Below are 576,716 nucleotides of genomic sequence, written 5' to 3'. Positions count from 1 at the left end.
TGTTTTCTCTGAAAATGTTTATTCTGATGGCAGTCTATATTTTGTGAAAAAGAACAATAAATACTTTCCAACACGTCTCTGGAATATGACTTCAATAAAATATGACACCCATAATTTCCTAATTTGTCAGTAAATGTTAAAAGGAAAAGCAATTTTCTACTGCTGGGAAATGGAGAGCTGTGGTTTCATGTTTCAGTGTGCATTTAAAGCAATAGTGCACCTATAACAGGAAATGCTGTAATTAATTATTCACTCATGTTGTTCTAAACCTGTATGACTTTGTTCCTTTTGTGAAACACAAATGTACAAGTCACTCTTTTCATTATAATTACAATGAATGGGTACTGGAGGACTTTTAAAAAAAGGATGCAAAAGCATCATTAAAGTGTCTGTATTACTTATGCATCATATTCAAGAACAAATCATTTAGACTGTTTTTTGTTGTTGTTGTTGTTGTTGTTTTTAACTAAATCAAATGATTTGTGGAAATCATCTGGCCCAAAGAATGATTTGTTAAAGCTCCAGTCTCCGTTCTTGTGAAATATCTCTTTATCTTTTATGGAGTCATAAAATTGTATACCGTATCTCTAGTGTTTGAGCATACTGTAGACACATTCACCTTTGTACTGCAACATTCCACAGGATAAATGCAGTCATTTCAATAGGAATCTGCACGGTTGGGGAAATATGGGGACACTTTTTTTTTTGATGAGGGGCCTGTGCCCCAGTAAACACCCCTGGGTTTAAGTTTGTTAAACTTTTAAACACACAAATTCACTGTGTTGATCCATATAAAGCTGCTTAGGTTGGAAGTGACCTCTGAGTAAGAGGCAAATTTAGTCACTTAAGTAGGAATCCACACACACGATTGGGAATTTTGCACAAAAGAATTCCCCATACAACAGGTGTAAATTGATCACGTGGATTTGCTGTGTTGACCAACAGAAAGCTTCTTGGTTTGAAAGTGACTTCCATGCAAAGGTTTACTTCATACATTTTGCTTTCGAAACAGCACCTTAAGTGGTGTTTCATTCATCATTGCTATTGATAATTGACATTCTTTTCCCACCCAAATAAGTCACATTTATCGTTGTTCAGCGAATTTTTGCAGGCAAAGTGCTGTTTTTTCAATAGGAATCCATGCGATCTGTAAACATTTCCCTGCAGGGAATTCACATCGGTTTTGAGAGCTTTGTTGTCAACTTTGAACAAATGAATTTGCTACGTTGAGTAAAATAAAGCTGCTTAGTTTGTGTTGAATAAGCTGTTTCATGCATTGCTACATTGTTGATAATGAACAAGGGAGTTTCACTAATGTGACCACGCCTTAAAAGTCAGCATGAAATGGAAGTTGCAATAGAATTTTCTTCCCTATTGTGACGTATATACAAGTGAATCGGCTTCTGGAATGAGACAAAAATGTAGGTAGGACTTGAGTTGATTGGATCATAGGAAGTTTGTTGCAGTCAGTCGTGGAGGATATTTATCCCCCACCCTCCGCTTGGACATATGTCATAGAGAACATGCTGTTTCAAGGGAGAGGAGTGGTTAACATTTTTGATTAAAGATTACAAGTGCACATGAAGTTTAAAACAATAATGACGTGTTGTGCATGGATAAATCATTTAAATTAAACACTGCAACATTCTGTAAAAAAAAAAATAAATAAATAAAATATATATATATATATATATATATATATATATTTATGTATTGTCAATTTTGATTTCATGGTGACTTTAAACAATAAACTGCAACAGCTTTATATTTTCAAAAGGCCAAAATCCATGATTTGTGTTTGCCTCTCTGTGCTGATTCACAGACGTTATGTAATCAAGCCTCATTGTACAGACAAAGCTTTAACTTTGTATTTTAACTTTACACAACACTTACAAGACCTTTGTCTAAATGTATCTTTCTCTCTTTTGCCTCTGCTTCTTTCTTTAGATGATTCTCTCTACCCCTTTTCTCCTGCTTTTCTGAATGTTTTTGTTCTAAGACAAGTAGTTCCAATTTTCCCCAGGCTGCTGGCAGAGACTTACACAGAATGTTTTTGCAGTATCATTAAGAAGAATGAGAGGTACATTTGTATCCTCCCTTTGTGCAGTTCATTTCCATGAGGTCATGGCCTGCTCCTTCACAGCTGTTAGCAGAGCACTTCAATCAGACAGAAACAAGCTCAGAATCCAACCTCAAATACTTTTATCATTACCATTCACAACACTATTATTTATGACTCTTTATGGCAGATCTTTGAGTGAGCTGGTTTAACAGGCTTATATAACATATGAAGGAAGGAAGTCTGACTTGGTACTTCAAAATGTAGCATCTAAAGGTCCAAATTCTGAATGTCAGCCAGTTGAAATATACCACATCATTAATTCTAAAAGCAATATGAATCACAGACCAGATTTATCCACTAAAATTATTTAAAGGATTAGTTCACTTTGAAATAAAAAATGACCCCAAGCTTTAAATACCCTCAAGCCGTCCTAGGTGTATATGACTTTCTTCTTTCAGAAAAATCTTATTTAACAAGTTATGAAGTAAATATCTAGCTTCCACCAGACCAACTTCTGTATTCTACTTATGAAGAAAATGTAAAACTCTTGCAGTTCAAAAAGTTTACGCTACATCCTACGCCTTCCCTATTCAACTTATGGAAAAAGTGTAACTGACGCAACGGCACTTTTTCTGTAACTAAAATACGGAAGACGGTCTGGTGGAAGCTACATATTTTACTTCATAACTTGTTAAATATGGATATCTTTTTACACAAATGCATCGTTTCGCTTCAGAAAGCCATTATTAACCCCCCAGAGCCGTGTGGAGTATGTTTATGATGGATGGATGTGGATGGAAGTACTCTTTTCAGCTTCATACTTGTTGATCCCGCTCACTGCCATTATAAAGCTTAGATGCGTCAGGATATTTATTAATATATCTCCAATTGTGTTTATCAGAAAGAAGAAAGTCATATACACCTAGGATGGCTTGAGGGTGAATAAAGCTTGGGGTCATTTTCTTTTCAAAGTGAACTAATCCTTTAAGGACCATTTTCTGATGTATTTTTTCTGTCATAAGCATTACGTGCAAGTTGGCATAAAGTGAATGCAATTTGTAACTGTGTATATATATGTGTGTATATATATATATATATATATATATATATATATATATATATATACAGTGAGTACGGAAAGTATTCAGACCCCCTTAAATTTTTCACTCTTTGTTATAAAACAAAGAGTGTTATAAAACAAAGAGGACAAAAATGAACTTAAATGATTTTAGCAAATGGCTGCAACCATTTGCTAAAATCATTTAAGTTCATTTTTGTCCTCATTAATGTACACACAGCACCCCATATTGACAGAGAAACACAGAATTGTTGACATTTTTTGCAGATTTATTAAAAAAGAAAAACTGAAATATCACATGGTCCTAAGTATTCAGACCCTTTGCTGTGACACTCATATATTTAACTCAGGTGCTGTCCATTTCTTCCGATCATCTTTGAGATGGTTCTACACCTTCATTTGGGTCCAGCTGTGTTTGATTATACTGATTGGACTTAATAGGGAAAGCCACACACCTGTCTATATAAGACCTTACAGCTCACAGTGCATGTCAGAGCAAATGAGAATCATGAGGTCAAAGGAACTGCCTGAAGAGCTCAAAGACAGAATTGTGGCAAGGCACAGACCTGGCCAAGGTTACAAAAAAAATGTCTGCTGCACTTAAGGTTCCTAAGAGCACAGTGGCCTCCATAATCCTTAAATGGAAGACGTTTGGAACGACCAGAACCCTTCCTAGAGCCGGCCGCCTGGCCAAACTGAGCTATCGAGGGAGAAGAGCCTTGGTGAGAGAGGTAAAGAAGAACCCAAAGATCACTGTGGCTGAGCTCCAGAGATGCAGTCGGGAGATATGAGAAAGTTGTAGAAAGTCAACCATCACTGCAGCTCTCCACCAGTCAGGGCTTTATGGCAGAGTGGCCCGACGGAAGCCTCTCCTCAGTGCAAGACACATGAAAGCCTGCATGGAGTTTGCTAAAAAACACCTGAAGGACTCCAAGATGGTGAGAAATAAGATTCTCTGTTCTGATGAGACCAATATAGAACTTTTTGGCCTTAATTCTAAGCGGTATGTGTGGAGAAAACCAGGCACTGCTCATCACCTGTCCAATACAGTCCCAACAGTGAAGCATGGTGGTGGCAGCATCATGCTGTGGGGGTGTTTTTCAGCTGCAGGGACAGGATGACTGGTTGCAATCGAGGGAAAGATCAATGCGGCCAAGTACAGGGATATCCTGGATGAAAACCTTCTCCAGAGTGCTCAGACTGGGCTGAAGGTTTACCTTCCAACAAGACAATGACCCTAAGCACACAGCTAAAATAACGAAGGAGTGGCTTCACAACAACTCCGTGACTGTTCTTGAATGGCCCAGCCAGAGCCCTGACTTAAACCCAATTGAGCATCTCTGGAGAGACCTAAAAATGGCTGTCCACCAACGTTTACCATCCGACCTGACAGAACTGGAGAGGATCTGCAGAGGATCCCTAAATCCAGGTGTGAAAAACTTGTTGCATCTTTCCCAAAAAGACTCATGGCTGTATTAGATCAAAAGGGTGCTTCTACTAAAAACTGAGCAAAGGGTCTGAATACTTAGGACCATGTGATATTTCAGTTTTTCTTTTTTAATAAATCTGCAAAAATGTCAACAATTATGTGTTTTTCTGTCAATATGGGGCGCTATGTGTACATTAATGAGGAAAAATAATGAACTTAAATGATTTTAGCAAATGGCTGCAATATAACAAAGAGTGAAAAATGTAAGGGGGTCTGAATACTTTCCGTACCCACTGTATATATATGCCATGTTATTTACACAAACTACCATGGTACATGTCCAAAACACATAAAAATAACTAAGTTTTAAACATTTTAAAAATAATGTGTAGGTCTAATACATTTATCACATCTGTTTACACACGTATTATTTTTTTGTTAATATCAGCAGAGGGCGTCGTTTCATTATTCTGGGCGTCCTGCCTCTCTCTAAACTTTATTGCTGGTGTCGCTGTTGGACAGTAGGCTATATTATGTTTCGTAATATTTGTTTTGTATTTTACTTTAGATGTCTACTTTGGCTTTCTGAGGACTCGCGCCAGGATTACAGGTTACATTTCTATTGATTAAAATGTTTAGTTGTGTACTTTGCTCTAATAACAGCAAATCATTATCATAGCCACACACTCATGAAACAACCTAATTGCATACAAAAACAAGAATTAGCAAAGAATGGTCTAGCTCAAAATTGATATTAAAAAATATATATATTTTTTTTTTTCGAAAGTTACTTTGAATTTACTCAATAATTGCCAGTTTAATACAAATCCTTGTGTAATTTCATAATGAATAATGAACGATAGGCGTAATGGAAGTCCTCCACGCAGTTGAAGTCTCTGTGTGGGTGTGAGGAACTGGTGTTTTTCCCTGTTCTCATCCTCAGAGACAGGAACGTTCCTTTTGACCCTGAGGCAGGACTTCCTATTTGTAAGATAAACTCGAGCATATTGGTTCAGTGGACCCGGGCCAGACTGACATATACACTGTGAATTGGATGACCCTGTGAACCGAGTCTATTCTAGCTGTGCTATACTTGGTACACTAGAGCACATTCCTGCATGACTATCCCAAGTGCTCTATTTTTTTCTTCATTAAGGAAGTTTATAGAAATGTTTAGAGTACAATATCATGCTTTTGAAATGTTCTTAATGTTGATCTATTTTAGTAGAATAATTGCATAATTAAATAAAATAGAATAATTGAAGGGCTGATGTTCCTTTAAAGGTGATAAAGAGGATCATTTTGTCGACTGAGAAACCAAAGACTGTTACTGAGTTTTTTAAATGAGCGCATGCGTAAAACAGCCCCCCTCCTTTCGAGGGAACGCCTCCCAAAACTCGTGCCACGAGTATTGGAACACGAGTGTTTACCACCGGAATTCGCTGTATCGTGTTAGTGGATTCATTATGTCGGACTCACCGCAGGTAACTCATAATCTGCAGTTGTTACTCCTGTCTCCTGACAAAAACATCGCATGCGGCGCCTGTGGAGTGTGGAAAGTTACTGGAGCGTCTCTCGTCTCTCACAAGGAACGTCACGGCAGTGATTGACAAGCCAGAGGGCCAATCTGTGCACGTCTCTCACAAGGATCATCATGGCAGTGATTGACAAGCCAGAGGGCCAATCGTTTACACGATGATCGCGTAAACGATTGGCTGATGTTTTTAAGGCCCTACCTCGTGCACAGATGATGTATATTAATATTATTACTTTCAGTGCACCTAATAAATTAGTCTTTTATCATTTAGTAAAGATAGTTTCAAGTAATATTGCAAAAATGTATAAAACAAAACATCCTCTTTAGCACCTTTAACATTATTGAAGGTTAGTCAGAGGGTAGACCGTTATACATAACAGCAAGCAAAGTTAACTTTTAGCTGGGACTCAAATTGATAAATCAGTCAACAAACTAGAAAGTTTCCCACCTGTGCTTCGATTTTAATTTCTGCAGTCAAGAATAACCAGATTAGGGGAAAAAGAGAGAATTTAAAATAGCTTACTCTAAAGACTCATTGCATTGAAGTGGTTCTTGATTTTATTTCAAGGCACAAAATAAACAAGTAAATCCTCTTTCATCTCTGTTTTAAAAAAAGGAAGCTTTAGACTGTGTTAAATTCTTTATGGTGCCTCACTTCCTAAGTTTTTGGTTATTTTTAAAGCATTGTTCTCAAGTATGCAACAACAGATAACAGACATGAAAGGCGTATCCAAATGGAAGTACTCAGGGGATTGCTTGAATACTGCTTATAAGTGTACAACAATGTGAGATTCACATTTCCTCTTGCTAAAAAAGCTGGAATGTGGAGCTGTCCAGTGCTGAATGTGTCCTTTTTATACTTCTAGATATGCTTGCATTTCACACACCTTACATCAAATGAACCACTTAAAGCTGAAAAAAGTGGTCCAATGTTAAAAAACAAATTATGTTATATTCCAGAGCTGAGATGAGAATATTTCCATGCGATTGAAAGGGAAGTAGATAACACTGGATCAGTTTTTATTTTTTTCTTGATTTAACAACTGGAGGAAGTGGCCTCCACTCCAGGTCCCACACACACAATCAGCAGCTTAAAATCTATGCTTGTGCTGATCTCAGTGTACTTCCACTAGATCTCAAGTGGGATATGTCATTTATCACAAAGACGTTGTTGTGAATTGCATTTTAGTCCAATGACGAAACTACTACAATTTGTGCTGAAGACAAAGAAAATACAACCACAGAGTCAAATACTGTTTATTGTTCATCTGGATAGTCTATGAATGTGGTTTTGATATTATCCAGGCTTCTGGAGAGACAAACATCTGCTTTACCCACAAAAATCATTACTGGAGACCTTCATAGAAAACAAACGTCTGTGGTACAAGAATACAAAAAGTCTTGGGGCTTAAATATGGAATGAATGGAATGTTTAAAAACCTTAAAATGACCATGGGTTAGTGCTTATCACCTGCACTGAGCAGAATTGAGAATGACAAATAATTAGGAACTAAACGGAGTAATTACATTTTTCAAAAGGACATTTATGAATCTGCTTGCATGGGTCTTGCAAACGCTTTTTTCTCTTAAATGCACTTGATTGTCTTGCGCATTGTGCCTTTCTGAATGCAACTGTGTATTTCAGGTTTTGAAATATCATGTAAGACCAAAATAAATGAGATAAACCAGTACGGTCTGTACCTTGTGTCTCTAATGTACAAGACGTTATCCAAAATAGTGATTTATAACAACATCCACTGAACAAAGCCGAGCTAAAAGCCTTTCTGCCACTTGGTTTTTACCGGTAACTGAATTAAATTACCGTCTCTCGAAACAAAAAAAAGATTTGAAAATGCATTGATCAATACCATTTTAGCAGTGAGAGCCTTAATGCTCTTCAATAATAAATGACAAAAAAAAAAGCATGAATACATCACCAGATTGTAGAATGACTTGTGAAAACATCGTAGTGACACTTGTTTACTCAAATAGTGCAAAATGGCTTTGGTGGAATGATTACAAGGTATGCAAAGCAAAACAGATTTCTCCAACACAGAAAAAATAATCAATATGATGTTGCAGATGACCTTTGATCACCTTTACAGTCAGAAAAAAAAAAAAAGTAGACAATTCATACTATAAGGCCCAATGTTAGTATTGTAGCATAGAAATATTCCCCTTAAACACTCAATTAAGCAAATCTTACATTCCAATTTTAATGTTTTTAATACAAAGCTTACATTCATGTGATATTGCTCTATGAGAAAAATAGTGTTGCTTCTAAAAGCTGATGAAAAAAGTGACAATGTATACAAAACCATAAGAAAACACAGTCACAGTCGTCAGCCTCGCCATCACGATTTATAAAAGGTTGTGATTCAAATCTATATACAAGCAATAGTAGTGGAATGGACATAGACAAAAAGGGAACATGTGGTTTCCCACATTTCAAGAACAGTGCTGCTCAAATAACCTGAGGATGACAGAAACACATCCGTAAACGTTTCCCTCAGAGATACACGTCCATGGTCTGAAGGATCATGTGGCGGCACAGGGGGCAGTTGTGTTGGTAGATGGGCTGGCTCAGCAGGATGTTGGTGCAGTTTCTACACAAGCACAAGTGACGGCAAGGCAAAAGCACGACAGTCTTGGTGCTGTCCTGACAGATCACGCACTTCTTCCTCTCCTCTTGCTCCTGTAGAAGATTCAGCAGGTTGTCCGGAGGGCCTTTGCAACTGTCCTCAGACGGAAACTTCCGGAGCGGCCTGTGAGTGCTGGAGCTTGGAAGCGGCAGGTTTAGAGGATCATCCGCTTGGTTGGTGTCCTCAGGTGCGTTTTCCACCACCTGATCTGCTGCGTTTTGGTCAACTTGAGGCTCGAGGTTGGGCTCGGGCTGTCCATCGTCCCTTTCCGCAGCTTCTCTCCGTGCAGGAACCACCAGGAGCCCTATCCGGCTGCGATGCCAGGCCAATCTCTGCCACACGTTCCTCTCGAGCACGTAGAGGCGGCGTAGAGTCCTTCGGAGACGCCGCAGGATGGGCACAGTGTTGATGTAGTTGATTATGCACAAAGATGCCCGTCTTGGGAGTGCGGGGTTCAGGTATACGGTGGCACTCGTGATGATGACCAACGTGAGCAGCAGCCCATAAGAGTTGAGCAGGAACACGCTCATGAATATCTGGCAGACGGATCCCAGGAACTCCATGGCTAGTCTGCATGGTGTCCACAGCAGGATAGAGGTGCCAACGAGACTGCTGTACAGGAAGGTCAGTACAGTCAGGGTCAGCTCAAGAGCTTTCTGCAAAGGGCAGGACACCGCCTCCACAGTGCTGACCAATACAGAGTATAAATTTTGCGTGCCTATGAGAAGTAAGTTGATGATAGTGTTGATGAAATACAGCAACAGGCTGAACACGATGCCACAGCCTTCCCAAGCCTGCCGCAGCAAACCGTGCCCCGACAGCAGGCCGCGGTGAAGAAGCTCTTTGGTGCGCAGTAGCAAATGTGAAGACAGGTATCCGATCATCTTAAAGCTTTCCAGCATGCCTCCGAGCAGCTGCATCCAGCCTCCGACCATGTTATGGGTCACAATGGTCACGCCGTCCCTCATGGTGATGATGCAAAGCAGAGTGAGATTCCAGCACTCTGACACTGAATTTGTGAGTAGCATGGGCAGACTATTGACAAAGGAGATCACTGCCACCAACAGCTGAATTAATGAGCTGACAATCACAAAATTTAAATCCAGAAGGAGGCAAATGACATCTATGCATTTTCCAATTGAACTAAAAATAAAGTTCAGTAGACCCATAATAAGGATGTCCGCTTGTGAAATGTCACCTTAGTTTGCCGTGATGGACTATATATCATCTGTCGTATTGTTTGTGCTGTCAAACGACATAGTTCAGTGTGTAGTTACACAAACAGCTTTGGTAGCCAAGTTAGCTCGCGTGCTAACCCATTCGCGTCTAAATGTTATCGTCTTGGCAAGCCACTTAAAATTCAAATAAAAGCAACTCCAGTCGTATTATAGCTGAGCATTAGCTGGGAATGACATGCCCTCTGGTTTGGTCAGATATACTCATCCTAACCATGGTTAGCATCGAGATGTAGCCGCTCACACATGGACGGGAACTGCTCGGCGGATGTTTACGTTTGAAAATCGAAACTGCTCATGTTGGCTGGTTGTGCCGATCTGTATCCCAAGCTAATGTTCATTCTTAGAAAACGGTGTAATCCAAGCGTCCGTGCTATGTTATGAAGCTCCAAGACGACGACAAATTCAGAAGCTTCTTTCTTTGGATTAATAATGTGCTAAAATTGAAAGCATCTCGTCTCGCTCTGTTTCTGTCAGTTTCCGCTTTACAACACGTATTTGAAGGGATCAACTCGGCGCTCGGACTGCGCAGAATCGCGGCTGTAATTATTATCACCAGCTTTATTTTCTTTACTTTTCAGGTCATTTCAGGTAGCATGGTCTGGTTATTTTACAGATACAATAGTTTTGGCGAAATTATGGAGTTTAGAAAATTACATCATTCGTGATTTATAGTTAAAACAAATAAATCCGTATCTTTGCTCTTTTCAAGTATGAGCAGTTGTATTGTATTGACTGCTTGATTGAATCACTGATTTTTATTTCAGGCATTTGACTTTTGTCCCTAAGGTGGACATGTGCACTTTGCACTTTATTGCCATTTTAAACGTTTTAACGGTTTTTCATTTAAATTCTCAAACAATGCCATCGCATTTTGTAATGTAGGACTGACTGGGATAACTATCACACAAAGTATACAGTAAACTTTTAAAAAGGTCTAGTTACACAATTATGTTTCTGTTGTATGAGAACTGAACTGAGCTGGAGGATTACATCACTGTTTTCTCCAAAGCTGCTGTATAGGTAAACTGACTAAATTAATAACTAATGATTTTGTTTTTTTACAACAGAATCAACACTGAACTTACTTAAGCTAGACAATGACACTATTTTCTTCTAGAGCTGCTGTACAACCGAAATGAACTTTGTTGCATAATTTCCCTGTTATCACCATCAAGCTGCTTTGAAACAATCTGTAGCCTACTGTAAAAAGCACTAAATAAATAAAGGTGATGTCACCTGACTATCAGTGGTGATTTTGTATGTTGGTTTAAACATCTAGATTAGAACTGGTTCAAAGGCCTTAATAATAATTAAAACAAAACAAAACAAAGATATGACATCCAAAGTATTTAAGGTAGTAAAACTAGATCTCTTTTATTGACTCCAAAATTATATTAACTAATTCTATTTTGCTACATATAACAGTATTTTAAAGATTTTGAAGTGTCAAAAGGTCATTCGGTTTAACCATCCAAAGGCCAATTCAGCCATTTCATTTGTAATTCAAATATCTTAAAGTGTAATAAATTATATGTTTTTTTATTCTGGCATGATTTTGTAACATCATATATCAACATAGTGCAAAATGGTATTAAAATTGTGTTTAGAAGTCATTGCTTTGTTATGAGACAGAATGTCCTGAAAAATGAATTTCATTGATGTCATTCGGAGTAACCGATATAAAGGAACCATTTTGGATCAAGTCATGCAGTCAATGTCATGTGACAGGATGCGATATCATTCAGACACCAGGGGCACGTTCAAGCTCAAACCGGTGTGCAACGTTTTTCTACGTTTTCTGGGTTGAACAACATGTTTCCTGGAAACGGTGTGCAACAGGTTTGGGATACGTTTTCTCTTGTTTGGTGGGAGTGTCAAAAATGTCAGCCCAATCAGCATCAACATGCATATAAACCACACGGTATTAAAGAAACAACTCGTAAATGTAATTAACATCAAAATAAAATCACAAGAGCAAGAACAAGTACACGTTTATTTGCATTAATGGCAAAATAACTTAAATAATAAGAGCACAAGTATAGATCTGGAACTTCTTTAGGTCTGGCTAAATATCGCAATTGCAAAAAACATCTGCTTGTTAACAGCAGGTGTTCATCACTAATCCACAACCATTATTTAATTAATTGCTTAATCATCTCATTAACTTTAACTCTGCTTTAGTGTTATTTTAACACTATTTAGAGAGGGACCATATGTACTCTGAGCAGAGTTGATTTAACTCTGGAGATTTTGCTGTGTACAACCACCATAAAACATGGAAAATGTTGTAATATTTAAAAAACCTGTACTAAATATAAAATGTTTGATTGTCCTTTTGCTAGCTAGCTAGCTAGATATCAGCCTGTTAGCATTGTTTGAAAATATCGTCATTCGATAAAAACTAAATTTTTTTACTTTTTTGGTGACAAATTGTCTATCTTGTAAAGAAAATAACAAATGTAGTGTTAAATGATTATAAAAACCACATAATATCATTGTTACCACTTAATAAAACGTAAAAATGAATTATATCTCCATTATGTTTTTTACACTTTTAAAAAACCCAAAATACTGATAAAATGGACCTATATAGGCTAAATATAATAAATAAATGTTTGATATTTTTATTTTTCCTTTTTTGCAGATTCATTGTGTATCATGGTGGAAATTTTATTTCTTTTTATTTGTAATATGATGCATTGTTACTTCTCTCTCTGTGTTCTTGTGACATTTAAAACAGCCTGCTCAATGGGAAATAACTGCTTATGCTGTTCTCTTTTTCAAGAAGCACTTGTGAAACTAACATAAAGGAAGTGAGGCAGAACTGTGGTTGTTCTTCTCTGTTGAAACAAAGGCATTTCTTGAGTGCTTGTTTCATTACATTCTCACCACTAAAGAATAAAGAATTTTCCATAACAGTATCATAACTGTTTTCCTGTTTAGAGCTGAAAATCCAAGTCTGTTTGCTTATCTCAGTGTGAAATATGGGTGTACAATAAACTGTATCTCTATTTCTGAGCAAAAACGTTCAATATTTTTTGTAGCCAGGACCAAGATATTTGTACAGAAACTGACTTACTAAAACAAACCTAAACTGAAAAATATTTACTGTGGTAAAATGTGTTACAGCTAGTCCCAGTCTAGTTATTTTAAAGTCTGTTTTATTGTTACATATATTTGGTTGTTAACAGGGGCGGCGCCAGCCGATTTTGCCGGGGCTTCAGCCCCGAATGTAATGACTGTCACTGAGAAAATATGAAACTGGACAATAGCCTATGTAAACCCCCGAAATCATAAGTTGCTTTATTTCATTGCGCTTTGGCTTTGCATATACTGCATGCAGCCTGTAAAAATAGACCTTAAAAATAATCTAGCCTATAGAATACATTTCTTTGCTGTCGGTAGCCTATGGGCTACTCCGTTTCTTCCTGTCTGTTGAATATGCAGCAGGTAGGGGAGGAGCTAGCACAGTCAACCGCAAGAGTGCGAGACAGTCAGCAAGCAGGAATTTCAGGTTTGAGGTTTCTTAACAATGCTCTCAAAATATAATTTTTCTAAACATATCTCTCTATTAAAATACGCTAAGAAGTTCAATACCGCTTTTCTATAGTATCCGACCATACAGCAGCGCTTTCTCTCTCTCGCACATTTGCGCACGCGATCAGCTGGTGATCTGGTGATCAAAATAAAAGCTCAATGATTTATCTTTTAAAAAGAAATGAGCACAAAAGTATTGTAAAAAAAAAGATGTTTGAACCCTTTTTAATGTCCAGGTACAAGTCAATGCTGTTTCTTTGTTCAATTTGCACACTGTACATGTGTTGAAGCTCTTAATTTTGAGTTTCCAGAGTGCACCAGATTGATGCATTTAACCTTAAAATGTACAAAATTTTCTCCCGGGGGAGCATGCCCCCGGACCTCCCTAGAGCTGGTACGTTCAATAAAGTTTTACAAATTACAGTGTCAAATAATGTACATTTTCTGAAGAAGAATACGACAAAAAAAGTTCCTTTCATGTCAGTAAAGCTGTTAATAGAAAATTAAAATGTCTTTGGACAAACATAGATTTGGGCTAAGCCCCGAATGTTTACAATGTCAGGCTCCGCCCCTGGTTGTTAACATTTTCCACCTCAATCATCAGAATGTTTGTTCTGTCATGAAGTGGACTTGATGAGAAAATATTTATATGAAATGTCCATTGAAATAATGATCTTGTCTGCTCATTTGAATTGGACAAATAAACGAATATGATTTCCATTTATGTCAATCAAGATTCAAACCTAAATAAAATATACAACTGATTAATGACTTATGCCGCTTTCCAGGCAACCCGTAACCTGTGTTTTTCCAACCTTCTACCCGTGAAAGTGCACTGGAACAGCAGTCAAAGCCGTGACTTCCCACCCTTGAACTCGTACTAGATCAATGTACTCCCAGTTACGAGTTCTGACGTCTCATAGCCCGCGAAATAACAATGGCAGCCCCTACGGATGCCGTGTTTATGCAAGTACACGGTAAAATAAAAGGTATAACAGCTTCTCTTGCCTTATGCGCCGTTTTCCTCCTCTGTTTCCCTCAAATAAGCGAGTAAGCACCTTTGGCGACAGAAATAATTAATGAGCATAAGCCCCGTACGGTCCGCCATGTTGGTTTGTTTACACTTTTACGCAGTTTGGCGTGACTTTCCTGGAACGCTACAAAGTCGTGAGTCGTGATTTGAAATCGTGACTTACGGGCTCAAAAACCTGCCTGGAACGCAACATTATATTGAACAAAAGTTGCGGTTTGCTTGCCAATAGAGAAAGAATAGCCAAATTAGCCACTGTTACACAATTTATGAATGTCTCCATATATATTTAAAGGGGAAGAGACACACACACACATGCAAATACACAAACAATTTGACATGTTGGACCCCACAACTGCTGTTCTGCTGAGCGTTTATCAGGGCCGGCAGGTCGAACACTGTTTAACCTTTGTTTGAGGGCAAGCAGACATTCTCTGAGGGCCTCTTGGGAAAATAAACAAACTACACTGATCTGAGGCCCCCATTTGGAAGTAACAAAGCCCTGGAGAATAGATTTCCTTTGACAGATTTCCTTCTTCTAGAGCATAAAGAAAAACATAACTGCTGTATTTTCCATTCCTCCGGGTCACTTCCACACCATTAAACGTGATGACAGTCCTCAAGTGCTCCTGTCGGATCCTTGCTACCTTGAGCATTAAAAGAAACCTTCTCTCACAAGGGAAACAAAATACGGGTGAATTGATTGTGACAATAGGTCATGTTGTTGATGGCTGCTCTATTGTTTTACTGACCCATGTCTTAAGAAAACATGTATTTCCTCTCACATGTGGCGATAGCTGTTGGATTCTGTTCAGACAACAACATGAAAAAGTATTGATGTGGGTTTATAGCACACATTTTGTTGAATTGAAGTTGTCCTTGCCTACAAAATATTCTTGAAACTTTGATGGGTTGATGGATAGCAACACAATTCATACACATTTTTTTCTGTCACAACTTAATTACATTACATGCAGTCGATTTGGAAAATGGAACTTAATTTGAGACTACATGAATCACGTTTGTTGACAAGTTAAATTTTCCAGCATGCTTTGCATGGGACTGAATTGGGAGAGTAAATGTGTTATTTTATTTTATTAATTTTTTTAGAGAAGGGAAATATATATTAGTGTTTTATGTTCACTTATGTTTAAAATTTAGAAACATCGGTTTTGTTGTAGTTTTTGTGGTTATCATTATGGAGAAGAGTGGAGCTAGCATGTGGGCTAATCAATATTGACTATGAAAAGAGCTTTCTCCAATGAGCGATACCTGTTAGCTTGCTACCATGTGCCATTCAGTTAGCTTTCTGATGTACAAAAACTTTGATTTATTATGTTTGTTCAACAAAGATTGTGTTTGAATGGACTTAAACACATTTTGTGTGGAACAGCTTTGTGTGGAAAAGTTTTCCTCGCATTAAGTTCATTCAGCAAACTGTTTTTTGAGTGCATATCAAACTAGTTATTGATCAAGAAAGAGAAATTGCTAATCTTTGGCCATTTTCATGCTTAATAAAGGCCCGTTTAGATTTTTCAACCCAGTTAGATTTTTGAGTTGTCTGAAAAATACATATTTATATTTGTTTTATGTAGGTTTTTCAACTACCCTCTGAGAGTAGATGTACATTTATATTTATGCATTAGTAAGTTCTTTTATCAAAAGGAATTTATACTTTAATCAGAGGAAACTGATGTATGTGTGTGCACATATTTTTATATAACCATTTTAAACATTTATTTTTAATAAATACAATACTGTTTATATTGTTAAGACTGTTTATACAATAATAATCACAGTTTATAAAAAAAATCTCATTGTTATTTGCTATAGGATTGTTGTTTTTACCTTTTACTTTTGTGGATTTTCATGTTTGTGATTTTGGTGGATTGTACTGAAACCAATTAGGGTCAAATCTTAATGACCGTACCCAAATTTCGAACCTAATAAGAGGGATAACTTTCAGCTGGTGCTGTGTTGACTCAGGAAGTTTATCAAACGCAATATTAGGAGAACTATTAATAGTCACTCAGTTAGAGACAGACTAATGGGTCTGTAATCCAGAAGCTTCTATGGGAAAACACAAACTCTCAACAGAAGAAACCACTGGTGTGCAGTCTGGTCACAACCTAGGCTACGACCTCACATACCACAGCAACCCACGCGCTCCAGCCAAGTTCAACACTTGAGTGATCTTGAAAAGAAGCATAGGAAGGGTGCATGAAAGGGGTAGAGAAAATATTTAAATGTTCAATTGTACAATCCCTTGGGTTTATATTCTTAGTCTGTGAAAATTTGCCTTCCCAGCAATGTAGTTTTTACCAGGGTGTGATCCTTCCACAGATTCATATCCCAAACAAAGGAAATGCTGTTTAGTGGTGCAAAAGATCCTGAGATATGCATATGCAAGGCCACAAACACTAACATGTTTATTTCAGGCCCCCATGTCAGAGAGAGAGAGAGAAAGAGAATATATACACCGATCAGGCATAACATTATGACCACCTTCTTAATATTGTGTTGGTCCAACTTTTGCTGCCAAAACAGCCCTGACCTGTTGAGCCATGGACTCCACAAGACCCCTGAAGGTGTGCTGTGGTATCTGGCACCAAGATGTTAGCAGCAGATCCTTTAAGTCCTGTAAGTTGCGAGGTGGAGCCTCCATAGATCAGACTTGTTTGTTCAACACATCCCACAGACGCTCGATTGGATTGAGATCTGGGGAATTTGGAGGCCAAGTCGACATCTCAAACTCGTTGTTGTGCTCCTCAAACTTCAACCATTTTTGCTTTGTGCCGCATTATCCTGCTGAAAGAGGCCACAGCCACCAGGGTATACCGTTTCCATAAAAGAGTGTACATGGTCTGCAACGATTCTTAGGTAGATGGTACATGTCAAAGTATTAAATGTGATTCATCAGACCAGGCCATCTTCTTTCATTGCTCCGTGGTCCAGTTCTGATTCTCACGTGCCCACTGAACTTTCAACGTTGGACAGGGGTCAGCATGGGCACCCTGACTGGTCTGCAGCTATATAGCCCCATACGCAGCAAACTGCAATGCACTGTGTATTCTGACACCTTTCAATCAGAACCAGCATTAAAGGTGCCCTAGACCTTTTTTTTAAAAGATGTAATATAAGTCTAAGGTGTGCCCTGAATGTGTCTGTGAAGTTTCAGCTCATTTTTTAATTCATTTTTTTAACTGCCTATTTTGGGGCATAATGAGAAATGAGCCGATTCAGGGTGTGTGGCCCTTTAAATCTGGTGCTCCACGCCCACGGAGCTTGCGCTTGCCTTAACATAAAAAAAGTTCAAACAGCTAATATAAGCCTCAAAATAGATCTTTACAAAGTGTTCGTCATGCAGCATGTCTAATTGCGTAAGTACAGTGTTTATTTTGATGTTTACATTTGATTCTAAATGAGTTTGAGGTTTTGCTCCGTGGCTAAAGCTAACATCACACTGTTGGAGAGATTTGTAAAGAATGAAGTTGTGTTTATGAATTATACAGACTGCAAGTGTTTAATAATGAAAATAGCGACAGTCTTGTCTCCGTGAATACAGTAAGAAACGATGGTAACTTTAACCACATTTAACAGTACATTAGCAACATGCTAACAAAACATTTAGAAAGACAATTTACAAATATTACTAAAAATATCATGTTATCATGGATCGTGTCAGTTATTATTGCTCCATCTGCCATTTTTCGCTATTGTTCTTGCTTGCTTACCTAGTGTGATGAGTCAGCTCTGCACAGATCCAGACGTTTTGCCCTTGTTTAATGCCTTACATAATGTTGGGAACATGGGCTGGCATATGCAAATATTGGGGGCGTATACCCCGACTGTTACGTAACAGCCGGTGTTATGTTGAGATTCGCCTGTTCTTCTGAGGTCTTTTAAACAAATGAGATTTATATAAGAAGGAGGAAACAATGGAGTTTGAGACTCACTGTATGTCATTTCCATGTACTGAACTCTTGTTATTTAACCATGCCGAGGTAAATTCAATTTTTGAATCTAGGGCACCTTTAACTTCTTGAGCAATTTGAGCTACAGTAGCTCGTCTGTTGGATTGGACCACACAAGCTAGCCTTCACTTCCCACGTGCATCAGTGAGCCTTGGTCGCCCATGACCCTGTCACCGGTTCACCACTGTTCCTTCCTTGGACCACTTTTGTTACATACTGACCACTGCAGACTGGGAATACCCCACAAGAGCTGCAGTTTTGGAGATGCTCTGACCCAGTTGTCTAGCCATCACAATTTGGCCACTTTTAACCCAAAACAAAAAGTATTGTTATATTATTAATATAACAATATATAGCAATAATATATGAATAAAATTGTTATATTTAAATATATGTATGATCAAAAGACCAGTTCATTCATTCTTACACTCAACTTTTTTTATCTTCTTATCACCACAGCATTTTTGCCATGATGAAGACCACTGATGTCAGTTTTTTAAACAAACCCTGTTTTTGTGAAGACTCTTTTACACAGATAGGACCCTAAATGTCTTCTGCTCCCTGCCCTTGAGCCCCTTCACTCTTCAGACGTTCACAGCCACCACCCTTGTGTTTAACAGACAATAGCCCCTCTCATAAAAGCAGACAACTTCAGAAAAACATTCCCCAGCGTCCAGAATGGAAAGAATGACTTCTTTCCTACTTCCTTCCTGTTGTTGAAGGAAAAGCAGGGTTCTTTCCACCACTTCAAGAAAGCAAGACAATGATGTGAGGGCTTCACAGATGATAATTATTCTGGTACATTATCATCAATCAAATCACAACCCATTTTCTATTGTAAATTACTACAGGATTTGAACTCTTCATTCAGTCATGTGAATGGTTCTAATTGCAGAACAACACGTGTTAAGCAGAGCGCGTCTAACATGATCCACCTTTAATGGGCTGAGAAGAGAGACATGTACCCAATAAGCTTGTCTAATCTTTCTATTTATCTTGTCTTAAGGATTCCCTCATTTCAGGAATATAATTTAAACCAAAATAATCGTTTTTTTTTTTTTTTTTTTGGCAACTTGACACAGATCTCGTACAAAACTTTACTTTGATATATGAAGTGATATAAAATGTGAGCAAATGAATTTGCATGCCTTGTTTTTAGTCAGCAGAGCACTGCCACACTCTCCTCCAGGTGTGCAAACATTACCTGAGGTTTCCAGAGCACAGCTGTCAGCATCATCACAAACTACAGCCAACAACCTACCTACTACTTTGATGAATGATGGCTTCACATGAACTGAGCTCTCAACCGAAAAATAAGCATCTCAAATGGGATTTGACTTGGTTGGTCATGTGAGGGGATAAACCATGTCAAATTGATTCTTGACTGTAGTCCCACAGGAAATCTTCAGCCTGTTTTCAAATACATATTCCTTGGTTTGTCTTAATTAGTTCTCAGCAGTAGATCATTGGATGGATGATCAGATTACAGGCTCTCTGAATCTGTTTTTCATCCACTAATGGTAGACAGTTCAAATAAAGTCAATTTAGAAACTATTTAAAAAGCCAGCTAAAAGGCTCATTATCAAGAACAATAACATTTACAATGACTGTTGATAAATATAGAAAGCACTGATTAAGACTTCAGGCTCTGTCGACTGAATAAATATCAGCTTACGCTTTTAGATTGCATGTCAGAAAATATTGGCTATAAACTTCAGGAGATATACACAGCCCCACATCTCTCAGCCAAACAGCAATGCATTATCATTAAAAGAAAACAGGCCAAAGGAATATTGTACATCAAAAGTTTGTGAACCTATATTTTTGCATTAATTTGACCTGTATTGTGATCAGATCTTTAAGTCATATAACTAGATAAAGAAAGTCCAATTAAACATTTTTTAAAAATTGACCAAAATGATCCAGGAGGAATTATCTTTGTTGAGATAAAAATCATGTCTGAGTTAAGAAGTCATGCACTTCTGAACTAATATAAAACTGCAAGAAAATGCAAGAATATTTCAGGAGACCACACAGGGAAACATCTAAGTATATCTGCCTTGGCTTAGCCATTATTGGGTTATTGTTCATGAGTTTATCATAAAGAACAATATGCATGGCTGAACAGCATGGAGAAAGCCAATGCTATCCAAGAAGAACATGACTCTCAGTCCAAAGTTTGTCTAAAGAGCATCTGAATGAGTTTTGGAAGAATGTATTATACTAAAATAATATTTAGTTATTTAGTTTAGACAAATAATATTTGGTCTACATAAATTAAAAATAAAAATAAAATATGGTACAAGTAAATTTAGAGATCACACAACATTATACTGTACAATATATTAACCCTCTACTGCACACATTGATGGCACGTAAAAAAAAAAAAAAAAATTACACATAATTTTTTTGTTCATTTTGGAATGTTTTATTGATAATTATTTTTTGACCCCCCCCCCCCCCCCACCCCAAAATATTTTTTTCAATGATACAAAATAATTTATTTGATTAAATGTATCATCAAAATCACATTTTTTTTTAAATGTCAAGAAATCATTAAGTAAAAAGGGAAAAACACTTGAAAGACATTGATATATATTGAATTTGATACATGCATAGATTTGTGTAGTGTGTCATGTCAAATAATGTACTTCATGTAATAAGATTTCACTCTGTATGAAACTTCAAAAAGCAGTTCTTCTCTGCTGTGACATAGTGGTGTATGTTACAATTTCTGCACATCACTTTGGGTGTCCCTGCACACCCAGGAACCCTGCATCTTCCCTTCTTATAACACATTATGGCCAATGTGAGGTATTGTCCAAAACATCCTCGAAAAGTACCCCTTATTGTGTTGTCCTGAGGAAAAACTGAATTTCTGAACATGCAAAATTAAAAAATTAAAAAATTCATAAAACCTGACAAAAGGCTTCTCTACACCTTCACAGACACACATTTTTTATGTACAGTTCATGTCATTTTAAATAAGATTACTAAAGCAAATAATCTTGCCTTCTTCTCATACCATGTGACCATGTGTCAGAACAGGGACATTCTGTTCTGACACATGGTCACATGGTATGAGAAGAAGGCAAGATTATTTGCACCTTTAAACGGTGCTTGATAGTGACTCCCATACTGGACTGTTCTTTGACACTTTCTCGACCTTTCTAATTGGTTGTAATCATTTAAAGAAACATTCAATAAACACAGGGCTTAAGAATAACCTTTCCGTTGCCTGAGAGGGTTAATGCTGAAACAGTGTTATTAAATAATTGGTGTTTTATAAAGATCTTAATAAAGGCTGAACACACTTCATACTCCATCTGGGGGTGATAAGCTTAGCTATTCAAATTCTTCTCATGATTGTTATTTAATCTAATGGTTTTCAAAAGCCAATTCTCTTAGGCTTCAGATCATAAAAAGTTATAGAATAATTCATTGATTATTATATCTTATATAAATGTAAAGTTTGCAAATACATTGCAAGAAACTATATTCAACAAAATTAACATTACCAACACCCCACATGCAGATTCGAATTGATTCAGAAATGAAATAACTGTGTTGATTTCATAGGCGTAATTTGCGGGTGGGACAGGTCACAGGTGGGACACGTCCCCACCACTTTTCACCAGGGTCGATATTGTACCACTTTTTGAAACATCTTGCGGCATGGATGTAGCTAATATGAAACATCTCCAGTTGACTAGCAAAGCATTAATTTCATTCGTTTGTTAAATAAGAGGCGATCTGGCACTGGAATGTGTTGTTTTTGAAATCATGCTGAGCCGATGTTCACGATGTTGCTGCTGTTATCATTGGCATGCAACTGGCTCTCATGCACAGTCCATGCAGAAGAGCGCTTTAATTATCACTGAACACAGGTTTTAATGAGGGAGGCGTCGGTGAACTTAAAAAAACGTGTGTAGCCTACTGATGTTAAGTGAAATAAGCTTGTACATAAAATAAGCAATATGCTACAATATCAGCCAAAATATGGACACATTTTAAAAATCTCTAATATTGGCATTTGGCATATAGGCTAAGTGACATATAGGCCTACCAATATTGTTCAAGCTTAATGAGAAGCTGCATCAGAAAGTCAAGTTTGTCAGTCCTGGAACTGTAGCACAACAGAGTCCAGTATAAAACAACCCCAAACACAAAAATCTAAAAGACGAATGATGTTGAATGATATAATGATGGGGCATCATTATAAATGAGCAGATTCAGGGCTACTGGCCCTTTAATTCTCCTGCTCGACGCCCAAGGGGATCGCGCTTGCCTTGAACAGTGCATAAACAAAGTTTACACAGCTAATATAACCCTCAAATGGATCTTTACAAAGTGTTCATCATGCATGTGGCATGTATGTGTCGGATTATGTGAGTATTGTATACTGTTATATTGTTTACATTTGATTCTGAATGAGTTTGAGGCTATGCTCCGTGGCTAACGGCTAATGCTACACTGTTGGAGAGATTTATAAAGAATGAAGTTGTGTTTTTGAATTATACAGACTGCAAGTGTTTAAAAATGAAAATAGCGACGACTCTCATATCTGTGAATACAGTAAGAAACGATGGTAACTTTAACCACATTTAACAGTACATTAGCAACATGCTAACGAAACATTTAGAAAGACAGTTTACAAATATCACTAAAAATATCATCATGTAATCATGAATCATGTCAGTTATTATTGCTCCATCTGCCATTTTTCGCTATTGTTCTTGCTTGCTTACCTAGTCTGTTGATTCACCTGTGCAGATCCAGACGTTACTGGCTGCCCTTGTCTAATGCCTTTCATAATGTTGGGAACATGGGCTGGCATATGCAAATATTGGGGGCGTACACCCCGACTGTTACGTAACAGCCGGTGTTATGTTGAGATTCGCCTGTTCTTTGGAGGTCTTTTAAACAAATGAGATTTATATAAGAAGTAGGAAACAATTGAGTTTGAGACTCACTGTATGTCATTTCCATTTACTGAACTCTTGTTATTTAACTATGCCAAGATAAATTCAATTTTTTATTCGAGGGCACCTTTAACACAACAGAAATATTGTAGAAGAACTGAACAAAGCAATTAATGCAAGGAAGCCTGACAACATCACTGAACTGAAGCAGTGTTTGAAGGGTCAAATTCCTTCAAGCTGATGTGAAATGTATGCAGAAATACGGAAAATTCGGAAGGGTTCTCAAACTTTATACGTAGGCTACATGTCCAGCAAAAAAACTGTAGGCTATACGCTGATATAACCATCATATTTTCGATCTAAATCGTGATTATCGCTAATGTCCGTGTTTCATGTGTAGCAGTGTGGCATGTAGGGCGCAGCCCACTAGGTTCCTCCCACTCATCTCTCCTCACTTCACGCGCGCTCTGTGCAAACATCTGCCCTCCCTGATGGTCTACAGGAGACTTCAGCTTTTCAGCGCGCTCAATCTCCTTACATCAAACCTCGGATCTGGAAGACATGACCCTCCGTTATATCGCGCTGTTGGTCGTGGGACTGGTCGTCCTCACGTGCAAAAGTAAGTCAAAGTTTAATTTGTGTATAACAATATCAGGTTAGATAGTCGTCGGGAAAGTTTACAACAGAAATGGTGAGATGTTTTCATCGTTCATGAGAAATGAATGAGAACATTGTATGTGTGTGTGTGTGTGTGTGTTGCCTACAATGTATGTAATGCATTTACAATGTAAAGGCTGAACACACTTCAAACTCTATCTGGGGTGATAAGCTTAGCTATTCAAATTCGTCTTATGATTGTTATTTAATCTAATGGTTTTTAAAAGCTATCTCTTATGCTTCAGATCATAAAAAAGTTATAGAATAATTCAGCGATTATCTTATATAAATGTAAAGTACATTGCAGGAAACTATATTCAACAAAATTTTATTATAACCAACACCCACATGCAGATTTGAACTGATTCAGAAGTGAAATAATTGTGTTGATTTCAACTTTTCTAAGTAGTCTTTAGTAAGTATTCAGTATTTCATCTTAATGTTCTTCGTCAGTAATTGGCCAAAAATGTGAAATTAATTTTAAAAATCTTTAAAAGCCACTTTCATTTAATTTATTTTTACATTTTTAAATGTATTATTATTAATTAATTTTCATTTAGTAGACAAAGACAGTGTTATAACTAGTTATTGTAGCATTATGGATAAGCGAATGAGCCTACTGTGTGTCTGTGTCATTGTGAAGAGATGTTCTTAACTGGAGGAGCTTTAGTCAGAGCAGCGAAAGGAGTTTTGTGGCGGGCACAGTAGCAGGTCTATGTTATTCCCTTCACGGGGTATGTGGTTAGATAACTTTAAGACTGTTTACCACAAAATGATATAATTCATAATGAATCACTGGATCATAGCTTGCAGATGAGTTTTCTAATTGTGTTGAATATATGATGGAGTGGCCTACTACTACATTTTTTATATGTGAGGATCGAAAAGGAAGGAACTGCATCCCCACCAGAGGCATTTTCTTTGTTCAGAAGCATCTGTTAACTGACGTTTGAGTGTGTAGTCAGACATTGTTTCCCTCACCCTTTTATCTGCCCATCTGTGGTGAACTTCCTCTCTGTTTCTTAATTTTTACTTATTCTTTTGCGCAATTATCCCCTCTTCCGTTGACCACCATTCATGCTTTTCCTTATTGTACTATTTCAGCCTCCTGCTTTCCTCCTCCTTCAGATAAGCTGACTTCCTTTCCTGCACACCTTAGGAGTTCTGACCTAATCTGTTTTTTAGTTCATCACATCCTTCTGTAATTTAACTGGTGTTGCTGATTAATAAACGGATACTGATAATAGAGGATTTGAGTCACAAACTGCTGTGGTCAAATCTGACTATGTGCTTTAATCTCCCATTTATTTATTTTACTTTAATACTTTAATTTCGTTATTTACACCAAAAATGTGTTGTTTTCTTTTTGTAATTTGTTTAAAAAACAATTTTTATCTGTGTAATATTATCCATAACAGTTCCCAGTAATTCTAAATGTGAAGCACTTATTGCTTTTACATCATTGTGTCTCTTTAAACTTACAAAGATATTGATCTGCAACGCACGTTCATGAGAGCATCACGACGCATGCGTGTTGTGTTCAGACTCGCGCGTCAACTCAACGCACATGTGCGTGTGTTCATGAGAGCATCACAACGCATGTGTGTTCAGACTCGCGCGTCAACTCAACGCACATGCGCGAGTGTTCATGAGAGCTCCAAGATGCGTGTGTGTTGTATTCAGACTCGCGCGTCAACTCAACGCACATGTGCGAGTGTTCACAAGAGCATCACGACACATACGTGTTGTGTTCAGACTCGCGCGTCAACTCAACGCACATGTGCGAGTTTTCATGAGAGCATCACGACACATACGTGTTGTGTTCAGACTCGCGCGTCAACTCAACGCACATGTGCGAGTTTTCACGAGAGCTCCAAGACTCATGTGTTGTGTTTAGACTTGCATGTCAACTCGACTCACATGTGTGTGTTCATGAGAGCATCACGACGCATGTGTGTTGTGTTCAGACTCTCGCGTCAACTCAACGCACATGCGCAAGTGTTCACAAGAACATCACGACGCATACGTGTTGTGTTGACTCGCGCGTCAACTCGACTCACATGTGCGAGTGTTCACGAGAGCTCCAAGACTCATGTGTTGTGTTCAGACTTGCATGTCAACTCGACTCACATGTGTGAGTGTTCATGAGAGCATCACGACGCATGTGTGTTGTGTTCAGACTCTCGCGTCAACTCAACGCCAGGGGCGGACTGGCCATCTGTGTGATCTGGAGAATCACAGAACGGCCGGTACTCCAGGACGGCCGGCGGGCCGGCCCACCACCCCCCACGCACGCAGTCATCATCTGTTTTTTCCCCCACTAATCTGTTTCACACTCCAGTACTGTAGGTGGCAGCAATGCACCTTTAGGTTGGATGCCAGCTGCATTGGCCGTGGCCGCCAAGTAAGCAGCAAAGACGTTAGATCAGTGGTCTCAAACTGCCGGACCGTGGGCCATTTACGGCCCGCAACTGATCTCAAAAATAAAACATAATCCGGTCTGCTAAATTATTATTATTCTCTAGTTGCTACCTGTCTGATATGCAAAGAAAAAGTCGCCGTTCTATAGGATCATTCACATATCGCGTCACATAAGCGGCCACGCCGCATTCTCCTTTCCAATGCGCTTCGCTCCAGTGGCGTCTGTCGTTGCTATGCAACCATGAGCCGCGCTCTTCGCTTCTATTATGAGCGCGCTTGCCTAAATTACAGTAAAAGCACTCGACTTTAAGTCACGAGCGACGATTTAAACCACCGAAACGCGTCTGATGCAACCATTAAACTTTACCGATGCTCAAACAGCATCTTGGACAAATGTGGCCCAGCTGTGTGAGCACAAGCGCTGCAGGTGTCTGTCAAGAAACAGAAGAGTGTACAAATGTATTCAGGGATTGTATTTGTTCAGTACAGTGTTGTTCAGTGCAAGATTTTAATGTTATTTAAGCTAACATGAAGTAAGGGAAAATACTTCCACTAGATGTTAAAAACTAATAATGTATGTAACAATGAGAGATTTTTATTTTTTTGGCAAAATAAAATTAATATATAGCTCCAGTGTTTTTGTTTATTTCTGACCTCTCCACGCCACAAGTGTTGCTGGTTTTGTTCCTAAATTACTGATTTTTTATTCCATATATCTTGTTGGATGTGAGAAGTCGCACCAGACTATTTCAATTTATAGTATTATATTAGTAGTATTATATTAGTTTATTAGTAGTATTATATTAGTAATAGTATTATATAATTATATTACACTCTGTAACAATGAGAAAGACACTGCTGTTTACATTTAGTATGGTAAATAAGATATTTATAGTATAGGTATAAAAATATTTTAGTAGGCCTAATGAAATTTGAAGTAAATGAGAAATAATGGAAAGGAAAGTACATTTTCTGAAATGTTGCGCTTTCTTGCGCTTGAATGTTAACCTCCTATGAGGTGTCAATCACAGAAACGGACCCCCACCAATTTGAGTTTGAGACCCCTGCTATATGAGTATTCAACTTAATCTAATATGCTTTAACACAACATCTAGTCAACATCAGTGCTATTGCTATAATTTGGATGGTATAGTATCATGAGCCACAATTAAAGTCTTGTGACACTCATGCCAGGCATTATTGTTGTTGTTGTCGAGTTTCCGCACACTGATTGCTTTGGGCCGGGCCGGGCCTAGTCAAAGTCCAGGGCCGTTTTTTAGTCCCAGTCCGTCCCTGCTCAACGCACATGCGCGAGTGTTCACAAGAGCATCACAACGCATACGTGTTGTGTTCAGACTCGCTCGTCAACTCAACGCACATGTGCGAGTGTTCACAAGAGCATCACGACGCACACGTGTTGTGTTCAGACTCACGCGTCAACTCAACGCACATGTGCGAGTGTTCACAAGAGCATCATGACGCATACGTGTTGTGTTCAGACTCACGCGTCAACTCAACGCACATGTGCGAGTGTTCACAAGAGCATCACGACGCACACGTGTTGTGTTCAGACTCACGCGTCAACTCAACGCACATGTGCGAGTGTTCACGAGAGCATCATGACGCATACGTGTTGTGTTCAGACTCACGCGTCAACTCAACGCACATGCGCGAATGTTCACGAGAGCATCACAACGCATACGTGTTGTATTCAGACTTGCGCGTCAACTCAACGCACATGTGCGAGTGTTCACGAGAGCTCCAAGATGCGTGTGTGTTGTATTCAGACTCGCGCGTCAACTCAACGCACATGTGCGAGTGTTCACGAGAGCTCCAAGATGCGTGTGTGTTGTATTCAGACTCGCGCGTCAACTCAGCGCACATGCGCGAGTGTTCACAAGAGCATCACGACACATACGTGTTGTGTTCAGACTCGCGCGTCAACTCAACGCACATGTGCGAGTGTTCACAAGAGCATCACGACACATACGTGTTGTGTTCAGACTCGCGCGTCAACTCAACGCACATGTGCGAGTGTTCACAAGAGCATCACGACACATACGTGTTGTATTCAGACTCACGCGTCAACTCAACGCACATGCGCGAGTGTTCACAAGAGCATCACGACACATACGTGTTGTGTTCAGACTCGCGCGTCAACTCAACGCACATGTGCGAGTGTTCACAAGAGCATCACGACACATACGTGTTGTGTTCAGACTCGCGCGTCAACTCAACGCACATGTGCGAGTGTTCACGAGAGCTCCAAGATGCGTGTGTGTTGTATTCAGACTCGTGCATCAACTCAACGCACATGCGCGAGTGTTCACGAGAGCATCACGACGCATACGTGTTGTGTTCAGACTCGTGCGTCAACTCGACTCACATGTGCGAGTGTTCACAAGAGCATCACGACACATACGTGTTGTGTTCAGACTCGCGCGTCAACTCAACGCACATGCGCAAGTGTTCACAAGAGCATCACGACACATACGTGTTGTGTTCAGACTCGCGCGTCAACTCAACGCACATGCGCGAGTGTTCACAAGAGCATCACGACACATACGTGTTGTGTTCAGACTCGCGCGTCAACTCAACGCACATGCGCGAGTGTTCATGAGAGCATCACGACACATACGTGTGTATTCAGACTCGTGCATCAACTCAACGCACATGCGCGAGTGTTCACGAGAGCTCCAAGATGCGTGTGTGTTGTATTCAGACTCGCGCGTCAACTCAACGCACATGTGCGAGTGTTCACGAGAGCTCCAAGATGCGTGTGTGTTGTATTCAGACTCGCGCGTCAACTCAACGCACATGTGCGAGTGTTCACGAGAGCTCCAAGATGCGTGTGTGTTGTATTCAGACTCGCGCGTCAACTCAACGCACATGTGCGAGTGTTCATGAGAGCTCCAAGATGCGTGTGTGTTGTATTCAGACTCGCGCGTCAACTCAACGCACATGCGCGAGTGTTCACGAGAGCTCCAAGATGCGTGTGTGTTGTATTCAGACTCGCGCGTCAACTCAACGCACATGTGCGAGTGTTCATGAGAGCTCCAATATGCGTGTGTGTTGTATTCAGACTCGCGCGTCAACTCAACGCACATGTGCGAGTGTTCACGAGAGCTCCAAGATGCGTGTGTGTTGTATTCAGACTCACGCGTCAACTCAACGCACATGTGCGAGTGTTCACGAGAGCTCCAAGATGCGTGTGTGTTGTATTCAGACTCACGCGTCAACTCAACGCACATGTGCGAGTGTTCACGAGAGCTCCAAGATGCGTGTGTGTTGTATTCAGACTCGCGCGTCAACTCAACGCACATGTGCGAGTGTTCACGAGAGCTCCAAGATGCGTGTGTGTTGTATTCAGACTCGCGCGTCAACTCAACGCACATGCGCGAGTGTTCACAAGAGCATCACGACACATACGTGTTGTGTTCAGACACGCGCGTCAACTCAACGCACATGTGCGAGTGTTCACAAGAGCATCACGACACATACGTGTTGTGTTCAGACTCGCGCGTCAACTCAACGCACATGTGCGAGTGTTCACAAGAGCATCACGACACATACGTGTTGTGTTCAGACTCGCGCGTCAACTCAACGCACATGTGCGAGTGTTCACGAGAGCTCCAAGATGCGTGTGTGTTGTATTCAGACTCACGCGTCAACTCAACGCACATGCGCGAGTGTTCACAAGAGCATCACGACACATACGTGTTGTGTTCAGACTCGCGCGTCAACTCAACGCACATGTGCGAGTGTTCACAAGAGCATCACGACACATACGTGTTGTGTTCAGACTCGCGCGTCAACTCAACGCACATGTGCGAGTGTTCACGAGAGCTCAAAGATGCGTGTGTTGTATTCAGACTCGTGCATCAACTCAACGCACATGCGCGAGTGTTCACGAGAGCATCACGACGCATACGTGTTGTGTTCAGACTCGTGCGTCAACTCAACGCACATGCGCAAGTGTTCACAAGAGCATCACGGCACATACGTGTTGTGTTCAGACTCGCGCGTCAACTCAACGCACATGCGCGAGTGTTCATGAGAGCATCACGACACATACGTTTGTATTCAGACTCGTGCATCAACTCAACGCACATGCGCGAGTGTTCACGAGAGCTCCAAGATTCGTGTGTGTTGTATTCAGACTCGCGCGTCAACTCAACGCACATGTGCGAGTGTTCATGAGAGCTCCAAGATGCGTGTGTGTTGTATTCAGACTCGCGCGTCAACTCAACGCACATGTGCGAGTGTTCACGAAAGCTCCAAGATGCGTGTGTGTTGTATTCAGACTCGCGCGTCAACTCAACGCACATGTGCGAGTGTTCAGGAGAGCTCCAAGATGCGTGTGTGTTGTATTCAGACTCGCGCGTCAACTCAACGCATATGCGCGAGTGTTCACGAGAGCTCCAAGATGCGTGTGTGTTGTATTCAGACTCGCGCGTCAACTCAACGCACATGTGCGAGTGTTCATGAGAGCTCCAAGATGCGTGTGTGTTGTATTCAGACTCGCGCGTCAACTCAACGCACATGTGCGAGTGTTCATGAGAGCTCCAAGATGCGTGTGTGTTGTATTCAGACTCGCGCGTCAACTCAACGCACATGCGCGAGTGTTCACGAGAGCTCCAAGATGCGTGTGTGTTGTATTCAGACTCGCGCGTCAACTCAACGCACATGTGCGAGTGTTCATGAGAGCATCACGACACATACATGTTGTGTTCAGACTCGCGCGTCAACTCAACGCACATGCGCGAGTGTTCACGAGAGCTCCAAGATGCGTGTGTGTTGTATTCAGACTCACGCGTCAACTCAACGCACATGTGCGAGTGTTCACGAGAGCTCCAAGATGCGTGTGTGTTGTATTCAGACTCGCGCGTCAACTCAACGCACATGTGCGAGTGTTCACGAGAGCTCCAAGATGCGTGTGTGTTGTATTCAGACTCACGCGTCAACTCAACGCACATGCGCGAGTGTTCACAAGAGCATCACGACACATACGTGTTGTGTTCAGACTTGCGCGTCAACTCAACGCACATGCGCGAGTGTTCACAAGAGCATCACGACACATACGTGTTGTATTCAGACTCACGCGTCAACTCAACGCACATGCGCGAGTGTTCACAAGAGCATCACGACACATACGTGTTGTATTCAGACTCGTGCATCAACTCAACGCAGATGCGCGAGTGTTCACGAGAGCTCCAAGATGCGTGTGTGTTGTATTCAGACTCGCGCGTCAACTCAACGCACATGTGCGAGTGTTCAGGAGAGCTCCAAGATGCGTGTGTGTTGTATTCAGACTCGCGCGTCAACTCAACGCACATGTGCGAGTGTTCACGAGAGCTCCAAGATGCGTGTGTGTTGTATTCAGACTCGCGCGTCAACTCAACGCACATGTGCGAGTGTTCACGAGAGCTCCAAGATGCGTGTGTGTTGTATTCAGACTCGCGCGTCAACTCAACGCACATGTGCGAGTGTTCACGAGAGCTCCAAGATGCGTGTGTGTTGTATTCAGACTCGCGCGTCAACTCAACGCACATGCGCGAGTGTTCACGAGAGCTCCAAGATGCGTGTGTGTTGTATTCAGACTCGCGCGTCAACTCAACGCACATGTGCGAGTGTTCACGAGAGCTCCAAGATGCGTGTGTGTTGTATTCAGACTCGCGCGTCAACTCAACGCACACGCGCGAGTGTTCACGAGAGCTCCAAGATGCGTGTGTGTTGTATTCAGACTCGCGCGTCAACTCAACGCACATGTGCGAGTGTTCATGAGAGCTCCAAGATGCGTGTGTGTTGTATTCAGACTCGCGCGTCAACTCAACGCACATGTGCGAGTGTTCACGAGAGCTCCAAGATGCGTGTGTGTTGTATTCAGACTCGCGCGTCAACTCAACGCACATGCGCGAGTGTTCACGAGAGCTCCAAGATGCATGTGTGTTGTATTCAGACTCGCGCGTCAACTCAACGTACATGTGCGAGTGTTCACGAGAGCTCCAAGATGCGTGTGTGTTGTATTCAGACTCGCGCGTCAACTCAACGCACACGCGCGAGTGTTCACGAGAGCTCCAAGATGCGTGTGTGTTGTATTCAGACTCGCGCGTCAACTCAACGCACATGCGCGAGTGTTCACGAGAGCTCCAAGATGCGTGTGTGTTGTATTCAGACTCGCGCGTCAACTCAACGCACATGTGCGAGTGTTCATGAGAGCATCACGACACATACATGTTGTGTTCAGACTCGCGCGTCAACTCAACGCACATGTGCGAGTGTTCACGAGAGCTCCAAGATGCGTGTGTGTTGTATTCAGACTCGCGCGTCAACTCAACGCACATGTGCGAGTGTTCACGAGAGCTCCAAGATGCGTGTGTGTTGTATTCAGACTCACGCGTCAACTCAACGCACATGCGCGAGTGTTCACGAGAGCTCCAAGATGCGTGTGTGTTGTATTCAGACTCGCGCGTCAACTCAACGCACATGTGCGAGTGTTCACGAGAGCTCCAAGATGCGTGTGTGTTGTATTCAGACTCGCGCGTCAACTCAACGCACATGTGCGAGTGTTCACGAGAGCTCCAAGATGCGTGTGTGTTGTATTCAGACTCGCGCGTCAACTCAACGCACATGTGCGAGTGTTCATGAGAGCATCACGACACATACATGTTGTGTTCAGACTCGCGCGTCAACTCAACGCACATGCGCGAGTGTTCACGAGAGCTCCAAGATGCGTGTGTGTTGTATTCAGACTCACGCGTCAACTCAACGCAAATGTGCGAGTGTTCACGAGAGCTCCAAGATGCGTGTGTGTTGTATTCAGACTCGCGCGTCAACTCAACGCACATGTGCGAGTGTTCACGAGAGCTCCAAGATGCGTGTGTGTTGTATTCAGACTCACGCGTCAACTCAACGCACATGCGCGAGTGTTCACAAGAGCATCACGACACATACGTGTTGTGTTCAGACTTGCGCGTCAACTCAACGCACATGCGCGAGTGTTCACAAGAGCATCACGACACATACGTGTTGTATTCAGACTCACGCGTCAACTCAACGCACATGCGCGAGTGTTCACAAGAGCATCACGACACATACGTGTTGTATTCAGACTCGCTCGTCAACTCAACGCACATGTGCGAGTGTTCAGGAGAGCTCCAAGATGCGTGTGTGTTGTATTCAGACTCGCGCGTCAACTCAACGCACATGTGCGAGTGTTCATGAGAGCTCCAAGATGCGTGTGTGTTGTATTCAGACTCGCGCGTCAACTCAACACACATGTGCGAGTGTTCACGAGAGCTCCAAGATGCGTGTGTGTTGTATTCAGACTCGCGCGTCAACTCAACGCACATGCGCGAGTGTTCACGAGAGCTCCAAGATGCGTGTGTGTTGTATTCAGACTCGCGCGTCAACTCAACGCACATGTGCGAGTGTTCACGAGAGCTCCAAGATGCGTGTGTGTTGTATTCAGACTCGCGCGTCAACTCAACGCACATGTGCGAGTGTTCATGAGAGCTCCAAGATGCATGTGTGTTGTATTCAGACTCGCGCGTCAACTCAACGCACATGTGCGAGTGTTCATGAGAGCTCCAAGATGCGTGTGTGTTGTATTCAGACTCGCGCGTCAACTCAACGCACACGCGCGAGTGTTCACGAGAGCTCCAAGATGCGTGTGTGTTGTATTCAGACTCGCGCGTCAACTCAACGCACATGTGCGAGTGTTCACGAGAGCTCCAAGATGCGTGTGTGTTGTATTCAGACTCGCGCGTCAACTCAACGCACATGTGCGAGTGTTCACGAGAGCTCCAAGATGCGTGTGTGTTGTATTCAGACTCGCGCGTCAACTCAACGCACATGCGCGAGTGTTCACGAGAGCTCCAAGATGCGTGTGTGTTGTATTCAGACTCGCGCGTCAACTCAACGCACATGTGCGAGTGTTCACGAGAGCTCCAAGATGCGTGTGTGTTGTATTCAGACTCGCGCGTCAACTCAACGCACACGCGCGAGTGTTCACGAGAGCTCCAAGATGCGTGTGTGTTGTATTCAGACTCGCGCGTCAACTCAACGCACACGCGCGAGTGTTCACGAGAGCTCCAAGATGCGTGTGTGTTGTATTCAGACTCGCGCGTCAACTCAACGCACATGTGCGAGTGTTCATGAGAGCATCACGACACATACATGTTGTGTTCAGACTCGCGCGTCAACTCAACGCACATGTGCGAGTGTTCACGAGAGCTCCAAGATGCGTGTGTGTTGTATTCAGACTCGCGCGTCAACTCAACGCACATGTGCGAGTGTTCACGAGAGCTCCAAGATGCGTGTGTGTTGTATTCAGACTCACGCGCCAACTCAACGCACATGCGCGAGTGTTCACGAGAGCTCCAAGATGCGTGTGTGTTGTATTCAGACTCGCGCGTCAACTCAACGCACATGTGCGAGTGTTCACGAGAGCTCCAAGATGCGTGTGTTGTATTCAGACTCGCGCGTCAACTCAACGCACATGTGCGAGTGTTCACGAGAGCTCCAAGATGCGTGTGTGTTGTATTCAGACTCGCGCGTCAACTCAACGCACACGCGCGAGTGTTCACGAGAGCTCCAAGATGCGTGTGTGTTGTATTCAGACTCGCGCGTCAACTCAACGCACATGCGCGAGTGTTCACGAGAGCTCCAAGATGCGTGTGTGTTGTATTCAGACTCGCGCGTCAACTCAACGCACATGTGCGAGTGTTCATGAGAGCATCACGACACATACATGTTGTGTTCAGACTCGCGCGTCAACTCAACGCACATGTGCGAGTGTTCACGAGAGCTCCAAGATGCGTGTGTGTTGTATTCAGACTCACGCGTCAACTCAACGCACATGCGCGAGTGTTCACGAGAGCTCCAAGATGCGTGTGTGTTGTATTCAGACTCGCGCGTCAACTCAACGCACATGTGCGAGTGTTCACGAGAGCTCCAAGATGCGTGTGTGTTGTATTCAGACTCGCGCGTCAACTCAACGCACATGAGCGAGTGTTCACGAGAGCTCCAAGATGCGTGTGTGTTGTATTCAGACTCACGCGTCAACTCAACGCACATGAGCGAGTGTTCACGAGAGCTCCAAGATGCGTGTGTGTTGTATTCAGACTCGCGCGTCAACTCAACGCACATGCGCGAGTGTTCACGAGAGCTCCAAGATGCGTGTGTGTTGTATTCAGACTCGCGCGTCAACTCAACGCACATGCGCGAGTGTTCACGAGAGCTCCAAGATGCGTGTGTGTTGTATTCAGACTCGCGCGTCAACTCAACGCACATGCGCGAGTGTTCATGAGAGCATCACGACACATACATGTTGTATTCAGACTCGCGCGTCAACTCAACGCACATGTGCGAGTGTTCACGAGAGCTCCAAGATGTGTGTGTGTTGTATTCAGACTCGCGCGTCAATTCAACTCACATTTTCATTTTTGGGTGAACTAACCCTTTAAAGATAATGCATGAGATAAAATAGCCTATATATTTCGAGATGTTTATTAGACAACAATAAATTCAGCATTTGTTTTTAGCCAGATTGTTTTCCTTCTCCACAGTCGCATATCAAAAGAAATTAGTGACTACTTTGTGTTAACACAAACAGTTACAGTAACAGGTGTGTTTGCTGGTGTTTTGCAGCTGTCTTGATCTGTGTCAGATTCTGGGGGTTTGAAAAATGGCTTGTGTGGAGTGCACAAAGTGAACAAAACTTCAATGACGCTTTAAAGAAATGCCTTCCTTTCTGAGTCATTGAAAGATTTACAACACTTGGATCTCAACATTTTAGCACATAAAGAAACAAAGTGCCTTTCATGACACCATCTAATTAAGGGTTAAAGGCCATTTTCTATCGTCAGAGATGATGCACGTTTACATACAAAGGCATGTAGTAAAACAGTAAAGGTCTTTGTATTTAATTGTACAAATCAAATATGTGGAACAGCACATAAGTTAAAACTGCCGCTACTTTTATATCTCTCGTATCACTCTGCAGACTCACACTCTTTTGTTTAATACAAACATGCGCCATCTTGCATCTCTGTTATTGGTGCAGTGATTTACAACTCCCAAGGACCGTTATGTAGCTACGTCATAAAGCATAATATGTTTATACCAAACAGAAGGTTGTTCAGGGAAGTTTTATTTAATTTATTTCATAGTCTGTGAGGTTGAAAAATAAACTGTGCTAAAGGAACGGTCAGATATGACCGTACCCTCTTTTTGTGTTCAGATTCCTGGCTTAAAGTCACTTTCCCTTTTCAGAATGAGCATGCAGTCAAACCTTGTACAGGAACCAATCAGAAAAAGTCATTCCAAGAGGCTGAAGCATTAGTGACGATTACTGCATGCCTTGCATTCAGTGTGTGGTACAGTATTTGTTGTTGATGAGAGGCATGGGTCTAAGCCCCGGTTTATTTGAGTGATGGATAGCAGCTGACCATCCATTAGCGTTCAATCACTGTGCTGGACTGAGAGTCATTTCCCCTTCATACTGCTCTCTGTTTCTGCTCAGACCTAGCATGGCCTCGGTTTCCAGGAATAATCTGTATACTTATTATCCATGAATATGCATTACTTTTCTGTTATATCCATATCCATCCTCTAAATATTGGTCCTTATAACAGAAGAAGAAACCTGCTCCTGCGTATGAAATTCTGTGTCTATCAGTGTTGTATAAATATGTGTCTGGGTAATGCAGTGTTGTTGAGATTAAACTGACACAATCCAGATCTCTGCTATCTTAAAAAGCCCTGCACTCTTGTTAAACTATTGCTATATAAACTGAAGTTTGAAGGCTTGGCCTGTTTTCAGGAAAAGTCATTATTGCATTTGACAGGCTTGTTTCCCTTTTTTTGTAGTTTTATGAGGAGATGCATTTAATAAATTAATGGGTTTTTGTCATTTTTCAATGTTTTTATTTTAGTTAAAATATGTAGAATCCTATAGGTAAACCATAGTTTACAAAATATGCTTTCCTTTAAAGGTGTAAACACTGTGGCCTTACTCAAACATTATTCTGTTTGTTTGATCTTGACCAATCCAACATAGACAGCTCAACCAATATTGTGAGTTTGAGACAACTTTTGTCCGATCTTCTTGGCCAACCAATGGCAGATAGGCATAGTGTTCTGGAAACCTTTTTGTCATTTTTTTTTTTTTTTGGTGACATTTAAGTGATAATTCACCCAAAAATGAAAATTCTGTCATCATTTACTCACCCTCAAGTTAGTTGTTCCAAACCTGTATCAATTTCTTTCTTCTGATGAAAACAAAAGAAGAATTATTGAAGAATGTCTGTAACCAAACAGTTGATGGGCCCCATTGTCTTCCATAGTATTTTTTTCCCCTCCATATTATGGAAGTCAATGGTGCACATCAACAGTTTGGTTACCCATATTCTTCAAAATATCTTCTTTTGTGTTCAAAAGAAGTAAGAAATTCTTACAGGTTTGGATCTACTTGAGGGACAGTAAATGATGACAGAATTTTCATTTTTGGGTGAACTATCCCTTTAATGGCATTGAAGTCAAACACATGATTTTTAATATTATATTTATTTACCTTCATTTAGAAGCAATCAGCTATGTTTGTAAAGAATGCTAAAGTTAAAGTAAGAGTCCAGCATGGCATATGCTACATCATAATGTTTCAAGAGTCACTTGCTGCTACTTACTGTCAAGAGCAGGTTATCTGAATGCAAGTGAGCTGACTTTATAAACTCTGCCATAGCTTTCCTGTCTCAAAGTTTTTAGAAATGTGTGCTGCATTTCAAAAGTCAGCTTGTAAATGTCTTGACCATTTCATGCAATACTTTCATTTCCCAGAAAGAGCATAAAACAGCTTTTCCACAGGAACTGAGAATAAGTATGTGAGAGAGAGAACAGATCAAGATAATTGTGACTAAACTCCTTCCTAATGATGGTAGATGGTATTGAACTCTGTAAGTGAACAGTGAGATTAGAGGCTCCACAATTCCTTTACAGCTGGATTTATTAATGTTTGATTTCTTGGAGCTTAGTCATTTCCAAATAAGTGTATTTAATTGTTCCATGCCTCCATTATGTACAATTTATAATATTTCAATATTTTTTTTTTTATTACTGTTGTAAATTAGGGCTATGTTTAAAACTGTTTTGTGAAAAATTATATTAAAACTGCAAGGTGCACTTTAAAATTTTGGTCAAGGGAATCAGATTATGTTGTAAATGTCGGTGCCATATGTGTTGTCGGATATCATCATATGAACTGTGCTTGGAGAGTTTTCCAGAGTTAAATATTATCATTAGCAGTTATTCAGGATGTCAAATGAAAGTTACATTGGAAGAAGAAGTCTTGTGCCGCAGATTTACCTCTACAATACCTTTAAACACACAGGCGGCCTGTTTTGAAAGAATTGTCAGCTGTCTGGTTGAAATGTATTCTTTTATTATATTTAATTCCCATAAGTTAACATGAACTAACAATGAAAAATACTTGTAAATTACTTATTAATCTTAGTTTATGTTATTTCATAATTCACTAATACATAAAAAATCAAAAGTAGCATGTTAATTAATGTTTATTTAATAAACTTGAGCTTACATGAAGTAAAAATTAACAGTTATATCGTTATAAACTAACGTTAATAAACCTGTATTGCACATTATTTGTAAATTTTAGTTAATACTAGGGATGCACGATATATCAGCCACAATATCGGTATCAGCCGATATATGTTCATTTTTTATGTTATCGTTATTGACCCGATAAGAAAATTTTACTGATATATTAAAGCCGATAAGCAATGGATTATTTTTGATGATATGATATGATATGATATGATATGATATATGATATGATATGATATGACATGATGAAACCATGATGAAATCACTTCAAAAAGATAGAAAAATACAGTTAAGTGCAACATGTACAGTGCAAGTCTTTCATATAGGCTAAGTAAAACTATAATGAGAACATTATAATTGTGTGCTTGGGATTTTAATGGCTTTTAATGGTGAGACTTTTGTTTTTGTAATTAGGCTCTCAAAAATATATAAAAATTTTCATTTAGATTTATCGGCCAATATATCAGAGATCAACTTTCAAATATAAAGAATTATCAGTTATTGTAACGGCCAAAATTTTCATATCAGTGCATCCCTAATTAATACATTAACTAATGTTAATTAATGGAACCTTATTGTAAAGCGTTACAGATAAAATAAACTTCATTCAAGATATATTCTCTAAAACAAGCCTTAATATCTATGAAGTTTTATCTTGTAAATTTGATCTTTTTAAGGATGTTTAGATATCTAAAACGAGAAAAAAAAAAGATTAAGAGATTTGTTTGCAGTGTAGCTAAAGCTGTTTAATGTCACCCGCGCTGACCAGATCTGTGGACACATTCCCATACTGCTTTCACTGTTCTGTATGTGGGTCCCAGCAAACAGCTGCTCACACCTGGCATTCAAACAATCACAGAACGTGCTCAAGTTCAGGTTTCAGACAGCGAGTCCACCCCACCCCCACAACACCACCTCTCCTGCTGCGTTACAGCCATATGATTCACCCTGATTGCTCAAACACAGAGCCTGTATTACTCTCAGATTGGTTTCCTTTTATGACCAGCACATACTCATGGCAAACTTATCTGGGCTGCATTTCCCAAAAGTATTGAAAGCCTAAGTAGATCGTAGAACCATTACTACCAATGGTCTCTATAAACTTAGCTCACGATGCTTTTGATAAACAGTCAACTTTTGAGAATGCGGTTGTTAATTACTATAAATGGTCAAGCTCATAATACATCGTCAGACAGTGCATAAAGCCTTATTTATATGGTCTGGTGGATCACATAACTTCAAAGGTTAGTCCCATAATAATTACTGTCTGCTTAGATGAGACTCATTGACAATAGTTTTCATTATGGATTATTAGAAAATAAACATCACCCATTAGTGAACTATTATTTCTCACATCTTCATAGCAGCATTGTAATATCTCACTGTAATATCACCTTAAGCGCTTTTTAGTAGCTACACTTTATAAACATATGAACAAGTAGCCTGTAGTAACTGTAAAACAAAAGAAACCCAAAACTGTTGCTTTAGATATAGAAACATATAGCATTAATTTCTGTCTAGTGGTAACTTTGTGGCAGCACTGAAATATTTCCTGATGGAACAGGCTACATGTGGGCTGGGAATGGAGCCCTGCTGGGCAGTTTGTCTAAAGGTAAACCTCTATATGTTTGCATTTGAGGTCTGAAGAGCAAGCTACAGTTTTAACCCTGGATTTTGACATAAAGGTGCTGCATTTTGAGACAGTTCATTGCCAACAAGTCTGTGAAATTTTGCAGTTTTTGTGCAAGGTTTGCATTGCATTGCATTTGAAAGTTAGTGGTTGTAAGATTCTTTTTTAACTTTTTGAATTTTTAGATTCTTAAATTTGACAGAAATCTATTATGCTCACCAAAGCTGCATTTATTTGATCAAAATGCAGTAAAACAAATGAAAGTGGTAGTGTATACAGTACAGTTTATATAAATGTATTCTTTTATGCTTTTCTTTGATAAATGTTGTATCCCTGTTCATCATTTGAACATCTTAGTGCATGATGAATGAATAATGAATATATATAGACAATAAATTGTCTCAGTTTTTGTTCAACACACTCTAACTTTGCATTATTGATAACATGACTGAAGACAGATGGAAGACTTCCGTTTCAGAACCTGAACACGCTAATTGTCTACTTAAAAACAAACACTTTGAAAATAATTTTCTGAGAACATTTGAAATCATGGGAAAGTTTATGTAATTTTATCTTAAAGGGAATATTCATTTTCCCTTTCTTAAAGGGAAAATTCAAACAAATATTAAAATAAAAATTGAGCTCCAAAAAAGACAAAAAGCATCATACGTATTCTGAAACTATAAAATAGATTTGTGTGAGTAGTAGTTATTCACTAAAAATAATCCTGCTGGACAGCCGTGGTTACCATTCTCTTTTATTGTATGGAAACGAGCAGACTGGACAATCTCCAGAAAGACATGGGTCAACAAATGATGAAAAAACTATTCCTAAAATAATAATATCACTTCCTGTCCAGATTCAGTCCAAAAATGATGCCCAGTCTAATTCGTTCTCCAGAACATTTGCTTTACTTTGGGGACATGAGATGCATAATGGTTAGAGGAAACAGTATTGTGGTCTGAAGACAGAACTCTTCAATTTTCAAAAGTCGGCTGGGCCCACAGGCCTGCCCGCTGGGAACGCAGTAGGCCTGAATGCGGCTCTTGTTCTGGAGGTCTGGAGGCTGCGTCGAGGCCTCAGAGGAACTGCTCTCTGCTCAGCTCTGGCCATGTGCCACAGTCTAACTGCATCTAACATTCTGCATCTCCTGTCTACTTTAACTCAATTAGAACAAATCATGTTGAACTACAACTTTCTGCTTAAGTACATTTATGTGCAGCAACATTATATATATAGTATAAAAAGTATCTGAATGCTTATGTGATATGGGAAAAATTACTTTACAGCTGTTCTGTTGAGAGACAGGACTTTACACAATGAATAGGTCACAGTTCATGTATCTTCAGCGGTTCGTCATTTTAATGAATCTAAGTTGTATTAATGGATCCCTTTACATCAATATTATTTGCAGATGTGTTATGAAATCAAATATTTCATGCCACTTAGAACGGTGGTTTGACACTTTGGGTGGCGCAGTAGGCTGCAGGGCATGATACGTCATTGTAGTTGTACATCAGTCTCGAGTTTGTTTGGAGTTCATTCAGAATATTTTGTTGGCAAGTAATATTTTAAAATGTATACTTTAGAAATCTAAATATTTTCAGGGCACGGCCGAATGATTTTAAACAGAACCGCAGTGCAGTTTTGGAGAACATCAGTTTGTCAGCATACAAATCCTGAGCCTAAACTATTTTAATGTTTGTAAATCATGTTCTGTTGAATTTGCTGTCTCATGCAACTGAGAATCACTGCGAGCTTAGAGTAAGATTTTAACAGCCTTGGTTTAATGCTCAATATGAAGGCTGCATGGCAGCAGTTAAGTAAACTGGCATTGTGATTGGCCTCATTTTTGTGGTCTTCTGAAACTATTTAGCAATTATGTGTTCTTAAAATAGGGCTCTGGATCATCTTGTGCAGGAGTTTGGGATGGAAATTATGACTTGTGGATGGCCAGAGGGTGATTGTCCTCTGAATAGAGGTAGTGTCTTTCAGTAGCCCTTAAAATGTGAAACACACACAACTGTATATTTAATTACTAATAATCACATGGCAATGAATCTGGAACTAAAGCTTTCTTTCAACATCTAGGGAGCTGTCTTAAGGAAACTAATAAGTGAATAAACTGAAATGCTCTACTGTGCACCACATAACTAGCGCTCTGCTTGAGAGACTATACTTGCAATGGATTTATAATTGACTTGTTGCTAAGCTAGTAAGATTCTCTAACAAGCATATAATTTTAATTATACCAAACCTTTTTAAGCCAGACCCTACATAGGACAAGCTGTTTGAAAGATGAATGGATGGATAGATGGATGGATGAACCATTTTTACCATTTTGGATGAACCTTTTTATCAGTACATTCAGATTGAAAAAAGTTTATAAACCACAATTATAACACTTTGTCCGCTTGTTGCAGTGTGTTTTGGGATTGGATTCTCATCTACACAAAGGATGTGCAGAATGCTAAAATGTGATCTCTGAGGAGGTATAATTAAAAAACCTAGGTGGAATAGCCTTTGTGTCTGAAACGCATCTATGGTACCTTAAAATTTCCTTTCTAAACAATGCTATTCTTTTATCTTGTTTTTTTTTTGTTGTTATGCAATTTTTCTTTGAATCCACTTTTTTGGGCCATATTTTTAGTCGCGATTTGATATCTAGCTGCCAATTCAGTATGTATCGCAATTTGTTTTATTATTATTATTATTATTTATTTATTTATTATTTTTTTAAATTTAGCAATTTTTATGGTTACACTTTATTTTAAGGTTACATAGTACTGAGTAATATTAATTTACTACATGTATACTATAGAGTTACATTAAGGTTAGAGTTTGGTTTAGGGTTAGTTACCTGTAATTATGCATAATTTACTGTTATTACTATAGTAAGTATATATAGTACATGTTTCTTAATCTAAGAACCAAGGCACACCATTGGTTGAACCTTACATTGACCATTGTCAGATCGCTCAAACAAACAGAGCAGTGGTTTAGAGCCACAGTGTTTACACTCTTCTGGGAAATCAGCCGATGAATGCATTACTTATAGTTATATTTCACCTTAAACTAGGGTAGGAGAACATGTTTAAACATTTAAAAAGCTTTAATGGCCAGATCAGCTCTGACATCAAAGCTGGCTGTAGATATGTTAATGGGTATAGACTGAAAGCCACAGAGGTCCTGATAGTCATCACAGATGTGACTCTGGGTGATCATAAACAGCAATATTTCTCATCAAAACAGCAAACCACAGCATATCAAGCAACGCTTTTGACTTATATTTTGCCTGCTTTCAGAGACAGACAGGGGCCTGTTTTCTAAAATCAGATCACATGGCCAAGCTCTTTATTATGCAGCATTATGAAGGTGTTTGAGCCTGAAATCCTCCTCAGCTATCTGTTTTTGAATCATTGCCATCTCCACATCTCTCACTATATTTATCTGATAGACTTCTGTGTAATCAAATAATAAAATTCAAAAGAGTCTTAAAGGGTTAGTTCACCCAAAAATGAAAAAAAATAGCATTTATTACTCACCCTCATGTTGTTCTACACCCATAAGGCCTTCATTCATCTTCTGAACGCAAATTAAGATATTTTTGTTGAAATCCGATGGCTCAGTGAGGCCTGCATTCACAGCAATGACACTTCCTCTCTCAAGCTCCATAAAGGTACTAAAAACATATTTAAAACAGTTCATGCTAGTTCAGTAGCTCTACCTTAATATTATAAAGTTTAGCCATTTAACCATTTGATCTCCTTTCAAACAGCTAAACTGCTGAGATCACGTGACTTTGGCGCCGTCACTGATTTGATTTGCAAAGCTTCAAAGCTACATATATCAAATCGCGACTAAAATACAGTCCAAAAAAGTGGATTCAAAGAAAGTTGGTTGAATTTTTGCTTATAAACACATTTAAAATTTCAAGTTTTTTAACTTCCAAGAAAATGGACCAAAAATAGTAATGACTGTACTCCAAATATTAAATATTAATCCTGTACTACAAAGATTTTTGACAAATGAAATGCTCATAAAATGAGAATGTCCCTTTCCCCAATATCTGCCATTGACTAACGTTAACAGATAGCAAATCACGTTAACCAAAGCCTATTATCTTTTTTTTTTAAGGGATCAGCCCTTTGATATATGCCAAAACTTTCTGTTTCATAGTAAATACATCAACACAGGATAGAAAACGGCATTCATCAAGTCATTTCATGGGCTCTTTAGGCACAGTAGAGTAATTTATGAGGCTCCCAACCTTGTAACCTCTGTCATACAGACCCCTCCGTGTTCTCAGCTCAGGATTCATGACCTGAGAAATAGTTTTGTCATTGTGGATCCTGCACATATCCTGATCTGGGCATGCCTAATTTCTGTAGAATGGTGCCTCCTTTCCCACTTGCAAGTGAAACGGACACTTGTGGGGTTAGTGGCTGATGACAGAGCGTGAATTGTGGAGCGTCTGGCTTGCGGGACAGAGGGTGCTCCATAATAGGCATCTTATCCCTGCCATCATATGGATAGAGATGCCAGACATTCTTCAGAGACTTCCCTCACTGTTTCCCTGCACTCCCAAATAGATTCTTGTGTCCCTGGTTCTTCGTTTTGGATCTTTGCCATAAGTGTAAGTTTTCCCTAGCGATACATACCACCACAAATCCCTCTTGATGCTTCTTGACAGAACATATCAAATCCTTATCCACTGACACCTTTTCACCTTTTTGTAAACCAAAAACCATTAACTTGTTTTCTGAAATATACAGCTGGCTTAGATGGTCCTGTAATCACTGTGAGTTTAAAATATATTATATATTATATTAATATAAAAATATATATAACTTTTTTCTACATCAATAATAATAAGAAATGATCAAAAAATCAGCATATTAGAATGATTTCTGAAGGATCATCTGACACTGAAGATTTGAGTAATGATCACAGGAAGAAATTACATGTTTAAATATATTAAAACAGAAAAGAGTTATTTAAAATTCTTATAATATTTCACAATATTGCTGTTTTTACTGTATTTTTGATCAAATTAATGCAGCCTTGGCGAGCATAAGATGATATTATGCTATAGCATGTGAGCTGTGATCATTTTCTGTTCAACAAAATGCAGTTTCTTTTATTCTCTAAAGTGTTCGATTATTTCGGCAGTCGTCTTTCTGGGTGGGCAAATGACGCTCTGGTCATTGTGTGGTCTCGCCCCCGCTCATGTTAACCAATTTGTTAGATCAAAGCAGGTGAAATGTCTTATAGTCTTTTCGTGGCAGTGCTGTAAATTTGGCTGTACTGGAGTAAGTAGCTTATAGGCAATCGTTTTAATTGTTACTGTAGCTTTAAGAAAGATTTTCTTGTCATCACAACATTAAATACGCTGCAAACATGCTGTGTGTCAACACAATGTGCACTTTTTAACATAAAAACGTCTTGATCTTCATTTCAAACACTACATTCAAGTCTGTTTTTGATTGTGGACTTCCTTCCATCTTCCTGTAGCCCGTGGGGACCTTTTACAGACTTGCAAGGGATCCATTTGCATCCATGAAGTGAAGGAGGTTGTAAACAGCCACTGGCTCAGGCTTTGAACCCCTTCAGCTATTAGCTAGTGAACAGGGATAGATGTTCCTCAGGGAGCTGATGTTGACAAGGAAAAAGCAGATTCTTCTCATCCTTCATTTATGCAGCTTAATAATTTATGGTGTTTCCTGAAACACCAGTCTCTGCTGATCACAAACATCTAAGAAGCCTTTTACAGCCTGTGTGACCGTCTCCTCCTCAGGCAGACACAACAGCTTACGGTCTTGAGCTAACAGGAATCTACTGTTTGAATCAATGAATCGCTTGGGCTTTACCTTGGCATGAAGACTTTAATGTAAATGTGGAAAAACTTGAAATCACTGTCTGATTCAGATAATGATGTCATGAATCCTCTGATCATCTCCATTTTTAGAGCTTGTAAAATGCCAAACGATGTGACGTTATGCTTTTCTACTGAGGATGGCCTGGCAAGAGCTGATAGTTATTCTTATAATATTGCATTGCTGCATTACAGCAGGCCACCAATACTTGACTCTCCAGTCTCCAGTAGTAAACTGAGGTTTCTGTGTTTAAATAAATGTGGGTATAATAGATCACACAGGGACATACAAAAATGTTTCTGAAAGCTTTTGGCCATTTCTTCAACTATGGGCAGTTTTGGCCCTGTAGACTTTTAGAAAATAAACTTTCTTAAAACACTTTTCACACTCCCACTAGTTTATTTAAAGTGTCCATTAGCAGGATGTCTTTTTTTTCTAAAAAGTAATGAAAATTCCCACCACAGTGTCATTTCCACCATTATGTCATCATTATATGGTGGAAATGATGGTGAGTGAAACAAATTTTTTTTTTTGGAATAAAATGTATTGACAAACGCATGGCATTATAGCTAGCATCTACTGTATTCTGCATAATCCCAATCAGTATTGTCACACTTTTTGCAATGTGAAAATTACAGCTGGAAATGACACATAAAAGAAGTGATATTTACTTTTTTTCTTCACATCTCACCACATATTTCATTTTAAGCTCTTGCTGACATTGTTGTCTCCTTGGGATCAAGTGCACTAACTTTTGAAAGAACCTTTTGAATTTTAGGGGCAAAGTTGTTGGTGGACCAGTCATTTAAAAAAAAAAAAAGATAAACTATTCACATATTAAATACTGGGTGAATGTTATTTCATCAAGTACAACATGTTACAGGATCAACATCTTTGTTTATCCTGAAACAACATTCGGTTACACTTTATTTTAAGGTGACATAGTTACATTGTACTTACTCAAATAAGTATTAACTAACTACATGTACTTACTATAGAGTTACGGTTAGGGTTTGGTTTAGGGTTAGTTACCTGTAATTATATATAATTTATTGTTATTACATAGCAAGTACATGTAGTAGCCTAACGTGTAATAAGTCACCTTAAAATAAAGTGTTACCCAAAATTCCAATCAGCCAATCAGATTTGAGGGACAAGTTTACAGTTTTTGTCAAGTTTAGGCTTACAACCAGGGTTAGGTGCTTCAACAATAGTGTTATTCACTTATCATTTCCCTCTGATTTAAGGGGAATGTTGTGGGTAGTTTAGGTTTTAATGACGTCTTTACTACTTTTCTGGACCTTGAAATTGGTTATGGCGTTGCTGTCAATAGGAAGGTCGGAAAGCTCTCGGATTTCATCAAAAATATCTTAATTTGTGTTCAGAAGATGAACAAAGGTCTTATTGGTGTGGAAAGACATGAGGGTGAGTAATAAATGACAGAATTTTCATTTTTGGGTGAACTAACCCTTTAAGATGGGTGCAGCAGTAAAATCTATACAGAAAAGCATTTGAAAAGTAAGTATTGAAGGCATTATAAAAGCTTGGTTTTAATAAAAGAGTTTTGTTAAAAATCAAACCCTGGGACATAAAAGTGCTTAAAGAAAGAAACACCCATATGTAGAAGGGTGCATTTGTTGGTACTCACTAGGATTCAATGTTTTAAGTAGGCTGATTCAGATGTGTTTTATAACTCAGAGGAACGGTTCTGTAAGTTTTCTTCCGGACAGACCAGTCCTCTCAGCAATCTTCTGTTTAGATAATTCTGGCCTTGTGAGAATATGAGACATCCACTTTTTCTGTCATCACAACATTCCATTTCTGGAGATTAAAAGATGTTTAACTTAACAAAAGTTTCTGTTTTTATCTATTTTATTTTCTATCTCGCATACTTATGTGTCACAAGGTAAATGCCGCTGCTTTGGCACACTGAGAGGCTTGTGAAGCAGAACCCAACATCATGCCAGTTTCTAGTACACCAAAAAAGGAATGGGCCACTCTAGTGCTCCATCACGTCGGGATACCGGCTATCTTTAGAGCTTGATCTACTCAACCAATGAGAGATCTCCATCACATATCCCATTCTTCTCAGAGCAAGTCATCACAATCATTGCAGCATAAATAATGTCCTGCTGCTTGTTCCCATACCCCAGAAATCAGCAGCTATTTTTGCTTTCCCCAAGCATGCAGCAAGCACGATTCGTTCGAGACGTGGGAAAAAGGGACAGAGGGGAAGTGGAGGTCCATGGGAGGATGCTTGGGGAAAAGTCCACAGAGATCATTGCTAATACACTCCAGAGATGAAGTCCATTTTTTGTATGTGTGTTTATGAGCTCAGACAGATGCGTTTTGTAAACCAATCAGGACTAGCATTTGTAAGTGCACCGTTTATCCTTATAAATCTTGGAGGCTGTCGCGAGGGGCGACAGGCTGACGTGCCATGTTGTGGGTCGCTGGTGTGTGTGACACTCTGGGAGTGTGAGACGGAGTTTAACAGCTGCTTTTGTGTGTATTATCTCTCCACTTGAGAGTAATAATAAAACACTTGGTAGAGTACGTATTTCCAAGGTCACATCAGCTCCAGCTTAGTCTCTGTAAGATTTTGGGCATATAAATAGTGATTATGTTCTCATTACTTTAACCTCACCATAAAACTGCTTTAAAGATCTTGAGATAACATAAAAAGCTTTGTATCGCATTTGGCTCAGACTGCTCTTCTTAAGGCTTTCCAACACTCTGTCCATATCATGTACAGGAACTTCACTCTAAACCCATTATAGCCTTTTAAAAAGAGACTCTGAACCTCAGGTCAAGGCAATAATTAGTTGGGAAGCATAGAAGTGCCTGCCGTTTGTGCTTTAATAGGGAGTCCGACTCTTATTCAAAGAACACCTGTCTTTTTAGTCTGATATTTGACTGACAGGTCTATATATACGCCAACAACCTGACATTCATGCTTTTTAAGGCTTTTCCAAAAAAATCTCACCTTTGTTAGGTTAGCCCGAATGATGGAACCATATGAATTCAAACATTCAGAATAGTACACATAATTTGTGTATCTCTAATAAGGCTGCAAGATGTGTCATTTTAGCATCGATATTGCGTTGCACGCTTTTTGTGCTTGGGACGCGTACATGCAAAATTATGCCATGATGTCCGTCTCTGTGAGTATCTTTGTAAACACAGTTGCTTATAGCTTAGGTAATGCAAACAGGTAAATGGATGTGTATCATATTGGGTCCACTTCGGTCTTAAAGTGACAGCAGGCTAATATTCTTGCTTCTTTCTGTCATGAATGTTATCAAACAACAGCATACAAATAGAAAATCACTTTTACAGCTTTAACCCAGATTAATTATATTCAATTTACTATGCAGTATTATTTTATATCTGATTATTCATTTATCCTGAATACATATCTGATAAATATAAAGCACTGTTTATTTCATTTAAATCACCCCAATCATTCTAGAATTATTATTTCCAAATAGAGCTATTCAAGTAATCTGGTGAATTTATTTCATATTGCAATATACATAGCAGAAAAATAAATATCGCAAGGTCAGTTTTTTCCAATATTGTATAGCCCTGATCTCAAATTTTTTAACATTGAAAATATTATGCTAAAAGTGGATGGTGTATTTTTTTTTGTATGTGCATGCTTTTTTGGCTAGATTTTTTTCTGAAAAGTTGCCACTGTGTTGTTTATTAATCAGAAATTTTAATAATAGTGCATTTAAGGTAATATATTTAGCTAAATAATGTTTTTACAGAACACTACTGTCAATATATTTTTCATTTTAATTTATAAAAATATTTTAATAAAAAATATAAAAATGCAGCACTTTTGTTTTGTTTGTCTATTTTCTTAATTGTGAAAATTATCAATTTGTTAAAGTTGATGACCTCAATTGATAAGACATGTTTTTTGATCATTAAACATCAATTAATAGTTTAAACGCAAAACAGAATTTGGCCTTACTTAAAATTGTGAAATGTTTATTAAATCATCAACTAAATTACTGATTTTTTTTGTTTTTTTTGAGGTTGTTAATATGTTGCTATAATTGCATCAGCCTACTTTGAAGTGCTGTATTTTTAGTAATGAATGTCTGTCTTTGGTCCATTGCGTGCAACCTCACTGGCATGATAGGGGACTTTTCATAGTGTCAAACACACCTGATATAGTGCTGATATACATAGATGTGATAAAGTAGGACATGTTAACTAACCCTTGTATTCACCTCATGAAGTGATGTAAAAGGAAATATTCTCTATTATGCAGGCTTGCCGTCGGCAGGTAGTCATTCTCCTGTCTGTTGTCCCATAACACAAGTCATCTCCCTTGGCAGCAGATTCTCAACTAGAACAAGATAATCTGCAGGGCCAAATAAACAACGCTAATAAAACAACTTGTGCAGCATTAGATATTAAACAAACATCTGTGTGATTTGTTAAGAAAACGAAATTCATCAGAGGATGTGGTAGCTTATACTGCAGAGCTGCTGTAGGCCGTCAGCATTTGTTTATGCTGTAACTCTGTGGAACGTCCTATAAATAAAGCATGCGATGATTGATATGGTGTCCCCAGCACTTCACTTCACTATGCAGCTGTGGGAGTTTTTGTATGCTCATGAATAAAATGAGCATAACATTCATCTGAAATCCATAGTTTAAAGACAATTAAAAAACAGGTGCTTTACCCATTAACAATGACCATTTATAGGCTCCAATATGGCTGTACTGAAGCAGAAGGTTGCGTTGATCATTCTAGCATCATGGAATGTGGAGAATTGAATTTTTGGGAGGAAATCACCCCATATTTCCCCCCATTTCTAGGCCTAGTTGTGCTTGGCTGGCCTCAAAGGGTGTCAGGGATTTCTATAAGCTCATTATGAGCGGCTCAAGCTAGAATATGGCATATTTCGGTTTATAAGTGTGCTTCTCATAAATGCTGAACTGTTGAATTGTCACAAAGGTTAGATGAGTTCAAAGATCCCATATAGCACTGGAGTATCATGCACAAAGATGCATCACATTCATATATCAAGAATATTGTGTGCATTTTTCTGATATTCTCGTTATATGACCAGATACACTAATGAATTGAAGAAAACTTAAAGGTACATTTTATAACTTTTGGCCCTCAAGTGGTTAAAAAACAAAACTGCATGTACTTAGTGGAGGAACATTGTTTTATTTGTACTTCGGCTCTGTGTGACTGTGGTTGAACATGATTATCCTACTGCTCATAAAACATTCATTACTAGACTTGAGAGATATAACCAGTTTAGATGGAAAGGATCTCAAGCTGACTAGTTCAAGACGTTATATTGTAGCTATACACATTAATAGACACGGTACTTCCTTGAAAATAACAACCATACAACAACCATAACAAAATGACCCTTCAAAATAAATAATGCTTTGCAATGAACTCTGCCTATGGCAATTTATCTGTTAAAGGGTTAGTTCATCCAAAAATTAAATTTATGTCATTAATTACTCACCCTGATTCATTCCACACCCGTAAGACCTTCGATCATCTTCGGAATACAAATTAAGATATTTTTGATGAAATCTGAGCGGTTTTTATCTCCCATATAGAAAGCAACATAATTACTATCATTGAAGGTCCAGAAAAGTAGTAAAAACATTGTTAAAATAGTCCACGTGACTACAGTGGTTCAACCGTAATGTTATGAAGCAACAAGAATACTTTTTGTGTGCAAAAACAAAACAAAAATAATGGCTTTATTCAACAATATCTTCTCTCCTCTGTCTTTCTGCTACGATGTTTACGCCCAGCGCTTCCAGATTCAGAATGCCGGCTCATTACAAAACTCTCACTTCTCGCCATTTCTGAAAACCCAAGCCAATGTTGATTCTTGTTTTATTATGAGCTCTGAGATTGTCGCCTTCAATTTTTGGCAGCAGACTGTCCTCCGTTTGGCATTTTGTTTTTTGCGAATGTTTGAGATTTAGCTGCTCCATGTCAACCTTTCTTGCTCATTGTGACAACCAACCTGTTGCACTCCCACACCGTACATGCGTCAAAGTAGCCGGAGCAACTTTTCTCATATGACGAGACACGCATGGGTGAGTGACGTGTACGCAGTTTCCCACAAAAACCATCCCGCAGAGGAGAGGAAGGTGGTGACGATTCTCGGGGCCCTCGGCTTTTCTCAACTGGTCAGTAAGGTATTTTGTTAAACAGATTTCCAATCTAGTGAGAACAATGAGGACATGAGCATGTACAATTAAATATACAATATCGACTGTTGTAGATTAAAAAATATCTAATATAACTGCAATTCTATTAAAAATAAAGACTTACTTGTTGTGTATTAGTGTATCTATGTAAATCTACACTTATGTAATTATGCTAATACATTCTTGCATCTGTGACTTCCTGTCAGTAGCTGTAAAGAGACAGAGCAGCTGCTTAATATTAGGCTCATCTGGGAATTACATGACGTCTCACAGCTTTGCTAGGAAACCTTGAGTTGTGTCCTCCTGCTCAAAGTCTTTTGTCTGAATTTTTCCCAGTGCTCTGAGAGGAGAACTTAAATTACTATTGTTCAATATACTAGACTGATGACACAAAACAACCCATCTGCACTCTTGGCTGTGGACAGACAGTGGCTCATGGGCACATTATAAGTTTTTGCTTCCTTTTTTGGCCATTCTTTTCCATGCCTAAAAAGAGTGGCACGCTTAATCAGTCAAACTGCTAAATGTGTATGAGTCTCTTAAACTATAATTGAAGCTTGTTATGTCTGTTCTGCATGGTTGCTGCCGTGGCATCTTGGCAGACTTTCATTTGTCTGCAGATCTTTTTAGCTGGGCAAGATATTGGAGTACACTGTTATTCTTTCTTATCCGTTTCATTTTATCCCGGTAATCTGTAAGGTTGTGTCAAAGGAAATGCAAGTCATTATGTTGCCCAATTCTGGGTGTTTATGCTTATAGATGATTATAGATTTGCATTATAATGATTCAAGGCAGATCTTAAAATAATAAATATAAAATAAATAATAAATAATAAAATAAAAATTGAAATACAGTAACATTTAACAGTGTGGGGTCTGCAAGATTTTGTTTTAGAAAGAAGTCTATGCTCACCAAGGCTACATTTATTTTATGAGAAATACAGTAAAAACTAAAAAAACAAATTCTATGTAATAACACTGTTTTTTATTGTAATATATTTTTTTAAATGTAATTTATTCTTGTGATGGCAAAGCTGAATTTTCAGCATCATTACTCCAGTTTTTAGTGTCACATGATCCTTCAGAAATCATTCTAATATGATGATTTGGTGCTCAAGAAACATTTCTTATTATTATCAATGCTGAAAACAATGTTGAAAACTGCTTCATATTTTTGTGGAATCTGTGATACATTTTTTTTGCAGGATTCTTTGATGAATCAAATGTTCAAAAAAACTGCATTTACATTAATATTTTGAAATTAATATATTTTGTAACTATAAATGTCTTTACTGTCATACTTTATAAATCTTACTGACCTCAAACATTTATGGTAATGTACATACATTAATATTGCAGTGTTCAAAACAGCATGCGTGTTAGTGTGACAGCACAGCTTAGCATGCTAACAAAACAACCACCACTAAAAATATAATATCAAGGATTTAATTTGTTTGAAAAATGAGAGCAGTTGTTAGATCACCACACGAGTCTTCAAAAACTTCAGAAACAAGGCATTATAGATACCTTGGTCCTCCATTTTGTACTCAAACAAGGTGATAGCTACAACAAAGAACGTCGGTCTTGTGCTAATGTCGCTAATGCACAGGAAATGCCTTTGTTGGAAGAAACTAATCAGATTTCTGTAATGTGAAAGCATCCCTCATACTCAATTATCCCCTTGTAGTGCCCACAGGACCACAGAGGCCAGAAACAATATATTTGAAAGGTTACTGAGGAACATTCGTAAAATCAATTGGAGATGCAAGTCTAGATTATACACCTTTTTAAAACCATTAAAACTGTTTTCCTCACAGAACAAACAAACATCATGCCAGAATGACTAGCAGATGAATGTTTTTGTCTTGTAGTGATCATGTTTTTGAGGATGAATAGTTTCAGCCTCCTCATGATTCAGAAAGAACTTTAAGATGCTTTAAGGGAGAGAACAGTTAATTTCTGGCAAACAGTAGGTCACTTATTCTCTAGATAAATCGAGCCTTTCTTCCTCCTGAGGCGTGACATGTGGGAATGCTACACATCAATCTGGACATGGGTGGGCTCAGTGAATTCCACTCATAATATCTTCTCCCTCAAGTGCCTTGCTCCCACTAGATCACGCATTTGACATGGGAACATGAGTGGTGTGGTCCAATCAGAAGTGGTCTTCCCCATGCCCTATTTCCTGTTAAGGAGTCACTGCATTGAAATGATACTCTGAAAGGGCTTAGGGAATAGGGATTACAAAAATGTCTAACAAATAGGCTTTGAGCCTCATTATTTTGTGGACCCTTTTAATCAACATTGTTGCTTTTCTTTAAGATCTGACTTTACTTTATCAATACAAAGTTTGGGCCTGTAGACAAATGTGCGTTTGTTGTTGTTTTTCCAGCATGGGCTGCAGTGGATGTGAGCATGGAAGACAGGGTGGAAGTATCTTTAAAAGACCAGGCTGAGATCCCCTGTATATATACTCTGCAGGAACCAGCCTTGATGATAGTTTGGTTTACGGTGAGAAACAGGCACATTCACATTCACATTTTACTCTAATTTGTTTTACAATTATCAGTTAAATGGTTGAATTTTGATGAAAAAATGTCTGGGTCACATTTCACCCCAAAATTAGAAAATAATACTGATATAATAATAATACTGTAATATATATATATATACACACACTACATTTTGTTTTTAAAGAAGTAAAAAAATATAATAATATTATTAAAATTTAAAATACCAGTTTTAAAATGTAATTGATTCCTGTGATAGTAATACTGAATTTTCTGTATTTCTCCAGTCTTCAGTGTCACATGATCCTTCAGAAATCATTCAAATATGCTGATTTGCTGATCAAGAAACATTTCATATTATTATCAATGTTGAAAACAGTTGTGTTGCTTAATATTTTTGTGGAAACCACGATACTTTATTACAAGATACTTGATAAATGATGAATAGAAAGTTCAAAAGAACAGCATTTATTTGAATTAGAATATACTGGAATATATTTATTCAAATTGCAATTTTGCGGCCACTTTTATCAACTTAATGTGTCCTTGCTGAAGTATTAATTTCTTTAAAAAATTGTACTGACCTCATCTTATTATTGTTAACTCAGTACAATTACTCATGCAATGCATACTTATATTATTGTTTACAAATTAAATATATATATATATATATATATGAATTATTTAAAATAAATAGAAACAAAAAACAAATATTCCAAAAAATAAATTGAGAATGATCTTTTTAATTGAGAATGAGATTTTTTTTTAAATAAGTTTTATTTTCCTAATTCAAATAATAGTTATGCTTATCTTTTTATTAAGCAATTTTTCACACACACACACACACACACACACACACATATATATATATATATATATATATATATATATATATATATATATATATATATATATATATATATATATATATATATATATAAGCAATTTTTTACTCAAATAACCTCAATAGAATATACAAATCTATAGACATACAATAAATGTTGAAATCTGAACATCAGCATTTTGACTTTGTACAGAAATTACCAGGCAAGGACCAAAGCAGGATAAGAATCTACTACTATGATAATCAGACTGAGATCATCGAAGAGGGTAGTGAATATGCAGAGAGGATCAAAGTCAGTCACTCTTATGACCGTCATGATGCTCGCGGAACCGCCATTCTGACCATCGACAAGGTGGAACTGAGTGACCAGAGGGAGTTCATCTGCATGGTGCACAATGTGTTGAAAGAGAGTGGTGAAGGACGCACTCGTCTCCAAGTATTCAGTAAGACAAATGGGCTTGTCCCACCTGATTTAGAAGAGCCTGGCCAGACTGAGGGTTCACCATCATATGCTGCTTGACCTATTTTAACCTTCATCCTAACACTCTGTCTTTTAGAGTCTCCATCTATGCCTGTGATTGAAGGGACATATGGAGGGATTTCTGTTACTGAGAAGATGCCATCAAAGGTAGAGCTCAACAAAACCATCTGCTTATGTACATTTTCATGAACTTTGCATAATTATGGTATTTTTACTCAGGTTGCAAATTGTAAAGTGGACGACGGGTATCCCAGACCCAACATCACATGGTACAAGGACAGATTCCCTCTCCAACCCTCAGATGGTGGTAAATACTGGGCTATTCAGTCAACATTCTCCAAAAACAAAATGTTATTTTATTTGGCAATGACAAAAACCATCTGCATCCCCTTTAGAGGTAAAGATCATGGAGTCACAAACAATCAAAACCAATGGCCTGTTCGCACTTGAGAGTCAACTTTTCATTAAAGTCATTAGGAAAGATGAAGATGCTGTTTTTTACTGTGAGGTCCAATACTTTGTCCCTGGTGCATCAAGAATGGTAGAGTCAAAGTCAATCAAGATAATAGTTTTCTGTAAGTCAACATCCTTTCATCCTATATTTATTTTCAAGAAATAGTGATTAGTTACTCATTCTTATTTCATTCCAAACCTGTATGACTTTCTTTCTCCTGTGGATTGATAGCAGAATTTTCATTTTTGGGTGTACAGTGCTTTGTGCTGCCATCTATTGGATCAACCAAGTGCAATGTCTTACTATTTCATTTAATCATTTCAGATCCTACAACAGAGTTAACAGTGTCCATAAATTCACCGGAAAGGCTTATAAAAGAAGGCGACACTGTGGAGATCCATTGTGAGGGAAATGGAAATCCTCAGCCCCTTCTTACTTTCATACATAAAGGGGTAAGATATAATCAAGCTGTAATCATACATGTTCATTATGTCTGCCTGACTGAATTCATGTTGTTATTATGTTTACGAACCACATAACTTATATTATCTTATAGCTGTATATTACTGTCATCCCAGCTAACAGGGAAAATTCTCAGAACTTAAGCTAACATTCTAGCAAGGCTCGCTCAGTTATAACAATGTTAACAATGTTGTTTATACATTGTTTATGGGACGTTTCTGAAATGTTTTAGTTGGATGTTTTTTTTTTTAATGTTACTACTTGTTAAAAAAAAAGGACATTTTAAATGTGCAGATAACATTCAGAAATAATGTTTACATAACTTAATGGGAACGTTTGCAAAACGTTTCTAGAACACATTTTTGTTAGCTGGGATATGGACATTACTTTGACAATTTCTGGCTGACAACAGAAAACTTCCTACTTGTAATGTTGAAATAAGCATTTTCTGTGAAGCTGCTTTGAAACAATATGTATTGTGAAAAGCGTCATACAAATTAACTTAAATGAACCATGTGAAAATATTCATTGGGTCACTTGCAGTTCTGGGGCCTTGTTTATAAAATATGCGTAAGCACAGATTTGAAATTCTGCTAAAATCTGCGCCACCGTTCACGTTTATAAAAACAGTCTTTGACGTGGAAAAGTGCTTAGTGCCACATCAGGTATTTAGAAAACTAAGCAATTCTTGCCGTTCGTGATTCGGATTTGGACGTTGACCGGTGCTCTTTTATATGTTAATGACATTAACTAGGCTGCATTTACAAGGCAGAGATCTGAGAGCTATGCGCAAATTCAAGATACTGTAATTTGCGATTTATAAATTTCATATCTTGAAGAGAGGCGTACGCATGTTTTTTGTGCGTATGTTCATTCTCTGAATCACATGTACAGTATGCACATTTGAGTAAGAATATCATAAGAAATGATGAAAAGATCAAATGTAGGGTGGTTTCTATGCAACATTTTATAAATGAGGCCCCTGGAGTACATGTACATTAAAGTTTTAATTATTCTCACTTGTCTGTTTCAGGAGCCTGCAGAGAATGCAAATAATGAAATACTGACTCTGAAAGATGTCAAGCGATCGGACAGTGGGAAGTATGAGTGCCATTTACTTGACTTAGAAGGATACAATGAGGATATAGTAGAGAGCTCCATCAATATCACAGTACACTGTAAGAGCACGTTCCTCAGCAGTTCCTGTGCTATGGCAAAGGTTGTTGAGATGATGTCAGCTTTTTTCTCCATGGTGACCAACACGTTTTTTTTTCTTTCTTAGATCTGGACGATATTGTGGTGACACCAGAGGAGACAGATCTGGACCAGGGATATGATCTCACCTTAACCTGCAATGCTTTGTCTTCTTTACCCACAGACACAACATGGTATAAGGTAAAACAATATGGAAAACAAAAACAATGATGACACCACGCTGATCTGTAGTAGTTTATGTTATCACCTTTAAGATGCTCGAAATATACTACCGTTCAAATGTTTGGGGTCATAAAGAAGTCTTCAATACTCTCCAATGCTAAATTTATTTGATAAAAAATACAGTAAATATAGTAATATTGTGAAATACTATTGCAATTTAAAATAACTGTTTTAAAATGTAATTTATGGCAAAAACATTACTCCACATGTTCACATGATCCTTCAGAAATCATTCTGATATGCTGATTTGGTGCTCAAGAAACATTTCTTTTATCAATGTTAAAAACAGTCATGCTCCTTAATATTTTTTAAGAAACCAAGATACATTTTTTTTCATGATTCTTTGACGGATAAATAAGAACAGTTCAAAAGAACAGCATTTATTTCAAATAGAATTGTTTTGTAACAATGTCTTTACAGTCACTTTTGATCAATGTACTGCATCTCTGAATGATTTCTTTGAAAAAAATAAATAATCGTACTGACCCCGAGCTTTTAAAAGTGTAGAATACTGAAATTATTACACTGAGACCTGGATGAAGCCTTTTAAAACTATAAAATAATATATAAAATATATAAAATATAAACCAAGACCACTTTTATGTGTTCTCCAAAGATCTTAAGACACAAGATCAAAATTACAAGATATAAATACTGTAACATCCAGCATGAATGCAATAAATTTTTTTGATAAACAGTGCTCTTGAAATGCTGGAGCTTATAAATGGACTGATTTGATGGTGTATTTCAATGCAGGACGGCATGCTGCTTGAAAAGAGACATGTTTTGGAGTTACGCAATGCCTCATATAGCACCTCTGGGATGTATACGTGTAAAGTGATGGTCCCTTCCCTGCCTGAGCTACAAAAACAGAAGTCTGTGCAAATCAATGTGCGAGGTGAGCCGGTACTGCAGTTTTTTGCCTACTTTGTGAGAACCAAATGTACATACAACGATAGTAAAACCTGAAATCACTTAATGAAAGTCTATGTTTTAGGGATAAACCATTTTCTTAGCTCAGTGTTAAAACGTCACTAGTGTTACAGAAGAACAAACAAAAACAAAAAAGTGTGCTTTCATGACTAATAATGTCTAAACTTGCTTTAGGAAAGCCTGAGATCACAGAGTGGACAGCAGTAAGTCCGATGAATATAGCTGACCATTCTGTTACCCTGACCTGCTCTGCACAAGGATACCCACTCCCCAATATCAGCTTGAGCGCCTTTGAACGACGGGTATCCTTACATCACTCTGATTCTGAACAATCAGGGACATCATCTTTTGCTAGTAACATCAGAATTTAAGTTTCATTGTAAGCTTCATTGCAATTTCATTGTGCATTTGTGAGTTACAATATGCTTAATGGAACTCTGTCAGTTTTATAGACTTGACCAAAAAAAAATATATATATATAGACAAACAAAATTGTCCCTGTGTCGATTGTGAAGAATACGGACACTGTTGTTGTCAGCATGACAGGCTCTGTGAAGGCCACGTCTGAACTCACAGCCAACTGCATAGCCTACAATGAGTTTGGGACAGTTAATGCTTCTCGCAACATTGAAGCAAGTGAGTTTTTGTTTTCGGACAATATTTTATATGTGTATTTTGTTCATGAATACTGTTACCACATATGAAAAACATAGATTTATATTTGTCACACATTAACTTTAGTTCATGCTTTCGTTATCATGGACAAACAATTACAATTGTTGTTCTTTACAGAATTAAAATGTTAAAAATATATTTCTATACAGTAAGGGTTGGTAATAAAAAAAAATAAATAAAAAAAACTTGTCTCTTATGCCCACCAGGGCTGCATTTATATGATCAAAATATTACAATTTAAAATAACCCTTTTCTATTTTAATATACGCATTTTACAATGTAATTTATTCCTGTGATGTCAAAGCTGAATTTTCTAATATGCTGATTGAAACATGTCTTATTATTAATGTGCTGCCTTATAATTTTGTCAAAACTGTTATACGTATTTTTAAGAGGATTCTTTGATGTTCAAAAGAACAGCATTTATTTGAAATAGTTACATCTTCATTGTAACTGTTACTGTAACTTTTGAACAATTTAATGTCCTTGCTTGATAAAAGTATTAATTTATTTATTTTTTTTAAATGTACTGACCCTAAACTTTTGAACAGCAGTATTTGTAGAAATTAACATGAACAATTAGCACTGTTCATTGTTCATGTTAGCTGTTGCATTAACTAATGTTAACATATACAACCTTAATTATGACGTTTTTCGCTCTTGCTTATTATATCATTTATATTTTACTTTTAATATGCAATTAAAATTTTTAGTTCACTCTTAGTTCTTATTGCTTTTAATGTTAAGAATGTATAAAATGTATTAGTATATAAATGAACATAAATCAAGACTAATAAATCTGTAAAAGTATCATACATTTTAGGTTAAGAGTTAAATTATGCTAACAAATACAACCTTATTTATACCATCTTTCTTTTATAGTTCCACGTGTGAAAACGACAACCCAAGCCACCAGCACTGACGGTATGTTTTGGAAGCTTTTTCTATGAATGCAGTGAGTGACTGTTTTTCCAGCAAATCATAGTATGTGTCCAGGCACGAGGCCAACACCAGCCTAACCGCTGTAACAGAACATGTACTCACTTGAGAATTGATGACAGAAAAAGCAGTACCATATATCCATATCCCTATAAACAGTCATCCAAGAGGGCATCTAATGTAGCAATGTACAGTATTTATTCCAGAGGTGCAGTCAAAAGCAGTGTGTGTTTGAACACAGAGCAGATTTACTGTAACAGAAGGTGGCGGTTGACGGTGAAAATGCTCTCATGTGGTCTCTGGACTCATTAGGACAAAGGCAGGCTTCACATCGTAGGCAATGCCTGTGACCTCATGGGACCAGAGCGTTTGGCACCAGGGCAAATGAGGCGAAACAGCCACTCTCTCACTTTGGGATATCAGCTGACATTTGTGTTCCTTATTATGGCGGTCCTCAGAGCCCTTATCTCTGATACTGTTTATGCCTGTAGTCAGGGAAAAAAACAGCTATATGAGCAAAATGATCTTGTCTCCATTTCAGCAGACTCTTCCAGCATCATGTTCCAACCAGATGCAATACAAGTTAATAGCAATAACATGTCTGTCAAAATATAGAAGTATCTGTATATTTTCATGTATGTGGACCAATATTAAACAACTGACTTTAAAATATTAACCATTTTAAGATACATTTTTCAAAATATTACACATTTTCTACCCAGTATTATGGAATATTTGACTTATATTTGTAACTGTAATAAATCCTAAAGAAATTAAAAGAAGTATTTAGAAAATTATATATATACTTTAAAATTAAATTATATTATCTATACTTTATTTTATATACAATATACACTCCAAAAGTTTGGAAACACCCCTGGCAAAGTGTGGTTTTGGACTATATCAGCATCAATCCATATCATTTTATGGTGCAAATACATTACAGTAACTTGACATTATCATTGAAGACCAGCAATAATAATTTTCATTTTGATGATAATAATGGGAATATATACATGTCAAAATCAGACATTCCCCTTTGCCAGCTGTGATGCCTGGGTACTGGTTTAAACTTGGCCCAGGTTTGTAAAAGATTTTTGGGTCAGCACACCTTGATAGCTTCAACAATTGATTGCCAATTAAGTTTAGAATACAATGAACCAATTAGAACCAAGTTTAGGTCAGATAGCTGCTAATGGTGGATATTTTGCTGAATCGAAAATTTAAGTTTTTTTCTATGTATACACTGTTTAAATAATAAAATATATTTTTCGTAGTTTGTGTTGTCCCTTATCAGTGCAAAATTATCACAAATTAAAAAGGATTCATGCCAATATTGTCCAAAAACCCACTTTTCTAGGGCGTTTCCAAACTTTTGGAGGGCAGTGTGTGTATATATATATATATCTTTATCTTTATCTTTATCTTTATCTTTATACTTTATACCAGTAACTTCATCTAAGGGTCCAGGGAAACAATACCCATGGTCTAATTGTAGAAAAAAATGATGTATTAATATACTGCTTTGTGACTATGTGGTATCTCAATCCCTTTGCATCACAGCAACAGGATTTACTGTTACACCAAAACAGCCACATAAAGGTTTGTACTGCAGCTTTTTCATGTGTTCAGGCATGAGGCCAACACCGGCCTAACCACACACCGCCAACCTTGCTCACACAAACACGCTTCCGGAGGCTGTGTAAAAGAAATCGTGGTCACACTTTAGGGTCCAGTTCACACTATTAACTAACTATTAACTACAACTTTTGCCTTAATTAACTATTAATAAGCAGTAATTAAGAGTTTGTAAGGTAGTTGTTTAAGTTTTGGTAGGATTAGAATATGGTCATGTAGAATAAGGCATTAATATGTGCTTTATAAGTACCAATAAACAGCCAATATTCTAGTAATATGCATACTAATAAACAACTAGTTAATAGTGAGAATTGGACCCTAAACTAAAGTGTTAGTGAAATCATTTATTATGCTAACCAAACTTGTCTAAATAATCAGCAATGACCAATGAAGTATTTTAGGTAGGATAAAATGGTGGCACTTGCATATCTTGTCCTTCTAGAATGAATGAATGATTGCAGAATGCTTTGCTCGTATTATCGCTCATGCAACATCTTGCACATCATCACTGCTTTTTTTATTTTTACCCAGCACAGTCAGATCACTTTACTGACAACCCTTTTGAAAATGAAGTGTTTTAGCAAAGGCTTTGTACATTTCAGTTGGACGTCTAGAAAATATTCACCCAAAGTATGTCTTTCGGGCTTTACTTTAGGTGTGAGCTTTTCCTCTCATCTGTCAAGGTACTAACTTCAGCCTGCATTTCCCTCTTACCCCATCAGGTGGCAGTGGAGTAGCCATAGCGGTCATCATCATTTGCCTGCTCCTCATAGCCATACTGGGCAGTGTGCTGTACTTCCTCTACAAGAAAGGAAAGCTGCCCTGTGGACGGTCAGGAAAGCAGGATTTGTATGTACTTTTCTTTATGAAAAAAGTATTATGTAATATGTGCTTATATGTAATATTTTATACATATTAATATGGGACAGAATATTTGTTGGTCAATTTGATCGTTCGATGCTGCAGAAATTATACACTGTACCTTTAAAATCAGTGTTGTTATTTTGTTGTAATTTTTGTATATTTTTTAAAGCTCAAATTCTGAACTTATAAAGCAAAATAGTCTTAAAGTAATCACCTTAATGCCTTAGTATCCAGTGTTTAGTCCACATTAAATGTGTCTGGAGAGATGTACATTTAAATATTTGCTAATATACACCATCATGACACAAAACATTAATGCCTCATCTGTTGCTTTTCTTTCTCCAGCACTAAGGAAAAGGCAAGTAAGGATGATATTGTGATGGAGATGAAGAGCGGTAAATCCGAAGAGGCGGTGCTTCTACAGGGAGTTAATGGAGACAAAAAGTCACCTACTGAATAGGTCATTACTAGTGAAGAAAGATTCACATTACTAGCTTTATTACAGCCCACTGAACTCAAATCCAACCTTAAACAAGACCCAAGATTTGTAAGGCGTGCCACGAAAACCTGATGTTATTTCAATTAGAGTCAAAGATTGAAAACTACACGGACAAGCGGAGAGATGCTTGCGGCCTCTTTCCTACAGCGCTCCGTCTCAGGGTCAATCCCAACTTGAGTGCTCAAAGACCTTACAACTTGTCCACATTTTCTCCTCTACTTGAATTCCCACATAATTCTGCTTTTTTCTGCCCATGTTTTGTATTAGACCTGCTATAATCCGATTCAATATACAGAGACGATCCAAAAAGCACCAAGTTCATCATGAACGACTCACTCCAGTATTTACAAAGTGTACATATATATATATATGAAATACTGTATATATTTAGCTATTTAAAATGCCTGAAACAACATAAGATTGTGCTTGAATATCATTTTGATAATGCAAGTCCCAGGTGCCGAAGAGTCATTTTTTTTGCTGTGTGCTGCCGATGTGTTTGATCCTGCTCTCACCTCTGTCACATCATAGTCCTTGCACTGAAACTCTAAGAGCCGTCTTCACTACTGTAAACGTTCATCTGCTGCAGCGCTGAAAATGCCCAATGATAAAGCTTGAGGGCAATCTCTGGACAAACAGATTTGTCAGGGAAAGTCTCTGACATGTTTGACCTTTTTCCCAAATATGTAAGCAAAATGTTGGGTTCATGTCATGCTTCTGTGTTTTTATTTTTATTAGCTATATCAAATTAAGTTCCTCATGTTCACTGTGAGAGCTGAGTAAGTTAGTCATGCCAAAGTTTGAGCTATAAATTTCTCTCTGTCCTGAGAGAAATGGAAGTTCCCTGTAGAGTTCAGCTGTATTTTTTTATTGCAGTGACCTGCTGTCCTCATCTTGCACTGAATGTAAATAATAAAAGAATTACATGACCAACTTTCCCATTTTTAAATTTTAGAGGGAAGATTAAAATGCATGTGAACGCCTTCATTCATTGAGGGAACAGTATAAAAATGTTATTTTTATACCTTTTCTTTTTTGTTCAATTTTTTTCTTGATCCATATTTTGAAGGTTTTGAAGTTGTACCAAGGCAGGTATCTTAATTTATGCAGTATGTACCCTGTACTGTAACCAAAGCAGACCCACAGGCTAGTCCTTCTTACTTTCAAGTTCATGCTTTTCATTTCCTCTGGTATGTTACACCGTTTTTGTTTGTCAGTGGTATTTTTGTTAATGCTTGTTTTTGAATTGTCCTTAAATTTCTATTAAAATGGCTGGTTTACTCAAGCCTTAATTTTGTCACCGTTTGGCTTATTTATTTTTGTTAAACAAAAACAACTGTTCTACAATAGTTCAAAATGTTTGCTTTAAAAGTATGACAAAAAACAAATATTGCTTTTTATTTCAAATATTCAGGTAGGGCATGTACACAGAACGAGATTTTGAGCTTTAAAAAAGTGAGTGGATCGGAATGAAAAAATTCTAAAGTTGCGGATTTAAAAAGCAGAAAAAATTAGGAATTATTAACTCGAGCCGTTTACACTAGTGCGTTTTCGTTTAAAAAAAACGGTTTTAAAATGAAAACGATCCTCGTCTACTCTACCGTTTCAGAAATGATCTCAACATTACACAACCAAAAACGTGTCACATGACCGTTCATGCACACTGGGTATGCGCGTACAAGTGCAGTTGCCTCTTGCCCCTGATGGCATGTAGGCAGCTGCAATATTTAAAAAATGCAGTTTGGGGCCGTTCACACTTGCCTGGCAAGGCCAGACTGATATTTCTTCTCCAAACTGTTCCGTGCAATCAGATTTGTTTATATCAGTGACACAAACAGCGTCACTCTAGTGCGGCGAAAGTCCCTTCAATATCAATAAAGACTGCGCACGGGAGACCCGAGAGTTTGCTCTATTCAGCCGTGAATTCAGTTTTAAATGACCAAAAACACGTTAATTATTTACTTTTCGCTTTGCTAACGTCATATCCGCCCTTCTCTGATTGGTTTACTCTGCTTCCTGTTTGCTCGGATTTGCTCCGCCCAAATCAAATTGATTCAATGGCTGACCAGACTCATCCTCTGGTACAGTGGTGAGGCTGGATTTTCCAGGCAACGTTCACACACAACACGTTTTTCTATTTCAATGCGCTACTTTCCCATTGTTTTTCTATGTAAACACGCGCTTGACGGACGTGCATGACCATTACGCTCGCGTCTCGTGTCTTTTGCAGCGTTTTTAAGACGCCGTGTCAAGTTAAAGTCCCTCTGAAATGTCCCCCACTATTTGGAGAATAGGGAACGGAACAGGAATCACTCTCGAAAATGCGATTGATAGCTTGGAAACCATAACAACGTTCTGGTGTCTCTCGCGTTTGATATCCGTTATCGTGACCCAAGTAATATTACAGTGACAAAACACTCGTTATTTTCAGCAATTTAAACACAACACCGTCGACTGGATCGTCGTGTTTTGTTTATGCTTTGTACAGCCTGTTTCACACAATGCGCCCTCTATCTGTGTTGCCATGGTCACTCATTATAAGCGTTTTTGGGCTTGTTTAAGCTCGTCTCATAAAGCAAACGGGTTTATGGAGTTATTAAAGTGGACAGACATGAATCGCGATATTTTGGTCTTATTTTCAGCATAAAGCATTTGGATTTATTTAGGTTTATTATGGGCTTATTCTTGTTCGCTGATTTTTCTAGCAAGATCTGGCAACTCGAATGAGAAAAGGCTCGCGCTTTCCGTGATTCACCGCGCATACAGAAGAGAGACACATCTCCGATGAAGGTTAAAAAACGTTATGAACAACTAGTTGTTGAGTTCCGTACACACTGCTTTGAATTTCTGTAAATGCGGTTGTCACTACCTGTATTTTTCGGGAGTTAATTCGGTTGAAGATGCGGTTGTCACTCCTGTATTTTTCTGAACTGTGTGTGTACAGAACGAGATTAAGCACTAAAAGGTGAACTGACAACCGAAATTAGCTGCAGTGTCTACGTGGCCTCAAATGACTTCTTAAGGGAAAAAAAATGTAGGGCGGCACTTGATTGTTCTGTGAGATCATTTGAGCAACAGGTTGTCCTGCCCTCGCATCAGTAAACAAATCCGAAGAGAAGAGATGTTGCTGCAAAAGGAAGGGGAATTTATTTTGATTAAAGATTACGAGGGCACATGAATTAAAAAAAAAAAAAAAACTGATGTAATGATGTAGATGAACAAATCATTTACATTATGGACAAAAGTGTTAATTGACTTCAGGTAATCAGACCCATTGCCACAGGTGTATGGAATCAAGCACCTAGCCATGCAGTCTGCATACAAACATTTGTGAAAAAAGGGTTGTTCTGAAGTGCTCAGTGAATTCAAATATGGTCCTGTGATAGAACGTAACCTTTGCAATAAGTCAGTTATTCATCCCTGGTAGATATTTTAAGGTCAACTGTAAGTGGAATTATTGGAAAGTGGAAGTGTTTAGGAGCAGCAACTCAGTCACAAAGCAGAAGACCACGTAAAGTTTTGGCATTCCACTGACTTTGTAAGTAGAATCTTTTTAATTTCTAAATAAAAGTCCCAAAATGTACACAACTTGAAAGAAATAACAATGTAAATGAGTCACGAGGTCATGGAAACTCATTCCATGAAGCTCTCGCCACAGTTTTTGAGCTGATATTAATGTGTGTTTTAAAAAATGTATTTAGTTACCACTTGTAGCACACTATGGGTTCAGATGTACTTTAAGTGGTATCTAAATACATTTTTTAAAATACAGAGATAGTATATTAAAGCACATTTTAGTTCATATGTCATGGTGTCTCAAAATAGCACAGTTGAGTACACTTAGATGTTTTTAAGATTATCTTAAGAAGTACTAAAGAATATTTTTTTAGTATATAAAGTACAAAATTAGTGCGCAAAAAAAACTTTAAGTACATTATAGAAATGTACTTTTTTTTTTCACCTGGGGTACCAACATATTCGTAAACCAGCTTGAAGTTCCAATGGGCCAGAATATATATACACTGTGCACAATCAGACCACTTTGTGGTCGACTCAGAGGGTACTTTACAGCTAAACATGCATGGTTTATACTGGTGACAGTGGACTAATTTCAAATCTTGAACAGTTTTATTATAGCCAAGAAAAAAAGTGGAAGCATTTCTGTTGTGTTGTGGCTTGATTCCGCAGTGTTGTTGATTTATATTTGCTTTATTTTAGTTGAGTTGTGCAAAACTGGGCCACCTTTCTGTTATTTCTGCTATTATAAATGCCTCGACCATGCATAGGCGAAGACTTACTTGTACTCAAACTCCTATATTCACTGTGAAACACCCGTTCAGCGCTATTGCTTCAAATGGACCAGCCCACAATGCATTACATACTACAGTACAAAACCATAATACATAAATAGAACAGTGTGGAAAATGGGCTTGTAAATTAACAGCAATTGCTTACCATGCAAAATATTGCCCAGAATGCATTGTTTTTAATGGCATCAGCCATAGCTTTGGATGAAATCAACTCAAGATAAACGAAGACATTAATTACTAAACAGATTGACCTGATTTCTGTCAGAAGTTCTTATTGAGAATTAAAAGGTTTAGCTCATGATCTGTTGAAAATGTTTAGTTTGAAGTCACCATCATAATTAAAAATGGTATAATTTTAAAGAATCCTAGATGACACCAGCCAACTATACACTGATTGTATCTTCTTCATCAAGTAGACGACACCATCAGCTTCTCTTTCCACAACAAACTCAGTCAAGCTGCCAAAGTACAACTAAAGGCCTGGGACACACTGACTAGACTATTTTCAAATCTTAACATTTTAAAACTGTGGGAAATCACAAACATGACAGTTTCAGACGATTTTTTTTTTTTTTTTTTTAGCATTATAATCCTCTGAACGAACACTAGATGATTTAATCGGACCGCAACACTACACACCTGTTGATCGCGAGAGAAAAACAAATGGACGACAAACGATGTTGTCAGCAGGCTTCTGTAACATGTTGTGGTTTACAATGAAAAACAAAATAGAAAATTAAAAGAATATGGGTGGTCTTCTTTCTCAATACTACACTTTCGTGGAATGTTTGCGGCTGCCAAGCACGCAACATCTGGTAGGTGACGCTTACTCTCATTGGCTATCGCGGTTATCACGTCAGCGGCAGCCCACTCATTTGAGATCTGGGACGTTCAGTCTCGTTTGGGAGCAGTTAAATAATCGTAGTGACACCACACAATAGAGGATTATTATTTTATTTTTTTGGGGGCTTATCGTTTGCGATAAGCCTCGAATAGCCATTCGATATTCATTATGTAATATATCACATATTTTGCAGTATATGTTCCCATATATTTTTGCTACATACGAGGTCTATGAAGCCCTGCACACCCACTGAAGCTAAGCAGGGTTGAGCCTGGTCTATATCTGGGTGGGAGACCTCCCCCAAACTGGGCTCATAAAATCTTCATGTGTGTGGATAGGCATGCGCGAGGCGAGTGCTCTGTAAAAGAATGTGTATATGCGCATGCGCATAGTCTTTCTTTACAAAGTGACATCGCCAACTACTTCTCTGGCATGTGTAATACAGCATTTTAGTCATTTGCGTGGATCCATGTGAATAGGGATTTTTGATAATGTTGTCATTTGTACAAAGAAAAAAAAAGTGGATTTTGTTTTTAGTACATAGTTGTCGTGTAAACATACCTTTAGTGTTCGTTTTTCTTTTACTGCTGAAATTGTGTTAACTGTGGCACAAATAGCAAGGGAAAAAGTAATGTTGACAACATGATGATGATGATGATGATGATGATGAAGAGGTTGTCATCATCTAGTCATCTCATCTTACACAGTGTTATTTTTTTGTATCATTTATGTAATTCAGTTAAGTTGAAATTAATAGTCTGTTATAGAATACATCACAGCATCAAGCATGTCACCACAGTTGAGATTTGTATTCAATATAAGAGGTTTTAAAAGAGTTGGAAAAGCTGTTAGAGCAGCCTTGCAGTGGTCAACCTGAAGCTTTCACCTGCACACCCACTGAAGCTAAGCAGGGTTGAGCCCAGTCTCTATCTGGGCAGCTGCGGGAAGAGGTGTTAGAAAGGCCAGCAGGTCTGATCAACCTGTAGGCTGAGTGGGTCCTAACGCCCCGGTACAGTCGCAATAAGCTGTACTGTATAAAGGGTGTCACCCTGGTGTAAAATAGTCCACACATCACATACGGCCCAAAGCCCCCGTACAGTCGCCATAAACTGTACTGATAAAAGGGTTAAAATAAACCCCAGAAAATAAGGGGTGTAACCCTGGGGCAAAAAAAAAAAAAAATCCCTACATTATTTTCATATCATAAATAGTCTTTACAACTTACATGGAAGCACTTAATATATAATTTTTTTCATTACTATTTTTAATGAATTTTGAAAGAACTCTCATATGCTCATCAATCCTGCATTTATTTGACTAAAAATACAGAAAAAAAGTAATATTGTGAAATATTATTACAATTTAAAATAATGTTTTTCTCTTTTAATATACTTTAAAATACTTATTTCTATGATGCGAAGCTGAATTTTAATCAGCCATTACTCCAGTCTTCAGTGTCACATGATCCTTCAGAAATCATTCTAATATGCTGATTTATTACCAGTGCTGGAAACATTTGTGCCGTTTAATATTTTTTGGATAATATTTTTTTCAGGATTTTTTTTCAGGAGGAGTAGGTTTTTTATGGTAGAAAATGGCAAATTTGTTATTGTAGAATCCTGCATAAGCCAACAAATCTAACAATATGAGTTAAATGACAATATGCTGAATTTTTCATATGTTATCAGCATTTTCATCATTTTCATTATATCTCTTAACCACTAGGGTGTTATGTGCTATACAAGAACGGATTGGCCGATCAAATCTTTTAATAACTTTTTGCCTGGAGTGTGAGTAGATGCTACAGCAAATAAACAAACGCTCTAGAAGTTAGAAAAAGTGTTTTTTTCGGAAAATTCAAAATGGTAGAAAATTTTTAATGATGGAAATGACATCATAGCATTCAAATCAGCATGAGCCATGGAATCAGGGGAAAAAATAATTTTGTTTCTAGGAATTATCAAGAATTAATGCTTTTTCATTGCGTCAAAAGCATAAACATGAGTGAATCTTTGAACTGTTGGTGGCGCTAGAGGGTTTGAGGTAGAGACTCCAAATTTGCTATGGTAACATTTCAGACTGTCCTCTAATTCTTGAGTCTATGGCAGCCCACAGAACAATATGGTAAAATTTTTAAAATGGGCCACAGATATATTAAAAAAACTAACAATTTAGTCCCTTCGGTGCTTGACCTCTAATTATAATAATAAAACACTAAACCTCACATCACTAAAAGTGTATATGTGTATTTGATTGTCAAAATATTTGGTATTTGGACAAAACTTCGTGGAGATATATTCACATTTCATTTTCACAACACATTTTACAAAAAAATATTCAGAGATTAACATTTTTTCTGTTGTAAGTATAAACCCTCTGGGTTCTACTCGCACACCCTCTGAGTGGGACTTGAACCCAGGTTTGAGCCCCTGCCCCTTTGATCGCTACAGTGAAAGCGCCCTTTACGGTTGCATCGCGGTGTCCCCGCGTTCCCATTTCATTGAAAACTGACAGTCCTTAATCTCATAACCGAATAAAACCGACGGTCACTGAAATCTTGTAATAGAAGAAACCAGCGGTCACTGAAATCTCGTAAAAGAACAAAACCAACTGTCATTGAAATCTCATAACACAGCAAAAATGACTGTCATTGAAATCTTGTAAAGGAAAACATCAACTGTCATTAAAATATTGTAAAAGAACGAAACATACCGTATTGAGATCTCAATCTCATTGCAAACTGACAGTCATTGAAATCTCGTAACCAAACAAAACTAACGGTCACTGAAATCTCATGTAAGAACCAAACCCACTGTCATTGAAATCTCAACCCAGCAAAACCAACCATCATTCAAATCTCATTAAAGTACAAAACATACCGTCATTGAGATCACGATCTCAATCTCACAGAAAACTGACAGTAACTGAAATCTTGTAACTGAACAAAACCCACCATCACTGAAATGTTGTAAAACAACAAAACCGACTGTCATTGAAATCTTGTAAAGGATTGACACTGACTGCTATTAAGATCCTTTAAAGTAAGAAAACTGACCATGAATAAAATATCGTAAAAGAACAAAACATACCGTATTGAGATCTTGATCTCATTGAAAACTGACAGTCATTGTGTTACGTACGCTGCGCTATGTAATTGTTTTTTTTCATGTCGCTGCATATATGTGCGTGTCTGTACTCCATTTCAGGTGTGACTTCTGATTGGACGATCCGTCTGTCAATCTGCTGGCGTAAGGGTCTGACGTCAGGGATCGCGCTACCAATCGTGGGTTACGGAGCGGCTTGTGAGCAGCTTAAAACTTCAATGGCGGCAGCTCGAAAACAGACTCTGGGTTGGGGAGATAGGACATTCTCTGTGAGGATGGTTTTCTCGTTCGAGAGACCAGTTTGAGAGACTGATCAGTGTTTGCGACTTTACTGCTGTTATTATCTTGCAGTTGGGTCAGTTTCTCTTGTGTTGGGAGTGCTTATGTTCGTTTGTGCTCGTGTGTTCGATACATGCTTTATCTAGGATGCCGATTGTTTATGACCGCTGTATTCGCGGAACCTTCATCTCATGTTCCGGTTCAAAGCTGACCCGTGAAACCTTCATCTCATATTCTGTTTTAAAGCTATGTAGCCTGGCTGGAGAGGTTGCGAGTCAGGTAAGCAGGTCGCGACCTACATTTACACACGCAGAAGAAATATGTATTAGACACACTAGCCTTAACGAGTGGTGCTATTTCTGTATGTTTTGTTTGGTTAGACAGCGTGGTTTAGTTATAGCGTTTTGAACGTTGAAGATGTTTCTTTCTGCATTTTCTTTTGTTAGTTAGTTTAGCCCTTTAACTTTAGTTAGTTTTGTTTTGTTATACTTAGTTCTTTGATTTAAGCTCCACTCTCTCACTCCTTCCTCTCCTCCAGATCTTTTGCTGTTTGTTTATTCTTGTTACGTTGTATATATTGTAAATATCTACTTTATTATTATTATTATTATTATTATATTACTTCACTTATATTTACTGAAATTAAACCTTAGCAACGAAATTGCTGGTTTGTCTGTCCCTTTTCTTTTTGCCATCCTGTTACTGCCATTATACACACATTGCCACTGTTTTGTTATGTCTGATAATATTCCTAGACAAACTACATCTAATTAACGAGGGACGTAACATATTTGGGGGCTCGTCCGGGATCCCTTTCTCTTTTTGGGGAAGGGATCTCAAGTTTTTATATTGTTTTCAATATCTCGGAGGATAGTTGTATGTGTGTGTTTTTGTATGGTGCAGGAAATGGCAATGAAAAGGGCATTGTTTGGTGCATTGTGAAGTGGTATAGTGATAATTGGACACAATGAGTACTTTTGACTTGCAATCATTTGTTGCTAATCCAACTTTGCAAGTGTTTGAGCGATGTAGAAAAGATGAGTTGCTGCAGATAGCTGACCACTATCGCATTCCTGTGGTGAGGCAGTCTCTAAAGCGTATTATTAAGAATGAGATTTTGAAACGTTTGGTCGAATTAAAAGTGTTTCTATTTCCAGATGCGGAAAGTGAGCGAGCTGACACTTCGGCTGTGGAAAAGCGTACGCCTAGCGTGGGGAATTTGGAGGAGGCAACAGGTGAGAATGCTGAGGTGGAGGCGGAGGCCGAGCCCAAGGCTGTCTTACCGCCCTTCTACCCACTGTCTCCGTCTTCCGTAGAGTCTGGGGGTGACGCGCGACTTAAGGTTCGCATAGCCCGACTCCAGATGGAAGTGCAGGAGCGAGCTGAGACGCGCCAAGCTGAAATGAAGTTACGCTTAGAGATCCGTAAAATGGAAATTGAGGCAGAGACGCAGGTGAAATTGCGACAGCTCGAGTTAGAATCAGCGAAGGCTGTCTCTGACCGAACTGCGCGGCTTAATCCTGTTAGCCCTGTTGTTGCGTCAGTAAATTCGGCAAATTCTGTGAGTGATTCGACCACTACATTCGATATTAGTAAGCAAATCGCTTTGGTGCCTCACTTTAGAGAATCCGAAGTGGACACGTACTTTGCTGCTTTCGAGCGAGTAGCTGCTGCACTTCATTGGCCGAAAGAGGTTTGGTGTCTGTTACTACAGTGTCGACTCGTTGGAAAAGCACAGGAAGTTTGCTCTGCGCTATCTTTAGAGGAAAGCTTGCGATATGATGTCGTAAAAAATGCTGTACTTCGTGCATATGAGTTGGTACCTGAAGCGTATCGGCAACGCTTTAGGAACCATAAGAAGGTAGCTCAGCAAACATTTGTGGAATTCGCCCGGGAGAAGGGAGTTCTTTTTGATAAATGGTTGTCTACTAACAATGTGCAAGATTTAAGTTCGTTGAGAGAACTAATGCTTTTAGAAGATTTTAAGAATTGTTTGTCGGAACGAGTAGTCACATACCTGAATGAACAAAAAGTTACGTCATTGTCACAAGCCGCGATTCTTGCGGATGAGTATGTGTTAACGCATAAGAGTGTGTTTGTTTCAGGTCGGCCAGAGAAAGCACTGAATTCGGCTTCAACTCAAAATTCGAATACCCGTAGTAAAAGTAGTTCCCCACAGAATAAAGAAACACGAGAATGTTTCTATTGTCACAAGGTAGGGCATGTTATTTCTGATTGCCTGATGCTTAAACGTAAAAACCAGCAAGGACAGGTAAAACCTGTTAATTTTGTGAAGGCTGGGTCTGAAACTGTTCTAGAGAAGGATGAAATTGATGCAGGGTTTAAGCCATTCTTGATGAAGGGGTTAATCTCCGTAAATGGTAAACCTGAGGAGCAGAAAGAGGTACAGATTTTGAGGGATACGGGAGCAATTCAATCATTTGTAATATCTGATGTACTTCCGTTGTCGGAACAGACATCTTGTGGGTCAAGTGTACTAGTGCAAGGGATTGAAATGGGCGTAATTAGGGTACCATTGCATCAGATACACTTACAGAGTGACTTGGTTTCAGGTTTCGTTAGGGTGGGTATACGTTCTTCCTTTCCTGTCAAAGGTGTGGCATTCATTCTTGGAAATGATTTGGCAGGAGGTAAAGTGTCACCTGTGCCAGAAGTTATTGATAAACCTGACTGTTTTATCCATGCGGATGACATCGCTGATCATTTTCCAGATGTATTTGCTGCTAGCGTGGTTACTCGTGCGCAAAAACGCAGAATTGGAGATGACATTGTTCTGTCTGACACTTTTATGTCACCGGTGTTCACTGAAGAAAGTTCAGGGTCAGATCAGAAGGGCGCGGATGATGTTCAGCATGATAAATATTCCGCTGAGTCTGAATTGTTAGTTGAACCGTTTTCTCATGAACGGATTAAGATCGCACAGCGAGAAGACGTGTCACTGACTAAATGTTTTTCTGCTGCTGAAAGTACAGACTCTGATAAAACCAGTTTTGTAAAATACGTGATTGAAAATGGGCTACTGTTAAGGAAATGGCGTCCTAATTCAGATGGGGAGAATGAGTGGGAGGTTGTGTGCCAGATCGTTTTGCCTACTGCCTACCGCAAACAAGTGTTGAGTTTGGCACATGATCACGAGTTAGCAGGTCATTTAGGCGTGACAAAAACCTATAACCGCATCCTCCAACATTTCTTTTGGCCTGGCTTGAAGAGAGATGTATCTCAGCATTGCCGTACTTGTCATGAATGTCAGGTGATGGGTAAGCCGAATCAAAAGATTCCACCAGCTCCGTTAGTTCCGATTCCTGTCATTTGCGGACCGTTCGAACACATAATTTTGGATTGTGTTGGTCCGTTGCCGAAATCCAAGGCAGGAAATCAATTTTTGTTAACCATTATGTGTTCTGCGACACGTTTTCCAGAAGCTGTTCCATTGAGAAAAATAACTGCACCTGTTGTTATTAAAGCTTTGCTTAAATTCTTCTCCACCTTTGGGTTGCCAAAAGTCGTGCAGACAGATCAGGGGACGAATTTCCTTTCTAATGTTTTTAGACAAGTGTTGAAAACCTTGGGCATCACGCACCGAATTTCGAGCGCCTACCATCCTGAAAGTCAGGGTGCGATCGAACGTTTCCATCAGACGTTAAAGTCGATGTTGAGAAAGTATTGTCTAAGCTCTGGGAAAGAATGGGATGAGGGAGTACCACTTGTACTATTTGCAGTTCGTGAGGCAACTCAAGAATCTCTGGGATTTAGTCCTGCAGACTTAGTTTTTGGTCACACAGTTCGAGGTCCGCTAAAAGTCGTGAAGGACAGGATGTTAAATGACAAAAAGCCAACCGAACAAAATGTGCTGGATTATGTCAGCCGATTTCGGGAACGATTGCATAATGCGTGTTCATTTGCACAAAAATCGTTGTCAATTGCTCAGGAGGGCATGAAGAAACGGTACGATAAGAAAGCTGTTGTGCGTGAGATTCAACCCGGTGACGAAGTTTTAGTACTGTTACCAGTACCTGGTTCAGTTTTGACCGCCCGTTTTTCTGGTCCGTACAGGGTATCTAAGAGATTGAGCGAGACTGATTTTGTGATACACACGCCTGATCGCAAACGAAAGTTTCGAACATGTCATATTAACATGTTGAAATCATATTGTTCTCGTAAGGTACCTGAGAAATTTTTGGAGGAACAAGAAAAGCCAGTCGCTGTTCCTACGGAGGTTTTAGCCGTTGCTGCTATTGCTGTGCCTGACTCCACTGCAGTGAATGATGAGGTTCTGCTGCCATCTCCTGGTGAGTGTTATACTGACGATGGTGTTACACTTCGTAATGATTTGTCAACGTGTGGTAGACTTTCAAATTCTGAAGTTTTAAAAAGCTTGCCAGAAAACCTTGATAATTTGCTTGGGTCACAGAAACAGGATATTATGAGACTAATTCGAGATTTTCCTATGCTGTTTGGTGATGTTCCGACTCGAACTAATGTGTTACAGCATGATATCCAAGTGACGTGCAGTTCTTCTATTAAACAACATGCTTATAGAGTGAACAATATCAAGCGTTCTGTGATGAAGTCTGAGGTGGATTACTTGTTAAAAAACAACTTGGCTGAACCTAGCTACAGTCCGTGGAGTTCACCTTGCCTTCTTGTACCGAAATCTGATGGCACATTTCGGTTTTGCACAGATTATCGAAAAGTAAATTCTGTGACTGTACCAGATAGCTATCCTCTTCCTAGGATGGAAGACTGTATAGATAACTTGGGTTCTGCTAAGTTCGTGACGAAATTAGATTTGCTGAAAGGGTATTGGCAAGTGCCATTGACCGCTCGAGCTGCGGAAATTTCAGCTTTCGTTACTCCGGATAACTTCCTACAGTACCGGGTTATGGCGTTCGGGCTGCGAAATGCTCCCGCCACATTTCAGCGCCTCGTAAACATTGTACTGTCAGGAATTCAGAACTGTAATGCATATTTAGATGATTTAGTTATCTATTCGTCTGATTGGTCTGCGCATTTGACTGTTCTTCGGACAGTTTTTAAAAGGTTAGCTGACGCTTCCTTGACAATTAACTTGGCCAAGTGTGAATTTGGTAAAGCAACGATTACTTACTTGGGCAAAGAAGTAGGTCAAGGTCAAGTCCGTCCTGTTAGTGCCAAAGTATCTGCTATTGCTGACTTTCCCGTTCCAACGACAAGACGAGAGTTACGTCGGTTTTTAGGAATGGCTGGTTACTACAGAAGTTTCTGCCGAAATTTCTCAACTGTAGTACATCCTTTGACCAGTTTGCTAAGCCCATCAAATGCTTTTATTTGGAGTGATGCGTGTCAGCATGCTTTTGACAGTGCAAAGTTGTTGCTGACTAGTGCACCTGTTCTCGCTGCCCCAGATTTTACACGTACTTTTAAATTGGAAGTGGATGCTAGTGCTGTAGGCATGGGAGCTGTTCTTCTCCAGGAAGATGACGTTGGTTTTGAGCATCCAATTTGTTACTTCTCTCGAAAATTCAACCGACATCAGCGAAATTATTCTACCATTGAGAAGGAAGCTTTAGGTTTGATCCTGGCCTTACAGTTTTTTGAGGTTTACGTTGGTTCATCTGTTCTGCCTGTTATTGTGTACACGGATCACAATCCCTTGGTGTTTTTGTGTAGAATGTACAATCACAATCAACGTCTTATGCGTTGGTCGTTGATTGTGCAGAATTATAACTTGATCATAAAGCATAAAAAGGGTTCAGAAAATATCATTGCTGATACTTTATCTAGAGTATGAAGCTGCTTTATGTTAAGTTTTTAAGGGGGAGAGTGTTACGTACGCTGCGCTATGTAATTGTTTTTTTTCATGTCGCTGCATATATGTGCGTGTCTGTACTCCATTTCAGGTGTGACTTCTGATTGGACGATCCGTCTGTCAATCTGCTGGCGTAAGGGTCTGACGTCAGGGATCGCGCTACCAATCGTGGGTTACGGAGCGGCTTGTGAGCAGCTTAAAACTTCAATGGCGGCAGCTCGAAAACAGACTCTGGGTTGGGGAGATAGGACATTCTCTGTGAGGATGGTTTTCTCGTTCGAGAGACCAGTTTGAGAGACTGATCAGTGTTTGCGACTTTACTGCTGTTATTATCTTGCAGTTGGGTCAGTTTCTCTTGTGTTGGGAGTGCTTATGTTCGTTTGTGCTCGTGTGTTCGATACATGCTTTATCTAGGATGCCGATTGTTTATGACCGCTGTATTCGCGGAACCTTCATCTCATGTTCCGGTTCAAAGCTGACCCGTGAAACCTTCATCTCATATTCTGTTTTAAAGCTATGTAGCCTGGCTGGAGAGGTTGCGAGTCAGGTAAGCAGGTCGCGACCTACATTTACACACGCAGAAGAAATATGTATTAGACACACTAGCCTTAACGAGTGGTGCTATTTCTGTATGTTTTGTTTGGTTAGACAGCGTGGTTTAGTTATAGCGTTTTGAACGTTGAAGATGTTTCTTTCTGCATTTTCTTTTGTTAGTTAGTTTAGCCCTTTAACTTTAGTTAGTTTTGTTTTGTTATACTTAGTTCTTTGATTTAAGCTCCACTCTCTCACTCCTTCCTCTCCTCCAGATCTTTTGCTGTTTGTTTATTCTTGTTACGTTGTATATATTGTAAATATCTACTTTATTATTATTATTATTATTATTATATTACTTCACTTATATTTACTGAAATTAAACCTTAGCAACGAAATTGCTGGTTTGTCTGTCCCTTTTCTTTTTGCCATCCTGTTACTGCCATTATACACACATTGCCACTGTTTTGTTATGTCTGATAATATTCCTAGACAAACTACATCTAATTAACGAGGGACGTAACACATTGAAATCTCATAACCGAACAAAACCAATGGTCACTAAAATCTCACTGAAAACATATTTAAATTTTGATATAATTTCTATCGAGAAATTACTACTGTAGCAATTAAATATTTGTTTAATTCTCACCAAAGCTCGCTCTAGTTTGCTGTAGATCATTAAACTGTCACGCCGCCTCAGAAGTCTGTCTGAAATCAGTTTCGTGAGGTGCTTTCATGCACAAATGCTGCCTTACAAGTCAATCTCTTATAAGGCAGCGAGGCAGCAAGATTGCTACCTAGGTTTTCGGATGCACCCTTTTTTCCCTTATGCGCGAGGCGAGTGCTCTGTAAAAGAATGTGTATATGCGCATGCGCATAGTCTTTCTTTACAAAGTGACATCGCCAACTACTTCTCTGGCATGTGTAATACAGCATTTTAGTCATTTGCGTGGATCCATGTGAATAGGGATTTTTGATAATGTTGTCATTTGTACAAAGAAAAAAAAGTGGATTTTGTTTTTAGTACAAAGTTGTCGTGTAAACATACCTTTAGTGTTCGTTTTTCTTTTACTGCTGAAATTGTGTTAACTGTGGCACAAATAGCAAGGGAAAAAGTAATGTTGACAACATGATGATGATGATGATGATGATGAAGAGGTTGTCATCATCTAGTCATCTCATCTTACACAGTGTTATTTTTTTGTATCATTTATGTAATTCAGTTAAGTTGAAATTAATAGTCTGTTATAGAATACATCACAGCATCAAGCATGTCACCACAGTTGAGATTTGTATTCAATATAAGAGGTTTTAAAAGAGTTGGAAAAGCTGTTAGAGCAGCCTTGCAGTGGTCAACCTGAAGCTTTCACCTGCACACCCACTGAAGCTAAGCAGGGTTGAGCCCAGTCTCTATCTGGGCAGCTGCGGGAAGAGGTGTTAGAAAGGCCAGCAGGTCTGATCAACCTGTAGGCTGAGTGGGTCCTAACGCCCCGGTACAGTCGCAATAAGCTGTACTGTATAAAGGGTGTCACCCTGGTGTAAAATAGTCCACACATCACATACGGCCCAAAGCCCCCGTACAGTCGCCATAAACTGTACTGATAAAAGGGTTAAAATAAACCCCAGAAAATAAGGGGTGTAACCCTGGGGCAAAAAAAAAAAAAATCCCTACATTATTTTCATATCATAAATAGTCTTTACAACTTACATGGAAGCACTTAATATATAATTTTTTTCATTACTATTTTTAATGAATTTTGAAAGAACTCTCATATGCTCATCAATCCTGCATTTATTTGACTAAAAATACAGAAAAAAAGTAATATTGTGAAATATTATTACAATTTAAAATAATGTTTTTCTCTTTTAATATACTTTAAAATACTTATTTCTATGATGCGAAGCTGAATTTTAATCAGCCATTACTCCAGTCTTCAGTGTCACATGATCCTTCAGAAATCATTCTAATATGCTGATTTATTACCAGTGCTGGAAACATTTGTGCCGTTTAATATTTTTTGGATAATATTTTTTTCAGGATTTTTTTTCAGGAGGAGTAGGTTTTTTATGGTAGAAAATGGCAAATTTGTTATTGTAGAATCCTGCATAAGCCAACAAATCTAACAATATGAGTTAAATGACAATATGCTGAATTTTTCATATGTTATCAGCATTTTCATCATTTTCATTATATCTCTTAACCACTAGGGTGTTATGTGCTATACAAGAACGGATTGGCCGATCAAATCTTTTAATAACTTTTTGCCTGGAGTGTGAGTAGATGCTACAGCAAATAAACAAACGCTCTAGAAGTTAGAAAAAGTGTTTTTTTCGGAAAATTCAAAATGGTAGAAAATTTTTAATGATGGAAATGACATCATAGCATTCAAATCAGCATGAGCCATGGAATCAGGGGAAAAAATAATTTTGTTTCTAGGAATTATCAAGAATTAATGCTTTTTCATTGCGTCAAAAGCATAAACATGAGTGAATCTTTGAACTGTTGGTGGCGCTAGAGGGTTTGAGGTAGAGACTCCAAATTTGCTATGGTAACATTTCAGACTGTCCTCTAATTCTTGAGTCTATGGCAGCCCACAGAACAATATGGTAAAATTTTTAAAATGGGCCACAGATATATTAAAAAAACTAACAATTTAGTCCCTTCGGTGCTTGACCTCTAATTATAATAATAAAACACTAAACCTCACATCACTAAAAGTGTATATGTGTATTTGATTGTCAAAATATTTGGTATTTGGACAAAACTTCGTGGAGATATATTCACATTTCATTTTCACAACACATTTTACAAAAAAATATTCAGAGATTAACATTTTTTCTGTTGTAAGTATAAACCCTCTGGGTTCTACTCGCACACCCTCTGAGTGGGACTTGAACCCAGGTTTGAGCCCCTGCCCCTTTGATCGCTACAGTGAAAGCGCCCTTTACGGTTGCATCGCGGTGTCCCCGCGTTCCCATTTCATTGAAAACTGACAGTCCTTGAAATCTCATAACCGAATAAAACCGACGGTCACTGAAATCTTGTAATAGAAGAAACCAGCGGTCACTGAAATCTCGTAAAAGAACAAAACCAACTGTCATTGAAATCTCATAACACAGCAAAAATGACTGTCATTGAAATCTTGTAAAGGAAAACATCAACTGTCATTAAAATATTGTAAAAGAACGAAACATACCGTATTGAGATCTCAATCTCATTGCAAACTGACAGTCATTGAAATCTCGTAACCAAACAAAACTAACGGTCACTGAAATCTCATGTAAGAACCAAACCCACTGTCATTGAAATCTCAACCCAGCAAAACCAACCATCATTCAAATCTCATTAAAGTACAAAACATACCGTCATTGAGATCACGATCTCAATCTCACAGAAAACTGACAGTAACTGAAATCTTGTAACTGAACAAAACCCACCATCACTGAAATGTTGTAAAACAACAAAACCGACTGTCATTGAAATCTTGTAAAGGATTGACACTGACTGCTATTAAGATCCTTTAAAGTAAGAAAACTGACCATGAATAAAATATCGTAAAAGAACAAAACATACCGTATTGAGATCTTGATCTCATTGAAAACTGACAGTCATTGAAATCTCATAACCGAACAAAACCAATGGTCACTAAAATCTCACTGAAAACATATTTAAATTTTGATATAATTTCTATCGAGAAATTACTACTGTAGCAATTAAATATTTGTTTAATTCTCACCAAAGCTCGCTCTAGTTTGCTGTAGATCATTAAACTGTCACGCCGCCTCAGAAGTCTGTCTGAAATCAGTTTCGTGAGGTGCTTTCATGCACAAATGCTGCCTTACAAGTCAATCTCTTATAAGGCAGCGAGGCAGCAAGATTGCTACCTAGGTTTTCGGATGCACCCTTTTTTCCCTTATGCGCGAGGCGAGTGCTCTGTAAAAGAATGTGTATATGCGCATGCGCATAGTCTTTCTTTACAAAGTGACATCGCCAACTACTTCTCTGGCATGTGTAATACAGCATTTTAGTCATTTGCGTGGATCCATGTGAATAGGGATTTTTGATAATGTTGTCATTTGTACAAAGAAAAAAAAGTGGATTTTGTTTTTAGTACAAAGTTGTCGTGTAAACATACCTTTAGTGTTCGTTTTTCTTTTACTGCTGAAATTGTGTTAACTGTGGCACAAATAGCAAGGGAAAAAGTAATGTTGACAACATGATGATGATGATGATGATGATGAAGAGGTTGTCATCATCTAGTCATCTCATCTTACACAGTGTTATTTTTTGTATCATTTATGTAATTCAGTTAAGTTGAAATTAATAGTCTGTTATAGAATACATCACAGCATCAAGCATGTCACCACAGTTGAGATTTGTATTCAATATAAGAGGTTTTAAAAGAGTTGGAAAAGCTGTTAGAGCAGCCTTGCAGTGGTCAACCTGAAGCTTTCACCTGCACACCCACTGAAGCTAAGCAGGGTTGAGCCCAGTCTCTATCTGGGCAGCTGCGGGAAGAGGTGTTAGAAAGGCCAGCAGGTCTGATCAACCTGTAGGCTGAGTGGGTCCTAACGCCCCGGTACAGTCGCAATAAGCTGTACTGTATAAAGGGTGTCACCCTGGTGTAAAATAGTCCACACATCACATACGGCCCAAAGCCCCCGTACAGTCGCCATAAACTGTACTGATAAAAGGGTTAAAATAAACCCCAGAAAATAAGGGGTGTAACCCTGGGGCAAAAAAAAAAAAAAATCCCTACATTATTTTCATATCATAAATAGTCTTTACAACTTACATGGAAGCACTTAATATATAATTTTTTTCATTACTATTTTTAATGAATTTTGAAAGAACTCTCATATGCTCATCAATCCTGCATTTATTTGACTAAAAATACAGAAAAAAAGTAATATTGTGAAATATTATTACAATTTAAAATAATGTTTTTCTCTTTTAATATACTTTAAAATACTTATTTCTATGATGCGAAGCTGAATTTTAATCAGCCATTACTCCAGTCTTCAGTGTCACATGATCCTTCAGAAATCATTCTAATATGCTGATTTATTACCAGTGCTGGAAACATTTGTGCCGTTTAATATTTTTTGGATAATATTTTTTTCAGGATTTTTTTTCAGGAGGAGTAGGTTTTTTATGGTAGAAAATGGCAAATTTGTTATTGTAGAATCCTGCATAAGCCAACAAATCTAACAATATGAGTTAAATGACAATATGCTGAATTTTTCATATGTTATCAGCATTTTCATCATTTTCATTATATCTCTTAACCACTAGGGTGTTATGTGCTATACAAGAACGGATTGGCCGATCAAATCTTTTAATAACTTTTTGCCTGGAGTGTGAGTAGATGCTACAGCAAATAAACAAACGCTCTAGAAGTTAGAAAAAGTGTTTTTTTCGGAAAATTCAAAATGGTAGAAAATTTTTAATGATGGAAATGACATCATAGCATTCAAATCAGCATGAGCCATGGAATCAGGGGAAAAAATAATTTTGTTTCTAGGAATTATCAAGAATTAATGCTTTTTCATTGCGTCAAAAGCATAAACATGAGTGAATCTTTGAACTGTTGGTGGCGCTAGAGGGTTTGAGGTAGAGACTCCAAATTTGCTATGGTAACATTTCAGACTGTCCTCTAATTCTTGAGTCTATGGCAGCCCACAGAACAATATGGTAAAATTTTTAAAATGGGCCACAGATATATTAAAAAAACTAACAATTTAGTCCCTTCGGTGCTTGACCTCTAATTATAATAATAAAACACTAAACCTCACATCACTAAAAGTGTATATGTGTATTTGATTGTCAAAATATTTGGTATTTGGACAAAACTTCGTGGAGATATATTCACATTTCATTTTCACAACACATTTTACAAAAAAATATTCAGAGATTAACATTTTTTCTGTTGTAAGTATAAACCCTCTGGGTTCTACTCGCACACCCTCTGAGTGGGACTTGAACCCAGGTTTGAGCCCCTGCCCCTTTGATCGCTACAGTGAAAGCGCCCTTTACGGTTGCATCGCGGTGTCCCCGCGTTCCCATTTCATTGAAAACTGACAGTCCTTGAAATCTCATAACCGAATAAAACCGACGGTCACTGAAATCTTGTAATAGAAGAAACCAGCGGTCACTGAAATCTCGTAAAAGAACAAAACCAACTGTCATTGAAATCTCATAACACAGCAAAAATGACTGTCATTGAAATCTTGTAAAGGAAAACATCAACTGTCATTAAAATATTGTAAAAGAACGAAACATACCGTATTGAGATCTCAATCTCATTGCAAACTGACAGTCATTGAAATCTCGTAACCAAACAAAACTAACGGTCACTGAAATCTCATGTAAGAACCAAACCCACTGTCATTGAAATCTCAACCCAGCAAAACCAACCATCATTCAAATCTCATTAAAGTACAAAACATACCGTCATTGAGATCACGATCTCAATCTCACAGAAAACTGACAGTAACTGAAATCTTGTAACTGAACAAAACCCACCATCACTGAAATGTTGTAAAACAACAAAACCGACTGTCATTGAAATCTTGTAAAGGATTGACACTGACTACTATTAAGATCCTTTAAAGTAAGAAAACTGACCATGAATAAAATATCGTAAAAGAACAAAACATACCGTATTGAGATCTTGATCTCATTGAAAACTGACAGTCATTGAAATCTCATAACCGAACAAAACCAATGGTCACTAAAATCTCACTGAAAACATATTTAAATTTTGATATAATTTCTATCGAGAAATTACTACTGTAGAAATTAAATATTTGTTTAATTCTCACCAAAGCTCGCTCTAGTTTGCTGTAGATCATTAAACTGTCACGCCGCCTCAGAAGTCTGTCTGAAATCAGTTTCGTGAGGTGCTTTCATGCACAAATGCTGCCTTACAAGTCAATCTCTTATAAGGCAGCGAGGCAGCAAGATTGCTACCTAGGTTTTCGGATGCACCCTTTTTTCCCTTATGCGCGAGGCGAGTGCTCTGTAAAAGAATGTGTATATGCGCATGCGCATAGTCTTTCTTTACAAAGTGACATCGCCAACTACTTCTCTGGCATGTGTAATACAGCATTTTAGTCATTTGCGTGGATCCATGTGAATAGGGATTTTTGATAATGTTGTCATTTGTACAAAGAAAAAAAAAGTGGATTTTGTTTTTAGTACATAGTTGTCGTGTAAACATACCTTTAGTGTTCGTTTTTCTTTTACTGCTGAAATTGTGTTAACTGTGGCACAAATAGCAAGGGAAAAAGTAATGTTGACAACATGATGATGATGATGATGATGATGAAGAGGTTGTCATCATCTAGTCATCTCATCTTACACAGTGTTATTTTTTGTATCATTTATGTAATTCAGTTAAGTTGAAATTAATAGTCTGTTATAGAATACATCACAGCATCAAGCATGTCACCACAGTTGAGATTTGTATTCAATATAAGAGGTTTTAAAAGAGTTGGAAAAGCTGTTAGAGCAGCCTTGCAGTGGTCAACCTGAAGCTTTCACCTGCACACCCACTGAAGCTAAGCAGGGTTGAGCCCAGTCTCTATCTGGGCAGCTGCGGGAAGAGGTGTTAGAAAGGCCAGCAGGTCTGATCAACCTGTAGGCTGAGTGGGTCCTAACGCCCCGGTACAGTCGCAATAAGCTGTACTGTATAAAGGGTGTCACCCTGGTGTAAAATAGTCCACACATCACATACGGCCCAAAGCCCCCGTACAGTCGCCATAAACTGTACTGATAAAAGGGTTAAAATAAACCCCAGAAAATAAGGGGTGTAACCCTGGGGCAAAAAAAAAAAAAATCCCTACATTATTTTCATATCATAAATAGTCTTTACAACTTACATGGAAGCACTTAATATATAATTTTTTTCATTACTATTTTTAATGAATTTTGAAAGAACTCTCATATGCTCATCAATCCTGCATTTATTTGACTAAAAATACAGAAAAAAAGTAATATTGTGAAATATTATTACAATTTAAAATAATGTTTTTCTCTTTTAATATACTTTAAAATACTTATTTCTATGATGCGAAGCTGAATTTTAATCAGCCATTACTCCAGTCTTCAGTGTCACATGATCCTTCAGAAATCATTCTAATATGCTGATTTATTACCAGTGCTGGAAACATTTGTGCCGTTTAATATTTTTTGGATAATATTTTTTTCAGGATTTTTTTTCAGGAGGAGTAGGTTTTTTATGGTAGAAAATGGCAAATTTGTTATTGTAGAATCCTGCATAAGCCAACAAATCTAACAATATGAGTTAAATGACAATATGCTGAATTTTTCATATGTTATCAGCATTTTCATCATTTTCATTATATCTCTTAACCACTAGGGTGTTATGTGCTATACAAGAACGGATTGGCCGATCAAATCTTTTAATAACTTTTTGCCTGGAGTGTGAGTAGATGCTACAGCAAATAAACAAACACTCTAGAAGTTAGAAAAAGTGTTTTTTTTTTCGGAAAATTCAAAATGGTAGAAAATTTTTAATGATGGAAATGACATCATAGCATTCAAATCAGCATGAGCCATGGAATCAGGGGAAAAAATAATTTTGTTTCTAGGAATTAACGCATCAAAAGCATAAACGAGTGAATCTTTGAACTGTTGGTGGCGCTAGAGGGTTTGAGGTAGAGACTCCAAATTTGCTATGGTAACATTTCAGACTGTCCTCTATCTGTGGCCCTTTTAAAAATTTTACCATATTGTTCTATGGGCTGCCATAGACTCAAGAATTATATTAAAAAAACTAACAATTTAGTCCCTTCAGTGCTTGACCTCTAATTATAATAATAAAACACTAAACCTCACATCACTAAAAGTGTATATGTGTATTTGATTGTCAAAATATTTGGTATTTGAACAAAATTTCATGGAGATATATTCACATTTCATTTTCACAACACATTTTACAAAAAAATATTCAGAGATTATCATTTTTTCTGTTGTAAGTATAAACCCTCTGGGTTTGTACTTGATTTCAAAACGCTGCTTCATGAAGCATCGGAGACAGTGAATCAGTGTCTCGAATCTGCTGTTTGGAGCGCCAAAGGCACGTGATTTCAGCCGTTGGCAGTTTGACACGTGATCTGAATCATGATTCGATACACTGATTAATTTGTGCTCCGATGCTTCATGAAGCAGTGTTTTGAAATCGGCCATCTCCGAAGTGGATTTACATATTCTAAACCATATAACGTTACATCTTAAAGATGCTTACTAAATGTTTATTTAACATCTGACAGTAACATCTTCTTATTAGTGATGGATTATGTATTATGAGTGATGTTTGTTTGCTATTGTGTAGAATTCACTGTTGTCAACACTGGTTACATTACATGAATGAAAATAATGTAAATAAATCTACATAAATATAAGTTTAATCTTTTCATTTGCCCATTAGTACTGTTGGTAAATTAAGGAACATTTGTACTGGATAAAAAGTGAGTTAACACATCATCAACACGTTAAATGTAGATTTGAGCACATAAATCTCAGAAGAAACATGAATCTGTCTGATGTTACAGAGACAGATGATCACATGTGTTTATCTGGTGGAAAGAGATACATGAAGGAATGATGCTATCAAAGGCTTTGAGTGAGTATACTACAGAAATGAATACAAAGTATACAATAATTAAAATAAACTAAAATTTAAGATTTAAATAGTTATTACAGCACTTTTCTGATTCTTGATGTCTGTATGTTTGCTGTAGAGGTTTTGTGGTGGAGCAGGACCTACAAGAAAAGGTGACTGCAGCATTTATTAAATATAAAGTAAGATCAATTTGTTACTTCTAATACAGAAATCAAATGACATTGTGCTGTTAAAATGACTGCTTTTGTATTATATTTGTGCATTATTGTAGGATGTGAAATGTCCTCAGACTGGTGTGAGCACTGAGGATGGAAAGCCACAGCAGATCCTGGAAATGGTTCAGTGTCATGGATGAGACCCTCCATCACTCCTCTTTCCGAGTGACTTGATCACGGACACACTGGACGTGACGCTGCAGAGATCAAACCAACAACCTTCTGCTGACCAGCTCAGTGGTTTAGACCACAACACCAAAAATGTAATGAAGCTACGACACAAATTAGCAAGTAATTGTAAAAATATTAAATGAAATATAGCAAGAAACTAAATGCTGACATGAATGAACTGTAAAATGTGTAATCTGTTTATTCAGTCATGCTGATGGATAGCACATGAATGTTTGGAGCAGCATCAGCCAGATTGTCCCGCACATCTTCTCCCACTCTTGCTTCAAGGTTGTGGGGTTCAGGGGTCCATCATCATGGTCTTCCTCATCCTCTGGATCAACGATGTCCCCATTGAGAAGAGCAGCAGTGAGTGATGAAGGTACTTCATCAGAATAAAGCTGCAGAACTGGCACAGCTGTGTGAGATGGCAGCAGAACTGTAAATACTTGATTGTTTGATCAATACATTTGAATAAAGCTTTGTTTCGTGTGTTGTTGACTTGTCATTATTACTTTTATTAATGATTTTACTTATGCTTTTATCAGTAAATTTATATATTTTATTAAGCAATGAATTCATGCATGAATTGACTGTAAATGGTGATGTATTCACATCATCTGTATTTGTCTAATGTGTGTTCATACAGTTTTACTAAAGAAGTAAAATGAAAAGTAATATAAGTTTTTGTCAGCATTTATCAATATTATTGTAAGTGTTGAAGTGGGCAAAGCAATTCATTCTGGGGTCATCTTAATTTTAAGTACTTTTTACTACTTTGAGTATAAAATCAGTCTTCTCCAGCAGCTGCTCGAAGATCTCGTCTTTGATGTCTCCTTTGTGCAGACGTTGCTAACACTGAGGAAAACTGCACTATGGGTTGTGGAGTTACTGGTGCTGTGAGGTGTTAGTGCACCTGTTGCTTATCTTTATTTTTATTGCAGGACCTATAATTACATACAAGATCAGGGAAAATACCATGGTTTTATCTTTAACAATGAACAATAATAATGACAAAAAACAAACAAATATGGGCTTGTATATACATCATAGTTTGAGATTATATACACAGACATAAAGCATGATGATAAGGTTAAATATTTTTAATACATAATGCATAAAAGTATTTATTTTCATTTATTTGTATATTATTTATAAGCCTGAGGGATGAAACTAGAGCTAATTCAACAAGAAAAAGAGGAAAACAAATGAGATTTATGCAACTTTTGCTTGTGGATGGACATTTTTGCATATAAAATAAAGAAATTAACAACATATTCACGCGAATTGGAGTTTTCGTACCAAAAAATAAACTCACATTAGTAGTTAAAAATATAAGAACTTTACATATTCTTTAACCCAAATATATTTTAGTTGTACTACAATTACAAAATTACTGGCAGCTGTTTCTTCAACAAGACCACAAAATAAGCAAGTTTAATCAATAAAGATATTTACAGATAGATAAAATAAACCTGTCACTCATATCTTTTAAATTGTTGCGCTTATAACGACGTAGGTCACATGATAACTTCAACATTTTCGGATCTCATTCATACTCAACGAGATTTGGCTATTAAGTAGGCTACCTTCTCTTTTAACGCTCTTTAAGTAAGTTCTTATTGAAATTAAGTAGCCTACCTACTCATTGAGTAGGCGGTTTCGGACGCAGACAGAGATTTTTTGTTAAAGGTAACACCAGTGACAACACCAGGGGACCACTACATTCATTATATATTTTATAATATTTATTTGGCTTTTTTCTTTTGTTTGTTTGTTTGTCATTTACATTATATATTTGATAGTTATGCATACATAATTGTATTTAAAATGGTAGAAAAACCTGTTTGTGACCTCAAAATAAAGCCCTTTCCCTCGACTGTGGGATGGGAACGAGCACTTCTGTGGCGCTTGGAATTTTTATAATCAATTAAAAAAAAAAAAATTGCCACATTGATGGCTCAAGAAGGTTTAATTGTTCAAATAATATATTGTTTCATATTAAAATATAAAAAAATTGTAATCCTAAAGTGTTTTTGAAGTGTAATATTTCTGTAAAATCTAGGGACAGAAAAGTGGACGTTTCTGTAGAATGACCCAACGACGTTCTGGTGTCTCTCGTGTTTGATATCCGTTATCGTGACCCAATTAAGTAATACTACAGTGACAAAACACTCGTTATTTTCAGCAAGTTAAACCAAGGGACTTTGTTTAAACACACTAACACAGGCTGTACAAGCATAAACAAAACACGACGTTCCAGTCGACTGTTTCACACAGAGCGCTCTCTATCTGTGTTGCCATGGTCACTCATTATTTAGCGTTTTTGGGCTTGTTTAAGCTCGTCGACTCATAAAGCAAATGGGTTATGAGTTATTAAAGTGGACAGACATGATATTTTGGTCTTATTTTCAGCATAAAGCATTTTGATTTATTTAGGTTTATTATGGGCTTATTCTTGTTCGCTGATTTTTCTAGCAAGATCTGGCAACTCGAATGAGAAAAGGCTCGCGCTTTCCGTGATTCACCGCGCATACAGAAGAGAGACACATCTCCGATGAAGGTTAAAAAACGTTATGAACAACTAGTTGTTGAGTTCCGTACACACTGCTTTGAATTTCTGTAAATGCGGTTGTCACTACCTGTATTTTTCGGGAGTTAATTCTGATGGATCCGAAATGGTCAATATTCATATTCATGCACTTTTATTAATATTAATCGTTTAGGGCTTATGATTTATCAGTTTCACTTTTGATTTCCTATATTTATGTACTAATACTTTATATGTTAATTCTTATATTTTCAAGGATTTACTTGTTATTGTACCCTTATGGTTATTTTTATTTTATATTTAAGAGTATGCTTGTTCAATTGTTCTTCAAAGTGTTCCGGTGTGACAGGTCACGCTAACACGTTTGTGGTTAGGTATTGGGTATTGGACGCCTGCCAAGTACTGCAGAAGTGGTGTTTTTCAGAATTATTGCTCATTTGAATCTGATAAAAATATGTCTGCTGACATTTGCAAAATTCCCTAGGGGATAAAACAACTATTTTTGACACTGGACCAGTAGATGACGTAATGGGTGAAATTAACCTTTTCTTTTAGAACAAAACATCAATTTGAGTGGGATGTAAATTTCCCTATATGCTCATGGTATAAAGCTGACCAAGTCATTGATAATTCAGCTTCCCCCACTTTTTATAAACTATTGACTGCTTCTTTATGGTTGTTATTTTACCTTTTGGTTTTATTAAGTATTTTCATTATCGATTAAAGTTTGCGTGTGAGGCTAAATTTAATTGTAATGAATAAATAATTTTTCATCAACTTTATCATTTGCCTGGATCTCATTTTCCCAAGTTTCTGCATCAATTCGGTTGTAGGATGCGGTTGTCACTCCAGTATTTTTCTGAACTGTGTGTGTACAGAACGAGATTAAGCACTAAAAGGGGAACTGACAACCGAAATTAGCTGCAGTGTCTACGTGGCCAATGTCACATGAAAACGGACTTCATTCGCGTCAAAGGAAAGCATATTTCCCCTGTCTGAATCGTTTCAAAGAGCTTAGAACCCAAGAGGCGAGTGGCGACACTCTGATACTTCTTTACACTAGATTATAGGCCGCCATTATGGGGTGAAAATACTAACTAGAATCCTTCACATCCTACGCACCCAAAATCGGCGAATTTCACTGCCAAATCAGAAGCGCAATAGAACAGTTTTTTATATTAAGTCACCAGTAAATTGTATGGCTCCTACAGTAAATGTTGTATTGCCTTATATATGTTTTATTTTACCAGTTGTAGAATCCACCCATTCATCCATCTGAGGTAGCGTATAGCCTACTTTGAGTATTTCCATTTTATGCAACTGTACACATTTATTAGTAGTAAATTAATAAATTTAAGATCATCATGTTTGCAGAGAACATTATATTTCAGACCTACTGGAATAGTAATAATAATTTATCACTAGGTCTGAATTGAAATATATTGTACGTTTTAATGGATCACGCTACAAACAATTATCTTATAGTGATGCATTGCTGTGTCCGTTATTCCCACTTTTGGACACTTGCTTCAATGGACATTAGACAAAACTGCTAAATCAAGCTGTTAATATATTCATATATTTATTGTCCAACATTCCCAATTTTTTTGATGCATGATGCATGTTTTGATGCATTAATTTAATTTCATATGTAGGTATTAATTCAATGTTTATAATGCTAATACTTGAACTTCAAAGAATTTTAACCCAAACTGACTGTGTTTAAGCCTTTTTTAACTTTTTTCACAAAACCTTTGCTCTCTAGAAACCCAAAGTCTGTAAAATAAACTGTAAAAAGGATTTGATGAACACTAGTGATAGTATTTCATTCTGTGTTGTCATCATTCAGGTTGGATTTCAGCTTTAATGTACTTTTTTTTTTTAAACAAAGCAGCTGATATTGCCATAGAAACTCAGGGCTGCTGCTGGGCGCCGGTGTTCCAATGGAATGTTCTATTAAAGGTGCTAAAGAGGATGTTTTGTTTTATACATTTTTGCAATATCACTTGAAACTGTCTTTACTAACTGATAAAAGACTATTTATTAGATGCACTGAAAGGAATAATATTAATATACATCATCTGTGCATGAGGTAGACATTGTCAATCACTGTCAATGTTATGGGCACTGTCATTGCTTGTCAATCACTGCCGTGACGTTCCTTGTGAGAGACGTGCGCGGCTTCATGCTCCAGTAACTTTCCACACTCCACAGGTGCCGCATGCAATGTTTTTGTCAGGAGACAGGAGTAACAACTGCAGATTATGAGTTACCTGCGGTGAGTCCGACATAATGAATCTACCACCGGCATTCGCTGTGTCGTGTTAGTGAACACTCGTGTTCCAATACTCGTGCACGAGTTTTGGGAGGCGTTCCCTCTAAATGAGCTGTGAAGGAGGGGGGTTGTTCTTACGCATGCGCTCATTTATAAAACTCAGTAACGATCTTTTCGTCGACTGAGAAACCAAAGACTCTCTTTATCACCTTTAAGTGTTGCTTCTTGTTAGTGTATTCTTTAATCGTTCCATATTCTCCATATAGTGCATTATGGGTAACATTACTTGAACTTTCCATTCTATTTATTAATAATACCGATACTTGCCGCTCCTGGAGGTTACATATAAAGCTAGACTTTTGAATCGAGCTTTAAAACTTGTTAATGATGCCTCAGGTCATCCTGCAGGGGCCTTCTTTGAGATGCTTCCCTCAGGGAGAAGGTATCGCTCCATAAAATGATCTACTGATCGCCATTTAAACAGTTTTTTTCCCCAAGCTGTAATCACTTTAAACAAAGCACTTTAAATTACAATAAAATCCACACATAATTTAAAATGCCTACAGTAGTTTATTTTGGGTTTTTATGTGGCTTCTGCTTGTCTGTTTTTATGTTATGTCTTTTATGTGTTTGACATTGTACTCGGAGCTTCTTGCACATCTTTTCTAATGTGGTTTTATACTGCAAATGGCTAATAAAGTGAACTCTGAACTCTGATGTTTACGCAGTTGTTTTCCCAATAAAAAAAAAAAAGACAATCCTGGAGGATGATGTCATTAACGAAAAATAGCCAAATTCTTAAAGTGATACAGACCAACCATATGGAAAGTGAAATTGATGACAAGTATGGGAAAAGTATTGAAACAATATTCTCAAGTAAACCTTCTGGCCAGAGAATGGGGAAAAAATGCCTGGAATAGTTCTTAATAAACTACCACTTGTTCAACCTCAAGTGATGAGATTTTTATTAACAAAAATTATGATATTATTTAACCCCCTGCGCCCTGCCTCAATGAAAAAAACAAACAAACAAACAAACAAACAAACACGAGAGCATAATATTTGTTCTATTGTTTTAATTAACAGTATAGCGCTGTGCATACTTCCAAAGTGATATGAGAATTAGCACAAAAGAAAGAAACCCTGAAATACTCAGGCAAGTTATGGCAAAATGAGGAGAGAGCTCCCTCTTGTGGTCTGATTCGAGACATTCTAGTAAACGGACAGATATTCACTATGATGTCACTGACCAAGCCAAAGAAGCGACAATGGAAACGTTTTCCAAAAAAATCATGAGGGATATCATTCACTCTTTACACTTTAACAAGGCCTTTTTCTGGGTAGCAGAACAAAATTACAGACATCTAAACATATGGCACTGCTCACAGTAATATTCACATCAGTAAACAAAAATAAAATTCTGACATGTACAGGAATGCAAAATGAAATAAAACATTGCCATTTCCACGTATTCTATGTATAAGTAACTTTACACGCTTTTGCTTTTAAAGTGACAGTATCATAGCACAAATTGGTACACTGTGCCAAATATTGTACACACAAACTCACACACGTCCATCACACACCAATATCAAGAAATAGTAGTACAGTAAAATGAAATGATAAAAAAAAAAAAAAAAAAAAGTTTATCACCTTCTCATCTCTAGACTTCATATGGTGCGGTAAAAAAAAAAAAATCAGTATTAAACCATCATATGCTTCAAGGCAACAGAAACTACAAACAAAGAGTTATCAGCCTACAACGTAAATATACAGCTCGCCTGATCGTAAGCTCTCAAGGTTGTGTGTGTACCTACAAGATTGAGACATGGAAGTACCTGCAATCCCAGTGCAACACTCTCAAAAACACTAGGGGCTAGTAGGGAATAAACTGGGCCAGTTTTGATGTGACATCAATCAAGAGTCCTCGAGTCCCACATGAGAGACTCAGACTCACTTTAATGGATTACTAGTGCATTCAAATGTGCTGGTGCAATAACTTGAAAAATGAAAGGGATGATTCACCCAAAAATTAAAATGACATCATTTACTCAGCCTCATGTCATTCCAAACCTGCATAAGAAGCGCTTTTTGTCTATACAATGAAAGTCAATGGGGACCAATTTCATTTTAGACCCTACTGACTTTCATTGTATGAACAAAAAACAGTCACAAAAACAGGAGAGTGAGTAAATGATGCCGATGTCATTGAGAGTGACTTTAAAGTAGTCTAGAATTGTTTTAACCCTGATTACGAGACAGACTAGCACTGGTTTAAAAGTACGGAGTCACTAATGTAGATTCTGTTCAAATGTACTATATTCCTGAGTACAAAGGGGAGATTAGGAAGAACCTTCTCCCTAACAGCAGGCGGACTATGGGCACTGCGATCATGGCTTGAAAAGGGCTGCCGCTGAAAGATGGATCCGATCGCTGACAGGGTAAACACCAAAGCCTCGTAGGACAAGAAAAGAACATAAGGCCTTCTGCGATGAGCCCGTGACACATTTCACCATTTCGATAAACGCATGTATTTCAAGCAAACCGCAACGTACCTGGATGAAAACAGACGTCCCATGCGCGCACAAACACACACATACACACAGACTGGGGGAAAAACCCCAGCAGGGCTCACACCTGCGCAAGTTGCTTCTGATTTCAAGTATGCTACATTACCAAATTACACACAACCGATACTGTCACTTTAAAATGGGTTAAACACAGTATTCACAAATGTACATTTAAGGCTTAATTGTTTAGCACTAACAATAATAGCAGCAGTAAAGCACTTCTGTATTAATAACAATAAATCAAATAATAATAATAATAATAATAATAACAACATTAATAATAACAATATATTAAGGTGATCAAATGAAATGGTTTCTAAGATGAACAGCTTCATACAAAAGTCCAAAGCTCCCCAAGAGTGATTTTAGTCCCCACCGAATACAGAAACTTGGCCAGGCTTTGGACCTTTATAAGCAAATACTTCTTTTTTTTTTATATTTTATGATTAAGCGGATTCACTTTGTGTCCAACCTGTCGCCCCATAATCTGTTAGAAAACACTATCTTTAGTAAACACACTACTTCACAAAAGTCTGTCGGAGACCACCATATTAATGACACATTCAGATTAGAGCAAACAAGGTTACATGTCCCCTGACATCAGACGCGTGTACCCTTCATCAGCATGTTCCTACTGGGAATCTGAAGGACTGGCTGTCCTTAAACATTTGAGAAGTGAAATTCATGGTACAGTACAGTTACAGTAATGCTACACAGATGTATCAAGGCTGACGGAGAGCCCATTTCCGATGCCAGCCGCCACCACGCACTTAAAAAAAAAAAATAAAAAATTGTTCACACAGTACCCTGGAGGTCAAGGTCAGGCGGAGAACGGGTTGCTTTGGGCTGACCGGTATCTCTGAAATGGGCAGCTGCGCTGTGGGGACCGACACGTACGGCATGCTACTAGACAGACGGAAATGAAAATTACACACTCGAAAACAAAATGTACCGAAGCAACACAAGTAAAGGCCATTTTTTCACAAAAGAAAATGCTCGGCTGCAGTCTGCTGTTTAACTGAACTCCCTTTAGCTATCCGAACTCCGAGGCCTAATACTTCACACACCCTGATCTCTGCAGCAAACCCTGACCCTCTCCAACATACGTGTATATATTAACTATACTCAATATTCTGATTTATATATTAAATCATATATAAACACATACAAGTTTTTGTCTTTTTTTGTTTTTGTCCTCGTTAAGCCTCAGGGGACACGTGTTGCCTTCAGGCTGAAGAAGCGGTCGCAAAGAACCCCTCACTCTTCCGAGAAGCGTTACGGAGAAAGGGCTCTCGTCATCGCTAGAGCTAGAGCGCAAGTACGTGCTCCTCTCTTCTGGAGACAGAGATGAATGCGAGATGAGTGTGGCCGGGCCGAGACTGGGCGTTCAGAGAAGTTTCGTTATGTTAAGATATGTGCAGTAGAAGGGATGGACACAAACTCTCTCAGGATGTTCTTGGCCATCTCAATATTGTTCTGTGCAATCATAAGGGCTTTTTGGATGTCCTGATGGGAGTAGCCCTGGCTCAAGAGGTGCTCAATCTCGCTGCTGATCTGCTGGCTGGGCCCTGGACTCGCTCCAGGGGGAACCGGGCTGGGCCTGCGATCGGAGTTGATGCGACGAGGAAGAGGCTTAGGAGGCCGCTCGGGGGCTTCAGAGGGGTCCAGGACTGCTGAAGACAATTTAGAATAAGAATTCTGTCTATATTTACACACTGAAGTCTGAGATAATGATCACATTGCAGTTGTTGTTCTAAAATAAGCAAACCATGACACTCTCATGGGGTTGAAATATGATCTAAAATAAATATAGGTGGAAAACGGAAATGATATGGTGCTATATTTACTCTGTAAATATAATTTACACTTTTTTTTTTTAAATACAATATAAATCAAAAGATTGGATACTTGACTGACTGATGACTTTCCTCGTGATCTAAAAAAACTTTTTTGTAGACAAAAACAAATTATGCCTACATATGAAAAAACTAAAATGAGTAACACACACACACAAATTTTTTTTTAACAAAAATGAAATTGAACACTGAAATTCAAAATATTACACAAACACACACACACTTGTATATATGGTTTACGGGGACTCTACATAGGCGTAATGGTTTTTATATTGTACAAACTGTATATTCGATGCCCCTACACTAACCCAGACCTGCCAACCTTGGAAAAAATTTTCGAGTACCAGTTTGACGGGACAGGACACGGGGTTTTTTTTGGGGGGGGGTGGTCATATATTTTTTTATATTTTTGAGAATACAATACACAAAGCACAAACACACACCCATCTTCGTTAATCTAATTTTGACTGTTAAAGTTTTATAATTTGACAATTAAAAATTTCACTACACCTGCTCAAAAGCATTTTTTTATTCATGATTAATATTGGATTGCATAATGTGTGCTTATACAAACTGACAACCACAAGTGAATCACATTCACATGTTTAATATGGACTAAAACATTTTGTTTGCAATTTCAAGTAGGCTCTATTTACATACAACTAACCTGACAGTTGAGTCCTTTACACAGGTTTTGTAATGAAAACTAGTCTAAAATTAAGAAACCCTTAGAAAAGAGTAAACATTGAGTTTACATGTGATTCATTTAAAATACTTAATTTATTATTCCAATATCCAAATATGCTAAAATATTTGGATATTGGAATAATATTGGATATACTAAATCCCACAGAAAAAAGGTATCTATTTGTAACATGCTGTATTTGAACAAGACAAACATTCGGTGATTAAAGGTTAGCCAATACAAACATATTTATAGAAAACAGTGAATAGACAGGACCCATAAGTGCAAAACGAATCGAGTATTCAAGAATATAAAGAAGTTAGTTATATAACGAGGAGTTGTGTTAACTAAAGAGTCCGCCATTTACCGAATCTTAAAAACACGGGTGGATAATTAAAAATGTTTTCTGACAAAAAAATAACACAAGCAAGAACAAATTTTAAACCACGGCAATTTTCATTTTACAATGATCTTCCCTGTCTGTGCTCGCCAGTGTGTATGAGAGAAAGCTCGCGCAGCACTGAGACAAGTGTGCTTTTAAATGCATAAGTAACTAATGTGCTAGTTTTCATACAAAATAAGTAGGCTATGTAACATAATTAGGTACTTTAGTTAGTATTAACACAATAACGCAACACATGCAGGCTATACGTTTCTCAACACTGAGAATAAATAAATAAACGCCTGTTTCTCCAGACTCGCTCTTGTCAGTCAGTATACACATCACAGCACTTTCATAATCACTAAGCCATATAGCGATTTCAATTTTATTTAGATTTGTTGTTCAACATTACTTGAGCATTTTATACCCGTTTAGCTCAGGGAGTCAGAAGTACCGTGACTGCTGTACTGTCCTCGCCTGAGAATTCAGTCACTGAGAATGCAAGAGTGGAAGGAGGATCGTGCGGGATTTTGTGTTGCTGTCGATTTGCGGTCTCTTTTTATTGATAGGCCGTATGCATTTGTCAATCATCCCCGCTTGCTATTTGGGGAAATGAACCCAGCGATATGATTGGTCAAACTCTTTCTTTTGCTGGATTTGAGTACTACGCGCGCACAGAGGACTCACAGGGTTTTTGCGTAGTATAGAGTGACAAATCGTACCAGCGTACTTTGAGGTCAAAATGCGTACTTGGTACGCAAAATGCGTACAAGTTGGCAGGTCTGCTAACCCTACCCTTCACAGAACATTTTTGGTATTTTTTAAATTTCATAAAAACATTCTTTAGTATGTTTTTTTTAAGCCATTTGGTTTGAGGAAGTGTCCTCATAAACCATGTCATTATACACATTTGTGTCCTCAAAAACCATATATACAAGAACACACAGACAAACACAGATAAACAAACAAAAATAACACTTACTTGCTGCTGCGCCAAGCTCACTGTCTATGGAAAGGCGGCTGAAGGCTGAGGATGTGGGGTTAATATCTGAAAGCGTGCGTCGGGCTACATTGGCAGGTAGATGGGGCTTGGGGTAGTCATAGCTGTTCTCCTCCTCCTCCTCACCACATGCACCAATAGGATCCCTCAGGCCATTAGTGCAGGTCAAAGGAGGCAATTCAGAGTAATCTGAACAAGGACACACAGTATTTCACATTGCAGAATATACTGGCAGACTGTCTGTATGAAGATGAAGATCTTCACACATCACAGTACCTGAGTCTCTGGCCTGCTGTGGTCCAGAGGTGGTGAGGGCCTGGGCTTGGATATTGTACATGGCTTCATACATCTGTGGGCTTTCTGACTCCATTTCAGTGAGTACACTTCTAGAGAGGTAAATGGTGAGGTTTAGTACACTGACAGAGACTGTAAATGTGTCTGTGCACCTCCATGGCTGGTGAATTATCTTTACCTGGGACTGAGGGAAAGTGGAAGAGGTGGCCTGGGTACAGCCTCCCCTGCAGCAGAGGGCAGCACTGGTCGAGAAGATGGAGTCATGTACTCTGACTCCTCATCGTTTTCAGAGGTGTCCTCCCCCGTCTGAGCCTTAACTGCTGGGAGAGGCCTGTCAGCACAGGAGAAAGTGTCAACATACATGTGACCTCTTGCTTAACTAGCAGGTTTATAGTGCAGGAAGTTAGGGGGTGTTTTTATCATTGCAACATGAACAAATGGACATTGCAATATTTGGGGATTGTCTGCAATTTATTCTGCAATGTGAAAAAACACAGGAAATTTTATCGGTTGACTTGAAAAGCTTCTGTTTGGAAAGAATGAGTAATTCTAGAATGATTTTGTTAGGGAGTGCAGAGAAAATGTAACATTTTTTAAAATGCGGAAAAATTACTTTTTACTTTGACGACTTTCTTTGAGTTCCTTTTAATGTTGAACAATTGGGGGAAAAAACAACTAAATTTTGGTGTTTACATTTGGCTTCACTCTTAACAAGAACAAATTCAAACCTCTCAATAACCATAAAGTCAACAGAATAATAATAATATTAATAAAAAAAAAACCTAAGACACATCCCCACTGCTTTTGACCATTCAATCTGACTATAAAATAAAGTTTTGTATTGTGATTAAAAAACATTAAACAATATAAGACAGCAATTATAAATTGTAAAATAAAATTGAGTATTAAATAGGGGTGTTAACGGTACATGTATTCGTCTAGGGGTGTAACGGTATGCGTATTTGTACCCAACGGCTCACAGGGAAAGTTCCAAATGGAAGTGATCATCCCTATGTGAGCAGGGCACGTGCGTGCCGTATGTACGCAAATGATTTAAGCGTTTGAAAAAAGTCCACTAGGTAGTGCGCACACATTGGATGCGTCTTTCTAAACTAAAGTATGACCATTTTTCCTATTGTGCCGAAATCGCACCGAACAGTGACCCCAAAACCGAGGTATGTACCGAACCGTGACTTCTGTGTACTGTTACACCCCTAATATTTAATACAAAAATAAAATGACCAGCAGTGCATTTATTTAACTAAACTGCACCAAGCAATTGACTAATCGCATTAACCATTTATCATTATTTCGGTTTTACTTAAATATATATAATGCAGCCCTAGTTTTTATGTTGGCTTTGTGGCACCTACCTGATTGCCAAAGAATAGATGGCATTAGCCGAAGCAGATGGCTTTACTTTCGGGCTGTCGTACTCCGACCCAGAACTGGATGATACAAAACTCTGCACATGAAGCACATGAAGGTTAAATTAAAAATATATGTATATCAGATTCAGCTTATGTCAATGTGTAAATATGGCATGCGTGTCCTCACCAGCTGGTGGTCGAGGCTGGGGGGACCATTGTTTCGCGGGCCTTCGGCTCTGGCGTCGAGCGTGGAAGGAAGTTGGAGAGGCAGAGAGTGTCGGTTAGAGAGTTCTCGAGATCCGCGGGAGTCTCCGCTTGCTGGTGGCTGTGATGGGGCTTTGGGTACGGGCCGGGAGTTCCAGTCCGGCATGTTGCGGTTAGGAGGGGCAGGAGGCAGTTTGTCCCGAGAAGGTTCTCCGGGCGTACTGGGAAGAGGGCGTCTCGGGAGCCGGTTGTCAGAGCCGGTAGGTGGAGGTCGGTCTGGGGGAGGAGGCGGCGGCAGGTCCCTTAGAGTCGGGGGCAGCGGTAATGGCTTGTCCTTGTGATGGGATGGGGCCTGGATTATTGATAAACTAGACATCAAAAACTGCAATAGCACCAGAACGTCAAGTAGCGTTCTGCTAATCCTAACTCTAAAATTTCCATCTAAAGTGTTTTTTAAAAAAAGAAGCTTAATACACTCCAAACTGCGGTACTGAGGGCAAAAAAAAAAACTTGCCGAAACATTCCATGCTAGTGCATTTACCTTGGATGTGGCCCCTGGACTAGAGGCCCCGGGAGGGTTGGTGGGTCTGAGAGGAAGCAGATCTAGCCGAGGAGGTACTGGGGGAACGACTGCCTGAGGGGCGATTGACAGCGGTGAGGGCGGCCTCTCCACCTGAAACAAGCCAAACCATTCAGCATACATCAATACAGATTACTGATGCTAAATACTCCAGCCAACATTTCAGAGCCTGCAGGAAAAGTTATTTGGTTTGGATTTGATGGAATTCCTATATTAAACTTCAAAACAGAAGCCTCACACATTAAAAAAATAATATTTACAGAGGCAGGTGACAGCTGAATCAATTCTGTTCACTGAAAAACAGGTTAGGTGTAGAAGGTGACATCTTTTTGCAGGTTTAGCAAAGCTGAATGGTCCATAACATCATAAGGAGATAAAGTTATTCTCACTTTAGAACCGACCAGCTTGCTAATCATGAAAGGCGAGTCTTCCAAACGATCATCATCGTCATCGTCGTAGCTGGGCGAAGGGGCTCCCTCGGCTCCATACGTGCCCCTGCAGCCTCCGTAGGAGCCTCCGCTATTGGGGTCCTTGGGATCAAAGGGGTCAACAACGATGGGCTCGGTGCCCTTAATTTCACAGCGGCAGAACGGGCAACCCTGACCTTCTGATTCCTAAAATGAAGAGAAAAGACACCGTGAGTGTCGAAAACATGGTATGTGTGTCCAAACAGATGATGACTGAAGGCTCTTCAGGTTTACCTGCCAGGCTGTAAGACAGGAAGTGCACATGAGGTGGCCGCAGGGCTCAATCTTCACATCCTTGTCATTCTCGGCACAGATCTTACACAGCTGGAAGGTAGAGCCCATCTCACAGTAGAGCTCATATTGCTCCTGTAGGAGATGAAAGATGAGTATTATCCAAATGATTCAAGATTTAGGTGGCTGACTGATATAATTAAAACAAAAACAGACCTGTGTGACTTTGATATGGTCTTGAGGCGAGGGCTCACACAGCCCTGTGAGGTCAGGGTTCTGAGTGCGGCCATCGGGGAAAAGGTAGCTAAACAGGGATAAACAGTCTGTAAGACACACTTAAGATCCGAGAGAAATAAAGTGTGACATATGATGCTTCATTACGCATCTAAATGTGTGAATGGATGTTCTCTGTGCTTAATTTGAACCTCTGTTTTGACTTACAATCCTTCCCTAAAGCCATCGATGAGGGCCTGGAAGAGGGGTTTGTTATGAGGAATGGTCTGCAAGATGTTCCCATCAGCTGTGACGTAACCGATAGCCCACTGGCCGAGTCGTGTACAGCTCAGTCTGAAGATATAGCTGTAACCAAGAGCAAAACGTGACACTTACGACATGAGATAAAAGAAACAGGACAATCTAACAGTGTCAGATCAAGCCATCACTGAGAAACAGTCTCAATGCATTAGGGGTGGTCATATGATTGCTTTTCTTTGCAATGAGAGCACTTGTGACATCATGGTACTTTTACAATACATCTATTGATGGTAGGTACCATGCGGTCCTTCGGTCCACTCAGAGGGAGAAATCAAGCGACTAACGGTGCATTGTCCCATGTAACTCCTGTCACTGTTTGTGTAAGAGTGGCAGATAATGCTGCTATGACACTGCTGATGCCATGAGCACGTTTAAATGAAAAACACTTAATGGTCGGAGCCCAAAGACACCAAGATACTTGAGTACTGTGATTAAAGGGATAGTTCACCCCAAAAACGTAATTCTGCCATCAGTGCCCTTTTGTTGTTCCAAACCCATATGACTTAAAAAAATTAATATATATATATATATATGAAATGAAAAACAAAAACTTTGGGTATGTTAATGGACTCGATCTTCTCAATCTATATTTTGATCATTCTCAATCAGATCTGGAGTCTTTTTTTGTTTGAAATGTTTTTTTAATGAAACATACCCACAGCCAAGTGTTGATCAAAAAAAGAATGAATGTATAAAAGCAGAGGCTCTGATACATTGACTGTTTACATATTCGAGTAATTGACGAATAAGGTTTTTAGATATAAGTTTTATTAAGTGTTATTGATATTATGGGGTTTTTATAGTCAATTAACAATGATTTTGTCATGTTTTACAGGATGGAAAAATTTTGTCACCAAAAAAAAAAAAGTCATTCGTTTAAAATTTCGGTTTTACCGAATGACACTTTTGGTTATACCAATGACGATATTTTTTTAAACAATGTTAACAGGCTGATATCTAGCTAGCTAGCTAGCAAAAGGACAATCAAACATTTTATATTTAATACAAGTTTTTAAAATATACAACATTTCCCATGTTTTATAGCGGTTGTACCGAATGACCTGATGTTTCGGGACATGCGTAAGAGCAAGTAAAAACATGATTTTTTCAAGTAGTTAAGAGAGAGTTAGTTACTTTGCTTCAGGACCATGTGATCCTTTGCAGGTCTCTGAATGATGTCACATCCTGTCACATGATATTGATTGCATGACTTGATCCAAAATGGTCCCTTTATATTGGTTACTCTCAGTGACATCAATGAAATTATTTTTTCCGGACATTCTGTCTCATAGCAAAGCAATGGCTTCTACACAATTTTAATACCATTTTGCACTATGTTGATATATGATGTTATAAAATCATGCCAGAATAAATTAATAAATAAATAAATACATACATTTATTACATTTTAAGACATTTTAATCAAATGAAATGACTGTATTGGCCTTTGGACGGTTAAACCGAATAACCTTTTGACACTTCAAAATCTTTAAAATACCTTTATATGTAGCAAAATATAATTAAAACATTTTGGATTCATTAAAAGAGATCTAGTTGTACTACCTTACATACTTTGGATGTCATATTGTTGTTTTTTATTATTATTTAGGCCTTTGGACAATTCACGTCACGTCACTGACCAATTCACAAAACTTTCATGGCCCTAGAATATTTTGTTGTATGAATATGATCAAAAATGCTAGCATGGCTGGCAACTTTTTATGTATACACAGGATACACATAGGACCGCTCTTAAATTCTTTTAACTTCCTATTTAATGGACGCTCGAAGTCAATGTGACCTTTTTCCCCTTCCTTCCCTGTAACATGAATATAAATTTGTTTTGTCATGTGATACTGCTGTTGATAGTGTGGGCAAAATAATAATAAAAAGTTGAAATAAAATAATAAATAAGATAAAATAATGTTAAAAGAATGTTTATTGGAAATTTTAAATTAAAAAAAGAAGAAAAAATGTAATAAAGGTTTGGAACAAAAGGAGTCATTATCTAAATGACTAGATTGATTTTTATTTTGTGTGAGCTACCCCTGTAACAGAGACGTGTGCATGGATGAGGGGTGCGTTGTTTGTGCATTACCTGCCGGGCTTGTGGATGAATTTTTGCAGACGAGCTTTAACTTCATCATAGGTAAGAAAGGCCATGTACCCTGGATGAGTCACAGCCAGGCTGTTCCAGTTTCTTAGCAGTGACGACCATGGCTACATAAAAAAATACAAATAAAGTAAATACAATTTTTTTCCCCCAAAAACCATTTCACACTGTGAATTTAGTGGCATGTATACAAATAACATCTGACAGCAAATGTACTCTTAAGTTTCTTTTGAGATGACCTCTCTTCATCTCTAAAATGGATATTAGAAGTCTGAGTCAGAGAGAGAAAGAGCATTTTGGGGATATATGCCAGTGACAACAGCAAACCAAATTAACTCTGATCCCTGTATATAAACATCACTTTAATGTTAGTCCAATTAGTAAAGCAGGCATTGCATTCAATACCAACATGTCGATGTGAAGCCACACCTCACAACTGAGATAAACATGTGTAATGACATATACTGACAAAATTAAAACACACATCAGTCTTCCTTCTTTTGCATAAGTTCATCCAAAACCACAAGACTGTTGCAATCACAGTCACAGTCAGTTTATTAATAGAGACAAATGGTCAATATCTAGTCCATCAAGTGAGCAGGTGACAATATTTTAGTTCAATGAGACTGTATTATTCATCAGAAACACATTTTAAAGGACTACATTCATGTGTTCATGGAACATCCTTTGACAGTCAGAGGAAGTGCCAGTTTTGCCTAACACTTCTTAGAATTTGCCTTGTTCCTTTTTTTAAAAAGTGGTTATACTGTGAGTGCGATGAAAGCGATCAACAGCTTGCCCGCATATGCAAATTTCTGTCTACAGATGTCAGAGCAAAAACTCACTTCCCGGTCTATAAAAATGGTACCCGTGTTCATTTTCTCTTTGAAAGCCATTTTAATAGCTTAACTAAGAATCATAGAGCTCTAATTGAAAGTTTGGGACACAGGCGGGCTGCCTGTCTGTCTACACTTGAAGTGTGTGATGCAGTATGCATTTAGTCAATTGAAAACCCATTTCTGTTTTGGTTGTGCTGCAGGGCTACTCCAGCCACTTTATTTTTACTGATCGTTTGGAATAAAATGATCTACAAATATCATAATGACTACGATGAATTTAAAATTTGCTGAATTCTTAAACAGTAAGACTAAAAGACCATGATCCACCTTGTTTGTTTGTGAACAGGTTACATAGCAGCTTATCACAGTTTCTTTGGAAAAGTTGTCTCTGACACCTCAGAGCGGCCTGCATTCACACATTTTCAAAATGCTTTGTGCATCACCTGAAACACCCCCTGACACTTACGTCAAACAAATAGTTGCAGAACAAATATAGGTGAACCAATCCACATAGGGACTAACAAATTTCCCCTATCAGATTACATATCATTATTATCTTCAGATCTTCAGTATTTACTACCTTAACCCATGATGCCTAATCATGCTTGTGTACACTGAGCAAACACATAAAACAAAACCAGTTTTCATACTGAGGTATCTGTCTCGCAAAGGTCCACTCAGAGTCAAAAAGCTGTCGAATTGAAGGAATAAAAAAGCCTGTGACTGGCTCTCCAGTAGGGTGGGTTCATTCAGATGCTGATGAGAAGCGTGACCTTGCTACGTGGAGCTTCGTCAAAGCGCTTTGCGGGCTCTCTGTAAACAGCGGGTCTATTTCTGTCTGCTGGGCTGGATGAATGAAGCAGAGGTACGGTGCAGCACAAGCGCTGCACACTGCAACTGAAACAGGCACAGGGCCAGCCATGCCGCGGCCGTTTTAAGCTTTCTAACAGACCAACATACTGACTTGAATTACGACGTGCTGTCAATGTTAGCTCGGTTATTTAATGTTTCAAAAAGGCCATATCTGATTATGGCTGCATCAGCTATAAAAATGATCTTGACCCCCCCCCCCCTTTTTTTTTTTCCCAAATTAACTCTGATGTGAAGTAAGGGAGGCTAATTAAAGGATAGCTGTGATTATGGCCTTTTGAGGAGAGAGAGGATGAGAAAGCCCTGGACCGCTGTGATGTCTGTGCTGGAGCGCTCTGAATAATGAGCTCATTACACAGACGGCACTGTGCTGCCAAGCAGCCGTCAGATGATGCATTCAACAGCTGCTATATTATAGATTCATATTATAATCATCACAACAGTCTCAACTGTTCCATGGAAAAATCAACATGACTAGATTTTTACATTTTCTGAAGACAACGTGAAGACAAAAAATTTGTCATCAGGATGCTAGGATGGTTGGCAGGGCATTGCAATGCAGTTGTTTCGGTACACTACCGTTCAATGTTTGGGTTCAGTAAGATTGAGAAATAAATACTTTTATTTAGCAAGGATGCATGAAATTTGATCAAAACTGACGGTAATATAAATGAATGTTACAAAAAATTTCAAATAAATGCTGTTCTTTTTAATGATACATTAATCACAGAATTCTAAAAAAAGGTTTTCAATTTTTTTTTTTTAATCACATTTTAAATCACATTTTAAAATGTATTCAAATAGAAAACTATTTTAACAATATTGCTATTTTACTGTATTTTACTCATCAAATAAATGCGTAATAAAAAAATTACCCAACTCAGACTTTTGAACAGTAGAGTATAAATAGATGTCTGTCGATCTGTCGACTCAAATATTTAAATACTTTGGTTTGGGGATTTGAACAAACCCCAACCCCAAGTATGAGCAATAGTAATTGTGATTTTGCCCTAGCAAGCACCACTAATTATGTGGTACCAGTATAAAAAGTATCAAATCAAGTAGAAGAACAGAAAAGCCTCAAACATTTCTGCTCTGCATTGTTGCTCTCATAGGGTATATAATTAGAGCAAAAAATCCCACAGAGGTTAGCAGCAGTTGTCATTAAAATAGGTCAAACAGATCCCTCTTCTAAAGCTGAGGCACTTTCAAATCATCCTTCGCCCCCTACTCTCAGAAAATCGTACAGACAAGCCTTTTTGAGCTACAAAAGGCGATAAGAGGCCTCCATTCAGGCTGGCTTTCAGCCATGAGAACTAAAGCATCAGCACTGACACGGACACTCAAACAGCGCCTCCGTACCCACAGCACACGGCCACACAACAATAGTCATTGTCAGACCTTCCTCTACACCGAGCTCTGGGACAATGGAGTTAGTTTGTGCTTAGAGGAAGTGATGAAGTGATTGAACGACGCACCTGGAAAAGCCTGGTGAAGATGTCAAACTCAAAGACGGAGATATAGTCATTGCAGGTGAGGTCAATGGTGGATTTTAGAGCCATGGCCTCTAGGCCTGAGCTGATAGGGTGAAACTCATGCAGGGCCTGCCGGAACACCTTCCAAGGCACAATGGTCCTGGAATTCAGAGAAATTGAGGTTATGTTACCAGAATTAGACTCTTTTGCTTTCCTAAAAATTGTCAAAGTCCATCTTCCTTCGTTTTTCCTTGGAACATGGCATGTTAATCTGTTAAAAGAACAAAGAACACATTAAGCTTCTCACTTGTCCCCGAACGATCTTCTCCAGAACTCTGCGGCATCTGCTTTGGTGATTCTGAAGTTATCCCCTTGAAACAGGCCGTTGGGAAAGATGGCTTTGAGCTCTGCGAGCATGTGACTGAATATCAGTGACAATTTCGTCAGGTTCCGTCTGAAATAGAGGAAAGAGAACAGTTACTTTACACTGAGAGGTTTGATAAACCATAAAACAGCCTTTGTGATTTAATAATGATTAAGAGGCAACAATATTTGATCAAACTTGCTAAATCTTAACAGGGTCTGGATCTTATCAAGAGCAATAATTGAGGTCATTTCCCCCAAATCAGCAGATTTCGGATTCTGGCCTGGTGATTTGGGTACTTCTGTGACCAGCGGGCATAGTGCGGGAGTGTGCTAGGCACATATCAGGGACTGAGGTGGACGCTCTGAATGCCTGCTGCATTTTTCTGATTCCACTGACTCTGGGCACATGAGCCCAAGGCAGGCAGGCGAGAGCAGGGAGGGTCGCGCTGCATGGCAGGGGGAGGAAGTGGAAAGAAAGCCATGATTTACAGGGCAGCACAGTGGGGGATTGTACAAGCGCTCCAGCCTAGGGAATTGACATGCACAAGAGAGAGTCTGAGTGTGGCAGTGCTGCAGCTGCCTCCAAAAACTCACTCCTTACTCGGACGATGAGAAAAAAAAAAAAAAAAAAAAAAAAAAGACAAGACAGAGTGAGAAAAGTGGTGTTATAAAAAAAAAATTAATGCAAAAATGGAGTGTAAACTACAGGAAATGAGAGCAAGCAAAAAAAATAAATAAATAAAAATAGCTTGTGCAAAAAAAAAAAAAAAGGTGTGCATAAGCAATAACTCTCTTTGTGCTTTTTGGATTACCACTGAAGATATGTCATTTCATCTGCTTCCTCTGGTCATGATGTTCCCCAAACAAAATGCACTGATATTCACACTTAATCTTTCATTTTATAATTAAATAAAAGATTTATGTTTTACTGATGGTAAATATCCAAAATTGAATGCTATAATTAACAACAACAACAGTAATTATTATTATTATTATTATTAAAACCATAAAACAAATAAATTAATTATGCATACAAATATGCATTCATTTCTGCTACACGATAAACTAAAAGTATGTCAAATGAGCAGGATGTGCGAATATCAGCAATGTGTCATCTGACATTAAGATCACACAATTTGTACAACCAGTGAACATTTTGTATGTATATTGTATATGCCATTTTTCTTTTTTTTTGTGTGCAATAATTGATATGGCACCAAATCCCACATGGAACGATTCTCTGCCATCCTTCACTACTTTAACATCTTGAAATCCCACTGTCCTCATAGCCTGGGTTTACATACTCATTTATCTGAGGCTCTGACCTTGCTCTGGGAACAGTTGTTGTTTGTGGCAAAAGGGTGCCAATGTGCCTTCTGGGGAAGCCAGCTGTGCCATGCTTACTCTCTCCACGAGGACACATAAGAGAAGTTAAGTGATGGCATTTGTGTGGTGAGGCTGCAGACCAGCACTTCCAAACAAAATGTTTGCGAACGTGCATGTTTGAAACCATGAGGGAGAGGAGAAGCTTTCAGTAGGAGTTTCAAACTAAGTAGGGCACAGATGCACAGAAAGCCAAGCTCATGCAGCAGGGCTCACTCAATCACTCACTAAAGCTGCCGTACTGAGGACTGTATTTGTGAGCTCAGTTAATCCCAGAGTCAGAGGCGTCACTCTTCAGAACAATAAATGAAGCCCTCATGCTGACAAACAATCACAATGAATGACATTTCTAATGCCTGATGATGTCTTTGAACAGGCTAATTCATATTAGAAAGAGAAAACAAACACATCCTGCATACAAATATGCATGCATTTCTAATACACAGTGTGCTAAAAGAAATGTGTCAAATATCAGGATGACAAAAATAAAAAAAATAAAAAAAAAAGATTATAAAATAAAATGTGAACTGCGAGCTGCAGAAGTCTATGTGCACAATAGGCCAGGGTAGACACAATATTTAATTCGGCATAAAAAAAAAAAATCAGGCTGTAAGGGTTTGACGTATAGTATCGATTATTTGGCAAACAAAAAAAAACATAGAAAATACATTTTCCCCCCAAAAGATACTAGTGGATTAAAAAAAAAAAAAGAAATGAACTAAAAAAAAGAAAAAAAGTAAAAATTGTGACATGACCCAGTGACATAATCCACTGAACAGTGTATTCCTCTGTATCTCACAACCTCGGTTTCATTTGCACTACATTAATTATGACGGTGGTTAAATTGTGGTATGAAACAAGACCTGAGTAAAAAGGCATCAATGGACAATGTCAGCCTGATAGATTTAGTATGCCCAGGACCGAGAATGTATTTATAGTGCACACCTGCAAACCTAAAGAATATGCTCATCAATGGTCAAGAAGTGAGTTTAACAAATTCAGTATGGCAGTGGTTCCCAAACTTTTTAGAGTGGCATACCCCCGAGGCATTTAATATCCTTCTGCTGTACTTCAAACCACGGCCCTTCAAATCATGCATACTGCAACATGTTACGCCTCCCGTGAAGAAACAAGCATGGATATCATTGACTAAATCTTTTTATTATGTTGTTTTATGTATTAAAATGTTTGTAAGACAAGCTTATATTGCGTTTGAATCTTGTTAAGTATGAAATAACCAGTCCCTCCAGAAAAACGCAGATTTTTTTTGTGATTGTTGCGGGCAAAAATCCTTGATTTTGCAGAAATTTTTTTCAAAAATGCGATGGAATATGCGGGATATTTTAGCAATTTTATGCAATGAAATTGCGGGAACTTGCAAAAACTGCTGTTTGATGAAAAAGAGAAAAAAGGGTGATTCCCCCAACACCCTGTTCTCACTAGGCTACTACCTTAATGTAAAGAGTCATTTCTTATACTTCCTATGATAAGCAAGCATACTAAAAATCACAGAATATTTAAGTTCTCATTCTGTTTTATTTCAGACCTTAATTAACACATGGCTCAAACTTACAAAACATTTGTGCGGTCTTTTGCGCTTATTTTTGTTGGCAAATGAGAATGATTTTCACCCTGGTTTCACCGTGGGGTTTACAGATGATGTTCATGTCGCGGAATTACGTCACTTCATAAGGTTCCCATAGCAATAGGGGGAAAATAATGGCGCTTTACTTGTGTAAATTAAACGCAATATTTTTCAACATTCTGCTAAGATATATGTGACTTTTTTGCAACAAAAATACAGGGATTATAAAATCATGCTAGCCCCGCATATTTCGCTTGCTGAAATCGGCAATTTATGCGGTGAAAGTGTGGTGTATTTGAAAAAATGCGACCCCCGCATAAATATGCGGACTTTGGCAGATTTAAATTAAGTCAGCCGATCGCATAATCACGTTTTTCTGGAGGTACTGAATAACAGATAGTAGTAAAACAAAAATTATACTATCAAATTAATACAGACTCATGGTAATTATGGCAAAAAAATCTTACTCCCACACCTAAAACTTACCCTAAATTTACCTCTTTCATAAAAATAAAATTTACTGTAGAGTTTCATAATTAAAATACTTTAAAATCTGATGATAAAAAACAGGATGACTACAGCATCAGGTGCTCTGTATGCCTTATCACTAGGTGGCGATAGTGAAGCTTAAAAAGCGAGGAAAACAAAGTCAAAGAAGAGCAGTACTAGTGACGTCACTGATTTCATCCCGAATGGCATCGTATGGGACGTAACTTGAGGTAGGGAGCGTAATTAGTAGAGATGTGGTTTGTAGTTCTGCGCAACGCAGTCGGACACACTTGGCAGATTCGTTCACGAAACTGCTGTGTTGCAGTTCTGCTGTGACTTTTGTTGGAACTTTTATTTCGAAATAGAGCAAACAATACTGACAATACTGTGTTTGAAATGTACATCACTTAATATTACCATTTTGTTTGTTGAACTGGAAAAATTGCACTCTTTCTTGTATAATATATTGTCAACATCAAAAACAAGAACTCTCACAGGGTAAGTTTTTGTTTTGAAGAGAGTTTGAGTCTAAGCACAGTCTGTCAATATTTGTTCTTCATGCTAGTAGGCGCTAAATCCCTACTTTTATAAAGGTATATTGTCGAGAACGGAAGCAACGTAGCGTGATATACTAAGCCAGCAGACTGCATGCAACCTATCATATGCAAACAGCTTTTGTGGATGTTGTCAGTTATGACCGCAAAAGATGAGGTAAATTGATTAGATGTCATGGATTTTTCGACCATTTAAGACCATTAAATTCGACCATTGTCTGTTAGAAATACACACGGTTTTAATGTAATTTTAAGGTGGGGTAGAATTAAACGAATGGCAAAAATCAGCATTTTATTCCTCTATCACCTCATGTCCCATTGATTTGGGAATCAATGCAGTATGGGAATTCAGGCACATCCATAGTGCTGTACAGAGTGTTTCATTATTGCCGTTTCATGACTGCCTGCATTAAAACAATCCATCTGACCCCTCCTCCTCCCCAATTTCTCGGTTGGCCGGCCTCTCCTTGCTGTTGCTGTAGGCCAAGCCCTGCCTAGATACTGTGCTTTTGTCAGCTTCCCTCCTCTTTTGGCCTGACCTTTGACCTGCAGCTGGCTGCTCCCTTCCTGTTTCCTGTTTTCCGTGATAAAACAGCCAAGCCAACTGGAGAAAGCGAGAGCGGTCTGCTCATGCCCACGGCTGATTATCAAAGAGTCTACAGTTCAGAAGAGTCACACCTACAGTCTCCCTTTAGCGCCTGCCTTCATTTGTCCACACACACACACACACACACACACACACACACACACACACACACACACACACACACACACACACACACACACACACACACACACACACACACACACACACACACACACGAGCCAGTTTGCACTAGATTACACCATTTCAATTGCTCAACTAATGCACATTTCAACAGCCAACTTCCCTAAAACATTTAACATTTCCCCAAATATCCGACTCAAGGGTGTCTAAAGAAGGGACTTTCTCTGCCACTGAGTTCATGAGTATACTCAAAGAGATCATGGATTCTGTGTTTTTCTGTCAACGCATGCCACCCCTTGACAAATTTAACTGTCCAGAACTGGCTTCACACCGGATCTCTGTCAGGAAGTGGTGGTGACAGCAGTCATACACCCAAGCAAACACACAGACACACACACACACCCCTTCAAATAAAATACATGAACATGGTGCTCAGCAAGATTCAACGCACTCACACAAACAAATTTTGTTCAGTGATCTGACCATGTCTATTCTAATCCATTGTGTCATCTGAGGTGATTCTAGAGAAGTTGTCCTCTGGTGAGTGGACTGTTCTGAAAATGAAAATTTTTAGCAATGCAAATTAAATTAACTAACCATATAATCATTCATAGCTGAGATGGCAAAATAGATAGGCCAAAAATAAAGGTAGGAGAAACAGATAATCATCTAATTTACTTGTAAGGTAAAGGTGCAATATGTAAGATTTTTGCAGTAAAATATCCAAAACCCACTAGGACAGTGTTATATATTTTGTTCACTTGAGTACTTACAATATCCCAAATGTTTTTGTAAATCGTGAGAAAATTGGTTATGTTTATAGACAGAAAACTAATTGTTGTTATATAGTTCAACACATTTAGTCTTATTGTTTAAATCTAATTTTCTTGATTTTTTGCGAGTACCATGCTTTATCATGCCTCAGAGAAAAACACTACTTTGTCAAGTAGCTAACATAGCATAAACAGATGCAACTTTATTTTTAGTAACAGTAATACAGCATTTTCTCCATCATACAATATGTTTTAAAATTAATTGCTTGCCATTTATCAACACAAGCCATCCAGCATTTAATATGATATTCTTAAATCGATCTATCTTACTGCAGTGTGTGTCAAACAAGTGTCTTGCAGCAGCCGCCGAGCGAATGCACAGAGTAACGTTATAACAATCTTCAACACTCACAAATGTATCTAATATGATAAACAGAGCTGTATTATCTAATACTCATGACAGATTGTTTCCACTGGCTGTGATGTGAAGACCACATGTCCCAAGATTCCGCTCTCAAACTTGCCGTCATCAAGCTACGCCTTTGTTCTGAATAGGCCTCTATCGACCTCTAGCAGACAGAAATCTTACATATTACACCTTTAACCCTTTGACGCGTACGATCACACCGGTGTGATTAGTCTTGTCTGGCCCCAGAAGCGTACGATCACACCGGTGTGATTAGAACGTTCAGTGCATTACGTGATCAACTGCCAAATTCAAATGTGCGTGCGCGCTTTAACTGGCGCTAGACACACGCAGCGCTTTTCATATATCACATATATGCAGTGTTTTCAACCAAATAATGTTCATTTCAGGTTTCAGACATTTAAATACACATGAGTACTAACAAAACAATATATTTAGAGTTTGTAAAATACACAATGATGTCCATAGAAGTGGAAATAACAACCCTTTCCATTATAACTTGACAACACGTTTAATTCATATCAGATACACATTGTGAAAGTAACTTAGCTTACTCTATTCTTCCCCAGTTCACCGGCACACTTACTTTCATGTATTTCGGGAGAAGTGGATAAACTCACGGGTTGTAAATCCAACAGATCCGATTCTCTGCGCGGTGCAAACTAACATGGCGGCGCCCATCGCTCATATGGCTCAACTAACGCGATCGTTATAAAGGTGTTTAAACAGCAAAACACATCCACTTGCACATATTTGGCAATCGGAATATTAGATATTTCATGCTATAATTAACAAATTTGTGAATATTTTGAATAAAAAAGGAAAAATTAAATGAAAGCAGATCATCATTCATACAGTGCTGCGGTGTGCCACGTAACAAGCAATGACGCGTCACCATGGAAACCATAAAGTGACACGTTCCAAATAACGGTCGCCTTAAAAAACTCACGCTGGGTGGGTCAGCCAGAATATTTGAAACTTACGTGCGAAAGGGTTAAGTTACTTGTCACTTGGTAGAAGCTAGTTAAATGAAGTTCATCGACAAGCTACGCAATATCGCGTTCATTATCGAAGGCGATTCATCTGCGATAATGAACGCGATATTGCGTAGCTTGTCAGTGAACTACGGTTCTGTCTATTAAATGGCGCTCCATTTGAAAGCAGGTGATGGCGATTTCGCGGTAATCAGGGAACCGGCTTTACTGACGAAATCGAATATCGCATGCGATATATCGACCCAGCCCTACTCAAAACCAAAAAGCAGAGCAAATATGTAAAAAATACATTTCAAAAACAAATTTTGTTGATTTTCCCATTTAGCCTATTTTATGTTAATAATGTAAATTTAAAGTGAATCATGTGTTAATAATTCTAAATACACAAAAGTTTGGGATCTGTAAAACGTTTTAATGTTTTTAAAAAAAAGTATCTTATGTTCATCAAGGCTGTATTTATTTAATCAAAAATTCAGTAAAAAAGTGAAATATTATAATTTAAAAATAACTTTTCTATTTGAATATATATTTTAAAAAGCAATTTATTACCGTTATGGCAAAGCTGAATTTTCAACATCATTACTCTACTCTTTAGTGTCACATTATACTTCAAAGAGCATTCTAATATGCCGATTTGCTGCTCAAGAAATGTTTCTTATTAATAACAGTTGTGCCGCTTAATATTTTTGTGGAAACAGTGATTCATTTTTTTCAGGATTGTTTGAGAGAATGTTAAAAAGAACAGCATTTAGTAAACACACAATAACAAATCTATTGTATTAAAATGTATTTACTGTCACTTTGATCAACGTAATGCATGCTTGCCGAATTAAAGTGTTAAAAAAATACAAACCACAAACTACTGAACTATAGTGTATAGTTGGGGTGATGCACTTCTTGTAGATAATAATAAAATTCGATGTTTGATCTTAAGGACACTTTAATTTTGTAACCAATTCCAGTATGGTAATGGGTAAACTACTCGATAATTGGGTCCTGAAGCATCTACTCATGCTCACATCATTCCAAACCTGTATGACTTCCTTTATTTTGCAAATCACAAGAGAATGTTTTTTGTCTATACACTGAATGTCAGTGGGGGTCCAACAAGTTTGGAATTATATGAAGGTGAGAAATGATAACAGAACTGTCATTTTCAGGTGAACTATCACTTTAAAGAGCAGTGTTTCAGAGGAAGAACCAAAGAACAGATTGAATACCAGCTCAACATAACCCTTGACTAGGAAACAGGAGAACGGTGACTTTGAAAGCAAAAGAGATGGGAAAGCATGTCTGTTGTATGCTACATCTTCAGTAGTGGAGAATAATATAGCATGAGAGCTGCATTATCAGTTAGTGTTCAGTCTGTTAGTGTGATCAGTAGGCCATAAATAAATACAATGTCCCACTGCTTGAATGCAGCTCTCGACCGTGCTTAGCTGGGCTTGGCTTGGCTCTGTGTGGAGCGAGATGCAGGACGTAGTAACTCGAGCTGCAATACAATCCTCGGATGTGTTAACAGTGTTTCCATCAGAAGCGCTCCCTGTGTGCACAAACTCATGAAACACTGACAAAACCATCCTTTTGACGGAAGTTTAGACACATTTACCGCTTAATACAGGACACTGAATCATTGCCTGCTCAGCTCCGTTCATTTCAGGCTTACTTGGATCCAGTGATCCGTTGAGAACACTAAACAATGAACGATTACAGTTTTTCCTCAATTGTAACAATCATTTAGCCCAATTTCCCAAACCATTCATTTAGTTCTCAATAATATGATACATTTCTCACATTTTCACACACATTCCAACTTTCTCAAAGTTTTCTGAAAAACTTTACACAAAAATGCCCTAATTTTGCACAAGTTTAACCATGTTCTCATTCAGAAGACAAGTACATAATATAATTAACTCAAACTACCACAGCATAAACTTAAATGATGCAGATGTATCCAAGCGTAAACATTATGTAGCAAAACTGATGACACACTAATCAGAATAAAAATATTATAATATAATATAAATAAACGGGTGATTATGTGCGTTGGAAATGGAAAATGCATCCTAGGAAGGGGAGGGGTCTCTAAGAACAGTTGTTCCTGATGAAATATGAAGCACTCTAGTTGATCATGTTCTTGTACATGGAAAAACCATGACGGAACCTGGCCTACAGGATCATCTACGGGTTTTTATACTACTTACACATAGTATAATTACAGTACAGAACTTGAGAACTTTCACTATAGCATGTTTTACACCTTTAAACGCATAACTGTCTAACTGAGTTGTAGACCAAGTAGGCCTACTACTTACATGTACTGTATTTTTTGGGCTGCACAATTAATCGAATTTCTAATCGCGACTATGATTACGGATTCAAATCGTTCAAAGATGCAATTTCATCAAAAAATAAATAAATAAATAAAATAAAAATCCACTTACATTATTCTGCATGTTTAAGAGGTGTGTTTAGAGCATGTAAAGTTGTGAGAGGCGACTACTTCAGAGTGTAAAAGGTCTAACCCAGCACAAAAGGAACTTTACCAGTGAAGCAAGTGTATGCTGATTGGTCGAACAAACGTGAAACATCAGCACCCGCCAATTTTAAAAAGCCACGCAGCCTATATATTTACTCCACGAACTAACTCTACAAACATGCAAAACAGTGATAGATGGACCTCTCAACCTTACACTCGGGAGAAATTCCAGCACGACTTTGAGCGGACCAAGCGAAACATGATTATGTATTTCTGCTCAGCTAGCCACATTGGGCATCAACCACATGGCAAAATCTGATAACTTTAATATAACTTTCTGTCTACTTTCTTTGTATAACAGTTCTATCTAATAATGTATTAGACCGGACTGTTAAATAGATCGTAAACTAATGAAGATGGAGAATGCGAGCACTGTGTGCTCAGGCTCTGGCTGAGCTGTTCTCAGTGCTGTCAAAATAAAAGTCACAACAACAAGCACAGTTTAAAGTTCCTACTGGCGGTGAAAGTGGCCATAGTGGAACATTAGTTCTAGGGGAATCACCCTGATGGCTATTATTTCCTTTAACTAAGTTCCTAAAACAAAATGATGTGAAAGCCCCTATTATTATTATTATTATTATTATTATTATTATTATTATTATTATTACTACATGCATACATTTACTTTTTTTATTATTATTTAAAAAAGAAGCCAAACCAATGTATAATTTACATTTGAGGCTTAATGCTATAGAGTACCTCAGGGATGATGTGTTTTTGTAGGCCAACCCGGAAGAGAGAGGCGCACAGGTTCCCTCGATCGAAAGACTATGCGGAAAAAAAAAAATCGCAAAACATAAGCTCTGTGTTTAACAAACGGTTATGACACTTACAAGTTTTGTCTATCAAGATCTTTACAAGTTAACACAACATTTATACATTTTGAAGTCTAAATAAAGTCGTCAGATATAAAAGGCTAACAGTAGGCTATAAACGGACTATAGCACACGGTGGTCGCGGATCAACGTCACCACCACCAAGCTTCCTCAAACTTTATTTTAAAAACATTCTCGCCGATTATGATCTGCGCTATGTATGAATACTTATCCACTTTTTCATGAGAAATGCTGTCCAAATGTCCTGTTTGTCATGATGACGTCTAAAGTCCCCGCCAAAGGAAGTAATCCCTTTTAGCAACTTGTTAGCAACCACTGTTTTGAAGACACAATAAAGGTTTAAAAAAAAGAAAAGAAAAAAAAGAGGGTTATAACTGGTGTATTTTATGTCATAGATCAAAACGTGAAAATATTTAGAGGCTTTGTTAACCACAGACCTTATTTCAGGCGATTTAGCAAAAACCCATTCCAAAAACCCATAGACTTTAGGGCGATGGAACTGGAAGTCCTAAAATGCTAACACGCTTATGGGTTTTGCCTACAAAAACATGTCATCCCTGAGGTACTCTATAGAAGAGCAATAAAGAAGAAAAAAGAAAGAAAGAGTGTATTCAGCTTGTTTTGTTTTTACATAAATATATGGCATGCGGTTGCTTCAAACAATAATATAAAGCTCTTCAAAACATCATTCAATGTAATTGTGATAATCGTAATTAATAATTGCAATTACAATTTCAAGAGAATAATCGACAATTATGATTTTTGTCATGATCGCGCAGCCCTACTAAATAGGATATAATATATAGGCTAGAACAAGGTTTAATCTGGCCCACAGAGGAACATAACTGGGGTTGCCTGATATCAAGAGAAAATGGTGAATTGTTTCATGAATTGTGAGTAAACAATTGAGAAAAACTAATACGCTGGCACTACACTTTCTACATGAAATCTAAAGACTTGGAACAAGGCTTTGTCAAAAGACTTTTACTATCAAACGCATCTGCTTCTAAAAAACTGCTTGTTTGATCATTTAATCGTGTTGTTTGATGCCGTGTTTCTTTGATAAGTGTAGGAGGTACTAAATTTAACAGTGCTGCTTAACCACAAAACACAGGTTAACAGATCATTGGCTCCAAGTTTAATGTTGTGAATTGTTTTTTAGGCTTTGAAAAACAAGCCTCTAAAATGACTGCAGTGGATACAAGCAACAAAATAAGAGATACAGGGCTCTACGGTAAAATTTCTCTTTAGGAGCACGTTCTGTTCAATAACAGACACTAACTTTCCCATTACAGGGCGATATTTGCCCCTATAAATTAATTTCCTGGGGCATTTGTACCATTATAAGGGCAGTTTTTCTAATCTTATTAAATCTATGCATCATATTTAATCAATTTCTTAAATTAAAATAGAAACTTTGTTTTTAAAATGTTAAACAATAAATTCAGTTAGGATAATAAGACCCAATCAGACTTTTACCAATCAAAAGAAATCCTCAAAAAAATCCATCTTTGCACTGCAGAAGTGGCACAGAAGCTCCATCTGAAGTGGTATTATTAAGACATACATAGACTGCTTATCATAATTTTTTGACTGCTAAATATATTTTATATTTAGAAAAATGTAAATTAAATAAATAAATCTTTAAAAGTTTAATATTTTAAGTAAAAACAATCTTTGTAAACTGTAAATATGAAAATAAAACAGCCAGTAGGTGGTGGTAAATCTTAATGTGCGAGTCATTCAAAACGCAGATCAATTCAGGAGGAATCACCATTGCTTGGAGATACGCAACAGTTCTGGTGTAGCTTTGTTTGAAACTGTTTTCACGAAATAGAGCAAAAACAGACAGTATTTAAATCACCCAATATCAGCTTGTTTATTGGACTTCAATCAGATCAGTAAGTATGACATTTTCAATCATGCCAATACTCGTGTAATGTTACTTTACTTACATATTGCTGAGATCGACAGCTGCAACACCGGTTACATCAATTAAACACTTCACTTGCCCACCATGACCGTTTTAGTTAGTTTAGTAAGAAAACAGACAGTTAAAACGGAGCACATCTGCTCAATTCAGTGAGCAGCAGGAATCAGATTTCAAGTCACTTCACCCATTTCGCCTAATTTTTTAAATGACAAGACGAGGGAGGAAAAGTTGGTTGACAAGCGAAATGTAAAAGCGCATATTTAAGCGAGTTTGTCATTGTTGTGTTTTTCATTAAGAATAATAATGAACCCACCCACCATTCAAGCAATTGCCGCCTTCGAATTGCCTCTATTTTAAAAGTGAAAACAATATTTGCACACGGCATTCATAACGGGCATGTTTTTTTAAATCATTTTTTGGAGGCATATTTGCCCCAAGCCTCCGTTAATTTCCGACCTTGATTATGATAATCCAAATGTAGTATTTACTATTAATTTGGCTGCAAAGAAACAGCGGTCTGGTAAGTGCGCATGGCTGCGTCACACCGGTTGCACCTTGTAAACGGTATTTGAAGTGTTATCTGGAGCGCACGTCTTTTGCACTTGTTCTGCTTACTGAAGCAAAGTCTTTGAATTCATGCATCAAAAGCAACCGATTGCAGTACGAAACATAACTGTTGTTCAGTTTAGATGCATTCTGGGAGTTGTTAATTCCGATTGTAGATCTATTCATGATAATTGATCGGATCATTCGCACCAGTGCGCCTAAATATTTTTTCACAGTCGCACGCAGTTATTTTTAGGTGCAAATGCGAGTGAAATGGGGGCACTGTAGAGCCCTGAGATAAGAGATGCCAGTTGAATCACACATCTGAACGTGCAGTTTATGTATACATGAGACAGCTTTCTATAAGACTGAATTGATGGTTGTCATCACAGGTGATTTTGCTGAATTTTAGTTTTTTTTTTTTTAAGAAAAGAAGGAAATTATTTGTGGCATGTACTATGAAAAATTCTTTTCTGTTTTTTATTTACTTATTTCAACTAATACAATTTTCCAAGTAAAGTCTGCTGCAGACATGCATGTGTTTTGAGCATTTATAATCTTGATGCTTGAATTTCTTATATTGAAGTCTACTTTTAGCTTTAATTAAAAGGTAAAAATGTTCACAAACAAACACGGCCAAAAAAAAAAAAAACCCAAAAAAACCAAAAAACAAACAAACCAGGAAACTGTAGATGCTGTAATAAGCGTGAATCGTTCCCCCACGGGTGGGCCGTCCTCTCCCTGCCGACTACATCTTTGTAGTATGAAATGTGTCAGAAAACGGGACCAAGACAAAGGAAACATCTCATTTATACTCTCCAAGTTCAAAACAATTCACAGAAAGATCATGTAAGAGGATGTTAAGACTCAACTCATCTCATGACAGAGCTGCAACTACAACAGAAAAGGAAATTGGAAGCAGTAAAACTCAACCAAGCTGACAAATTTCTGTTAAACCACACAACTGTATAACACCTTACTATGATAAACCCAGCTGATTCACATGCATTTGACTTCACCTATCTGCTGTGAATTTCCCTGTTGCTATAAATGGTCCTTTCATGCAAACCTATAACATGCAGATAAGATGAAAAGATAACCAAACCAACCAGAGAGGGAAATATGAGTACGGAAAGTCATGCATGGTCCAAATTTAGCAATCGGAACAATGAAGTATGGACACATAATCACAATTAGATAATACAACTACGATAATTCAGGATACAACATCTGTCAGAGAGTCCATTCAAAATTAGTTGGCTTAATTGACAACAGCTGTATGGCACACACCTAACCCCAGGCTATCTAAATTGAGAGCACATGCAATTTCACAGAGATGGATATCAGAGCACTATGCATTATGCATTTCTTTATAAGGAAACCCTACAATGGCAGATAAATATGTGGTAAAAGATTCAACAGCATGCCGAAACAGTGAACTGTGTGAAAATACAGTGAGAAATTATTCACTGTAAATATTTCACTAAACAGCTCCAGTACACCCTAGCATCTGCATAAAACATCAGTACAACAGTTTGGGACTGAGACTGGGAACTCTGGCACCAAATGCTGCCAATACTGGAACAGAGTTAACGGAGATGCGTGTATATTAAATACATGTATTCTTATTATTGTTACATAAGTTGCTCAGCAAACAGCAGTGAGTAATTTTCTCTTCATCTTTTGTTGTTTAACATTAAATGTCACAGACGGCAGCAGTTATTTTAGGCTGCTGTCAATTTAAGACCTAATGCACGGATCCAACATACTGTTACACATGGTTTTTTTTCTCATCTGTTTATGTTTACTTAAGATATAACAGTCAGTGTTTGCGTGAATACTCGCCAAAGGCGGCATTTTGACACACTTTTGTTGTGTGTATTTTTTTCCCATTCAAGCACAAGACGATGCGAAAAAGAACTCAATTCAGTAATTGTGAGCTGTTTTCACATGCACAGAGAGCTGTCTGAGCGGTTGTGTTTTATGTCTTTTCATTTTATTATAGGAAGATAATCAGAGTATATGCATGTGTTGCCTGAATGACATAGTTTCATACTTTTAAATTGAAAATGAAAAGAGGCAGTGATGCGTTATATATTGTTATGTTATAATACATACAGTGAAGATCAAGTATGCATGCATTGCCTGAAACACATTTTTGTGGCTAATATGATAATATATATATATATATATATATATATATATATATAAATATATAAAATCTATCTATATCTATATATCTCACTCTCTCATCTATCTATCTATCTATATCTATCTCATTTTATTGTTACTTTACAGTGAAGGTAAGGTGAGGTGAGTGACATCAAGTATGCTGCTGTTTCGTTTGCAAAATTATGGGACTTTTCACAAGTCTGACCATCCGAACTGTCGGCGTGTACATAAAACAGAGCACGAGTACTGAATTCATCGAGTCAGAGGTCACTTTTCCACCAAAACTCTACTTGTATACGGCTGTTACCAGAAGCCAGTGATGACAGTTTAAAATAAAGTTTTAAATATGTATATTTTTCTTACAAAAACACCACTTCACTTCAGAAGGCCTTTATTAACCCCACCGAAGCCGTATAGGTTACTTTTATGATAGATAGACGCGTTTTTTTGGGGCTTCAAAATCGAAGGTACTATTCACTCCCATTATAAAGCTTGGAAGAGCCAAGAAGGAAGCCATATATACCTAGGATGGCTTGAGGGTGAGTAAATTATGGGATAATTTTCATTTTTGGGTGAACTAAGACTTTAAGGCAGCCAAGACACTCATTGTGAAATTAATTTGCATTTATATGCAAATAATAGATATTTGTATGTATGACCCTGATTAATTATGAATGAAAGGCCTTATCTGAACGTACAAGATTTAAAGTATGTGTCAATTTTTAATTTTCATGTTTCAGTTTTATAATATGCAAACCGGTTTGCTTCAAGGTATCAATTCAGGCCCAATATCAAGGTTCCAGTGGCTGAAGTCAAAATTTTGCTATCAAGCCAACAATAGCAAGCACTAGAGGTAGAGAGCAGCTCTTTTGAGTAGGATATGGAGTGCATGAATCTGAATGTAAGAGATCTATGACAGTTTTCAGTACTACTAGCTACCAATATGTGCTAAAAGCGATTCTATAAGGCTTGAATTGTCACAGACAGTCAGTGTAAGATGTGGCAGGTTTTAGCTAGCCTCAGCAGTGCATGCTGTTGGGGGCTCAGGAGAAACAGGAAGTGAGTGTGTTAACAGGAAGAGCAGTGTCTGCTTGGTGCAAAGCGTGACTTGTGCGTCAGAGTTAATCATTAAATTCTTTCTCACTCAATACGGACACTTCGCCCCCTCAGCCACACTAAGTAAAGCTTCAGCGTCTAATGACACAGAAAAGCTTCAGCTAAGAGAATTTGCCACCAAAGCGGCTCAAAAAGAGGCCCTCGTAATGCAAAAAGATTTTGCATGAAAGCCCTTTAAGGTCCCAAACCTCTAAATGTTTAGATTGGCAATTCTTTTCTAGTTTCAGAGAAGTGAAATAGTATGAACAATATATATGGAATGGCAGTTGGCACGATGACTGGCCTATGGTATGAGAAGCTGCTGATCTACAGGAAATGTGATTATAAGAATGATGGAAATTAAGTATTACATAAATAAGATGTTTACAATCAAATAAACAAGCTGCAGTTCCTGAGAAAAAAAAATGTCTGGGACTTCAACTCTCTACTCTTAAATCATACTGCAGGGTCATTATAGATCAAACTTAAACCAAATATATGACACGCATCACATTGGGTTCAATGACTTATGACTGAGCAGCTAAACATCATTTTAATGTATGCAAATCATATACTGCGTTTCTTTTTGTATGTTTGTGACAAATTGGCATATTTGGGCTGGAAGGCTGTACTATGAAAATGACATAACAGACTTTAGTGCTTTTGCGCAACTTATTAACAAGAATATCGAGATGAATTACAAATGATATGTGGGTTTAATGAAGGTTGCATCTGTAAACCTTAAAACCGATGTGTTACTTGTAAGGTCTGGGCCTCAGTTAAGCTCTTCCTCTTGTGACTGGTCTTATTTGCATTACACATTCCTCCTCTGTCCGCACACGAGTCAAGCATTTCCAGTAGAAGCAGAAGAACCACAGGCCTGATATGATCTCAGTCCACTGGCTGATCCGTGAACGCTTACATGATTGACTTCATTTGCATCTTTGATATACGACTCGAACTTCAGCTTAACTCAATGTAACCTCAACTCAAATTTTTTCAAGGAACCGGTTTCACATGATTCAAGGACTGACAGACCATGTTTCACTGCTTCTGCTTTTGCCTCCCACACTGAATTAAGTTGCAGAACATTCCAAAAAACATGAACTAGCTCAGGAAACGTCTGCACAGAGGTTACTTGAGGCTTTTGATGTCTGCTTTCACACCTAACCCAACACCTTTGACAAACGGAAAATGTTGAATCTTTATTTGGTCACTACAGACCGAAACAACCCCCTTTTTTTGAACATTTTCAATTTGGCCACCGGAAAGACTGTAATTAGAGACAGTGTCTACAGAAACTCATCTGCGCTCACCTGGGCTGAGAGTTCTCCTCGAACATTCGCTCTTTGCCGTCTTTGAACAGGCTTATGGTCTGTTTGGTCTTCTTGGTCAAGTTCTCCATGAAAACGCGAAAATACTCGTTGTCGCCCAGCGTTTCCATCTTGCCTTCATAGCGGGACAGGATAGTGCGGAGATGCTGGTAAGTGTCTGGCAACAGGTCCAGGATGTAGGGAGGACTGTTTTTCAAGGCCAGCTTGGGGTTCTGGCATAACCGTACCACCTGCAGCAGAGCAGAGATAATCAGACAATGTAGAATTTGGCATCTTTTCAAAAAGCAGCTGAGCAGCAAAAGAGAATCCAGTGAAAATGGTGGCTTGCTACCATGCCATAAACAACAATGCAAGTAATGTAAATGGCTTATGAATTGAAAATTGCCCTGAAGTCGCTGCAGTTTTGTATTACATCAGTCCACTGAAATTAATTTAAAATACATAAACAGCTACTCTAATACAAGGAAAGTGGTGAAAGCGAAACTAAACTGTTTAAATGTTTGGGGTTGGTAATATTTTTTACATGCTTTTAAAAGAAGTTTCTTTGTTGTGTTCAACAAGGCGGCATTCATTTGATCTAAAAAACAAAAAAACAAAAAAAACAGTAAGAACAAAATGTTGTGAAATATTATTACATTTTAATATGTTTTAATATATTCCTGTGATGGCAAAGCTGAATTTTCAGCATTCAAGTCCTTCAGAAATCTTTCTAATATGCTGATTTGGTGCTCAAGAAAGAGTAATTATTTTTCAATTTTCAACGTTCAAATGTTAATGCATTCTTGCTGAATAAAAGTACTAATTTCTTTCCAAACTTTTGTACTGTATTGTACACAAAAGATTGAAATAGAATGAATCTTATTTGCTCAAACTCAAAAAAAGTTTTGTACAATAACATTACACTGAACATTTACACTGCAATAATTTACACTGCATTTCAATTCAATTTATATATATAGCACTTTTCACTTACGCTGTTTCAAAGCAGCTTTACAGAAAAAATGTATACATGTCATGTATATGGATATGTTTGTGTATATTTGTCTGTTATTACAGCAGCCAACAAGCTCTGTAAAAAGATCTTGATACAAATATCTCGTACAATTCTCTAGCGGTACATTAAGTTGACTATCGATCAAGAAAACAGAACTGCACACTATATTCATATCCTCTGTGGGCCAACATTTTGCAAGTTTTCTCTTGCAGTAAGATATGTGAATGCAAAGAAACAAAAACTACACTGACAAGAACTTTAAAATTGTTCACCGAACCATAAATACACAAAACTTGTCAGGTCACACAGCAAGAACATTCCAAAGAGAAAACATTTTGTGAACTACATACAATGACAACTGTGTTTGCACAAAAGACACGTTCTACAATCTTCGACAGCACTACACTGTCATCTCAATTTCCACAATACTGGGAATGAAGTGTACACTTTGCAGCTACAGAGGTTTAATGTTTGAGATTAGGATTGGGCGGAATTACCAAAATGATCATCACAGCTTTTTACCATTTTTAAACATATATAACGTTTGTTAGTTTTTTTTTTTTTGGTGGCAACTCAAAATGGGAAATGAATATATTAAATAACTATGTTGTAAAGCCTATTTCTGCTGATTTTTGTGGAAAACATCTGTCCTGGATTCTTTGATGAATAGAAAATTCAATTGAACAGCATTGAATTGAAACAAAAATCTTTTGTAACATGAAAATTATCTTTACTGTCATTTTTGATTGATTTAATGCATCCTTGCTGAATGAAAAAAACCTTACTGATCCCAAACTTCTGAACAGTAGTGCATTTCACATGTTATAATCAAAATCATGTATAGCAAAATCTTTACTTGCCACATATAGCCATTCCACCCAACCCTACTGGATGCCACAAAGCTGCTGAAATCTTCCAAGAAAAAACATCCATTCTAGACAATAAATCATCATGATTAAGTACATGCCCTCAAACCACTTCATTAGCCAAACAACTTAATGGCTAGACTGATGGTCCAATAGCCTTTGCTTTAATTCAGACATAGTGGCTCTCCACTGTCTGGACTAAAGCCACGCATCATCACCTTCTGAACTATTGATTAAGACGTGGGTGGGAAATTTGAGGAAACGGGAAACTGCTCAAATGTCACCACCCAGCAGTTCGAGAAGCGTCGTGCCGCGAGCGCACGTTCCAGCAATAAGAGGCTGGCGCTGCGTGCAGCTGCTCTGAGGGCTTGCAGCCGCTCTTATCTATTTTGTCTTCAGCACAGGACCAGCTGTGATTGGGGGGTGGGGAGAGCTGATGACATCACAGGGGGGTCACCATCCAGCTTCTGGCTCTCATGCACCCCCAGTCCTGACAGCCAAGAGATAAGACTGTGGCGACAGGACATCCCGAGAATTATCAGTAAACATGCATATGTCTACGTGTTCAGGTCGTGCAGACGTGCATTCATTACGGCATCAAACGATGATCTAAATTAAGAAAAATAGTCCAAAAGTGTGGAGAAACATCAGCTTGGTCTCAAGCATGAGAAACGACATCAGGAAGTCAATTAAAATAGAAATAATTTAATATGCACCAATAAAATTATGCAACAGTTCCATTTATGGTGTTAAATTTGCATTCTTTGTATCATGACCAATCACATCCTACTATGCAAATCCTGTCATCAACTACAACAAATAACATGCTTTTCATTGGCCTGTGGTTTATTCATTTATAACTAAACCCTATGAGGAAATGTGTAGATAATTTGATAATTTGTGTTTGTAAACAAGGTGAATAATACACATATGTAGGGGAAACCCATAGTCAAGTCAAAATACAGAAATTCATTAGTGCATATTAAAGGTCAAACTGGGAAGAACAACAATTGGGTTCTTGTGGTTCAAGAGGTTGAATATTTACAGGGTATTGAGAGAATACAATAATGTATAACATGAAAAAGTTTATTTTGGATAATAAATAGCTAAGTCAGGATAGACTAGAAACAGTTCCTTCAGAAAAGCCTGTTTTGCAAGTGGACAAGAATCCTGACATTCATACTAAACATTTTTCACAAGGTTTTATAATATCAGACTAGGCACGAATTAACAAAGAGGAAATTTGCAATGTTACAACTGAAAAAATTAGGAGATTTGCTTCTGAAGACAATGTGATATGTCACATGTACACTAACCAAACTACCCAGTGTGAAACTGAGCAAATAGGAAGTTGCAAAGTTCTCAGTCAAAAAGCATGAACTGTTTCTCTTCAGTAATAATCAAATAGTTTTCCTTTGAAACATACTTATCAAAACGTGCTAAATAAACACCATGTTTAGTATCTAAGTGGTTTCCCATATTCACAGGATAAGTTAAAAATGAGTCCCCTGTGAAAGATGCACCGTTTCACTCATGTATCAGTGTGAACATCACAGGAAGTGTGAGGTCAGTAACCACAACTTTTTTCCATGAACTGCAGCTTTAAGTTTTGTATTGTGAGGCAGCAAATTCAACAAAAGAAAACCAGATGTTTGTCTAACCGTTTTAATTTATTTATTTTTAATCACTATTTTACTTGACATATTGGTAAGTTTCCCCGTCAGTTGCTTCAATTCTTAGTACAATAAACCCTGTAAAGCCTGACATATGACAAATATATATTTTTGAAATGGAAGTTTATTTTACCTTTATGCAAAATATAAAAACAATCTCATTTTAAAAACATGCGTTTTGTTTTGTATCATATTTGATACATGAGGCTTTTATGCTTCATATAGTATAGTGAGAATATGACTCTCATACTTGAAAAACACCTAGGTTTTATTCAGAGGCCCAAACTGAGGAAAATATGCAATTTGATGCAGATGTCATGGCCAGATGAAATTCTGAAGCATTGCAATGCAAGTCAATGACTTATATTTTTATTTTTTATAAAAGACTACATACATGAAATGCATGTAAATAATATAGCTATAAATAATATGTAAATGCTTAGTTTTATGATCAAAGATCTGTGATTTTCATTGTGGGAGGCAAAACATTCAATGCAATCATATTTGATACTTATATTTTAACATATTTTTTCTAAAAAATGATGTATGGACAATCAAAGTTTCAGTCCAGTCAAGAAATATGTCCTCCAATATATGTTATTACATTATATAAATTACAAAATGGCTTGTATACCAAGACCTAAAGGTAGACATTTTTACAATTATACTAAAAGGTTTTACTTCCAAAAAAAAAAAAAGTGTTAACTATCAATCAGAGGGCAGAAGGCATGATCAAAACTTTGTACACAATCTACTTCATGTTTGATAACTTAGAGGCTTTAGAAATTCATGTATCAAATATGATACTGTAGGTTTTATAGGGGTTAATCATGTATGAATTAAGGACAGTGTGCCTAACAGCTACATCTACACCTGATCAAAAGACCAACCCTGATGGATGGATCTCCATTAAACACAAAAACAACTATCTTTTAATACTGCTGGATACTTAAATGTCTAAAGTCATTAAGTAAGACTTTTTTAGACTGAATTAAAGTGGAAAATACTCCAGAATATAACACAATAGTCTATGTTACACTTAAAACAGATTGCAAATACTTAAAATGAGAAAAAGTTTATGTAACGCTTCCTGTTTACCCCCAACTTTTGTGTTTTACACGCCGTTCATGTGGGCATCCAGGAGTCGTCAGATATGTCCAAAACATTATAGTCTTCTCACAATAAAAACAATATTTACCAATTAAGTAATACCACAAGCTATTAAGCTAAGCACATGACCCTGGACCATACAGAAGTCCTGCTTGGCAAGCTGCGGTGGACGGGTACCGCAAATGACCTACTCTCTAAAACTGGATATTCCTAAAGTATTTGGCCGGCTGAATATAGTTTATTAGCCTGCAAACCATTCAGCTAATTGCCTTAGCAGAGCTGCCCTGCCATATTGCATTAGGACTCCTCGGTGCAGGCCATCCGGCTAAGCTAACAAGAGACCGAGCTTGCTAGCTACAACGTCTCTCTCTGGCATCTATCTTTTGTGTTTATGCTTGATAGCCACCCACCTTATCCATGAATTTCCAGCATTTCTCCACCGTCTTTTTGTCCACGGCCCCGGGCTGGTGATGGGAGTGGTGGAGGTGATGGTGAGGCTGAAAAGCGTCCTTCATCATGCCAATAAGCCCCCCACCTTTCTTCAGATTTCCTGCCATATTCGGACTCCGGAGTGTTGTTTTCGCAGTTAAAATATAACTGAGATCGGATACCCCCCGGTGAGGACAGCGCCCGAGTCCGGTTCGGTTCGAGCGAAGGTCCGTCAAGGGGGGGAGAAGCGCTTTATCGATGCAAGACTCCCATTAAATCCCCCGTGCAGGAAACCACCGTTTCACGCGGTATTTAATACGCTCGGGTAGTGCGACGAATCCCGTTGAAAATAACGCGTAAAAAATAAGTTTTTATGGATGTCTGGACGTGGAGGAACAACTGCTTTCACAACGACACCCCGTGCGTGATGTTCCCTTTTCCTGCAGCTCTCTCTCTTTCTCTATCTGTGCGCTTCTGCAGTGCGATGTCCGATTCGTGATCGAATCGTTCATATGAGTCGGATCTTTTCAATCAGTTGAATCGGCTCACAAAACAGGTCGGACTGAAATAGTCTGAGATTCAGGTTTAATGACCGTTTCTATGAGCTTTATAATGTCTACAAAAGCACATAAACATAAATTAACAGGTCTAACAAACACGGTCAGAATGTAAAAGCATAAATACATACAGCTATCCATGATTTTATTAGTGTTTGTTATTGCCAAATTATAATCAATAACATGACAACGATTACTTACATGTTAAAATACAGTATAAGACTTTTAAACATGTATACATCAACTGGAAAATAATTTTTCCCAAACATATAAAATTCAACACCGTGGTGTGAGGGACCACGTGACAGAAGTGACGCGCAAAAATAGCTGAATCGGTTCTTAGAAGGGATGTGTTCGAAAGAACCGATTCGCTGGAATGTATCGTACTTCCTATCACTACTTTTGCAACGGGAAGTTCAGGCTAAGCAAGACAAGAGCCCTGCAAGCAAAACCTATGAAGGGAAGGCTTTCACGTTTATTATAAACGCACCACAGATCATCTTTCTCCAAATGAAAATACAATGCTGGATCACGAAATAATATCTTACTGAAATATAAATAAACATATTAAGGAAATAAACACCGCCTTCTACCTCCCCCTCCCGTACTTGTATGATTGCTCTTCCTGTTCCGCCTGTACAGACCTCGCCCTCTTTCATGTCTCACTTTTTCTCCGCCTCCGTTCTTGCTACTTATGCGAATGTACGAATCCTACTATGGTGAAAAGCATGACTTATAAATATTAATTAGGTCACGTAACTGGAGCACTAGGAAGGTTACCAAGCAACGTAAATGTGACGTAGTTAATATTCATGAGCTAAGCAGCGTTCGCAGTAGAAGCGCTTGTATTGTACTTTCGCCGCCCTCTGAGTTAGAGATGAATTATGCAGATATATAAAGTGAAATACATTATTTTCTTAAATTCACCGCTGTATGACGTTTGGTTCGTTGATCTTCTCTCATCATTTCAGTTCACATTCGTTTTACAAATATCCGCCATTAAAAACTGAATTGAATGAAAAGAAAACACTTGTGAAAGAGTGCTCCACGTCCTATATTTCAAACAATTTTTTTTAAATGTAAGCAATTCATAAATACCTAAATGACTTTATACATAAAACAAAACAAGGCGCTTAGCAACAATACACACCTCCAGGCAACCAGCTGGCGGCGTGGTGCAATGCGGTTACAAAGAACAACTGTAATTGGCATTCTGGAGAGGTGATTGGCTAACATCTCTCACTGGCCACGCCCACGCTGCCAGGCGGCTCTGTATACACAATAAAGACACAATGAAACTTTTCCTTCTGCTCGATAGATGCAGACCTAAAATGCCACCAAAGAAGAAAGGGAAAGGAAACAGCAAAAAGGAAAAGCCCAAAAAGAGCGCTCCAGAAAAAGGTGTTTTTGCTTTTATAAACAAAACAATAGGCCTATAATAATTACAATAAAGACTTACGTTGTATTTGATGCTATATTTTCTTTTTTTCCTCAGATGATGGACTTTCAGAGAAGTACCAGAGAAGTGTCTTAGATGTGGCTGTTTTAAAAGAACATCTTGGTAAGCCAAATACAATTCTTAAAATGGACTGTTCTCAAATTTGTTCTCTGTTTGCTGATGTTCAGTTCAAATAAAACATTAAGAAAGTATGGTCTCTACACACCTTGTCAGCCCTGAGGAGCAGTGTAGCGCGTCAGGCTACAGCGGTGAGAGATGACTTGAAAAGTCAAATCAGAGATCTGGAGCAGGTGCTCAGTCAGGAGAGATCAGACATGAAGGACATCGCTGCAGGTCTGTATAAAGTATATTGCTTTATTGCAAGTTTATTGTTATAGGACACCTTCATCAACAATGTGTACTTCAATATAGAGGCGGTTTCCCGGACAGGGTTTAAATTAAGACAGGAGTCTTAAAAATTGGTTTCTGATACACATATTACTAACACTTGGACTATGAAGTTCTGAACTAAAACAAACAAGATTAATTTAACACTGTGCTAATTTAGATTAGAAGGCATTGGACGTAGCATAAGCGTTTTGAACTGTGAAAGGCGTTACACTTTCTTCTTATAGGGTTAGCTCACCCAAAAATGAAATTTCTGTCATTAGGTAGGCCTACTCACCCTCATGACACCCAAAACCATCTTCGGAACACAAATTAAGATATTTTTGATGAAATCTGAGGGTATCTGATCCACACATAGGCAGCAATGACACTGCACCTTTTGAGGTCCAGAAAGGTACTAAAGACATCGTTAAAACTGTCGACGTGACTACAGTGGTTCAACCTTAATATTATGAAGAGACAAGAATACTTGTTGTGCGCAAAAACAAACAAAAATAATGTTTGTTTTCAATAACTTTGTCTGTCCCGTCATACTGCTACACTATTTTCATTGCAGAGCTTCAGTGTTTCGGCAGCTCAGTATTGGCCGGCTCTGGTCACGTGAGCAGCATGACACATGAGTGTGATGCTGACGCAGGAGCCAGCCAATAATGAGCCCACATTCAGACATAAACACTGAAGCTCTGCAACGAAAATAGTGTCGCAGTATTTGTTGAATAAAGTGTTTTTTGTTTTGTTTTTGCTGTCGACTATATTACAGCGCATTTACAAAATTCACACAGCTAATATAACCCTCAAATGGATCTTTACAAGATGTTCGTCATGCATGGTTGGTTGTTGGGTGTTGGTTGCATGCTTCGAATTATGTGAGTAAAGTATTTATTTTGATGTTTACGTTTTATTCTGAGTGAATTTGAGGCTATGCTCCGTGGCTAACGGCTTATGCTACACTGTTGGAGAGATTTATAAAGAATGAAGTTGTGTTTATGCATTATACAGACTGCAAGTGTTTGAAAAATGAAAATAGCGATGGCTCTTGTCTCCGTGAATACAGTCAGAAACGATGGTAACTTTAACCACATTTAACAGTACATTAGCAACATACTAACGAAACATTTAAAAAGACAATTTACAAATATCACTAAAAATATCATGCTATCATGTCAGTTATTATTGCTCCATCTGCCATTTTTTGCTATTGTTATTGCTTGCTTACCTAGTCTGATGATTCAGCTGTGCACATCCAGACGTTCTGCCCTTGTCTAATGCCTTGAACATGAGCTGGCATATGCAAATATTGGGGCGTACACTCCGACTGTTATGTAACAGTCAGTGTTATGTTGAGATTCGCCTGTTCTTCGGAGGTCGTTTAAACAAATGAGATTTATATAAGGAGGAGGAAACAATGGAGTTTGAGACTCACTGTATGTCTTTTCCATGTACTGAACTCTTGCTATTTAACTATGCCGAGGTAAATTCAATTTTTGAATCTAGGGCATCTTTAAGGTTGAACCACTGTTGTCACGTTGACAGTTTTAGAGATGTCTTTAGTACCTTTCTGGACCTCAAAAGGTGCAATGTCATTGCTGCCTGTGTGGATCAGATACCCTCAAATTTCATCAAAAATATCTTAATTTGTGTTCCGAAGACAAAAGTTATTAACCCCCCAGAGCTGTGTGATGTTAATGCATCCGTCCATCATATTCTTCAGCTTCATACTCGTTGGCCCTGTTCACTGCCATTATAAAGCTTGAATGCATCAGGATATTTATTAATATAACTCAGATTGTGTTCATCAGAAAGAAGAAAGTCATATACACATAGGATGGCTTGAGGGTGAGTAAATCATGGGATTATTGTCATTTTAAAGTGAACTAATCCTTTAAGACCGGCAGAGGACCTGCAAATAAAGATACTGACCACTTGGATGAATTACTCAACCTTTAGAGAATATACCAGATGATGACCATGATTTCCTGGAGGAAGACTATACTTCAGGACTAAATTGAAGCTTAAATCAAACCTATAGCAGGAGGCAGGTTTAACTTCAGATAAATGTTGTGTTTCAATATACACTGCCCAATAAAGAAAAAGACACTGTTTGGATTTAAATATGCGAATACTTAAAATCCTATAACTGGAACATTATTGGAGTGATTATTATGGTTTTAGCATGTTATACTGTATGTTTGTGAACTGTTCTTTTTAACCCTATTTAATGAAGTGTGTAGCTTTTTATTTCTTAAACAACCATGTAGGAAGACACATCATGACCATATTCCAGGATGACAAATATTCATCAGGCTCAAATGGTGAAAGAATGGTTGGGAGGGAGCATGAAAAATCATTTTCACACATGAATTGGCACTTCTGAGTCCAGATCTTAAATTCATTGAAAGTCTTTGGGATGTGCTGGAGTAGACTTTACAGAGTACTCACCTCTTGCATTGTCAATACAAGATCTTGACCAAAAATAATTTGACTATTTAGATTCAAACAAAGACTTGTATGTATTTATATGTGTGTGTGTATATATATATATATATATATATATATATATATATATCTTCACTGACATAGTCCAAGTAATCCACGTGTCTTCTGAAGTTCAACCTGCCTCCTCAATCAGCTTTTTAAACTCTGGACTAGGCCAAGTCTAGGGATGTTTAAAACCATGACAGAGATTGTTTCTTTTAATCTGGTTTAAAATGCCATTTTAGTCAAGGACTAGACTTGATCTCTGTCTGGGAAACTGATTGATAATGTTTTATGTTGTACTGCTTCTTTTTTTTTTTTTAACCCAGTTTCTTTGGGCTTTGTTTTTGAAAGTATTCTCTTATGTACAGTATTTTTTGTAAGAAGTTATATTATCATTGATTTCTAACACAATATGTATTTGAAAACAGATCTCAAACGTCAGTATAAGTCCATGGAAACAGACCTGCAGACTAAAGTGAACAGGCTTGAAGTGAGCGTGGACTTGCTTGAGACGCAGCTCAGTAAGTTCAGCCATTAATATATTCAAATTCTTGTACTTTAACCAGACAGTGTGTACTTTAACCAGACACATGCTGATGACAGCCTCTGTTTGATTAGCCGAGTGTCAGGTTAAATTAAAATCGGAACGAGAGCGGCGAGAGAAGACGGAAGCGGAAAAAGACGCCATCATTTCTGACCTCCAAAGCAAACTGGACCGCATGGAGAGTGAGTGTGAGAAGATACTGCATGTAAGTCAGTCTCACCACTCTATAAGTGATTAAGTGAAATATCAGCGCTGTGTTCAAATATATATTAGATGCTTGAATGGGTGACATTTTTTATTAGCACTACACAAAGCTTAAAATTGCCTGGTGGCATTTCAAAGTGTGACAGAATAATCTACCTCGAATAAATGAGGTGTAATTAATGTTATAGTTAAACAAATTGAACTGACGGTTAATTAAAGTGTTAACAAATCTGATTGCTATCCAAAAGGTTATCCATTTCAACATTTAGTATTTTAGAATAGTAGAGACCATCTGCACCTCGAAATGCTTGCGCCAGATGGCGAGACATGCCCCATTAAATAAGCTACTTTTCATCTTAAATTGAGTTCGTTTTTATTAATTGGTGTCTCTTGGCCTGGTACAGGGCTGTCTGGACAGTTTGCTCTCTCACCTGGCTGAGACACGGCTGCAGTGGGAAGAACAGAGCACAGTCGTTCATCAGGAAGTCAAGGACATGCTCAGTGACTTTGGGATTAACCCGCTTCACATATGAGGACATCTTCAGTTGAGCACTGAGACCAGGACCAAGACATCTGACCTTAGACAATGAAGAAATTGCATGTATATTGCACAAGCCATGCAGGGCTTTCAAACTGGGCTCCATGGAGATATATATAAAACTTTTTTTTTTTTTTTTTAAGAAATTGATACTTTTATTCAGCAAAGATGCATTAATTGATCAAAAGTGACAGTAAAGACATGTATAATGTTACAAAATATTTCTATTTTTAACTTTCTACTCATAAAATATTCCTGAAAAATGTATTATGGTTTCCAGAAAAAAGCTGTTTTCAATGTTTCTCAAGCTGTAAATCAGCATATTACAGGGCCGTAACCTCCATAGACACTGAGGGGGACAAGTCCCCCCCAATAATTAGAAATGGCCAAATTGTCCCCCCCAATATTTGAAATTCTAACAATATATTTAATGCAAATATCATTTGCAAATAGTTCCAAAAGGATTATTTCTGGAGTAGAACTAGAATTAGACCTAGAATTTCCTTCACTGTTCTGTTTCTTTATGCTTTATAAAAAAATAAAAAATAAGTACAAATGTTCAAGACATGGTTATGGCCAGGCATATTGGAATGATTATGAATTAGAATGTTGTCAATACTGTTCACATTTTGAATTATGAAATATGACCAATTTTACCATACCTGGTATTGGTGTAATTTGAGAGCGTTGTGTTTAAACTTGTGTTTGGGCCTTATTCATGAAACAAGCAGAATTAATTTCTATGCAAGCAATTCATCAGTGATTTGCATGTTCCCACTGAATTGAACAGGACAATTTATGTAGAAAATGGTTTTATGTAAAATGTATGCATTGGTCTTGCCAGTGTTTCATGAATGAAGCTGTTTACAGCACACTGCAGTTCATTCTTGTCACCAGCCGGTGTCTCTGTTGGTCCAATTTTCTGTCACTCTTCTAATAGCAATTTAAAATTGTTTACATGTTTAAATTGAACTCAAATCTAAAATGATTTTAATAAAATAATTAAACAAACCTTTCATGATTTAATTTTCTCCCTATAGAATGTATAGGATGTGTTTACCTGTTGTTTTCTTCTTATTATGATTCCAAAAGTAATGCTCTAATGCCCCTGACAGACACCAGCTGTTGATTTACAAATACGAGATTCCCCAGGAGAACTGTCTATCTGGAATAAACTCTACAAACATCATCTCAATATAAAAATCTTACGTTAATGCAGTTACATATTAAATAGCTGACCTTATTGTGTCATTTAACATTCATGGAAAGATGTGGCACTACAATGAAAAATGGGCCAGCATTGCATCTGATCTGGTAGGCAGATGATCAATATCTCCCAATCTGAGATCAATCCATCACTAGGTGAATAAATGGAAAGGAGTCAAAAGCAAACAAAGACTTTTATTTCACTATATCTGTAATGATGAGATGGTTGTCCTGCTTATTCAAGCACTGCCAGAGAACAAAATGCGGCAAAATGAACATGACATTAACTTCCTGCACTCACAGGGATGTTAACAACACTTTCATTGTGGAACGAAGATAACAAAGAGCATTTTGACCTATGCTGTTCCTTACCTCTGATGTTTTAGAATATTAAATAGTCTAAAATTCAGCTGTAGGTGACAGACCAGTGACCTGAAAAAGATTTGTAGTTATGCAGAGTGCATTTTAATACATTTAGAAGATTGGGCTGTTTTATTATATACTGATTTTGTCAACAATAACAAATCTTTTGTGAAACTGTGAAATAAGATGTGGCAAGTTAACGCTATGCTAAAACGGTTACATTCAAATACCTCTGACATTAAATTGGATGAGCTATATTTAAAATATTTTGCTATAAATATATTGATTTCAGCTAACAAAGCAGCCATTCAACACTTTTAAAAATGTGAGATGCAGGGTAGTGGAATTAAAACCAAAACAAAACAGGCCTAAAGATCAATTTTTATAAAAGTTTAACTTTTTTTTTTTTACCTTGAAAGCCATATATATTTTTTAATGCCCTGTTATGTGCGAGACGCTGTAAAAGATGTTAAAGCATCAGCGTCAAACATCCATCCTAGCACACAGGACAAACAATGGAAAAGCACCATAGTGGCCCCGAAGGGCCCATTTACACAGAAGAACATTTTTGAATTTAAAACGCTAGACGCACTCAGTGGAATATCCTGCATCTAGAGAAGCGTTTTTGTTTGTTTGTTTAACTACTTTTAGCTGGATGAATGCAAAAACGTGTTCTGTGTGAATGGCCTGTTAGTACTCAGTAAGATTCTCTTCACATTTGCTTAGCCATGACAGTATTTAACTTGAAAGAAAAAAGAAAAAGGATATTCATTTTGCTATAGCGCCCCATGTGGCAACACAACGCAACACCACGTGAAACCAAATTTGCTGATGTCAATAAGTGTATAACAGCAGAAAGTCAAATTTCTTGCTGTCTGACCAAAACCAGTTGTGACACCAGAAGGAATTAAAGCTAGAGATGCAATTTTATCCTGTGGAAACAGGTTAGAGCTGAATTAAGAAATAAATGGCTTGGAGAAGGGCAGTATGCTGAGAGAGATAGAGGCCCGGCCCTCGGGAATCCATCTGGACTGATTGGGCTGTGAGCTTTGCACGTCTTACTAATAAGTCCTGTCTTCAGCCATGACATTTTAGTCTCTGAACAATTCACACTCATTATTATCAAACCATCATAGCACTGGACAACTTAATGTTTGAACCCTGGAATTTAAATGAATTTCTATCATATAGACATCTGCAGATGTTGGAGATATTCCTTCAGTATGAAAATACTCAGGATTGAGGCAAACACAGAAGCTCCAACACACTCTCATGGCAATTTGTAACCATTTCATGTTTTGCTGAAAAGGTGGCTAGGATTAGTTCACTTTCAAATAAAAATTTCCTGATAATTTACTCACCCTCATGTCATCCAAGATGTCCATGTCCTTCTTTCTTCAGTTGAAAAGAAATTAAGGTTTTTGATGAAAACATTCCAAGATTATTCTCCTTATAGTGGATTTCAATGGCCTCCAGATGGTTGAAGGTCAAAATTAGTTTCAGTGCAGCTTCAAAGGGCTTTAAACGATACCAGACGAGGAATAAGGGTCTTATCTAGCGAAACGATCGGTCATTTAAAAAATAAATGTAAATGTATATGCTTTATATAAACAAATGATCTCCTTCCAAGTGCTTCCGCTAAAACCGCACTTTCATATTCTTCAAAAAGCTTACGCTGTATGTCCTACGCCTTCCCTACTCAACTTACGTAACGAACGCAGCGCCAGTTCCATTTTTTACGCAAGTAGAATAGGGAAGGTGCAGGATACACAGCGTAAGCATTTTGAAGAATACGAAAGTGTGGTTTTGGCTCATAGAATAAACAAATCATGTTTGAGTATAAATAGAGCATTTCAATGGCATTGGAAGCTCATAACTTTTGCATGATGTTAAATTCTTTGTGATGGATTTGAGTTATTGCTGCATGTGCAGTTTGGGCTATATTCTTTGCTTTTGTAAACTTAAACGGCTTGATTAAACCTTCCTGTCAAATCAGTCAATGTCCCTTTAAGCAGTAACTGTCTTCCAAATGTATTTGCTTGTTTGTTGACACTCTTTAAACCAGCTCTCAAGTGTCTCTGTGAGTCTTTAGCAGATGTGCTCATGCCCCACATAGTAAATATGTCACATCTTGAGGTTGCCCCCTCAGAGTTGTCTGCGAGTCAGTGTATCCACTGAAAACCCACCTGCACATACAGCTTTGCTCATCAGATGCCATTCCAGCCTGTAATAGGAAATGAGTGGAACTGTATTTGTGCACCTAGAAAAACAAATGTTTACAGAGCGAGCCAACAGATCCAAGAGACAAAAACTTCAAGAACAAAGCCAACCTTTCTCAGAACTGAACACAATGCCATTTATTTTTGTCAGGCACTAACACCGTATTGAAATATCATTTAGAAATGGATTCAGTTCAATAGAAATGCACAGAAAAATCAACATGGTTAATAAGTCACCTCTAATGGCTCTCCAAAACATGAAGGCAATTTATTACAATTTGGCACTGCAAGTTGAGGATAACATCATGCCTAATAAAATAAATTCATTTTGGTATCCAAATTCTGCATCAGTTGTGGTACGTTGATAAAACTGATTGGTTGAATCCATTTTTAAAAGGTTGTTCACCAGATGTCTCTCTTTGAAAAAAAAAAAGAAGGATGAACCAAAGACATCACATGAACAAATGGACGTTTCTGGTATCAAATAATAATTTGAAAGAAAACCCCCAATAACTTCAAACGCTATGAGCTGTTATGTAATATAAAGAAATACCTGATGTACATAGGCCCACAATCTCCAATGTCTCATCACACAGATATGTCTAGATGTAGTGACCCTGATGATTTCTTCATGTATTGAGTGGTACAGATGAACGTAAGACCTCGTCAGGAACAAAATCAACTCAAGATCTCACTTTCCTGACATGTTTTTTGAAAGCGAACACACTTGATACCTCCAAGAATCCTGCTAGAATGACAAAAATAAGGGTCAATAGATATCGGTATTAATCCTAGTTAGTTTCCGAATGCAAATTTCTTAAATGGGAGCATAATATTCCACTTTTCCACAACTATGTGCAATTTTCATATCCAAAGAGTGCAACAATATGAATCTAACTCAAAAGAATGAAAAGCAAAGTGTAAAAAGTGTCTTGAAACTCTTGTTTTTCTCCATTCAGTAGCATCTAAAACCCTCCTACATGCACATCAAACATTCAGAAACATCCCAAAAACCTTTTTAATAGAATATGACTATTAATAAAAACAGATCGCAGTTGTTTTTGTATTCAGTTCTCTTAATAGTTACTCCACCAGGGGCCGGCATGAGAAGGCGACAGCACAAAATAATACAAAGTATTTTGGCACTCTAAAAAGGTTGAGCGATAGTGGATCGAGTCTGCAGTCGTCCGCTGTACGCGTCTGTGTGAAAAAACAAACTAAACGGATGTCGTGAGAAGGAGATAATAGCAATATAGTGGTTTCACAACAAAAGAGGAATAATTTAAAAATAAATCAACAGCACAGTAAGACAATATACTGCATAGTACAAAGCCCCTCTGCTGTGTCCCCCAAAAGCAGAGGGCCGTAAGGACAGTGTACAGAAATCAGACGCAGCTCCTGGGCCGAATCGAGCAGCACGGACAGCATCTCCGTTAGCTCCTTCTCCGGAGCCAATGCTCCCATAATCCCTGGGTCCAGCAAAGCCGTCGTTTAACATCTATCCGACACAGGTAAGAGAGGTTATTCGTGTTCACTGTTGTTGGTGCCCTTCTCCCACTCTATACTCTCCTCGCTGTGGGTGGGCGAAGCTCCTGGGGGGCCGGCGGGGCGCACTCGAATGCCCTGGAAGCGCCGGCACTCCGGGCAGATGCGAATGTGACTGCACCCTCGCGCCACCAGGGCGGCCTCCTGCGCCAGTCTGTGGGAGAGGGGTTCGGGCAGGCCGGTGCCTGTGCACAGCTTGCCGTTGCTGAGGCTCGCCGCCGCCGCCCGCGCCCGCCGCTCATCCAGGGGCAGAGGCTGTGGTCGCAGAACGCTGGCTCCGCGCCTGCGCCGTAACTGCAGACTGTCCTGACACAGCACGATGCCCTGCAGCTCTCGTAGCATCTCCTCGCACACGGACAGCTGTGAGGCACAAACACGGAGACAGAGGGAGAGAAAGAGAGAGAGAGAGAGGCCAGGGGGTCTCACTGACACGCTGCACACTGGGGTGGCAGGCAGCACAGCCAGAGCATTGATCAAAATAACACTGGGCTATACAGTGGGCGGTGGCTGTTTATCTGGAATGATGCACCGCAGAGAAACCAGGGAAAACATCCTGAAGTGCTTGGTGATCTCGACATGTGCTCATTACATTATCAACAAGTTCACTTTTAAATGTATTTTGTTAGATACATGATAAGTGAGTGGAGCCGTTGTGTTTGGGCCATTCTTTGTACACGGTGCCTTTAATGTATAAAAATTGGGCTGAAATTGCTCCCAAGAGGATTATGTTTTATGTTTCGATGGTTATTTACACGAAATAATCTGAATATATGAAGGCATATATTTTAAAAGAATTTATCACTTTACAAACAGAGGAGTCCTGTTTTCCTATGTCCTCATTGCTATTTGTCATCTTAATGAAATTCTGTCATGAATTAAATATTATTGCACATTATTACAAAAACAATGTCTTGATTAAGGACTGTTAAATAAATAATCTTTTCCTTTTTTCATTTATCTTAAAGGGGTGGTTCAGTGTTTTTTTTCTAGGCTTGATTGTGTTTTGGGGGCACAGTTTAACATGTCTTAATGCTTTGTTTTTTGGAAAACGCTGTATTTTTCATATATTTTAGCTTTATTCTACACCTCACTTAGCTTTTGTGCAAATCCAGCATTGAACTCGTGTAGATTATGGAAGCTGTCTTCAGCGCTGCATCCAGTGTAGAAAATATCACAGATTATAATGGGTTCTGTTATCTTTTGATGTGTCGTATCGTGCCGCTCGCGTCCAGTGTACACAACTCTTCCACTTCCATTTTGCTGCGCCATATGGCCTCGCCCACTTTGTTGCGTGTTCCCGGGGGTAGTGTTTATGTTAATAGCAAGGGTTTATGATGTCACCAACCCGGAAGAAGCTCGTTGTAGTCCAAACCGGCCGTTTTTGTAGGCAAAAAACTGCCATAACTTTAAAAGACAATATCTCCGTTTGCATTAAACATTCAGTGCTGTAACTTTGCAGATACTTTTTATGTTTTTTAACTAAAGTTAAAAAAGTGAAATCGCATGTAACCACCCCTTTAATAGTTGTTTTGCAGTAGTAGTTTTAAGAGGACAGTTCACCCAAAAATGAAAATTCTGTCATTAATTACTCACCCTCATGTCGTTCCACACTCATAAGACTTTTGTTCATTTTCGGAACACAAATTAAGATATTTTTGATAAAATCTGAGAGCTTTCTGTCCCTCCATAGACAGCTACGCAACTGACACTTTGATGCTTCAAAAAGTTCATAAAGAGACTGTAAAACTAATCAACCTGAATTGAGCGGTTTAGTCCAAATATTTTGAAGAGACTTGATTAGTTTATATGATGAATAGATTTAATTTAGGCTTTTATTCATCAGCTCACACACCAGTTATGGTAAACGAAGCCCAAGCATGTTTGTTTGACACGAGGCTCATTCTCATGTGTTTCGCAGCACGTTTGAGCTTCCGCAAGAGGTTTGTTCACACGTCATTCAGGTTTGGTTGAGCTTCTGTTTATGTTCACTGATCAATATTTATATGTGAATAAAAGTCTAAATTCAATCTGTTCATCATATAAAGCAATCGAGTCTCTTCAGAAAATGTGGAGTAAACCACTCAATTCATATTGATTAGTTATACAATCTCTTTATGAACTTTTTGAATTGTCAAAGTGTTGCATGTAGCTGTTTATGGAGGGACAGAAAGCTCTCAGATTTCATCAAAAAGAACGAAAGTCTTACAGGTGTGGAATGACACAAGAGTAATTAATGACAGAATTTTCATTTTTGAACTAATCCTTTAAAGGGTTAGTTCACCCCAAAATGAAAATTCTGTCAACAGATTCATCTTTCGTTCATCTTCGGAAGACAAATTACGATATTCCTGATGACAGAATGCTGTCAGATTTCCTTCCATGGACTGCTTTTGCAACTACCACTTTGATGCTTCAAAAACTTAATATGGATTAGAAGTGGAAATCTAATCCATATGAATCGAGAAGTTTAGTCCAAATTAATTTTGTTTTTTGCATTGCGTGTAAACAGCGAACATAAGCAGAAGCTCAACCAAACGTGAATAACACACAAGAACAAACCTCTTCTGGAAGCTCAAACGTTCTGCGTAACACACTAGAATGAACCTCATTGGTTACTCATTGTTTTGTTCTTGTGTTATTCACATTCAGTTGAGCTTCTGCTTATGTTCACAAAACAAAAAATATAAATAAGAATATAAAATAAAATATTATGAGAAATGTCTCAATGTTTTCTTGTAAATAAATGGGCAAATTGGACAAATGGTCAAAAGTGTTTAGTTTCCAACAATTTTCTTCTGTTACACAAAACCAAAAAAAAAGTTAAACAGGTTTGGAAGGGTGAGGAAATGATGACCGAACTTTCATTTTTGTGTAAACTATATATAAAAGCTGAACTTCTTTTAATTCGGCACAGCATTTTAAAAACGTGGTACTTATGCAAGATGCTGAAAAAGCAGTTCAGACATGGGGCAGTGGTCAAATATAGACAAACACTGTGCAAACTGGCCCTTACTAAAGAATATAAGCTAGAACTAATAAAATAGCTGCTTGTGATGAATTTATACAGAAATTTGATGTTACTTCCATCCACTTATGCCACATCCCATTAGCATTCATTTCATCTTAGCTGATAAAATCCAGAACTCAGCTGCTGAAGCTCAACCAGTGCTGTTTTCAGAAAAATAGCAACGCATATTTGATGGGAAAAAAAAAATCCAATAAATTTTGTATCAGCATGTCATGAGGTTGGAAATGCACCGCATACAAACAATGACATAATTCTGGGAGCTATAATATTAGTAGGCCTTTGGCTGGAGGAGTCATCTTGGTGTTGGACCAATGTGATGTGTTGTGGATGAAGAGATATACAGGACAGGTAGAACGTGTTACCCTTTGGAACATGAGGCATGCCAGTGCAGGGCCCTATTTATAAACTTACATGCATAAATTCACCCCCCACACACAAAAACAAACACAAACACAAACACACATTACCTAATGCTAATACACAAAGCTACCCTAAGGATAATGCAAGTATTTAGCTTATCAAAAAATGGGCTTAACTGCACTGGTTCAACTAGTCACTTGAAGCTGACACATAAAATACAAATGCACAAACAAACACACACATTCCCGACCAGTTTTTAATTAACATTTAGTTAAGTCTCGCTCTACACCCACCCACATACTTATAGACAAACACAAACATCATTTTTCTGTGAATATTTACCCACAATGCTCAGTCTATGAATATGGGCAATTAATGGATCCTTTTCACAGACTGTGTTCACAGTTATCAAAATTGTAAACCTAGTAATGTTTTTAATATTTTTATTTTTAAAAAAATTTATATATATTTATAATGCTTATATTACCTTTGCAGTAAATTACAAAAACACAAATTAACACTGTCGTGAGGGCGTTTCTAATACAACAACGTCAAATTTGACATAATTGTCTATTCTGACTGCTGTAATCAATCTCTCTATATTTCCCTTTGGAAAGCCATGGAAACGCTACCATGTATTTTTTCTTTTGCTATTGGAGAAAATGGGAATACAAACATTATATTTGCTGTTTACCCAACTATGATGAACCCCAGAAATGTGAAAAGGGTCCATACTACAGTAAGTCATGAAGACATAAACACTGCTCATGCATTTGTACCCTCCTAAAAAAAAAGTCACGTCTTGGGGTTCTACTGAAACATGCCAAAGTGTTTATTTAGTAAAAATCACAATGTTTCATTTGAAACAATGCAGTCTGACACACACAGCCATCAACCTGCTTCAGGGAGGAAAATAAAAGACAAAACAGAAGGAACTTCATTCCATTCAAACGTTAAAAAGCGTAAAATCTAAAAGCGCCTGGCACCTTAAGCGCAAGTCGTTTGTGACAGTGAAGGCCCGTGTAGATGAGTTTGAGGTATACCCTTTGGTGTGCTGGTTGTGAGGTGCGGGATGGGGTGTGAGGGGGTTCAGGGAGGTAGGCGCGAGGGCGGGGAGAAGGACAGAAAGCAGAGGCAGGTAAAATAGCCCTCTCTCACCTCTGTTCCTGGAGTATGACGCAGCATCCAAACAAACTCCAGCACTGCCATGAAGATGGCCACCAGCAGACCACACACAAGCACCACGAAGATCCCACCAATGTTCTCCATGCCCAGACCTAGACAGAAATACACGCCATGATGAACTTTTTGTAACATATTCAGTTTGGACCTGCAGTTGAGTGACAGGTGGTTTACCTTTCGCTCGATGATCCTCCTCTTTCGGACACTTGCCACCATCCCACCATTTCCTCTTCAGGATCTCTAGCCGGTTATCCTCTTGTAGTTTGAGTATGGCCAGGTCAAACTCATCTCTGTAGACAGAGCCTGAAACAAACAGTCATAAATATCCATTTTTAGAAAAGTCAGTCACTAGAACTGGATGTATCATTTCATTTATCTTATCCTAAACCCTTTCATTAATCATGTTAATTTAAAACAACTGTTGAACATAAATCCTTGTTTAACATTGGATTCAATGGAATCATTTAACTTCAGCTATCCAATTAAAGCCTGGTGCGCACTGTGCAATTTTGGCTACAACTTTACCACATGCTCACTTGCGACCAATTAGCCAATGCCCATATACAGCTATGAAAAAAAAAAATATATATATATATTACACTACCATTCAAAAGAATAAGAAATGTAATTTCTCGTCTCGTTTTCTGGTCCATACAATGGAATTCAATAGCCAAAATGGACAAATGGTCAAAACTATTCAGTTACCAACAATTTTCAAAATGTCTTCTATGTTCCGTCAAGTCAAACAGGTTTGGAATGACATGAGGGTGAGGAAATGTGTGAAATATATATAAAAGTTCAACTTCTTTTAATATAACACAGCATCTTAAAAATGTGGTACTCATGCAAGATGCTGACAAAGCAGTGAAGACATGGCACAGCAGTCAAAGATGATAAATTCCCTTTTTTGTGAAGCCTCAACTGATTTTTTTCCTATTCTTTCAGGTAAAACTAAACATTAATGCAAGGGATTGCTTGGTTATGTGTGGTACTATTTGAATTTCACATGTTAATGAGTATGTCAAATTGTACACGATTGATCAGCCAGTCAACGCTGTCAATTGTGACCAAAGTTGTATATTGTACAGTTGAAGTTGCATAGTCTGCTTTGAAGTTGCATTTCAAATCAATACAGTTCTTGCTAACTCCACATAAACTCTAGTCACTGTTGTCTCTCTAACAGAAACTCATTTCTCACCCAGAGGCATGCCAATGCCATAGCCCTTGGTGTCCAGCAGGCCTCCGATCTGGGTGAGATTGCAGTTGCGCTGGCGGTAGTACTCGTTCATGGTGCTCTCCAGCAGGTAGGCGTAATTGGAGTTGAGCACTCGGGCGATGCCCTCCTCTGTGCTCTTCACGAACACACTGGGCTGCTTGGAGTACATGAAGTTCCACATGCGCTGGTACGTCTGGTACCGGGAGTTCTAACCAAAGAACAGGAGATATTAGGATCATTATGGGCATTTCTGCTTGCTCCTTAACCTTCGTCTGGAGTCCTGATAGCCAATCACTAGAGCTTTGAGGAGGCAAGACTGACTGTGTTAACCAAGGACTTGGTGGTTGATAAGCTGACAGTTTGACATGTTGATGTGACAACTGAATTTGTGAAACAGCCTGTACTTGCTGAGGGGCGGATCGAGAAACGGCCCCTCTGGTGCATTGAAATGTTTAAATTAGTCTGGGAGGCCCTCTGGAGAGGGAAAGATATCGAAGGGCATTGATATTAAGACAGCAGACAGATAAATCCCAAAGTAGGGAAGAGCGCTAGTGTCATGGCCAATAAACCTGCCGACAGGCCATTGATTCGTGGGTGGAGTTCTCTTCCATTCTGTCCTTGAAATCTCACCTGGAAGAAGGTCATGGTGGACCCGCCGTGCATGGTGCCGTATTCGATGGCCGTCTGGTCAGCCAGATCGTCCACCGACTCGATGGGCACCTCCATCCTCTGTACAGTGAGAAAGGCCGCCAGGTTGGCTGTGTAGGAAGAGATGATGATCAAGGTGAAGGCCCACCTGGAACGACAAACCAGTTTTAGACACAAGGAATGCAACGCAGAAGCAGCTCAGACCCAACATCAAAAGAGCTCGCCGCTACTGTCAGTTTGGCATCCGAATGAGAAGTTGAAAGGCTTCTCTGAGTACTGTATGCCTGTTCTGAATACTCAAAAATATCTTGCTTTTATTCTCTACTGACCTCAGTGTGCTGCAGTCGAAAGATGACAGTATAATAACGCAGCAGAAAAACAGAGGCCAAGTGAGAGTAGCACTTTTATCTGCAATATCCAGCAGCTGACAATGAGATCGGGGTAGAGAAGAATGCAATGCTCTGCTGAAAAGAACATACTCGAACAGCTGGTTAACGCTGGTTTGGCGCTGATCCAGCTGGTAATTCAGCAAACTGGTTTTTGCTGGTTAAGCTAGCTTAAAGCTTAAAGGTGCAAAAACAAACAAACAAAAAAAAAAAAAAACCCAATGTGAATGCATAATGGAGGGCAAAATTACCTGTAGTGGATTCAATGTTTTTGTTTTCAAAGGATTTTTTTTTTGATCATACACAAATGTATAAATGTTTTAATCATTTGTTTACTTTCCAAGTACAATAAAAATATAAATTCAATATTCAATAAGCTTTCTTTTGGATCAAACAGAAAAGAATGGGGCTAGCAAAACCAAGTTCATCAGTTTGATTCCCAGGAAACAGTCAGGGCCAGGGAAGACACTGTGGCTCTTTTTTCCTCCATCATAAATGACTTGCACAGACGAAACTCAAACACTGTAGTGTTATATTGTGTTCGGATGCTTGGTTTTTTGGGGGAACCCAACTGTGTGATTATACCAAGGCTGTGTCCGAAAACTCAGGCAGCTGACTTGTTGCCTTTCTGCCTTATCAGGCAATGACTTTGTAGGCACATTTGAAGGTACCTCAAGAAGCAGATTTCGCACAGTCTTCTGAGGCAGCGTAATGGTGTAATGATCTACAGCAAAATAGAGTGAGCTTTGGTGATAACTAAGCAAATATTTAATTACTACAATAGTCATTTCTCTCTAGAAATGACATCAGAAGTGGAAAACATATTTACACACCAACTGACCACAAACCACAACTTTCAGATGCAATCTTTATTTTTTAAGTCAGTTTTTTAATTGTCACAGAATGGAAAGCACAGGATTGTGGGATATCAAAGGCAGTGAAGGATACATCTATGCTGCCTTCAAAAATCGATCAGATGAAGGTATCTCAGGAGACAGGAAGTGAAGCTACATTGGACTCAGACGTGCCGCATAAAAATAGGTGGATGGAAACATAGCTATTGACATAGAACATAAAAATCTGCCATAACAATATGACGAAAAACCACGCATGATAAAAATTACATAGCAAATACATAAAGGTCATTTTGACCAACAAAATAAATAAATATATGCACATTTTTGAGGCTCACATACAGGATTAATGAGTAAAATCCAAATATCAATATTAATATCAATATTAACTTCCTGACATTCTGGAGACCAGGATCCAAAGACAACATATGCTGCTGACCATCAACGCAGGTCTTTTCAGAAGCGAGAAATAGTTTATTGTGCGCTCTTACCATACTCCACTGACACAGCGTGTGGACAGGGCTCTGGGGGCGATGGTGGAGCCTTGCTGCATGAAACCTCCCACAGGAAACCAGAAACTGTTGCCCAGAGAATACTGGTTAATCAGCAGGTTACAGCGCCCCTTCAGGCAGGGGTGCGGGTTGTACCATTCGTAGGGTGTTAGCCTGTGACCCACAAGAAGCGACCAAAAAGAAAGGATAAAAAGGAGTAAACATAAATGAGGCAAGAACAATTTTAACAGTTGGCAAAGCATGAAGTCACCAGTGCTCCCTGTTGGCCACGTAACCTGGTTTTTGTTCCCTTAAGGGGCTGTGCAAGCTTTAGCCGTGACTGACAGGACACTAATAAAAATGCACTGCAGGATGCTGTCGAACTACTCTTCAAGGCATGCGACAACCGCACATTACGGCTCTGTTGAAATACTGAACACAAGCAATGCAGAAAGGCGAACACGGGTCGTATTTCAATAACAAATGTCTGAAAATATACACATTATAGAGATGCAAACAGAAAGACACACATACACAAAAGCTCCAACGATGAATTTATATAAAATGTCTTGACAGGTAATGTTCAGTGAATAAATACACAAAACACCCCCCTTGTCCAGCAGACTGCCGGCAAAACCAGCAGGCTACTGTTAAAAAGTATAAAACATGACATTTCTTTTTTTGACTCAATGCAAAGCTAAAATAAAAAGTGAGTTTAAAATGAAATATCTGCAAATACACCCTTGTTGGTCTTGGAACAGCAATCCCACCAAACAATCAGACTTCAGTATTAAGTTTAGGACTGTTTCATTGGACCAATAAAGAATGTTGATCATGGATTTCTATGAATCAACAATCCTAACCTCCTCCTAAAATCAGAGTGCAAAGATTACAGTAGTTCTTATAGAAGGAACATTCCAGAATTCCTATCAACTAATCTTTGCCCTCCAGTTTTAGTGGAGAGTTTTATTTTAGGGTTTTAGTTTAGGGATAATGTCTGGTTTGGTGTTAAAGCAACAGTTCACAAAAAGACTCTTATAATATACACATCATTTTAAATTTATATGATTTTCTTTTCTTATGGGATGCAAAAAGATTAGTTTAGCACATGTCCAATCTACTTGTTTCCATACAATGAAAGTGAATGGTGTATTCAAGCAAGACTTTTACCAAATAGACTGTTCTTGACATAAAGCTACCATTTGACTACAGAAGACTCAGAATATAGAGTATGATTCACAATTATGTTGCTTGTATGGAGCTTTTTTTGTCCATTCTGGATGGTGCGAGGTCCAGTCCCCATCTACATTCATTGTATAGAAAACAGCAGGAAAAAAAAAAAAAAAAAAAAAAAAAACTTTAAAATGTTTCCATTAAAAATTAAAATCATACAGATTTTGAATGACATGAGTATGAGTAAATAATGACACAGTGTATTTTTTTCATGCATTTAGGTGCACTACATGTTGTTTGAAATCTGTATGACTTTCTCCGTTTCAAGAAACATAAAAGGAGAAGTTTAGCAGAATGTCCAAGCTATTCGTTTTCATATACTGAAAGAGTATGGTGACCAAAGCAGTCAAGTTTTCAGTGAATGCCGAATTAAATGTCAGTCTGTTTCTGACACAAAGCTACCGTATGATTTTAGAACACTTGTGCGTGATTCATACGGACCACTTTCATGTTGCTTTTATGGGACTTGACAGCCCAAGTCCCCATCCACATTCATTGTATGCAAGACAGCAGACTAGAAGCTCTTCAAAATGTTGTCATACAGGTTAGCAGCGGCATGAGGATTAGTAAATAATGATGAAATCTTTTCCATTTTTAGCTGTGCTACCCCTTTAAGAACAGTGCCGGGGCTAATAGGATCCTGCAGGTGTCAGTGTGGAGCTGAGTATTTACCTCGCCACCAAAAAGAGCACGCAGCTGACTGCCAGGTACGCCAGCAACATGAAAAGCCAAACCCCAGGAGAGAACGGATCCAAAAAGGAGAAATACCCCGGTCTTCTTCCCTATAAAAACACACAGGCAATGTCAAGACTCTAAAACTAACATCACAAAGATCCTATAAGCCTATTTCATTCAATTCCAGTAAGTAAACATTCAAGAGATTTCAGGTTAAAGACATTTAAAGGCTTTTACGGTTGATTGGCTTGATCCAAACAAAGTGCTTGATTTTCTGTCTCCTAACCATTTTGGCACACTCAGAAGATCAAATAACCGCTGGAACAGAACTTGGGAGCCGATTCTGTACACAATAGTCAAATCCAATTATCCCTCCTAGAGGTACTTTGACAATCTGTGGTCAGTAACAACTTAACAGTCTCTTATCAGTGAGAAACTAAGTGTGAAAGCACCAAGGCTAATCTATCTACATGGCACAGGTGTCTTACAGATGGCGAATCTAAATAGTGCCAGCGCTGGATACACTCGCAAACAAATCATTTGGGCATTTTTTTTTCTTCTTTTCCCTGAGACTACAAAAACCAGGTTTACTATAGTGCTGAAATGAGTAATTATTCCACTATCTATCCCGCACCAGGCTGAAAATTCATTAATGTGCCTGCAATCACCTCCATATTAGTGTAATTGAATGGCATTGCTGTTGAGCTGGACACTAAAAGCTGTAATTATAGCAATAAATAGAGGCAAGCCTGTCTATGGTAGATATACAAGAAAACTGATGGGCTCTCCATGAAAAAAAAAAAAAAAGCAGGTTCAGGTGTAGTTTTATTCTTAGTCAGGTTGCTTTAAACTTCCTTACGGAAGCTGGCATCAAGGGATGGGAAAATTGGGCTGTGTCTGGAGCCTGTATGTGCCAGACTGAGCTCGTGTGAGATCTGAGGAGATAATTGTATCGTGACTTACAGCGAGAGGGACTTGTGGATAGAGCTCACAGGGGGGTACGTTAACTGTGATGTTGGGTTTCTGCAATCTGCTTCCAGCTGAAGCAACTTGCTTTGTTTACAGTCTCTCTTTAAATTCAATTTTAAGATTTAAACAAAAGCACAATCAGCATTGTACAATGCAGAAACCTGCTAGAAAACAAGTGAGAAAATACATTACTAGTGCACATCTGTCTCTGAGGTGAGCTACACAGGTTATACATGCAGTTTAACAGCCTTTCGAAGATGTAACACCTTCAAGAGCGAATCTTCCCTTGATCGTTTAACAAATGAGCACAGATAGATCCTCCCCCAGTTTGACTTAACAGCAGTGCAATAGGGCAGTTCTTGCTCGACTCTGTTGGGTCTCCATAGATTCTGATATGTCTCTGTGGTGTTATGTAATTTCTTACTTCTGGCGTGTAGAATTTGAGGTAAGAAATAGTTTCTCTCACTGCTACACTTAAAATTTTGTCTTCAAGAAGCGCTGCTGCTTCGGCTGTCAAAATAAAACCATAGCAGAAGCAGCTGTAGAAGCCTGCAGTCATACCACCTCAACCAGCCTCCCTCACCAGGGTTCCCTGTATCTAGTTAACCAGGTCCTCATTAACATTTTGCACTACACAACATATTAAATTACAGAGGAGACTGCAGAGCTGTCATTACATGTGTTGATCCTAAGAAATTCAGCATTTGTACTTATTATGGCTCCAGTGTTTCTGGTATGTTCAGCACAGAGAGTTATTCATGGGAAGAGAGATTACTTCTACTTTTTAAAGCTGTCAGTTTATTAAAACAATTAACCGTGCCTTTCGGCATTAACATGATTGATCATGAGTTTGAATTTGCTGATTTTTTTTTTTTCCCTTTTCCAAATGTAGGGCATTCGCTTCCTGAATAATAAATAAATCCACTGCTGGCTTTCTCATTAACGGCATATTTCATTCATCTGTGATGTTTCATGTAACATACGAGTCGATGCATGTTACAAGTTTTGAGCTTTCTATTAATCAAAGAATCCTGAAATAAATGACCATGGTATCCACACAAATATTAAGAAGCACAACTGTTTGACATTGATAATAATAAGAAATGTCTAGACCTTGACCATGTGTTTGTACGATGTTCTTACTTTCAACATGATATATGTCCAAGAAACAATGACATATACCACGTTCCAAATTATTATGCAAGTGACATATCAGTAAGATTTAGTAGAATAAACATTCAGATTTTAGTTTATCTAAGAAAATGTTTGTTTATTTATCCATGTATTTTTTGATAAATGGTATCAATCTCAGACAAAATAATTTGCCAGGTCTACTTAGGTCTATGGAAACCCTACTTAAAGGTTGTTCCACATTATTAAGCAAGTCACAGTTGTCATGCAATATGGGGAGGAAGAAAGATCTTTCTGAAGATGAAAAGCATGAAATAGTCCAATGTTGTGCAAAAGGCATGAAAACAACTAATATTTTGTGAAAACTGAATGGAGATTATCAAATTATCATAAGATTTGTGAGTGATTTAGAGCACAGCAGAACTCGGTCAGATAAAGGCTTATTAATGAAAGTTCCTGTCAAAAAATGAATTGTATTAAAAGGGCAGCTATAAAAAAGCCAGTGTTGAGCAGCAAACAGGTATTTGAAGCTGCTGGTGTCTCTGGAGTCTCAAGAAGCTCTCCATGCAGGCTGGCAGTTGTGCGTAAAGATGCATTTTAGACACCACTAACCAAACCTCACTAAGAGAAACATTTACAGTGGGTGTAGAAATACATTTGCAAACAGTTTTATTGCTGTGGTGCTTTTTTGCAGCATGGGATAGTGCATAGTGCATTGTACTGTATTTCAGAAGGCACTATCCTCCTTTTTATATCATAGCTGTGGCCAGCTGTGGCCAAAATGGCCAGTTATGAACCAGATATCTTGCAAAAGTCATTTTAATACCCTCAGAGACCCTAAAGGGACATTCCATCTCACTTCCCAATATTCCAGCCAAAATCATCACCCGCCAGCTCCTTGCTGACATCGCAGTCTTATTGGAACGTGGTGGCCATTCACCAACCATCCAGAAATCCATCCGTTTAGACCATCCATTGTAGTACGATATTAGTCAGTGAATAAAACTATTTAAAAAATGAGTCTTCATGTATTTCTACACCCACTGTTAATGTTTCTCTTTGTGAGGTTTGGTTAGTGGTGTCTAAAATGCATCTTTATGCACAACTGCCAGCCTGCAGACTCCAGAGACACCAGGAGCTTCAAATACCTTTGCTGCTCAACACTGGCTTTTTTATAGTTTCCCTTTTAATACAATTTTTTTTTTTTTTTTTGACAGGAACTTTCATTAACAAGCCTTTATCTGACCGAGTTCTGCTGTGCTCTAAATCACTCACAAATCTTATGATAATTTGATAATCTCCATTCAGTTTTTATAAAATATTAGTTGTTTTCATGCCTTTTGTACAACATTGCACCATTTCATGCTTTTCATCTTCAGAAAGATCTTTCTTCCTCCCCATATGGCATGAGAACTGTGACTTGCTTAATAATGTGGAACAACCTCTAAGTAGGGTTTCCATAAACCTGGCAAATTATTTTGTCTGAGATTGATACCAGTTATCTAAAAAAACATGGATAAATAAACAAACATACATTTTCTTAGAAAAACTAAAATATGAATGTTTATTCTACTGAAATCTTACTGATATGTCACTTGCATAAAAATTTGGAACGCAGTTTTAAGTGGTATGAAAGCTTGTTTCTGCCTCAAAGTAAAAATAAAACAGGTCATTGTGAGATAAAGCTTAAATAAGTCACACTGTGAAATATAAACGTCACAATAAGAGAAATAAAGTTGCAACTGAAATCAAATTATGACATTTTGAAAAAGACAAAATCACATTATGGAATATAAAGATACAATTACAAGAAATAAAGTCAGAAAACGTGGGATTTAAAGTTATATTCTAAGATATAATGTTACACTTATAAGAAAATAAGGTTGCAAATTGAGATATAAAGTCAAAAAGTTAAAAGTTACACTGTAAAAGTTTTACTCTGAGACAGAAATGGACTTCCATAAAATGGTGATTAAACATGCATTTAATAAAAACCATTTAATAAATGGTTGGCATGGGTTCATCGGGTCTCTCTATTCTGTCCCACACGCTTGAGCGAAGTGTTCTGGTCATAAACTCTTTACTAGTCTCCTCTGTGATTTGCTGTTTGCTTTAGTGAAACATCTGCTACAACCTCCCTATGATGAGAAACAGTGATATACTGTCAGCGCATGTTTACCAGCCACTGTCAGATCGACTTGGGCTGAAAAGATTTGAAAACCTAATGTTCCATTGAATTCCGCTGAAAGACGCTCTACACGGTAACATTCACAATATTTCATCATCTGTCACTGAAAACGTCCAGATTTAAAAACAGTCCTGCTGTAGACTCATTTTAAGCGGAACTATTCAACCATGGCGGATTGTAAACACATAGCTGGAAACAGCAAAATGCATTATTTCAAATCTGAAGTACGTCATGAAACCAAGCAAACTGCTGTGAGACAAATGCTCAGTCATGAGTCAAGAGGGCTCAATGCCGTAGAGGCACAGAGGTCCTTCACAGCGGCTCACACCTTGTAAAACATGTGGCCAGTGGGAACATGGTCTTGTCACAGCAGGAAGGCTTCAATGAAAAAAAGTGCATTGACTTCTTTATGTTCTGAGGGCAGTGACTCTTTTTCTTTCTTTATATACACACATTAATATCCTTCATCTCATAATGCACACAAACTCCATTGCTGCTCCTGATCTTGCCAGTGCTCCGTGAACTTGTTGCACTAATTAGCTATTTCATCTTCAATCACACCTAGTCTCTCTCCCTCCTTGCATGCACCACACAAGATGAGGAGAAAAATATTTTCATGCATTTGTGTTTATACAAACTCTTCAAGTTGCACTCACATTTTTATACACAAACAAAATGGCACATTCCATACATTAATGTCTACCACCGCGTCCAATTACACGGTGCGATGGAGAACCCACTGTACTTCCAAACATGTAATTAAAACAGGGCCGAAGGCCACATTTTATTCCATTTGCCATTGTTATTGATCAAGCGAAGGATTTCATTTAAAGTTTGAAATAAGCTATGGGGGTCCTTGTAGAAATCAAAGCCTGCTGGATCAATAGTAAGTGGATTAAACCTAAACGAGTGCACGCACAAGCATCCAAATATCGAGAGCGCCATGGCTGTGGGGTATGGATGAGCTAGAAGAGATTATTCTGGGCAGGAGCACCGGAACTTTAGTCAGCTCAGGGGTTGGACAATGAAACTGAAAGTATACTTTTTATACTTTCGAAGTATACTTTGGGTTTAAGTTTTATCTGACAGGATTAAGATGAATTTTTTCTGACACATTTTAACTCTGAGATCTTGTCATATTTTATTACCATTTTTTAAACTATAGTGCTCAACACACTGCAGAATGAAATGCACACCTTGACACCTGTTTACACCAAATCTGTTCGCTGGGAGCTCCACACCGTCAATATTCATGGTCTGGCTACTACAGACAAACCTTTGACAACTCGTGCCAATGCAATCTTGCCAATGTCAATCTTGGTCTGTGGACAATGTGAAATGTGTATTGTTCTCTGATGAGTCCACCTTCACTGTCTTTCCTACATCCGTGTAGACAAGCCGCAAAGAGGCTTAACACTCAGACTGCTGCATGACCAGAGTGAAGCATGGGGTGGAGCAGGATCAGTAGCTTTGTTTCCATCCATCTATTTTTATGCACATTTTGGGAAAATGCATGAAAATCGCTAGATGGAAATATAATATAAATATAAACAAATTCTAAAAATGCACATTAAAAACGTATGTGCTCAGTTGAGTTGGATAAACTTTTTATCCAATAAGACAACATGTGCATAAACTACAATGGAAACACATTTACTGAATAAATTCCTCGATGCATCACTGCCAACCATTCTCGAGAACCATGTGCATGTAGTGATTCAAACATTGTACCCTGAAGGTGGGGCCGTGCATCAGCATGATAATGCCCCAATACACACAGAAAAACTTGTGACAGAATGGTTTGATGAACATGAAAGTGAAGTTGAACATCTCATATGGCTTGCACAGTCACAGATTTAAATATTTTTAGAGCCACTTTGAGGGATTTTGGAGGTTTTGCTGTGAAAGACTTGCTGTCTCTGTCCTTTCCAAGATGAATTTATCTAAATTTAGATTCAAATATATATATATATATATATATGTGTGTGTGTGTGTGTGTGTGTGTGTGTGTGTGTGTGTGTGTGTGTGTTTGTATGTATGGTGTTAAATTGACATGTTCTGATTAAAGTAGACTTTACCCTGGCTTAACCATAGCTCTCATTTCAGTTCTGATTAAAGTAGGTGATGTATAAAAATATTTTAGCAATTGCAAAATTGGTTTAATATTGTATCTTCCAAATCAATGTGAAACATCAGCAGCACTAGCATGAGGTAATTAATAATCATGAGCCCAGCTTTCTTCCATGTAGTCACATCACAATCTGCCAATTTTCAGCCACTCCCCCACTGTAAAACTCATAGGGGGCTTATTCTGGGTCATACAAGAGCAGAAAGGGCCAAGAAAATACAGATAGACAGAGACAGAGCGAGCTCAAGGCTTTCCAGCCTGAGAACAGCTCAACACTGTACAACAGCCTTTTATCCTCTTTACCTGTGTGAACTCATTTAACACTCCTCTTATGTCTTCTGTCACTGTTCTCTCTGTCTGACAGTCTCAGAGTCGCTCGGTGTGTCTGTCTCTGTGCCTTTCTCAATCAACTTTCCCTTTTTTTCTTACTTTCTCAGCCATCTCTCTAGGGTAGTTTTAGCTTAGAATTTAAAGGTGAAGTGTGTCATTTCAGCAATGTTTTGAAAGCTCCACAGTGTTTACAGTTTTCAGGGAATATCAACCTAGGAATTAATTATTTATAGCTGGAAGATGAAGTATTTTAAAACTGAAAAACACACTTCATCTTTAAAGAGCTGAACTCAATGTAGAGCACAATGTAATTTATCCAAATAGGAGATGTTCCTGGATCAACATAATTTGCTGCCTACACCCAGTAGAATTGAAACAGTTATTGGAAATAACGTCTGAATCATGTGGTACGTCCTCTGAAGCTTGGCACACAAGTTTGAACTGCAGTTCATCTTGTATCTAAAAACAACCTTGTTATACCTGAAAATATAATTAAGTGCTAAAAAGTACTTTTTACAAAGCCCCTGAAAAATATTGCACATGAGAAACGTCTGCCAGTACAGGGGTGTCCAAACTTTTTTAAAAGGGGGCCAGATTCGATGTAGTGGACACATCTGGGGGCCGGTTCCTTTTCTATTATATATAAAATTTATATTAGGCCTACATGTTTTGTTTCTTGAAAACATAACCTATTTGACAAAAGCTTGAGCTGACAGTAGAGTAGTTTGAGATAAGACAGATTCAAATTTAATACACAAACAATATCTATAAAATTTAACCTCATTTTTAGGGTGAAATTTAAATATTACTACTGAGTTAGAACTCTATTCTTATTTAGATTAAAAGTACTCCAATTAGATCACCGCAGGTAAAACCACACATGGCACCTCACTAAATGGTAAAACGTACAAATATTCTTTCTATATCTAGAATGGTTTTAAGGTATTTAGTCTATAAACACATTTAATTTAAATACGAATGGACAAAACTGCAAGTTTATGACAAAAATAGTCTGTAATGTGGCCTTATTTGGCATTCAATACAAGTCTACATTAAAAATGAAATAAAATATTAACCTACATTTCTGACAATATACCACGGTTACAGTTAGTGTTATGTCTATGGTTACCACAGTAAATCCATGATAAATGTTGGTGAATTGTATTCTAACTGGATCGGCTCAATGTTTCTCCTGATTTGCACGTTAGTGTTGTTGATTATGTCAGAGCTGTTTCAACTGGCTTTAAACTGAATTAAATCACAGAGAGATTTGCAGCTTGTACCTGAGACCTCTACGCCGAACTTGAACACTTCTCGCTGGCTGTTTAGTGGTCGTGTGATGGGAGTCGACTCCAAAAGAGTTGATTCCTCAAATCCCAGAGTCGGGGTCGACTCCAGCACAGGAATCGACTCTCGGTGTCGACTTTGTTGCCGTGTCCAGAATCGCTCACTTGTTTACTGATTCTCGAATCCATAGCCTACATAATGCATGGCAGTTAAGTGCATAATGTCTATGGTTAAGTGCACTGAGCAAGGAATGAAATGAAGCGAGGAATTCAGACACTGACGAATTGCATCAGAGAGCTCAGAGCTGTTGTAGAAACTTTAGATAACAGTCATAGTGACTTTAGTTTGTAACTATACCTCTGTGTCAGCTTTAGTATTGATGGTAGCTTATATTATTGCAATAAATATAGATTTGATTTTCTATAGTTAACTGTGTTCATTAAACTAACCATACGTAAAAATAATTAAAAAAAACTCACATCAACAATAAACACATTAATAATTGTACATGTATGCATTTTTATGTATAACTCTCGTGTCCAAGCACTTTTAAGACAATGATCATGCGCATTTTGCGCCATCCCCCGACCATTATAATGAGATGAATTCATTAAAGAATCCCTGCTTTCTCGTTTATTTAATTCTGACATAATATTTGACCACAGATGTTTTTCATGACTTTTCTCTCTGTAAAAATAGGTATCGGCAATTAGCATTGATAGGCTACTCATCAATCATCTCTAAATTGGACTAATTTGGACAGTCTCGCTAAACTTGTTGTTTTAATGAGGGGATTTTAAAGCTTTGCGTCGGGGAAAAATAAATGAAGTGTGTAAGGACTGCCATTTTGGCATGTTTATGACCCTGTTTTGATGTACAGTAAATGGAGTCGAAGAGTCGATTCCATCAACTCCTACAGTGGGAGTCGGGAGTTGGAGTCGACTCCAAAAAACCTGGAATCGAACACCCCTAGAGACAAGTAAACACATTTGTGAGCTTGTGAGTCGCGCAGTGCGCACAAGTAGCACTGTTCAGTTCCGCTTTTGGTGCGTTAATATTTCCCTTGCCTAAAATGTAGCACTGCCGCCTTGTGGTGACATGGTGAAACAACACGATTTGTAAATTATGCATGGCAGGCCAGACATAATATATTTTAATTGACAAGCTGCGGGCCGCTTAAAATTCATCACTGGGCTGTAGTTTGGACACCCCTGTGCTAGTACAAAAACCTTTAATTAATAGTAATTGGTAGGAATGCCACAATACTAAACTTCTGGCTAATATGATAAGCTGATAATTATTTTATTGTTTGAAATTTTACACTTTTTTGTCTAAATAATTAAAAAATAAAACACTAAAAATTATTATTTTTTAAAAAATGCTACAGGTAAATTTAGACGTTATTACTGTTAGAGAGTAAAATGGATATTTATTAGGGCCTGAGCACTGATGGTGTGAGGACCCTATTGTAATTGCTTGGCCAATTCTTCTTCTTCTCCGAAATGAATCATATTTTGGAGGGCCTAAACATGCTTGAAAACCCATTAAACTTTGCATGCGCATCAGAAGTGGTCTGATATGGGTTTTAGAATTAGGTGTGGTAAAATGGCTCGATAGCGCCACCTACAAAATTTAAATTAAGCGTCCTTTGTGCTACGTTTCACGTACAGGTATGAAATTCGGTAGACATCCCAGTACCTACAAAAAAGCCCCTGGGTGCAAACTCTGAAAATCCAAACAGAAAGTGAGATATTTTGAATTTTCTCTGCAAAATTTTGGCAGTTTTTGCCATTCCCACACGTTCAAACTCCTCTTAAAGTCTAATCTAAAGGCCTTTGAGATGTTAAATTGCGAAGATCTAGAGTTTTATTTTTTATTTTTTTTATTTTAGTTTTTATTGGAAAAAGATACAATTTCACAATATCAGTTTATGACATTTGTCACTTTTACAGCATTTCAAAGAGAGAGAGAGAGAAAAAAAAACTGCTCAAAGGTCTTCATGAGAAAAACCGATCAATATATCTTGTTAAATTATATTCCAATTTTAGCAAAAACTATTTACAAAAGAAAGGGGGTGTAGACACAATATTTATATAAACACAAAACATATGATCTATAACAAAAAAACATTTGGTTCAATGGGCGTTATAAACTCTATCCATTTACACCAAAAATCAATAAACATATCTTTTTGGTTATTTATACAGAAAGTAATTTTCTCCATAATAAAAATACTTCTTACAATGTCAATCCATTCCAGTATTTGTGGTGGGTTAGGTTTGTACCAGCATCTAGTAATAGCTTTTTTTTACTTGAAGCAAGAATAATTCTGTACATTTATTTGTTTTTCTTAACCCAGGAAACCATTGACACCTTTCCCATGTAGAGTGTCTCAAAATTGAAACTGAAACTGAAATGTCTAAAATTTTTTCCAATACATTATGTATATCTTTCCAAAAACTTTTGATGATAGGACAACCCCAAAATATGTGAAAATGGTTGGCGTCCTGTGAGCCACAAAGTCTCCAACAATTTGAGTTGCCCAGAGATTTACTTTTCTGTTCTGGCGTAATGAAAAAGCGAATAGTGTTTTTCCAGCAAAATTCTCTCCAATAAGAAGAACGAGAAGTTGCCCACTGAACGAAGATCTAGAGTTTTCACTGAAGGGCGTGTCTGTGGCGGCCTGGCAAAGTTCGATGTTTCACTATGAAACAGGAAGTTGTTGTAACTCAGGCATACAGTGTCCGATCTGCCCCAAACTTCACGTGTAATAAGAGTCCTGGTCTAAAGACATCTATATGCCAATATTCAATTAGTCATAGCCCCACCTGCTGGCAACAGGAAGACGCCACAAAGTACCAAACATTCTAGAAGGTTGTGTGGCACTTTGAAATGACTTTGCCATATTTCCCTTGTATTTACTCGCTTACATGCATGTAGCCCACTGTTCACTGTTTTCCTAAAGCCAACGGGTGGCGGAGAGCCCGAGTGCGAGGGCCCTTTCATCGCTGCTTGCAGCTTTAATTATTTTGGGATTTGCTAAAGATGACATTTAAAACTATAATAAAATTCTTCATATTTTCACAGATTTACTTTAACTGAGTTTTATATATTGGCAAAGGTAATCTAAATGTAAAAACAAATATCCAATATAGACAGATATTGAAAATTAAAAAAATTAATAAAATAATCAACATAATTCTACAGAGGTGCTCTTTTTCAGTTAACAGCACACCTGGTGCTATTGTTTCGCCAAAATGTTCTCAACAAATGAAGACGTACACAGGAGAAACTATTAGCAGCACGAGCAGAGTGGGGGTGCTGATTGTGTGTGTGTGTGTGTGTGTGTGTATAAATGCCCTACTGGGACACCACATTAATGTTTGCACACGCTGCACCAAGCAGCTTCATCCGGCACTTAGCCAACAGAGAGATCAGCATGTCACCTTGGGTTTGGGGAGGGGCTTTGATTAATGGTGCACAGACCTTTAAAAATAAAAGAGCTATTGGATTTTCAGTGTTGCTGTGTGCAAGAGCTCGGGGTGTTATTGGTGTGAATTAGATACAAGTCACAATAAGGAGAATCTGAAATTGGGAAGGAAAGCACTACATTTATCAGCTTTTCACACCACAGCACACCATCTGCTGCAGCAAGGGTAACGCTCAGAGCTCTCTGCCCCAAAGTATCTCTCTATTTATTTCCCACATGCTCTCTTTCAGGCCATTAGAGGTTGCCGATTGTTGAGGATTGTTGATCTTTAATGCTGCGAAGTCGGGGATTGTTTGGGAGTCTGTAGGAGGAACTTACTATGTGTACTCGATACATGATGCTGATTCCCAGAGTCATGAAGGGTTTGGAGAAATCAATGACCTTCTCCCTCTCAGCCGTGATGGTCAGGCCGGCCACAGCCAAGTCAGCCTTCTGAAACACATTCAAAATAATTGCAGCCATTAGGGCATTTCTAGGACAAAAAGGTGCAAAAACATTGAGCCAAAACCAGATGCAGGTGGTACATGGTTTCTTGCTGGTTCAAGTAGATACTTTTCAGGATTCTTTGATGAATAGAAAGTTCAAAAGAACAGCATTTATTTGAAATAGAATCTTTTGTAACATTATAAATATCTATACTGTCATTTTTTATTAATTTAAAGCATCCTTGCTGAATAAAAGTATTAATTTCTTCAATTTCTTAAAAAAAAATAAATAATATATATATATTTTTTTTTTTACTGACCCCAAACTTTTGAACGGTAGTGCATTATGTTACAAACGCTTTCTATTTCAAATAAATGCTGTTCTTTTGAACTTTCTAGTCATGACAATAACAATAAAACATTGATAATAATAAATAAGCATATTAGAATGATTTCTGAAGGATCATGTGACACTAAAGACTGGAGTAATGATACTGAAGATTCAGCTTTGCATCACAAGAATAAATTACATTTTAAAATATATTAAAATATAAAACTTGAATAGAAATAGAAAATATTTTAAATTGTAATAATATTTCACAATATTACCGTTTTTTGTGTATTTTTAATAAAATAAATGCAGCCTTGGTGACCATAAGAGACTTATTTTAAAAACAGTAAAAGTCTTACTGATCCCAAACTTTTGAATGGCAGTGTATATTTTTGTACATTTGAGAAAAAAACATTTTAGGCAAATGTTATTTTTAAAATGCTGTTGCAAAAACAAAAAAATAAAATCATCATCTACCCAGCCTCCTGTCACCAAATCCCCCCGCCAGCCCTGGAGCCCCTCAAAGGTGCATGACAACCCTGTAGTCCATTCTAATTAATTTGATTAGAGCAGGTAGACCACAAACCAGCAACAAACTTAAGCTGCCATGACCTGTCTTTAAACAGCTGGAAACAACTGCTTGCAGTCCAAATTCCTGTATTTTGGGGAATACTGAAGGGCAAAGCCGAGTTGCGATGGAACATGAACACAGAAACCGGGTAGACTGTCATGACAAATCACTTGACACAGCATCCAGTGCTGCCGGGCATGATGCTGTGGCCGGATCCCACTAATCAAACAACACCGAAAAGTGCTTCTGCAAGGAATTTTACGGTCCCGCGGGACACACTCTTACCCTCCACTGCTCTTTGTCCTCTCTAGGAGGAATAATGGGATATTGGAGCTCTGCCGTAAATGAGAGAGAATCTCTGGACAACAGATACCAGGTTATAATGTGATGTTTTAGCCTCAAGCCCGAAACCTTGAAAGCGACAAGAGATGCTTGTTAACCCTGAAAGCTGAATTAGGAATGTTAGACACGTGTTTCAAGATTTGAGAAGCTTGAGCTTTATCAGCCATTGCACGATGGCAATTAGATCCGTTGCTGCACAGATCTTTCAATACACAGCTAATGAGTGGATAAGCAGAGAAGGAAGGCAGAAGAAAAAAAAAAAAAAACTGTGACATCAGTCCAGTGTTATTTTAGTATCATTCAGATCACTGAGCAACTAGCTGAAATAAAGTATTATTTAGTTTTTATTTAATTTCAAGTAACAAAAGATTTAGTTCACAACAATAAAGGCCCCGATATACTCGCTGCAAAGTTCTTTTTCGTTCTTCGTTTAGGGGTAAAACAAAGTTGAGATTTGAATCCGAGGTGGAAGGAAGTAGTTCCTCACAAAAGAGGGTTTTTAAAGACAATCCATTGTTGTTTCTTATTTATTTACAAACTTGTGCCATCAAACTGTTGTATAAATGCAATATCACACTTGTAGCCGTGCAATATGGCTCTATATCAGCATGGCTGGGATAACCTATGGCAGAATCACAACCATGCTGATATAGAGTGATATTGCATGGCTTCTCGTGTGATATTGCTTATATCGAACATCTAACACTGCCCCCACTGCTGAGAGTGGCATTAGGTGAATATAAGAAAGGCATCTGATCATAACAATATGGGTATGTTAGCACGAGCTCTGCAAATTAGCACTCCAGTCACATTTATTTATATGGCATTTTATTCAATAGATTGCTTAAAAGCAATTTTCTACTATAAAGCTGCTACACAGTGTGTTCATGTTTTCATCCACGGAGATCTTACCTTGATGGACTCAAATGAGCCAGAGAAAAGTTCAGCGTGAAAGGAGGCGGAGCCTGAGCGCACACCTTTTATTACGTTATCGTCACTGACCAGTGGTAATACAAAGGTGTTTTGCAGCTGAAGCAAACTTTTCTTGAGAGTTTGCTTTGGAAAACCGTTTCGAACTCCCAAAATGAACTTTGTTTTGGCCTGATTTTGTTCAAAATGACGTCGCATCAGTTTGTTCTTCAATTTTGTTTGAAGTATATCAGGGCCTTAACCCTGCAACAGTCTTCTTCCTCTCACCGGATAATAAAGCAAGTTGTCATTATCTCGTCATGTACTTCACATGCACCTTAGCAAAAGCGAGTGTGGTGCGGGAAGACGAACTCTAGCATGTTCCCTGACGATTCCTTCCACAATAACAGCTTGCAGATGCACTAATCTTCAAGTGCTCTCCATAGTTCAGCTGTGGCCCACAGCTCTTCTTGAACTCATGCATACTTCACTTCACACAACAAAACATCACGCTGACACACAAACAAGGAAATTACGCAGTCCCTGCTGAACAGAAATCCCTCAAACAGATGTCGTTCGTAACAGAAACAAGGACAATAACTGCGGCTCAAATATTTGACATCTCGTTACGTATTAATATTGATGACTGGACTGCACAGAGAGGAAAATTATGAGACGGATACTCTAAATAATAAATAATGCAGTATGATATTCTTCCGCGCTCCATCTTCCCCTTCAGCTTTGGCTCAATCAAAAAGTTATGCCCCCAAAAAATGAGAGAAGAAGGCAATGTCAACTCTATCACTACTGAATAATACATTGACTTAAGTTCCCAGTGTGGCATTTCAAATTCCCTCTGAGGCGTATTCTTCAACTGACGTGAGAGAAACCCCTGACAGCTCGGCTCCTTCAGTACCTTTGTGTACTTCTGCACTGCTTTTAGTTTTACAAGAGTTACCAGAACATTATAAAGCATGACCAACACGGCCCCTTTGGGATTAAGAGTCCATATTTCAGACAGAAAGTGAGCTGCTTTTATGCAAAATCCCATCCGCCATTAAAATTTTAACAGGAAGGACCACCAACTGATTATTGGGAATATTTATTAGCAGAGTTATTCAATTAGTTGTTCTGTTTAAAAATAAATATCCATCAAAATACATCAACCAAGCAAAATTTTACATTTTATATAACACATGGTCAAGTCAAACATTTTTATTTACAGTTAGCATATAAACAGATAAGTTGGCTAAACTAGCATACCAAACATATGTTACTGCATATAATAAGATTTATTATCATATTTTTCATAATGTTCATATTATCATCATATTTACATAGGGCATAAAAAAATGACCAAGTATGTAATAAAAAAATTTAATCCATAATATATGGGTATATGTAATCCTAATTATCCTACATTAAATTCAACATGACTGTACATGTCAAATATATTATACTTATTCACTGATGTACTGTACTTTGATGACTGTATTTATGATGTAGTTTGGTATTTATACCATTTATGTACATTAATATTTTAAAATAAAACTAAAGATGATTTTGCTTACACCATGAAATTACAGTATTTATATAGACATGTTAGTCGAGTATTTATATTGTACACTAAATTAAAATGTCCAAAAATACACTGGAGTTTGATGATTTTACCTTATTTGTTTATTTATTTATTTATTTTTAAATCCAGGTTCTTATATAGCACTTGTTCTTTTTCATACCTTTTTAAAAAATTAATTATTTGAAATTATCATGAATTATTTTAAATGTGAAAGTCAAATGCGGTTGTCCACATTCAAGCATTTCAATGGGCTTAAACTGCTAGCCTTTTTACAGCAGAATTACTTCACAAATAACTGAAAATCATGAAGTCATGACTGTCATTTTCAATAATCAATACTAAAATTCGGCATTAGTAATTGGATTCCGACACGCGCACATTCAAGCTCTGACGATATCCCATTTCTTGGCTCATTTTGATGTGATCACTGAATCAGTGAGTTGTTGACTCGAGAACAGCTGCAATCGGATCAGTCTGATTCATGAATGAATCGTTCAGTGTGATTTGTGAACCGACTTATCAGGTTCACTGGAAAGAATCAACTCATTCACGAATCGGACATCGCTTGTGTCACAAGGTGAGATTTAGAGGAACAACATGTTTTTATGGAATGTAGTGGAGTAAAAAGTACAATATTATGCTTTGAAATGTAGTAAAACAAGTAAAAGTTTCTCAAAATAATAAAGTACAGATACTTGAAATATGTACTTTGTAGAAGTAAAAAATACTCTGTTACTGTCTACACATATTTTCTACATATTTTTATGTAATAAATAACAGGATAAAGCATTACAAAAAAGTCCCTCATGAGAACCAAGAGGTATAAAGCCTGCTGTCAGAACATGGTAGAGCTCTTCATCTCCTTCAGTTGCCCCCATCACCCTCTACTGTCTACAGACACTATAGCATACAATTAGACTCATTGGCCACACTCAAGGTCGGCTGCATAGAGCACACTTTGAGAGAACAAATCGAGACAATAATAAGATTAGGCACTTCTTTCTTTATTTCACTAATGGCTTTGCCCTCCATTAGCTTGTGGAATTAAGACAGATAACTTCTCAAAGAGTTCTCGTTTTTGTATGCGAGAACGTAAGCTGCAGTGAAATGTTCTGGTTTATGACCCTTTCTCCTGGAAATATATGTATATCGCCGTGGCTATTTTGTTCATTTCCAAAAATTTATTTTGCTCCCTGCGGTGCCTGCCAAAAAATGGACAAATAAATCAGCAGCAGGCCGTAAAGCTGCAACTGTTTTCAAATAAATAACATTTCCGCCGAAAAGGGCAAGCGTTCGTAGCTAAACAGAATTTGCAGCATGCAAGATTTCCATCTCATCAACGGGATGTTAGTGGCTGTCAGAATGGGACTAATACTCTTCACGCTTCACCGAGTCTTTTTAAACACATCTGTGTGTGTCTGTTATGGGATCAGATGGGCTAATTGAAATTCATTAGGACGAGGGAACTGTAACTGGGTTGGAGGCATAAACATGAATATTGTTGGTTAATCTGCATCACCTGTTTGGATGCAAGTAAAACAACTTTTAGTCTGGCTTAAAGGCTTCCTTCCTTTAATGAATTATTGAAATGAGCATTTGAGAATGAATAATTCAAAGCTAAAACAAGAGGAAGCAGATTGTTTCGTTCTATGTATTTTGAACAGCAGAACTGGTGTGCTTTGTAGGGGAACCTTTTAAAATCTGGTGGTGATTCTGGTTCCACAGCTACTAGGACAAACAATGTACCAATAATGATTTACCCCTGTTTCTCAGCAAAGCCATTCCACTGACTGAAGCATCTTTTTATGTGTACTGTATACAGTGCCAGATGAGAAATAACAGTAAATCTCTTTAAGTTGTATATATTCTCAATCATGAAAATATGTTAAAGGTGACTTCCGGTGACGTCATCCAATTGATGGCAGCTTGAAAGATTAGTTCTCCGACAAAGTGATAGAATTTAGCCCCAAAACACGAGAAATAAACTCGAATTACCATTATCGTCAACATGGAAGAGGGGGCTCAAATACATACTAGGCGAAAACAAAAGAAACAGTTGCAATCCAAAAGATTACAGAGAGAAGAAGCACGGGGTCAAACTGCCGAGTCGCCATTGAATGTCTGCCCGGATGATACTATACTGAAGCGGGGAGGTGCTGGCGAACTCGAAGAGACCGTCAGCCTGGCTATGATCCTTCAAGAGTTGCGTGATTTTAGGAGAGATAATTCAGATCAGCTGAAAGAAATTATAGAGGACATCCAAAAAAACAATAACAGATTAGAAGAAGCCGAGGAACGAATCGTGGGTTTGGAGGAGAGGTCGCAAAACACCGAAATCATAATGGCGGAATTTCTGAAACTTCAGTCACAGTTAGATGAGAGGATAACAGACCAAGAAGGCCGTTCGCGACGGAACAACATCAGGATCTATGGAGTCGCTGAAGGGGCCGAGGGCAGCTCGCCATCTATGACCACTTTTAGCATCTAGAACTAGAACTAGAAGCATCTCTATCCCTTCAAATTGAGAGAGCACATCGCACGCTCGCTCCACGGCCACCAGAAAACGCACCGCCGAGATCAATTGTGGTAAACTTTCTCAGTTATAGAATGGAGGAAATTTTGAGAACTGCGTGGAGGAAGAAAGGTTTTGTTTGGCGTGACAAGAGAGTGAACATCGATCACGATTATGCCCCTGACGTTATTAGAAAGCGCAAGGAATATACTGAAGCAAAGAAGGTACTGAAGGAGAAGAATATCAAGTTTCAAACCCCCTTCCCGGCCAAACTGCGGGTGTTTTTTCCAGATGCGATCCGGGTATACAACACTGTGGAAGAAGCAACAAAGGATTTAGCTGACAGGGGATTTCCCATCACTGTCATTCAGCCCCCTGGGACACTGATGGAGCGAATTCAAAGTTTCACCTGGCGCACGGCTGGTCAGAAAGCGGAACGAGGCCGCACCAGAGACAAGCCAAACTATAAAGAAAAGCTCTAGCCTTTTAGACGGTAACTTACCCAGAGCATTGATCCTATTGAGTTAAATTTGAAACTTTGTTTTGATTTGCAATGGATCTGTCAAGTAGGTAGATGTAGATTTTTAATTTTTTTTATTATTATTACTTTTATTTAAAGTGTGAAATCAGGAAATTTGGCTAACCCATTTTAATAGTTTCTCATGCTAGTGTTTTCACTTATAGAAGGTGTGTAATAATGAATGTCGGAGTATAGCTGTCGAACTGACACATGAGCGCAAGCTGTATTGCCAATGTGATCAGTATAGGGGGCCCTTACCTATTGGACTCTGAAGGTCTTCCCTCAGGGCCGTTCTCTTTCGGCTCACTCGAGGACAGGAAAGAGACCTCTTTATTGGAAGTCTTTAAAGTTTTTGTTTTGTTAATGGTTCTTAAATTTTTCAATTATGTTATGAGTGTTCAACTGCTGCTCATTTTCTGAATTATAAGAGTGGGTGCAGGTTAAGTTGTGCGTTAATGGGAAAAGATGTTAAGTAATATTAAGGTGATATCTTTTAATGTGAATGGGGTGCTCAATCCAATTAAAAGAAGCAACATTTTTTCAAAACTTAAAGATAAAGCCCAGATTGCTTTCTTACAAGAGACACACCTTTCACAGGTAGCACACAATAAATTGAATAGGTCCGGCTTTAAACATGTTTTTTCATCATCTTATAAATCTGGTCATAAGAGAGGAGTGGCAATACTAATATCAAAACAAATAAACTATGAACATATATCTACTATCACAGACAAAGAGGGTAGATATGTTATGATAACAGGAAATGTAGAGGGCTCCTTGGTAACTCTTCTCAATGTATATGCTCCTCCAGGGTCAGGGTCTTTTTATAAACATATATTTGATTTAATGGCTACTACTTCACAAGGTATTACAATTTGTGGAGGAGACTTTAATGTTAGGTTGAATCCTAGATTGGATTCTTCTGGGAGTGGTTCAATTCAATCCAAGCCTATAAGTAAGAAAATTAGTATTGTTATGAAAGAGCTAGGGGTCCTGGATGTGTGGAGAGATCTTAACCCTTCTAGTCGTATTTATACCCATTTTTCTTCACCTCATTCGGTTTATTCTAGAATTGACTATTTCTTTATTTTTAGTAAAGACAGAAACAGGGTCAAGTGTTGTGAGATAGGAACAATAGATCTCTCTGATCATAGTCCTGTCTATTTGACTTTCAACTTGAATAGCAAAGCAAGGGCTACGCTTTGGAGATTAAACTCTAGTATTTTAAATAAACTTAAAGAACAGATGAAGACTGAAATTAGGCAGGAGAGACTTAATAAATTACAGCAACATCTAGAGGAGCTACAGAGACAACACATGAGGAATTTGGACTCCAAGGTCAAAAAAGAGATTAAAAAGACACAGGAAGAAATTAATGATTTGTACATGGAAGAAATACAGAAAAAGTTTATATTTACTAAGCAGAAATATTATGAAGTAGGTGGCAAATCTACTAAATTCGTGGTTTACAGATTATGTAAACAACAGGCGGATGATTCAATCTACAAGATTCACAATCCTATTACCAAAAAAATTGAATCGGATCGGATGAAATTCTTAAAAATTTTGAGATATTTTACAAAAATCTATACTCCCAGAAACAAACGGATGCAGATTCTCAGGGGACGAAAATTCTTGATTCTTTGAATTTACCTACAGTCTCTGAAGAAAACAATAAGAGACTGTTATCTGAAATAGGAATTGAATATCGCTATTACGAGGCTGAAAGTAAACAAGTCTCCAGGCCCCGATGGTTTCATTTCTGAGTGATATAAATCCCTTAGAGAATCATTGACCCCTATGTTACTTGACACATTCAATTGCATATTAAAAGGTGGGGGGTCCCCCCCTCTTGGAGGGAGGCAATAATTTTGGTTATACCGAAGGAAGGTAGAGATAAAACTGAGTGCAGAAATATCAGACCTATCAGCATTTTAAATGTTGATTACAAACTATTTACATCCATTCTAGCTAGAAGGTTAGATACAATTATTCCGGAACTGATTCATTTAGATCAGACTGGGTTTGTTAGGCAAAGACAAACTCAAGACAATATTAGGCGTTCTTTACATATTATGAGCCATATAGCCAAGCACAATGTTGAAGCTTTGTTAGTAGGATTGGATGCTGAAAAGGCATTCGATTCTGTTAGGTGGAAGTATCTTTTTATGGTATTGATTTGGGTTTCACAAATCTATTATTAAAGTTATTCTAACATTATATGATAAACCATTAGCACAAATTAAGGTGAATGGTGATCTTTCTAACCAGTTTACTCTAGAACGAGGAACACGTCAGGGCTGCCCAATTTGCCCTATTCTATTTTGCCCTATTTATAGAGCCCCTTAACCAGTGGATTAGGCAAAATGACAAAATTATAGGTATAGAAATAGGGACAGGAGTACATAAGGTAGCAGCCTTTGCAGATGATATTTTAGTTTACTTAAAGCAACCAACCCAGTCTTTTCCAGAATTGATGTCACTTCTTGAGAGATATGGATCATTTTCAGGTTATAAGGTGAATATACAGAAAACCCAGGTTCTCACGTTTAAGTATAAGCCACCTGGATCTATTATGAGGAATTTTTGTCTCAATTGGGAATCACTTTCAATGAAATATCTGGGTAGAGGTGTGAACCTACACTGGTCTCACGGTTCGGTTCGATTACGATTATCAAGTCATCGATTCAGTTCGATTCGATTATCTCGATGCATCACGATGCATTGATGATGCACTGCATCCTTATTTTTCAATTTTGCTTCACATGTATACAATTTTGTCAATAAATACAAGCAGTCAGATATATGAACTGAACCCTTAATTTTACCTGAAACACGCTTCTTGAATGTATCAAACATCAAATAAAACTCAAGTCTGGGCACAGAACACAACAGCAGCATTAGATTAGAACACACAAATGTAAGTACTAAAAGTGCATAATGCAGGGAGTGTACTTAAATACTTATATAGTGCAGTGTACTTTCTTGTAAAACATTTAAATATTGACAAATGTATAAACATGAAATTAAATTACAAACCAAAATAAACAAGAGGCCAAACCTACTTGAATATAATCTATATACAAAAAACTAAATCTGCACTTCAGCAGGTTTTCAGGTTTTCCACTACAGAAAAGGGCCGTATATCCTTTGCAATAAAAGATGCCACTGCTCTGGTAATTCTCTGCCCTCTCACTGAGTTTGGCGGCAACGTTGATATAAGTTGATCAATTTTTGGCTGAGCTGGATCCACAATGGCACTGACAGGCGTTTGCAGCTCGGGGTGAAAACGACTGACGTGGTTTCTCATGTTGGTGGTATTAGTATTACCCCCTGCATATTTTATTTTTGCGTGACATGATTTGCACACAGTGTGTGTCTTGTCAAGGTCGGGCTTACCGTGTTGTTGATAAAAGCCGAAATGTGCCGAAATGTCGGCTTTTAAAGTGGTTGGAGCATTTTTTATTGCACGCTCAGGCGTTTCGCCTCCCTCTGCCATTTGTATGCCGCGACTAAGCACGCGGTGCTGACGTCAGAAATGCGTCAGTACATTATAACCGGTTATGGGCTATTACTGAACCGAAACCGAATCGTCCTCGTCTGCATCGCGATGCACCGTAGAAACGATTAATTTTGACACCCCTATATCTGGGAGTAATCTTATCAAAGGATTTATCATAATTGTTTCAAGTTAATGTTGCTCCACTAATTGCAAAAATTAAAGGTGATATATCAAGATGGAATCTTATCCCCTTTCTAAGTATGAGCTCAAGGGTCGAATCAGTCAAGATGAACATTCCACCAAGACCATTTATTTCAGTCTCTGCCAGTGATTATACCATTGCAGCATTTTGTAGAATGGGATAAATTATTTTCAAGATTTATCTGGAAAGGGAGGAAACCCAGAATTAGATTAGAATGTAGATTAGAACACTTCAGCTGTCGAAGGGAAAGGGGGGTATGACACTGCCTTGTTTTCGAGATTATGCTGCCCAAATTAAACCTTTGGTGTGTTTATGTAATCCAGTATATCAATCCTAATGGAAGGAAATAGAAAGTGTTATATCTCACGATGTCCCAGTTCAGGCAGCATTGGAAGATGTTGGACTGATAAATATATTATTAACTATAGATAACCCTTGGTTAATTGTATCCCTAAACATTTGGAAGAAAGTAGTGAAATTATGTAATTTGAGTGATTCCATGATATTGCTCCACTGGTGTGCCTATGACATGGAGTTTGTTCCCAACAAAACAGATAGTAGGTTTAGAAGTTGGACAACTAAAGGCTTAACTGCCTTAAATTTCAGAGCTTTCAGATGCTTAAAGGAAATCATGGGCTAGAGAACCAAGACTTTTATAGGTATCACCGATTGCGGCACTATGCAGTGCATGCTATAGGAGATGTATCAAGGAAAGTAGAACATAGGTTATTAAAAGTTTTTCTTCTAGCCTATCAATTAGATGTCTGTAAAAATGTGATCTCAAAGTTGTATAGTGGGCTACAACAAGCTAAGATGGTAGACACATTATACATAAAGGAGAGATGGGAGCGAGAAGGCAACCTGAGTCTTTCAGTAGAGGAGTAGGAAAGAGTTTGTGAGTCACAATGGAAAACTACATATTCTCTGTTCTGGAGAGAGTTTGCGTGGAAGGGTATTGCTAGGTTTCTTCCCACACCTGCTCAGATCAAGCATCAGTCGTATAGATCCAATTGTTGGCAAAAGTGCGGGGTCGACAAGCCATTTCCTCGTTTTCTGGGGCTGTACTTCTATTAAACGATATTGGTATGAGATACACAAATGTCTAGAAATTACTCTTAAGATTCACATTCCATTCAGTTTTGAAGTGATGTACCTGGGATTGATTTCCAGTGATTTTCCAAACAAATACATGTTCAGAATCCTAACCATAGCAAGTAAGAAAGCAATTACAAGAAAGTGGCTGCAACCAACTTTGCCTACTCTAGATGACTGGGTGGACATAGTACATGATATTTTTACAATGGAGAAGCTAACCTATGCTTTAAGACTTAAGTCTCAGTTGTTTTCAGAACTATGGAAAGATTGGATTGAGTGTATATCCCCTATACGATCAGATTTTGTTTTATAGCAGAATAATAAAAAAAAAAAAAAAAAATTAAGAAAAAAAAGCAACAGTCATCATACTCCCTTTTTTTAAGGAGAAATTAATATTTTTGTTTAGCAAAGACTGATCAAAAATTACATATATACTATATAAGATTTATATTTCAAATAAGTGCTGTTCTTTTGAATCCTGAAAAAAGTATCACAAAAATATTAAGCAGCAAATCAGCAGAATGATTTCTGAAAGATCACGTGACACTGACGACTTGAGTAATGATGCTGAAAATTCAGCTTTTCCATAACAGGAATAAATTACAGTAAAAAAACTGTTCTTTCAAATTGCTATATTTTACAATATTACAGTTTTTTTTACAGTATTTTTTGATAATAAAGCTAATATTTTAAATAATAAATCTAAAAATGGCCAAAAACTAAAAAGGGTCACCTTAAACTGTTATACATTCTTTTTCAATTATCCTACAATTAGCAACCTAATTTAGCTTTCAAATTACTCCAAAATTGTCAAATCTTCTCTTTGCATTTACAGCCTTGGTAACCAGCTTATGCTAGCTTATCCTTTTAAATTATGTATTACATAATTTTAGATAATGACATGTTAATTTGTGTATGTTAAATAACATCACAAATAATATGACCAGTTAAGAATGGTTAAACTAAACATTTCACTTATTTTAATTGTGTCCCACATGATGCACTATACACTATGTACTTATACACTATGTACTCAACCATGTAGTGTATGAACTTTATAAGGTTTTGTCATTCAAATTCAGAGTCTGAAGCCCCTCCTCCTCCACTATATAATTAAAGCTATGACAGTTGAGCACATGAAGTCTCCAACATTCCACATTTAGATTGTTCAGTTAATTAAGTGCATCATAATGTGTATGCAAAGTGCACTTTTTCTTTTTAGAATTTTCAGCACTATTTATACTACAAAACATCATAGAATAGTGCAGAAGTAAGAAAAGTCTTGATTAGCTAAAAGAAGATTTAACAATAACACACTATGATTTTGATTAGGCAGCAAAGAAGGGGGATAAAGCATGACACTGGAATGTCATTTCGTCCCAATTTAACCCTCGAGTATAAAATATTTCCTTGTGATGTCACTCACCCTGCTGATGAGCTCTCCCACCATGCCCGTCCAGGTGCCATTGGCGCCCGGCACGCCGTACACGCCGTCCCCAACTAGCCGAATACGATATTTGAACTTCAGGATATCTGCCAACTCCTTCAGCATGTCCACGCAGAAGCCCTCATAGCGCTCGTTCCCTTCTAGTTCCTGGTGATTGGCTCTCAGCATCACATACGGATTCTCCTGTAAAGACATCATTGGTGTCACCTTCGGCACCCACATCTAAACATGCTCTCAGAGCACTTCTGTATCAATCGACACAATTTTGTGCTACAAAAGATTGCTTGAGTTGGCAAGTCACCCTAGATATGTTTCCATCCAAAGTTGTAAAAAACTAGAATGTCGCATAAAACATTTGCGAATAAAGCACCATTTCCATCCCATGTGTTCAAGAGAACAAAATCATCAATTCCCGGGAAACTTGCAAAGTATCAATTATAAAAATGGAAGTTCCTACAACCCGGAAACACACTGTAGCTCTTTTTCCCTACACAATAAATTACTTGCGCTTCAGAGTGTGCAGATGAAATGCAATAACCAACGCTGTCATGTTATCTTGTGTTCGGAGGCGGATGCCTGATATTTGGGAATGCTATCATTTGAGACAGTTCTGAAAGGTAATTATGCCAAATCAATTTGATGACTGACTTTGGCTCAGGGCTTTCAGCATGACTAAAACTACATTTGAGATGGAGTGCAATGAGATTGGTCCACTGATTAGTCCAGTTATCCAATCACATGATCTTGTGAGGCAAAGTCGCACATGTTTTTTGTTGTGAAATGAGGAATTTATTTGGAAAATTGTAGTTTATGTGCATTTATTTTTATTGGATAAAAAATAATCCGACTCATTTGAGCGAAAATAATTTTTATGCACATTTTAAGATTTTATACGCATCGTGCAGTTTCCATCCAGTGGTTTTTAATGCGATCCCAAAATTGGAGAGAAACATAACTACAGTTTGGACACATGGGGCTCTGTGACAAATGTGAGCCCACCAAAAGACCAAGTTCCAAATTTACGGTTTGTTTTCTCATGCTGCCCAAAGACTGAACAGATTTAAGAGGCAATCTGTGGTCAAAATAAAGGCTTCGTAAACATTTCATCCCACCATCATTCAATAAACATTTGCTGTGCTCGCTATTATACATTGAGATACAGATGTTTTGCTAGTGTGCATGTTGGTCGAGTATGTTACTGACATTTTCAAAAACTTTGCATAAATTTAACAGAACAGTGTCACCTCAGACATAAACAGTCACTACAGAATTAAACCAGCCATATAAAAGCTTTTCAAAATCACTTTGTGTTATAAAAAAAAAAAAAAACACTTTGTCTGATGTGTTGCAGCAAGACACACTAAAATGGGTCTGGTGTACTTAAGATTTGTTTAGAGCAGACTGGTCGACTGGAGAGAGTGTTTCATTTTCACCAGTAAATCTGACTCGCTCCACTTCGATGCTTTGAGTGGCAATCTGAAGAGCTGACGAGACTTTTCAGTCTTTTGCATCGCCATGGCAACACTTTCTCCTTTATTTTTTTACCTGCTTGTCTGGTCCTGCATCCCTGATTTTTGATGTGCCCAGTGGCCACACTCCAGCTGGCTTGAGTATAGCAACAGCTGGGTCTTGCGGCCTGTCAGACGAGGGGGAACGTCAATGGCAATGTTCCTACACTTCAAATAAACCTGAACCCTATTAACACGAGCAGCTCGTATAAATCCAAATAACACAATAACTGTCCTTTCACCTCATTTGTATGTCCATAAAAGCCGTACGATGTATTTGCAGATGGATGTTCGCACCTTAGACCTGACGGAGCAATCGGTGAAATCCCATATTGCCATGGCACAAAGAGGAGCCGCTTTGGCCCAGAGTCTGACACTCTATAAATGCAAATCCTTCCATTTTGTTCATTAACTCGTTGAATCATCCACGCATGTTACTGTCATGCCCCGCACTGACACCGCTGCGGTGGTTATGCAGAAAAGCACAATATAAATGCAAATTTTCATCGCTTACAGCCTGCTGGAGGCACTCAAGTATTGCAGCCGGACACTTTCTCTCAAACTAGGCTTATTAAAGAGCAGCATTTCATGGGCCAGTTGCATATTAGATAGACAGTTTCAAAGAATGGAAGCAAGCTAATAAACAAACCTTCTGGATTCAATTAATAGGTCTACGCACTGGGCGAGAGAAGTCATCAATGGTTTTGGGTCATTACGTGCCGCCCATTATAGCCAACTAGCCTCTGGTCTGATTGATGATTGAGTCAAAGAAATAGGAGTGATTATACATTTATGCTTCATAATCCATTATTAGCAGAATCTATGAAAAAATGAAGAAAAAGGAATTGTGGAAGAGGAAGTTAACTGTGCACACACAGGACTGGGCACAACATATCGCCATCTATATGAGAAATGGAGCTCTGGCATAAATCAATTACGATATCACAATATTATACCAAAGCTAAAAATGACCAAGTTAAACATTTCCCATTCTTTATGTTTTCAGTAAGCAAGCAAACAGTTTAGCCTTTTAAATTATGTCACATTATATTACTAAAGCTAAACATGGTCAAAATAAACATTCTTTTTTGTGTGTTTTTGTTTTGTTTTCAGTTAGCAAGCTATAGCTTAACCTTTTAAATTACATATAGCAGCTTACTGTACATTACCAAAGGTAAAATGGCCAAATAAAACATCTCTGCTTTCTTTGTTTACAGTTAACATCTTGCTACAGTGAAAAAAAGTGAATTGGTTTACAGATAGTTTGTGTACTATATACGGTGAATAACTGTAATAGAGCTAAAGGTACATTTAATGTAATTTTAAGTTTAAGTTTTTGGAAGTGAAAAATAGCAAGTCATTGTATAATTTACAGTGAAAAACCATAAATTGACATTTGATGTATTTTCATTGAAATAACTTTCATGTGTGTTACCATGATGGTGTTTAGTGTTTGTGTGAATGACACTGTGTGCACCTTCTATATATTAGTATTGTCTTTCTCAGTTTTCTGGAAAAGCTGTTTGTGATGAGCTTCGATTCATCATGTGACTCTCATCACCACTGTGTTTGGTGATTATCAATGTATTACAAAAGTACAAAACAGAAATAAGTAATTCAATAGGTTGATAAATTAACATTATATCAGTTAATGAAATACATTTTTACCATAAATTTAACAGAATTTTTTTTACAGTGTGTAAAATAAACAGAACCGTAATTATTACAATATAAACCTTTAAATTATACAGGTTTGAACTGTAAAATCTAAGTGCTCTCCCGTAAAACCTGAAACGTTGCTACCATATTTTTTTATTTTAAAGTTTTTTTCATTTTTTTTAACATTAATTTTATGGTGATTTTTTTTTACAGTGTAGATTACATATCACATAATGTTACCGAAACTAAAAATGAGCAATAAACAAAACTTTTATTTAAACAATTCCTTTCCATTGTGTTTTCAGCTAGCCTCTAGTCTGACAGATGATCGAGTGACAGAAAACGGCTCGACTACATATTTACATTTAGTAATTCATTATTAGCAAAACTTATGGAAGGAGGGAGGAATTGATTGGGGAAGAGGAGCGAGGTTAACTGTGAACACACAGGACCGGTCCTGGCATATCGCCATCAATCTCAGGAATGGAGGCTCAGGCATCAATCAACTGAGTGAGTGCTGTTATCAGGCCAAGCAATCCTCTCTTCTGAGCTTGAATGGTTCCATAAAATCTGCAGGTCACATCAGAGAAAGAAACTTTCCGTTTAATAGCGCAGACAGTGAGATTAAGGGCACTTTGGGTGTCAAGCCTGCCAAATGCAACATTCCTCACCAGTCTGGGATCTGCAGCAGATTTGATTCTATTTGTTTTCTTGGAAGGCTGTCAGCTGATGAAATCCATTTTACAAATATAGCATGGCAGCAGTCTGGTTTGGTGTGTTTGGAAAACAAACACATTAAAGTCAATCTTTCTTCAAATCAAATCTCAAAGCTTTTTGTTTAGAAAGAGAATAAAAATTGGAATTGTGTGTTAGCATTACTCAGACAATCCCAAAAAACCCTGAGTGAGTCTGGTAACTGACTGGCCCACTACTCCCTCTTTGATTCATTTATGTCTCTCTTGATTTTTTTTATTGCTTACAGGGGGTGAATAAGACTGAAGATAGTCCAGACAGAACCAGCTTTGCCTGATAGCGATCACAGAAACTGGTCACAGAGGTGGCACATTACATGGCACGTCACATTTCACATTTTATGCGAATAAAGGCTATCTGCTTCTTCTTGAATACAATAAAAGTGGTCTGTCCACTGAAGATGGCGTGCCTGAGGTTTCATCATGAAATAGTTTCTGCAATCGTATTTCTCCATGTTTTCTGAAAGAGCACTTTATCGCCATCATTGATTACAGTGAGCATGAATTCAGCTGCTGAATGTGAGGACTTTCTTTTCTTTTAGAAGATGCAGTGATACAGTATCCACTCCATATCACATTATTGTGCTGATATTGTACCCATACAGATTAATAATACTTCCTTTTTTCGAAGACGGGCTCTCAGAGACAATATGGGTTGGTAAAGGCTCACATGAGTTTTCTTGAGGATTCAATTCAAGCACAATGTGGCTTTTGAAAAACACTGCAGATAGCATCACAGAAAGATGATTTTATAGAGTGAATGGAAAGTGAACCCAGTTTCAGATGCAAAACAATATGTATTTGAGCTTAGAAAAGAAAAACAGCTTAATCTGAGAAAGCAGTTTCTGAAGGGAAAGCATATCAAATGCACATCAAATGACAGCAAACAAAGGTTGAAAAAGTATTAAACACAAATAAAACAATAACAGCATCCTGTATTTGCATACACTGTGTTGTTTTAATATTTGAATCACTAAGAAAATTATGCAAATCAGGCATTAACTGTGTCAGGTACACAGAGTAAACCCTATACCAGCTCATATAGTGCCTGGTTGAGATGTGAGATGGGAGGTATGTGAAAAGAAGCAGTGTGATCAACTGAGATATACAGTATCTCACAGAAGTGAGCACCCACACATCTATTTCAATCATACGTCTGTTTCCCCAAAACAACCTCTGGATATGATGCTGAGCACATGCACTCAACTTCTTTGGTCGAACATGGCGAGGCCTGTTATGAGTGGAATCTGTCCTGTTAAACTGCTGTATGGTCTTGGCCACCGTGCTGCAGCTCAGTTTCAGGGTCTTGGCAATCTTCTTATAGCCTACGCCATCTTTTTTGTAGAGTCACTATTCTTTTTTTCAGATCCTCAGAGAGTTCTTTGCCATGAGGTGCCATGTTGAACTTCCAGTGACCAGACCCATTCACACCTGAGACCTTGTAACACTAATGAGTCACATGACACTGGAGAGAGAAAATGGCTAATTGGGCCCAATTTGGACATTTTCACTTTGTACTCACTTTTGTGGCCCACGGTTTAGACATTAATGGCTGTGTGTTGAGTTATTTTGAGGGGAGCTGTACACTCATTTACATTGTAGCAAAGTGTCATTTCATGTGTTGTCACATGAAAAGATATAATAAAATATTTACAAAAATGTGAGGGGTGCACTCACTTCTGTGGGATATTGTATACACACGCCGATTCTGTGACACAACAACAGTAGTATTTGTAAATAAAATACGTGGATTTGCTTGACTGCCATGACAGTCGCCGCAAGCGGAGTGATACAAATGGTGAAAGACTGGTTCCTAGAAAGAACTGTTGTATAAATATATTTTTTAATATATATAAAGTTTTATGTTAGATGCGATTAAATCATGATTAATTTACTTGACAGCACAAATATATATATAGCCACTTAAAATAGTATAATTTATATAAAAACAGAGGGCTAAAATCAGCCTACAAAATGGCCTTTTATTTTTAAATTATGGCAGTTTTTAATGTAATAATCCTACTAACATTAAAAGAGGACTTTAACATTACAAAATAATTCATGACCCATTTAAATACACATTATTCCTCAGAGCTAAAAGAATTATTGCCATATAAGGGTCAGACATTATTCAGCATTATTAATAGGTATTAAAGGAGTAATATTATTCTGAGGAGTTCTCTAGTATATGTGAGGTAAAGTGAGCTCATATCATATTATATTAAATTTGATATTATGTCTTTACCACATCTACCAATGGCAATTTACCAGTCTATCAATGGTAGAGTAATACAATTTTTTTCCTCAATCAAAAGGCAGATTTGAGGTAGTCTGTGAGTTATGAAAGCAATGTAAAAATGTTACAAACAAACATGAGTTATTTGTTTTCACAATCAAAGCACAAAAGCTCTGGCTCCCTCTGCACATGATATAATACCAGAGACATCAAGAGCAACTACAAAAAGCCACAGAACAGTTTCTTCTGTTTAGACAGCTTTACCACTGCAAGCCGAACCAGCTCTAATATACTGTCTATCCTTACAAAAATGTTAGATCTAGCCCATATCACCAGGGTAAAATTCAATCTGTGTGTTTGTGTGTGTGCTGTAACTCCAGCAATGACAAAAAGCTCAGAGCAGTAATGAAAACGCTGGTGGAATGGTCCACAGGTGCTGAGTTCTGCAGCATGTTTTCAACTGTGCTGCGTTTACTGAGATAAAGCAGACTTTGCAATCAGCCGGTGATGAATGGGCCGTGATAGAGCTGAAATTGCTCTTCTGTGGCTCTTTAATGCGGCCAAAGTCTTTGTATATCTTTAAAGAGGAATAAACACATGGTGCAAACTTCTCCCCAGTCCTCCAAGCTGTAACATCAAACACATTAACAATAAAAGATCTGAGAGAAACTAATCGTTCCACCTGTATTCCACTCGATCCTTTAGTGAAACACACACATGCACATCCTCCCTGACATAATCATCTCTACTGCACTTACTGCACAGTAGTTTGTTTCCAAAAACCTGCTGAAAACACCAGCATATGTTGTGTTGGATGCTGGTGTGCTGATGTTCCCACCAGACTTTTAAACAAACTTGAAGTCAGTATGAAATTAAAATTGTGATCACCTTTTCTTCCCTATTGTGACGTATATATCCAAGTAAAATGGCTTCTTGAACAAGATAAAATATTTTGTCCATCGGGAGTTGATTGAAATTGCTGGATCGTTGTTGTTTGCTAACTGATCTTTGAAGGATTTCTGGAGGGGGGTAAATATTGTTCCAAGACTCCTTCTCGGCCAATGCCACTAGCAAAGTTTTGTTCAGTTTTTTTCAGCAGTTCTTTATGCTCATCACATCATCAGAGTTTTTGTATTCATTTTTTATTACCTTATACGTCCAAAACTGTATTTTTCCACAGAAAAAAAATATCATATTGTTGCAACATTTTACCAAAATAAACATTTTATAAAAGATGAAGTGCTATGCAGGCTATTTAAGACAATATTGGCTGATTAGACGGCAATACTGAGCTAAACTGCAAATTGTTTGCCCTCTCTCTCTTCACTGTTCCCACATCCCAGACCTCAAATACATAAAATATTACCCTTTATAACATAGTTTTTAAAGTAAAGGAAGCACTGTACAGTACTTGAAACAACCAGTTCTTTATTTACACCCCCATAAAAACACAAAATCTCATTGGATCTATGCAAATTCCATAGGTGACCTATTTTGATCTCAAAAAGATGAACTGTCACTGAAAGGTGAGAAGTTTGCATCTATGCATCATTCATCATTTATAAATTGTGACTTAAGAAGATTTCCCCATTTGTCCTCAACAAGGCCACTTTACACCAGCTATTTATTGGTTTTCGAGCGCTTCTTGCATGGCCCCTCTCATTCTCAGTCGTTTTATTCCTCTCTCTTTTCTAGTGAAGGATGACCCAGCCAGATATGCGACATCCAGCCTAAGGCTGTGGAGAGCCTCTTTTTTTTCTCATCACTATACAGTGTACGAGAAGATGAGAAAATTGCCCCCAGATAACAGCCTAGCGGATTACATCTTCAATTGGTGGTTGCTGCTCCAGGACATGCTATCACACGCATACTTGTTAGTTTCCACTCATCTCAGAGGGAAAAGTCTTTATTTAGATCAGTGCTGAACCCTGAGGTGATTAGAGGCTAGACAGAGAGTTTCTGGAAGCTAAAGAGAGACTCCTTCAAAAAGGAGCTACATTATGTCATTCCCAGGGGGTGTGTGTAAATCTCTTGGCTAAATCATTAGGGTGTGTCCTCTACTGAGGAATGTGGACCAGAGTAGAAGACAGGACTTACCAGGATGGTAGTTATGGTGAGAGTGGTGTTGAATAGTGTGTCTGTCACGTTAAGTGATGGAAGCTTCTTCTCCATAGACAGTCCATGCTCTGAATGCCACTGACCGATCTGTAGGAGAAACACACTGAGAGTTATACCAAGGCTTCAAGCAAACTATGTGTAGTAGAAGATCCAATAACAAAAAGAGCAACCATTAATCCTTAAAGGGATAGTTCACCCAAAGTGAGACTTCTGTCATAATTTACTCACCATCAAGTTTTTTCAGAAAGAGATGTTAGACTGCAGAGCTCCCAAAATAACAAAAAAGCACCATGAAAGTATCACAAAATTAGTCTATATGACCCATGCATTATATTTCATGTCTTCTGAAACCACAGTTTTACACTTTGTGTGAGGCGCATACCAACTTTAATTTTTTATTCACTGAAACCTGTCCCCTCCATCAGTAACTCTCAAATTTCTATTTCGTTTGCACATACTGTATTAAAATATGCACTTCAAAGTGCGAAAGGCACTGGGTCTTACATATCTCATTACTGCAACAGTTTGAATATGCAGATGTGCAAATAAAATTTCCCAGTTAAATGTCGCTTGTTCCTTACAAAATAATTTTTATATGGCTACAGAAGACTTGTAATAATATTTCACAGAAATAAAAGTTTACACGAGGAGGGTCAGAAATTAATTTTCCCATTAAAGGGCAATAATTGATTTCCAGAGGCAGTTTTTTTTTTTTTTTTTTTTACCTTTGTGTAGCATCTGGAGTGCAATGGCAAATTTGATTATTGCTCTTGATATTGTAGTAATGATTATTAATGTTGATTAAAAGAATACAAAGTTTTTTGTTTGGGGATATACTTGGTCATATACTTGTAGGCTACACAGACAAAACAAGCTAAGAACCATTTATGAATTGGTTTATTGTTTTTTACGCATTAGAATTCAAGACATTACATTGGTTATTTTAGTAGCATGAAAAACAGAATGGTACAGAAAGCAAGCAAAGAACGTTCCCCATCATTAAAACGATCCATGACTTCAGTCTAGTGAGAGTGCAAAACTTGCGCAAGACTGAAGTCATGGATCTCTTTAGTGATGGTGAACGTTCTTTGCTTGCTTTCTGTATATAATTTATTCCCAGTTTGAAATTTAGTTTGAAAAACAACACAAAACTCCCCGGAAGCTCTCTACACTGTAAAATGAAAATCTTGCTTACTTTGTATCTGTACTTTGTTGTTTATGATGAGAGAATTTACAAGAGTGAGCATGCACACTAAACAAATCTCAGGCATTTTCAGCAGTATTTTCAGCACCATTGCATTCATAAGCTCAACAGAAACGTGTGATTGGTTATAATGCTCAATGCTGCAAAAAACATGTAAAAAGAAATCTAATGTAACGTGAGCCGATCTATATGTAATGCCATAATCAAAACCTTTCATTCATTTTCACATTTCATTTTAACAACAATCATAATAGATTTAATTTAAGTGTGTTGGTGTCATTTTTGCCCCCTTATCTTGAATTTTTCTGCATGAATCTACCTCAGTAAGACTTATAATATTCCACATAAATATAGTCTAAATAAAGAGAAAAGGACTTATGCATACTATATAAGGACATTTTTTATCGGCATAACGTAGTTCATCTTGAACAAGGACATATAGCAATGCAATGGCACACTATTATTATTATTTATTCTGTATTTGATTTATATTTAGATTTTACAACTTTATTTTACATTTTAAAATTATATATTTGAGTTGTTTTTGGAGTTGTATTTAAGCTTTTCATTGCACAATGCAACCCTTACTCAGTACATCTGACAAACTTGAAAAATGTGATTTGGGGGAATTTTGGTGGCATTTTTGCCCCAAGCCCCTGTTAATGTCCAATCCCGCAAATGAGTCAAATAGACTATGTTTATGGTACTTTTATATTGTTTTTGTTTGTTTGTTTTTGTCATTTTGAAGCATAATTCCCAGTTCCTATTCACTTTCATGTTAAAAAGAAGGACCAGGATATGGTTCAAAAATTCTATTAATTTATGTTCCGCAGAAGAAATAAAGTCATACGAGCACTAAAGTAAATAATGACTATTTTAATTCATGCATGAACTATTCCTTTAAGGCTCAATGTCAGGTGGAGGAGATTGCGGAAGGGAGCTTGTCGACACACACACAGAACAGTAAGAACACTTTAAAGGAAGTGGCGAAGGGACATGCGCTCAATCAGAGATGCAACAGAATGCATTCATTAACTCAATTACACCCCAATTCTCTGAAGCGAGCCAATGTCCTCATTATCATTCCAGTTTTGGCTGGCACCCCTCTGCTAGACCGCCTATATGGGGGCCACACTTCCTTTAATGGGAGGCTGAGTCTCCACCCAGCACACATGGCAGTCCTAAATCACCCATCATTTTTATTTTTATTATAATTACAAAGCTGCATGGTTCACTGGGCCTCCTGCTTGAAGTGTTCTGCAGAGGTGGCGCTCTATTTATCTTTCCTTCACTACCTGATCCCCAGCATTTCTGTAGACCCAAACGACACAGGGGAGGATGCTGCAGCGCTGCGCTGGATCTAAAATTACCTGCTCTCTGAGATACGAAGATGTCAAGGGCCACAAACAGGGGAGAAAGTGAGCCACAGGAAGCTTTTTTTTTGTTAAAACCGAGCGTATAGAAGCAAAAACAATCTAGTAGTGTGACTTTATGGATGCTACAGTCAGAGAAACAGGAACTTTTCCCCAGATCTTGCATGCACCTTGCTTGAAATATTCCTAAAATCAAGGGCAAAATACATCTGCTCTAGCTTGACTTTTATGTTGCAAAGGAGAGCAGCTGCTCAAGATTGCACTGATCCTCATGAGATCGCAAAATGCTGAGGATAATCCTTCATAAATAGCTCAATATTCTTTCAACAATAAACTTGTTTCTCAAAACACACTATGAAAAATAATTTCTTAATCATTACTTTTGTCTCGTTTACCAGGTGAATTATCCTGAGTACAAGATATATTCACTTGAGAAGCAAAACAGATGGAAGATAATGAGACATGCTTTCAGAGAATGTATATCTCTGATATATTCAAGTTTTTTTTTTTTTGCCTCATTGGCATTTCTTTTTTAAGCATAAATCTAAAAAAAAAGGTCATGCCAAAATAAAATAAAAACAATCTGACAATGGCAAATAACAAAAAATAAACTTAATTTAAGTTATTTTCTCTTAAAACAAGGCATTTCTTTTTAAAGCATAAATCGAACAATTTTCTGTAATGTTAAAATAAAACAAACAAACATATAAATTAGTAAAATAAAATACAAATATAAAATAAAATTTGCCAATGGGATAATGAAAATAAAAGTAATATATTCTTTGAAAACAAGTCTTAAAGGGTTAGTTCACCCAAAAATGAAAATTATGTCATTAATGACTCACGCTCATATCGTTCCAAACCCATAAGATCTCCGTTCATCTTCGGAACACAGTTTAAGATATTTTAGATTTAGTCCGAGAGCTTTCTGTCCCTTCATTGAAAGTATATGTACGGCAGACTGTCCATGTCCAGAAAGGTAATAAAAACATCATCAAAGTAGTCCATGTGACATCAGTGGGTTAGTTAGAAATTTTTGAAGCATCGAAAATACATTTTGGTCCAAAAATAACAAAAACTATTACTTTATTTAGCATTGTCTTCTCTTCCGGGTCTGTTGTCAATCCGGATTCACGACTCCGCAGTGACACTGCTGACGTGTTATCCGGTGCGCCCGAGCTTCGTTTACAGTCTGAGGGAGACGCACGCTGTATTCAAGCATACATTGTTTGTATTTTGGTATTGATATATTTTTTAAAATGGTGCGTAAGTGTGCATGTCCTAATTGGCAAAAACGACGACGTAAAAGTGCATTGCCAACACCGCCAGATGAAAGGATTCAATGGAATAAATTCTATGGAATCAATTCAATGGAAAGGATTCCGGAAGAGAAGACAATGCTGAATATAGTCATAGTTTTTGTTATTTTTGGACCAAAATGTATTTTCGATGCTTCAAAAACTTCTAACTAACCCACTGATGTCACATGGACTACTTTGATGATGTTTTTATTACCTTTCTGGACATGGACAGTATACCGTACAAACACTTTCAATGGAGGGACAGAAAGCTCTCGGACTAAAATGTGTCTAAAATATCTTAAACTGTGTTCCGAAGATGACCGGAGGTCTTACGGGTTTGGAACGACATGAGCGTTAGTCATTAATGACATAATTTTCATTTTTGGGTGAACTAACCCTTTAAAGTCTTAATTATAACAATAATAAATATTTTTGTTTCTCAAGTGAATCTTGTGTAGAGAATAAGGAAAGAAAAGTTTTGCAGTAAACATAGTAAGAGATGAAGAAAGGTGAAAGTAAGAATGCAAGAACACCAGGAATCAAAGATCTCCTCTGAGAATATGATCAAAAGATCCTGCTTTCTATTTCATTCCCTCCTCGTCTCTGTGGTAGAGATACCACCTTACTCTCACAAATGAAATCCAGCAGCAGCCAAACAGCCTTGATGGATCTGCGGAATCAGAACCCACAGCTCCAAACCATTTCAACTGAGAGAGGGTGCGGTTTCAAGAACAATTAGGATTTATTAGGAGAGACATTAAGAAAAGAGAGGAGGAGGATGTGTAGGCAGTGAGTGCAGTCAGGGACAGTGAGGGACTGTGCAGTAAAGCTGTGGGCAGAAAGAGAGTCTGGATATTGTCCAATAGGGAGGAACTGCTCTGAGAGCAGCCATCTACTCAGCACAAACAGCTTTTTGACAAACATCACGAACAAAACATGCCCAGAGTGGCAAACTAGAGTAGACACGCACTCATGCGTGCGCGCACACACACACACACACACACACACACACACACACACACACACACACACACATGTTTGTTTTTGTGAATTGTGGGGACTTTCCATAGACTTCAATGCATTTTACACTGAACAAACTGTACATTCTATCCCCCTACCCTGCCCCTACCCCTAAACCTAACCCTCACAGGAAACTGTGCAAACTTTTACTTTTTCACAAAAACTCATTCTATATGATTTATAAACCCATTTACATTGTGGGGACCGCTGGCTGGTCCCCACGATGTAGGTGAACTCAGGTTTATATTACATCATGGGGACATTTGGTCCCCACAATGTAATATAAACAAAAGCACACACACACACACACACACACACACACACCCATGTTTGTTTTTGTGAATTGTGGGGACTTTCCATAGGCCGCAATGCATTTTATACTGTACAAACCGTACTTTCTATCCCCCTACCCTACCCCTAAACCTAACCATCACAGGAAACTGTGCACACCTTTATTTTCTCACAAAAACATAATTTAGTATTTTTATTAATTAATTTACATTGTGGGGACTGGTGGCTGGTCCCCACGATGTAGGTGAGATCAGGTTTATATTACATATATATATTACATATATTACATAGTGGGGTCATTTGGTCACACACACACACACACACACACACACACACACACACACACACACACACACACACACACACACACACACGAGTCAATACATCATTAATCCTTCTTCCAAAACATGTTTTTGTCTTACACTGATTCACTATGGTAAGCCTATTATAAGCATCTATATTATAGACTGTACATGTGTTTTTTTGCGGGAATTTGCATACATACGATACTCGCCATTGCATGTATTGTCATATCCATAAATAGAGAAAGTTTGCTCTGGCTATTTTGAAGTGTGTATTGTGTGGGAGTGTGACAGTTTAGTTGTCACAACGAGTGAGAAAGGTTGACATGGAGCATGCTAAATTTTGAACCTCTGTTTTAAAAAAGACACAGAGGACAGTTTGCTGACAAAAAGAGATGGCAACAATCACAGAGTTCGTAATAAAACGAGAATCAACATTGGCTTGGCTTTTTGGAGATGGAAGAAGAGAGGGATTTCAAATGTTGCAAAAGCGATGCATATATATTGCCACATGGAGCGCTCTAACAGAGTTCATTGTAAAGCATTATTTATTATGAAGGGTCATATTCATCCACACCAAAACAACGTTCTTCTGCAAAATACATGCAGTTTTGTTTTTTAACCACTAGAAGGCCAAACGTTATACAGTGTGCCTTTAAATTTAAACTGAAATTTAACTAAGCTGGATGACGACATCATTGTTTTCTGCAGAACTGCTTTATAGATGAAATGAACTAATTTGATAATGGGGACATTCAATATACTTTTATTGTTTTAATGTAACTGACATGGTTGCCCATAGTAAAACTATAACATTAATGACACAGAGAAACAATATTGTTGGACTCACTTTCAGAACAATTTTTCCAGCTGATGAATGATAAAAAAAACCCATTGACAGCCAATCATAATCCACCTGACTTTAATAAGCTCAAGCGTTTATAGCAGCAGACGACATAACTACAGCACACTCTTATAATAAACAGAAAGTTATCATCCGTTAGTGTTAGAAAGTTATCGTCTGCTAATATAGTTATTATATTTATCTTTCTTGGTGTAAACAGGCATTTAAGGTAGTATACTTTATCCTTTAGTATGAGCAACAGTACTTGTGAAAAATACCAAAAAATGCATGCTTTTCCCAAGAGAATCTAATGAAAACAGCCTAAAGTTCAATGGCACCATTTGAGCGTTTGACCATGATTCCCTCTGATTTAAAGGTGAATGGGTTGCACGGTTTAATACCCTTAAAGGTCTTTAGTCCGTTTCATGCCTATGGTATAAATAATCACAACAAAGGCCCAGCAAGTGACTCATTTTCTACACTGGGCCCCTAAGAGGCTATAAGGGAGCAGTTGTGGTAATTAAGTGTGTAAAATGAGAGCAACAAGCCAAGGTAAATGGGAGTAACTGGCTGATCAGGAACCATATCCTGTTCATTTAAACAAGTCGCGATTAATCAAGAGCTTTGAGTGCTTGTCATTAATTACCGCTGACAAGTACACAATATCAAAGTCAAATTTGAGCTCCACTGCTTGTACAAACGGTACTTACAGCATCCTGTATGCCTGATCAAAGCCTGTAATGTACTCAGGGACAGACTTCTCAAGTTCAACATCAGTCAGTCTGCTTTAGTCTGTAGAGGTGTTGTAGTAGGTTTATGTCTTAGGAGAATTTTTTTCCACTGTTATGCTATAAAGAAAGTTTTGTGGAAGGTTGCAGAGGATAAAAGTATAGAAGAGGTACAAATGTACAACCCTGCATGCGTTTTAGCTTTCTGATAATGTCAGGTTAGTGGTTGTCAGCAATAATCATAGAGCCCCATACCTGCTACATATGCAATTATCACCTCAGCTGTGCCGACACACTCCTTCACACTTTATCTGTCTCTCATCTCATCTCATCTCATCTCTCTTTTTTTTTTTTTTTGCTTTTCACATGCTTCGCTATAAATCTGCCCAATAATGGAAACCAGTGGGGTGGCTGAAACAGGCAGGCAGAGTCTGGTATATTCTGTGAATGGAGGCATGAAGGAGTCAACACAGATCAATACAGTAGTGTGGGAAAGATGGAGGAGAGGAAGAAGGGGCGATGTATAAACCTTAGAAAGCACTGCAGCTGCAGAGATAACATGAATGCCTATTGTGAGCTGCCACAAGCATTCAGTCAGTTCTTGAATGGAGTTCAAACTAATAGGACAAAAGCAACTGTATCTATGTGTGACTTGTCAACCCACTATCAAACTATATAGTGTATAGTCCAGGGTCTCAGGAGTGTGTTTGAATGTGAAGTGGGTGTATACAGTGGTTGAATGACACTATCTTCGTGTGGAGCACTGCCAAGCTGCCACACTACAAAGTGTCATCGCACCAATCTGTGAGTGTTCTTCACAAACCCAGTGACCTTGTGACCCGCAACTCAAAAACAAGTCCACATTGTCTCGTTTGATGGCTGCCCATTGCCGTTTATTTAGAGGCCAGAATTCCCTCCTCTCATGTGGAACGAGGAGAATGTCACACCTGCAGTCATTAGCGGGAAACATACGCCGACGGATAAAAAGTTAAAGGCTGGTTGGAAAGGTCAGGTGGGTATACTCCCTTTCAAGAAGTGACCTTTTACTACAATCAAAATTTCAATTTGCAGCGCATAACCGCCAACAGAAAAACATTTCTTGTTATTCCCAAATAGCTGAGCCAATTTCAACATTCATTATTTGACATTATCCGCTTGCTGCAGGGCCAATGCCATAATGAGGAGACACTGGAGATCAGAGCCAGTCAAGCTCCACCCAAAGCGAAGCTCACATCAAAGCTTTCTACAGATACCCCCCCACCCCCAACACACACACTTAACAATGCTCAGCTCAAGCCCCCACTGTCCAGATGCTAACACTGAAAGGAAGGAGGGGAGATATGCTGAGACCAAATCCTGCATACTTGCCTAGTCCCATTTTTATCATTCCTCATTTATTCTCTATCTCTGCTATAGCTCTTTCCTCCTCCAACTCTATGAAGGTCCTGACTGGCTGTGCATGGGTAATGGCGAATGGAGAAATCAATTTCAAAGTACTTCAGCAGCATGATTGTTATATGTACAATATTGGCAAAGCAGCAACAACAACAGCAGTGACAAATAAAGAAACGAAAAGGGAAAAGAAAAAAGTATTAATTTTAACAAAAAGGTTGAAAAGGTATAAAAAGGATTTAAAATATAATAACAAAAATAACAATATTATGCAAAAAAGGTTTAAATAAATTTTAAAGTAAAAAACAGGTTTAAAGTAAAAAACAATAACAGTGACAAGTAAAGAAATGAAAAAAAAGAGTATTAAATGATAACAAAAATTAAAAAAGGTGGTAATGAATAATAATAATAATAATAATAATAAAAAAATATAATATAAAAAATAAAATATATAAATCAATTTATAAAATTGAATGAAAACAAATATATATATATATATTTGTTATATATATATATATTTTAGGGCTGTCAATCGATTAAAAATTGTAATCTAATTAATTACATACTCTGTGATTAATTAATCTATATTAATCGCATACATAATTTTTGCTGTGAAAGTATTTAATATTTCAATTCAAATTAATCTATGCAGGGTTTTTCCTGGGTCAACAATGGTCTTCTGTGGTGACAGACATGGTCATCCACACAAACAGTGAAAAGTGCCCTACCCACGTGATCTGCGAGCCCGATACTGACAATAAAGTACCCGTCACTCTCACTGTAATTCTTTCTTGCCCTCTTTGCAAAAAAAAAAAAAAAAAAAAAAAAATTGTGATTTTATAGCTTTGTAAGAGAAGATGCTTTTTTCTAAACCTGAAAAGTATTAAAAAGTAGCATTTAGAAGTTATATTAACTAATAATATCATTTTCTACCATATACAATTGAATGCACCTAGCTAACAACAACTTGCTTTGTTCTGGTTTCACCTCACTCCTAAACTAACTGATTTTATAGGTAGGCCTAATTTACTACACATTTTCGTTTAAATAACCTGAAAATATTGTGGATTATTAAGGCTAATTTTACTAACCACTCTTGCTAAATGGGGTAAGCAAATGTTCTCATTTCAGAGTTGTTCGAGTAAATGATTCATTATAGACCATGTGGACAGATCAGTTGTTGTCATGATTCATTAAAATGAATCTGTTCAAATGAGTCATTAGGCCGTGAATCGGACATTAGTGTTACGTGCGAATCGCGACTGTTATTAGGATATCGCAAAAGATTTGTCAACACAGAAAACAGGATTTTCTTTTTGTTCACTGAAAGTGTGGTTTATGTCAGCTGCACGTGCAGGGCGCCTGTCAGAGAAGATGAGGTGACGTTCTTTTGAGCACTATTCACACCCAGCGGTTATTCAGTAAAAACATTCTCCGAATGCGCCTCGTGACACATGGATTCGGTCTTACGAACTTTTAGCATTGTGTCAGTTGATTTAGATTATTATGTGTGAGGTAGAGAGAGTGCAAAGACAGTGCTTACTTTGAAGACAGAGAGAGCTCGCGCACACGAGGGAGGAGCTCTGCTCGTTCTGTCCGTCAGCGCAGCAGTCATCTCCCTCCTTCATAAAGTCGAATGGTGGCTAGAACCAGAGCCATAGAGAAATGGCTCTATATGGCTCTGGCTAGAATGGCTCCAGGTTCAAAGGTCATTACGGAATGTATTAATCTGAATATTTTTTTTTAACGCGTTATTTTTTTTCTCAGATTAATCTAAATGAATGCGTTATTTTGACAGCCCTAATATATATATATATATATATATATATATATATATATATATATATATATATATATATATATATATATATATATATATATATATATATATATATATATATATATATATATATATATATATATATATATATATATATATATATATATATATATATATATATATATATATATATATATATAAATATATATATACACACACACACACACACAAAATTAAATGTATCCAGCAGATGTGATACTTAGCTGCTCTACCAGGAGGATCCAGCAAATACAAAAACACACTAGACTTATGTCTCAATATATCCTTGAAGGGCATAGGGAAAACAGGATTTTCCTTGCTCTTTTCATTGCACTATGTAGAGATAGTCTGACATTCATAAAGCAAAGCTCCCTCTTCAGACCATGAAGCCCATTTATGGAAGCATAAGCTCTTCTCTGAGGTGGGGTGATGTAATAATTACTAGAGCTTTTTGTGATTTTAATCCCATCTGAATTGGTCATATCAGTAATTTTCCTCGATTTTTTACAGACTGTGAATTTCAGATTACAATGTCTTTCACCTTAAATGCTTTATAAAAAATAACCACAAAACAGTCCTGTGAAAACTGAAATGCTATGAATTTATTCTCATGCCTATTTAACTTTATTTAACCTTTAACTTGTACATGAGGTTCTCCAAGAAGCTCAAGCAGACGTTAGTCAATGAGAAGACAGCTCAGAATATAAAATAAAAAGCGACAAGGATTAATGAGTTTTTGTGTGGTCACTCAGATCATTTTTCTATTGTAAATATGCTGCATGTGTCATGACCTTGATCATAATACAGTAATTTAAGAGTTATTAAACTAGAATTTCACAGAGTTCTTTAATCCATATTAGATTTTTACCCATGAAAAGAGGGAAAGGACTATGTGATGCCTTTTGGATAATTTATATGTAATAGTAAATGTGATTTATATGGGATTTGGATGATTTGTATGGAGTAGTAAAAACAGAAAAGTACATTTACAGTCATTTTAAGACTAAATCTGAGAGAAGAGATGAAGATAAAAGGAGGAAGTTGGTAAGGAAGTGAGAGTGAAAATTAAATGTCCTGAAAACCAATCCTGCATCTATAAAGATGCAAATATGTGTCATGGCATCAATTTCACAACCTTTAGCACTTAATAATGGATGGCAATATCACATATTTCAACAGCATTTTACATACAAAAAGTGAATAACCAATCATAACATGCATCATTATTCATGACATATTAAAGGTGCAGAACAAGAACAACCTGTTTAATTCTAACACCATGTCATAAGACGTGATGTGATAAGATTCCAGTGACAGGCAAATTGTCTGTCCACACCAGACATGACAAGGCTACAAGATGTGACAAAATCAATCACAAATCACAGCCAATCAGAAGAGCGTACAATCTCTCAATCTCTCTCACATACAATGGCATGGATAACAGAATCCCCTGCCATTCGTTGCATCTGCAGCTGGTTAGGACAAAAAAATGTTAGAGAGAAAGTAGAAAATGGTCTACAGGACGTTCACGGACTCCACACCCTCCTACCTCCCCTCTTTCTTACAAGTCTACGTGCCCTAAAGGAGCCTCCGGTCTGTAAGTGAGAAACACCTCATGGTACCAACACAGAAAGGCACAAAATAACTCTCGAGAACATTCTCGTTCACTGTTCCTTGCTGGTTGAGTGATCTTCCCAACCTTATCTGGACTGCTGAATCCCTGACAATTTTCAAGAAATAGCTAAAAATCATCTCTTCCGTGAGCACTTAACTGAATTTCACTCTTCCTTCCCTATTTTATCCCTCCCTATTCTAGCTTCTGAACGATGGCTGAACTTTGTATTAAAAGCATTTCTCATGTTTATTGCCTCTTTAGATGAATCGCTTGGTGTATTTCTTCAAAAGTCGCTTTGGATAAAAGCGTCTACTAAATGAATAAATGTAAATGTAAATAAATGTAAAATTTCCCAACAGTTTTAGTTTCTGGAAACTTTAACATTATAAGACAACTGTACTTAATTGTATAAAGTAGCTCCTCCATACTTCTTTTGATATATCTATACAACCAAGACTAAGTCCACACAGAGAAGCAAAGACACATAAAGAAAGACTACAATCAAACAGTCTTTATCTGTCCTCTGAAAGTCCACGTTCACACAACCCCCCTCACTTTAATTACCAAAAACACTCACTGAATACAAACATACTGGCTTTAATGTCGGTTGCTAAAAGGAGATGAGTCTTGTGTGCCTCTCCAGCTTCTTTTCAAGTCAGAGTAGTTACTGGCTCTTATGACCTCGGGACTTTTTCAGACTCTCATCTCTCTGTATCTGTTTTTCTCTCGCTCTTCATTTTCTCAGGAGCAGAACACAGTGTCTGCAGTGTTAAAAAATTGAGTTTGTGTTGAGCAATTAGTCATAAAAACAAGGTCAGAGGATGATTCGTAGGCCAGAAGATGGTCCAGGTAAAAGCTCAAGGGGAAAACAACACTCTTAAGTCCCCGATATACTCATGGTGAAGTTCTTTTTTGTTCTTTGCTTATGGGTAAAAAGAAGTTAGAAATACCTTTGCAGCGATATACTGTTAGTGAACATCCCGACGCCCCCCACACTGCTGGGTGTGGTGTTTAGATGAATATGTAAATATGTGCTTTTCCCTGAACAACAAGATAAAACAACAAAAATAAGAAAACAGCAGTTAAGAAAGCATCTGATCATAGCGATGTGCATTTGTTTGCACAAGCACTGCAATTCGGCACTCCAGTCAAGTTACGTCACTTTTATTTATATACCACTTTGTACAACAGACCGCTTTAATGCAAGCCACTTAAACAAGAAAAAAACAGTGTCAGTGTAGGTTTTAATTAGAAGTAGCAGCAGTGGGCAGCCATTGCTGCGGCGCCCGGGGAGCAGTTGGGGGTACGGTAGTTGGGGGTACGGTGCCTTGCTCAAGGGTCTCACCTCAGTCGTGGTATTGAGGATGGGGAAACATTATAAGACAATCCCTCACTGACAATCCCTGCCGGACCTGAGACTCGAACCCATGACCTTTGGGTTACAAGTCCGACTCTCTATCCATTAGGCCACAACTGCCCCCAGTTGTTATTCATCACAGACCAATTGTTGTTCGAAGGTGTTTACCAGCCAGAGTGAACTTTCTCGAAAATTTTAGTTTTTGTAATTGAAGTTTTAAACTTCAGAAACAAACTTCAGAAATTCCAAACCAACATAGTTTTGGCCTTATTTTCATTGAAATGACATAACAGCAGTTCGTTCATCAATTTCGATTGAAGTATATTGGGGCTTTTAAGAGACCTGACATCACACGGTGTGTTTCTACTCTCACAAATACCTCTCAATCGTTTACCTCCTACACTACTAGAGTTTTGATCATTCAGCGTTCCTTCATATTTCATCACATCCATGTTATTGCTCTCCCCAGGCGGGCTCACGCACTGACACAAATTGCGTACATTACAGAGGAATGTTATGGCTGCTGTGACAGTTTTATTGCCGCTCAGATGAAGACATAAACGGGTAATTCATGATTTCTATCAGAGATAATGCTGAAGTCCTCAAAATGCTCCTCAACTTCCATTTCTCCAAATTCTGTCAGAAACACGTTTTTATACTGGCACCAAACTGTATAGTATGTGAGAAATGGGTACTTCGGAAATAAAAATATCACTCTGTGAAGCTCTTTAAACACTTTAAAATGTGAGGAACTTGTGCCTTATGGACTAAATCGACTGGTCTCAAGTTGATTTGCAAGGCTCTTGCCAAAGCAGCTGGTGTGGTATGATATCTTTCAAGACAAGGAGCTCCCAGCGTGTGTTAGGAAGTGTTGACTCCTCTCCAATGTTCTATGTGGGGTGCAAACTTAAAGGAGCTTAGCGACTACTGTTGTTTTTAGCCACTCTGATAAAAACACACATAAGACGCACGGGCCTAATAAATTAGGTCTCGTGCTGGGAGGATAAAAAACAAATTCAATTGAAAGGAAGAGCAAGTGAACAGAGCCAGGCGAACATAATCGAATTCATATAGCTGTGTGTGTATTAAAACAGCCTGCTGTGAGTGTGTATCAGTGTTGGGGAGAAACTAAACTAAAATTAGCAATGCTACCAGCCACATTCATCAGGAGCATGACAGTGCTTGGTTGTTTAAAAATGCATCTTATCCTGTAGCAAGCTAACCTTCCCAGCAAAAAGCAGTAAAGTGCTACAAAATGCTATGTTGAGGTTTGTAAATGTATGGCGAATGCAGCTTTACAACACTCTCCTCTTCCAACAAACCTTGTAGCCTGTGTATATAAGTCTTGTCCATTATCTTTTTTAAGTGAAATATTTAATTAAATATGCAACAAAATTGAGGATGCACTGACGTCTCTACACCCAGCTTTACAGTCAAACAAATTGAAGTAATAATCAAAGTGAATCTATTCTTTCAGACAAATTTGATTTATTTTCTCAGCTGGTGGGATGCGACCCAAATGTGGGTTGCAAGACCGTTTTGAGTGGTTGGTGGATTGTGTAGTCAAAGAAACAACAGCAACCATAACAAAAAACACTTCTATATATTTTTTCTGATGTGAGACTTTTATTTTGAAAGACGTGCCTTAAAGTTGTTGACTCTTCTGTCAGAAGTAAAACGTGCCTGAGAAAAACGAGTTGCCTGATTCACTATCTTCTGTCAGATGAGATGTTGTCAGTCTATATGTTAGTGTGATTATTCTAACATTATTTTCGTTACTAACTTGCTACTAAATAAAAAGTCTCTCTGCTGACTCGAAAACATACAAATTAAAAGCCTTGAACCACTTAATTAAAATGAACTGTCCAACATTAAACTGAATTTACAGAACCGACTTAAACACATTCAGTTTATTGCACAGGTTTAATTGGACAGTTCATATTAAGCGGTTTACTGATTTTAATTTGTATGTTTTCAAATCAGCAATATAAATCATAAAAAAAAACAAAAACATAAATAATAAAAAAGTATACTACACAAAAAATACACTATAAAAAGTGACCAATAGTTCACATGTGCCAACATCAAATAATATTATTTAATTTAATAAAATTAAGTAAAAAGCAAAGCTACTGTACATTTTTAAATTAGCTTGCCCAAAACTGATCTGTACAACATGAAGGGAGTGTGAGATAAGTCCAGGGCCTGATGCTGCCTACTCAGAAGATGAGCTCTGTCGCCGAGGGGAGAATCAAAGTGGGACAAATGCGAGGCGGGAAACGCGGCCTGCACACAGCAGGAGAAAAATCCAACAGTTGAAGCCTCTCCTTCAGGGAAGAGGAGCTACTCCTCCCTGCTGGCAGCTCTCCTCTGCAGGTGGTATAATCTCAGGCCTTGATTAACTACTTCTATTACCAAACTTAATTACTAAATCGTCAAGAGTGGCCTGTGCTGGCGTGAGCAGACCAACCCCCCGCAGCAAGAGAGACAAACAAATAAACAGCAGCGCGGCTCTGACAGCCAGCTTCTGACTGCTATTAGGCTCCACAGAGCTCAGGCTAATTAAGATCCCACGATGCTATCGATGGGGGAAATAAAGACAATTGACAATCGCCTCTTGCAAACCCAGGGAGAAAGAGGCAGGGCTGAGACCTGCTGGGCAAATGGGCTGGAAGTGTGTGTGTGTGTGTTTTTGCATAAAAATATGTGGGTGGTTTTAAAAAAGCTGCATCAACAGTGCAAACATGCTTTTGCTGCATCGCTGCTCTAAGGGTACATAGGCTGGCGGGGTGCCCAAACAAACCAACCGCCTTTCTCATGGATCCTGAAGGGCATTTCCGCTTGGCTTGCCCCCTGGGACACAACGGCTACACTATCTAACGTACGGAGCACGGCAAAGTCAATGAGATCACGCCACATCATCTCTGGAGCTCACAACAGAAAAAAAAACTCTTCACACCATGTCCTTGGACAGAGCCCATTTTAGACTGAAAAGGTGTCTCATCATAATTCTGTTTGTCCCATTCTGTACAACAACTTCATCCCAGAAGTGGCTGAATTAAATTGTCCATTTAGTGTAAACTTCGCAGGCCAATGGAGGACACCATCTGCCCACGGTTGCAAAGCACTGACTCTTATTAGCTTGGGCGATATCGCTCATTATCCCCTCTCATAAAAAGATAAACGTAGGGTGTCTTGAATTAAAGCACATTCTCTTGAAAATATTTACTAGTCTGAACAGTCTTTTCATCGCTCGTTTAGTGGAGAGAGAGGAAACGCGTGGGTGAGAATGCCAGTCGGAAGCTGCTAAGCTGAGTGCTGTGTGGTGTGGACATGTTTAATGGGGTCTCTTTATGGAGATGACTGGTGAAGCTTATGGCAGAGCAGTGGGAGAGAACATGCCAGATCAGACAGGGAAAGCCAGGGGAACGTCAGGCCTGCTAAAACTGAGGAATACGGCGAGGCTGCGGTGACCTTCTTAATGGCGCACATCTTCTGGCTTTCAATGATATGCTGAGTGGGCTAACTACTTTAGACAGCAGTAAGATAAATGTTCATGCTACTGCTCCCAAAAGCTACTAATAAACCATATGCATCATATATGGAGGGGACAGGTGGAAGATGTGCCCACCATTTCATTATTTCATTAAATAGCTCACAATAAGGATGTGTCGATTACTGTCTAAAATGGAAGAAAACATTTCTAGCTCTTGAGCAGGAGTTTATTTTGTTTGTGTGTGATATAATGAGAGATTTTTTTTTTTTCGGCAGTTGTTGTGGTTGCTATCGGTTGCACAAAATGACAAGCCATGTTCTCTCCATCACATGCTCCAATCTATTCCTTTTCCAATCTGTCAGAAAATTCACTATCCATTCCAGTAATACCTAAAAAGAAAATGCAAATAGATGAGTTCCCAGTGTTGTACTTTTACAAATATAGAGCTGCAATTTTGATTAAATAAAATAAAAAAATGAATAAAAGAAATAAAATAAAATAAAACAGACTAGAATACATATCCTCTCACACTCACAGCAAAATTAGTACTGGGCCAACAAGTCATGCTTGGTTTCATTCCCTGTCCTCCAAAATCAAAGGTGGATGAAGTTATCCAATTAAATTCATTTGAGCACTTGAATTGGTTATCAAGTAGGATCGCTCCCTCAAATCAGTGCATAACAAGTTAATTAGAACTTGTTTTGTTGAAAAACAGGCAGTCAATGTGCTATTGAAACATGCAGATGAAATGATTTTGGACATTTTAATACACAATGCAATGATGAAATTTCAGTTTTGACAAAAGAAAACTGAAATAAACTATCGATTATCACAGACATTAAATAGACTATCACATACTGGAATATTTATCAATAAAAGTTAAAAAAATATATATATTTTTGCATCCCTAAATACTCGTGAGCTAAACCTTCAGCATTTTGCAGCATCACCCCAGCTAACAGAATTTTGTTATAAGAACATTCTCTAAATATTCAGTGTTGGTTCTGGGAACATTAAAAACGTCTAGTTTTTTACATTCCCAGAACCAACACTGAATATTTAGAGAAAGTTCTTATAACAAAATTTTGTTAGCTGGGACAACGCCCAAGCACTAAATAGTAAAATTAATTGACCAAGCTCTGAAGTGAAATGCTGTCAGTCACATACACCGCCGTTTCATTACTGATTATTTGTGCAAAGTCCCGTCCATTTTGAGAGATTTCCCCGATCATTAAACAGAGAAGACAAGCTTCCAGGTGGGACAAAAATTCACTAATTGAAAACCAACTGTCCAATAATGTTTAGAGCCTTTTGTCCATTTAACATTGATCTTTGCTCCATTAAAATCAAGTGTTCAGATATAAGCCCTCTGATGCATGACTTCAAAATGAATTTATGGGCCATGCATCCATTGTAGGGGTGTAACGATTCACTCGTTTTCTCGATGCATCAATTACAAATCCTGACGATGCAAATGCATCGATCTTGAAACATGTTTTTTGAATCGTGAATCGTTAATTTCAGTCGATAATCAATGTAAAATGCTAAGAATCAGATTAATCGCAATTCTACAGTGATTCAGTGCTTTAAAATATATAAATTCAATTACTACATGAAATTAAGGGGAGATGTTGTATGCGTTACTCGAGCCCTCACAGCTCTCCTTCACAGACACGCGCTGCACTCTTTACTGCCTTTCACTGGAATGGGCTTGCAATCCGTCCGTATCTCACTGACATATATTTGAGAAGCCTGCATTTGAGCTCTCCTCAGGACAGCCACTGCTATTCACATGAGCAGATGACAATCGAAACAGCAATAGTCCTGAGTCAAACCGCTCAAGCCATTGATAAAGCTGCCAAGTCTTGCGTGGTCACTACTGTTGAAATAAAACACTTTCATTACGAGGAAATGTCACCGTTATTTTCTATAAGATAAAATACTGAAGTTTTACGGAAGTGGGTCATACCATTGACATTACCTGAGCAGTTGAAGTAAAACCCCGTTTATTCAAGGATGCGCATTTATTGTATGGACGGAGCAAACACATAATGTAAGTGACTAAATGCAGCATACACACAGTTCCAATGAATGATAAATGAAATATAACTTAATTTTGTTAAACTAAATGCACGAAGGAAACTGCTGAAGTAACTACAACATTAACAGAACACTGAAATAAGAGCGCGCAGATTATCTATCAATCAGATGCGCATTAAAGTTGTGTTCGTTACTATAGCAACAGTAGACACCAGAGCGTTTTCTTTCAGAATCACCATAAGCAAAATGTTCCATATAAAGAGAACAAAGAGGGATTTTCTTACTATTCTGTGAAGAAAAGTTAGTTTAGGATTAGTTGGGAAAGTCCATGATATTCTAAGGTAGTCTCTCCATGTAAGCATTAGTATGTTTAATGCACCTGGAAAACTTTAATAAGGTTGTGTAGCCATTAACACTGTCCTGCACTATACTTAACATGAACTAACAATACATTTAAAGCCTTTTAAAATTTTAGCTTATGTAAATTTCTAGTCAATTTAAAAATAAATTTATTTTGCATCATTAAGAACTAACATGAACTTACATCAACAATGGACAAAAGGTTGTTTTTTGCCCTTACTCTCTAACCTCCTGAAGGCCGCTGTGTAATTCACACCCTCCCTGACTAAGACATATTAGGGGAAGCATTTCAATAACCTTAATGAATGCTTATAAAAATGCGAATTAATCGAATCGCATCGAATTTTAATGTCGTCTCAAATTGAATTGTTCTGAATTTGCAAAAATCATTCTTGAATCGAATTGAACACCTATAAATCATGAATCGAATTGATTCGCTGTCTACCCAAAGAATCACAGCTCTAATCCACTGACATCTATAGACATTTTCATGTAGAGATGGATGGATGGATGGACAGACAGAAAACACTGATGGATGGCTAGAACAATAGACAGATGGATAGACAGACAGAGATAGATAGATAGATAGATAGATAGATAGATAGATAGATAGATAGATAGATAGATAGATAGATAGATAGATAGATAGATAGATAGATAGATAGATAGATAGATAGACAGACAGATAACAGAACAAACTAAAAAAGAACAACAGAATTAACAATACACAGAACGAATGAACGGTAAATGGATGGATGGGAGGATGGATGTACATCTACTAAACATGCCACATTCCTGATGCATTTTTATGGGCCGCCATATCTCCCATGTAGTCTTAAAGCAATTAATAGAAACTCATATTCTCTCGATTGAATTAATTTTGTGATGTGTTATTGCCCAAATCACTGAATAATTAGAGTATTTTTTTAGAACCCAGATACATATCACCATCCATGTGCCTAAAACTTACTCAAAAACATCTCAGAGAGTGTTGGCAGTGTGTAAAATAATCAGCGAAGTGTCGAAATGTTACATAAGCTCTCATTAACCAGTCTACCTTAAGCACTGGCACACAGATTGGACTGGCATGCTGCTATAGCCACGCTTGGTTTAATGACACCTGCATGAAAAGCCGTGCAGCTATCTTGTCATCCCAGCTGGGTTTGATATACATCTTTCGAGCTGAAACTGATGTGAAATTGCAGTGCTGGTTGAGTGCGGCACAGTTCAAATATGTGAGATGCTTGCCAGAGAAATTCAATTTAAATGTGCCAATAGTGTGTGATGGTCTGCCTCATATGTCCACCTTCCTCTCCTCCCTCCATACCAGCTTCCAGAAGGGAAGCGTATGTACACGTGTGGGCCAATCTGTCTAATACCCACAGGGTAGGATTGGCTTTGCCAACTGCTCCAAGACATAACGAATAAATCTAGACCTAACACTTCTCTCAATGCTGTACTACTTTCCGTCCCACTCTCCTTTTAGCCACAATTTTTTTGTTTGTCCTGCGATTCTGTGAAGATTCATGGCTTCCCAGGGCGGGTGTTGATGTAGCCTCCGAAACTGATATGAGCCCCAAGCATCTGTCAATATATGATGTGGAAAAGAGAAAGCATTTGTGGATGTGTGCATGTGTGCACACGTCTTTGTATAAATCCTGCCAGCTTCACTCAAGACTTGTTGCTAAGGCATCCGTATACCTCTAATAGCTGCTAATCTGAGACAGAGCATTGAGGAAGCAATCTGCTTTGAAGTATATTCATGGCATAAATCACTCACAAAAAAAACAAACATAATACTGTGTCATGGACATTAGAATTCACATTTAATTTATGCACATTACTGCAGTGTTTAGTTATCTTAGGTATTTCCACAGTTACTGCAGTATAGCTCATAAACCCCTTCATCAACATCAAACCAGAAATGTTACTTTTAATTCATATTATACTGTATATAATTTATCATTCTCATTATGATTAAAATGGAAGCTGTTAGAAGTGTATTTTATATAGTACCATTCAAATGTTTGTGGAAAGAAGTCTCTGCTCACCAAGACTGCATTTATGTGATATTATATACTACACAATATTATTGTTTTATATATATATATATATATATATATATATATATATATATATATATATATATATATGTGTGTGTGGCGACCAGGGCAGGCGAGAGCCGTGAGGGAACAGCGCGAGGCTGGTGGCGCCTCCCAGGTGAAGCTCATTAACACTCGCGCAACCGGCCTCTCGCCGTTCCCTCACGGCTGCAATCTGTGTGTAGCGTCTGGACCAATCAGCCACACAATTATTCATTGTATTTAATGAATTACCCATAAACTCACTCTCACTATCAAAGTTCTCTGAACTCATCCCCCTAAAACTGCAACCAGCATCCCAAGTGTAGCTAGCACACAGGCACAACTAGGTGTCCTGTTACAGTTATATGGTACTTTTATGATCCAGAAGAATGCTGTAGAGACTAGTGACTCATTCTTCCTGAGAGGAACAAATAAACTCTCTTAATCCTATGTATTCTCTATATAACCACTTGGGAAATGTATAAACATGTACCCAATTTTCCCATCTCACAACTTTCCTTTTATAGGCTTTATTCTATGTATTAATTCTCTCTTTTGAACTATTTTGGTATTAATGTTCCATAGTTGCAAATGTATAGTTAACTGAGATCACATTGGCAGCATGTTTGGTATCTACGGACTCCAACTTTTATTTCCTATTTGGTAATTTATGTTACATGTTACTAACTCTGTGACATGTTAGTATTATAGGAATCTAGAAGGTTATTCTCTCATTCATCCAATCCAGTGTCTTATGCTAATATCATGCTACAGAACAAAGACTCGTAAAACTTCCCTCTGAAAGGGAAACTCCTTATTGGCTCAGACACCCCAAGAGGGTGTGACATCTTCACCCCTTTTATTCACTGTTCACAAGATCCAACCCCCTTCTCTTCCTGCTCTTCCTCCTCTTCTTCTCTTTTACTGACAAATGCTGACGTCAAGATGATGCTGTAAGAAGCTAGAAGCTTCTAAGGAACCCCAAGCTTGTGCCAGGCCTCGGCCTAGACCTTCCATTCACCAAAGATCCTCTGAATCCAACTGGTTTTCTTCATCAAGACAATATCAGCAAAGATTCAATGGAAGCCTCCACAAATTGCATCAGGACCGTTTTAATTCAACTTGGAGAGACATGCAAGTATCAAACTTAGTCTCATTATCGGATACATTGAGTATCCTTATCCCTTTTAAAGAAGGGCCTGTTAAAACTAAACTGATGGTTTGCTCAAGGCTGTTGATCTGCTGAATGTCCAACAATGCTGTAACTTCCTGCTTTACTGTACTCTGCTTTAGCTCTCTCTCTCTTGGTAAACTGTATGCATGTATGTGTGTGAATGTTAGAGTAGTTTAAGTGTTTAGTCTAGTTAATAAAGTGTTGTTCATATCACACGTAAAGTTGTCTGTGCTTTGCGCTCATATACGGGAGTCCCTATTCATGTCGATCCTGACTACAGGCTTTTAATAGAATAAGACTGTTATTTCCCATAACCTGGAAATGAACATTTCTTAGTTAATAAACAATTAACACTGTGTGTTCACTGAACAACAGGTTAGTTGATTGTAATATTAATTTTATTACATTAAGTTAATTTTATTAACTGATTAAAATATTAATAATTAATTATAACTAGTTATGATTAATTATTCATATTTATTTTGAGCTAATTTGCTACAAAGAAATCTTTTGTAACATCACAAACATCTTTACTATCACTTTTCATCAATTTATTGCATCCTCGCTGAATAAAAGTATTAATTTCTTATATAATACTTTTATATTAATAAATATAATAATATATTTGTATGTATTTATTTTTTAAAAGAGTTTCTAATATTTTTTATTTTATTTTTGGACAGTCCTAATATTTTTATTTTCAAAGTTTTTAATTTCTAATTTAGTTTCTAAATAAAGTAGAATTATTCCAAGTACCTGGCTACTTTCTGGTTTGGCTTGGAATAGCACACTACTCTTATTATTCTTGTAGTGTGCAGTATGTGTATTGTGTGCAGCATTATACAATAGAAAGCATTAATATTACACAAGTATTCTGTATTCAGGCACTGTATTTTGCACACTGATACTCATTAAATGAAAACAGCCTCAGCTTGGATTTGTGGGTGAATGTCTATCATTAAGAGAAACAGACATTGTGAGCTCTGCCATAATGCTCAGTCTTTTACAACAACAAGTGCACAACACATTTAGAAAATGATGGGCAGAGGGAAGGTACGTTAGGACAGTGAGGTGACATTCGCATGAACTTTGCTGTCCAGCTGGACCGCACAGCCGCGCTGAATGAGCTGGGCCAGGGAAGCGACAGATGCATTACATCAAATTGAGACAGCGGATATTACTCTCTAGAAAAACAGTGACGTCTTTGTGAAACTAATATGGTTGGGTGCAAGCACCAGCTGCTAGTCCAATCTCTGCTGTTATGCCTGGAATAGTGAACAAAGTGGCCTTCGACTGTCCATCTGTCCATCACAAATCACAGAGCACTCTGTATAAGAGCAGTCCATGGAGAAAGTTGACAGTGTTTCAAAAGGTTAAAAGAGCAAAAAAAAAAAAGTGCGTGAGTCACACAAGGTGACCGTCACAAAGGCTCAAGAAATGTGGTGTCACTCAGAAACCAGGCTGCTGTTTGACAGCGCTACCCTTCTGCTCTCTCGCTCTCCGTCATATACAGAAACAGGCAACACTAACAACAGTCAGCCGTCAACACGGTTTATCCTAAATGGCTTTTTAAAGTTGGAAAGTGATCTAACCGTGCTGTTGGACGTAGCTCGAGGCAAAACAAGAAAACTCACTCAACTTCAGAGATTGTAGTGTGTGAAAATAAATGGACATTTTTATTCTATAACAACACTGTGTAATTTATATTCTATGAGTAATTCTATAAAAGTATAAAAGAACAGCATGTCACAATGCTCTCAAACTCTATTTTAATAGTAGACTAAATGTTTTGACACCTTCTGCCTTCATCAGGTCACCTTTTTATGAGCAAAGAGGGGGCACATCTTCAAAAAGAGAATCTTTTATGATGATTATTTCATAATTTTCCTGCTGAAAAAATGTGTTTACTCCAGTTTTATTCCAAAATCTTTAGAGCAGATGCATGACCAAAAAACAACAACAACAACAACAACAACAACAACAACAACAAAAAGACAGACAAACAAACAAACAAACAAACAAAAAAACATCCGAGATGGCCTTGAAAAAGAACAAAAGGACAGCACACTATGCCACTATGCTCTCAAACTCCATTTTAATAATGGATAAACAACGTTTCGACCTCTTTGGTCTTTGTTAGGTAGTCTACCTGTATAATTATTTTACTTAGCCTCATGTTGTTCCAAACCATAAGACTTTTGTTCATCTTTGAAACACAAATGAAGAAACTTGAGACATTTCTGTCCCTCCACTGATAGTCCAAGCAACCTAAAAAGTTAGCTTCAAATTTGCTTGTTTGATGAGGGAGAAACCATGAGGTTTGTTCCCACGTTTCATGCAAGCACATTTGCTCTTCCATTCACCATATTCGATGAGCTCTGTGCGTTGATAAATATTTATATGTGAATAAAAACCTAAATTAAATCTGTTCATTATAAAGCCATTATGTCTTAATTCATATGGATTTCTTTTATGATGTTTTGATGTAATGGACATTCAATGGAGGGTCAGAAATTTCTCAGGTTTAATTAAAAATACCTTTATTTGTGTTTCGAAAATGAATGAAAGTTGTATGGGTTTGAAACGACATTAGGGTGAGAAATTGATGACAGATGTGTATTTTCTTAGGAACTATCCCTTTAAATTTCAAACTGATTTTCTGTGTGCTAATGGCAGATGGCACACCTGCAAGAGCCCCCGCTTCACGTTGTAATAACAATTCAATCTACATCCAAACCCGCCAATAAAAATCACAGGAGCACGGAAGTGCTAATTAACAATAATTTCATCACAATTGGTGTGGCTGAACCCTGCTGGGCACAATGAAATCCAGTTTCCTTCCTACACATTTCCGCTCAAGTGTTATGATTGAGGATTGGGGAAAAAACTATGTGCTTTTAGAGGATTTTTTCACCTTTAAATCACATCTGTGTGACCACAGACAGGAAATCTCATTGTGTTCCTGGCAGACAGAAGCGTAAACACAGATAATGGCAAGTTTTACCTTTTGCTGATGGGTTGGTGTGGCTGAGAGTTACTTTACCTGCCTTAGGCCATCCCTGCTGTTCTGCATGATCCGGAGGACATAGTTCGAGCGTTGGCCTTTACTGTTGAATTCGATGTGGCCTGTTAGACCTTCCAACTCTACCTATCCCGAGAGAGAGAGAGAGAGAGAGAGAGAGAGAGAGAGAGAGAGACATGTTAACGCCTAGGGGTATCATGCAATCACAGATCACAGCCACACAAGCCTTCAGTGCTGTATAGATTTATAGAGATACATGGACACCAGAGCTCCTCACTGGAAGCATTTTCACAATGCAGGAAACACATATAGATCTCTGTACGTCATGCATAGGATGATGCAGTAATGACAAGCTGATGGTCGTTAATCTTTAATGGCTGAGTAAGACACAGTGTCTCAGTTTCACACATTCTGCTGAAGGCTGCAGTTCTGATGAGGGTTTGTGGGCCGCAGTGGTACAGAGAGCAAAAACTAAATGATAAATGAGCCTGCAACGGCAGCGGGTGAGATGATTGGCAGCTCGTGTGCTCTCCCTGCGGTTCTTACCATCCTCAGGTAGTTCATCAGACTTGTGCCGTGCTCCCAGATCTTAGAGGACTTGCAGGAGAGCTGAGTGGCTCCTACATTCTGGCTACGGTTCAGCTCCTGCACAGCTGCCACCACTGTGTGCACCGCATCAAACAGCAGCGCTGACGAAAGCTGGAACACACACACATAAGCGTAAACTCATAGACAGAGCAAACAGAAAGCCATACAACCCAAGTGTAGAATGCTAGACCGATATAGCCTACACTTTATGGCCAAAAGTATTTTGACAAGTGTTCAGCCGTAGAAATAAATACTTAAAGTAAAACATACATTTATATGTATGCATTTGGCAGATGCTTTTATTTAAAGTGACTTACTGACAAAAAGATATAGTTTGATGTATGTGAATTAAACCCATGATTTTGGGATTGCTAGTTGAAAATATAAAACCAACCCCACAGACCATAAACTAGTATTTAATTAAATAAAGTATATAATATATGATACATTACCATTCAAAAGTTTAGGGTCAGCAAGATTTTTAACGTTTTTAAATCTAATGCTCATCATTAGAACAGCATTTATTTGGAATAGAAATCTTTTGTAACATTATAAATGTCTTTAGTGTCACTCTTTATCGGTTGCATCCTCACTCCTATATATATATAAATTGGAGTGTCTCCATGGCCTCATTGATGCTCTTCTCTGAATGCGAGTAAATTCCTGAAACCATGTTTAAATATCTACTGGAAGCAGTGGAAACAGTGGAAGATAAAGCAAACGAAAAAAAAAAAAAAAAAAAAAAAAAAACTTCCAATCAATGCCTGTGGTTGTGAAATCAAATGCTTAAAAAGCATATATGAATAAAGGGTCTTTGGGTGTCTGCATATGTTTGGACATTTAGAATATCATTCATTCATTTAGATGCTTCATCGTTGATCATTGCGATACAACCACCACTTCCTTTGCCTCCATAGCCCCCTGGAACTGAATCACTGACCACTTTAATTACATCAGATGTTGTGTGAATGTACTGCAGCAAATGCTGTGGAGTTTCCTTTTCCTCTGACATCATTATGATGCTAAAGCTTTTTGAAATGAAGATATGTTATGCTGCATTATGGAAGAGCACAGCAGCTTAGAGGAGGTGGAGATGTGTGTGTTGTGAGGGACGCTGAATGCGTTTGTGACTAAAATAGCAGTCTGTTTAAATGTTGTTTCTCGCCTTTCTGCAGAAAAAAATAACACACAGTGTAACTATTCTGGTCACATGCAGGGAAATGTCCTGGCTGCTCTCATTAGGCGAATGCAAAATGACAATATGCGTGCGCTGCCGACTGAGGCAGATATGCAGCTTCACTGGTTAATCTCTGCACAGACTAGCCAGTCTAGACTTTAGCTAATGAACTCCAGGGCTTAATTTCTGTGCGGTTAGCATCTTCCATATCAAGCACGTTAAGCCAAGCTAGTTGAGGCTTTGCATTTCTAGGTCAGTGTGTAACACAGAGCTGAGTCTCACTGTGGGGTTTAGACCTGTTCTCTCTCTCATCTGTCTGCCAGACTACAAACCATATTCTGATTAATTAAAGATTAGACCTAATTAAATGAGAAATGCAACCAGAACTAGTTTCTAAAAGCAGTAGGCATTTATTTTTCAAAATTCTTCCCCCCGCAGCTTTAATTAGAATACAAAAATTTAATATTAATTATAACAACTTATATCAGATGAAGAAATGTTTTACCGATTGATCTTTGATAACATTTTTTTTGTAGCTTCCCTGGATGTTTGTTGGAGACTGAGATGAGGAATAATACATTACACAGATGTTTTCATTTCAAAAGTGCCGGAAATAACTGGGCTGACGTGAACATTCAGGGTGTGTGTATTCCTCAGGGTGAGTTTGTGACTGTGTGTGATGAATTATACAGCCATAGCCTCGGTTTCAAGGTAAGCAAGAGGACATGGGTAGTAGGCTGTACCAAATTAATTAACACAGCATCTTTAAGTTACAAATAAACGGCTTTTTTTCAGAACATGGGCTAGATCAGGGGTTCCCAAACTTTTCCATCTCAAGACCCACTAAAATATTTGAGATTAGAAAACAACTGACATTACTGTAAGCCTAATTTTACTCAAAAGTTTGATGTGACAGAAATCATGTTTTAATTTAATAAAAATAATTTAATTTTATAGTACAACTATAACATTTTAGTTGTAAAATATTTATGTTTTAATTTCTTCATTTACAGATGTTAAGTATATGAAATATGTCCATAAAAACATGCTCACTCCAGTCGGGATATGAACTGTAATCCATGCTGAGAGTGTTGTTAAACTCATTGTGGTGTTCAGCGCAGAAAACGCTCTCATGCTCGTTCCGTGTGTGTACAAGTGAAATGTCTTTTATAGATAGTTTCCTTATGTGTTGGTAGGTTGCCAAATGCACAACGAAGGAATGAAAACAATGTACTTTGTCTCTGAAAGACAAAAGCGCTGAGTTGAACAAATGACAGAGATGAATGAACAGACCTAAAACAGCCTTTTTTGTGACATTTGTAATGCAATCTAATGCAGAATACAGCGTAGTGATTGGAATGAACAAGTTTCTTGTTATTAATAACGCAGCCCAAGCCTGAGTCGCTCTGAGGCCCTCACTGTTATTACAAGTCGCACACACGCTTCAAAATACAAAGTGGATATTTATAATAAATTCGCAGCCTATGCGATTCGAAAATCGCACTGAGGAATATCACGATTTCTATTTAATGTTGTTATATCTTGCAGCCCTAGACTAAACTGTGTGTGTGTGTGTGTGCTTTTGTTTATATTACATTGTGGGGACCAAATGTCCCCATGATGTAATATAAACCTGAGTTCACCTACATCGTGGGGACCAGCCAGCGGTCCCCACAATGTAAATGGGTTTATAAATCATATAGAATGAGTTTTTGTGAAAAAGTAAAAGTTTGCACAGTTTCCTGTGAGGGTTAGGTTTAGGGGTAGGGGCAGGGTAGGGGGATAGAATGTACAGTTTGTTCAGTGTAAAATGCATTGAAGTCTATGGAAAGTCCCCACAATTCACAAAAACAAACATGTGTGTGTGTGTGTGTGTGTGTGTGTGTGTGTGTGTGTGTGTGTGTGTGTGTGTGTGTGTGTGTGTGTGTGTGTGTGTTTGTGAGTCATTCACATGTGCAGCCAAGTGACTTTGACCCATCTTTTCCCACTCTGCAACCTAAAGTTTGAAAACCCCTGAACTAGAAATAAGCATGGAAATAAGTATGAGATGTTAGCATGGAGGTCCAAGCTGCTCTTTTCCATAAAATAAAAGTGGAATTACAATGCCAAGCTCCAAAATGAACAAAAAAGTATCATAAATGTAGCCCCTGGACTAGAAATAAGCATGGAAAGGGACTATTTTTAAAGGATAGTTCACCCAAAATTTAAAACTCACCTTTATGTTATTCCACCTCTCGTTTTTCCACAAAAACCCAAATGAGATGTTAAGAGGGAGGTCCAAGCTGCTCTTTCCCATAAAATGAAAGTAGAATTATAATGCCAAGCTCCAAAATGAACAAAAAAGTATCATAAATGTAGTCCAAAGGTAACTTATGGCTATGGTTTTTGTCATTTTTGGAGTTTATCATGACAAACCATCTACTTTCATCATATGGCAATAGGCTGCTTGGACATTCTGCGTAACATTTCTTCGTAACATTACTGACAAATATTTCTTTGTGTTTCACAAAAGAAAGAAATTAAGTAAACCACAAGACTTTTTTTAGGTGAACTATCCCTTTAAATTGATTTAACTATGCATATTCAAAAGCATCTTTAACTGAGAGTTCCTCTGCCTTACTGGTGTTCCTGCAAAAGGCGCATGATCACAGTTCTCCTGCCAGGATCGATTGAGGCTGAGGACGAAGTCCTGAAAGAAGGGATGTGTCCTGTTGAAGACTGAAAACCCGACAATGTTGACTCGTTGATCAGCTAAATCGTCCAATCGTAGCAGAGAGAATTCCTGCAAGGGAAGAGAAAATGTTCAAGTTAATTCACCAACATGACTGCTTCTTATCAAACTGCCAAGCTCAGGTCCCCTGTCGAATCTAAACAACCTAATGATGCCCATAGGAAGAACAATATCGTCAGGCTCATTAACAAGCACTGGAGTAATTCTGCCAATTCCTGGGACAAGTAATTCAATTCAGCAAAAGTTACTGCTTAGGAGAGCAAATCCCAGCAGCTATTGTACTTCAGATCCCATGAGGGTCACTTTGGAGAGTGTGCGAATGTGGGTGAGAAAAGGTCCGCAGTGTTGTCAGTCTGCATCCCAGCACATGCAGTACATCAGTTGAAGGTTAATAGAGATGTTCCTGCAGTTCCTCCTGACAGTATTACAGTCTGACTCTGCCACTGTCATTGGCTCAAGGGACATGATAATGTGAAGAGAAAGAGGAGTTATAGTGCTGGACCCCTGACACAGATAATATGAGACGAGAAGAGATGAGATGAAATGAGATGCGATGAGACAGGATGAACTGAGACTAAGGATTAACTGAGACTAAATGAGAAAGCATGAGATGATATTATATGAGATAAGAGAAGAAAAACTGAGACTAGACAAAGAAGATAAGGAAATAACTTGAGAAAAGATCAGACTAGATGGGATGAGACATAATGAAGTGAGCCTAGATAACAGAAGAGAAAAATAAATGAGAAAATATCAGACGAAATGAGATGAGACTAGATGAGAGAAGAAAGGATGAACTGGGAGTAGACAACAAAAACGAATGGAGGACTACATGAAGACTACATGAGATGAAACAAGACTAGATGAGATGAGACAGAATGAACAGACTAAATGCTGAGAAGAGAGGACTAAATGAGAGCTGAAATGAGATTAGATGAGAAGCGAAAGGATGAACTGAGACTAGACAACAACAAAAAAGAGAGAAGACTACATGAGAAGAGATGAGATGAAATTAGATAAAAAAGGAGCATGGACTACTCTAGATGACAGAGAGGAGAAGACTTAATGAAAAAAAGATTACATAAAATAAGATGAAACTAATTGAGAAGAGATCAGATAAACTGAGACTAGACAATAAAGAAGAGATTAAATGAGATGAAATAAGACTAGATGACACAAGACAGAATGGACTAAATATGACAAGATGAGATGAAATTAGATCAGATGAGAAGAGAAAGAATGAAATTAGACTAGACAAAAAAGAAAAGTACATTAGATGAGAAATGATGAGATGGAATGAGATGTGACTACATAAATTAAAAGACTATATGACAAAGAAGTGAGACTACATGGAACGAGATGAGACTAGACAAGACGAGACAGGATCAACTGAAACCAAATGACAGAAAAGATGAAATGAGACTAGAAGAGAAGAGACAGAATGAACAGAGTAAACAACAGAGGAGAGGAGACTAGATGAGAAGAGAAAAGAAAGAATGAGGCAAGACTGAGAAGAGGATAAGAGAGAACAGGAGAAAACAGCTCCACATGAGAAGACATAAGATCAGAGACTAGAAGAGACAAAGCGAGATGAGAAGATACTAGATAACAAGATACGACAGATGAGATTAAACGAGACTTGATGACAAGAGACATGATGAGCTAACATTTAAAGAAGTGAAAAAGACAAGTCTCGAGACTCGATGAGAAACTCGATGAGAAGACGCAGGATTACTTGAGACTAGAAAACAGAGATGAGAATGAGATGAGGTGATACTAAATGAGAATAAAAAAAAAAACATGAAATGAGGCTGAGAAGAATGATGAATATTTAAAAAAAAAAAAAAAAAAAAAAAAGCAGGAAGCTGTGTGCGCAGGAGGGGTCATGGAAGGTGAGCGAATGATCCCGACACACACAATAGCAAATCCCCAGCCTTACATGAGGGAGCATGCAGCAAGACTGGAGCACCTCAGATCAAAGACAACACAATCTTGCCCTCTCATTACAAACACAAAGCCAGATGAGGACAGCCACCCGGGCCATGGGTAGCGCACACTGCATAGGATTAAAGCCTCTGCCGAGAGGACAGGAAGAAAGGGAGGGAGCGCAGTGTCATGGGAGTGCAGAGACAGAAATGCACTGCAGAGCTTCAGGAGACATTTGTTTCAGAGGAAACTCGGGGGAGAAAGAGCGCTGAATCTTCTTGTAGATAACAGAAGCATCTCTTTTCTCATTTTGCAGGTGGCACGGCCTCTCTGATTTTGTCTGCTTTTGATTTAAATAAAGGCCCGTCTCCTGCACTGATGGCAACCACAATGCTGCAAAACCACATCCAAACATGCTTAGTAAAGCAAGGCTTATTCCATTCAAATGAAAAATATCAAAACAACATAATCAAAATATGTAATTATAGCACCTCCAGCACTAAAACTTTTATTTAAAATTTAAACACTCACTGCAAACTTCAAACTTAATTAAAAAAAGTGAATAATATAATAGCTACATTTCATTAGCAAGCAATTTTTGAGACATATTTAATATATTATATGCCGCAAGCTACAATCTGTTGCTGGTGTAAACCAAAAAAATAAAACCTAAAAAAACAAAACATCAGAGCAATGCAGCTGTCTAATCATAATGCCGCTTTGTAAATGAACCTTTATTGTAAATGGACTCATATTGATTAGCATATAAGAGAGTGTGAACAGTTGACCCTTCCTCCATCTGCACTCCCTGGTGCAGTCTGACAAGCCCGACGGGAACGGACCTGTAATTACTCTCCGAGCGCATGTTAATACTTCATTAAAACAGAGACAGTGTAAATGAGCCAGTCATTAACTGTGGCGCACTTTGGGCCACTCATACACGCCATGGAAGGTCATCGAATATCCCGCAGTATGCGTGGAGTGTGTGCATGTGTGATTGAGCAGACACTTCAGCATTTACTAAAAATTAACTGTGCCCACTAATAGCACCGTTCATTTGCACGTGTGCCTAATTCACTAAAGAAATTATGCAAATCAGATAACAACACAAAAACGTTATGAACACTGTTTGCGTGTTGCTGTGTTAACTATAACTATTAAAAAATCTATATTTGTTAATTGAAATAAAGCTGAAATGAAAAAAATATATATATAAATATTAGATGAAAAATACTAAAAACTAAAATTAATAAATATAAATGAAAGAAATACTATAATAGCACACTATAATAGCACATTGGCCGTGTAGTGAATGTCAGTTTGCAATCTAAACTAAAAGTAATGAGATAAGAGAGTTGAGGTCTTTTTCTTGACTTTACAATTCACAAACAATAGAATCATTTGAGCCAGATCTTTTAAGACACACTTAACGTCACACTTAACACCTGGCACACTTAAACTGGATTGGAAGGAGTTAAGGCAAGCCCACACTAAAAGATTTTTAAAATCTTATCAGAAACATGACAAACATGTCTATAAATATATCATAAATTTAACAGTTTTGTTTCAGTAGTGAGTGGAGTACCATGGTGTGACCAAGACAGCACACCACACACTAACAGATTCCATTCACAAAAAATAACCAGAATCCCGACTGTGAACACAGGAAATCTCGCAAAATCTCTTGTGGTCAAACGTGACTTTAGAGTAAACAAACATGGCAGATGACGGGCAAGAAGAAATGGTGATGATGATATTATTTGGACTGCTTTTTACCAAAAATTTGCAGAAAAAAAAATACAGGCTTCCATCAGCTCGCTTTTCCTTGGGGTTCTCCCATACAGGATTTCTGATCATAAATATTTATCATGTTAAATTTTTACAATTTGAGATTAGTGCGGCCCCAACATTCTTCCGAGCAGATTCAATCACTGTTAACACCTCACACCATAGGGAAATCTGATGAGATAATCTGTAGAACCATCAAGATAATCAGGACTTTACCTAGGATTGTTGGAAAGAGAGAATTGGGCCCAAAATCGCCCTGATTATCTTGTAGTGTGTGGGCGCCTTAATTTAGTGAACAAGATGCGCTAAAACTCCACATATCACGTAAATACATGCACACAGAGTTTTTAACTGTTTGGCCAGCGTAAGAGAAGAAGATCTAGGAGACAGTTGGACCCCCTGGGACAGCAGCTGCTCCTGATCTCTGGCAGAATGACAGAAGAGAGAGGAAAAGAGAGGAAAAGAAAGAAAGAGAGAGAGAGAGAACAGGAAGAAAAGAGACTGGATAGAGGAGAAGGAAGAGAGGTGAGGTGCTGACAGGCTGGCGATGAGCCCCATGACACAGCTTGTCACCCGAAGATCAATCAGAAAAGCAGAACCTGGGCCAGCTTGCCGCTTCACCGCTGGCAGACTCTCTTTCTCACACACACACACACACACACACACACACATACTGTATAGTGGCATGCATGCATGCATATTGTTTGTTGTGGCACAGCCAAACAGAGTTTGGAATAATTAGCTCCCGGGAGAAATACTAAACCCTGATAGGTGGTAAAACAGTAGAGGGTGTGAACCACAGGTCTGGCCCCCAAAATAAACCAATTTAACCTCTAAAAATATATGTTTTTTTTTTTTTTTGGAAAGTCTATAGAGGACAAATGAGGACAAGGATATAACAATCTAATATTCACATTCAATCTAATAACGACAAAAAACAGCATTCACACACATTTCAGAAAAAAGACTAAAAAGTCAACACAGCACAATGAGTGCAAACTAATGAATTAAAAGTAACTCCATGTCTCTGTCCGAACATCCATACTTCCTTAGATATAGTAGGTGAAAAATAGTATGTGAAATGAGTATTATGTCCAAATTAAATTCACATAAAACAGTTTACACAGTTGTTAACATTGTAAATCTAAAAGTTTTTCATGTATATTCATTGTAATTTTATGTACATTACCTAGGCATTAAATCACAGAAAACTACAGAACCACAGAAAATGCTGCTGGTGACTGCAAATTTGACATCTTTCTCTTTTGACCAATGTTATCAATCTATTGATAATTTTTTCCCCTCTTTTATTAAGTCTTATAATTACTATAATAGATTTTTTTCTTTTGCTGCTGGAGTAAATGGGAATGCAAAAATATGATTTGTTGAAGTTTCCTAGACCACTAGAAGTTTACCCAACTATGACTTCTGAGAATCATGGAAATGTGGCCCATGGACATTTTACTATCCCATGAGTGCACAGATGAAGACTTATGAATGGCAGTAAAAATTGCGCTGGCATGTTCAGTAGTTCACATGATTTTTTTTTAACAGTTGAAGTAATTACTTATTCAAAAGACGTACCTAAAAACCTCAGATTATGCAATTTCAGACAGAAATCTCGGGTGCCTGAAAAACTTCAAGAACTTAAGCCAAGTCCCATCTCAACTATTACGTGACTCACTGAAGTGCTGTACTCAAATTCCTCATACAGAAGCCGTGATTTAGGTGTCCGCTTGTGGGTGTTAATTGATTCCTAGTGCTGAGTGGTGTGATTATGTAGGAGAGGCTGGTGTTATGATGTTCAGGGTTGCTTGCTGTGAACATCCTTCATGGTGTCGGTGGAAAAGTGCCAAGAGAGAATAAAACAGACTTGTCTTTTTTCTCACAGACAAGAGGAGACAGTCTTTCACTCACTGAATAACTCATTCATTCAGCGATTTACTATTTGATGCACAGTATTACTGACTAACTAATGCACCTGCTCAATCAATTGAACTGAGCATTCAGGCATAATATAAGCTATAATTTCTAATCATTTTTTCTGCCCAAACGTAAGAATACACTCCATTTACTGCACAAACTGGCTTTGTAACAATTACGCATCAAAGAAAACCTAAGAAAAGACAAACGTCTTCTGTGAGAAGGCAATTTCAAACAAAATTTTGGTCTGTTTTTTTTTTTTTTTTTTTTTTATACATAAGGCTATCATATTACTTTAGAAAATTTGGAATATAGCACACAAGTTGAATCAACTACTTTTATGGGGATTTTTTTGTTCTTTTTAAAGCTTTAAAGCTCCAGTACACATTCACTGTAATTGCATGAAAAAGAGCAGTCTTCTGAATATACGTTTGTACTGCACAGAGGAAAGAAAGTCATACGGGTTTGAAATGACATCAAAGGTGAATTTTCATTTTGGGGTGAACTATCTCATATAAACAACTATTAATGTATAAACAGCAACATTTTAGGCTCTATGAAGAACTGAATTAATAGGCTAGAGCTACAAACTAATGAATAGGATATTGATTTTTTCAATGATAACATCAGTTAAGCGGCAACTTTTTACTTCATAAATTAAAGTGGTAATGAATACCAATTTAAACCAGTGCAATATAATCTCTGAGAGTGATTATCTGAACAGCTGAATCGTTCATTGTGTTTTTGTCAGATATAAGTAATTTTACACTTGTATTAACTGCCATGTAAATTCACGGCATGAATCAGAGAAAGGGATCCCTGCTGACTGCTAATGATCATAGCTGTTGACAGTGTTTTGTACATTGTGGAAAGAGTTCTTCCTCTCTTCCTCCATCTCTCTTGCTCTCACACACTAGATGGCTGAACATGAGATAGGATTACTATATGTAAGCCTGTATTTTGCAGTCATCTCATTGCTTAGACTGAGATTGGATTCACACACTGACATTCACAAGAAATATATGCAGTATCATACCCCCCCCCCCACCTCCCCACCCCCCCACCCACAGACACACACAGCCATGGAATACTGCAATGGCACTTACATCTAGCACAATTCTGTAAGAACACCAAAATGACATTACAATGCAGTGCCACATTAACCATTAACAGGCAGTATGTTACGATTGTGTCTTAAAGTCAAAATGATACAAAAGTCTGATTTTTTTTTCTTGAAACATATGAGTGAATATTTGTTGATATAAAGTCATTTAAATGGTGGCTGTCAAAAAAATCTTGTTTTTGAGAATATGGCCTCTAAACATTCAAATAAACAATTTTCAAACATTTTTGACAGAAATAGCAGGTCTATCCAAACATCCATAAATAACATGTTAGCATATATTTAGCAATATGCTCTTCTCTTTGGTTCTTTTTTAAGTTGACTAATAAGTTATGGCCACTTAATGACTTTCCTGAGGTAAATGTAATGTTACATACTGTGTTCTATTGATATTTTTCCATGGTTAAAACAACGACTGTGCGATGATACATTTCAGTAAGTTGTAAAAAGCAGAAGATATAATCGATTCACATGCACTGTGCTGCCATTTGAACTGTGGCTGCTACAGCAATCTGATACACCACAATGAAGAAAGTCAAATCAACATATATTGTTTGAACTTTGTGATAAAACTGACATTTTGACAACTCAAAATGATAGAGCATGTCACATAAGCTTTGATTTTGATTTCTCACATTATAGACCTACCTGCCACAACAGCAGCAGTCAAAACATATTATGTTGCCGACGGACTAATCTAGCGCACTTGATTAATCCAGTGTCCACAAAAGTCTTCATAAATACTCAAACTGTCTGCACTTACCTTAAATCCCAACCTGAACAGGACACAAAATCTCATTTGTGCCTTAAATTATTCACAAATGACAAATTTATGACCTCTGATGGCATGGAAAAGCTCTGAGGTATGATAACAGAATACATAAGCACTCATAATATGTCAGCACTTTGAAAAATGCATGTATGCCTTTGTGCAAATGAGTGTGTATAATGTGTGTGTGTGTGCACAAAGAAATGAGGCAAGGCCACAGGTTTGTAAGGGAAGGTGATCTGTCAGAGTTGACAGAAATGAACCTGGTATTATCACTTTGGTTAGCCCTTGGCATTTTCTTATCAATCTCCAGAAGCCAAGTCACTCTCCGTCACTCACCTGCCCACCCCACAATTTTGAACTTTCCAAAGTTAGATGGCATAAACTCTCTATCACGTCAACAACATTATCGAATAGTTGAATCTGTGCCAGTTATGTGAGAGAGCTGCTGCATGAAAAAGCACATGATCCAAAACACGACAATGCCTTATATTAAGCACTTCAAACAAACTAATAAGCTGCGTTAATGTGACTTGCTATATGCTATGGAAAGTGTATAGTGGTTTCTCCAGAATAAAACTTGCTTAAATGTTAGGAATTCAAATAAGTATTTCCTTTTTTGTCCTGTTGGGTTAGTTCACCCAAGACTGAAAATTCTGTCCTCAATTACTCTCATATCGTTACAAACCCATAAGACTTTCATTCATCTTTGAACACATGATATTTTTAATGAAATCTGAAAAATTGATGACAGAATTCTCATTTTTGGGTGAACAACTATAACCCATTAATGCAGACTTTACTGAACGAGCTAGAGTGTGCATCTACTGTAAGTCAAACGGATAATTAGATAATTTTTAGAGATAATTTTTTTTATAAAACTTATTATACCGATAATCGAATAAATAATCAGTTGGAGCCATTTAGGTAATTTGCTTAAAGAAAGGCAACTATGTTTGAGATAGTTTTACAAAACACAGAAGGAGAAAAGTGGCAGGAATCCAACTCTGTCCTCCGATGTGTTTACTTCTTTGTCCTCAGATTGTTATCTCTGTTGTTTTTTGTGCACAACAAATCAAGTTTCCGAGCGCAAACTGCATTGTATAACCTTTATCTTGGGCAAACCACTGGCTTTATGCCATTCCATCCTGATAGATTGTGTCTTGAAGCAATAAAGTCTGGGTCTGGCATATGTCTCTTTGTCAAACAAGCCTCTAATCAACAACAGAGCTGTCGTTCAGCATCACAGACAGCTCAAGTAGCACAAGCTGGTTATTTTACACATTCCCTGCGTTTATTAAGCGAAAACTAATCTGTTGACAGATGTTCCATGTGAACAGTGGAGAGAAACTGACAGTGATATTTAGGTGTTACAAAAAGAGACGGAACACATGAAATTATGCAAATATAACTGGTGGAAACGACAATAGAAAAGCTAATTATTCTACTATTGGGTTTCGTGTGGAAACAACAGCGGTCAATTTTTAGTTCTGTCTACCTCCAGCAGTGAGGTGGATATCGTTATACCGGCCATATCTACTGTATGAAAACAGTAGTCAACCTGTTCAGGGGTCCCCCAGGGATCAGTGATTGATCCCACGCTGTTATCTCCAAATCTCTTCTCAATGCAGCTGGACCAGATTCACCTCACCTTTCATCAGAAATAATGGTCTGTCTTGCATGCTGTCTAACACCTGAGATTAAATCACAACTGGACAGAACAACTCTTTCTCTCACCATCACCATGACAAAGACATGAAGCTCTCAATACTGAAGTGCAGACAGACTTTGAGATCTCTGCAGAGCTCACTTTTTGTTTTACACTAGTCTCTGACACACTCACACTCTGTTGACTGTGCAATATATATTAGATATTTATTCGATTTTTGTATGCAAAGTAGGCCGTTTGATTATATGAAATCAATGTGCATCTTTTTTTTATGCCAAATAGTTTTTGTGGATCCTGGCATAAAAAAAATATACAGTGGATAATGTAAAGCAATTCTGTACATTATGCCACTTACCACACTGCTACTTGCTATAAATAAATACAGCAGAACCATAAATAAATTACATTAAATAAGTGGATATGAAAGCATTTAACCCTCATGTTTATATTTTTAACCTTTTCCTCTAAGAATAATAGTTCATTATAACATGGAATGTGTACTGTACATACTACATAACAATCAGCCTAGCAACAACACGAACACTGCAACTAAATTAATTTATACATATTACTAATATCTGCAATCTAACATACATAGCCATAATGTAACATTTTTGTTTAACTGCATTTTAACTCCGACTGCTTGTGTCACAAGGTTACGCCTTCTTGTTCATATGAAAATCTACAGGATGGCAGAGTTACAAAAGACATTAAAATAGCAAAAATCCAGTAAAGTGGTCATTGCACAAAAATATTTGACTGCATAATGGAAAGCATGACCAATCAGGATCAAGTATTTCAAAGAGCTGTGTAATGATCAAAGAAAACCAGCTAAGACGGCAGCCTGAGCACAGCTAATTGATAATTTCAAAGTAATAGAATATAATTTCAGATCCATTTATCCTTATTACAGATCGTTTGAGGCAAGACTGGACATGCAGAGTGAATCAAGCAAACCCTCAATCATTGATGGCAAGGAGCGGGCACTGACATTGCTTGCATCGAATAAACTCAATATAGCAGGTGCCAAAGATCAGACAATGCTTCATGTTTTTCACAGCTGAAAAATAAAAGATTGATCTTTTGGTACTTTCACTGAGATAAATCCCCCAATTGTGTAATTAGTGCAAGAGTGGATAAGGAGGTCTCAAACACTTTACATAATTATAAAACAGGGGAGTTGTAAATCATTTGCTTATTGCCTGAGGGACACATACTAACGTTTTTCTGGGAAGAATGAATGTAGACCACGCTTATCTGTGCATCAGGGGCGACGGCAGGAACTTTTAACGAGTGCTATCAGCTCAATACATTTGTCAACAGGGAGTAATCAAGGCCGCAGAGGAAGTAAGGCTGCAATCAAGCTGACAGAAACAAATCAATATGCAACAAGGCTTTAGACATGCAACGTAAAGTTAAGCAGAGCCAATGAAGTTTGCCACTAAAGCGAATGACTATTTTTAGCAAAGATATGACCATTGAATCTGTGCTTAGCGCCGCTGATTGCAATTGTACAAGCTGTAAAGAAATGCTTAATGACCATCTAATAATACGGCATTGCTCACAAGCTTTCATTACTGCTTAAAAGGCAAGATGTTAAATGTACAAGCTGCAAATATCAGGCAAATTTACAGCCTTTCTGATCACGTACTATTACAGAGTTTCTTTCATTACACACTCTATTGACTGCTAAGCTTTACAACTAAACAGAGAGGCAGAAACCATGAGAGGTCCTCATGCCTGAATAATGATTTCTGTGTATCGACAAGCACGATATAGACACTGGCTTCCATAAGTCAGCGCAAACGACTTTGCTCAGATCTCACGGATCCATGTGCTGTGAACCTGATCACTCTTGATGTGTTTGAGCATCGTTCCACCATGTGATTGCATTAGGAGGAGTCCAAGAGGGTGGGAACTAGATATAGATTGTTTATAAATGATGACAGGATGAAAGGTTAAGGGGGAAAAACTGATAAAAAAATACCTCCAGCTAATTCAAAATCTACTCTATCGTACATAAAAAAAAAAAAAAAAAAAAAAAAAAAAATGTTGGCCTTAAAAAACCTTGCTTGAAAGTTTTGAAAAGTAAAAAACCTTGTTTGAAGGTTTTAGGCTTTACAGACAAACATACGTACGTACGGACAGACAGACAGACAGAATGATAGAGTGATAAAAAGATATGCTGAACGATAGACAGATTGATAAATAGAACTATAGATAGAACAAAAGATAGAAACTTACACTGTAAAAAAGAATTGTTGGTTTAACTTTAAAAAGTAAGTTATCTGGTTGCCTTAAATTCTTAATTTTTTTGAGTTATGATGTTACAAAATATTTATCCTGTCTGAACTACATTATGTAAGTTGATTTGACAAAAGAAAATTTTTTATAACAAATCATGAAAATATTATTATTATTTTACAGTGTAGAACGATAGATAGATAGATAGATAGATAGATAGATAGATAGATAGATAGATAGATAGATAGATAGATAGATAGATAAGTTACTGACAATATAGAGTATATCAATCAATGTGAGGTTGAATTATGATGCTGCGTTATAAGGAAGCTGTCTGTGTAGATAGAGGACAGCAACGCATGTTAATGGGCCAGATTATGTGGAACAATGTGATCTTAGCAAAAACAGATAATATGTTAATAAAACTTGAACGAATACGTGAACGGTCAGCCCGATATCCTCAGCCGTCAGCGGTTGGACCACCCTGCTTGTGCCTGTATGTATGACTCTGCTCTGATCCCTGCTTGAAGCACTGTGGTGATGACATGTCTGACAGGGCGCATCAGGACTGTGTGGCAGGGAAATTAAACACGAAGAACAAAATAAACAGAGGACAGCCAGAGATAGAGATAGAGAGAAGAAGGCCATAATATGTTGTGAGGCAGCGCATACGGAGCTCTGATGTGAATCAGCGGCGATCTCCCATTCACACAACCTTCAAATGACATGAGATCCCCCCAGCAGCTAAGCTGATGTGATTTATTTAATCCAGCTGAGTAGTTTGGAACTAAGGAGAACAAATCACTTTGATGGAATTCATGACGGAGGAGCAGAAGTAGAGAGAGCGAGAGAGAGTCAAGCCTGTTTCACATAGCTGCTGAATTCCGTGTTTCTGCTGTGCAACTGTGGTTCTAAAAAAAAAAAAAAAAAAAATTCTGACTTCCTATGTTTGATAACAGCCAGAAATTATACAAAAGTGTTATCAGGAATGGGCTATTGAGAATTATTACAAACTTCATCATAATGAAATCTAATAATAAATGAGGAAGGGGGTCATATTTACATTAAAATGGTAATTAATCTACACAGAATGGAACCCAAATCCCAAAGTGCAATTATAAGCCGCTTAAATAGTCTGGATTGAGTCAGATTTACTGAATAATAAAGAGATTTTGTGTGCCTGTGACAGCATGTGTAAGCACAAAAGATGTCTTTTTCTCAAACAATGGGTGAGTAGTTTAACCCAGTTATGTTGCTTGGATAAAATGTATATACAGAACTAATGTAATAAATCACTTTGGATTAAAACGGTCTGCCAAACACATAGATAGCCTGAATTGTAAAATATTGTGCTTGTAAGTAAAAATATATTAAGTATTTGCAGTTCAGCACTCCTACAATTGGCAAAAATAGGCACTGCTTACACAGGCAGTGTGAATGCTGTGACCTGCTAACATGGCTGTCTAAATGTGTGCCACTTGACACATTGTCACATTTTGAGTTTGTTTGTTGATCTGCTTCTGAGTCCTGTTCATGTTTGAGTTTCTTTGTTCATCCCTTAGTCTATTAATTAGTTCAGTTCTCCTCCATTCTTCACTTGTTTGTATCCTAGATTACTGATTTGATTAGTCCTCAGTTCAGGAGTTCAGGAATTTTGCAGTAAAATATTCAAAAACCACTAGGCCAGTGTTATATATATATATTGTTCACTTGAGTGCTTACAGTATCCCAATATCCCAACTATTTGTAAATCGTAAAAAAATTGCAATTTTAATCAAGGATCTGGGACGTGTAAGGAGTCGCCTGTCAATTGCATCATATCCGCGTTACCCTCGGTTTCATTTTGTAGAAACCATGGAAACACCTGTCAGACACAGACGAGGACACAGATGAGGTAAGTGCAACAGTGTTTATTAACAGAGGTTTCAGACACAGGTGAAGACACAGGTAGATAATCTTGACACGTAGAACTGACGAATGGTAAAACAATGATAACTTTCCTTGGCAGATGACAATGGTGACACAGATGATGACGGAGGACTCAGGACTGGAGATGAAGACGATGAAGACAACAGTAGGTACAATGTTCAGGTAAGACGAGGTTGAGTGACGTGTAGGGATCGGTGCAAGACCAGACAATGAGTGAATGGGACTGGTGTGCTTATATGTGGCTCTGGTGATGATGCACAGGTGTTCAGTATTCCGGTGATTGTGAACGAGTGGGCGTGGCGTAAGTGTCCGTGTTTGAAGGTGCAGATTGTGTAGCCGTGACAACACCAAAGACGCTTTAATATATTACCTGTTTTAATAGACAAGGGAATAACTGTTTTGATGTATTTACTGACGGAAAGCTAATTATTGTTATATAGCTCGACACATCTTATTGTCTATTTATCTAATTATGCGAGTACCATGCTTTACCATGCCACAGAGAAAAACACTATTTTGTCAAGTAGCTAACATAGCATAATCAGATGCAGCTTTATTTTTAGTAACGGTAATACAGAATTTTCTCCATCATACAATATGTTTTAAAATTAATTTCATGCCATTTATCAACACAAGCCATCCAGTATTTAACATGATATTCTAAAATCGATCTAACTTACTGTAGCTGCTGCCGAGCGAACGCACAGAGTAATATATAACATAATTTTCAACACACTTGAATGTATCTTGATAAACAGAGCTGTGTCATCTCATACTCATGACCGGAAAAGCAGAAGTGGCACAGGCGATTAGGGCATAATAAAAGTTCTGCTGCTCGTGGCGTGTGTTGCACAATCGCTCCAGCGGCCTCGTTCAGCTCACACAACACTCGGTCCTGCTCTGCTTCATACTACAGCAACGTTAATAATCACATCCATGAACATGATTTCTGCATATCCTGATTATCTTTCATCGGCTGTGAGGTGAAGACCACATGTCCCACAGTTCCGAACAAATTGAATCAGTGATTCAGATCGCGTATCAAACGACAAACTGCTGAAATCACATGACTTTGGCGCTCTGAATCACTGAATCGATTCGTAAAGCTCCGAAGCTTCATGAAGCAGTGCTTTGAAATAGATTGCCTCGCTGAGCCATCGGATTTCATCAAAATATATTAATTTGTGTTACGAAGATGAACAAAGTTCTTACGGGTGTAAAACAACATGAGGCTGAGTAATTAATTACATTATTTTCATTTTTGGGTGAACTAACCCTTTAATTAGTCTCATCTAGTCCTCTGTTCACCATGTGTATATAAGCCCTCTGTTTCTGTCTGTTCCTGGTCTAGCTTTGTTTATGTCAAGTGTCATGTGTGGTATGGTTTATTCTCCGTTTTTTTGTTTGAATTACTTTATTAAAAAGTCTCCAGAAGATTAGACAGACATACATAGAATATAGATAACATAGAAATTGTTGAAAGTGAGACATTTAGAAATTTTGGTTGTCATGAGAGCTACACATACCAAAAAAGTTGGGACAAGTAGCAATAAGAGGCTGGAAAAGTTAAATGTACATATAAGGAACAGCTGGAGGACCAATGTGCAACTTATTAGGTCAATTGGCAACATGATTGGGTATAAAAAGAGCCTCTCAGAGTGGCAGTGTCTCTCAGAAGTCACGATAGGCAGAGGATCAACAATTCCCCCAATGCTATGGCAAAAAATAGTGGAGCAATATCAGAAAGGAGTTTCTCAGAGAAAAATTGCAAAGAGTTTGAAGTTATCATCATCTACAGTGCATAATATCATCCAAAGATTCAGAGAATCTGGAACAATCTCTGTGCGTAAGGGTCAAGGCCAGAAAACCATACTGGCTGCCTGTGATCTTCAGGCCCTTAGACGGAACTGCATCATATACAGGAATGCTACTGTTATAGAAATCACAACATGGGCTCAGGAATACTTCCAGAAAACATTGTCGGTGAACACAATCCACCGTGCCATTTGCCGTTGCCTGCTAAAACTCTATAGGTCAAAAAAGAAGCCATATCTAAACATGATCCAGAAGCGCAGGTGTTTTTTCTGGGCCAAGACTCATATAAATGGACTGTGGCAAAGTGGAAAACTTTTTGTGGTCAGACGAATTAAAATTTGAAGTTCTTTTTGGAAAACTAGGACGCCATGTCATCTGGATTAAGAAGACAAGGACAACCCAAGTTGTTATCAGTGCTCAGTTCAGAAGCCAGCATCTCTGATGGTATGGGGTTGCATGCGTGTGGCATGGGCAGCTTATACATTTGGAAAGGCACCATCAATGCTGAAAGGTATATCCAAGTTCTAGAACAACATATGCTCCCATCCAGACATCGTCTCTTTCAGGGAAGACCTTGCATTTTCCAACATGACAATGCCAGACCACATACTGCATCAATTACAACATCATGGCTGCGTAGAAGAAGAATTTGGGTACTGAAATGGCCAGCCTGCAGTCCAGATCTTTCACCCATAGAAAACATTTGGCGCATCATAAAGAGGAAGATGCGACAAAGAAGACCTAAGACAGTTGAGCAACTAGAAGCCTGTATTAGACAAGAATGGGACAACATTCTTATTCATAAACTTCAGCAATTTGTCTCCTCAGTCCCCAGACGTTTGCAGATTGTTATAAAATGAAGAGGGGATTCAACACTGTGGTAAACATGGCCTTGTCCCAACTTTTTTGAGATGTGTTGATGCCATGAAATTTAAAATCAACTTATTTTTCCCTTAAAATGATACATTTTCTCAGTTTAAACATTTTTTATATGTCATCTATGTTGTATTCTGAATAAAATATTGAAATTTGAAACTTCCACATCATTGCATTCTGTTTTTATTCACAATTTATACAGTGTCCCAACTTTTTTTTGGAATCGGGTTTGTACATTTCTTCCAAGAATGTGAAGAATAAAGAAAGTCATACAGGTTTAGAACGACTTAAATAAATTGACATTTTTGGTTGAACTATCCCTTTAAAGAGCAATTCTCCAAATATGAACTCACAGACGCTGTAAGAAATCTATCCAGCCCTATGACATCTCTTTCTCCATAAATATCAACTGATATAGCTATATTTACATCCACTCTCGCTAATAGGACAGATTGTTAGGGTGCTTGACACAGTGTATCATAAAAACACAGAGGTGCTGCTCTTGGTGCTTCATGGTAAATGGAAAGTCTTTCCAGTGATTGCGCGATCACGGCTAATTCAGAAGGTGCCATTATCCGAATTGAGCGATTGTTTCTTGATTATTCATGACCTTCTCCTCTACGAGGCCCTTCCCTGCAGCTGGTTTGCTGAATTAATGTTTCGAGGAACACATGGTCTATCTCATAAGCCCTTATCAGCCAAATCTGGTAAAGATAGATTTGTAAGGAAGGAATTCATTTGTCCCTTGAGGCCCATTCGCATCTCCCTGCAATCCATTTAATGATGGCCAAATGACGAGCATAATTGCTCATTAGTCTCTGCGGGCCCTTGTGCGGACCACCTTACATGTGCATCAAAAGTGAGTAGGGCACATAAAAGCACACATTCAGGAAAGAACTAGCAAGCAAGCTGGCAAGAGAAAGAGGCTGTTTTCCGATGGGAAGTGTGGAGCGAGCTAATGCTGCAGAACAGCTGATTAGGCCTTTTTACCAGGTCAGCTGTACATCTCTCCCCTCGGCCCAGGGCTAGGCGCAGAGCTGAATTATAGGGGGTAAACAGTGTAGACGGCTCGGGCTGATGGGAGTAGACGTCCTTGGTCAGCTGCCCTGGTCTGGTCTGTCTTTCTTCATTTCCTCTCTATCAGTTACTATGAGGAGATCTGACTATGAGGAGACCCCAGCAGGCTTACCACTGACCCTGCATAATTCTCTCTCTGACACACACGCACAAACAAAAATGTACACAGCACATAAAAGGCCAGTCAGCACTCTCAGTGGAAAGGACACTCAAAAATGAGGCTGTTTTATGCAGAGGGAGATCACAGCGCATGAATAAATAAAGAATGGCAGATGGTTACACACATACACACACTCATACACCAACAAACATTTGATTAATATTATGCTCTGTACTTTCCATTAACTTCTATTGTTTTTAAATTGAGCTAATTGCATTTTATTGCCTCACCTTTACACAAACCAGGGCTTGACATTAACACCTGGCAACCCACCAAATGAAGGTGGATTTCAGCAGTGGAGTGTAAAACGGTCACTCCTACTAGCCACTTTGGCGGGTCAAATTTTATATATTTAATATATACATTTTTCATTTGTAGTCTTTTAATTGTAGTTTTTTAATTGTAGTCGATACTGAAATATATGAAACGCTTTCAATGTTCAATACCAGCTGTACTTGCTTTCTCATCTCTCCAACAGCGAGTTGAAACTAACCCGCCTCCCCTCACTCACTCGTTTCATTTGCTCCACATGAATAATTTGACTCATTCTCGAGTATTAAAGTACACACATTCAGTTCTGTTTTAAGTGAATGTAAACAGTTGAGAAAGAAACATGTGTAACAGTATAATAATACGCATTGTGCTCAGATTGGATAGCAGGTTGGTAGCTGGCCCAGTGTATCGTGATTCGCTGAAGTGTCCGGAAACACCACGCCTCTTACCATTTGTTGTTATGCGGTTCAGTGGAAATGTAAATAATGGCGACTATATTGTTGTATCAAATTGAGCCAACTCAGACTCAGATGAAGAGGGTCACGCATTTCATTTTTTTTATTCGTGTCAAAGTGTTTAGATGCTGTCACTGCTATTTGTTAGCTTGCAATATACAGTTTTATCCTGATTAAAGCTTTACTGTAGCCGAATACATGACTGAGTAGTAGCATTTTTGTAAAGGTAGCGTTTAATTTATAGCATGAACAACTGTTTGTCTATGAACATAGAAGTTTGTTGGAGAAGTACGCACCAGAATTTAGCTAACTGTCTAGCGAAGCAAAAACGAGTTGCTCTTTGTATATGTCCTTGATGCAACCAAAAATAGCAACAGAACTATAGGTTTAAAAGACATGTACAAACAATAATAAATACTTACAGTTTGAAGCCAATAAACAGCAGCTTCTGCTTTTAAAGTGGGAACGGTTTCTTTCAGTAAAAGCTTTTGTGCAAATCCAGCATTGAACTCGTGTAGATTCTGGAAGCTGTCTTCAGTAGAAAATATCACAGATTATAATGGGTTTTATATATTTTGACGCGTTGCATCGCGCTGCGCTGCGCCGTGCCGCGCCGCTCGATTCCGGTGTACACAACTCTTCCGCTTCCATTATGCTGCACGACATGGCCTCGTCTACTTTGTTGCGTGTTCTCAGGGGCGTGTTTTGCAGGGTTTGTCACCGCAACACTGCTGCCTGCCAGCTGTCTGATCTACGCTCGGAGCTTCGTGGAGTTTATCCTAAATCCTTCTCTTTATTCCTATTCACATAATATAACTTTCTTATTTTTCACTAGATTACTTAACCTATTGCATAGTATTACTAAACGGAACGATTTATTACTAGCAATCCACCAGCGTAATCACCTAGTGTTAGCCATAGCCTGCTAGCTACCGTCTACTTTCTTTTTTCCTTTAAACCAACCTTCCTTGTCGATTGAATGGCGGATTTATCCGATGTATGTTATTCTGATCTGTCCTCGCCAGATCGGGAAGCTGTGGAGACGTTGCTGCCCGGCATTCATCGATCCACCGCGAGGCACAGCGTCCCGCACATCACCCTCGACCCAGGCACCGGCAAGCGACCGAGACATCCAGCCAGCGAGTCCCGTGTGCGTTGCAGTTTTTCGGACGGCGTTCATCAAACACACGGTCAGTCATGTCCGACGATTATCATGTGTAGTAAATGCAACATGTACAGCTTAGCTCTTTCTGTCAGCAGTGAGACTTGTGATAAATGCAGGGATATTGTCAGGCTGACAGAGAGAATCTCAGAATTAGAGACACGCATCCAAACTTTAATTGAGGATAGTGAGAATGAAAGGGCCTTAGATACTGCTTTGGATGCGACTAGCCTAGTAAACACTACACATTCGGTTCCGGTTGTAGAAGCCACGCAGCAGGCTAACTGGGTGACTGTGAGGCGGCATAATGGCAAGAACAAACACCACTCTTCCGTTCCGATTAGAACATCAAACAGGTTCTCCCCACTCAGTGACGCACCCACTGAGAATCTTGTTGAAAGTGCCCTAGTAATTGGCGATTGTATGACACGGAACGTGAAAATAGAGACACCAGCCACCATAGTCACATGTTTGCCGGGGGCCAGAGCACCTGACATCAAAGCAAATTTAAAAGTGCTGGCTAATGCTAAACGTAAATATTCTAAAATCATTATCCACGTCGGCACAAATGATGTTCGACTTCGCCAGTCGGAGATCACTAAAATTAACATTAAAGAGGTGTGTGAACTCGCAAATTCAATGTCAGCAAAAGTAATTTGTTCTGGCCCTCTTCCTGTTCGTCGGAGTGATGAGATAGTTAGCAGGTTATCATCACTCAATGGCTGGCTGTCTAAGTGGTGTGCGCAGAATAATATAGGTTTCATAGACAATTGGAAAAGCTTTTGGGGCAGACCTGATCTGTTGAAAAGAGATGGTATTCATCCCTCCCGGGATGGTGCTGCTCTTCTCTCAAGAAATTTGGCAAATAGTCTTAGAGCTGAAACATGACAAACCAGGGCCCAGATCAGGACGCAGACAAACTGGCTAAACCGACCGTCTGCTAGCCGCCTCACGTCACAGAACTCAGATAATTCACAGCACATAGAAACACTTTCACCTAGATATTATCACATAGAGACTGTGTCTGTACTAGTAAATACAAAAAACTTCCGAAACCTTTTAAGGGTAAAAATTTAATTGATGTTCAAAAAATGAAAATCACAGATAAATCAGATAAACAAATGATAAAGCTTGGGTTACTGAATATTAGATCTATTTCTTCAAAAGCACTTATTGTAAATGAAATTATCACAGACAATAAACTAGACTTGCTGTGTTTGACAGAAACCTGGCTAAAACCAGACGATTACATTACTTTAAATGAATCTAGTCCTCAAGGTTATGATTATCGACACAATCCTCGACAGAAAGGCAAAGGGGGAGGTGTTGCTGTAATTTATAGTAATATATTCAGAATCATTCAAAAGAATTTCAAATATAATTCCTTTGAAGTGATGGTGCTTTATGTAACATTATGTAAGTTGACATTTGTGCTGGCTACTGTATACAGGCCACCAGGGCACCATACTGACTTTATCAAAGAATTTGCTGAGTTTCTATCAGAGTTAGTACTGGCTGCGGATAAAGTCCTTGTTGTAGGTGATTTTAATATCCATGTAGATAATAATAAAGACGCATTTGGATTGGCATTTGCAGATATTTTAAACTCTATTGGAGTTAGACAACACGTGTCAGGACCCACTCATTGTTGTAATCATACCCTAGATCTAATACTGTCGCATGGAATAGATATTGATGCTGTTGAAATTCTACAGCAGAGCGATGATATATCAGATCATTATTTAGTCTCGTGTATAATACAATTAGCCAAGGCTACAAAACCACCACCCAGCCATAAATATTGTAGAACAATCACGTCTACCACTAAAGATTGCTTTATAAATAATCTCCCCGAGCAGTTTCATCGCCTTAGTATACCTGACAACTTAGAAGAACTCGATGCTGCAACAGAAACTATTGGCTCTCTCTTTTCCAGCACATTAGATGCAGTCGCTCCTTTACGTCTAAAGAAGATTAAGGAAACTAATCCAACGCCGTGGTATGATGAGCACACTCAGGCTCTAAAACGAGCTGTTAGAAAAGCTGAACGTAGGTGGAAGAAAACAAAACTAGAAGTTTTTCACCTTTCGTGGAAAGAAAAAATGATTGAGTACAGAACAGCCATAAGAAATGCTAGATCTACTTATTTTTCAAATCTCTTAATAGAAAACAAACATAATCCTAGGTATTTATTTGACACAGTGGCTAAATTAACTAGAAACAGAGATTCAACTGCTGACGTTTCCATAGAGCACAGCAGTAATGACTTTATGAACTTCTTTACTTGCAAGATTGATAATATTGGAGAGAAAATTATAAACATGCAACCGTCTACAGTTTCGCTTCAGACAGTGCACTGTAGTATCCCTGAGGTAAAACTAGAATCATTCGCCGCTATAGGAGAGGAACAATTATCTAAACTTATCAAATCATCAAAATCAACGACATGTATGTTAGACCCAATGCCGACTAAACTACTGAAAGAAATGCTTCCAGAGGTCGTAGGTCCACTTCTTGATATAATTAATTCATCTTTAACACTAGGACACGTGCCAAAAACCTTTAAGCAGGCTATTATCAAACCTCTTATTAAAAAACCTCAACTAGATCCGAGAGATTTAGTAAATTACAGGCCAATCTCGAATCTACCTTTTCTGTCAAAGATACTAGAAAAGGCAGTTTCAACACAACTGTGCTCTTTTTAGAAAGAAATGGAATGTGTGAGGATTTCCAGTCAGGATTTAGACCATACCATAGTACTGAGACTGCTCTCGTTAGAGTTACAAACGATCTACTCCTATCATCCGATCGTGGCTGTATTTCTCTATTAGTGTTATTAGATCTCAGTGCTGCTTTTGACACTATCGATCATAACATTCTTTTAAAAAGACTTGAAAACTATATTGGCATTAGTGGAATTGCTTTGGCATGGTTCAAATCATACTTATCTGACCGTTATCAGTCTGTGGTAGTTAATGAAGAGATGTCGTATCGATCACAGGTTAAATATGGGGTACCACAAGGCTCAGTATTAGGACCGTTGCTTTTCACTCTGTACATGCTGCCCTTAGGAGAGATAATTAGGAAGCATGGTGTTAGTTTTCACTGCTACGCTGACGATACTCAGCTCTATATTTCCTCGCGCCCTGACGAAACCTACAAATTCACAAAACTAACAGAATGCATAGCTGACATTAAAAACTGGATGACAAGAAATTTCTTATTATTAAATTCAGAAAAAACTGATATCCTAATCTTTGGACCAAAAACTTCCTCACGAAAAAACCTTGAATACTCTCTAACACTTGACGGGTGCTCCATTAAACCTTCGTCCTCAGTTAGGAACCTGGGTGTGCTCTTTGATACCAATCTTTCATTTGAAAGTCATGTTTCTAGTATCTGTAAAACCGCCTTCTTCCATCTAAAAAATATATCTAAATTACGACATATGCTCTCAATGACAAATGCGGAACAGTTGGTTCATGCATTCATGACCTCAAGACTAGATTATTGTAACGCTCTACTGGGTGGTTGTTCTGCTCGGCTTTTAAACAAACTACAGTTGGTCCAAAATGCGGCAGCTAGAGTTCTTACTAGAACCAGAAAGTATGACCATATTAGCCCAGTTCTGTCAACATTACATTGGCTCCCTATTAAACATCGTATAGATTTTAAAATCTTGCTACTTACTTATAAAGCTCTAAATGGTTTAGCTCCCCAGTACCTAAGTGAGCTCTTAATGCATTATAGTCCTTCACGTTTATTGCGATCTCAGAATTTAGGCCAGTTGATAATACCCAGAATATCAAAATCAACTGAAGGCGGCAGATCCTTTTCCTATTTAGCACCTAAACTCTGGAACAATCTTCCTAGCATTGTTCGGGAAGCAGACACACTCTGTCAGTTTAAATCTAGACTAAAAACACATCTCTTTGCTCTTGCATACACATAACACATTATCAATACATTAACATTTTTCAAATCCGTTAAAGGATTGTTACGCTGCAATAATTAGGTCGGCCGGAACCGAGAACATTTCCTATAACACTAGATAAACCTGTACATCAGAATAAGAATGGCATCTACGCTAATATCTGTCTCTCTGCTTATCCTGAGGTTTGCCGGGTGCTGGATCCAGGCCGTATCCAGATCAGATGGAGAACCTGCGTCTGGACCTGACTACAACGTAGCCCAGGAGACAATGGGCCTAAAGATCCAATTCTGGCTGCATCTATAATTCAGATTTTTAATCCCCGTATCCGCTTACATATATTTATATATAATCTATTTTTAATCTCTATAATAAAAATGTATAATTCAGATTTTGATCTCCATATACATTTACATATATTATATATATCTTCCAAGGGGTTTTTTCCCTCCTAGGACTTTTTTCCCAGTGCTAGCACGCTGGGTTTTTCTCCTAGGGGTTTTTTTCCACCCCTGGAAGTCAGCCGACATTGGCTTAATGTAGCACAATCTTGTATATGTTACATATTACCATGCTTGTTTGTACAGTTTATTTTTAACCACTTCCCTTTTTTCTGTGCTTCTAATATGTAAAGCTGCTTTGAAACAATTACCAATTGTAAAAGCGCTATATAAATAAATTTGACTTGACTTGACTTGACCAACCCGGGAAGAAGTTGTAGTCCAAACCAGTTGTTTTTGTAGGCATTAACCTACCATAACTACCATAGCTACCATAAGACAATATCTCTGTTTGCATTGAACTTTCAGTGCTGTAACTTTGCAGATACTGTTTATGCTCAAGCAGCAACATCACAAATTAAAGTTAAAAAAGTGAAATCGCATTGAACCACCCCTTTAAATACATTACGTGTAGCCCGATTCCTGAAACTAACAACTGAAATTGAACTTTTTAGCAAATTAAAAACTCATCACAAACAAATGATGCTTATGAGCCATTTCTTTTTTAGCGAATCAAAAACATTTATCACAAACAGTGCAGTCGGAATCACAAATGACTCTGAGGCCGTTCTTTGCAGAGAATCAAAAACATAAAACTAGCAAAAATTGCAAAATTATTAACTCATTTTAGTAAGCAGTTTAAAAAGACTAGTTACCAGTTTAATTCAGTCTTAAAACACAGCTTTGTAATAAAAGGTGTATTCTGGGATCCACTGTCGCTTCAATATATATCTGGTCCCACTTAAGTGGCCTTAACCACTAAATGTACTTACATTTAAATTAATCATTTGATACAATGCACTTATTGTGTACATACATGTTTTTACATTGTACTTACATTTTAAAAACACCTGCATGTAATTACATCTGTAATTAATTTCTGTATTTACATTTATAATTACACTGTTGACCCATCCCTTAAACCTTACCCCTACCCATAAACCTACCCATACCACCAGAGCTTTCCCTAACCTTACCCGTATCCCACCTCAAAAGCAGCAAAAGTGTTTTGCAATTCAATATGAACCCAACAAGTACATTGTACTTATTTTTTGATGTAAGAACATAGTAGTTAAGGCCACTTAATATAAAGTGGGACCATATATCTTTTGAGTGATTTATAATCAAGTCATTTATTTTCCTTTTCATTTGTACCTCTCACTGAGAGAAAAGTACAACTTATCAGTATGTTCTGGGAATGTTTCCTGTTATAGTTAAAGCCTGGGCCAACTTCAGCCTTGAAGAAGCTGTGAATCATGTGTATCTGTGTATGTGCGCTAAGTGTTCTGTACAGGTCCTGTATTGGAACTGATGACAGCTGGCACTCTGCTTGAGACATGCAGACGCTTCTTCATGACTTAAGTTCAGGGAGCGATCATCAGCATCCCGACGAATGGAGATCCGACTATCTGTCCATGTGTGGAAGATTACAAATTTTGTCTATTTTTCGTAGCCAATCAGAATCATTCAACCTGAAGTAATGACATATTTAGTGGACTTTGTTAGAGTATAATTGTTGTGGAAATGTGAATGTACGCAGAGTGGCCTAGAACTCCGTGTGAGACTTGAAGCTGGCTTCTGCTGATGAAACTGTAAATTATTCTTCAGTAAATTTTCTACAATTGATTGCACTTCTGACTCCTGGTCTTTCATTCGACATATCTGGTCAAGGGTCCTAAACTGTTTATCCCCAACAGTATAATTTACAGAATTAGCAGAGAATGAATTTCCATCATATGCATCTATTTCCTAAAATATACCTAAATGAATCAGAATTGAGAGCATGCCAATCGGAATTAAATTGAATAGGGGATTCTGTAGCGACCTGACCCATGTTATACTGTTCATGTACTGTACATAATATACATATGATTTGTATTAGGCATCCCTGTATTAGCTCACTCCAAGATAAAAAATACCACGGTAAATACCACAAAACAAGGTTTATTGTCAGTGGTAACCAACATATCAGTTTGGTGACAAGATGCATGCGACTTTCCTTTCTGTCCCCTACTAGCAACTTGAAATGATTAAAAAACAAATTACACAGGCGAGTGGCATGGCAGCCCATTCATCAGTGTCATGTGAGGCTGGGCCTCATGGGGCTGCTGAGAAGTCTTCGAGAGCGGCCGGTAATGACAAAACCTTGCTCCATAGAAATACAACTGCTAGGTGATGCTGACCAACTCTTTATACGGTCTACTTATGCAAAATCACCCAAAGATGGTCTTGTTCATTTCCTTCCTTTTTTCCCCTCCTGTCAATCTCTTCCGTCTTGTCTCGTGTCCCACCTGAGCCCAGCTCACAGCCTGTTACCTTGTGTCCTCTGCTTTACCTCTGAACACCAGCCAGTGTTTGCTTTCCGTGCGTACGACTTCAATAGCCTCTTTAACAATGGCTCATGCTGTTTACAAACCATGAAAAAACCTTCCCTTTCTGCAGTTATCTTTGAAAAAAAAGAAGAAAAAAGTCTTCCCTGTAATTCCTTCCTGCTGGTTAATGCTCCAAAATTTAAATGCCGGAACAAATAATTGAAAGAGAAACTGGTCTTGCTAATTACAGTTGGACCAGCAAAGACTTAAGTGTTTGAAATAGCTATAAACAGTATCGTGTGATTCAGAAGTATGGCCTATTTTTAAAAACCTGGTCCAAAAAGATAGTGTGTTTGTGTTTTATATGCTTAAGAAAGAAAAAATGCTCTTTTGTTGTTTTATTGTGGCTATTGTTTTGCTGATCACAATGCTACAACATTTTTGTCCATCTCTGTCAAAGTTACCTCTGAAATAGGTGTCCTGAGAAATATCACAATATTGTTTGACACCCCCACACTTTGTAAACTACACTGTAAAAAAAAAAAAAAAAAAGAAGAAGAAGAGGCCTGCAAGTTTCAGCCAATCAGAAGATTTAGAGGCAGATCTTTGCCAATGGTGTACACTTGTGAATGAGGTTATTTGTTTGAATAATGAAAGGCGAGGTAAATGTTTAGAAAACCAGTAATTATCGCTTACAGCAGGTTTAACATGACAGGTAGTAGCATACTTTGTTAAATGAACACTTTTAGGGGCTGTACATACATGACACGCTCTTGTGTTTAATAAAAGCTAGATGAAGTGTATCGTGAACAGTCTCCAGGTGCGTTTACATCTATTTTTAATGGGAAAGTTCTCCCATACTATCATTATTTACTCACCTTTATGTTGTTAAAAAACTTTCTTTCTCCTGCAGAACACAAAAGGAGATATTTTGAAGATGGTTACAACTATTTTTGTCCATACAATGACAGTCAATGGGGTCCAAAACAACACTGGTCCCCGTTGATTTTCATTGCATAGGGGTGGTGAAGGAAAGTCATGCAGGTTTGAAACAACATGTGGGTTAGTAAATGATGACAGAATTGTCATTTTTGGGTGAAAAATCTCTTTAACTTGACAGGCCATCTCAAAAACACAGCACTCATGGTACAAACAGTGCGATGCATCACAATTATCAAAAAACATATGTTTAGAGCATGTTTACCTAGAAAAATTAAAAAGTGCACAAAAAATGTATCCTGTGCTAATGAATTTTGGTCCATTTCAGTACACTCTGTAAAATATTTATACTTAAAGTATGTAAATCCACATAATACTATATTAGTCTATATAATCATCTTCTTCATAATCCCTGTTAAGGCAGAAAAAAAGAACAAAATTTCTTTCTTTGTAATTCTTGTGATTAATATGCAGTTAATCTAAACCCCAGGTTCCTAACGTCTTCTCCATAAGGAAGTCTATAATTACTCCTGTGAGCTGAGTCTGAGGGACCCTCATCAAATTTTCATTTTTTCTGATCACATGCTCAACTCTGGTTCTGCAACACATGTGTTAGGACACATAATCTATGCCATGTGTTTCAACAGATGTGTCAAGAATGCATCAATGCATTCGTAAAAAACAAAGTTTATTGAGAACTTAAACAGGAACATCAGATATGCCAACGTGCACGCTCTGATCTCCAGAGATTGTTCAATAAAACCAGATATCTCAGGCCCACTGGTCTCATTGGCACACCTCTTTCATTTAAACGCAGCACAAAGGCCGAATCCCTGGGTGACTGTCAAACACAGATGAAAACGTTCTTCACTCTGCATAGCGGAGTTATTGCCTGCACAAATCACAAAGCAACAATCCCTTTACTGCTCACCTGTACAGCAGTCACCAATAGAGAGAATACATCTTGTAATTAGAGCAAAATAGCTTTGCTCCTTTCCTTTCATTATTGCAATTAACCTACTGAACCTGATCTCTAACGGATGGGGGAAGGATGTTGTATCAAATTACAGGGATGTTTCATATCAGCGGTAGCTCTTGCTCTTCCTGCATGATAATGAGGATGAGATTGAAATAGACATGTGATGTCTGAAAAGTGAAGTTTCTGAAAAGAGCAAACCAAAAACTGCACTAGATGAAAATGTATATATTTTTTTTTATTAAATTGTAGCTAAAGATGCTAAATGATAGCATTATAGTAAGATTGTATTGCTCAATCATAAAATATATTATTAAAACAAACAGTTTTGGGACTTTTGACATTCTCCATCCAAGTACATAGACATTAGTTTACTCTAAAATAGTGGTTGGTTTCTAGGACAATATTCATTCACTCCTATCTAAACTGATCTTAGCTGCTGAGTCTTTTAACTTGAGTCAGTTTAATATTTTATATCTTTGTTATTACCATCTTAGCATTTAAAAAAAAAAAAAAATAAGATTGTTGATGTAACTGAACGCAGAACCACTGCTCTACAACATGCATTACAATTTTACTGTGAAAGTAGCTAAATGCAATAAAAAAATGTCTGAATTTATAAGATCATCACAGATTTGAAGATTTTGTGGAATGCACAACTGAAGGTTTCTTTTTAGCATGATTGTATCTTACGTTAAATAATGACAGTGTTGTCTGATTTTATTGCTGATTTATGCAATACATTACTGAAACATACTCTTGACAAATAGTTCTGAAGATTTTAGTCAGTCTCCATTCAAGGGCATAGACCTAATTACCTTCTAGAATATGCATTAGCAAATGTTTTGCTTGATTGTAGCTTGTTAAATGATGGCGTTGCTGTCAGATTTTATTGCTGATTTACGAAATATATTACTGAAACATACTCTTAACCAACAGTTTTGAAAATTTTGTCCTTTTACCACACATTTTTTTAGATTTTTTTTCAAGCTGAGTCCATGTCAGACACGCACTAGGAGTTTTTTCAGCATTACTGCATCTTCAGATGCTGAATGATATCTAAATGTTGTCAGATTTGCTGATTTGAAATATAGCATTGAAACATACTCTTAACCAACAGTTTTGAAGATTTTGTCCTTTTACCATCAGATAGGATCTGCACTTGTAAGACTACTACCTAAAGAAAATAGCTGTCTGTAGTTGCCAAGATCCCCCATATGACTTTAGTTTTTGTTTTTGTTTTTATTGTGAAGAACGCTGGAAACCTAACAGCATTTGAACAAATGAACTTTCATTGTATTAAAACAAGACTTTCCAAAAAATATCTTCATGGTCACAGAAGAATTTAGGTCATACAAGTTTGGAACGAGAGTGAGTAAATAACAAAAAGTCATTTTTTTTAGGTGGAATATCCCGTAAAAAGTGATAGCAAAGCAAATGGCACTTGATGAATAACTGTGCTAGAGAAGTGCACTTTAGAAAATGTTTGTATGTATGCTGTCAAATCTAATGATTGATTCATCAAATTGATTTACAAACAGCAGGTGAACATGATTCACAGCTTTTTTTGGACACTGTGAAGTCATAATTTACATTTACTGCGAGAGAAACACTGCAGTTGCTGTAATGTACAGAAAAAATATATCAGAGCCAAGATCCCATGGGGACTTGAATTATTCCCATGACAGATGGATTCAGGTGAGATGACAGAGATGTAAAGCCATGTGTGGGTGTGATGTTTTGGTCTCGGCTTGCAGCTCGATCAGAAATTGCCTTTGAAAAATGCCCCGCCCCCAGCACAGTCATAAATTGGACTCGCTTATCTGCAAACTGATTCCAGCTCTTAAAGTGCCCAAGGACTCCTCCACATCTAAAGAGGCCATCTATCCATCCATCCATCTGGGTCTTTTCTGGGCATGTTTAAAACTGGAGGCAAGGCAATTTGGCGGCTATCTTAGTAAGGGCTCTGTGGATCTACTTTATAGGTAAAATTAGCAGTAAATTTTGACAACAATATCATATATTTCATTTCATGCAATTTCTTTCATGAAATATTTCAGTATTTATTATTAATGATTTATACATGTGCATCATCATTATCCCCCCCAAATTAACGTGTCCTTGAAATCTTTAATCAAAATAACTTCCCCTCCCTCTTGCAGCGACATCTCTTCTCTTCTCTGATGAGGTTTTTACTGGCATCAGGGCGGGACAACCTGTCACTCACATGACATCAGAGCAATTGCAAACCACAACCATCCAATCAATCCCCATGGACAAAATCAAGCATTGCCACCTTGTTCAAGAATCCATTTCACTTGGATATCCATCACAATAAGGAAGAAAAAACTATCACAACTGCTGTTTCGTGCCAACTTCGACTCAAATCATTTTTTCAGGCTGGTTCAGTTAATGTGCTTGGTCTGGTTAACAAACTATATTGGTTATTTTAACTGAAAGGCAAGACTTCCATTCCTGTTGCTGCCATATTGAGTGATATGATTTCACCCATTTTTCTGTGCTATGTCTCTGGTTTGGTACCTGTTGAACATGCACCTTGCTGGTGTAAAAGACACTTTGCAACATGGCAGAAATAACCAAAGAAGCCCATCTCACCACCATACAAAGGGTTTCAACAATTTCTCCATGTACCTGCATCACTAAGTGCTTCATTACTCCCCAGAGCGTGGCCAGAGCAGAAGCTGAAAAGCTCTCTCTGAGTCATTTACTGATTACTGGGTTTGTGATGGATGTAGTGTGCTTTTGACAGGCCTTTTTCACACTGTGATAATGGCGTAATGAAACACTAGCATACGGATGGGAGGATGGTGCGGTGTTGGTGTGTTGGACGCATGAATGATGGCGGCAGGAGAGACTAAATAAGTGAAGGAAAGCAGTGTGGGGAAATGAAGTGGCTTCTTTAAATTAGGTTGGAGTGTGCTGAAGTGTGTCGGTTTGTTCCACGCTGAGTGGCTGCTTTTAAAGCGCTCTGAACTTAAAGCCATATCGGATGAAAAAGTTTTGAAAAATCCATCCTAGTTTTTTATTTCTAGCACACATCAGCGTGAAACAGAAAGATTGAAACGGAAACATCAAAGATACAGTTTATAGGATACTTGAATCAACTCGGGGGGAAAAAAAGTGCCGCACCACCTTACAATCAGTTTCAGTGTGGTTTTAACATGGCTTCGTCATTAGCTGTTTCCTCTTAGATTGAAATAATCCTGAAGTACACTAATTATATTTTGTGCAATTTTATGCAATACAAAGCAAATATGTGTTTAACAAAAATACAATATTGTGTTAAGTTCAACCTGGGAAATCTAAGCCAGATTTAAAATAATATTGATATTTACAATTATAAATGTATTAAATTAAATATTAATAGAAATTAAAATTATATGACCCTTATTTATTGGTTAATACGTCATTTACAATAACACATTTTGATAATTTAGCTACGGTCAATAAGATTATTTTTGAAAGAAATGAATACTTATATTAAGAAGCATTTAACTGATCAAAAGTGACAGTAAAGATATGTCACAAAATATTTCTATATACATTTCTAATCCAAATAAATTCTGTTGTTTAACTTTCTATTCATCAATGAATCCTGGGAGAAAATGTACCACGGTTTCCACAAAAATTTTAAGCACACATTTGTTTACAACATTGATAATTCACTGTGGTAGAGATAAAGTAAAATATCTAGCTTCCACCAGACCACCTTTTGTATTCTACGTACAAAGAAACTGTAAAACTTTGAGGCACTTTCTTCAGCTCATCCTCGTTGGTCCCATTCACTGCCATTATAAAGCTCGGATGCATCTGGATATTTATTAATGTTTCTCCGATTGTGTTCATCATCATCATCATCATCATCATCATCAAAAAAAAGTCATATACACCTAGGATGGCTTGAGGGTGAATAAAGCTTGGGCTCATTTTCATCTGAATGTAAACTAATCCTTTTTTTTTTACTTGTATATATATATATATATATATATATATATATATATATATATATATATATATATATATATATATATATATATATATATATAATGTATAATGTATAATAGTAGTTTAATGCTGGAGGACAAATGAAAAAGTTTCTTTACTTTATAGGCATGTGCTTACAGAACTTCTGCATTAGTGAGCATAAAACATAAATTCTCTCACCAAGGAAGTCAGGATGTAGGTGTAGTACACTGACAGCATCCCCAACTCTGAGGCCTGGAGAAGAGAGAGGTACATTAAACATTTTTGACAATGCTAGGGTAAATTAAACAGTTACATAGACTGCATCTGTGCACGTCATTGCCGCCATTGAGAAGAAAAAGGCAAGGTTCACTGCTTTGTAAAACCTGTTCAGAGTTGGATGAAAGCTAACAAAAGACTGACAACATTCCCGCTCTGTCTGTCAATGCCATTCTATTTATCAATTCTCCAACTGTCTCCAAGGAAACCAGGCAGCAAATACAATATGTCAATCAAATGTCAGGGGTGAAAACACTTTCAACAATTATTTCTATGGAAACTGAGAGAAAACTGAGTAAAAGGGACAGTTTAGAGTACAATAAATGCATTTGAGCGGTGGGGGGTGTTTTTCTTCTTTCTGGCAGAGTAAAATGTTAAATAATGAATTAAAAACATATTGATCAAAAATAACCTGCAGTGAAACATTTCATAGAATAAAAAGAACACTAAAGTAACAAATAATTTTTCCAAAACTGCTCTTGCAGATCTTTTCATTAACCTTGCAGCCATAATCAATAACCTCAACCCTTACAGAGCATACAGAGATTTCTTTTTAGTTATTGGGCACTTCAGAATAGAAATGAGTCACAATGATTGACTAGTCCACTAGTCACTCAACAAGAGTCAGCAAGTCAGATACATATTTTTTATTATTAGTATTATTACTACACTGGATGGATGACTGTTGAGATACATCTTGCATCCCATCTTGCTTAGTATTTTTTTTTTTTTTTTGAAAGAAAGAAAGAAAGAAAGAAAGAAAGAAAGAAAGAAAGAAAGAAAGAAAGAAAGAAAGAAAGAAAGAAAGAAAATACTTTTCTTTGGCAAGGACCAATTAAATTGATCAAAAGTGACAGTAAAGATATTTACAATGTTAAAAAAAGATGTATATTTAAAATAAAAGCTGTTCTTTTTAACTCTATTGATCAAAGAATACTGAGGAAAAAAAAACAAACAAAAAAAAAAACTTGGCAGCACAACAGTGGTGATAATAATAAAACAAAATGTTTCTTGAGCACCAAATCAGCATATTAGAATGATTTCTGAAGAATCATGTGACACTGAAGGCTGGAGTAAATTAAGCTGAAAATTCAGCTTTACCATCATAGGAATAAATTACATTTTATAATGTATTCAAATGGAAAACGGCTATTTTAAATTGTAACAATATTTCACAATATTACTGTTTTTATGCATAAATGTAGTCTTAGTGAGCATAAGAGACTTTCAAGATATTTAAAAATCTTACTTTTAAAAAGTAGTGTACATGGCGTCAAGACTTTGAAAATAAGCAGTTTTGCTCATCCCTACTTCAAAATGTGCCCTCTAAACTTTTTGTTTGAACATTATTAATGGTACAGCCCAAAAGTTGTGTTCTTTCTGACCTGTATGACATGTACAACTTATGTAGCAGAGCATAATTTGTAGGCGCCTCAGATCTGCTGACGGTGGTGGAAGTACCAGGTCTGAACTTCCCAAACTCCCGGCTTTGTTCCTACATTTTAGAGCATATAAGTCATGCTAACACAGCACTCCTGGGCACCTGTTCTCTTGTGATTGCAATATGGTTTGAAACAGCATCTGTATTAAGGCACTTATACCCTGTCTGGTACACACCCAGACTCCCTGCCTAGCTTCCCATAATGCCCATCCGCATTTAATTTGACCAGTGTTGTGTTGAAAATAGAGAGAGAGAGAGAAAATGGACCACAGGAGCAGAGAATTTTTCCAGGTTATGATAATTTTGTCCTTGCGTAAAGTATTTTATAATGAAAGATTTTCTCTGCAATTGCCCATGTAATTGAATCCTGTAACTCAAGCTGGTGTGTGAGCCATGCTGTGAACATTGGCAAACAGCTCTAGCATGCTTTCCCTACACTTGCTACTCACAAGCTGAATGAGTGCCAACTTTTCACAGCTCTGCAGCATGCTTGCTCCAAATAGATCCAGAGAGAGAGAGAGAGGAACAGAGAAACATGAAGAGAAAATGTGAGTGGATGAAACAGGTTGAAGGGGGTATGGGAAACACAGTAAGGGTGACAAACTGACAAAGAAACCACTGTGAACTGCACAACCCACCGGCGTAACAGTGGTGGTGTTTGTCCCTGTGTCTCCATAGCAACAGGAAAAGCCTTTGATGGTCATGAGACACTTTGATTATAGAGCAATAGAGTGAATACGGAGGAAAAATGGTGGAGAACCATTGGTTAAAATGTCTAAATGGCAAGAAGGCACAAGATGTCATGAGATGAGCACAGGATAACATGAGATGAGACAAGATGAGAATAAGTGAGTCAAGTAGGGAAAAGAAGAGAAGAGATAGAAAGATAAAACAACACAAGCAGAGAATAAAAGGGCTGTTGGTTATTATGGGAAGTTATGATTATATTTGACCCCTCGCACAAAGTCTATAGATGTGTGGTTTTTTTTTAAGTTTAAGTCCTTTTAACTGGCGCGCAGCATTTTTTGAACATTGTGTCATGCGCAAAACACTGCAAAAGACACGTTTGTCTAGTGCATGATTACATATATAAATCTAAGTCTCTCTTTCTGTCCAATTTCTCTCCATCGATCACCTTCACTCTCATTTCATCAGTTCCTGCAATCAGCCTCTGCCGCAGAGCCATTAATTTCTCTTTCCTGAAAATAATGATTCATGTTTCATTATGGCTCACGCTTATGCTGCAGAGGTTGGTGTGTATGTTCAATCAGTCACCTATATCGAATTATTCAGTCATGAGGCGGTATCCATGTATGTGTATGTTCATTCGCACTGAATTTTTTAGGAAGAGATTTTTTTTTTTACTAAAGCTCATCTTACAAACGAGGAACAACATTTAACTCTTTCACTTAAAAGATGAACCAAGAACATGGACAAAGGGTCATGAGAATAATGCTACACTGTGAAACTAGTGGAACACTTATATAGTTTAATAGCATCATTAAATTCTTTATGAGCAATTGTTAATTTTATTCTGAGACTCAAGGTCATGGTCATTGACATTCAGATCTATCTCATGCAAACAGTCTTAAAAAACTATTTTCAGCTTTTCAGCAATTACATGATGGCCTTTTTACCCTTATATTTCTGCAAACTTTTCAAACCCTGGATGTATGCAGATCCAGCAAAGGAGTGAGAGGGATACACAGCAAAAATCTTTTTCTTAATCAGTATTTTAGTCTTGTTTTTCAGTAAAATAATATATAAATACCCTTAAAAAAAAAGATACATTTACTTAAGAATTGCACAAAATATTATGTTTTTTGAGAATATATCTTCAATTTGCATCTCACTGGCAATGAGAGAAAAAAGTAACGCTTTAGGTAGCACTTTATTTTAGTTTTTTTTTACTAGTTGCTTATTAGCATGCATATTAATAGAATATTGGCTATTTATTAGTACTTATTAAGCACATATTAATGCCTTATTCTGTATGACCTTATTCTACATTCTTAATCCTACCCAATACCTAAACTTAACAACTACCATACTAACTATTAATAAGCAATAAATTAGGAGTTTATTGAGGGAAAAGTCGTAGTTAATAGTTTATATGTGTTCCTCATACTAAAGTGTTACCGAAAATAAATATTAGTAAAATAATATTATAACCAATTCAATTTTAAATTAATTAAATTACTCTTGTTTTAGGTGTATTTAGACCAGGGACCGTTAGGCTGAGACGTACCCTTTCCAAAATAACGTGAGACATGGTGGCGTTGGCATCCACTATGATGGTGGCAGTCTTGTCATCGCGGATCTCCTTGAGAAGAGGGGTGGGATCCTGGCTGTCATCCAGCATGCGAACAGAGAGGGTTTCCTTGGAGATGAGAAACTGTCGCAGTAACACCTCCAGGTTTAATAGGCCTGTTGAAAAGGGGCACACACAAAATACTTCAGCGTCCTGACTTATGTCACTTTCTCTCACAACAAGAAATATATCCTCCCTCTCTTTTCACAGCAACTATGATACCATGGGATCAACCCTTTTAAGGAGCTAGAGTCGATTTTCTGTGGATATAAATATAATGCTATTATATTTGTCCAACAAATTTCCACTAAATTATCTGCCAATATTTTAATTGCATTCAACAAAGATAACAAAGCTTTTTTTTTTTTTTTTTTTTTTTTTTGCTGTACTGTATGTCCGCAACTAATGTAATTAGTGAAATCATAATCACCCAAGTGTTTAATCTCAGTTGGCAATTATGAAGCCCAGGGGAAAACAGGACTTGCGAAATGCACAACACTGTATCTCAACAGAACGTGACATTGGTTTATTATGATCTGACTCGTTCAATTTGAAACACTTTAGATGCTGACTTCACACATAAAGTGGCCGATGCCATTGCTCAAAGCTGTCATCTCCATTTCCTGCCAAGTTACTCAGCGTATATTTGATTATCTATAAGCATTTGGTTTCTGCTTTTCGCTCGCTGCACATCACATGCAATTTCACATTTAGTGCACTACATTAAACACTGCGATACAGCATTGCTAGCTAACACATGCACTGACATCTCCGATCAAGCTGGAGAGGAACTTGTGAGGACAGCAAAACAAACACTATTTGAGTTTTTAATATAACTGCTAACTTTGAGTTTGGCTTCATGTACTTTGAATAAGGGAGGATTGGCTAACTGGTCAAAATGTGTCAAAACATGGAAGGTAAATGGGAAGATGAAAGAGTGTAGGGTTAAGTTAGCACAGTGGGCAAAGTGTTAAAGAGAAGATTAAAAAAAAGCACAAAGCTGCTTCCCACACAAAGACAGTGATAAAGGCTTAGCCTCCATTCATTCTGAGCAGCCAGTCATTTCCTCAGCTATCACTTTCCACTGGGCTTTTGTAAAGCGCCAAGTTCATTTATCTTTAAAGCACACACACATCATGGACATGCTACAGCTGAAAATACACACATGCTTAAAAGCTCAGGGTAGCACAATGCAAACATAGCAGAAGACTATTTGAACAGGTATTTAACAGAAGTAAACACACATGCACTAGAGGACAGGATTTGACTACGCTACAATGCGTAATCACTTGAAGTGATGTCACCTGTTTTGCTAACTTCCGCTAGACTTGTGCCTAAAGTCGGCATTAAATAGAAGTTGTGATAGACTTTTCTTTGCAATTGTGTAGTATATCAGAGTGAAACGGCTTCTAGAACAAGAAAAAATGTAGGATGGGACTGGGATTTTGTCCACTGGCAATTGGTTGAATTATTGTGGTTTGCTGTTGCTGCAATCTCATGTGAGTGACAGTTTGTTCCACCCTTGCAGCAAAAAAAACAAAAAAAAAAACACATGAGGGTACATGAATAAAAAAAAAAAAAAAAGATGTGCACAGATGAAACATTATACTAGAGTTTTCAAAAGTACCGATTTCAGTTCCAATCTTAAAGTCCGTGATAGATGCCTGCTTTCAAACGCTCCCATGTGTATCTGCTCTTCACTGAGTGTCATTGATGACTATTTACAAGCATTGATCATTGAAGCCATTCACAGACATATCCAATGAGCCGTGAACACAATGGCCAATCAAAGGTGTTTATGAATCATCTCAACAGCATTCAAAGCTTCATATTTTTACAATTTCAGTACCCATGTGGTACCGAAATCGTTCATTTGAACAACTCTAATACATACTGTAATATTCTGCAAAAAAAAAAAAAAGAATAGTCAATTTGACTTTGTGAATTGTGACTTTAACTGCCACCATCCCAGCTGAAAAAAACAATAAACAAAACAAACAAACCACAACAACAACAAAAAACGGACGAACATCCAAAACCATCCTAAGCTGGTTTAATGGTCTAATGTAGTCTCCCAGCCTTGATAGGCTGTTCTTAAAAAGGTTTTGGGAACAGTTTGGAAGACCGGCAAGACCAGCAAACCTAAGGATGGTTTTGGATGTTTGATTGTTTGTTTTTTCAACAGTCATTCCTTCAACCACACACTTAGGTACTGTACATTTGTTGTTTGTGTTAAAATTGAAATGGATGAAATGGAAGTAGCAACATCTTTTCTTGTGACACGGTACATCTGAGTAAACCAAAAATTAAACCAATTATCAAAAAAAAAAGAAAAAAGAAAAAAAGAAGTAAGCTGGGGCCCTGGTTTGATACATCGGTCATTGATTTGATTGTGAGATGTGGGCTTTGCACTCAAAAATTAATGCAACCTTGCAGTGAAGAGGAGGACAAAATGAGTGGATAAGATATGTCAACAGAGAAAAGTCTGTTGTTTCACTGGAAAATTCAGTTATAACATTGTAATTTAAAATGTAAAAAAAGGAAGCAGATCCTGTTTTCATGAATCAATAAAAAAGATCAATAAATGCATTTTGAAAATAGCTGGAAAATAAATAAAGTGAATTTTAATTTCATGCTGACCTAAAAAAAAAAAACCTCTCTTACAGAGACTTTTCTTTTTTATATATATATATATATTTGGTGTCAATACAGACTAGCATTACAATATTTAGAGTCAAGCTTCAATATGTTGCTGTCTGGTCATCTGGTTGTTTTTTTTTCAAAATAAGCAAGTTGAAGAGTTCAGTAAACCTTTTATATCAGTTCCTGCTAAAAAGAGTTTCAGTTAGATCTCATCCTGCCCGAGGCCAGACAACCATTCCTGCCCTCTTTTCTTCTCATTAGATAGAAAAAAAGGGAAAGCTGAAGGGGTGTGAGCTGAGAAAAAAAAAGGCTTTTGTCTTCCTCCTTTAACAACGCATGTCAGAATCCCATTACGCTCCTTATCACATTAAATTAATGTCTTCCAGCACAAAGGAGAGAACTTCAGAAATAAACACAGCCAGACAAAAGAGAGTTTCCAATGACCTGCTTCATATCAACTGCCCTTTTCTAGAAAGGCGATCCTTTCTCTACGACTTCCGTGACTCTGACTTTTCATTTCAGGGGCTAAAAGAAGTCTTTTTGTTTGATTTTATAGTACCATCCTTATTTTATCTATACACTTATCATATTCCTCTTGAAGAGGCAGGAGGATTAGATCGTCCCATTTCACCCACGTTTCGGTTCTCGTCTCTCTGTGGGACGTAGGTTGCAGTTTCTCATTTAATCATCTTTAATTACAGATCACTTCAAAGCAGTGAGAAGAATGTCGGGCAAACAAGTAGTACAATATTTCTGTTCCAAGCGGAGAGGCGTAGCAAATCTGACAGGTGGGAAACCTCTTTGATGTGTGTATATTTGATTCACTGTGTTCAATCTGGGCACCAAAGCTCAGTTCCTTTCAATTAAATCTGAGAGCTACTTTAGTTCAAGAGGACAAGCTTGAAAGAGATTATAGCGCTCACCTGTCTGACCCCGTTCAGAATAATTTGGGTAATACCTGACAAAGACGAAATCTGGGTGACCTTCTGGTCTCCTGACTGGATAGTACTGGTTGGCTAATTTTGTCCACTAATGAGACCTTAATGCACCTCACTACATGGTACAGCCCTGTGCAGACAGATGAAACCTAGCGCCTCATCCAAATGAGGTTTATACTGTAGTATAGGGAATGAGCAAAACTACATAAGATATCAGTTACCATTTCCATTCATCTCAATAGCAAAATTGATATCAAGTTAGCATTTCCATTCATCTCAAGGGCATTATGCTAACATTATTGATTAGCATTTCTATTCATTTCAGCAGTAAAAGATATTGGTAAGCTTTTCCATTCATCTCAAATGAAAAACAAACAAAAAAAAAAAAAACACTATTGGTAACATTTCCATTCACTTCAATAGAAAAAGTTATCGGTAAGTAATTATAGAACAAGTCGACTGAACCATAAGCAAATGACGTGACAACTCTGAATGGCTGATGGTATCCCTAGAACCATAAAAACAGTTAGCTGTGACCAAGCTGCTTTATATGACAATTTTTCATACTGTTTATACAGTCTATAGTTTCAGCCTACAGCTAATCACAGTCTGTTGGATTCCCGCTTCTTTGCCCATTTTCAGTTAACCGGAAGTGACGTACAGTGACGCACTGCCAAGATGGTGACGACACTTTGGGCTTCAAAAATGCTCTTCCGAATCCTAAGGGTGATGTCACGGACACTACGTCCATTGTTTATTTCTATAAACAACAGACATAGTATATTATGTATAATCTATAGTACTATTTTCATGACTACTCTTGAATGTCCACTATTGAAGAATGCTGATTTTGTCTTCAAAAAGTTTTAGGCATTGGTAAAATTAGGCTGATTTCAGGTTCAGCCGACCTACACTGTTTTTTTTTTTCTTCTTCCGTGAGGGCATTTACAGATTGTAGAGGTCTTGAGACACATTTTTAAAACTAGGACTTTGTTGTGATTCCCGCCTGGATTTGTTCCAGTCCTGTTCCCCTTTCTTTACTGATGCTTCTCCACTATCCTGTCAAATTAAGGCAAAAAGCCCCCTAGTATTAGCCATTTTCCATTTCCATTGACGCATTTGGCAGACTAACATTTCATTCAAGCTATACATTTTATCAGTTCAGTTAAAAAAGTTGAACCATTTTAAAGGAATTTAAGAGGGTATTTCCAATACCATTTAACTAGTAGCTAAAGCACAGCATATTTAGAACACAGGTGCTAGACATATCAAAAATGAAAATATATCTTGTATATGAAATATATACAGAATTTAAAAAATCTAGATGATCACAATCGGTTGTTTATAGATAAAACCATATGCAATGGCCTCCTGGCTATCAGTGCTGTATAGTTTAACGGAACGAATAACTGTCCTTGTACCATGTCATCTCAGCAGGCCAGGTCTGTGAAGTATTCATGAGTGGGCCATGCTCTATTAAGCTGTCAGTGTGCTAAGTGATTAATGAGACCTGTACATTCTGTGAGACTGAGCGTGAGAGAAAAAGAAACAGTAACAGAAAACGACAAGCAAACAAAGAGGCGCAGGTGAACAGGGTTATTATGCTGGCAGCACGAGGAGCCATCATCCTCTTCTTAGAAATGTATTAAAGGGCAGTAACTACGGTATTTCCCCTCAACCCTCTGGCTCGCACACACCCACTTCGCAACCCTGTAATGTTTGTCAGCTAAAGCAGAAATGACTATTACCCACAATGTGCCCTAGACCTGCCACTGTGCGGAGCAGCTAGCCAGTGGTGCATGCATGTTTGTTCCAGGTCTACAAACACATCAACAATAGTACAAATGTGCTCCTCTAACAGTGGTTTGGGAAAATATTTGTAATGGCAGAAAATGCTTTATTGACACATACATTTGCATATTAAAAAGAATAATTGATATTAGCTGCTCTACCGTGAAATTTTTCTCAAATGGTAATTAGCTTACCGTATTTTGCATATTAATTTTATGAGAACGATTTACTTTATGAGGGAATGGGGATCTTTAAGACTGTAAATTGCATTTAGACATTCTCTTGTGTATTATACAAAGTAAAATGAATTGGGGAAGATATACTGTAAAAAAAGGAAATGGTGTGTCAATTCAAACCAAAAATAACTAAAACAGTAAAATTAAAAAAATGTATTCTAAAGGCCTGTTCAAACCAAGAGAAGAAACTATAGTGATAACTATAATGATAATTACCACCGATAAAATTATTATAAGTGTGCGCTGCAGTTTTATTGTCTGCCGCTTTATGCCTGGCTCACACTACAGGAGTTTTAAAATCCTATCCAATTGTAAAATCTGGTTGCAGCACACACTTCAGGAGAATCTTTGCAGATTTTCTTCCCTCAAATCTTAAACATGCTCACACTACAAGATTTGAAATTCACGGAGCATCACACACTACAAAATATTATTAAGATTATCTGCCAGAGGAAGCGCGTCACGTGATCTACGTAGCAGATCGAAAGCGGATGTAAACAAAATGGATAGGCTACTGAAACAAGGAAACTTGCTGTAGCAATAATAATCGTTTGTTGTGAGAAAACACAAAAGCGGAAGAATAAACGAGTGTGGATGAAAAAATGGTTGAGGAGACGGGCTCAACGTGGATTGTCCTTCAGCGAGAAATGGAGGTAAAAATTACCTTTTATTACTATCGTAGTGTGCTAGAATGTTTATCGTTATAATATTGCCTGCCTACTGTAGTTCAAAAGCGCTAGTGTCACCTTTTACATTGTAGATTCCTTGATCTTGGTTTCGCGGTCGCCATTTCGAAATGTCTGTCACTTCCGTCGCGTCGCATACTTGTTTCCTATTGGCTATTGTGACAGTACTGATGTTATTACAATCTTGGTCATCCCGATAAATATCAAACATGTTTGATATGATCGGGGTGAGCCCGATTTGTGTGAGATCAGATCAGGAGGTGCAATATTTTATCTGTGAACGTCTCACATTACCAGATAATCTACACCGAACATCGGAACCGATCGAGGTCGTGGACAAGATTTTTTCTCAGATTCTCGGGAGGGGAAAATCGGGCATAAATCGGCCTAAAACTCCTGTAGTGTGAGCCAGGCATTAAAGTCAGGTTCATCAGCTGGAAAAAAAAAAAAATTGAAAGTGATTTCGGCAATATAGTTATTGTTAAATTTGTTGTATGGACCTTGCTATTCTCATAGAATTGGACATTTCTCATAAAAAAACATTTTTTCTAGCTGATAATAAAATCATTGAAAGCCAAATTCCATTCGGCATCAAAGTGTGTGCTGCAATTATGTTAACAGAGTGCTTAGAATAAATAATTCTATCGTCCGTTGGTGTAGGTGTTAATATAGTTACCATTATAGTGACTATTATAGTTATCGTTCTTAAAGGTAGGGTAGGAAATGTTTTTATAAACACTTTTTGTTAAACTGGTTAAAACTGATAGCAATTAATAATAAAAGTGGTCTAAATATTTAACAATAAACATATATCTTGAGTGGTCTCTGTAACAAGGTTAGTAGATATGGGAAGAAGGAGGCGGGAACCGGCGAACATTCAACGTAACTTTAATTCAAAATAAACAAAGAACAAAACGAAAGTAATGCCGGCAGCCCCTCGCGGACGTCTGCCGGCCACACAAACATAATAAAACATAAAATAAAGTCCAGGCCTGGTCCTCTCTCGTCCTCCACGGTAGTCGCTCCTCCTTTTATGCTCCCGGAGCTCCTCCGTGAGGGACTCAAGGCCGGTGCGCCTCCCAGGTGAAGCTCATTAACACTCGCGCCACCGGCCTCGCGCCGTTCCCTCACGGCTCTCGCCCGCCCTGGTCGCCACATACCCCCATCGCCCCTCGCAGGCCGGGGGGTACTCCCGAGACTGCGCTCTACTCCCCCCCGGGGCCTGTCTCGGCGGCCGCAGCACCTGGGGGTAAGGACAGACGAGACGAGAGAAAGGAGACGGAAGCAAGGGGAGCGACAGGACGAGAGAGGGGAGAGAGGAAAAAGAAAAAAAAAATTCTTGGTCCGGTTCCCCGACACACTGCCGCTTGGTCCTCAGCCTGCCGAGAGGCTCTTCTTCGCGGTGCCATGCGGTGGCACTGGACGCTCGGTGGACGGCCCGATCCTCGACCGCCTCCTGGCGGCCGGCGATGGCTCCTCCGACTGAGGGCAGCCGGCAGCGAGTCCCCCGTTCCCTGCTCCTCCCCTTTATGGCGGACGGCAGCAGGCTCCGGCCCACGGCGAACGGCGGCGACTCCTCCGCTCCCTCTTGGACGGCAGCCACCCCACCTCGTCCCAGGGGCACGGCATCCGGGCTCTCCGTCCCACCTTTCACAAGGCTCCAGTACCACCGCCTCGGGCAGCCTCTCGCGGTCTTCACTCCCGCGCTGCCCGAACTCCGCAGCACCGCGATCCCCCTCAGCAGCGAGGGCTCTCCGACAGCATGTCCCTCCTTCCTCCCGGGTTTCGGCACCAATGTAACAAGGTTAGTATATATGGGAAGAAGGAGGCGGGAACCGGCGAACGTTCAACAAAACTTTAATGTAAAATAAACAAAGAACAAATCGAAAGTAATGCCGGCAGACCCTCGCGGACGTCTGCCGGCCACACAAACATAATAAAACATAAAATAAAGTCCAGGCCTGGTCCTCTCTCGTCCTTCATTGTAGTCGCTCCTCCTTTTATGCCTCCGGAGCTCCTCCGTGAGAGACTCGAGGCCGGCACGCCTCGCAGGTGACGCTCATTATCACTCGCGTCACCGCCCTCGCGCCGTTCCCTCACGGCTCTCGCCCGCCCTGCTCGTCACATACCCCCAACGCCCCTCGCAGGCCGGGGGGTACCTCCGAGACTGCGCTCTACTCCCCCCCGGGGCCTGTCTCGGCGGCCGCAGCACCTGGGGGTAAGGACAGACGAGACGAGAGAAAGGAGACGGAAGCAAGGGGAGCGACAGGACGAGGGGGGAGAGAGGAAAAAGAGAAAAAAAAAATCTTGGTCCGGTTCCCCGACACACTGCCGCTCGGTCCTCAGCCTGCCAAGAGGCTCTTCTTCGCGGTGCCATGCGGTGGCACTGGACGCTCGGTGGACGGCCCGATCCTCGACCGCCTCCTGGCGGCCGGCGATGGCTCCTCCGACTGAGGGCAGCCGGCAGCGAGTCCCCCGTTCCCTGCTCCTCCCCTTTATGGCGGACGGCAGCAGGCTCCGGCCCACGGCGAACGGCGGCGACTCCTCCGCTCCCTCTTGGACGGCAGCCACCCCACCTCGTCCCAGGGGCACGGCCTCGAGCTCTCCGTCCCACCTTTCACAAGGCTCCAGTACCACCGCCTCGGGCAGCCTCTCGCGGTCTTCACTCCCGCGCTGCCCGAACTCCGCAGCACCGCGATCCCCCTCAGCAGCGAGGGCTCTCCGACAGCATGTCCCTCCTTCCTCCCGGGTTTCGGCACCAATGTAACAAGGTTAGTAGATGTGGGAAGAAGGAGGCGGGAACCGGCGAACATTCAACAAAACTTTAATATAAAATAAACAAACAAAACGAAAGTAATGCCGGCAGACCCTCGCGGACGTCTGCCGGCCACACAAACATAATAAAACATAAAATAAAGTCCAGGCCTGGTCCTCTCTCGTCCTTCACTGATGTCGCTCCTCCTTTTATGCCTCCGGAGCTCCTCCGTGAGAGACTCGAGGCCGGCACGCCTCACAGGTGACGCTCATTATCACTCGCGTCACCGGCCTCGCGCCGTTCCCTCACGGCTCTCGCCCGCCCTGCTCGTCACAGTCTCAGTAACAAAAAATGTCCATCCAACCATGCATTTGGTGTATATCAAGAATATAAATAAAAATATAAATATATATATAAAAAAAAAACAGTTTTCTGAAAGTTTTCTGTCACAGCATATTTTAAGTTTGGCCTGTCACTGCTGTGACTCGCTTTTATTTTCCAACGGAAATCTTCAGGGAGTGCATTCACTCATTATTAGCTGAAAAACAATGTTGTCTCTGTGCAGAAAGCTAGGCTTTTGCTCTAAAGGTACAAAGGAAAAAAACATTTGAGTAATAGTATTGGCATGAGCATGAAATGGTTAACTTTAGAGTGTACCACAAGCCAAACTTTCCAAGTTACCTGGAACGCTGTCTGTGTTTAGCTTTTTATGGTAGAATGAGCAAAACTTTGGGGTCTTTTTAGGACTAAGAACTGAGATAAACATCAGATTTTGCAATTGTAGATAAGATCACAATGGGATACAAATCATCCACACTCAGTCTCTCGAGAGTCTTTTCATCTGAGTACTAGGATTGTGCGCCATTCAGAACTGAATTGAGAATATCTTTAAAAATTCCTAAACAGGACGCTGAATTGTAATTGCAATTTGAATAGATTTAGAATGTTACAAAAGATTTCTATTTCAAATACATGCTGTTCGTTTGAACCTTCTATTCTTCGAAAAATCCTAGAATCACAGTTTCCACAAAATTGTTTCCTGAACACCAAATCATCATATTAGAATAATTCTGAAGGATCATGTGACACTGAAGACTGGAGTAAACATGCTGAAAATTCAGCTTTGTCATCAAAATAATAAATTACATATTACAATACATTAAAATAGAAAATCTAATTTCAATTCAGCATCCTTTAGGGCAGGGGTAGGCAAGTTCGGACCTGGAGAGCCGCTGTCCTGCAGAGTTTGACCCTGTGAAAAAAAAGAAAAAAGAAAAGAAAAAAACTCACCTGCCTGTAACCTTAGTTATCCTGAAGTCATTGATTAGCTTGTTCAGGTGTGTTTGTTTAAGGTTGGAGCTAAACTCTGCAGGACAGCAGCTTTCTAGGAATGAACTTGCCAACCCCTGAGCTTAAGGGTGTTTAAATTGAATTAAAAAGTCAACTCATGAAAGGGATCAAATTCTTAAATCCTGAATTTTGCCCATGTCATGTTTTCAATATGAGTTTAAACCTCTACCAAAATAATTTTAATTATTGGTTTGGTATAGTTTTGACCCTGTTCTCAAGTGAATATTGGTAGTTTGCCATCTTTCTACACCCCTCTCTGACGTCTTAGTGGGAATTATAGCTGTTCCACTTGAAGGCCTTAAGCTGATTACGGAGAAAGGTAGCCACTGACTGAAGGGGCAATGTGACTTTGTTTGGATTCTCTGGGTAATTTGTGGCATCCTTGCTCCGAGATGGAAAGGCAGAATACTAAACGTTAATCCTCTGTCAAGCTGAACTCAATGTGTGTCTAAAAAAGAAACTTGCAAAGGGTCATCCGTCAGTCACCTTTTCTTTGACTACAGTAGGTTTGATTTAAACCTTCAGCCATTCATTTCCATAGACATCTCTGTTTCTGCAGAGTGTACTGACATTTGGCAGGGTGGGTGTTTGATGGGAAATGAATGGGACATGACAAATGATGAATGCCTGAAGGACAGATGGACAAGAGAAAGAGTGAATGACACATTTGGATTTATCTAACAGTGCAGTGCAGTCAAACAGCATGAAATGAATTCAATGTCATCATCAAAACAGTGTGGACATGTTAGGTTTATAAGCTGTTGTTATTGCCAAATAATCAGCAGAGCGTAATAAAGTATTTGAATTCCCCATTTGAGCCTGTGAACATGTACAAAGGCATACAATGGCAAAGAGAGCACTATGAAACGCTATGTTTGCTTTGTAGAGTAGTAACAATTTATAAGAGACGACATCTGCTGCTTGACAGATGCAGGCAATTCTATATGTGCCATTCAGGAAAGAGTTGAGCAGAACATGTAATTATGGTTTATGTTTTTTTTTGGCTCTAATAGAGAGATTAATATAAAATGTATTAATTTAGTTGTTTATTTAGGAATTGTTGAAGTTCCTCACATCTTAGATATAGTTCAGAGCTGTATATATATTTTACATTACACACATAAACATATACTAAACAATTTAGATGTATAAACCTTCTCTAACTTTCTGTTCATTACAGAATCCTGCAAAAAGCTCACTTGCACACTTCATTAAGCAGCACAACTATTTTCAACTAATAATAAGAAAGGATTCTTGAATACAAAATCAGCACATTAACATGATTTCTTAAAGGGTTAAACGGTCATTCCAAACCTGTAAGACTTTTGTTCATCTTCAGAACGCAAATGAAGATCATAAAGCTCTCATATTTCATCAAAAAGATCTTCATTTGTGTTCTGAAGATGAACAAAAGTCTTACAGGTTTGGAACGACAAGTAATTAGTGACTGAATTTTCATTTTTGGGTGAAGTAATCATCATGTAACACTCAAGACTGGACTTTCACTGTTTTTAACTGCATTTTATCAAATAAATGCATTCTATATACACACACACACATGCACATACACACACACATTACACAAACATGTATATTTGTGTATATATACATACACACAATACAAGAAGTCAAATGAAAGCCTCATTACAATATAAACCATATAATACTCACAATCGGCCTGAGCACATATGAGACACGACGTGCTGCTGTTAAAGAACGTTAGCAGTCCGGCTACAGCCATGCTGATGTCTGTGTTAGTGGGCCTGAGGTCCAGCGTGGTAAAGCGAGGAAACTGCACCTTCAGTATGTCCTCCGGAGCCACCTTCACGTACGGCACCTGCACAGGGATGCAAAACAGGACAGAGAAAATCAGCCCTGCAGGACCCCTCTTGTTAGGCGGTTACCGCAGGTAAATTGAATGAAAGAACATTGCAGGAGGGTGTTTTGTTTACTGCACTGTGATGCAGGTCTCAAGAGTAGCTGTGCAACAGAATCACGGCATTCTCATCAGACTAATTAGATCCACTTTATGCCTAAAACTAATAAAAACTCATTTGAATAATTTCAAAAGCCCCTCTCTGAAGGCATGTAAATTAACAATAAAAACTCAGCTGTATTAGATGGGGAAAAAAAACAGATTTTTTTGAACCCCGGCAATGATTGAGGAAAAGTTTCTCTGCATATAATTGCCAAGTGAGATGTTTATTCACGTTTATTCACACAGAGGGCATGTGCATTGACCTTTGAGATCTTGAACAGTCTTTGAACAGAAATAGCACAGGACGCAAAACGTCTCTATATCCATGGAGACCTCAGCACTGGCTGCTCTCTAATTTGATGTGTGCTGATATGTGGGTGTGTCGGGCTCGGTAAAAGTGGGTGTTGGGCTCAGTGGGGCTTGAAGGGGATCCTAGAGGACGCATGCGGGCTGTGTAAAGGGCCTCTTCATCACAGCAGATTGCCTGTCTGCGGCAGGCCGTGTGACCATGCATCGTACTTGCACGGCCCTGTATCCCCAATTGGTTTTCCATCGCTTTCCATCAGGGCGTAATGGAGTCCCCGCCAGTGTGGATGGATGGGGCGCACGGGCTCTCCGACACTCGGGGGACAACTGGGATTCTTGGAGATGGAGGGTTCGGAGAGAGGCCGGTAATGGGCTCGCTGCAGTGGAGAGACATGTACAAGTCTCCGACCTTTTTTCTCTTTCTCGTAGAAGATGTTTTCCTCTATTCCCCACGCCGGCTACCAGACAACATCCCATCTGTCCAAAGCCCCTGTGCTAACTTGTAAATAGAGGCTAAAGTCTGACTCTGTCCTCTTGTGGACTTCCTCCATAATCTCTTATTATTCAGAGTGAATTCAACAGAGTGACATCCGGCTCAGCGCGGAAAAATAAACAACATTTATATAAGTACAAAAAGACCTTTGGATTTTTCTAGATTAACTAGAGTGATATTTGAATCCTTAAACTAATTAACGGTTCAAACTGAGCTTTAAGTGGAGCTCTTGGGTAATGATGCTAGGCAGCAAAATTAACTTCACAAAGGTTTAATGAACTGCCCTTTCATGCAGAACACATGTGGACTCCAGCGAACCTTCAGATTTTATGCCAAGGCTCTTAATATTAAAAGTGGGGTATATGTATAAAAAAAAAAAAGAAAAAGACAAAAGAAGAGGAAGTTAGATGGGTTTACTTTGAGGAACCAGTCATCATTATTATAAAGGTAAAAAGTATTTAATATTAGAGTGAAAAGTGAAAATCCTAAATCATTAAGTTTAACTTGAGAACAAATCTGATTCATAAACAAATCCTTCAGATTGGTGTTTTGAATTGGTAGTAGATTAAGGCCATGTGTCCACCAAAACGTTTTTAGCCTGCTGAAAACGCTAGGGGCTCTGCTGAGAACGCCTAGCTGTGATTGCTTGACAGTGCTTCGTCAGCACAGCAGGTTTTTTTTTTTAGTTGACCCGCTTCGCTTGCTATGATACGGAATACCGCGGGAGTGTTACTAGTATCTTATTTTACAGATAGTTTGTTTCTGTATTGTTTCTATATAAAAATGTTGATACAATTTAACTTATTTGCCCTGGCTCTTGTTTTAAATTATTTTGTTCTGTTATTATGCTTCTTGTCGTCATCTGTTGAAAGTGTACACGCAAAATGTGACAGTTGGTCGGTGTGGTATTTGTCCCGCCCCTCCTCCACTCTGATTGGATGGCTGGGTAAAAGGTGACAGTGATGAATGCTGCGTTTTACCCAAAGTTGAACATTCTTCAACTGTCAGCGACCGAAAAAAAATTGCTGAGCGCTCAGCACTTCAGCATGAAATAGACACTCAGTGTCTCGTTATGCTCCTGCCATTTTAAAAAACGCTTCGGTGGACACACGGCCTAACTGAAAACATTTCTTTGTTTGTTTGTTCACAAATTGCATAACACTACATTTCTCATGAAATCTTGTAAACAGGAGACCAATGCTGGATGTCAGGATGTTTAACAACTTAAAATTGCAGTCAGTACACAAAGCCACTTTATGACTTGGAATGTCGTATAGACCACTTATGCACTTTATGGTGCTTTGCATTCTTTAAAGTTGGAAAACCTCAGTCCCTGTTTGTGGCAACTGCATTGGGAAAATAAGGTTGATCAGCGTATTCTTCCAAACCTTCAAAAAATAAAGTCTTACAGGTTTGGATCAACAATAGGGTGAGCAAATAATGACCGTTATTTTTTTTTTGTGTGAACTATCCCTTTAAGACTCACATTCGAAAAAATGTCAGAATCTGATGTCTCATTGCATGCTAAAATATACATAGTAAATATCCATGATGTATGGACAGGAAATGAAGGATAACGCTGAAATGGGTTTGAAAGCCATTTTTCTTGTGGTTACAGCACACTGCATATGCATCAGCATCATTTCCAGGGTGTAAATAGAAACTCTTGCCCTGGTGGAGCCAATCTGGGCTTCAGCAATGGAATTGTGGGCCAGAGGGAGAGTTGTGTATGAGGGTAATATCTGTCTGTCCGTGTGCTGTCTGCTCCTGCGGGTTGACAGAGTGGCTGTCAGGCCTACAGATGCACTGCTGACAGGCTTTTAATGAGGGGCCTGGTGCAGGCCAAAAGCAGCTCAGTGAAGTCAGGCAAACAGCCATGCAACACTGCAGTATAAGTACATGTGCCAAACATTTCATTTAAACCAGCAGGAACATGCTGACCTGGTACACATGAATATTGAGGCACTTAACAGATGTTACATTTTGGACATTTGTAATGCAGAACAGTATAATTGGATGGTTTGGTAATAAATATCTTGTGAATTATAATGAAACTTGTTTCATCTGACAATTCAGTTTATTGAATTAGTATGCTTGTACACACTCTTAGAGCAAATTGAGCTCTTTGTCTTTATCTAAATGGGCATTCCCAAATGTTTTATTTAAAGTACACAATCATTTTTGTGAAGTCATCTTAATAGGGTTTTAAACTACAATAAGGAAAGGACATTATTGCGAGAATGGCAGACTAAAATATTCAACTCTGAATAACAAAAGCTGTTGCGACATCATGAACGTTACTTAAAATGTCCCTTGGCTTTTTAAATAATCAATTTAAACTTCATAGGGAAATGGGTTGCTTTCACAAAGGGCCATTTGTGAAGTCATTTGGCACAAATACAGTTTTCTCACTTAACCATGAAATTGTGCAGATTGTTGTGACGCTGTGCTGAAAAAAAATTGTGCATGTGTACTTCATTTAAAACTCCCACCATGGCCTTTTTTACCATTTGGTATGAAAGTTAGACCTGGTTTTACAGTCTATGGCTGTCCAACTGCTTTCTACCTGTAGCTTTGAATGAAAAAACACATCCATAAGGGTGGACAGTCTCAGGAGGGAACTCAGGGGATATCATGCCATATGGCAAGGTAAAGTATAATGAGATCTTACATCTGTTCCCTTACGTGCCAGAGGAACAAAATCATGTTTAATAAAAGATCACAGAACTTATACCAGGGCCACAGTGTCAAATGATACAGCTGGACACACTGTTGTACTTTAAAGTCAGCCATATTTGTCTGTTGTCACACTCAAGATTAGCAAAGAGTGACAAAGCCATGCTAGGTTGCCTCACAGGTTGGTGGGGGCGGACACAAGTAGAAAGCAGCACCATTACTCAAAGACATGGAGATCTGCCATATGGGGATGGCAGAGTGGCTGGAGGGGTATTGTGAATGATTGTGACATTGCACACCTCTCTAATGTGGCGCAATGGACCATGGGAAGTCAGCTGCTTGGGGAAAAACAGACACTCAAGCACTAAGTGGAGTAATCATGTTTTGGAGGCTATGAGTGCCGAGAGTCCCTGGTGGAGAGAGTAAAGAGAAGAAAAGGCCACTGAGGCCTTGAGAGAAAGCTCAGCATTGACCATAATCTCATTGATCACCATGCTCGGAAAAAGCCCTGAAGAAACACGTCCCTCAATCTCTGTTTTGCAAGCATCACTGCTGGTTTCGCAAAACATAGAAATCCTGTAAAAGATCCTAACGTTTTAAAGCTGCGGGTCACCTTTTAGACTGCACTGTGGCTACCAGCTGTGGTGCAGGTGGAAAGGTGAAGCCGTGGTGAATGGAGGTGAATCGAAGTCATCTTTGGTGAATTTACGATATTACTTAACAGATGGAATCCATGGGTGTGTTTCTCCCTTAGTTTCTGCTCACACATTCAGCCATTGTGAACAAATGTGTAGTTCTCCATGTAAAACAACAAATCTCTCAAATGATGGAAGATTGTAATTGTGGTATAGAGGTAAAATAAAACAGGCAATTATTTGATAAAGTTAAATAAAAAATATATTTAACAAGAAAGCTATAATTTTATGAGATATAAAGTCACATTAAAGAGAAAGTGTGCATTTGTGAGAAAGTCGCAATTATAATAAAATAGCAATTCTGAGCTATAACATCACAATTCTGAGAAAACATTGCAACGTGCAAAGTAAAACTGCAGTTATGAGAAAAAAATACAATTCTATTTGTATTGGAAAATGAATCCTGAGGAAGATATTATTTTTTGCAGTGCATGCAAAGTTTAATGCCATGAGTCTATGAATTTAAGACTTTCTTTCTTCAAGAAGTTAATCTGTGTAAGGGTGTTACAAATTTTTGCATATTAAAATAATTTTCAACGTCCCCACCATTACACGTGTGGAATTGTTTTGAAAACTTCTGATGTCGCAAAATGGCAACCTGAAAAAATCAGCCATGCATGAGTCTGATCCTGAATCAGAAGACAATTAACATACACCTCAAATACCAAGGACACTCCAGTCTGTGACAGCTTGATAATTAATCATCTTTATTTGTATTTATTCCTTGTATTTTTGAGGTAGTACTGTATTTCATTACTTTATATTAATGTTGAAAGGAAGACGCTAGAGAAAGGTGTTTATCTTGTTAGTTGAAACATTTATGCATATTACATATGCTTTATCAGTCTTGGCTGTGGCAAATAAAGTTCAAGTACTTAGAGTTACCACGTATATAGTTGGTAGCATAACTTACGGTGTTTCATGTAAATGAATTATGAATGAACGTACCGTTTGTCACACTGTCATTCTTATATTCATTGTTCATCATTTTCAGTAAAGTGAAAGTAAAGTGAGTACATATCAAACAATGCGTAACAGACAAAGCAATATGACACATGGTAAAAACATTGTTACTCACACTTGTATGTTGCGACATTCCTATCGGATCCAATATAGTCGGTATTTATCTGAAAAGCCTGCATTGCACTGTGTTTTGTTTAAAAATGAATCTGCAGTAAAATGAAGTGATCAAACGAACAGTATTCTTACTGACGCAAACAGGAACATCATTAAAAAATAAAGTTTATCCATGCTTTCCTAATGTTAGGATCAGAAGGAAAGCAATGCAAAGACTGTTTTCCCACAACTTGGCACTGCAAAACATCTTGTAATCCTAAGATGCATCTCTATTTTGTTGCTCAAGTAATCCCATGTTTGCATCTCTCTCTTATTTACTACTATATGACATGTGTGAATAGGTGGGCAGGGCTAAAGAAGTAAACATTAATATAGAAGTAGGCATTGATTTTCTTCTGCAGAGCCGGTCTTTTATCTCACTGTGATGTCATATTGAGACAAAATCCGAAACAAGTCATTTTGGGAGCTTGGTTTCAATAAAAGCTGTTTTCGCACTAATGAGGAAATGTTGAGTTCTGAAACTTACAGAATATTTTTTATAGTACAATGACCTCTTAAATGTCACAAGAAGTAAAATGTGGTTTCTCAATTTATGGCCACTTTAAGACACAATTGTGAAATATAAGGTCACAATTAAGGGATGAAAAAACAATTATGAGAGAAATAAATTTACAATTGAGAGAAAGAATCACAATGACGAGAAAAACTGTGGGATATACACAATTTCCTTTTTTAATCTGAGTCAGAAACAGGCTTCCATAAATTAGAGCACATTGTGTACACTTAAATATTTAGCAGGGATATGTGCTGTAATAACACACAACAAAATGCATAACTTGTTAAGAGAGCGCTCATGGCTGCCCAGGGATTTGTTTGCAGACTTGATGAAGTCCATGAATAATTCCACTATGCAGTGCCGATGGGCTCAGCTGGGGCGGAAAAGCCTGATCCATTCACACCTCAACAAAAAGACAGCACTGCACCATGGATGACCACAGAACAAAGAGACAATGGAATACTGGTCTAGTGTCTTTTGAACATTAATCATATTATAAACAAAAGGATGAATTGAATATGAAAAGGCTCTCAGAAGCCAGGAGGGGTCTTGAGTGGCATAGTGCCACTGTGTATATCCATTTAGCAAGGAATAAAGAGAACTCAGGTTGGTTGATGTAAATTCAGTTGCACTGGCGTCTCTTAGCGTGACAGATCAATTGCACAGCAAAATAGAGGTAAGCAGAGGTGCCGCCAACAGCTGTGTTACCCTAATTATCATCAGGCGAATGAGGACGCAGCACCTGTGTTTTGTTTGCACGGCGAAAGAAGAGCAGTACAGGCATAACGTGGCACAATCATCAACTTTCACAACAAGGCCTTCTCTTCTGGAAATGTCACCTCCTCCCCCTTCGTGACAGTACCGGAGGGATTTTTTAGCCTTTCCCCAATGACATGCTGCTTGTGCCAAACTGGAACCTTTCTGTGCGTTTCCACAACCGGTTATGAGTTGGAGCTGTTGTAATGTCCACTCCAATAAAAGAGGAGCAACTCAAAAGTAGACAATCAACACAGTTGCAGAGTTAAAATGTCCAATGCAATGTGCGGATATTGTTATTTTTTCCTAGTTAAAATTCTTTCTTTATAAATAAACAGTGCACAATGTTTTCCATACATTGATTTATTTGTGGCAGCCCGCCACAAAATCAACACTGATTGCCACAAATACATTTCAGTGCTTCCCATTCTTTAACTAGACTGTGGTGGCCCGAAAATATATTTAAACTTCTCATAATAGCATAAAAGTTTTAATGTCTTGTTTTGCGCTATTGCTGTCAAACAAACTAAAATTGAAAACGCGACAAGGCTTTGTGTCCTTATCAAATCGCAAAAGACTGTCTGTGATCAGCTCCACATTTCAGTTCACAGTAAATGAATGAAGTGAACTCCATCTCTGCATGTGTTGAGTTAAGCGTGCATTTGGGAACGTAACAGGCAGTAGTTACGCATTATTTTCACATTTACAGTTGACTTCCCATTATAGCGTTTCACTAGTTTTGTAATGAGATGCGTCTGTAAACTTGTTTTCCACCAATATAAAAGCTCGAGTGCAGTTTTCATCAAAGTAAAAGCTCACATGTCTCTTTCATCTCTTTCAAGTAGAGAAATTAGGACAAATCAGATTATGAAAGTTTAATTTATTTTTCAGTACATTTGTTTTACAATATATGGCTATATATACAAAATATTTAGTATGTGTTCTGAGGCCTTATTTCAGTGACTTATCTGTTTAGTTTTTTTCAAAAACCACACATATACGTAATTCTCTCATAAATAAAAACATGTACATGCTTGCTGCTCAAATATTATTGTAGCCTAGTTTCTGCTGAATACAGTATAATGAGACTTTTGTCATTAATATGTTTATACGTAAGCAGCTGAAAAAGCACAAATATCAGGGCATGTCAAAACTACTCCAGGACCCCAAATCAGCCTCAGACCACAGAGGGTTAAAGCAGGGCTGTCCAGTCCTGCTCCTGGAGGGCCAGTGTCCTGCAGAGTTTAGCTCCAACCCCGATTAAACACACATGAACCAGCGAATCAAGGTCCTACTAGGTATATTAGAAACTTCCAGACAGGTGTGTTGAGGCAAGCTGGAGCAAAACTCTGTAGGTCCAAACATACTCCAGGATTATGTTTGGACACCCCTGCCTTAAAGGGACAACTTTGTACCATTATTTAGCCTAAAAAAGGTGCATGGTAGTACCTTAAGGGTACATATTACTACCCAAAGGTACTGTTATGCACCTTCTGGGTGGATAAGGTACAAAGTTGTTGCTAAAAAGGTACTCCCCCAGAGACAAAATGCATTTTTTTTTCTAAGAGTGTAACTAATGCTGCCTTCCAGTGCATAAGGAAATAACGTACTTCCCACTTCTGAAGTTGTGATTATGGGCTTGTTGCATCAAAGACTATAGAATAACACAAGACATGTCACTCGTATTATTTGAATGGGAGAAAGTGTAACGCGCAATATGGCGGAATAAGTCCTGCCTTCTAAATAAGAGCCAATCGCCGACTGGTAAAGTCATCGCGTCACTTCAGCGGCCGCTAGAATCACCGGTTTCTATAGAAACAGTCAGACGCGCGCCTCCGAAGAGATGCGCATTTAGGTCTGCGCATGCGCATTAGCTTGATCCAGCCTGAAAAATATTTTTTTTGTCATGATTTGAGCGTTTAGAAACTAAATTTATGAGCCAGTTGTTGTTAGATTTCATTGGTGATTTCAAATATGAAATTTAATCATAAGGTTGGCAAACAGTTTTGGAGAATTTCATGTTTCCCCATTCAAAGAGATTGCATGATGCCCAGGATGCCTGAGAGGCGTTTCAAAGATGGCCGCTGAGTGAAATGACTTGTCTTAAAGGGACTTTGGATGCGTTCAAGTGAATGGCTGTCGGAAAGAATAGGAATCATGGAGGACACCAGGTTTATTCTTCCCTTTTTTTAGGGAAATCTTTTTGAAGCCAAAATGTATTGAATATATTTCATTTTGAATGAAATGTAGCATCCCATTAATTGACAACCATATAAACATTCACTGCACTATCTAGATAGTCAGCTTGATGACAATTCTGGAATTTTGGTGAAAATACATTCCAATTTTGCTGTGTATAAAACACATGCTTCAAATGGATATTCGTACTGTATATGTTAATATGCAGTACTTTAACAACAAAACAAGGCAATGTAGAAATTGTGGAAAAAAATAATAAAGAATACCAGTCACAGCAGCAATCATTCAGTCACAGCATAACTCCACATTTCTGAGACATTTTCAGTTACTTTTAACCATCTGGTTCCAAGGTCATTTTTAGGAGACGTAAGAAGTCAGTTTCTTTCAAGTTCACACAAGCTGTGTTCCAATTCACAAGGTCCCTGAAAAGTGCGCACTGCTCCCTATACACACTGAGCAGGGAAGGAATATCTACAGAAGACAACTGCACAAATTAGGGATTTGAAGAATGATGGCATACATGAAGTAAAATGTGGAATAAATACACTGGGAATATATACATCTAATATCAATAACCATATTTTCAAAATATATATTTATATAAAAAATAATTATTGCATATATAAATGAATATAACTTTCCATTCTCTAAACACTTAAACTGAGTCATACATATTTGAAGTAAATGTGATTTGGTTATATTGAAAGTCTACTTAACTTATGTGACCCATTGTGATCAAAACTATGCAATAACAATCTCATCTCATGCATTTTATACCCACAAACAACTTGCCTTGCGTACTTGGTTTGATATTTTGTTATCTAATGCACAAACACTTTTGGAGTCACTGTATATGAATTGATTGTGATGAACTTTATCAAAATCAGCTTACAATGGCTTAAAGAAGCTGAACTGAAATACTTTGTATGTTAAAGTAGTCATAAAACCCATAAGACCCATAAGATCCCTGAGCACAGCCACAAGAATCAGTGCCATTTTGACTGAAAGAAAAGTATTTGACAGCAAATCTGGAGTGCTTTATCAAACATATCGCCTGTTCTGCTGTCAGTGTTCATCTATCCATTGCGCACAACATTAGCGCTTATAGCATTTAACGCTGAGGGATCAGCAGTGCTGCAGTTATACATCATTTAAGCCAATGAGGTCTGAAGAGATCTGCCATTAAGAGTCTCGCCACCTTATATGGTCCAGTAAAGTTTTCACAGCTTAATCACCATGACTGACCTCTCAACCGGAATCATCAGCCAGGAACCACAGACAACATGAAGCGAGGAGTGATTTGGGCGTTTTACATTTACATTCATTTATGTTCTCGACAGATGCTTACTTACTCAAGCAACTTACAATATGGAACACAAATCACATTAATAGCAAGTTACTGGCACAAATTACATCACTGGCGATTCTCCAAATATGCTGCAAAGGAAGTATGGGAAGATGCAGTATGTGCATGGGTGAAGGGAGATGAGAAGGAGAGATAGGGAAGGGACAGACGGTGAAAAAACAGCTCTTGCAGAGTGAATGCTGTAAATGAAGACTCCTGCTGAGCTGAAGCTTTGATAGCTAGCAAAATTACAGCATTCAGGATCAAACACAGCATGCTAGGTCCACTTTCATACACTGGCATGCCTGGAACAAAGTCTGTCCCAAAATAGCCTGCCAAAAAATACACCTAGCTACAAATAAACAGAGCTTCCAGGTTAAGTCTGTTGGCTCAGTCTCACAGTGGCACTACTGTGTGTCTCCCTGTTGTGTGCAACTGCTTATACTTAATTATTCATGCTTGACCAAGTGGAGTAATCCTAATTTAATATGTAATCAGTGATAACCTGAGAGACTGCAGCAAAACTAGATGACCGCTTACCATAATTTGATTATACAGTGGGATCAAACACTGAAAACATCAGAACACTGGTGAAAATGCTCCTATTTTGCATTTTTCTCATTTTAATTTTAAGTTTCTTTTTCCATAAATTAAATTATAAGCATAACAATTTGAGTAAAAAGTTAAATTAGCATTTCATTGTTATATATCATGATGTTTCTTGTTTTAAAATTTTACAAATATAAAAATGTTGTTACTAGGGATGCACCAATGTATCAGATACTAACTAGCAATTATTTTCACTACTGGCCATTGGCCGATTGTTTAAAAACAATTATAGGCCTATTATATCCTGTCAATCAAAAGTGGGAGGAAAAACGTGTCAGCCTGCAACTCATACTGTGTGAAGAAAATCTCTCATGTTGAATTCAGGGCTGTCAAAGTTAACACGACAATAACGCATTACCAGTTAAAAAATAACGACATAAAGCAACAAAACTTAGCAGGCTCCATTTGTCTACCTACACCAAACATTATTTGTAGCGTGCCTCCCCTTTGTGCTTTGTACTTCTGATAAGAAACATAGTCTCAGCTTTCAAATTCTGTCCAATTTATCATGAAATTTAAACAATAAATGGCGTTTTGACACTCTTAAATGTGACTTGACAGATCGCTGTAGTGCCTCTGTTCAAGCAGCAGCAAGAAGTGCGAGTCTTTTCTTCCACTCTACAAATTATGTAAAAAAACATGCATGAACATCAAAAGGTATGTTGAAAAATAAAGTACAGCTTACCGAAATTAATGTGTCATGTAATTGCTCAATCAGTGTTTTAACCGCGGAAATACGCCACTAAAACTGCTTGTTAACAATGTCACTTAATGTTGCTTTTACCTTAGGAAATGTATCCAATGTTCACATTTTGTTAGTTAGCTATAAAAACACCAGAGAGGAGATTATTTACTGTTAATTACATATGTTACACATGTGTTTGAATAAACGTTCCTAATTTAAGTGTTTATGAAAACAAAACATTTCTTCTTTTAAATTTGTCTTTATTTCCAGGTTTAAATAAGATTTAAAATCCTAGATGTCTACACTTCCAGCAACTGCTGTATTTCACATTCAACAGGTGGCAAAAGCAAATGCAAAAAACTACTAAAATACTACACAACAAATAATGATGCATAAAAATCAGCATCGCTACCATGGCAAAGACTGCCCCTAAGGGGCAAAAATTTGACTTGAATTTCAACACATGAATAGAAATTTTTCATATTAATGTAATGTATTCTCAGGCACCACAGGAAGTTCTGTCTGTTGTGCTCTGGGGTTTTTAAGTCTAGCCTTTCTCCATCACCTAGTTTCCACACGTGTGTCATTCAGGTTCAAAGGCCTCAGCCTTAAGCGCAGCTGTGCTGCTACTGTAGTGGCTCCTGAAGCTCTCAAAGGCTCCTGCCTCTCTCATCTTCTACACTCTCTGTACCACAAACACACCATTCATATTTATGAGAAATTAGAGGAAAACCTTCTTTTTTTTTGTCCTACAAGTATTTATTATTCTCTAGTGACTGACTTGAATAACAATGCAATTTTATAGCAGAACCCTAAGGTCTCTGGGAAAACATATGGACAACAAGGAACCTTGTTTGTCAAAAGGTTCCTGTACTTGACTTACAAGAGGCAAAATAATTTCGACTGTTTACATTATCTGTTGTTACAAGAACCTCCATGTGATGTTGGATAACATAAGTTCTGTGAAAAGGGAAAGTGAGCATGCTGCATGTGAACAAACATTTATCAGTAATAATGAGAAGTCAAAAGCCACACTCCAGACCCTCAAAGCAGATTTGTCTTTTCTTTCTAAGCCAGATGGGAAACACCATCATTGCATTACATGAGTAAAAGACCATCTTGAGCACTCGTGATAATAAAACCAGTACAGGTTCATCTTGTATTTACTTCTATCTTTAGGCCGAACAGAACAGTCTCAGCAGCTGTGTAGAGAAATACAAATGATACACGCTGAACGATATAGACCTCTCAGATATTACAAGCATGCAAGCTTGCAATCTAGGCAGCACAAAAACAAGCATGAATGCACACACACTGGGGGAAATTAATATGTTCTGCATTTGTCTGCATACAGAAGAACTAAATGAAATTGTACATGGGTGAATCTCATGAAACCAGTCAAGGACATGTCACCCTGGTTTCAGCCACATTTGAAATCACCCCTTCAAACATCTTGAAGCAGCATGGGGCTTCTTGCCAAACTACAAACTCCTTCCTGTTTTGTTTTCTCTCTGTCTCTCTCTCACACACACAGACACATACACCATCATAAACACAATGGCATCTCCTCCCTTTAGACCATTAGAGATAGACAAACCATTTTTTTTAAAAATACAATAACAGGAGCACAATGACCTTTCCCCATAGACAGAGGACAGAGAGCATCTGAACCCCCCATTTCATCATCCCAAAGCAGCTAACAACCTCCGCAGCGCTAACCAAACCCTGACCTACTGCATCACACAGGGACAAGACAAATAACAGCTCCTGAAAACAAATAAAATGTCAGCATTATAAATATTCATCGAGGTGTATTATAGCTGATGTAAACGTTTAAACTTTCATTACACAAGCCCTCATCTATGACCTAACCAGTCATTTATAAGATGTGACTATGAATATTTATGCTCGTTGCTCACTTTGGAAGGCGAGTTGCCACTGATTATGAATTATGAAGACATTTAGGAGTGATGCTTAGTCAGTTGAGTATGCACAGTAAACTTGTTTCAAGCTGCATTATTCATTACCTGTGTGAAAGTAATATATTCCTTTGACTGCTGCTTTGGAAGAAAATCCACATATAGTATCACATCATCCCCAGCTCTAGACTGTTTAGAATTGGGAGTTTGTGACAGCATCATAAGTTGATTATAAGTCTATTAAAATATATACATTAAAGCATATACAGTACATATGACAACTGGGATTAAGATTTGCAGTTTGCAATTTGCACTTTCAAGTGACAGAAGATAAATATTCAACTTCATTCAGCTCTCTTTTTTTTCCTTTGTGTTCAAAAGTTTCCCTTTACTGTCTGACGGAGCGAGAAAGTGCTCCAAACAATTCAGTCTGCACCATGGCGACAATTAATCAATATAAATTCTCCGTTAATCCCCATTATTTAATTCTTCCCTTTAGTAATTTACTTAGTCTGTTCGCATCCTCTTCATGTTTGCTGACGGCAGAACAAATGCTTCTAGGAAAGTTTGACTTCAGAACAGTGGGATTGCTGAGCATGATGTGTCAATAATCATTTATGTATTTATTAATTAGAGCTGCACATTGTAGTCACAGCATAACACTCGTTGTTTGGTCGTTGTGTTCATCAGCTGTGGTTAGGGATCATTTTTAGAGCATGTCGCGGAACACTCCGGTCATTACAGTAATGATATGAATGATTACTTGGTAATATGATCTGGGCTTTGGTATGTTGCACTGATGACAAAAGAAAGCCAATGCCAGCACTCACCTCTTTCTCACCGCAGATATTACTGATGATGGAGTTGGATGCCGGGCTGGCAGAGGGGCCCAGGACTGCCACAACCCCCTTGGACATGATCTGGCACACTGTCAATAGGCAAGGGAAAGACCAACTGTCATTTATTACAGACAGCAAGCAGAAGGAAAGCAAGGTGCAACCCTACTGCTGCTGCCCCATTTTCATTCAAGGATGGCGTATCTACCATGGAAGTTTAAAAAAACCCAGATAAAGTAAAGAGCATACCCATTCATCTCAATGCCAGTTGCTTTGCTGGCACAGGTGAAGTAAAATCTCCAGATAAAATCAGGCACTCATCTACTATAATATAATGATATAATTGCAGTTTACATGTTGCTTGAAAACAGATGTATTCCATTAGAATACACGACTACTTTGGAACAACCTTCAATATGATTTTTGGGTCCAGATGGTGCAGTTACTGCATCTACCAGCAGGGGCTAATGGGCCATGCTAATCAGCCAAAACCTGACCCCTTTGTATCCATTCAATCTGTTTTAAAATTACTAGCAAAACTCAAATAATTCTCTTTTAAGGGAGCTTTTTTAAAGAGCTCACTATAATCAAAACCTTGCCTATCTGTGGCTTAGCACTGTTATTAATCTGCTCTTTTGCAGTCTCTCACACAAAATTACATTTTATTATTAAATGACCTTTGAGTGAAGTGTGTCCTGAAATTATATTTGCGATTAGGTGCAGGAGGAGGAGTGAGAGGTAGATTTGTTTCTGACTCTCCAGCACACGCGCAGGGCATTGGCCTGAACTCTAACAGAGTGTCATTTCACATGGGTTTATAATATCTTTTTGTTTTAATTATGATGGCGTGGGTAGTGTATAAGCCAGATATTGGTACTCTGACCACTTAATCAGGGCATGCTGGGAAAAAAGGAAAGGAAACTCAATCCAACAGTAACCAATGCAAATGAAGACACCTGTGGAAACCTCTGCTACCCCATAATACATTGCAAGCACATCTCTGCACTGCCCTGAATGGTGATGAGCTGCATATTTAGGATCACTACACATTGTTACAGTGAGTACACTAGTGTTCATTTTGCAGGTCAACTGTTCTCAGTTGGAAATCAAATGTATCTCATGATTTCATGTCAACCTTGCTGTGTAGTCAGATGCATTGTTATTCCTCTAAATGGGGCTTTCAGTTTGTTAAAATGATGAATTACAATTAATCTCAAGATTTATTAAAATGATTACAATATGGCTTTAGAGTCTAGACAAACATTATATAAAATAAAGATTCCAAAAGGGCATTTTTGCAGTGATGCCACAGAAGAACCATTTCGGGTTCCCCAAAGGACCTTTTCATCTTAGTGTGAATAGCATTTTAAGAATCGTAAAAAAAAAAAAAAAAAACTTATTTATTTATTTATTTATTTTTTACAATAAAGAACCTTTTATGCATTGGAAATTTTGTTAAAGAGTGTTCATGGAACCTTAAGTGCCAATAAAAAAGCTTTATTTCTAAGAGTGTATTGTATATCTCATCAAAATGTATTGCCTCCTGCATTAATGCATGCAGTTCTTCCTAACTCTTTGAAAGAAATAAAATTGAATCAAGAGAAAAAAAAGAAAAAAAGGTCTGCGACTATCACTCAGCTTCAATGATAATTGAATTCCAGCAAACAACTCCAAATAACTTACTTTATTTAAAATTCACATTTAGATTTATACATACAATATAGGCCACGTAGACACTGTAAGTTTCAGGAGTGACAACTGCATTTAAATGAGGGAGTGAATCCCCTAAATTATCGTTACATGTGTGTACAGAACACGACTCACTCTCGAAAATGCAATGATTGACAGCTTGGAAACCATAGTGACGTTCTGGCGTCTCTTGTGTTTGGTATTCGTTATCGTGACCAAAGTAATATTAAAGTGACAAAACACTCATTATTTTCAGCAATTTAACTAAACACACTAACAGTGTGTAACACACTTCGACGGAGGTGTCGTGTTTTGTTTATGCTTGTATATCCAGTTTCACACAGCACGCGGCACTCATTCTGTGTTGTCATGGTAACTCATTATAAGCTTTTTGGGCTTGTTGTTTAAGCTCGTCTCATAAAGCAAATGGGTTTATGGAGTTATTAAACTGAGCAGACATGAATCGCGATTTTCAGCATAAAGCATTTGGATAGGCAAGTGCTTACCCTGTGATTCGCCGCGCATTCACGAGAGACAAACGTTACACAGGTGCACATAAACGTCATTAACAACTAGTTGTTCAGTTCGGTTCCGTACACACTGCATAGAATTTCTGTAAATGCGGTTGTCACTACCTGTATTTTTCGGGAGTTAATACGATTGTAGAATGCAGTTGTCACTCCCGTATTTTACTGAACTGTGTGTGTGCACAGAACTGCTGCGTTAATGTGAGACTCTTAATGGGCGATAAAAAAAATATTGTATTCTCAAAGTTGGGTTGGGAGCTGGGTCTATACTACGCAAGCTATGATGACTTTCACCTTGATATTTTAGCACGGATGTATACCTAGCCGAATTGACCCTTCGCAAAGACCCGCCCCCCTTAGTTACTGTTGCTTTGTCTGACAAGCCCTGGCGCTGTCACGCCACACAGAGTGAAAAATACATCACGGAGCAAAGACACTGACAACACGTCGACAGACAAGACAGAGCAGGTTACTTATGATATTAGACAAAGTCTCAGCTTTCAAATTGTGTAGTTTTTTAAAGAAATTCAAACAATGAAAACTGTTTTGTTGCTCTTTAAATGATCATCTCTTACTACGAGTCCAATTATAGCATCAAATAAACATGAATGAACATGAGAATCAGTGTTGTTTCAAACGCAAAAAGATGTTAATATACACATTTTTTCAAGTTTAACTCCACCGAGGTTAATCTTCTAACTCCTGAAAAATTACTTTTAGTCATTATTTGGGTAGCACCAAATATGTATTTTTTTTACAGTCTATGGGTAGCACACATATTCTGAATGTCTTCGGCAGAATTCAAATGAGCCATTTTAATCTAGATTAATCTAGATTAATTCCAAGATTACAGTGAGATTAATCTAGATTAAAAAAATTAATCTATGCCCACCACTAATATATAGTTGTTATAATCAGCATATTAGAATGATTTCTGAAGGATCATGTGACACTGAAGACTGGAGTAACGATGCTGAACATTCAGCTCTGCCATCACAGGAATAAATTACTTTGTCAAATATATTTAAATAGTACACAGTTATTTTAAATTGTAATAATATTTCACAATATTACTGTTTTTACTGTATTTTTAATTAAATAAATGTAGCCTTGGTGAGCAGACGAAACTTCTTTTAAAAACATTAAAAATCTTAGTGGTTCCAAACTTTTGGACTGTACTATATATATTATATATGTATTACATATATATATATATATATATATATATATATATATATATATATATATATATATATATATATATATTAAATTGGATTTGTATCAAAATAAATCCTCTTTGAATGACAAATAATGAAATATATAACAAAGCCTGAGCTTAATTAAGCTCCACTAAAAATTTATTTTTTTATTAACTTTTTTAAGATTTTTTTTAATTAACTAAAAGTCCCATCTAGATTAGATTTATACATAAATTATGCATTAAGAAGCACTTTCTCCATCGTTTACTGATAATCTAGAGACATTGATAATCTACGTTTACATATTCACCAATAATGTGATTATTTCTCATAATCAGAGTAAGGTCTTAATTGCAGTAAGATGTTTACATGACACGAGCAGAACTCTTCATTCCAGTTTACATATGGTTATACCACACTCAGATAGGCATACAGTATGCATGTTACCAGCCATTGTTTTAATCTACTTAATTCAAAATACATTTTTAAGGACATATTATTTGGTGCTGCGGTGAATATCGCAATGCCGGGTTTGCATATGCTACTGTCACGTTCTTCACGCAGTCTGGATGAAGATGCGGAGCAACTGCGCAGCGAGTTGTGCTGACAGAGTTTAGCGATTTGGTGAAGAGAAAACTTCAGATTAATGTCGTTCAAGTTGTGTGAACAACACAGGGCATCAGCGAATGTCCGAGCACATGCGCACTTTGGTCAGAGGGGGAATAATACGATCAAGGTGTTTACATGCCTGTATATTGCGTTTAAAATCAGTGTTTACCACCTAGTTTAATGCGATTATGCTTACTGCGATTATGAGCTTAATCACATTACTTTAATCGAAGTATTGCGTGTACATAAGGTTTAATCGCAATATTGCCAAAATCTCATTATAATCACATTACTAGAGTGCATGTGAATGCACTCATTGAGTTAAGCACCATGGATTGTTCTGTCTGCCTATAAAACACAAACACCTGTGCAAAAGTCCTGATTGTTCTGAACAGTCTTTGGAACAATGTCTGTTAACACTGCCATCATTGTCTAACTTACAGCCGTCTGAGCAACGTACATCTGTTCTATTGTCTTGCCTGCACAGATCATAAGGCAAGTTGTTAACCCTAGTGTATACTATGAGTCACGAGGGTCAGGTGATTCACAGTTATGACTGACTAGAGGCAAATCTTTTGGCGTGACCCTCCTGCATGGCTGGTCTGGAAAAAGACAATGAATCCATGTGGAAGGAGTAAGCACCAAGGATTGAGGTTGGTTTCAGTATGTCTCTGTTCACTTCAGATCACACACATTAGTATGCAGACCACACACAAACACACAAAATGTGGTATGTGGAAAGATGCAGGCTTCAGTGATTACAGACGGGAGTATAGTAGGGCAGGTAGCGGTGGTGTGACATTTCCTCTTTCCTGGGAGTGTTACTGATCCGTTTCTAGTTCAATCCTGCATACTGCAAGCTATTACAATGCTGAATTAGCAAGTTTGTGTGACTAATCGTAAAGAGAGAGAGATAGAGAGAGACACAGCTGTTCATATCTATCAGAGGAGGTGTTTTAATGGTGCTGCTCTATACGCCAAGAAAAACCTGGAGTAGCTCTTCATCCTTTGTCTCAACAGCTCTGATTGTTTAAATTACAGCTCGACTTCTCCTGATTTTAGTGCTGTCTACTTTCATTGACAACAATGAGCCTCATTCATGTTTAATATCCCTCTGTGAGTGAGCAGCTATATTTTGTTCTCCACAACTCTATTTGATTTAGGATTCGTAAAGAAAGCATTATTAAATTTAGGGCTTCAGAGTAAGAAAAGCACAAAAAGATTGACTGGCAGCTGTTGAAGTAAAAGTCGCACTACCCACTGACTGACGGTTTAAATTTTAAAGGCAGAGTGAAATTCAAAAGTCTGAGCTGGGATTCAAAATGGAAGTTAAACATGGAAATAAACAGAAGGATTTATGATTTTGCAAAATGTAAAACAAAATGTTGTGATGTAAAATGAATAAAGTATATTTGGCACAATTTCTAGGTCACTAATAAAATAAGATACTTTTTGACACTGATCATGTGACTCTTTGTACAAACGGTCAGATGTTCTTTGGATCATATCAAATCATATTGTATTATATAATCATCAGGTTTTACAAAAACGTCATGCAGCTTGAGTGCTGCGGTCATTAAAGCAAAAGTGAGACAAACCAAATACTAAGACATTCTGAAATACATGCTAAATTCATGCTAATCATTAAAATAAATAAAGAAAGAAATTATTGCAAAATGTAAAACCAAAATGATATGATGTGAAATAAATAAATAAACTGATTTTGTACAATTAAAGTAAATTTGTGAAATAAGCAAAGCAATTCAGATTGATATAGATCAAAATAAACATCTATTATTGTTGGAGTTTAATTGTGTTAAAAAATGTCTGCCATCTTTTAATGTGTTAAATGGTCCCTTTTTTAACAGAGAATACATCATCTGCTACCAGCCAAGAACATATGGAAAGATGAAACTGACAGACACACTAATTATGCATGTATATAGAAACTTAATTACAAAAGTTGGAAAATATTAAACACACTTTTTAATAAGATATAAAAGATATATCAGGGAAAGAAAAACAATATATCAGGGAAGTGCTCAAATGTAAACAAAAAGTTTTGCTCTTTCAATAAGTATTCAGTGCATGTTTTGCAGGAGGAATGCCCTCGTGAGGACACAATTATTTCACATTTGCCTATACCTGTGAATTATGATAATACCTGCAACCTCTGAATAAACCCCCATGGTTAAGGGAACATTATTCAAGTTGTGAAGCTAAAGGACAGCTGTGAAAATTAAAACTAAAGAGCATTGCAAAAATGTTAAGTCTAAAGAAAGAAAAGCCTACAACACAGCTCCTAGCATATCTATATTATTCATCTGAAATTAATTGGTTAAACTAGGGTTTTCTTTACCCTGAATAAATGTCATCCAGGGTTATTTGGTTTCATGGTTACAACTAGGGATGAGTGATATGATGATTTTAAATCGTGAATGATTAAATTGTCTCCACAACCTGCCTTTAAAGAGAGATTGAACATAGTACTTTGCTACAGTGCACAATCTATCAGCTGCAAGTCTGGTGCACCCATCCCAACATACTGTTCAATGCAACGTACATTCACATCACATGTTTAGCAAGGCAGCGGTAGGGTTACACTCACATGACATTGCAATTGACCCTTCGCAAAGACCCGCCCCCCTTAGTTACTGTTGCTTTGTTCGACAAGCCATGGCACTGTCAAGCCACACACAGTGAAAAATACATCACAGGGCAAAGAGGACACTGACAACATGTCGACAGACAAGACAGAGCAGGTTACTTATGATATTAAACAAAGTCCCAGCTTTCAAATTGTGCAATTTTTTTAAAGAAAGCAAAGTTTTGTAGCTCTTTAATGTGTTGTGACAGACTGCTGTAGCGATTGTGAACTGATTATCTCTTCCAACTTGTTAATTTATAACATCAAATAAACATGAATGGACATGAGAAAGAATGTTGTTTAAAATGTGGAAAGACGCCATTACACACCATTTTTCAAGTTCAAGTCCACCGAGGTTAATCTTCTAACTCCCGACTGCTTTGTAGGACAAAATGACGGATTCAGCGTTATGATTGGTTAGATCGCTTGTCAATCAAACTCCCAGCGAAGGGTCAATTCTTCGCCAACGCAAAAGTTTATTATGTGCATGCATTATAAAGCCCTGCCAGTCAAACTTTTTATTTGCACTCTTTTCTCAGCGTATGCACCCGATGCGCATGCACACCTAAATCCTGTCACACAGCATGTGAGTACTGAACTAAGTTCTCTTTCACTACTTATTGTGGTTAAACTATCAAATACACACAAGGTTTACATAAACAGTCATTTCTATCTTAAAGGGATAGTTCACCCAAAAATGAAAATTTGATGTTTATCTGCTTACCCCCAGTGCATCCAAGATGTAGGTGACTTTTTTTCTCCAGTCGAACGCAAATTATGATTTTTAACTGCAACCGCTGCCGTCTGTCAGTCAAATAATAGCAGTAGATGGGAACTTCAACTATAACAGTAAATAAAACTTGCTTAGACAAATCAAAATGAAACCCTGCGGCTCCTGACGGCACATTGATGTCCTAAGAGACGAAACGATCGGTTTGTGCGAGAAACCGAACATTATTTATATCATTTTTACCTCTATTACACCACTATGTCCAACTTCGTTCAGCTTCCTGCTAGTGAGGTCAAAAAACGCGTTCTGAAGATGGAAGTGATGTCTCGCCCATATACTTCAATGAGCGCGAGACATCACTTCCGTTGTCAGAGCGCGATCTGACCTCACTAGCCGGAAGCTGAACGGAGTTGGACATAGTGGTCTATTAGAGGTAAAAAATGATATAAATACTGTTCGGTTTCTCGCACAAACCGATCGTTTCATGTCTTAGGACATCAATGTGCCGTCACGAGCCGCAGGGTTTAATTTGGATTTGTCTATGGAAGTTTTTTCGACTCTTATTGTTCAAGTTCCCAATCACTGCTATTATTTGACTGACAGACGGCAGCGGTTGCAGTTAAAAATCATAATTTGCGTTCGACTGAAGAAAAAAAGTCATCTACATCTTGGATGCCCTGGGGGTAAGCAGATAAACATCAAATTTTCATTTTTGGGTGAACTATCCCTTTAAGTGAATAGTTTGGATGTGGTATCAGTATATTATGATATGCATGGGCGTCTGCGTATCAGATCTGCACATTCATTATTAAAGTGACAGCAGCCAACGTACTGCCGTCTGTGTCATTAATGAACGTCACTAATAAAGAGAAAATCACTCACTGCTCATGACTGAATAACTTCAGTGGCTTTAATAAGAATCAATGTATATTTAATTCATACAGTGAAGTCTAAGTAGTGTTTTATTTTTACATGTATTCAATTTCTTATTTGAATGCTACTGTTAAAATAGATCGATAGATATATACCTATTGTGGTTGAAAAAAATAAAGCACTGTTTATCTCATTTGTACCTTATATTGTACTTGTCCTATTATTTGTCATTTGCTTCAATGTTCTTATTTTTAATAACAAAGATAAAATAATTAAATAAAATAAAGTGAAAAAAAAAAAAAAAGATTGGCCTAACTTTGGCCTATGCAGTTTGTCATTGTTTTTCTTTTTTCTTTTATTGCCTTTTTTTTTTTTTGAAATTAGTTTGGCTGTGTTGCTTAGTGACTTGCAAAATAGTCTTAAAATCCAACATGAAAAAGAATTGTGCTAAGATTGTGGATCGTGATCCTGCCTGAAAAAAGAAAAAGAAAAAGGGATATGATATTTTTGCCATATTGCCCACCCCTATTTCCAGCTATTCATACTTTATCCTGGGTTAGTAATTAATTTCCGGGTTTTAAGGTTGTGAGATTTGACACTGTATAATTGTAAACCCAGGTTAATGTTGTTATTTGCATATTCATGAGGTTAACAGCATTGACTGGACAAATAGAGCATACAACTTGTTTTGTAACTGCTTGTTCATCTGCAGAAATGCAAGGGCGTATACATTTAAATGTATCAAAATCAAAATTTAATATATTATTTAATTGAATATATGCTGTAATATAAATATATGTTATATATTAAAATATATAAAAATAATATAAATAAAAAAAGCAAATGTATAAATAAAATTATTCAACAAAATATACACAAATATTATACATTTCTTTAGGTATAATGTATGCAAATTATAAACTACACTGAATGTAAAACTACTGAGTGTACCTCTGAAATTATATAATATATATAAAAACTTACTAGTTTCTCCTGTCTCGTATTCACTGTCTCGGAGCAGCTCAAATATGTCCACCTCCAGTTTGCCTGTGGTAGAACGGTTGCTGGAACGATTGATGCTTTCTTTCGCCAGAGTGATGGCCAATCGCTCCCCGCGGCTACACTCCATCGGGTCATCAAGAATGGCAGCTGAGACACAGTTCAAGGAGACAGAGAAAGACCCAGAAAGTGAGAAAAGCAAATATTCTGACAAATAGAACTGTGACAAAAGAGATTAAGAAGTCCTCAAGAAGCAACAGTAACCATTCAACACAATGAGAATTCATGGGAATGCAGGAACAAGTGTGTCTGGGTCGTCTTGTGCGCATAATAAAAGCACATTCTCCGCTTCGCTTACAGTAGACAAGATTAATGCTGTTCTTGGACAGGTTTGTTACCAGACTGACACAAGTGCTTCATGCAGCTGTTTTGTTTGCGTAGCATATATAATGATTCTATCAGAACGTTGCAAAGTAAATAGACAATATCTTTGCACTATGTTTACAGTCACTGGCTGCTTAGTGCTATTAGTGTACGTAGGCCCACTTTTGTGAAGACATATCATGTTCAATCGGCTTTAAATATAACTAGTCGATGGTGAGTTGATTTAAAGCTTAGCATCAATATATGCCACAGTCAGTATCTGACGCTCAGGGATATTAAAATCTACAGTATGTAAAGCAAATACCATTTACATTTTTATCACCTTAATATTTGACGTGAGAAAAGCCTAATGTCTGACACAGGTTCAATAACAGAAGTCCTGCGTTTTTAGAAAACTACAAAAAGAAAGCTTTATGCAAGTTCCTGACATCACATCAACACAACTATAGGTGAGTGTCTGTTACTTTTGATGAATGTCAACCTATTTTCAAACTATCCTTGTGATATTTCTGTTACCTGTCAGACAGGCATATTGAAATATTTCATATTTTGCCACCATTCTTTAAGCTAACACATAATTAGCTCTCCAGTGACTCTGATTTTGTGACATGACTCACGTTGCTTTATTTACACTGTAGCACGGAAACTGTGCACGATTATGAAGATTTTTTTTAATACCAGTTGTGAAACCCTGACAAGAATAGTATGCTAGAAGAGTTCTTGTTCATAAATATTGCTGTGGAAGTAAGCACAAAACTCTTAATCTTGAAAAAAATCAACATAATGCATAAATGAAACTGCTGTGATTCAGAATGCTTTAATGATTTAATTCAAACAAGACCAAATCAGCCATGAGAGTCCTCCTATTAAAAAAAGCCATTATAAATAACAATCCACTTAAGACTGCCATAAATATCAAGATGTTTGTTTAGAGATAGTAAATGGAGATCCGTGGTATGTTGTAAATGAGATTAAATGTATTCGCTTGCGGCTGAACAGTGACAACAGTTAAGACACACACTGCAATTTTAATGTGCTTTTGGGTAAAAAGCAATTAAATTACTATATACAGGGGTCCAATTTAAGCTAATGCGTTTTGCAAGGAGAAAACACAGATTTTTGTCTTTCTCACAAATTCACAGGGGCTATTTTGAAAAAAAGTAATTATCAATTAATGTACTGTCACATTTGGGGCAAAGCCACATTCATTATAGACATTTTCCCATCTATAATACCTGTCATGGTGAATGTCCACGGGAAATGCATTACTATACAGCATACATTCATTTGCATTAAAATAGTCATTCTACACAAAAAAAGGAAAAAATTGCAAGAAAAGATGGTAATTTTTTTACTGGCCTTCATACAGAACATTGTCCATCTCCAGCACTAAGCTAAATCATCTTCCCACACCAACTCTTCTCTGTCACAGCCGATAGCAAAAGGCTGTTCCCACAACACAAGTGAAGAAAGCTCAAACTGGGCAATTCTCCCAGCATTTACCCCCAAATCTCACAACAAAGAGCGCCAAATGGAAACACTGGCCCCGCGCTGAGCCCAGGGGTTCTGTTCTTGTCCCCAATCCGTGGTCACAAATGTAGATGTCAAAGCAAGAAACTGGAATTGCCAGAGCTAAATGGAATCCTAGCGCAGAGTAAAAATATCAGAGAGAGAGATCTGTTGCGGGGCAATGACATTTTAAAGGCATTAAGGTATGAGACTTGGAGCAGTGTGGAGGTCCGTTGCATCCAAGGTTCTATTCAATCTTCCAGACTTGGCTCAGCTGCTGACCCTTTTAGAGGAATCGATGGTGAGCAGCAGCGCGTGCCGGGGCATGAAACGGATTGTGTAATGTACGTGGATACCAGGGCTGATGGTTATGGTATGAGCAGCACTGTCCTTGTCTTAGGGTGTGTCCACACTTGTAGTTTGGTTCTCTTGGTTATTTTGGTCCGGATCAAAAAAAGAAAATAATTTAGTTCTGAGGCCAGTTGCATAAACTTAGTCACTCTATTAAGACTGTGCCTTAAGAACTAGTTTGACCAAATTGCAGTTAACCAAGAGGTAATCAATGTTATTTTTTCAATTCAAATTACACCAATCTACCTTTTTATGTAACAGACTTAAAAAAATTAGGACCACTCTGCATGAAAAACATTAGTGTCTTAACTCTTAAGACTAGTCTAAGTGGTTTATGCAACCAGACCCTGGTTCTCTTAGCATTCACACTGTCATTCTTAAGACTGTGAACCTAAAGATTAAAAAAAAAACACAAAAAAAAAAACACAAAAAAAAAAAAAACAATGCTGTGTTCTGGGCTAAATGCGCTCCTTGTATGTGTGTACATATGATGGCATTTTGACCAGCTGAGAACTCGTGAAGAGTTTATAAAATGTGTAAAGGAATCAAAACAGCAGCAGGAATTCCTCCGTTGCACACAAACAAAGATCTGCTGCTTTTTTTCTTCTTCTTTTTTTTTTTTTTTACTTTTTGGGAGTAAGACAGAAAATTAAACTAAAAATTGAGAAATTGGATATGTTGCAGGCCAGACTAAAACCTGTTTTTTCCAATATGAGCACCACAACTCAAAAAAGCCCTAAGCTTTTGGGCTTTTTGGCCTTTGACTGATAGGTAAGTAAAGCTAGACAGTAAACATCATGTAAAAGATCATGGAACTAATTATGGCACAGAGCAGACTGAAATCTATAAATCAAAACATCAGAACCTCAGTTAAATGACATTTGATTTGAAAGTAAATTAAGTGAGACAAAAAATGGCAGTGTTACAGAATGGACAATTGGATATGACGCAGGTCGATTCAAACCTGTAGCCCCCAAAAAAGCACCCCAGTTCCTAAAAGACAGAAACTTTTGGATGTTTTGACTGTTATTTGATAGGTAAATGAAGCAAGACAGGAAATGGAGACATTAAAGATTGGACAATTGCATATAGCACAGGCTGGATTTAAACCTGTCCCCGAACATGAACACCAAAACTTTCAAATGGCATTAGCTTAGAGTTTTCTGGTCATTAGCATTAGAGTTTTCTGGTCTTTATTTCATAGGTAAATAAAGCGAGACCATTTGATTCAACACAGGTCAGATTCATGTGTACTCTGTTTTTTAAGTTAGATTCTCTTGCACTATATTTCCTCTATCTATCTATTAACCTTTGAAGCTCACAAACCACTACGTATCCTGCAGGCTATAGAAACACTGAAACAAACCATTAGATGTTACAGTACATGAGGGTTTATAGTATGTCCCAAAGGCCCGTTCAACACTACATTGCCACCATAATAAAACCACTAAACTCTCAAAATCACCTTGTGCTGCTGTTCCCCTAGGATCGTTGGCTAACAGAAGTCAAACAGACCAGCCATGGAGGATGGAGGTACTGTGAGGAGAGAGGAACTCATCACTCAAATGGGTCGTCCACTATACAAGTGCCTATTAAATAAGCGCCATCACACACTTAATCAACCAGAGTGACTGAATGCAGATAAAATGGACAGTTGCATCACCTTTAAACACACTAACTACCATTTAATATGCTTTTCCATTTAAACGGCTAGATCCAAATGAAGCTTGAACAGCATCAAAGCAGCAATCTTGATTGTGACATTTATACAGCCATTATACAAGACTGATTATCAATGAACAAACTGTCAACAGTAATGATATTAAAGCGTACTCATTAACTTTTAACAAACATAAAAGAGCTTCATGTTGTACATGATGTGGCTATAGGAGGTATTGCTAGTATATCTTGTCAGAATGCTGGATTTAAATGCATGTTTTTTTGTGTTAATTATGTGCAGAAGACTTTAAAGTATTTACTGTTTTACCTTTTAAGGTATTTTCACAAAATATTCTGGTGGAATTGATTTGTACATAAAATTATGTGATTAACATCGAGAGATGATTAATGTATAACTATTTTCCATCTTTTAGGCCAGTGAAGAATAAAAAATGTGTTCAGGTTGCTTTATCAATACTAGGACTGTCAAATGATTAATCGTGATTAATCGCATACAGAATAAAAGTTTGAGTTTGCATAATATATGTGCGAGTACTGTGTGTAATTAATATGTATATATAAATACACACAAATTAATGTATATATTTAAGAGAAATATGTTATGTACAAAATATTTTTATTTATTCATAATATAAATGATATAAATATAACTAAATACATATACTTGCTAATATTTCTTAAATATATACATAAATGTGTTTGGATTTATATATACATATTAATTACACACAGTACACCCACAAATATTAGGCAAACTCAAACTTTTATTTTGTATGCAATTAATCGCAATTAATCATTTGACAGCCTATAACCAATGCATTTTTAATTAGGAAAAACAAACAAAAAATATTTAATTACACCAACAGCATGGTTTGCTAAACTACCAATGTTAACAGACGTTTGCCACAAATGATACAGTCATGGAAAAAAGTTTGATGGTTGATGCCGATATCTTATAGAGCAGGGTGGCCGATGGCTGATATATATAACTTATATAGACAGTTAGATATATAATATAAAGACAGTTACTTGCCACCACCTACTTTACTGTTAGGTACATTCAACAGGTTAAAATCAAATTCAAAATTCAAATTCAAGCCTATTTCTGATTTGCACAGCTTTTAAAGGCAGTAACTAACAATAACGCTAAGATATGTTTGTCCTTTAGGAGAGGAGTTTTACGGTGTGAGAATAAGATGTACTGTCATAAGTCTTAGCTTATCTATACTTTGGCTGTCTGAGCACACAACCTCCTGAAAGCCCAATGACACTGCATAAGGCTGCTTACATTGGGTTGACAAGTGATTAAAATTTGTATGATCTAATTAATTACATGATCAAATTTGGCTGAGAAATTAGCCCAAAAAGATCATTCAAAGTCATTTTTGTGTTAAATGAGAAAGCATCAAATATTTTGATTCAACAGAGAATTTATTACACACACTTTTAGGCTACAATGGCCATGATTCTTTTTAGAAGCTGCAACTGATTTATTCAGGAATGGCTCTCTTTATGAATGGGCCTTTGAATCATTGGTTAACCTGATTGATTTGCTCAAAATGCGGATTCAGTCAGAAATGAAATACCGCTGTGGTATTTCTGTACTGTGGTACTGCAGTTTTCCTCTGGCATTATAGGTAATATTTTTTTGGAAGTTAGCAAAAACATACAATATTGTGTCTAAAATATAACACAATATTAACTTCTTATTTATTGAACTGTTGTATAAAATCAATATCACATTTGCATACGGGCTATTCAGGACAAAAACAGCACTCTTTTTTGCCCCAATATCTTGAAATTTAGGGGCATTATAACCGCATTCTATAGGCTACATAATGCAGTGAGTTGTTGCTCTGCTTCATGTTCGTCACCAATAAAATGTGTTAAATCATTTTATTCAAATTTTTTTTTTATTTCCATAACTAATTAATTAAATTAACATTATTAAACCGATAGCCTTAGTATCTACATATAAGATTTGAACATCTCAGATCTGCTCTTCACTTTACTTCACCAAGACTGAAAGAGGATATAACTACAGCAAAAATAAAGACCAGTTAGATAATGCACTTCAGAGACTAACATCACGGTTTTACAGAGGGATCTGCACTGTCAAATGATGAATAGTGAGTCTTAAAATGCTTTCTAAAGGTTGTTTGACTTTACTATTGACTGGCCTTTTACCCTTGTCACTGATGGGAATAGACTAGATATTAGTATTCCACCTCTCTGTTCCTTTATATGAAATATGTTTAAATCTGATTTAAATTCAGTTTGCTATCAAGCTGGGACAAAAGTGATTTCAAGGTTATCAATAATGTTTAATGGTCCACATTCCTCTCCATCTGGAAAGGCTTGATTGTTTGTATAAAAATAGGCTGGTGAAGGTCTCATTCACATGTGATTCTGCATGGATCTTCTCTGCACTGAGGCTTTTTAAACGGATATATCATCTATCTTTGAATGGGAATGATCTGTCTCGTAAATCAACTTTTAATTACAGATTCTAATTAAATTTTTATTTTCACCACAGCAAGTCTCGTCTAATTCTAGCAATGACGCTAATTAGCGGAGCTCCTGGACAAGCCATTGACGACAGTATCCATCGCTGAAGGGTGTAAGGTCCCAGTAAATCAAAACGCTTATTGCTTTATGGACATCACAGTCACTTGTCTTTTTGTGTCTGTGGGGAAAAAGTCATTTTTACTCCTTTTAAGAGGTCTTTTTTGTTGTAATTGGCAAGGGAATTAGAGAAATTACATGTGGTAAATGAGTAACACCTGGTTGGGCATTAAAATAAATTGTTTTCAAAGCCTCTGCACACAAAGCCTTTGAAAGAAATAACACTACATGATCCAAAGCAACGAGTGTCAAATGAACTATTCACATTATTGCAAACAGCACGACCACAAGAGTAGGAGTGCCTTTCATACAACATGAATGAGTTAAAATGGTTCAGAAATTTCCATTACATTTCCATTAATCTTCATTTAGAATAAACAAAATGTGTACAATTATTCACATATTGTATGCGATTAAATATGTAAATTAAAACAGGCATTTAAATATGTAATGTAAATGTCATGTATGGTAAGGTAATCATTGAAGAAATCAGAAACGCTAATGCATGCTAATTTCATATCTGAATAATTAAATATTTTCACACTTTTTGCATAATTTGACAGAATTGCAGCTTGACAGGAAATAACTCACAATTAAAATACTCTGTGATATTCAATTTGATTTTTTCTAATATTTTCTTCACATTCATTTTTCATCTCAAGTATGCACTTTACTGACATTCCTGTTTCTTTGGTAATCAAGTACACTAAAAATGGATTTAAAGCATTTATCATTTGTAAAAATATATATAAATCACTTTCACACAATATTGAAATGTTTACACTTGATTTCACTTTTCGTTTCGATTATAATAGCTAAATATAATAGTTTAAAACTTATAGGCACTGTTGCCTTGAACCGAGCCCGAGCACAATTGTCCCCACTCCCCCGTTGACACTCAAATTGATTACATGAATTGATAAGTGTAATATCAAAGCAGTAGTAAAGATGTTTGCCATCATAATGATGACAGTAGCGTAAACAAAAGTAGTAACTGTTCCGTGCTCTGGCACGGTTAGTGCACACACTGCATGCGAACCGCGCTTGAGCCCAACCGAACCGCACTCTGGCCCACCTCTTCCAAGCGGGCCAGGGCCGGCTAAATGAACCGTGCCTGGGCACGGAATGGAGCAATCACACTTGTCAAACGAACCGGGCTTTGGGGGTCAAACGCGCTCGGGCATGGTTCAGAGCGCCTAGTGTGAGTACACCCTTAGGCTAATATTTTTCATGATAAAGCAAAAAATAAAATATACACAAAAAGTTTTAATATGTTTAAATCCTTATAACAAAAATACAAGTTAAAATCTGTTTTAATAAAATCAACTCCTGGTACATATAAGTGCCTGTAGTAAAAGAAAACCCAAAATGTTAAATATTTAGGTCTTGATTTAATTTTTTTCTTTATTTAAATAATTATTTCAACCAAATGTATAAAAGTGCAGCATGTCTTGTAATGTTCACTTAAGATAAATGTGGAAAAACTAGGCTGTTATGTGCAGTCTGCATTATTTAACATTTGCTAGGCCACAGACTCACAGTTACAGGTATAAGACTTTATCCTGGAGCACTGGCTATAATCTTTCAGCTGAAAGAATCTGCAATTTAAGTTTTATGTGGCTATTACTGTAGAGCATGGCATACACTTGAGCTCTTTTTTTTTTTTTAGAGGAATGCTAAATAAGGAGGAAAAGGGTAAAAAAAAGTTTCTCTCTCATTGATCATGACCAGTGATCTATGTGTTTGAGTGTGTTTGCGCTTACATTGGAATCTGTGTTCAGCTGTAATAGTTGTATGTGAGTGTGAATGTGTGTATTCACTAAGGGAGGCCATTAGAGACAGGGGAATAATGATGGTATTAATGGCACCAATTGCTCATCCTGCCTGCCATTGGAGTGCAGCCCTTGGGATGCGTGTGCAGGGATAATTGTTTACATCTTCACTTGCCTGTTTTTTATCCCTTTTCACACACTTTATCACTATAGAGGAGGAGGAGAGACATACAATGCCCAGGATCTGCCTCTGCTCCATCCCGTGACACTTTCCACCTGCTACAGGAAACAGTTAATACTGTATTTAAAAAGTTACTGTTTTTTAAAAAGTTAAGTTTATTGTTCAAGAGGATGTTTCACTCAGAATGCGTCACGATAGAGAAGAAAAGAAAATATGTTTCAAGCTGACTTTAACATGCTTTAAGTAATAATTCAAAACAAATAAACAAATTACAAGAAATGGAAGAAAACTTGTTTTCGCCAACTGAACATATTGAATCTGTGCTTGCCAGGTCGTGGAATGTCTGAAAAGTGACATACTGTAAGCTGGTAATTGCCTGCATAGGTCGGCATCTTTCTTAAACTGTTTGTTCTCAGTTGATATTGCTCATTGAAGCTTACTGTATTATGTAGAAGAGTATTGTGAGAAAAAGATCGAGTGAACAAGTTTATTACCTGCATTCAGATTTAGCATTTTCCTACAGGTCAGTCCTATGTTCATGATAAAAAATCTGTTTAAATGTCCAATGTATTATCTTGTCCTTTTAACAGTTAAGAGGTTTTCCTGTGACTAACAGCACTAGTCAAAGCATTTGTCAGTTGCGTCTTGTTCCGTGTTCACAACAATTCAGTCTTTTCAATGTAAAAGTCTCCGCTACTGACTGACACACATGAAGTCTTTGCCGCCATCTAATGGCGTAATAATGAAACTTCTGTTGCTGTTCACGATCAGTGACTATTTTTTCCGGCGGGAGCAAAGTTGCATTGATACATATTTTTGGCTTTAATATTTGTATTGTGTGGTAACCATTTTATAAAAGCAATAAGGTACTTGAGGCTAGTGCTGTATCGTGCTAGTTCTATATCATGCTGGTGCTTCGCGTCTTGCCTAACAATGCCCTTCATTCATGACTTATTCACAATACAGCACTAGCCTTGAGTACCTTATTTCTTACGCATAATACTTTCATGTTTAACAGATTATTACATTTTTTGTGATAAAGTAAATTTACAAGCTGTTTAATTCATAAAATTGAATTAAAATGAAAAAATTAACCAAATTAATTTAAAAATATTTCCATAAAATTAACCCATTATGGAACCCCTAAAAGGTTCTATATATAAAGTGCTAGACAGAACCCATTACAGTTCTATATAGAAGAGAGAGTGCATGATTATTAGAAATAATTAGAAATAATACATTAGATTAACTGCTCTTTGAGTTTGACCTTTTTTGACCTAGCTAACTTGAATCTCCAATCTCGAAGACTTATTAAAGCTACTAACATTATCCAACCAAAAAAGTGAATATTCAGATTAATGGTTGATCATTAAGGGATTTGGCAAGAAGTGGATTTGATTGCGTTCTATAGAGTTAAAAATATTTGCAGAATTTTTTGTAGAAAAGGTACAATGCCATCTTGAATGCACCTGACGCTGTAATTATGACTTTCCAACTCATAAATACGAACTCCCCAGGACGACTTGATAGTGTAAAAAGTGATAGTGACCATTTGATAGTGTAGAAAGTATTCATTATTATTATTATTTTATTTTTTTTTTTTTTTTGCTGTCGATGTACCTGTACATATCCTTTACTAACACAATCACTTAAGTCACTGCTCTGAGTGCTTGTCGTCATTCTCACTGGTGTTTTTCTGAATAACATAAAACACAATAATTAAAGATCGGTCCCTTACTTGGTTATGACATTCCCTCCTGCGATGAAGTGTCTAAAACATGTCAGGGGAAAGCAGCATGCCCAGACTAACGATGAAGACTTGCGCTCTTTCTTATTTTCTGCTCTCTGTGCTTATCTTGCCTACAGTAAACCGAAGGCTAAGCATACAAATCCCTGTTACATTGCAGAGAAAGTGCACTCCAAATAGTGCATTATCAAAGCTAAGCACCAAATCGTCCCCCCTCATCTTTTTTTTTTCACATGGAGAGTGTGATGGAGAATTGCAGTGGACTAAATTCAATTGGTTGCACATCCACTAAAGATCAGGTTGCAGTAATAGCCTCTCTAGAGTCTACATCTGACCTAGGGATTTGTTATTATGCCTGCCACCGTGCACAGTGGCACCGTAACATCACCAAAAACAAGCACACACATACTACACCATTACCATGAAGACATTCACCGGTGTTTAATGCAGAATCACACCTACCCCCACACTCTCACGGCTCCAGAGACTCTAGTTGATGATTCCAGACCAGCATAAAACAACAGACAAAATCGGATGCCAACAGAGCAAACAATACCTGACTGTACGCTGTGCGAAGATAGTGTTTATAGTGGAAATGCCGCTCTTACACTTCATTTCACACATAGATGGGAGAAGGCCGGAGCCACAAAAAAGCGAGGCAATGTGATGCAGAGACGACAGGAAAACTGCACGAGGACTCAAAAGCGATGTTGGTCTATTAGCGTACAAGCGTACGGGCCATTGAGCTCAGACTGAGACAGCAGAGTGTTGACTGATGAGTCTGTAGACTAGACGGTAATTGTGTTTAGGGTTAAAAAGGGATGTTAGAGGGCTGGTGGTGAATCCTCACTGAATCCTAATGACATTAAAGTTGGTATGTTCTATGGTGTGACATGCAGTACTCCAAAAACCTTGAACTTAATTTTTGAAAATTATTCTGAAAAAAAAAAAAAAAAAACTTGCTACAAGAAGTTACTTCTTTTTATGCATTCATAATTTCAATGAAAAATATAGTAAAAACAGCAATATTGTGAAATGTCATAAGAAGAAATGTTCCTTTAGCAGAAAATAAGCATATTAGAATAATTCCTGAAGGATCATGTGACACTGAAGACTGGAGTAATGGTGCTGAAAATTCAGCATATTAACAAGGAAAACAGTACTATTACTGTTTTTACTGTATTTTTTTAATCTAATAAATGCAGCCTTGGTGAGCATAAGAGACTTCTTTCAAAAACATGAAAAAAATAAAATAAAATATTCCAAACTTTTGACTGGTAGTGTAAATGTTAACCAAAACAACATTGCCATCTGTGAAATCTGTTAATGACTGAAATGACTTGAGATTTATGCACAATGGTATTGTTTAAGCCTCTTTTATGCAGTCCAAAGTGTTCGCATTGATTATGTGGGTTGGGTTTGAGGTTTGGGAGTTGCATTGCATTGATTTGTTCACATGGTCCAGTGATTAAAAGAGGAAGTATAACCATTCATCCCCACAGTAAGCCACAGACCCATCAGGTGGGTCTTAATGAGACTCTCACTGTCAAGGTCCCTGTTATCACCTCAAAGGCAGCGGAGCACATCTGAGCTGACCTTGTGCATTCCTTTTGCATTAGAATTCACAGTGCATTTTAGGTAGATCTGCTGCCAAAACCAATACACAGGCAGGTACAGTCACAGTGCATTATTCCACAGATAAATAAATAAATTGTGCTCTGATTTGAACTTGTACAGACATTCAAAACAAACATCCCGATGACTGTGATTCCTAAATAATTAACGGCATAGTGCCTCTTCACGCTCGAGTGCCAGGGACCATGTTTATAGAGTCAATGCCTGGCACCCACATTCTTGAATTTTGCAAGTCAATGCCTGGCACCCACATTCTTGAATTTTGCAAATCAGGTCTGCCACTCCAGTTCAACCCAAATCACAGAAGAGCAAAGAGCAAATCACAGCTTTTTAAAATGCACAGACTAAGTGCATTTTAAAAAGCTGCTTTCGAGGATACATCTCCGTTCCTGGCCACCCGCAAACGGCCATTCATCTTGACAGGGTGGAAAATAGCTTTGCTTCTCAGTGCCCCTCTTTTTTCAAAAGACACTGAACTGAGGTGCGAATAGGTAGGATGCAGGTGGGAGATCTTTTTGAACAGAACTGCCAGGTTTTTTTTTTTAAATTCATGTCCTTTACCCAGAACAACTCAGCCAACAGTAAACGGACATGTTTTAAGGTGGGTTTGACAGTGGAGAGATCTGTGCAGCTTTTCTAATACACTCCACCAGACGCTGCCAGCACAAAAGAAAGAACTGTTGAAATGCTTCCCAGTGTTTGCCATGCAAGAGGATTGAAACGCTTCCTGGCATTGTGTTTGTCTTGTCTCTCTCCCTCCAGGCTCTCCTATCCTAAACTCCTTCATTTAAGATCCACCTGAGGCTATACAGTTCTCTTGAATGATGCAATGCATTGCGTCCCACAATAATGTTTAAGGCAAAAGCGTTCTCTCCAAAATGTCTGAATATGATACATGAATAAAATATCAAGGACTCCTAGTCTAGAGATTGTTAAAAAAGGTAGAGCTGATGAAAGGGCTCATTTTATTTTAGAATAATACTTATACTCCTTTGTCAGATTGCATTAAAAGAAACATATGTTGTGGTACTGGAATTTCTTTCCATCACATTTCTCGAAAACTATAATTGCCTCAAAATGACAAAACGAATGGCATCTTTATTACTTTGGGATAAGCTGCACAATGTGCGTGTGAAATACAAATCGAAGTACTCAGTGTGGCCTCGCTTAAAAAAAAAAAAAAAGGTTTTAAGACTAATGCTTCAAAACAAAGTGAAAATATAAAATACCTGCAAAGAATTGATTTAATCCAAAACTATTCACACCAAGCCTGATGTAGTTTATTCATAATTTTGCATGTAAGCAATAAGGTATGAGAGGCTGTGCTGTATTGTGAATAAGTCACGGCTGAAGGGCGTTGTTAGGCATGACGCGAAGCCCCTTTAAAAAATGGTTACCACACAATACAAATATTTAAGCCAAATGTATCAATGCAACTTTCATGAAGTAAACTGTCACTAAAAGCCTTCCTTCCGCCGGAAAAAATAGTCCCAGATCGTGAACAGCAACAAAGTTACATTATTATGCCATTAGATGGCGGCAATGAGTGTGTCAGTCAGTAGCGAAAACTTTTACATTGAAAATACTGAACTGTTGTGAACACGGAACAAGACGCAACTGACAAATGCTTTGACTAGCCCTGCGTTCCATTCGGAAGGGCTCATCCCTATGCGATTGTGACGAGCAGGGCAGGCGAGAGCCGTGAGGGAACGGCGCGAGGCCGGTGACGCGAGTGATAATGAGTCTCTCACGGAGGAGCTCCGGAGCCATAAAAGGAGGAGCGACTACAGTGAAGGACGAGAGAGGACCAGGCCTGGACTTTATTTTATGTTTTATTATGTTTGTGTGGCCCTCGCGGACGTCTGCCGGCATTACTTTTGTTTTGTTCTTTGTTTATTTTATATTAAAGTTTGTTGAATGTTCGCCGGTTCCCACCTCCTTCTTCCCACATCTACTAACCTCGTTACAGCGATAATCCCTTCAAAGGGTTTACCCTCCGGAGTGAGAGCTTCGATGGATGAAGGGTGTAGGGGTCAAAAAAAAAACTCTTAATGAGACAATCAAGGGGGCACCTTCATCTTTTTCCCCAAGAAACCAAATACAATTCTATTTTGTAATTTTACATAATGTTCTATTTATCAAAACCAAGTCAATCTCATCAAGTTAGTGTTTTAAGCATTTCTACATTCATTCCAAAATAATAACTAAAGGCAATAATAATTTAAACAATATATTTTATTTGTGTATTGATGTCTTTCTTTTGATTGTCAACTTAGGCTATTTTGGATCATCAGTCATGCTCCGTAAACACCATCTGTCACGGACACAAATTTAATTTCACCAAGCTGATTGCACTAAAAAACCCAGCAGTCATCATGCTTTCATTCCATTTCAAGTTTGATTTTGACGTGACATAAAGCAGTGATATCTAACTCGGTGATACTTTTCAATTAGTCTTCCCATTGACACCATCACTTTCCCCCATTCATTCTCAATTACCCCCCACAAAACCCACCGCACGCCTGGGGTCTAATGGTTTTCTATGGTTTTCTATGAGTGAAAAGGGAGGCATGACTCCTGCTGTAACTTTACCTGTGGGTGTCGCTGTTGGGCAGTGTTCCTTTAGAAATACGCGTGACTTGTGCTCTTTTTAATGTCATAATTTGTGATATTTGTGTTTTTTATATGTAATATAGATTATTTTCTCATCCTATTTTTTTTTTTTTTTTTTGAGGAGGCACTGCCTCCCTTGCCGCCCCTGACATATATATATATATATATATATATATATATATATATATATATATATATATATATATATATATATATATATACAGTACCTGTAGGATTTTAGACACTGTTTGAAGGAGTTCATAAAGATTCCTTTTAAAAATCAAATCATGGATTTTTTTATTTATTTTTTTTTTGTGCTGAAGAATTGGTGTGAAAAAGCCTGTAGGCCCTAAAGTCTGTACTCTCGTCCCAGAAGTGCTGCACTCTGTGTTAAAGATAGGTGTTGAGAATAAATCATGGATAACTCGTTTCTCGTCTAGCTTAATGGCAAGAGAAAATGGAACGTGGAAATGAACCTTTTTTCAATTTTCTTCAAAGATCCCAAACAGAGACTAGGATCCATTTCTGCTCACTTTCATTTCTGGAGTGTTTAGTGGAGACTGAAGCAGAGCCCAGTTCCATCTAATGTGAACTCAGTGCTCAGCATCAGCTCTCTGACACAAGCTCTGCTGATTTATATTTTTTTAAATATACAGTATATGATTAATGAGGTAATTTAATCACACAATCAAACTACACTGGTGTATAAAACCTCAAGAGAGAACTCTTGTTTTGTCCAGTGTTGCAACTAATTTGCTTTATAGAAGAGATGACATCTTGAGAGGGAAAACTTGCATTTTAATTTTGCATTTCATCCTGGCCTATAATAATGTGTATAGTATCATATTGATATACTTTGATATGATGATTGCATTGCAAATCTATTAAAATAATCATTGATGCACAGAGTCATCTAGTAAAATTCAAATGTAATGTACATTTCAGAACAGAACAATTGTATTTTTCATGTGTTCGTATTCAAACTTCTGTTCTGATCGCATCGCGGGCAAAATACAAACAACTCTCATGTGCTGCTGTGCTGAGGGAAAACACACATGGCTCACGTGTCCAAACCTATGGTCCAAACGCAGAGGTGAATGAGCACTTTTGTGACATTTGAATTCTCCGCTGTAATGCGATCTCATGCAAACATATTTTCCATTTGTGCTGGTAGATTACAAGAAAAAAAATCCACATGCACCCAAACTTTCTGCTCTGGTCGCGTCGCAGGAAAACGCATTTTTGTGTTGTAGCACTGAGAAAACGAGCACCAACGATATGTCTCTGAATGACAAGAGACCGAGGCAAGAGAAGTGATACTTCCTCATGCATAATACCGCAATTCTAATCTTACGCATACTACAGCGCAGTGATTGGATTGAAAGAGCTTTAAGTCATGAATAAATGCAGAAACTGTTGACGTCAGCATGTTCGACCAGCCCATACTGGAGCCAGTCAGCACTCCTGATCTTGCCGGTAGTACACGATGATGTCAGATTTTGTGACATTGCTCTGACTTTGCTTTTCAAACCGGAAGACAGAAATCGCTCTGAAAAATGCAAAAATAACTAATTTCAAATTATAAAAAAAAAAAAAATGACCTTTAATGTTTTCAATGATGTGCAGCCTATACATATCTGCTCACAGCTCAAAAAATGTTCTGGGGTTTCATGACCCTTTAATGCAATATTTTCACTTTTTCCACATTAAATAGACTCAGATCAAGCAATAATTGACAGATGCAGTACTGCTGTGGACACTCTGCTGAAGACCCTAGATGTAAATGTGTTTGAGCTAGGGTTGGGCAATATACCGGTAGACACCATTAACTAGTAGAAATTTGTCAACCGATAGAGATTTTGGACTATCGTCTCTATCATGCATTCAAGTTCATGTGACATTGCTGTGCTGCGCCATCACGAAAGCAAATCAGTTGCATGCGTTTTTAAGCATTGCTGCTTAAAAACATTTTTTTTCAAACCATTGAAGCACAATAAGCAGCGAAAGAGTGCTTATTTCTGTATATATGCATATATATTCTGTATATACATTCTGTATATACATTATCTTACTCATTAGCGAGTAAGATAACAGCCTTGTTCTTGAAGCAGACAACCTTACAGTTTTGCTATTTAACTGGAATATCACACCATATTACAAGTTTGCAGATTTTTTTTGTTTGTAAATCACCTCTGATAAAAGCGATTCCTAAATGTAAATGTAAAATACAAGTAATATGGACATTTACAATAAATAATGGGAGTAGCAATGAGGCATTAGACTCCCAAACACGGCAAACTCTGAGTCTAGAAAATAATCTAAATGCCACTATATCTCCACAAGACATTTATCACCAGCGTCTCCACAAAGCAGCAGAATTTGAGGAAATGCAAGTAGGATGTTCTGATGCTACACACTACAAATAACAATCATCTTTTTCTTCAGCAAGGTCGTGACTATATACCAAAGACTACACATAATGTCATAAACTGGTGCATTACAGAAGGAGCCTGCAGATCTGTTCAAACTAGTGAAAAGAAAAAGAATTAACAGACTGAAAAACCATTATTTACTTAAAAATGTCATATAATTTTTCACAGCCTGAACATCTAAATCTCATGAATCTCTAAGTACAACTACATGAGCAAATACATGTAAAATATATCTAAACTGCAAATGAAACTTAAAGTATATATTTAATACATAAGAAGGTACATCTTAATTGTATATTTAGATTCAAATTTCAGACATTATTTTAGAAAGAAAACTTTTCCAATGGTATCTAGGAAGAAGGGATTTAGTGGTAAGTAATGTGCTACTTGAGCAATTATTTTGTGCAACTAAAATTGGTGATTTTCATTCAATTTTGGTAAAACCAGCCATTGAAGGCTGACCAGTTAGACCTAAAACTCCTGGAATCAAGGATACTAAATTACTTTTACAAGTCTACAAACATGGGCATGCTGAGAAAAGAGCTACCTGGAAAGTCTCCAGCTTAATGAAAGATTGTAATCAGAATATCTCAGCATGCTTTATTCTTTAATGACTTGTTCACAAAGATAATCTGTCTGCTAACACCGGTATGTCACTAGCTATAAAAAATGTGGTACAAATTCACTCTTATGTCAAGGCAAACTTAATAATAAGGCTTGGTAACTAACATCAAAGCCCACTGATGTATTTTGCTCTGTTCTACTCTGGAAGAGAATACATTTTATCAAAAATTCACTAATAAGGGACATTGATAAAGGATGCAATATTGTATTCTCTCTGTGGTGGGGTTGCTTGTTTGTTTGTTTGTTTGTTTGTTTGTTTGTTTTTTTGTTGTTTTGCCGTTGTGTGATCTATCAAGGTAAAAAAAAAAAAAATTTTTAAAGTGCTCTCAAGAATGCAATACTTATAAGCTGCCTATTCACTGCTTCCATCAAACAATAGACCGGAAATCAATGAAGAGTCGCACAGGGGCTGCATGGAGTTCTGACCATGTACAGAGAAAGGATTTTCAGATCCATTATGAGCTTCAAATAAGCTGAAATACTGAAATATGAAATATAATATGAAACATAACCAGATAAAATATTGAAATATGAAATGTAATGCAACAACAAAGTATGCAACTGTTGAACTGGATGTGATGTATTCTAATCAAAACTATGAGTATACAGTAAGAAATATCTTTTTTTAATTAAAACTTTTATTTTGAAAAGGCACATTAAATTGATAAAGCATGACAAAAAAACAAAACAAAAAAAACAAAACTGTATTATGGTTTCCACAAAAAAATATTAAGCAGCACAACTGTTTTCAACATTGATAATAATAATAAATGTTTCTTGAGCAGCATATCAGCATATTAGAATGATTTCTGAAGGATCACGTGACATTGAAGACTGGATAAACAGCGTTGGTGACCACAAGAAACTGTCAAAAACAAAAAAATCTTAATGACCCTAAACGTTTGAACGGAAAAATATATACAGTGGTGATCAGAATTATTGGCACCCTTGGTAAATATGATCAAAGATGACTGTAAAAATAAATCTGCATTGTTTATCCTTTTGATCTTTAATTCTTAAAATTAGCAAAAGTCTAACCTTTCATTGAAGAAAAAGAATTGAAAGTGGGGGGAAGTCACATTATGAAATAAATGTTTTTCTTCAAAACACGTTGGCCACAATTATTGGCACCCTTTTATTCAATAATTTTTGCAACCTCCTTTTGCCAAGAAAACAGCTCTCCCTCTTCTTCTATAATGTCTGATGAGTTTGGAGAACACCTGACAAGAGATCAGAGATCATTCTTTCATGTTAGTGCTTCTTCTCTTCAGTTCACTCCACTCATTTTCTTTAGGCTTCAGGTCAGGGGACTGAGATGGCCATGGCAGAAGCTTCATTTTGGGCTCAGAGAACACATTTTTGTGTTGGTTTTGATGTTTGTTTTGGATCATTGTCCTAATGGAAGATCCAACCATGGCTCATTATAGGATTTCTAGCAGAAGTGGTCAGGTTTTGAATTTTTATCTGTTGGTATTTGATAGAATCCATGATACCATGTATCTGAACAAGATGTCCAGGACCTCCAGCAGAAAAATAGGCCCACAACATTAAAGATCCAGCAGTATATTTAACCGTGTGCATGGGGTACTTTTTATCCATGTGTGCACCAAACCCATCTGGTGGGTTTGCTGCCACAAAGCTCTTTTTTTAGTTTCATCTGACCATAGAAGCTGGTCCCATTTGAAATTCCAGTCTTGACTGACAACTGAATATGCTGGAGATTGATTCTGGATAAGAGCGGAGGATTTTTCTTGAAACTCTCCCGAACAACTTGTGGGGATGTAGGTGCTGTTTGATATTTTTTTTTAGGCTTTCTGAGACTCAAGACTCAACTAATCTCTGCAATTCTCCAGTTGTGATCCTTTTAGAGTCTTTGTCCACTCAAACTTTCCTCCTCACAGTGCATTAGTATGATTTAGATACACATCCTCTTCCAGGCAGATTTGTAACATCTTTAGTTGATTGGAACTTCTTAATTATTGCCCTGATGGTGGAAATGGGGATTTTCAATGCTTTAGCTATTTTCTTACAGCCACTTTCTATTTTGTGAAGCTCAGCAATCTTTTGCTGCACATAAGAACTATAATCTTTGGTTTTACCCATTGTGATGAATGATTATGGGAATTTGGCCTTTGTGTTTCCTCATGTTTATACTCCTATGTAACAGGAAGTCATGGCTGGACAATTTCATGTTTATGATCACCCTGGTGTACTAAAAAATGTTAATATGAATGGGAATATACTTCAGAGATATTTTACTCCTAAATATTCTAGGGGTGCCAATAATTGTGGCCAACGTGTTTTGAAGAAAAAAACATTTTTTTCATAATGTGATTTCCCCTCCACTTCCAATTCTTTTCCTTCAATGAAAGGTTAGATTTTTTGCTAATTTTATTAATTAAAGAACAAAAGGATAAACAATGCAGATTTATTTTTATAGTCATCTTTGATCATATTTACCAAGGGTGCCAATAATTCTGATCACCACTGTATAAGCATATCACTGCTCCTTTACTGAAGACACAAACAGTGTGAAAAAAGTGCGAAAATTGCACAGTGAAAACCGCTGTGTACTTGTCATTGTTATGTACAAACAGAAGCTACACGAGGGAAAACTTGTTGCCATGTATTTCAAATCGCCGGTTGTTCTTCATGCTGCCAAATATTTGAAATTACATATTGCTCATAACAGCAACAGTTCTCCGTTTGTTCTGACCAATTAACTTACATGGCTGGAGGAAACTGATTACCTAGTGTGGCTCAATGGACGGGCCAGATAACAAACAATGGCAACGTTTACCGCGGCCGTGTTAATCACACAGCCCACTGCACTGTGATAACTTGCACAGGCTGTGTGCACACTGTTAATATAACGCATGAGTGATTGGGGTCACTGACAGGCCCTCGCTGGCTTTATCACGCTGAAGGTCAACACGTTACTGTCGGGCCGATGCTCATCATACAATTTTCTAGATTCTAGGGAGCAGCTCTGGATTGCGGCAGTCTCTCACCTTAAATATATAACACCCCTGGCTTCCACAGGGAATACAAGCACCTTATTAAATCTTCAGGGTCAACTGCTTCTTGCATATCTGAGCACTAACCAGCAGCAGAAGGCATGCGTCAGTGACCTGTAAAAGCCTTCGGTACATGGCAGGAACGCTGAATCCAAAGGTGTGCGGTACATGCTGAGCGCATGCAGCACGTCATATTTACAAGCGTTCTGTCATTTTTGAGCGCCACTGAACCATTGTATGGTGTCCAGCCCACCTGCTTTCTTTAAAATAAACATTCTTTATTGGCATTTGTGGTTCCGTGAAGAAACTTTAACATCCATGGATCCTTTCATTTGCTCAATAGTAACTTTTTGGAACCTTTATTTTTTACAGTGTGTGAGCACTGCAGTGTGTTCAAAAAACTTAACTTAACTTTAAGATTGAACTTAAATTTACAGTAAAAACAAACAAAAAACAATTTTCATTAGCTGAAATAATTTTATAGCTTTGATAAATGATTCGGTCTATCTAACCCCTCCTTTCCGAGAGACTTCTCTGCTCTGATTGGTCAGATGGCCCAGTCTGTTGTGATTGGTCTACCGCTTACAGCACAGACAATTGTGTAAATGTCAATTTACGGATTTTCCACTGTCAACTGACCCTTCATCTGGGGTTTGACTGACAGGTGATCTAACCAATCACAACGCCGAATCTGCCATTTTGTCTGACAAAGCATTCAGGGGAGTTAGTAGATTAACGTTGGTGGACTTGAACTTGAAAAATGGTGTGTACTGACATCTTTCCACGGTTGAAACAAAATTCCTTATGATGTTCATTCATGTTTATTTGATGCTATAAATCAGTTGTTCCCAAACTTTTTAGCGTGGAGTACCCCCTGAAGGGATTACCATCCTTCTGCGTGCCCCCTCTCTTCCACTTGGACTGCAGTCACACCTTTACCATTAAGGGACAAAATTTGCCTCCTAAATTTATTTTCCAGTGCATATTTTTACCTTTATGAATAACTTTATCAAATAATGTTTTAAATAAAAATAAAAATGTTCAATTGATTTTCCAGTGCATATTTTTTAACTTTATGAATAACTTTAAATAAATTTTAAATAAAAATATTCAATAGAGAAAATAGTTTTACCATCATTTTATGCAATGATGGTAAAACTAAGAAAAACGTTTAAATATTAATCTAAAACCACCAGTAGGTGGCAGCAAGTCACTGTTTTGATGAGTGAGTCATTGAGTCATTCATTCGGTAACGAAGCAAGTGGCTGTGAATGAATCATTTACTCTCACGGTTCGCGAAACACAGACGTGTGTTGCAGTTCTGCTATGGTTTTCGTTATAACTATTATTTCATTGCAATATAGAGTAAATACTGACAGTACTCTGTTTAAAATGTACTTTTTTTTTTACCTGTTGTATAATAATGTCACGTTTGCAGTCATGTGGATATTTGGGAACAATTGCGTTCTTGCTCGTTATCATCATTAAATACAAGAACTCACACAAGATATCGAAATTAATCCACTATCTGTGTCCATCTGTTCTTCATGCGAGTAAGTGCTAAATCCCCAATTTTACAAAGGTGCATTGTCGAGAACGACAGTAATTGAGCTGGATTTAAGGCAGCAGACTCTGCATGCAATCTATCATATGCATGCTGCTTGCGTGGAGACTATATATATGTTTGACTGCAAATGATGAGGTAATTTGGTTAAATGTACTGGATTTACGGCATTTTGGCAGTTAGAAAAACATGCTCGGTTTTAATATTATTTTAAGGTAGAATTAAATGAACTACTCAGCATTTTGTTCGCGTTCCCCCTTTTGTCACCTCACGTACCCCCAGGGATACGCAAACCCCAGTTTGGGAACCACTGCTATAAATGAACTAGTAGGAAGAGTTGATCGATTCACGAGCCGCTTGAACTGAGGCACCACAGCGATCTATCATGACACATTAAAGAGCCACAAAACGTTTTTTATTGTTTAAATGTCTTTAAAATGACAAAATTTTAAATTTGAGACTTTGTTTCATATCAAAAATGAACCTGCTCTGTCTTTTCTGTCGACGTGTTGTCAGTGTCCTCTTCGCTCCTCAATGTATTTTTCACTGCATAAATGTGGCATGAGAGCAGCCTGGCTTGTTGGACGTAGGGCTGGACGATATGGCCAAAATTTATATCACGATATAATTCTAAATTTCGGTCGATACGATATAATTCCGATATCGATATGAACTATATAATAGCCTCAGAAAAACTGCCAAGAACGGCCACAATGGATGTCTGTACCGCACCGAAACCGTGACCCTAAATATAGGACTACTGTCAAATAAAAATAAAGAAAATAAGAACAAACAATAAAACTACAAGCAACATCACAAATAAGTACAATAAAGCAAATATTCAAATAAAATAAACAGTGCTTTTCAGGTTTTTCAGGTATGTAACAGTAGTTTTCAGGTACAGAAAATGGATAAAGTAATCAAATATAAAATAACACTGCATATTATCTTTACTGTATATAAGATGAATCATTATTGAAGTTACAAAAACTATTCAGTCAAGAGCAGTGAGTGATTTCTTTGTTATTTGATTTAACATTAAAAACAGGCAGCAGGAATAGTTTTTTTTTCCCTTTAAGACAACCAGTACATATACTGTTACACATGCGCTGTCTTTCTCGACTGTTATACGTTCACTTAAGACATAACTGACTATGTTTGCTAGGATACTCGACAAGACGGGCATGTTGACATCATTTTTTGTATGAATGTGGCCGTCGAAGCGCAAGACTTGAAAGAGAACTCAGTATTTGCGCACACAAATCTTCTCATAGCGCGTGCGAGTTCTCTCTCTTTCGCGACTTATTCTTGAAGGTTTAAATCAGCAAGGCTCAAATGAGTTTAGTTTAAACACAGATAGCAATGTGTGCTGTTCAGGTCTCACCTGCGTTCGCGCGCTATCAACACCCGGGTGATGACGGCGTAAATGACTGGACATGAGAGCACACGGTACTAACGTTAGCTGTTTACAGTTTACAAAGAGTGACTGTTTTGTCCACGCTTTTTGATTATCGTCGTTTTGCGCATCCATCGACTGAAACATACATTATCTGAACTCTGTCTGTTTTCCACGTTACTATTTTAAACAAACCATATTAACCAATAGATACGCTGATGGCAGCGTGTCTCTGTGGTGTACGTCATCACGCAAATAGCCAATCTTGTTCTGCTCTTTCTAACCGCTGCGCCTCAAGTCAATGAGAAATGCTGTAATGTATATCGAAATACCGGAAATGTGTTTAAAAATCATATCACCGTTATCGAAAAGAATTATATCGCGATATATATTGATATTGAATTATTGTCCAGCCCTAGTTGGACGTAGTAACAGTAACTAAAGGGAGCGGGTCTTTACGAACGGTCAGTTATAAGATGATTTGTTCTTTTTTATATCCGAAAACTGTAACAGTATTTTACTGTAAAATTACATGAAATGTCGCACTAGATCTATTACAGTTTTTCAGGGTATAGAATAAGGGAACTTACTCTTAACCGGTTTAAAGGTGCCCTAGAATCAAAAATTGAATTTATATTGGCATAGTTAAATAACAAGAGTTCAGTACATGGAAAAGACATACATTGAGTTTCAAACCACATTGCTTCCTCCTTCTTATATAAATCTCATTTGTTTAAAAGACTTCCGGAAAACACGCGGATCTCAACATAACACCAACTGTTACGTAACAGTCGGGATCATTAATATGTACACCCCCAATATTTGCATATATGCCAGCCCATGTTCAAGGCATTAGACAAGGAAAGGCAGTATTAACGTCTGGATCTGTGCACAGACAAGGTAAGCAAGCAAGAACAACAGCGAAAAATGGCAGATGGAGCAACAATAACTGACATGATCCATGATAGCATGATATTTTTAGTGATATTTGTAAATTGTTCTAAATGTTTCATTAGCATGTTGCTAATGTACTGTTAAATATGGTTAAAGTTACCATTGTTTCTTACTGTATTAACGGAGAAAAGAGACCCGTCGCTATTTTCATTTTTAAACACTTGCAGTCTGTATAATGCATAAACACAACTTCATTCTTTATAAATCTCTCCAACAGTGTAGAATTAGCCATTAGCTAAAGAGCACAGCCTCAAACTCATACAGAATCAAACTTAAACATCAAAATAAATACTTTACTCACATAATTCGAAGCATACATACAGCATGCATGACGAACATCTTGTAAAGATTCATTAGAGGGTTATATTAGCTGTGTGAACTTTGTAAATGCACTGTAATATAGTCGAGAGCTCTTGTGGCAGGGAGCACGCCATTTAAAGGGGCGGCGCTGCCAAAATCAGCCCCCAAAATAGGCAGTTAAAAAAATTAATTAAAAAAAAATCTATGGGGTATTTTGAGCTGAAACTTCACAGACACATTCAGGAGACACCTTAGACTTATATTACATCTTGTGAAAAAGCATTCTTGGGCACCTTTAACAGATTTTTGCTGTAGCAAGTCTTTTACCGTTAAAATTATGATAATTTTGTACATTGTGAGGTTTAGAGGTCTCTTCTCTCTTAGTAATGAGAGTACAGTCAAAGATCTTGCTCTTGCTCTCAAAAACGGCCAGCAGGAGAGGTTCCACGGTGCGATGGGCCGTTAGTGTTATTTTAGCGCTACTTTGCAGCTCGTACACACACCTTACCACCCTCTCATGGCAAGCTTCCAGGCACTTGTGCTAAGCACCTCTCTGGGCCACTCTAACCGTTGTGGCAAAATGTACTTCATGGGAAATGTTGTTTCAGCCGTGTATGTAAGAATGCTAACTGTGAGGTGCCATTTGTCAAAAGAAACCATGAGATGTGCCATGTTTTTTGTTAAATTATACATCTTGCTAATGTTCTTCTGAGCTGTGTTCAGCAACCAACCTGCCTAGTACTCATCAAATACAACACATGCTGCAATTATTCTACTATCAGGGAAAAAAGGGGAAACTCAAAATAGAATAGCAATTATCTTGAGAAACCACCTGACTATAGGGAAAATAATAAGGAGTGACAAGTTAAGTGGATATTCTAAGGTATAAAAAGAAAACTGATAATGTGTTTCAAGATGAATTCTTGTCATCTATATTGACTTGGGAAGTCAGAACTGAAAAGTTAAGAAAACAATATCTATTTGATATCCAAGAGTGAAAATGATGAGTGTCTGGTTAAATGGCTCAGCAGAAAATATTTTTTTCCATTACTACAAATTATAAACGGTGTGAATGAGACTCATGATTTGATTTTACAATATCGCATTTTCTTTGTAGGAAGACTGATAACAGAAGGCTATTACACTCCACATGTGGCAAATTCAGCCTGGATGGTGACTGTTCCAGACCGTCTGTCCTCAGTCCTTTGTGACAGAAACTCAAAATCTCACAAGCCGAGATCTTTTATTCTATTAGTTAGAGAGTTAGTTATTGTGTTTTGCCGCATACGTGTTGTAGAGCTAACCTCCACAAAATGAATCCAATCCCACAATACAAACAGTCCAGATGATGAGACACAACGGTGACTGACACACAATTTCCAACATGTCATCTCAACGTGACTGCAGTGGTGGATTCGGTTGGAGAGAAGGTTAATACTGACATTCCAGAGGCCACATCTCCATCAATTTAACTTTTAAATTCTTGGCATCTGCTTTTCAATTTGGACCAGCCTAGTGTTACTAGAATGCCATTTTAGGGTGGGCGTTTGAATATGGGAGTTAATAGTCAATATGAAAAGAAATTTAATTCATATAAAATGGACAAAATATGTTTTTGCAGCCACTACTCCAGTCTTCAGTGTCTCATGATCCACCATAAATCATTCTAATATGCTGATTTGGTGGTCAAAAAACATTTCTATGTATATAATATGTAATTACATACTAAATAGAACTGATTTTAATACAACTGACTGGTTTTTGTTGGGTGGGTAAACAGCCATGATGTTCACCCTTGCCCAGCTGTTGCCTACATTGTAATACATTTGACTGTTGAATTGTAAGCAGTATAAGCAGTATACACTCCGAAAGCTAAGAGGAAACACCTTAAGACACCACATCCACAAGTCCTGGGACCTCACTGACTGAATCATCAGACTAATGAAGGGGTTGAGAGGAACCTGACCTTTGTCAAGTCAAGTCAAGTCAAATTTATTTATATAGCGCTTTTACAATTGGTAATTGTTTCAAAGCAGCTTTACATATTAGAAGCACAGAAAAAAAGGGAAGTGGTTAAAACTGTACAAACAAGCGTGGTAATATGTAACATATACAAGATGGTGCTACATTAAGCCAATGTCGGCTGACTTCCAGGGGTGGAAAAAACCCCCTAGGAGAAAAACCCAGCGTGCTAGCACTGGGAAAAAAGTCCTAGGAGGGAAAAAACCCCTTGGAAGATATATATATGTAAATGTATATGGAGATCAAAATCTGAATTGTACATTTTTATTATAGAGATTAAAAATCGATTATATATAAATATATGCAAGCGGATACGGGGATCCTGGGCTACGTTGTAGTCAGGTCCAGACGCAGGTTCTCCATCTGACCTGGATACGGCCTGGATCCAGCACCCGGCAAACCTCAGGATAAGCAGAGAGACAGATATTAGCGTAGATGCCATTCTTGTTCTGATGTACAGGTATATCTAGTGTTATAGGAAATGTTCTCGGTTCCGGCCGACCTAATTATTGCAGCGTAACAATCCTTTAACGGATTTGAAAAATGTTAATGTATTGATGATGTGTTATGTGTATGCAAGAGCAAAGAGATGTGTTTTTAGTCTAGATTTAAACTGACAGAGTGTGTCTGCTTCCCGAACAATGCTAGGAAGATTGTTCCAGAGTTTAGGTGCTAAATAGGAAAATGATCTGCCGCCTTCAGTTGATTTTGATATTCTGGGTATTATCAACTGGCCTAAATTCTGAGATCGCAATAAACGTGAAGGACTATAATGCATTAAGAGCTCACTTAGGTACTGGGGAGCTAAACCATTTAGAGCTTTATAAGTAAGTAGCAAGATTTTAAAATCTATACGATGTTTAATAGGGAGCCAATGTAATGTTGACAGAACTGGGCTAATATGGTCATACTTTCTGGTTCTAGTAAGAACTCTAGCTGCCGCATTTTGAACCAACTGTAGTTTGTTTAAAAGCCGAGCAGAACAACCACCCAGTAGAGCGTTACAATAATCTAGTCTTGAGGTCATGAATGCATGAACCAACTGTTCCGCATTTGTCATTGAGAGCATATGTCGTAATTTAGATATATTTTTTAGATGGAAGAAGGCGGTTTTACAGATACTAGAAACATGACTTTCAAATGAAAGATTGGTATCAAAGAGCACACCCAGGTTCCTAACTGAGGACGAAGGTTTAATGGAGCACCCGTCAAGTGTTAGAGAGTATTCAAGGTTTTGTGACATTATCTCTCTTCATTATCTCTCTTCACACATTCGTTTAAATACACTCTCACAAGCTGTCATATTAAAGCTTCATGAGGCCTGCAGTGTGCTGGACTTTGCTGTGAGGTGTTCTCATGAATAATTGAGGTAAATTTACCACAGGTTGAGATTCATGTCTAAATGTGGGAGATCAATGAGATCGAAGCGGAGAAAAGACCAGCCGGAGGGTAAGACTTTCACCCTTACCCTTACTGACGAATGCACAGAAACACAAGATCTTCTCATTACAGGGCTGCTGATAAAGCAGTTCATACAAAAGCTGCCTGTGTCATTTAAAGTTCAATGTCAAAGATCAGAGAAGAATTAAGTAAATTAACAACAAAATTATGGAGACAGTTTTAACAAAGGGCATTTCTGATTTTCATTGAAACAAATCATGGACAACAGGATTTTTCTTGCTGTTTTGTAGATGACACAATTTGGTACATGATACGTACTGCAGCGAAATTAAAACATTGCTCTGTTTAAAAAATTCCAACCAACCCTACATGGCAACAGTGGCTGAACCAATGGTCTGAGTTTGGGGAGGGGCAATCTGTTTGTTCAGCCAATGGCAGATGAGAGGAGTGTTTGAGGAATTATTATTGCAATTGTGTATATATATATATATATATATATATATATATATATATATATATATATATATATATATATATATAAAATACCAATACCTTTTCCATAAAGTTTACAGGCATTTCCTTCAACCCTAAAAAACAACACAATAAAATGCTCAACTCAAAATATGAGTAAAATATTAATAAAATACTATAATTTAAAATAAATACAGAAAAACCCTTAATATATTAATATTGTACATTACGCCGTATTTTTATTCTCATTGAGTGTGGTTTAAAGAGTCTGTACTAACCTGAGGTCTATAAAAATGTTTTCTGAGACCTGGTATAGATCAAAGCCAATGATTAATGTTTTTTCTTGCTAATTCTGTTTTTGTATTCACCACCATTACTTTGATGATGGCCATACATATGGCAGAAAAGCGGCAAAGTCACTTGACTGAAACAGATGAATGCACATTCCACTTATAAAAGGTACAGAATTTTAATTCTGAGGGTCATAGAGAGGCTGGAAAACAGTGTTCAAAATAAATTACAATGTTTTTGGTGCAAGAAACCATGACTAACATAAATAGTACACAAGAGGTATAGTACAAGATGAATAGGACTTCAGAGCGTGAGCTATAATGTAGATACCAACCAAATATCATAAATCAAGTTTATGGTAATCTTACCTGTATAAAAAGACAAATATTGAAACCCTATAAATGAGATTTTACTTTTGAAGAGTTTTCTCTTATTTGTGTTCAAATCAAAAAACATCTTTCAAATAACCAGTGGTCCATTTCTGTGCATCTGTTCTGTTCTGCTACATTCGTCAAGGTGATTCTTTTGTTCTAGGATGTATTCTACATGGCTAATGATTGAAATACATTCAGGACCATCAAGCAGCTCTAATATTCTGCATTTCAGTTTCTGCCAGCCTGATCCAGACACAGCATTTGTTCCGGCTGCCTTTGAATCTGAGAGGTTGTTTGTCAGCTCTACAGCCCACGTCGGCCTGCTTTCTCCCGATACCCATCAAGCCATCTCTCTGCCTCTCTCTAGCACACTTGCATTCTTGTGCTCTCTCTCTCCCTCCCTCTCCTATACAATTACGGTAGGCCTGTCTGGGGGCACCCACTGGACACAGTTAGCCTGAATGACAGGTAATGACACCCACTGAGAGATTGCCTTTTCCCAGGGCACACCATCGTCCACAGTAGGATGGCTGCATCATTGCACTGCCAGGAGAGGATGTCTCTCTCTCCTTCTCTCTCACTCCCTATCTATCTCAACCGCCCTTTCTCTATTGCTTTCCTGTAGCTCAGTGGTTAGAGCATGGCACTAGCAATGCCAAGGTCATGGGTTCGATCCCAGGGATTGCACATACTCAGATACAAATGTGTAGTATAATGCAATGTAAGTCGCTTTGGATAAAAGCGTCTGCCAAATGCATAAATGTAAATGTAAATGTCTATTGCAGTGAGCATCCGTTGTCTGGCTTATAAAGGATGGCAGATTGTGGATTGATTCAAATAAATGAAAAAAAACAAAAAAAACAAATCGGTTGATCAGACACAGCGTTAGTATCTGTCCAGTGATGTGATGAAAAGTTAAACCACAGGACGAGCAACTGCTCCTGCAGTCACAGGGTCAATTCAGTGACTGATTTTAACACTGACTTAAAGCAGCCACTGTTGCTTATCTTTAGCATATGAGTTATACAGCGGAAGTATTGGACTACACACTGGGTGTTAATTCAATACACGTGCCAAGCCTGTTAGTGAATAACAGCTGAGACTACATGACACATTTCCAGTTGCCAGGCAAGTAAAGGTCGAAATAAGGATGTGAAATGTGAATGTTCCAGAAAAACTCACACTAAACAAAAAAGTACAGCATTATGTGCTATGTAGTATCATGGTATTCCTTGCAGTACCTTGAAGTACCATGTAAACACCATAGTACATGAATATGATAATCATTCAGTATCATAATGTACACTAACATTCAAAGTTTGGTTGGTAAGATTTTTTTTAATAATTGTGAAAGAAGTCCCTCACCAAGGCTGCATTTATTTTTATCTTGAATGCAGTCAAAACAGTCATTGACATCAGCTATTAAAGTACTCAAGAATGGGAAAGCAACTGGAATTGACACTATCCATGCTGAGATTCTTAAAGCAGTCCTCACCACATTTCCAAGAGTGTTCACTGACCTATTCAAGAATATCTGGAAGAAAGATGTCGTTCTCGAAGAGCCAAAGACCTCATCATCAAGCTTCCAAAGAAAGGCAACCTCCAAAACTGTGACAACTGGCAGAGTATCACACTACTTTCAATACCATCTAAAGCAGGGGTCTCAAACTCAAATTAGCTGGGGGCCGTTGCTGTGATTGACACCTCATAGGACGGCCATTTTAACATTCAAGCACAAGAAAGTTGCATTATTTCTCATTTACTTCAATTTCATTACTAAAATATTTTTGCCATACTTAACAAAAAATGTAAACAGCAGTGTCTCTATCATTACATACAGTATTAGTTTTTAACAGTTAGTACAAATGTTTTCCCTTACTTTATTTTGTACACTATTCTATTTCTTTCCAGACACCTGGCAGCGCTTCTGTTCACACAGCTGAGCCACATTTGTCCAAGATACCGTTTGAGCATCGGTAACATTTACTGGTAGCATCGGACGCAATTTGGTGGTTTAAATCGACGTTCACGACTTGCGCGAGTGCTTTTACTGTAATTTAGGCAAGTGCGCTCATAATAGAAGTGATGTGGTCGCAACGTGCACGCGGTGCGGCATGCTCGTTTTTCCAGGTGCGCCTATGCCACGGCAAGATGAAAACATTGTTATTAGAGTGCAGTTCATGGTTGCATAGCAATGACAGAAAAAATACTGCAATGTCCATCTTTCTTGAAACTGTCTGTGTTCCTCATTCACTTTCCTTTTAGGTTTGGAAAAAATATATATTTAATTCACACTTTGCAGCCTAACAACAAATAAACTACGAAAGCCCCAAACCAGCTCTCATCAAATTTGCCTGCACGCTTTTTTTTGTATAGAATCATGTGATTCTTTTGAATATGGAATATGGTATGAGACAACTAGAGAATAATAATAATAATAATAATAATAATTTTTGAGATCATTTTTGAGATCAGTTGCGGGCCAGGTGGAGGGGGAGGGCGGGCCGGAAATGGCCCGCAGGCTGGAAATTTGAAACAACTGGTCTAAAGTATTTTGCAGAATCTTCCTAACCAGAATCGAAGTAGCCATCAACATCAGGTTGAGACACGAGCAAGCTGGCTTCAGGAAGGAGAGGGGTTGTGTAAACCAGATTTTAATTTTTTTTCCTAATGCCAAGTTTACACTACAGGATTTTAATGATTTTTAATGAGCTCGCGGACAGGTCGAGCTGTGATCGGGGGGAAATCAGCGAGTGATCAGCGCTCGCCAATCTTTATGTGTGAACTACTCAACGGCACATCAAAGAGGCTCGCTGATGCGTCGCTGACACCTCACTGACGCCAGACAAATATCTAGCATGCTAAATATCTGGAGTTGTCGGCCGACTCGATATCCTGTGGTGTCACGTGCCACGACACTGAAATATACACTGATGTCTACGGAAGCAGAATACATTCAAATATAATTTGCCGAAGTTTATTCATATCAGATACACATTGTGTAAGTAGCTATAAAGCTCACGCACTCTATTGTTCTCCCAATTCGGGACAAATGGATGAATTCACGTTATATATTAAGATCAAGGTTATTATATAGGTTTTTAAATGACAAAACACTCACTTGCACATATTTGAGAATCGGAATATCAGATAGTTGATGACATGGTGAGAAAAGCAATAAATCTGTCATACAGTGTGGCCGGCTGGCCGCAGTGTGTCACGTGACAAGCATGACGCGTCGTCATGGAAACAATAAAGGGAAACGTTCTAAAATAACAGTCGCCTTAACTCTGGGAGGTCAGCCAGAACGTTTGAAACTTATGTGTGAAAGGGTTATTTTAATTCAATTTAATTCAAAATTTAATCTAATTTCCTCCCAACATCCATTTTCAAATAAAGTCTTTGGGTGACAGAGTTGTTGTCAGCTCATGTAGTGTGTAACCTCCTGTTGCGTATCATTTATGTAGCGTCACGTAGTGTAAACACCACAACGACTTCAAGACTCCACAGCAAGTCACGTAGTCTGAACAGCACAACGATCTGACGATGTTTAAAGTCCTGTAGTGTAAACTTGGCTTAAAAAACACTGAGCAATGTCTGGAGTGGAATGCTCCCTTATTCATCAACTTCATTGACTTCAAAAAGGTCAAAAAACCTTGACACCTTATGGAAGATCTTGCGTACCTATGGAATCCCTCATATGACGGTTACACAGATTGAACCATTCTATCTGCAGTTTGAGTGTATTGTCACCCTAGATGACAACCTATTTGAGTGGTTTGTAGTGAAGTCAGGGGTACAATAAGGATGCATCATCTAACCAATCCTGTTTCTGGTAGCCATTGATTGGATCAAGAGACAGACAACATGAGATAAGCGACATACAAAGGACTCTCTTTCAACAACTTGAAGACTTCTATTTTTCAGACGATGTACCTCTTTTGTCATCTACACATGTCCACTTACAAGAGGACATTAATAGACTGAACAACTTTACCACGAAAACAGGCCTCAACACAAGCACCACCAAAACCCAAGTGATGCTTATCAATACAAGATCTGATGTACCCATTATTCTGAATGGAAGTCCACTTGAAGATGTTGAGGAGTCCATCTACCTTGGCAGTCTGTTGAGCAAGGGCAATGTTGCAGCTAAGGACATTAAAGGGTTAGTTCCCCCAAAAATGAAAATTCTGTGAAAATTCTTCACCTTCATTGATCTTCGGAACACAAATGAAGATATTTTTGTTGAAATCCAATGGCTCAGTGAGGCCTGCATTCACAGCAATGACATTTCCTCTCTCAAGATCCATAAAGGTACTAAAAACATATTTAAATCAGTTAATGTGAGTACAGTGGTTCAATATTAATATTATAAAGTGACGAAAATATTTTTGCCAAAAAAATAAAATAACAACTTATATAGTGATGGCCATTTTCAGAACACTGCTTCATGAGGCTTCGGAGCATTTTGAATCTTTTGTGTCTAATCAGCAGTTCGAAGTGCAAAAGTCACGTGATTTTAGCAGTTTGCCGGTTTGACACGCAATCCGAATCATGATTCAACAAGCTGATTCATAACGCTCCGAAGCTTCATGAAGCAGTGTTTTGAAATCGGCCATCACTATATAAGTCGTTATTTTGTTTTTTTGGTGTACCAAAAATATTCTCGTTGCTTTATAATATTAATATTGAACCGCTGTACTCATTTTAACTGATTTAAATATGTTTTTAGTACCTTTATGGATCTTGAGAGTGGAAATGTCATTGCTGTGAATGCAGGCCTCACTGAGCCATCGGATTTCAACAAAAATATCTTCATTTGTGTTCCGAAGATCAATGAAGGTCTTACGGGTGTGGAACAACATGAGGGTGAGTAATTAATGACAGAATTTTCATTTTTGAGTGAACTAACCCTTCAAAGCAAGACTAGGTAAAGTACACAGTGCATTCACTAGACTCCAGTCCACCTGGAAATCCACACAAAACAGCCTCAGAACAAAGATGAGACTATACAATAGCCATGTCATATCTGTTCTGCAGTAAGGTTCAGAATGTTGGCACGTCATTAAGAGCGACTTGAGGAAGATTGAAAGATTGAGGTTTTCAATAACAATTGCCTCAGGAGAATTTGCCATACCTTCTGGCCAGAGAGGATCTCAAATGCTGAGTGATATAAGAAGACCAACTTGCATAGCGTGGTGATTGAGATCAAGCGCCGTAGAATGAAACGGCTTGAGCATGTCCTTCAGATGGACCAGACTGCATCCCGAATATAGCTACAGCTGGAGATCACCTGGGAAAAGGAAGCAAGGAAGGCCAAAAACAACATGGAGGAGAACTGTGGAAGCTGAACTGAAAGAACTACACCTCTCATGGGGCAAAGCACAACATGTTGCCAATGACAGAACAAGACAGAAGCAGATTGTCACAGCCTTATTTTCCGAAGGGAACTATGAGCCATAAGAAGAAAAAACAGTAATAGTATGAAATATAATTACAATTTAAAATACCTGGTTTATATATTTTAAATGTAATTTATTCCTTTGATGGAAAGGTGAATTTTCAGCATCGTTGCTCAAGTCTTCAGTGTCAGATGTTCTTTCAGAAATCATTCTAATCTGATGTTTTGGTGCTCAAGAAACAGTTCTTATTATTATCAATGTTGAAAACAGTTGTGCTGCTTAATACATTTGTGGAAACTGTGAAACATTTTTTTTTCCAGGATTTCATTTAATCATTTTTTTGATGAATAGAAAGTTCAAAAGAACAGCAAAGTCTTACATACTGACCCTAAACTTTGAATGGTAGTATAGGTCAAAATACCAAGGTATTACCATATGATACCATCACTGCACAATGGTACCGCCACAATATCAAAGCCAACCAGTCAAAATCCAAGAAAATAAAATGTTTTGTCAGGAAAAGGAAATGTAAAACATTAGAAACTGAGGTGCTGAAGTGGAGTTGTCATATCAAACCCAGAGTTTCTCATTTTATATTGTATTTCTTGAGCTTTCAGCAGATGAAAACATATCACAAGAGCAGATCTGCAGTCTGACCCGAAGCTAAAGCACTGAAATGTTGTCAGGTTAGCACTGTATCCCGATATCCCACAGCATCTTTCCCAGTAAAGACACTACAGAGACAGGGTTTACATGCCAAAGAAAGTGAGACATATGTTTGCAAGTATTACCTGTGCCAAGTGATTCACAGCCTTGCAGTCATGTTTTAATTGAAATTTTATAGCAAGATATTTCTATAATTCTTGTCTAAATAGCTGTGAATAACCATAATTTTGGTATCACTTTTCAATAAGGTTTCATTGGTTAACATTAATAAACAAATTTAGTTACATTGAACCAAGAATGAAAAACACTTGTACCTCATTTGTTAATGTTAATTTCAACAGTTGTATTTGTTAACATTAGTTAATGCACTGTGAACAAACAAGAGCAAACATTGAACAAATATATTTTATTATCTAACATTAACAAAGATTAATAAATATTGCAACAAATGTATTGCTCATTGTTAGTTCATGTTAGTTAATACATTAACTAATGTTAACAAATGAGACCTTACTGTAAAGTGTTACCAACATTTTAAGGATTCACTAGCTATTAGTTTCTTTTTTTATATATCACATATTCCTATGCAGTCATTACAACGTTTATAATTGACATTAAAAATGTAAATTTAGTAAATTTAGTCACCCCTCATAATTAGGTTTTAAGAAATCAATCTACAATTAAAAACATCAATTTGACTGTTTATGACCATTTCTAATTAATTGTATTAATTCTTTAATAATTATTGATTGTCAAAATCAGATTTTAATCATTACTTTAATATATTTTGTGTTGCAAAACTTGCAATAAAATGCAATAATAATAATAATAATAGGATGAGACAATCCTATCCAGTAACTTGTATAAGCTTATATCAAAGAGCATAGCAACCATTACAACTGCAGTACACTTTGTCTGAACAAACACTGCTCATTTTGTGTCCAGATCTACAAAAATACATTAAAAGTCAATTAATAAAAAAAAAAAAAAAAAAAATACTTGAATAATAAATCTCTTCAATGAAGACAATCAATTTGATTTATTATTCAATATCAATTTAAATTCAATTTAAATTATTTTGATATTTTTGTGGGATTTAAAGGCAAATGTTTTGGTGGTGTAACTGGAATTTGTACAAAAAGAAATAAACTGATATAAACTGAAATGTTGGCATAAATAACAACGATAATAATTTTAATATGCCAAAATATTTGATTATTAATTAAGCAAAAAAAACAGTGAGGGCATTTTTTTATATGTATATTTTTTTAATAATTTGTACACCAAATTGTAACCATCATCATTTTAAACCAATAACCCCCAAATGTCACTTATTATGAGCCTTTTTTATTAAATGTAGTACCCTTGACAGAAAATCAATTACTCAAAATATGTTTAAAAACTGCTTGACAGTTGCATCACTTGACATTTTTAGCACAATTAAAAAAAAAAAAAAAAAAAGTTCTTGTGAGTAAAATGGTATGTTCACATCTGCAACCAACATAAGTTCACATATTATATTTCTAAGAACTTGGCACTTATATTTTGAACTAGATTTTTTAAAGATTCTCCTTATTTAGACATGCTTATTGGCCATTGGCACTTATACATTTACTAGTAAAAAAAAAAAAATAACATTCCATATGTACGAATTTAGCATTTTACTACTTCCACATATGTATATCAGTCTGGACAGGTAAAATAAACATTTCATGTCAACCACCCGTACACTGATGTGTGGAGTGCCACAGTAGCGCTGTCAGACATAGAAACAAGGTCACTTCACACTCGCACCCTCTGGGGAGAAATTAATTTCTAGACTACTTTAGGAGGTAAATAGCTGCACCTGTCGTGTTAAATGGATGGAGACGAAAGGAGCCAAATGGTTCTGTTGGATGGCAGAAGTTGGCAGGGTGGGTTGTCTGTTGCTTATATCCCTGTTTGGCTCAGACTGAGTAAATGTCACAGCCCTTTTTTACATGGCCTTCAGTGAAACTCTGCCTCCTAATGGAAATGACCCTGTTTGGTCTGGATTATTTCTGACTGCGTAAAATATCCTTGGATCTATTCACCGATCAACCTTGTATCGCCGAGAATAAGTGACTAAAGGCTTTTACAAAGCAGTCAAATGTCACAAATGATTTCCCCAAGGACAAGAACATCGAGTATTTAAATAGCTTTGGATGACTGTGTGCCACTCACTTAAGAGAAGTTATGGCAAAATCCATCAGACTGTTATAAAACTCAGTCACGATTGAGGTTTATTTCACAAAAACTAACAGAAACCTTTCAGGCTTGTTCAATCAGAAGAATGTTGACTGTGTGACTTGCACTACCCTAGTAATCATTTATCCAGACAACACACTCAGGCCTCAATCATTCTGTCAAAGACCTGGATACCAGTGCTTATAAAATTGTACACGCATCTGTAGGTGAGGGTGTTCCTGTAGATCAAATGCTAGAAAATAGTGCTAGCGACAAATCCCAGGGAACTCACTACTGGAAAAATTAGAGAAGTGGAAGTGGAAACTGATTATTCCTTTTTCATACTGTACATAAGGATGCTTAAAAATTCATTTGAAACATGACATTTCCTTTTTAGTGCTTTATTTTTGATTTCTTCAGCCAAAATAGTATAGAATTTTAATGTAAACCATTTGTCAGTTATTGGCCTTAACAATAAAAGAGTTATCAGCATAGATTTTAATATTGTGCATTTGTATGCACAGCCTTCGGATAAAAGCATCTACCATATGCATAAATTATGTTTTCTTATGCTTTGTCACTACTCAAAAGTATCGTTGCGAGCATGCAAGAGCAAGGATCATTTCTACTCTTACTGAGCCCATCTAGTGCACTGCTATCCTTATATTGGTTTGTGTTATATTCAGACATAGCTATAAAGCATGAATCACTCTTTTTCAAAACAAAACCCCCTGCAGGCCTAAAAAATGGCCTAGCAGCTTACCTTACCAGCTGTGATCCAGTTGAGTTATATCCCATCTCTCCCAGGAGACACACACACTAAACACACATCCATTGCACCTGCATACACACACTCACACTTTCTTATGTGCTTTTAGAGACTGAAAGCAGCTACTGGTGACCATTTGAAGGTATATTAAAGCTGAGAGGGTCATCTACTTCTTAGACAAGAGTCAATCACCGCTCTCCGGCTGCTATCTCTATTGCACATTAGGTCATGTCTGAATGGACTTTTAGAAGCAGAAGTTTACAGTGATGGCGGTCTGAGATTTTAATGAGCAGGGCAAAATGTACTATCCAAAGGAAAATCTATACATTTATTTTTTCTTGTTGTGTTATGAATGATCGCTTGTACTTAGAGATTGAGAGGGAAGGGGAGGTGGCAACATTGATTTTTCTTTACATCCTCATGGTTTATTATATCGGAGGCCGACAAACAGGCACACCATCAATTATTCAATACACATGAGAAAAAAAGTCATGGAAGCAATTCAAACTCTGTAACTTGCAGCCTATCATTTTATAGCCAGACAGAGACAATCGTTCAAAAACACATCCGGATATATATAAAAGCATTTCCTAACATGTAAATAATCAAAGCATTTCTTGTTTTGGGGAAAGGGCATGGAACTGCATAAGAAAGTATTACGAGCCAGAATCGAACTCACAGCACCACGGCTCAATATATGTGAGGTGTGCTAACTGCTAAGCCACAGGTCCAAAATCAAAACATTTTTTATTTGTCTGATAGCTCCACTTAATTTATTTCTGCAAGAATTTCCTGGTTAAAGGCACAATGTAACCTAAGTAGTGACAGATCTTTTCTTTCGTATTGTGACGTACATCTGGGTGAAACGGATTACAGAAAAAGAATCTAAAGCGGGGACTTGATTTTTAACCTGTTAGCGTTCCACTGTACCACCCATGGTACACATACCTTTCAAAAGTGACCAAAACCATGCACATACTCCAAATGGTTCAAGAACAGCATGCAATTTACTTTGGGTATGCCATTTTTAGGGGTTTTAGGCAAATTCTCATTTCAAGCCTGATGTAAAACTTAACTAGTATCTTTGATTTTACTAGTGGTTACACTAGTTAAAGTGACAGACACCCAAAAATAATAATTTACTCACCATCATGTTGTTTTACTATCCATCTTTTGTAGAACAAAGAAATTTAGCAGAATTTCTATTCTCTTCGATACTATGAAAGTGCAATGAAGCTGCCAAGCACCAAAAAGGAGAAACAAGCAGCACAAAAGCATAACAAAATTAGTCCTCACAATTTGTACACTTTTTCCAAGTCTTCAGAAGCTACATGATATTTACGGAAAATCTTACCAAACAGCCTTGGTCACCATTTACTTTCTTGTATGAAAAAGCAGGACATTCGGCTACAGTATAAACATCTCCGTTTGTGATCCATGTAAAAAAAAAAAGTCAAACAGGTTTCAACTTATTTACATTATGTGATGTTTCTTTTTTTAAGTTGTGTACATTTTTTGACTTTTTTTTAGAAAACAAAACGGTTCTACTAAGAACTCCAACTTGGTTCTATAAGGTTCTATCTGTGAGCCAATCAGCACACACGAGGAATGCACACACGAGGACCAATCAGGATCAGCTTTCTTTGTCATGTCACTGGAATGCTCCATGACAGCGGAAAAAGAGAGCAGAAAACGCAAAATCAGTGAAAAATAAAACATTAAGCCTCAAAGGTCAAATAGTCAACAATTTAATTGATGGGGTCTTAATTACAACAATAAACATTAGCATGTTATTTCTTCCACACTGATGTCTAGAGAGAAAGCCATTTTACCTGTCCCACTTTCTGTGGAATAAAGTCCTGTCAGATGTACTGCAGTAGCTACTTTCTGTCTAAACAAAAGGAAACTTAAACTTAAATGATTCCTGCAATGTGTTAAATTACCCACCATATTCCTACCTAAATTTAACTTCCACACTGGACAAAATATTTAGCACTGCCTTTTATGCTCAACTTGAACAAGAAAAAAAAAATCATTCTAAAATATGAAATAAATGTCATAGAAAGCATTAAACTGAACTTTCTCATGCATGCAACACAGTTACAACAGTTTTTTTGTTTTAAAACAAATAAGTGAACTGTTTGTGTTTAATGTTTTGCAAGATAGAACCTCTAATTAGAAGGTTCTATCTGCTTTTGACCCATTCCAAAAATCATTTTTTATTGTATTGTACAGTTAGAACACATTTAGCGTCTCAGTCATTTTCATGTATGAAAGAGACTTGTTCCCAATAAAATATTTGCTATATTGAATGCAAAAACTTAGAAGCTCCATATCTCAAAACTGTTCAGAATGCAGATAGAACCTTATGATTCAATTTGTTCTCCAAATTTGGTTATCACAAAAAGTGAGCATGCTAAAAGGTTTTAAAGTACCGTTTCCTGGTAATGTAATGTCTAATTTCAAAACTGTAACAACACAGGATGAATTTTGAGTATGTAAGCTTTCGAATAATACTTAATTTAAGATGACTAACAAAATATGAGATAGGGAAAAAAGGCAATAAATAAGCACTCCAAGTGTCCGGCTACAAATACAGTTAACAGTCTATGAAGCCTGGTGTGAACACCAGTACCCATCCCAATTTGGGGACAAGTATCCAAACACCACATACTGTATCTGTTTGCCTGGCAATGTGATGCTATTTTGGCCTGACACTTTCATTGTGCAAGTCAGCCAGTGACATTCTGGGCCTGGAGGGGCAGCAGTGTTAAATATCATCTCCTGCAGAGAAGTCAGCATCCCGTCAACATGCTGGGAAAGAAAAGACGTTAATGCCGCCCGCGCTCTTTACACAAGCGTCGACAGAGCCGTTTTGCATCGGAGCGGTAAAAACAGAAACCACACGTTTTAATTAATTGTCAAATAAATGAGACAGCAATAAACAGGGTTTGTTGCGGAGGTGCTTTCATAGGTGCAGGAGGTGAGGAGACACGAGAGAAATGAAGGAGGAGAGCGGCGGCGGTTAATTATCTAACCATACCCGGGTAAGTTGGGAGCGGTTTGTTCAGTGTTGTTCAGAATGACAAAGGAGATGACAGAGGCAAGCTCAGGAGAGGCGGCGATCGCATCGGCTGCTTAATAATTGATCTACGAAAGCAGGAGCTTGTTTCGTGCAGATGAGAGCACGCCGCCTCATCTGATCCCTGAGCCGCTGGAATCAAAGGGATTGTTTTTGTAATATGCCACCAAATAAGCAGATCAATGCTCTTTTTACAGAGCACAAACATCTCACAACCAAGCCTTACCACAGTGAATTAACTGCTTCACACTTGTACACACAACACATGCAAAAATCACAAGCGTTCCCTTTGCTAAATCAGCTGGAACTAAATTTACATTTTGCACTGCTCAATATGGCACCAGATAGATTAGACGGCTTTCTCATCACCATTGAAAGCCCAGACCTACATTAAATGGGCTCTTTTTTGCTCTATCTCACCCTCCGTCTCGCTCTTTTTTTTCTTTCGGTTCGCCTAGCCGGTGCCGTTCCAAACCGTAATGAAGTCAGTTTAAACAGCTTTTGAACATTCATTTCCTTAATGAGGGGAAGGTCCTTTAATGCTTTTCTCCAGTGAGACAGAGGCTGTGTGGGTGCTAATAAACACTACTCACAAAAACAACATCTCTTAACTGAGTATCTGAGACCTTTGCTAATTTTTGTTAGCATTTAATTATACTTCAGCATTATGACTGACATTATTAGCACTCTCTCTGGGAGGATGTAATTGAAAGTAATTTTACATTAATGTTAAGTCTGAAATGCTCTCGTGAATAAAAAAAACATCCAGCACAACGTTTTGGACGTTAATGTCACTGGCGGTACAACGCAGTGTTTCGAAATCTCTTGTTATCGACATAACTGCTTTATATAGACTATTCAAATAATTCACTTGAAATGCTGCAATACCTTTGCTAAACTGCATCATCTACTGCTCTCTGAACTGGATATTGAGTATTTCTATGAGGGCAGTAAAGCTAAGGCTGATGTGAGTAACTTCTTCATTTTTAAAGGGACAGTTCACCGAAAAATTATAGTCCTTTGCACCAGAATGTGTTTTTTTTTTTTTTTCATTACAAATTCTATTATTAGCATAACAATTTGTCTTGAAAATGTTCCATGAATTTTAGAATGTCTTGCTACTTGATTTGTCCCTTTATTGCGCTAAAGATAGCAGCACTCAAGCTTAATGTACTCTAAAAGTTTGTGTAAAACCTGATAAATAAGTGATCCAGCATGATTTGAAAATGATCATGTGACTTTGTACAGATGGTCAGATGCTCTGGCTTCCACTGAACCACAAGATGGTCTTTTCATCAAATTTTCATTAATTTGCGTACTGCAATTAACCTAATGTCATATAAAATCTGAAAAAGCCTAAAAGTTTTAAAACTCCTAGTTTGGCTTCAGATTTTGGACCCCACAGTATAATTAAGCTTATTATAGGTTGATTTCCCTGAAAAGTGAACTGAATAAGAATCTTCATATGTGACCCGTGCTGGCAAAGTGAGTCGCAATGAGCAAATTTTCAAAAATAAGTTATTATTCTTATGTAAAATGATGTTTGATTTGTTGGAATCGGACAAAAAATGACTGAGCTATTATAGCTGTTTGAAGTCAACAGAGTCAGCATAGTCAATTTTGAGAAAAATCGAGTTAAAGTTTTCTGAAGTTTTCAAAACAAAATAGCCTAGCAACCATACCTTAAAATACCATACCCTGGTGATACCACCAAATTTGGCACAAAACAAATCATTTCTATAGGAAAAAAAAAAAAAAAATATATATATATATATATATATATATATATATATATATATATATATATATATATATATATATATATATATATATATATATATATATATATATATATATATATATATATTGATTCCACAATTGTTTGATTAACATTAATGAAACAGCCTAAATATTAAGACCTACTGGCCAACCACACTTATCTAATATAATGTTACACATCAGGTGTTTTTACCCCAACAGTTAACCAAATGTTCACTTAAGACATAACAGATAATGTTAGCTTGAATAATCGCCAAGACAGATTTTTTTAAATACTGTAATTCTGTGTATGTGTCGGGATCGCATGCTGTCTGAGGCGTCTTTGTGCGTGCGGTTCGGATCTGTTAGTCAGTGCGAGTAAGATCGATTTGTTTACATCAGCATGAGTTTGAAAATCACATTTCATTGGTTCAGACTCATGCCATCAATAATTTGCTATGAATATTCACAAAGTTGGAATGCTGTGTTTTACAGCGATACCAAACTTGCGCTGAGAGGAAGTCATCCAGTCATCCAGAAGGGAGCAGAGAAAAACTGCATTTTTCATGGTCTTTCATGGAAAGGTAACCCTCTCAGAACGTACAAATGAAGATATTTTTAGATGTTTAATTGCTATTTGGGGCAATGGGATCACTAGACGAGCGCTTAATAAAATCATTTGTGTGAAAACCTCAATTTGACCAAAATTAACATTTTTCACTTGTTTTGCATGTAGCTCGAAATTAGCCTGTGCCATTCTGACTCATTTTGCCAGCATGGGTCACATATAGAGAGTGACCTCCATGAGTCAGACATAATCTGTTTCACCACAGCTTCCTCCATTGTTGCAAACCGTTAATTCTTCTACTAGCCTTTGTTTACAACATCAACATAAAACAAGCAGCGTTCACATACTCATTCTCTTTTTCCAGTGTGTTAATTCTGGGAGTCACAGTCTGCCTTAAGGCAGTAAATCTGGTGTAAAACCCCATCACTTTAATTAACAGTGATTACAAATTACACCGTTCAGCGTGAGGACTAACGAGAAATATGGGTCATAGATAGTGAAAGCGGCAGACATTACTCACCTATTCTGAATGAGAGCGGGCCACTGGTGGCGTTTCTCACCCACATGGCTAAGAAGAGCAGAGACGCCCAGGCTGCGAGCATCTTCTTTGACTCCTCATGGGTCCAGCCCTGGGGGTCCCCCTTCACACAGCCACCTGCCACAACAAACACAACAGAAGAATTTAGCACACACTTTTCAATCAAAGGAGTTACATGCGCATATGGTACAATCGTTTGTTGGTGCCAAAAAATCAAGTTTATTTCACTTTGGTAATCCTTGTTAAACTTTTTTGGTTCCCAAGAACATTATAATTGGGTGTTTGTTCAACTAGAGGTTATTTTGGGTCTTTTTAGAAACTTTCTTTAAGCACTTTTTTTTTACACTTTAACTAGTTAGTCAACTAAAAATGTCCAAAAGTTTATAATGATACAATACAGGAGAACTTTGTTGTAATTGTTATGTTTTCTAAAAGTCATGAAGCATCTGTCCTGTCATAGTGTCATTTCCACCACAGCTCAAATATCAAAAGATATTGTGTTATAAATCAGTCTGTCACAGAAATAACTCTTTTGTCTAATTTTATAGTTCACATTTATATATCCTAAATGCATACAAGAAATTAAGCACAAATTAGTTTGCAAACTAGTTTGCTTACAAGTGATATTTACCTTATCTTCACTTGTACTATAACTTTTACAAAAAAACGTTATTAGTTGTGAAATTTTCTGTGTGGCAGAAATGACGCCATAAATGAGGCACAGATAGAAAGATAGAAATCCTTTCTACACAATAAATATTAGTGATTATTGTCTGATTATTTCTTTCTTTGTTTATATTATCACAGTTGTACCTAACAATTCATGACAATGACAATTCATATTTTCAGATTTGAAGTCTGGGTCTGGGACAAAGGTAAAACAATAAAGCCTATACAAAAAGGCATTTGAAATGTCGAAAAAAAATTTTTTTAAATAAATTTTAACTTTAAAAAGTGTCAACTCCTGGGACATACAGTAAAAGTGCTTGAAGTTGAAGAAACATCCAATAATACAACTAATAAACTATTTTGGAAACTACATAGGTTTCCTTCTTCTAAATACAATGTTCCTAGAAAAGTAGCCCAAAAATGACCAAATGGGAACCATACAATGATGTTCTGGTTTGTTGGCCATTTCAAATTGGCTGAATTTCAGTAAATAAATAAACTCAGCTTCTGTAAAAATCCACTGTTCTGTACTAGTTTTAAATGCTCAGCTGCTTATTGCAACAATAGAGACAATGTAACCACAGTATCTCTGTCTAATTGCATTAATGATTCATGTTGCTACCAACATATGTTTCATATCAGCTGCATTATCCAAATCTAATTAAAGAGAACAATCAGATTACCCACTTACTCACAAACCCGACTGATGCTCATCACATTTACAAAAGTGCAGTATAGGTTATGTAATACAGTATATGTAATATTGAAAGGATAGCGGTTGAAATGGGTACTGCAGTCCAAATTCAAAATATTGGAGATAGTTTTTTTCTTCTGACCCTTCCTCCTCAGACTCAACAACTCATGTTACCAGATTGAGGACAAGCAACAGGAGCGAGCGCAATTGATAATGTAAGGTGATGGGCCTTTACACTCTAAGTTGATGGGTTGATTTATCCTCGTTTTAATATCTGTTCATGGAGCTTTTTAGATGGATGCAGGGGCTTTTTTAGGTATGGTAGAATCTGTGACCTCTAAGCCAGTTTGTTTGCTGGCTTCCATGGCTGAAATATGCTGTGTTTTCTGCCAACTGGAAAGTTGGATTACTATTGGGTAAATTGATAGTGGGCGGGATCACACAGACTAAAACAAAAACAGACATTCCGACATGGAACACAGAAACTAGTATGTGAACTAGCATGTTTCCTAAATATCTGCAAACATATTATGGTATTTTGATGCTTTATTTCAGACAAAAAAAAAAAAAAATGCATGCAGCACCTTTAACATCTATTAAAGAAAATTATGACAAAATACATTAAGATTTAAAATGCTTTGCTTACTTTGAAAGAAAAACATAAATCACATATATTGCTTTTACTTATAATGACACATCTAACACTGGCAATTATGTGACACAGCAGGCACTGTTTTTCTTCTTGAAGATGTGAATTCTTTCTAAGTACGAATGATGAATGTGAAATCCTTATAAACTATGTCTGTTGCATTTGCTTTTAAGATGCTGAGGCAAAGGCAGAAGACAAAAAAATTGTCACAATGCACATTTATTTTACTGAAATACTTCCGCTTTATCCATCAAATCTCTTGCTTATGCAGAGAATTTAAACACACACACACACACACACACCAAGAATCAAGAAGCTAGACAGAGACTTCAAGAAAGTGTGCGCGTCAGGAAACACATGCCTAATTCATTTATTAAAGCAGGATGCAATGAAAATTAGAAACTGCACGCACATCGAAATCATTTTGCTCAAATGCAATTACAGCAAATCAACTTCGATAGTTTCGCATGGCCTGAGCACAGCGCTTTCAGCAGCAGAATACAGAACAGAAAAAGCAATTGCACTGACACCTGTCATATTTAAATTTCTTTTATTTTTCTTCTGTATCGCTAATAAATGTCTATAATCTTGTGCTATTAAAATGACTATGGCCTTTTAATTCTTTAAAAAAAAAATCATGGATGTATTTATTTAAATGAACAATTCACCCAAAAATACATTTTGTCATCATACTCACCTTCATGTCATTTCCAAACCTATGTTTTTCTTTCTTCTGTAGAACACAAAATAAGATATTTTGAAGTATATTGTAGTCCGAACAACACTGGACCCTGATTCTTTTTGTTCAGTGGGGTCTAAAGTGGTTTTGGACCCCCAGTGACTTTCATTGTATTGACAAAAACAGTTAAAATATCTTCTTTTGTGTTCAAAAGAAGAAATTAAGACATTCCAAAGGACATGACTGAGTAAATGATCACAATGAATTACCCATTTAACACATTCAGACAAAAACCTGAATGGTGATGATATACACGGGGCAACTTTTTGAGCAATGTTGCCGGACAATTTTGCCGAGCGATATTGCTAGAGCACTTTCCCATTGAGAATGGACAACAAATTTCGATCTAAAGTATCCAGATAGAAATTTGTTGCCCATTCTCAATGGCAAAGTGCCCAAGCAATATCGCTCTGCAAAACTGCCCGGCAACATTGCTCAAAAAGTTGCCCCGTGTATATCATCACCTTAATCCATTACAAAACCCACAATCCAGTTTAACAAATCACTAAATTTGTTTAAGTAGCCCTGTCTTATTCTTTTCAGCACAAACATTTTTTACACCTCATTCACAAAGGTTAACACTCTTTAAATGATAAGAGATCACATTAATACCAATGAGAAACTCATCCTGGAAATACAGGAAGCTTTTTAATATGTACTGAGGCTGGAAATGTATCTGGCTAAAGGCTCCATTTAGGAACTGACAGGCAATTAAAAATACAGTAGAGACCCTGCAAACACCACACAGCATACAATGTAGTCTTTTGACTATGAACAGAAGGATAAAAATAGAATGTGTTCCATTTCTTACTCATTTATGAAACTGTCATCACTCTCAAAGGGAAACATACGAATCAGACCCGCTGTGTCTTCAATTCAAACCGCTACCCATCTCTGCCCAGACAAGCCATGCAGAAGAGCCAGAAGAACACTTTGGTATGGGGAATACATATTCACAATTAACTATGACTTTTGCCTCAAACTCTCAATTTACTGCTAGTAATAGTTAGTAAGGTAGGTTTGGGGTAGGATTTAGGGATGTAGAATATGGTCATGCAGAATACGGCATTAATATGTGCTTTATAAGTACTAATAAACAGCCAATATGCAAGCTAATAAGCATAAGATATATAAGTGAGAACTGTTCCCCATACTAAAGTGTTAACATATGTTTTGTCAGCTGATCGATCAAAATAAATAACTGATTCACTTAAAGGGATAGTTGATCTTGATCCTGTCCTCATTTATGACTTTCTATCTTCTATGAGAAAAAAAAATGTCAATACAATGTCAGTAGGGTCCAAAACAAAACATCGTATTGACGGAAAAAGAAAAAAAAAATCTTCTACAAAATGTAGAAAGTCATACAGGTTTGGAATATCATGAAGTTTTTTTCTTTTTAAATTGAACTGGATTACATTCTCTTTACACCATACACTAATGCTTTTCCTAGATAATAATAATGTGATATTATGCTTACTACATACTATATAAGTGATTGTTTTGTGGGAAACAGCACTCATAACCACACAATGGCCATGCCCTCCTGAAGTGAAGAAGCCTTTTGAATGCTGGAGAGCTGTTAAGTATCGTTATGATAACTCATAAATGTATGGAATAAATGACATTCAAAGAAAGTCAATGCAGTTTCCACTTAAATCTCATTGCAGCATCTATATGAAGCATTTCCCCCTGTGAATTATTTTGTGTGTGTGTGGGACTGAGTCATTTGAGGGGAGGGTTGAATCAGTAATGGGATACCACAGAAATAGCACGTAGGTTGTTTTTGTAAGACAAGTGCTCGCTGTGGGGAGTAAAACAAAGGCGAAATCACCATGTGTTGTTCTGAACATACTTGGCTGCTGTTGTGCGGCGAAACGGCTTGATTTTGACCAGCAACACAACATCACCATCAGATAGGACAAGAACTCCATGAGGCTTACTATTAAAAATCTAACTACTAAAGCCAAGTGACTGATTCTATACAATATGGAGTAATTCAATCCAAACATTAATTAGTCCTGTCTCAGTCCCCAGGATGCAACCCTTTGTAAAAGAAATCAAATTAAGATCTCGCAATTGAGAAGCTCTTTTCAATTAAAGCTAGATAAAGGCCGCTAGACCACGAGCACCGCAAACAAGTCAAACCTGTCACTCTTAACCGTAGCTTCATCATACATTCTCTCCAAATACCTCTAAGTGTCCATCAAAGCTCTCATCTCAAAAACAGTGGCGGACTGAATTGTTACAGCATTTTTTTGCTGCACTCAAAACTGACATCCGCTGCCAATCAAAAAGCAAGTCAGGAAGGAGGATTGCTCTTCTAGATGTCAATGAGAAGACTGAACAGCAGGGTAAATACTTTGTGAATACAAGTAGAATTCATAACCACCATTAGGGATGGATAATAAAGTTTCTGGTTGATGTTTTTCTTGATGTCTCCAGGTTGTAAATGACTGGAAGTAAATGAAAGTAAACATACGCAGCAAGAATTAAATTAATCGTCTGCCAGAAATAAAATCAGCATGTGACATTTCACCATTATATCTCATTTACTATTTATTCAGAGGAATTGAATGTAAACAATGCAAGCATGAAATCTTTAACAGGATTGTCATGAGGTACATGCAATAGGCCTCCATTTCATTGTGTCATGCTGCCAAAACAAACATTGTGCCACATTATGAGTAGCTTTTTACAATTTATAGATGCAGCCTCAGTTGTTTATTGCAAGAATTTGTAAAATAATTGATTCAAAAGACACATTAGGCATTCACTACTTGGCTACCCTGCCGAGTTGCCATGCAAATGGTGCATTTTGGAGCTCTTTTGGGGTTGAACACTCTCTGTGGAATAACAACAGTGCATGAGAGCCAGATTTCGGTAAGTGCCTCTTTAGAATTGTCTACTCAAAAAATCATTTTGATTTTCAATTGCTGAGTGCCAGAAAAAAAACTTTAAGGATTAAATGTGTTCTTTTTGTAACACTGAGAGAATGGTGAACTTATAAAATCTTTTGCTTTATTTTGTATTTTTATTTTTTAGTTTAGTAAGTAAAATAAATATTTCTAATTTCATTTGTTAAGCAATTCTTTCTTCTGCTTTACACAAAAAAAGTACTATTTTTGGAATGTGTATATCAGTATTGTGTAATTTAATACAGTAAATAATAAAGTATACATTTAGCATGCTTTTATCCAAAGTGACTTACAATAAACATATTACAGGGAGTGTTCTCCTAGAGTAACCTGGGGTTAAGTGTACAATGCCGATAGCTTATGAATCGCCCCTACCTGGGTTCAAACCAAAAGGTTTTGGCTGGAAGCCCAAATCTTTAACCTCTACATGACATAACCGCCTTAATAAATTAAATATTGTTATTTTAATTGCCACATTTAATTCTCCAGCCACTGACATTCAGAATATGAAGTTTATAGTGAATTTTCATCATTATTAAAAGGATAAATCACCCAAAAATGAAAATTCTGCCACCATTTACTTAGCCTAATATCGCTCCTAAAGTGTATGATAGACTTTCTTCTATAGAAGACAAAAAAGAATATATTTTAAACAATTTATCAGTCCATTTTTTGTCCATTCATTGAAAGTCAATGGGGTCCAATGTTGAACAGTTGGAAATAACTTATTTTGTGTTCCACTTAAGAAGGAAAGTAATTTTGGGTGGTTTTTGGAATCTCTTAAAGTACCAGAGTTGGTAATTATTTATTTTTAAGAAGTGACTAACAATTGTCCAGAGCCAACCATTAGCATGTAGTAGATTAGCTCATTAAAAGCTGATACTATGGAGGCATGTTGCACACACACACACACACACACACACACACACACACACACACACACACACACACACACACACACACACACACACACACACACACACATTTGTTTTTGTGAATTGTGGAGACATTTCATAGGCATTTCATTGCCCTACACCAACCCTACACCTAAACCTACCCATCACAGGGAACTGTGGACATTTTTCTTTTCTCAAAAAAACCCTCATTCTGTATGATTTATAAGCCTTTTGAAAAATGGGGACATGGGGTAATGTCTTCATAAGTCACCCTCTCCTTGTAATACCTATGTCATACCCATGTCATTATACAAATTTGTGTCCTGATATGTCACAAAAATACACACACACACACACACACGTTGGTACACTTATCATTATGAGGACATTCCATAGGCATAAAGATTTTTATATCAAGCTAATAACATTTTCTATCCCCTAACCCTAAATATACCTGTCACATACAACTTCCTGCAGATTTACAATTTTAATAATAAATCGTTTAGTATGTTTATTTAGCGTTTTGAACATTGGCATGTCCACATAATGTAGGGGACGTGGCCTGAAACATGAATACAGACCACGCTATAAAGGCTTTGGGTCTTCATAATGTAAGTCAAACCAGTACACACGTATAGACTATCATAATAATTGTCTTTCCAATGGACTTAATGATTTTTATACTGTACAAGCTGTATATTCTACCCCCTAACCCTAAACACAAAAAAAAACACAAAGTTAAAAATTACTGGTATTACTATCGTGAGGACATTTGTTTGCCACAATGTTGGTTTTAACAGGACCACACACACAGCAATTTTACAAATGCATTTAAGGAAAAACACAAGAACAATATTGAACTTGCAGACTGTCTTATAGTGATGAGTAATGTTTTTGTTTGTAAACAGTATGGTTTTTAGTCAAAAAGCTGCATCATAACTGCTACATTTAGTCTCAATCACAGCCTGAATCACAAGAGATGGCCTGTCACAGACACAAAAGCACAATGTGATTGTATTAGGTAAAGCAGAGGAATTCAGGTCAACCGGAATATATTTTGTTAGTGAGATGAATGGCACAAAGTGGCCCAATTTACCTGAATTTATCCTATTTCCATAAAACTTTAAAACTAAAGTTTGTCCGAGCAGTTCTGGGATATCTGCCAGTGTTAGGCTACATCAAAATGATTATGGATCTTCACTAATATTGAATATCACAAAGCAAATACAGATTGAAACATTATAAAACAGGGCCATGCTGAGGCTGGATCTTTAAAAGTCAGACCTAAACAGTACTGATCCACCCTGAATCTAAATGGATAACAGAAGAAACCCTGTGACAGAAGAAAATGATGTATGCCTCAATATCATATATTTGCAAATCAAATTGTAGGCAATCCAGTATGACATCCAACACATAAATGAATTGATGATTTCAATCAACAAACCACATTCGGCAAAAAAAAAAAATAAAAAAAAAAAGAAAAAGAAGAAGAAGAAAAAAGTGTGTGTGTGTCCAATGGAAGCATCTAAAACTTAAAACAATAAAAATAAAATAAACCTTAAAATCTGTATATATAAAAAAAAATATATTCAAATATATATTCAAAATAAACAAATATTTGAAAATATATCTGAAAACTGCTGTATGAGAATGGAAAGATAAAATACAAAAACAATAAACAACAACTGAGGGCTAATACACTCATATCCCTATTCCAGCTTTAGCAGGGCATAAACAAAAAGCTTTTTTAAAGTCAGTAGGTTCACAACATTCTAAATCAGAACCATAAAAGAGAATGATTGGTATTTGACGATGCATACTGAATCTCCATGATACCAGAAGGTTGCTCGCAGGTTAAAACTTTATTGCCAGAGAAATCTGCGATACCCTCGCAGGATAAATCTGCCTGGTGTTAACATGTTCGACATTCTGAACTATAAAACCCATCGGTGAGGTTATTTAGCCTCCATGATAAATCAGTGGTTTAGGAAGCTCTCTGTTTTCATCTCAATTCCAAGAAGTGGGTCAAAAAGAGAGGAAACAGAACAAAGGAATGCATACAAATGTGTTGTACTATTTTGATATATAGAGACTGCAGGGTAAACATTGTCACTTTTTTTTTTTTTTCATATAATCACTTTTTAATAAAACGCAACACTGTCTTATTCAATAGTGAAAGAGCAACCAACTTTTATAGCTATGTAGTTAACTTATAACTAGGGATATGCCAGAAGCCTAAATCTGAATTCGGAAAGGCACCGAAAATGAGTAACGTGTTCTATGAAGCCCCTAAAGGGTCATGGTTAGGCTTGCCGTGGTAGTTGGTTACATTACAGTAGATTTTACTTATCACATGAAGATAGTAAGGAGAGATGACTGACAGGACGATGGTGGAGGATTTGGTGCGCAACAGATTCTGAGTGTCACAGACAATCTTATCTTGTCAAATGTGTGGTCAGTAGCACCACTCCCTATACAAAGAGTATGCGTGATGCCCATCAGAGAAGAGAAAATATGTCACTGCAAGAGGGAGGGGAAGTTATTTTGATTAAGATTAAGAGGGAATGCTAATTTAAAAAAAAAAATATGTGCATGAATAAATCATTTATAATAAATACTGCTATATTCCATAAAAAATAAGAATGATTAATTTTCAGATAGTAGGCATGCAAGTGCAGAAAGACCGAAATGTTGTCAATAAAATCTGAAAATAAAGTATAAAATCTGACAGCAAAGACATCAAAATATGAGTAATATTAGCTCAAAATAATTTTTTTGCTGTTCGAGTTGAGCTTTACAATTTATCCCACTTTTTACAATTGGTCTGTTATCTCATAATGTCTCTGTTTATACACACCAAGACATGCATTCATATTTCTCATACTGTATATCTTAAAAATTATGTAAATTCAGAAAATCAAATGCTGCTGGGATACTTTGTAAGCACTGTTTGTAAGCAGTCCATTTTCTTGTATAATCGTTCACATCAATCTCAGAAAATGAGCTCTTCAAGATCAAGTCAATTTGAACTGAATCAAATGAATCTTCGGTCTAGAATAGATCCTTACCAGTACTTTGCAGAGGCTTCTAGCCAGACTGATGGTGCTTAGCTTGTGCTGACATGGCAAAAACAATAGCATCCTATTTAAATGACTAGGAAGGAATCGACAACTACATTAACACTAGTGACAAAAGACAGAACACAAAAAATTACCTGTCGACCCTTCTGCAGGCTCTCGACCAAAGAAGTGGAGAACATTAGGTGCCTAACTCCGCTCTGATAGAAGGCCAATGACAGCGAGGCAGAGCAAAGAATCCTTTATCTGAAGTCGCTAAGGACATGTATTCATATTCATATCCCCAACAAATCACACTGCAGCTTCGCAAAGTCATATTAACACTCCAGTACAAGCCTTTAGAAGTGTCTGCCCCAGTTATTGGAGATTTGATCTTTTGGGTAAGCAAATTAAATGCACTCTCAAATATGCTTTTCATTAGTGATGGGATCTGATACTCCAGTGTCTCATGTCCCTTTAAAAAGTCACACCGCTGAGGTTTTACAATAAAGGACAAGGCTGTCTTCACAGATATCTGACTTTAATAGAAAAGAAAAGAGTTTAAATATGAAAGGTACACTCCATTAAAGTTGTGTCTCAAAATAAGTGTGTAGAACTGAACTTTCTAAAATACAAGATTTTATATAACCACTGAAAACATAATGTATAGAAATACAATAATTATGTAAGGTACTATTTTTAATATGTATATCATACAATTAGATATTTAAATGAATAATGATACGATTAAAATCTAAAAGACTTTTACTTTTAAAAGACTTTAAAAGAAATGTACTTTTAAAATAACTAAAACTATTATAATTAATAATAAAAACATCATGCGTAGATGTATGTTGACTGACAATTAAAATTATCTGCAAAGTGGTTAGTTGTTGAATTTCAAAAGACCTCATACGATGCAACATTTGTAAGATCACAAAGACTGTCTCTAAAACCATTTTACAATTCTTTAAAGCACAAACACACCACCACATTTTTTTAATAATCAACTTTAACAATACATTTCAAGACAATTACTGTCAGACTTCACATCACCTGCTGTGAGCAATGTTCCCATTATTGTGCATAATACTTTTCTAGGAAGAACATGATCATTTTATGGGGAAAAAGAGTATAGTTATTTAGTCTATTCTTTATTTGAATATCTGTCAGATTTCCTATTCCTTGATTAATAAGCAGTTGGCAAACCAACTTCACCATATCTGAATAAACAAATGCATGAGTGACTTGACTAAAAGGAGGAGACATGTGGCAGACAGAAGCAGCATTATTCAGTGCATGATCTGCTCGTCCTCTCTACTGCTTTGCCGTTACCTAGGCAGGCTGCCTATGTGAGAGACTAACCACAAATGACACGGGGACCGACTGGGGGAAAAACCGGTAAATCGATAGCCATCTCCACAGTGAGAGATGCATGGGTTCAGTGCCCCTGTTCTCTCGTCCCTCTCTTCACTGCCTCCCATCACGGGGCAGGACCCTCATTTAAGCCTGACAGGGCTCTGATGCAGCGCCTGTAATAACAGGGGTTTTAACTGCATTTAAGTGTAGCACTCTATCTTGAAGAGTCCCCCAACAAGTCCAACAATCACTCCTTTGATAAAGGCATCTCTATCTGCTAGATGTTTTTATCACAAGCTTAAATCTCGCATCTTACGATAAATTACAATGGGTATCATGGTAACTGTTTATATCACAGTATTTATAGTTATTTATGCTGGAAAATAAACCCCCAAATATTTTATACATTGCACAACCCTCTGTGAATACGGAAGCTTGTTTCCACCACAGAATAAAAAAATGTAAATGATAATTGCGACTTATCTCGCAATTCTGATTTTTTTCCCCCTCATATAAACTCTCAATTGCGAGTTATAATGTCAGAACTGAGATATAAACTTGCAATTGTGAGTTATAAAGTCCAGATCTGATAAAAAAGAATTTTAGTGTCAGTTTATATCTTACAATTCTGACGATTATAACTCGCAATAGTTTATATCACGCAATTCTCTCACACTTCACAATTCCCTTTTTTATTTTTTTTTTCAGTGGCAGAAACAAGCTTCCATAGTGTGAAAGTACTTTAATAATTATAAAAACTGGTTCAATCAAGTCAAATCATATTTACGAGTTGAATGCATAAGAACATCACCAAAAAGTCCATATCAGTAAGTACTGTTTCTGAACTTCCAGAAACACCTTGATTGTAGTCATGAGCTGTCTTATGGGGAACATACATGTCACAGTATTTCTCATTTAAATAATTCCCTCCTAAGTCATACGCAAAAAAAAAAGAAAAAAAAAAAAAAAAAAAAAAAAAAGGGCGACACCTGAATAAGTTGCGTTAGGAGTGTTTGGCTCCAAATCCAAGCAATGCTGTTTTTTTTCTACCCTGAATCAAAACTCAGCTTTCCTAAGGTGGACAAATTTAGGAAACACTGTATAAAAAGTATTTTTAAGCCATATGCAATCTCAACCTTTTGTCGTGTCCTCACCATTTTTCTAACGACTGCTTTCTGAATCATGCAAGTTCAATGCAGGTCAGACGTTCTAAATTTCATAGTTATTAGGGGTGGGTGACGTCTACCAAATTGGCATCAGATGATGTCTACAGTGAAACATCGCGATGGATGATGACATCGTGGCTTTAGGTTCGCGTTTGAGTGTTAAGCTCAACTTCAATTGGAATGAATTTCCAACACTCGCTCTGCTCCGCGTCAGTGAACATGTACCGGTAATGTGGTGCGAGTCTGGAGAAAGATAATGCGCACAGAGCTGAACAGGCTTGAATGAAGCGCGTTTGGCTTTAGATAAAACTACTAGAGGATATAGTGCTGAAATATCATTACCACAAATTATCCTGAGTGCTTGTGCTGTGATCCGCAATGCTGTTTTGAAGCACTGCTCACTTCAACTTACCATCTTGCTCCAATCATGATTTGAATGCACATGATGTCATAGTTCCGCCCTCCCAACTTGTAAATACAAACTTCCCAGGAAGACTTATCATACATGTGCACAATACCATAATGCAACTATCCGGTTGTTAAGTCTGACGTCTCGCAGCAGCACTTCCGGGTCCTGGAACGCTGTATCTCATACCACAAGAAAACAACAAATGGTGCTAATATACATACAGGATGTGGTGTAATACTGCAAAAAAATTATAATCATAACCTTTATCTCCATACCGAAATTCCAGATGGCCAGACAATGATTCATCTTTTATAAATCGTTAAAATATTAATGTCTGTGACGCTGTGAGGACGGAGACTGTTGTGTAGACTGTTAGTATTTAAAATGTTTCACTTTTTAAAAAAGATTGATGTTTAATATGAATAAATAGCGCTCATAAATGGCCGTCGATGGCATTCTCAAGTGAAATGAGTTGAGGCTTGGACCCGGAAACAGCGTTCCTTACGTCATGACTTAACAAGCGGATAAAGGTATAATTATAAAAAAATACATTCCAACTGTAATTGCTAATGTATTTGAATGTAGTTTACAGTAAATCTATTCTGAACTCTTCATAGCAAAGCACAAGACAGTTGTTAGTCAAAGCCTATGGTTTACGTAATAAGCCCACACTATATATATATATATATATATATATATATATATATATATATATATATATATATATATATATATAATAAAATCACTAATGAGGAAGAAATAGAAGGAAAAAAGGAAAAAATTAACACTTATGATACATATGATCCTAATTAATCCAATTACTTTTATAGTGCACAAACTACCTGCAAAATGGCCTTTAAGACAAAGAAAGTTTTAAAACTTCATTTGAAGTTCAGGTCTAAATTAAACAAATCAAAATATTCTTTTTTTCTTTTCAAAAAGAGTGTGCCATTGTAAGTTTCAGCATAATAAGATTCAGAAGAAACAACAGGTCAATTTTATAATGAGCAGAGAGAATACTTTTAAAATCTCCATAATGAATTCCAGCATCCACACCTACAGTTGTCCATTGATTGGTGTTGTGTTTTGATCTGTGGGCCAAATGAATAGAAAAACACCAGTGGGATCCTCAGCAAGCTGCCACATATATGAGAGAATGACAGCATTTCAGACTAAAGAAAAAAAAAATGAAGGTATACCAAAGCAAGCACAATGTATAAACATCTCTTTCTAGTTTTCATTTAGGAGCTGAGATTGATGTTAACAAGCTATAAACACAAAACCGATACATAACACTGTCTAGCAAAATGTCAAAAAAAAAATGTCACAAGAAAAAGCCTTTTTTGTTTTTATAAGCACACATTAGTGTTTCTACAGTGATAGGCTCATTAAAAGTTTTATTTACTTCCACATGACCAGGCCTGGTGGAATCTGCTTATGTAATGTTCGCAAGCTCACAAACAGCACTGCGATCAGTTGCAGGGGCGGCAGGGGTCCTCAATCCTGCTCCTAGAGGTCCACCCTCCTGCTTACTTTAGTACCAGCTCTAATCAAACACTCCTGAAACAGCTAATTAAGGTTTTTGGGTTTGCTGGAAAATGATAGACAGGACTGATACTTGGTACGAAGATGGACTGCAGGAGTAGGAGTATTTGTCAAGTCTGAATTCAGGGTGGGGCTATTAGTCCATCAATGTTTTAAAACAGAGCACTAGAGAGATAGTGTTTAGACTTGTCAGAGAATATAAATAAACAACTGACTAATATATAGTACAGTCCAAAAGTTTGGAACCACTAAGATTTTTAATGTTTTTAAAAGAAGTTTCGTCTGCTCACCAAGGCTACATTTATTTAATTAAAAATACAGTAAAACAGTAATAGTGTGAAATATTATTACAATTTAAAATAACAGTTTTCTATTTGAATATATTTCACAAAGTAATTTATTCCTGTGATGTCAAAGCTGAATTTTCAGCATCATTACTCCTGTCTTCAGTGTCACATGATCCTTCAGAAATCATTCTAATATGCTGATCTGCTGCTCAAGAAACATTTAATGTGTACAATTGTACAAAATATTTGTGTACAATATTTTTTTTCAGGATTATTTGATGATAGAAAGTTCAAAAGAACAGTGTTTATCTGAAATCTAATCTTTTGTAACATTATAAATGTCTTTACTGCCACTTTTGATTGATTTAATGCATCCTTGCTGAATAAAAGTATTCATTTCTTTAATTTCTTTTCAAAAAAATAAAAATAAAAATTCTTACTGACCCCAAACTTTTGAACGGTAGTGTATGATGCTACAGAAGCTTTGTATTTCAGATAAATGCTGTTCTTTTGAACTTTCTATTCATCAAGGAATCCTGGAAAAAAAAGTACACAACTGTTTTCAACATTGAAAATAATCATAAATGTTTACTGAGTGCTGCTTGATTGAAGCTTGCACACACGTTAATGTATAATTTAACGCAAATTAATTACTGAAATTTCTATTCAAACCCTTTAAACAGCGCTAATGTAAAGAAAACCAGGTTGGTTACATCAGAGATGACAGGGACGTACAGGAGTCATACAGTATATATACATATATATACATATTAATATACATTACAATGCGCAAAGTTTCCACATAACGGCTGCGGCATGTTTCACAGCACAATATCCCACAATCCACAGGGCAAAGTTTGCTTCAGTGGCTCTCCCTTCACCATACATATATGAATGCGGTTGATCATTCAGCAAAGGATCTGTGGCAGTGGTGAGTTGACGGATGACATTGGGCTGAGTTAGCATTGCCTTCATAGCTAACTAATGAGAAACTGCAGAGATGAGCTACCCGCTCCTCTGGTAGGGTTCAGCAGAATGAAAGAGGCCTCTTTGCATTGCACCATTCACCTGTTCCCGCTGCCCAACCCCCCTGGCTGCCATGCTGATGCTACGCGCCATCCTGCCTCCCGAAGGCCCCTACGGCTGTCTCTACAGCAGGCCTAATGAGCCAACCGGACCTGACCAGCTCTTAATGCTGCAATTATGTGCCATGCCCAGAAATCCTGGGGGTGTTTGCTTGTGCTGAGCAAAGCCTGGGCCATAAAAGCAACTTTTCTCTGCCTGCTGCTCTCCTGTGATGTACACATCCAAATTGCACACATTAATATCTGGTAACAGACAGAAGCAGCCCCGGCGACCCACTCGACCCTCTCTAGTGAGTATCCTGCCCTGGAAGGGTGAAACTCAAAGGTGGGTTACATTAAATAAACAACTAAGCTAATATACAATCAAGGCAATTATATATATATATACAAGGCAAACTGTACATTCTATCCCCCTACACTACCCCTACCCCTAAACCTACCCATCACAGAAAACATTTGGCATTTTTAAATTTTTTAATAAAACATTGTTTAGTATGTTTTTAAAGCTATTTTAATATGAGAACTCATGAAATGTTTGCGTCGTAATACCAGTGTCTTTAAACGTCAAATTTTGAAGTGTGAAAGACTGAAATAGTATTTTCTTGTAAAACATACTCCAATAAACCGTTTTATTTACAACTTAGAAAAAGATTTTTTACAGTGTAGTTCAAACACTAAAGCATAAAAACACTGGATAAATGCACTGGAGACAGGGATAAGTATTACACACAAGTTACTACAGTAAATACGAGGCCTGTGAGCTTTCCCCCTTAAACAAATATATCACCTTTAATGTCCTTTAATATGTCAATTAAGTGATTTCCTAGTAGGCAATGGTGGCATCCTACTATATTTATGAATACATTTTTCAGGAAACAGTGTTTATAGGATAGACCCTCTATGTGTGTTTTCTCCATTGCTTTAATTCCTCTAAAGTGCACTAACATATGCTGATTGTGAATTAATGCCCCAAAGCTGATTTATACCAGCGGGGTAAAAGCAGCTTTCCCAGAAGCCCCTGTATTATCAGGAATGTGATAAATGGAGGTCTGGAAAGAAGGAGGATAGTTTAGACTGGAGAGAGAGGAAGAAACAGAGGGGGAGGAATACATCTTTACAAATGCAACTTCTCAGACTATAAACAAATGTGTGTGTGTGTGTGTGTGTGTGTGTGTGTGTGTGTGTGTGTGTGTGTGTGTGTGTGTGTGTGTGTGTGTGTGTGTGTGTGTGTGTGTGTGTGTGTGTGTGTGTGTGTGTGTGTGTGCGTGTGCACACGTTTTTGTGATTCATGAGGACACAAATTTGTATAATGACATGGGTATTACACTGGTATTACGACGCAAACATTTAATGAGTTCTCATATTAAAATAGCTTTAAAAACATACTAACTTTATTAAAAAAATGTAAAAATGCCCAATGTTTTCTGTGATGGGTAGGTTTAGGGGTAGGGGTAGTGTAGGGGGATAGAATGTACAGTTTGTACAGTATAAAAACCATTACGCCTATGGAATGTCCTCACTTTGATAGCAAAACAAACCTGTGTGTATATGTGTGCGTGTGCGTGCGTGTGTGCGTGTATGTGTGTGTGTGTGTGTGTGTGTGTGTGTGTGTGTGTGTGTGTGTGTGTGTGTGTGTGTGTGTGTGTGTGTGTGTGTGTGTGTTTGCAGTCTGAGAAGTTAAGGTTTTTGTACGACATTTATACTTCACCTGGTAACTTAGCTTTGTCCTGTATAAATATCTAAAAATCCTTTAACACAGGGTAAATTGTGTACCAGCGAATATATCTTGAATTAGGTTTGTTTGTCTTACTCCATTTGCACTTCGTTCTCTCTCTCTCTGTTTTAAGCACAGTCTAGTTTGCTTTTAGTTTGCGTTCTAGGTTTATGCTTAAATGGGAAAAAATGGCAATAGGGTAAGAAAAATAAACAATTCAAGATTTATTCTTTGAAAACTATTAAATTGTTGTATGCAATTTTGCTTCTCAAGCAGATGTGTCTTGTTTTAAGGGTGTTTAGATATTTGTACTGTAAAACCAGACAAAAAATAATAAGTATGATTTTTTTTTTTACCACTGCACTGTGCAAATAAATGCAACTCATCAGAAAGGCCTGTGAGTAAAGAGGTAAATGTTGCAGAATGGCCATAAATTGGCCAACTTAACAGCAATACTTTAGTATAAAAAGGCTCTTGTTACACTTAGAAAAACTGCAAAACAGTATAGTAATGCATTGCCATTGCATTATGGGACTGTTTGTGATTTAAGGTGGCACTTGCTACTTGAAGCAGTAAACAAAACTAGTGCCATCAAACTCCAAGCTGCACAAACAAGCAAAACAAAACCGCTCATTCATCATTGAGACCTGTTTGAAAGCAATCATTGTGACTGTAGTGATTAAGGCAGGTAAAAGGGGTAAAAGTGTGTTCTCTGCAAAGTGCTGTGCCAAGTGTAGCCATCATCACTGCAGCATGAAACTCACTCACTGTGTGGTTATTCAGATCACACTTTATGGAAATACCAGACATAGAAATGACTCAGCATTGAAATGCTCTCCTCCCCCATGTCTCAAAACTTATTGAAGACCTTCCAGAGAAAAATCTGAACCATCGTTGGTTCCCAACCTATAATAGAATTACAAGAGGTGATGGATGGATGGTCAAGTTAACAATATTGTTGAATATTAAGTGTCCCCAACTAAGCAAGTCAAAGGCAACAGTGGCAAGGAAGGGGGGTGGGGGGTGGGGGGAGGGGGGGTGGGACAGTTTTTCTCTGGCCAAATGAGTAAACATGGTGGTGGAAAGTGTAATTACAGGAATATACCAGCAGGGTCTAATGAGGTCACGCTAACTGTAGAGGAGCGCATCTCATACGCACTTACATTCAGCCTTCAGATGACGGCTGTCTGTACAAATGAACATGGAGAAAACTGTGTTAACTTCAATATGATATGGTAATTACAATAAATTCCCTGAACAAAGGCATCAGAGTGAAGAGTGCGCTGGCCAGAATGACAGGATGCTAAAATGAGCCAGAGACCCAGCTGCAGGGAAATTGAATTTCACAGGTATTGTTGCTGGAGTTCTGTAAGCCGACGACGTGGCATACTAATTAAGCTGCAATACTATACAGGAAATGAGCATGGAGATTAAACATGCTGAGTTTTGTGTTCTTGGTTGTTTCTTTCCTGGTAATCCAAAAATTAGTCCCAATCCTCACATATGCAAGCTTTTGATAGGGGTGAAACGTTCAAGAGTTAAAGCAAGTGCAGAGCTCTGAAACCAAAACAGTAAAGAGGAATGATATATTACACCACTGAAATACTATAAATTTCAATAGTAACAGTAATTATGATATCATTTTGAACTTAGGTTATTGCCATTTCATATTGTTAATATGAAAGTCATTACAGGCCTTGATCTTATACAGATGTATACTGTACAAGCCATGAAAGAACTACAATTAAACCTGTCATCAGCAGTAATGAGGTCAGGTACGCAGAGTAAGCCTCAGTTTGTATATTAAAGGTACTTGCAAGGTAAGTGCAATTTTTCACTGTGTAAGAAAATAAATCAAATATGGACATCCCAGATAAACACTTTAAACTGTCTTCACTGTGACTCAAATTTAATACCACTGCACTCATATTAGTTTCATTTTTGACCAACTCAGCTGTTGTTAGTTACTTGCTGTTCTTGTAAAATACAGTTTGAAAGAAATATTTGCCCAACTCTCGCTGTCTACAATTATTTCTACAGTAATTGAACGGGTAAACAGTACTTCAGAGTAGCATTTGATAATAGGTTCATTCCATGAACGCAGTACATGCTGGTGTTTTTTAAAGGGATCATGGGGTCATATATGTGTATGTATGTATGTGTATATATGCGGAAAAACAATTATTTTCAACCTTCATTCTGACCCTCCGTCTGAAATGATCTGTTTTTAAGGGGCGGCTCCTTTAGGGCTTGACAGTAAATGGCCACTTTTATGATTGGCTAACTTCCAGTGAAACCGTATCAATGGCCACTCACTATTGCACACAAATAAGTGTTTTGAAAACATTATTCATATTAAACCACCATATAAAGACAAAGCATTACGAAATCATATACTTACAGTTTGTGAAGCAGCTGCTACACAGCTGGCTGGTTCATCTTTTAACAAAAAATTTCTTTGCAACCTCTCCAATACACTGTGCTCAAAACAAAATGCTCCAAACAAACATACAATCCAGGATGCCATTAAAACAAACCATGGCTTTGTTTAGAATGAGGAGGTCATTTTATTGTGTAATATTGTAAATATTGTAATATTTATTGACGTAACATTGTGGAATATTATTACAATTTAAAATGCTGGTTTTCTATTTGAATATATTTTAAAATGTAATTTATTCCTGTGATGTCAAATCTGTCACGTGATCCTTCAGAAATCAACATAATTTGCTGATTTGTCCTGTAACAGTAGTCCGCTGTTACTAACACTCACCAAACAGCAGGTTATACTAACAAAGCTAGACAAGAGAACAATGGTAACATGAGGGCTTATGCTGCGTTCACGCCACCTCGTATTTACCGGAATCTTGAAATGACAACACATGACGTTATATTCGGAGCTGTTCACGTCCTTTGGTCCTTGGACTGGGAATTATGCATTTCCATGGCACCACTATCAACACCTAAATGAATCTACAGCGGTCAGGTGGTACAGCGGCCACTTGGTACATGTGAGCTTTCAGAAAACTCCCAGCTTACAAGCTGTAATTACGAGCTCTACAAGGATGTGAACGCTTTTTACAAGCTAGAATCTCGTAACTACAGAAATTTCGAGGCCACGTGAATGCACCTTTAATTACATGAACTTGGGGAACGCAAGACAACAGCAGCCAATGGGCAAAAGACACAAGGAACAAGGGAACCAATGACTGAACAGAACTGAGGAACCATATGACCGTAAACAACCAATCAGCACATGACACATGACACGCGTCCGAAAACCTAGGTAGCTGTCTTGCTGCCTCGCTGTCTTATAAGAGAATGACTTGTACGGCAGCGTTTGTGCATGAAGGCACCTCACTTAACTGATTTTGGACAGACTTCTGAGGCAGCCTAACAGTTTAATGATCTACAGCAATATAGCGCGAGCTTTGGTGAGAACTAAACAAATATTTAATTACTACAGTAGTAATTTCTCGATAGAAATGATATCAAAATTGAAATATGTTGGTCAAAATCATACATTTACACACAAACTGAGCAGCAAATGCAACTTTCGGACGCCATCTTTATTTTTCTAGCTCAACTGTAACAGAATGGAAAGCACAGGATTGTAGGATATCAAAAGCAGCTAAGGATATATCTATGCTTCCTTCAAAAATCAATCTGAACAAGGTATCTCCTGAGACAGGAAGTGAAGCTAACATTGGATTCGGACGTGCCTTGATGCCTTACTACCTTGAAATGTGTCCTCAGAACGCAGCATTTTCCAGTTTTCGGATGCAGCCATTGACTAAGGGAGCATATGAGGAGCATGACACAAACTGCATGATCATGAAATCATAAACATGAACATGAAAACAAGAACATGAACAAAACCCACTTGGTGGAATGTGCCAAAACAAGCTTGTAGCTTTTTTCCAACTTCTCTCAGTTTCTAGGAAAGACTGTGTTACAGGTTTCACAAATAGGAGCAGCACCATCCTCCATCAAAACTGGGTTTAAAAATTTATCTCGTGGCACAAGCTGTGCACAGTGGTGCAAAACAAAAACAAAACAAAAAAAAAACGGTGGCCTTATTTACAGCAGCAGCCAAACACAATGCCATTAAAACTTTTGAATAGCTATGAATACAGACAAACACATGCACTGTCTGGATCGACCGGTAGCTGAAGAACAAAAATGGGTTAAACCTCCTGCTCCTCTGAGACCCTGCTGCCACTTCAGAGAACTGCCACCCACTTCAGGGAATGTAGAAGAGTGTGGTAGATTGCAATCCCTCTTCACCATAACTCCTCCAGTGCTGTTTTACTCCAAATTTAAGGAGATTTTCTACAGCACTCTTTATGTTGTTTTTACTGCTGTGCAAATGTCTTAGCAGCACAGGCAGAGACTTTCATGTAACTCAAGCAGGTGATGTTGAACTTTTAATGATTGCTCATCAGAGGTTAAGAGTAGCTCAGCTCAACATTTCTAAAATTAATATAGAAATCAATAACCAAGTATCTCAGGCATCACAGCGAATATTCAAACACTGGACTTTATATTACTGCATATATTAGGGATACACCTGGGTTAAAATACTGTTTGACATCAAGAAGCCAAAAATTTTGTCTAAATATCTTAATAATAAAACATTAAAAACTAAAATGAATCATTTTAAATGCTACAAGTGAATTTAGGTATTACAATGTATGAAATAATGGATATTCATTATGAGATTTGCTAAAGATTACATTTAACATATTAAATGAGTGCTAGTTGACAGAAAAGATGATCTAAATGTAAAAAATATGGTAAATGATCATGAACAATAGGGCTGTAATTCTGAAAACCGTTATTGATTCTTAAATTCCAAGAATCAATCTTTCAGTCTATGCTGTTTTCAGTTGATGAATGAACAAAACTTTGTAGCGCCTCCCATCTAATAAATCATAATAAGCATTGTGCTTTGTTACTTCTGATAGGAAACATTTCAGCTTTCAAATTCTGTCAATTTTATAATGGAATTCGAACATTAAATACCATTTTAGAGCTCTTTAATGTGGTGCGACAGATCACATAGCTTAACGCTTGTGAACTGATCATCTCTTCCGCTTAACTGCTAGTTACAACATAAGGAATCGAAATCAGTGTAATCGTTCAATCAGTGTTTCAACCGAAGAAAGATGTCAATAAAACAGCTTGTAAACAATGTCACGTTATGTTACATTTACCTCAGAAATGTCCAAAAAACATAATCATGTAGAATTATGTCATTAAAATTTTTTTAAATGTTATTATTATAAAAACTTCCCTATATGTAACTTAAAAGCAGAAATTTGTGTCAATGCCCAACCCTAATGTATAATAAATTAATATATATAAATATAATTCTAACTGATACGTATATCCAATATCAACTGAAAAATTCCAAAAATGGGTTTTTAAAATGGGTTAGTTGTCAGAATGTAGCCATGGGTTTAACACTGCTGAAGCTCATGAAAACTGATTGTACTGAATTTAAATGAGGGTGTTCATCTCTAACTGCAGCACGAATGCACATGTGAAACAGACCAGGCAGTTGTCAGTCATTCCACATCAGATTCAACAGGTGCGGCTCGGACGAAAATACTTCCTTCATTAAAAAAAAAAACATGAAAGAAAATTTATTCAGAGGGCACAAAGGTGAAAACGTGTGATTAGGAGGGACTTTGTTGCTTGGTACCAGAGGAAAAAGAGCAAAGGAAGATAATTGGAATGTAAATTGGATGTTTAAACAGTCAGAAAATGTGAATAAAACAAAGAAGGTCTGTTGGTGAGAATGTAAATCATTCAAATGGGCTTAAGAAACATCCTAAACTGCCTTAAGTAAAACTCTACCTCATACCACAGATCTTGAATAGTGCAGGCTATTGATTCATATTTTGTGTGCTGAAATACCTCATGCAGAAGTGGCACAACTGTGAATTTGCCCCCAAGACTTAAAATGTAAATTCAAGTGATACTATTTTTGTGTGTTTGGCCAAAAACACAGAGCAGATTTCTACATGGCTGGTCTGGCTGAATGCATGAAAGAGACAGAAAGCAGAGCAGAACTGATCCCGGCTAACTGCGCTGTTGTGTCTCCGCTTTGTTGAATGCTGGCTTACGATCGGAGCTCAGCTAGAGTTCATGGCTAGTGCATGGCGATTATGCAGGGTTATAGTTCTCCTCTTGCTGCAGGAAAAAATGAAGGACTAGAACTGAACTTCGCCGGTCGTCAGTGTTTTGTTTCTCTTGTAGGAAGATGGCTCAGACTGAAGATGCCAAAGCATGTTGTGCAGACACACAGTAGCCAGAGGGCTGGCATCGAGGTTAGGGTTCAGATGCCTTCAGGCTGCAACGTGGTTTCACAAGTAAGGTAAGACGTGAGGTTTGAGGACATCAGATGGAAACAGAAACAACTAAGTCTCCTGGGGGAATGATGCTGAATTTTTTAAACAAATCTAGTTGGTGTGTTGCCTGAAAGGGGAATAGGTAAGATATGAGGACACATCTAATCTTAGAGACACAACCATAGCATTGGGATCCATACATGTTTATCAAATGTACTGCACTTTGATGTGAATATCAAAGATAACATCCAATGTAGTGTCTATAAAATAATAAAATAAGTTTATAATGGATTTCTTTAAAAAAAAAAAAAAAGATACAAATACTTATATAATACGAAAAAATAATAAAAGCAATACAATTTTCTATTGTATAAATATAAAATATATATAGACTAATTTCGAGAATTATCTTGTACATGAAATTATTGAACATTAATGATATTTCCTAAACATTTAGGTTGGTTATGTTCTGTTAACCCTATGGCGGTTATTGCTGCTCTCCCTACCATTATCCATGCTAGGCTGTATGGATGGGCAAGGAGTTCTGGCCCAGAACAGAACCATACTGCAAATCCAAACTATATGCTAAATGTCAATCATCTTTGACTATAGTGGTCCTGACAGAAATATATTTATATATTTTAATATACAAGTATAATACTTCTCAACTGGATGATTGTCAGACTTATTAATCAACCATGGTGACCCACCCCTAGGAGACACTGTGGGTTCTTATGTTACAGCACATTGATCTTATACCAGGGCATCATCCTCAGCCTTAAGGCCTGCCATTTTAAACCACAGTTCCTCAGCATGCATAGACAGCAGTTGGGAAGAACAGCTGGCCCCATCAACTCCCCACCGACAGAACTCCATCAACTCCAGTCCTTTGTGCCGTAGCAAATAACCGGCAAATTGCCCCATAAATTTCCATCCGAGCTTTCTAGATGCACAATTCCCCATTTTGCCGGACATATTGTTGGCTTGTGGTTCAAACAGATGAGTGCTGAGGGCCTAAAGAGGAAGTTTATAGGTGTAAGAACAACAATGGTTGTAGCATAAGCACACTAGCCAGAGGGAAATCAAATGCTGACAGGGTTTAAGTGCTGCCGGTGCACACAGGAACAACCTCGTTTGTAAGCGAAAAAGTGATGATCGCGCACTCATTCCTCACTGTAAATTACACCTTATACTCTTCCTCCAGCATGCAAATAATCCTAAAATATGATAAGTCTCATCCAACAGAGTCCATTTCATCTGCGAGCCATAAACTAGTGAGAGTGAGAATGAATTGACCACTTGTCTTCACTAAGCACGGCCTCATATGTTTCACTTGCCATGTAAATCAATCCATCATTTTCTTGGTAATTGTTAACTCACCAGAGAGCCACAGGAGAACATCTGTCTCAATATATTAATGCTTAAGATCCACATATGACAGACTGAAGGCATAATGGAGCCTTGAAACATGCCTAGCATAAAAACCCTGCTAAAAAAGCCAGCTTAAACCAGCCTTAGGTGGAATTATGGTCTTAGCTGGTTTGTACTGGTCTCCCAGCCGAGCTAAGCTGATGCTTAGCTGGCTATGCTAATCAGCCAGCTGGCCTCATAGCCTGATATGTTCAAAAGCCCATCTCAAATCAACAAACTAGACTAGCCTGGCCAGGGGGGCGTTTCCCAAAAGCATCGTTAGCCAACTATGAATGCAAGTTCTGTTGAATTGTGTTGGCAACGACGGAAGTTGCGACCATAGTTGGCTTCAGGAAATACACCCCAGGCTGAGAGACCAGAAAACTACTGTTGGCCAATTTCAGCAGGTTAGTGTGAAAATCCTGAAAAAATAATAAAATAAAAATAAAAAAATAATAATAATTATAATTTAATTATGACCATCATCATGTTTATTCTAGTCTCCCAGTGTGAAAAACTAACCCAAAATATCTCTCAAACTAACCTACTAAGACTGGTAGCGTGAGTAGCGTGAAAACCTTAATGGAAAAAGAAAAATAAATAAATAAACAGCCTGGTTTAAACTGGTTTATCAGGTCTCTTAGCCTGGCCAAACTGGTCCAGACTAACCAGTAAGAGACCAGCTGATGTAGAAGATTTTGTTGTGGTAAAATTGAGCATATTATAGTAAATATGATGTGTTTTATTTTACAATTAAAATCATATGTGTGTATAGCACCTTAACCACAGCAAGGAACTGCTGAAGAACCATACAGGGGCTTTACAGGTTCTTTATAAGGTAGTGGTGCTATATAGCACCTTAACCACCCCAAAGAACCGCTGAAGAACCAATTTTTTTAGTTAAATTCCATAACATGCCAATTACATGTGATACCAATTTCACGTGTTCGCACATACATAAGTTCTTGCATCATTTTTTTTCATTAATTCTTAGTTTTTGCCTTGATAATAGAAAATATGAGCTAGGCATCATGTATGACAGTCAAAAATGAGATATGAGCTACAAAATGACCAGATCCTGCCATTAGCTATTTAGATATGTGGAATTGTGGATATGAAGAAGCAATACAGGAGACCTATATTTCCTGTATATGCACATATATGCACCTCAATTTTGCCTATATGTGGCATATATACGCATATATGCGGTATATATAGGGCATATATGCAGCATATATGCAGTATATATATGCATATATGCAGCATATATATTATCATATATGTGCATATATGCAGCATATATTTGCATATACACTGCATATAGGTTTCATATATGCACATATATCCACATATAGGTTCTTTCCATGTGGGAGGCCTGTACATGTGTGTACAGAAAACATGATAGCATGTACATGTGCTGAACACAAGAAATTTGAATCTTAAAGAATCTGTTTACAACAAATGGAAAATCCTATTTCAAGCTAAAGACTGTAAAAGGACCTATCCAAGAATATCTATAGAATGTATAAGGGTGTTTGCCTGAATATATAATGAGACCCGAGCAGAAATTCAGCAGCGGTCTCCTGGAGAGGCTGTCTCTTTTATTGTACGATAAAACTTCTGGAATCAAAGATTTTTAAGAAGTGACTTTTTCACAAAGTAGAAACCACAACATTTGGCAACAAGGATGGGATTTGGTTTGAAGCTGAAGAAAACCACAGAGCAGAGCAGAGCTGATTGACCAACACAGGACAAAAAAGTGGCCACGGGTGAGCAGTTTTATGCTTATTTATACTTGTGTTGGTCATCAGAGATGCTCAGTGTGGTGAGTTACTGAAAGCTTCTCCAAATTCAAAGAACAAAAAGAAAAAATAATCTTTGATTCTAGAATACTTGCATGTAGTGTGTCAGGCCTGGGAATTACTGATAATGATATCAGTGGATCTGTGTTAAAGGTGCCCTAGATTAAAAAATTGAATTTACCTCAGCATAGTTAAATAACAAGAGTTCAGTACATGGAAATGACATACAGTGAGTCTGCTTGTTTCTAACTCCATTGTTTCCTCCTTCTTATATAAATCTCATTTGTTTAAAAGACCTCCGAAGAACAGGCAAAAATCTCAACATAACACCAACTGTTACGTTACAGTCGGGGTGTACTCCCCAAATATTTGCATATGCCAGCCCATGTTCCCAACATTATGAAAGGCATTAAACAAGGGCAGAGAGTCTGGATCTGTGCAGAGCTGAATCATCAGACTAGGTAAGCAAGCAAGGACAGTAGCAAAAAATGGCAGATGGAGCGATAATAACTGTCATGATTCATGATAACATGATATTTTTAGTGATATTTGTAAATTGTCTTTCTAAATGTTTCGTTAGCATGTTGCTAATGTACTGTTAAATGTGGTTAAAGTTACCATCGTTTATTACTGTATTCACAGAGACAAGAGCTGTTGCTATTTTCATTTTTAAACACTTGCAGTCTGTATAATGCATAAACACAACTTTATTCTTTATAAATCTCTCCAACAGTGTAGCATTAGCCATTAGCCACGGAGCATAGCCTCAAACTCATTCAGAATCAATGTAAACATCAAAATAAACACTGTACTTACGCAATTAGACATACTGCATGATGAACACTTTGTAAAGATCCATTTTGAGGGTTATATTAGCTGTTTGAACTTTTTTATGTTGTTTAAGGCAAGCACGAGCTCTTGGGGCGTGGAGCACGAGATTTAAAGGGCCACACACCCTGAATCGGCTCATTTCTAATTATGCCCCAAAATTGGCAGTTAAAAAAGTTAATTAAAAAAAATCTATGGGGTATTTTGAGCTGAAACTTCACAGACACATTCATGGGACACCTTAGACTTATATTACATCTTTTAAACAAAAAGTTCTAGGGCACCTTTAATGCATGCACACAGAGGGAAAAATGTTCACAGTTACCGCTTTCATTAAACATAAGTTTGATGAAAGGTCTGCTCGGGTGAACGGATTAAGGTTTATTATATCAGTCTGTGAAAGACCAGAGGATATGGTCTAGCTAACTAGGATTACCTATGATACCGCTTCATTGTTTATCAATGAAGGACTGAATGGATAGATAATGTTTTTGTTGTGTAAGACGTGTAATTATGTGAGTCTGAGTCAGAAAGAGAAGATTTGGAGTGTCAGAGGCCTCTGTCTGTATGTGTGTGTGTCTCAGAATCTAAAAATAAGCTCCTCTACTCTGGACTGTGAAAGCTGATACTCTAGTTACAGTCCAGGAGAAAAAGATAAAAGAATTTGAATGTGAGAAAGAAGCAGTTAAGATACTAGGATTGCCAAATAAACTAGTAATAAAATAAATAATTTGTGTAGTTTCATCAAGAAAGTAAATAAATAAATAAAGACTTATTGGTTAAAAGTAAAATTCATAAAAAAATGTGCATATGAAATTGTGGGAACTGCAGGAAGAAAAGAAAATTGCAAGATATTAACTTAAAAGAATAGTATAGTAAAAATAAATAAAATAATAATATATGTGTATATTTAATAAATAAATAACTGAATAACTAAATTAATAAATAGTAAGTTTGCACTGTTACAACAGAGACACCGGAAGCAGAGATAAAAGCAGTTGGGTAGTTTATTGAAACAATCAGCAGAGCAAACAGGAAAGTGACTGGTGAATATGAAGGTCTTGGAGGTGAAAGAGAGGTAATACTGTCCTTATTCTTTGTATTGCAGGTGATGGTGGAAGGAGACGCTGGAGAAGGATGACTGGAACACTCACACACACAAGCAGGTAGGGACACGAGGAGTACTGGAGACAATGGAGACGAAGGAGATGATGTAGACAGGTAAGTATCGTTTTGAGAGTCCTTGAGGTAAGTGAACAACGGGGTGTATCACGAACGAGACCGGACAATGTGTGTGTGTGAGTGTGGGGTTCTTATAGTGAGGCTGATGACTGTGGTGATGAGCTGCAGGTGGCGGTGATTAGAATTCCGGTGATTGAGTGCGCGGGTAAGGGAGTGAGGTGGAACCTGACGTGTCTGTGACAGTACCCCCCCTCCCACGGCCCGCTCCTGAGGGCCGAGGACCCCGACGTCGTGGTGGTCGTCCTCGAGGTCGTGGGGCAGGTCTGTCCGGGTGGTTGGTGTGGAAAGTCTGTAACAGAGTAGGATCAAGGATATCATTCTTAGGGACCCATGAGCGTTCTTCGGGACCGTAGCCTTCCCAATCCACCAGATATTCTAACAGACCACCACGGCGCCGGGAGTCCAGGATCTCTCGAACCTCGTAGGCAGTTCCATCGTCCAGGATGAGTGGAAGGGGGGGCTCGACGGCTGCCACGTCAGGTTCTGTGGAAGGAAGAACAGAAGGGTGGTGAGGTTTTAGGAGTGACACATGGAAGGTTGGATGAATTCTTTTATATTGTGCAGGAAGTTGTAACCGGTAGGTGACGGGGTTGATCTGTCGGAGGATGGTGAATGGGCCAATGAAGCGGGGACTCAGCTTCTTGCAGGGCAGGCGCATCCTGATGTCTCTGGTGGACAGCCAGACCTTCTGCCCCGGTTGGTAGTTAGGAGCGTGGGAGCGCCGAAGGTCGGCTGTCATCCTGCGCCTGCGCAGGGCTCTCTGCAGCTGGTGATGAGCTGAGTCCCATACCCTCTCGCTCTCCCGGAACCAGTAGTCGACCGCTGGCACGTTGGAGGGTTCCCCGTCCCAGGGGAACAGTGGGGGCTGGAAGCCGAGCACGCATTGAAAAGGTGTTAATCCTGTTGTAGCTTGACGGAGGGAGTTCTGGGCGTACTCGGCCCAGCCCAGGTACTGGTTCCAGGAGTCCTGGTGGCCATGACAGAAGGTACGCAGGAAGCGCCCAATCTCCTGGATCTTCCGTTCCGTCTGCCCGTTCGACTGAGGATGGTATCCAGACGATAGGCTGACGGTCACACCCAGGAGGGAGAAGAATGCCTTCCAGACTCGAGAGATGAATTGGGGTCCTCTATCAGAGACTATGTCTTCGGGGATTCCATAATGACGGAAGACATGGTTGAACATTAATTCTGCTGTGGCCATGGCAGTGGGTAGACCTTCCAGGGGGATCAGACGGCAGGCTTTGGAGAAACGGTCTACGACTACTAGAATACAGGTGTAACCATCAGATTCTGGGAGGTCGGTAACGAAGTCTACTCCCAGGTGTGACCAGGGTCTCTCAGGAACGGGCAGAGGATTGAGCTTGCCGGTTGGAAGATGGCGTGGGCTCTTGGAGATGGCGCACTCCCTGCAGCCCTGCACGTACCTTCTGACGTCGCTGGCCATGTTTGGCCACCAGAAGCGCTGTTTGAGCAGCGAGAGGGTCTCATTGACCCCCGGGTGACCAGTGCCAAGTGATGAGTGTACGGAGTGCAGGAGTGGAGTGCGTCGTGTCCTGGTGATGTAGCGCAAGCCTGGGGGACAACCCGGCGGAGTGCGTGAGGAGGCATTGGAGGAGGGTAAGGTCTCTTCCGACCATTCGATGGGGCTCATGAAGAGAGACTCGGGCAGGATAGTTTCAGGGTCATCATTCTTCTCCTCGGGAGCGTGGAGACGTGAGAGAGCATCGGCCTTGAGGTTCTTTGATCCAGGGCGGTATGAGATGGTGAAATTAAATCTTGAGAAGAACATTGCCCATCTGGCTTGACGTGGGTTGAGTCGTTTGGCAGCTTTCAGATACTCAAGGTTTTTATGGTCAGTAAGAACTTGGAAAGGGTGATTAGCTCCCTCCAACCAATGCCTCCACTCCTCAAGGGCGAGCTTGACAGCCAGGAGTTCACGGTCCCCAATGTCGTAGTTTACCTCCGCCGGGTTGAGCTTGCGGGAGAAGAAGGCGCATGGATGGAGCCTACTTGGATTCCCCTGCTGCTGTGAGAGGACCGCTCCCACTCCGGTGGTGGAGGCGTCCACCTCCACGACGAATGGTAATTCTGGATTGGGGTGGAGGAGGAGGGGTGCGGTGGTGAAGGCTTTCTTGAGGGTCTCAAAAGCTTCTGTGGCAGGTTGGGACCAGGACAGAGACTTGGGCTGTTTACGGAGCAGGTTGGTGAGTGGGCTGACGATGGTGCTGTAGTTCTTGATGAAGCGACGGTAGAAATTGGAGAAGCCGAGGAAACGTTGGAGTTCTTTAATGGTAGTGGGAGTTGGCCAGTTCTGGATGGCGGAAACCTTCCCCTCGTCCATCCTGATGCCACTGTGGTCAATCACATATCCCAGGAAGTGGACAGAGGACTGATGGAAGGAACACTTCTCTGCTTTTAGAAAGAGTTGGAACTGCCGTAAGCGCTTGAGGACCTCCGCAACGTGGTGGCGATGTTCGGCCAAGCTCCGGGAGTAGATGAGGATGTCATCAATATATACCAGAACGAACTTGTGGAGGAACTCCCGGAGCACCTCATGGATGAAATCCTGGAATACGGAGGGGGCGTTGACCAGGCCATACGGCATCACCAGATATTCATAGTGGCCGGTGGGCGTGACGAAGGCGGTCTTCCACTCGTCCCCCTCGCGTATCCGGATGAGGTTATACGCGCTGCGGAGGTCCAGCTTGGTGAACACAGTGGCACCGCGGAGATGTTCCAGGGCCGCTGGGACGAGGGGAAGTGGATACCTGAACTTCACGGTAATCTTGTTCAGTGAGCGATAATCGATACAGGGCCGCAAGCCTCCGTCCTTCTTGGCCACGAAGAAGAAGCTTGAAGCAGCAGGGGAAGTAGACGGGCGGATGTATCCTTGGTTAAGGGCCTCTTTAATATATTCCTCCATGGCCTTCTCCTCCGGTACTGATAGGGGGTAAATGCGTCCCCTAGGCACTGGCTCACCCGGTAACAGATCGATGGCGCAGTCCCATGGCCGGTGTGGAGGAAGCTTGGAGGCGCGTTGCGGGCAGAAGACGTCACTGAAGGGGGCGTAGTCGGGTGGAACATCGACGGAGCGTTTTTCCACAGGACTTTCGATGGAGGTAGCATTCACGGAGATATTCTTGGAGAGAGGAGATCTTGGAACAGGAAGTTCTGGGAAACAGCTGGAGAAGCAGTGGTCGCCCCACTTCAGGACTTCGCCCGTGCGCCAGGAGATGGTGGGATTGTGGAGTTCCAACCACGGGCGCCCTAGAACCACGTCAGCGGTGGATTCCTCCAGAACCAGCAGATGGATGGTCTCAGAGTGGAAGATACCCACTTGCAGTAGAAGAGGACCAGTGACGCGACGAACCATCTTTCGGCTTAGGGGTTTGCCCGTGATGGAGTGGACCTGGTAGTTAACCGGAGAAGGCGAGGTCTTGAGCCCGAGGTGTCGACAGAGGGCGCCGGAGATGAAGTTTCCTGCTGACCCTGAATCAAGGAGCGCCACCACTGGAACGGAAGCATTAGCAGCAGTAAGGTTTACGATAGTAGTGAGTGGTTTCATCTTTTGGATTGAAGGAATGATAGCACTCACCACAGGTCGAGGAGGACGGGTTGGGCATGTGGAGATGACATGCCCAGGGGATCCACAGTACAAGCAAAGATTCAGGGTCAGCCTTCTCCGCCTTTCTGCTGGAGACAAACGTGAGTTATCCACTTGCATGGGTTCGGTGGCTGGTTCTGGAGGGCTGACGGGTTCGGACCGACGGAGGAGGGTGGTGGTCAGTGGTTGGCCCTGGTGCTCAAGGAGACACGACTGCATACGAGAACCCACACGGATGGCGAGTTGGATGAATTGTTCGAGTCCCATGGAGTCCTCGTATGCAGCGAGATGCAACCGCACATTAGGCTCCAAACCTTGTCGAAAGGTGGTGATGAGGGCTTGTTCATTCCAGCCGCTGGTTGCGGCGAGCGTTCTGAACTGCAAGGCATAATCGTTAACAGTCTGGTTTCCTTGTTTTAAATTGTACAGTTTCTCACCAGTAGAAGAGTCAGCCAAAGGTCTTCCGAAGACTTCTCTGAAGTGGGAGACGAACGCTGGATAGGATTTAACGACTGAGCCTTTTTGAGTCCAGAGGGAATCCGCCCATTGAAGGGCCTTACCTTGCAGTTGGGAGATTATGAACGCTATCTTCGCCGTTACGGTGGGATAGAGGTGCGGCTGCATCTCCAGGACCAACTCGCACTGAAGAAGGAATCCGCTGCAATCCTCCGCCGATCCTGAGTAGGGCGCTGGTTTGGCCATGGGACTGGCGGTGTAAACAGGTGAAGCAGCGGTGACAGTGGATGCGGAAGTGGCAGCGGTGAGGGGTCCTGGCGACGGTGACTGTGGTTGAGGGGTGAGTGCTCGTCGCAAAGCGTCCACGAGTTCTTGAAATGGGTCATGGTAGCTCATGCTGATGTATGGCTGTAATGGTCCGGTCTTCTGTTACAACAGAGACACCGGAAGCAGAGATAAAAGCAGTTGGGTAGTTTATTGAAACAATCAGCAGAGCAAACAGGAAAGTGACTGGTGAATATGAAGGTCTTGGAGGTGAAAGAGAGGTAATACTGTCCTTATTCTTTGTATTGCAGGTGATGGTGGAAGGAGACGCTGGAGAAGGATGACTGGAACACTCACACACACAAGCAGGTAGGGACACGAGGAGTACTGGAGACAATGGAGACGAAGGAGATGATGTAGACAGGTAAGTATCGTTTTGAGAGTCCTTGAGGTAAGTGAACAACGGGGTGTATCACGAACGAGACCGGACAATGTGTGTGTGTGAGTGTGGGGTTCTTATAGTGAGGCTGATGACTGTGGTGATGAGCTGCAGGTGGCGGTGATTAGAATTCCGGTGATTGAGTGCGCGGGTAAGGGAGTGAGGTGGAACCTGACGTGTCTGTGACATGCACATGCTTAAAATATTATGTCATATATCTGCAGATGTTAAACATCTGTATCTTGTTATTCCATGAGGACAGTGTGAAAAGTGATTCCAGTGCAGAAATTTAGGTTTGTGTTAACTAAATAACTTGTGCTGAATGAGAACAAGATTGGATGACCAAGTTAAAAGAAATATTGCAATAGTCATAGACATTTTACAGCTATCTTAGTAAATGAGATTTGTTGATTAAAATTAAAGGAATTCCTTGATGATGGTTGAGGAAAACTGTATTCACTATATTAGATTATTTTGATCCCTGTATGTGAATATAGAAAAGAAAAGACTGAGGTCTGAATTATAATAGGAAAAAAATTTGAATTTTAGTATACTTAGATAATCAAAGATATATTATTACTGATAGATTTTTGCCTATTGCAAAGAATTAGCTTTGCTTTTTCCTGCAATGAAGAACTTGCTTCACTAAACCCCAGAATGAGGGAATTGCTGTTTTCAACCAGTGAGATTTTTTAAATAAAAGAATTAGTGAATTTATAAAAAGAGCTTATTGCTCAGATATTATTTAAATTCGAATTTACAAAAGTTCAGTTTGATTCATGCGGATCTCTGAGTGTTCAAATTACAGATGACTTCAGTGACAGTGCTGTGATAAATGGAAACAACAAATGGAGAGAGGGCAAAGGGCCCCAAAGACACAACTGCAGTGAGAAGAAGAAAATGTGTGGGTGAGAAGCTTTCAGCTCCCCTCCCGAATGGACAATTCTACACTTCAACATGGAGAAGGACTGATTTAATTCAGGAAAAGGTGAAATGTTCACTTGAGACTTCCTGAGGACAAAGAGAATGTCCTGAGATGCAAAACTGTGGCAAGAAGAATCCACAGCCAGACATGAGTAGAGGAAAGAAACAGCGAAACATGAGAATATGAACCTACATTCCACGCCAAAACACCATGCCTTTGAGTGACATCATAGGCTGAAGACGCATATAGACCAGGGACGGACTGGGACTAAAAAACGGCCCTGGACTTTGACTAAGCCTGGCCCAAAGCAATCGGCGCGCGGAAACTCGACAACAACAATAACGCCTGGCATGAGTGTCACAATACTTTAATTGTGGCTCATGATACTATACCATCCAAATTATAGCAATAGCACTGATGTTGACTAATAGTGGGGGGAAAAAAACAGGTGATGACAGCGTGCGTGGCGGATGGTGGGCCGGCCCGCCGGCCGTCCTGGAGTACCGGCCGTTCTGTGATTCTCCAGATCACACAGATGGCCAGTCCGCCTCTGATATAGACCAACAGCAAAGCAGGTTCAACAGATTGATGGTCTGAACCGAAGGAATTCTGACAACCCTTCCCTTATGGGCACAGGTGTGGCATCTTCACATGATCACTAGAGACCGTTCCAAATTTTGTTAAGTATTATATATTAACTTAATTCATCTTAAGGTCATTCATCTTAATTCATCTGGTCTTATAGCAGTTCTTTATATTCTCTGCTATACTAACATTCTCTGTCTGCTTGTGTAAAAACAGAAAGAAGAACTTCATTGAAAGACAGTAGTGAGTGCTTGACTCACAAATGAATTCAACTAAGATTGGATTTGATATAGTGAGGGCTATTATATTAAAAACATAAATGTTACATTAAAATTATGATTAAAAGGATAAGCACAATTGAATTAGTCTTGAGGAAAAAAAAGGTTTACTGGTCATTCCATATTGTTTACAAGTAATTTATTAAAATATTAATACGAGCTCCAAACATTATTATGAAATCATACTGTTGTCATCACCGGGGTAATGAGATAGAAATGTTATTGGCCATGGATCCAAGAAGATGCAGAGATCTCTAATCTTGAAATAGCTCATGAGCAACAACAAAAAAAACTGTGATAAAATCTATATAAGGAAAATGATAAAATGCATTTGAGAAATTGTATTTGGCTGTCTCAATTGCAGTATGCCTAGGCAAATCATTCTAAAAGAGTTATTAGAAGTAATTAGAGAAAGTTTAGACATTGTTGCATGGGGAATGCTTCAGTGTCTATGTCCTGTAGATTTTTTTTTTTTTTAGAAAAAGAAAAAAAAATACAGAGATGTTGGAATTCCACTGCTAAAAGTATATGTTCCCCATTTAGATCATGATCTGCTGTGGCAGAAATAAAAAGATGAATGATAGCCATCGGGGGGTGTACAAGATTGTGAATGATGGTATGAATGAGTGAGAGAAGGTGTCTGAAGAGACAATGAGGCAAATCAATTATTTTGCCAAAACAGCTGTGTATAATTTGTAATATGTGGGCCCACAGGCCAAATTATGCCCAGTAAAAAGACAATAAGACCATGGATGAATTGGGTCAAGTATCATGGTCAGTATCTGGATAATTGTTGTGGCAAAAATAGAGCAGAAAATAAAAAGCAATGCCATACTTGCACAGCGTAAAACATTGGAAAGCAAATCAAGCAAGCTTGCTCTGTTCACCTTACATCTAACTTTATTTTCAGCATGTCATGAAGGAGCTGAGTTTTCATCAGAAGTATAAAATATTGTTTAAACTGAATCAAAGTGGGTTGAGTGTTTAACAAATGTTTAAGAAATTATGTAGTAAAAAATAGTAATCAAAACAAATAATTCAGAAATTATAAAAATGCAAATTATAGGATAAAAATCCATATTGTGTAATTGGTTGGTAATAAAAGTAGAGAGCCCCAAACAGGGCCAATGACAAGCAGATGATTTACCACGTTATCACTAACAGAAATATTTAAGCTCTCATTCACAGGTGGCAGCAGTGCAATTCTAAGGAGTTTTAATGGGAACATACTAATGTGTTACTTTTTAAGGATGTAATACAGGTAAACCAGTTGAATGGATTCTTTGAAATTTTAAAGGTGAACCACAATATTGTGTGTGTAATTTACTGCCATTTAGTAAATTACAACCAGATCTTAAATATACTCCAATCTCAGAAACAAAGGTTATTTATTGTGAAAATAGTAAAAAAAAAAAATATGATAATAATAATAAAAAAAAAAACTGAATAGAAGATCATACAGGATATTTAGAGGTAAGAAGACACGAGAATAATTTTGTGACTGTAATATCCTAACATTGAGCACAGCCTCCTCTAAAATCTCTAACAATTGTGTGTTACTTAGCAAAGGGATAAATAGGAAATATTTTTACAACAGCATAAGCTCATGCTGTATACCATTCACTTGAAGCAGTAGGGAAAAAGAAAGGTGCCAAAAAGTGATTGATGGTACTCTCAGTCAGTATGCTGAAAAAATAGGTAAATTAATGTCTGATATAATGCTACCAAAATGATTAGCGGTCCTCATGTGATGAGTTCATAAAAAGGAAATAGAACTAAAACCTCATGTAGATGAAATTATTTCAAAAACAAGTCAGCCCTTACAAACTCTCTATGTAGAATCAAAGAGAGGCCAAAAATAAAGATGCATAAGATAATTGATGGTCCCATGAAGGACACATTGTTGCACCAATTGCATTTTTAAATATTTTAATTCTAGATGCGCATGGTGTTCACCATTGCGCAAGGGGGGAAGTGATAGTCTAAGGAAATTAAACAGTAGAAATATTGGTCTGCATATTTATATGCAACGGTAAACAATTTTTTGTCCATATGTGAAGTTTGTACCAAAAACAATAAAAAGAATGGAATATCAATATCAATAAGCCACAATTACAAAGAATTGAAGAACAAATTAATGGTACCATCAAGGCTAAATTTAATAAAATATGTGAAAGTACTAAACTCAATTGGGGTGATGCCTTGCCAATGGCACTAATGTATGCAAACTAATAGAAGTACACATCTAACACCGCATGAAATGCTTACGGTCGACCCATGCCTGTCCTGTATTGCAGAGGTTTGAATGAAGATTCTCGTTTAAAAAAATTACAAATGGAATTAAGATCTTACATGAAGAAACTAACTGTCATACATAAAGCTATATGTTAAGAGATAGAGACCTTGTATCCAGTTGTTCCAGGGGACCACTGAAGGTCTTCCAGAGAAAGTGAATGCAAAGTGAAGACGATGTCACCTTTCAAGAATTTTTAATAGTTGAATACATGAAGTGTTGATTGAAATTTCATAAATGACTGTAATAACCACAAGCAAGGCTGAACAAATTACATGCTCACATTTATTACATAGAGTTGTTTTAAAAGAAAAGGTTAGGAAGTCTAGGAATCTTTTACTTTCTTCAGAAAGCAAAAAACAAAGAACATCTAAAAAAAGATAAAATGACAAAACTGGGGAGAGATGTTTGGTTCTATGGCTTCTTCAGAGGATGGTAGCTTGATTCAGTTATTGGTAACGGGACTGGGTGACTTAATTTAGTCACTAGGTAGCATAACTAAGAACGCTGGATTTTGAGACTACCCTCTGGGAAAAGAATATTGAAGTGAGGCTTTTTAAGCCTCAAAGGGGAAAATGTAGAAGATTTTGTTGTGGTAAAATTGAGTATATTATAGTAAATATGATGTGTTTTATTTTACAATTAAAATTATATGTGTGTTAGGCCTGTACATGTTTGTACAGAAAACATGACAGCATGTACATGTGCTGAACACAAGAAATTTGAATCTTAAAGAATCTGTTTACAACAAATGGAAAATCCTATTTTAAGCTGAAGACTGTAAAAGGACCTATCCAAGAATATCTATAGAATGTATAAAGGCTAGACTTGTGCCGATATTCTGTAATGCGATAAATCGCGATAATGAATATGCACGATATTGTAATCGTCGGCACTTCAGAATACCATAAATAATAATTTATTACCAATTATAAATTTTATATAAGGCAATTAAGAATACTTTACCCATCAATCGTATAAAATGCACAACACCGCTGTATTCTGCGTCAAAAGGACACGCGCTCAGATGTAAACAATCCCAACGTGCACGAGGAGCACATGGCGGAACGAGTGAAGGAGACGCGCTGAATGAAAGTGCACGTTCACTCTCTGACAGCAGAGGGCGCTGATGGAACAGCAGCGTGCAGCGGTTACCACGGAAACTGTGCAAACAAAGTAACTGCGCTAGTGAAGTTTTTAAAATGCTTCAAACAGCCATTCATTTTTTTGTAATCTCAGTGTTGTTCATCACAGCACCAAATACTGAATACTTAAAAAAGACTTAAAAGGATATTTATTTTCAAACCTAAACATTTTTATATTTTAATCTGGACTACAACATGCCCTAATGATTAGAAATGTTCTGATTATTTGTTATTGTTCAGTAAAACTTTGAAAACATACAGCTTCATTAGTTAACATGTTAATTCATTATCACTAAACTGACAATAAAAATACTTAAAGTATTAATTATTATTAATTAATGTTAATTTCTTAGTTACTGTTTAATAACATTACTAAAATCAAAATAACTTATTTAATGGACCTGAGATAAAACTAACAATGATCAGTTGTGTTTCTAAACTAACATTAACAAAAATTAACACTTTCTGTATCAAATGTAGCTATTGCTCAATCTTAGTTAATGCATTAAATAGAGTAAAGTTGTTCTGTATAGCCTAATTCTTTTGCATTTTAATCTGTTTGAAAATTTCAGTCAGAGTTGTTTTTGTTTTATTACAAAAGAGTTTTTAAACCTGTTAAACTATTACAAAAATGGTTTATGCAACTTATTTTAATATCGTGATAATACTGTACACTGTGATAAAAGCTTTATCAATTAATCGCAACATGAAAATTTGATACCGTCATATGCCTAATAAGGGCGTTTGCCTGAATATATAATGAGACCCGAGCAGAAATTCAGCAGTGGTCTCCTGGGCCCCATTTACACTGCACGGTTCAAGTGACCCAATTCCGATTTTTTCCTCCCATGTGGCACAGATCGGATATGAGTCACGACCGTGTAAGCAGGAAAAAAGCGCATGGATTCCGATTTTCACAGATCGGTTTCAGGCCTCATTCATATGTGGTTATAAATCAGATACGAATCGGATACGGGCGTTTGTGCCTGCAGTGTAAGCGGACAGATTGGATATTCCCCTGTAAATGTGACTCCTGCGTCATTGAAAAGTGAGTTTTTTTTTTTTACATTTCGCGGTACAGACATACCTATAACAAACGGAGCATCTCTAGTTGACTGGTAGATTATTAATTTCACTTGTTTGTGTTAAATAAAAGGCGATCTGACGTTGAAATGTTGCTCTTGAAATCACACTGAGTGCTCGTTGCCGCGGTTGTCAGTGACGCAGTTGTGGAGACTCTATTCGTTCCATTGTAACCACAAAATAAAAAGCACACAAACTTGCAATATGATATTACAATCAATGATGAACGCATTGGTTTTAATGACAAAAAAACTAGTATAGGATGGCGGATTCGAGCCCATGAAGCTGTGAATATCTACCCTTACCCGAGTATTATTCAACTCGCTCGCTTCCAGCGGAGCTGCGTACGTATACTGTCATGAAGAATTTGTATTAGGCTACTTTTATGTAGGGATGTAACTATTGCATTAAAAGGGTTTCTATATGAATTCATGTCAATAAATTAGGCTCAATGTACCATTGAAATTGATTTGTGATGTTATATAGGCTTTTTTTGGTATGTTTCGCCAAGTGCAGTGTAAAAAGGAGACATCCGATACAGGTCAGTTTTAAAAGAAATGTAAGCACGTCGTCCAAAAAAATCGGATATGGTCAAAAGATCGGATCTGTGCATTAAGACTTGCAGTGTAAATGCGGCCCTGGAGAGGCTATATTTGTACAATAAAATAAAACTTCTGGAATCAAAGATCTTTAAGAAGTGATTTTTTCCACATAAAGTAGAAACCACAACACTGACCACCTAGTTCATTTTTTATTTTTTATTTTAATTCAGGAGGGAAATTGTTATACAAGTCATTCTCACAGGAATTTCGTTTTGATGTGAAACATACAAAAATCCCTAAACATAACCAACAGTCAGTGTAAGAGGCCAATACAAAAATGTCAGAATGAGATTGTATTAATTCATATGAATTATCCACCAAATGTAAAATTAATATGAATTGCCATGAGTTTAATTATTGTTATTAACTTGTAAAAGTGCATGGTTATTAGTGTTTTTTTGCATTCCTCTTGTCTTTCATTATCACATCACATTACTGATACACAAGTCAAAGCCACCATAATTTTGCATCATTCAGGTAAAGTGGCTGTGGCTTTTTTTCAACGTTAACAACCACCTGGAGAGCCCTGAGCCCTTAATAACAAAACACATGGTAAAATGGCAGAGATCACATTGGGCCCCGATATCAAGGCCCATTCAGCGGACGTCTCTGCACAGTAAGGGTCTAAGGACAGCATGAGACTGACTCCTCCAGAGCACTTCGTTCATATTAAACAGGATTTTACATAAATCATACCTGACAGCGGAAGGCACTTGACCCACCTCCTCCTCTTTAGATGAATTGCTCCGCAGTACTGCAATGTGCCTAGAATAAGTATGATAACCAAGGACAGGCTGTATTAAAAAGCAATAAGAGATGTGTATAATTGAGATGCCATCAACAGCTGCTGAATGCAGGGGTTGAAGAGGACACAGGGAGTACATCACAGTGAGATACACAAGGAACTGTCACTGGATCTGTCTCACTTCTTTGACAGTGTCACTTCTTAGGGCAGCTGTGGCCTAATGGTTAGAGAGTCAGACTGGTAACCCGAAGGTTATGGTTCAATTCTCAATACTGGCAGGAAATGACTGAGGTGCCTTTGAGCAAGGCACCTACCCCCCAGTCGCTCCCCAGGAGCCACAGCTCTGGGTGTGTGTGTTCACTACTCACTACTTCTAATGTGTGTGCAATAACCCAGGGTTAAATGCAGAGAAGAAATTCTGAGTATAGGTTACCATACTTGGCTTTCACATGTCACTTTCACTTTGTCATATTACAGTGGAGCATATTGAAACAGGAAGTGACTGGCATTCTACATCTGTGACATGGTTTTTGAAAAGGTTCCCTATGCACTCCCTGTCACAATTCCTGTCAGTTCCTGGACTCCAATTCCCATAATCCTCCCTGCCAGTCACATGCACACATTCCACACCAATTATCAATTGCCACATACAGCTGAAGCACATTATCTGGACTATTTAAGACTCACTCACACACCACCTCATTGCGAAGTCTTGTTTCATCCTTTGTACAATTTCGAGCATTATTATCCTGTCTGCCTGTCTGTCTGTTACAGATCCTGTCTGTTACCCATTTACCATTCTCTGCCGCCTACCTTTGGACTGTGTATTGTTTCCTGACTTGTGATAGCTATCTGCCTGCCCCGATCTACTGCCTGTGCTGTGACCACGATTCTACCTGTCCCTTGCTGTTCCTGTTTGTTCCTGTCTGACCCTGCCTGTACGACCACACTCACTTTTAATAAAAGCTTGCAAATGCCTGAGTCCCGCTTCGTTACACTCCCCATACCTGCCACAGTCAAGATCCTTTGAAACTGTAAAACTGTTTTTTTCCTCTGCATTTTTATTATTACAGTAGAGTGGAGCTCTATCTGTATTGTAATAGGATGTTAAAGATGCTAGTCCACGCTAACTAGTTGAAGTATTCTCTCTCAAAATGGGAAACACCCATTGTAATGTCAAACAATGACATAGCCATTTTTTACTTTGTTAAAATTTAAAGCTGCAGTCCAGGATTTTTGGCCCTCTAGCGGTTCATAAAAACTGCACGCATCTTGCAGAAGAACACTGTAGCCGGAGCTACTTTTCTCTGTGTAAATCTATGGCGAGTCGCACAGTTACTGTGATACTCTGCGGCGGGTCCTACCAGTCCGGTCTGAAATAGTCCAAATATAAACACTTATTATAAGTGTACCATAATGATTCAGGACAAAAAGACAAAAGACAAAAATGCGGTTTGAAAAATGGATTCATGTTGTACATTCTCATTATATAATTTTTTGCAAATTTTGAACACAAAAAAAAGTTACGGACAGCTTTAAGATGAAAAAGTTTGTGCACACATCTGGCCTAAATGTTTATCCTATGTTAGAGGTTTTCAGTTTTGCTTGGCATTCTGATACAGTTCTCACAGGTGTACCTACATAAACAGTGATGCTGCTATCAAGTCTTTTAAATAATGCAAACTAAAGTGACACCATAGAGAAACGTCGTGACTGCGAATCAGTTTGTGGTTGATCGACTACATCAGACGTTCCATTGTCGGGCTCAAATTGATACCGTAAAATCAATGCTATCTTTTCTGTCCATATATTGTACAGTCGTGGCCAAAAGTTTTGAGAATTACATAAATATTGGAAATTGTTGCTGCTTAAGTTTATAATAGCAATTTGCATATACTCCAGAATGTTATGAAGAGTGATCAGATGAATTGCATAGCCCTTCTTTGCCATGAAAATGAACTTAATCCCAAAAAACCTTTCCAATGCATTTCATTGCTGTCATTAAAGGACCTGCTGAGATCATTTCAGTAATCATCCTAGTTAACTCAGGTGAGAATGTTGACGAGCACAAGGCTGGAGATCATTATGTCAGGCTGAATGGGTTAGAATGGCAGACTTGACATGTTAAAAGGAGGGTGATGCTTGAAATCATTGTTCTTCCATTGTTAACCATGGTGACCTGCAAAGAAACGTGTACAGCCATCATTGCGTTGCATAAAAATGGTTTCACAGGCAAGGATATTGTGGCTACTAAGATTGCACCTAAATCAACAATTTATAGGTTCATCAAGAACTTCAAGGAAAGAGGTTCAATACTTGTAAAGAAGGCTTCAGGGCATCCAAGAAAGTCCAGCAAGCACCAGGATCGTCTCCTAAAGAGGATTCAGCTGCGGGATCGGAGTGCCACCAGTGCAGAGCTTGCTCAGGAATGGCAGCAGGCAGGTGTGAGCGCATCTGCACGCACAGTGAGGCGAAGACTTTTGGAAGATGGCCTGGTGTCAAGAAGGGCAGCAAAGAAGCCACTTCTCTCCAAAAAAACATAAGGGACAGATTGATCTTCTGCAGAAAGTATAGTGAATGGACTGCTGAGGACTGGGGCAAATTCATATTCTCAGATGAAGCCCCTTTCCGATTGTTTGGGGCATCTGGAAAAAGGCTTGTCCGGAGAAGAAAAGGTGAGCGCTACCATCAGTCCTGTGTCATGCCAACAGTAAAGCATCCTGACACCATTCATGTGTGGGGTTGCTTCTCATCCAAGGGAGTGGGCTCACTCACAATTCTCCCCAAAAACAGCCATAAATAAAGAATGGTACCAAAACACCCTCCAACAGCAACTTCTTCCAACAATCCAACAACAGTTTGGTGAAGAACAATGCATTTTCCAGCACGATGGAGCACCGTGCCATAAGGCAAAAGTGATAACTAAGTGGCTCGGGGACCAGAATGTTGAAATTTTGGGTCCATGGCCTGGAAACTCCCCAGATCCTAATCCCATTGAGAACTTGTGGTCAATCCTCAAGAGGCGGGTGGACAAACAAAAACCCACTAATTCTGACAAACTCCAAGAAGTTAATATGAAAGAATGGGTTGCTATCAGTCAGGATTTGGCCCAGAAGTTGATGGAGAGCATGCCCAGTCGAATTGCAGAGGTCCTGAAAAAGAAGGGCCAACACTGCAACAACAATACTGACTCTTTGCATAAATGTCATGTAATTGTCGATAAAAGCCTTTGAAACGTATGAAGTGCTTGTAATTATATTTCAGTACATCACAGAAACAACTGAAACAAAGATCTAAAAGCAGTTTAGCAGCAAACTTTTTGAAAACTAATATTTATGTAATTCTCAAAACTTTTGGCCACGACTGTATATAATGTCTTGCGAATTGATAGCTGCCATTCAGTTATGGCAATGGGTGCGCAGTAGACCAATCACAAAGGATTGGGCCATCTGACCAATCAGAGCAGTGTAGGCTCATGGAAAGGAGGCGTTTAGAGAGACTGATTCTTTGAACTGCTTCAAACGAATCTTTTACAAAACATTGAGAACTGAGGTGAAATTAAATGTATATTATGAGAAAACGAAAAGTGTTTTTTGACCTTCCATGCATGTAAACCTGTTGTAGGAGACTCCCAAAACAATATTAGGAACCTTAAAAATAGGGGCCCTTTAAAGATTTTTTTCCTCTATAGGAAAAAAGAATGAAAAAGTACTTCTAGAACTGTGGCTGCTAAAAAAGTGGGTGGAGATTGCTGCATTCTATTGGTTGAGCCAGTGTTGCTGTTGTCAGGCAGGACAGGATGCTCAAACAAACAAAGCAATGGACAGGCTACAGGCTCTATTAGTATGGAGGATGGTGTCAGTGTTATAAACCTGAGGCTGGATTCATGAAACATTCTTAAGAATAAAATTCTTCTTAACTGCTAATTTCTTCTTATTTTCAAACTTAAGATAAAAGATAAGAATATTTTGTATTCTCAAAAAATTTTCTTAAGAATGTTCTCATCTTTTTTCTTACGATTGTTCTTAAGATCAAATTTAAGAAGTATTCATATTCCCCAAAAGAATGTTCTTAAAAATCATCGTAAATAACTTCTTAAAGTTTCTTAAAGGATAACCTCCAACCTGTCTTAAATAGATGCTCAATTAATTTATGGGGTCGTTTCAAATATTAAGCATACAACATAACACTAGCTAGCTAAACATATTACATATTACTTGTACCCTGAATGTGGACGAGCACTCTAAAGTTTGAAATTACACTATTAATCATTTGCGCGTACCTGTAGGGTAAACGTACCTATTAAGCTCAAGTACCCATTAAGCACACTACCAACTTTGAGCTCAGATTATAAAAAGAAAAAATAGTGAATTATACTACTTGATGTCTTGACTAATTGATGTGTTTGTTACTTCATACCTCCTGTAATTTCAAGAGAATTAGACAAACTTTCACCAAAAGAGGAGCCTCTTAAATGTGCATTTTTAAGGTGGTTAAGCCTTTTTCTGGGGGTAGTTATAACTACTTACTGCAAAATTAATAGATTAATGTTTAGACTTTTGCATATTATAACCTGCAACCTGCATGTGGAAAATAATTACAGTTAGATCCAAAAGATAGTTTTAGCAACATGGCGCAGATGCTACAGAACATAGTTAGATTCCTAGCTGTATAAGATTGTTTGCTACACTAATATATTACATTACAGGCATTAATGGCTTTTAATGTACTTGTAATGTAAAGGCAATTAATGTACTTTTGAATCCATAATATTATAAAATTACAGTTTATTGATGGTCTGTGGTTTTAAACTGCTGCAATTTTTAAAGACTTCATATTATTGTAAGGTGAGCTTAAAGGTGATGATACCAACATGTTCTCCAATCAATACGACCATATAGGTCGTTTGTCACTTCCCTGAAATACAACTCATAGGAGCGTTTACTAAAGTGGCGTCCCTATCGACAACAGGACACTTTCATTTTAATTCATGAAATACGACCCATAGGAGCATTTGCTTTCATTTTAATGCATTGTTCCCTTTTATCTGCGTCAGGTTTCGGGTTCCGCGTAGCTCAGCTGGTAGAGCATTGCAATAACAATATGTGATCATGCGATCGTGAGTTCGATCCCAGGGAACACATGTGCTCATAAAATGTAAATGCACTATAAATCACTAAGGTTAGGTTTAGGGATGGGGTAGGTGTAGTCATTAATACAATTTAATTTGTAAATGGAAATAGGAGAAATGGTGTAAAAAGTCCACACATTGCATTTAAATGAACATGCATTTTGATTGGTAATGACAGTCATACGTCATTTCATGACGACAGACGTAACACGACACTGTCATAAGTTTTACGCCCACTAGAGGGCGCATGACTTCAAATCGTAAATATAGGTCGTAATATGGTGCTTAAAAAACGACAGGAGGACAGTCTGGATGATACACGTGGCAACATTTGAGCAATATTGCTGGGCAATGTTGCCGTCAACGGGCAACCTGATGAAACACAGGGCAACTAATTAGGGCAACAGACAGTTGGCAGCAACTAATCAGAGAGGAGCAAATCTATTGCCAACCCAATAAATACCTTACTATAAACACTTATAGGCACTTTATTTCAACTTTTCAAATATTTCTTCATTTTTATTAAAAATAAATGCCTTACCAATCTGATTTGTGACAGAAAAAGGGAGAAGAGCGAGTCCAGCAAAAGGCGGATTCAAACCCGCGTCGATCGCATCAAAAGCTACATTCATGTGCCATACGCCCTACAGCCTACGCTACTACAGACATTAAACTAACTCCGTCTTTTTAGTATTTAACTGAAAACATTCAATGGCTTAATTACAGCTTACATGCATTACTTTGGACAGTTGTTGGTATTTTAAGCAATATATGAGGTAAATTCCCTGTTTTGGGTTGACACATGACAACTTACTAGCGTAAAAAGATATAAGTTCACACTCTTTTTCTTGTCTATGTAAATACTTCATAAACAATCTTTAAATATTAACTGATGGTTGTCACTTTAAGTTAATCTTTATAAAATGATTAATAACTTATTTTTACAGACTTAAAGGGTTAGTTCACCCAAAAATAAAAATTACCCTACGATTTACTCACCATCAAGCTATCCTAGGTGTATATGACTTTCGTCTTTCAGACGAATACAGTCAGAGTTATATTAAATAATGTCCTGGCTCTTCCAAGCTTTATAATGACAGCAAATACAGGGTGAGATTTTGAATCCCAAAAAAGTGCAACCATCCATCATAAAAGATATCCACACGGCTCCAGGGGGTTAATAAGGCCTTCTGAAGCGAAGCGATGCATTTGTGTACAAAAAATATACGTCTATTAACGTAAACTTTAAAAACTAAAATAACTAGCTTCTGACAGATGGCTGTACACATAAATTTACGGCAAAAGAGTGAACTCTGACTTGACGCATGATGAACGCGGAAGCACAGAGGATAGAGCAAAACAAAACACCAGTCACAAATTAGAATATATAACTGATCAAATTGAATGCCTTGTTGCTTAATTTTAGTGTTCTGTTTGGTTTTGTGACTCTGTACCTTCAAATAAAACACTTTTCAATTCTTTAAGAAGGTTGTTTAAAATAAGAGTGAGCTTATTGGGAACAGGGGTGTGCTTAAACGGTACAAAAATGTCCCCATTAAGCAAAGCCAGACTTTTTGCATTTAATGATGTACATCTTAATTGAAATGCTTTTGTCATTTAAAATAAAATTAAATATTATTGTGTGAGAGATTAATATTGTATTTTAACCTAACTTCTTGTTCTGAAACCAATATCCTGTGTACTAAAAATGTCTCAATGTAGATTTTGGTGAGCTTATAGGTATGTTTACCCTATATGATGATCTCACTCAAGCTTGTACGGAGAGCAGCACAAGACGTTACTAATTCGTTTCCTCGATTTATAAACAGTGTGCTCGATTTAGCATATCGGGTGAAAGAATTAGTAAATCATTAACATGATTTAGCCTACTATTTTTTTTCCTGCATGTCATGTGCGGGGCTCCGTAAGCTAGAACTAGCGAGACAGCACACACAGATACAGGACGCATTCACTCTAGAGAGAGCGCAAAAAAGACAGTGTACAAATGAATGGGAAAGAACGCTGAGATTTTTTTAAAATAACGATTTTAATGGTCCATTAAAAACATGACAGAGTGATTCGCTCCCGTCAAACAACCACAACGGAAATAGTCTGCGCGCTCATTATGATATCTACGGTAGCCTAATCTACAGGCAGTGACAGGCTTTGAGGTGTTTTTCATTCAGCGAGTCTTCAGCAACTACCCCCTTTCAAGTTCTTAAGAAAATATTTCAGAACTTCCTACAAATTTTTCAAGAATTGCACTTAAGAATTTCTTAGAATTTATCTTAAGAATTTTCCTAACTTCTTTCTTAAGAAGATGTTTGTGAATCCGGCCCCAGATCTTTTACAAGTCCATCAAATTATTTTTAACAACATCCATAAATCTATATTTTAACAGGCACCACACCTCGCAGTAAATGTATATAAAAATGAGGACTGGAACACACATGCACACACATACACAAACATCCCTAATGAATGCAATGAAAAGTTACACAGCTCAGCTGAATGGAAATTCTCCTGATTAAATTACATTAACTGCAACTTGTGTTTTATCAAATCACAAATCGAAGGCTAGCTGGAGCGGCGCGGGAAACCCAGGGGAGACTAAAGTTTGCGCCCTGTTCCCTCCTTTACACTCTGGTGCTGTCAGTCCAGACACACTGCAAAGCAAACAACAAGCTCACTGATGTGCCAACATTCACAAACAGCTCTGCAGCACACCAGACAGAGGCAGGCCCGCCTGGCTCGCACTGATACAAATCCCAGCATTAATAGATTCTGTGGGTTTTTTTTAAACAGACAAAGCATTTATAAGATTTCTGTATTAAACTGACAAGTCGCATTACAGCAAATGCATCAGGAATGAAGCGAAAATATCTCAAATCTCATAAGTAAATGTAATTCCTAAAAGGAACATTACAGACATCACTTTGATCATGCTGCTTTTTACTTGACCTTCTGTTATGCTTTGCCTTAAGGTGTTCAAATCAATGCCTTTCATGCAATTTATTGTGCTGCAGTTTTATTTTTGCCTACATGGACAGAATCAGATTTGTAAGATTGCCTTCCAAAAGATACCAACACACAAACATGTATTATCACAGATTCAAATATTCAAATGTCACATCACTGACATTTCAACAGTGCTGCAGGACACAAAATATGATTCTGTGATATAAAATAAGATACAATAAGATCCAAAATTCTGAGACCTCTAATAAAATACTTATTTTTTGCATTTTCTAATTTAATACAATATTTTTCATTACAAATAATATTATCATAAAAATTTTATAAGAAAATTTGAAAAAATATTGAGAGAATTGATATAGCACAGTGTGCCACTAATATACACCTATCAGGCATAACATTATGACCACTGACAGATGAAGTGAATAACACTGATTATCTCTTCATCACGGCACCAGTTAAGTGCTTTAAGTTGTGAGGTGGGGCCTCTATGGATCGGACTTGTTTGTTCAGCACATCCCACAGTGAATGTCTGAACCTTTTTTAATAGCTGTGTTTGAGTCCCTCATTTATCCTCAGTGTGAAAAGACGGATCTCAAAATCATTCAGTCACTGCTGTAAAGGGTTCAAATAAGCAAAAAATGGTGGAAAAGAAAGAATCTGTAGGACACAGAGGATTTTTCTGAAGAACAGACCTCAGTTTAACTGCTCAGAACAAACAAGAGACTCATGAAGAACCATCACAAAACAAAAAAAACAGTCGTACATCATCCAGGTAACCACACACAGTATTAAGAATTTTTTTTTGTCTTGTGGATTATATGTAAACATCTTTTATGTAAAATATCTTACTCAGGAGAGTAATAAATAAAAAATAACATGCATTTTGTATTATCTCCTTTATTTTGTTAAAATTATTCACATTTTCACAGATTCTGCAAGTGGTTGACATACTTTTTCTTGCAACTATATATATATATATATATATATATATATATATATATATATATATATATATATATATATATATATATATATATTTATTAGGGGTGCAATGGTTCAAATTACTCACGGTTCGGTTTTAGGGTCACGGTTTCGGTATGGTTCAATATGTGCTATGTTCAGGAAAAATAGGACAACTGTCAAATAAAAATAAAGAAAATAAGAACAAATAATTAAACTACAAACAACAGCACAAATCAATACAATAGAGCAAAGATTCAAATAAAAATAAACAGTTCTTTTCAGGTTTTCAGGTATCTAACAGTACTATTCAGGTACAGAAAATGAATAAAGTAATTAAATCTAAAATAATACTGCATATCTTCACTGTATAAATTAAATAAAGATTTATCACTATTGAAGTTACAAAAGCAAAAAAGAGTACTGAGTGATTTCTTTGTCATTTGTTGTTTGATTAACATTAAAAACACAGACAGCAGGAATATTAGGCTTCTTTCTCTCAAAGACATAATGCACAATCCAGTTCATACTATTACACGTTTTGTATTTCTCGACTGTTATACGTTCACTTAAGACATAACCAACTATGTTTGCTAGGATACTCGCCAAGACGGGCATGTTGACACAATTTTTGTGTGAATTTGCCCGTTCAAGCACAAGACTTGAAAGAGAACTCAATAATTGTGCGCTGTCTGAGAAAAGCGTGTGCACGCTTCAGATAAGCGCACACACGGATCTTCTCACAGTGCGTGCGAGTTCTCATTCGCGTCTTGCTCTTGAATGTTTAAATTAGCAAGGATTAAATGAGTTTAGTTTAAACAGATAGCAACGTGTGCTCATATTCAAGCATATGGCATTCACAGTGAACCAAGTTTACAAAGAGTGACTGTTTTGTCCAATCTTTCTGATTATCGCTGTTGTAACGTTTTGGGAAGGCAGAATGTGTATCCATCGACAGAAAAGCACATTATCTGAACTCTGTCTGTCTGTTTTACACATTGCTATTTTTAACAAACCATAAGTTGCAATTCGAGATGAACCGTGGTGCTAGCACGTGCCGAACTGTAAGTGGAGAATCCATATGTGTGTTTATGTGCATGCGTGTATGTATTTAAAGTTTAATGTCAATGTTTATGACCATATTAAAAAAAATGGTAACACTTTACAATAAGGTTTCATTAGTTAACATTAGTTAACTACTTTAGATAACGAACTAAGAATGAACAATACTTCAATACATTTCTTAATCTTAGTTAATGTTAAATTCAACATTTACTTGTGCTGTATTAGAATCAAATGTTGCATTTGTTACCATTAGTTAATGTACTGTGAACCAACTTGAACAAAAAATGACTGTATTTTATTAACTAACATTAACAAAGATTAATAAATATTGTAACAAATGTATTGCTCACTGTTCATGTTAGTTAATACATTAACTAATGTTAACAAATTAGACCTTATTTAGAAGTGTTACCAAAAATATAAAAACAAAAATCATTATTTTATTTATTTATTTATTTTAGAAAATTACATCACATTCAGATTTATTTTCAGACTTTAAATGTCATATTTTCTATGTGGTCTCAGACTTTTGGACCTCACTGTACCTCGAATGTAGCACAGCACAATAATGGCCCAGTAATGAACATTATTGCCCCTGCAAGACGAATATCTCCATTACCAGAGATCATCAGAGCGAACAAGGAAAGAGAGGTAAAGAGAATAAAAGACAGCAAGAGGGAGTGAGAAAATGAAACACTGTGGGGATGAGTGATGGCATTTACACACTGACTGTCACATGATCTCTACTCATCACATTTATTATGTGAGCTTTTTCCAATTCTGTTAATGACAGTCTTCATTGGAAAGTATCAAAACCAGATGAAATCTTTTTGTCTATCGTGGGTGAATGAGTTCTCAAAGGCATTTACTCATGTTCTCAGGCTCTACGCTGTCACACAGGTGTGCCTCTGCTAATGGAATATGCTTCACTCTTCCTTGAGCATTTTGAAAAGCATCATTTACAATTTTCCCTGCTGGTGATGAATTTGTAAGACATCTGTGAAAGCAGAAAACGGCGCAAAGTCCGGTCATTACAGTAATTGGAGGGTAGATGTTATATGACAGAGAATAAACATCTAAATGTAATGGCTGTTGCTTGGCAACTCTTAAAGCCAACTTTAACATTGTCTCCTCTTTGAAAGTGTCATTTGCAATGAATGTAATGATCACTGGAACACAGTGGATTTCAGTGGTTTGTAATGCTTCACAATGTCAGTCATTTCGGGAGTTAAAACTGAAATCAGCCTTTAATATACTTTTCACCATAATAAATATCTTCCCATACGTTCATTGAGTGGGTGTTCCTAGTCATGAACATACTCGCAATACAATTTAATTGTCCCACCAAATTCACCCCAATAGCACAGTACAAGATGCTTCAGGAAGTCTCAAAGAACCCCAGGGTGTCATCAAGGGATCTTCAGGCAGCTCTGGAAACAGTCAATATGAATGGTTTACTCCAGTCAAACATTAGAAAGAGAGTGCACAAATCTGGAAGGTCAGCAAAGAAGAAACATCCATTCCTAAAAAAGAAATGCAGTCCAACACCTACATGAGGAACCAGACCTCTGGAACAATTTGCCCTGGACAGATGAGTCAAAGGTGGCGATTCTTGGTGAAAACTAAAGACTAAAGTTTAAAGAAGAATGATGGTGGGAGTGTTGTGGTTTGAGGGTGTTTTGCTGTGTCAGGGCCCCCGCAAACTTGCCATCATAATGTCAGCTATACTGTATGAATTTCACATTAAACCAGAGAGTGCTTGAAGAGAATGTGAGGCCAACTACACAATAAAAAGGTTGAAGCCGAACCAGAAGTGTACCTTTCAACAAGTTAATGGCCCAAAACATAAAAGTAAATTCACAAAAGAATCACTCAGAAGTAATGGAGGATTTCGAAATGGCCAAAGTCAAAGTTCAAATCTCAGTCCAAAAGAAATGCTGTGTGGTTATTTGAAGTAGACCATACATGTAAGAAACTCCTCCAAATGTCAAATATGTAATGTATAAAATAGCAAATATGAAATGGGCAAAATGGTATTTTTTTTCCACTTTGACATTAATTTCAGGAGAATTAAGGACATTATAATATTTATATCTCATGCTGACTTTCTCATTTTTAATAATAATCCTCTTTATAAAATATATATATAATTTTGTGTGTGTATACACCGCACAGACAACTGGCAACAAACACCAACAAACAAGTTAGATTTAGCATTTTATGAAAAATAACTGTAATGTTCACACTGCCCCAACAGACATCAATAAACGCTGATTGAACATGTTCACTCAGGCAATAACAAACCCCGGCCAATGGCAGACGCCGACAGGGGCAACACACCAATACACACACCGGTGGCATTTGTCTGTGCAGTGTGAATTGGCCTTATCATTACAACAATGAGATTTGCCAATAAAATGAGCTTAATCATCCTCAAAATAATGTAACAAAGTAAAATATATCCCAAATGCAAAATAAATAAATCTGGTTACATAATGTGTAAAATCTTTCTGGTATAACAATTTATTCTGCCTGTAACTTGTGGTTGTTCTCCAGGTCACCTCGTGCTCCAGCCCTGATGCTGAGGAGACCGATCAGACTGAGGGACATGCAGAGATAAAAAGAGAGAGAATCTATCACTTTCATCTTAGAAGGAATTGTCACCATCTATTTCACTAATGTGCTGAGTAAATCAGAGTAAACCATACAGTAGATCCTGGAGACGCAACCAGCCATCAATCGGAACTGGCCCGTTTTTGCTCCAAACACATGACCGGCAACCGTCTGTTTTGTTTTTTTTTTTGTTTTTTTTCGGACGATCTCTGTTGCAGACATACAAACTGCATTGAGGTGTTTTCCCAAAATGTCATTTGTGTGGAAATTTTACAAAGTCTGTAAACAGGACATTAACATGGGCCAGAGAAGGGACACGCAGTGTTTCCCATACATTGACTAGACTGTGGCGGCCCGCCACATTCTAATTTGTCCCGCCACAGTCTCAGAATGAAACGGAAATTAGGTTTGTCGCGATATATAAATTACTATCTGAAAAATGTCGCTCTTTTATATGGCAAAAGTGGGAGACATAAAGCAAAATAAGTAGACTAGCACCAATTAAGTTTTAGTGCACTATATTCAAAGTCATCTGAAGCCATTCCATAGCTTCATGTGAGGGACAGAAGAAATATACATCGATAAGTTCACGGTCAGAAACTCGTCTTCCCTCCGCAACAGCTGTCAATCATTCAGCACTCAAACAGCGCGTCGCGTTCGGTAACGACAGTCAGCACGGTAAAACTCTCCAATATGATATATTCCCATTATAATAGTTGATATGTAGATAAAGAGCTGTGGATTTGCATAAAATGACTTTATCTTGCTGGAGTTTATTGCCGTTTCTGAACGATGTCATCATACTGGCTACAGGATGTCTGTTAGATCGCACAACACAAGGACTATGAATTCGTGTCACACGCACAATAACTGGAATTTAAAAATGAAAGAAATATATGATTAATAAACTTTTAGATGCAGATATACACAGGGATTCTCTTTGTACCGTGAACTTTTCAATGCGCAGCACAACTGCGCGCTCTGACTCGATATTGCTTCAAGCGCATCATTCTGCACCCGGGATGTGCATTCGCGTTTTTTTGCTGCTGTTTTGAAGCGTTTCATATTATCATGGTTTTGCACACTGAAAGATTATTAATAGCCTATTTTGTTCTGTCGTATCTATAGCTTGTTGCCCCATTAAAAAGCTGCACAATACATTTAAAATAAGCGCCTTTTAATGTTACATTAATATAAATACATTTACTTATTTACATATAAATCTAATATAAATTGTTTTTTCATTTCAGAATACAAATAGTAATTTTAAACTTTTTATTAACATTTGGATTTATAAAATTACTGTGCAAAGTTTTTAGGCTAGAATATTTTTTGCCGCTGAATTATACACTCGCCTAGTTTACTTATTTATTTATTGGTCAGCTTATGAATATATTTTTATTCATTTGTTATTTTTCTCTATAATGAGATGGTGTGTTTAGTGCATTCTGGATTGGTTAACAAATCAAAGATACAGGCTCCCACTAATAAATTAATTCAACAAAGGTAACCACTTTTGCTACTTATTTTTAATGGTTTAAATGTGTACTCTACATGTTTGACCACTTATGAACTATCATTTAGCCTACTATATGTTGTGTACATGACTAATGCGCCCAACCATCAGCAATAAATAAATTACTTTTAGAGCACAAAATTGTTTACAAGAGAACAAATTTCTTTATTGATCTAGTTACGTAATTTTGCTCTCAGAATACACCAGATTTATGCATTTAAATTTAAAATGTACAAAATTTTCCTACGGGGGGGGCATGCCCCCGGACCCCCCTAGAGGAACCGGTGCCACCCACCACAGTCTCACAAAATCCTGTGGGAAACACTGGACACGCTGAAGTCTGATGCAAAGAAGAGAACACAGAAGCGCCAGAGAAAAACATGAATATTGAATTGGGGGTAGGGATAGCATTATATTATATGATAGCATCTCTGAAGGGAACTGACTGTCTTCAGAAAGGATTTGATTATTTCCATTTCCTCTACCTCCATATAATGCCTATTAAAGTAGTGCTTTTATTCTATTGTGTACACCGGTAACGAAGGAAACGCTAGTTCGTTGCTGTTCTATAATCGCCACCTAATGGGCCCTATTTTAACGATCTGAAACGCAAGTGTCAAAGCGCGAAGCGCAAGTAACTTTGTGGGCGGGTCTCGGCGCTGTTGCTATTTTCCCGGCGGGATAAATGGCTCGTGCGCCCGGCACAAATATAAAATGGGTTGGTCTGAAGTAGCTTCATTATTCATAGGTGTGGTTTGGGCGTAACGTGAAATAAACCAATCAGAGCGTCATCCAACATTCCCTTTAAAAGCAGGTGCGCAAGTTCCATTATGGATTGCTATTATTATGGCGTATTTACCAGGCGCACGCCAGGAGCGGTTCACAGCCGAGGAGACTGATGTTCTTGTAAGAGCAGTGAAAGACAGAGAAGTTGCGTTGTATGGGGATGGGAGAAACCCACCCAAAATAGCGTCGGTTAAACAGGTTTTTTCACATCTTCGTGGCACACCACAATGATTTCCGTCATCTCATGTGTTAATATTTTTTTAGTGTAACAATTTATGATTTGCAAAAATAACTGTTGCATCTGTGTAGATTACATGAGCAAAGTGTATGCGCATTGTGCACGCTATACATTATGGTCAAACATGCGCCCTTAAAATAGCATAATGAACAACGCGCCACTGACTTTAGACTAGGTTTTTTCTGGTCAGTGGCGCAATTGTTTAATGGAACAGCAAAATAGCACCAGGGATTGTTTGCGCCGGAACACGCCTCCTTTTTTGCGCTGAACCGCCCAGGGAGCGCAAGTTCATTCACTAGTTTAGCGACGTGCTTCTGTGGAGGGAAAAGCGCGCTTTGCGCGGGTGCAAAATAGGAATGACACATGCGTCGGTGTACAAAGTCAATTGCGCTGGGTGCAAGATAGGGCCCTATGTGTCAAAAAGTGAAACTGCATTTTTTTATTCAGTCTGTCGGCTGTTTTTATTTTGTGCAGGTACGTTTAATGTAGCATAATTTGACAAAGCTAAAGTCAGACCATTCTGTTTTTTCTTTAAATCTTGACATTATACAATTTAATAAAACTTGACATTATACAAAAACAACTCTAACTGCCAATTTGCTTGTATGAATATTTGGAATGTGAATCATGATCAATCCATGAAAAATCATGATCGGTGCATCCCTCTGGAAAACCCACATACATGAAGATGATTTGCAACATCATCTTTTTCCATTATGTCAGTACTTTTGTTCAAAGTCAAGCTGATATAAAGACATTGTGTAAAGCACTAGAGATCTTACACGGCCATTAAGTCAATTAGTGCTTTAAAGCCATGAACGGCAGCTTAATTTGTTTTGACATTCTGAATTTGTCATACATCTTTATCTCCTGGCAAACCAAATGTAATGACACATAACTAGATATGATACTAACACTTTTCATAAATACATTATAAGATATAATACACTCTAGTTGCTAAGACCAAGATCTTCAATTACTGCATTGAAGAAGGAAATTTGTGTTTGTTTTTGGGTGATGGTCTTTATCACAAAGAAATCAATATTAGCACAGAATAAGAGAAGACATGGCCAGAGAAACTGGAGCTAACACATACAGCCCTGCCTTTGATCTTCTCCATCTACAGAGTCAACAGAAGAAAATGGCTGCACACACACATATATATTTCTCCCTATTCACACAGAGAGACTCCAGGCCATGCACAAGCTCAAAAGGCACTGTCAGGTTCAGCCTTGCAACGTGGTTGTACGGTGCACAAATAGACTATAAGGGCAATCATAACATTTCATGATATAAGGCATCATTTAAACCACCACACACCCTCACATTTTAAATTCACTCAGAGTCCTGTGCAGCCCTTGTTCTCTAGTCAAAGGAAAACATAATTCACCTAATTTCTTAAAAACTTGGACCTCAGCCCAGCGTTATTTACGAAGAGAAGACCATGTGTTCATCTCTCTCTCTCTCTCTCTCTCTCTCACAAATACACACATCTTTCAATGACAGTTCTGCTAAATTGTACTTGTATGTGTGTGTGTATGTGTGTGTGTGTGTGTGTGTGTGTGTGTGCGCGCATGTTTTTGTGACATATCAGGACACAAATTTGTATAATGAGTATGGGTATGGGTATGACATGGGTATGACATTAGTATTACAAGGAGAGGGTGACTTATGAGGACATTACCCCATGTCCCCATTTTTAAAATAAATAAATAATACAGAATTTTTGAGTAAGTAAAATGTGCACAGTTTTCTGTGATGGGTTGGTTTAGGTGTAGGAGTAGTGTAGGGCGATATGGTTAGAAAATACAGTTTGTACAGTATAAAAACCATTATGCCTATAGAATATCCCCACAATTCACAAAAACAAACCTGTGTGTGTGTGTAATATATAATGCATTCAAGTGCACACATAAAGCTTGACGCAAAGCACCGGCAAAAGTAATGATTATTGTCTCAGGAAAAAAATAGCAAGGAGACATTTTAATTAATTATTAATAAACTAGTGTTTTCTAGAATCAGTTCAAAGATGACGATGCTGGATATGGATTACATAATCAGAGAGTATTTGTTTCCATTTGGTGTATTTGTAATATTGTGTATTTGTCTGTGAGGCAAGTAGCCCATACGCTGAGTTTCGGTTCATTTTTGTGACGTGCTCTAATTCATACAAAAAAAGTAGACCCTTATCAGGAAAAAATGTAAGTGATCGCGTCTCCGTGTCTTGCAGTAAGTGTGCTATACTTTAGCTTCCACACTCTGCACAAACACTTGGATATGCACCTAATAGCGCACATTTATCTACGTTAAAGTTAAAACGAGGTGAGAAGCCAAGTAAAGTTGCTACTACTTGCATGTTTCAAATTATAAGCCATATTTGAGGTCGATGGATGATAGGCGAACATTTGAATTTCCTGCCCGACATATTGTAATTACCACAAGGACATGCCGTTAATGATCTGCCCTTCACGGACTGCGTGAAATATACAGTAGTAAAGAAATTATGTTGTACTAACAAAGTTTGGGAACACGTTCAAATGATCAATCCAATCAGCACAAGACATAGCTGACTTACGTTTGTTCCTCGACAGTTTCCTGCATCCCTCCACCACCCCGACTCCTCACTCTCGGCTGGTTACTATCCAAGCCAGGAATATGGCAGGAGTACTCTGGGTTCTGGCCTAATTCCGAGCTCAGAGCCTTCCCCTCAGACAGCACGCCAAATACGCATACTCTGATTATTTGTAAGTGTGAACTAGTGAACAATTAATGGATAAAAACTTTGAGAGAACATCAAATGCTTTAACTTGATTACACAACAACACACTTAAATCTTTGGAAAAGATTCCATTCGATTTCACATGAATCTAATCCAATCAAGGCATTTATGTTGGGTGCGTGTAATTAAACTGAAGAGCTGTTTTGTGAGGGTTCTCCCACAGCTCGTAGTCGTTCATAACACCCCTCGTTAGAGTCCCAATCTTAGGACCCTCAAACAAGTGATTAATTAGAGTGGAATCTTAGAATATTTAAAGTTTAATGCAATTTGATTGCAGCAGATTTAAGCAGCTGCTGCGGGGCACCTTGGTGTACATGTCAGTGAGCATGGTGATGAATCTAAATACTCAGAATCAGTGAGGGGAGTGCATCGTGCAGGAAACCGCCTGCAAAGGATGATGGTATGAATTACAATGGGATGCTTAATAAGTAACAAACAGTCAAGATTTAAACAACGGCCCACATTTGAAAAAGATCAATGATGACAATGAAGAGACCGATTCTCTGGTAATGAAAGGCTTTTACATATCAGAAAGCAAGTGTAAAGGCGCGGTCACGTTTACCGTTGTTCTGCAAATGTTGGTGGGTGAAATCCAGTTATTTCAACATGAATCCAGGAAATCTGGAATTTAGAATAAGTGAAAGATTTCCCCATGCAGATTATACAACTGGTTCACATTAGTCACACAAATTCGCCACAATGAAAGCTGCTTGGTGACTTCTGTGTGAGCTGTGCTTTATACAAAGCTACACTATTGACGATAAAAAATGGATCTTGTTGCATGCAAAATTTTGCTGAATTTGAGCACACCTTCAGGGTACATATTAATGCAGGACACCCAGTGACTTCCAGACCTGTGTATACATATTGAATTACCAGACTGAGAAGTCTCAGCTGGCATTCACGGGCTCACGTAATGCACTTCCTATACTTCTTTTTCCCAGGATGCGCCTGGAGAGAAACTGGAGGGTTTTCAAAGGCCAAATCCATGGTCCCATACTGCCTCCAAAGGACTTCCACATGCCAGAATGCTTCATAAAGAGGTCAACTTCATTTGCAACTAAAATAAACATCAACTGCAGTGATCTCTATCACTTTGAAGATTCGGCGAGGAGATAAGCAAGAACGAGCAGCTCTGATAGGAATGCAGCAGTCCATAACACAGGGTTACACGAAAGTCCTGACTCCACTGCTGGTGAGGGGATTGGCTCACGCACTGCACTAACAAAGGGCACGGAATCAATCCTCCGCTCTGAGGACTTGGGAAGAACATTTGGCACCATTTTCCTCTGACTGAGAACCTGCAACACGATTGAACTCCTCCTGTGTGTGTTTTCTCACTGGAGGATTTTAAAATATCAGCCTATCAAGCGTTAAGTTCTTGAGTCACATGGGTAGCGCCGAATGCGGTGCAGATATGCAGACAGGCTCAATATTCAGGGTCCTTTCGGGTCACGCCGTAGGCGGCAGCCAGCAACCTCCTCTATTCAAAATGATCTTTTCAGGATTTGCTATTAGGGTCTGACAGAAAGCAATGAGGGAAAAAAGCATATCTCTGCTCACTTCCAAAATTGAGTCAATATGAAAATCAGAGAAGTGTTTGAGAGCGGCTGGCCTCTGAATACGTCTCTCTCTCATATACGCTCATTCGGTCCAAATCGAAAATTGCAGCAGTAGCATTTCTCCTCATATCATGCCTTTTCTCATGATATCAGCAAATTCAAAAGAAGCTTCAAAGTGTTCTGCCCTGCCTTCACCGCTTTTTATATAATTCTGAGATAATATTACACATAAACCTGAATAATTAATGAACGTCAAATTCAAAGACAGCATTTGCACTCACCTTTAAGCATTTAAGTAAACAAAATGCACAGCCACAGCAAATTATGACAATGGCTGCCTGATCTCCCATGGTTCATATTTTTGGAAACAAATATTTAAAAGTAGTGAGATGACAGATAGGTTAGACTGCCTTAATGAGCTATCAGATTTTATAGCATAATACTATCATACAAGCACATCTATACTTGCTGTAATAATTGGCTTCCTTATAATTCAGAATTTCACAACTAATGAAAGGGTTTAAAAATAAACACCACATGAATGCATATTCATATATCTACAAAGAGGCTAATCTCAAATGAAACTGGTGAAGCAGACGTGAAGGGCAAAATAAGATCATCCTATCTGTATCATCAGACCTGTGCAAAGATATTGAGAAGTTTGGTGTCTCGAGACTGAAAGTTTTCAAGAGTGTGAGTCTTGAAAGTATTGTGACTCTTTTGAAGAATTAAGAGTTGTGATTAATTTACCAGCAATCAGCAGCTGGTTAAATGCCTTTTAATGGAGAAAATGAAGTCAGCGGATAAATCCCTCTTGGCAACATGGTGGGTTTGGCTCCTTCTCTGCCCCATCTTCCTCTAGTGGGATTACAACTGCTAATGAAAGCGTGATAAAGATGACTAATACCTCCTTTTTCCCCTCTTTCTTTCTCTGAAAGCAGCAAAATATCTGAGTCATCAAATTATAATGCCGGATTAGTAGTAATGACACTCATTTTTCACATTGAAGCGCATGTATATTAATGCTGAGCCTTTTTATCGGGTAAAACGATGTGTTTTGAAAAACTGGGATCTCTCCATCAACATCTGAAAAGCATAAGGTTTGTCTACACTATCTGAAGTCTGTGCTATTACAAGGACAGGAGGCCAGCGTGATCACATTACAAGGACAGCTGTGGTCAGAGGAGGCCAATTAGATAATAAGCAATGAACTCTTGCAAGCTCTTTGAACGATATGATGTAATCAAGCTCAGTCGGTTGAGCCTGTGAGCAATTCATGGTGCATAATTTGAGTCTGCCATACTATTTGAATGTTTTAAGTCTGCTTCAGTTCAAAAAGTCATCACCCATCGGGACGCATTTATAATTGCGTATGTTTCAGACTTTCTCCGGCCAGCTTTCTGACTCAAGCCTTTTGATCAGAATCAAAGACAATCCGAATGACTGAACCAGTGGGCAATGCACATTCGGACATAACTCTCAGAAATGTAAATGATGTTTCATTGTTTATTTTTCAACTTTAGTGCGTACTGCCTTTTTTAGAACTCATAGAATCCCCTGAGGATAGTCATAAAGGAATACATCAGCCTGGAAATAAAAATCCAATTATTAGCTTTAATATTTACTGTAATAAAAACGGGAATATAGAAACTACTATAGTAGGAATATAGAGACTGTATAACAGGAATATGGAGACTACTATATAGGAATATAGAGACTGTGAACTACTATAAATTATTTTTTTTGTTTGTTTGTTTGTTTTGGAGCTTAAGAGTTGGGATCATCAGTCTCTTTTATATAGGGAAAAGAGCAGCCTGATCATTCTTCTGAATTTCTCATTTGTGTTCCATAGAAGAAAGTAAGTTATACAGGTTTGGAACAACACAGGGTTAGTAAATAATGACAGAGTTTTCATTTTGGGGTGAACTATCCTTTTAAAGACACTTGTGTGGTCTAAATTTTTTTTAAATAAAAATTTCAAATACCAAAAAAAAAAAAAAAGTGTCCTATGAACAGGTGATAACGGCAGTGTTCCTTAAATACTTTTTTTTTTTTTTTGCTTTAGCACTACACATCACCTTTATTTGGAATTATTTCAGTAAAAAGCTCTATTTTGGTGGAGAGTACCTAATTTATTAGTGCCGGTATAAATCATAATCCCCATTTGGCAGTGCATTGTGGTGTGCATAAGCCTGTGTGAGAACAATCGTCACTGCTGAGGTAGAGATGGGACTGATCCAGCAGTGGGGAACCCACTCGGGGCTAGAAAGAGATATTTGCAACCTTATTAACAGAATTTATTAATTATATTTTAGTTTATGTTTATATTTTATGCGCTTTTGCCATTTTCATTAGTTTCTATTAATATTTCTATTTAGCTTTATTTTTACTTTTTATTTAATACTTCAACTTCTTATTTGATTTCAGTTAGTTGCCAAGGCAACATTTCTAATTTTCTTTTTTTTTTCTAAGAGGTAGCTGATATAAACACACAGAGGTGACCCTTTCTACTCCCTAAATGCTTAAAGGGATATTTCACCTAAAAATGAAAATTCTGTCATAATTTATTGATGTAAACCTTGTCAATCAAACCTGCTTGACATTCTTTTGTAGAACACAAGAAGATATTCTGAAGAATGTTGGGACCCAAACAACACTGCATAATAGGCTTGCAACAGGAGTCAGATTTCACTTATAGCATGACGAGTGTAAGTTGACATGACTGACAGGACGATGGCAGAGGATTTGGTGCACAACAGATCCTGAGCATCAATGACAAATATCTTATCTTGTATTACACAGAGTATGCGTGATCGTGAATTCAAAAGAGAAAGTGCAAAACGAGTGCCGGTGTTGTCGCAAGTTTATATACCAATGTGAAAATTTCTTAACTGTGACATCCCTGTTACATGTACTGTGTCCTGTGACCTAGTTTTTCCCCAGTCTGTCTGATTAGTTCATTTGATCCACCTGTGTCTCGTTCATTATCCCATCACCTTGTTTAGTTCCTTTGTTTAGTCTCTTGTATTTATATCCTGTGTTTGCCCTTACTCTTCGTCCGTTCTCGTTTGTATCAACACGTGTGTATGCTGTCTCTCTCTGTTTGGAATTAAAGTATTGTTATATTCGTCATCTTCATCGTCGTTGTGCTTGGCCCTACAACCACACGTAACAGAAGAACGGACCAAAACAGTTTTTTCTTTGGCGGCGTTTTACTTCAGTTTTTATTTTTTGTTTTTCCTTCATGGCTCTACCCGCAGTCCAGCTCCTCTGCCTGGAGCAGGGAGACCGCTCGCTGGAACAGCACACCAGTGACTTTCTCCAGCTTGCGTGCCTGACTCACATCCCGGACCGCTCGCTCTGTATTTACTATCATACCGGCCTGAGCGAGCGGTCCAAGGCACGCATTCCAGCGGGCGGTCCAACTGAGGATTTCGCCGCATACGTGGAGTGGGTGCTGATAAACAACAACTCTCCGTTCACCATCGGCCCTGCTGAGGACGACACCAGCACCACTCCACATCCAGAGACCAACCATCCGCCATCGACGTGCACGACGGAGAAACGAGAGCCCACCACAGACCGCGGAGATCAACCTGCCGGGACGATTGAGACCGAACCTGAAGAGAGGACGGAAGGAGTCGTCACCCCGGGATGTGAACCGCTAGGTGTGTCTGACCAGGTGCGTGAGTCCGCTACATCGTGTGCTGTCGAGGGAGTGTTAGTGGAGTTCGAGGGCTGGGAAGAGAGCCCCGACCACAACATCAACACGGCGGATGGCATCGTCATGTCTACAGGAACGTTTCTGGATTTATTGGATGTGTTTGAGGAGGTAAATTCCCCTTGTCTTGTTTCCCCGCTGGTCCCGTCCAGCTCAGAACTGTCTGTCTCCCCGCTGGTCCCGTCCAGCTCAGAACTGTTTGTGTCCCCGCTGGTCCCGTCCAGCTCAGAACTGTCTGTCTCCCCGCTGGTCCCGTCCAGCTCAGAACTGTCCGTGCCCCTGCTGGTTCTGTCCAGCCCTGTGTTCCCTCCCAACCTCCCTCTCCCGCCTCCTCAAACCATCTCATCTCTGCTTCCCCTGGTACCCTTCAGCCTCTCATCAACTCCATCACGTAAACGCATGGATCCGACTCGACGCTTCAGGCCACCAGTGTCACCGTGGACTGAGGTTCTCCTGGCTCCGCCTCCAGCCTTCAAGTCCAACACTCCACCGCAGCCTGTCGACGCTTCGCCTTCGCCGTGGCTCCTCCCTCCCTCGGCTCCACCGGATACCTTCAGCCTCAAGACTCCACCGGGCTCCCTCGTCCCACAGGCTCCGACTTGGTCAGACGTCGTCCAGCCTGCACCTACGGTTTCGCCTGGCTCCTCCTTCCCCCCGTCTCCTCCTTCGCCCTCGGTCGCACCGCCTCCATCTCAGTCTTCAGGTTCCCGGATTCCACCTCGGATGCTCGTCGTCCCGGCTCCAGCTCGGTCTCCAGATCCAGCAGTGTCGGTTGGGCTCTCCGGCATTCCAACTCCACCTGGATCACCATCATCGGTGGCTTCTCCATCGGCCGTCCCCAGGGTGGCGCCTCTCATCTCCCCACGATGGTTCTTCCTGTCCTCGACTCCACCCTGGGGCCTCATCATGGTTGGTCTCTGGACCAACATCTGGCTCCTCCTGCTCCAGGCTTCCCCTTGGCTCCTCCCACCCTCCACTCCCCCCTGGACTATTTTTGTTTTCTATGGACTCTTGTTTGTTTTTTCCTTTGCCCTTCGCCCTCCTCCAGACGTAACACATCCCTACTGGATAACACTGACATTCATTTTATTTAAGAAAAAAAAAAATTATTTCCCAAAATTTCTCTTTCTGTGTTCCTCTAACAGAAGTAAATTATACGGGTTTGGAACAGCATGTGGGTAAGTAAATGGTTCATTTTTGGGTTAACAATCCCAATAATTCTAGTAATATAATTTTGTTTTGACATTTTAGTTTAATTTGTGGGGTGAATCACTTGCACTAATTCAACCATGTTGTGTGCAATGGCACCATCAATCAAATGCTAACAGATATATCACATAGATTACAGCCTACTACTTAGAGCTATGCTCATGTAAACCAATTTCATCAGCTCAATCACGCTCCAGCAGTTGATGTAAGGGCTGATTGCAGAGTTCCCTAAAAAGCATGTAATCGCCTGCAGAATGTCAGAAAATTCAGAAGCCGAAATATTGTTGCACGTTATGGTTTATTATCTGCTGTGAACAACCCAGTCATCAAAAGATAAAATATGATGCCAATTATAATTGTGGGATTGAGTTACAATAGAGCCTTGGGTCTGAAATGCATGTTAGCCGGCCGTACGTCTCACTGATTTCTCAAACTTGTAGTTACTGTATGATTAGTCAGGTCTGCTGGATTCAGTATTATATAAATGAACATCACTTCCACCAACATTTGTGCATTTGTTTTCAGTTTTGTTTTCACTTTCACTTCATCTTTGTTGCTGAGTGGTATCTACTGCCAACAACAGCCAATACCAGCCAGACAGCGAATGACGCTTCATTGACCACTGCCTTCTCCTCTACCAATTATATTTAAACATTTATTCACATAAATAGATTTTATACGTACTATGTAACTAGATATTTGGCATACATACTTGCATTTATTGTAATGTGTGCCTTGCCAGAGGAGAATGGGCTTTTGTTTTATTCATTACCATAGTATCCTCTACATTGTTCCCTTGTGGAATTGGAACATGATTTTCTGTAAAACTACATTGTGTATTTATTGTGAAAAGAGGTTAAAAAAATAAATTGACTTGAAATACAATTGTACTCTGGGTGATACATTGACATTTCGGGGAAGTATTTCCTCAATATTTTAAATTAAATTAAATTACATTTAAATTAAGACAGAGCGATGTCTATTTTGAAACATACAAACTATGATGCAGTAATGTAATTTATTCTGAAACATTTAAATTAAGATTTCATCTATTCCTGATCTTTCATGTCAAGATAACTAAGACAATGCTATTTTCAACACACAAATCTGCAGTCGTGGCTGATATAGCAGATCAATATGATTCACAAAATGCCTGGTTCACAACTGTTAGTGCTGAACGTACTACTATCTTTGCTGCATCTATCATGCAGGATTCTGTGTCATTACCCTTTAAATACAACTGAAAAGACATGTCCAAACAATTTACTAATCACTGCTGATAAACAGGCATTATGCAACAGTTGAAGAGAGTCAGCTGTCAGTGTTATTTTTCAGCAGATTATTTCTAAAGATCTCATTATACAATCGGGTATCTGATTGGTCCTCCGGGTGCTGCCAAAACAGTGCTGACCCACCAAGGCATAGACTCTGCAAGACCCCTGAAGGTGTCCTGTGGTCGAGACGACATGGATCGAACTTGTTTGTCCAGCACATCCCACAGATGTTTAACTGAATCAAGATCTGGGGAATCTGGAGGCCAGGGCAACACCTTGAACTCTTCATCTTGTTCTTCAAACTATTCCTGAACAATGTGTGCAGTGGCAGGGTGTATAACTGAAAGTATACTGCTGAAAGTAGCCTCTGCCATCAGGGAACATCGGTCTGCAACAATGCTTAGGAAGGTAGCACATGTCAAATTATGTCCACATGAACACCAGGACCCAGGGTTTATCAACCAGTGTTTATTGTGACAGCATATTTTGATTTAGTTTTAGTCTTAGGGCCCTATTTTAACGATCTGAAACGCAAGTGTCAAAGCGCGAAGCGCAAGTAACGTTGTGGGCGGGTCTCGGCGCTGTTGCTATTTTCCCGGTGGGATAAATGGCTCTTGCGCCCGGCGCAAATCTAAAATGGGTTGGTCTGAAGTAGCTTCATTATTCATAGGTGTGGTTTGGGCGTAACGTGAAATAAACCAATCAGAGCGTCATCCAACATTCCCTTTAAAAGCAGGTGCGCAAGTTCCATTATAGATTGCTATTATTATGGCGTATTTACCAGGCGCATGCCAGGAGCGATTCACAGCCGAGGAGACTGATGTTCTTGTAAGAGCAGTGAAAGACAGAGAAGTTGTGTTGTATGGGGATGGGAGAAACCCACCCAAAATAGCGTCGGTTAATCAGGTTTTTTCACATCTTCGTGACACACCACAATGATTTCCGTCATCTCATGTGTTAATATTTTTTTAGTGTAACAATTTATGATTTGCAAAAATAACTGTTGCATCTGTGTAAATTACATGAGCAAAGTGTATGTGCGTTGTGCACGCTATACATTATGGTCAAGCATGCGCCCTTAAAATAGCATAATGAACAACACGCAACGCGCCACTGACTTTAGACTAGGTTTTTTCTGGTCAGTGGCGCAATTGTTTAATGGAACAGCAAAATAGCACCAGGGATTGTTTGCGCCGGAACACGCCTCCTTTTTTGCGCTGAACCGCCCAGTTCATTCACTAGTTTAGCGACGTGCTTCTGTGGAGGGAAAAGCACACTTTGCGCGGGTGCAAAATAGGAATGACACATGCGTCGGTGTACAAAGTCAATTGCGCTAGGTGCAAGATAGGGCCCATAGTCTTTTGACTAAAATGCCATTTAGTTTTAGTCATATTTTAGTTATCGTAAATTGTTTTAGTTTTAGTCTAGTTTTAGTTGACTAAATCTACAGTAGATTTAGTCAACTAAAATCTAATTTAGTTCAATTGTAATGCATTTAGCATTTCTCTAACAATACACAGATCCAATACACTGATATACATCTGATTTACTCTCTAAACTGTTTATGTTCACTTAAGACAACAAACTGTATTTTACTCGCCAAAGCAGACAGTTTTTGACCTTTGAAGTGCAAAAAGACATGAAAGAGAGCTCAATTCAGTACTTGTCAGGGAATTACACACTTATCTTTGAGGTACAATTATTGTTTTGTTTAAAATTTTGATTAAATTTGGTTTTTAGTTTTTCTGCTTTATAATAATAATTATAAACCATCCCAAAATACACCACGACTCTATTCTGAAATGTCTGCAATCTGCACTGTAGCAGGCTACTCATTTAAGTTCAGATGAGGGAGATAAAATATGCATTCTTACAACAGTCTGAAACATATTACCATATAAACATTGTCATAATTCATCAACATTAGCTTATAAGCAATCGCTTGGCATAAATGTGCGCTATTCATTAATTGCGAAGCAGTCTGAAGTGCTGCTGCACGGGCCTTTAGGCCGCATTTACACTGCATGTCTTAATGCACAGATCAGATCTTTTGAACATATCCGGGTTTTTTTGGCGACGTGCTTACATTTCTGTTAAATGCGACCTGTATCGGATGTCTTCTTTTTACACTGCACTTGGTGAAACGTACCAAAAAATTGCCTATATGACATCACAAATCAATTTCAATGGTACATTGAGCTTACTTTATTGACATGAATTCATACAGAAACCCTTTTAATGCAATAGTTAGGCCTAGTTCCATATATAAAAATAATACAAATTCTTCACGACAAATCAGCCATCCTATACTAGTTTTTTTTTTTTTTTTGTCATCAAAACCAATGCGTTCATCATTGATTGTATATCAAGGGTACTTGCAAGTTTGTGTGCTTTTTATTTTGTGGTTTCAATGGAACGAATAGTTGTCTCCTCAACGGGACTGAAGCGCGAGTCTGTGCACGAGCCGTCGTCACTGACAACAGCGGCAACGAGCCCTCAATGTGATTTCAAGAGCAACACATTTCAAAGTCAGATCGACTTTTATTTAACACAAACAAATGAAATTAATAATCTACCAGTCAACTAGAGATGTTCCGTTTGTTATAGGTATGTCTGTACCGCGAAATGTTAAAAAACCCTCACTTTTCAATGACGCAGGATTTGCATTTACAGGGGAATAACCGATCTGTCCGCTTACAAATGTACGTATCCGATTCATATCTGATTTATAACCACATATGAATGAGGCCTGAAACCGATCTGTGAAAATCGGAATCCATGCGCTTTTTTCCTGCTTACACGGTCGTGACTCATATCCGATCTGTGCCACATGGGAGGAAAAAATCGGAATTGGGTCACTTGAACTGTGCAGTGTAAATGGGGCCTTAGACTGTGCAACAGCACCGCTTTTTCCCGCGGTTAGATCAGCATGTTACACTTCAAATGTGCGCATCTTCCACACAGGACAGCAGTCCTGACTGAATATCTTCCCAAATCGTCCCTCTCTATCAATTTTGTCTCATTTTTAATTGTTGACGAAATTTAGAGTAGATTTTAGTCATAGTTTTTGTCATTCAAAACTCATTTTTATTTAGTCATCGTCTCGTTTCCGTCCGAGAAAAAATGTTGTTGGCCAAAATTATGATGAAAATTATTCGTCAACGAAATTAACACTGTTCCCAACAGAACATTGCCCAGAGCATCACACTCCCTCCACTGGCTTGTCGTCTTCCCACAGTGATCCTGGTGCCAACTCTTCCTCAGGTAAATGACCCACACGTACAAGGCTGTCCATGAGATGTAAAAAAACAAGTGACTCATTGGACCATGAGTCTATCTTCCACTGCTCCAAGGTCCAGTTCCTATGCTCACGTGCCCACTGTAGGCACTTTCAATGGTGGGCAGGGGTCATCACAGGCACTCTGATTGGTCTGCGGCTACACTGCCCTATATGCATCAGAGTGTAATGCACTGTCTGTTGTGACACATTCCTCCCATAACCATCATTAAAATCTTGTGTGACTTGTGCATTTTATTTCTCAACTGTTTACATTCACTTAAAACATAACAGACAGTGTGTACATGTATACTCGCCAAGACCGGCATTTTGACATTATTTTGTATGTATTTGACTGTTTAAGCACAATAAGCAGTGAAAAATAACTCAATTTAGTAGAGAAGCGGCTATATATTATATTTTTGACAACACTACATTGCACTTAGTTTATTATTTCTGGCGACTTTTTAAAACTGAAAAATGTACATATTATATATAAAATTCAACCTGCCAAAGTGGTTAGTAGGAGTGACTGCGTTACACAACACACACAGACAGATATTGTGTATATCAACAATATGTTCATACTGTTCTTTTTTTGGTTTATGGAGATATGTGACAATCCAGGCCTGACTCTTGCACATACATTGATTCTTTAGGGACACTTTGCATGGCTGTATTATCTGATACCATTTCAACCATCGATTTGCACAGACCATGAGCTCTTTCTCCAAGTGAGAGGGATATAAAAAATATTCCATTATTTTTTACATGCATTGTGATATCCATTCCAGAAGATCAACATTTACATCTGCTCAGACACTTTATAGGGCAATGCACATAAAAGTCAAGCTCATAAATGCTTATTTCATGTATATCTCAATAAAAAATTAGCGTATTAAAACAGACAGTGCTGTAGTTGCTGTATGGGCAATCTACAGTATGTGAAATATTGGTATGTATTTCAGTGTAAGAAATACTTTAAATGTGAATGAATTTATTCCAAAGCTAATGTGCAAGTGAGCAAAGTCTTTTGAGAAAGAAGCTGAATCTTAAAGCTAAATAAAAAAATTTCCTCTTATCAGAACCTCACACAAAAACCACCAAACAAAACCATTCCACAGATAGACCTCAACAAAAGCATCACTAGTGGTTAATTAAAACCCTCATCCTTTCAATACACTTAGAAAAGGCTCAGATGAACTGGAGCTTCACTGACTTGTAGAAAAAGATTCATCATTCCACTTAGTTTGCAATGAAAAAGAAATGGGGTTTGCTGCAGCTGATTTACTTTCAATGCTAAAGGGTAAACCATTTGATTATGTAAACATTTTCACCTCAGTTTGCTCAAGAAAGCTGCCGATATTCCTCAAAAATTCAGTGAAGAGCACTGCAGCAAATGGCAGCCTTGCCCCTTTTGCACTGTTCTCCAGGCATTTGCATTTTCTCTTCCTTTCGTTCTTTTGCAGCCACCCCACCCGGGAATGCAACTGTTTCCTGATCTGAAGAGAAGCCAAACAGTTTGTGTGGGAAACCATGTTGCAAGCGGTGTGAGGCGTCTATTTGAAGCCCGACTTCAAATACGTGAGCTTACACATTATGTGGGAGTGCTTCTGCAAATCTTTTTTTTTTTTTTTTTTGCATGTAAACAGTTTGTTTGGCCACATTCATATATTTTACGGCTTAAAAACACATTTCACGGTTAGAAACACTCTGAAAGAGTCAAAACTGCATTGTGGACTGCAACACAAGAAAATGCGTGTTTAAACTTTGAAGAATAACAGTCTATGTGCAGGCTTTTGTCCTTTTTCTATTCCTTTTCATATTTTTCAGTTTCCTTTTGCTTGAGTGGTGATGCTTGAGATTTAATGTGAAGCTGAATCATGAATCATTAGGTTAAAAGACCTAATTAATTGTTGATCATTTTAAGAAGCTATACTCGGTCTTGTCGGACAGAAAGATACTGGCATGATTTGAAAGAAAAAATATGTAAAGGAATAATTCAGCCAGACATGAAAATTCTGTCATTATTTACTCACCCTCATGTTGCTCCAAACCCGTATGCTGTTAGTTTGTTTGTGTAACACAAAAGGTTTCTGAAGAAATTCTCATTGAAATCACTAAAAAAGGGCTCCGAAAAGACTATAAAATCACCATAAAAGTGGTCCATATGACTCATACACTATATTTAAAGCCAAACAATGGCTTTATGTGAGGAACTGAATGAAATGTAAAACATTACTAAACTATTAAACATACTTTTTTTTTTGTTTCAACATTGATAAAATGTATGTTTATAGAGCACCAAATCAGCATATTAGACTGATTTCTGAGGGATTATTTGACACTAAAGGCTGCAATAATAAATTGCACAGAAGAATACCCCAATACATAGATAGAGATATAAAGATTTGTTTAGATTAGATTTGTTTATTAATATGAAACTCACAATTCTTTACAACATGAGGGTTGAGTAAATGACAGAATATTTATTTTGGAATTTAAGGATTAGTTCAACCCAAAATGAAAATTATGTCATTGGTTACTCATGTCGTTCCAAACCCGAAAGACTTTTGTTCATCTTCGGAACACAAACGAAGATCTTTTTGAAGACAGAATGCTGTCAGATTTCTCTCCATAGACTGTCTTTGCAACTGAAACTTTGACACTTCAAAAAGTTCATAAAGAGATCGGAAAACTAATCCATAAAAGTGGTTTTAGTGGTTTAGTCCAATTTTCTGAAGAGAATTGATCGCTTTTTATGATGAACAGATTTAATTTAGGCTTTTACTCGCATGTAAACATTGATCAGCGAACAATAGCAGAAGCTCAACCTAACATGAATAACACACAAGAACAAACCTCTTCAGGAAGCTCAAATGTGCTGCTTAACCAATGAGGTTAATTCTTGAAAGTCTTACGGGTTTGGAACGACATAAGGGTGAGCAATTATTGATGGAATTTTCATTTTGGGGTGAATTAACCCTTTAACTATTAATTTTATTAAATCTCAATCAAATGTCTCTTGCCACATAAAGCCTTTCATCACTGAACTGTTAATGAACTAGGTTTAATTTGCTGTTTGTCTTATTAAAACAACCCTCCAATAGACTTCAGAGAGTTGAGCTGACTCACATTTCAAGAATCACATTTTAAAGATCATGAAAAGAAATGATTTATTGCCCTGGAAGCTCATTCTAGAATTTAATATCGCACCTGATACAACATTATGCTGATCTATTATTTTCCTTTTGCCAGAACGCGGCAGAGCACCATGTGACACTCTTTCAGATTTATCAGTTAAATGTGTTTGAACTGATAAAGCAGCCTGATTTATCTACTCGAGAAATCACCGTTCGCTGTAGTAAATGTTCATTTTAGTAAAAGGGTGTCTGTACAGTTAACCCAGTTTAAGAGACACTTCTCCAGCGATAAGCTTCAAAGTAAGTTCTGAAATTAAAAATACTACTTTGAATCAGCATTAAAAAAAAAAAAAAAACCAGAACTGAACTTGAAAGGAAAACCGTGTAACCTACCAAACCAGCTTCCAGTTCAAGGCATAAAGTTCAGGCCGTTTTATGTCTAAGAGAACACAGAAGTGCTGACATGGCCAGATGCTGCTAGTTCCTGGCAGGAGGACAAAGCAACTCATAAAATAATTGCACATCTTTGCAGTGTGATATACTTGTAGCTTCTCAGCACCTATAAAATAAGCATATACATTGCCATAGGGAGGCTTCTGCTTCAACATATCTATTATAGTGCTCCACGTGACAGTCAGAAATTAAGGAAGAGAAAAGATGACTGTGTGACCGTGTTACTGTATCATAAATTCAGTGCCGTAGCACATAAATAATGCAGCATTCATTTCCTCGGACATCCCTTATGTGGCAGATTTTTTAAACTAATGTTCCAGGGTCAAAAGAGAGATCTCATTATGTGCACTTGTAAGTATTACAAAAAAGAGAGAAAATCTAATATAAAAACTAACATATATAGGATGTCTCTGCTGTGCTTTGGAATTCATCCCACATTGTAACTGCTGTGCATTTATTTTTTTATTTTTTTAAACATATGGGCCATGAATGTCTTGCTTTGTTGAAAAAAATGCACCAGCACTGAATTACTGTACATTTATAAAAAAAAAATATTTTTACTTTATTCATCCAAATAAGAAGCTATTACAGTATATTCAGATTAGACTACTATAATTCAAAAATGAACAAAAAAAGCAAGTAAAAATTGTAACCGGGCATGTATTCAAGAATTGGCTATTGTTCTTGCAGTGCCTGGTGAAAGAAACAAGCTCTGAGCACATTCTATAGAATATGAATTAATACCAAGGATGTTTCCTGTGAAACTTGCAATCACTTCACTGTTACACATTCCAAAAAGAAGAAGGATGCTTTGCCAGGCAGCATTTATCACTTGAATGAAAGGGCATAATCTTCTCCACACTTCCCTCCAACAAACACTGTTCATTCTTTTAAGATTAATCACTTTCAGAACAAAAAAAAAAAAAAAAACACGGCAGCAAACGGAAGCAATTACAAAGGTACAGGATTTTCAAATTCAATATAAAAATAATAACATAACCAAGCAATACATTTCTAAGAAACTAATATTCCTCTATTCTTCACGTTAAGGTAAACTGACAAATTGTCCAAGGAAATATCATTTGGAAAAAAGGAGCTGTGTGTAATAAAGAATCTAAGCTGTTCATTATCCCTTATATGGATTAATGAAATAACTAAGCAGTGATTAACCAATTAGTCTCACATATCCAGATTTTGAGGTCATTTCCTCATCCAACTTATTCTGGCCACTTAGACAGGAAGAGACCACCTGACCAAGATGTAAAGCGCTTTTACATGCCATTCAGTGCAGGTTCATTTGAAAATAAAGACATCACAATAATAAACCAGCTAAATGAAATAAAATGTGTAATGAAAACCAGTCAGTAACGATACTTATTCAAGTTTCACAAATCTTAAATACACAAAACTTGCTTAATTTCAAGAGGGACAGCCAAGTAAATGTGTAATTCAGTTTCATAAATAAGTCAGAAACTGAATCAGCAACTAGCAGATTCTGTTATTGAGTATTAATTGAACTGATTCAACATGGCAAATGCTGTATTTGTGAATCTTTTTGAATGATTCATTAAAAGAACTGACCAATAATAGTCCTTGTGAATCGGAATACACTGATGACGTTGTATGTTTCTGAAGCATTAAAAAGCCTTTATTTTGTGCTGAATTGGACTACACTGAAAAAAATTGGTGTATAAATAATTTTCACTCAGAAATTGCAAGCAAATTTCACAATCAATTATAAATAAATGCCAAGTAACACATTGAATTAAACGTTAGATTTGTAGTGATCAGCAGGCAGACATGAGGGCAGACACCCCCATTGCATCAATATGTCCCCTTCATCTGCCATGATGAAAAGCACAGGACCTCAAAACTCACTCCTCCAAAAGAAGTTCCACAAACAAAGAAATAGATGGACAAGTAGATCTGCCTACAAAGACAATCATCCTGACCATTTGTGCAAGGGAAGAATGATGACATTTGCATGTCATTGAGCAGATTAATCCAATCACCATTTTCCCCATTGTTCACCCCATCCCTCAGTCCTAAGACCTGAGGTGTGAACTAACTTCCACTCACCAAACAGGTTTGCCATGTGGCTTGGAGCCACAAAGGACACAAAATGGAAACACAATGGACAAAATGGAGCAAATCTTCTCCATTTCTATTATCAGAACTGTATATATTAATAAGTGTTGTTCATGTACATGCAAAATATTCAAACTTACCTATTAAGGTATACATGAATGCATAGGTAGCTCAACATTATCCAATGATGTTTGGACTTTATGTTTTTAGCACAATGCCTAGATTAATCTGAAATTGGTTTGGAAAGTGAATTATGCATAGGAAAAACCTTAAAGACATTGTTCTAAACTTTAATCTATGCATGAACCTCATGCAAAAGAAGGGCCATTCAGTGGCCACCTCTGACAGCATCGGCCAATCAAAACACTGGCTCTGAAAGGTGCCAATTTGCATTTCCCCCTTAGGGATGCACCGATCCGATATTCAGATCGGTATCGGCTCCGATACTGCCATTTTTGCCGGATCGGGTATCGGCAGGACGGGGCCGATCCAAAATCCGATACTTTGCGTGTACTATTCTGTGTTATTGTTAAGCTCTACAAAAGGCACACACACATTAAAAAGCACCATAAAGTTTCTGTGCACTATATTCCAAGTGTTCTGAAGCCATTCCATAGTTTAATTTGAGGTACAGATAAATATTTTAGTTGTTAAATTAAAGTTCACGTAAATGCCTTCCTCCGCTGCGGCTGTCAGTCATTCTCCATTCAGCATTCAGACTGCGTGTCGCGTTCAGTTACGACAGTCAACACAATGAAACTCTCTCCAAGATGAATCAATGTTTCTATTATTATACTTAATCAAGATACCGGTAATACAATACGCATCAATATATCTTCACTTTGTGCTTTGAACTTTTCACTGCGGAGCGCTGCCGCTGCGCGATGTGACTCCATGATGCTTCAATCGCATCATTCTGCACACGGGATGCGCATCAAAGCGCTTTGTGACGCTTTGTATGGGAGCCGTTCATATAATAATACTTTTGCGCAATGAAAGATTGTTTAATAGCTTTTTTTGTCCTATTATATATTGCTGCATCATTTTAATTTTTATATTCTAATTATAAGACATTTAATAGCTTCTGATTTTGTCCACATTTTCATATGTATTCACAAACGTATAAGATAAACAAATAGGCCTAGGCTATGCAATTATTTATATTATGAAAAGAAAGTATTATGAAAAGTTAAAGTCTGCGTCACTTTTCAGTTTTCATTTTACATCTCATCTCAACACTTTTTGAGGATCGTGAGTGAACGTGATCATCTCTTCTTCTTTACTACTCTACAGAAGGACATAAACATGAATGAAAATCAAAAAATATGTTGAAAGTTGCAGTAGCTTACCGAAATCTGTATCACGTCAGTTCAATCTGTGTTGTAAACAATGTCACGTAGGAAAAGCCATTCATTGACCATAAACTTATAGTCAGCAGCAACAACAAAAATAAAAACTATTTAAAACAAAATGGATTAGAAACTTCATGTAAGCATAAGTATTATAATATAATATATAATAAAATGGACAAACTGGGTGTGTGTAATCAAAGGCATCGTTTTCATTTTGTTCTGGAGACTGAACTCACGCTCTGCTGCCACACTGGAGCGCGCTCACCATCTACTGGACAGGGGTGGGAATTACAGTTAAGTTACATCAGCCTCAGTAATCTGTCAAAATGACGGACAGGCTGCAGATTTTTTCCGTCACAGCTATATATACACGCCACACTACCGCCGGTGACACTATGTGAGGCATACAGTTTATTAGGTAATTTAGCACTTTTCTTATTACTTGAAGATCGGATCGGATCAGATTGGTATCGGCCGATACTGAATCCCAGGTATCGGGATCGGTATCGGAAGTGAAAAAGGCGGATCGGTGCATCCCTAATTTCCCTCCTTCTCGGGACAGATTAAAAGGCTTTTCTCTGAGACAGAGAACTGACCCTTAGCCGTGAGTTTGATTGACAAGCGATCTAACCAATCAGAACGCTGCATCCGCCATTTTGTCCGACAAAGCAGCCAGCTAGTTAGAAGATTAACCTCGGTGGAGTTAAATTTGAAAAACTGTGTATATTGCCGTCTTTCCGTGTTTGAAACAACATTCATTCTCATGTTCATTCATGTTTATTTGACGCTATAAATGGACTAGTAGGAAGAGATTATCAGTTTACGAGCCTCTTGAGGTGAGGCACTACAGCAATCTGTCACAACACATTGAAGAGCCACAAAACGTTTTTTTATTGTTTGAATTGTTTTAATAACTACACAGTTTGAAAGCTGGGACTTTGTTTAATATCATAAGTAACCTGCTTTGTCTTGTTTGTCGACGTGTTCTCAGTGTCCTCTTTGCTCCGCGATGTATTTTTCACTCTGTGTGGCGTGACAGCGCCACGGCTTGTCGGACAAAGCAACAGTAACTAAGGGGGGCGGGTCTTTGCGAAGGGTCAATTGCCCCAGTTTCTGGGTTGCTGCAGTTTCTTGTTCTGGTTCCAGGCTCCAGTTCCTTTTCCAGTCCCAGTCCCAAGATGTGCTAAGCTAAGTCCAACACCACAGAGTTTTGAAGTTGCTCTCTCAAGACTCTGAAGCTCTAAAGAGAGAAACAAGGAAGTTTTGCAAGAACTGAATTTGGGGAGTTTGAAAACTGCAACTGAGACAACAATGACAAGCTTAGCCCCCCATCTTCAAAATATCTTCTGCACCAACTTCAAAATCTTCTCCTCAGAGATCCTCCATATCTGCGTGTTCCAGACTGCCCGGATCTGCACTGACTTCAGAATCTAAAGATCCTTCCGTCTGCGAGTTCCAGAGAATAAGGATCGTCTGCACAGACATCAGAATCTTCAAGGCTTCTTTAAGGCTTCTTCTTCTGCGTGGTCCAGGAAAAGGATCTTCTCTGTGCTTCAGGAGTTCAACGTTCTTTGTACTTGAACACAAAAGTACTTTGTGTTCAAGGCTGTGAAACTGATTCCAACTCCTTTCTTCCCACTGCAACACTGCCCAGCTCAACAAGTGGAAGACATCACCCTTGGATTTAGCACGACCAGGCAGACGTAAATATCACTTACCAAATCTATTTCCAGAGACCTTGGCATTAGTGTATATTGTCAGTATATGATTATCTAATTTGCATTAGATCTTGCATAGCTGATATCAGTTAATAACAAATAATCTCTCAATTTATTTATTGAATTCAGAATAAGGTTTACCTTATTTCCTCTAGAGAAACTACAGTTTATCTTTCCATAAGATTAACTTGTACCTGCCATAGTAACATCCAACTCATTCACTTGCATTTATCAGTCTTTTTGCACTTTATCCATTCAGTAGTTGTTATCCTTGTCTATCCTTTTGTTAATACAATCTATTTATTACACTTGTGTCTTCCTTGTGTTGATGATAAAGTAAAAGGCTATACAAGCTAACGATATCTCACAAGTCTTCAGATTGGTCAGATGATGAACTTCTTCCAATTTATATAATTGTAATATATAACTTCCATGATTGTTCTTTATTGTCAAGGTGAGACTCCTTGTCTGGTGCCCCGAAATACTGGAAGGAATCAATAATAATAATAATACAAATTATTAATATTAATATTTAAGACCATAAATAACTAAATTTGTGGTGTCCTCATGTGAGGCTAGTCCACAATCACTACTGATTTTTTAAGTAGAAAGTATGTTGTAGACTAAATAGTATTTTCTTTAACAACATTGATAAATCAGTTTGAAGTGTACAGTTTTACAGTGTACATAATATGTTTCAGATTTCAGTAAACATAATGCTGAGACTACCCATCAATAAATTACTAAAATGAATCTATTCCCGCAGACATACACCAAATAAGTGTACTGTTACAATGCTTTTATGTTACTTTTAAAATGTAAGTGCATTTTAGACAGGGCTTAGTTTCGCCCCATCCATCACAACAGAGACGTTCACTGTGGGGTCACTGCAGTGCTACTAACAGCAGGGCAATTTCCTGCAGCACACCAGGTGCTCCAGCATTTCAGAGCATTCAGCTCTGTCCAAGTGATCTGCCTCTAAACTAATCTAGAGCAGTGGAGTACACAGATGCACTGGAGTCTGAGCTTGCCCCTCACGGTCTCACATTCCCACCGGAGCTCTGGCTCTCCTCCTGTTTGCTCTGGCTGTTGTCGTCTGTTGGTTTGTCAATCTGTTCAGCTGGACGGTTGGATGGCCAGCTATCTCTCTAACTGTCTCCTGGCCCTAAAATACTATGGCATGTGAACTGAGTCTCAGACCCCTGCTGTGATTAATGCAGGTGCCACTGTGTGGGTAAATAGGAGATAAGCCAAACATGATGGCAGCCTTCATGCCACCTCAGCCAAACTCAACACAGATCTTTCCACACTGACATTTCGCTCTCTCTGTTTCTCTCTCACACTCACTGAGGAGAGATGGTGCAGTACAGAGGCTAAAAGATGAATAAATTAGGATTACTCCAAAGGCAAGACCATTTAAGTATTTCTGATTATTCCATGGCTCTCTGGAATACTTGGTTATAGGGTTGGGCTATTGCCGTCCATTGCCGATGGCTGACAGATGATGTCGAGCCGGCATCATGATTTATTGTGCAAAAAATATCAAATGAATTATAGGCTACAAGATGTTTTACACAAACTAACTCACTGATATTCAAATGGCGGACCAAGGCATGTCTCCATCCGGACCGCAAGACAGAACGGTAGCACATTTTATTGTTTCTAGTTGAAGTGAGCAGCGAGTCAAAACAGCAGTCAGGGTCATTTCAGCGCTATATCCTGTAGTAGTTTTATCTGAAGCCAAATGAACTTCATTTAAGCTCTTTCAGTTCTGTGCGCTTTCTCTTTCTCCAGACGCGCACCACATTAAAGGTGTGTGTCCACTGGCGTGGAGCATAGCGAGCATTTTTAATTCATTCCAATGGACGTTGAGCTTAACACTCAAACGGGAACGTGAAGCTCCCCGCCCCGTCACACCCCCCATGTCATTGTCCATTGCGATGTTTCACTGTAGACATCGTCTGATGCCAATTTGGTAGACATCACCCATCCCTACTTGGTTATGATGTCAATTGCTGCATTCTGCAGTTTAATATTTTGCAGTATGACGACCATTAAAAAAACCAAGGCCTCTAACCATATGGGTACCTGCCTAGGGGTGTCCAGATGATGAACCTAAATGTTTTCAAATAGCAGTAGACGTGGCACAATTATGCCTCGTTTCCACTGAGTGGTACGGTACGGTACGGTTCGCATTTTTTTCCGTTTCCATTGTCAAAAGTTGTGAATGGTACCATAATTCCGAACCGTACCGTACCACTTTTTGGGACTCTTTCATTGGGGTACCAAGCACAACAGTACCGTACCAAAAGGGTGGAGCTACACTGTGCAGAACGTTGATTGGTTGACAGAGAATCGTCACTTGCGCGTGCTACAAGGGGAATGACAACACAAGAGGCGCCACACACAAATGTGGTTCAGACAACGTGTGCATTGATTATCTTCACTTCATGTAGGTTATATAACAAAACAAAATATAAAACACAACCCTGCCTCTCTTCGTTTTTATTTAAAAAATATGAAACCTATTAATGTGTGGTTCAGGCAATATGTGCATATGTACTCTGAATATCTTCACTGTTTGTAGCCTATAATAAAATGAAATAAGACAAAACAACCTTCTCTTTTTGTTAAATGTCAGTTTTAATAATCAATAATAACCATTATAAATGAAATATGAGAAGCTATACAATAAGAAATAAAGACAAGCAAACAATTCAGTCAAACGTACAGCGCACTACAACGGTAAAGTTGCCAAAACGATTTGCCCGGGAACAAATTATAAATTCATGAGACCAAAGATTGCCCGTTATACACAAGATGAATGATATCTTATTTTTAATCATTACTGAGACATCAGAGCCAGCGGCGAATGTCAGAAGGACTAGCCGAGTTACAGCTGCTCTCAGCTGGGTACATGAGCACCGAGCGCCCGGTGATCGCCTGGATCTCACAATTCCGACAACGTCAGATCAAATTTTCAAATAGGCGCTATCTTTATAAATTAACCACAGATTTGAGATTTAAACAACTACATTCTCGCCTGAAAAACTTTTAAAACTACATTTCATGACACAGTAAAATAGTTTTTAAATTACGCGGGGTTTCTCCTCCGCTTGCTGGTAGGTGCTGCGGCATGGACGTCTGAACTTTGCAATATTGGTATTCCGAAACGCCGAATGCAAAACTCGTCTTCTTTTTGTGACAGACAGCCTCAAGCCGAGAAGCAAGAACAAGATCTGCTGTAGTATGTCCTCCATTGTTGTTTACTATATCGTTTTCTTCTTCGCGCGAGAATGACGTCGATCACTATTTTCCGGCTACATCACGCCTATCAAGTAAGGGTACTGTTTGCGGTGGAAACGCAAGCCTGATCAAGGCGTACCGCTCCAAACCGTACCGAACTGTACCGCTCAGTGGAAACGAGGCATTAGTTTTGGGTACCGTTCACATTTTAACTGGTATCAGTACCAGTATTGGTACCTGAAATTTGGTTCCGGTACCCAACAGTACCTTTTTTCTGTACTTTACTCTTTGTGTAATAACAAAAATATTTATTTCAGTGAAAACCTCTCAATTTCAACATTTTTAATTTTTATAAATTTTATTTATAAATTTTACACACTAGACAAAATAAACGTATGCGTGCGCTGTTGTATGCATGAGAACGCATTACAGCGGAGAATTCAAATGTTACGAAAGACCTTTTCTCATGCTGTTCTTCACCTCTGTTGTTCAGCGTTGCATTCGGACACGTGCTGTGAGTGTATGTTTCCTCAGCACAGTAGCACAAAAGTGTTGTTTAATTTTCCCCACGATGCTGGAGTTTGACTAACAACACATGGAAAATATGACTGTGACAATATTTAGTATGTGACAAAATGCGGAGTGTGCATGAGAGCGGTTTCTGCGCGGAACGCTCACAACGCGGATCATATACAGACTAAAGTAAGCAGGTTTCAAGTTTTAATGGACATATTGCAGATAGTGTTGTCTCAGTCTGCATATAGTTTTGTGAAATGTAACCACACTTTAGAACATTCAGTGTTTGCCCTGTGTGTTGTGTTTGAAAAAGTTGATGAGGTGACTTCGCATGGTCTCTCTCTCTCGTTCTCTAACATACCTCATGTCCAGATGAGTTCTCAGGTACCGAAATTTGGCACAGATTGATTATATGTGAATCGGTACTCAGTAGTACTGGTGTAATTTGGTTGGTGCTCTTAAAAGTACCCAACCCTAGGCACAACGACCAACAAACACAGAAAAAGAGATACAAGCCACATCATTATTTTAAATAAAGCAACAGATGTCAGCAGTACTGTTGAACATAACTTCACATAAAATGAAATTTCTGCATTATGAAGAAGTCTGAATTTATGGCTCCAATACTAAAGGGGAAATAGCTCTTATATGGTTTCCTACATGCTACGTGTTAATAACATAATAAATCTGAATCTGCCGTTATGAACTGTCATTTCCCAACAGACCAATGCCTGAAACATACCAGCATGGAGTATATGCAGGATACATCTTATTCTGTGTTACGCAGAAAACTTCTCCTCCAAGGACACTGCAGCTCTGCAGGCTGGCACGTCTCTCATCTGGGCCACGGGTCTCTGAGAGATGCATTACCCGAGCCCCGAACACTCCACACAAAGCAATATTAGATTCTCCGGTTCCACTCCCTGCTGCGCCTCTAATCTGATTGCAGTGTCACCACACTTCCCCATGTGCCTATTAGATTGACTTACTCAATTTGATAATGTGAACGAAAGAATATGGAAGACATAAAGGTATTTGATCATCACAGCCGAGATAGGGAGGGACGTTTCAGTTAAAAATGAGAAAAATGCATTTTGGCTCCACAGAAGTCATGCATGTTATGAGCTTTCGTCGAGTGCCAGGGTGGAAGGGCGGGTGAAGTTTAAGAGCGTGTGGGGTTTCATTTTGCACGTCGAGATTTCTCATGCGAGTCATTAACAGCAGATGATAAGGAAGGTGTTGTGGGTGCAGCTTAAGAAAATGAGAAGCTAATATTGTGTTTAAACAAAAAAAAATAGTCCCAGTCTTTTTTTGCATGATCGTCTCTTGCCCTTGCTTACGTATTTTTGAGTTAAAAGAGAAGCTGGAGGTGCATGCAAAGTGGTGGGAAGGGCTGGAGCATCAGGGTGCAGTAAACTCATTGACGACTGATCATCTGCTGTGGGATACGACGCTCTCGTTTCTTCACTTCATGACCTGTCTTCCATGAGCTATTGCACCTGTCGCCTCTGGCTTTGTGATCCACCCCTCTTCGGACACCGGCCAAGTCATAATGCAATGGAACAAATCCAGATTTATGGATTTCTGAAGCAAGTGGCAGGTAATCATACTTTAAGAGGAGATGTAAAATGATCTATTTGAGGCCTGAGCTAGTTTGTTCACTTGTAAAATTAGAGCTATCCATTTGTGCCCTTGGAGTACCAGAGAGTCACATGGTTCCCTGAAAAACTCACTGCCATGATGTTAGGGGGTTATGGGGAGGTTTGGAGTTTGGAGTGTTTTTCAGGAGCTATTTAAAAAACACTGTTTTCAACTAAAAATTGAAAACTTTTTAAGCATTTTGGCCATTCATTTACATGACAATGACGTTTTGGGGGCCTGAAAATGCAAACCTTTGAAAACGTGTTTCAAAATGCAAGTTTTGGAAAACAATACATTTTTTGTCTCTGCATAAACTACAAAAACGTGAATTTGTGAAAACATTGACATCATGAGCATGCATATTACGTGTAGTTTTTCTTTACACAGTGACATTGCCAACTACTGGACTGGCATGCATAATACAGCAATTTTAATCGTTTTCGTGGATCCGTGTGAATGGGGATCATTTTGACAACACTGTCATCTGTATGCGAAAAACGCTATGGAAAAACTTTTCTGTTTTTAGCACATCATTGTAGTGTTAATGCACCCTTAGTGTGATGCTATGTGGTTGCTAGATAATTGCTTACTGGTCAAAGTCAATCAGTCATCTGTTCCTTTTAAATGTCAGAACTCACAATTAAAATCTGTGTGAAAGATAAAAACAAAGCGAATGTTAAAAGAAATTAGAAAAAAAGAAAAAACAAAACATCATGGTAAGAGATGGACATGCTCGTACTGTATGTGTTAAAATAAAGGGCTGCTCACTGATGCCTCTACTGGCCAAATTCTTCATCCATTAGGTCCCTCACATTAAAGTAACTCTGCTTGGCTGAGTTTCATTACTCTAGCAGTCCTCACATCACAATGGACCATACATTCCAGAATGACTCATTCCTCCCTCTTCAATAACAAACAACTGCCTCCTAGAGACTTGTAATGACAGCCTTATAGAACCAAGATTTTTATAAGAGACAACCATCAGTTCACCTACAGTGTGTGTAAAGACCCAGAATCAATGGTAAATGTAAAAAAGCTATAGTGCCAAACAACAACTATTTCTATAATGTTCAACTGGGAGTGAATTCTTACATTCCTTGTAATATTTCACTGTAAAATAAAAAGAGTAATTAAAAATAAATAAATAATAAACAAATAAATAAGTAATATCTTCATTTTCAAATCATAGACCATCAAGCTTTTATTTGGGCAGAAATGCTTCTTTTCATTGCCAACAGCCAGTTTTTAAGTGCTTCTCATTACAATATGGGAAAATGGTTTCCACATATTGCAGAACAGATGCAGAGATGAGCGTGTGTGGAGCAGCATTTACTGCGACCCAAACCATTCTAAGACACTGAAAATACCAGATCATAAGCTGTTAGCGTGTAAAAGAAAATAGTTCTGCGCTTCCCTCTGAAACTTGCATATATTTATCAAATTGTAAAGGCTGTGATTTACTTTAAAACCAAAATCATTTTATGGTTATTATTAATTACAATTGTGCAGTCTTTTTACAGAAACCTAATTATATAGTGATTTCGGATGTATTTTGATTAACCCTCTGGAGTCTGAGGCTGATTTGGGGCCTGGAGAAGTTTTGACATGCCCTGACATTTGTGCTTTTTTCAGTTGTTCATAAACATATTAATGACACAAGTGTCATTACACTGTATTCAGCACAAACTAGGCTACCATAATATGTCAGGAACATGTATGTACATGTTTGTATTTTTGAAGGAATAACATTTATGCGTGGTTATTGAAAAAACGAAAAACTTCACTTAAAGTCACTGAAATAAGGCCAAAAAAAGCATATTAAATCTGTGTTCACAAGACTTCTGGGTATTGGAGGTTATAGACTAGAGTTTTTGCTTCAGAATTATGTAAAAATGATGCTGAGTACTCTTTCATTTATATCAATATATTGATTTAGTTTTTGTAAGACACTTTTTGTCAAGAAACACAGTAGGAGGCGTAAATCATCATGAATAATGGGTCATTTACACCTGAGAAGACAAAAGTATCACATAATAATGACCTGAAATGACTTGCATATTAATGAGGCCTTTCAGTCAGGTATGCTGTGAAAAAACCCTCCGTAATCATGTCTCAGCTCATCAAAAATGGCAATACTGTAAAATATTATTACAATTTAAAATAATGGTATTCTATTATGTTCTTTAAAGTATAATGCATTTCTGTGATGCAAAGTGTCTGAACAATTATGTTACCTCTATGGAATTTCATATAGGCTTTTAGTTTAAAAGCATGCACATTTGGAGAAATATTGATGGATTCTTATATGTTTATGTCAATTTTCTATACTGAGGAGTAATATTTATTCAATATTTATTGTCATCACTATGAGCGCTGGATACTGTGTTTTCAATTCATACTTGCAGCCGGAGGGCGCTCTGTACACATTAAGGCCACAAATTCATATAAAGAAGAACAGGAACCAGGAACTAACAGCATGTCTTCTAGAGATCACTAACCATGGCTTTAACATCCAGATAAACACTTTTCAAGACAATAAATACACGATTGAGACAATGCATACAAGTATTGCCTCTGAATTTACATCTGAATAGCGCTGGCTCTGTGGGTGTGGCCGCATTAGCAGGTAATGAGCTGAATCACGGACTACTGACATGGCTCTCTTTTCATACAGATTACATAAACACAAAAGGTTTATTTTCGATTTGACTTGCACGATTTAAAACCTGACATTTCAACGTTTCTTTAGACGTAAGTGTCATTTTTTTTTGTCATTAGTATTCATAAGTTACAGTTCATTTTCTGAGAACTATCAGATTGGACTTCAGAGGGAGACGAGAGATCACGCATCATGTTAGTTTTCTTTATTTTACAAAAAGCATAACATCGTGTGTTTACTCTGAGTGTACACAAATAAAAGAAGACATTATATAGTTTCAATTGATATATTACTTATGTCTCTATGACAAGAAATGACAGAGTATTTTAAGTCTGTTTTGCTGCAATGTGAAAAAATGCTGCAAAACGCACTGGTGCGTTACCCGACTCCAGAGAGTTAATTGTGCAGCCCTACATTTCAACTTTCAGTAATGAAACTGAAGAATTATAATAATACCCATTCAGTCAGTCACGTTCGAAGTTATGTTGTTTCTGACGTAATGGCGAGACCCTGTTACGTCAGTATCGACGTAACGTCTCCGTTCCTTCTAAGTAATCTATGCAATTCCTCATGTCTGAAGGTTGTCTATGATGGGAAGAAAAAACAGAACCTCAAAAAATATTCTGAAAATCAGAAGGCTAATTATTTCAAGGACTCAAAGGGATACAACATTTGAAAACACAGCTCTCACCCGTCCTGTGAATAAGACGGAGGGGGGAAAGGTCATAGCAGTGGACAATGAGACTTCAGCATTATTCAATTCAGAAACACACAAACGGTAGAGGGAGTTCAATGCATTGGCTATCAGATGCTGTTGAACTTTGAATTTATACTGTGGCCCTCCTTTATGTGCAGCACATATCTTCGTCAGTGGCTGCGTGAGGAGATAAACGAAGCAGCAGTGGGCTTGTACCCCGGACATTTTAATTAGCTGCTCTTTAATTCACGCTGACCCTCACTGAACTCTCATCAGCCAGCTGGCCCGCTGATAAGAGCCTGTCACTCACGTGGCCTTGGCTCACGGCAGACTTTCTTAACACAGCTCAGCTCTGGATCGTGGCAGAGAGCAGGTAAAACACAAAGGCAGAAGATGAGTTCAAATTCTGTAGTCTTGCTAACCGAGTGTTGATTTGAACAGCGGTGAAATAGCTACAGTGAAGCAGGGACATCCATTATTCAATTAAGAGTTCTGAGCTTAATGTGTTTCTGTGCATAAAACAATTAGATGCAGAATTGATGAAACAACTCTTTCTCCTGCCTGCTGCCGCTCACCATCCATATGCTACACTATTCAGGACTTTTATCTAGAGAAAGGCTTCAACCAATTGGAAATGAATGACATAGGCGGCACCAAACCCATGTGGTGCGATTCGCCAGTGCCAACCTTCACGGTACACTGCCCCTGCCAACTAAGACCCTCTGGATTGGCACTATAGCACCAGGCCATAACAACACAGCTGGCCTCGTCACCAACACATCTTCTAAATCTGCTGTTAATATGCATGCAAGAGGACCTCTGTTTCCAGTCCAAAACAAAAAACATCTAATTTTACACTTTCTTTAATCAAGTCAATTTCACGTTCATGAAGAGTTTTTTGCTGTAGATATTTTTCAGGAGGTGATTTTACTGTCACTTTGTATTATCGAAGTGCCAATCTTGCAAACACAATCCATAAAAACTGTGAAGCTTCCCTTATAATAATACACTTTGCCTGTAGAACTCTGATCGCCATATACAAATTTAAATTGCATAGACACACACACATATACAGTATATATATATATATATATATATATATATATATATATATATATATATATATATATATATATATATATATATATATATATACATGCAATAATTTACAAATCTCATAAACTTATATTTTATTCACAATAGAATATAGATAACATATCAAATGTTGAAAGTGAGACATTTTGAAATGTCATGCCAAATATTGGCTAATTTTTTGACTTCATGAGAACTACACATTCCAAAAAGGTTGGGACAGGTAGCAATAAGAGGCCGGAAAAGTTAAATGTACATATAAGGAACAGCTGGAGGACCAATTTGCAACTTATTAGGTCAATTGGCAACATGATTGGGTATAAAAAGAGCCTCTCAGAGTGGCAGTGTCTCTCAGAAGTCAAGATGGGCAGAGGATCACCAATTCCCCCAATGCTATGGCAAAAAATAGTGAAGCAATATCAGAAAGGAGTTTCTCAGAGAAAAATTGCAAAGAGTTTGAAGTTATAATCATCTACAGTGGATAATATCATCCAAAGATTCAGAGAATCTGGAGCAATCTCTGTGGGTAAGGGTCAAGGCCGGAAAACCATACTGGATGCCCGTGATCTTCGGGCCCTTAGACGGCACTGCATCACATACAGGAATGCTACTGTAATGGAAATCACAACATGGGCTCAGGAATACTTCCAAAAAACATTGTCAGTGGACACAATCCACCGTGTCATTCGCCGTTGCCGGCTAAAACTCTATAGGTCAAAAAAGAAGCCATATCTATACATGATCCAGAAGCACAGGCGTTTTCTCTGGGTCAAGGCTCATTTAAAATTGACTGTGGCAAAGTGGAAAACTGTTCTGTGGTCAGATGAATTAAAATTTGAAGTTCTTTTTTGGAAAACTGGGAAGCCATGTCATCCGGACTAAAGAGGACAAGGACAACCCAAGTTGTTATCAATGCTCAGTTCAGAAGGCTGCATCTCTGATGGTATGGGGTTGCATAAGTGCGTGTGGCATGAGCACCTTACACATCTGGAAAGGCACCATCAATACTGAAAGGTATACCCAAGTTCTAGAACAACATATGCTCCCATCCAGACATCTGTCTTTCAGGTAAGACCTTGCATTTTCCAACATGACAATGCCAGACCACATACTGCATCAATTACAACACCATGGTTGCATAGAAAAAGGAGTCCCCAGATGTTTGCAGACTGTTATAAAAAGAAGAGGGGATGCCATGGCCTTGTCCCAATTTTTTGAGATGTGTTGATGCCATGAAATTTAACTTATATATTAGGGGTGGGACGGTTCAGATTTCTTACGGTTCGGTTTGTATCACGGTTTTAGTGTCACCGTTTCGGTACAATTTGGTATGTGCTATGTTCAGTAAAAAATAATTGTCAAATAAAGATGAGGAAAATAAAAACAAATAATCTAACTACAAGAAACAGCACAAATAAATACACGAGAGCTAAGATACAAATAAAATAAACAATGCTCTACAGGTTTTTCAGGTATCTAACAATAGTTTTCAGGTAAAGAAATTGAATAAGGCAATCAAATATAAAATAACACTATAACACTGCATATAAACTTCTATGAATAGTTAAATAAAGATGAAACATTATTGAAGTTACAAAAGCTATTCAGTCAAGAGAGATTTCTTCGTGCTTTGTTGATTTATTAACATTAAAACACATAGAGCAGAAATATTAGACTGCTGTCCCTTTAAGACATAATTCAAAGATCCATTACAGCGTCTCGTTTTTCTCATAACCTACTGTGTTTGTTAGGATCATCGCTAAGATGGGCATGCTGACATAATTTTTGTTTGAATTTGTCAGTTTAGCTGCAAGACTATGGCGTTATTTTACTGCCAAATGTCGAGAGCACATTATTGTGAAGCGAGAGCACATACAAGTAATCTTGCTCGGATTTCCTTTGCTCTCGCACAAAACTGGACGTGCGCTCTCAAATATACGGTACTCTCTTATGAACTGCCTCTCCTCTCGCTCAGAAATTACGTGTGCACGCTCAAACTGTGTCCTGCGTGTTCAAACTGTGTCTTGTGCACTCGCAAATCTCTCTGTGGTCTTGCACTAGAAATTATTTTGCTTCTGGATTAAACGCTGTCAAAAGTTATCAAACAATCAGAATAGACAACTGATCGATGAAAATGATATGTGGAATCTTATTGGCTGAGAGTGAACTGCGTGTGGAATTCTTTCGACAAACATGGATATTTAATTTCTTTACAATTTAATTATATTAATCAAATGTAACCTAGTCTAACTGCATCACATTACAGGTCAATCCCCAATTTATCTAAATAAACAAAAAAAGGTTCTTAATGTTAATGTGGTCATCGATTTGTGTACTTGTGTTGAAATTTATATAAAATTAATAGGTAACATTTTAGAATAAGGTTTTTATTTGTTAACATTACTTAATGTATTATCTAACATGAACCAACAAAACAGGAATGGTTTTAAAGGTGGAGGCCACTGACATTTTTTTCCCTACTCATCTTTTCTGACTGTTTTTCACTAGTTTTGCATTTGGCTAGGGTCAGTGTCACTACTGGTAGCATTAGGCGATAGCGGGACCCTACAGAGGTTGCACAGGCAGTCCAACTCCTCCAGGAAGGCACATCGATACATGCCATTGCCAGCCGGGTTTGCTGTGTCTCCCAGCACAGTCTCAAGAGCATGGAGGAGATTCCAGGAGACAGGCAGTTACTCTAGGAGAACTGGACAGGGTCCTGCTTAACCCATCACCGCGACCGTTATCTGCTCCTTTGTGCAAGGAGGAACAGAATGAGCACTGCCACTGTGGTGGGTCAGTGATGGTCTGGGGAGGCATATCCATGGAGGGATGCACAGACCTCTACAGGCTAGACAATGGCACCCTTACTGCCATTAGGTATCAGGATGAAATCCTTGGACTCACTGTCAGACCCTACGCTGGTGCAGTGGGTCCTGGGTTCCTCCTGGTGCACGACAATGCCTGGCCTCATGTGCCGAGAGTATGAACACCAATAGTGCACCTCTGGGACATAATGGCCGCATTTACACTGCATGTCCTAACGCACGGATCCGATCTTTTGACCATATCCGATTTTTTGGACGACGTGCTTACATTTCTTTTAAAAGTGACCTGTATCGGATGTCTCCTTTTTACACTGCACTTGGCGAAACGTACCAAAAATAACCTATATGACATCACAAATCAGTTTCAATGGTACATTGAGCTTAATTTATTGACATGAATTCATATAGAAACCATTTTAATGCAATATTTTATGCATCCCTACATAAAAATAATACAAATTTTCCATGACAGTATACGTACGTAGCTCTGCTGGAAGCGTGCGAGTTGAATAATACTCGGGTATGGGTAGCACAGCTTAATGGGTTCGAATCCGCCGTCCTACTATACTAGTTTTGTTTTTTGTTTTTTTCATTAAAACCAATAAGTTCATCAGTGATTGTATGTCAAGGGCAGTTGCAAGTTTATGTGCTTTTTATTTTGTGGTTTTAATGGAACGAATAGTTAGAGTCTCCACAACAGGACTGAAGCGCGCGTCTGTGCACGAGCCGTCTCAACTGACAACAGCGGCAACGAGCACTCATTTCAACGTCAGATCGCCTTTATTTAACACAAACAAATTAAATTAATAATCTACCAGTCAACTAGAGATGTTCCGTTTGTTATAAGTATGTCTGTACTGCGAAATGTTGAAAAACCATCACTTTTCAATGACGCAGGAGTCGCATTTACAGGGGAATATCCGATCTGTCCGCTTACACTGCAGGCGCAAACGCACATATCCGATTCATATCTGATTTATAACCACATATGAATGAGGCCTGAAACCGATCTGTGAAAATCGGAATCCATGCGCTTTTTTCCTGCTTACACGGTCGTGACTCATATCCGATCTGTGCCACATGGGAGGAAAAAATCGGAATTGGGTCACTTGAACCGTGCAGTGTAAATGGGGCCTATGTTTCGATCCATCCGGTGCCACCAGGTTGCACCTCAGACTGTCCAGAAGCTCAGTAATGCCCTGGTCCAGATCTGAGTGCAAATACACCAGGACACCGTCCATTGTCTCTTTAGGAGCATGCCCGACATTGTCAGGCATGCATACAAGCATTTTTTGAGCAGTATGTATATAGATAGATAGATAGATAGATAGATAGATAGATAGATAGATAGATAGATAGATAGATAGATAGATAGATAGATAGATAGATAGATAGATAGATAGATAGATAGATAGATAGATAGATAGATAGATAGATAGATAGATAGATAGATAGATAGATAGATAGATAGATAGATAGATAGATAGATAGAAAACACAACAGATCTCAATGGGGAAAAACATTCAGATCTGTTGTGTCTTTAAAGTGTTCCTTGAATGTGTGTGTGTGTTCCTTGAATTTGTGTATATATATATATATATATATATATAGATAGATAGATAGATAGATAGATAGATAGATAGATAGATAGATAGATAGATAGATAGATAGATAGATAGATAGATAGATAGATAGATAGATAGATAGATAGATAGATAGATAGATAGATAGATAGATAGATAGATAGATAGATAGATAGATATTAAAGAACTTATTTTTTTTTTTCATACATATATATGCATATAGATTTTTGTTACTGTTAAAAAATATGGTTGTCAAGTTTAAACTCTGACCTTTGTAAAAAGCAGAAAGAGAAAGTAAATAACTTTTAGTTTGTTGCTTTACTATAAGATTACCATCTTCAGTTACACAATTTTCATAGATTGAGCCTTGGGATGCCAAAGCACAAAGCATTCACTTTCAAAATCCACATTCTCTCTCTTGTTCAAAGGCGGAAGAAGAGGCAGATAAGGTCTTGAATTCAAACGTTTCTGCATACTGAATTCTTAAACAGCACCTGAATATTACTAAAGTGCTGTACATGTATCCATTTGTCCTTTGAGTGGCTAGGGGTGAAGGTTTCATTCAGGACCTGTGCTTATTGCTTACTGCATTCGAAGTGCATACACGATGTGTTAGAGAGTACGATCACATGGACAGCTGTAAGTGAATCTGCCTTATCCTCACATAACCACAAAGCCAGGCACGGCTGACCGGGCCTATATACTTCCTCTAGAAAAGACACAAACAACATACCCAATAATTTAATTTCTCCACCGATGTGTGATGTGTGAGAAATGTGAACAGGTCGGCCCTCAGACCCATACGGTTTTGTATTCCTCTGGTACCACAAAACAGCTGGACATTCTCAAAACTAGAAAGACAAATATTGGAACAACTTTGCACACACTGATGCTCAAACAAGAGCAAATCTTGCAGAATACCAATGCGACCCAACAAATGAGGTGCCAGTGAAGATGAAAGTCTAAGCGTGGCCCCAAAAAAAAATTCAAGAAACCCCTCAAAGGATAAATTTGTGTCACATGCACATGCGCTGACTTTTGTTCCGTATGCAACTTACAAAGGGAGGAATTTAAGGCAACATGGGCAAAAATGTAGACAGATTATTTAGACTGAAAAAATATAGACAGATTAATTATGATGCCTTCTAAGACACCTGATTTTAGCCAAACTGCACTGTTGTAACAGAACGGACTCAGGCAGGGATCCATTTGCAGTGCTTTATTAAATAAGAGCGTTGTCATACAGGCAGGTTCAAACAGGAACAAACAGGAACAGCAAGGGACAGGCAGAATGGTGGTCAGGATACAGGCAATGGTCAGGACAGGCAGATATCACTCACAGGTCAGGATACAATAAACAGCCCAAAGGCAGGCGGCAGAGAATCGTAAACGGTAAACAGACAGACAGACAGACAGACTGGTAACTGGCAGACAGACAGACAATATAGTAACGCTCAGAACAAGACTTCGCAATGAGGTGGTGTGTGAGTGAGTCTTAAATAGTCCAGATAATGTGCTTCAGCTGTATGTGGCAATATGTATGCATGTGACTGGCAGAGAGGATTATGGGAATTGAAGTCCAGGAACTGACAGGAATTGTGACAACTGTAGCCAAAAAATAGTATTGAGTTCTGAATGTTTTCTTTTCTGCACAATATTAAAGTAGCATTTAATGTATAAACCTAAAAAGAAACATTTTCAAGTCAATTCAAATTGATTTGTGCATCACTTTCACCCCCCCAAAAATTGTTCATTTAATAATGAATAGTTAATAACTATTATTGCAATTTAAAACAAGTTTTCTATTTAAGTATATTTTCAAATGTAGTTTATTCCTATGATGGCAAATAATAAATATAAATATTTTTAAAAAAAGTCAAGTTTACTCTCTGACCTTTATCATAACAGAACAAACAAACAATAAATGTAAATTCAGTAAATGTTACCATTTTTTAAATTATGATGCCCAAGACACCTCATTTTATCTAAATCGTATGACTGCATTGTGTATTCTATCGCAGAACAGAGAGTGGTGCACTAGTCTAGTGGTGGTGAGGAAAAAATTATATTCAGTATTTACATCTTCAAGAAGTATTGTGCTGTTAGCTTAGAAACCAAGTTTATTCAAACTCTATTTGAATAAATTGTGAGTTTAGGTGCAATATTTTGGCAGTAGGTAGCAAGGCAGCTCACTAGATTTTGGAACTGAGCTTTTTTCCCCCCTCTCTTTTTCTCTTGCCTTTAATGATCTAACAATAAAGCCAACCCTTTTGGGGCATAAAGAGCCAACAGCTGTGGAAAGGTGTGATGGCAGCAGTAAAAGAGCTGATTTCACAGCATTAAAGAAGAGTCAGTGAACTCAGTCACTGTCGGGCCACATAGGGCATTGCAAACATGCCCAGCGCTCACAGACACCACAACCCTTTACTAGAGCACAGCAGTCGTTTACCCTGCTCAGGTCAGCTGAGTCCTCCCTCCCTTCCCTTGTTTCCTCTCCACTGTGCCAGCAGTTTACAAAGTAATCTGCTCCTGAGCAGACAAGCATCAGTGAGGCTTATCTGAAGCTTTCAGGTGCACAGACTAGAAGTGAAGACGAAAGGAAACTGTGGCTGTGAGGGAGACAACGGTCATGAAATCACACACAAACCTGTGTTTATTGCATCAGTGCAGAAGCCGCATGAAAACAGATTGAAACAGGATCAGACCAGTGTGGACAAGCCACAGAGAAGAAGATCAGCACAAAGACACAACTGCTCAGAAAAACAGTTGGAGGTCAGTGATAAATTCACCGTTTCTGATTCATTAACAGCATTAGCATTTGTTTTGAGTTATACAGAAACAAAAATATTGTTTTACAGCAATATTTATTTGACAATATTCAAGATATACTACTGTTGAAAAGTTTAGGGTAAGTAAATTGATAATTTTTAGCAAAGAAGCATTAAATTGATCAAAATTGACAGTAAAGGTATTTATGATGTTACAAAAGATTTCTATTTCAAATAAATGCTGTTCTTTTGAACTCTCTATTCATTAAAGAATCCTGAAATGTTGAGCAGCAAATCAGCATATTAGTATGATTTCTGAAGGATCATGTGACACTGAAGACTGAAGTAATGATGCTGTTAATTCAGCTTTGCTAGTACAGAAACAAAAAATACAATATATTAAAATAGAAAACACTTATTTTAAAATAAAATAATATTTCACAATATTACTTATTTTACTGTATTTTTTTAATCAAAGACATGCCATGGTGAACATAACCGACTTCTTTGAAAAAATGTTTGATTGGTAATGTACATTTGATATCAAGGCAGCTATCATTAAATGGACACAAAGGGAAATTATATTTAACAATAATATTTATGATTATTGTAATTTACAGACACCAACTGAAAAAAATTACATTATATCACAGTCATCACGATACTCCGAATATTGCTTCATTTTATATGGACTGCAGTGGCGTAACTTTGTTTTGAAATGTGGGTGGGACAGGAATGTGTGTGTGTACAAAATAAAATAACATTACAATGTCCAGAAATCAATTTAAATAGGACATTGAGTTTAATTTTTGACGACACAGAACTCATGTTTATTGTGACAGTTTCATCCGTAAATCTACTATAATACAATATGAAGTTGGTCTGGCGGTAGAACTTTTGTTAAGAGGTTTTTTTTGTGCCAGAGGTTCTGGGTTCTAGTCCGCCCTCATATACAATAGTTCCCTTTCGTGGGAACTATCGACGCTACGTCGGATGACGTGATGGGAACCCTCTGTATTTTGTGTTCGTGAAGCACCTCTGTATCCAACCAATGAAAAGACGTGACGTCAGAGGCGGGTGACGTCACGGATCAGGAAGCTATAAAGCACACCTGAACACAAAGCATGCCAGCTTCTGTTGTCTTCAGCAAGCACTCTCTGTATCTCGTTTGTCTTATTTATTGTTTGTCTGTCTGATATATTCACACAGTGATCTCTTCGTCCGAGGACAAGAGTTTCAAAGCACAATAAAAAAAGACATATAAAGAAATATTATGGCGGAAAAGAAGTGTGTTCCTCCCTGCCCACGCTTCATTGTGGAAGGGGATACACACGACATGTGTGTAAAATGCCTGGGGGTTGAGCACGCACAGGCGGCTCTCAAGGGAGCTGTCTGTGTGCACTGTGAGCGGCTCACCCTCAGAGTGCTGCGATCGCGTCGAACGCTCTTCGAGGAGGGCGCCGAGGCGAGTGTTCCCCGCGGGTCCGGTCCCGCTGTTGCCGAGGCACAGCGTAGGCTGCGCTCGTGGGGTTCACAGATGGATCTAGCGGAGGGGAAAGAGACGGGCCCTGCCTTATCGCTTCCTTTACCCGCTAGACCCAGTGTCTCTCCTTTGGTGGTGGAAGCACGCATAGCGGTTTCTTCCCCCCGAAGAGAGGCACCGATGCTCAATATATCTTCCTCCGAGGAGGTTGATGTAGAGAGTGTCGATGATGTACCGCCATCAACATTACCGGCTTATGAGGAGCTATTAGAGGTAGTGACCAGGGCTGTTGAAAAGTTGAATATAGAATGGCCTGCGGAGAAAGCCGAGTCCAGAGTGAAAAGTAAACTGGACGAACGCTTTCTTCCCCCTCGGTCACTGCCTCAGCGCCGGGGTCTCCCGTTCTTTCCCGACCTCCATGCCGAGGTGTCGAGGTCGTGGAAGAGACCCGTGCAGTATCGGCTGTACAGCCCGCAGACATCGCTGTACAGCAATATTGTTGGCCTAAAAAATCATGGCTATGGGGCGATGCCTCGGGTAGAGGAGACGCTTGCGAGCCATCTCTCGCCCGAGACCGCGTCGTCCCTTAAGACTCCGGCGCTGCCCACCAAGCCTCTGAAAACTACATCCAGCTTGGTGGGCAAGGCTTACTCGGCAGCAGGTCAGGCGGCGGCATGCCTTCATACAATGTCTATCCTCCAGGCATATCAAGCCGACCTGCTGGGGGAAATTGATCAGAGCGGGGAAGCGTCCTTTGAGGCAATCCATGAGTTGCGTAAAGCCACAGATTTAGCTCTCCGGGCCACCAAGGAAGCGGCGGCCACGGAGAGGCACCTATGGTTGAATCTGTCGGACATCAAGGAACGTGATAAGAACACGCTCATGGACGCGCCGCTGTCTCCTGATGGCCTGTTCGGCGACGCAGTGTCAACAGTCGTCGACAGGTTTCAGGAGTCACGTAAACAGACGGCGGCGTTTTCTAAAGTTATTCCCCGCCGCGCTCATCCCCCCGAGGCTGCTGGGCGGGAGCAGCCTCGGCCGACAGCCAGCTCCTCAGCAACATCCACGCACAGAGCGCAGCAAAAAGCCAGTGTCGCCTCCCGTACTCCCCCACGCAGTGCCTGGGGACCGGGACGGGCGGCACAGGCGAAGCCTTCCGGAGGTAGGGCGGATCTGAGGACCGTCATTATCTTCCGGAAGGCTTCAAAGAAGAAGTCCTGACACTAGTGTCACAGGATTTCTTGAGGGCAGCCCCCTCCGGGAGGATTCGGATATCGGGTCCTCCTCGGTGCCCTCAGGGGACTGTTCTGCCAACCCTGCCACCAAGTGTGAGTCAGGGCGCAGCGGTCTCCACCGATCCTCCGAGGGGGGTCGGTCAGCACGTGATTCGCCTGTCTGCCGGTGCGCAGCGTCAGATGGACGAGCCAAGTGCTCAAAAAACACCAGAGACCAGTCTCGAGAGACTGGTTCCATTAGTAGAATATTTGGAAGAGTGGAAAAATCTCCCGAATGTTTCGAAGTGGGTGATGCTCATGATAGAACAGGGCTACAGAATTCAGTTCGGTTCACGACCGCCCAGGTTCAACGGGGTGCTTCCCACGGTGGTAACCCCAGAGCAGTCTCTGGTGATGGAGTAACGACGCTTTTGCAAAAAGGGGCTATAGAAAGGGTTTCCCCTCCCAGCAAAATGACGGGCTTTTACAGCCGCTACTTCATTTTTCTGAAGAAGGATGGAGGGTTGCGTCCGATCATAGATTTACGTGTGTTAAATCGATCTGTAAAGAAGCTGAAGTTCAAAATGCTTACACTCAGACAGATCATCCCTCAGATCAGGTCCGAGGACTGGTTTGTAGCGATAGATCTGAAAGACGCATACTTTCATGTATCCATCCATCCTTCACACAGGAAGTTCCTCAGGTTTGCTTTCAGGGGCGAAGCTTACCAATACAGGGTTCTTCCGTTCGGCCTATCCCTCTCACCCCGCACGTTCACGAAGTGCGTGGATGCAGTGCTGGCTCCGCTGAGACTCCAGGGCATCCGCGTGCTGAACTATATCGACGATTGGTTGATATTAGCTCAAACAGAACAATTGGCAGTTCAACATCGAGATGTTGTTCTGTCACACATGAAGAGGCTTGGGCTGAGGCTCAACGCCAAAAAGAGTGTGCTGGTCCCGAGTCAGGTTGCAAACTACTTAGGTGTAATCTGGGATTCCACCATGATGCAGGCGCAGTTGTCCCCTGCTCGTGTGAGTTCCATTCTCGGGGCCGTGAAAGGGGTGAAGTTAGGCCAGTCACTCACTGTAAAACACCAGGTATGCGGGAGTATCTCCCGCATACCTGGTGCGCTTGCTTCAGACAACCTACAGAAGCTGGCGTGCTTTGTGTTCAGGTGTGCTTTATAGCTTCCTGATCCGTGACGTCACCCGCCTCTGACGTCACGTCTTTTCATTGGTTGGATACAGAGGTGCTTCACGAACACAAAATACAGAGGGTTCCCATCACGTCATCCGACGTAGCGTCTCGTTACACTCGTAACCCGAGACGTTTTGCTTTTGTTTTCTCATATAGCCAAAGATGTTCATGAGTGACCATACATGAAGAGCAGGGACATGTTTTTGTGCATTTTGTTTTATGATTTCAGCTGAAGAAATTGAAGCTCGTAAAGCCCCCGACACTGTTAAGCATGATCACTCAGCATGATTTTAAAAACAACACATTACAGCGCCAGATTGCCTCATATTTAATTCTGCTAGTCAACTAGAGATGTTTAATTTGTATTAGATACATTTTGTACCGTGAGATGTTTCAAAAAGTTGTGGGAGAAACCAGAAATTAAGCCTGTTGACAGCAAATTCATTGTGAATGTACTATGAATATTCGCGTGAATATTCGTCCAGTCCTAGATTGGCTCACTCACTCACAAAAAAAAAAAAAGTTCAGTTCAGTTAGTCAAAAAGGCATAACCACATTCCATACAGGACATAATGTAAATGCTAATCTGTCCTGTTGCATCAAAACAAGGGATGTAAATTTAGCCAGATACATGCAGCTTTTTAAATAAAACAGAGACCTTCCCTTCAAAATCCCTTCACAATTAATCACAGGAGACACATTTGAGACACATGTTATTACCTGGTGTAAACAGGCCCATAAAGCCCATATGCTTCAACAGCTCAGACCATTTGTTTTGTAGTTGTAACTATGAATATAAAATATATAGTTTATCATGTGACTTATGTGTCAGATCCAAAAATTAACAAATTGAAGTAACGATTTAAGCAAACAAAGAAATAGTTAGTTGCATTGGAAGCCACAAGGCAGCAATTATTTTCCAGGCTTGCAAGGGCTGACCAGCTTTCTCAAGTGAGAAGCCAATTATGTTTTTCCTTGGCACTGCTTTATGAGGTGTTGCCATTACCAGCTAACGATGCATTTTCGAAAGTTATATTCAATAATGACATTTACACAAAGAGCAGACCGCAGTAGATATAGCAGTCCATTCCAGGCAGAGGTGAAACGATGCATCACATCACTACTGGAGCTCTCAGTAACAGTAACAAGATACTTTACAATAAGGTCTCATTTGTTAACGTTAGTTAACGCATTAGCTAAATTTATAGTATAGAAATATACTTTTATAGCATTTAAAATTTTTTGTTAATGTTAGGTAATTCACATACAATTCTTAATTGTTTGTTCATATTAATGCACATTGCACTAAAGGGTTAGTTCGCCCAAAAATCATCAATTACTCGACCTCATGTTGTTCAAAACCCATAAGACTTTTGTTCATCTTCGAAACACAAATTAAGATCTTTTTAATGAAATCTGAGACATTTCTGTCTCTTCATTGACAGTTCATATAAAAATTTCTTCATTTGTGTTCAGAAGATGAATGAAAGTCTTATGGGTTTTGAACGACATGAGGGTGAGTAATTAATGACAGAATTTTTATTTTTTGATGAACTAATGTTAACAGATACAACAGTGACACTTCACAATAAGGTCTTATTTGTTAACATGCATTAACTAACATATTGTATCAAATGTATTACTTATTGTTAGTTAATATAATAGCCTTTTTAAATTTTATTTGATAAAAATACCACTGTTTATTGTTGGTTCATTTCAGCTCAGTTCCATTGAATAATATCAACAGATACAACTCTTTTTTAATAAAATAATTATTAATTTAATTTAATATGTTAATAATAACGTATTAATGTTCAACTTTAAGATTAATAATAATTTAGAAGTATTTTTCATTGTTAGTTGATGTTAACTAATGTAGTTAACTAAAGTTAACAAATAAAACCTTATTGTAAGTGTTACCAAGAAGGTATTGTAAGAAATTAGTCAAATGAGTCAGTGTTAACTGTTTGGTTGCCTACATTCTTCATCTTTTTTGTGTTCCACAGAAGACAGAGAGCCAAACAGGTTTAGAACAACAGGTTTAGAACCTAATGGCTAGTAAATGATGACAGAATTTTTGGATAAACTATTCTTAAAAAAACAATACAGCAAAATCAGATTGTTTTATATCATTCTAAAAAAAAAATAAAAGTGAGCATTAGAAGACATTAGTTAATCTAAATGTAAAAAAGAATGAAATTAAATACCCAATATCAAGCCATATTACAGATGAATCTAAAAAAAGACTAATAACAAACAATAACCAATATGATAGCAATATATTGTACTGCATACAGTCAAAACGAAAAATCAGTTGTGCGAACAAAAACACAGCCATTCTGTGTCCTCCAGTGATACAATCACTGAAAGTGAAAACATGGCACATACGAGCTCTCTGAAGTTCCCTGAAGAGCACAGCGGGACATATGTGAGGCCACGGAATGATCCCAGCCCTTCTCTCATATTCCCTCTGTGAGCTTCCATTTTCCAATAAACCCCCTTTTGTACAACACCAACAATCTCCTAAACCTCATATTCAAGCAACTGAAATGAATTAAAAACTGTAAAGAGAAGTTTTGATTTATATTGTATTCTGCATTTTAATGGTGAATTAAGTATGTATTAGGTACACATATGAAACATAATTGAAAAATAAGACAACTATCTGACAGATATGCATCTCAAAAACTGGCTGCCATGGTTACTGGAGAACTTTGTAACTCAAAGCAGCTTTGTTCTCCTCTCTCTCTCTCTCTCTTTTCACTCTTTCACCTCAAGCAATAAATCTGTGCTACATTTATAATCACAATAATTCTGGCCAGCTCATATGGCTCTGTGTGCAAAACATGGCAGGTTTCCAAATAAAATGCAAAGTGCTGAAGCGGACAAGTGTTGTTTGCAGTCCATCATTGTTTCAGAGCCTTGAAAAATGTAATGTCTGTGGTACAATTAAGCACATCAAACACTCCTTCACCTCTCCGGCACATTCATAAATATTCAACGGACAGTAATAGCCATCCAAGGTGCATTCAAGACAAACATGAACACGGCTTCCACACTACAGCAGGCCTGATTGGAGGGAGCATAGTGGAAGCTCATTACTATATATCTCATACCTTTGATCTCCGGAGGCGTGAAGCTTTAATCCATCTTGAGGCACAGGAAGTTGTTGCTCTAGTAGTGGGCACTCAAATCCAGAGCAGCACTCCACATCACAGAGTCTAGTCCACTCACCACCTAAACCCACCAAACGCTGGGGAATGGACCTGTTGGAAGAAACAGGGAATCAGGTATGCCAATGCATATGAAGTATCTCCAACTCTTGGTGTGCATCACGAGGGAAAGTTCAACAAAAAATGAAAATGTCAATATGAATCTTACAAAGCTCTCATCATACAACAGCAATTCAGCAGTGCGTGAGACAGAGAGGAATATGGAAAATGAAGTACACCCAGGCATTTAGGCTCTAAGGGTGCTTTCACACCTGCCTCATTTAGTTCGGTTGAATCGTACCAGAGTTCGTTTGCCCCTTTGGTGCGGTTCGTTTGGGCAGGTGGGAAAGCAGCAATCGCACTCGGGTGCGCACCAAAAGCGGACCAAACAAGCGTACCGAGACCTGCTTGAAGAGGTGGTCTCGGTACGCTTTCAAACGAACTCTGGAGCAGTTCGCTTGAGATGTGAAAGCAATCGACCCAGTTAACGGACCAACGAACCAAATTATATCATTTTCATAACGGAAAATATGATATAAAAATCAGTAATGTCTGATTCTGTGAGTGAGCACATTATTTACAATATCTGAAAGCCAACGAACGCCTCTGGTGTGTCATTACACTTCTCCGTGCGAGAATGCTGTCCCGACGAAGTCTCAATTCCCACTCTGCTTCATTATAAAATTCAAATGGTCTCTCTCGACAGACACACGGACAACAGGTCGCCTACTAGACAGCGCTGGGAAATCCAGAGATGGAGAGAGAGAGAAAGAGCGCGGGTTTGAATTTGCCGCAGCAAATATGAATTAACTGCGGGAGAGAGCTACATTTATAAAGTGTTTGTGTGTCTCGTCAGTTACAAATAAAGCCACAATAAACTCATGGAGCGAACTGAGCGAACTTGTCAATCATTATTTTGATGGATGACGCAGAGAAAATTCTGACCAATAAGAGGACAGTTTTACTCCCATGTGACTTACCTTAACGCATTTTGGTACGCTTTGAAATTTTGCCATGTGAAAGCGAACCGAACCAAGAAAAAAAAGCAACATTGTAACAAAATTAGTCCCTGTTTCGGAACAAAACAAGTGATCCATAGGTGTGAAAACACCCTAAAAAGGACAAAAAAGGCAGCATTATATACCATCTAAACCATAAAGTAATAAATAATACATGAGTTATACAAATATATTATTTATATATAAATATAAATATATATATAAATATAAATATATATATAAATATAAATATATATATATAAATATATATATATATATATATATATATATATATATATATATATATATATATATATATATATATATATATATATATATATATAAAATTAATTCATAAAAATGCAGATATATTGTATAATAAATAAATAAATAAAATAAAGTATTATATAAAAAAAAGTGCAGTTCTCCAAGGTTTTTCTTGTTGTCTTTCTTTTTGGAATTTGAAAAGAAAGATTTGATAATTTATCCTTTTTTGTCACACAGAAAAAAATAGAGCACACTTGTTTGGAACAACATGAGTAAATGCTGACACGACTATCTCTTGAAATACTTGGCACAATCAAACTGGATTACAGCCCTGAAAAGAATCTGGCATGTACTGCAATCAAGCAATGCAAATACTTCTCAAGTCTGTTAAATCTTTCACTTACATGGAGTTGTTGCATAACTACCAATACATTATTCTGTAACTTAAAATGACCTTCCACAATCAATGCTGAAGAAAAAGCACTTTAAATTTAGCATCCAGAGAAAGTCTGGCATATAAGCAAGTCTGCTAATAGTACAATTTATTATTTCATTTCCTTACTATTTATATGTAGCTTTTGTTTTCAAATTGTCCTTGCTTAATCTTTTTTCCCTCTCCACTGCATCAGCATGACATTTTCTAGCTCTGATATTTTTGTGCATATTTAATCTGTCTGCCATTCAACTGTGTTATGAGGAGCAACATGCAACCTTAAATCTCACTGCCTTAAAATAAGCAGTACACATCAAAGTCTCATCTTATTTGTGAATCGTGTGTGGATCTAAATGAATTTGTTACTTGTCCTCAACAGAGAAATCTCATTAGCTCATTAGCATTCAAAACATGCCTCTGTGCAATATTGCCAGTTAATTTTACGCTAAATGAGAAAGTAAATGTCATTTACAAGATGAACATTAATGTAACCTCACTGCATGTTAATATTGCCCCTTCTCAGATGAGAATTAAAACTGTTCCTTATGATGACCCAATCATTTAACACTAGCATCACAACCACCTGAGGATTCCGGACAGATCCCACCCATGAGATGCTATAAGTAAGTGGACTAACTGGAGAGTAAAGCTTATGCAAGTGCCCTCTTACATTTAACGTTCCTGTTTAATCAGAGTGTCTAAGTTTATACTCTATATACCAGCTCTTAAAACTGTGGACAGCTAATGGCCTATATATCTAAACAGTCATGTAATCCAATCCAAATCACTGCTCTAACAATACAGAACCTGACCAGCCAATTATTTCAAAGTTGTTTTTTTATTTTTTATTTATTTATTTATTTATTTTTATTGCATATTTAATGTTTATTTGATTTTATTAGGTAGTTACCATAACTGTTCAAGTTCAGAATTTATTTCACTTAAGTACTTGAAAAACATTTATAGAGAACAGTGTTTTCAGATGATTAACAGAAATTAAAATGTTTCTAAAATGTTACTAAAAACATAATATGATATATTAATATAAATTATTACTTAAATATATTTATATTACTCATATTTATAAAAAATAATAACATAAAATATAAAACAAAATAAATGTGGCCAGATATTACTACTATTACTATTACTACTACTACTACTACTACTACTACTACTACTAATAATAATAATAAATATAGCTGCAAGCAGCAATTCGGGGCCAAGCCCCAGTAGGGGCAGTAGCGCAATACGGAGCAGGAAGAGCAAAAACAGCAGAAATTGAATGTACATGCAAAACATCTGGTTCAGAAGGACAGGTGGAAATGAAATGAAAATCAAGAGAAGTTCAGAGAACGAACACGGAATGAACTAAAATACTTGTATCTCATTGAATAGGAATAAAGATTAGCACAATCCTTATTTGGATAAAAAAGGTATCAAAATGACTCATTACACACAATTGTATAAAGGAACCCCACACAAGATTCGAATCCACGACCTCCGGGTCCAAGGTCCATTTCTCATCTCATTGCACCACTGTGCAAGTGAATGTTTCCACACCTGCCGAAGTTTATTAGTTCATGTGAAAATGAACTCAAAATGAAGAATTCTTATAAAGCTGCACTTTAGATCATTCTGCAGCTCATCATGCTGTAGTGCAATACAGAGCAGGAAGAGGAAAAACAGCAGAAAATGAACAAACATGAAACAGCTGGTTCAGAATTACGGGCAAGAATGAACTCAGAATGTACATAAGCTTAGATGAAAATGAACACAGCATGAAACAAAAAGCATTTATTTCTAATCCAAGAGGCAGTAAAGGAATCAAAACACACTATTTTATAAAACCGCTCCACCTGGGATTCGAACCCACTAACTTCGGATACAGGGCTCTTCAGATAACTGGCTTTACACATTGAGCTACTTGAGGATGCACATTCAACAGACTGTGGAAGAAACCTTTTAGTCTAACAAAGAATTCACAAAAAAAGCATTACTTAGCATGCTATCCATATTAGCATGCTAAGCTAACTTAATGCTAATGAAGCTCATGGTTAACTTGATAACTGAAGAGCCACATTAAAGAGAATGACAACTGGTTAGCATGCTAAGCAATTAGCATGCTAAGCTAACTAGCATAAGACAACAAACACAAGCAAGGTCACATTCAGAGATGAATATCTTGGGAATGGTAGCGAATATCAAAAATCCATTCAGTCATTTCTGTGCGGCTCGGTCCAAAGATCACCTGAGCTGATTTTGGACAAAATTGGACAAAAATTGTAGGAGGAGTAGCGAAAAAACTGTTTTCCATTTATTTCAATATGGCGGACAGGTACATTTAAGGAAAATGACAAATGACACATCGTCGGAATCGGCATAAGCCAGGGAATAAAATGACATAAAGCATACACATTTTGGAAAGTGTTTTCAAAAGTTATAAGTGGTTTTGCAATAATCATTACATCTGTGGAACAGTAGGTGGCGCTGTGTTGAAACTTCTCAGGTACCTTCAGGACCTTCTAAAGGTCATACATACCAATTTGTGTGAAGATATGTCAAATTGTTTAAAAGTTATTGCAATTTATGACAAAATTCAAAATGGCGGACACGTGGTTCATCCGATGTTGACGAATTCGATATCCTCGGATTCGGCATGGCACAGGGAATCCATAGACACCAAGATCTTGATTTTCTAATAAAGTGTTCAAAAGTTATTGGCCAAAATAGCCATTTTTCAGATCTCATGACCTGTAGGTGGCGCTGTTCCCAAATTTGGCAAGGAACCTCAGATCATGGTCTTGATCAAGTGTACCAATTTTAGTTTTGATTGCTCAAAGTTTGGCCGAGATACAGCCTCTATAGCAATTTTGGGTCAACCTCGTTAACTTCGTGACATCATAACTTTTGAACAAAGATGAATAAAAAAATCTGTTCAGTCATTTCTGTGCGGCTCAGACCAAAGATCACCTGATCAAAGTTTGGACAAAATTGGACAAATTTTGAAGGAGGAGTAGCGAAAAAACGGAATACTGTACTTTTCAAAATGGCCGCTACTGTAATGGGCGGAGACTTAATGTAAGAATTTTAATAGAATCAGCATGAAGAGACAAATCAGATGTACTAAATTGTATTTTTCTAGAGCAAATGGTTCAAATGTTATAAACTTTAGAATGTTGAATTTTTGAACTGGTGGTGGCGCTATAGAGTTGGTCCTAGAGACTCCAAAATTGGTCAGATTTCTAGACATGACCATCACTACAAGTGTGCCAAATTTCATCATTTTCTCATGTTCCGTTGATAGGGCTGCCATAGACTCCCATTCGGGAGGAAGAATAATAATAATAAAAGGGAAAACGTACAATTACAATAGGGGCTACAGCCCCTTCGGGGCTTGGCCCCTAATAATAATAATAATAATGTTAATTTTAATCTATCTATAAGCTTTTAGTTACTAGCCAGGCTTGTTTACCAGTATGGCAAACCATACCAACACGCGTTATTTTAACTTTTGAAGTAAAAAGTTTGACAAATGTTAGGCTTTAGCAATCCACCAAAAACTAACTTGTCTTACTAGATAATTTAACCATACTTTGATGCATGGACATGTTACTGATTACCATATTCACATACTATGATATTTGGTAGATAGCACTTCAAGATAATGCTGTGGCACATTTAGGCACTTTTATGTTAGCATTAGTCAACACTTAAACACAAAATCTCAGTAAAATTCAAAAAAGCAATAATTTCATTTACAAACCACCATATCCTTAGGTACTGTGTTTAATCTTTCATATTTTGTCAGGTCTCCAAGGATTGTCCTCCCAAAAATGCCATTTTCAAAGTTCTTTCCCTATCATAAAAGTTCTAATTTGTCTCTACGTAACTGCAAAAAGATCAGAGGTGCAGATCTATTCAGTAGTTTCGGGGAGACTGCGCACACAATCTGATACATCAAATGAAAATTCTCACATGAAAACAGTTTAGGGAGATTGAAGGCATAAAGCATGTCCTTCTTCCCCAGGCAGGCGTGAGACAGTGACACAGTCTGACTGTGTGCTCAGTGTTCCTGCAGTGCCACCTTCCCACTCAGCAATGTAGACAACTGCACTGTGGACTGTCTCTCTCTCTCTCTCTCTCTCTCTCTCTCTCTCTCTCTCTCTCTCACCATTTCACTTCCTCTATACCTCGAGCCACCAGCGGAAACACATCAGAGCCAATGAAGCTTCCCAACTGTCCCTGCATTCAAAAAAGATAAAAAGTTATGCCAATGGCTGAAGGGCTTGAGAGGAGACAGCAGTGTGGGATGACGGGAAAGCAGACCATATAATACAACACTATAGAAGTAATGAAGCTGTGATATTCAAGGAGGAGGAGAATTCATGTCCACGCCACCATGGGGAGAATCTTCTGGCTGTGTGGGACCATCAAGAATTTATTCAGTGGCTCCAAAGCGAATAAGTTGGGATGTTTATTTTGCTAGTCCATTTAGTCAGATTAGTAGATGGAGAGACTTCATTTCATAAATCAAATGGCTTCAGTTCAATTGGCTTTTTTGATGCCAAGCTGTTCTGTTAAATGAAAGAAAGCTGCATGAATATACTTTGACAGGCATAAATGGTGCTTTGAAAGGAAAGTGTCTTTGAGGTTTGAAGATGAAATCAGCTCTCATTCTCCATGGCAGGTTCTGGAGATGTGCGGTCTGATTGAAGGGCTTCAGAAACACTCCTAAAATATCTTGGGGGTGGGACCAGGGAGCCGTATTATCTACTGAAGAACATGTCATTCACTGTCTGACTAGTAAACATGTTGATTCCCAAATCAAACATTTTCAATTTACAGATATGTTCATTAGGCTTCAGAAGCAAACTCGTATGAAGTCAATTAAGGTAATAGCTGTAATGGGGAAAAATCCTGGCTTGTTGTTGTAATGAATAATACATTTCTATTCATGTTGTTGTTCCACTTGAAGGGGATTTAGAGCAGATTAAAGTTAATCTAACAGATCACATTTGCCTGTTCCTTATCAAACATGCAGAACGCATTAGCATTGTCTCAATGAAATCAGCAATTTCTGATTAGACAAAATTCAGTGCTGCTTTATTTGACACATACGTTCTGCTGGGGTAATTTGGGGAATGAAACACTACTCAAATGACTGTAAAACACGTTTTAACACAGTGGTTCACCACTGGATGAAAGTTTTACTTTGAAATAGAAATAGAAATGAATCACATTTTAAGAAAAAGTAGAAACAGTTATTTTCAATAATAATAATAATAATAATAATAATATAAAATAAATTCAGCCTTGGTGAGCATAAGAGACTTTTCCTACACACACACGGTTGTGTATGAATATGAATGATAACCCAGTTTCTAGATTTTACTTCTTTCTCACTTTTGAAACTCTTCTGAAAACCACCAAGAAACCCTTCAAAAGTTACTGGTAAATATCACAATAAACAAACAAAGAAATAAAACAAGAGCCTTTGCAGGCACAGTAGTAACATAAAAATGCAAATACATTATAATGCTGTCTTTGTTTAATGCCTAGCAGTAATACTAATGAATGCACAGTCAAAAATAATTGCTACATCTGTAATCCCAGAGACACTCCACCCTCTAATGAGTTTACCAGCAGACACAGGTGTTCACTCACATGTTTATAGCAGGGCTGAATTTGAAGAGGGCCAGACAGACACCTCTTCTGCTTCTCCACATTTAGGTTTTTGCCTCATGGCTGGTAAGTTTCGATTTTACCTCATTCACAGTTGTCAGAAACAGTACTGACATCTCACCTTAACCAGGCAATTAAAGGTGTTTAAAGGCCCTAGAATTAAAAATTGAATTTACCTTGGCATAGTTAAATAACAAGAGTTCAGTACATGGAAATGACATACAGTGAGTCTCAAACACCATTGTTTCCTCCTTCTTATATAAATCTCATTTGTTTAAAAGACCTCAGAAGAACAGGCAAATCTCAACATAAAACCGACTGTTACGTAGCAGTCAGGATCATTAATATGTACGCCCCCAATATTTGCATATGCCAGCTCATGTTCAAGGCATTAGACAAGGGCAGCCAGTATTAACGTCTGGATCTGCACAGGTGAATCATCAGACTAGGTAAGCAAGCAAGAACAACAGCGAAAAATGGCAGATGGAGCGATAATGACATGATCCATGATAACATGATATTTTTAGTGACGCACTATCAAACTCATTCAGAATCAAATGTAAACATCCAAATATTTAATGCATATTTAATGATGCCCCAAAATAGGCAGTTAAAAAAATTAATTAAAAAAAATCTATGGGGTATTTTGAGCTGAATCTTCACAGACACATTCAGGGGACACCTTAAACTTATATTACATCTTTTAAAAAGACGTTTTATGGCACCTTTACGTTTTTCCTCCAAAACACATACACACACTTCCACAGCCATGGTGGGAATAAAAGGAACAAATAAAATAACTTTGCAGCATGTAATATAGTTGTAAAATTGATTAAAAATGACTGAAGCTGTGGCCTAGCAGTCTACATCAGAGGTTTTAAAATTTCTTACTGCCAAGGACCCCCTAATGTGATGAATCCCATGTGAAAAACATAAAGGCAGCTAATGTATTTTTGCATATAATGACCTCTGTATGTAAAAATAGTCAGCATGATAATATAAAAACAACATATAAAAACAACATATTGCTCGCAAAATTAAACAACTGAATTTTATATTGTCATTTTACTAAATTCCAAAAAAATTAATGAAAATGTTATCTGGAAAATCATTTATTTTAGTACTCCTCCATTATATTAAAGTACTCCTACAGCATGGTTTCTCAACTGGTTTTGCCATGGGACCCATATTTTCCTATGGTCACTAAGCCGCAACCCAAATTTTTAGAAAATCTGAACCAAGCAAATTTATTTCTCAAGAATGGTTAACACACAAGCACTGTCCCACTTTACCTAACATACACATAAATTGTAAGAATATCACTAACACTGATGAATAAACAATATAAGCTAAGGCTATTAAATAGCAGTCTCAAATTAGTTTTTCATAATACAATAAAGTTAATAAGTTGGTATGAGCCACAACAGTCATCAAAAATAAAGAAACAAAGGACAAAGTGAAATTAAAGTGGTATTTTGGGTTAAGGTTACAGAAACTACAGTTACCATGGTAAATACACAATGCTAACATGAACTGTTAATAAATCCTGATGAATAGAATGAACATCATAACTGCATGCAAATCCTTCCCAGCTAACACATGATGATTAATTAGTAATTTCTAGAGATATTTATCGGCAGATTTTTGCTTAATTTACAACCATCGGCATATTGTCTATAGCAGGAAAAAGGCCAATATAACAAAGTGATGGTTTATTAATTAACTATGAAGGCACTGAGCTGTATGATGAATCCTAGCACTGCTGTCTGTGCTTTAATGTTAATAACAAAAGTAAATAACAAAAGATCGTACACTATTCTTGACCAAATAACTTTTGTAACTTTCATAAGTGTAGCGGACCTCATCCGAATGATGGCCAAAACTTTACTGTTTATTGCATCTGTTTTCACTCAAAAAAAAAGAACAAAAATCAAAATACAACACAAGAATGCACATTTAACTCTCGCTCTCCATTGCATTATCATCAACATACAGTGAATTACACAAAACACTTATTACAAATAACTGTAAACAAAAATATACATACCTTTTTGGGGATTTTCGGGGATGCTTAATAAACTGACTAAATCTGCAAAATAACTCTGAAGAACTTTACATTAGTTTAGCCCACTTTATTTCTGTACCTGAAAACTGTTTAAAAGAACTGTATATTTCATATGTATCTTTGTTCTGTTGTATTTATGTAGGCCTGCTGAATGTTAAATGGATCCAATTTATGTTCATTAGAAATTATTTGATGATGCAGAAATAAACTACCTAGTATAATTTAATGCAGGTGTTTTTGAACTTTGTTGATCTATTTTTATGACAAAATTTCAAATAAGAGAACATGTGACAAATATCGGTATCAGAATCGGCCAATAAAAATTGGTATCGGCATCAGCCCCAAAAAAATCCTATCATTGCATCCCTAGTAATTTCAGGACTTAATAATTGACAACGTAACTATGACGTTGCATGCTCGAAATTTAATTTGCTCTTTTACAGTATACAGCGCATGCCTCCACATTTGCTCGCAACTGCACTCTTGAGCAGAGTATAACGTCTGACTGGACAGGAAAGTTCGTATTTCTAAGAGTGAGAGAGTTTTTTCCATTTTTTTTTTCACATATTTTTCCATATAGGTGCTCAGCGCCTATATAGGCAATTGTTCATGATAGGCTATAGTTAACAAGTTTGTGAATATTTTGAATAAAAAAGGAAAAACAAAATAAAAGTGATACATCTGTCATACAGCGCTATTGTGCCTGTGTGACGCATTGCCCCCCACATTAATAATAAATATGCACATATTGTGAATTAATTTAATAAACTTACTAAACTAGCTTTCTTGGTAGCCTTCTCTAAGAAAACATCAGTTGGCCATATTGATTCAAAAATTTAAAAAAGACATAGTTTACAAAAAAATTAAAATTCAGTCATCATTTACTCAGCCTCATGATCCAAAAGTTTGTGTAATAAATTCTATGTTGAATTAAATAAAATATTTCTTTCTGAATCTATGTTTTGAAATGTCTATTTGATGCTTTACACAATAATGACTTTAAATTATCTTTTGGGAATAATTTCTCAGACAAATTTGATGTTATATATATATATAAATCAAATCTCATTTCTCCAATCTCTTACCAAAAAATGTCCCATCTCCTCGCCACACTCCTGTCAAAATAAAAAGCACAGAAAATTCCAGAATGAAACAACCCAAAAAATAAAAAATACTGAATAGAGCGTCACTCTTAGATAAGATGAAACTGAGTTGGTAAAAGCATTTTGCTTCCAACTTCAATTCCACGGTACATATCCTATTCACGCGATTACCTCTGATGCACACGCTCCACATGTGCACAATATATGAAATCCGAGTCACATTCAAAGCCTGGACTGATTGTCACTGTTGTGTGGCGGTGTCATCAATCTTCATTGTTAATTCATAGAATGACACAATATAAGCCAATGGAATGAATCCTGAGCCTCAGCGAGACCACCAGCCAATCTGCTGCGCACTGCCAGATTGACGGCTAGCGCAGGGAGCCCTCCAGTTAGGAAGGAATACAGTTCGCTATCAGCCTGAGCCATGACCCCAATTGAAAAGGCATATGCAATGTGCTGTGGGAGGAGACCATACGGTGGAAAAAGCCAAAGCCAGCTGCAGGGGACCGATAAAGCCATTGGAATTCATCGGCCGTCTTAAAGCCTGTCGCCCTCCCCAGGTGGATGTGACTGAATGTGTTACCTGACACAAAGAGAAGCGAATGCTACAATGCACAAACATGGTCATCAACTCAAACATGCCATGAGGATCAGAAACTGTGATGTCATGCTGGTAATGCGCAGACGCAGCGCCGGGACCGTCTGATGAACTGCTGGATTGAATGGAACAGAGAAGAGAGTAACAGAGACAGGCAGAGATGGAGAGGCTGGCCAGTTAGCACAGATCAATTTCGAAAAGCAATAGCTCAGCACTTCTGGGCGTGCACACCTAATTTTGCTGCATACAGGGAGTATTTGGAACAGCACTTCACCTGACATCTGCAACTTGTCATGACATATTGAATAGTGAAGTAAAATGTCTCAGTCAGTGGAAAACAATAGAATTATATTCCTATTCTGTCTATAGACCCATTTGGATGGGACTACTACTGCTCTATAGGTAAGACTGCACTGAATTCACAAAAAAGCATTATAAAAAAAAACTATAGGAGAACTTATGTTCAGCTAAGTCAGGGGTCCTCTGTGAAATCTCATCCTGTAAGAATGTCTGTGATTGCGATATAGTATCTTTTAACAATGTTTCTCATTTATTTTTACTTTTGTCGACGTCAGCTAAAACTGAATTTTTTGAATCACTGCCTGGTGCGCCTTCATTATCTATAAATATTTTTGTAGAGTTTCTACATAAAATAACAGTTGGTTCAAGTACTTCAGTCAGTTGGTCATTATTGCAAAATAAACCCAGACAGGGTGATTATTTGTGATAATGACTGAGTGCATTGTCCCAATTTTTTGCATGGCCACTTAACAGAAAAATACATATAGGGCTGTCACTAACAATTACTTTGCTAATCGAGTAATCAGTCGACGGGTGGACGGACGGACGGACAGACAGACAGACAGACAGATAGATACATAGATAGATAGAATTATGTGATGACAACATTAATCATTCCCCATCTGTACTTTTCCTAACAGCTTAATCAAATTTGATGATAAATGATATTGCACTTGGACCTTTTTGAGAATTGTGTCACACTTTGAGAGCACATTTTCATTAAAAGACATTAAAGAAATTTACTCCTAAACAAGAGAAAGAAAATGAAAGGCCAAAGTGTATGGAGCCAGAGAAGAAGAATTAGTTTGCTAGGCCTCTAACCAGAAAAAACAGTGATTCATCACAGAGCTGGAGCAGGAAATGATAAGAATGAAGTGTCTCAGAAAAGGAAGTGCTGTTATCTGACATTGTGAAAGAGAGAGAGTGAGGTGTGTGTGCCAGAGCCATCACAGGACAGAAGAGTCTCATTTAGGCATCAGTGGTGAATAGCAGTGAACTTCCTCTGGTCTGGAGACTGTGACGTGCCTGGACTCATGAGCAGCCATTTCCTGAAGCTGGGGCCTTAAATCAGACACAGGCAGCAGCTGGGCCATCAGCATCAGCCACCTCCAACCACAGGCGCGCAATCCTGGGAAAGGCCACATGGGAAAACAGCAGTGCCGTAGCACCCAAAGTAATACTCACTAATTCAGTGGTTCACAACAGGTAAGTCTATTCTGACAGGATTGATGACAGAAGGGAAAACAAAAAATGCTTAATGCAAATAGTAAAGTCCAACTAACTATCTTATTATACAAAGCTAGGACAGCAAAATAAAAATAGGCATACCAAAGGAAAAAGAAAATGTTGACGTCAAGGGTCGTACATCCATTTAAAGTACAGTATTCTGGCATGGCAAATTCATCTTTGGAAGAATCTAGTCAAATTAGCAAAAAGTCTACATGGACAGATTGAAAAAGCGATTAATACATGACAATTCTTTACAGCCTCTATAAAATATAATATTAACAACTGCCATAGGTGTCACCAGATGTCAGGCATCAACAAAAATCAATTAGGATAATGATGTCACAAGATATCTGCATTTTCTGAGACTATGAGAGCTGCTGTGTGCTGTGTTAATACAGTCTTCTTTCCGATGGGCTGACAGCTTAAACTAAAGTCTGTATGACTTTCCAGCCTGGGGAACTTTGAGATATGCACCAGGAAGACAAAGCTCACCAGATGGGTAATTTCAGAAACGTAGGTGTCATAGTGCAGCCTGTTTAAGAAGACAACAGCAATATAAAATGCAACATAAGGGCACCAGTGTGGGCGGTGCAGAAATGTGGACATTTACAGCTTCAACCTCCAGCAGATGGATTACATGTGGTGATTAGAAGCCTTATGACTGTAGCAAACATCCCATTATGGTTTTACGTCAATCCTTGTTAATTAAACAGATTGTCAATGTTATGACACAGATTCTGCTCGCCACATCAAGCACGTGTTCATGTAAATAGATTCGGTCTTAGTCTCTCATAATTTAGCTGGTTTATGCTTCATCAGCAAGCAACAGCACTGGCTCCATGGATCTCATTCAGGACATGAGGAGAGCTGATCACGGTTATCACGACACTCCTGAGGACTACATTTGCAGCTCATTTTCACAAGTGCCGCTCACAAATGCACACACATACTCTAGGTCTCTTTCCAAATATAGCTCCATTGGCGAGGGTTGGATATAGTCACTAAGGCACTGCCAAGCGTAGCTGGTTCAATAATTGAAGCAATTTAAATGACTTTCACTAAAACTCTACAGAAAAATCACAGTTCCCATACATTTAATTACTAACGCAGATGTTGAAATTCATTAACATATTTAAAAAAAATGCTGTATAAGTGGAAGCATTTCCATCAGATGTAAGTTTTTGGACTGAAAACAAATGCAAATATGTGAAGACAAACGTTCATATGGTGCAGCAAGGTAAATCCAAAAAAAAAATAAAAAATCTGGCAAAAATCACAAACTAAAACTATTAAGTCTACCATTAAACTGCACCCTGCTAAGATAAAACAAAGACTGTCTTCAAGTGCCAAAAAAAAAAAAAATTCATTGACGTCTTTCTGATTGCACACCGGCTGCCAACTTGAAACTGCGTCAACAACAGAATGAGACCTGAAAACACAAGCCTGACATTAACTCTGAAGTTCACTTTGATTATTATAGGACAATATGTCATCTTTATCTTTCCCTGCTCGAGCTGATGTCATTAGACTGTTTCATTAAAGTCGCTCTGTGCAGTGAACTCATTCAAACTCATACTGCAGCTCATTACGGGCCCAGGGCTGCATTTGCTCATAAAGCACCTACATATCTATCATTTACTCTCTGTGCCTCTGTGTGTAAGAGAGCTTGTGTGTGTGATGCTTGTAATGGTACATTACATAAGTAAACTTGTGCTCCATCTAGCCAGGGAAGCAAATGGACCAGAATCTGAAACTGGACAGAACCGATTTCTCATTGGACAGACTTCATACGCCATCTCGACGGCTCCACTGTAACATCACACACAGCCTTGCCACAAAATATATTCTAACATTATTAATGAATGCATAATAGTATCCAAAAGGACTGTAACTGATTATAATGCAACCAGAAGCCTCAAGAGCAAGTGTGGGACAAGGTCAAAAACAAATTGACGCGCAGTGGGTGAAAGGGTCGCGCATTAGCTTGCAAGGAGAGTAGTCACCAAACTATTTCAACTTGGAAAAGTGTGCAACGCACATTGCTAACTCAACAAGACAACAACAGATAAAATGAAATTACAGAGAATTGAAGCAGAACAAACATACCGGTGTAACGCTTTCATTTAGTGCTATTTTTGACAGATAGTGAAGATAGAGAAGATATTGAAGATAGGGAAGATATTGCCAGTTATAGGATAAATATAATATATTGTGGCTGAAAATGCGGCTTTAAAAGTAATGTGTGTTACAATATTGTTTAAAATTGATTATTAAAAATATATAAATAATATATAATTATATAAATAACATACATAGAACATAAATTTTTCAACATAAACAAACAAAGATTATTGAAATGTTTTACAAGAAAATATTAATTTCATCGTTACTTGCCTTTTGTAAAAATTGTTTCTGCACCATTTTTTAAATATTTATTAAAAGTACAGCAACTAAAGTTACATGTTTACTTTTAACGAAAAGTAACATGTTATAGTATTGTTTTATTGTTTCATTACAAGTTACTAGTTAAAACTGTTACTAAATATGTATATGTATGCTAAATATGTTTTTTGTATGGAAGGTAACTGAGTAACAATATTGTAACATTACTTTTTAACATTAACATTTACTTTTACTAGTCATTATAAAAAAAAGTTTTCAGTTGTGTTTGCTGATAAATGAAACAATAGCGTTACTATTCTGAAAATTACAAATTGTATCACTATATATATATATATATATATATATATATATATATATATATATATATATTATATATATATTAAAAGTAACTATTATGGTTTAATTTAACAAATAAAATTTTAAAGTAAACCCATTCGCTTACATAACACACGTTATCCCCACCAGTGGTGACTGAATGCTGCTTCATTTCAAAGGCTGCTTTCTTTTTGGCTCTCTAACTCCTCTTCACTCTTCCTCAGGTGTTTTGTCATCTTCCTGTGATGTATGTGTGAAACTACAGCATCCAAGAACACCTTGACCTTGGACTCTCTCACTCAGTGAGAATAAAAGCATTCTTTCCTTTCTTGAGATCCCAGCCTCCGTGTTCTGACACCCACCGTCATGATGCTCCTAGATTACCATGTATCTGCGTAATGTAGAGCCAAAGCAAGGTGAGCCAGGACATATGCATCTCTCAGATAAGCATCTTGTCTGCAAGCAATAGATTGTGTCGCTGACTGTCTTCAATATCCAAGAGCCTTGGACTAATTTGACGGTCTCAATTGAGGATCGTCGGACAGTAATCGATTTTTCTCCCACTCAATTGACTGTTTGAATCAGACAATGGCCTGGAAAAACAAATATTAGTCCCCAAACCATCCCCTTGGAGATTTACTAGAAAGGGTCTGATCAACTTGCTACAACAATCCTTAAGTCAACCATAGTTCTCTGCACACACACACAAACAAATCTAAGTTCTCTCCCAAAAGCGAGTTGCCTTACGTGAAAGTAAATGATTCAACCACCAGGCCACAACTCTGCTAGCCACATAAAAGCCACATAAATTACGCTCTGTGCTTAACCAGCAACTAATTTCACACTTAGTTGCTGGAAAAAAAGCATCTTAAATCAGCCCAAGCTGGTTTGCAGTTCTTAGTTGGTCTTCCAATCTGGTCAGGCTGGTCTGTTGGCTGGGCTTAGGGTTTCAGTTGGTCAGCCTGAGAGCCAAGCTGGTCTGCCAACTACCACAAGGGAATTTTTTTTTTTTTTTTTTTTTTTTTAGAAAAACAGAAAAAGTACTGGTAATTATCTGCCATTATCTGTTAGGCTCATACAAAATAAGGATTAAAAAATACAAAAATTCCTTCATATTAGCACAATCCATTGGGTCCATTAGAGTAGACCATTCCATTAGTACTGCATATGCACAAGCAGAACATTTACAGCTACAGTAAGTGGGAGCTCATTAGCAGGAGACCTTTGCTTATAAAAATACTGAGATACACTTATATAGTTAATTTCTATACTGAAATAAATACACTACAAAACTAGCTCATTCACAAGACATGCAAGTGTCTAAAATGCCTGTACACAGTTCAGTTGAACAATACATTGAGAGTGCACGGTTTATCTGTCAGTCAGCTGAGCGTGAAAGTTGTAGAGATTAGAATGACCGTGTTTCAGAGGTGTGTAATAAAATGGTTGGTGTATATACATACCATTATTAAGAATAATGCACTGAGATTTCAGCATGTATAATATGATGCCTTAAAATATTGCCTCAGTCGGCAGCTCGCTAGGTTTTGGAACAGCGTGATAGATACAAATTTAAAAATAATAGACAAGTTTTTAACAAATACATCAGAATTTACACAAAACACAAAAAACTTTCTCTGTGTACTCTTCCCAGAGGCTACTCATTTTATCTGATCTATAAGAGATGTTGATCTTTGCATTAGTAATGCAAGTAGGTCAAGAACCGGAGCTCCGTATGAGTCTACACATGAATATGGTGATTCTCAAACTCTATATCTGGAAGGCTCGCCCAGCCATCAGACTGATGAATGCTGTATTTGGCAGGTCAGCATCACATGTGTGATTTATGGCAGCATGATCCTGAACAGTGTTGATTGGCCTGATTGTTTCATTCAGTCCCAGGAGCTACCTGAGCTGCATACAGCCAGTCAATGGAAATCTGAAGATTTGCTTTCATGGTCAGGTAAAGATTGAAGAATTACTATGAGACTAGGTTCAAATAAATCTACTTTTGGACTAGCTTCTATTTGCAAACTTTCTGGGATCTCCATGTAAACAAAACAGAGAAAATATTGTCGTAGTGTGCAGATGGTTCCAGTAGCATTCAGTCTATGAAATGAGTCAGCACTGTGGGGAGCTGCAATCTCATATTTCTTTCTCTCTCTGTTTTCTTTACCTTCATCCGAGATGCTACCTAAAATAGGGACGGGTTTTGCAGATGTGCACACATCTATTCCCTCTGTGAAATTTGCATTTGAGGTGAACGCTCACCATCTCACTCAGTATGTGATGTGTTAGCAAAGCCTGGGTTCATTCTAGGAAAAGACTCATTATCAACAGGCTAAACATTAAAAGCCCATTCAGTTACACAGCAGCATCAAATTACATTATGATAATCTCCATTGTCAGAGACAGATTTTGAGAAAGGCCTTTGGGGACACATGCAAGCATGCTGGCAAAACAACCTTGAGACATCTGGTACATTAGAGAGGTGAAAGAACTTTGCATATGCTGTTAAAGTGTGCGGAATCATTCAAAACATTCGTAGAAATGCTAAATGAATTAAATTAAAGCGGAAAAACATGGTTATGTATGGGTCTGTTTGTGTGCGGACTAATTAGGTGTCAATAATTCATGGAACTCTAGAGATGATCTACCATATCAAACCTTCCTTATGTCACAGTAATGAAATGCACATTTGCCTATTCCTGCTGCTGCTTCCACATGGCCAAGTTCAAATATATGTATACAGTAGTAGTTGAATGATATTTATAAATATTTTGTAACATTATAAATGTCTTTACTGTCACTTTTGATCAATTTAATTTGTTCTTCCTAATTAAGAGTACTAACTTCTTTTTTTTGTTGTTTTTGTTAAAGTTACTGCCCCCAAATTTTGAATGGTAGAGTATATACATTAAAACTATTATTGTTGTTTTCTGCATTTCCTGATGTGCATAATTCTAGAACCAGGCATGCAAATAAAAGCTATTGGCAGGTGCAATTAATTTTTAGTGAATTCCCCCGAGTAGTGTGTAGCAGCAGCACATCTAATGGAACATCAGTCAGGACTCGCTGGACTTGTCTGGACAGACGTTTATGAAAGTCTAATGGGCCCTCTGCAACTGAAGTGGAGTGATAAGAAAAAGCCCTTTTTATCCAGCTACACAATGTCTCTGCCATCACAGATTGATCCAACAAATACAACAGCTTGTGTTTGTTGGGTAAACAGACTTAAGTGTGAAATTACAGCTTTGGATTTGCCTCCTATACAGTGTCACACAAGATTGTGATGGCTGGAAGACAATTTGCGATTCTTTGCTACTTTCATTTTCACAAAGAATCAGAAACATGAATGAACAGAAAAATGAATGGAAACAATGTTATGCGGGATAATTAGTTTTGTACTATAAAGTTGGTGTATTTTGAATATTCTCTTTAACATAAAGCTCTGTATTAAATATAAATTTATCTTTTAATTCCTTCAGTATTTGGCACAGAAGTTTTACAGTTTTAGTTTCAAAATATTAAACTAAAATGGAATAAAAATTAATTTTGAAAAAAAAAAAAAAAAAAAAAAAAAAAACCAGCGAATTTAAGAAAAAAAAAGAAAAAAGAAAAAAACTTGTTATGACAGAAAGATGAATTACCATAGTTTAAAGAGAATTATATAGGTGGAATGATGACATTTTAGTCATAAGGTAGCACACATATTACAAGATGGATCATAAGTATGAGTTATTGAGATCCACATTGTTATTGTACACTTTAGTATGGTACTTAACATCAGTTTACTCTGGGGAGAAGGTTGCTACAGTGAGGCTGTAGATAAAGTGTGGGTGGAAAAGAATGACAAGTACATTTGCTTAATCAAGAGAGATGCATTCATTGGTGGTTGTTTGAGCTGTTGCATCTGAATGTATAATGTCTATCTTATCCATAATCTTGTAAACCTCTGTAATAGAAGTTACATATCTTCTATACTGCAGTGTATACCAGCAAAAGCATCCAAGTAACTCCACAATGAAGCTCAAATTCAATAACAACACAATATGGGGTCCAGGCTAATTGTCGCACTATACTTTATATTATATGCTTTATATACTATATTTTGGAGTTTATGTTGTATTATAAATACAAATACTACAATGTGTTGACTAAAAAAAACAAAAAACAAAAACAAAACACTTGAACCTTTCAAAGAACCATTTTGACTTATAGATACAACTCTTGTGACAACTAACCCTGGTCTCTACTACATGATGTGCAATGTGTATCTACCTCATGGGAAAGATAAAGGAACCTGCGTCTTCTGATTACAGACAAACAAAAGAGCAAGAGACAGCCACAAAACCCAGCTCTGCTTTAACCACCAGCTACAAGTGACTGGAATCTGATCAGTTTTCCAGCACTGACTGATGCCCAAGAGTGCAGCAGGTGAAAACAAATCTGTAAGGTTTAAACATGGTTAGATTTCTAATTATGGAGGACTCGGGTTGCTGACATAGCGAACATTGTCCTAATAATGCCCATGCAAGGCTGTTCAGCTTCAAATGTGCTGATGGAGGAGGATGGGCCATATGGTTTGAGCCAGAGATCCATCTTTAAGACCTCAGGGCTTGTAACTTCAGGCCTTGACATGAGAAATATGTCAGATTGAATCCTGAGCACATTCCCAAGGTCCTATAAGAATCATCTAAGACATCTCTGTCTTAATCATTCAGTGTCTGCTTCATACGATACTTGAGAAGACCAGAAACTGAAAAGAACCCTGTCAGGGTCTGTTATAATAATCACTAAAGCTGAGGCAAGGGAACTGCAACAGAGCTCACTAGCGCCTGCTGCTAGACCCTTAACCCGTTCAAAATGAGAGCTAACCTGCTCTGCACCGAAACTCTACTTAAAATGCTTTGGACTAAACGTGACTGCATATCCAGCAGCCATAAAGCTAGGCCATGATTTTCCCGTAAAGCTGTCAGTCGTGCATTTACAGACCACTTTCATAATCCAATAACTCTGCAAGCATAGAATGTCAATCCAGAGCTGCTATGCAGGCGCAGCCCTCTGCGTCTCACCAAATGTCAACATGTTAATACCATTCCCCTGCCTTATAGGGGTAGTTCACCTAAAAATTAAAGTTCTGACATGATGAAATCTGCATGACTGACTTGTGTGCAACAAAAAAAGAATTTTTTGAATAATAATGAAAGTAAATGAGTCAAGCTATAAAATGTCAAACAATAAGCAATGCATCACAAAAGTGTGACAAAATTATTAGACTATTGCACTTTATTCTAATTCTAAAAAGTAATAAAATAGATCTGTGTGAAGACTGAAACTAAAATTTAAACCATTACACAAAAAATGCTTTCTATTAAAGCGGATCCTTCCAATAAATCGTTTTATCCAGTTCGCACAACAGCTCTGAATGATTCATTCACAAATTGGCTGCTTCAGTCATTAACAGTCTAGAACAGCTCTCAAGTACAAATCACTGATTCAATGATTCCGTCATTAACAGTCCAGGGCTGCATTTTCCAAAAGCATCATGAGCTAAGTGGATATTAGAGACCATTGGTGTCAATGGTTCTACTAGCCTTACGATGCTTTTGGAAAATGCAGCCCAAGTCTACTCTCAAGTTCAACTCGCTGATTCAATTATTCATTCATTAACATCTCAGGGCCACATTTCTCAAAAGCATCATAAGCCTAAGTAGACTACTATCAACTTAGCTTACAATGCTTTTTACCTCACTGATTTAATAATTCAGTCATTAACACCTCAGATCCATTCTCAATTTAAAATCACTGATTTAACAATTTAGTCACTAACAGCTCAGATCTATTTTCAAGCTCATCTCCCTGATTTAATGATTTAGTCATTAACAGCTTAGATCTATTTTCAAGCTCATCTCACTGATTTAACGATTCAGTCATTAACAGCTCAAATGAATTCACTGATTCAATTATTTATTCACTGATTCAATTATTTTGGCCTGCGTCCAAAATCGCACACTCTCTTGAGTGGGGACTTATTTTGAATAAGTATTTACTTCAGGACCGCCAAAAAATATGTTTTATATAGTATGAAGGTCCCATGCCTTAACCACTATGTACTTACATTTAAATTAATAATTTGATACAATGCACTTATTGTGTACATACATGTTTTTACATTGTACTTATTTTTTAAAAACACCTGCATGTAATTACATCTGTAATTAATTTCTGTATTACATTTATAATTACACTGTTGAACCATCCCTTACAACTTACCCCTACCCTTAAACCTACCCATACCACCAAACCTGTCCCTAACCTTACCCATATCCCACCTCAAAAGCAGCAAAAGTGTTTTGCAATTCAATATGAACCCAATAAGTACATTGTACTTATTTTTTGATGTAGTTAAGGCCACTTAATATAAAGTGGGACCAGTATGAATGTGTATAGTATGAATGTAATCTGGACGTACATTCGACACGTTGCCCTCATCATGTGACCTATCAGCATCAGTAGCATAACGTCACTGCCATGCAATCCTCTCCAATGGCCTCATGGGATAGTAAAGTGTCCATTCATTGTATGCAAACTTCAGAATCTCATCTGAAGTAGTAGGTCAACCGGGAAATTTTTGCCTACTTTTTCATGAATTTGAACATAATTCTTTTGTTAGTTCAAATCACTGATTTAATGATTCAGTCATTAACAGCTCAGATCAATTCTCAAGTTCAATATACTGATTCAGTTATTTAGTCAATAACAGCATATTGAAAAAGAAGATTACCAGAGAATGGCAACTAAAACAGATTTCAGTCTGTTTCTCACATAAAGCTATCAAATTTATTCAGAATACTTGGAATATAACACACCAGTTATACAAACTTTTTTTTTCTTAGTACTTTTGTGTCATTTATAAAGTTCCAGTCCCGAATCATTATAATTGCACAGAAAGTCCACAGAAAAAAAGTCATATGACATGGTATAGAACAACATGAGGGGGAGTAAATAAAAAAAATTAAAGCTAATGTGTACTAATCCTTTAAAAATATGACCTTAGCTTGTTTAATTATTAATTTGATAGTCTTTAAAAAGGACCCAGTGGTCCAATCCAAACAGCATCTATAGCTACCTCCAGCTGCGAAGAAACACAACACGGTGCTAGCGCTGCAGTTTCAGTATCAGTGTTCAATTAAAGTTGTTATGACAGTGTGAGCGAGCAGAAGACAGGGCAGTGGAGGAGTGAGATGGACTCCTCAGGCGGTGTAGAGATCCAGCTAGTCGTCAGGGTGTGATATGGCACCGAAAGATAAGACTGTAACTCTACAGTCGGTTGATATATGTTCAGCACTGTTAGCAAGGCTAGATACACAGCGGGAAAGATATAAAAACATGAAAAAAAAAAGAAAGATACAGCAAGCAGGCTTCTCTGCGTGCAGAAAATCAAACTACAAACACTATTAGGGACCTATCGTCAATCTGGTGTCATTAGGAAACAGTGTGCTGTGTCGGCGAGATGCCCATTCAATAGAAATAGAATTACGGCACTCAGTATTTCTCTGAAGAAGTCATTTAAAGTCTAAATTATGAGTTTAAAAGCATTAAGGGTAATATCCAAACATACACATACTCACACGATGACGGCTCCTTGATGGCACACTGTAAAACAAACTACCGCTGTCAAGCACAGAATATATCTGACGTTGGTATGACCTTTTGTCAATATGCCCATTACATTCATGACATTTACATGCCATAACGACTGAAATAGTAATCAATGTCAAAAATAAGTGCGATTGGCTTGACATTAAACAGTAATTTTAGAAGTCAATCATTTTTCCTTATGGTATTTGCTATTATAGATCATACTTCATTACATATTAGCTGAACTGTGTAAAGTTTCTCATTCAAACTTTTAAACTGTAATAATCAGTTAAAAATATTATAACAATGAAACGTCAGACGTTACATAAACGCAATGAATACCATTAACCTGAAATCAGTCAATTCAAGTTATTTGCTCTTCAAAATGGAAAAAGGTCAGCCCACACCAATTTGCGCTTGCTATTTTGGCATCACTTGCACCCTGCACTCTCCATAAAACACAAATGCTATTGTTTGCATCAGAATATGATTCATTTTGCAGAGGTGTTTCTGTCGTCATGTCTCAAATGAGATGGTCATGTGGACAGGAGTTGACATTGACTCACCCAGAAACGGTGCAGTAAAACTCGTCATGGGTTGTAATGAGCCACTGGGCGTTCTGCTGAGAGTGCATTGTCACTTGTGAGAGCTTCATATGTCACTGTGACAACCGCTGAGACAACACAAGGTGAAGTGATATGGAAAATATGAGGACATTAGTGTCTGGTCAGGCAGGTGATTGCAAGCGCCACTGGGAAGGTCGTGAGCTACTGAGCAAAAATATTTCCTGGTCACAGACTTAACAATCATAATGTATCTCAGAATATGCAGTATAATGGTATTTATGTCTGCAAACACCGAATCTGACTTAATTTCACACTGATATCTGAATATATATATATATATATATATATATATATATATATATATATATATATATATATATATATATATATATATATATATATATATATAATAAAATATTAATTTAGTCTACTCACAATTGATATTGATATAATCGTTCATTTTAGCTTGTATTTTGAATTTTAATAAATAGTGAGAAATAAACATGATCCTGAGCAACCTTTAGTAAGCTAAATTATAAATGCATTTTAATGTGTGCAATGACAACTAGCTTAAATTGAACAGGAATGTTATATTAAACAATACAGACGTAAAAAAAAAAAAAATAATTAATCTGCATTTTAACACAGCATACATGTTCTTATTATTATTTGCTGTGGTTTTTATATTGTGTATATTTTAGAATGCCACGGTATAAATAGCAAGTGTTATTAGTCATTATCAGGCATGGCAACATGGCAAGTCACAAACAGTGACAACAAATTAACTCAGCAATCCATTTTTAAATCATGCCTTTTTAGAAATGCCTCAAACGATGATTAAATTAGTTTCATACAATGTTTAAGCATCTACCGACATGTAAGCTTATACTGTATGTAAATATATGTTTTTGGCATTGCAAGAAGACCAAAGAAGTCATTAAACAAATAAAGCACAAACAGGAAATGATGAGTCAAGCTTTAACTTCACACTACAGCTTAGTTCCTAAATCCTTCCTGTCACTTCTGACAAATGGCAAACTTCCTTATGTGCCTACAAGAATTTAAATGAACAGATGATCATGTCGGCTAACATATAAGCGATGTAATTGATGATGATGATTCTAAACAAATGGAGGTTAATGAAAACGAGGAGGTGACAAGTTGATTAAAGAGAGAGTGGAAGAGCGCTCAATGAGCAATCAGTCTCAGAAAGCTGACAGAGCAGCCAGAACAAACGACCTCTCTTCACCTTTCTGTCTGCGGCAGTCTGACCATCAATGCCATTTCTTCCCTGCTTATACGGCTGTATGTGAACAAACACCACACACACGGCAAACAAATGGCATCCCATTTCATTCGCATCATTTACATAAGAAGTTATTGGGTCAGGCAGGACCTTACAGCTGAACCCAGAACAGAGCGAGACACAGAGGCTGATGAAACAGGTGCAGCGATGGCGGTCTGTGGGGAAGACATCAAAAGCGCAAGACTGGGGAAAAAAAGAGCACTACTCACAGAGCCTGAGAAAATTACAGATTTTAAGCCTCACACAGAGAAACGGCAAATAGGCCCACATCAACAGAAACAATATGCCAAATGCCACCAGCCACTAAGACCCAAAATAAACCGCAGTCAGAAAAGGGCACGTGGAGAATGCGTTATACAGAAACAAAACTGTCTTTGAGCCAAATCGAATGCAACTGCCACAGATAATACCGATTTATTGCCATCGCAGAAGAAAATGAGGAGATTGGAAATTAACATCTGGATTATGTCATCAACGAATAGTGAAAATGTTTTCATCTGCACATTAAGACTGATTTCATTACAGATAAAGAATGAGTTTCATTTCAAGTGTCAAAGAACGAATTTTGTGGGACGAAACATTTAAATGAAATTACATCCTGCAAAGATTATATGTAATTTGTGTAAAAGCATCAAAACTAGAGGCAGAAATGCTCTTTAAAAAATTTAGTTAATTTTAGGAAAAAGAAAAACAGTCTAAAAAATAAAACATTGGTTCAACAAAAAAAAATATGTTAACATTTTCCACTAGAATTTTTAACTTAAGCCAATTGGGAGAATTCCATTAATTCAATGCAATATTTTGAGTTGATCCAACATAATGTTTTAAGGTGAAGACGTTTTTTTTTTTGCCACAAGAAAAACACATTTCTAAGTAACATGAACTTAATAATTGTCAACATGAATGCAACGATTTAAGTTGATCCCACATAATGTTTTAAGTAAGGTGAAGATGCTTTTTGGACACAATAAAACGCATTTCTAAGTAACATGAACTTACCAAGCACCGCTTGTCACCATGATGGTAAATCTCCAAAAACTTAATTAAACAAATTAAACAGAAACTCTTCTAAATTAGTATAACAAAGCACTAATTACTTCTAAATCTCCCTTACCATTAATCTTGTGCAAAAAACATTATATAACACTTAATTTTAGCATTTACTCTCCCTTTCAAGTGCCATGGCAAAGCATGATGGGAAATATAAATCCCAGCCCAGTTTCACTTAATTTAAGTTCGTCTAAATTAAAAGAAGTGTTCATACAACTCAAAACAATGAAACACGTTTACACGTCATCAGATTGTATTTTACATTAACAGAACTTAAAATTAAATAAATTTTTGATTAACTGAAAATGTTAAACTATGACAAGTCATGATAGTATATCGAATCAATAGGCATAATTTGTGTGTCATCCAAGCTCAATATAATAACAATTACAAGTAAAAAGTCTAACAGCATTTCAGAATTTGATTTTTTATTTCACAACAATATATATATTTAAGTAATGACTAAAGGTCCCCTGAATTAGTTTTTAGAGTGCAGTTTTTCAGTCTCAGGGACAAAGAGCAAGTGAAAATATATGGGGGAGGACATTCACCCTTCATAATATACTATAATTTGACAGAATTAAGGTCAATGTGGCTTTGGGAGACAGTTTATGAGGATGTTTATCCAACATAAATCCCAGTTCAGGTCAAATAGGGCTGGTGTGACTGATGATGAAATGTACAAACTGCATCTTTCTTGTTTGTCACCATTCTCTGCTACTTAAAGGTGAAGTACATAAATCTTTTCAGTGTTTCAATACTGTGAGTCAGCCATCTCACCTCAACCTCCAGCACAACCAATGGTGTAAATTGTTTATTTTTTTCCTTTTTTTAATAAAAGTCAGTGGGGTCCAAACCATATGTATGGACAAAAAAAAGTTAATTTTTTTGTTATTCACAAAATAATTTGTGTTTTAAAGAAGAAAGTCACAGGTTTAAAACATGAGGATTAATAAATGACAAAATTTTCATCCCTTTCAGGATGATGAGAGAAATAGTGATTAACATAAAAGTAAAATTGTTGATTAAATGTGTATACATTTTCAGTTGACACCAATTGACCCCCAAAAGACCCGCCCCCCCCTTAGTTACTGTTGCTTTGTCCGACAAGCCGTGGCGCTGTCACGCCACACGCAGTGAAAAATACATTGCGGAGCAAAGAGGACACTGACAACACGTCGACAGACAAGACAGAGCAGGTTACTTATGATATTAAACAAAGTCCCAGCTTTCAAACTGTGTAGTTTTTTTAAGAAATTCAAAAAATAAAAACCGTTTTGTGGCTCTTAAATGTGTCGTGACAGATTGCTGTAGCTCCTCAGCTCAAGCTACTAGTTCATTTATAGCATCAAATAAACATGAATGAACATGAGAAGGAATGTTGTTTCAAACGCGTAAAGACGTCAATACACACAGTTTTTCAAGATTAAATCCACTGAAGTTAATCTTATAACTCCCGACTGCTTTGTCGGACAAAATGGCGGATTCGGCATTCTGATTGGTTAGATCGCTTGTCAGTTGAACTCCCAGCGAAGGGTCAATTGAGACCAGTTTAAATACTTTTTTGTCTGTGCATACTTGCATAATGTGCATACGTGAATGAGATATAAATTAGCACACAATTTACTGAGGCTTTCGGAAACCAATAAGCATGGAGAATACTACAGGAATTACAAAGTAAGAGATATAGAATTGATAAAATAGTGTGGCTTTAAAAGAGCCAGTAATAATAGGGAGCCCATGGCCCAGAAAAGAGGAAGAGAGATGGCAGAGCAGCCCAGGAGCCAAGCTCAGCTGCCAAACATTTTACCCCCAGTTGCCCAAGAGGGCAGAGTTCAAAGAGTGCTGACAATAACTGCATCCAAAAGAGAAGAAAAAAAAAAGAGAGAGAGAGAAAAACCCTAGCATAGGTTACTGTCATCCATTATCCTGTCTTAGACTTTGGGCCTTAAGCAAAACCTGAGAAAGCCCACAACTACTGAAAGCAAAGTTATGCACAAAATTATATATATATATATATATATATATATATACACAAGGTCAAGAAGTTTGGGGTTCTCAATGTGTACAGGTTAACAAATGTTATGGATACCCCAAATATGGCTAAGCACATGATAAATTGCAATTTCATTCTGATTATGGATTTTAGATATGAATTGAGATGAATGTTCTCAATTTATTTACCAATTGACAGACCTAATGTAGTATATATATGTGCTTTCTGATGGAAACAGTAGACTGTTTACAAAAGGTCGGGGCTGCTACATTGAGCGATTATGACAAAGAACTTGCTAGATAATTGCTAGCAAACAAGATATCTGTCTGTGTTTGATAAACAGCCCCTTCTGATGCACAGCGGTCTATTAGCCACCCCTAAATGTCAAGTAAAAAGCCAGTGAAATATGATTGGTGGTGTTTAGACTGAACTTTGACTTCTGAATAGATGGTTCTAGATCCCAATAAACTACAATATCAGCAGGTGTAAAGTCGACAGCTAAAACTTTGTCTTGTCAGACCAACAGCCTTAAAAGTAAAGGCAAAAGAATTTAAATGTGAATGCTTATAAATAGAACTAAAGAACAGGGACATTTGCTCTGGTCAGGACAGGACTGTCTAGAACAACTCCAAGGTTCATGACCATGTGTCAGCAAAATTAAGCTCAGGTGCTTCACTTTAAGGTCAGGCCAGGCTTCTAGCCATATTTGATAATGGCAGGGGTTCAGCAGACATTGACCGACAAATTAGAGGTTTTTCTTTGGTCCCATAATGCCATATTTGTCTTGATCATACTTGCTGGGGAATTGAATTGGTTCAATTTGTATTAATGTTAGTAGGGAGCATTTTGAAATGGCAACCAACAGATAAATCCAAATTAGTCTCAGCAGACCACGTGTCTGTCAGAAACATTCCAAATAAAACAAATCAGATAACTCTTTTAGAAAATATTCTCCATCCGCAAGGAAGTATTTACAAGACACCGCATAAAATGAACTAAAGAATCAATAGATTCTATCATCAAGTACTCAATTTGTTCCTCATCAAAAGCAAATGGATGCAGCTAAAATTCATTAGGATGACTAAAACAATGACAGAAAAATAGAAATACTCTGTTAATTTATCTAATGATTTTGCTTTTAGTTTGTTTATGCATTTGCTATTTAAGCCTGATGGTTGACAGGACAAGAGAATCAGAAGATTGCAATAAATTCCCATGAAATAGAAAAGTGTTTTTACTTTGTAGTTACTTTGAAAGCTATTAAAGTATTCCTTCTAAATTTAAGCAATTAGTGCTTAACCACCTACAGTGCTCAGCATAAATGAGTACACTCCCTTTGAAAAGTAACATTTTAAAAAATATCTCAATGAACACAAACAATTTCCAAATGTTGACAAGAAAAGTTTAATATAACATCTGTTTAACTTATAACATGAAAGTGAGGTTAATAATATAACTTAGAGAACAAAATTTTCAGTTTTACTCAAATTAGGTTGATGCATAAATGAGTGCACCCCACTGAAAGTCTCTGGAGCAAAGCTAAATTTTAGACTATAAATGTCTAATTTAACAAAAATTCAACCAAGTAAGTCTAATTATTCATTACACAGGTGTCCAGCAGACAGTTGACTATAAAAGGGTGACTAAAAACCCCTTCCCATTTCATGCTGTCAGCAATGGCACCACACGGAAGAGAAATGTCTCAAGACCTGAGAAAGAAAATCAGCAAAGCTTTACTTATCACTCAGAATACCACAGCAAAAGTGGTACAAAAATTTAAAAAAGATGGAACTGCAACCAGGTCGTCTACGGAAGTTAACATCTCGACAGGAGCGTCTTCTGATGAGAAGGGTTGAAGAAAATCGGTATGCAAGTTCGCTGCAGTTATCTAAAGAAGTAGAAAGCCAAACTGGGGTGACTATTTCCCATGACACAATACTGTGTACACTGCAGAGGAATGGCATGCATGGGTGCCGTCCACGAGAGAAGCCTCTCCTAAAGCCCAGGCACAGAAAAAGCCCACCTACAGTTTGCCAGGGCCCATGCTGACAAAGATGAAGACTACTGGGACTTTATACTCTGGAGTGATGAGACCAAGATAAATGTTTTTGGAACTGATGGCTTCAAAACTGTATGGCGTCTCACAGGTGAGGAATACAAAGAAAAATGCATGGTGCCTACAGTGAAACATAGTGGTGGCAGTGTCCTTATGTGGGGCAGCATGAGTGCTGCTGGTGTCGGGGAGCTGCATTTCATTGATGGCATCATGAATTCACAGATGTCCTGCTCTATACTGAAAGAGAAGATGCTATCATCACTCTGTGCCCTTGGTCGTTGTGCAATTTTCCAACATGACAATGATTCTAAACACATTTCTGAAGAAGAACAGGGTGAAAGTGATTCAGTGGCCAAGTATGTCTCCTGATCTGAACCCAATCAAACACCTATGGGGAATTCTGAAGAGATAACTTAAGCATCACTTTCCATCCAGCATCCAGTCTATAAAAGAGGTCATTCTTGAAGAATGGAAAAAGATTAAAAGCTTATTCATCATGCCTATAAGACTTGGTGCTGTCATTAAAAATCATGGAGGCCATACTAGTGTATGTAAAGTTCTAGTTTTTGTTGTGGGGTGTACTCATTTTTGCATCACCCTAATTTGAGTAAAACTGAAAAATGTGTAATCTAAGTTATATTATTAACCTTACTTTCATGTTATAAGTTAAATAGATGTTATATTAAACTTAGTCTTGTCAACATTTTGGAAATTGTTTTGTGTTTATTTAGATATTGTTTAAAATTTTACTTTTCAAGGGGGGTGTACTCATTCACGCTGAGCACTGTAAGTTTGGACATGATTATGATGAATTGAGGCTTATAAATCTCAAGTCTAAATGGAGAGCTAGTTATATCTGTCTAGGCACAAATAAAACCCCACTTGATTAAAAAAAATATATATATTCCATGGCAACTGAAAGTGTCTCAAATTAGGTGAAATGCCAAATTCGGAATAAAATGGAAATATGAGTAGACTCTATAAAAAGAGTGACTATGGCACAGATTGCTAACCTCAGAAAGCATAGACAAATCAGAGTATGAGCTTTCATAATATCATCTAATTTCTCTACGCATTTGCAAATGCGTTATTTAACTTTGCCCACTACATTCATAAAGTTTTTATAGACTAGTTAAATCACAAACAACGTGTTGGTTACAACCAGTGAATCAATATCAAATGTCCTGTCACTGATGAAGGCATGCTGTGAGTGCGATTTTGAGTCACACTGAGACACGCTCCAGTGTCATCAACAATCGCAAGCTGTTCTCGTTCACTCCTGCAAGATTTTCTTTGTCATCAAGCCTTCCAGATGGAGCCCGTGCCTGGCCATAGCATCTTCTGTTACACTTTACTGCAACTGTTTGAATGAAACTAGGACAGCGAAGTGCTAATTCACAGAATACTGTAACAATCAATAATCAACATAGACCAACATGTCTATTAACTGTTCTATGTTAAAAATAGGTAGCACATGCTGTAAGGTGTCAACTCCCCTGTCTTATGAACACTGACTCTATTTCTGCCCCGTGGGTCTTGCTTTTTCTTTACTAACTGGAGAATTTCAATAGCATGTAAAGTGTGTGGTGTGTGTAGATGTCTTGGCAAAGGAAAAGGTGTTGAGAAGCATTTGCACGTTGGCTCCTCAGGAAAGAGAAGGTCACATGTTGTTTGTGTTGTGCTGTGTGGGAAGTCTGCTCGTGTTAAACAGGCCTGTCCAGAAATGTATCACAGCAAACCTTTATGATGCTGTGAATGACCTTCCCCAATGGCAATGCTATATTTATGCAAGTCTATTCGGGGCCATTTGGTGAAGTTACACCTTTCAATACCTTTGCTAACCTCTACTGTCAAGAAAAAAAAACTAATAAAATGAATGTGCGACACTGAATATAGACAAGCAATGAATCAAAATGGTCAAAATCATAATTAACTGACAAATATACAATAAAATTAACACACTGCTATCATTCTTGAAAGAAGAAATTAATAGTTTTAATAGTTTTATTCAGCAAAGACGAACAAAATAAACTTGTTGAGCATTAGACACTTCTTTCAAAAACATCCAATCAGAGTTGGTCGAACCTAAAACTAGCATAATCATACAGGCTTTCGTGTCTAAGAATCTTTAGTCAACTTTTTAAGACAAAGGAAGACTAAATACTGTATGATGATCCCCTTGTGAGGGAGACTGTAGTTTCATGTACCCATTTACAGTATACTGTGTGATAAAAATACTGCGCATCATATTGTAAAGACATGTTTTTTACAAAGTTATATAATTGGCTGTTCTCTGTACCAAGGCTAAAGCAAATTATTGAAATATTATATAGAGAAAATATTTACTTTTGCATTAAGCTGACACCATATCTTTTTCTATTAGAGTAATGTTAGATTTATAAACCTTTAAAATAAAAACATTTTATAAGTATATAAAAATACTGAATAAAAGAAGAGAATAAAATGCAATTAATCAAATGATTTTCAACCTGTCTTTAGAAAGCAAAATTAACCGGAAATATTACATAAAGTATTTAACAATATTGCACAAAACATTTAATGTGTTCATTTAATAACACGCCTTCTTTCAACTCTAAAAATACAATCTTTTCTATCACATTTTCCACAGCCTTCACTGCTCCATTATCCCAATTTGACAACCCCTGTACAAGTCAATTGAAAATATGTAGTTTGTACACATGCCTAAAATAGACCATGATGACAACTCAACAACATATATGTGGAAGGAGACGCAGAGGACAGGAGGGCATGACAGCTGGCTAAATTGATACTGAAAAATTGCTCCCTGCTGAATACAAAAAGTCAACACAAACTGAGTTGACCTTTAAAGATCTGCATTCCTAAGGCTTTAAAGTTTTCACATGAACCTGCTGCAAGGCATACTGTGTTTAACTCACTTGTGATGGGCAGTTACATGGTGAACACTAAGGTGAAGGTTTTAATATAAACGTGCTGCCTGCTATTAAAGTAACTAGTGAGCACTGAGGTACAGAGATTTAATACCTTCACAGAGTCACGGAGCCATGCCAAATGCTAAATTACTGGCTTCATGCTGTACAGTGATCCCATCACTGTGCATATGATTCTGTACCTGTACTTTTTTTCCCCCCAGAATCCTCTCTGGATGATGCGATAATGAGCCATCTGTCATTGTCATTGTAATTAATCTGCTGGTATTTAGTGGATAATGAGATGCTGTCGTGTCATCTTTGTTTTTTTCTGTCTTCTACACTCCAGACCCAGTAAGGAGAAATGAATGGAGGGTGTTGACCACGTATCTGAGCCACCAGATGGGATCTGTTGTTTACTTCAAAGGTTTTTTTTTTCCCTGAAATGCCCATTATATAGGGAATTGTTGTGTGACAACCTTGTTTTAGTGCCACTAAGATGGCACAAACAAATGTCATGCCAAAGACAAGACACGGACAGACCACCGCGGAGAGGCTTCGCTGACATGATGTTTCTGCCACACTTCGCCGAAAGATGACAAGATCCTATGGGCCACGGGATCCAAGTAGAATGGCTTCTGTGCAGACTGGAAAATCTTTTTCAATCATAAGTGAAAATTAAGTGGTGGGCTAGATGGGCATACCACTTGAGATGGAAATTGCACTGCCACATGCAATTTCACACGAAGGTACAGCTCTCACATCTATACCACTTCCTGTTCTGTCCTGTTGTAGATGCAGATGAAGAATTTCCCCTGAGGAGGGCGTGAAACTTTATTATGCTTCATGGGTGGACCGTCATGGACTATGTCACCTCGTAACAGGAAACACAGGGGACTGGATTGAGTATCAACACCCCTGTTTATCTTACCGCTAATTCAAACGTCAAACCGGAGGCCTTGCAAAAAAAACTCCAGCCTTTGTTATCTGACATCTAAAGCCAACAGCAAAACCAATTTACAGGCAAATTGGGTGAGGACATGACAAAACAAAATGTCAGTAAGTTGAGATTAATGCTCAAAAGTCTGAGCCATACACATTATTCATTTTCAAACTATTTACTGTGCATGGTTTTAATTATTGATGTTTGCCATCAAGTGTTTGTAGACGATGTCCGTCTCCACTACGTTTATCAATAGAGTAAATAGCTGAAAGGTTTTCAGAGAGTCTGTCATTCAAAATTAATAAAATACCAGAAAAACAGAGTAGTAGGTAGTGTAGAGGGAAAAACTTTGTGAGAAGCTCTTCATGACAAAATGATGGATGGATGGTTTGGAATGAGTGGTGTTGGACTTCTTAAGAGTGAAAGCTTCAAGTAGTGGAAGAGCCTCTTGTAATGACATGTTTTTACTCAAAACTCACTTCATAACATCAGTGGAGTGTTTGAAATAATTTCCTTTTGTGATCTGTTGTGGCTTCATATCATAGAATGAGGCAAAAATTATATTATTTTAGTCTATACAGTGATAAAGGCTATGCCAATTAAAACTACATTATAAATGTACTTTATTCTTATGAAAATACCCTAGATGTCAAGGGGCCTGTTTGCACCTGGTCACTTCAAGTTCAAGTTCAAGTTTATTTGTATAGCACATTTCCAACAGCCCCCAGGCTGACCAAAGTGCTTTACAGAAGAGAAAGAATATCACACATACAACAAAATAAACCAGAAGAAAAAAGAAAATATATATATATATAAAACCACCTATTAAAAGTTAACATATCATGGAGATCAGTACACTAAAGAAAATAAAAACGTTTTTAGCAAGGACTTAAAAATAGGCAAGGAAGGGGCCAGCCTGATCTCTAAAGGTAGAGTATTCCAGAGTCGTGGCCCTGCTACCGCAAATGCACGCTCACCTCTACGCTTCAGTCTAGTGCGTGGAACGACCAACAAAGCCTGATCACAGGAACGGAGGCTTCTGGGTGGAGTATAGGAGTGAAGGAGTTCAGATCAGTGTTAATTTCGTTGACGAATAATTTTCGTCATAATTTTCGTCAACAACATTTTTTCACGGACGAAAACGAGACGATGACTAAATAAAAATGCGTTTTGAATGACTAAAACTATGACTAAAATCTACTCTAATTTTCGTCAACGAATAAAAACGAGACGAAAATGAAAGAGAGGGACGATTTGGGAAGATATCCAGTCAGGACTGCTTTCCTGTGTGGAAGATGCGCACATTTGAACTGTAATGTGCTGATCTAACCGCGGGAAACGCGGCGCTGTTGCGCGCTCTACAGGCTCGTGCAGCAGCACATCTGACTGCTGCGCAATTAATGAATAGCGCACATTTATGCCATCCGATTGCTTATAAGCTAATGTTGATGAATTATGACAATGTTTACTACACGATGTTTATATGGTAGCATGTTTTAGACGGTTGAAAGAATGCATATTTATCTCCCTCATGAGCAGCCTGCTACAGTGCAGACTGCAGACATTTCAGAATAAGAGTCACGGTGTATTTCGGGATGGTTTATAATTATTATTTTTTTCCTGGTCATTATTGTTATTTTGTTTAAACAATAAACTGTATTTAATTTATTTTCTGTTTAATTCATAGTAAACTACTGTATCTTCTGTCACAGGAAGGAAAGACTAAGAACATTATTTGACACATTATTCAATATATTTTACAAGTATTATAGTTATTAAAGTAGTTATTATAGTTAACTAAACCTAAAACCAAAGAAATCTTCATTACTTTAAATAAACATTAACTGAAATAAAAGATAAATATATAAAAATGTAAACTTATAAAAATGTAAACTTAATAGTTTCTAAGCTTTAGCTTAACCTGAGGTATTAAAATAAACAAAAAATAAAAAGTTATAGACATTTAAAAGCAAAATCTAAAAGACATAAACAAAAAATTACTAAAACTTTTAACTAAAATTACAATGAAAGCAGGAAAAACTAAAAATCAAATCTAATTTTTTTTTTTAAATGAAATCTATAATAGTAGCCTACCTCAATGATAAGTGTGTCAATCCCTGAAAAGTACTGAATTTTGCTCTTTCACGTGTTTTTGCACTTGAACGGTCAAAAACCGTCCGCTTTGGTGAGCAAAGTACAGTTGGGTGAACATAAACAGTTTGGGGAATATCAGATGTACCTATATCAGTGTATTGGATCTGTAGAAGCATTTTTATTGGAAATGCTTAATGCTTACAATTTAACTAAATTAGATTTTAGTCGACTAATTCTACTGTAGATTTAGTCGACTAAAATCTTATGATATTTAGTCGACTAAAACTAGACTAAAACTAAAACAATTTCCAATGACTAAAATATGACTAAAACTAAATGGCATTTTAGTCAAAAGACTATGACTAAAACTAAATCAAAATTTGCTGTCAAAATTAACACTGGTTCAGATAGATAAACAGGAGCTTTGTTATGTAGGGATTTGTAAACGAATAGGAGAATTTTAAAGTCAATTCTCTGACAAATCGGCAGCCAATGAAGGGATCTAAGAATCGGAGTGATGTGTTCATGTTTGCGACACTTTAAGAGAAGTCTGGCAGCAGCATTTTGGACTAGCTGAAGTCGGGCAATTTGAGATTTAGATATACCGCAATATAAGGAATTGCAATAATCTAGACGCGACGTAACAAATGCATGAACAGCCATTTCGAGAGTTTTTGGGGTGAGAAAGTTTTTGATTTTAGACAGTAAGCGAAGCTGATAAAAACTGGATCCAATAACAGAGGAGATATGTCTGTCAAATTTTAAATGCTGGTCAATAATAATACCTAGGTTCTGCACCCGTGTCAATCTAAAAGCAGATAAACTTTCTAGCTCAAGGCTTGTACACTGAGAGTTCTCATTGGGACCGAATACAATTACCTCAGTCTTGTCTTTGTTTAAGAAGAGGAAGTTTTGTGCTAACCATAGTTTAACCTCCTCTAAACATTGGAGAAGAGAGGTGATTGCAGTGGAATTGTTTTTCTTGACTGGAAGATAGATTTGAGTGTCATCTGCGTAGAAATGAAAGGACACACCATGCTTTCGTAGAATAGAGCCCAAAGGGAGCATGTACAGAGAGAAAAGAGAGGGAGCTAAGATAGAGCCTTGTGGAAGGCCACAGGGCAGAGGAGCAGGGGAAGAGGAAAAATTACCCAGTTTCACTAAAAATCTTCTGTCAGATAGGTATGACTGAAACCATTTCAGAGCGTTAGCTTTTAGACCTACCCAAGACTCTAGTCTAGCTAATAGTAAGGAGTGGTCTATGGTATCAAAAGCGGCTGATAAATCTAAAAGAATAAGAATCACAGAGTCCCCAGAGTCAGTAGAGAGGTAAATGTCGTTTAGCACTCTCAGAAGGGCGGACTCAGTGCTGTGAGCAGACTTAAAACCAGACTGAAAAACCTCATAAATAGAATTGCTAGTCATAAAATGTTGAAGTTGATTCAGCACAATTTTCTCTAAAACTTTTGAAATAAAAGGTAAAACAGAAATAGGACGAAAATTTTTCAGGACAGTGGGGTCCAGTGAAGGCTTCTTGAGCAGAGGAGTGACTGTGGCAACTTTAAGGTCAGCAGGAACAGAGCCAGTTTGGAGACACTTATTAACAAGAGATAACAGACCAGGCCCAATCGAGTCAATAATTAATTTTAAAAATTTGGGGTGAATAATATCACTCGGACAAAATGAGGGTTTAAGATTGACAATCACCTCCTTCAATTCCTGGAGATTAATGGGTTCAAAAGCATCCAAAAATGCAGAGGCAGGTGACAAAATTGGAGAATTGGTTAACGTTAAGGTGGGACAGACACCAAGTCTCAAGTTCGTAATTTTGTCACTAAAGTATCTCAAGAAGTTTTCACATAGAGCATCAGAGGCAACAGGCAAAGTGTTAACAGAAGGATTGGTAACAGATTGAATAATTGAAAACAAAACCTTTGGTTTAGAATGATTAGTTTCAATTAGGTTAGAGAAATATGCAGCTTTTGCAGACTTAGCTGCAGTCTGGTAAGATGTAAGTGAGTCTCTGAACATTAGAAGAGAGATATGCAGCCTGTCTTGTTTCCATTTACGTTCTGCCTTTCTGCAGTTCTGTCTTAAGAGACGGGTATCAGAGTTTTGCCACAGATCAGATTTAGATTTCTGTTTGTGGGGCTTAAGAGGGGCAGTTGCATTTGCTGCCTTAAGCCAGGCAGAGTTCAGGAGGCTCAGATGTTGATCAGCATCCAAGTCAGATAATGGTTGATCCAAGTTCAATTGTGAGCCACATTCAGCAAAACACAAGTTAAAATTTGTGCTAAACTGAGGAGAGTAGAAACGAGAGAGACTTACAGTTGTATTAGAAGAATGAGAGAGCTCTGGAAGAGATACTGTGAATAATATAGGCTTATGATCAGAAATCATAAAATCAGAGAGCACAACATCAGTCACATCAAACCCATATGAGAGTACAAGATCCAACGTATGACCCAAAATATGTGTAGAGTCATTTATCCATTGGGAAAGATTAAAAGCGTTAATAATATTAAGAAACTCATGTGATAAGGGGTTAGACGGACAGCAGACATGGATATTAAAGTCGCCCACCAATAGGAAGCGGTCGTAATTTGTGGCAATATTGCCAATCAGTTCAGTGAAATGCTTTATGAAATCCTTAGTGGAGTGCGGAGGACGATAAATCACCACTAGACATACAGGACCGTTCCAGTCCAAATGAAGAAACTGAGCCTCAAAGCTGGAGAAGGCCATTCCAGGGACCAATCGACAGCGTGCAGAGAGGGAGTTCTTTAAAATAGTTACTATGCCACCCCCGCGTCCACTCGGACGAGGAGAGTTAAAAAATGTACAGTCAGCAGGGATCAGTTCAGAAAACGGAGTTAGATCACCAACCTTTATCCAGGATTCCGTGATGAACATAAAATCCAAGTTGTGAGCTGAGTAAAAATCATTTAGTAGGAAGGTCTTGTTCACCAAAGAACGGGCATTTAATAATGCCATCTTCGGTGGAGGGATGATAACAGGAGATGAGGACGCTCTTTTTAGCGTGCGCAGATTTCTGTGAGTCACTCCCCGACGTCTGGAGCCGAGGCTCCGGAACGAGGGACCGGAACGAAAAACAGGGCTCGGGTGCGCGGGGAGAACATGACGAAGCCACCGGTATGCCACGTCCCGCGGGCGCCAGATAGTAGAACCGCCGTAAGGCGATTCGCGGGAAGGATCCGAGAGAAAGCCAGCCCGCAGGTGAGCCTTTAGCTTCACGATATAACCTCCGCGGTTTCCTCGTTTCCTCCTTCGCTTTCTCCGCGGGATGCTGAGGGGCCACCGGCGGATATGTCCCGGGACAGCCGATATGAACGGCTCATCTGCCTTATTAAAGGAGCAGTCCACAGCTAAAGTGTAAGAGTTTGTAAATGAGGTCGCAACCGAGTTGCGGATATCCAAGAGTGCTTGGCGGTCGTAGGTTAAAAGCGTGTAACAGTTTAATAATAGAGCAGACAACCAGACAAGCGACCACAGGAGCGATAGACGGCAGGCCCAGCACACAGGCGCCATCTTGTCAGGATGCGTTAGATCATGCATTTTCTCTGATCGGATAGCTATCCGATCATGAAAAGACCAGGTCTAAATCCCCTCCGAAACGCATTCGAGACGGATATAAATCTGATCGCTCAAATCACTTCAGGAGGTGGTCTGGGACACATTACAGTCAAAACTGAACATGTCTAAATGCATCTGGTTGTTGAATCCACATATGTAAATTTAACTCCTCCCAAAAATACTAAAAAATAAATGTATTATGAAAGTTTGTTATAGGCTAAATAACATGTTATAGCCAGTTTTTACAGCGCAACTGCAGCACGTATCGCCGCAAATGAGCAGCTGAGTATCTGTTCAGCAATACAACGCACAAACTGAAAATAAGTCGCAGGCGCTCAAAACACAATCATCTTCATTAAAAGTAATGAGACTAAATGATCATATCAGTGCTGTTGTCGTGCTCTCTACTATTGCGGTCTTTGATTTTGAAATTACCTGATGATCAATAAAATGCTGCTCATATTTGTTGCTTTCGGTGACGTGAACTCCATGAAATCTGCATATAGTGCGGGAATTGAAAATCGGATTTATATCCGTTTTGCAGAGACACATTTATGTGGCCAAGTGTAAATGCATTTGGTTTTATAAATCAGATAGCTATCTGATCAGAGAAAACGCATGAAGTGACCAGGTGTAAACAGGCCCAAGAAGAACACAGATAAGCCATATTATCACAAATTGTTTTTTTTGTGTGTGTGTGTGTGTGTGTGTGTGTGTGTGTGTGTGTGTGTGTGTGTGTGTGTGTGTGTGTGTGTGTGTGTGTGTGTGTGTGTGTGTGTGTGTGTGTGTGTGTGTTTATTATTCATGCTTCAGTCAATACATCTCTAACTATGTTTTATTGCACTACAGCAATCTCTGGATGCCTTTGTCCATATAAGGGATTTCCTGGGATGTCTTAATTTTTATGACTTCTCTGCATCTCACTTCTATACTTTCTGCATGAGGGCGCCCTCTGGCTACGAGTATGAATGAAACAGACATTACATTGCATGTGTGTACTCTGCTCACAACACCCTATTTTTGGGTAAAAATAGGAAAAATAATACTTGAAGTACATATATGCAAATCCATATGTTTTTCTCCAATTTAGAAAAGTTTTTCCTCAGTGGATGCATAAGATTTCCTAACATTTTTTTTTTCTTCACAGATTTATAATAATTTTATATTTTATAATAAAAGACATTTAGACCTTTCTAATGATTTGTAGGAAATTAAGTGGCATTTAGTGTTTGGATTGTGATTAGTGATATTGTGCTATATAAACAAAATTTACTTAATGTTTGCCATTTTTGGCAAATAAAGAAAATGTTTGTCTGAAAACATTTCTTGTTAAGATTTGTATTTTGTGTGCCCTGTATGGAACATTAATGTCCTTTTTCAGTCACATGCCTGTTAAAGTGATGAACTGAACTGCATGTGGTTGTTTTTTTAGAGATAAAACAGACATTTTATTTTTGTGCTACAATTGCGTGACCTGTGTTACAAAACTTTCAACCTCTGTAGCAACAGTGCTATGTGCAAAAAAGTGAATGTACAGCCCCGGTTCTTTATTGCCATTACTGTTTCAATGAAGAACTTTTGAAATCCATGGAACCTTTCCATTGCAGAAAAGGTTCTTTATAGTGAAAAAGGGTCCTTCAAAATAACCAAAATGTTCTTCACACTAAGAAAATAATGGTTCTTAAAAGAGGTTCTTATGAGTAAATTATTATAAGTAGATTAACAATTTTAGCCATTAAGTGATTTCACATTTTTAGCAAATTAGACAATATTATTAATATTATTATTAGACAATTTTTTTTTTCTGCAAATTAGCCAAAATTTGACTTAATATTTAATAAACAGACACAAAATTGGTAAGAGTCTTGTAGAATTCCTGGTTATACAAAAAAAAATCCTAATGTTTTTCCAATATTTCACAAGTTACCACTTTCAACATGACTGTTAATAGTCTATTAGCATAGTGAATTCTTGCTGACATGTAGCTGCATTTTTTGCCTTTTGCTGTTTGTGATGAAGAGGTATCGAAACAATCTAGAGTGCTTTTGACTTTGAGAAACAAAATTATTCCTTACACAAGCCCAAAAAAAAAAAAAAAAAAAAAACATGAAACTTGGTTATCACCATTCACGTACACTTGCAGTTGTGTACGACACAGATGTCTGTAATTCCAAATCAATATGTGGTGCCATTAAAGAAGAAATTGATCGCAAAGATAGCTGAGGTTCACACCAGGCCACTTCTTTGTTAATATAGATTGTGGGCATCTCCTTAGAGCATTCACGACAGCCAACTCATGCTCCCACAGATTGATCTGAATGTCAATGAGACTGGGGAAGGTTGAGTACTGTAGGGTAGGGGACACTGAGAAGCATGTACCCAAAACACACACTTATTATCTGCAGATTACAGCTGAGGGACTATGAAATGTTGACAATCCACAGCAGCGTGTGGCAGAAACAGATATCAGTTTCCACACCAATTACGACAGCGGGCACTGTGTCCCCTGAAGATAGACACGAAAAGCAAAGAGCAAGCCACGCAACTCAGCACCGCTAATGAGAAATATCAACAGTACAACTTCAGAACGCACACATACACAAAGCTGACACAGTTCAGAGAGTAACTAGTCCAAAAAACACAAATCAGTGAGCCTGCAAGACATAAAAGGGAATGCTAGGCTATTGTTTGCCAAAGTAGGGTATACGAGAAGACAGGCTACCACTCCTGAGATTTACGTCCGGGACCAGTGTGTATTTAGTGTTGACCCTCTAAATCTCAGCTCAGGGTGGTCATGTATCGATTTCTCTGACAAAATATGAAATGAAAAATGCAGTGAGCTTTTCCCAGGGTTCATAAATGCATCCCGTCTATTTTCCAGCCACGAGTGTGGCACACACACAGAGACCATTGAGCCCACACAGAGCCGCTCTGATGCAGAGGTTCCAGCATCACGCACCTACTCGTTGTAAACATGATGAGGTCACCATCTACCTCTCACCAAACATCACCTGCTCCTGATTTAGACCCATCTCCACTTAGCCACTATCTGTTAAAGAAAAATTCAGCCTCAAAAGGAAGGGCAGCTAGTTTTGTCTTTCCAGCGATGGACCACTCACCATCACGATCCCTGCATAAGGAGGACTAAGAGCTGATATCTGGTGTTTTGAAGTGCTGTGAACAGCATTGCTGAATTACACTTAATCGATCCATTTGAACTTCTTTTTGTGCTGAGGTCCCTTCAACGTTACAATTACACAGCTTGGAAAATTAAGGGGTATTACTGGCAGCTAATGGAGACCAATGATACCCTTGTGCATATGCTGACTGGCACCCTGCTTTCAAACAATTTCACAAATATCTTTAGACATCAACCATTCTATATGCTTTCTATAGGACTTTATCTAGCCTGGCTTTACATTTCAATATCATCAAATACATTACAATGTTGTACTTTTCCCTTTCCCAAGGAAATATTCACAATTCATGTTATCAAGTGTTAAAAATAGATTGGATTTTTCTACATTTTCAGTACCAATTTTGGGGTTAATACTCTGTAATTAATTTTGTTAAAATATGATAATCAGGCCTGAGAGTACAACACTTATTAGCAACTGAAAGTCATCATTAGCAAATTAGCATTAACAAATTAATTATTTAAATGGAGGTTTTGTTCATTATCACGCAGTCAGGCTAGTCTGTTTAAAAAAACATCATCCACTGTTGGCTGATCTCCCTGACGGGACAGCACTTCTCATACAACATATCTATATTATTGCAAGTGTTATGATTTAACATTGAGAACCCTACTGTTCAACAGTACTCACCACTATAATAGTCCTTTGGCTGAATGCCATAATGTCTCCAAAGACAGATGAAAGAAAGGCTTTCTGATTGAACCCATTACCATACTGATGCATATAGGTAGCATTACGTTGAAATGCTGCATTCCACCTAATCAAAATATGATAGGTGCAGCGATTTGATTATTTGTTGGCATGGCAATAAGCTACAATCAACAATAATGGAGCAGGATATAACCGGCTCTGATATGCCCAAATTTAATTCATAGGTTGAGTCAATTTATGAGTGTATTACAATAGCAATCTGTGGGAGTTCTCTAAAGGACTTCAGGGAATGGTGTCTAACAAAAGGGAATTAACAGAATACTAGACAAAGAACAAAGCGAGGTGTCTATGAGGAAATCACTTTGTACATTTCATCTTCTCCTATTACTATGATAAACCTGCATTGTTAGCAATGAACAGAAAACACAAGTAATTTCTCTGTAGAATTAATCTCTGAGATACTCCCAGCCATCAAATCGAAATAAAAATTAAAAAATAAATAAATAAATAAAATCACAAAACACTAAGGCAAAGCAGACTACTTCAAAGATTTTCAGTATGAGGAGCAAATCCCCAATAAGAGTTGGGTGACCCATGTAAGATCCAAAAAACTTTTTTGGTAATACTTTACAATAAGGTTGATTAGCTAAACATTAGTTAATATATTAACTAACATGAACTAACCGTAAGCAATACACTTGTTCCTGTATTTACTAATCTTCGTTAACAAAATTTTAATAATGTATTATGTTGAAATTAACATTAACAATGATTAATAAATGCTGTAGAAGTGCAGTTCATTATTAGGTCATGTTAACTAATGTAGTTAACTAATGAACCTTATTGTAAAGTGTTACCACTTTTTTAAAAAAAGGCCTGTGCGATTTCACTGAATTTCTATGCAATTTTTGATTGCAAAGAATTTAGACAGATTTAGACACAACATGGTTAACAACACAGTGGATCCTTGTTTGCACCTGAATGTAGATACAATAAGTTCTTTCATAATAAACGAGTTTAATGTGTTAACTAAGGCTGTCAATCAATTTTTAAATTCAGTGCATGACGATTCATCGAATTACATCACAGTTCATTTGCCTATATCAATATTTGCAGAAAAAAAAGCCCCCAAGTGGCTTTACTAGCCAATAAATTGCATTTCACCAAACACAAGTCTACCACTGAATTACAGCAACTCATAACGCAATATTGGGTCAGTTTCATAAACATGTCCACTATGTTAAGACTGTCTTAAGAACTAGTCTGACCAACTAGCAGTTAGCCAAGTCTTTAATCAATAGTCTTTTATTTTTGTTACTTTTCAGATTCAAATCAGACCAATCTACTTTATGTAACTGACATAAATTTATGACCAGTCCTAAAGACAAAACAAATTAAATAAGTAACTTGTAAGACTAGTCTAATCCTTCTTATACAACCAGCCAATGATTTCATTGTTGGTCTACAAACTAACATCTTACAGTTGCACAAGCATCTCACATCATAATTGTTGTGTCAAGTTAAAAATAGTTCAACTTTGAAAAATGTATCTCAAGTGCTGGGTGGTATACCGGTTCATACAGTAAACCGGTTTCAATTTCGAGACCGATATGTATTTTTCAAAAACAAAGCAAAGCATTTTGTAGAGTGTATAGAGAGTGGACTTCTATTAACTGCATACCCTTCTTACACTAATGGAAACAACTTTATTACACAACAATAAATAACTCACAAAACTAAATCTCTTTAATTCTGCAAATACCATGTAGAGCCATATGATTTCTGCGATGCAGAAAACATGGATGAAATCAGGGAATCAAGACACAAATAAAACTTACTGTATAAAGCGGAACATCACAGAATTTGGCAATTTTTGGATAAATAATTTTTTGGATGAAAAGTAGGGCTGTACCATGAAACAGATATCGATACCGACTAGTGTCTGTGAATATTAAAGCTAAAAAAGACTGCTACGGAAAACTGTATTAAGTCTGTATGAATGACCACCGCAATTTCATGTACTACTACACATATTGAAGCACGCGTGACACTCGCAATGATTTCAGTGTCTGCTGTCTCACTCACTATACATGAACTTCATCTGCAGAACTGCTCACCCTTTATGAATATTTCACCGTTTAATTTGATAAAACTATCAACATTTGATGTATCATATACACAGGAAGTCGAAGGTCTTCACGACTGTCAAAATAAAAGTTCGGTATAACTTGAAATACAGAAATATTACTATTGTACAATAGTGTATTTTCATTATTAGAGATAATAATAATAATAACAATAACACGGTTTATTAAAACACTCAAACTCAAAGGTCTTCATTGAAATTACAGAAAATGCACAGTAAAAAATGTAGCCTACCAATTAATAGTTATTATATTATATTATATTATATTCCTGTAATTAATTTAATGAAATAATTAAATTAATTTGATTATGTAACGAAGCGGGACTCAAGCAGAGATCCATGTGCAAGCTTTTATTAAAGTAGAGTGGTCGTACAGGCAGGGTCAAAACAGGAACAAACAGGAACAGTGAGGAACAGGCAGAGTCGTAGTCAGGGTACAGGCAAGGATCGAGGCAGGCAGCAATGGGTCGTAAAACGGGAATCAGGCAGGAACAGTAACAAACGGGTAAACAGGGATATAACGCTCGGAAATGTCACACTGGGTAAACAAGACTTCGCGGTGAGGTGGTGTGTGTATGAGTCCTTTATAGTCCAGGTAATGTGTGGCAGCTGGGTGTGGTGATTGTGAAGTGAGTGCAGGTGATGAGCAATGGAGGATCATGGGAAATGTAGTCCGGAGTGAACAGGAACGGGCAATGATCGTGACATAACGCCCCCCTCCCGGAAGGCGCGTCCTCGCGCCGTAAAAGGAACAGCTAGGGAGGGGGGGTGGGTGCATTGGAGATCTAACGGCAGACGGGGACGGAATCTCCAATGCAGCCCCAGGGACTCAGGCAGCCACGGTGGGTCAGGTGGTTCGGGCAACCGCGGCAAGTCAGGTGGCTCAGGCGGCCACGGCAGGTCAGGTGGCTTGGGTAACCACAGCAGGTCAGGTGGCCTGGGTAACCACGGCAGGTCAGGTGGCTTGGGCAACCACGGCAGGTCAGGTGGCTTGGGCAACCATGGCAGGTCAGGTGGCTTGGGCAGCCGCAGCAATGAGTCCATAAATGGCCCTAGTGGGCTACAGTCCATAAATGGCCTTGACAACAGTGGCTGGGCAGGCTCCCCACCCACCAGCTCCCCACCCCTAGGTATACTGCCCCCCCCCAAAAAAAGTTCTTGGGGATTTCAGCGGGGCCCGTCGCAGGTTCGTGGGCAAGGAGTTCGGGTGGCGCCGGCAGGGCAAGACGCCTGAATGGCGCTGGCAGCGCAAGGAGTTTGAGCGGCGCCGGCAGGGCTGGAAGCTTGGGTGGCGCCGGCAGGGCTGGAAGCGTGGGTGGCGCCGGCAGGGCTGGAAGCGTGGGTGGCGCCGGCAGGGCGAGGAGCTCCGGTGGCGCCGGCAGGGCGAGGAGCTCAGGTGGCGCCGGCAGGGCGAGGAGCTCAGGTGGCGCCGGCAGGGCGAGAAGCTCAGGTGGCGCCGGCAGGGCGAGGAGCTCAGGTGGCGCCGGCAGGGCGAGGAGCTCAGGTGGCGCCGGCAGGACGAGGAGCTCAGGTGGCGCCGGCAGGGCAAGACGCTTAGGCGGTGCTGGTAGAGCATGACGCTTGGGCGGAGCAGGAGAGACCTCTGGAGTGGTCTCCAGGCCCACAGCGGCCTATTGAATGGCGTCTGCGTCTTGAGGAGAGGAGGACGCCTTCTTCCTCCTCCTCCTCCTCTTCCTCCGAGAGTGAGGCGATGGTTCACCGACTGGGGCGGTCTCTGGAGCAAACTCACTGGCTGAAGCGGGTTCTGGAGCGGACTCAATGGCTGGAACGCCCCCTACCTCCGTGAGCACCGAAGGGGCGGCCATCTTGCCCGTAGGCACTGGCAAAGCAGCCATCTTGTCCATCGCGTCCAGGGCGCTTGAGTGCGTTGCAACAGGCGAGCTTGAGAGCGAAGCAGCTGTGGGTTTCGGAATGCCAGCTGCTCGTGTTGTAGTCAGTGGAGGATCATTCATGCTGGAACGCAATCCTCTCCGCTCTCGGACAGGACCAGCGACGTGACGTGACTCTGGGCGATCAGCGGAGACGTGACGTGACTCTGGGCGATCAGCGGAGACGTGACGTGACTCTGGGCAATCAGCGGAGACGTGACGTGACTCTGGGCGATCAGCGGAGACGTGACGTGACTCTGGGCGATCAGCGGAGACGTGACATGACTCTGGGCGATCAGCGGAGACGTGACGTGACTCTGGGCGATCAGCGGAGACGTGACGTGACTCTGGGCGATCAGCAGAGACGTGACGTTGCTCTGGTGTGATGGTAGCCGCCATTTTGTGCATGTTCCTTGGCGCGGCGGCCATTACGTGATCTACCATGGTGTCACATTCCTCTGCGACCCCCACAGTAAACAGAGAACCAACCAACAACAAAGCAAAGTCCATAAAGCTGCTGAGTGATGAACGCGGTCCCTCTTGTCTTAGTTTATCCTGGAGAGGTTGGTTGACGCCATCACAGAAGAAGTCAATCAAAGCACAGTCCGGTAGATCAGAGAGGTGAGCAATATCCAAATATTCCTGCACATATTCCTCTAACGATCGCGTGCCCTGCGAACTCCATAATAACAACTGAGTAATGTCCATACCATGTAAACGTTTTCCGGGAAAGCTGCTGGATCGTAGTGGGGGCGAAGTCTTCTGTAACGAAGCGGGACTCAAGAAGAGATCCATGTGCAAGCTTTTATTAAAGTAGAGTGGTCGTACAGGCAGGGTCAAAACAGGAACAAACAGGAACAGTGAGGAACAGGCAGAGTCGTAGTCAGGGTACAGGCAAGGATCGAGGCAGGCAGCAATGGGTCGTAAAACAGGAATCAGGCAGGAACAGTAACAAACGGGTAAACAGGGATATAACGCTCGGAAATGTCACACTGGGTAAACAAGACTTTGCGGTGAGGTGGTGTGTGTATGAGTCCTTTATAGTCCAGGTAATGTGTGGCAGCTGGGTGTGGTGATTAGTGTGGAGTGATTGTGAAGTGAGTGCAGGTGATGAGCAATGGAGGATCATGGGAAATGTAGTCCGGAGTGAACAGGAACGGGCAATGATCGTGACAGATTACATTTTAAATGAAATTGTTAGCTTTATGAACTGATTTGATTACATTTTTTAAATACATTTTTATTTGTCCTTATAATATATTCCATGTACTCCTGACAGTAAAATATGCCAAAATAAAGGTCCAGTAAAAAAAAAAAAAAACTGTGATATACAGTGAAACTGCCAGAATCTTAAAAAAAAAAAAAACCTGCATTTACATTAGAAAGTTGCTCACCACTGTCTTAGGGTGAATACAGTGCAAGTAATATGTAAAAACTGTAATGATTTTTTCTCTCTCAGTATTCCACCGTAAGCATTACCCAGTGATTACAGAGCTTGTTTATATTTATGGCACAGTAATTGTTATGAACAATCCGAATAAAAAGGTTAATTATGCCTAGACGTGGTATAATCATGGTTGAACAGCAGTCCTGCCAGGTCATATCTGTAAATACTTGTTCTAGATTATAGAAGTTTAAATGGTAATCCTATATTTCATATTCCTTTGAAGAACTACATAACTGGTGTCAGCCAGAACATGGCTCATCTGTTGCTTGGTTGTACTGGGAAATGCTGGAAATGCTGCAGTCATTCTCTTGATGCCAGACTATTTGTCCTTATGTTGCACTACAGAATAATGTTCAGAAAATGTTTGTTGAGCAGAAGCCTTGATGTTCAGTGATTTTCAGACAAGTTATCTCATGTCTTTAGAAGATTTAGAACATGTAATCTGTACTTCTATTATGATACCTTAATGGTGTTTTGCCATTTTTTGACAGTCCCTGCACCTCTTCTACTTTCATTGTATAAAAGGAGCAGCTTGGGCATTCAGCTGAATATTCCCTTCAAATAAAGTGAATGAAATTTCCCTTCTAAATGGATTTGGAATATCATAAGGGTGAGTAAATGATGGCAATTAAATATTTCGGATGAATCTCTTTAAATGTGATAACCTTGGACAGCCTGGTTCTTGGAACGACTGGTCTGGGTCTGTCTAGTCCTGGTATTGACTTTTTTTTTTTTTTTTTTTTTTTTTTTTTTTTGCATACTGTGATTAATTTTGATTTGCTTCATTCAAGTGAAAAAAACATGAGGTTAACATATGATTTTCAAGCATAGTTTCCCACCTAAACTCCCCTTAAAAAAAAGGTGTGAAATATTCAATGAGTGTGGCAATTACTTTAATTTTAATGTATGCACTGTACCTCCAAGCAAAAGAGATTGTTTTCTTTCCCCGTTCCTTAAAACTGTGTAATTTGAAGTACTCCTGAGAGTCCTTAAGGTCCTGTTAGCTGTGGAATGTGAAAAGAGATTTAATGGTCCTGTTTATAGATTCCATTTTAAAGCTTTATGTTACTCAACCAATAAATTTTAGCCAAATAAATAAAATCACCAATACCACATGGTGCGAATAATTACCTGTCCAACTCAGTTTCTCTTAAAGAATTAAATGCTGATCTCAGATCTTATCACATCAATGCCTCATGTTGGATATACTAGGTATCTTTTTATGGACATTACAAATATATTGACTCTGAGATTTTAAGATTCTCTTCAGAGTAGTGTTGTCAAAAGTACCAGTACTTCGGTACCAAGTCGGTACTGAAATTTTGAAAATGTGACGATACCAGCATTTCTGTAGTACCGGTAGTACAGAGAATCCGGTAATTTGGTACCCACTGATAGGGCTGTACCAGTATTTACTTGAATATGACACGAGTGAAGCACAAAGCTCTGTTTACAAAATAAATAATAGGTTAGCAATTAAATGTGACATCGCGGCCATGGAAACATTTTGGTTGCCGAATGAGAGGTACGAGAGTCCATAAATTAAACTTTGTATACTGTTCTGCGAATCGCAATCTGGTCACCTGATTATCAGAGAAATTAACAATATTCCATTAGTTATTCCACTGAACATGGAATCTCTGTTTATTTTCCCAAATCTTCACTCACGCAGGGGATTATAAACGTTTCTTTCTTTCGTTCACATTGAGGCCTATTATAGGCTATTCGCATTCTTTACTGTGGTGAAGTAAAGGAAACACCGTAGGACAGAAACCTTTTTGCTTGCACGTCAATTTCTTTTTAACACAGTTTGTGCTTGTTATTAGACTTTATAAGGCGTGTCAAGTTTATTTGTATAGCGCGTTTTACACGCGCAAGGTGACTTTCGTTTTCTCTGACAGCGCAAAATTAAACATAGCCTGAATATCTTTCCTCTTCGGAGGATAAAACTCGCTCTTCAGACCTTTTACAACAAGTGTCAGTTGTTTGTAACATCAGGACATAACATGAAGATATTATTAAAGAGAAATGGTCTCTTTCCTGCTCGTGTCCCTATCCCTCTCAAAGCGTAGAGCGGTAGGCTTCCCACACACCTCTAAAAGCGCAAAGCGGCTATATCAAAGACTATAGAATAACAGGACTTTGGCTATATGACACATCTTTGTGTGGAAATAAAAACGAATGTTTTTTTAAATAATATTTAACTTTCTTATTATTTAGGTTACCATAATTTACCTATATTTATTTCATAGTTTTATAGGCTGTAGTGTGTTGTTTCACTGACAGAATCGCTCAAATAAACATGCACGTCTATTACCCCTGTTGAAACAAACAGCATATGCTGGTAAGGTAGGTTTTGAAGATGGTATGCTGGTTTGAGCTGGTTTATGCTGGTCCAGGACCAGCTTAGGACCAGCATGGACCAGTTTAGGACCAGCATAAACCAGCTCAAACCAGCATACTAGCTTCATAACCTAGCTTACCAACATATGCGGTTTTTTTCAACAGTACAAAATGGATGTTTGAGCATTTATTTATTTTTTTTGTATTTCAAATTTATTTCATTGAGGTAACTTATATATGTACATACACAATGTTTTTAAGATAGGCAATATAAAATAAAATAGTTCCAACAGATTTTGCTGTGGTACCGAAATTGGTAGCGAGAACTGTAAAATTTTCATGGTATTGGTACCAACTACTGGAATTTTGGTACCGTGACAACACTAGTTCAGACTGCATAATATTACCAAACTGACTGGATTCAGACATCTGAGGGCCCCTTTGATTGCAAAATACACCTTGAAATGACATTGTTAATGAGTTTGAATAAAACATCATATTAATTCCAAGACTAGTAATAGGGGTCTGTGAAACTAGAACAGCAAAACTATTTACAACTAATTAGATACAAAAATACTATGAGCTTTGTGTTTGAGAATATATGATGGATTCATTGAGACTTATTAGGGTTAATGTTTGATATTTCCCAAACAAATAATACAACAAACCTACTAAAATCATCACCACAATAAATATTAATTTTGTATGCATCGTTACAGCACTTTTATCACCTGCAGCAATAAGCTTAATGTTTGAAAATATAAAATGGTCTCTCTATGGTGCCTTTCTAGGAAATGTTAATGTCTGAGGACATTATATATATATCTATATATATGGTGCCTTTCTAGGTAATGTTAAAGTCTGAGGCCAATACTATTGTAGTGTCATTAACACCCTGCTAGCTGCAGAAATTCAATATTACACTTTTATGCTCATACAAATGAAAAGAGCAGTGAATCACTGTATCTCATTCTTTGTTTCCAAGCTAATTGACATCAGCATTATGGAGATTTGTGAGCAATGACTCATCTATGTAGGAACACCGACTGTTGGACTGTTCAGTCATCAGTAGGGCTGTGCTCAGAATATCGATGAACTCCTGACGATGCGCGTATCGATACAGCAGCTGCGTATCGTGTCTGTCTTGCTTTTAAATCTAGCCAATCACGTGACGTCACGTGCCGCTCTCGAACGGAGAAACACGCAATCTCCAAATCATCGATCAAAGTGTGCTAACGTTTTAGGACAGGTCAATGGTATATAAATCATGGCCGAACGTTAGCGTTTGTCAATCAAGCCAAACCGTCCATTCAGAAACCGAGAAATTTGAAGGCCGATCTCTCAGGTTGAGGCGCGAGCTGGCTTGACTGACGTTTTCGTGAGGATATAGTTTATGGACTGTTTTGATTTCGGTAATTACATTTAGAAAGTTAAAAGCAGTGATGGCAAATATAATAGATATATCTGAAAGCGAAACGAAAGTGATATTGGCCTCGTCCAGTGGGGAGGACGCACGAGAGGAGACCTGCGCATTTAATTAGTATGTGTATACTAATATAGTAACAAATGTATTGCTCATGGTTGGTTCATGTTAATACATTATCTGATGTTTAACAAATGAACCTTATTGTTAAGTGTGTATTGTAAACTCATGTAGCGCATATTTTGTAGACCACGTTAATAAAAACGTATGTTGTTCTAGAACATATTTTTAGTTGATATCCAAAAAAATCATTTTTACAGATGAAAAAAACAAAAACAAAAAAAAAAAAAACAGGCAGTATAGACATTATTATAATATTATAGCCGATATAATTAACTAACTTAGTTTTTTTACAAGTCAACTTACTGTTGCAAGTGAAATTAGTCATTGAGCTTTGTTGATATGCTTCAGTGTCACTATAATTGTCAATTGTTACTGAGGGAGTGACTTTAAAAGCAAGCTTTTAAAATAAGCTTTTTGTGACATTTTTTTATATTTAATTTAAATCATTGTTTTTTTTAATGACAAAAACAAAATAGTTTTTTCAGTTATCATGACTGTTATAACACTGGTTATTCAATAAACACATATTACTGTTACTAAACTCTGCTCAAAAGAAATTTAAATTCTAAATTGAACCATATCGTGATACGTATCGTATCGTGGCTTTAGTATCGTGATGCGTATCATATCGTGACATTGTTGGTGATACACAGCCCTAGTCATCAGAAGCCAAAAGTGCCTGATACAACGACATCTCACTTCTATCGTCTACTTTTCAGGGGAATAAAATTTATATTTTACATACAAGCTTCACAAGATGACAGTCAGACCTACAAGCCTCAAGCCTTCAAGACGACAGTCAGAACTTGTGAAGAAGTCATTCCTTACTGCCTAACAGCCACTGCAAAACTCAAGCCTCTGCTGCTCATCCTCAAAGCTGCAAAGATTGTCCAACAGTCCTGATCAGACTTTCCAACACATTAAACTTCTAGATGAAGTGTGTAATTTTTCAATGTTAAAGGAATAGTTACCCCCAACCGCAAAAAAGGTCAATTTACTCATTTTCATGTTGTTCCAACTCCTTGTGAATGAGCACAGGAGAGCAATGATAACCACGATTTTACATCGAAACTGCTTAAATTTCTTGTTTCTCACTAAGGTCTATCAAAACACTTGAAAATCATTAGTGAGTAACATGGACTTTTTGCTGATACTCTTGGGTGCTTTATTAAGCATGAAAGTGATTCAGTGTACCAGCATTGTATTGAATTTACACAAACGGATATTAAATTACCTCCTTTTGTGTTCCAAGAAAAAAAGAAAGTCATACAGGTTTAGAACTACGTGAGGATGAGAAAATGATACTATAATTTTGATTTGAGTACACTATTCCTTTATAATACCATCTTTTATTCGTGTTTTTTTTTTTTCTTGTTCTACATGACATATCTCTGAAATAGTTCTGAGAAACAGCATCTCTGACAAAAAAATAAAATAAATAAAAAATAAACAATTGGGCCACAGTTTTTAATAAACCCTCAGAAATGCTCTCTGCCTGTGAATCATTTAGCATGTTTGGTTTGCTGACATAATATTTTCTTTCTTTTTGAAGTCCATTACACCAAAACTTTGATGCTTCAAAAAGTACAGAGATCATAAAAGAAATCCATATGAATTGAGCAGTTTAATCCAAGTCATCTGAAGAGACACAGTCGCTTGATATGATAAACAGATTTAATTTAGGCTTTTTATTCACATATAAACACTGATCAAAGCACAAACTTTACACAGAACATAAAAAGACTGAATTTCTCAGAAAGGCAACAAGTTTGCAGGTGATATAAACACCAAGGTAAACAATGTTATAATTCTTCAACAGTAGATCATTAGCAACTGGCAATCGCTTAGCATAAATCTGTGGGATTCACTGATTGTGAACAGCACAGAAACCATCAGCCTATAGAATGCACAACAGTGCCATGTATTTACTTAATTATATTTATTTATTTCAATCACAGCCTTTTTAAGTTTAATAAGCCATATCACATTTCTTGTTTAGGTGGTACTCTTGAAATGATAATTAAGACTTTTCTTTATAGCATTTAATATATTTAAGACTTTTATAGTCTTAAATTTGCTAAAACTTTTTAAGGAACTTCAGGGACCCTGTATTCATTTTTGGGAGAACTAACCCTTTAAAGCTGCAGTCCATAACTTTTTTTGGTTAAAAATTATCCAAAATCAATTTTTGAGCAAGTACATACTGTAACCAGCCAGTGTTCAAAACTATCTCCTTACTTTAGCCCGATTCACAACGGTAAGCTTGTAATAATGTTTTATATTTTGGGTGGTAGTGGTGGGTTTCCGCAGGAAATTCGAGCATGCAGCCATTCGTCTTTGCGTCATTATGTCACACCTGTTTACATAGAGAAGGAGTTCAAGCTAGTAGGCTAAATCACATGTGGGGATGGCGGATCATTTATAGCCTTTTCTCACAGCAGCTGCAATAAGTAAACGTATCATTTTGATGGTGGATTGTAATCCAGAATGGTCCAGAAAGGTCCAATTGACAATCAACTGTGACAACTGGAGATTCACCTGTAGTCAAAAGCAAAAGACTTCGGACTGTGGAGTGGCTACAGAAATTGAAATCTACAGGTAGCCTAACACTAATACACACTAAATACACAGTCACGCACTGCTGATGTTGTTAACATTAACAATTTGAGAACAAAGTATAACAATAATAATAATTTCCATGGTTTGACATGATTCTAGCTAAGCGAATAGGGATGATCACTTCCATTTGGAATTTGCCGAATACGCATACTGTTAAACCCCTATAAGCGAACGTAAGATTTAATCTCCATTTGCAGCGTGATTTATTGTAATGCTTTTTTTTTCTTCTGTTGGTCAGAACAAAAGTGGCAGACATGTTACTTGTTCAGATGACATTTTCCAGTGAAAATTTTTAGTTTGGTCATACTTCCAAGACGCAGAATATCTAATTCCGAAGAACAGTCTCCACACCAATGTGGTGACTGACAGCAAACACTAGATTCATCCACGCTGAGGAGTCGTGCTGACGCACAACCCATGTAAAGATGATAATTCTGCAAATAACTGCAATTGCAGGTTTCAAACAAATGGTGACAAGGAGGCAAAACTTATGGACTGCAGCTTTAAGTGGTCCAACCTTTCAACATATGGCCAAACTATAGGTCTTTATTGTTGGAAAACCTGTTTTAAGACCAGTTCACATTGCACCAATAGACAATGACAAGCCCAGACAATCACCAAATTGCAGACACTTCACAACCAGACAACGTTCAATTGCCGAAAACAAGCAGCGACCAACAGACGCCGACAAGGGTAACACACTCATCCGATCTAACCCAACAAAGTGTTTGTTGCCGTTGGTTGGTGTTTTTAGTGCATTGTGAATTGACCTTTACAGAACAATGGAAGACAAGGGTCATGGCAGGAGGAGTTTTTGGGAATCCAGTTTGGAAACAATATCGCTTGGCACCATAGTGATCCATAAAACACACATTTCACTTTTAAAAACCTGAAGATTGAGTGAGTTTAATTATGATTTATATCTACAAAGATTATTAAAAGGTTACGATTGCAAAGATATAAAATATTATCCATCATAATGGGATTCCAGGAGAGTGGACGCTCAGAGAACATCCATGTTTAGCGTTGGTAATCTGAGGAGGATCTCGAGGAAAGATCGCTCTCAGAAAAGAACATTAAGGCAATTAACACTGCAAATTCAAATGGAAGATAACCACCTTTGATTGGATTAAAGAGTGAATGTCGTCGGGCGGTCTTTAACAGAACCACTGTACATTAAGGTAATACTGCTTTATTTATTCTCATCTCGCATGAGATGGGCTGTACTTTTAACTAATCAGCCTGACCAAGGCTTCCTCCCTCCTCTCTCCTAGTCCCAGAGTAATTACGGCAGTGGAGACCCCCGCTCTGCGTTCCAACAGCACCATTAATAACTGTTGTGTAATCAAATTACCCGTCCTCTCCCTCTCTCGGTCGCTGCTGATTAGTCCGCTATAATGAGCAGTGCTGATGGCCTGCATGCAGCTTTGATCTCTAAACTCCCATCAGAGGCCTGCGGAGTCAGAAGCCACGAGACCCACTCTGGAGGTGTGGTACGCCAGGGGTCGGTTGCAGCAGGAAACTAATGGCCTTCGAGAGAGATCCTGCAAAACCGAGCCCACCTTATTTAAGAAACGACACCGTTGCACTGACAGAGCCGGGGATGAGAGATAAACGATGTCAACCTTTGGTAGAATAAAAAAAGAAGAGAGCAAAGTAATTATTTCTCAACAAGGATCACTGACCCATCAGTCCTAGCACAGGTGATGAGTTCAGAGGAAATATCTACCCAGCTCGTGGTCTCCATGAGAGAGACCCTTTATGGCATGACCTTCCTATTTCTTACATTAATATAGTGTTTGCGTGGAGCATAGCTCATGAGCAGGACGCCGAGTCGTGTCTGGTCCTCAGATGAATGACCGTACCATCCACAGGTGTCAGAGTGAGTAAGATGGCCTTGCATTTGTGTCACTCGAGCTTACGGCCTCGTGGTGGGGCGACAGCCGCCATATGTTGGTCTCATCATTGGCTTTGACATCACTATTACTCACTTGCACTCACGGGACACATAGCAGTTCGCAAAGCCTTTATGAGCAAGATGGACCATTGGTGGATCGTACTAACGTTGTGACTGATTTTCTTTTCTGATTTTCGTACCATGCCGCTGTCTCATCCAACATCTGCTAAAAAAAGCTCTCTGAACATCTCATACCAATTCAAAGCATGCTTGAAAACACACAAAGGCCCTCAAAGTCACTTTGCTGTAGTTTATCATTTACGCACATTTATTTGAACTTCATATGTTCCCTTTTTCTTCTGTGTTGCCTGACAGATGCCTCCACTAAATCTTGTTCCACTGAGGGAATGAATGCATCTATTTAATGAGCACCGAAGTAATTATCATAACAGAGAAACTATTAAAGAAACTAATGAGTAGAATGGAAGGCTCAATTACAATCACCCCCAAAAAAATGTACGTCTTTTCCCCACCACTCTTAAAGTACTCTAATTCAAGAGCAGGAAAAGAATCGAGTGGAGTGGCGCAGCACTGGCTTTTCGTGACTAACAACAGCATTTCATCTTTTGAATCAGTCCCTCCAGGATTTCGCTGGACTTTTTTCTGATTTCTGCAGCCTAAAATGACTGATTTTGAAGCGGCTTTTCTCAAAATTTGCGGCAATATTTGCAGCATTTCTTGTGTAGTTTTTCAGTGAAAATACACCAGTCAATATTCTTCTAACATTTTTATTACTTTTCTGAGCTCAAGAACAACTGGGCTCTGTAATTTTTAAAAGGAGATAACTGATAATAACTTAAAATATAATTTCAACATTTTATTTCATATGTAACACCAAATAAAACAAACAAACTTATATATATATATATATATATATGAGCAATTCCACGCAAATGTCAACTTTACCATGAAAAAAAAAGTTTTAACCAAAAGAACAAAACCCTTTTTAAATTGTCCATTTAGGTCTGTAATATACTGTAATAATGTGCTCTAACAGAAATTTTAAGAAAATTGCCTTGTTTATCCACAATATATGTGGTAAGCAACAATGCTTAAATTTAATTTTCAACCCACCATATTTCATGCTTTCAAAAAAGGGATCAAAGACCCCCCCTTTTTAAACTTTATTTTAACAGTAAGCATTGTGTAGAAAGATGGAGGCATGCCTGAGAAATAAATACACTCATTTAGTCATAACAGCACTGCCTGTTGAATTTATAAGGGCTGGAATAAAGAGGTCATGACGCTTCAGTGCTCTGTCACGTCCGTAACGTTTTAAAGATTAAGTTTATGTCATATAACAATTATAAATGCAAATAACTTGAAACTTTATATGCAAAGCTAAATTATGTTTATGCTTATTGGGATCAACAATTAATTTCACTACGTTGCTCTGAACAACCATAATAAGCGTTACGGACGTGACCGTTACGGACGCTTCATATTAAATCCTATGAGTTTGCTTCTTTATATTGCTATCATCTGTTTCAGGCTTATCATATCAGAAAATATCAAATAATCGCAATACTCTTTGTGCTTTGTTAGTTTTAATATGAAAAAGGTTTAACTTTCAAATTCAGTCGATTTTATAACAAAATTCAAGCAATAGATGTCGCTCTTTAATAGCCTATGGCGCGTGACAGATTAGCTGCAGCGCCTGTAAGCGGCGGATCAGGCGCACATGAACCGATCTTCTCTTCCTCTTGGCAGTTAAGCGGGCGTACACGGTGCGAATTGGTCGGAAGATCGTATGTCCACGCACACGTCAAGAGTGAGTTTATCTGAAGAGGTGATATATGACACGATTTTTCGACCTGCCGATTTCCGAAGCAATCGCACAAAGTTCAGTGTGTGTATGTGTGTGTGAGCATGCAAGCGGAGCGCGAGCTCAAATCAGAATAGCCTTTGACATGCTGGATAGAAAATAGGCCTGTAACGATCACCGTCTGTTCCTGTCACTCCCCGGACCACACTTCCCACAATTCTCCCTGTCAGTCACATGTTCACTTCACACCTATCACCTGTTGCCACATCCACCCTAGCACACCACACTGATTACCACACCCAGCTGCAGCTCATTAACAGGACTATAAAGGACTTCCAAACACACCACCTCACCGCGAAGTATTGTTTAACTATTGTTGCAATTTCTGAGCGTTTCTATCCTGTCTGCCTGCTTGTTATTGTTCCTGCCTGTTTCTTGTTTTTGACCCGTTGCTGCCTGTCCTGATCCTTGCTTTGTATACCGACCTGTGAGTTATATCTGCCTGCCTTGTGACCTACCGCCTGTACCCTGACTACGACCCTGCCTGTCCTTTGCTGCTCCTGTTTGTTCCTGATTGACCCTGCCTGTACGACCATTCTCATTCTTAATAAAACGCTGCAGTTGGATCTTACTCTGAGTCCTGCCTTCGTTACAGAATACTTCGCCACACCAAGATCCAGCAGCTACCGTGAGTGTTTCCGTCACATTCAGCATCAGCATGGACCCAGCTATATGTCTCATCCACCTTCGTCAAGATAATAGTACCCTGGAGAACCACATTCAGAAGTTTCTGGATATTGCCCATTATGCAGACTGGCCTGACTGTGCTCTTATTGACTTCTTTTGTGATGGCATTAATCAACCCCTTCAGAATAAACTTAGACAAGAGGGACCGCGTTCATCACTTACTTGCTTTCTGGATTATGCGTTATTGACTGTTGGCTCTCCGTTTACTGTGGGTGTCGCGGAGAAATGCGACACTTCACTGAATCACGTAATGGCCGCCGCGCCAATGGACACTCACAAAATGGCGGCTATCATCACAACAACACCAGTCTATGTCCCAGCTGATCGCCCAGAGCAACGTCACGCCTTCGCTGATCACCCAGAGCAACGTCACGCCTTCGCTGATCGCCCAGAGCAACGTCACGCCTTCGCTGATCGCCCAGAGCAACGTCACGCCTTCGCTGATCGCCCAGAGCAACGTCACGCCTTCGCTGATCGCCCAGAGCAACGTCACGCCTTCGCTGATCGCCCAGAGCAACGTCACGCCTTCGCTGATCGCCCAGAGCAACGTCCACGCCTTCGCTGATCGCCTTGCAGCAACGTCACGCCTTCGCTGATCGCCAGAGCAACGTCACGCCTTCGCTGATCGCCCAGAGCAACGCCACGCCTTCGCTGATCTCCCAGAGCAACGTCACGCCTTCGCTGATCGCCCAGAGCAACGTCACGCCGCTGGACGCCCAGAGCAACGTCACGCCTTCGCTGATCGCCCAGAGCAACGTCACGCCTTCGCTGATCGCCCAGAGCAACGTCACGCCTTCGCTGATCGGCCAGAGCAACGTCACACCTTCGCTGATCGCCCAGAGCAACGTTACGCCTTCGTTGATCGCCCAGAGCAATGTCACGTCGCCGCTGATCGCCCAGAGCCACGTCACGTCTCTAAATCAGTCAGAAAGCGGAGAGGATTACGTTCCAGTGTGGCTGATCCTCCACTGACCTCAGCACGAGCGGCTGGCATTCTCAAGCCTCTGCCGGACGCTTCGCACCCAAGCCAGCCGGACGCTTCGCACCCCAGCCAGCCGGCCGCTTCGCCCTCAAGCCCGGTGGCCGCTTCGCTCTCAAGTTCGTCTATTGCAACGCTCTCAAGTTCGTCTATTGCAACGCTCTCAAGTTCGTCTATTGCAACGCTCTCAAGTTCGTCTATTGCAACGCTCTCAAGTTCGTCTATTGCAACGCTCTCAAGTTCGTCTATTGCAACGCTCTCAAGTTCGTCTATTGCAACGCTCTCAAGTTCGCCTATTGCAACGCTCTCAAGTTCGCCTATTGCAACGCTCTCAAGTTCGCCTATTGCAACGCTCTCAAGTTCGCCTATTGCAACGCTCTCAAGTTCGCCGGTTGCAACGCACTCAAGCTCACCGGTTGCCATGGACTCAAGCGCCCTGGACGCGATGGACAAGATGGCTGCTTTGCCAGTGCCTGCGGGCAAGATGGCCGCCCCTTCGGTGCTCACGGAGGTAGGGGGCGTTCCAGCCATGGAGTCCACCCCAGAACCCGCTTCAGCCAGTGAGTCTGCTCCAGAAACCGCTCCAGTCGGTGAACCATCGCCTCATCCTCGGAAGAGGAGGAGGAGGAGGAAGAAGGCTCCTTCTGTTCTTCCCCCTCTTACGTCCAAGCGTCTTGTCCTGCCGGCGCCACCCGAGCTCCTCGGTCTGCCAGCACTACCCAAGCTCCTCGCTCTGCCGGCGCCACCTGTGCTCCTCGCTCTGCCGGCGCCACCTGTGCTCCTCGCTCTGCCGGCGCCACCTGTGCTCCTCGCTCTGCCGGCGCCACCTGTGCTCCTCGCTCTGCCGGCGCCACCTGTGCTCCTCGCTCTGCCGGCGCCACCTGTGCTCCTCGCTCTGCCGGCGCCACCTGTGCTCCTCGCTCTGCCGGCGCCACCTGTGCTTCTTGCCCTGCCGGCGCCACCTGTGCTTCTTGCCCTGCCGGCGCCACCTGTGCTTCTTGCCCTGCCGGCGCCACCTGTGCTTCTTGCCCTGCCGGCGCCACCTGTGCTTCTTGCCCTGCCGGCGCCACCCGTGCTTCTTGCCCTGCCGGCGCCATCCACGCTTCTAGCCCTGCCGGCGCCATCCACGCTTCTAGCCCTGCCGGCGCCATCCACGCTTCTAGCCCTGCCGGCGCCATCCACGCTTCTAGCCCTGCCGGCACCATCCACGCTTCCAGCCCTGCCGGCGCCACTCAAACTCCTTGCGCTGCCAACGCCACTCAGGAGTCTTGCCCTGACGGCTTCACCCACACGCCTGGCCCTGCCGCCGCCACCCAAACCCCTTGCCCACGAACCTGCGACGGGCCCCGCTGAAATCCCCAAGAACTTTTTGGGGGGGGGCAGTATACCTAGGGGTGGGGAGTTTGTGGGTGGGAACCCTGCACGGCCGCGGTCATCAGCGGTCCCTGAACTGCCGTGGCCGCCCTTGCCACCTGACCTGCCGTGGCCGCCCTTGCCACCTGACCTGCCGTGGCCGCCCTTGCCACCTGACCTGCCGTGGCCGCCTGAGCCACCTGACCTGCCGTGGCCGCTTGAGCCACCTGACCTGCCGTGGCCGCCTGAGCCACCTGACCCGCCATGGTGGTCGAGTTCCTGGAACCTGCATTGGGGACCCTGTTCATGTCCGCATACCAGTCCCCAATGCACCCACCCCCCTCCCTAGCTGTTCCATTTACGTCGCGAGGACGCGCCTTCCGGGAGGGGGGCGTTATGTAACGACCACCGTCTGTTCCTGTCACTCCCCGGACCACACTTCCCACAATTCTCCCTGTCAGTCACATGTTCACTTCACACCTATCACCTGTTGCCACATCCACCCTAGCACACCACACTGATTACCACACCCAGCTGCAGCTCATTAACAGGACTATAAAGGACTTCCAAACACACCACCTCACCGCGAAGTATTGTTTAACTATTGTTGCAATTTCTGAGCGTTTCTATCCTGTCTGCCTGCTTGTTATCGTTCCTGCCTGTTTCTTGTTTTTGACCCGTTGCTGCCTGTCCTGATCCTTGCTTTGTATACCGACCTGTGAGTTATATCTGCCTGCCTTGTGACCTACCGCCTGTACCCTGACTACGACCCTGCCTGTCCTTTGCTGCTCCTGTTTGTTCCTGATTGACCCTGCCTGTACGACCATTCTCATTCTTAATAAAACGCTGCAGTTGGATCTTACTCTGAGTCCTGCCTTCGTTACAAGGCCTATGTGAAATAAGTTTTTTTTTCCCGACTAGTTGTTCAAGCCATAAGTGGACTAATCACATTGAGTAGTTGATTATTCACATTCACACACATAGGGCTTGCCATAAAGAACCGGCAAAAGAAATGATTATGAATTTGACCAAAAAAAAAAAAAAAAGGAGACATTTTAATATTTTATTTATTTATTTTTTTTATAATCTAATGTTTTCTAAATCAGTGTCGGCTGCAAAGTGTTGACATTGGTGACTCTCATCATCTTCGCTGTGGATGTGCAGAATGCACTTTTCATTCGGATTACATAATAAGAGAGTAGCCCATTTCTTTTCGTTTTGAATTATTTCGTTTAAAAGAAGACATTTCGAGCTTTCTATAGATATTTTTCTCGTGTCTGTGAGGCAAGCAGCCTATACGCTGAGTTTCGGTTCATTTAGCATATAAGACGCGCTCCAGATCAAGTGATCGCGCCCGCGCATCCATATTTGTTGCTTATTTATTAAATCAAGGCAGTTGGTTGATGAAACATTGATTAAAATTAAGATACAATTTTTACAAAACGAAATTCACTTTAAAGAAGGCTTTCTACAAAACAAAACTTAATGAAGCGATCAAAATCATGTCTGACCTACTCCATGTCTCCAGATGTAATGCGCATCTTATTCTATCTTAGTCATGCTGTTCACTTGTCTTAATCAAATAGATGAAATTAAAAATAAATATTATAATATGATTATTTAAACAAATATGAAATTAAATATGTTTTCTTTAATGGCTACCAACACATATAGTACAGTAGTACAGAGAAATTTCATGTCTTGATCAAGAGCTGATCAAGCATGTTGTGTCAAGCAGTGTGTACCATGACAGGGTTGTCTGAAGATGATATTTTACAGCGGATCGCCCAAGAGCTACAGTTATCAGGTTAAAAAATTAATTATGCTTCTATTAATTAAGCTATCCGACTCGACTCATGAACCACTCTTGATCCCGACATGACATTTCTCTGTACTACTGTACTTTGGTAGCCATTAAAGAAAACATATTTAATTTCATATTTATGTTTAAATATGCCTATTATAATGTTATTTATTTTTTAATTTCATCATAAGATGCGCAATACATCTGGAAACATGGGGCCCTATTTTAACGATCTAAACGCAAAGTGTAAAGCGCACGGCGCGTGTCCAAATCCACTTTTGATATTTTAAAGACGGAAAAACGGTCCGTGCGCCGGGGTGCATTTTTGAAATGGGTTGTCCCTATTCTCTTAATGAGTAATGGGCGTAACGTTCAATAAACCAATCAGTGTCATCTCCCATTCCCTTTAAGAGCGAGATGCACTCGAGCCATGGCGGATTGCTGTTTACATGGCGGAATTTGTTGGCGGAAAAGCTGGAAAAGCCACATACAGCCACCCCAGACCTAACGCCAGCGGAGGACATCTCCTTTATTATGCCTCCTCCGTCTTTCGATTCTTTGGCCGAGCAGGTACTCCATTTGGCTGAACAATTCGAAAATACGTAACATTATAAAATACACTGACTTATTAAACACACCGATTCAACTGAGGAGTTCAACGAGTGGTGTTTTGCTGAAATTACCTGTTAAGTGGCCAGTCAATCTTTCAGTCGTCTGCGTTGGATGCAGGCTTTCAAATAGCTCCGCGCGATGAGTATTGGCACGATTGTTCAATTAATTAGCCTTTTTCGTTCATCATTATAACTATTAATAGGCTGAATTGAAAATAGGTAGCCTAATTCTAATAAACGCAATGACTATTCATCATTACATTTTTATATTTATGTAGCCTACGCAATAATATTATTTTACACTGTAATCCTTTTGTTTTTAATATTTGGCATGTTTGTGTGATGCGCATCCCAATAAGCAAAGTCAACGCGCACTGTGGACGCGCTCAGAGGCGCAGTTTCTTAACGCGCTCTAACAAAAAAATATTGTGCCATTGACTTTAGACTTTAGACCAGGTTTGAGTTGGTCTATGGCGCAGTCTATTTTCAGCTCCTTAAAATAGCAATGCGCCGGCAATGCGCCTGAACACACCTCTTTTTTAGACCAGCACGCCCATGGGAGCACTAACTGGCGCAAATGCATTTACTAATTTAAGGACTTGGCGCTGAACGGGAAAACGCGAACGGCGCCGGACGCAAACTAGCAAACACACTTGTGCTGCGCCTTGCGTCGCATTGCGCCGGGTGTATTATGGGGCCCATGGAGTGGGTCAGACATGATTGTGATCGCTTCATTAAGTTTTGTTTTGTAGAAAGCCTTTCTTTAAAGTGAATTTCGTTTTGTAAAAATTGAATCTTAATTTTAATCAATGTTTCATCAACAAATTGCCTGGATTTAATAAATAAGAAGCAAATATATTCATGGATGCGCGGGCGCGATCACTTGATCTGGAGCGCGTCTTATATGCTAAATGAACCGAAACTCAGCATAGGCTGCTTGACTCACAGACACGAGAAAAATATCTATAGAAAGCTCGAAATGTCTTCTTTTAAACGAAATAATTAAAAACTAAAAGAAATGGGCTACTCTCTGATTATGTAATCCGAATGAAAAGTGCATTCTGCACATCCACTGCGAAGATGATGAGAGTCAGCAATGTCAACTTCATCTTTGCAGCCGACACTGATTTAGAAGACATTAGATTGTAAAAAAAACAAAAAAAAAAAAAAAAAAAAAAATAAAAATGTCTCCTTGCTGTTTTTTTTTTTTTTTTTTTTTTTTTTTTTTTTGTCACATTCATAATTTCTTTTGCCAGTTCTTTGGCAAGCTTTATGCTTGCGCTTGAGTCCTATATAAATGCTAATTATAATATTCTCTCCAGTATTTAAGTAATTAAATGTGATAGTCAACTAATGGCTTGAACAACTATAGTCGATGAAGGAGAAAAAAAAAACTTATAGGCCTATTTTAGCATGTCAAAGGGTAGGCTATTCTGATTTGAGCTCGCGCTCTGCTCGCATGCTCACACACACTGAACTTTGTGCGATTGCTTCGGAAATCGGCAGGTCGAAAAATCGTGTCGTATAGCCTATCACCTCGTCCGTGCGTTTTTCAGATAAACTCACTCGTGACGTGGACATACGATCTTCTGACCGTCAAAATTCGCACTGTGTAGCCTAGACCTTCATTTACAGAACGAAATATGAACATCAAAAGGTAGGCCTATATGATACAGTACAACTTATAGAAGAGCATTGTGTCTCATAGGACATTTCCCTCGGGAATTGGGATGTCGCGTTTTTACCTGTTGGTTAAAAAATGAATGGCCTAGCCTTGATCACAATCCGTGCGATCAAGCTAACAAAATAGGCTAATAACATTGCAATAATTTTGACTTGAAATAAAGTTTGATCATTTTGACTCAAGACTCCGCTTTAAACTGTGAAACTAGCCGAAAACCGTGGGTTCATTCACACACAAAACTGACATGATTGCGATTGGCAATAGTGTAGGCTACGTCAATCGGTCCACCTGTGGGGAAAACATGCGATTTTAAACTGCTTTATGATAAACATTAATATTTGTCAATGTATTTTAGCAAGCAGTTCTGTAAGAAGGAAAATCATGGTCTCTAAATTGAATCTTGAACGCACACGCTTGTCAACATGAGAAATAGGTCTAATCTATAACCTTTTGCAATACAGAGTATAAAGTTGTAAAAAGTTTAGTAAAAAGTTAATAAATTGTGGGGTCTTACCATACTGGTATCCCAGATTTCAATATTTGGTGGTTTAAATGCCTGCTTGAGGTCTCTGTGAAAGTTTTAAAGCAGTTTTTAAAGCAGTCTTCTGTGCCGCTTTCAGACCGGTCACGTCCGTAACGGAAAACTGTCACATCCGTAACGTTGTTTTTTCCTCATTAATGCGAACACGAAAAATGAAATAAAATTATTATTTTATGCTCTGTGGAGAGCCAACCCTTCTTCATTCGGTGGGCATTATTACTTTTGGTTTGCTCAATGTAATTCACAGAATTCGTAAAAAATATGTTGTCACCCAAAGCTTAGTGACTTTTTTTGTCACGTCACGTAACGCTGTATATTTTCCTCATCTAAAATATAAAACAGTTGTATAGTCTGACATTTTTCTAATGTCTGGACTCCTTTAGTAAGGGGTTATGAATATACAAATAGACGGTTCAATATGTTGCTATTAAATGCATTCTTTGAGCGTTTATATTTCAAGTTTTGACTCCAAATGTCACGTCCATAACGCTGGAATTGCCCATATATATATATATATATATATATATATATATATATATATATATATATATATATATATATATATATATATATATATATATATATATATATAAAAATGTTATATTGCAGTGTTTCCCAAATTATTTTGTGAAAGGGGGCATGGCTGTCAGGTCTGGGCGTATATGCTCCCCCTTTAGAAAGTTTTTTATATTTTATCAATCAATTTTGTATATTATATGTATCAAATATAATACAATGGGCTTTGAGGAACATTTTATCTCTCAATCATCACTGTATGCATATTGCATTGCGTTGTGTTTTGCCCCCCACAATAAAAATTATAGAGCTTTCATTATAAAACTAAGCATATCTACTTATCAAGACATATTATTAAGATATATAGAGTAACAAATATAAATGAGATATATGAGTGTAATTTTATAAAGATCTGATTGATTTACATTTTTGGTCATATAAACAACAAATGCAGCAAACTGCAATTTTTGCTCAGCTTTGGCCGCTGTTTTCCCCTCCATACTCACCATATCATATTGTAAATCTTGGTGTATCAAATATATGACAAAACATAAAACACATGCAAACTTTTTTCTATCATATTTTGTCTACAGATGGGAAAAAAAACCTGTTCTGTTTAAAAAATAAATTATTTTCTGACTGTTATTTAATTATTTCAGGCTTTACAGGGTTGATTAGTATTTTTATAATAAAACAAAAAAAAATCTTATATATAACAGTGGCCTACAGTACTTTTGAAGAATAGCCTACAATGTATAAAGTAAACATTTTTCAAACAGATTAAAGTGCAAAAGAACAACTATAAAGTTTGAAAGTAAACAATCAGTGCACAAGCAGTGTTAGAAAGGTAAAGTAGTTGTATGCTGTTTTTACAGGGGTAACCCTGGAAGCCGCTATATTACCAAATACATTTTCATTCAGCATCTACTTCAATTGTTCCGTCTTGCTCCTCGTCCATTGTGGGGTTGTTTACAGAGTGCGCGAGCTTCTTTTATGCAACATACAGACACTGTTGATAAACTGAACTGATTGATGGAAACGACGTCACTCAGAGCGTGCACGCTCGTGTGTGTTTGTGTGTATTTGTGTGTGAGAGAGATGCGCGCTTACAGCGGGAGCGGGGTTTTTGCGGTGATTTACTGACTGACAGATGCATTGCCGAAGCAACGGAGCAAACAGTTGTTTATTGATCGATTCAAGTTTAACGCACTTGGCTTACTTCGAAGTGGGCTTTCCGTTGGCTGAATGTACGTTGTGATGACGTCACATGACGGGTTTAGGCCCCAAATATGCGGAAAATATGCTGCAACTTAGAAAAATTGCAAGCCCCTCCGAATTTTGTGCCGTTTGCTTGATTTAGCGGTAAATTCTGCGATCGCAGAATCGCAGAATCCTGGAGGGATTGTTTGAATACTCACTTAAATTTGAAACCAGTTTACCAAATAAATGCACCTACTTTACAAGATTCACTGAAGAAAAAACAACTACAACAACAAGATGACAAATACTTGTTTGTTTTAGCTAAATTGAAGGAATTGACCGTTGCCTGGCAAATTATTTCCTAGATAGCAGTGCTATTTTCCTGTTTCTCGAGTCATATCACTCTTTCTTCTCACATAATACTGAAATTAATATTTCATATCCATTTATTTACAGACCTGCCAACCTTGGAACATTTTTTCGAGTACCAGTGTGACAGGACAGGACACGGGTTTTTTTTGGGGGGGGTCATATTTTTTTTAATATTTTTGAGAATACAATACACAAAGCACAAACACACACCCATCTTCGTTAATCTAATTTTGACTGTTAAAGTTTTATAATTTGACACAATTAAAAATTTCACTACAGCTTCTCAAAAGCATTTTTTTTATTCATGATTAATATTGGATTGCATAATGTGTGCTTATACAAACTGACAACCACAAGTGAATCACATTCACATATTTAATATGGACTAAAACATTTTGTTTGCAATTTCAAGTAGGCTCTATTTACATACAACTAACCTGACAGTTGAGTCCTTTACACAGGTTTTGTAATGAAAACTAGTCTAAAATTAAGAAACCCTTAGAAAAGAGTAAACATTGAGTTTACATGTGATTCATTTAAAATACTTAATTTATTATTCCAATATCCAAATATGCTAAAATATTTGGATATTGGAATAATATTGGATATAGTAAATCCCACAGAAAAAAAGGTATCTATTTGTAACATGCTGTATTTGAACAAGACAAACATTCGCTGATTAAAGGTTAGCCAATACAAACATATTTATAGAAAACAGTGAATAGACAGGACCCATAAGTGCAAAACGAATCGAGTATTCAAGAATATAAAGAAGTTAGTTATATAACGAGGAGTTGTGTTAACTAAAGAGTCCGCCATTTACCGAAAACACGGGTGGATAATTAAAAATGTTTTCTGACAAAAAAATAACACAAGCAAGAACAAATTTTAAACCACGGCAATTTTCATTTTACAATGATCTTCCCTCTCTGTGCTCGCGCGTGTTTGTGTGTATGAGAGAGCTCGCGCAGCACTGAGACAAGTGTGCTTTTAAATGTGCTAGTTTTCATACAAAATAAGTAGGCTATGTAACATAATTAGGTACTTTAGTTAGTATTAACACAATAACGCAACACATGTAGGCTATACGTTTCTCAACACTGAGAATAAATAAATAAACGCCTGTTTCTCCAGACTCGCTCTTGTCAGTCAGTATACACATCACAGCACTTTCATAATCACTAAGCCATATAGCGATTTCAATTTTATTTAGATTTGTTGTTCAACATTACTTGAGCATTTTATACCCGTTTACCTCAAGGAGTCAGAAGTACCGTGACTGCTGTACTGTCCTCGCCTGAGAATTCAGTCACTGAGAATGCAAGAGTGGAAGGAGGATCGCGCGGAATTCTGTGTTGCTGTCGATTTGCGGTCTTTTTTTATTGATAGGCCGTATGCATTTGTCAATCATCCCCGCTTGCTATTTGGGGAAATGAACCCAGCGATATGATTGGTCAAACTCTTTCTTTTGCTGGATATGAGTACTACGCGCGCACAGATGAATCACCGGGTTTTTGCGTAGTATAGAGTGACAAATCGTACCAGCGTACTTTGAGGTCAAAATGCGTACTTGGTACGCAAAATGCGTACATGTTGGCAGGTCTGTATTTATTTATTTATTTATTCATTAAGTAGCCATGAAATTAGCAGGGTGATGTACAGTTAGCTGCTCACTATTGTAGAAAATAAACCCCTTTGGGGTGATGACACTCGTGGCAGGAGTACGAAAGTCCTGTGGGTTTATTCTTTGATAATGAACAGCTAACTATATGTCATCTTTTACTTATAATGTGTAACAATATACAAATACAACTTCATAAGGCCCAAAATGGATAATTCCATACATGTGCACAAACATACAAATGCACCAACAAACATAAGTAAATGCATAAATAGATGCATTAAAATAGGCCATGAAGTGCCCATGATGACACAATCGGGCAAGTTCAATATCAAGGTATATCATATTGCAGAACACCAGCATGTCTATTTTGTAAAAAAAATAAAATAAAAAATCACTAGCTGAGAAATATTTTGAACAAAAAATATCATATGGTTTATTAATTGTTTATTCAGACCAGATTCAAAGCAAGGTTCTTGCATGTGTATATTTTATAGAAAATAAATTTAATAACACACTCTGCTGGATGAGAAGTCTGATCAAAATAGGTCTATATACAAAGCTTAAACTCACTTGACTAAAGTCACGCTCGAGATAAAATAAACAATATATATATATATGTAAAATTGGTCAGGGCCAAGGGGAGCTGATGAGGTTGTGAATGGCTTTAAGTTAGACCACAGCACTAAGACTAGATGTGGCACTGATCTAAACTCCCTTTGTGTCACTGTAGCCTTGCTGCCACATCCAATTAACAGCCTGTCATATTTCCCAGCATGCAGCCAGAAAGATTCATCCCTGGGGAGACAGTATTCCCTGCATAACGATGGTCTATCTCATCTGTCTCAACATGCACCTTTCTGCAAGCAGATCCGTTCCACTCATTTCTGGATATCTGCAAAACCAGACTAAATGGTCTAGCATCAGTCACATGAGTAATTGCAGCAATGTGAACTGGTCCATGGGACTGTATCCATGGATACAGTCCACCTGGTCCGGGTGAGTTCACCCAACATGTGATAGTGGGTGAGCAGGCCAGGACATGAATGGTGTCAGAGCATCTCCGATCAGCCCTAATGAAGCCCAACTGATTCATGAGCGAGACATTTGGAATGATTCATCTGCTGTGAAGGTGAGAGGCGGCCAAATCTCTGCCAGCCTGCTTCGGGCACTGCTGTGCCATGCTGGCTTTACACGGCACCTTTGAAATTACAGTGTTATGGATTTGCCTTTGTTAATTGCTAGCTAGATCTTTCTAGATGAAAGATGTGTGGAATAAGCAGCGATGCCACTGTCATTAGCATTGTTTGTACAACAAATGGTTTTAGACCATAGTTTGGTAACACAGTAGGTGTAAAAACACGGTGAATCATGCCCAGCTCTGAACTGCTCATTTTGTGTTCTGTGATGATCAAATCCCACCCTCAGTGTCAGCAAGAAGGAAGGTCTTCAGCAGGTTGAAAGGAGAGCAGAAGCTAAAAAGCATCATCAAAATATAAATGTTTGTTAGGTAATGTACGTATATCCGCACTACTTCATAGAGACATGCCATTTGAAAGACTTTAAAGGTGCCATAGAATTGAAAATTGAATTTACCTCAGCATAGTTGAATAACAAGAGTTCAGTACATGGAAATGACATACAGTGAGTCTCAAACACCATTGTTTCCTCCTTCTTATGTAAATCTCATTTGTTTAAAAGCCCTCTGAAGAACAGTCAAATCTCAACATAACACCGACTGTTACATAACAGTCGGGATCATTAATATGTACGCCCTCAATATTTGCATATGCCAGCTCATTTTCAAGGCATTAGACAAGGGCAGCCAGTATTAATGTCTGGAGCTGCACAGCTGAATCATCAGACTATGTAAGCAAGCAAGGACAATAGCGAAAAATGGCAGATGGAGCAATAATAACTGACATGATCCATGATATCATGATATTTTTAGTGATATTTGTAAATTGTCTTTCTAAACGTTTCGTTAGCATGTTGCTAATGTACTGTTAAATGTGGTTAAAGTTACCATCGTTTCTTACTGTATTCACGGAGACAAGAGAGCCATCGCTATTTTCATTTTTAAACACTTGCAGTCTGTATAATTCATAAACACATCTTCACTCTTTATTCTTTAAATTGTAGCTGCAATAACTGATTTATTCAAACATGCATTAAATATTGAAGAACATTAAAAATTATAATGAATGTGTAATATGGTGCATATATTTATCAGAATGCTACTCTCTAGAGTTAATTTTTCTAGCTGACTAACGAGTTTATGGTCATTGAATATAGTTTTTTGAGGTAAATGTGATGTTGACATTTACACTTATAAGATTTTAATGTAGTGGCCAAAAGTGATGTCCGGCCTAGGAAAATGTATATATTCCCCCTTAAAATTGTGTAAGCATATGCTTTGTAAGCATATTGCATAGTTGTGCTTGGATTCAATTGTTTAATTTTTTATTTATTTATTTATTTATTTATTTATGTTTCTCTTTGCTACAACCAACCCATATCCATATATATATATATATATATATATATATATATATATATATATATATATATATATATATATATATATATATAGGGCTGCAACTAACGATTATTTCAATAGTCGATTAATCTGTCGATTATTTTTACAATTAATCGATGAATCGGGGAGAAAAAAAAACATTAATTTCCAACCTTTTATTCAAAAACAGAACTGACAGTGCAAAAAATCCTCAGAACATAAAAAACCAGGTTGGTCTTTTAACATCCCTGAGCTGTTAAAGTAATAAAAAACAAAAAACAAATGAACTAACACAAAAAAACAAACACATGTATGCTTTACATCAGCCAAATGTATAGGTTTTTTTTTAAATAAAGTGCACAAAAAGATGTATATTTTTGTTTAAAGGGACCTGAGCTGTCAGAACAATACATCTTTTTTTTTTTTAATAAAGAAAAATAAAAATCAGAAAACTTAACAGGATTTGTTTGAACAGTAGAACTTCTTCTCTACACTACACTACACTCACTCACTCACTCACTCACTCACTCACTCACTCACTCCCAAATATAATTGTCAACAATAACCGATATGGGACAAAGCACAGAATAAATAACAACAGATCAGTGTTAATTTTGACAGCAAATTTTTATTTAGTTTTAGTCATAGTCTTTTGAGTAAAATGCCATTTAGTTTTAATCATGTTTTAGTCATTTGAATTGTTTTAGTAGTTGACTAAATATTACAAGATTTTAGTTGACTAAATCTAAAGGGTTTAGTTAAATTGTAATGCATTAAGAATTTCTCTAAATTTTCCAAACCCATTATATACTCCTGGAGAAAACATCTACTGAATTAACCTATTAATATGAATAATATTAAAATTTGAACATGCAATACAGACACAGATTTAACTGCTGTGACATAAAAAAAAAATCTTATAATTAAATAAAACCTATCCTCCCAAAGAAGAACACAATGTCTTCTTTTCAATGAATGTATAACCGTCTCATGTGTTTTTAACACAAAACTAGTGATAACAAATTATGCATTCTTTATAACAACTTGCATACAACATTCCTTATGGTTTAAATATAATTAATAGCCATATAACAAATCCTTATTAAAGCTAAAGAGCAGTGAGTGATTTTCTCTAACCCTTTCGAGCGTGAGTTTAAAATATTCTAACTGTCCCCCCAGAGTGAGTTTTAAGGCGACCGTTATTTTAGATCGTTTGCCTTTAATGTTTCCATAGCGACGCTTCTTTCTTGCGTGTCACGAGCGCTGAACGCAGCCACAATAACACTGTATGACAGATGGATCGCTATTATTTTGTTTTTCCTTGTTTATTTAAAATATTCACAAACTTGCTTACTCTTCGATGGTCTTTCCTCTACCTCCGCTCTACTATTTATCTATTTATTTTTGCTCCGCTCTGCTTCGCGCTCAACCACGCTTTTTTATACTCAAACATCTCCGCGTCTTATTGAGAGGCGTAATAGTCGCGCGACACAACGAATCGATAGTGAAATTCGTTGCCAACTCTTTTAATAATCGAATTTTATCGATTTTATCGATTCGTTGTTGCAGCCCTATATATATATATATATATATATATATATATATATATATATATATATATATATATATATATATATATATATATATATATATATATATATATAACCTGTAGCTGTAGTTTACCCCTTTTTGCCAAATAATATAATGTAAAATGTAAAATATTTTTCTCATATTCTGATGGTTTAATTGAAGTGGGTCATTAAAAACAAATCCCCAAACCAATCCCCTCCAAGTTCTCTCCTAAGAGAGAACATTAAAAAAATTACTGAATAAACGAAAAAGGCAATTACACTAAATTAGGAGTATTATATTATAAAATAAATAATTGAATCAAGTCCCCTTGACATGTTTTTAGCCAAATCAGAATATAAAAGTTGAAAGAATAAATTATTTTTTACACAAGAAAAAAGTTTCAGATTTTATTTTTGTAGCAAACTCCCTTAAATATTTATTGTACTGACAATAAAGGGTTAACAAAGACTCATCAAAAACATCTTATCTACGGCTGACCTCAGGAGACCAGATTTTCCATTTCAAAAAGGTTTCGCTAGCAAAACAGCATAATTAATAACAATCTCAAAGCAAAAACCCTTTTAGAATAGAATCCCAAGCCATCAAGCGATCAGACATCAATATCAGCACAGCAAGAAACACATTTAGCATTGCCGCTTTAGCCTGGAGCTAAACAAATGTCTGTACGGCTGTGTAGAGAGAGCAGACGTTTATTTTCAGACACTAATACATCAGACACATGGTCGGTCTCTCTCTCACTCGCTCTCTTCTTCCCAGGAGCTAGGATAATAGCTGACCATGAGCACAGCAGGGCACGCAGTCGGAAAAGGGAGGGCTAAATGATAGCAGATCTGCAATCTCTCCAAGAAAGCGCAGTAGCTTGAGTGGGAAATGGACGACCTATCTGCTGTTTTCACCATGGGAACTATTATCAGACCTGGTCATGCTGTGCCATTTCCAAATAAATAAATCATCTTCGAGGCTCAGCAGAAGAATTAATCACCTATAGCATTGTCTCACACACACATGCAATCACACTCCTGTCATCAAACCCCATTAACTATTATGTCACATACAAAACAGGATTAAAAGCAGCATATTCAAACTCGATTACTACATTTTCTTAAGGAAAAACTTGAGTGGTGTTGGCGTGCAAAACCTGCCACTGTGAAGCTAGGGAATTGTGGGTGGTTGCTAAGGTGTTCTGAGTGGTTTTTACCAGCATGTTGCCATGTTATTTCTTACTGGCCCAAGTGAAAAAAGTCCATCAGCTTAGAAAAGCTAGAATAGCACACATCTCAACAAACTACTGATTTCAGGGTAGCAGAAATGGCATGGGATGAGTTACCTATCAAAAGTACCTATCACCTCAGTTTTGAAGTTATGGTTCGGTACGGGTTTGGTACAGCAGGGTGAGAAAACAAAACATTTTTTTCTCTTTATTTATTAAACAATGTTTTACTGAACCATCCTTGTCTCTGTTTTTAAATGTATTCAATTATAATTAAAATTTTCTTAAGGATAAAAATAAAAATATATCTCCACTAATGCTGAAAACTATTAGGGAGCCTTTACTTTCACATTACTATAATAAAGGTTACAATTAACAACAGAGCCCAAATTATTAAATTCAGTTGCTGTTTATTTTTAGATAATCATCAACACTTAAATAATAATAAAAAAATGTATGTATTGTAAACATGTAAATTACACATAGGCAGTTTTTGCATTAACTTCTGTTTCTCAAATTCATTGTTGAAATATAATCATTTACAGAGTGGCTGTCATAACTTGTTTTAGATTTAGACTAACAGATTAAGTAAAATATAATTAATATTAGGGGTGGTGAAAAAAATCGATTATTGATTAATCGCGAGTATGTTATGGACGAGTATGAATCGATTATTAAATTTTCAAAAATCGATTTTTTATTTATTTTATTTTTTTTTTTTGCATTATTTTATTTTGTAAAAAATGTTATACCGGGAGTTGAACGTCACGAACGCGCCCAGTTCCAGTTAGCAAGCGCGTGTAACGGCAGCCAGAGCAGGTGTGTAAAATGGAAGAACCAGGAACGAGCAACCAACCGATCCACCCAGCCAGGGGCGGACTGGCCATCTGTGTGATCTGGAGAATCACAGAATGGCCGGTACTCCAGGACGGCCGGCGGGCCGGCCCACCACCCACCGCCACGCACGCAGTCATCATCTGTTTTTTTCCCCCACTAATCTGTTTCACACTCCAGTACTGTAGGGGGCAGCAATGCACCTTTAAGTTGGATGCCAGCTGCACTGGCCGTGGCCGCCAAGTAAGCAGCAAAGACGTTAGATCAGTGGTCTCAAACTGGCGGCCCGCAACTGATCTCAAAAATAAAACATAATCCGGCCCGCTAAATTATTCTTATTCTTATTCTCTAGTTGCTACCTGTCTGATATGCAAAGAAAAAGTCGCCGTTCTAAGGGGCATTCACATATCGCGTCCGCGCCGCATTCTCCTTTCCAATGCGCTTTCGCTCCAGTGGCGTCTGTCGTTGCTATGCAACCATGAGCCGCGCTCTCAATCGCTTCTATTATGAGCTCGCCTGCCTAAATTACAGTAAAATCACTCGACTTTAAGTCACAAGCGCCGATTTAAACCACCGAAACTTTTTCTTTACCTTGACATGTTTCGACTGCAACCTGCAGTCTTCCTCCACCTGAACACATTGTCTTTCTAGAAGAAAATTGTCCAATTTCTACAGTATGTTGGTTCTGATCTACTTCCTAAAGGAAATAAGCCTTTCATTTATTTGTTATTGTTTAGTTCAACTTGATGAGTCACAACACAATGTGATGTATTCATTTCTGTGTTCTACAGAACATAAGCTACATACAAATAATTCTGTTATAACTACAAGACACAGAAAGTGCTTTGAGTTGTTGTTACTCAATGAAAGAGTTAAGTAATTCAGTAGCTGACTTTTTTTTTAATACTGCAATCACTTTGTAGTGTATTTTCGTTTACTGTTGTGAAATGGAAAATCAATAATCGCTAATCGAGAATCGTTAATAATCGAAAATCGACTGTAATCGAATCGGGACTTCAATAATCGTAATCGAATCGAATCGGGAAATCAGACAGATTAACCACCCCTAATTAATATATAGGCTAATATAGTGCATATATTTAGCAAAACAGTTTGTTTCTCTAGCGAACTAACAAGTTGTACTTGACACTGAATGGATTTTCTGAGGTAAATGTAATACTACGTGACACTGTTTTACTGAAATGTTTCTGCGGTTGAAACACTGATTGAGCAATTACACGAGATATGATACGTTTCAGTAAGTTGTACTGTATCTTTCACCTGTGACTGACTGTATTCGTCGTCTAACTGCATGAATCGAACCGTGACATCCGTACCGTGATGGTTCAGGATGAATAAACCATTGTACCGTTACACCCCTATTAAATAACCAATAGATTTTACATCATAGCCATAAATTTGCTATGGTTGCAGGATGTATTAGGGGAAGGTGTGTTTTAATTAATTCATTCATTTAGCAGACACTTTTATCTAAAGCGACTTACAAGAGAGGAACAAAGGCAACTTGTCAAGAAGCTAAGGCAAAGATGTATTTTCAGCATCCATTACTCCAGTCTCCAGTGTCACATGATCCTTCAGAAATAGGGGTGAATTGATACCCTCATGTCACGATTTGATATATCGATACGATACAATATTATTGTGATACTCCAAGACATATGGTAAAAAGGATAACAAAAAAAGTTCTGTTGATTAAAATGCTAAATTTAGTATTACATTGGAAGTGGAAATGAATAGGCTTGAACTTGGTTCTGGTAACCCAATGCAAAGGACAATGGTGACAAAAAAAGACCAGGATAAACCAGAATAAAAATATTAATGATTCTAACGCTGAAACACAGATTTATTTTAGATGAATATGTTTGCAATATCTGTCAATGACTAGATATATTTAAAATAATGTAGGCCACTTTTTACTGGTAACGTAAGACATTTGGCATTATCAGGACCCACAAATATACCCATATTGCATTATTATACATTATATTCAACATTATATACAGTAGATTAATGTAGTACTGACACTAAGGGCCTTATCATACATCCGGTGCAATGCAGTGCAATATGGCGCCAGGCGCGACGCAAGTGTTTTTTGCTAGTATCAGCCTGACGCAATTATCATTTTCACGTGCTGCGCCACATTGTTTAAATAGCAAATGCATGGCATTTCCCATTTGTGTGTTCATGGCCGTGCTGGACTGAAAACAAGGTGTGTTCAGGCACATCATTGGCGTATTGCTATTTTGAGGCAACTGAAATAGGCTGTAATAAGCAGAGTGTGCGCATGTTGTGCACCCACCTATAGGCACATATTACTAACGCGCCCTGTAAATAACAAAAAAAAAATATTGTGCCATTGACTTTAGACCAGGTTTCAAGTTGGTCAATGGTGCAATATTTTTTGTGTTATTTAAAGGGAGTGTTAGTAGTATGTGCTTATAGGCGTGTGCACAATGCACACACAGGGACACTCAGCAGCATACAAACATGCCAAATATTAAAAATAAAAGGATTACAATGTAAAAGATTATTATTGTGTGAATAAAGATAAAAATGTTTTGGTGGAATCCAGCCTGTCCCGTAGATGGTCTGCTTGTGCACTTTATCCCTTTCTTCACTAGAGAAGCATTCAGTTTTTTCTGCTCCATGTAAATAGCGAATCTGCCATGGCACAAGCGCAAATGGCTTTTAAAGGAAATGGGAGATTGATTGGTTCTCTGATTGGTTTATTGCACATTATGCCCAAAACACACCCATTACTCATTAAGAGAATAAGGACAACACATTTAGACCATGCACGGGACACTCCAGACAATTTTACCATCGTTAATCTAGCAAAAGTTGATTCAGACATGCCCTAAGTGCACTTGCGCCATGCGCTTTAGACCATGAACATAGATTGTGAAAAAAGGGCCCTAAAACTCTGTAAACTTGGATTTTTTCCTCACACAGTAATTTTCATTTTGGGTGAACTATGTACAACACACATTGTCACTATCAACGATACAATATTGTTACATTTTTGTATTGCAATGTGACACCCAATTCAGAAATCATTCCAATATGCTGATTTGGTGCTCAACAAACATGTTGAGGACAGATGTGCTGCTTAATATTGTTTAATGAATAGAAAGTTCAAAAGAACAGCATTTAATTGAAACAAAAATGTCACTTTTGATTAATGTGTCCTTGCTGAATAAAAGTATTTATTTATAAAAAAAAAAAAAAAAAATTATATATATATATATATAAAAACTGCGCCCAATTTTTTGAAGGGTAGATGGACTTAAAGCTAACACATTAAATAAAAGCTAAGAATCTCTAATTTTCATGTCATGGCATTATTAATACTCGTTTGTTCAACCCCTAACCTTAAATATGTACAATATTAATAAGAATTCTTGCAAGCCATACTAATTGCACTCACTATCCAAGACACATGGTCTTTTCTCTCAGTCTGACTGCTAAATCAATACATTCCATCATGGCAGCATATCATACATCCACATACTGTCACAGTTGGTAGCAAACACCAGGTTAAATGAAGGAAAGTTGAAGAATACAGGCTTTAATAATAACACGTAAAATAAACACAACCTTACATAGACGAGAACGGATGAGGAATGAGGGTGAACACAGGGCTTAAATACAAGTATCAAACAAAGGGAACTTAACAAGGTGATGGGATGATTAGACACAGGTGCAGCAAATGAACTAATGAACAGAATGGGGAAACTAGGTCACAGGGGAAAACGGAAACATGAGGATCTGTAACACATACATTTCTATAATAAAAAATCAATGTGATTTAACTTGAACATGCACAGAGGGAGCTTGGTTGTGGGTACCATGGAGATGAAGAAAGGAAGCCACTCCCCCTCAAGTGCTACTCTGTATTTAGCTTAGAGTCCCTGTGAACCAGAAGTTGCAAACGACTTTGCTCCAGTGTTGTGACGTATTTCTAAGTGAAACGGAATATAGAATAGAGGGCAGGATTTTACTTTAGCGCTCCTCTTCTCAATCTCTCGCTCATAGCAGACTAATGTTGGAGGGGAGTGGTTTAAGCGTTTTCAACCCAAGCCATCAAACTGAAGTCATCAGGGAAGGAACGCCATTCCAGACCGGAAGTAACTTTTCAGATTCTAATTAAAGATTACCATGACAAACACTTTTTTTTTCTGTCTATTAACTTGCATGGATTAATTGTTCACCACAAGATTAGTAATATGCACTAACAAAGTAAATCGGGTCAATTTTGATTTCATGTCGACTTTAAGCATCACTTGGCTGCGTACACATGAATGGCAAGACATAAGCAAATCAAATTCATCATTTATTTGGAGAGAAATTAACATGGATTTTGATGCGACATATATTTATGGCGTGCAGTCGGAAGGAACAGTAAAAAAAGATGGGCTCCTTTGCAAAGCGTGTGCTTGTATTTTTAGGAAAATGCTGGATGAAGCACAATGTCCACTAGCTCAGTTAAAAGACTGACATCTTTTCCAGAATCTCTGTCCTTCTTACCAAGAGTGATTTTTGCACGACTAATATTATTAAGTGTTAACATTAATGCATTTTTGTGTACTAAGAAGTACTCATCATAAATCAGCTTGGTATTCAGTCCATTAAGAGATAACGTATATGTATGCAGATCTGCATATACAGCATACACAGCGATGAAGTGTGTCTCTTGCAATGGCATTTTTTGCTATAGTAACCAGATTAAACCCTGCCAGCTACTATAAGAATAAGATCTATACAACACTGACATGTCATGTTTTCTTTGTTCTGCTCAGTTGTGATAAAACGAAATGATGAACCTAATTAAATCTGAGTAAACAGTTGATTTGTACCCTACAATAAAAGCAAAATAAGAAATTCATGCGTAGAATATGACTGTTTTAATCCACACCGAGAAATCTCACTGCCAGCTTCAACAATCTCCAGAAATGATTCTCGTTAGTCTTTTGGCATCCATTCCTAGGACTCTTTAATAAACAGAAACAAACATAGCTCATATCAAATCAACAAGTATTTGTGTGTAAGGAGCCTCAGCCCACTTCTGTTGGCAGACGCTTTCTATTGCTGTGCTTTGATTCAGCCAAACTCCATCCAGAGAGAGTTCTACATGAATCTCAACACTCAAAAGCACTTATGAAAGTGTTTCCATTCACTGAGCCCATGATATAGCTAAATAATCTCATAGATAAAAGACAGATGGAGCCGTAGACCAGTAGTTAGTGTGTTTCAGCTTATGTGGGTGATGCAAGTTTCATTTCTCCTGTTCATTATTTCCTGTCCACAATCAATAGAGTGTGTGGAACTGATTACAATAATGTGTAAAGTAGGGTTGTCACGATACCATAAAAATGTCTTACGATACTATACCAGCTGAAGTATCACGATACCAAGTAGTATCGCGATACCATGCAGTATACAAAATGAACCAAACTTTCATAAAAAACATGAAGGGCAATTCCACGCAAAGGTCATCTTTACCATGAAAAAAAAAAGTTTTAACCAAAAGAACAAAACCCTTTTTAATTTGTCCATTTAGGTCTGTAATATACTGTATTAATGTGCTCTAACAGAAATTTTAAGAAAATTGCCTTGTTTATCCACAATATATGTGGTAAGCAACAATGCTTAAATTAAATTTTCAACCAACCATATTTCATGCTTTCAAAAAAGGGATCAAAGACCCCATTTTTTTAAACTTTATTTTAGCAGTAAGCATTGTGTAGAAAGATGGATACATGCCTGAGAAATAAATACACTCATTTAGTCATAACAGCACTGCCTGATGAATTTATAAGAGCTAGAATAAAGAGGTCAGGACGCTTCAGTGCTCTGTCACGTCCGTAACGTTTTAATGATTAAGTTTATGTCATATAACAATTATAAATGCAAATAACTTGAAACTTTATATGCAAAGCTAAATTATGTTTATGCTTATTAGGATCAACAATTCATTTCACTACGTTACTCTGAACAACCATAATAAGCGTTACGGGCGTGACCGTTACGGACGCTTCATATTAAATCCTATGAGTTTGCTTCTTTATATTGCTGTGATCTGTTTCAGGCTTACCATATCAGAACATATCCAATAATCGCAATACTCTTTGTGCTTTGTTAGTTTTAATATGAAAAAGGTTTAACTTTCAAATTCAGTCGATTTTATAACAAAATTTAAACAATAGATGTCGCTCTTTAATAGCCTACGGCGCGTGACAGATTAGCTACTGCAGCGCCTGTAAGCGGCGGATCAGGTGCACATGAACCGATCTTCTCTTCCTCTTGCCAGAGAACGAAATATGAACATCAAAAGGTAGGCCTATATGATACAGTACAACTTATAGAAGAGCATTGTGTCTCATAGGACACTTCCCTCTGGAATTGGGATGTCGCGTTACCGGTTGGTTAAAAATGAATAGCCTAGCCTATTGATCACAATCCGCGCGATCAAGCTGACAAAATGAAAATAATAAGATTGCAATAATTTTGACTTGAAATAAAGTTTGATCATTTTGACTCAAGACTCCGCTTTAAACTCTGAAAACTAGACGAAAAAAAACGTGTGGTCATTCATACACAAAACATAAAACTGACATGATTGCGATTGGCAATAGTGTCAATCGGTTCACCTGACTGTGGGGAAAACATGCGATTTTAAACTGCTTTATGATAAACATTAATATTTTTCAATGTATTTTAGCAAGCAGTTCTGTAAGAAGGAAAATCATGGTCTCTAAATTGATTCTTGAACAACGCATATGCTTGTCAACATGAGAAATAGGTCTAATCCATAACCTTTTGCACTACAGAGTATAACGTTACATTTGTATAAAGTTTAGTAAAAAGTTGATAAATTGTGGAGTCTTACCATACTGGTATCCCAGATTTCAGTATTTGGTGGTTTAAATGCTTGCTTGAGGTCTCTGTGAAAGTTTTAAAGCAGTTTTAAACCAGTCTTTTGTGCCGCTTTCAGACCGGTCACATCCGTAACGGAAAACTGTCACATCCTTAACGTTGTTTTTTCCTCATTAATGCGAACATGAAAAATGAAATAAAATTATTATTTTATGCTCTGTGAAGAGCCAACCCTTCTTCATTCAGTGGGCAGTATTACTTTTGGTTTGCGCAATGTAATTCACAGAATTCTTAAAAAATGTTGTCACCCAAAACTTAGTGACTTTTTTTTGTCACGTCCGTAACGCTGTATATTTCCCTCATCTAAAATATAAAACAGTTGAATAGACTGACATTTTTCTAATGTCTGGACTCCTTTAGTAAGGGATTATGAATATATAAATAGACGGTTCAATATGTTACTATTAAATGCATTCTTTGAGCGTTTATATTTCAAGTTTTGACTCCAAATGTCACGTCCATAACGCTGGAATTGCCCTGAAAACAGACCAGATTTTTCTCTGAATAGCCTACTTCATTAATGAGAATGAATAACAGGCTTTTATTACCAATCAAATGAATCATTGTAAACAAAATTCATCTTAGCACTGCACAGAAGCTGTATGAACTGACATTACGATGTAACATTTATGCATTTACACTTCAATTACAATTGCATAAATAATGTTATGATATTAATGTTTCAAATATAAAATTTGAATATAGAAATAAAAATGTTGGCGGAAAAAAATGATAGAATAGACCTACTTTTAGATGGTAAAAAATGATAGAATAGACCTACTTTTAGATGGGAGACTAAAGTCGCCAGTAGGTGGCAGCAAGTGTTAATGATCAAGTCAATGAATCATTCAACCGATTCGTTCAAAACGGCTGATTCATTCAGGAACGAAGCAAATGACTTTCTTAATGAATGGATTAGTGAGTCAGTGACTCGCCCAATTTGTTCAAAAACAGATTCATTTAGAAACGAAAAAAAAACAGCCCTCTTGCTCGTGTCACGAACTATCAGGAGCATTTTTGCTAGCCTATCTTGAAATATCTAACCCTGACTGGAGAGCAGTAGGCTATGTAGCCTATATTAAAACATATAATACATTTATAATTAAAAAATCACGATTGGTATGATTGATAAGAACCGAGAGCAAACCCGCTATAACTTATTGATGAATGGAAGTGCATTTGTCTGAATCGTGTTTGTCGTGTTTCTAGAAACAAACTATTTAATCTTTTCCAGAAGTGGCCAAATGAGCAACGGAAAACTGCGAGAATTCAGTCTTATATAAAGATTTTATGATGTTAATTAAGTGAATTTCAGACCCTTCCTCCAGATTAAATGACAACAACAACGTGCAAGCGCAACTTTATCTCATTGCAAAATTAACTGAAGCATCAGGAAACAATAAGGCGCTAATTCTACAGAGCATTTACTACACAGGGCACAGCAGACAGTCAACGGCAGTCTCTTGTAATGTTTTTGCAGGCACGCATGTTCAATTGAAGTGTACCTGCCGCACATACAACATTCCTTACGGTACTGACGATACTACCGTTTGAAAAATACAATGGCATCGCCAGTATTTTGAAGCTTTAGTATCGCGATACTACCGTAGTACCGGTACACCGTGCAACCCTAGTGTAAAGAACTGATTACGATATGTGTAAAGAAACACACTATAGTACATATTTAAAAATATGTATAAATATATATATATATATATATATATATATTTTTTTTTTTTTTTTTTTTTTTATTTATTTTTTTTCAGTTTTACATTTAGTAAAATTAGTAATTCAGCTTAAAGGGATAGTTTGCCCAAAAATGAAAATTTGATGGCATCCAAGATGTAGATGACTTTGTTTCTTCAGTAGAACACAAATGATGATTTTTAACTGCAACCGTTGCAGTCTGTCAGTCATACACAATTTATAAGAGTCAGAATAACATGCACAGACATATCCAAATGAAACTCTGAGACTTGTGACAACACATTGATGTCCTAAGACACGTAACGATCAGTTTGTGCGAGAAACCGAACAGTATTTATATAATTTTTTACCTCTAATACACCACTATGTCCAACTTCCTTGCTCACGGCAAACGGTGCGTGAGGTGTGTACGCGCTATCCCTTTAAACTTATTTAGTTTATTTAGCCAACAATTTAATTTTTGTTTAAGTCTTTCCATCAAGTTTTTCCATTTTATATAAAGATATACAAAAGTGAATGTAATGGTAAATAAAAGTAAAAGTAATGGCACCCTTGCTAAATCTGGTATTATCTTAATTAAAAAATGCATTTTGAATGGCGGAAAGAGTAAATTCAAATAAGCCAACCATTTGTATTAAATAATACAAATAAGAAAGAACAGTATAAATATAAAGTAATGTAACAGGCATTTTTTAACATAATGTGACACTTTATAAAAGGTAATAAAGAGGGAATTTGCAGGCTAGGGTTATCGATATCTTCATATTATTTCCAAAAAACAAGACTTTAACTTATTTCAGTTTTGTTTTGTTTTGTTTTTTGTGTTTTTTTTCGTAGCAATATCTGGCAACACTGCATCGCTGGCACTTAAACTGGCAGTAATCAAAAAAGACCCATAGACAGTGTAGGCAGGTTACTGCTGAAAGGATAGCAAATTCGGCAAGACAAATGAAATGATCATCATGATTTTATCTGTAAGAAATGGTATCAACACTATCAAGAACACATATCTGTAGAACAATTAGATTACAGAATTAAATATATAAAATATGCAAACACTGGCCATGAAGAAGGCTATGCTATTTCATTCAGTTTAGTAGTTAACATTTCACAAAGTCAATCTAAAAGCATTCATAAGAGCAGTAGACAGTTCTTATTACTGTAATAGTCAGTGTTTCCCATACATTAACTAAACTGTGGCGGACTGCCACATTCTAATTTGTCCTGCCAGTCTCAAATTAGGCCTGTCGCGATATTTAAATAACGGTTGATAATAATAATAATAAGCACTCTTTAATACGGCAAAAATGGGAGTCATAGAGCAAAAGAAACAGACTAGCACCAAATAGGTTTTCGTTCACTATATTCAAAGTCATCTGAAGCCATTCCATAGCTTCATGTGAGGGACAGAAGAATATGTGCATCGTTAAATTTAAGTTCACGGAAACTCATCTTCCCTCCGCTGCAGCTGTCAATCATTCTCTGTTCAGCACTCAAACTGCGAGTCGTGTTCGGTAACGACAGTCAGCACGGTAAAACTCTCCAATATGATATATTCCCATTATAATACTTGATATGTAGATAAAGGTCTGTGGATTTGCATAAAATGACTTCATCTTGCTGGAGTTTATTGCTGTTTCTGAACGATGTCATCATACAGGCTACAGTGTGTCTGTTAGATTGCGTAACACAAGGACTATGAATTGGCGTCATGCACAATAACTGGAATTTAAAAGTGAAAAGAAACAAATGATCAATAAACTGTTAGATGTAGATATACACAGGGATTCTCTTTGTGTCATTAACTCTTCAATGCGCAGCGCAACTGCGTGCTGTGACTCCATATTGCTTTAAGCACATCATTCTGCACCCAGGATGCGCATAAGTGGTTTGTGCTGCTGTTTTGAAGCGTTTCATACTATCATATCTTGTTGACCCATTAAAAAGCTGCACAATACATTTAAAATAAACGTCTTTTAATCCTAGATTATTATAAATACATATAGGTCTTTACATTCATATATAAATATAAATCAAATGTAAACAGTCTTTTCATTTCATAGGAAGACAAATAGTTATGTTAAACTGTTTATTAACATATTTAGATTTTATAAAATTACTGTGCAAAATTTTTCTCAAGAATTAGGCTAGCATACTTTTTGCTGCTGAATTATATAGTCACCTAGTTTATTTATTTATTGGTCAGTTTATGACAGGGGTCTCAAACAGGCCCGCGGGATGATATTTTGTGGCCCCCCACCTGACATCAAAGTTTAGTGTTAGTGCGGCCCGCGAGTTATTCTAAAACTTTTGTTTTATTTTGTTATCACTTATGGTCTCAAACTGCCGGCCCGCGGGACATTATGACTAATATGCAAAGAAAAAGTCACCGTTCTAAGGGGCATTCACATATCGCGTCACATAAGCGGCGCCGTGCCGCATTCTCCTTCTTTCCAATGCGCTTTTTTTTTTGTTACTCATTTTTTATTTTGAATTTTCTTCAGATCTCCTTTTACAACAATTACTTGCACACAGAAACAATATCTTTTACAGGGGATCATAACATTCACGCATCTTTACATGTATGATCAATTCCACAGAAAATATGTCCAAAAATACAAAGAAAAAAAGAAATAAGAAAATCATTAACAGTATTTAAAGCAAACAATTTGAACAAAATAAACATCAACTTAAAACAAAACATGGGTTGTATTCAAGTTCCCCTGGCAAATATAACCAGTTAGTTCTAATGGTCCTCCATCACCGTCATTAATGGTGCCCATCTTTCAATAAAAAGTTCCCTTTGTAATCTCAATGAATAAGTAATTTTTTCCATAGTGTAAATATTTCTCAAAATTGTTAGCCACTCAGCTTGGTTTGGTGGTTCATTTTTAAGCCACTTTTTTGTAATGGCTTTCTTTGCTGCTATCAGTAGTATCTGTAATAAATACATCTTTTTCCTACTGTGTATCACTACTGGTTTAATCCCTAGGATTGCTATCAGAGGGTCTTTTATCAGATCAACATTCAAAACTTTATTAATATATGTAAAAATGGATTTCCAAAAGTTATCCAACAAAGGGCATTCCCAAAAAATATGTGAGTGAGTAGCCATTGTCTCTCCACACCCCCTCCAACACTGACTTGATTGATTTGGATTCATTTTAGCCATAACTTGTGGTGTTCTGAAAAATCTGTTATTTATTTTCCATTGAAATTCCTTCCACAAGTTGGCATTAGTAACTTTATGAGCCTGAGTACATACCTCCAACCAAACTTCTTCACTTATTTCAAGCCGTAGCTCCCTAGTCCACTTGTCTTTCACATAGAATGAATTGTCTTTTGTCATTGAAGCAATGATCTTATAAACATTGGTTATTGGTTTCCTCATATGTTCTCCACCCTGAATTTTTAATAAATACCGTTCTAAAAGGGAGGGCTCTATTAATCTGTTCCAGTTTGGGTGTTTTAGTATGTAACTCCTTAATTGTAGGTACCTGAAAAAATCTGTTCTTAGTAGTTTAAACTCTATTCTCAGTTGTTCAAATGATTTGAAGTTATTATTACTAAATAATTGGTGTACATAATGAAGGTTCAAAAGTTTCCAGTTTTTGAATCCTGTATCAAGTCTCAATGGAAGAAAATCTCGAATATAAGTAATTGAACTCAAAACAGAGAAATTGCCTGTTAGCTTAAACATTTGTTGTATTTCCTTCCAAGCTATACATGTTGTGTTCGACCATTCTCCCAAAAGTTCTCTGGTGGATTTAAGCCTATTAAAGGGGATCACTGACAAAGGCATATCAGGACTGTAACTTTTTTCTATATTGAGCCATCTTGTGCTTGTATCATCTGATAGCCACACTATCATTGCACGTAATTGTGACGCTAACCAGTAATGTTTCAAGTTGGGTAGTCCTAGACCCCCTTTAGTTTTTGCCAATTGTAAGACTTTATATCTAACTCTGGGTCTCCTACCCTGCCATATAAATCTTGAGATGAGACGATCTAAAAGACTAAAAGTAGATTTAGGCGGAGAGATTGGTAGAGTTTGAAATAGAAAAAGGAGCCTTGGGAGAACATTCATCCTAACAGCCTCCACCCTGCCTATTAAAGTAAGGGGAAGTGTATTCCAGCGATTCAAATCGTGCTTAATTTTATCTATTAATTTAATATAATTACTTTGATATAAACTAAGATCAGAGGGTATATTTATTCCCAAATATTTAATACCCTCCTTGGGCCATCTAAATGAGAAAGCAGATTTCATCTGTGGGGAGATTAAATTGTTCATGGGGAGTGCTTCTGTCTTAGTCACATTTATTTTGTAACCTGAGTAAAATCCAAAGGTCTCAGTACATTTCATTAAATTTGGAACAGACTTTGTGGGATCTGAGATATACACAATTACATCGTCTGCGTATAGCGACAGCCTGTGTTCCTCTCCACTCACTTCAATACCACTAATATCTGTACTATCTCGTATTAGCTGTGCAAGGGGCTCTATACTAAGGGCAAAAAGAAGAGGCGAAAGAGGATCCCCCTGTCTGCAACCCCTCCCCAACAGAAATTTTTGTGAGAAACACCCATTTACCCTTACTGTCGCTTTTGGAGATGAGCATAACAGTTGGACCCATTTAACAAATCCAGGACCCAAACCAAATTTCCTCAAAACACTAAAAAGGAAAGGCCAGGAGACACGGTCGAATGCTTTTTCTGCATCCAAAGCTAATGCCATACATGGCACTGGTTTAGACTTGGCATAGGACATAACATTCAGTAGCCGACGAATGTTATCAGACAGCTGGCGACCAGTAATAAAGCCTGTCTGGTCCGGATGCACTAGAGTCGTTATAACTGTTTTAAGTCTTTTTGCCAGTATAGAGGTCAATATTTTGCAGTCCGAGTTTTGAAGCGCTATGGGTCTATATGAACTGCACTCTGTAGGGTCCTTTCCCTCCTTATGAATAACCGAAATTATTGTCTCTTTCCAATTTGGTGGGAATTCCCCTTTCAAATGCATAAGCATATGCTTTCTCTAAAATAGGGCTTATATCATCTACAAAGGCCTTATAAAATTCGTTACAGTATCCATCCGAGCCCGGACTTTTGCCGTTTTTTAACCCCTTGATTGTTTCTACAATTTCTTCTCTCATAATGGGTCGATCAATAGCTTGTGAGTCTTCTTCTGATAGCTTTGGCAGATTTATGTTTTCTAAGTAGGCATCAATTTTTCCAAATTCTGTACATGTGTCTGTATTTGAGTACAGTTTCTTATAAAAAGTGGCAAAAGCTCCCGATATCTCATCTGGCTTATACAGAAAGGGCTTATCTGAGTTGTTATGTTTAATTTTCTGTACAACTGTTAGACTCATCTGTTTTTTTAGTTGGAATGCTAATAATTTACTTGCTCTACTCCCATGTTCATAATAGCGCTGTTTTAAAAATCTTAAATTTCTCTCAGTATTATTTGTGAGCAAGTCTCCCAAAGCTCTCCTGGCTTCCTTAAGCTGAGTTAGATCCTTTGTAGATAGTTGACTTTTATGTCTCTGTTCTAACTGTTTAATTTGTTCTTCAAGTTCTTTACGTTTGGCTTCTCTAAGTCTCGTCTTAGCTGATGCAAATGAAATTATCTTTCCCCTCAAAACTACCTTAGCCGCCTCCCACAAGGTCACTGGTGATGTCTCACTCGTGTCATTAAAATGAAGGTATTGGTCCAATTCCGTCTTTATATGATCTTTAAATGCATTATCGTTTAGAAGTGAGACATTTAGACGCCATAAACTTGGGTTATAACCCCTACCCAAATCCCAAATCAAACTAACTGGGGCATGGTCACTTAAAGTTATGTTATGTATTTTACAATCTAGGACTCTGTAAGACTCATTTTTAGCAACAAAGAAATAATCAATCCTGGAATATGAGGAGTGTGGGTTTGAATAGAATGTGTAGTCCCGATCTCTTGGGTGAATATGTCTCCATGCATCAATCATACCCAGATCCTCCACCATTTGTTTTAAAATCCTATTGGTCCCTGAAAGCCTGGCAAATGATGGTGGGTTTTTATCCATCCTATTTGACAAAATGCAATTAAAATCACCTCCAATCAAAATGATTCCTTTAGCTTTTTCTATAATCATTTCACAAATTTTCTTAAAAAAATTAGGATTGCTTTCATTTGGAGCGTAGATGTTCAGCATAGAGACATTCACACCACAGATGGATCCATTTACCAAAATAAATCTCCCTCTTTATCAGTAGTTTCTGAGTGTAAACAAAACTGCAGTGAGCTGTGCAACAATATTGCCACTCCACGCCTTCTCCCTGAACCATGAGATGAAAAATACACTTGGCTGGCCCATGACCTTTTAAGTTTCATGTGTTCAGAATCTGATAGGTGGCTTTCTTGTATAAAGGCTATAGTACAGTTAAGATGTTTAAGCTCATTGAGAATTTTTTTCCTTTTTATGGGGTTATGTAAGCCCTTAACATTATAGCTAATTACTCTTATGCTATCCATTAACGCTTACGTATGCAAACCATTTATCGCACATTGCGGTTCTTTTATGTTCTTGGGGCTCATTGTTATACATATCCCATGTTGTAAAATAAAACATTAACACGAACACTGTAACTATATACATGATAACATTTTGCGTCCAGGCTTCCAATTTATTCACCCATAAACATACAAGTCTTCCTTGCAGTAACATTAACAAAACCATATAAAGCACTTGAGTCGGCCGTGAAAGAAAAAGTTTTGCAAGGAAGTGAAGGATTATCCAGAACCTCCATAAAGGAGACTGGGCCTTGACTGCAAGCTCGTTATTGCAGTCCCGCAGTAAATCTGTGTCCCCTCCGACCATCACAGATGTCCTGCGTTTATGTCTCCCACTCTCATCGCCACAGTTTTTAAAATAAAGTGAGAAAAAAAAAAAAAAAAAAAAATAGTAATAATAATAATAAAAAAAAAGATCCTTTATCCGCCACTGAAGAGGATTTAGTGCTATTGCCTTTACGCCCATAAAGTCATCCAACAATTTAGAAACCAATGAAAACTGCTTATGAAAACAGCAAGTAGTGGCTTACCTCCCTAATATAGTCACGCAGCAAGTTATTGTTACGGAAGAGCAGGGAGGGAAGCGAGCAGCAAAAAAAGGCCTTGAAAGAAATGTCACCATAGCTTTATCATGCGTCTCCTCCCAGACCACTAATGAACTGATAGACTGCAGCAGGCGTGTTGAAAGTGTATGTGCGTCCCCCATGGGTCACAAGCAACTTGGCTGGAAAAAGTATCCTGTGTTTGTCAACTCCCTTCTCCCTTAACTTCTGCCGCACCTCATAGAATTCTCGCTGTTGTTTATATACTTCAGCCGATAAATCCGGGTGGAACCTGATGCTGTTATTCTTGTAGATCAACTGGCCTTTTGCTCTTGATGCTCTCCATACACGCTCCTTGTCTCGATAGTTTAGAAACTTCACAATGAAGGTTCGCGGGGTGGAGGCGGGGGCGCTCGTCGATCCGGTAATGCGGTGAGCTCTCTCCAATACCACCGGCGGCTGCACATTTAGATTTTCGGTAAACCAGTTTTCCATAAAAGCGCAAGAATCCGCCCCCTCCTCCTTCTCTGGTATGCCCACGATTCTCATGTTATTGCGAAGGCTTCTGTTTTCCAGATCATCTGCCTTCGTTTCCAAAAACTTCACCTTTCTTTCCAACGCACTGACTTTTGTCTGCAGGCCGCTAATTGAATCCTCCGCCGAGGATACCCGCTCTTCAGCCTGTGTGATGCGCCCGTTGCACTCATGTATGTTCGCCTGAACATCCTTAATAGCCGTTAACACACCACTAATTTCTGCATGAAAGTCATGTTTGAGGGATTTGATGGCTTGCATAATATCAGCGCTGGTTACCTCGTTCACCTGCGCGCTGTCTGTGACCACCGACATGGCGTCTCCTTCACTATGTTCGGGTTCTGAGACACTGTCCTCACTAATTTGAAAGTCCAGAGAGTTAAGCGATTTCTTATATTTACTCTTTGATACTCCCCTGGGCATGTTTAACTTACAATGACATTAGGTTGACTTTAAGTAGCTTTAGAATAGGAGTTAGGCGTTTTTGCAGCGAAAATCTTAAGTTCGGCGACGGAGCGGGGAGAAATGCTGCCGTTCAGCTCGACGCCATAACCGGAACTCCAATGCGCTTTTGCTCCAGTGGCGTCTGTCGTTGCTATGCAACCATGAGCCGCGCTCTCAACCACGTCGCTTCTATTATGAGCGCGCTTGCCTAAATTACAGTAAAAGCTCATGACTTTAAGTCACGAGCGTTGATTTAAACCACCGAAACGCGTCCGATGCAGCCATTCAACGTTACCGATGTTCAAACGGCATCTTGGACAAATGTGTCTCAGACTGTGTGAGCACAAGTGCTGCAGGTGTCTGTCAAGAAACAGAAGAGTGTACAAATGTATTCAGGGATTGTATTTGTTCAGTACAGTGTTGTTCAGTGCAAGATTTTAATGTTATTTAAGCTAACATGAAGTAAGGGAAAATACTTCCACTAGATGTTAAAATCTAATAATGTATGTATGAGAGCTTTTTATTTTTTGGCAAAATAAAGTTATATATATATATATATATATATATATATATATAGCTCCAGTTTTTTGTTTATTTCTGACCCCTCCACGCCACAAATTTTGCTGGTTTTGTTCATAAATTACATATTTTTTATTCCATGCACCTTGTTGGATGTGAGAAGTTGCACCAGACTATTGCAATTAATAGCATTAAATTAGTAGGCTATATTAGTAGTATTATATTAGTAATAGTATTATATTACACTCTGTAACAATGAGAGAGACACTGCTGTTTACATTTAGTATGGTAAATAAAATATTTATAGTTTAGGTATAAAAACATTTTAGTTGCCCTAATGAAAGTAAATGAGAAATAATGCAAAGGAAAGTAAATTTTCTTTCTTGCGCTTGAATGTTAATATGGCCCTCCTATGAGGTGTCAATAACAGAAACGGCCCCCCGACAATTTGAATTTGAGACCCCTGGTTTATGATTATATGTTTTTATTAATTTGTTGTTTTTCTCTATAATGAAGTAGTGTGTTTAGTGCATTCTGGATTGTTTAACAAATCAAACAGTGTCCATTAGTTTCAAAAATACAGATGTATAGATACAGGCCCCCACTAATTATTCTAAAAATAAATTAATTTAACAAAGGTAACCTCTTTTGCTACATATTTTTAATGGTTTAAATGTATACTCTACATGTTATACCACTTATGAACTATCATTTAGCCTACTATATGTTGTGTACGTGACTAATGTGCCCTACCATCACCAATAAATAATTACTTTTAGAGCACTAATTTGTTTACAAGAGAACAAATTTCTTCATTGATCTAATCACTTAAATTTTGATCTAAGAATGCACCAGATTTATGCATTTAAATTTAAAATGTACAAAATTTTTACATTTTCCTCCGGGGGGACATGCCCCTGGACCCCCTAGAGGGACTGATGTCCACCCACCACAGTCTCACTAAATCCTGTGTGAAACACTGTCATTAATTAGCATAGCTATATGGTTAAGTAATAACTATTGTTGCATGAATATTAAATAATAAAATTACCTAGTTAGCCTATAGTAAAGTTGTGATGCAATGAATGAGGTCTAATTTAACAATGACTATGTTTACATGTGCACAAATAATGCGATTATTTCTAATAATCATAGTAAGGACATAAACCCGAGCAAACACTCGAGCAAAATTCAGTTTTCATTATTCTGATTATTCACTAAGAAGTGTGGTTATTTTTCCTGCCAATATACAAATGATGAACTCAGATAAAGTATGCATGTTACTGGCTACGGTTTTAATCTACTTACAGCAAATTCAAAACTACAGAGCCCGGGAAGTCGTCTGTCGGAGGAAAAAAAACAATATCCGCAAATCCGTTGCCACAGTCTTAATTTAACCCTTCAGTTTATAAACTGTACTCACAGATTTTTTAATTATACCATTGGTTTAACAAATTGAGCCCACAGATTAAAAACCATACCCACGAATTTCAAATCCATGCATTCAGATTCGTAAACCATACCTTCTGTTTTTCAGTCCGTACCCACAAATTATTAACCCCTGTGCACGCTTTCGCAGTTTCCCACAGTTTTGTAAACTGTTCTCACGGATTTGTAGCCCGTCCCTCATTTTAGAAATTTAGTCTACCGACACAAGAACAGAACAAGCCCCCAGTTCTGTAAATGAATCTTTCTGTATATTGTTTTATTGTGTATTAAGTTGAATACAACTGCTTAAATTCTAGGCTATAATTTGAAATAGACAGCAATTTATTAAGAATTATGTGCGTCATAATCTTGGCCATTTATTTTTTGTGACATTCTAAATACTCAACTTTATGGACAGGGGTTGGTGTACATCAAACATTTCCATGACAACCTTCAGTCGACGCATAAGCCTCCATTCAATCTTCAACACCATATGATTTATTATTTACGGAAATAGGAATAATCATTATTATTAATAATCATTAGTGCTGTTCCCATGTGTGCTCTGTCATTTCCGGAAATGGCTGTGCACTCACGAAAAACACAAGATATTCTCCATTATAACCAATCAAAAAGTCGATTGAGATTCGGGAACCTCTCTGATTGGTGGATCGCACATCGGGTCCTGGCGGGTGAGTAAAGCTCTCAAATCTAATTCGAGTTAAGATTGCATCTTGCCAAGTTAATGCCACTGATGCCAAAATACCATTGGCTCAAGTCTGTTTATCTTTTCTTCTGGAGCTTGACAGTAATGACCATGACTAACAAACAGTATTAAATTGGATCTGTCACACTCGGCCAATACTCAATCCATTTTAAAAGGTCAGTATGGGTGCCAGTTCCAATCCAGGCTGTGGATCGGTGCATCCCTAAAAAAAAAATAAATAAATAAAAATAAAAAAGCCCCAAAATGTTGAACATCCGTTTTCAGGAAGGCAGCAAGAAAAAGTCACAGTTTTGATAAATCTGAGAGGTGAGATGGAAAATACGTGCAAAGAGGCTGAGAAATGCAGAGTAAGGTCACGGTCGAGCTCCCGACCGACAGGCCTGTTCTCGGCCAATCAGTCGACAGGCTGCCTGTGGATGATTGACAGCAAGGGAGACAGGTTGGCACAGAGGGGAGGCAGAGTCAAGCTCCCGCAAACCACCCCAGGGCAGACCAGCTCTTACTCAAACACACAAACACACACACTTCTCTTGGAAATAGACTGAAAATCCACAGCCTACTGAGACTCCAAGGCCCTCACATTGTGTAGTGGTTCACATCTGTCTCCCAGCATCCACTACCACTTCTGCTCTCCTTCTATCTCACTGCCTGACACTCAGCGTCATTCACACTCAGCCTAATGTCGCTGTTTGATACAAGCATAAAGGCAGCTTTTTCAGGAACTATAATCCTACTCAGATCCAGCACTGTGAAAAAAAGCAAAAGAAAGGGAAGGAAATCAAAAAAGGGTCTCTTTTTCTGTTTGGCTGCTTACATTAGCAGCAGGCTCTGACAGAGGGATTTCCATAGGATTAATGGAGAACAGGAGAAGGTTAAATGGCCGGGCTTTGAGAAATCCTTCAAGCTTGAAAAAAAATCTTTCATATTTATCCAATTTTTCAGCACTTTTATTTGGATTGTTGGAGCGTTCTACAATCAAGTACATTTAACAGTTTGAAATTATAGGATCTTTGGTTTTAGCAAACAGAGCAATGGGGAATTACATTTGTAAAGGCTTCACACAGAAACATTCTGCTTATGGATATCTAGCTAACTTGCTACTATGTAACTAACAAGAAGCATTTGAAGTCATTAACTAGACGCCCCATTGGTGGTGGCTGTGCCGTCAGAGGCTTAGGCTATTAAATAAATGAAAATGTCAAGGTTTACTAGAATCAATACATCCTACCACAGTTATACTGACATGATCTCAAGCATCATATTGATAACTTCATGTGATATTATTGTAATATGACTAAAAGTTTTTTCCCCATTTACACTATTGTTCAAAAGTTGGGGTTGGAAAGGGGGTTTAATTTTATTAAACAATGATGCACTGAATTGATCAAATGTGACTATAAAGACATTTAAAATAACAGCTGTTCTTTTGAACTTTCTACTTATCAAAGAATCCTTAAAAAAAGGTTTCACGATTGCATAAAAATATTATGCAGCACAACGGTTTTCAACATCGATAATTATAAGAAAAGATATTGAGCATCCAATTAAAATAATTTCTGAAGGATCACGTGACACTGAAGACTGGAGTAATGATGCTGAAAATTCAGCTTTGCCATCACAGGAATGAATTACATCTTAAAAAATATAAAAATCAAAAGTTAATTTATATTGTAATAATATTTCACAATATTACTGTATTTACTGTATTTTTGTATTTAAAATAAATGCAGCTTTGCTGATTATAAAAGTCTTCTTGCACAAACATGAAAAAGATCTTACCAACCCCAAACTTTGAATGATAGTGTATCTTTGCAAAAAAAAAAAAAAAAAAAAAAGGTTTGTGTTTGATTAGCCAATAAAGGACCTTAGGTTTATTTTTTTTTCTACACAGAGTATCAAATAAGTGTTCTTGTTTTATATATGCAAGTAAAAAAAAAAAAAAGTCAGCCTAAGAATCTGAAGCTGATCTCTAAATATCAGCAAATACCTTCCCTTCAGTAGTTAATAATAACAAAATAGCCACATAATGGGAACAAAAAAGATGAACCATCAAAAGCCAAAATCTCAGCACTTAACCAATTAACCTTCAATTTTAAGATGGTCATCTTAATGCTTTTGTTTTTTTTGGTCCTTCCCCTGCTGCCACTGACCTTTCTTTTCTTTATTAACCATCTGTCTGCACATCTAATCAAATCAGCTGCACACTTGCAGTCTTCAGACCCAAAGTTTTTAACCTGAAGACAGCGTGATACTTGAACGACACGAGTGAAGGAGAGCGCAATGATAGCTTCCATTAGAGGACAGCACAACGCAGAGAAAAGACCATCTAATTACTGTTATGCACTTATGCAAGAGCTGCCTTCTGAATTCTTAATGCATCCTGCATGTCCATTGATATTCAGCACTCAGACGAAATGCCCGAGACCCAAGTCCAAAAGGAAGTTTAGAGCGTGTGAGCACTGAAGGGTAGGAATAACCACCATAGATGTGCTGACATCAAGCTCGTTTTCAGCTTGAAAAAAATCCCAGCAAATGTTTGTATTCACTTGCTCAAGCTCCGTCCTTGATTGCACATAAGAATACGGACATCTCTGGGGTGAGTTCTCAGCTTTGACACTCACTGCATCAGCCACAAGGTGCTCATGTCTGATCGATATGAGCACAAGGCCATCGTGAATCACACAGGGAACATTCACGGTGTGAAAAACCCATCTCTGAGCAAACAAACAAGATTTGTACAATGTAGGGATGCACTGATACCATTTTTTAAGGACCGAGTACCGATACTTTTTTTCTAGTACCGATACCTACAGTATACATTTATTCATTTCTCTCTCTCTCTTTTTTTTTTTTGATGTTGCAGTTTTCCAAGCACAACACAGTGAGACTAATGAATGTAGGACAGCTTCTTTATTATTACTCTAATGAAAAAAGTAATCATTTTTATGTGCTTGTCACAAACTTAAAAATCCAAAATTTCAGTGTCCAATAACCTTCAAAGGGCATAATTACCAGTAACTTTATATATAATTGTTGTTATATAAAGAAATGTACAAACAAATTACAAACAATACAACACATACTATAGAGATACAAATTAAATAAACTTATTTTTCAGATACAGTAGGTTTATTTGTTGTTTAGTTGTTTTATTAATGACAAATAGGCTATGGTCCCTTTAAGACGGAATCCATGGATACTGACACATTTCCTGTTTTCACCCAAATGTTTACGTCCACTTAAGCCATAACCGTCAGTACTTATGTGAGATAATACACACGATGGACATTTTGACAACTATGATCGTTCAGGCGCAAGGAGAAACGATCACGCAGAAGAAAGAAAGAGAGAGAGCGCGTGCGAGAGAGCGCACTTCTGGTCTGTGTCATTCAGCACGATTCCACCTATGCTGCCTTCAATAATCGATAACGAATTGAGATTGAAAGCATGCAGTTCGCAATGTGTGTGCTGTCATCATTAATTTTGAAGTATTTCCACACCTCTGAGGCTGACATTGTTTCTGCTGCTGCCGCCGGAGTCTCTCTGCACGGACTGTCAGATAAGTCACGTGAGGTATCGGTCTTTAGTATCGGGGGAATATTTATGAGTATGAGTACAAGTACATGAGCTTGGTATCGGCCCGATACCGATACTAGTATCGGTATCGGTGCATCCCTAGTACAATGTGAGCATAACATCAGTGCTCCGTTTACAGAGATTTCTTAATACAGCTCTTTTTGCAAGCATATTAATGTAGTGAAATCATTTGTGGAATCAGTAAAGGTCAAGATGGTGAGGGAATGGTGCCATATATCTCTATTAGCGTAAAGGAAGAGCATGTAGCTAATTACTCCATTTGATTTCTTCCTTGGGTCGACACAAAGGCTGATGCCAACAGAGGTGAGACTGCTGCATCCTTTAATGAATTAAAGGTTCCCAATTATTAACGTTTAAATAACCATATGTCGCCATATACGTGGCTTGGCTCTGATCCTGCTTTTTGCATGCAGGTGCGTTTCGGGTGCTTTCTAGCAAACCTTGGGCAATTTGTATGCACATACGTCCTTGTGGGATCTGGTAAGCCTGCATTTGAAAGGGTAAAATAAAAGGGGATTAAAAGAACACATACTGGCCCAGGCTGTGAGAAAGCTTTGAATACTCCACTGGCCCAGAACCAAACACATGAGTCAGAGTCATTAGAGCTTATCCCTGGAAATCACAAGACCTTTTCCTGTATCAATATTAGCACAGATTGGGACAGCACTCTGCCTGGAGGAATGGGCCGGAATGGAATCATTAGGAAGTTTGAAACTGGATTAATTTTACTGTGTATAATTAGAGCGCATCAAGGCACTTCCTCTTGATTACCATTGACTCACACTAATAGAATCATTGGATGTCGGAGCCATAGCCTTGAAGGCAGCACGCTGACATATGGCACAGTTGTGCTTCACATTACAAGAATTCAAGATACTTTCCAAACCCTGTTCACCTTTATTTCCTTTACATATATAAATAACTGTATATCCAATAGGCACTGATGACAATCACAATCCAGTATGCAAATATTACAATCATATATATATCATTGTAATATTTGCATACTGGATTGTGATTGTGAAAATCTTACTGACCTCGCTCTACCTGCCTCTCTATTTGGGCTTATGACTTTTCTTACCATCATTTTGCCTACCATTTCAAATAATATAAAATAAATAATTATATTATTACAATTAATAAAAACAATAGGTTTTCAGCGCTTTGTGTTATACAGTTGTTTGTGAACGTAAAAGTTCTGCAAAATTTTAAAGATCAAAGTGCACAACAAAGTTACTGTCTCCCAAAAGAAAGATGAGATTCTGAACTGCTGAAACGAATCATGACAATGTAACAAATTTGCATAATGCCAATCTATGGTCTTCATTGGCTGCCTGTGAATGTCTACTTCGCCTTTAAACACTGTAGCTGGTTTGTGTTGTGTACATGTTGAGAAGATGCTGTTTTCTGCATTGCAAAAGCAAATTCTCTTCATATACACTTGCAAAGGATGGAGATGTTTTCTTTCTGCCATTTTCCCATCATCAGCCATGTTGGAGATAACAGCTATTTCTCCTCTGTAGCTGTTGTGGAAGTCCCAGATACGCTGGAAAGCCAAACACTAACGTGTCCGAGTTTACAGCACCACCCAGAGGTGCACACAACTCTGTGAATTTCACTGTCTTCTCCAGGAACTGTCTTCCAGACATGTCAATAAGCTGTTTGCTGATTGGCTTGCACGGCAACACGTCATGCGAATTTCCCTCGAGTTGCGCAGAGGACGCGATCGAGGCGAATATTGCGCATTTGAAGTAGGGCTGCACGATTATGACAAAAATCATAATTGTCAATTGTTCCCTTGAAATTGTAATTGCGATTATTAATTACGATTATCACAATTTACATTGAATGATGCTTTGAATAGCTTTATATCATTGTTTGAACCAATAATCATGTTTTACTTGGTCACGCTGGATTTTCTCCTTAGCGTAAGGCTGAGAGGTCCATCTATCACTCTTTTCCATGTTTGTAGAGTTAGTTCGTGGAGTAAATATATAGGCTTTGGTGTTGTCACAATACTGGAATTTCTAACTTCGATACGATACCTTGAAAAGTACTGATATTCAATACCATTTTCGATACCACGGGGGAAAAAACATATAATAATATATAATAAAAATATATAATGTCATATAGATATTTTTAATATTATTTATTATTTTTTATTTATTATTAGTCTAGGCAATTAAAAAATTCTTCTGAAGAGATCACTTCATATGATAAAGCTTTTAAGCTTTTCTCATATATAAACTTTGATCAGTTACTATTACAATTATCTCACAAATATTTGCTAACTCAATGTATTTGTTTTTACAATGGGGTAATTTTGTTGCAACATCTTACACACAGCACAAGGAAGCTTGATTTCAAATGGTAAATTGAATTTTTAAAAAGACAAGTAAACGGTAATAAAATAAGAACAAATGAACAAATGACTAACTATAAAACAAATAAATACAAAAGAATAAAGATAGAAATTAAATGCTTTCTATTTTCAGGTAGGTCTAACAATAGTAATCAGGTAAGAAACAAGAAAAAAAGTAGGCTAATCAAATGTAAAATAACATTGGATAAAATACCATTGTAAAATCAAATACAGATTAATCAATTAAAGGTAAAAAAGTTAATCAGTCAAGAGCAGTAAGTGATTTTCTTTTTGTCTTTTGATTAACAATAACAACATAGAGAGCGGCACGTTTATTCGGATACTGTCCCTTTAAGACTTGTGATATTGTTTCTGAGTGTATATGACCATTAATAAACCGTGAAAAGGAGGTTATTTTGGCACTTGTATGTCAAAGGCGGCTTTATTATGTGTCTGCACTTTGTGTGAATGAGAGGAGGCGCATGCATCTCAACTCACTGTCAGAGAGGAGAGCAAGCACGCACAGCTGGTATTGGTGTATCGATACTTCAGGAAGGAGTATTGGTATTGTTTCAGATATTTCAGTATCGATACTTAACGAAATATCAATATTTTTGACAACACTAGGTTGTGTACATGGCTTTTTAAAAATGGCAGGTCCTGGTGTTTCCCATCAGCGTACACCTACGTCACTGGTAGCTCCTTTTATGCTAGGTAAGACCTTTTACATTCTGAAGTAGTCGTGAAGTAGTAGTAGAATAATGTAAGTGGATATTTTCCCTTGTATTCGCGCCTTTGAACAATTACGAAATCGTGGCATCCGTAATCGTAATCGCGATTAGAAATTCGATTAATTATGCAGCCCTAATTTGAAGCATTTGTGTTGCCAAATTTGCGTCATTCACATTGCCCGGCACAAATTCGCATCTATTCACGTTTTTTGCATTGACTTTTATACACAAATAATTAAATTTGCTTTTGGTGTGCGCACACTGTTATAGTTGCAACATCTTAACACTCAGAGGTCGGTGGTCACGCCGGTGACACCACCTCCGTTTTTTTCTTACCAGTGCAAAAGAGACTCAAAATACTCTGGCAATTTTGGACGTACAAATAAGAGTTATATATTATTAAAAGCTGTGGAATGTTTTCTTTTATGTGTATACATTCACAGTAAAAACAAAATGTTGTGCTTTTTGCAAAATAAAGAAAACTAGCATGATGCGTGAGCTGCAGTCTCGCTCTGAATGAAGTCCAATCTGATAGTCCTCAGAAAATGAACTGTAACTTAGTGGATACTAATCACACAAACATGAGACATATATCTAAAGAAACATTGAAATGTCACATTTTAAATCATGTAAGACAAATCGAAAACAAATATCCTCTGTTTATGTAATCTGTTTGAAAACAGAGAGATGCAGCCATGCCCACAGAGCATGCACTCTATTCAGACGCAAATTCTGAGGCGATACATGCAACAGAGAGTGAACGCCCGAATCAGCTCTGAAAAATGTATCAAGTTTAGTCAGATTCATGTACATAATTTTGAGACACAGTGAGGAATAATTCTGGAAAAATGTTTGCATCACAGAAATACGTTATATTTTAAAGTATATTAAAATAGAAAACCATTATTTTAAATTGTAATAATATTTCACAGTATTGTTGTTGTTTTTTTTCTGTATTTTTCTGTTTCTGTTCAGAGCCTCAAACCCCAGAGGGTAAATGTATGACAAACTAAAAACTTAAAACTTAAAAACTTATCACTGAGAAATGTCCTGATCAAGTCATCCTTGCGATGGAGGTTCGGGTTGAATAATTTTGTCTTTACAGTCTTTACAGTGTGTACAATCACTGAGGATTTAGGAATTCAGTAATGGTAATGGGAGTTTCGTTTCCAACACACGCTGTAAGCGGTCGATCTATCATAACAGACTGGGCCATCTGACCGAAAGGTGGGGCTTAGAGAGACTGAATCTTCGAACGAGTTGTTTTTAGACTCTTTGAGAAATGAGGTGATGTGTAATGTATATTATGAGAAAATGAAAGTGTTTTTTTGACCTTTAATAATGGCCCACTGGCCTGATGCAAGTTTATGTAAAATTGACTTGTGATAGTCTTAAAAGCATCGGGCAATTCCAGTGTTATGCACGTGACATTTGGAGTCAAAACTTGAAATTTAAACGCTCAAAGAATGCATTTAATACCAACATACTGAACCGTCTATTTATATATTCATAATCCCTTACTAAAGGAGTCCCGACATTAGAAAAATGTCAGTCTATACAATTTTAGGTTTTATATTTTAGATGAGGGAAATATACATGCGTTACGGATGTGACAAAAAAAGTCACTAAGTTTTGGGTGACAACATTTTTTTTTTTTTAGGAATTCTGCTAATTACATTGCGCAAACCAAAAGTAATACTGCCCACCGAATGAAGAAGGGTTAAATAATACATTTATTTTATTTTTCGTGAGGAAAAAACAAAGTTATGGACGTGACAGTTCTCTGTTATGGATGTGACCGGTCTGAAAACAGCACAGAAGACTGCTTAAAAACTGCTTTAAAACTTTCCCAGAGACCTTAAGCAAGCATTTAATCGACCAAGTATTGAAATCTGGGATACCAGTATGGTAAGAATGCACAATTTATCAACTTTTTACTAAACTTTATACAACTTTATACTCTGTATTGCAAAAGGTTATGGATTAGACCTATTTCTCATGTTGACAAGCTTGTGCGTTGTTCATGAATTAATTTAGAGACCATGATTTTCCTTCTTACAGAACTGCTTGCTAAAATACATCGACAAATATTAATGTTTATCATAAAGCAGTGTAAAATCACATGTTTTCCCCATAGTCAGGTAAGGTGAACCGATTGACATACACTATTGTCAATCGCAATCATGTCAGTTTTATGTTTTGTGTATGAATGATCACATGGTTTTCGGCTAGTTTGCACAGTTTAAAGCAGAGTCTTGAGTCAAAATGATCAAACTTTATCTGATTATTTTTATTTTGTGAGCTTGTTCGCACGGATTGTAATCAATAGGCTATTAATTTTTTAAACAACAGGTAAAAACACAACATCCTGAAGGAAGTGTCCTATGAGACACAATGCTCTTCTTTAAGTTGTACTGTATCATATACAGTGTTTCCCATACATTGACTAGACTGTGGCGGCCCGCCACATTCTCATTTGTCCCGCCACAGTCTCAAAATGAAACGGAAATTAGTTTTGTATAAGTAGCAAAATAAGTAGACTAGCACCAAATAAGTTTTCGTGCAGTATATTCAATGTCATCTGAAGCCATTCCATAGCTTCATGTGAGGGACAGAAGGATATGTACATCGTTAAGTTCACGGTCACAAACTCGTCTTCCCTCCGCTACAGCTTTCAATCATTCAGCACTCAAACAGCACGTCGCGTTCGGTAACGACAGTCAGCGCGGTAGAACTGTCCAATATGATATATTCCCATTATAATACTTGATATGTAGATAAAGGGCTGTGGATCTGCATAAAATGACTTCATCTTGCTGGAGTTTATTGCTGTTTCTGAACGATGTCATCATACTGGCTACAGGATGTCTAGATCGCACAACACAAGGACTATGAATTGGCGTCACACGCACAATAACTGGAATTTAAAAAAGTGAGAATAAACATATGATTAATAAACTGTTAGATGCAGTCGGATATACACAGGAATTCTCTTTGTGCCGTGTACTTTTCAATGCACAGCGCAACTGCGCGCTCTGACTCAATATTGCTTCAAGCACATCATTCTGCACCCGGGATGCGCATTAGCGGTTTTTCGCTGAAGTTTTGAAGCGTTTTATATTATCATGGCTACTGAAAGATTATTAATAGCCTATTTTGTTCTGTCGTATCTATCATATCTTGTTGCCCCATTAAAAAGCTGCACAATACATTTAAAATAAGCGTCTTTTAAATCTTACATTAATATAAATACATATAATTATTTACATATAAATCTAATATAAATCGTTTTTTCCATTTCATAAGAATACAAATAGTAATTTTTAAACTTTTTATTAACATTTGGATTTATAAAATTACTGTGCAAAGTTTTTTTTTTTTCCAAGATTTAGGCTTGAATACTTTTTGCTGCTGAATTATATACTCACCTAGTTTACTAATTTACTGTTCAGCTTATGATTATATATTTTTATTCATTTATTTTTCTCTATAATAAAATAGTGTGGTTAGTGCATTCTGGATTGTTTAACAAATCAGTGACCATTAGTTCCACAAATACAGATGTATAGATACAGGCTCCCACTAATAAATTAATTCAACAAAGGTAACCTCTTTTGCTGCATATATTTTTAATGGTTTAAATGTGTACTCTACATATTTGACCACTTATGAATTATAATTTAGCCTACTATATGTTGTGTACATGACTAATGTGCCCTACCATGACCAATAAATAAATTACTTTTAGAGCACAAAATTGTTTACAAGAGAACAAATTTCTTTATTGATCTAGTCACTTAATTTTGCTCTCAGAATGCACCAGATTTATGCATTTAAATTTAAAATATACAAAGTTTTCCTCCGGGGGAGCATGCGCCCGGACCCCCCTAGAGGAACTAATGTCCGCCCACCACAGTCTCACAAAATCCTGTGGGAAACACTGATATAGGCCTACCTTTTGATGTTCATATTTCGTTCTGTAACTGGAAAGAGGAAGAGAAGATCGGTTCATGTGCGCCTGATCCGCTTGATCTGCCGCTTACACTGAGGCGCTGCAGTAGCTAATCTGTCATGTGCCGTAGGTTATAAAAGAGCGGCCTCTATTGTTTAAATTTTGTTATAAAATCGAATGAATTTTAAAGCTGAACCTTTCATATTAAAACAAACAAATCACAAAGAGTATTGTGACTACTGGATATGTTCTGATATACGGTAAGCCTGAAACAGATCACAGCAATATAAAGAAGCAAAGTCATAGGACGTCCGTAACAGTCACGTCTGTTACGCTTATTATGGTTGTTCAGAGCAAAGTAGTGAAATGAATTGTTGATCCTAATAAGCATAAACATAATTTAGCTTTGCATATAAAGTTTCAAGTTATTTGCATTTATAATTGTTATATGACAAACTTAATCTTTAAAACGTTACAGACGTGACAGAGCACTGAAGCATCCTGATCTCTTTATTCCAGCCCTTATAAATTCAACAGGCAGTGCTGTTATGACAAAATGACTGTATTTATTTCTCAGGCATGCCTCCATCTTTCTACACAATGCTTAATGTTAAAATAAAGTTTGAGAATATTTTTGGAGCGCCAAAAATAACAAAATAATGACTTATTTAGTGATGGCCGATTACAAAACACTGCTTCATGAAGCTTCAGAGCATAAATTAATCAGTGTGTCGAATAATGATTCGGATCGCGTTTCAAACTGCCAACGGCTGAAATAACGTGACTTTGGCGCTCCGAACAGCAGATTTGACACACTGATTCACGTGCTCTGATGCTTCCTGAAGCATTGTTTTGAAATCGGCCATCACTAAATAAGTCACTATTTTGTTATTTTTGGCACTCCAAAAATATTCTCATCGCTTTATAATATTAATATTGAACCACTGTACTCACATGAACCGATTTAAATATGTTTTTAGTACCTTTATGGATCTTGAGAGAGGAAGTGACATTGCTCCCTATGGAGGCCTCACGGAGCCATCGGATTTCAAGTAAAATATCTTAATTTGTGTTCCGAAGATGAACTAAGGTCTTAAGGGTGTGAAACGGCATGAGGGTAAGTAATAAATGACAGAATTTTCATTTTTGGGTGAACTAACCCTTTAACAGTACTAACAGTAAATCATTTGCTTTCATTATACAGACAATTTTTCTGTTTTCTTACAAGAATTAGGCATTTCCTTGAGTAAATGCAAAGTAAATGTCGAAATGACATTTCTGGTTTGTGCAAAAATGTCAGTTCTTTTTGACATCACTTACAAGTATACTCAACTACTTTATGCAACCACGAAAATGCAAGGTTATTACAGACCAAGCACTAGCGGAATGAAGACATGGGGAAAATTTATCTAGCATTTTTATTGCTCTTAATGTTATGCTGCCTGAATGGAACACCATGACTCACCAAGTCTTTGCTAATTGCGGCCATTCATTAGCGTAGTGCTTGGACAGCCAGACATAATGGCCTGGTTTTATCAATTTTGCCATGATGGCACAATTAAGCTCTTATTTGACATTAAACATGAAAGGCAGTAAGGGACAGACTGGCCGCAGACATGCTCGCACAGAGGAAATGTCAGTGTGTCTGGAAAGGGGACTAACTCACTGAGGAACAGAGGTTTGGACAACACAACTGAGAGAAAGCTGGTATTCCGCCAGCCCGCTTCCACGGACATCGAAACCCAGCAGGGAAATGCTCCTCCATCCCACATTAGCCCTGACATTCTGCATTCAAACAATACCACGGCCCAGCGTGGGCAGCCATGGCGGGCAGACATGCCATAAAGCTGCTATGACAGCCCACCTGGAGCTGGGGATGGTGTGGATAATCCTGCCGTAGTTTGATTATGGGAGACCAGGCCCCAAGGAGGATGCAGGTGACAAATCAGACCCGACAACAGACACAACAGCATCTGACACTTGGGAGGGGGCACCACCTGTAATAGCCAGCATGGAGTAGCAAGCACACCTGACCCCAAAGTGAGAATAATGAGCTTCTGGCTGGAACACACCAGCGAGGGGCCCTTCAAATCGTAGTGTGGATCGTAAGCCAGAACATCATTTCACAGCGGCAGTTAGCCAGACAAATGGAGAAAAATGGCACTTGGGTTTGGATGATCTGCCCTCAGTGTTGGGTCAGGGGGTCAACCACAGCAGGACACCTTGGATTTCACTTCACAATGACCAGAGCAAGGCGCAACTCCTTGGAGAAGTGTATTTCAAGGGCGTCACATGAAGAAAAAGGAATTGAAGTAAATTGCAAAAATAAAACTGAACCATTAAAAATGAGAGCCCTTAGTTCCACCTCTCACGCCACAGGATTTTCTATTTCTCTTGGTAGAGGACAAAAAAAGATATTCAAATACATTAAAAAAAAATGAAATATGAGCAGTTTTCTTGGTAACAGAAATGGGACATCTAATATAAGAAGCCAATTTACTGCTATTACAATCCATTAAAATCTTTGCCATTTTATTGCATGGGTTGTTTCACTTTATTTCAACACTGAGGGAATAAAAAATAATCACTAGTAGAGAGGTTCAGTGAGGCTGCGCTCATCACCCCACAAAACCTAACAAAAATTAGGCAGGGATCCGTGGGTATTCAAGTCAATCAGTATGTAATGAGAAACGAAGAAAAGAAATCATACTGACCCAAAAAAGAGGCAAAAAGCCACACAAATTTGTGCCAGAGCACCGCTGTGTTTTTTATTAGTTCTGCCTCAGTACATTTCACTCTAAAACAAATATCCACTTGAACTCTAAGAACAGAGTAAGACTCCTCCATAATTGATATCACTATGAGTAACTAACTATTCATTAGCAAATCGACTGCAATTATTTTCCTTGTATGAGTCCTGACTCCTGTCCTCCTGAACAGCTTTAGGCGACCAGTTTGGTGGCAATTTTAAGACATATTTTCCATTATATCTCAGCTCCATTTTATCGTTTATCAAACAAGCACAACAATGATATAATATAGTCTTAGAGACCTATAAATAATCGAAATATAAAAAATATATTAATCATAATATAAATAATCACTCTCTATTTGTCTAGGAGACGCAACAGAGGAGGTTGGTAGGATTTTTTTTATGTTTTTCAAAAATCTCTTTTGCTCTCCAAAGCTGCATTTGTTTGATAAAAAAATACACTAAAACAGTAGTATTGTGAAATATTAGTGCAATTTGAGCTATTTAAGCTATTTAAATAATTGTTTTCTATGTATACATTTTAAAATGTATTTTAAAGTGTAAAATATTCCTGTGATGACAAAGCTGAATTTTCAGCATCATTAACCCTCAGAAATAATTCTAATATGCATTCTCAAGAAACATTTCTTAGTATTAATGTTGAAAACAGGTGTGCTGTTTAATATTTTTATGGAAACTTTTAAATGTGTCTTTTGGGAATCTTTGATGAACAGAAAGTTACAAAAAAAACATTTATTTAAATGTGTGACATAAAAGATTTTACTGACACTTGTGATCAATTTAATGCATCCTGGCTGAATCAAATATTTGTCTTTGGAACAAAAAAATCTTATTGACCACAACCTTTTGAACATTAATGTACAAATATCTATTCTTTATACTACGCCAATGAGACATTTCAGCAATGTTACACAATGTACACTGATTTGCCAAGGTACCAAAGTCTGCAATTAAAAGACCGATCTCAACATCAGCTCTCTACCAAGACCAAATTATTTGGCCTATGCTACAATTTGAGTAGAAACAACTGAGACAAAGTTGATCCTTAAGAGACAAAACTGGTAACTCCAATGAAAAAGTAACCTACGTATGAGCACTGAAAAGAAAAAGAAAAATCCCACTAAATGCTTACGAAGAATGATGTGTTTTTGTCAATGCCTTGATCAAAGAGGTTTTATCTCTGAGGATCTCGAAATAATCCACATTTTCCAACAAAAGCCGGTTTGATACAAAACGCATGGTTGTCTTCCATGTCAACAATAGAGAGCTTGAGAAACCATCTCATTTCAAACAAGATATTAAAGCATAAGCCAGAGACAAATACCAGTGGCTTATTGTGACCTAGTATAATAGCTAATACTTAAATTGTCTTGACATCCCACATGAACTGTAGTTGGAGAAACTAAAGGATTTATGTGTGATAGAGAAGGAGAGAGAGAGGGGCACCCATTCTTCTCAGAGCACTCTGTCTTCATTACTCTGTGTTTTAATGTCCATTGCTATAGCCATCTCTAAGGCTCAGCATGTATCTCAAAGGAGCATTCCAGAAAATGAACCTCAGATGTGATTCTTTCCACAGTGCTAAATTATCCCAGCTCTGCTACAGGAAATTAAATGCCTTTCTTAACCCCACAGGACTCACAAGGCACTGGGCTTTTAAGAGAAATAACAGAAAACTCCTCATAGCATTGAGAGTGACAAAAACCTGAACCTGTAGACACCCAATGGTTTGCAAGTTTAACAATGCAAGCCACCTGAGAAAACACAAAAATGAAACAAAACAGAACGAATACTAAACGAATCCCTAATTCTGGACCAAATTTAAACCATACCAGAGAGACCTTGTTTGTTTCTTGTTAGCCCACTAGTGCTGGCTTAACCAACGTTCTGGTGTGCCGGTTTAGAAAACAACAGATGTTGATGCTCAACCTTGATGAAACCCTACAATCATGATACTGTAAGAGCCAGACACCATTTTCAATTAATTAATAAAACAAAGTTTGTTCACATGCCTGAACATGAACATATGGAACTCATTTGTCCTGCCACAAATAAGTATACTGTATATGTGAAAAGCTGAAAATAACTACATATTTACATTTGATGAAGGAAAACATAAGTGGTGCTTCCCCAGGCAAAACTTGCTAGGGTGTTCAAGGTGATTGTCAAAGTTGTCCTTGCTATGTGGTTGCTAAGGTGTTGTGAGTGGCTGTTAGCAGTAAAGAAAACTAAAGGAACTGTCATCTGAAATAGAAACCCTTAACACCTAAAAATGAAGCTAAAACACATTATCAAGACTTTAAAACAAGAATATATATTGGTTTGTTTGTTTGTTTCTTTAAAGCTATACCAGCTTCTTTGGCTTTGGCATTAAGTTATTATAATTAAGACAAATTTAAGACAAATCACAAAAAAATAAAAATAAATTGCAACTAAATTAACTGAACCTGATTAAAAACTTTTCAAGGGATCAACATAAAACAATTTTTTCAAAGTAGAAATTCTGTAATCCAATAAAATATGATTGACTGTGAGCTCTAAAAAATAAACAACCACAAATTAACTTCAGTTTTTGATTTTCAATTTATAAAATTGAAACCTTTACAACCCGCCTTCATTAAACCTGATAAAAACACTAGACAGTGATAACGGTAGAGTGCAGAGAAAAAAAACAAAAAAAAAAACTTTTGAACTAATGGTCATAGGCCCGGTTTCACAGAGAGGGCTTAGGCTAAGCAAGGATTAGGCCTTATTTAGGGCATTTAAGTAGCTTTTATAAACGTGCCCAAGAAAAAACATTACTAATGTGCATTTTAAGACAAAACATTTTTAGATATGTCAGTGCAAGTTGCTTTCAAATAAAACAGCTGAAAAATGCATTTTAGTCTAGGACTAAAGTCTTGTCTGTGAAACCGGAGGATAGCGTAACAAAAAAAAAAAAAAAATTAAACTAATTTGAAAGGCCGAAATAAAAAAAAAAATAAAAAATGTTAAAAAGTATAGGGCAATTCCAGCGTTATGGACGTGACATTTGGAGTCAAAACTTGAAATATAAACGCTCAAAGAATGCATTTAATAGTAACATATTGAACCGTCTATTTATATATTCATAATCCCTTACTAAAGGAGTCCAGACATTAGAAAAATGTCAGTCTATTCAACTGTTTTATATTTTAGATGAGGGGAAATATACAGCGTTACGGACGTGACAAAAAAAGTCACTAAGATTTGGGTGACAACATATTTTTTAAGAATTCTGTGAATTACATTGCGCAAACCAAAAGTAATACTGCCCACTGAATGAAGAAGGGTTGGCTCTCCACAGAGCATAAAATAATAATTTTATTTAATTTTTCATGTTCGCATTAATGAGGAAAAAACAACGTTACGGATGTGACAGTTTTCCGTTACGGATGTGACCGGTCTGAAAGCGGCACAGAAGACTGGTTTAAAACTGCTTTAAAACTTTCACAGAGACCTCAAGCAAGCATTTAAACCACCAAATACTGAAATCTGGGATACCAGTATGGTAAGACTCCACAATTTATCAACTTTTTACTAAACTTTATACAAATGTAACGTTATACTCTGTAGTGCAAAAGGTTATGGATTAGACCTATTTCTCATGTTGACAAGCATGTGCGTTGTTCAAGAATCAATTTAGAGACCATGATTTTCCTTCTTACAGAACTGCTTGCTAAAATACATTGACAAATATTAATGTTTATCATAAAGCAGTTTAAAATCGCATGTTTTCCCCACAGTCAGGTGAACCGATTGACACTATTGCCAATCGCAATCATGTCAGTTTTATGTTTTGTGTATGAATGACCACACGTTTTTTTTCGTCTAGTTTTCAGAGTTTAAAGCGGAGTCTTGAGTCAAAATGATCAAACTTTATTTCAAGTCAAAATTATTGCAATCTTATTATTTTCATTTTGTCAGCTTGATCGCGCAGATTGTGATCAATATAGGCTAGGCTATTCATTTTTAACCAACCGGTAACGCGACATCCCAATTCCCGAGGGAAGTGTCCTATGAGACACAATGCTCTTCTATAAGTTGTACTGTTTCATATAGGCCTACCTTTTGATGTTCATATTTCGTTCTCTGGCAAGAGGAAGAGAAGATCAGTTCATGTGCACCTGATCCGCCGCTTACAGGCACTGCAGTAGCTAATCTGTCACGCGCCGTAGGCTATTAAAGAGCGACATCTATTGTTTAAATTTTGTTATAAAATCGACTGAATTTGAAAGTTAAACCTTTTTCATATTAAAACTAACAAAGCACAAAGAGTATTGCGATTATTGGATATGTTCTGATATGGTAAGCCTGAAACAGATGATAGCAATATAAAGAAGCAAACTCATAGGATTTAATATGAAGCGTCCGTAACGGTCACGTCCGTAACGCTTATTATGGTTGTTCAGAGCAACGTAGTGAAATTAATTGTTGATCCTAATAAGCATAAACATAATTTAGCTTTGCATATAAAGTTTCAAGTTATTTGCATTTATAATTGTTATATGACATAAACTTAATCTTTAAAACGTTACGGACGTGACAGAGCACTGAAGCGTCCTGACCTCTTTATGCTAGCTCTTATAAATTCATCAGGCAGTGCTGTTATGACTAAATGAGTGTATTTATTTCTCAGGCATGTATCCATCTTTCTACACAATGCTTACTGCTAAAATAAAGTTTAAAAAAATGGGGTCTTTGATCCCTTTTTTGAAAGCATGAAATATGGTTGGTTGAAAATTTAATTTAAGCATTGTTGCTTACCACATATATTGTGGATAAACAAGGCAATTTTCTTAAAATTTCTGTTAGAGCACATTAATACAGTATATTACAGACCTAAATGGACAATTTAAAAAGGGTTTTGTTCTTTTGGTTAAAACTTTTTTTTTTCATGGTAAAGATGACCTTTGCGTGGAATTGCCCTATAATAAATCTGGTTGTTAATGCATTGATTATGCAGTTACTATGTTTGTGTTCTGGGTGGCTGCGAAGTCAAAACAGCTCACCCTTAAAAGAATAGTTTAGGGACTTCAGGCAACCAGTTTGGTGGTTTCACCCAATAGTTCACCCAAAAATGACAATTATCCCATAATTTACTCACCTAGGTGTATATGACTTTCTTCTTTAGGGCTGCATGATTAAACAAATTTAACTCGAAATCGCGCTTAAACTGATTTTAATAATGTGATTATGAAAATATTTTATTTTTAGTAAATGCTGCTCCAACTGAAAGCACTGAGAGTCACTTATAATGTGCATATGAAATACAACATGTGTCAAACATCTTTCCAAACATGAGAGGCATTTATGAACCTCTTGTCCAACATTTAATAACATGTTTTTACTCCAAACTCACTTCATAATGACAGTTGAGTGTTTGGAATAACATTCTTCTGTGAGATGATGTGGCTTCTTACACAGAATAAGGCACACAACATATTATTTCATAGTATTCTATACAGTGATAAAGGCTATGTCGATTAGCATTGCATTTCAAAAATACTTTATTATCATGAAAAAACCTGAGAAGGCTTGAAGAACTCAGATAAACCATATATTGTTGTAGTCATAGTCAGTTTATTAGTCATGTTTAACCAAAGCTACAGCGATAGTATGATGCCCATAGTGACTTGCGTTTACTTCTTCAGGGCATATTTGGAGTTTCTGCAGGAGAGTGCCCTCTGGCTTTCAGATGGAGAGGCATTTACTACTGATCACTGACAAGCTGCAAATAAAAAACGAGAGAAAAAAAAACTGCCTTTGTGAAATCGTGTTCAGTTTACTTTCGATTAATCGTGCAGCCCTGTTATTTTCTTTCAGCCGAACAATCAGGGTTATTTTAAATAATATCCTGGCTCTTCCCAGCTTTGTAATGGCATTGAAAAGTGCCCACATTTTTGAATCTCAAAAAAGCGCATCCATCCATCCATTCATACGACTCCAGTGGGTTAATGCATTCTGAAGCAAATTGATGGGTTTTTGTAAGCAAAATATCCATATTTTAAAAGTTATAAACTATAATAACTGGTTTCAGACAACGGCCAGATGAGAGAGTTGAGTTCCAGCAGAAGGATGACCTCTGACCTGATTTAGGATGTATGACATAGGCATAGATTTAGCATGGGTGAGAAAAGATGCCACTCGCGAAAACCATGTAACCGCTGCGAAAACCATGTGGCCGTTGCCGGAAGCCAGTGATTTGGCTGTAGTGTTTTCCTTCAATGTATATGTAAGATATTTTTTGCCTGTCTATTCATGTGCCAAAAATTAAAAAACAAATAAATAAATAAACACAACACAAGCAGCAAGATTTGAGGTATCATTCAAATCCATGCCAAAATTAGACCAAGGCTAGTTACACACAAGTATGAGCACTAGTGCCTCAGCAAACAGTAGTAATTAGAAATGTGGGTACATCAAAGGACAGAAGAGTAAAGAAAGAAATGTTCAGAAAATGTAATTTGGAGGAGTGGCTGTAACTGACTATTGGATATGTCAGCCTGCAGGTGGAGGTCAGTGCTGGCGAACGATGGCTTTAGAACAGACTGAGGCTGAGTAATCACTGTGCTGACATCACAAGTCCTAAATCAATAATGGACAGAAGATCACACCCAGTGCCTCCCTTCCTGCAGATTAAGCCGTTTAAAAGTACGAGCATAATTGCTTACAAAAAAGCGCCACATCCACTTCCTGTCCTTACATTCTGTTTGCGTGTTTAATTAACAGAGCAATGACACGCTAATAGGAGCAAGACAGCCTTCCCGGAGGAGGGCTGGGCAGAAGATTGCAAGCTTTCTTTATCCTGTCTTGACTTTCCCAGGATGATAAAAGCGAGATCTAAGAGTGTGTCCTCCTGACCTCATAAGATGAGCAGAGTGTGATGTGTGCAGCCCCGGCAATTTCTGCTTCGTGCCTGCAGGCCTGATTATGATGGAGATGAGGCTGGCACATGGAGTCGCTATACAGTAGTGCAGGCCACCCACACCCGCCTTCCACCACACAGTCAGCTGTGCCGCTCTGACTCACGGCTCGCTGGCCAAATTTCAACAGTAAATCTGACATCACGAGAATGATAACGAAGCAGGTTCAGCCAAGGATCCAAAAAAAGACTGGTGATCTTCGCCTCTTGATTCTTGAGTGCTCCTCCCAAATGAATGAATCAATCTTGATTTAACACAGTGCCCTTCAGTAAGACTTGCCTTCCAGTGCTACAGATAGTAAAATGCTGCGGTATGAGTAATTTTATATCACCATAACTGTAGGTTTTTCTATATCACATTGTAGTTATTTTTGTTGAAAAAGGTTTATATTACACAACAAATAATGATACATCAAATATGAGTGCAAGCTTCACAGCTACACAGTATGAAATATTGATGTAAAACAATAAAACTAATTTATATATATGAATATATGAGGAAATTACGCCACTCCCTTTGCCAAGTGCATTCCAAACGGCACGCACGTTAGGGTTGATCACATAGGGCATAGGGATGATCACTTCCAATTGGAATTTGCCCCGTGAACCGTCCGGTATATGAATACGCATACCGTTACACCCCTTATATATATATATATATATATATTATTTAGATTATTCATATTATATATATATATTAATATAGATTATTTTATATAGACATTCATATAATAATGCTATTATACCTTAAAGGTGCCCTAGATTCAAAAATTTAATTTATGAGTGCATGTTGCTAATGTACTGTTAAATGTGGTTAAAGTTACCATCGTTTCTTACTGTATTCACGGAGACAAGAGCTGTCACTATTTTCATTTTTAAACACTTGCAGTCTGTATAATTCATAAACACAACTTCATTCTTTATAAATCTCTCCAACAGTGTAGCATTAGCCGTTAGCCACGGAGGACAACCTCAAATTCACTCAGAATAAAACTTTTAACATCCAAATAAATACTTTACTCACATAATTCGAAGCATGCATGCAGCATGCATGATGAACATCTTGTAAAGATCCATTTGAGGGTTATATTAGCTGTGTGAACTTTGTAAATGCACTGTAATATAGTCGAGAGCTTGTGTGGCAGGAAGTACGCGTCTTAAAGGGGCGGCGCAGAGTGTAAATCAGTGCATTGTTAATGGTGCCCCAAAATAGGCAGTTAAAAAAATTAATTTAAAAAAATCTATGGGGTAATTTGGAGCTGAAACTTCACAGACACATTCAGGAGACACCTTAGACTGTGACTGGATCGTTATTGCTGTGATTATTATGTTTTTAGCATGTTATATGTTTGGCAACAGTTCTTCTAACCCTTACAGATGGAGTGTGTAGCTTTTCATTTATTAAAGGTGCCCAAGAATTAAAAATTGAATTTACCTTGGCATAGTTGAACAACAAGAGTTCAGTACATGGAAAAGACATACACTGAGTTTCAAACTCCATTGTTTCCTCCTTCTTATATAAATCTCATTTGTTTAAAAAACCTCAGAAGAACAGGCGAATCTCAACATAATACCGACTGTTACGTTACAGTCGGGATGTACGCCACAATATTTGCATATGCCAGCCCATGTTGCCAACATTATGAAAGGCATTAGACAAGGGCAGCCAGTATTAACGTCTGGATCTGTGCACAGCTGAATCATCAGACTAGGTAAGCAAGCAAGAATAGCGAAAAATGGCAGATGGAGCAAAAATAACTGACATGATCCATGATATCATGATATTTGTAATTGTCTTTCTAAATGTTTCATTAGCACGTTGCTAATGTAGGCTACTGTTGGTTAAAGTTACCATTGTTTCTTACTGTATTCACGGAGACAAGAGCCGTCGCTATTTTCATTTTTAAACACTTGCAGTCTGTATAATTCATAAACACATCTTCATTCTTTATAAATCTCTCCAACAGTGTGTAATGTTAGCTTTAGCCATGGAGCACTACCAAACTCGTTCAGAATCAAATATAAACACCCAAATAAAAACTATACTCACATGACCCGAAGCATGCATGCAGCATACATGACGAACATCTTGTAAAGATCCATTTGAGGGTTATATTAGCGGTGTGAACTTTGTAAATGCACTGTATTATAGAGTCGCGAGCTCGATGGGCAGGGAGCATGAGATTTAAAGGGCCAGCAGCCCCTGAATCGGTGCATAGTTAATGATGCCCCAAAATAGGCCGTTAAAAAAATTAATAAAAAAAATCTATGGGGTATTTTGAGTTGAAACATCACAGACACATTCAGGGGACACCTTAGACTTATATTACATCTTGTAAAAAAAACATTCGATGGCACCTTTAAACAACCACGTTGGAAGACGCATCATGGCCATATTCCAGGATGACAAAGCCAAGATTCATCAGGCTCAAATTGTGAAAGAATGGTTCAGAGAGCATAAAGAATTAGAAGATTAATTGAAAGTTTTGGGATGTTAATTGAAAGTCTTTGGGATGAGCTGGAGTAGTTACAGAGTGCTTGACTCTTGCATTGTCAATACAAGATCTTGACCAAAAATTGATGCATGTGTTGATGGAAATAACTTGACAACATTACATTTATTTCCATCAAGAGGTGCATCAATTTTTGGTTAAGATCTTGAAACACACTTTAAATGTATACCTTTTAAAATATTATTTCAGATACATAGATCTGAAAACAAGCACAGTGTGTCTAAAAACAGACACAGTTTGGCTTGGTGGGGTTTAGTGAGGCATGTGCAAAAGAAACTGGGGGAAAAGAAACAGAACAGGAGTTGGACTGTAAAGAGACAGTGTACCGAGTAACAGAGAGAGAGAATCGCCTGAAGCATCCCACTTATCTCATCCCTCACTGTTTGTCGATGATAACAGCCTATGCTCTCTTACACACACTACTGTCTGCAGTCCAAAAAAGCACAGAAATAACTCACTACGCACACAGATACAGCTCTCATGACAAATAACAGGGCAGCGAGTGGCCTATTCAGACTAGTGTTTGGAAAATGAGGAAATTCCATTCAGGCATAGAAGATCAATCAAGCCTGTATGCCAGCATGCTCCTGTAAAGCTATCTGACAGACTGGCAAGAGAAGAGTAGATGAAAAGAAGTAGAAGACTCATAAAGGTAGGTGCTACCTGCATTCCCCCCCTTTGTATTTAACATAAATCCCTATGCGTCTAGACAATTCATTAATTTGACAGATATACCAGTGGAGTGTGTATGCTACGAGACACTGAAACACCATTAGGAGCTGCCGTATCCTGCCATCTTGAAACTAAAGGCAATTATAGAGTGCCAGTTCTCGATCAGAGGCTGCCACTTACATGTATTCTTACATGTATTCTCACCTGTTAATTACTTGTTCATTTCAAAGCCAATAAATTCATGCAGCATAAATCACACACATAGAATTAATGCATATGATCACAAGTATAGATAAAGAGTGACAAATCTCACATTACATTGCTGAAGAAGCTTTTGTGATCAAGAATACTGTTGATATTCAAGGTAAAGATTTCCTGAATTAATATTTATTTAAAGTCAACATGAAATGAAAACTCGCTTATTGATCTTATTTTAAACAATGATTGTTTTTTTGACCTCACAATTTTCTTTATCAAAATTTAATCTTCTGGTGAAATCAGAGTTCACATTCATTTGAGTGCAATGCCCCCATCTCAAAATCCAATCAACATCCGATGACAGATCAATAATCCGTTTCACCTGGATGTATCATAACACTGAATAAAAGTTATTTGCATTTCATTGCAACTTTAACCAAATGTAACTATTTGTACGTACAACATTTTGGACACTTATAGTTTGCCAATATTTATTGCAATATTTTTTAGTATTAATTTATAACAAAGGTAATCTAAACATAAAAGGGGAAAATTAAAAAGGAATGTTAGTATACACAAAACATATCCAGTATCGGCCAGTTGATTGTGGATATTTATTACTCATTTAAAGCTAATTTCCTCTCTTCTACCTTTGCTGCCATCTTGACGCTCACTTAATCTTTAAGAACACTAATAATTTAATAACACTGTTAAATGCAATTTTTCACACTGTTCATTATAATGTTGTGAAGCCTACATTTACTTGTAGCATTAACACAACAAATTTTTAGTTTTTAGGGTTTTATTTTTAGACAAATTAGTATTGAATTTTATAATAAAAAAAGTGTGCATTATTAGTGCACCCCTAACCCAATATACAATTTAAAAAACCTTTTTTTAATTATCCAAATAAAATGTAATGGGTGCTTGCCAATATAAAGGTCGCCTCCATGATGTTAGGACGTTGTGGATGGTTGCCACGAGTTGTAATCATACATCTGACCACAAATAACCTATCAACAGCAAGTCACGTTTTGAAGCATCATTCAGGTCCATAGCAAAACTGCATGGAACACAGCAAAAACTGTATAGTAACAGTGATGCTCATCTTAGCAATTTTATTTATTCAGTACAGAAACTACTGCTAATAAACAGTGCTTTGATGATGCTCGTGTGAGCCAATATCTCAAAGCTGTTTTTAGTCTGTCACATTGCATCATGTGTAAATATGGTTTCAATGCACAAACACGTTCGATTAAATGGCTGAATGAGATTCCTGATAAGGCTCATTCCTCTGTGATCAGCATGTCTTAGAAGATATTATGGTTGCCACACAGTAATTACAAGGCTTATTTGTGCCTTTAAACCTTTGCAAAGTCCAGGGTGACACATTAAGCAACATAGTAAGCCAACAGTATTGCATATTAATCCAAAAACACTATAAGCCATCCTACACTCTTAAAAATAAAAGGTTATTTGTTGGCATCGATGGTTGAATGAATGAAAATGATGATTGATGAAACTCAGGGGCATGATGAAACTCGGGGTTATGGTAAGGGGCATGACATTTCCGAAACTCGCTTGAATCTGTTGACCAATCACAACACACTGGTCCAGCTGATAAGAGTACAATGCAATTTTCCAAAGGAGGGGCTTCATAGAGACAGGAATTAAATAGAGCGTTACTGACAGAGTGGGAGGAGAGCTGCTGCCACAATGTAAAATATGTTTTAAAAAAATGTTTTTTGAACATTCAAGCATGAAAATCTATGTTTGTAGACCCCAAAAACAAAATCAAGACTTTGTAAAAGGGCATATTATGGCCTTGATAAAATATTTTTCACACTACGAAAAAAAAAATTGTCTTTTAATAACTGTTCACAGAAAATTCTTTTGGAGAACCCAAAATAGTTCTATTGCATTGCTACAAAAAAAAAAAAAACTTTTGGAACCTTTATTGTTAAAAGTGTAAAATGACATCAATTTCACAATTTCTTAAGATCTAACAAACTTTAAGTTAAAGCTGCTGTCCGCGATTTTTGGCCCTCTAGCGGTTAATAAACAGAACTGCACGTGTCTTGTGGAGGAACATTGTAGCCGGAGCTACATTTCTCTGTGTATGTCTATGGCGAGTCACGCAGTTACTGTGATACTCTGCGGCGAGTCCTACCAGTCCGGTCTGAAATAGTCTGAATATAAACACTTATTATAAGTGTACCGTAATGATTCAGGGTAAGACAAAAACATGGTTTGGAAAATGGATTCATGTTGTATATTCTTATTATATAATTTTTGTAAATCTTTAACACAAAAAAAGTTGCGGACTGCAGCTTTAATTTTAGTGGATTCACAAACTGAGGTACCAAACAATGCTTAGGGTCAGGTCAGAACACAGTGTTTAGACCAACGATTCCTGCGGTGACTCCACAGGGCTATGATTGAAGGGCATAATGTTTATACAACACACACAGGCTATATATCAGAATGGAGAGCTGTTCAGCAGGAAAGGGTAATTACCCCAGTCTGTGCACCGTTCCTGTCTCTTACAGCCAGACTTCATTCACTGCTCTGACCTGAAATACACGTTGATGCATAGCGGGAACCAAACAGAGATGGAGCTTTTCTCTCCATTCTGTGAAGCACCTAACTTGCCCCGATCCACTTGAGTGGTAAATGTGTCATTATCCCAAGAGGGGACACCCATCTAAGCTGTCATCGTGCAGCTGTGGTTGAGTGGATGAAGTCAAATGTTGCTGACCCAGTGTCACGTTCGCTTCAGGAATCGAGGTCTGAACCGATAAGAACACCAGATCATCGTAGTCCTGCTGAACGAGTGAGCGAAAAAGCAAGCGATGACAGGGTGAGTGGCATTAAATGCGACTTTTCTCTAAACAATCAGTTTAAAAGAGAGGCTCCGTTCTGGCTCTCCAGTTGATTAAAGATGAAATCTGCGATGAGGCCCAGCATCTGGTAACACAATTGAACATTCGGAGAAGCGGTAACTAATGAGCTGCCTTCTCCCTCTGTGCCTTACATCCATATTGCACTATCCCATGCCATTATGTATGCATGACAAAGAATGAATCAAAGTTGGGTTTTAAAACACATCTAAGATTTGAAAAATAACAAGAGTAGTTTTGGCAAGCTAAACTGCAGCTCTGAGTTTGGACAAAAATGCATAGATGAAGAAGAATATTATTAGCAATTTGCACTTAAAGTTTCTTCAAAATGCTAAAGAATTCAAAATTATAGTCAGTGTTATTTTAGTATTCCCAATACTTATACACTGTTATATTATTTGAATATTTTTTTTTATTTAAATTTTTTTAAATTTTTCATCTAATATTTTTTCAGCTTTATTTCACTTAATGAGAACAATTTTTAATAGTTTTAGCTTTAGTTATCAGTAACACAGTGTTTTAAAGTCAAGATGAAATCAAGTTATTTATATTTTTAATACACATTTTAGGGCTTAAAGTGCCGCTATTATGGATTTTTGAAAATTACCTTTCATGTAGTGTGTAACATAGCTCTAAGTGAATGAAAACATCCTGCAAAGTTTTAAATCTGAAAGTGCACCATATATTAAAAGGTACAATATGTAATAATTTTGTCCGCTAGAGGTCGCTAGAAGCCTATTCAAAACAAAGCCATAGCTTTTTGACTTGATGACGCCAAGTTTTAGAGCAGAATCTCGGGACATGTGGTCTCCATCTCAATGGACGGTGCAAAAGAATAGGGACTGGAGTCGGGAAGAACAGTGTTCATGAATTAGATTATTAACATTACTGTAGTATGAAGCAGAGCAGGGCCGAGTGTTGTGGGAGCTGAAAGAGGCCACTGGAGCGATTGCGCAACACACGCCGCGAGCTTTTCTGTCTTTTGTGTCAAAAAAGAAATGTGTCAAATGTTTTTCATTGTTATTACTTGATATGTTATGATAAAGAATAGTACACGTTGGTGTACAACTGCAGTGCTTTATCAATATGTTTCTGCGTTGGGCTAAGGCATATACCATGACTGTTTGGTTGTTTACCACCGTAACATAAACACAAAACAACTTTTTCTTAGTCCCAGTTCTTCTCCGAGTCTTTATTTTTAGAACAGAGCGGAGCATATTGTGCATATTATAAGACAATTAAAGTGTTTTTTTGACCTTGCATGCTTTTAAACCTGTTGTTGGCGATTTCCAAAACTAGGGAAAAAAAAAATAGGAACCTTTCAAATGCCATAATAAGGGCACTTTAAAGGTCACCTATTAAGCTAAATCCACTTTTACAAGGTGTTTGGATATAAATGTGTGTTGGCAGTGTGTGTGAACAACCATCTTACAATGATAAAAATTCACCCACTCCTATTTTTTAAAGGATTAGTTCACTTTCAAATTAAAATTTCCTGATAATTTACTCACCCCCATGTCATCCAAGATGTCCATGTCTTTCTTTCTCCAGTCAAAAAGAAATTAAGTTTTTTGATGAAAACATTCCAGGATTTTTCTCCATATGGTGGATTTCAGTGGACTCCAAATGGTTGAAGGTCAAAATTACAGTTTCAGTGCAACTTCAAAGCATTCTACATGATCCCAGATGAGGAATAAGGGTCTTATCTAGAGAAACCATCACTCATTTTCTAAAAAAAAAAAAAAAATTTATTATATACGTTTTAACCAAATTATCAGGAAAATTATATCCTGATAATTTACTGATAACCAAATTATCAGGAAATTATCAGGAAATTTTAATTTGAAAGTGAACTAATCCTTTAAATCCCCGTTAAACCAAAGCAGTCTCATTAAACAAGCCATTTCTAAGTAATGTGACGTTACATTCCTCATGCCCCACCCATGGCCAATGACTGACAGTCCTGTATTACCATAGTTTCTGCCCTCAGCGAGCTGTACGCTGTCCGCCATTTTCTCCGTGCTCAAGCAGCTGTAGCAACAACAATGTCTGGTAAGTAATTGAGAGGTTTTTTTTATGGATGTAGGAGTGAACATAACAGTCTTCATTTACTCCTGACACCTGAGCCGCTGAACCCAGTCAATTAGTTTTATTTTTGAAGGGAATGAGCCACAGATCTAATATACACATATGATTTCAGTAACGTTGCCTGCTATTTATGTTCACAGACATAACTGACTGTGTTTATGTTAACTGCGTGTTTTTGACAGAATCTTGTGTGTATTTGACAGTTTAAACAAAACAAAAAAAAATGTGAAAGAGAAGTTACTCACGAGACGTGACGTCTGACAGCCCGCTGTCTGTGTGTGCGCTTCACTGCGCTCAGAAATTGATCTATTAGAAGTTTAAACTGATATAGCTTTAAAATGCATGGAAAAATAAACTTTAATGATAAAAGAAGAACTGTGCTATCCGTGAGAGTGTTCGCGATATAGATGATAATCATCTATAATCAACCGAGCAGATGTCTTGTTTGTATTTGGCAGAGAATCCGATTGAGGCAGGAACTGTGATCGAAGAGAGAGGTGGGGCACAGCAGCTCATTTGCATTTAAAGGCACATGCACAAAAGCAGCCTGTTCTTGACTGTAGTCAGAAATAGGTATTTACAACATGGATGTATAAATGACACATTCTGGGGACACCTGAGACTTAAATTACATCTTGTAAAAATGGGCATAATAGGTGACCTTTGATATAGTGCAAAATGATACATGAAACTACTTTCCTTTTCAGCTGGCATCACATATGTCATGCAAATAAAATATCACATTTCAGAAGTAAACATTTTAAATGCCATTTTATGTCTTACTGCTGAAAGTGTTTTGAAGGACAAATTTTCCTAGCCAGTGTCTGTGGTTTGATGTCACTTCCACTTCCTGCTAATTGAATAAACTGTGCACACTGCAGCATCCGAATCCTTCAATATTGTTTTGTATCTTTTCCATAATTGATGTCTGTGTTGTACTTTACAGTAAATTCTTTAATCTTTGTTTTTACATATATCCTTGAGATTCACATTGATCTCTGTCATAGCTACTATAATGCATCACAGATAGAAGCAAACTGTTGGCTAACTGCTTTATCTCTGTCTATTGCAGTTCATTTGTGTAAATTTACAGTTTCTGTAGCAAAACTGGTGGTTTACCAAGCACATTGTGACAAGCCATGACTGGTATCTCAATGGCACTAATTTGATGTCTTTGTCTCGTCTCCTCATGGTCATTACCATCCTTGAGCTGTCTATCCACCAGATCAGTTTAAATGTTTTACTGTTCCTGCAAAGTCCTCAAAGATAATGATCCTGTCACAAGCCAGATATGAACTGGAAGCTGGTGTTAATCTAAAACAAAAACATGGGAACTTGGGAAATATCCAATGAAAAGGGCAGAGCAGAGTTTGGGGGGTAATACAGGGACACTAAATTCTTAAGACTCTACAACTAGGGTTTTTAAATGGGGGTCAACAAAGCCACATTTAGATTTTTACTACATTTAGAAAAAAATATAATATTAATAATGTATAAATAATGTATATATACACACTACTAGAACTTTCTATTAGGGGTCGACCGATTATCTGCGCCAGTATTAAGCATTTTTATGGTTATCGGTATCGGTCATTTTCAAAACTGATTTGCCAGTAAAATAATTTAATTTTGAAATGCGCTATTTGGCTCTGATGCATCCTCTGTCCAAACGCATCACTCTGTGGCCAAGAGCAAGCTCCACCCACTGGCCATCTGATTTGTTGGAAGTCGTGAGTCCGGCCAATCAGCACGGAAAGCTGAAGGCACAGAAAGTTTTGCACTCTCACACCGAAAGCCCTTGCTAACTGGAGCTGCTTCAGTGATCACGCATCAGTTGTCTCTCAAATGTAAGGCAGCAGCAGACGTTGCTGAAGTTAAATCACAATCCACTACACTGAAGATGTAAAACACCTCAATACAATCAGGACCGGAATATGGCGCGTTATTTGCACATAATTCTACACATTCCCGCAGGTTTTGCGATTATTAAGCGGGAAATTTTAAAACTTCCTGTAAGACGTAGTTTCACAAGCAGTTTAAGTGATTCAGCGGTACCGATCGAGTCTCCCTCTCTCTCAAAATGTGCAAATGGCTTCACCTCCATATTATCCACACTGAGTTTGATCTGCAAGCAAGCTGTTCACTGCAATACAAGACTTTAGCACACATTTCAGACAGTTGACGGAACTGGCACTTGTTGCACATCATTTTGACTCATGCCAGTTCAAAAATACAAGCCATTTTAAAGCATAAACTACTCGCGAGCTCTCAAGAGACAGTCTACAGTCAGTGTGCTCTCAGCCAATGCATGCGCACACAGGACACAGCCGCCTCTCAAACTGCTCACAACAAGTGTCAGATTGAGTTATTTTTCATGACTTATTACACATAAATGTTCAGATACACACACAGTTATGTTAAAATGCCCGTCTTGGCAAGTATACATGTAAGCACAGTATGTTGTCTTGAGTGAATGTGAACAGAATGTGTAACAATATTGCTTTAGATCTTAAAGAGACAGCAGCCTTTAAACCTGCTACTGTCTACTATTGCATGTCACAATCAAACAACAAAAGAAAACCTTTAATATGAATTAATCTATATTTCATTTATATAGATATTATAATATATAGTATAATTATTTTACATTGGATTATTATTATTAATGTTAGTATTAACAGTTCTCAGAATTAAAGATATGTTTTAAACCATTTTCAAGATTTTTTTCTTTTTTGTCAGAGCCCATATTATTCTTAATTTTTTAACATTAATTTTCATTTTTACACCAGACATTTCGGTTCAAAATATCAGTTATAGGCCTGCTTCATCTGTAATCGGCCCTGAAAAACACATATCAGTCAACCCCTGCTTTCTATTATCAAAGAATCATAAAAAAAAATTATCAGCTTTGTCATCACAGCAATAAATTACACTTTAAAATATATTTAGAAAGAAAACAGCTATTTTAAACTGTGATAAAATTTCACAATATTTTTTTTTTATGTACTTTTGATACAGTAGCCTCGAGGAGCAAAAGCTTCTTTCAAAAACTTAAAAAAGCTTACTGACCCCAAACTTTTGAATGGTAGTGCATATAAATTACATGGTAAAAACTTTACTGGTAAAAGATGTGGTAAATCTGACTACACATCATTACTCTACAAAAATAATGTGATCTGCATACTAAATAATGTGATCTTCATACTAAATATGGAGAAGGTTTCTGCTGTAACCTTCTGCTCCTCCTTACTGAATACTGATTCAGTCATCTCTTCCACATGTTGAGTAAATCCCACAGTCACGGCGCAAGGCCGTCCTCCTTGAACTCTAATCTCAGAACATCTCTTATCGACAATGCTGAACGACATGATTAAAAGGAGCCAGGACAATCCAGCCTTCCGCTTGGGATCTCCTTTTCTCCATGGCCTCTGTCAATCACACAGGTAGCTTCCATATGGCTTTGCCTGGGCGGCCAATTAGACAGCTTCAGCAGTCACCTCTGTGGTGCGTTAAGCACCCTGTGGGCATTAGAGATTCTATCTGTAGAGCCTGTGTATGGTAATGAGGAGAGGTAAAGAGAAAGTCTTCTGGAAGCCCAGTCTGTGAGGAACTCACTTGGTGCTGAGGACTTTTTTTTTTTTAAGCTGTTAAGAGAGGCTGGCTGTTCTCGCTCAGACTGACACTCCAAAAAGCAAATGGCCTGGGGCCCCGGCACTTCAGCCCCCATTAGCAATGAAACAAATCACAGTGGTTGCAAAGGCCTACCTGTGAAATGTGCACCATTTGTCTCCAATGAACTTCTCTCTGAGCCTGGAAGCTTATTTGCGGAGGTGGAAACCTTCAAAAGTGTACAGACATCTCCACGTATCGACTGAAGCCTGGCAGAGAGGAAGAGAACCGCCATTGAACTGATGAAGTGAGTGATCATTGGGACTACCTGCTAGACAGCCTGGTATCAAAATATAAATAATTCAAACTACATTGATGTACCAAAAAAAAAAAATGCTAACTCATATATCAATGTAATCTTCAAGGCTTTGAGGGCTCATGGACACATGGGTGGTGAAATCTGAGGGTAGTATGAGGGAATTGATGTCAACAATGCTAATTTTCAGGTCTGACAAACTGAAGGAATCAGTGAAACAGAAAATGGAAAAATGAAAGTCAAGCTCCTGCTCACAGAGCCTCCTCCATCAAGTAGCCATATCTAAAAAACAACAGCTAGCAATTTCACACCATAATTGGCAAACATTTTACCAAAATTAGAAACAGGAAAACAATCTTTTGTACAGCTGCTTTTTCCTGGCTAACCATGTTGGTGAAATATGACTGGATGATAAGACAACATTTAAATGAAAGCAGTTGAAAAGCAAGGCCTTTGCGAGGAGAAAGGAGAAATTAGATGTTACCAAGATTGATGAAAAAAGTCCTCAGGCATTAAATAAGACCAGCCTCTATAGGTTGTTTTATGTAAAACCTCAGAAGGTCGTTCTAAAAACACATTTCTTTAATTTATCAGTCAATTAGAAGATGTCACATCCTTTAAGTCACAAAAATCCTTTACGTTCATCCTGAGTCTTTGGAAAGTGAGCGCAGAAGTGTTTCGTTCAAGCAAAAGCATTCGATCATGTATGATACTTCAGTCACTCACCAGTTATAAATCTCCTGCAGGGAAAGATCCTTAGACCATTTTTTCGCTTTCGACAGATGCATATTTGATCATTCTGAAATAATAGACTTCTTAAAACTCAACTATGTCTTATAGGATATATGCATGTCATTCGCTCTCACAAGAGTGACGTGAAGTGGTGCTGTCATGGCAACAACTAGGCATGAACTTGATGAGATGCGCTACAAAGGTGGTTCACAAAGTTGATAAAAAAAGTGACTTGAATATCCTGCAGAAAAAGCAGCTCATGTGACCTTGAATAGCCCTGAAAGGAAACTCAGCTGGAGACACATCTGACAGCTGACACTTCCAGGGCAACATGAAAGAGGCATTTTTGGAGGGTGGGTGACATTCAGAATGTGCTCGACAGCCAAAACACTGCAATCAAATGTCTGTAAATAACATCTTGCTAAATTCAAACTCTCAAGCTCTCTTCATGAGCCAAGGAGATAACGGTGCTATATGAAGTGCAAAAGCCTCGCTACATAATAATAATAATAATAATAATAATAAAGCTAAATAAACAAACGCAAAGGATTATATTTTGTGAAAGCCTCAAGGAAAATCACATAGCAGCTGCAATTTTCAGCCATTCACCTGGACAAAACTGATTGGTGCCAGTAATTATTAACTATGAAATACTGACTGCGCTGGGCTGGGCTGCTCTGAAGGAAAGGCCTGGAAAATTCACTTAAACACTACTGACCACAGAATCAATACTAGACACAGGGGACAGATATGGATATGTCATGCTCTGTGACATTATATTCTGCTCATTGACTGACATATGGATTCTGAAACGGCCTTAGCTGTGGATGGCTCTAAGAGCACAACCAATCCTGTATGGTTTTATCATTTCATGATTTTGAATGCTTGCTTTTGTTATTGTGATTTTTATTGTTAGTCCACCATTATACAAGTGTTAGTAAAAGAAATTCAGGACTGCACCATTTCAAAAATCAATCTGTTTCAACTAAATCAAAATTTAAAAGGAGCAATACATTAACATTTTCTCTGATACCAATAAGTTGATAATATATTTATGTTATTGTCAATTAATAAATTACAAATAACACACAAAACTAAAATCAATTGTTTTAAATGCTACATGTGAATTTAAGCATCATAACATTATAATAAATTTAATACAAAATATATACACTGTCATTCAAACGTTTGGTATTGGTAAGATTTTTAATGTTTTTAAAAGAAGTCTCTTCCTCTCAGCCAAAAACTGCATTTATTTGATTTAAGAAAAAAAAAAAACTAATATTGTAAAATATGATTACAATTTAAAATAACTTAAAATGTCATTTATTCCTGTGTTCGCAAGGCTGCATTTTCAGCATCATTACTCCAGTCTTCAGTGCCCCATGATCCTTTAGAAGTCATTCTAATATGCTGATTTGATGCTCAAAAAACATATACTAATATTATAAATGTTAAAAATAGTTGTGTACAATTTTTTTCAGGAATCTCTGATGAATAGAAAAAAACAGCATTTATTTGAAATAGAATCTTTTGTAACATTATAAATGTCTTTGCTGTCACTTTTGATCAATTTAATGCATCCTTGCTGACCTGAAACTTTTAAACGGTACTGTATAATGTTACAAAAGTTTTCTATTTCAGATTTTTACTAAAAATCCCACACTTTTTAACAGCAGTGTGTGTGTGTGTGTGTGTGCTTTTGTTTATATTACATTGTGGGGACCAAATGTCCCCATGATGTAATATAAACCTGAGTTCACCTACATCGTGGGGACCAGCCACCGGTCCCCACAATGTAAAATAATTAATAAAAATACTAAATGATGTTTTTGTGAGAAAATAAAGGTGTGCACAGTTTCCTGTGATGGTTAGGTTTAGGGTTAGGGGTAGGGTAGGGTGATAGAAAGTACGGTTTGTACAGTATAAAATGCATTGCGGCCTATGGAAAGTCCCCACAATTCACAAAAACAAACATGTGTGTGTGTGTGTGTGTGTGTGTGTGTGTGTATATATATAATATATATATATATATATATATATATATATATATATATATATATATATATATATTAGGGCTGGGACAATACTATTGATGCGTCGTGATTTGTGGATCATTTCTGATCTTTTTCAAATGCATCGCAAATCGATTCTGAGCTTAGTGTTTAACAGTAGATGGCGTTCTAGGCTATTTTTTAACCGCATACTCAAATGCTCACGAAGAAGAACACTCATGCATTCGGCTGAGTCTGACAATGTATTTGCACCTCAGAATGCTTTTATGATGTGAGATTAATGTAAACAGCCCACTGCAAACACCCTTGTAATTCGCTTCAAACTTTTCAAACTTTATGATTGATTATTTTATAAAAGGTTCAAGTGATGTGTTTAAGGATTTGGAAGGAACCAGATTATGTCTGTTTCTGATTCAGAATCGATTCGAGAGAGAATCGCGATCCATACAGAAAATATCAGAATCTATCCAGAATCATTTCTTGATTCACAATGCATCGATGTATAGTCCCAGCCCTAATATTTTATATATATATATATATATATATATATATATTTGATAACCAATTATCCAATAAGATACTGGTCTGGTATATTGTGCATCCAGAAGCATGTTTGTTAGCATCGCTACTGTTCAATCAATTATTGTACAAAAACGGTTTTCATTAGTTAGGAAAATGGACTGAGTGTTGAGTTTGTGAAGGGCTGGTCTCATGGGTGTTGCACAGATTGGCAAATGTCCTGTAAGTGGCCCTCAACACAGAAAGTGCTGAATGATGCCCTTGTCTCAATTCTGTGGAGACCGCTCTCACGGATACTGACAAATTGTCACACCATGTTGGTTAACCTTCACTACAACAGAGAGTTGTGCTTCTCCATGACCTATCCATCAACTGATCAGGCATCCAATGAGATCATGCATCTTACTCCATTTTCTGTCAGGTGCATATACATATTTGCTACCAGTAGCCAGGCACTCGGACTCCAAACTTGTGCGGGCCTTTATATGCCATTTTAATCGTGTTTGTTCAGTTGCTGTGCACATTCTGTCTATAGGGGCAGGCTTTCTATGAAAACAAATGCAAATCAGCAGTACTAGTCCATGAAGCATTTGCTTCAGCTACCTTTAGCCATAATTACATGCTTCTGATATCACTAAACTACAGCAGACCCACTACCAATGCCAAGACATTAATGTAAATTAGCAACACCAAACAAAATTGCAACAAGTTTGCTAAACCAGGGGCCTCCCACTGTTGAGACAAACATGTAGACTAGTCTTGACCCAAACTTATGAAAAACTATTTTTATGTTGTTGTTTTTTTTTCACATCAGTTGAAGAAAAAAAACACACATACAAGCAATTCCGCAATAAAAAGCTTTCTGTAAAGTCATCCAAGCATGCTCATGCCTGCAGCAGACTTTACTTCGCAGACTTTATTACATGCAACATAAATATGCCAGTAAATAATAAATGAGATAAAGTGAATATCTTTGTTCCCCTGAAATACAGCAGACTAAACATTTCAGATATTTCCAGATATCAAATATTATTTCCTAGTGTTATATTACCAATATATATTAACACAATTTTGGTTGTTTGATCATGTTGATGACATAGCCATTACAGCTCATATACTTTTGGACCCTCTTTACAAACCAAGCCCAAAGTATCACTATTGCATGCACTCTAACAAAATAATGTAAATAATTATCATGCATCTTAAATGCATAATTTTTAAAGAATTATCATAATAATGTTTCAAATAGTTGACAAATGACTTTTCAGCATTTTTTCTAAACAATCAAAATTTGTGTTTAACAGCATAATTTCTGGTGAAAAACTTTTATTACCCATGATTCTGAAAATAATTTTGCCATTCGGGGAATCGAAACGAGCTAATTGCACTGCACTGCAAATGAAGTAACAGTCAATCTCCTACACTTTTTAACAACTTAAATGTACACACACATATATTCATATATATACAGATTTATATATATATATATATATATATGAAGAGTTTCGTTGCAAAACGAGATCAATCCATTTTTAACATTTTTGTCAAAACATGTTTATTATTATGTTATCATGTTATTATTTTGTTTTATGGTGCTACTTAGCTGTATTTTTTAAGTTATGAAGGTTTAAATCAAAACAAACCAACTGCAGTTGAATTGATATTAATTGGAATGCACAACCAAAAAACAAGATTTTTGAAAAATTAAAAAAAATGGATTTATCTAGTTTTGCAACGAAACTCTTCATATATATATATATATATATATATATATATATATATTGCACGGTGACAAAAATACAGTACAGTACTTTTAGTAGCCTCCGAAGAACTGGACTTGGAAGGACACAGAAGGCCTCACTGCTGCCTTCCGTTTGATAAGCACCCTATGGGAAAAATACTACCAAAAAAAAAAAAAAGTCTTCCAAACGAACAAGGATTTGCCATTAACAGAGCCTGTCACTCACCAGCCAAACAACGATTGCATCGAACAGTAATACATTGCAACGTGAAGACACATGACCCAGAGCAGGCCGACAATGAATGTATTTTGAGAGATGAATTACCTGTTAATCAATCTATCATGTTAATCCGTCCCGTGATTGTTTATTAAATATGTTGTCTAATTAATGCTTTCAGCTACCAATCATAGTGGAGTACTTTCACTTTTGACCATGTTTAACTTCAATCTGCAGAATTCCACATGATGTGTGATAGTGATTGGAGTAGAGTTTGTTTTTTCTTTTCAGTAAGTGAATCATTTTCGTTCACATGCACTGACTTGTACTGATCTGATGTGATGCCGCGCACATTTATCGCATTCTAAGACTGACTATTGCATGAGCCAACAGCATTGGCCCGCGGGCTATGAATGAACGTTTCATTGGTTGCACCTACCGAACAAACACATCCCCTTCACTGTTTCTTTTGAGTCTGTGCAAGAATTGAAGCGGGACTGAACAAGGCAACAAACGAGGATCTGCCGATCGAGTGCTGATCGTAACCTCTCGAGAAGATATCATTTATTCAGTTCTGTTCAAAATACGGTGAGAAAAAAGGCAGAAGAAATATGAAGGCTTAAAAATGTCCACCATACAGAATTAAAATGACATTAGAAGCTCTTAATATATTTACACAGTTATTATTGTTATTTCTATAGCTTTTTATTAACAGCTTCATAATTGTTATACTAAGCAGTGGATACCACCAGAGATGATAATGAAATGACACATATTCATTGTTGTTGGTATTTGTATAGAAAAAGATGCTTAAACTTTTTTTCTGGGGTCTCTTGTTAGATTTGTAGACTCGCAAATTCTAACAAACCATTTAAACACTGTTTGTTAATGAATCGGTTGAGTGAATGACTCCATGATTAGTTCAAAACACAAAAGACATTCATTTGTCGCCACCTAATGGCATAACAATGTAACCCCCAGAAAGGCCACCCGAGCTTATGAGTGAAATCATCTTTTAGGGTCACAAATTCAAAAGATTCCAGCCACTGAAATGAATCAAAATACCCATCAATAGCATGCAGTTCAGGTTAAAGTTGTTCTCGCTTTATTGCATTTAGTGAAGTAGACAATAGTTAGCTATAAAAGAAGTGCTGTGTTGACATACATGTAGAATACTCACCCATTATGCCACTATATTATCATTAAGCAGTCATGAATATTAGGGCTTTAAATAACAATTTGATAACTTTTGTGTTATCTGTTATTTAGGATCACACACACTAAGAGCAAATAATGACTGTGAAACAGACTTTTTTACAGAACAGACTCGCATGCTATTATCCACCAGGGGGTGCAAAGATGACACCCATTCCACCCTCATCTTCAACCAAAAGCCCTCAGCACAACCTGACGAAGCTCTCAAAAACATTAGGTTATTTCAGTACTATCAAGAAAGATTTCAAGTCAGAAAATCAGTGTCATAAGAGCTGAACCAGATGCTGCAAAGTTTAGAGCACACATGTTGCACAACCGGTAACACCTAGCCTCATGCATTGTAATGTGTGACTTGTGCACACACACACACACACATATATCACCATATAAAACAATCAGAAAACCACCTTAACCGTAACTGAGGTCAATGTCACTTTAATAGATTAAGATTCAATATTTGACTTTGAATGTCCTGTTAGGAACCACTATAGAGCACAACAATTAAGTTTCTTGCGTCACATGCGTATTCTTTATATTGTCTTTCATTCTCCTTTATGGCAATTTTTTTCATAAAACTGAATGCATGTGCAACAGTACAGCATCATTTGTTATAGTAACTCACCGGTGCTCAGTGTGATTAAACAAGCACCACTCACTTATATAATAAATTATTTCAAAGAATGATCTAATTGTCATGCAAATCATGCAGTGTTCATTGACTATCAATTGTTGCGCTGACTAATACAGAACATTGAGGAGGAAATGTGCTAATTTACTTTAAAATTCATTTGAGACATAAGGCTCCTAAATGATTCAAATTGCACAATGATATTCAAGTTTAGCGGATTTATAGCCGTTTTGGCATGATGCTGCTTCAGTAGGCTATCTACGATTCTGCCGTGTGTCCACAGAATTAAAATGATGTAAGCTAAATCCAAACAAAGCATTAAAGTCTCACGATCTACAGCAATTTCCCATGCAATCCAATCCATCACATGTTGAATAAACTAAATGCAAAATAGACCGTAACTGCATGAAGCAATGATGCGAATCGTCTTACCTGTTTTAAAGCTCGTCGTTTTTATGCCTCCGCGATTTGTGTAGGCTATAACAAAATCAGTGGTGTTTATTCTTCTGATAGTGTTTTATTTGGCTTGATGTGAGCTTCAATCATCAGCTGTTGTTTTATAAGCACTGCGCGCGTGCCCTATCAATTCCCGCCGTTCCTAGAGCCCGGTGCAACGTTATTGAACACGATTAAAGAAAAAATAAAACATTAGCGAGCGGTACGCCGTCAAAAACTACTTTCGAAGGCCACTTCATCTTATTTTTTTTCTCCGTATATATCCGTATGATACCAGAGATGCGGGGCAAACGCACGCTGTCAAGAAAAGAAGGGGAAAATCCGCATCCCAGTGAGAAATAAATGAAACAGATATCCTCTCTCATGTCAAATTAAGTCAAACATCGGTTGGCGGTCTTCTTTTGCTCTGTTTCCTTCACTTTCCTTCTTCCACTTTCCAGAGATAAGTACATTTACATAAAGGTTTTAAACGCGTGTGATAAGAGCCCGATAGCTCTCTTCTCTCTTCTGCTTCAGGACCTGCACTGATACAGCTCGCACTCCTTCACGCTGCTCTCTTCTCACGATCTCCCACTCTGCTCAAAGGCAGCATCTCTGGCTATGTAGGATTTCTTTACCAATGATCGAAATGCAAGTTAGAAAATCGAAAATAATTTAATGATTCTGTTTCAGATTCCAATTTTTCAAAATGATTCATGATACAAACACCTTGGTGATTCCATTAAAAGGTTCTTTTAGTACTTTGGCGGAATTTGCAAGAATTTTTTTGGGAGTACCAGGAAAATTATTACGTTCACTGACCTCAGAATTATAAATTATACTTCAACAGAACAGAATTAAAAAAAAAAAAAACAAAAAAAAAAAAAACATTTCTTTCAAAACATGTTTACAGACTTTGGAGACTTTTTAGACGCGACATAATCCAATAGGCCTAATTTGACCAATGACCAAACAAACATAAATGGCCAGTCAAATTTAATTCATTCATTCATTTAGGCTATATAAAATAGCCTGTTAACAACAATATGCTACTCAACAAAAAATAATATGTATTTGCTCGCTGTCATATAGGCTGACTCGCGAACCCCTATCCTACACAACAGCAAAAAGAGAGAGAGAGAGAGAGAGAGAGAGGGAGGGGGGGGGGGCGGTCGAGTAGGACATGACTAAATTAACGAGATTTGCGGTTCCTTACGTAAATTCAGTGACCGCTCATATTGATTGATTCAAACAGCTTTTGATTCAATAAAAGGATCTGACTCATAAGAGTCACTTGTTCGGTAAATGAACTTTACTGCGGGTGGTAGATTCTTCTGAGTCACTAAAAATAACCTATTCAAAAGAGTGGGGGAAATGGACAACGCTGGTAGTGATGTAGCTTTTTGATTCACTTAGAAGAACCGGCTCATAACAGTCATTCGTTCGCGAAATACCGCTCTGTTTTTGATTTAGTAAAAAGAACCGACTCACAGGAGTCGTTCGTTCGGGGATCGAATTACACTGGCTGCGCTGCCGCTGAATGTTTCGCTGTGAAACGTTTTGTAACGGCGTTGCGGCGTCGCTGAATAAAGCAGGAAAAACTATAGTGTTCCACCAGCACGTTCGACAACGGAACCGAACCGAATGTATTTTTTAAAACGAATTCACTTCTGTAAGAACAGGCGATCGGTACCCAGCAACAAAGCAGCCTCCTCACAAGATAGCCTACTCTCTTTCTTGCTACATCATGTTGTAGGCTATACTGTATGTGCCAAGGATCCCCCGTACTATTTCTCATCAGGTGTACAAAACTTGTCCCGATCATTTGAATTAGACATAAGTGCTCTCTGTTTGGTGCCAATGAGTAATTCATGAATCACATCTTCCCATACTCCACATGGACTTCTGCAAATTTTACTCATCCTGAGCAGAATCATCACGAATGAATAACAATTTGCCAAAATGAAACACATTGTGTCAGTAGAAATTCATATTTCAGGAAACAGGTTGTCAGCATCAGGAAACACACAAACAGCAGATGAGGGGCACAGTAGATGAGAGCTGTTTAATTTAATAGACTGCCCAAACAGAAAATTCACACATTAACATGAGATCAAAGACACTCTTTCTTGTCACATCAGCAGCTCTTGGTACAATTACCTCTTGAAATTGTTAAATAGTGCGCACTAGAGTCAAATAAATAATCTTACTTTCACATGCGCTGCAGAAATTATTCATCATTGTCCATAACAACAAACAACAAAATCTACAGACCCTGCAAGTTTTTGCAGACAATAATTAATGAGGCCTCTCATTCATCCCACCACCCTTAATGATGTATTTAAAATTTAATGCATTTTCTAAACCTTGAGTCAGTGAGCAGTGCAGGTGTTCAATAGCTTGTGTGTCAGCATCCCTTTAGAACTGCCTATGAATCAGCAAGGCTGTAGCTCTGCTAAGTGAGGGCAAATCTCCATGGACTGAGAGCTAGATTTAGGCTAAACAGACGCATGATTGTACTTAGGAGATACGCATCTGTGATTCTGTGCAAAGAGAGACACAACACATTTTATGACATGGCTTTAAAGAAGACCAAGTTCTTACAAAGCCCTTTACTATCTTAGCCACCAGATCTAATCCGCGCTTTCTTGACATTTGGTCCCAGAGTCAATTTTCGCTGCTGGATAATAAGAATACATGTCAAGCTATGTGACCTTTTCCCTCAAACACACACCAATCACGCAACCTGTCATTTCAATCGAGGTGCACACTTTGAACTCCCAGAGAAGGGGCGAGGAAAGGGGCAGCAGGAGAATGCTAAACTGATGACTTGCAATCTCCACAGATTTCTGGGTTCATGTCAAATAAGATTATGATTACGATATATATAATATATCTTTCAAGGTGAAAAAAAAAAATATATATATATATATATTTAGAAGAATTTATTTGCAAAAACAGATAACTCCATTTTTATGAATTCTCACAAATCATGTTTTTTTTATTGTGCATTCCAAGTTATAACAATCAAACTGCAGTTGGGCTGTTTTGATTAAGTAGGGAGACCGGGTATGGTTGTAACACTTTTTTCTTCAGCACCTAAAACTACCTTTTTTTTTAGGCTACACGTCTGAAACTTTTAGGCAAAGTACCCACATTTGTCTACTACAAATGGCAACAATTTAAATTTATTCAACTATGTCACAGACTTTGTGAGATGATGACAAATACAAGATGGTCCTTTGTTACAACCTACCCCACTACTGGGGTAGGTTGTAACACATACTGGGGTAAGTTGTAACAGCTAGACAAAATGCACAAAAACTAAGGGTACTCCAAGTGATATGCCACAACAACCGTTTTATTTTAAATGAATGGCTGCAACAATAGAATATGTGTGAATATGGGGAGTGTATGAGTAGTATTCACTAAGTTACAGTTCATTTTCTGAGAACTATCAGATTGGACTTCGTTCAGAGGGAGACGAGAGATCACGCATCATGTTAGTTTTCTTTATTTTACAAAAAGCACAACATTTTGTTTTTACTCTGAGTGTATACAAATAAAAGGAGATATTCTATAGTTTCAATTGATGTATTACTTATGTCTCTATGACAAAAAATGACAGAGTCTGTTTTGCTGCAATGTGAAAAAAACCTGCAAAACGCGGCAGCGCGTTTTCAGACCTCAGGGAGTTAAAACACGTGTTACAACCTACCCCGCCACTGTCACCCATTGTTTAGCTAGCTGTATTAGCATGGTGCTTTGAAATTGGCAGGAGGTTGATACACGATTCTTTACAAGATAAACTACAGTTTGACCTGATATAACTCA

At 37.8% G+C, this 576,716-nt stretch overlaps 7 protein-coding genes across 10 annotated transcripts in view; 4 read left to right on the top strand and 3 right to left on the bottom strand.

The window, feature by feature from the left end:
• c1qtnf5 (C1q and TNF related 5) overlaps positions 1 to 669 on the top strand; it is a 6,734-nt gene extending 6,065 nt beyond the window's left edge. Inside the window, exon 3 of the mRNA XM_067365338.1 lies at positions 1 to 669. This exon is cut by the window's left edge and continues 798 nt beyond it. The gene's annotated coding sequence lies outside the window, so the exon portion shown is untranslated.
• Positions 670 to 6,902: 6,233 nt separating this feature from the next.
• On the bottom strand, positions 6,903 to 9,932 carry rnf26 (ring finger protein 26). Its single transcript, XM_067365098.1, has one exon. The coding sequence runs from the start codon at positions 9,915 to 9,917 to the stop codon at positions 8,616 to 8,618; it is 1,302 nt and encodes a 433-aa protein (XP_067221199.1). The 5' UTR covers positions 9,918 to 9,932; the 3' UTR covers positions 6,903 to 8,615.
• Positions 9,933 to 23,914: 13,982 nt separating this feature from the next.
• On the top strand, positions 23,915 to 65,879 carry mcamb (melanoma cell adhesion molecule b). Of its 2 annotated transcripts, XM_067365500.1 has the most exons (16): positions 23,915 to 24,068; positions 55,258 to 55,376; positions 56,413 to 56,662; positions 56,777 to 56,847; positions 56,920 to 57,007; positions 57,096 to 57,275; positions 57,479 to 57,606; positions 58,650 to 58,794; positions 58,899 to 59,011; positions 59,810 to 59,951; positions 60,161 to 60,288; positions 60,469 to 60,622; positions 61,544 to 61,585; positions 63,164 to 63,202; positions 63,961 to 64,087; positions 64,448 to 65,879. In XM_067365500.1, the coding sequence occupies exons 1-16, from the start codon at positions 24,011 to 24,013 to the stop codon at positions 64,560 to 64,562; spliced, it is 1,899 nt and encodes a 632-aa protein (XP_067221601.1). In that variant the 5' UTR covers positions 23,915 to 24,010; the 3' UTR covers positions 64,563 to 65,879. The 2 variants fall into 2 exon arrangements, with proteins under 2 accessions (XP_067221601.1, XP_067221602.1); XM_067365501.1 differs by lacking the exon at positions 63,164 to 63,202.
• Positions 65,880 to 72,890: 7,011 nt separating this feature from the next.
• LOC137004881 (uncharacterized) lies at positions 72,891 to 80,002 on the top strand. Its single transcript, XM_067365558.1, has 2 exons — positions 72,891 to 77,448; positions 79,039 to 80,002. Exons 1-2 carry the CDS (start codon positions 74,106 to 74,108, stop codon positions 79,239 to 79,241), a joined length of 3,546 nt encoding a protein of 1,181 aa, XP_067221659.1. The 5' UTR covers positions 72,891 to 74,105; the 3' UTR covers positions 79,242 to 80,002.
• A 15,324-nt stretch (positions 80,003 to 95,326) lies between these two features.
• Positions 95,327 to 133,358, bottom strand: cbl (Cbl proto-oncogene, E3 ubiquitin protein ligase). Of its 3 annotated transcripts, none has more exons than XM_067364859.1 (16): positions 132,618 to 133,358; positions 127,547 to 127,794; positions 110,118 to 110,264; positions 109,814 to 109,970; positions 106,612 to 106,733; positions 104,421 to 104,558; positions 104,196 to 104,283; positions 103,983 to 104,114; positions 103,671 to 103,895; positions 103,243 to 103,374; positions 102,685 to 103,035; positions 102,501 to 102,592; positions 101,306 to 101,458; positions 101,110 to 101,219; positions 100,816 to 101,022; positions 95,327 to 98,583 (listed from the first exon to the last, which is right to left on the bottom strand). In XM_067364859.1, exons 1-16 carry the CDS (start codon positions 132,762 to 132,764, stop codon positions 98,312 to 98,314), a joined length of 2,721 nt encoding a protein of 906 aa, XP_067220960.1. In that variant the 5' UTR covers positions 132,765 to 133,358; the 3' UTR covers positions 95,327 to 98,311. The 3 variants fall into 3 exon arrangements, with proteins under 3 accessions (XP_067220960.1, XP_067220959.1, XP_067220958.1); XM_067364858.1 differs by having other exon boundaries at positions 95,327 to 98,580; positions 102,685 to 103,053; positions 132,618 to 133,355; XM_067364857.1 differs by having other exon boundaries at positions 95,328 to 98,583; positions 102,685 to 103,053; positions 132,618 to 133,354.
• Positions 133,359 to 134,251: 893 nt separating this feature from the next.
• On the top strand, positions 134,252 to 139,666 carry drc12 (dynein regulatory complex subunit 12 homolog). The gene is made up of 7 exons (XM_067366132.1): positions 134,252 to 134,272; positions 134,512 to 134,594; positions 134,689 to 134,754; positions 134,866 to 134,985; positions 137,946 to 138,038; positions 138,136 to 138,266; positions 138,670 to 139,666. Exons 2-7 carry the CDS (start codon positions 134,525 to 134,527, stop codon positions 138,796 to 138,798), a joined length of 609 nt encoding a protein of 202 aa, XP_067222233.1. The 5' UTR covers positions 134,252 to 134,272; positions 134,512 to 134,524; the 3' UTR covers positions 138,799 to 139,666.
• Positions 139,667 to 142,801: 3,135 nt separating this feature from the next.
• Positions 142,802 to 573,311, bottom strand: grik4 (glutamate receptor, ionotropic, kainate 4). The gene is made up of 22 exons (XM_067365349.1): positions 572,880 to 573,311; positions 565,221 to 565,333; positions 436,510 to 436,659; positions 333,339 to 333,473; positions 289,008 to 289,172; positions 279,744 to 279,841; positions 265,291 to 265,456; positions 253,158 to 253,336; positions 249,391 to 249,444; positions 217,248 to 217,409; positions 213,409 to 213,561; positions 212,884 to 212,988; positions 187,420 to 187,527; positions 179,147 to 179,350; positions 166,051 to 166,164; positions 154,207 to 154,316; positions 152,302 to 152,475; positions 150,553 to 150,718; positions 149,905 to 150,130; positions 148,881 to 149,009; positions 148,683 to 148,801; positions 142,802 to 144,496 (listed from the first exon to the last, which is right to left on the bottom strand). The coding sequence occupies exons 4-22, from the start codon at positions 333,418 to 333,420 to the stop codon at positions 144,113 to 144,115; spliced, it is 2,898 nt and encodes a 965-aa protein (XP_067221450.1). The 5' UTR covers positions 333,421 to 333,473; positions 436,510 to 436,659; positions 565,221 to 565,333; positions 572,880 to 573,311; the 3' UTR covers positions 142,802 to 144,112.
• Positions 573,312 to 576,716: the final 3,405 nt, after the last annotated feature.

The sequence above is a fragment of the Chanodichthys erythropterus genome, chromosome 17 (assembly GCF_024489055.1).
Source record: "Chanodichthys erythropterus isolate Z2021 chromosome 17, ASM2448905v1, whole genome shotgun sequence".
Lineage (NCBI taxonomy): Eukaryota > Metazoa > Chordata > Actinopteri > Cypriniformes > Xenocyprididae > Chanodichthys > Chanodichthys erythropterus.
This window is presented reverse-complemented; position numbering and strand designations above follow the sequence as displayed.

Excerpts from the sequence above, each read along its gene's own strand:
- rnf26 (XM_067365098.1), bottom strand. The coding sequence starts at position 9,917 with ATGGGTCTACTGAACTTTATTTTTAGTTCAATTGGAAAATGCATAGAT.
- mcamb (XM_067365500.1), top strand. The coding sequence starts at position 24,011 with ATGACCCTCCGTTATATCGCGCTGTTGGTCGTGGGACTGGTCGTCCTC. Across the intron at positions 56,848-56,919 it reads CTGAGAAGATGCCATCAAAG|GTTGCAAATTGTAAAGTGGA; the intron begins GTAGAGCTCAAC and ends ATTTTTACTCAG. Across the intron at positions 63,203-63,960 it reads ACCAAAACAGCCACATAAAG|GTGGCAGTGGAGTAGCCATA; the intron begins GTTTGTACTGCA and ends TTACCCCATCAG.
- LOC137004881 (XM_067365558.1), top strand. The coding sequence starts at position 74,106 with ATGAGTACTTTTGACTTGCAATCATTTGTTGCTAATCCAACTTTGCAA. Across the intron at positions 77,449-79,038 it reads GGTTCTGCTGCCATCTCCTG|GTGTGACTTCTGATTGGACG; the intron begins GTGAGTGTTATA and ends ACTCCATTTCAG.
- cbl (XM_067364857.1), bottom strand. The coding sequence starts at position 132,764 with ATGGCAGGAAATCTGAAGAAAGGTGGGGGGCTTATTGGCATGATGAAG. Across the intron at positions 109,971-110,117 it reads AGAAGATCGTTCGGGGACAA|GACCATTGTGCCTTGGAAGG; the intron begins GTGAGAAGCTTA and ends TCTGAATTCCAG. Across the intron at positions 103,375-103,670 it reads GCAAGCTGGTCGGTTCTAAA|GTGGAGAGGCCGCCCTCACC; the intron begins GTGAGAATAACT and ends GGCTTGTTTCAG.
- drc12 (XM_067366132.1), top strand. The coding sequence starts at position 134,525 with ATGCCACCAAAGAAGAAAGGGAAAGGAAACAGCAAAAAGGAAAAGCCC. Across the intron at positions 134,755-134,865 it reads TGTTTTAAAAGAACATCTTG|CCCTGAGGAGCAGTGTAGCG; the intron begins GTAAGCCAAATA and ends ACACCTTGTCAG. Across the intron at positions 138,267-138,669 it reads AGTGTGAGAAGATACTGCAT|GGCTGTCTGGACAGTTTGCT; the intron begins GTAAGTCAGTCT and ends GGCCTGGTACAG.
- grik4 (XM_067365349.1), bottom strand. The coding sequence starts at position 333,420 with ATGCTCGCAGCCTGGGCGTCTCTGCTCTTCTTAGCCATGTGGGTGAGA. Across the intron at positions 289,173-333,338 it reads CCCGCTCTCATTCAGAATAG|CTGCCATTCTTGATGACCCG; the intron begins GTGAGTAATGTC and ends ACTGTGTCTCAG. Across the intron at positions 249,445-253,157 it reads CTCACGTTATTTTGGAAAGG|GCCTCAGAGTTGGGGATGCT; the intron begins GTACGTCTCAGC and ends TCTCTTCTCCAG.